At 43.5% G+C, this 567,934-nt stretch overlaps 6 protein-coding genes and 1 non-coding gene across 23 annotated transcripts; 3 read left to right on the plus strand and 4 right to left on the minus strand.

Annotated features, from left to right (window-relative positions):
• Positions 1-3,125: 3,125 nt before the first annotated feature.
• TDRD6 (tudor domain containing 6) lies at positions 3,126-13,866 on the minus strand. The gene is made up of 3 exons (XM_066360304.1): positions 7,809-13,866; positions 5,321-5,439; positions 3,126-3,245 (listed from the first exon to the last, which is right to left on the minus strand). The coding sequence occupies exons 1-3, from the start codon at positions 13,864-13,866 to the stop codon at positions 3,126-3,128; spliced, it is 6,297 nt and encodes a 2,098-aa protein (XP_066216401.1).
• Positions 13,867-24,540: 10,674 nt separating this feature from the next.
• Positions 24,541-46,470, minus strand: SLC25A27 (solute carrier family 25 member 27). 13 transcript variants are annotated; one of them, XM_066359271.1, is made up of 10 exons: positions 46,030-46,470; positions 45,120-45,179; positions 43,341-43,532; positions 41,483-41,567; positions 37,512-37,634; positions 35,773-35,885; positions 35,029-35,113; positions 32,415-32,507; positions 31,521-31,623; positions 24,541-26,334 (listed from the first exon to the last, which is right to left on the minus strand). In XM_066359271.1, exons 1-10 carry the CDS (start codon positions 46,124-46,126, stop codon positions 26,314-26,316), a joined length of 972 nt encoding a protein of 323 aa, XP_066215368.1. In that variant the 5' UTR covers positions 46,127-46,470; the 3' UTR covers positions 24,541-26,313. The 13 variants fall into 13 exon arrangements, 11 of the variants coding, with proteins under 11 accessions (XP_066215368.1, XP_066215376.1, XP_066215375.1 ...); XM_066359269.1 differs by having other exon boundaries at positions 26,306-26,467; XM_066359268.1 differs by lacking the exon at positions 24,541-26,334 and adding an exon at positions 26,408-26,633.
• Positions 46,471-46,649: 179 nt separating this feature from the next.
• Positions 46,650-127,231, plus strand: CYP39A1 (cytochrome P450 family 39 subfamily A member 1). 2 transcript variants are annotated; one of them, XM_066359266.1, is made up of 12 exons: positions 46,650-46,981; positions 54,226-54,361; positions 56,689-56,863; positions 58,425-58,574; positions 59,987-60,080; positions 65,316-65,420; positions 72,250-72,340; positions 92,615-92,748; positions 104,098-104,193; positions 105,058-105,146; positions 123,228-123,315; positions 126,742-127,231. In XM_066359266.1, the coding sequence occupies exons 1-12, from the start codon at positions 46,805-46,807 to the stop codon at positions 126,811-126,813; spliced, it is 1,407 nt and encodes a 468-aa protein (XP_066215363.1). In that variant the 5' UTR covers positions 46,650-46,804; the 3' UTR covers positions 126,814-127,231. The 2 variants fall into 2 exon arrangements, with proteins under 2 accessions (XP_066215363.1, XP_066215364.1); XM_066359267.1 differs by lacking the exon at positions 58,425-58,574.
• A 59,348-nt stretch (positions 127,232-186,579) lies between these two features.
• Positions 186,580-450,565, plus strand: RCAN2 (regulator of calcineurin 2). Of its 3 annotated transcripts, none has more exons than XM_066359281.1 (5): positions 186,580-186,750; positions 228,169-228,395; positions 424,310-424,483; positions 427,854-428,025; positions 447,971-450,565. In XM_066359281.1, exons 2-5 carry the CDS (start codon positions 228,171-228,173, stop codon positions 448,129-448,131), a joined length of 732 nt encoding a protein of 243 aa, XP_066215378.1. In that variant the 5' UTR covers positions 186,580-186,750; positions 228,169-228,170; the 3' UTR covers positions 448,132-450,565. The 3 variants fall into 3 exon arrangements, with proteins under 3 accessions (XP_066215378.1, XP_066215377.1, XP_066215380.1); XM_066359280.1 differs by having other exon boundaries at positions 186,581-186,843; XM_066359283.1 differs by lacking the exons at positions 186,580-186,750; positions 228,169-228,395 and adding an exon at positions 350,384-350,631.
• Positions 203,679-203,812, minus strand: LOC136389882 (small nucleolar RNA SNORA38). The gene has a single exon (XR_010748442.1). It is a non-coding gene; the product is annotated as a small nucleolar RNA SNORA38 (small nucleolar RNA).
• Positions 450,566-496,231: 45,666 nt separating the features above from the next.
• ENPP5 (ectonucleotide pyrophosphatase/phosphodiesterase family member 5) lies at positions 496,232-507,471 on the plus strand. Its single transcript, XM_066359284.1, has 4 exons — positions 496,232-496,410; positions 498,976-499,839; positions 501,931-502,107; positions 506,057-507,471. The coding sequence occupies exons 2-4, from the start codon at positions 499,011-499,013 to the stop codon at positions 506,482-506,484; spliced, it is 1,434 nt and encodes a 477-aa protein (XP_066215381.1). The 5' UTR covers positions 496,232-496,410; positions 498,976-499,010; the 3' UTR covers positions 506,485-507,471.
• A 4,563-nt stretch (positions 507,472-512,034) lies between these two features.
• ENPP4 (ectonucleotide pyrophosphatase/phosphodiesterase 4) lies at positions 512,035-527,253 on the minus strand. Of its 2 annotated transcripts, none has more exons than XM_066359292.1 (4): positions 527,010-527,253; positions 519,788-520,649; positions 518,949-519,119; positions 512,035-516,217 (listed from the first exon to the last, which is right to left on the minus strand). In XM_066359292.1, the coding sequence occupies exons 2-4, from the start codon at positions 520,623-520,625 to the stop codon at positions 515,859-515,861; spliced, it is 1,368 nt and encodes a 455-aa protein (XP_066215389.1). In that variant the 5' UTR covers positions 520,626-520,649; positions 527,010-527,253; the 3' UTR covers positions 512,035-515,858. The 2 variants fall into 2 exon arrangements, with proteins under 2 accessions (XP_066215389.1, XP_066215387.1); XM_066359290.1 differs by having other exon boundaries at positions 512,035-516,220; positions 527,010-527,249.
• Between the last annotated feature and the right edge of the window lie 40,681 nt (positions 527,254-567,934).

The raw sequence follows: 567,934 nt of genomic DNA on the forward strand, positions 1-567,934 counted from the left end.
TAAAACAAAAATCCTAAAGGAGTTACAAAACCATTGTCCTAAGTGGGTCATATACTATGCCTGTCATAAACCTATACAAAAATTAAACAGTATATTTAAAAGAAACAAAGATTTTTTTAAAATGTAACTTAATGTTAGCAAATTGTTTAGCAAAATAAAGATCCCCAATCCATAAACATTCAACAATACGACAGTACATACACTGTACAATCAACTGAGAGCTTTTTTTTGTTTACAACACATATCCAAGTTTTCAGAAACGGACACTGTCTTGTGACCGTGCTGTCACTGTGCTCAGTGCTCTGTGGTCCGGACGCAGGGCCACTTGCTGCAGAGCAGTTTCTGACTGAATGGCCACATTTATGGATCCACAGCTATATCTCTCTCTTCTCCAGACTCAGTTTCTAAAACAGCAAGAGAAAAACCTTGATTTGAGAAATACGTAAAAACAAGAAAATGATTGATGGGTGTTACACAACAAATTTCTTAAAAAAAAAAAAAAAAACTTTTTTATTTATTGATTTTAGCCAGAGAAGAAGAAGGGGGGGGGGGGGTGAGATAGAAAGAGAAAGAGAGAGGAACCCTGATCTGTTCCTGAAGGTGCCCTGACCAGGGGTCACACCGGCAGCCTCTGAGCTTCGGGTCGAGTCTAACCAACAGAGCTCTGGGCCAGGGCTTCCACCACAAATGTAATGTTCTCTAAAAACGGGGTGAGGGACACAGGTGAGTATTCTAATTACTACAGAGAATTATTCCTACAAAAATGTTATCTTTTTTTTTTTTGTATTTTGGTTCTTATACACTACCTATTATCAAAGTTTCTCTAAAGTATTACAAAATTGGCAATATTTTATATTTTGCTAGAATGATGTTAAAAAGGCCGATAGCTAGTTAGTCCACTGTTCTTTGATTAGTGTGTATTTTTCACATAAAGTCACCAAGAGCTGATTTCATTCCCAATTTGTTCAATTCTGAGAACCAGTGCACTACTTAGGAACATGATCATGCAATAACCAGGAACTCTATTGTGTATGTAAACTATGGTATCATGTTTATAAAGCTGAAAGTCCTGAATGAAATTACAAGAGATCATTTAACATACATCATTTGAACATATGAGCTAATTAGCACTCATTTGAACATATGAGCTAATTAACACTGAGAAAATCCTTTAGTACATGATTCATAAATCTAACTTTCAAGGTTAATTCAATCAAGAAACAAATTTCCATGATATTTCAAGAAATCCTCCTCATAGTTATTTATCCCTTTAAGCACATTTACCATATTTCCCCATGTATAAGACATCTTTTTTTGAAAAATTTGGGGTCTAGAAACTGGGTGCGTCTTATACAGTGGTTGTAGAAGTGTGGCATTTCAAATGCCATAGATGGAACTGAGGATGAGGCAATATCTGAAGACAATGATTCGTCATCAGACACAGATGAGGACAAGATAATGGGTGGGAGTTTTGACAGTGATGAGGAGTTGTATGAATTTTATGATGAATAAAACTTGAGTTCAATAACTATGTCATACATTTTCATTCAAATTTCAGGCTCCAAAATTAAGGTGCGTCTTATACATGGGGAAATACAGTAACATTTTTAGCTGGTGTTTTGTTTTGTTTTTTCCTACTACCAATCTCCAAGGAAATTGATAAACCATTATTGTTTGAGGATTCAGGGCAATGGCACCTTTAAGATTTGGCAATCTGTTTTACAAACAAAAGTTACCTTTATTGGTGGTGTCATCCAATGACATCAAGGAACGATCTTCTCCCACCGTTTGGACTGTAGCCTAACAGAAGGAACCGTGGGATTACAACCAGATCTTCATTATAGGCACAAAATAATGAAAACGGTAAACGACAGAAAGTAATCCTCTAAAAAGTATGACAATCTGATTTTACAGTGAAGAACCACCTCAAGTTCATTTTCTATTCTTCAACGACTCGTTTCTCTGAACCATGTCCACTGGAGCATTTGACACAGGGAATAAAGTAACCCTTTCTAATTTTTAGCTCCCAAATGCCCACAACTTTAGTGTTTGGTGCATGATATTCAAAACATTTAGGATACAGTACAAAATTATTCAACACACGAAAAATGGAGAAAGGCTAACCATTTCTCAGGACAATCAGTAGATGCAAACCCCGAGATGACCAGACATTGTAACTATCACACACACAGATTTTGAAGCGTGAAGTTCAACAAACTCCCAACAGGATAAACTCAAATGCCCAGACATACCATAATGACATGGGAAACTGACTACCTTATAATCTTAAATGAAAAACAATATATAAAACTGTATGTAGAATGAAATCAACTGTGTTTAAAATATGTAGGTGATATACTTATATTCTAATAAAATCAGAAAAAGTATAAAAGAAACCCACATTGACCAACCTGTTTATCTTTGTGTGGATGTATGATAGGTGATACTCTCTCCTTTCTAACTCTGCTATTTTCCCAGAGTTTCTGCAACAATATATTTTATGAAGGTCATGGGCACCAAACAATTTTCTTTCTTTTTGGGGGGGGGTATTTTTCTGAAGTTAGAAGCAGGGAGGCAGTCAGACAGACTCCTGCATGTGCCCAACTGGGACGCACCAGGCAGGCCCACCAGGGGGCAATGCTCTGCCCATCTGGGGTGTTGCTCCATTGTGGTGGGAACCATTCTAGCACCTGAGGCAGAGGCCATGGAGCCATCCTCAGCACCTGGGCCAACTTTGCTCCAATAGAGCCTTGGCTGTGGGAGGGGAAGAGAGAGACACAGAGAGTGGAGAAGGGGAAGGGTGGAGAAGCAGATGGGCGCTTCTCCTGTGTGCCTTGACCAGGAATCGAATCCAGGACTTCCACACACCGGGCTGACGCTCTACTGCTGAGCCAACAGGCCAGGGCCAATTTTCATATTTTTAGTCCCAAAATGAAAATCAAGGAGTGAAACATTAATAACTAGCTTGTCCAAAGGGATATGCATCATAAAACCCAGAAACATTGATTGTTATTGCTGTTTTTCATTATTATTATTACAATATTAGAATTTTTTTCTCTCCATTATTTCTAAAGACAAGGTCTTTAGAAATAGTTTGTCACCTTTCAAAATGAAGGACAATGCTCTCAGTAATTATTATTTGTATAATTCCATACCTCGGATGAACTGGTGTCCAATTGGGGTTTATCATCCCAGACATTCTCAGGCTTCACCATCTCCTCCACACTATTTGAAAGATTCAAAACCTACCAAAGGGAAAAAATTTTCATAAAAGTTGATAGTTTCCAAAAACTGTAATGATTTTTGTACCATATCAATCCTTTTAAAATGACATACCTGAAAAGGCAATGAAAATGATTTTATTAAATTTCAACCTTATGTTGCAACTCAATGGTACTTCAGTTCAAAAAACATACATTGAGCATGCCTAGAGATCAAAGATAGATAAAATCCACATCTCACGAAGTTCAGAATTTGGTGGCAAAACAGACCGCTAAGCAGCTCATTACAATACAGTATAGGAAGCACAGACTTCAGCAGAGCTATAGAAATATAAAGTGGGTATACAGCTGTTGTGCTGGGGCTGGGGGAAGAGATGGAAAGATTTAGAAATTAATGCAAGTGAGGCAACGGCTAAAGCAAATCTTTTAAAATTAAGTGGAAATTAACCAGTTTGGGAAGGGGACAGAATAAATAGAACTGCATTATTAAAAACATAAAAGAAGCCAAGCAGAATAATATATGTGTAAGAAACCAAGCCGTTTGATGTTCACCTGATATAAGGTACAAAACACAAAGGAGAAAGACCTAAGGCTGGAGAGAAGTACAGTGACCCTTAACCCTGGAGGACCACGTCACGCTTGACTTTTCTATTCTAGACCAGTGGGTCTCAAATTTTAATGGTATAAGAATGCACAGTCTTGCCCTGGCTGGGTAGCTCAGTTGGTTAGAGCGTCATCCCAGTACTCCAAGGTTGCAGATTTGATTCCCAGTCAGGGCACATACAAGAATCAACCAATGAATGCATAAATAAGTGAACAACAAATTGATGGCTCTCTCTTGCTCTCTCTCTCTCTCCCCCCCTTCCTCTCTCTCTAAATTAATCAATACAGTTATTTTAATAAAAAAAAAAGAGGGAGGAGAAAGAGGAAGGAGGAGGGAGAGCGGGAGGAGGGGGATGAGGGGGAGGGAGGGAGGAGAAGGAGGGGAGAAGAAAAGGGAAAAGAAGGAAGAAGAAGAAAATAGAAGGAAGAAGAACAGGGAGGAAAAAGGAAGGAGGAGAAGGAAGGAAGGAGAAGGAGAAGGAGGAGAAGCAGAAGGAGAAGAAGAAAGCACAGTCCTGATCCTTCTCTGAGGAGTTCTGAGTCAGCCAGCCAGGGCACAGCCCAGAAATCTACAACTGAAGTAACACAGCAGTTGATTCTCATACAAGTGGTTTTCAAATCACAGGAGAAACACAGGAAAATCAACTGCAAGCCCCTTAGAAGTTTCCACACAGGACTGATGTAGTCAGATTTGCATGTGACAAACTTCACCCTGACAGTGTAGAGACTCAGTTGAAGGAAGACTAGAAGTAAACCAAACAGAAGGTTATTAGAGTGATCTGGTTGTGAAATGAGGGACTCATCCAAGGCAGTGGCATTAGACATAAAAAGCTGAAACAGGTTAAGAAGTGGAAAGTGCGGAACTTGGTGACTGACAGGATTTCAGGGGGAAGGGAGGTCAAAGAGCCCAGGACAATTTCTGGCTAGGACGCTTATCCATAAACTTTTTTTTTTTTTTTTTTGTATTTTTCTGAAGCTGGAAACGGGGAGAGACAGTCAGACAGACTCCCACATGCGCCCGACCGGGATCCACCCGGCACGCCCACCAGGGGCGACGCTCTGCCCACCAGGGAGCGATGCTCTGCCCCTCCGGAGCGTCGCTCTGCCGCGACCAGAGCCACTCTAGCGCCTGGGGCAGAGGCCAAGGAGCCATCCCCAGCGCCCGGGCCATCTTTGCTCCAATGGAGCCTTGGCTGCGGGAGGGGAAGAGAGAGACAAAGAGGAAGGAGGGGGGGGGTGGAGAAGCAAATGGGCGCTTCTCCTATGTGCCCTGGCCGGGAATCGAACCCGGGTCCCCCGCACGCCAGGCTGACGCTCTACCACTGAGCCAACCGGCCAGGGCCTCCATAAACTTTTAAAATGAATTTTGCACTGCATCAAAATATGAAGGAGGATGAACAGGTGAACATCTGTTCAGTTACACTTTCGCATCTGATAAAATTTCCTTCACAGTCTGCGAGTACATTTTTGAGATAAAGTACTTCATCTTGACTCACCCTTGTGCCTTCTTCAGCTATTTCCAAAATCTCACATTTAGACCGTGTGTGTCCTGACCGCACAACACATTTGGATCCAACAGTAAGTCCTTTCAGAGTGCAGGTTCTCTCTGGTTGAGCTGCCAGATTGAATAGAATAAGACTCAGTGCAACCCTCTTAATTCCTGAATGTTAGATACACAAGCAAAGCATTTTCCTAGACTGCTTTTGCTGTTCCTGTATAATCAGCATCATGTTCAGTACTACGTGGTCTAAGTCTGTCATCTTTCCTCACTTCCTTTTTAAATTCTTCCAGGGTCCCCTCCCCATATAATTCCTTACCACTGTCCTCAAAAACAAACAAAACAAAAACAAACAGAAAAGCCTGCCACGGGTTGTGTTTTTTAAGGATGTGAGTCTGATTCTAACATTAAAAATTACAAAAACAGACACACATAATACATAAACACAGACAACAATGTGGTGTTAACCAGAGGGAAGGGGGGTGGGCTAGGTGGAGGTGGGCAAAGGGGAAAATGGGGACGGAAAGAGACGTTGCTCGGGGCAGAGGGTGCAGGATGCACTGTGCAGATGATGTTCTGTTGAGTTGTACACTTGAAACCTGTAGGGTTTTGTGAACCAATGTCATCCCAATAAATTCAGTGAACAAACAAACAAAAAACAATTACTACCAAAAGCCACGTGTGATATGGTCTTTGGTTACAACAGCCATTTCTATAAGCAAACCAGCTTATTGCAAATGAACAACCTTATCACAAAGCTATTACTTACTATTATAAAACATAACAATAAGCTCTAAAAATATAGTGTAATGGTTAAACCAGTGGTAGTCAACCTGGTCCCTACCGCCCACTAGTGGGCATTTCAGCATTCATGGTGGGTGGTAGTGGAGCAACCAAAGTATAAATAAAAAGATAGATTTAACTATAGTAAGTTGTTTTATAAAGATTTATTCTGCCAAACTTAGCGAAAATCCGACATAAAGTACTTGGTAAGTAACTATTATTATATGCTTTAACTTGCTGTAACTCTGCTTTATAAATCACCATTACTGTGGAACCGGTGGGTGGTTAGAAAATTTTACTACTAACAGAGATACAAAAGTGGGAAGTAGGTATAAAAAGGTTAACTACCCCTGAGATAAACAAATGATCATATATCCACAGAATGGCATACTAGGAAGTTAAAATATATTGAGAGCGTATTTAAGAGTTTAACACATAGCAATGAACACGGTAGGCGTAGGCTCTCTAGTTTTTTAAACTCGCTGTAAATAAGCACACACACAGGGAGAAAGACAACAGGAAGGAGGTGCCCCACCGCATCACCTGCGGTCATGTTTTTGGTGGTGCGTTTACAGTGATACTCATGCTCCTTTGTCTACTGCGTTCTCTATTTTTTGCAATGGCTCAAATTTAATAATATAAAATTATTAAAAAGTCTAACATTTGATTATAAGAAAAAGGTAAAAGTTAGCCATTTTGTCTTTTAAGTCTTACTACGCGGCCTAGAAAATAGCAGTAATAATAATTTACAGAAAAGTCGATGACAATGAATGCTCTCCAATATTTACTGCTGGCTGTTAACTTATTAGTTAAAACAGGCTTCCTAAGTGTAGTTTTTGTTTAAGGGATTCTAAATGAATGGCAAGGGACGTGCCTGAAGCAAAACAGTTAAATTTGAAAATTTTGCTAAAATGATCACTATCATAAATTCATGACTACAGCAGTGCTTGGCAAAGGAACACTATGTTTTTTTATTGCTGTTTTTTTTTAACTTACCAAAAAACAATTGCTTTATTTTAAAGATGTTTTGTTTACACTTTAATGTGATTACTTTTTGGAGACACATTTATTTATTTTTTTTCATTTTTCCGAAGCTGGAAACGGGGAGGTGGTCAGACAGACTCCCGACCGAGATCCACCCGGCATGCCCACCAGGGGGCGATGCCCTGCCCCTCTGGGGCGTTGCTCTGTTGTGTCCAGAGCCACTATAGCGCCTGAGGCAGAGACCACAGAGCCATCCCCAGCACCCGGGCCATCCTTGCTCTAATGGAGCCTCGCTGCGGGAGGGGAAGAGAGACAGAGAGGAAGGAGAGGGGGAGGGGTGGAGAAGTAGATGGGCGCCTCTCCTGTGTGCCCTGGCGGGGAATCGAACCCGGGACTTCTGCATGCCAGGCCGACGCTCTACCGCTGAGCCAACCAGCCAGGGCCTGGAGACACATTTTAAGGTATCTTTAAATACAAAGTAATTCAGCATCTCACCCAGCACATACAATATCATTTTACAATTTAATTTCTCTATATTTAAAATACCCTCCAAATCTGATGCTCCTTTCAGGTCTTAATCTTCCCACCCACCCCCACCCCCAACAAAAACAAACTAATTTAAATATTCAAATAAGAATTATTCCTTTCTTTAAGACAAATAAGTCATTTTGAAAGACACTACCTTAAACCTAAAAATAAAAGAAAAAACATTCACACACCTGAGACGTGATCTGGTAAAGTGCCGTGTTTCCTTCCATCTCTGGATTCTTCTTCAGGGAACAAAGGCATCGGCGAGAAAACGGCATCCTTGTTGCTGTATCCCATCAATTCCTCTTGAGAAGGGTCCGTTTCAGTCTGCAGTTTGGGGTCATAACTCTCTCCATCTAGAGGCAGTGGCAGCCTGTGCTGGTCATTGAAATGGTCCACACAACCTGACTTTCTCGTGTCCTCAGCACCCACGTATTCTAGACACAGCCGGGCTGTAGGTAATTCCAGCTCGGGCCCTTGCCCAGCTTCACAGGTGAGGGGAGGCGGCCCCAGACATGGCTCCGGGGTGCCATCTGCGTCACAGCTGTGGGGCAGTGGCTCTTCTCTCTCTTCATCGCCGACTAGAGAATGCTGCAACTCCATGGATTCTAGTTCCACGAATTCTTTTGATTCCTCATCGGGAGACCGCAGCACCTCGAGTGAATTCAGTTCTTCTAATAGCTCTTCTGTCCCACCAGCACATGGAAATAACTTGTTAAATCCCCTGATGAGGTATTTATCATCCAGCCCTGCGTGGTCAACCAGCTGGCACTCGACTTCCGGGACCTCAGTGCCAATTTTATCTTTGCAGGTCTTTTCAAAGGCTTCAAAAATGTCATCAGTTTCAGAGTCATAGAATTTAGCTGCTTTGTTTTCCATCATGAGGAAGTGCTTTTCAATTCTTTCAGAGAGCTCATCTGCCTGTAGCTCCGAGAACAGTCTTTCCCGCCCTCTAGCTTTACTGCTTGGTGTCTTCAGTCTGACATCAGGACCGGGGAAGCCGAGAGCTCCATCCATCCATGGGCCACTTTTTCCAGAGGGCAGATCACTGTTACTAATACTCATCTTAGAATATTTTTTCATTTCCTCATTAATACTTCTGCCTTTGCTTTTCAAGTCAACAATTGCTAAAGGAATATCACAAACGTCCTTTTTGATTTCTAAAATTGTCATCTCTAACACATCTTCTGTTACTATTTCATAAAAATAGTCATTTCCCTCTGGAGGGCACACACCCTCTGAAATATTAAACCCCGAGAGGCAGCAGGGAAAGGCTTGCATAGGGACCAGCAGAAGTTCAGAAGGAATGGTCCAGAGCGCTTCTGGGTCCACACACTCTTCGGTATTTCCAAAGTCCACAAGCCTGACGGACACAAAATAATCTTCAGAGATGTTTATGATAAGGGCCCTATAATAATGCCCATCTTCTCTGTATCGCGTTATGCACGGATCGCCAATACGAGGACATGAGATACACCTTCTCTGCTCCATTACTTGTTTTCCAGCAGTTTGTACTTTTACTTCTAAATACTGAAGTTGCTCAGTATCGGCAAACTGACACCAAAAATATTCAGGTCCATCTATCACAGTGGCATAAGCTCTGACCATTTTCATCGTTGGATTATACCAGTTAAGAAACATGGACATGTCAATGTCTGCTTTGTTGGCAGACTTTGAAAAGGCACCATTAACCATTTGGGTAGAAAGTCCAATTTCGAATTTCTCACTGACACTGTACCTGCTAATCATATCCTCTGCTATGCACCCATGTTCATCAGCAAGAGTAACTTCCCACCTGTCTTGAAATTGAACAAATTCACATCTTATTTGAGCCTCATCTGTCCTTTGGGAAAAGTAATGCATCATTTCTTTAGAGTTTAAAACCTCAGGAACCCAAAGTCCCCTTAAGGAGCAGTGAATGCATAATCTTGGTAACAGTGCATTCACCAGGTCAAGTTTACCTACCTTGTTAGCGTGAATCACAGAAACATTGCCGTAATCTATAAATTGTACGGAAAGAAAGTCACATGGTTGTTGTTCCTTGACCACCGCACGATACCATAGGTTGTCTTCTGGAAAAGCGGCACATATTACATCGCCTCTTTGCAAAGGTGGACCTGCATAACTTTGGGGCCTTGTCTTAACATCATTTAATCTCTCTGAGAGATGATTAAGTTCAGCTTCATCTTCTGTTAGTTGAACATAAAAGTCTGACGGGTCATTTATATGAGAAACATAGACAGTTGTTTTAAAACCAGGCATTATAGTCTTCTGAGGAAGCTCGGCAATTTTTAGAGGCAAGTCTTTATTATATGAATCTCCTGTTTTTCTCTCTAAAGGAGTGGCTTCTAGTTTTGTGACACTCAAAGGGGATGCCTCAGCAAATCTTTCTTCTTTCTTTTCTGTTGTTAATAAAGACACTTCACTGTTTTTATTTCCCACAGAGTCCTGACGTGGAGTCACTAAGTTTGTCTTTGTTGAACTTGGTGAAAGTTTGAGTTCCTTACATACTGAGCTGATCTTAGGTTTATATGATTTGGCCAAGGTCCCCATATTGTATAATTTGTTCTCTACTGATTTACTTGTATGTCCTGTAGGTGACATGTTCATAGTTTCCTTTTTTATATCAAGAATTTCTGTTGCGGAGAGTACTTCACTCTCTTCTTTTTTCCTTTCCCCACATTTATAACCAAGTAGCACTAACTTCTCATTAATATTAGCATTAATTTGAATATGGTCATCATAGAGTTCTATAATTAGCGTTCCATCTGGATTCCTTGCTACGACCATGGCCTTCAGTGACTTATCTAAAACAGTCTCCTGAAACCATGTTGTAATTTCTTCTGGTATATGGTCAGGGATATCAGATAAAGAACACCTAATGGCTTGCATGGGCAGAAATAAAGCATCACAGGCATCGCTAGGAATTGAAAGCAGATCATCATTTGTTACCACGTGAGTGTTCCCAAAATCAACAAAGAAGACTTTATTTGGGTCTTTTTCTATCACTATCCCCCTATACCAATTTCTATCCGTATACTTGGCAAGGCACATGGCTCCAGGGATCAAGAGAGGATTTTTTACGTTCAGCAAAGTTTTGTTTAATTGTGCAATACAATATGACAAGTGTTCCAAAACATGGGCATTTCTCCCCAACTGGCAATAAAATGTCCAAGGGTTGTCAACATGTGTGATATACACTGATTCTTCACTTCCAACTTCCACGTCATGTGTCGAGTAGTAGTAAGAACGTAGCTGAACAGGGAACTCCAGGGGCTTCGGAAGTTTTGTTGATCTTGCAAGTCCCTTTTCTACCAACATATGGCTTGCGCTCTGAAAGGGCGTTAACAAATCCACGATATAAAACAGTCCCTCATCACCTATTGATGCAATAGCAAATATTGTGCATTTTAATTCTCGGTTGGCATCCCACGCATTAGCCACAAATTCACTGAAAACTTGTATAGCCTCTTCACGCCATCTAAAAGGGTTCTGACCAGTTGGTTCAATTAAATTATAAAGACTGCACCTAAAAGCCTGAGCCTTAACTTTGAGAAACTCTTCACTAACTGAACAAATATTCTTCACAGATTCCATTGCTTTGTCTCCATAATCTACAAATACTACTTTGACATTCTCAGAGGACGGTGGCCCCCTGATCAGAGCTCTGGACCATTTCCCATTTATTCTTCGCTTTGCCAGACAAGCAAGGGAGGTTCCCCGGTAAGGGGTAGGGGTATTGTTACAATAGTCCTGAATATCACACATTAGAGTTTTAAATCCTTCTATGTTCCTGGTCAGCTGGCACCAGAAATAGCCAGGGTTTATAATATGAGACACTTTGACTTCTATTGTACTTCCAACTTTTATCTCTCCCTTACAAGAAGAGCCTAGTTTAATTTCCAAGGTATTCTGTATCAAGGGAGAATAAACAGACTCTGTTTTCTCTTTTTCCTGCACAACTAGTTCAGTTGAAATATCTGTAACAATGGTTGTGTCAGTCAGAGCTTCTGAAACTGATGTAGTTTTGTTATCTCTCTTGGCTTTCTGTTCTACCGCTTCCTCCTTGGCAGAAGATATTTTGTTATTCTCAGCACTAAGATGGCCTGAAACATGCCCTGGGGAGTGGGAACATCCAGGAATATTTTCCTTTGTTTCAAATTCCTGATACTTGGCATATCCAGCCTGAGCAATCACCTTACTAATGTTTTTTTCCTCGGTTCTTGATTCATCAAGAATCTCAATAACATATTGATTATCCTGCTTACCAAGAACATGGATAACTAATTCTTTGTGGAGCACAGTCTTTTTAAAAAAGGAAATTGTCTCCTGGCTCCAAGTTTCGGCCAAAGGCCAAACATCCGCCAAAGTGCATCTCAGAGCCAACGCCGGCAGCCGTCTAAACTGGGGAAGCAGCATCCTCACGTCATACCAGTGCACATTCTCTGAATTGCCTCGATCAACCAAGGATACATCCACACTCTTGTCATCTAATCTGGTGATCACAGCCCGATAATAACCGTTTTCTTTCCATTTGACACAGCAGAGATCATCAGGTTTCAGTTCCAAAACTACCCCGTCCAGCTTACTGGCCGAGGAATAGAAACTGCACATTCTCTTCGTCAACCTGCTGAAGGTCCCAATGTGCTTCCTCAGCCGGATCCAAAACTCAGAAGGAGTTTTAACAAACTCTACCTGGGCGTCATAGAAGGCATTCCTCTTTAAGTTGATACATCTCAAGGCTGGGAGGGAAAACTCTTCATCTGCTTCTTCAGCAGGAAACTGACGGCCAAGAGCTGTTTCTGGTTCCTCTTCCTCCTCCTCCTTCTTCTTTTCCTCCTGGTCCTCATCTTCTTCCCACTCTTCCTTTTCCTCCTCCTCCTCTTCCTCTGTTCCCTGGCTCTGAAGGAATCTGTCAGCCAGGCAACAGGCCTGCACTCCGAATACAGAGTTAAGATTAATCCCATCTTCTCCATACAGGGTGACATAATACACATGCTCAAAGGAACAGTAAAATTCAATCTTTGCGTTCACTGCCTGACCCAGTATCAGTGCCTTCAGGTCACCGACTTGGGACCGAGACCAGCCCCTGCCACCGTCCCAGAGACCATATAAAGCACAGGGGTAGGTCACCACAGGCATTCGAAAATATTCAGGCAGCAAGTAGTGCAGGCTGCTGCAGCTCACTAACTCCTTCCTGCCCAAGTCTACGTGAAGCACCTGCGCACAGTGCTGCAGCCGAAAAGTCTCAAGCAAGAGTGCCCTGTACCAATGTCCGTCCAACCCACAGGCTGCACATGGAGAGCCCGGCTTGTCTGGGCTCTCCTCCCGCTCCTCCCAGGTGGCACTGCCGCAGTTCTCGTCCCTCCTCCCCGCGGAACCCCGGTACACGTGGGCCATGCTCTCGGAGAGGCGGTGGATCTCCTGCGAGAAGCTGCGCAGCTGGCAGTGAATGCGGTGGGGATGGCACACTTGAGTCACCACCACCGGCTCCGTCACGCCCAGCTGCAGCTGCGGGTAGAAGTAATCCAGGCCAGGCTGTTCTTGCTTGAGCGGGATTCGTTGCAAGACCAGAGCCCCGGGGCCCATGCAGGCAGGGGTGGCGGGGAGATAGCGTTTGAGCAGCGAGCGGAAGAGAACGTGGGGTACCTGCCGGGCCAGGCCGAGCTCCTCCATCTGCTGCAACAGAGCCGGCACCTCCAGGAAGATCAGGCGGTACGGGAGAAGGACGTCCAGGACCCGCCCGTGCAACTTCTTGCCCTGCAGGTTGCTGAGGAAGGCCAAGGCGCTGGCCGGCCAGTGCTGGGACTCGCCCCCGCCGCCCGTGCCGCCGCCACCCAGGGGCACCAGGCCGGCCAGCACGCAGCCCAGCACCTCCGAGGGCAGGTGGAAGAACTCGCGGCACCCGGGCACCAGCGAGCCGGCGCCGGCCGTGACGGTGCGGCCCTCGTCCAGCAGGAAGACGCGGCTCTGCTGGCCCTGCCGGCTGACCACGCGGCCCCGGTGCCACAGGAGTCCCACCTGCACCAGGCACAGCTCGCCGGGCGAGGCCGCGGTGCCGCCGGGCACCCACGGGCCGTGCGTGGCCCCCGCCTCCTGGATCTCCCTGCTCAGCCGCAGGTACTCTTCTTGCCGCTCGCCCACCAGCCCCCAAACCTGCACAGGGATCGCCTCGGAACGCACGTCCACGAAGGACACCCGCAGGACCAGCGAGGCCCCTGGAGTCGGCAGCCCGGGCGTCGAGCACATCTCCATGGCGCGGCGCGGCCCCTGAGCTGTCGGGGCGGTGACTCCACAGGCTCAGGACAGAGGACTGGGAAGAATCCCAAAGGGACGCGCCAATGGCCGAGCCTCCGGACTCACGCCAACTGCTCAGCTCCCGCTGCGTGACCAACCGCCCGCGCCCGAGCCCCCGGGTATTGCGGCTGCGCAGGTATTTGCAGCGCGCGTGGCGCCGCTTCTGGACGGGCGGTGACATATCACCCGCCAGAGAAGGCTGGGGGTGGTGTGATGGCCCATTCAGTGGGCCAGGAGGTGGCGGGAGGGGACACGACCTGCCTCCCCTTAGAGCTCCTTCCACTCTGGAGGAGACTGTAGGCCGGGTCGAGGTCTGTGGGGAGGGCCAGGCCGGAAAGGGGCTTCCTCTCCGACTGTCCCACTCGGTGCTCGCCCGCCTGTGGGGAAATGGCGGAGAAATGACAGCCAACGGCACAATCCTGGCGTTAGGGCCCGAACTCTCAGAGGACCCCACGTGCTCCCAGTCTAAGAAGTGCCAATGCGCTGGTGCCCCGCAGGGGACAGGATTTGCTGTAACCTGGAGCCAGTTGCTGATGCCTCTCTTCTATGAACCCGGTTGATCCCTGGAATTGTTAGAAGGGTTAAAAATCAAGTGTGAGACTACAGGGAGACTTGAATGCTTCCTTCCCAGTGATGGCCGGTAGGCGTTCCTCTGCTGTTTTCTTAGCCTTACTATCTGTAATGTTCTAACTTTTCAGGCATTTGTTCTTCATTTACTCCCAGAGCTAACACAACTGGGCTCCTAAAAGGAGGTCAAGAGGAATGAAAGAAACATGATTTCAAATTCTTGATGAATGGACTCTTGTTCTTTGTCCCCCACCCAAATCTTCCCGAGGGAGCCCTTGGAAGACTCCAGCTGTCAAAGAGGAGGGGGTGGAATGGGCGAGGGCAGGCACTGTGACCAGGTCCCAGATATATGTCTGTGTTAGATTACTAGTCATTTGCAAAGTGAAACACATTCATCGGAGTTTCTCACACTTTTTCATTTTACTCCTTCACATTAGGAAGAACCATCAGATACAGTACAGATACAATGAAGGCAGTGCTTTATACAGTGGTTCTCAAAGTGTGCACCAGGGCGCACGGGTGCACCCTAGAAGATTTCCAGGTGTGCCCTATGGTATTCCAGAGAAATATGTGCCTGTTGGGGACCAAAAAACCAACAGGATTTTTTTAGTTTAGATTTTTGGGGGACAGAGGTGTGGGGAATTGGCTGTAAGCTGAGAATCTGCCCAACCCCCCACTTCACTTGCCTAATTAGGTTGCAAAAGGCTGTTACTATGACCACCACGTCCCGGCCCCCTGAGTTTACTATGACCGCCACGTCCCGGCACCCTGGGTTTACTATGCATTCAGTGTGGCAATTCACATCCCACCAGCTGAAATGCTCCTTCTGGCAAGAACTGTTTCTTGCCTTTCTGCAATCTAGCCTGGGACTGGGGTAATAAATACTCGCAGAATGAAGAAATAAAAGAATGGATTTGATTCCTCTGAATCAATGGACTCTGTGGTGCTGGATTGTTTACAACCCCCCATGTTCCCTGAGAAGACTGGAGGCAAGTTCCTTCTATCCTTTGGTGTAAAGTTAAGATGATACATATGGGGGGGGGGGGTTGGATTGATGATTAAACATAAGGAATTGTCTCTTGAAACCTTTTGTATTTCTATAAAAGAAAAAAATGTGGCAATATCTAAAAAAGCTTTGAACATTTTACTACAATTTTCAACATCCTATTTATGTGAATTAGGATTTCCTACCTTCAACACAATTAAGAGTAAAAAGAGAGGAATTCTTCAATGTATCGACAAGGAAATGAAAGTTTGTCTTTCAAATATATGCCCAAACATTGAAGAAATCGCTAGGACACATCAGGCTCATCTTTCTCATACACAAGAATGAAAAAAATTTAACACATTCGCGCCTGGATCTGCCGAATTTACTAAATCTTACTAAGAATGTATCTATATATATAAAAAAATAATTTTTTGTCTTTTTATTAACCCCTTTATTATAAATCCTAGAAAGCATAACTCAAAAAACGTAACATAAAAATCTTTTAAAGTCAGAATAAATCTAATTTTGTCGTATTTATTTTGTTTAATTACCATAAAATCATGCTTGGACTTTATTTTTTTTCCTTAATATTTGACTTAATTATTATAACATATTTCTCAGAAATTTGTATATAGTGTGCCTACAATTATTTGTAGGATTTTAAATGCACCCCGATTTCAAAAACTTTAATACAACCCTGACCCTGTGTCTTCTTCAGTCTCCTGCTTAGAGACTACCACGTGCTGGGTTTACTATGACCACCACGTCCCAGCCCCCTGGGTGTACTATGACCACCACGTCCCAGCCCCCTGGGTTTACTATGACCACCAAGTCCCAGCCCCCTGGGATTACTATGACCACCACGTCCCAGCCCCCTGGGTTTACTATGACCACCACGTCCCAGCCCCCTGGGATTACTATGACCACCACGTCCCGGCCCCCTGGGTTTACTATGACCACCACGTCCCGGCCCCCTGGGATTACTATGACCGCCACGTCCCAGCCCCCTGGGATTACTATGACCACCACGTCCCAGCCCCCTGGGTTTACTATGACCGCCACGTCCCAGCCCCCTGGGATTACTATGACCACCACGTCCCGGCCCCCTGGGTTTACTATGACCGCCACGTCCCAGCCCCCTGGGATTACTGTGACCACCAAGTCCCAGCCCCCTGGGATTACTGTGACCACCACGTCCCAGCCCCCTGGGATTACTGTGACCACCACGTCCCAGCCCCCTGGGATTACTGTGACCACCACGTCCCAGCCCCCATGGGTTTACTATGACCACCACGTCCCAGCCCCCTGGGATTACTATGACCACCACGTCCCGGCCCCCTGGGTTTACTATGACCACCAAGTCCCGGCCCCCTGGGATTACTATGACCACCACGTCCCAGCCCCCATGGGTTTGCTATGACCACCACATGCCAGCCCCCATGGGTTTACTATGACCACCACGTCCCAGCCCCCTGGGATTACTATGACCACCAAGTCCCAGCCCCCTGGGATTACTGTGACCGCCACGTCCCAGCCCCCCAGGATTACTGTGACCGCCACGTCCCAGCCCCCCGGGATTACTGTGACCGCCACGTCCCAGCCCCCATGGGTTTACTATGACCACCACGTCCCAGCCCCCCGGGATTACTATGACCACCACGTCCCAGCCCCCATGGGTTTGCTATGACCACCACGTCCCAGCCCCCCGGGATTACTGTGACCGCCACGTCCCAGCCCCCATGGGTTTACTATGACCACCACGTCCCAGCCCCCTGGGATTACTATGACCACCACGTCCCAGCCCCCATGGGTTTACTATGACCACCACGTCCCAGCCCCCTGGGATTACTATGACCACCAAGTCCCAGCCCCCTGGGATTACTGTGACCGCCACGTCCCAGCCCCCTGGGTTTACTATGACCGCCACGTCCCAGCCCCCCGGGATTACTGTGACCGCCACGTCCCAGCCCCCCGGGATTACTGTGACCGCCACGTCCCAGCCCCCATGGGTTTACTATGACCGCCACGTCCCAGCCCCCCGGGATTACTATGACCACCACGTCCCAGCCCCCCGGGATTACTATGACCACCACGTCCCAGCCCCCCGGGTTTACTATGACCACCACGTCCCAGCCCCCCGGGATTACTATGACCACCACGTCCCGGCCCCCCTGGGTTTACTATGACCACCACGTCCCAGCCCCCTGGGATTACTATGACCACCACGTCCCGGCCCCCTGGGTTTACTATGACCACCACGTCCGGGCCCCCATGGGTTTACTATGACCACCACGTCCCGGCCCCCTGGGATTACTATGACCACCAAGTTCCAGCCCCCTGGGATTACTGTGACCGCCACGTCCCAGCCCCCTGGGTTTACTATGACCACCACGTCCCAGCCCCCTGGGATTACTATGACCGCCATGTCCCAGCCCCCTGGGATTACTGTGACCGCCACGTCCCAGCCCCCTGGGATTACTATGACCACCAAGTCCCAGCCCCCTGGGTTTACTATGACCGCCACGTCCCGGCCCCCTGGGTTTGCTATGACCACCACGTCCCAGCCCCCTGGGATTACTATGACCACCACGTCCCAGCCCCCTGGGTTTACTATGACCACCACGTCCCAGCCCCCTGGGTTTACTATGACCGCCACGTCCCAGCCCCCTGGGTTTACTATGACCGCCACGTCCCAGCCCCCTGGGATTACTGTGACCGCCACATCCCAGCCCCCTGGGATTACTATGACCACCACGTCCCAGCCCCCTGGGATTACTATGACCACCAAGTCCCAGCCCCCTGGGTTTACTATGACTGCCACGTCCCGGCCCCCTGGGTTTGCTATGACCACCACATCCCGGCCCCCATGGGTTTACTATGACCGCCACGTCCCGGCACCCTGGGTTTACTATGCATTCAGTGTGGCAATTCACATCCCACCAGCTGAAATGCTCCTTCTGGCAAGAACTGTTTCTTGCCTTTCTGCAATCTAGCCTGGGACTGGGGTAATAAATACTCGCAGAATGAAGAAATAAAAGAATGGATTTGATTCCTCTGAAAGCTAGAATTTTACCTATAAATTTATTCTTGAAAATTCAATTCCATTTTCCAAATTTACCCTACTCTTTCTATCACGATCTAAGAAAAACATTTGATTTAAAGATATCTATGTAGCTAAAATATGTCTTCCGCATGGCTCTACTATCTCCTCCTTTTGCATACCTCTATTATATTAACCAGCATGTCTTACGATTGTTTACTGTTTCTCCTTTCTCCTAGAATGTGACCTTCCTGAAAGCAGGAAGTCTTTTCATCTATTTTTAGATTCTCAATGCCTAGCACAAGCTGGACTTATCATCACAGACAATAAATGTTTAACAAAAGAATAATCAGATAGTCTGGCACTATGTCCTTTATGGTGGAAAGAAGGAGTTTATTATATATTATAAAATGGTCTTACTATCATATGGGATTGTTTTGATTCTCATACAGAATAATGGAGATTTCAATTAATCCTCCTTTTCAATTTAAGCAGTATAACGAAACTATTATAGAGACCGCAGGGTTGCAGATACAGTAAGTGGCTTCTGTTTTCTAAGTAACTTGTTCCCTGACTCCTCCCATGGCTCCAGGCCGTTCATCCTGGATGCCAGGGTGTATCATGTGGTCATGTGAGGTTGATCAGCGCCCTTTCCTCCTTCCTCCCGGTTATTTCCAATGTCCCACCTCTTCTGTGTCTGGGGTAGGGCATTTAACTTTGCTTTATCTTCCTCTGCTTCTGGGCAGGAAACTAAAATAAATAAATAAATAAACAAACAAACAAATAAATCAGACCATTGCAGTTTAAGCAAAATGTAAGCTTTGGCTACGTATTTCCCATACTTTATTAAGAAAAATGTGTTGAGTTCCATAGGAAAAGACCAACAACTTCCCTCCTATTAGGCTTCAGAGACCCTTGGCTTCGGAAATGGTGAAAATGTTTAATATGAATATTTAAGAGAAAAACATAAAGCGAGGGATAGAATGTGTCTGTGAGGTATTGGGATCATATACTGTGAGTTAGTTCAATGATTTTTATGAAAGCAAGATAAAGGGAAATTAAGTGAAACAGATGACATTTTATTCCATGCTATCTTAGGCCTCTCCTTGAAGAGAGAACTCGCAACAGAACCTTAGTATACTTTACCATCTAGAGTTTCCACACCACTAGCTATCCCTGTTTAAAAGATGCTTACTTAGGAAATTACTGCTCAATAAATATATTTTTTTAAAGTACTCAATTGAAAAATACCTTCTATGGAGAAGGAGAAGACAATCTAAGATAAATTATCTGCAAATTACATGTCTGACAAAGGACTTGTATCTATAACATGTAAAATACTTTCCACACTCAACAGGAAGAAAATATCCAATTTGAAATGGTCACAAGTTACAAAGCGACACGTCACTGAAGAGGACAGACAGGGGCAGAGAAGACCATAAGATGATGTTCGATATATTAGCCATTAGGGAAAACGAAAACCACAATCACATTGTTACAGACCTCTGAGGACGACCGGAACATAGTGAGAGCATCAACACTGACGCCAATGTGGAGAGAAACTGGATCGCTCAGGTTGCTGGTGAGAATGTAAAATAGGGTAGCCACTTTTTAAAAACTAAGTATGTGCTTGCCATGTGACCTTGCAGTTGCAATCTTGGGCATTTATCCCAGAGAAATGAAGTGAAGTGGTGCTTTCTTTCTTTTTTTATAAACAGATTTAAGCATTTTGGACAAGAAGTACAGAAAACAAATGAGATGATATGGAAGGATGTCCCAACGTTTCCTGGCTGCAGTGTTGGCTGTAGTGCAACCGAGAATCCTGGAAGAAGCGCAGATTTTAAAGGGCAGGGAGGGGGTAGTACAAAACACAGTGATTTAATACTGGGAAATTTGAGCTCACAAAGACTTCGAGCCAGCCTGGTGTAGATAGATAACTGGCAATTGAGAAAACACGACCAAAGCTTGAGAAATAAGTAAGGACCAGAAACAGAGATGATGGTCTCATGCTATTTATTGGGTGCCTTTTACGTGTTTAAGTATTACCAGCCTCCATGTACTGGCTGAGATCACAGAAATGCAAGGCTCTGCCTAGGGAGAGTGTTTAAAATTGAGAAGAGACCAACAATAGAACCTTTAGAACCAAGATTGAAGGACTTGGCAGTAAAGAAATAGCCAATAGAGACCAAATCATAGTAATTAAAAACATAAGAGACAGGTGGGAATAGTATCATGGAAATCAAACTAGAACGTGGTATCAAAAGAGAAGGAACCAAATCTCCCACGTTTAATGTAATTCCCACTTATTTTCCTTTTCCGTCCTCAGCCAGCGAGCATGTTCATCATTGTAATTAATAGTCATCCATCCTTTTCCATCAGAGCAGAACTAGATTAACAGGGAGAACTGGATGAATAGCAGAACTGGATTTATTATGAATTAATAAATGTAGAGTGATAAATAAGGTAGAAGCATCCTTTTTGCTAATATAACTAGCTCAGGTCTGACTAGCTTATCCTAGATTAAGCCAGTTTCTCTTCCACGTGTAAAAAGTAAAGATTAAGATTTAAAAATTATCACTAGATTTGTTATCATTTTAACTAAAAAATGCACCAGGATAAAACCACACACCAGGACAAAACAAAACCCTTCACAGCCAGTTAGGTGTCTTCAAACATTTATTTTAAAAATCAGAAATAACACATTATATTTACTCACATAAATTCCTGTTTGTCACCAGATATTTTCAGCAGACAGACATCTTTAAGCATCTTCATCTGCTTTTATCAAAACCTTCGACGTGGATCCTGCTGCTGGTGACAACCACAGCAGTCTGTTGGGGGTCAAGCGTGGGGAGAGAAAAATAATCATGTATTCCTCAAACTTCAGAAATAATGGAACACATGAGCGGGTAAAATGTGCATCTGTATGGCATCGATGCAGGCCAAAATAGTGGCCCAATTTCCCTACACACTCTAAAATGAAGAATAATATAAACTGGTCACATCCACTAGTCACCAAATATTTTGTATTTAAAACTTTCAAATTCTAATTTTTGTGTGTGGAATATCTATTAAACTGATGACTACTTCTTTAAAATGATAATAATTACATATGTGCAAACACATGATATTGGGAAAATGCAGTTCAGCAGTTGATATGGTCAACAATTTCATGAAATTGTTATTGACCCAACATCATTATTCTGAAGGTAGGAAGAAAACAGCGAATGACTTAATCATGTGTGCATAAATGTTTTTCTCTTTCCACCTCCCCCCCCAAATCTCTGAATTCAACAAATACTTTCTAATTGGCTTCTTTCTGAATTGTGTAAAAGAAACAGAGAGGTAACAGATGGTCCTGGCTCGCCCGCAGGTCATTCTGTGGAAGGGAAGCAGGCATATGGCTCATACGCACAGACATCCGTCTGCAGCAGGGGAGGCCATGGGAGCACGATGGGGTTGAAGATGTCGAAGTCTCCCTGCCGCCCGGCAGGGATCGTCAAACTTTTTATAAAAACAGCCCACTTTTGCAGTGCTGGTCAACCTGGCCCCTACCGTGCAACCAAACAGCTCCGCGATTGGCCCATCATGAAAGCTCGAACGCCCACTAGTGGGCGGTAGGGATCAGGTCGACCAGCACTGCAAAAGTGGGCGGTTTTTATAAAAAGTTTGACGACCCGAGACAGTGGTCCCCTACCCCTGGACCGCGGACCGGTACCGGCCCATGGGTCATTTGATACCGGTCCGCAGAGAAAGAATAAATAACATGAAACATTGTCAGAATAACAAATTTAAATACAGCCTGAATAATGAGAACATGCTCATTCCTCCTTTAACTTAGCCCAATAAATATTGTAAGTTCGACAATTATATTTAAAAATACCACAGTTTTTACGCCAGTCGCATAATTTTGTTTTGTGCATTTATCCGTCCCACCCTAAAGGCCGGTCGGTGAAAATATTTTCTGACATTAAACCGGTCCATGGCCCAGAAAAGGTTGGGTAGAGGTTAATGTTGGACTTGAGCAATGGAAGTGAAGAGGAATGGGTGGTGGTGATGGAGGAACGTTAGGTGGGAATACGGCATGACCGCTGCAGGAAAGGCGGCCAAGAGCATCTCCAGAGACACGAGTGGGCAATGCACTTGGAGGTAGGGCGCAGGTATGCAGTGAAATGTGAAGGCTAGAAACATGAAGTCAGATTGGTCTTGGATATAGTACTGAAGGTCTGAATTTTTTATCATTTTTGTCTAAAGGAGCAATTAAAGGGAAGAATATGGGTGACATGCCCAGAGTAGTCTGAAGGAAGATGACTGCTACTCTGGATTTCTGGGTGAGACAGGCCAGCTACAGAAAACGTTTGTATTATACTATTTTTTATCCTGTTTTTTTATTTTTTAAAATAAAGTTTGCATTATACTTTAAGGCCTGAATAAACCTTTTCCAATCTTGACATATGAGAAATTAAATCCAGAGAAAAACAAATTCAATAAGCATTTTTAATCCTATTTTTTACACGACATAAACATACTGGCCCCCTTCAAATATATGCAGTTTCAGATTCTAGAGTTCAATCACTGCATCTTATCAAGAAACAGAAATCTAGAGAAAGTAAGAAAATGGACCAGTTCTACTTCTTTGTCAGAAGTAGAACTCCAAATCAGATAAAGGTCTTTAGAATCCATGTGGTCTTTCTTCCACATAATCTGGCATTTAATAATAATATATACTTGTTTGGTAATCATTTTTAAAGAGTCCTGGTTTAACTGGGAAGAGAATTAAATATCGCCCCCAACCAATCTTTTCTTTTTTAACCATAGATATTAAAACCAAACCTTTTTTCCAGTGGAAGTCCTGAGGGAATCTATTTTCATTAACAAAGAACATATGTAACTATTTCCAATTGTTAATAAATGGTTCTACTTAAAACTTTGAAAATGACAGAACAGCAATATTTTAAATTTAAAACCTCCTTGAATGTTTCCTTCCTTAGTAAAGTGAAAGACATTTCAGACTAGAATTATGATTCTTAAAATAATAAAGACACAATTGATTCATGTTGTATGTAATTGTAATCAACTTTTGTTGAGTACCTAACATCAAAGAAATGCTAATGATAGAGATTTACATAAAAACAAGACATAGTCTTACCACTTAGTCACTTACAACAAATTAGGATTTGGAGCACTTGATTTATATACACTATTCACTAAAAGCCAATTTAGGAAATGTTATCTCTTTATTAGATATATATGCGAATTCACTTATCCTTATAAAGAACCGAATAATTAAAATATTTTTCAATAAGCAAAAATCATTTGGAGAGAGAAAAAAATGTGAAGACTAAGCAAAAGAAACTTAAATGTTACGTTATCAATACTGAACTGAGGCTAAATACCACATATAGTAGCAATATAATAAGAAAGTGAGATAGAAATGATTCATCTTTCAGTATGGACACAAAATTACTGACATTTTTATTCCTTTTTATTTACTGTTGATTATTTTGTAGAGCAGCAAGATGATTTCACATTGGTAAAAGTAATGCAAAGCTCCAAAATATATGAATGACTATAGTTTCACTGGAAAAGTATGAATGTGGTGAGATATGTGTGTTGAATCTACAGGATTTAGTCAGGAGTACTGAGGGTCTGAATGTTCAAGATAAAGCATGGTGACTCCATTCTATTAATAAAATTTTTGCTATAGGCAATTCAAATTAATTTAAAATGTATAAAAAATACCACAAAGAAAAATCAGTACAGTAACTGTTAGTTGTAATTAGGAAATCTGTATTTTAATCCTGGCTCTGAGACTAAGTAACTTAGAGAAGCACAAATAACTCTTGTCTTCGGGCTAAGTTTCCGAACATGTAAAAGGAAAGAGTTAAACCAGGTGGTCCCATGAGTCATTTCAGGTTAAAAAATTCCAGTTATTCATTTTGAATCCAGAGTCTCAGTACTTAACGTTTTCACCCCTTGTCCCTCAAGAATAAAGCTAAATGAATTTTCTATGGTCCAGTTTGCATATAAATCTTTAGATCCAGTTTTTACTTAATTTTAAATATCATAAAACATAAAAAAAACAAAGTTCCCCAAGTGGTTCTAATACAGAACAGTTGGGAATTTATACATTATTATTTTTAACGTATTTAACAACTCAATTCATACAGATTGACAAATGTAATGGTAAATTAGACCCCCCCCTAAAGATTTCATGCAATCAGTACAGAAAAACAAGAAACTGCAAATTAGTACACCACATTAGAATATATCTTAAAGCACATTCACCTCATAAATGGCAGTGATTACGCATTAGTGCAACCAGAGAGCACTTGTAAACTTTTGTTCAACAGCATCCATGTCCGTGACATCTGTTTGGTCAGCCTCAAGGTCTTTCTTGGGTCTAAGCGTTCTGCGTTTTCCTACTTTGTGAATTGCGGCCTCTACCCATAACTGTGGCCACCCACCCAGAAATGCGCGCTGTCTGATTTGGGGAAGCAAGCAGCATATGAGCGAATCTGAAGAACTTTCTCATTTTTCTAACATTAAAAAGTGGATGTAATTCAGGGGTTGGAGGGATACATAACTATATCGTAGGCAGTTTATACTTATCACTTTTTGGCAGAAAACTTTGTCAGACTGAGGAAGTTTCAGGCCAGAGACAGCTTCAATATGATTTCTGAGTTCTCTATTTCTAGGGTCCTTAGTGTTAGGGAAGAGGATACAAGAAAGGATTCATGTCAGAATTGGCTGACTTAATCACAGCATTGCTTTTAAAATGCCTCTACCGGCCTTATGATAACGTTAAAGTTACGTTATAAAAATATCCACTTGTGCCTGACCTGTGGTGGCGCAGTGGATAAAGCGTCGACCTGGAAATGCTGAGGTTGCCGGTTCGAAACCCTGGGCTTGCCTGGTCAAGGCACATATGGGAGTTGATGCTTCCAGCTCCTCCCCACCTTCTCTCTCTGTCTCTCTCCTCTCTCTCCCTCTCTGTCTGTCTCTCTCTCTCTCCTCTCTAAAATGAATAAAATTAAAAACAAAATACTTTAAAAACTGCTTCCACTTGTTCTTCTCCCCAACTCCTTTGTTCCTGTTTCTTTCCCTGTCATCCCATTAAAAAAAAAAAATCCACTTGTGCTTTAATTAAATAAATTAAAATTTTAATACACTACTCACAAAAATTAGGGGATATTTCAAAATGAATACAAAGGGATAAAATACCCGCCAATTTTTGTGAGCAGTATGTATATATTTAAATTTCTTGGGAACTAGCAACAAATCCAAGTTGTAATGGGATATGGAATAAAGTAAATACTTTGTTTTCATCAAGATTCAGTCAGTGGCTGTCAGGAAGTCCTTCTTGTGTGGGGGGTGCTGACCAGTGAGTGCAGCTTTGACTAACAACGGGCACTGACAGAAAGCAGCTTCCTCCCTTCAGATCCAGACATTGGACCAACTTGATTTTTCCATCTTCCTGGCAAGAAAAGGTACATTAACTTCCTTCAACACTAGGGAAATTCAAAGTGTTTATTCATGAATTTTCATTCACCTTTAATTAACAGTATGTGTCTTTATTTCAATAACAGTAAAGTGAATTATCAAAGCTTCAATTGGAAACACTGACAGACAGGCTATAGTTCTTAATCACTGTGTTCATATGCATCCCCCCACATTCCTGTGGGCTACTTCAGGCCTGAGACGCTGTCTCCACTTGGGCACTTCTCTAGGCGGGCTCTTCGGCACAGAATAACATCACCAAGGTCAGATCTCCCACAGGAAGCGGTCAGGAGTGCATTCTTCTTCAGAAAGTGCTCTGCTGGGTCTGATTGGGTGGCCATGTGTGATCCAACCAGATTGTTTTTGAACAAAAAGAAGAGTCAAAGAGAACTCAGGTTTCCAGAGAAGAGTCAAGTGCTGCCCCCTATAAATCAGTCTCTGAAGAACAAGATGTCTTCCTAAAGAGGTAGAAATAATAGGGGTGTGTGTTGCAGATGCCCGTATCTCAATGATAATAAACACTGTATCTTTAAGGGCTGCATCTTTTAGGGCTTAAAATGGACAGACTCCACTCATCTCTCTGATTTTTTCATAAGTAAGCCAGAACACCAGTGACCAAGGGGTCTGAAAGATTAACCAAAAGAGTTAGTGCGTATTTGAAAGCAATTATGAATACTCTACATATGTGCATACACATCTTTGAATAACAAAGTCATTCTGAATCCACTTGGGCCGAAAACAAATATTTTGGTATTTCGCCTTTGTAAAGCACTTTATAACTTACAAAGCATTTTCATGTCATATATTTTCTGTGAACAATTTACAACTGATACCCCTTTTCTTACAGAGGAGGACACTGAGGCTTAGCGATCACATGCCTAAGAGCGTGTTGTGGATCCAGACCACAGGCCCCTGGCCTCCATTCCACAGTTCTTTCTACTAACAATACTTCCTAAAAGGCTCAGACCCAGCACGCCTGAATTCCAGGTGAAGCTCCTCTACATGTCGTTTGTATGGGGAACATGACAAGGAGGCACTTAAGGACTTCAAAATGAAGATGGAAAAATACCCCCTGAGAGCGAGGTCATAGAACTAACACCTAATGTATCACAAAATGCATATAACCATTCACATCAAATAGAGAGACGCCTCCAGCTCAGAAAGACCTGACTTGAAGTTATAACTATGTCAAAAGGAATTATATGTAAGGGGATGAGGGTTATTTGACAATAGATATAAATGCTAAAGACATGGGAAATCCCAGAGTAAACCCTGGAAGTAACCATTAGAGAAAGGGTATCTTGGGTCCACTTTCTGTCTGGTTTAGTTGATAGGTGATGGGTAATGTTGATTGGAGAAAAACGCTACCAAACTAGAGAAATAAGCTTAAGCAATTAGAATATGAAATAGTATATTTGGTTGGAGAGTTTGTAAAGCAATATATATGTTAATGTGTTTGGAAATGTTTAGCATGTTATATTGGTAGACAGAACTACTAAATAGCGGATTTAGGAGACGACATGTACATCAGTAAATGTATGAAGATGTAGACAAAATAAAGAATGTGAAGCCATGATGATGAAAGATTTTTTTGACAACAACGAAGTGAACCAAGACTGTAACTGTATTCGAATCATCGAGCAGGTCTCAGTTAAGAATGGACTATGCAATTATTCCTAGTGAGAAGGCTGGTAATTAGACTTCTTCCTCATGTTAGTGACATAACAACCAAACCAAATGCAAATGAAATGTATATTATTCTGGGATTGAGCAAGATGGGGTCATACTGCCTCTACCTAGAAGAAGGGATTGGAACTGAGTTTAGCTAGGTTTTGAGTAGAAGTTAAATAAGGAGACCACATAGCCAAAACAAATAAAAAACAAACCTGGGTAGTACATAAATGGAATATACTAAGATGCTATGCAGAAGTGTGTGTGGGGAGTGCATATCTATTGGCACAGCTGTACCACTGGAAATAATCTGAGTACATATGAGTCCCTGTTATCTTCTCTGGCCTACCTACTGTCATAACTGTTGGGAAAATAGCAAAGTCTTTTCCATGCCTGTTACTGAGGAACTCAACAGATAAGGGTTCTTGGGTTGATAGTCTTAAGTATTAAGTTCACAAATAAGCTCGTCCTTGTTACTGTATATTCTGTGTTCGGCAAGCAATTTTCTGATCACAACCTGGCTCCCCCTGTAGCCTGACTTCAGGAGGAAGCCCTTTGCCCCGAGGACTTCAGCATCTGACTCGCTCGCCAAGTGTGTTTCTCAATGAGTTTGAGGTAACACTGCAGTTCACTGGTCAGTGTCAATGAGCTCAGCTGAAGTGACTGCAGGTGCAAGGCCAGTTCTCTTGCAAGTGCTCACGGTCTGGTTTCTACGGTCAGGGTCATACACTGTGGCAAACCAACAAGGCAGTGTCACCTGGTGAGCTTCGGCAGTTAGACAGCCTTTCTCTCGTAACATCTACCACTGCACAATTTCTCTTTTCTTTTAAAACTTCTATAACTAGCTGTAGGATCCCGAGACACTCAGTCTACTGAATTATTTAGGAGCATGGTTTGAGAGTTGAACAGACTTATAGTCAACTCCTAGCTCTGCCACACAGTAGCTATATGAACTTGAGCAAGTTTTTTATGCTTTGAGCCATAAGTGTCTCATCTGAAAAATGAGAATATACCTGTTTTACTAGATTCCTGTAAGACTTCAAAAAAGAGTTAACCTGTGAAAAGAGCTTAGCTCAGAGGCTGTCGCACATCAGGTACTCATTTTGCGGTTGTTGTCTGCATGGTCTAAGTGTTTCTTTGTCCTTGATGTTCTCCCTGCCCCTCACTCCCCTGACCCTGATTTCATTTCTCACCAATTGTCTCACCCATCCTCACTGTCTCCCATGCTTGAAACCTAAAAGTCCCATTTCCTCTCCTTCTCACCTTCTACCTATAATCAGTTGCTAATTCCCTGGAGTTAACCATAAAGGTCCCTAGAATCTGTCTTCTCTCCACTTCTACAGTCACTTGCTGGCTACATCACTGTCAAAACTTCCTTTCTTGTCTCTAACTTTCAATGTATCTTATACATTGCTGCCAAAGTAATCTTGCCCCCAAACACATCTTAGCACATTGCTCCCATATTTAAGCAGCTGCTTGCTAACTATAGGGTTACCCCCAAATGACAAAACTGGCCTTCTCAGCCGAGTCCTTACGCTCTCCTCTAGTACTCCAGTACTCTCCCCCCACCCCCCTGCGAGGACCTGCTCTCCAGCCACACTGGACCAATCGTCTGCGCTTCTCCACACATCAGGTCCACACGTGGCTTGATGCCCATGCTTATAAGTTGCCCCCTCATGCTTTTCTTGACAAATGCCTACTAATCCTTCAAAGCTCAGTCAGATCAGCTATTATCTCTTAAAGACTCTTATGCCTTCCTACACAGTTCAAGACATTTTTTACTTCATTATTTATTCCTATTCCCACAATGTTTTGTTCATACCACTGCCAAAGCAATACTCTGACCTCCTTAGTAAGACTGTGTCCTCTGGAGCCAGACAGACTGGGTTGGAGGCCCTGACTCCACTAGTTAACTACTTACCCTGGCCAAGTTATCTAGACTCTTTATAAAAGAGAGATATGGTAGTAACCTACTAAATGGATTGTTGGGAGAATTCCATGAGTTAAGTCATAAAAATGATTAGCACAGTGTTGGCCATATAGCAAGTGATTTGGTTAATACTGGCTTTATTATTTCTATAATTATAAATATTTAATATCTCTTCCATTTTGTAAGCTCCTCTAGTACAAAAAGTAAATACCTCATTCCTTAGTGTTACCAGCACTTTTAATAGTGACTGGTTCATGCAGGCAAAAGCAAAATCTTCCTTTCCATAAGAAATATCCACAGAATTAAGATAATTTCACAGTATAATCCAGAATGTCAAAAGAATGCTTTACAACTTGGGTATACATTTGTACCAGATATTACCAATGGCTTTGTCAATTAATTTCCTGTTAGTGGATAGACACCTACTATCCCTTGGTGACACCATCTCTTCCCAGTGCTTCAATGACCACCTGTGTGTGGATGCTACTCGAATCTACATCTCCATCCCCATATTCTCTCTAGGATCCAGACCCATGAGTGAGGTAATCATCCAGCTCTCTTCTCTCAGATGTCCTATAAGCATCCAAGACTTACCTAAAACTAACCTTGTTATTCTACCACAAAACCCTCTTCCCTGCAAATGATCCCATCTGAAGAAATTACATATCTGTTACTCGGGGCAGAAACCTGGGAGTGAAGCTTGACTTTTGTCTTCGCCAACCATTTCTCCATCCCATCCAGTCACGTCTCCATCTCCTACATCTTTTTTAAATCTATCTTCTTTTGTCTCCACTCTTACACTCTAGTTCAAGCTATTGTCATCTTTCATCTGTCAATACTCCTGAACTTTTCCAAAACCACATGGCAGCCAGAATGACCTTTCTAAAAACGCACAAGTTAGGCAGCTCGTGCGCCTCACTGTTACGGGTCCCAGGGCCCTTCCCAAGGTGGTCCCGGCTTCTCTCCAGCCTCACCTGGTGCTGCTCTCCTCCATGTCTCTGGCCTTAGCCGGCTGGTTTTCCTTCCGTTCCTTGAACTCATCATGTTCTCTGTCTACTCCAACTATTTCCACTACTTAGAATGCTCCCTTCTGCCCTCTTTACTATTCATTCCTCAACTTTCAATTCAAAAGTCCACTCCCCAGTGAGGTTTTCTTAATCTTTCAGCCGAGGCTGTACTTACTTGTTCTCTATTTCCACAGCACCCACACTTTCCCTACCGCCCATCACTTCCAGCTCCTCATTCAGTGCTTGTCATCGCCTACACCCGCACCAGGCCAGGGGCTGAGACTCTTCTGTTCGTCCCAAAGCCCGGCATGGAGTACAGGGCTTGGCATGGAGTAGGCACTCAATATTATTAATATTGTGTAAAGTATAGCTTGTTTGAATTTCTAAACCCACAACTCATCCACTCTTTCAAAGATTTTCTAACTTAAAAAATATCAGAATACTCTGTTTTCACTCTATTTTTATGTTTCATAAATAAGTCTACCTAATTCTACATATTGGTTTACTTCGGTAAAAAAATAACATCTAAGACAAATAAAAATGATTTAACACTAGAATGCCCTCTAGTGTTAAATCAGTATGCCTGTCCAGAAATACAGAATTCCAGCTACACAGACTACTAGAGCCTCTACGTTACAGAACAATCTGTCTGCTGACTTTATAACAACAGAGTATCAGCCCATTAATTTCTGAATGTAACTGAATTATTTGCAAACTCGGAGAAGAGCTAAAAGAAAACAAAAGGATATATATGTAAAAGAAAGAATTGTGTTTGGGGGTCGGGCCATGCCAAAAACCAGAAGAGAAAAGGGAAAATGAAAAGTAATTAAAAAGTAATTACAGATTAAAAGTAATTAAAGAACAAAGGAAACAAAACCAAAGGAAGGAAAAACCTATCTTTACCATTCGCAGCCAAGAGGGTAAAAAGCCTTTATATAGACTCATGAATCCTTCGCCTTGAACAGCCTGAATCAAGCAGTCAGTTGATGATTTATATAAAAGTCCCCTAAAAAGGAAACAAGGCAATTTTGTTAAATTTCTTGTGTACAGATATACATATAAATAAAATATAAATTAAAAAACAGTCTACGGAAACCGACTATAAGTTAAATATTTTCTGCTAGTTACGAACAAATAATATTTGTGGTTCTGTATATAGTAAGTCCTCACTTAATGCTGATGATAGGTTTTGCGACTTCAAGTAAAATGATGCATAACAAAACCAATTTTACCATAGGCTAATTGATAGAAACAAGAGTCAAATTCCTACGGCATCTCACTGATGTGATAAGGAAACATGTTGAATGAAATGCCATTATTTGAGGACCTGCTGTACACAGACCACCTCTTTGAGTCTAAAGGTACTGTCAAGGGTGACTCTTCTTATTCATCCCACCCTTGGTCTTATGCTCGGAATTCACTCTACCTGATCTCTTCCAGAGAGAACATACTATTTTATGTCATATCAAATTCTCCATGTTACCTGTAAGTCATAAGCTTCTGAAGAAAGTACTCTGTAAATTCTCAGCAGAGTATGTTTTCAAAACCTCCTTAAAAACAATAAAGTCACAATAAATATCTTGTGTCTAAATAATATGACTGTTAAATTAGCTTATTTCCCCAAAGGCACAGTACTTTTTCATCAAAGGGCAAGTAATTGCATAAAAACAATTTCCTGGTTGAACACACACACATACACAAATACGTTTCTATCAAGAATAAGTAAGGGAAACATCTTTAAAGAACAATGTTATTACAGACACTCAGACACATGGACACTGAAGACTTTCTATGTACCTTCCTTGCTTATCTCGTGGTTGATTCATTATTCGGCTTTTGATGACATCAGCTGGTGTTCCCAGAATAGAAGCCACCAGTCCAGAACATAAACTACAAATAAATGACATTGAATAATAACATGTAGCAGTTTCTGAATTTTAAGAAAATATTTAAAGAAGGAGAATATTGAATAAATCACTGTAATATTCTTCATAATAATGCTATTTTATCTTAACCCCTTTGAGTAGTGAGTTTTTTTCATGCTCACTGACCCCCAGGAGTGAGTTGTTGTTTTTATTTCATAAAATGAAATTAGTTAGTTACAGTTTTATTAACTTAAAAATCATGTTTGTTTGATAACCCAATTTATGAAAACAAGAAGAACATACATTTGCCTTTTTTTAATGTTGCCTTACACATTTTTAAAATACATTGATTGTACTCTGGCTGGTCAGGAGGCGCGAGGACGTACATGAACGTTAGTACTACTCAAAGGGTTAAAATCAATGCTAAATTCATTAAAAAGGTAGGAAAAAAAAAAAGAATGTTAGTCAACTGCACACTGAACCCCTCCTGGGCTGGGGGTAGGCTGTTTTACAGACAGTGAACAAGACAGATAAAATCCTGCCCGTGGGCACTTACACTCTACTTGGGGAGAGGTGGAGGAGAAATGGATAATTTCAGGCGCTGGTAAGTGCTGTGGAAAAATAAAATGGGGCAAGGTGATGGTGACTGGTGACAGCACAGAAGGCAGGGCTGCGGCACAGACCTGGAGGCGCAGTGTTGCAGCAGGAGGAGGCCACAGTGAAGGCCTGAGTCCGGAACACCTGGTGTGTTTGAGAGACAGAAAGCTCTCCATGTGGGTTCAGCATCCTCGAAGGAGGGAGTCCGGGCAGGTAGAAGACTAAAGGAGCAGGCCGAGCTCCGCCCATGAAGGCTGTGTAGGGAGTCCGACTGTATTCTAGTTTCCCTTTGACCATTATGTCCTAACCATGTAACGAAAGGTGGCTCTCTGTGCACACTCTTCAATACCGCCGTGCCTTCAGTTCTTTCCTTTGGAATGCCCTGCACCCGGCTTTTCCTTCAGTCTGTGCTCAGGCAGGAGCTCTGAGGAGTTTCTGCTCACCCCTCTCTCTTTACCCAACAAGGTTAATCATGCCTTCTTGTAAAAGGCTTCTTGTCAGTTACTCAAAAGAGACAAAATGGGTGTGGTCAACCTACAGCACTGCACAGTAAATCAAGAGTGTGTACATGAGTAGCTGACCCTGTACAGAGACCTATTTGTGAGGTGAAATAGTGTTTGTTAAGCAGATTGACGCCTGCTGGGAGATCCATGAATCTAAGGTTAGAAGTATGGGACTTCAAAAACCCTTTGGTAGAAAGACAATGTAAAAGAAAGATGATAAAACCGTGGGACTTTCAGACAGACCTGAATAACCCGCTCCCATCGTCCATAACATAACACTGGAATGACAAAAGAAGCATCTGGAAGAGAAGTCTCGCGATGACTGGACCAAGTGGAAACTGGTAAAGAAAGTCTCACAGGCAGAGGGAACATGCACGAAGCTTGCGGAGGAAAGAAGACGGGGGGCCTGCAGCTACAGTACTATAGGAATGGAGGTACAAGTGGAGGAGACCTAAAATCCTCAGCTCTCCGGGAAAGAGGAGGCTGGACTATCGGTAACGAAGGTATAGGGTAAACTGTGGACACACCTGGGGGGGGAGTTTGGAATGGGAAAAAGCAGTGAGCAAAGATCTATAAAAAGACTGCCCTAGGAACACTAAAGGTAACACTTATTTTCAAAGAGGAAGAATTGAGAAACGCCACCCTAGGAATATCTAGTTAAGGTGAACATGAATGAGGAATCACATCTATATGTACTCCTAGCTCCCAGTATCATTGCTTTGACACTACTAATATACTTTTGGGGTTGTCTAAATAGCACAAAGGGTTCTAGAATTTGAAAACAAGATCAGGAGCTAAATAAAATCACTATAATGTTAAGGACATTAGACATCTATAAAATAACTCACTCTGATGGATACTTGAACTTGTGTTGCAAAGAAATGAAGGGATGTACTGCTCCGTCTCGGAATGCTTTCTAACACATATCTACTTCTATCTCCTTTGCAGCCCCTTCCAAATGGTCATTTCTTTTCTCTGTTCTCTGCAGTAACTAGTCACTTTTTTTTTTTTTAACATTTACTGTACAGCGTTTTTATACTTGTCTTGTTTTCTGCCTCAGTCAACTTCCTGGGAAGGAGTCAGGTTTACTGTCTGTACCGACCACAGGGCCTTGACCAGTGCCTGGAACACAGAAGATGCTCAGACATGCCTGCTCGGTTGAACTGAAGAGTCAGTCATCAGAATCTGACCCTGGGAGGCCCCATCAAGGTGCAAATATCTGGGGCAGTTCAATCTGAAATGCTCCACAACTCTGTCTCCGTCTTCCCCATTTTAACTCCTGCAACAACCTTTAAGAAAACTGCTCCTTACAAATGTTCTATCACCTTTCTCTAAGTATGATATTCCTAGATTGCTGATTGAACAAGACAAAAAGTTCGAGCGTATGCCAAGTATGGGAGGAAAGGTGATCTAGAGAAGAAGTCTAAAACTAACACAGTCACTTACCTAGATAAACCGTGAGTCGTGATATTGTCCTCAAGTGCTGTATTCAGTACCAAGTAGTGTTTCACTGTATCGTAAGTGGTTAAATCTGGCAACAGACAGAAAAAGACGACTCTAACATTTATTCATTCAACACTGAATGTCTTCTGAGTCTTTGAGGAAGGTGTGGGGCAGAGGAGACCTTAGAAATAATTTGGTCTTACATCCTATTGTCACAATTTGCTTATCTTTGGAAGTCCTTTCCACACATCACCACACAAAAAAGTGAAAATGCTCTAGGGAAAATATTCAATTATGATATTACAACACAGAAGGAGACTATTGACAAGGTATATTATTAAAAATAATATTTTTCATTTTCCTTGATGTAAGTCCTTATAATGATTTAGGCCACGGGTCGGAAACCTATGGCTCACGAGCTAGATGTGACTCTTTTGATGGGTGCACCTGGCTCGCAGACAAATCTTTAATGAAAAAAAATAATGTTAAAAATATAAAACTTTCTTATGTATTACAATCCATTCATTTCCTACCGCTCATGTTCATGGTTGCTGGTGGCTGGAGCCAATCACAGCTGTCCTCCGGAACAACACCAAATTTTTATTGGTAAGGTATACGGGTCGTTGTATGGCTCTCATGAAATTACATTTTAAAATATGTGGTGTTCATGGCTCTCTCAGCCAAAAAGGTTCCCGACCTCTGATTTAGGCAATTAGGCTTCTCAGGATTCAATAAAGTTTCCATTACCTCCCATGTTCACCAGCGCTGCTCTTTGTATATTGGGTACCCAGCCTGCCCAAAGCCCACGTATTCCTCCTTCAGCTAAGATTTTTGCAAATGCGTGATGCACACCACGAAATCTAAAGGAAAAACGAAATGTAAAAGCTGTGTGCATTCCTTTGTACAGAATGCAGTTGGAAGCTTTGCCTATAGCTTTTATGACGTGGAGTAAAATAACATCTTAATTATCCAGAATTGTTAGAAATTAAAGCAATCCACATAAGGCTAATTTCCAAATAAACAATAATCCTTTAGAAAAAGGCCAACAATGAAAAGCACGTTTCTTTATTGCTTTTAGGTGGGGGAGAGGGGGGGGGGGGGGGAGAGTAAGAGAGCGGGGAGAACATCAAACTGCTCCTGTATGTGCCCTGACCAAGGATCAAACGGGCAGCCTCTGAGCTTTGGGACGGAGTCCTAACCAACCAAGCTATCTTGCCAGGGCTAATGAAACATTTTTAATTGAAATCTTTATGAACTGTCCTTCTCTTCTCAGATTTCAAACAGATTAAAATTCCTTTATTGATATTTTATATAATCAGTGTACATATAGGAGGGAAGAGTAGTTATCATACCTCCGGATTCATTTATTACTTTGTGGGAGACCTACAAATTTTGTAATTTCACCAAATACCAAACATTAGAAAAAAACCACTGATCTTCACATAATCTCGTAAATGATATTTTTAGGCCAAAAAGTAGGAAGGACAACCTCCTCACAAGAGGTTTTAAAATGAAATACTTTTGGCTTCATCAAAATTTCATTCTTATTTTGCTTATTTTTGTCTACACAGATGAAATATGGTGCCGAGCCTGGAAGGTCAAAGGGGAGGCCGAGTGCCTCAGCCCCGCCCCCCTTCCGCCCTCAGGGGGGAGCAGCCGAACAGAGGGCGTGGCCAGCGCTGTCCCCACCCCCCTTCGGCTCAGCCGTCCTGAGGATCAGAGCCTCTCACGCTCAGCTCGGGCATTCCACACTGTTCCCCTCTCCCGGGAGGGATCTTTATCTGCAAGAGTCTGCCCCCTTTCCGGGGGAAACTAGTAAGTAATATTTTTAAAAATTGTTGAACATGAAGCCATTGGCAGAAAGACAGACTTCGATAACATCGATTATCATACGATGGGAAGATCTGATAATACACAGGCATGATTTTAAAACTTCCTTAAACTTGGTGAAAGGAAGAGGAGTAGGATGAGGCAGGGAAGCAGACGGCTTGCTGCTTCCACCTGCCAAGTTGCGAGAAGGTCAGCTTCTGCTCCCCTCCTTCAGGGAGAAAGGGAAGGAACCCAAGCTGTTGACACCCATGGGCCAGGCAGTCTAACTGTCAGGCAAACCTTGTGAGATGGCCCCTGGTAAAGACAAAGAAACAGCGACTGGAAACGTTTAGTGACTCCCACACACCACGCCATGAGGGCAAGGCTGGGATTCACACAAGGGCAAATCTAATGATCAAACCCTTGATAGCCACCTGCCTTGGCTGGGAAAGCAGCACAGGTATCATCTGTCTGGCAGAGAACACGTACACCTTGTCATGGAAAGAGAGAGCCACTCAGCTCTCCTCTTAGGATACAACCTCCCAATTAAAAGAGTCGGAATTAACGTCTCTACTGAATGCTGAGGTTACAAAAATGCCTACACCTGATAGATAAATGTTCCAAAGATGATGGCAGCGAAGGGGGAAAGACAGGTGTCAGGGAATTGGAGAACTTACCGCAACGGTTTTCCTTCAAGTTTCCTTTTTCCTTCCATTTGCATCTGAACCTTCACTAGGTCAGTTGGGTTGGCCAGAAACTGGCCCATCATACCGGCCATCATCCCTCCGATCACCGATTTCCTAATTAGGAAAGGAGATATATTTTTCAAGGTTACCACCAAGTTCACAAATTTTGTAGTGAACAATACCACGCTGGCACAGCCCCTGCATCCGAGATTTAAGACAAAGTGAGGAATGGACCCAAACAAATCAGAGGAAAGCAGATGGTTTTGTACGTTCACAGATGGAAAGGTTATAGGAGCACAAGGAGGTGAAATTCAAAGCGGAAGTTCCAGGGGCCTTACATTGCCCGTAATTCAAAGGAAGGGCAGCTTGCTCAGGGATACAAACATCTGAACTGATCATTTAACTGAAGTTTACTTCTGACCACAGGATAATGAAAACAGCGTAGGTGTAATTGGTATACGGGACAAAGGCTGGTAACTCAAGTTCTAGGAACTGCTGTATTATTAGTTTACCAAACTGAGGAGGGTTTCAAACTTTCTACTCTCTGAAGAAACTGTGTCCTAGCCCGTTCCTTCTGCTCGCCTCCCAGAGCCAGCAGAGATCAGAGCGAGCCTGTGAGAATTCAGTGTGCTCTGTGTCTGCACCCTTCTCTCCATTCCCGCTGCTCTCGTTTCAGCCTGGCCCCAAACGTCTTTCCAGGTAACTGCAACAGTGTCTTGGGGACAAAGGGGGACTCTCTTTCCTTTTACTCCAATATTTGAAGGGGTACAAATGAGCACACAGGAAACACGGGTCCCCGGTTCCCGTTCCCCTCTGAGGCAGTCACAATCACGGGTTCTTAGGCTTTTCTAGAGACAACAGTTACACACTCACTGAGCGCACAGTATGGTAAGCACTGTTTTAAGCATTTTTAAAAATATCTAATTCTCATACCAACTGTATGACATTAGTACTACAGTTATTTCCTCTTTACAGATGAGGAAACTGAGGCATAAAGCAGTTAAATGACAGCTCCAATTGCACAACTAGTGAGAGCTACAGCCAAGAAGTATATAATTACAGCCAGTCTGACTGCAGGTACCATGGCTCCACCCCCTTTTTTTTCTTGAGAGAGGAAGTGGGGGGAGGAGAGGGAGGGAGGAAGGGAGAGGGAGAAAGAAAGAGAGAGAGAGAGAGAGAGAGAGAGAGAAGCATCAACTCATGCTCCACTTAGTTGTGCACCCAGTGATTGCTTCTCCTATGTGTCCTGACCAGGACTTGAATCTGCCACCTCAGGTTCGAGCCAGCACCCTCAGGATTGGGCTGGCACCCTCAGGAATGAACTGGTGCCCTGGGGATAAATCTGGCACCCCCAGGAATGAACCTGTGCCCTTGGGATTGGTTGGCAACCCTAGGATCGGGTCAGCAACCCTGGGATCAGTAACCCCAGGCTTGAGCGAGCGACCCTGGGCAGAGCCCATAGTCTTAAGCACTGAGTTACAATGGACAGTTTTGTCTACATAAAAATATATGTATAAATAGTCCTTTTTAAATGCGCACATGTAGAATGCCAGGCTGTATACAGTTCTGCACTTTGATTTTTTTCCCTAATGTATATCTTACAGGTTATCCCTATCAGTTCATAAGAGAGCTGCCTCATCTTAAAAAGTAGTCTCAAGGCATTCCATTTTATGGATACACCATAACTCATCTAACCAGCATACCTTTCACAAAGAAATCTGCCCACTTACATGACATCTGGCAGATCCTGTCAAACTGCTTTCCATAGAACTTGTATCAATCCACACTCCCTTCAACAGCCTCTGAGAGCGCGTTTCTCACAGTGATACGCACAGTACGATATCATTGTTTTTCCTCTTTACAAATCTCATAACCATTACCTCCACTGTAACTGTCACTTAATCCTAATTGTTTAGGCATTTGTCTCGCATTACTTGTGAGATCTCAGATGGCGGGCATATGTCTTTTTCATTACTACAATCTCAGTGTCAAGTTCAAGACTGGCATGCCATAGTCATTCGATAAACACCTACTGACAATACACTGCTCTGACTGTGTCAAAGGACATCATGCCCATACAACCTGAGAGCTGACTTCATAGTGAAATATACCCTCTGAATTTCTTACCTGTCCCTTCCCCGTCTGGAGGGAATTAGAAAATGCAAGAACTGTTCATCTATTCCACCACTAACTCTGCAAAAGCAATTAGAGCATTATACTTTTTCAAAAACAGTGCCTGGAAGGTGAAATTCTGCTCTTTGTCCTTTTTTTTTTTTTCCTGACAGAAACAGAGAGAGAGAGAGAGTCAGAGAGAGGGACAGACAGGAACAGACAGACAGGAAGGGAGAAACATGAGAAGCATTAATTCTTTGTTGTGGCACCTTAGTTGTTCATTGACTGCTTTATCGTATGTGCCTTGACCTGGGGGCTACAGTAGAGCAAGTGACCCCTTGCTCAAGCCAGTGACCTCGGGCCTCAAGCGAGTGACCTTTGGGCTCAAGCCAGTGACACTGGGCCTCAAGCCAGAGATCTTTGGGCTCAAGCCAGTAACCATAGGGTCATGTCTAAGATCCCATGATCTAGCCAGCAACCCCAGCTTAAGCCGGCGACCTTGGGGTTTTGAACCTGGCTCCTCCACATCTCAGTCTGATGCTCTATCCACTGTGCCACTGCCTGGTCAGGCTTGTACTTTTCTTATAGTTGTGATTTGAAATATTTTATTCCAGAAAAGATATTAAGAAAATCTTCATATGTCATATAAAATTTACCTTTTCCTTTCAAAGCTATGTTTCCCCATATAAACATATAATTTATTTAACTACTTCCAAATTATTAGTTATTTCAATTAAAATAATTGCTCTTATCAACACTGCTACAGTGAACATCTGTGTGTGTGTGTGTCTATGTACAGATATGAGTACTCTATGATGATTATCATAGAGAAAGAGTTGCTGAGTCAAAGAATTACACATTTAAAAATATTAACAGGGACTTTATGCTCCAAAGTGACTTACATTCCCATAATAGCTCAATGGCCAAATTATAGTTTTAATTAATTCCCCTGATTAGTTGTAAGTTTGAACATTTTTAAATGTTTAAATGTTAAATGAACATTTTCTCTTCTTTTATGAAATGCCCACTGACATCCTTTCTCTATTTTTCCTTTGTGTTCTTTATCTATTCTATTAATTTTTAGTTTATGGATTTTTTTTTTTAGATGAGGGGAGGGGAGATAGTGAGAGAGATTCCTGCATGCACCCCTACTAGGATCCACCCGGGGCCAATGCTCAAACCAATGGAGCCACTGCTTGTGGGAGGGGAAGACAGAGAGAAGGGAGGGGAAAAGGGGGAGAGAATCAGCTGGTTGCGTCTCTTGTGTGCCCTGACCAGAAATCAAACCTGGCATATCCATACGCCAGGCTGATGCTCTATCCACTGAGTGACCAGCAGGAGCCTATGGATATTATTTATAATAACCTCTTTGATTCTGTTTCTGTTATAAATATTGTAACTGATAGGAACTTAACACTTACCGTCTCATCTAATCCTACAAAAACAAAAGCCTGCTGGTAGCTATTACTTCTACAGCTAGGAAAACTGAAGATAGAACAGATGAAGTAGAGTTTGCCAAAGGTACATGTTGGTAGAGCAAGAATTTGAGCCTATTTCTGTCTGATTTTAAAGTTCAGGATTTCTCAGTAGAAAACGGAATAAAGAAGGTACTCTATAACAACTTTTTAATAGTAAATAATATATATGCACAATTTTATATACATATATATACATTTGTATACAATGTGCAGTAAGCGCTCAATTATTTAGATTTATATTGTAAATACTTACTATTTTAAGCCTGTAACTTACAGCAATTTTGGTACAAATGCACAATTTTGTATAAATCTAATGGATAAAACATTACAGCCTTAGGAACAATAGCATATTATTTTCAATACAAAACTTACCAAAGGGGATAATGCTTATCTTCACTTTTGCCAAACACAACTTCACGGAGATGTTCATATGTGACCATTCGACCTCCAGAGTACACTGTGTAAAAGAGATCACGGCAGACAAAGGTGAGCTCCTTGTGTGTTTAATGACATCAGAGGGCATTCCGACCTGGCCTAGTCCATCTCGTTAGCTGGATCTTTTTCTCATGCACCCTACACTTCTTCACATATGGACTTCTTGATGTTTCTCCACATGCCGCTGCCTTTTTGAGCCTCAGGCTTTCTCTATGCTGTCTGACCTTCCTTGAACAGATTCTCCCTTCTCTGCTTTGTAAACACCTTCTAGTCTTCAAAAGTCAACTTGGACAACTACTTTATCAGAAAATGCTCTCTGACCTTTCCATGTTCTAGGCTGTCATTATCTCTGCTATGTGTCCCCTCTGTTCCCACAGGACTCCACAGGCACACATCTATATCACATTTATCATAATGATTAGAGATTAGCTTGATTTTCTGCTCACTTTTTCACCAGACCATGAGCTTTTCAAGGCGAGTTTTCATTACTCTATGTACCCTAGTACAGAAGTTGCTGCACAGTTGGCATTTTCATTCAATAAATATGTATAACTTCACTGCGTAATTTATTATAGTACTGTAATTTTTTTAGTCAGGTGTCAAACATGAAATTAAAGCTTAACTGTAAAACCAAATATGGTGGTCAACAAATACAAATGAAACGAAGTGAAATTCAAAACAAAAATGGAAGGCGAAGGGAAAATAAAAAAAGAATGGAAAATAAAAATCATTACAATCATATCGAGAGTTTTTCTTGATATTTCCAAAAGTTTGATGAAATATTTCAAAATATTCAAAAGTATACAAAGTACCAAAACAATAACAGTCTCTATGCATACTTCTGGACAAATACACTTGAACTTAACTCATTCAAAGAACTGGAGCTTTAAAGATAATAAGATGGTAGCTACTACGGGGCAGTCCTCTGATCAAGGGTCCCCTCATAGTTGAGGAAACATTATGAATGTCGAGGGGAAAATGCCACACCTGTTCTACCACCTTCTGAGGCCAAGTGTATGTTCTCCTGTCCACAAGCTGAAAACTCAACAACTCCTATCTCTGTGAGTGCCACCCGAGAAGCAGAGCCGAGTGTGTTCTGACCGGCTGCAGTGTCCTTCCGCCTCTTCTCCCTGCAGAGTGACTCACGGCCCACACAGCCAGTTAGGCAGCTGGGGAACCGAGGCAGAAGGAGCTGCTTTGCGTGTACCCTCCTGCCAGAGCTGGATAAGACAGCCACGTCTGCTGCTCCTCTCAGAGTAGCCTGGTTTCTAACACCCGGGACACACACTGCTGAGATCTGGCATTGTGGTCAAATAGATTTTAATTTTTAAAGAACATAAAAATGTAAACTTTTGTGTTTAAAGTTTCTGAAGTGGAGACAAACATCAATTATGCAGTTTTTCTAAATCTTGAAAGAAAGTAGGAAAAATTTGAAACATGGCAAAGTAGAGAAAATAAATTTATATATAACTCCCTCAATATCTATCATTAACATTTATCAATTGCTAATATTTTTTGTCATATTGGCTTCATTTTTTATGCTTAATTATTTTAAAGTATATTATAGACATCATGACAGTTCATCCCTAAATACTCCTATATGCATTTCTAAAAATTTAGAGCAATAATTCCTTAATAACCATTGGTAGTTATTTTTTTTCTTAAGAGGCTATATATTCATTTATCACATTAGTAGAAAAAAACTAACTGGTTTCTGGATATAGCTAAACAGAAAATCAGAGGAGACAAACGTAGAAATCATAACAAACTTACCAGCCAGAATCAAGATAAATACCTACGTGTCTGTAAATGGCAGGCGTCACTCCTTGCCAAAGCTTTAGAAAGCCTTCCTCTTGGACAATCCCTAGGGCTGTGCGCACCATGCCCCTATACGGAGTAGACGCTCTTGCACTGTCTCCCAACCGAGCAAGGGCAGCTTCTCCTTGCATTTGGAGTCGAGTTTTTGTGAGATCGAGGGGAAAGGTTGCTAACAAAACAAAACAAAAAAACGAGGGGGAAACCCAAAATATTCAGAGAAACAAACAAAAAAATTCTAAAATCACAGGACTAATACTTTAGTCACCACAGGAGCAGTGATTCTCGAATTTTAGAATACACCACAATCAGCTAGGATAATTGTCAGAAATGATAGATTACTTAGCCCCATACCTACGGATTCTCAGTAGATTGTTGGGACGTTAGAAATCAGCTGATTCTATGCACTCCTGTCTACCTCCAAGTCTGAGGGGTTTTCATTCAGAAATATCAGTCTAAAATTTATTTTTGTTTTCCAATGGGAATAATTTCAGGAATCCATATTCTCTAATATTCTCTTGACTGCAATTATGATTAAGATCTAATGTGACTTTTAGAATACTACTTATGCTAGGTTCTTAAATGTTCGATGAAGCTAAATTCTATACAGTCAATTGATGATATTCACATGCAGATAAATCACTAGCCTGTTGTCTGAGATACAGAAGATGCATAATTATGGAGTTTATAATGTCATATTTTATATATGAGGGTGGCATGCTCACAGCCCTTCTATTGAAGCACATATTGAGTTGTTTTTCTAGCACTGGTAAGTTTTATGCCTGGACACCTTAGAAGTACTAAGTGTACTTGAAAATTTTTTTTCTAATGATTACATTTTGAATGAGAGATAAACCTTTTACCTTGAAACAGAATGATGCTACCTAGCCCACATTAGGAAGGTCAAGTTTTAACTTTATATACACAATGTCCCAAATAACTGAGATAACTAGATTCAGATAAGTTCATGAACATTATTAACATTACATAAGTCTTTTCAGTGACCCTGATACGAAGCCATAGCAATGCCTTTTCCAAGAGAAAACAGGAAGAGAATATTAAATCTTATCACTGCTCTTTGGAAACGTTTGTATCTTGCTAATAGTCTTCCTAAAACAGAAGTAGCTTACATATAGAAAATTCAAGCAATACTTTATTGAATTATAAAACCTGAAAAGTCTTAGGTTAGAGGAGCCTCTATTAAGCATAGGTTATGCCTGTCAAAATAATTTTGTTGTTCTTGCTGGTTCCTTACATAATGGTTCTGATCCTAAATTGTTTTGCACTCAAAACCATCTCATGTGTTGATTCTACCTGGCTCTCATCCCAGCCCACTCACAATTCTCCATGAATTTTTAAGAGAAATATTCCCTTACGAAAGCCATTGATCACCAGGGGAAAACATCAGTTAAAAACAAACACAAAACTGAAAATATATTAATATTTCATCATTCAGCAATGTGCTTCTAACTTTTTGTAAAAAGTTGATCAATTGTATTTCAGTAAAAACAATGAATAAAAACAATTCTCCATCAGTTTGGGGAATAGAGAGAGAAGATAAGAGAGGGTTCAAAGGGCACGGGTGGAGGAGCACAAAGGGCGAAACAACAGCCTGTGCTGGCTCGGCTGCAGATACAAAGTAAACTCATTTTGGAGCAGGACAAACATTTACAAATGATAACACATCCGAGCTGTCGCTTTTGTTTGTTTTAAATGAACAACAACAAAAAAATAATAAAAGAGTAATCTTCAAATGCACAGTGAGGGCTTCCCAGGGAACAGTAGGCTCTCTTCACAAAATCCTTGGAAGAAACACCACCTGTTCATGCAAGGGCATCATCATACCGTTCTCGGTGGCCTCTTAAGTTTCTCTGGCTTGCTTACGCAGATGTACCTGTTTGTTACTATGCTCTTCTGATACTGAATAAATGCTTCATTATAATAAGCACAACATTAATTGTCTCAGCTTGTCTTCTCACCAGCCTGTAAGAAGGTCAGGGTCTTTCTAATTATATCTGCACAATCTCTACCACTGCAGTAATTATAATAATGTCATGATTATTGGGTGCCCTGCATTGGATTTAGCATTTATGCATTATTGATTTTTCAGAATCTTGCAAGGTAAACACAATATAGACGAATTAAGATCAAGGCAGTCAACTGGCAAAGGCTCAATAAGTGTTTTAGGTTAATAACTGCAAGTCCCACAAGTTGGGTCCACAATTTGGATCCAAACGACAACGATGTAGTGAGGCTGCGTAAGAATGTAAATCACAGAGATTATTTCAAGAAGAATGAAAAGTGGATTGTGTTTTTCAAAAAGTCACCTTTACTAAAGGGGAAATGATCCCTAAGGACGAATGACAGCTCGTGAAGCTTCTAAAAGTACATGTTTGGGACCAGATGCACATCTCTGAGGGAGACAAAATGGGCAGGCAAAGACCTAGTGACCCCAGTCCCTTCTCCATACAAGCCGGCCTTGCCCCTCCCCCACCGCCCCCGCCGGACAAGCGCGTTAGGGGAGGGCGCCCCCGCGGACTGCACGCACCCAGCCCCCGCCGGACAAGCGCGTTAGGGGAGGGCGCCCCCGCGGACTGCACGCACCCAGCCCCCGCCGGCCCCTCCCCGCCGCGCCCCCGCCGCCACCACCCCCAAGCGTGCGCCTCCACCAGTCGGTGCAGAGGCCCAGGAGTGGGCTGCCGGGTACCTAGCTCGGCCACCGTGGCCGCGCAGCCGGACAGTAGGAACTTGCTCGCTCGGGGCCATCTCTGGACGAGCGGCAAAAGCCTCTCCTCATCATCTGGGTCCGACATTAAGGAGCAGGAGAGGACGACAGTGCACCCCTTGTAGCCGGCGCCCCGCGTCGCGGCTGGCGAGCCACCCTGCCCGGGCGACCCCTCTTCAGCAGAGGAAAGGCGGGGCGGAGACCATGTCCGCTGCTCCGCTGGGCCAGGCGAGTCCTGCGAACCGCAGCCTTCCTAGCAGCCCCAAGCTGGAGTGGTCCAGCGCAGATAACAGAACAATAACGCGGCGCCATGAGGCTTCTGGGAAATGTAGTTCCCCGGACCTTACGTCTCTCGGGCCGCAGTCTCCGATTGGCCAGGAGGGAGCCGGTCGCTGCGCCCCTCCGGTTTCCATGGCAACAGCGCGTGTTTTTTCTTCTTTGCCCTTCTGAACCTGCGGTCCGACCTCGGTTCAGCCTTAGCTTTCTGTCCCTGTTGGCCAAGACCTGGAAGAGAAGTGGGAGGGAGCGATGATGCAAAAGACATCTAAAAATTGGGGCGGGGAAAGGAGGCTACGATTCGAAAGGCGGAGAAAGCTGCAAAAGTTGCAGGAAAAGATATTGCGAGGTCCGGTGGGTTCTCCCTGTTCCAGAGGGAAGAAGCAATCGCTATGGCTGCAGGATTTTTTCTTCTCTGATGCTGGAAGGTGGTAGACAAAAACATGGAACTAATTTTCCCATCAGTGATTATAATCCTAGGTGGCGTTGCTCTTTTGTCACTTCTTCAGTGGAAGAACTTGCGTGGACCTCCGTGCATACGGGGCTGGATTCCTTGGATTGGAGCTGCATTTGAGTTTGGGAAAGCCCCTTTAGAATTTATAGAGAAAGCAAGAATCAAGGTATGTGACCTTAGCAGGTAGGGTTTCCGATGAAGGTAATGTTTTCTTTTTTATTTTCTTTCATTGAATCTCAAATTTAATGTTAGAAGACTGGGAACAAACCTGCTATCCTCAGTTAAGCGTTCTAGTCATTTGTGGATTCCTCAACTAACAATTGTGCCTAATGCGAGGTTTTTCAAAAGAAATAGATTTTCCTCAGATATGAAGTACAATGCAGCTTGCAACTGATTGCCTTTTTCTAAGTAGAGATTACGGGTGCTAATTACTTCATCAAAAAATCCTGTATATGTATATTAAGTAAATGTTTGCAATAATTGGAAAGACAAGTATAATTTCAATTTATGAAAACACCTAAAATTAGTAACCAAGTTGGAGTTAACACCAGGCTGTTGTAAAAATTGCTTGCAAACTTGTATTTTTGACTGGTGTTGTTAATTCATGGTGATGAAATCCATTTTCCCTGGGCACTACGGAGATTAGTAATGGTGGTTGTAGTAGATGTCTTTGTCCTTAAAATATCTTTCAAATATAGCATATCTTGCAAAAAGAGTATATGGAATACTGCCAACTCTTTATTTTAATCAATGCTTAATGGAACTTTTTCTTGGGCTTGTCTATGTATTGTGTGGTTGTGTTTTTTGTAATTAGCCAATTGTTTCCTCAGAATAAATTCCTAAAAATGGAAGTGCCCAAAGAACATGAACATTTAAATGATCGATATTACTGTGTTACCCTTGCGAAAGGATTTGAAAATATACACTTTCTTTTGAGTGTAGGTAGGGGATTGCCTAGCTCCTCATTTCCTGGCCCACACAAGGAATGATGATTCTTCCTAGTCTGACAGATGCAAAATAATGTCTTTTACAGAAATTCCCCTTTGTCTCCTATTTTAGGCATATGATTTTGATAATGTTGTGCTTGTCTGAGAAGGTCAAGCAAGGTCACAAAGATTTTTTGTTTTCTTCTAAAAAGTTTATAATTTTGCATTTTACATTTTTGTCTGTGATCCACTTTGATTAATGTGTGTGTGTGTGTGTGTGTGTGTGTGGTGTAAATAAGGGGTGAGGTTCATTTTTTTCCTCCAATCTCAATGTTCAATTGTTCCAGTATCCATTTCTTGAAGGACTTTACTTTTCTCATTGCATTGCCTTGGTAGGTTTTCATAAATTAGTTGAATGTATATGTGTAGATCTATTTCTAGCTTTTCTACCCTATTCCATTGGTTTATACGAGCACTCTTTTGTGAACATTACACTGTCTTAAATGCTATAGTTTTATAGTAAGTCTTTAAGTCAGGTAGTGGAAATGATCTACATATATTTTGTAATTGCATTGATATTCAAGATTACTTATATTTGAACTTTAATATAAATTTTAAAATTTGCTTGTCAATTTCTATTATAAAGACTGCTGGAATTTTGATTATAAGTTTGTTATATCTGTAGAAAAATTAGGGGAGAATAGACTTTTTAACAAAGTCTTCTAACCTGTGAATGCTCTATATTTTTCCATTTAGCTATTTAATTTCTTTCAGAAATATGATGTAGTTTTTGGGAGTGAGGTCTTGCCTGTGATTGTTTCTCATGTATTTTATATTTTTGAGGCTACTGTAGATAACATTGTTTTCAAACTATATCCTGCTGGTACATAAAAATACAATTTTTTTTATATTTTAACTTTGTGTCATGTGACCTTGTTAAATTCACTTATTAGTTCCAATAGTTACATATTTTGTAGATTTCTTAGAGTTTTTATACATAAACAATCTGTCTTGCAAAAAGAAATTTATTTCCTTTTTTCCTGGTGATATATATGTCGTTTTTTTTTCTTGCATTATTACAATCAATAGTACCTCTAAATATAATTTGGAATAAAAGTGGTGAGAGTTGATAAGCTTATCTTTTTCCTAATCTTAGGTGAAATGTGTTTGATATTTCACCATTAAGTATAATGTTAACTATAGGTTTTTTGAAGGTGCTTATTTCAGTCTTGACCCTCAGCCCGTACCCAGAATTCACGAAATAAATAGTGACCTATTATTGTTTCACTTCTGCACAGTTCTCTCCTCTTTGGAATGTTAGCCCATTTAGTTTTTACCGTTTCCCCGATTCTCTGATGCTTTTAAAAATATGATATTTGTAATGTATTCACCTTTTTTTAGTTGGCAGTGAGATTCTTGGCTCAACTGGTGCTGCCACATCCTACATGAAAATATAAGCATCTGTGTTTGTTTAAAACATGCAGAGTATTCCCTGAGTCCTGGTTCATTTAAAAGTCACTTAATGATGGATATGGCTTTTTTTTCTCATATTTTGCTATTATAAATAATGTAGTAACAGATGTATGTCATCTCTGTGTGTGAGGGTATATCTGTAAATTATCAGATTCAAAACGTAAATGCATTTGTAATTTAGGGTGAAATAGGAAAACTTTTAAGTGTTTTGAGCAGAGGAGTAATGTGACCTGATAAATTTTAAAAGGTCACTTAGTTTACTCTATTAAAAACAGGGACATAAGGGTAAAAGCCGGAAAATAATTTGAAGATCATTGCAATAATTCAAGCGTAAGATCAGAGTGGCTTGGACCATGGTGATCACAGTGGAAGTTTGAGAAATGGCTGGATCTCTGTTGAAGGTGGAAGCAACAAGCTTACTGGTAGACTGAATGTGGTGTGTAAAAGAAGGGAAAGGGTCAAAGGTGACTCCCAAGAAGTGTGGCTTGAGACACTAGAACGTCAGTGGTCACACGAGATGGCAAGGTTGCGAGAAGGACTCACTGAAAGGGAGATTTAGTTTTAGATATGTAGAAGTTTGGGGTTTTGACATCCAAATGGAGATACTGAGTTTAAGCAGTTGGATAAATGAATTTGGAGTTTGGGAAAGAGGTCCAGGTGTGGGAGGGAAGTGGGTATGGCTATAAAAGGGGCGTATGTGGTATCTTTGTGGTGATGGGAATAGTCTGTACCTTGATTTTATCAACATCAATAGCTTGATTATGATACTGCACTATATATAGCTTGGCAAGGTGTTAACACTGGGGGAAGCAGAGTAATGGGGACGTAGGATCTCTGTTTTATTTTTAGTCTACTAATTATGTTAGTCTACATTATCTCCAAGTGAAAAGTTTAATAAAAAAACAATACAAGCTCCTCATCTACAACACACTGCATGTGCTTGCCTGGACTTCATTACACTCAGAGTGCTGGCATGGCACAAAAACAAGAACAAAAGGAAAGCAAATAAGACCAAAAGAGCCCATTGTTAACAGAATTTATAATGTTGAACTCCACCATTCACACTGTGTGGTCATTTTGCAATAAGTTACTTTAAATACCACTTGTCAGCAGCTATCCCAGCTATTCGGTGTGTTTAAGCTTGGCTCTCCTCCCCTGTCGCCTGGGTGCCAGGCCCTGTTACAAAAGGACACTTTCCTAATGGAAATTTAAGAATTCTCATTTGGACAAATCTGTAACAAAGTGAAAATCACTAATCTTCTAAGTATTGACTGCGGATGATTGTAGAGAGGGATCATGGGGAAGCAGTGTTGGCGCCTGTGTGGGAGGCAGTTAGATATGAGAAGAGCAAGGACGTTGGGCCAGGTACAGGCGGGCACCAGGGCCGGAAGCGCCGGGTGCCTAGCAACGAGCAGGAGGGGGAAAACAAGGACCTCAACCGAGGGTGACCTTTCCTCCCCTAGCATATTGTTGATCTTGCAGTTTAGACCCCTTGACCTTTCATGGGGCTGGTCAGGGGGTGCGGCCCCCCCCTCCTGACCTTTCCTCCCAGGCATGTTGCTAGTCAGGCGGGTTAGACCGCCTTCGAGGGGGACAAACAATGGGGCCAAGACTGGCTCTGAAACTTGAAGCCTCCAGACAGTGAGGTTCTGACCTGCATCAGATACATCCATCTAGGCTTCCGATGTGTACCAGCTTCAGGCCCAGAGGGGCAGCAAAACCGGACAAGCAAGGCCATGGCTGACGTCAGGACCAGTGGCATCAACTAATGACCCCCTGCCTGGCACCAGCCAATCAGTGGAGACGCAAGGCCATGGCTGACGTCAGGACCAGTGGCATCAACTAATGACCCCCTGCCTGGCACCAGCCAATCAGTGGAGACGCAAGGCCATGGCTGACGTCAGGACCAGCAGCATCAGCTAATGACCCCCTGCCTGGCACCAGCCAATCAGTGGAGACGCAAGGCCATGGCTGACGTCAGGGCCAGCGTCAGGACCAGAGGGACCAGCGTCAGGACCAGCGGTATCAGCTAATGACCCTAAAAGGACACACCTGGGAAGCTGATGGATTTTTCTCTTGGGATCCTCCCCTGGGACCTCCAGATAAATACCCTCAGAACAGGACCTTGGGCAGCTCTCTGGGTGGAGCTAGCTTCCTGGGCCTTTGCCCACCCCCCTCCCTAGGCCCGTTTTCCTTCCCTCCCTTTCTCCTACGCAATAAGGCCCTTCTGTTTCCTCTGTGGCTTGTTTCCTGAGCCCATTTCTTCTACAGCTCTCTTCTACCTCCGTGACTGTCTAAATAACCTTTCTCTTTAAGTTTGACTCTTGGCTCTGAATTCCGTCTTAGCCAGAACTCAAGTACAGAGGTAGCTGAACCGAGGTCTGGTCTAACACCTGGTGCCGTTCTCACTACCAACACAGTGAAAGTGAGACTTCACTATTTGGTGGCTCCATGATTATTCTGCCCTCAGTTGCCTGATGATGCCCCACAGTGTGTCACAGGAACAATCACATATCATTTCATGGCAGGTCTGGAAATGACTGTAATATTGAAGTAGTGACGGACGTAAAAGGTATTTAGAGATATAATACTGCTCAAAAAAATTAGGGGATATTTTCTAGGTTCATATGATATCCCTTAATTTTTTTGATCAGTATATAACTGTAATGCGGTATAAAGTATGAGTGATTATTCTAAGAATATATTATATATATTGGATGAAGTATAGCAAATCACTGTGGGCAAAGGGGAAATGAAATGAGGCAGTTCTGAGAGGGGGCCATGGGGAGCCCCAGGAGAAAGCCCTAGAGTTTGTCAGGGAAGCACAATTTAGGAACAAGGGGAAAGCCTGGACCAGAGCCTTTACCGGGGCTTCCTCAGGAAAGGCAGAGCGAGGCGGGGTAGACCATGTAGGATGGGCTACTCTGAGTAGTTCCTGTGGGCTTTGGGCTGTAGGGGTGGTGTGTAGTTGCATGCTGCCTGGCCCTGGGATGATTCAGGGCTTTGGGCTGTAGGGGTGGTGTGTAGTTGCATGCTACCTGGCCCTGGGATGATTCAGGGTCTGGGAAATATTGGCTTGGTGTTTGAAAATTAGACGAGAAGGTAGTTGGGGGTAGGTTGGTTGGATTGCGTGTGAAATGTTTGCTCCCGGGTGGCTCTAAGGATTGGCTAGCTCTAGGGGGCAGTCTCCCCCCAGGAGGAGTGAGGCCACCCATGGCAGAGCATCAAGAATGAAAAAATAGACACAATATATAATTGGGTCTGTGATGAATGGATGCCAAATAGACACAGATTCTAAGAAAACATAGTTGAAACAGTGGGTTTATTTAATGAGGGACTCCTGAATAAGATTTGGTGAGGGAAATGCTAAATTGCAATTAGAGGTCACTGAAAATAATGAGATATCCACCCCCACCCCCCGCCCCGCAATAAAGTCATGGGCTTCCTGGACTCCAACCCCTGACGAGAGTGTGCTTGCAGGCTACTAGGAATGATCTGGTAGTGAGGGCAGACTGGTGACATGGGAGAGCAAAGGGGGACTTGCAGAACAAAGAGAAGGGAAGAGAGCACAGACTGTCACATAGGGAGGGAGAGTTGGCATTTCCCAGGGGCAGGACCTCCCACCAGTGCTGTGCACAGAGGGAAGTCTGGAGAACGGTCCAGATGTGTGCGCTTTGCAGGATTTGGTGGTGAGAAGCCGAGAGCGCCCTCATCCATGGCTTCCTTTTTCCCGGTGAGTGACAAAGCAGGAACGCGATCTCACAGTGCAGATAGTTGGGCAGGTTGTATAGATGACATAGTCACTGTGGAAATGGAGAGAGTGAACACATAGAGAACTTTTAGCATTGCAAGACATTGCTGAGTGACCACGGGTTTATAGTAAAAGCAGTCAGCAATTCTGTTACCTTTTTCCGGAACAAAATTGAGCTATAGGCTGCTTATAACCTACTGAATCTTGAAAGCAATGTTCAAATATCACAGGGTTTGATAGTTATTTCTTTTTTACTTTATTTTATTTATTTATTTATTTTTATAGAGACAGAGAGTCAGAGAGAGGGATAGACAGGGACAGACAGACAGGAATGGAGAGAGATGAGAAGCATCAATCATTAGTTTTTCATTGCACGTTGCAACACCTTAGTTGTTCATTGATTGCTTTCTCATACGTGCCTTGACCATGGGCCTTCAGCAGACCGAGTAACCCCTTGCTTGAGCCAGCGACCTCGGGGTCTCGAACCTGGGTCCTTCCACATCCCAGTCCGACGCTCTATCCACTGCGCCACCTCCTGGTCAGGCTTGTTAGTTATTTTTAATTATTATTTCACACTCCAAGAAAGGAAAGTGCAGGTAAATAATAACATGATCAGAAGGAAGGCTAAGTATTAGGACAGAATAAATTAAGATTTATATAATTTAGAGTTGGCCAAATCAGTCAAAATTTGGAATTATTGTGTGTGTGTGTGTTTTTTTATTTTTTTATTTTTCTGAAGCTGGAAACGGGGAGAGACAGTCAGACAGACTCCCGCATGCACCCGACCGGGATCCACCCAGCACGCCCACCAGGGGCGATGCTCTGCCCACCAGGGGGTGATGCTCTGCCCCTCCGGGGGGTCGCTCTGCCGCAACCAGAGCCACTCTAGTGCCTGGGGCAGAGGCCAAGGAGCCATCCCCAGCGCCCGGGCCATCTTTGCTCCAATGGAGCCTTGGCTGCGGGAGGGGAAGAGAGAGACAGAGAGGAAGGAGGGGGGTGGGGGTGGAGAAGCAAATGGGCGCTTCTCCTTATGTGCCCTGGCCGGGAATCGAACCCAGGTCCCCCGCACACCAGGCCGATGCTCTACCGCTGAGCCAACCGGCCAGGGCCTAATTACCATATCTAATGAGAATTTTTTTCTTGACTATAACTTCAGAACTGGGGTTCTTGAAGAACACTATCTTAAACCTAACCCATGGCCCAGTAGCTTATTATCAGAAATGCTTACTAATGTCATCTGTATTTATGTGTTGTTTTCAGTATGGACCAGTGTTTACAGTCTTTGCTATGGGAACTCGAATGACCTTTGTTACTGAAGAAGAGGGCATTAATGTGTTCCTAAAATCCAAAGAAGTAAATTTTGAACTTGCGGTGCAAAGTCCCGTCTATCGTACAGGTAAAGAATATTTTCAGATAGTTCATTTTAAATACAACGTTGGATTTCCAGAATAGCGTTAGGTAACAGTTCCATCCTTACGCCTTTGTCAGGAATGATGAGGCCCCATTATTTTATTCTGTGGAGTAGGGATAGAAGGAGAAAAGAGTATTGGATGAGTTTGGCAGCCTAATACAGTTAGATCCCAATTAGACGTGTGAAAGAGATGCGGTTACCTCGCTGATATATCTTTGGAAAATATTTGGACTCTGTATCCTGTTACAGCTCCCAATCCCTGGCTAACTCTTCTGCTACTGTGTATACAGTGTTCTTCAGGCTGTAGCTCTTGGCTTGATCACATGCTGCTGCTCTGCTCCCTGAAAGTAGAATTCCACTGCTTAGTAAGCCCTTTACTAATGGCATTTCCTGGCATAATCTGTAGGGCTATTAAGGTAAGTGGCGCCCTTTCGCTGATTCTCTCTCCTCACAGACTGCTGCATTGTACTGGTCAGCGTGCTGCCACGGTGACTGCCTGCACTTCTTCCCGGGTCACAAACGTGCATGCTGAGGCCATTTGTCCTCCCAAGGACGCAGGGCTGGTTCCTTCTGCGCTTGACACTTCTCTGTATTCACAGTCTGTGCTTGCTTCTACTGTCTGGCTTTTTCAGTGGTGGGATTCAAATAATTTAACAACAGGTTCTCTGCCCTCGTGACCATTTTAACTATAAAAAAATGGTATACCAAAAGGGCGTTTATTATTTTATGCATTTAATAAGTAAGAACAATAAAAGAGGTATACAAAGCTAGATTGTTATGAGTTTTAAAATAGTAATGAAAAAATATTAAATAATACCTGACAAAAAGCAATAAAATGTAGTTTAAGATATTTCCATATTGCTTCTTGATTGACACCCTCACTTGCAATGTTTTTCACCTATGGATGGAATGAACATGACTACGGGCACTTAGAATACGCTGTTGCACAGATGAAAGTTAAAAAAGAGTAAGGAATATAAATCTGTGATTTCCACATTGGGCGGCTGCCCAGGGGCCCACCTTAGAGAGAACCCTGATGACAAGTGTCATTTTAACAACCGGTTCACAGAACTCAACAAAATATTAGGTATCGATTCTGCCGAACCAGTGCAAACTGGCTGAATCCCACCACTGAGCTTTTTCCTCTTTGCTCCTTTTTTAGGTTCCTTTTCATGTAGCCTTTCACGCATTTTTTTTTTTTTTTTTTTTTTTTTTGCCATTAAGACAAAAATGTCTGTTTTAAAAGTTCTCTGTGATCAAGAGCACGATTATTTTTTCTTCTTACTTTCATGAGTATCACACGTGGGTTAAATTTTATGACTGTTTAGTACTTCTTGGTATTTGGACTGTGGAACTCCAGATAAAAGAATGTTAATCTTCTGAAAGCTCTTGATCTGTAAGGTCACATATTCCTTCTGGAATATAGACCAACTTATTCACCAGTCCGCCTCTGGGGGCTTTCCTGTATAAGGATTTCTACTTAACAGAGGAAATATGTAACTATTTCCTTTTGAGCCAGCTTCTCATTGCTTGCATGTATTCTCCAGGACAGAGAAGATGAATGCTACAGAGTATCTACAAATTCCTTTTAGTGAAAATGTAACATAAAAGTGTAACCTGTACATAATAGGATGTGAAATACAAAACTAAAACTTATTTTTTGAGAAGTTACTTTGAAAAAAATAAAATAAGATCAAAGAAAAATATAGTGAAACAATGAGTTAAGAAACTCATTCTCTCAGGACCTCAGCCCAGCCAGGAGTGTGTGTTGTGGAAGGAGCAGGAACTCTAATGCAAGGAAATAATGGGGCCAAAGCTACACACGGGGTGAGGACAGGACTCCAGGCGGAAGTCGTATTCAGATGCTTGACAGAGCAATGGATATTAGCAGGAGAAGTTTAGATCTTTGAGATGTGGGTGTGCAGGGTGGGGGTGAGGTTTGTCAAGTAGAGAATGTTCTGAGCACATAAGACAGCCATGGCAATGCAGATATAAATAAAATAATTTGTGTTTTCAATATGCCCAAAGTATAGATTTGAAAGGGGGAGGGGCTAGAAATATCACTGAAGAGCCAATGAAAATCACTAGAATTGTGTTTTCCAGAGGCCTTTTAATCACCCAGTTATGGATTATGTCTTAAAGTAAATTACCCTTTTACTATCTCACAGTCTAAGTTGAACCTTTACCAGGAGTTTATTTTATGTATTTGGTGAACTTTGGCTATAATTCCCTCCTGATCAAATAATAGTAGAGGTATATTGACTGCTTCAAGGAGTTGTGGCTTCTTTTAAAAATAGGTTTCTTGTTTATAGCATCAATTCCAAAGAATGTCTTTTTAACACTGCATGAAAAACTTTATATCCTGATGAAGGGGAAAATGGGGGCTTTCAACCTATGTCAACTCACTGGACAACTAACTGAAGAATTACATGTGCAACTGGAGAACTTAGGCACTCATGGGACAAGGGACCTGAACGTCTTAGTGAGGTAAATATTCCAGCTGGTATTACTTCATCTTGTTCTTTTGGAATAAAAAGATTTGGAAGCATATACATTGGACTTCAGAAATTATTTGGTGGATTAATGAAGTCTACCTAACTAGGCAGTTAAGAGATTGCGTTCATGTTTTAAATTCTATTAATGGGCAAGTTTTAGTTCACTCCAATTTTATAGTGAGCAAATAAACCCGCACATTTTAATACATTTGTAGTCATTTCTTTTTAGTCATTCCATACAATTGTGTACGCTCTAGATGGATTTACCTCTTTTTTTTAAGTTGAATATTTTGGGGTGACATTGGTTAGTAAGATTCCATAGGTTTCGGGTGTGCCACTCCATAACACATCATCTGTACGTCACCCCGCGTGCTCACCACCCCAAGTCAAGTCTCCTTCCGTCTCCATTTATCCCCCTTTACCCTCTTCTCAGTCCCTCTTTAATTGTCATGCATCCATCAGAATTTTCATAAGACATTCAGTGCGGTTGGTGATAATTACAACCAGCAGACACTGAGAGGACGAGGAATCATGAAGTGGATGACAAGCGTCCAGGAGATGCTTGTGAGACATGAAACGGTGAGCAAGGCTAAGTCAGTGTGGGCCTCACCCCGCACTCCGCCGCGAGGGGGTGCCGAGAGGCAGAGCAGGCAGGTGGAGCAGGTCAGCGCGGTAGGTCGCCTCAGCCTTCTGGCAAAGGTAAGGTGCGGGGCGTGGGAACTGTGGGAAAATTCCCCGCCTGCGCCTGCGTAAGGAGTTGCGGGAACTGGAAGTTACTCTAGGCACTTTCCTTCTGAGTGGGAGACTGGGGTCCTGAAGGCGGGAGTCAGCGGTTCAGGCTCAGAAAGCCGAACAGCATTTAATGTTAGCGGTTTTGAAAGAGGGAAAAAGAAAGATACCCAACCAGCCAAACTCGGGCATGCCCAGTATCTACAACAAAACAGCAGATTCTCAGGCATCTCTGAAACTTTTGGAGAAAGGAAATAAAAGTGAGATAAACAGTACTTAGTGTTACTAATCTAGGGTGTATTAATGATCACTGATACTCTTTTACTTAAAGTATGCCTCAGTAATCATTTTATTCACTTTTGATAAAATTTCGTGATAAACACTGTATTTCAATATTTGATAGTTCAAATTTGTAGGATCCTATGAGACATTAGGAAATTTGGTGACTGATAAGTCTGATTATTTTTGCTGCTCTCTGAAGGCATGGACTGGATCTTACTTATTATTTGTTGAATAAATACTTGTTGAAATTGCATTGAATCCATTTATGTGTATCTTACAGTCATTAGAATCAAAGAATGCTTGCTGAGAAAGCATTTTAAAAGCTTCAGCTAAATAAGACTACAATTTCAGTTACCCTTAAGTCATGTTGACAACAATAGGCAAATATCAAAATCTGTTAAGGGTGACTTTTCCTGAAAAAGATCTGTCGTGCAGTATTGCCTACTCCTTATAAATAGCTATTAGATAATGCCCTCTTGGTATCCTGATTTTATATTCTTTGCTAACTGGGTCGGGCTTTTTCTATGTTTTTCTCTTTATAGGCATCTCCTTTATCCAGTCAGTGTAAATACGCTCTTTAAGAAAGGTTTGTTTCCCACAAACCAGAGCAAAATCATAGAGTTCCATCACCATTTTCAAGCTTATGATGAAGGTTTTGAACATGGATCCCAGATTCCAGAATGTCTTCTAAGGTAGAAGACCTTATTTCCTATAATTAATTCATTGACCAAGCTCCTCCTAGCAATTCATAATGTCTCTCATTTCTTTGTTTTGAGTAGATATAACAGCAGTTTAAATGGGGAAGAGAGAGAACCATTTTTTATGACTGGTTTCTTTTTGAAGGAGGAACAGAAGACGCTCTGGCCGGTTGGTTCAGTGGATAGAGCATTTGCCTGGTATGCAGATGTCCTGGGTTCAGTCCCTGGACAGGGCACACAAGAGAAACAACCATCTGCTTCTCTTCTGTTCCCCTCCCTTTCTCCTTTCTCTCCCTCTTTCCCTCCCACAGCCAGAGGCTTGCTTGGTTCAAGTTTTAGCCCTGAGTATTAAGGATCGCTTAGTTCATTTGAGCAACAGTCTCAGACAGGGGTTGCCAGGTGGATCCTGGTTGGGGCTCATGTGGGAGTCTGTCTCTCTATCTCCCCTTCTCTCCTTTAGAAAAAAAAATAAGAAAGGAGAAACAGAAGAAGAAATACTCATCTTTTTTTAAATTTTGAGGAACAAAAATGAAAGAGAACATGAATAGAGAATAAAATGAAGAATTTATTTTGAGACCTTTTATCCTTTTTATAGCTTATCATCACATTCACTGCTACAGTTTGGACCTGCGTTAAACTGTCACGAGTGGCTGGTCTTGGAATCAGACATCAGTGTCTTCATTCTCTCTGAGGCACAAGTCGGTGTGGTTAAATGCATTTCTCAGAGTGGGCTCAGATAAATGGGTAAAATGGCTCAAAACAAAGTAACTTAGGACTTTTTGATTTCTTGACAGTTGGTCTACAATGGTTAATGGTCAGAAAAGATTAAAAACATTATAGCCAGTTTGCTTTACCTGCCTTAATCCAGCAATGGGTCCCATGCTAGTTTTCATACTTCTATAAATGACAGCTGCCAAGTAAATGTAGACCAAGCAGATCCTCGGCTGTTGGGGTTTTTTATACATTTTTTTATTGATTGATTTTTAAAGAGATGGAGAGAAGATGGGAGAGAGAGAGAAGCATTTATTTGTTGTTCCACTTTAGTTGTGCATTCATTGGTTGCTTCCTGTACATGTCCTGTCCAGGGATTGAACCTGTAACCTTAGTGTTTCAGGATGACGCTCTAACCAACTGAGCTAATTGACTAGGGCCTTTGACCCTGTTTTCTTATTTAATGCTAATCCTATAGGAATTCAAAAATTTATTTGTAAAAGGCTGAAATTGCTCCTCACAACTTTCCTTCTGGACTAGTCTGAAGGTAGACTTCTCTTGAAATTCTAGCTGAGGAAGAAAAATTTGGGGAAATAATTATAATTCCATAGCCATCCCCCATTTCATACTGTAATCTCTTGCTCCTAAATTGATTTGAAATTAATTTATATACGTATTTTTCCCCCCTCAACTAGAGACTGGTCAAAATCCAAAAGGTGGCTCCTCGCATTTTTTGAGAAAAATATTCCAGATATAAAAACATACAAATCTGAAAAAGATAATTCCATGGTAAGTATACCTTACCTTTTTGTGCTAAAATACATGAGATGATGACAATAATAAACTATGACTGTTAAATATATATTTTCACTAAAAATCATGAGATTAATTACATACTATTTTTTGCATCAAGCATTGGTGTTAGACATATTTACATATATTATTTTATTATTATATCCTCACAATAATGAGGTAGGTATATTAATTCTGTCCTACATAAGAAACACCTAATGTTACAGACCACCAAACAAAACCCAATTCTGAGGTCTTTATTTATTAATATATTACATAGGTGGCTGTGTTAACAGTGACAGGTGGGACTTACGGCAAATTAGGCAAAGAAAACAAATCTCAACAAAATGGACATCGTTCTCAAGGCCACTAGTCACTGCTCTTCAAGTTCAAGGAGGTGATATGGTGTAATTTTAAAAGCTAGGCGCTAGGGTCGGGGTCTTAAATGTCCTAGATCTGTGGTACCGATGGTACCAACATTACCTAGAAACCCTGCAGTCAGAAGCTCGGGGCGGAGCCCAGCGACCTGTGGGGCAGTAAGCCATCCAGCTGGTTCTAGTGCTTGCTAATAAACGATTCTCAGCCCCGGAGGCTCATGAGAATCTCTGGGAGCTGTTGGGAAAAATACCTGCTTCTCCAGACCCACCCTCAGACACTGGGATTCTTTTGGTCTGGACTGGCGCAAATGCAGTGCCCAGCCCTGAGACCTTGGGTGTGATACCTAATCTCTTGGCCTCCGTTTGATTACCTGCCTTATAGAGTGGTCGGGAGTTGATGAGTTCATGTTTGTAAAGCACTTGGAACATAGTAAGGACTACCGGCAAGTTGATCATTATTATTCTCATTAAAAAGAACAAAAAACTCCAGATCTTTTAGTATTTAAAGATCGCATCAAAATTATTTTGTCTGTTTTTAGTTAGTATAGCCAGTGTTGTCACAAACAACTGATTAACACTGGAGAAATCAGCCTTTGGAAAAAAGGATGCCTGAAGTATCTTTCTCCTCAATAAAAGAATAGGAAGCTATACTGGAAGACCTTTCATTCACAAACTATATGTCAACTAATGATTCTATTTCACAAACAGACCCACACAAACACATGTTTTGTCTGGATTATTTTCTAGGATTTAGAGGTAAAGCCACGTGGGTGTAGAAGCCACCCTCAGATAGATCCTAAATCTGTGAGCCTAGCAGAAAGGGTTTTGAATGCCTCTGCTAAAACTGTTTCCTTACTTGGAAGAAATGAAGCTTTTTCCATTACAGCTACTCTGCCTGTTGGAGTCAAGACAGATTTTGAATTTTGCTGAAGCTAATCCAGTTTTTAAGACTTTGGGACAGAATTCACTGAACATTCACGAGCAGGTTAACTTCAGTTTTGTGTGTATCGCTTCTGTTTCCCTCCAGAAGTTTTCTGTTTGATACACACATTTTTAAAAAACTGTGGGCTAAGAAGAAAATGAAAGATTCTGTTGTAGTCTGCATAAGTAGATTTCAGTGGCCTACTTAAGCAGAAGACTGAAGGAAGTTTTTTGTTTTTTTAAAATATTAGACACCCATTTTGTCACATCATAAATATCAAATGTAGTGGTTTCTTCCATCTTGAGACTAGATACATATTAAACAAATATTTGCATTTACAGAATAGCATATCAAAATAATGAAATGTAGCTGTAGGGTTTTTCATGAACTATAAACTTTGTGTTGTAACAGCTTCCATGCTAAGTACGATAGACCAGCTTTAAATGAAATTTATCGTTGAGCTATTTTTAGTTGTGCTGATTTATTATTACAAAACAAAAATCACAATAAGACGCTGCCAACATTTATGGGTTCCTTACTCCAGGCCAGACATAGTGTTAGACATTTCACAAATTCATTTCTCATTTATTTTTCACAACAACTTTCATATCCAAAAAACTGGGGATTATTAAAACTGGACAGCTGAGGATTACAGTGGTTAATCGCTTTTGCAACATTACATGCCTTAGTAAATAACAGCAACAGTCCCTCTTCATATGTTTTCCTTGATAGTGATTTAATAGTTATTTTCTGTGTTGTGTGAGCTGAGGCAAAACGACTGCATTATGGTACAGTGCGATCCTCCCAACCCCTAGCCCACGCGGTTGTGGGTTGTGACTCCTCCTAACCCCTAGCCCACGCGGTTGTGGGTTGTGACTCCTCCTACCCCCTAGCCCACGCGGTTGTGGGTTGTGACTCCTCCTAACCCCTAGCCCACGCGGTTGTGGGTTGTGACTCCTCCTAACCCCTAGCCCACGCGGTTGTGGGTTGTGACTCCTCCTAACCCCTAGCCCACGCGGTTGTGGGTTGTGACTCCTCCTAACCCCTAGCCCACGTGGTTGTGGGTTGTGTCTCCTCCTAACCCCTAGCCCACGCGGTTGTGGGTTGTGTCTCCTCCTAACCCCTAGCCCACGCGGTTGTGGGTTGTGTCTCCTCCTAACCCCTAGCCCACGCGGTTGTGGGTTGTGTCTCCTCCTAGCCCCTAGCCCCCGCGGGTTGTGAGTTGTGTCTCCTCCCAACCCCTAGCCCCCACGGTTTGTAGGTTGTATCTCTGACAGGCAGTGCAGTGTAGTGGCTAAGAGTGCAGGTTTTGTAGCCAGCACCAGGCTCACAGGGTTTGAATCCCCACCCAACTATTTACACAGTGTATGTCCCTGGCAGTTCCCTAACTTAATTGTATTTTAATTTTCTCAAATGTCAAGTGGTGAAGATGAAAGTATTGATTCCTTGGAGTTGGGTGAGGACTGAATGGATTAAATACTTGTAAAGCTCCTAAGTCCCTGCCTGCCCTAGTGAGCAGTGACTTGACATTAGCTACCATTATTTCTGTCACCTGAACCTGAGTTACTGAAGCTTCAGAATGCACAAGTAACTTAATGAACATGTGATGGTGTCTGAATTTTTTCCTCATGACGAGGAAGGGGCATAGACAAACCTGGGAAACGTTTCTGTGAGTGTCCGTTTTCTCTGTGGTTTTAGAGAATTACAGTGTTTGTAGTGCACTGGCTCGGCAGGTCTCTCCCATGGTGGTTTTAGAGAATTACAGTGTTTGTAGTGCACTGGCTCGGCAGGTCTCTCCCATGGTGGTTTTAGAGAATTACAGTGTTTGTAGTGCACTGGCTCGGCAGGTCTCCCCCATGGTGGTTTTAGAGAATTACAGTGTTTGTAGTGCACTGGCTCGGCAGGTCTCTCCCATGGTGGGGAACCTGAGCTTCTGTACACTCGGAGGAGGAAGGGTTTTCTCCTGATTGCTCCAGAGATGTGTGTTTCTTTTCCTAAGCGGAGAAGTTGATTAAAAATTAAAAAAAAAAAAAAACACAAAAAAGTAACATTTGTCAAGATGGTAACTCATTTAATTCTCACAACAATCCTCTGACCATTTTGTATGTGAGGAAACGAAGACACAGAGAGCAAGTCACTTGTCCAAGGTTACTGAGTTCTTCAGTAACTAAGCCTAGTTCCCCTTTCACATGTAAGAATCTTGGAAATTGTCCTTTCATCCTAACAAGGAGGGAAAACCTGAACAGATGGAAAAATCAACAAATCCTCTTGGATCCATAAGAGAAGGGTGGTATAGGGTCAGCCACTGGCCCCAAACTGGAGACCAGTAGCCAGCAAATACCCTATATTTTGTTGAGGCTTTTTGTATTGATGTTTATGAGAGACACTGGTCTGCAGTTTTCTTTTCTTGCAATGTCTGTCTGGTTCTGGTAGTAGGGCCATGCTGACCTTATAGAATGAGTTAGGAAGTACTCCATTTCCATCCTCTGAAAGAGATTGTACAGAATTGGTATACTTTCACTTTTAAGTGTTTGGTAGAATTTACCAGTGAACCCATCTGAGCCTGGTACTTTCTGTTTTGCAGGTTATTAATTACGGGTTAAATTTCTTTAATAGACATGAGCCTTTTTAGGTCATCTATTTCTTCTTGTGAGAGTTTTGGCAGATTGTGTCTTTCAAGGAAGTGATCTATTTCATCTAGGTTATCAGATTTGTGGGCAAGGAGTTGTTGAAAGCATTCTTTTTAATTACTATCTTTTTAATTTTCATGGGCTTTAAAATGATGCCCCTCCCTTTTTTATTTCTGATATTAGGAATTTGTGTTGTATTTTTTTCTCTCTCTCAGCCTGGCTAGAGGCTTATTGATTTTATTGATTTTTTTAAAGAACCAGCTTTGATTTCATTGATTTTCTCTGTTGGTTTCCTGTTTTCAGTTTCATTGATTTCTGCTGAAATTCTTTTCTTCTGCCTGCTTTGTGTTTAATTTGCTTCTCTTACTGATATCAGAACTTCTTTCTTTTCTAACATAGTCATCAAGGCTATGAATTTCCTTCTAAATAATCCATATAGAGTATTTTTACTGCCCTAAAAATCCTCTGTGCTCTGCCTATACATGTTTTTACCATAAAACACATTTGAAAGGATAGAAATAATGTGATATCTACTTTCAGAACACAATGTAACTAAACTAGAAATCAATAACAGGAAAGAAAATCCCAAAACATGGGGAGATTAAACAACACACTTCTAAATAACTCATGGGTCAAAGAAGAAGTCTTAGGAGAAATTAAAAATATTTTGAAACAGATGAAAGTGAAAACACAACTACCAAATTTGGGGATGTGATGAAAGCAGTGTTTATAGCAGCTTTGTTCATAATTGTTCATACTGAGAAGTAACCAAGCTGCCCTTCAGTACATGGATGGATTATATACGTGGATGGATTATAATGATAGATGTACGCCCTTACAGATTTGTGCAAACCCATAGAATCTACAACACCAAGAATGAATTCTCAGGTAGACTATAGACGTTAGGAAATTATGATTTGTCAATATAGGTTCATCCTTGATGAAAAATGTAATGTACCACTGAGTGATCCCGATAGCGGGGAACGCTGTCTGTGTGTGGGATAGGGGTTATATGGGAAATCTCTGTATGTTCCTCTCAATTTTACTAAAAAAAATAAAGTCTTAAAAAAAAAAAACTAAGGCAGATTTTGAAGCAATACAGCAATGGAGTTGAGCTCCACAGTTCCTACTCCTAATTACTATGTAAGAAGTAAGTATGTAAATCCCTGAGCATGCCTCAAACTGCAAACCTGGGAATGGCGGAAATCATACCTTTTGGATAAAAGAAAACTATGTGGTCTTTTATTAACATTAGTCTTTGTCACATAGCCATGGTTTGACAGTATTTCTTTCTTTTAAACAGACACTAATGCAAGCTTTGCTGGATATCATCGAGACGGAAACAAACGAGCAAAGTCCAAATTATGGGCTTCTACTACTTTGGGCTTCTCTGTCCAACGCTGTCCCTGTAAGTATATTAATAAAGTAAGGGTTACATTTCTGTCTGTGCACTTTCAGTTTTCCCCTTCATTTTTCCTTCCCTTTTCACTTTGTATGGGGAGGAAAAATACCCAATGAATTGTTTGTAAGAGAGAAAAATAAAACTGAGTAAAGGCAGTCCTTGGATTACGACACAGTTTCGTTCCTGTGACAGTGACGTAACCCAAATTATGGTGTAAGTTGAAACACACCCTAGCCTAAGTCACTTACCTATCCTAACATAGTTGTAAAATCATAGTCTGGAACATGTTGTGAATAAAAACACAACTAAGCCACAGGAAAAGGACATAAATACTCCATACTGCGTATTCTTCCTTCACGCAGCCAAGCCCGTTCGCCCACGTAGTCCGTAAATGTGACGCTCCTGGCGTAAGCCGAAACACTTACCTCTCAGTATCTTTAAGTTTTTATGGGAGGGAGGGTCATACACTCAAAACATCGTATGTCGAGACTTGTAACCCGAGGCCCCCCTTGTAATGAATTCTGATGAGGTCTCAGAGGAGGCAAAGCAGAGCTGCGTGGTGCATTCTGTGTCTGCAGTGCAGCGTGTCACCCGCTAGGGAAACGCTTGCCCTCTGGAGGCAGCTGTGACACACCTGCTCTGGAGCACTTTCTCTGTCAGGCAGCGTGCTTAGCAGTATTGTTACAGAGGGGCGGGAGGGCCTGGGAGGCTGCCAGGCTCCAGCGTGAAGGAACGTGAAGTCCTTCCTGGAAAGCAAGCGGGGCCCCCCTAGTCTTCTTCTGTGTGGGACACCCAAGTACTTGGAACCCTGGCACACAGCCCTCTGCACCCCCTCTCCCTGTTCACTGAGCCTTAGGGGCCAGTCGGAGAGCTTCGTGCTGCAGCTTTTCTGCTCTCCCTCCTGGTCACCCAAGGGACCTAGAGCCTCATGTCCTGGACTGCTGAGCCCTGGACAGAGGCCATGGGGACGGGATGAAAGCCGCAGAAGTGACTCAGAGCGTGGAGCCTGCTGTCAACAGGCAGCAAGACAATCTGTAAGAAAGTCTATTAACACTCCCCTAAGAGGGATCAAACAGAAACACCGTCTCCCCGGTCTCAGCTCAGAGGCAGCTCCCTCACTAACGGGGACCTTTCCTATCCTGTATTCTTCATTCCCAAGGCGCCCACCTTCCCCTGTGCTTCAGGTACATTCCTCTTATGATTCCCCACAAGGCCCTCTGATAAGCCCTTCCCCCCACCCAGCCCCTCACCCCAGCCGCCCCTCTGACCAGGAACGGCCATCCAACTCACCTCCCTGCTGCCTCATGGAAACTTCGTCTCTCTGCGCCTCCTGTGAGGGTTTTCTGGGCCCGTCAGTGGATGGACCTGTTTGTCCCGCCTCCTGCTCCCAGCCACCACAGCCCTGGCTCAGCCCAGTGAGTGACCCATCCCTGCACCCATCAGTCCCCAGTTTAAGGCTGAGTGGTTGCTATGCACAGGGGTAGTTATAAGGCCAAAGGAGCTTACAGTTTACTTGAGGAAGTAGACATAAAACAGATCGGTTCAATCAGTCCATTCAATTCTATTGTTACTTATTCTTTAAGACCTAGCACAGCCCTGGCAGAGTAGCTCAGTCGGTTAGAGCCCTGGTCGGCAAACTGTGGCTCGGGAGCCACACGCGGCTCTTTGGCCCCTTGAGTGTGGCTCTTCCACAAAGTACCACGTGCGGGCGCCACCTCGATAAGGAATGTACCTACCTGTATAGTTTAAGTTTAAAAAATTTGGCTCTCAAAAGAAATTTCAGTCGTTGTACTGTTGATATCTGGCTCTGTGGACTAATGAGTTTGCCGACCGCTGGTAGAGTGTCTTCCTGATATGTCAAGGTCTGATCAGGGCACATACAAGAGACAACCAATGAATGTATAAATAAGTAAAACAACAAATCAGTGTTTCTCTCTCCCTCTTTCCCATCTCCTCTCTTTAAAATCAATCAATAAATAAAATTTTAAAATAAACCAAAACAACAACAACAACAAAAAGCTGCGGGAGGCTTGACCCCCCCCCCCCCCCTTTTACTGGAGAGAGTAGGTAACTGGGTAGTTTCGGACGACTGGGCTTGAATCCAGATATCCCCAGGAACAGCGGGAGAGTCTCAGGGAGGTAATTTAAACTCGGAGCCTTCATTTACTTATGGGTGAAAAAGGGATGAGGAAACTCCTAGTGAGGTCCTGGGACCCGGGTCCTTGTTCATAGCGACTCATTTCTCTGCACGGTTGTTGTGAGGATTGAAACAAGCCCACCTGGAACTTGGTGAGTGTGCGTTCTTTGTCTTCACCCGGCCCCTTCTCCTCCTCTTCGCTGTCCCGGTTGCAGTACCTGGCATCTGGGTCCCGTAAGCTTCCCCACGAATGGGGCTGGAGCATGGGAACTCACAAGACTTCTAAATGAGTGGACACTTTGTAACTTAAAAAAAAAAAAAAAAAAAAAAATTTACGAACTCGACTAAAGCCCTGAGGTGTGTCTGCCCCCGTCATGTCCGATGGCGGCCAGTTTCCTGTGTTAGGGGGATTTCCTCACCTATATTACCTGAGAAATGAGAGGCTGACCTTCTTTATGTCTGTGTTTCCTTTTAACAGGAACATTCTAATCATCTCTAATAATAAATGTGCTCCCTTCCTTTTCTTCTAACAAAGAGAAATAAAATGTTTTAAGTATTATTTTTATCTCCTTCCTCTTACAAAGGTCAGGGTTGCTAAAGGCTTTCTAAATACTGACATTCTAGTTTCTTTTAACCCATTTGAAAAGTTACTGCATAAAGAGCAGAAATAGAAATTCCGGCCTCTCTGCCCAAATGTGTGTCAACCACTGGAATATATCATATAAAATCGTCTGATCAATCCTTTCCCCTTCTTTAATGACCGCTAATATTAATCTCTGATTTTCCTTACATAATTCTCTTGGAAACCGATTAAGCAATAGCAAAATTAAAAAGCAAACATCAAAACAACTCCCGAAGCAGCAACAAAACAGCCACTCCTGTCACAGGATTAATTTTCGAGATCCCATGAGAAAGGTCCCCCGGAAAACAGGGACACAAAGCCCCATTGAGCTGACGCAGAGGAAGTCAGCTCTTCGGAACTTGTTCCTGGCACTGGTCTGAAAGGATTGAAGTCATTCATTTCAGGAAGGAAGTGTCTGATGATTAGTGAAAAGTTCCATCTCGCTGGCTCTTTGTTGGCACTTCCAAGAGTGCCAACTGGTCGTACAGGCAAGAGACCCCGGAAAGGCTTTAGGTCAGTTCCAAACCCATGTCCCCATGCCTGGTGTTTAATTTCTCTGAGCCTCAGTGTCCTCGCCTAGAGTATAGGTCTAATGACATCTGCCTTATAGGAGAGTTGTGAGGATTAGATTGGTAGTGAATAGAAAGTTGGCTAACAGTTTATGGCGCAAAATAGGTGCTCAGTAAAGGTTATAGCTTTTTTCTCATATAAAACAGAAAGTCATGGTTTCAATTGGTTCTTGTTTTCAATGGTCCATTACTAATCCATTGCCCTGGCTTCCAAAACCTGGCACTCAGCTCCCCCAGGGTAGGCGCGGAGACTGTGATCTCCCCACTGCCTAGAGAGCGCCGAGTCCTGCCTGAGTGGTGGGAGGTGGGGCATGCTGTTTCTTGGTACTGGCATCATATTCTTAGCTTTTGTCCTGCTCTGTGCTCTGCCCCAAAGCCCGTGAGACTCAGAGCTCAAGCATCAGATAGGCTTGGTGGGCTGGCTGGCCCAAGGTAGTGACCACAATCTATAGAACCATTTCTATGCTGAAACCATGTTTAAGTTCCAAGAAATTTCTCACTGCCAAATGAACTTTTTAAAGAACATCTTTGCAAGTCTAATCTCAAAACTGACATTTTCCCTTTTTTATCTGCTTCCTTGAAGCTTTTTCTAAACCCGTTCGGTACTGACCGTCACCCCCTTGCCCCAGGCCCTCCCGCCCTCAACTCCACAGCAGTGATTGTCTGTGCCCCCACCCCCACCCCCTTTGCCTCTCTGCTTATTTCGCTGTTCTTTCCTCTCGTATCCCCGACTAGATGTGAACGTTCTCTGGGCAGGAGTCATGTCTCTACAAATTCGTGTCGACCATGATTGGTTGAAGGCTATCTAGCATGTTATAGTGACCCCGTCTTGTTTTTCTGAATGAAGGAATCCGTGATGCTGAAGAACATACTCGTTTCCTCCTCCCTGTGGCACGGCACGGTGGGCTTCCCTCGCTGGGCCTTAGCGCCTGTGTGCTCACCTCTGCACAGCAGTGGCAAGGCCTGTAGCGGCTGCTCCCGGAGGTCACTGAGCCGGGGGCGGGGGCTCCCCTTTTTGCCCAGCCCCCACCGTGGACTTGACCCCCTGTGGCAAGATACTAATTGGTACTCTTGGGAGCATTTTTAACCCCTTTTCCCACATGTGGGTGAACAGAGGCCTCAGGGTCACTTCTTGTTTGTTGATTCAGTAATATAGATAAACTTCTTGCTTACTTTTTACTCTCTTTTACATGCATTTTATTTTTAAAAAAATATTGGTTTTCTAAAGTAGAAAATAAAAAATTTTAGAGGTGAAATCTGTTAAGAAAAAAGGCATTAAAATGATAACTAGTGCCTGAGCAGGTGGTGGCGCAGTGGATAGAACATTGGACTGGGACGCAGAGGACCTGGGTTCGAAACCCCAAGGTCACCGGCTTGAGCGTGGGCTCACCTAGCTTGAATGTGGGCTCACTAGCTTGAGCACGGGGTTGCTGGCTTGAGCACAGGCTCACCAGTTTGAGCATGGGGTTGCTGACTTGAGCATGTGATCATAGACATGACCCCATGGTCGCTGGCTTGGGCCCAACAATCACTGGCTTGAGCAAGGGGTCACTCGCTCTGCTGTAGCCCCCCCCCCCCCCCCCCCCGTCAAGGCACATATGAGAAAGCAAGCAATGAACAACTAAGGTGCCACAATGAAGAATTGATGCTTCTCATTTGTTTCCCTTTCTGTCTGTCCCTATCTATCCCCCCCCGTAAAAAAAAAAAGATAATTAGCACTACTGTACAGCTATTTATAGTGTAGCTAAATTCCTTGCATTTGTTATAAAAATAAATATTACCAAATTTTAGTGAATCTCTAAAACTCCAATTAAGCATATTAAACTTTAGATCCCTCTTTATAACAATGTCTATCTTCTATCACCTAAGATTGTTTCCCCCCCACACACATAATCTCTGGCTCTTTAAATAAGATGAATTGAGTATGGAGACAGTGAAATAAGAATAATTGGGCACTTCTGTCTACAGACAATAGGAGAAAGGGCTTGAATGGGGAGACGGGAGAAGAGCCCTCTCTGAGCATCTTGCTTCTACTGTAAAAGTCCCCTAGATGATCTCTAGGGTAATTCTTTCATAATCTGGAAAATGCCACAGAAAGCGGGTCTCTAATTATAGTGTCCTGGGTTTACCACAATTTCTCCGCTGTCAGTTTAATGTAACCAAGGGCAAAATAGTTAGCACTATTAAACTTGGCTTTGTCAGAGCGCTTCCTTTCACACGATTGCTATTCCTCTTTTGACCACAGAGGGGAGTATTGCAATTATATTAAGTTACCTAAAGTCAAAACAAAAAAAGCACTTCACAAAAGGGACAAAACTTAAGTTACAGGAAGTGTTGTCTGAGTCATTTCAGGACTGGTTTTCCTTGATGAAATTTCTTTTATAATACATATTTACTAGGGGGGAAAAAATCCAAGCTTCTTTTAATGATTTTATACAGGTTTGTTGTATTATCCTGAGTTAAGGGAAAGCTAATTTTTCAGATGTATAGCATTATAATTCTATTTTATAATTCTACAGTGAGGAAAGATTGGAAATACTTTTGTTTGGTCTAGAGCAGGGGTCAGGAGCCTATGGCTCACGAGCCAGTTGTGGCTCTTTTGATGGCTGCTTCTGGCTCGCAGACAAATCTTTAATAAAAAAATTATAACATTAAAAATATAAAACATTCTCATGTATTACAATCCATTCATTTCCTACTGCTCCTATTCATGGTTGCGGGTGGCTGGAGCCAATCACAGCTGTCCTCCGGGACAACACCAAATTTTTATTGCATAATGCGTAACGTATACGGGTCGTTGTATGGCTCTCACGGAATTACATTTTAAAATATGTGGCGTTCATGGCTCTCTCAGCCAAAAAGGTTCCCAGCCCCTAGTCTAGAGAGAGAGTTGCAAGCATTCTACGTTCAGTAACACCCTATGAACTTGCGAGCACAGTATCGTGTTTAATAGGGTCTACAAGGACCCCCTGTGTTTGATATTGAGTACCTTCATAATGTGGTGTATGAGATTTTAAGTGTAGTTTCTGAGGCTTATTTAAAACTTCCATGTTTCATTTGTAGAATATTTGACTTGACAATTAGTTTGTAGTCCAAAGAAATTAAATCTTGAAAAATGTTTTTGTTTTGAATTTGGATTCACATTCTTTAGTGGCATAATTTGTTGTTTCTAAATACTTACCATATGCCTATGTAATATGTCATATTGTATATTGGTAAAACATCCCACTTTTCACATTTTTAATGAAGATAAATTAATCTATATAAACAATATAATGAAACTATAGTGAGAGAATAAAATGATAAATAGCTCACGAGATAAATAGCATCTATCCATATTTTGTTCATAAAATGTAGTTGTTTTTGAAGAGGTTCTTACCTAATAGACTTTTAAGTTTAATTTAAACATTTCCCTTGTTTCTTTTACATGTTTGAGCCTAATACTAAGTATGTTTTTGTTTACTTTCAAAGAAAGTTATTTTTTTATGTGTATGTTTTTCTTTTAAGATTGCATTTTGGACACTTGGATTTGTCCTGTCTCAACCCAGTATCCACAAGACCATTATGGAAGGCATATCATCTGTGTTTGGCACAGCAGGTACTAAAACTGAATTAAATTATAGAATTGAAGAGACATCTAATAATGTGTGCTTATTACACATCATGGGCAAAGCCAAATGCCTGTAATTTTGTAGAAATTCAATACAGTCCAAAATTGAACATAATTTATTGTATGTTTTAGGATAGACATGGTCAGGTAAAATGCTAGAATTTAATTACTGTCAGGGATTTTAGAGGCCATCTTGCCTGCTGTCTCCCTTATTTTCCAGATGATGATAGCCGCCAGGGAGGTGGCGACTTGCCTAAGTTCTCTACATAAACGTAAATATAGAGCGTGAAGGGTTTCTCGTCTAACATCTTGGCTCCTTACCTCGATTGAGCTACAAATCCATAGTTTCGGAATTCACGATTTTTCACATTTTATAAAAGCAGTATGGTACGTAGTACATGTACTACTTACCAGTACTAATGGGGTAGGGAGGTCAGGTAACATACTACCACCGAAAGAATTACCTAAGAAGTTGTTTGAGATTGTAGGGATTAAAACCATAGATAGGGATTGCTGCCTCTCCCTTTCTGGGTCAGATTTGAGCTTTTCCCTTGTCATGTGTATTTCTGTTTGTTTGTTTTGTTTTAAGTGAGAGGAGGGGAGATAGAGAGACTCCCACATGAGCCCCAACTGGGATCCATCTGACAACCACCATCCGGGGCCAATGCTTACACCAACCGAGCCACTGGGTGTGAGAGGGAAAGAAGGATAGAAGGGGGAAAGGGAGGGGGAAAAAGCAAATGGTCACTTCTCATGTGTGCCCTGACTGGGCGTCCAACCTAAGACGCCTGCACCCTGGACCGATGCTCTCTCCACTGAGCCAGCTGGCCAGGGCCCCTTAGCATACGTTTTCAGAACAAATCATCTTAAATGGAGAGGGTTGAACTACTTGTTTATTTCAGATAATTTGACCTGTCTGGGGAGTAGTTTTTTTTAAAATCTTATGTAATATGTCAAATTATGTATTCTAATATTAAAAGTAACAAATAATGTGGGGGGTGAAAACAATATAACAGTAGGACAGAAAGTATGAAAACAGTTAACATTTATCCTTCCCTCCTTCATGATTGTTGAAAATCTTTTGTTTGGAATTTTTAATTTATTTTCAACTGCTTCTTACTGAGTTAAACCAAAAAGCAAATTAGCTTGACCAACGTGAATATCTGAGCCAAACATTCTGAGCCTCGAGCAGATGCTGAATCTCATCTCATAGAAATGGTGAGCAGTAGAATCATGGAGTGCCAGCCACACTGGCAGGCGAGATCTGGAGGTACCACGGAGAGTCTCAGAGAACGCGGCCTCTGCAGAGCTCGCATCCACCAGGCTGCTGGCCATGCGCATGCCTGAGAGTCTGCAGCTGACAGAAGGGAACGCCTCCGTGGTGGCCACAGATTCTCTCTGCCGTTTCCGTACTGGAGCCTGCTCCTGACTTGGGGCTCTCCACATTCTTGGTCTTTAGGAAATAAAAAGGTACAGATGGGAATGGTGGGAATAATGTGGGGAACCGATCTGACCCCAAGGCCACCACACGAAGATTACCTTCATCTACATTTCTACAGTGCTGGAATCGTGACCTCTTGAACATAGTTCGAATGGAGAAAGAGAACACCTTTTCTCTTTCTTAACGCTCTAGTTTGTTTTAAATATTTTTACTTTGAAATTAAATTTTCTCAAGAACTACATGATTCCATACATTGGTGGGATATAAAAACGAGACTAAGAGACATGGACAAGAGTGTGGTGGTTACCAGGGGTGGGGGGAGGGAGGACATGGGAGGGAGGGAAGGAGAGAGTTAGGGGGAGGGGGAGGGGCACAGAGAACTAGATAGAGGGAGGCGGAGGACAGTCTGACTTTGGGTGAGGGGTATGCAGCATAATTTAATGACAAAATAACCTAGACATGTTTTCTTTGAATATATGTACCCTGATTTATTAATGTCATCCCATTATCATTAATAAAAATTTATTAAAAAAAAATTAAATTTTCTGGGGTGACACTTGATCAACGAGAGTACATAGGGTTTCGGCAAACATCTCCAGAAACTTGAGGCTGCTGACTGCGTTGTGTGCCCACCACCCGAAGTCAGATCCTTTTCCTTCACCGTATATTTGTCCCTCTTTATCTCCCTACCCCAGCCCACCTCCCCCTGGGGACCGCTTCACTTTTATCTATGTCCCTGAGTCTCAGTTTTGTATCCCACCTATGTGTGAAATCATATAATTTTTAGCTTTTTTTCTAGTTTATTTTTAGAACCTGCTGTTCTCCTTTGGCAGAAAATTGCTCCTTCAATTAGTCGCCCCAGTGGAATGGCAATCCTTAAATCAGTGCTTTCAGTTTTCTAAGCACTCTTGTAGAATTGAAAACATTTCATAAAAAAATATACCAAACATTTCTTGCCATGCTTGTGTAGAAGAAGTTCAGATCAATGCAAGCCTCAGCTGTAGTAGTGGTTCAGGACTTGAGATGTCGTGAGAGGAGACCGCAGATCTATGAAGGTTGATCAGGGAATATATGTGTACCCGTACAAGGATCCTGTCAAAGAAAGAACATTTGAGTGCCTGGAACAAGGATCTGACTGATTCTGGCAGCTTTCCCATTTTTATGTTGTTTTCTATCACAAGATCACTATTATTTCTTTATAGATATCCTCAATGAATTTCCAGTTCTGCACCCCTCTGGCCTCAACACTTACCCCTAAAGCCCATCACAGGCACTTTGCCCAACTTTCTTGTAAAACAAGTTTAAGGGTAGAGGCTACTGTTGAATACTTTGTTTTTTGTATCTGGCTTCTTTTAATTAACGTAGTAGTATTTTATGTTGTGATGTTTTACATTAATTGATTTTCAGATGTTGAACCACCCTTGTATTCCTGGGATAAATCCTACTTAGTCATGGCATATAATCCATATAAGACATATAATTTTTATATATTGCTGAATTTAGTTTGCTAGTATTTTGTTGAGGAATTTAACACTGATAGTAGTAAAGGATATTAGTTTATAGTTTTCTTGTGATGCCTTGGTATGGTTTTGGTATAAGGATAATTCTGGCTTTTATCGAATAACTTCGGAAATGTTCCCTACTTTTCTATTTTTTGGTAGCGTTTTTGAAGGATTGATGTTAATTCTTCATTAACCATATGGTAAAATTCACCAGTGAAGTAATCTGGTCCAGAGATTGACTTTGTGAGATGGTTTGCTTTTTATTTTTTATGCAGTATTCAATCTCTCCTCTTATTATAGGCCTATTCAGATTATCTATTTCTTCTTGAGTCAGTTCTGTATCTTTTTAGGAATTTTTCCATTTCATCTAGGTTCTTTAAACTTGTTGGCATACAATTATTCATAGTATTGTTCATAATCGTTTTTATTTCATTTAGGTCACAAGGAAACCATCTAGCTTCTTCTTGACAGCTTTTATACCTTTTGTTTTTCTTCTCCCCTTGGTCAGTGTAACTAAAGGGTTGCCAACAATATTTACGAAGAACTACCTTTGGGGTTTTATATTTTGTTTGATTTAATTTTTCCTATTAATATTCTATTTTCTTTTTGTTTTTTAAGATTTCACTTATTGATTTTATAGAAAGAGAGAGAGAGGTATCTACTCATCATTGCTTCCGGTTTTTTTAGTTTTTCATTGATTGCTTGTCATATGTACCATGATTGGGCAAGCCCAGGGCTTTGAACCAGCAACCTCCGTGTTCCAGGTGGATACTTTATTCACTGCCCCACCATAGGCCAGTCTATTTTATTTTATTTTTTAAATCCTACTATTTATCATTTATAATTTCTATCTCTATTGATATTTTCTACTTGATCCTTGAACATGATTTCTTTAGTTCTTTGAATATATTTAAAATATCTAAGGTCATTTTTAGTAAACCTAACATCCGGGTTTCCTCAGAGATAGTTTCTATTGATTGCTTTTTTCTCTGTGTATGGTCTATATTTTTTTGTTTTATGTCATTTCATATCTCTCACTGCATGTCCTATAATTTTTGCTGCAAACTGGATATTTCTAATATTACAATGTGGCAGCTCTGGGAATCAGGTCCTCCTCTCTTTTCAGGGTTTAGTGTTATTGCTTCTTGTTATTTGTTCAGTGACTTTTCAAAACGAATTCTGTAAAGCTTATATTCTTTATCATATGTGGTCACTTATGTGTCTGCTTATTAGTCTAGTTGCCAACTAATACTTGTACAGGGATTTTATATATTACACTGGGAACCCGCGGGTCTCCCATTCTTTGCCGTGGGATTCTTTGTGCATTTGAGACCTGTCTTCAACCCTCGGCCAGGCAATGGACAAGTCTGCCTTAACTTCACTTCCTGCTTGCACAGAGCCTCCGAGTCAGCCGCTGGTGAGACACGGCGGCCTCCTCGGGTCATTTCTGGGCAAGAGTAATCCCTGGGCATTTATTTGTTCAGTCCTCCACAAGTGCGTGGCCTTTCATATTTCCAGGAATATATTGGAGTTCTTCAGACTCTTTAGGACATCTCATTTTCTAGCTTTTTAATTTTATTCTTTTGGGTTTACTTGTTGTTTGCCCCAACTCTTACCTATTGCCTCAGGTAGCTGCCAAATTAAACAGTTATTTTTAAAACTTTTCAACCAACACCTTTGATGAGGAAAAGACTTTTTTTCCATCAGGGAGCACCAAGTCAGGTAGATCAAGACAGTCTTGCAAGTGAGATTTTCCAGGGAACTGCCAGACAGGTCAAATAATGTGAGTGTTCTAGGAATGCGCTTTTGGACTAGTTCCAACCCTGTTCTGCCTGCTCAGGTGGCTGCTGGGCTCCTGACCGCAGTGTGACTGCGGACTGCCGGTGCCCAAGGTGACTGTGGAGCTGTAGAGAGGGGGTGGGAATAGGGCAAGTGGAAATGTCATCAGGCTTGCTGGGGTTTTTTTGTTTTATTTTGTTTTTACCAAGATTCAGCCATTTTTCTTGGATAAGCATTCTGTGAATTGCTGCAGGCCTTTGGTTAATTTCCAGGGTTCCAAAAATGTTGATTCTGACCATTTTTATACCAGATTTTTCGTTGGTTTTAAAGAGGGAGTTTTTGGAGTTCTTACCCTGTCCTTTTTGCTGCCATCACCCTGAACCATACGTTTTAAAATTTCTTTTCTCAGACCTTCCAGATTCATGTGGATTAACCCTTCATCCACCTGTTGGCCCTCAGAGATCTTTGAGGTGCCCGCTATGTCGGGCACATTGTGTGGAATACCAGGGCCGTCAGGATGGGGGCGGTGTGGTGCTGACACTCTCACGGAAGCCAGGAAGTGCCTTTTCTTTTTCTTTTTTTTTCTTTTGTATTTTTCTGAAGCTGGAAACGGGGAGAGACAGTCAGACAGACTCCTGCATGCACCCGACCGGGATCCACCCGGCACGCCCACCAGGGGCGACGCTCTGCCCACCAGGGGGCGATGCTCTGCCCCTCCGGGGCGTCGCTCTGCCACGACCAGAGCCACTCTAGCGCCTGGGGCAGAGGCCAAGGAGCCATCCTCAGCGCCCGGGCCATCTTTGCTCCAATGGAGCCTTGGCTGCGGGAGGGGAAGAGAGAGACAGAGAGGAAGAAGGGGGGGGGGGGAGAAGCAAATGGGCGCTTCTCCTATGTGCCCTGGCCGGGAATCAAACCCGGGTCCCCCGCATGCCAGGCCGACGCTCTACCGCTGAGCCAACCTGCCAGGGCCAGGAAGTGCCTTTTCATGGCAATAAGTCAGAGGAGGGAGTATCCTGAGGATGTCAGGAGGGAGAAAGGAATGTTTGCATGTTTCTTAGGAGGTGTGTGCTGCTGGTGAATCCTGTCGGTTTTCTGTGCCTGGAACCTTTCCCGTGTTCCTGTTCTTGAGGTAGCTCCAATGTCATTTCCTCACACAGGACTTTCAGACTTATCCTGCTTAAGGACATGATCCTCCCCTGCCCTTATTGATTCTCCGGCTCATCTTACTCCTTATTTCCTTCATAGAAATGATCATTTATTAGTAAATTTATTTATCCTCTGCCTCTCTCACCGGAACATAATCTTGCCAACAACAGGGACAATGTGTGTCTTCATCTCTATAAGCTGCCTAGAACAACAACAAAAAAATTACTCAACAAATATTTCCTGAATGAATTTAATGAACAAATATGAGAATATATTTTTAAGGGATGAATGTCTTGGTCTCGCCTTCATTTACGGGTCTGTTACCCATCCCATTAGACAGTTTTTAGGAAATGAGTGTTTTATGTAAAGAAGTTTTTGGCAATTTTCTACATTTAAGTTTTGAGTTAGCAGAACCTAGTCTCCGTCAATATCTGATTCGTAATTTGAGACACTGAGTAGTTTTGAGCCTAAGAATTCATATGAGCGGTAATGACTGCTAGCACTTCCCCGGGGTTTTGAATTCTGTAAAGCATTTTCATGCCTAATGTTTTATTTTATCCCTTGATCTTGGGCACAGTCTACATTATCATGTCATAGAGATTCTGATAAAGAATATTTTGCTTTGTTACAGAGTTTGGGGGTACAGTTTTTAAATTTGTAAATGATGACATTATTACATAGCCAGTCATAAGCTCAGAAACACAGTGCAAGAACAGATCAGATTTCCTGGGTTTAGACTCAGTCTGAGACTGGTTAATGGTATATCCTTATTCAAATTACCAAATGGCAAAATAAGAATGCGCATCTCGTGGGATTACTAGGAGGATAAAGCAAATGTAAAATAGATAGCCCCAGTGCCTGTTTTGTAAATCTTAACTGAGACAAACTGATACAACTGTATCAGATGTATGAAGGTTTATAATCTTCCTATATCGTGATATCAGTAATTATTATGACTTCAAGTGTTCTCTTTTAAATATTTGCCACTGTTTATTGAAATAATAATGGTGTTTTTGAGTATTTACAGCAGTAAGGAAATGACTTTTATATAAGTGCACTATCTTGTAAAGGGTCTGCAGAACAGCTGAAATATAGCACGAGGCCCCTTCTGTCTAATGATATCCTAGAGGACAGAAATCATAGCAGCAAGAATAGCTGGTGCCCACACAGCGCTTACTGTGTACCAGACCCTGTTCTATCTAAGTGCTTCCCGTAGGGACTCAATCTTTGGATCATCCCTTCTAAATGATACTATTTACCCTCATTTTAAACAGGAGGGAAGTGAAGTACCAATTAGGTAATTGATTCCAGACCACACAGCTAGTAAATGGTAGAACTAGGATTTGAACCAAAGTTTGTCTGGTTCTAGAGTTGATAATACGAATGAACAAATCTTGTCAGATTTTATTCGGAATGTCTGAAGTAAGATGCTTAGATCCAATTTCCAGCTTAATTCCATTTCAAGCTGCTTCCACACTAAGCTTCCTAAACCACAGCTCTTGTTACATGACATGTGTACTCAGAAAGTGTTTCTGTCCGTATGCTGAGCCCGGTACCGTGGCCATTGTGTTCTGGCCCACCTTTGGCCGCAGAGTCCCAATCTACCCAACGCAGACATTTGACTGCTCTCTAAACCACTCTTTATTTTCTTCCTGTGATGTGTTACATTCGTAACACTAAATATTAGTTCATCTGGATACCTTTACGAGATTTTACATGTAAGTAAATTTACTGATTGGAAAAAATATTTTTTTCTAAAATATATGCTTCTCATTTTTTTTTTTTTATTTATTTATTTATTTATTTATTTATTTATTTATTTTTCTGAAGCTGGAAACGGGGAGAGACAGTCAGACAGACTCCCGTATGCGCCCGACTGGGATCCACCCAGCACGCCCACCAGGGGGCGATGCTCTGCCCCTCCGGGGCATTGCTCTGCTGCGACCAGAGCCACTCTAGCGCCTGGGGCAGAGGCCAAGGAGCCATCCCCAGCGCCCAGGTCATCTCTGCTCCAATGGAGCCTTGCTGCAGGAAGGGAAGAGAGAGACAGAGAGAAAGGAGAGGGGGAGGGGTGGAGAAGCAGATGGGCACCTCTCCTGTGTGCTCTGGCCGGGAATCGAACCCGGGACATCTCGCCAGGCCGACGCTCTACCACTGAGCCAACCGGCCAGGGCGCTCCTCATTTTTGATTTACAGAACATGATTGCCGTTTTTATAACATCTAAAACACTGTGGTGTAACAGTCAGGACAATAAAATTTACCCAAACAAAATAACGATAACTGACGATAAACACCACCAAAGAGATCTGATTTAAGGTTTCTGTGTGGAATCCTCTTAACTTACTGCCCGCCTGTGTCTTCTTCTGACCCACGCCACCTCGACATGTGGATCCCAGCCCCTCCAATGGCCGCGGGCACCGTGTTCAGGCGTCATCAGCCCCTCGGTGGGACCGGCCTCTCTTCCTGCTGCTTTTGTCCCCGCATCTGTCAGATCTTAGAGCCGCAGTCTCCAGGGGCTTCACACCTCACAATAAAATCTGAAGCCTTCGTGTGGCTTTGAATGCGTCTGTCATCTCAGCACTCTCTCTGCCACCCTCTGCCTTTTTAACCCCCCACACCATATTCATTCATTCATTCATTCAACAAATATTTATTGACCCTCTATTATGTGTCAGGAAGTGATTCAGGAGTTTGAGATGTAAAAAAAAAAAAAATCTAAAGGTTACCTCTCTTTGGGTACTCACATTCTGATAGGGAGACAATTAACAATAAATGTGATACATAAATAAACTCCATAAGTTCTAAATGGTTATAAATGCTACGTAAAAAAAAAGAGAACAGAGTTGGGAGGGTGAGGAATGGCAGGAGTGGGGATGTGGGTGGCGGCCTTCAGTACTTAGGTCACCTTCCCGGCCAGGGAAGACTAGGAGCCAGGCGAGGTCACCTTCCCAGCCAGGTGAGACGAGGAGCCAGGCGAGCAGATACGTAGACACAGAGCGGGTTGGGTCCCATGCGCTCGCCTCCCGCACTGTGTTCTTACAGAGTGCTCGGGGACCATCACCATTAGTGGCATTTCTGTGGCATTTTTTCCAGAGAAGAATGTGAGCCTATATCTAAATAACCTGATTTCGAGAGAATCTACAAGAGAAGATATCTTGGCTTCTGTCCCCACTGAGACTTCCCCCTTCTTCTCTTGACACGCATATGCCCTAGTCCTTGCTAGTTTCCATCACCACAGGGACCGGCTCTTCCAGACTTCCCTTTTACCTGATCTCTGCCCCCTACAGATGTTTCAATATAAAAAGCCCACTGCACATCTGTCTCAGCGGAAAACCTGGGTAGCTGTGTCTTCTTGCCCACCCCCTCTGGCCACCCCATTGGTGGTCGTGCCCCTCACCTCCTGTGGCTCTGTTCACTTTCCCAGTAGCTGGACTTTGTCACTCTGCTGTTTCTCCTCATTGTTTCCTCTGTGTTTCTGTGCATGGCTTCCTCGAGGCAGCAGCAGAACCGGACTGCAGCTGATTGAGTTAAGGCTCCGTGCAGTAAGCGTTGGTTAGGGAGCTCACAGAACTTGCAGCAGGGCTGGACAACCAGGCTCGGAGGGCGTGTGCCCTGAAGTAATGCCCTAGATCAGGCAGCAGACCTGGGGAGTCGGGCACAGCACTGCCATGAAAGCCACGCACGCGGCCACTGGCCCCTGACGCTGAGTGACACCAGGTCCCCAGAAACTTCATCCTGCAAAGACTCCCAGGGAACATTGTTCTCAGTCTCCATTTCTTTGTATCACTAACGCTTGATTCAGAGTCTGGATTGGTAGTGCTGATTGGTAAAGTCTTATTTTCAGGCCAATCCTGAAAATAGTGTCCTAGCTTCAGGTAGGCCAGGAAAGCAAAACCTGGCGTTTTTCTGCTCTGTGGCAGTCGGCAAGCTACTGTAGAAACAGGGTTCAGATACTGCGTAGCCAAAAATGACAAATCTCAAGGTATATAGACAATGTGTATTTTTACATATATGTGAGAATAAGAAATAATATATTAATTATATTACTATTTACATTTTTATAAATACAGGGACATTTTATAAACATAACCGTGTACCTTTATTTCTATACATCTGTGTATACATAGATCCCTTTTTTACCCCCAGGTGAGGTGGCCCCTTGCTTGCAAATTCCATGACAGTAGAGGAAATACAGCTAGAGCGCCTCACTTTTCTCATGGAACATCGTACTTGCATGAACTATGTTTATTAATAAACAGTGCAGTAATTCACTGAAACACCTGTGTGGTCCGTCCAAAGACAGATGTCATCTTTATTCTGTTTTCTTAAAAATCCAGTCTCTGATAGCTCCACCAGTCTTTGTTTTGTATGTTGGTGTGTTTTTTTTTGTTTTTGTTTTTTTTGTTTTTGTTTTTTTTTGCATTTTTTCTGAAGCTGGAAACAGGGAGAGATAGTCAGACAGAATCCCGCATGCGCCCGACCGGGATCCACCCGGCACGCCCACCATGGGGCGACGCTCTGCCCATCCTGGGCGTCGCCATGTTGCGACCAGAGCCACTCTAGCACCTGGGGCGGAGGCCACAGAGCCATCCCCAGCGCCCAGGCCATCTTTGCTCCAATGGAGCCTTGGCTGCGGGAGGGGAAGAGAGAGACAGAGAGGAAGGCGTGGCGGAGGGGTGGAGAAGCAAATGGGCGCTTCTCCTGTGTGCCCTGGCCGGGAATCGAACCTGGGTCCTCTGCACGCTAGGCCGACACTCTACCGCTGAGCCAACCGGCCAGGGCTGTTTTGTATGTTTTGATAAAGAAAGAGAGGTTTTTTCCCTTAATCTCTTCCTCTTCCTAAAGGGTTTTATGTATTTTTTAATATAGTGAGCATTACTATATTCACAGAGGTGAAGAAATAAATTAAGTTACTCATATTTTTGTTTTACATTAAGCTATATATTATGACATTCTATTTTATTTATTTAAGTATTAACATTTTAATTTAAGTAGCAGTCCATTAAACTACCATTATGGTTTACTTTTCTTTTGTAGTTAAAAATAATCACATATTATTGTATTGCATTTTTTGCTTCACTGAACTTTGCTTTTTCAAGATAACTACTATAGGATTACTAGATCATAAAAGATTAATCAACACAGCGTAAACAGTCAGATTTATGGACAGCTGACCTGAAGTACTCCCAGGCATTAACATTTGGGTCCTGTTTAGATAGTATTTTAAAGCAATGTTCTTTTCTAACTCAGGATTCTCACTGTATCTGGCCACCAGCAGAAAGCCATTCTATCTTAAATACAAAGAGAAAACAAAAAGAAATGTACTTGGACTTTTTAACCAGTTGCCGTTAGTCCAGTCCATTTATTCTTTTTTAATAAAAGGTAGCATACACAGCACACCATTATTATTATTATTATTATTATTATTATTATTTGCCATGCAGTTTTATTGTGCACGTATTTAAAGAATAATTAATCGGGTTAGGTCATAGAAATGCACCTGCATAGAATTGATTTATGTCTTACACGATTTGTGCATCATTAAAAGTACATGACAAAACTTTCATTGCATAAGAGTCAGATATTTCATTCGTGAGTTTCAGTCCCATTATTTATTAATTGTGTGACTTTAGGTGAAAGAGATCATTTACCCAGAATCAACCAGTCATGTTTTTTGATACCACTGTGTTCTGATCCAGCAGCCGTCCTGCCTGGGCACATGCCCACACTGTCAAGTGGCCAGACGCTATTACGTGGTGACATTGACTCATAGGCTAGTATGAGAAAAGATTCTATCCCTGTTCATAATTATAAACCAAGACAGATATTAGCAGATAAGTGACGTTCAGTTCCTATGCTGATGTTCTAGGCAAATTCCATGTTGTTTGCATTATTTTAATTTGTTCATTAATTTTACTTCATTGTATTTGAACATTTGGATTTATGCTTGAAGCTTTATAGTTATGTCTTACCCATATCATAACTTGCATGCAGCTTGTATCTACTTGGATGTGTCCTAGTGCCATCTTTCCAACCAGTGACAACATTTTTGGCAGCCTCTGTTACAGCGGAACAGAGACCTAGGTCCCCCCAGCTAAGTGGGGACGCTTACTGTCATTACTGCCCTGCGCCTGCCAGGGCTCAGCGGCTGGTGACCAGCGTTGTGTCTGTGATAGATTCTTGGCCCTTTGCACTGCACGTTGAACCGAAGATTGCGGAAAGAGATCAAGTAGCAGCGCCAAGGGCACTCCAGTGGAGTTAGGGACAGAGGAAAGCTATTTTGTTTAAAAAGAATTCTTCTTCTGGTAGCCTGAAGAACAGATAAAATAGTGGAACTGGACAGGGACCATATGCTGCAGAGACAAAGAGCACTCACTGTGCCGGAAACAAGGGGAAAGATTCCCACACAAGGTGGTAAACCCTGCCCAGGCCGTGTGGGCTCTTTATTATCAAAGACACGTATTCCTGTTGCTGGGAAAGGCAAGCTCGTGTGCAGTCTCCCAGCCCCAGCTCAGCCATGGAAGAGTGGGCCTGGAGCCTGGAACACTTCCTTACCAAGAGGTAAAATCTTGTGCTAAGTCCGTCCCTCAGATGCCAAAAACTGTATCCACCCCTGGAAAAGAACTCTGGTTCTGACCAGGGTTGGAAGCTCAGAAATGACTGACGTATTTGGCAGAAGCTGGAGGTCGGAGGGGAGGATTGAAGGAGATGTGGGCTTCCAGCCTGCAGCTAAGATCCCTAACCCCAGCGCCCACAGCCAGGGCCCGTGGACAAGCTCTTGGCTTACTCTTTCTTTTCCCCAGTCCTCACCCACCACAATACCTTAGGCTGCCTGTTCACCTTCCTTCCCATTTATATCTGTCCTTCCTGTTCCTCTAGTTGGTATTTTTCTTGCATAAAGAAATTGGGTTGGGGTACCACCTATAAGGAGGAATTATAACATTTTATAAAAACATATCTTAAAAACAACCTAAATAAACAACCTAATTTGGCACCAATTTAAATGCCAAATCTTTTAAAATTAATACATATAATTAATTATGAAGATTCCAGTGTTTTTTTTAGGGAGAATAACTGTGACTTAAATATTTTTTGAAGGGTAAATGTGATTGGACGTCAGAGTTGTTAGAAATATAAACTAGTAAGGCCAGATTTGCCCTGCCAGGCGTTAAAACTGATTACAACGCTGCTATGAACCAAAGAGAGCAGCTGGTTCAGAGAACAACTATGGGTCCACACAGCCCTTACTCATTGCCCATTTGCCCACGAAAAGCAGGTTCACAATCTGTTCTTTCAAAGCTAAAAATAATTAAAGGAGAAAAATAACTTTTCCATTCTGTTTAAAATTCTTGAGGCAAAAGTTCCTAAACTATCAACATTTGCCATAAATTTATATTCGAGACACTTGCAGCCATTGAGGAGCCTCTATAGAGAATTCATAGGGAACGGTGGTGAACAAGAAAGCGTTGAACTTCATAGGCTACCATGTACATCATCATCTTTCATCGCCTCTCATCTTCTCTCTCCTGAATTTGCTATAAATTTAACTTAATACCTTTCTCACAGAATTTTGTCTCATGGAAGCTGTACAATAATGTACGTGTACAATAATGCGGTTCATATTTGTGTGATAAAAAACCCCCAAAGAGTATATATCTTTTCTCTGTGAAAGAAACATTTTGGAGATAACACCGAGTATAGCTTTTTAACTTGATTTTTTTAAGGGTCTCAGCACAATAAGCTTACAGTTTGCTTGGTAGGGTAGTTACAGGCCTTGTGCTTCTGAGAAGGGTGGACATAGCTTCTCTTTTGCAAATGTGTTCTCACCCCTGAGCTTGCCTGAGGCCCCTCCTCCTGTCACCCTTTCTACACTTTCTAGAGATTTCTGTGAAATATCTGAAGGAGGCAGCAGGACTTAACTCACCTCCAGGGATCCTTTCTACTCTTTAATTAATTCATTATCTTTTTCATTCTCTCTGCCTTTCTCACTCACTCCCTCTCCTCCTCCCTCTTGTTAAAAAATTATATATATATACTCTATTTTAGGTGCCCAATAAACTCCCATTCTATCTCTCCAGATGCCATAAATCCAGAGTCACCCCCTGCTGTAGCAGAAGGGTCTGGGCTTTCTGCTGGAGGGAGGTGGAAGGGGCAAGGAGGCAGGGGGAGAGGAAGAGGGAGGAAGAAGGACTGGAGGTTGGAGGATCTCCTTCACGGGAAGCTCGGCTTTATTCCTGCCCCCGCCCCGGCTGCCTAGACCCCTCCGTCACTCCCTCCCTCCCTCCTTCAATCCAAAACAGCCTCTTCCTTTTTTTTAAATGATGGTTTATTAATTTATTTTCCCTTTAATTATTAGAGGTGGATAACACGATTCAGCTCAAGTATAAAACAAATCCCTAAACAAGTACTTTTCTAAATTTTTATTTTTTTCAGTTATAGTTTACATTCGATACTTGTTATTAGTTCCAGGTACACAGCGGAGTGGTTAGACAAGCTATACAAAGTGTTTCTCCTGATATTTCCAGTACCTGCCTGGCACCATATATACCGTATGTAGTTATTACAATATTATTGACTATCTTCCCTCTACTGTACTTTACGTCCTCGTGACTATTTTATAACTACTAATTTGTACCTCTTAATCTCTTCCCCCTTTTCATCCACCTTCCCAGCCCCCAGCCCTCTGGTACCATCAGCCTGTTCTCCAACAGCCTCTCCCTTTCTTAACACGCTCTTTAGAATCTTTCGAGTCTGTGTCTTACTGGTATCAGTGGGGAAGGTCCAGCCCCAAGACCTATCTTTTCACATTAGGAAGAACCTGGATCCTATTGTGTAGAATAATTAAGTCCCTCAAATTTGCAGCTTGCTTGACCAATTTAGCTCTGTAACCTTATTTCCTTTCTAATTCTTTTGTCATCTCTCTCCTTCTATTTCTGCTTTTTGTTTCTCAGTTCTGGTCTACCCCTGTCCTAGACTTTCTCTCACTATCTCTTAGTCCTCAGGAATCGAGGGAAATACATGTTTGGAGATTCCCATCTTCAACGTTGGAATCTTTTTTTTTTTGTATTTTTCTGAAGCTGGAAACGGGGAGAGACAGTCAGACAGACTCCCGCATGCGCCCGACCGGGATCCACCCGGCACGCCCACCAGGGGCGACGCTCTTCCCACCAGGGGGCGATGCTCTGCCCCTCCGGGGGGGGGGGGTCGCTCTGTTGCGACCAGAGCCACTCTAGCACCTGGGGCAGAGGCCAAGGAGCCATCCCCAGCGCCCGGGCCATCTTTGCTCCAATGGAGCCTTGGCTGTGGGAGGGGAAGAGAGAGACAGAGAGGAAGGAGGGGGTGGGGGTGGAGAAGCAAATGGGCGCCTCTCCTATGTGCCCTGGCCGGCAATCGAACCCGGGTCCCCTGCACGCCAGGCCGATGCTCTACCGCTGAGCCAACCAGCCAGGGCCAACGTTGGAGTCTTTATACAAAGTTTAAACTTAATTTTCCCTTCCAGTAATCAAAGATCAGTTTCACAATATTTCTTTTCAAATTTTTTTTTTTAATTTTTTGTTTTTTTTTAAATTTTTTTTATTTTTTATTTATTTATTTTAGAGAGGAGAGGGAGAGACAGAGAGAGAGAAGGGGGGGAGGAGCTGGAAACATCAACTCCCATATGTGCCTTGACCAGGCAAGCCCAGGGTTTCAAACCGGCGACCTCAGCATTTCCAGTTCGACACTTTATCCACTGCGCCACCACAGGTCAGGCTTTCTTTCCAAATTTAAAAGAACAGTTGTAGAAAGGGATTTACTGCTTTCCCCATTTGGGAAACAAGTCAACAAACAGATTTTCATCTCACTGAAAAATGTCTAGAAATCTGTAACCAGCATATTCTCACTACATATAAATAACTGTTACAGGCCCTTTTGAGACATAAAGCCTGTTGTAAATGATATTATGTGTTTCAGGACATTTAATCCACTCTTATTCTCTCTTTTTGAGATGTGCAAACCTTTCCCAGTGAAGATAGGATTCTTCTGAAAAGGAAAGAGCAACTTTGTAAATATAAGATATGTCCCTGGAATAAAATAGAGGTATAATTTTTTAAAATTGAATTTTTGAACATTACTTAAAATATTGCAGTTCTTAAAATTCCTGAAATGAAGGAAAGAATACAAGATACTGCTTTTCTTCCCCTGTGGAAGACTATAAATGTTTTATTTACTATTTCTCTTTAGCTTTGTTTCTGTTCTCTAAAAACTGATTTTGCTCATAAGCTTATGCTGAGGTCTGTGGTTAAGAAAATATGCCAGGAAACTGGTTTCTTGCCCTCGCTCTCTGTCAGCCATTGCTGTCCTTGCTTCGTTATTTTTGAGTAGAAGTCATAGACATGCTGTCTTTTTTCAAAGCTATTATGTAATTTCCCTAAGAGTCTAAAGTAAACACTAACTTGTTAAATGTAATTTATTGGGAACACTGACTTCTATTATTTGACTTTTACTTTTAAAATAAATTATTATAAAATTTTGGAAGCAAGTTTCTGTACCAAATTTTTAGTAGGAATCATTGCTCAAGGTTATTGCATCAGTTCTTTATTTTTCAACCTTTGTGTTGTGCATGTTTAGCCCAGGTTCCTTCTCCTGTACGTGTAGTGTGACCTTTCGCACACCCCTTGGCTTGGAATATTTTAAACAAGCTGGTCTCTGAATATGAAAAGGCAGCCTCCTGTGAAAGGAAGCTTAACTCCCAGCACAGAAGAACAAACAGAGCCTAGAAGCCATGCTTTCAAAAGTAAAGAAAGAGGAGAGATGTGTTGGACGCACTGTTTAAATTTCAGTGGGGCTTATTACTTGCTTTTCTTTATCCTTCCATGTGTCCCTTGGTGGCATATGCATCTGTCTGTCATCTGTGGGGCAGCGCAGGCTCCTCGGGGTTCAGACCCACTCTGCACCCTCACCCACTGATTCCCCTTCGAATGAATGTATCGCAGAAGGTCTGCACGACTCACAAGTACCTGCCTTTCTCTTTCTTTTCGGTCAGAACATGGATTATTTCCCCAAAAGTGTTAGTTAAATCTTTTTTTTTTTTTTTTTTAACAGAGGCAGAGATAGACAGGGACAGACAGACAGGAACGGAGAGAGATGAGAAGCATCAATCATCAGTTTCTCGTTGCGCGTTGCGACTTCTTAGTTGTTCATTGATTACTTTCTCACATGTGCCTTGACCGCGGGCCTTCAGCAGACCGAGTAACCCCCTGCTGGAGCCAGCGACCTTGGGTCCAATCTGGTGAGCTCTTTGCTCAAGCCAGATGAGCCCGCGCTCAAGCTGGCGACCTCGGGGTCTCGAACCTGGGTCCTTCCGCATCCCAGCCCGACGCTCTATCCACTGCGCTACCACCTGGTCAGGCTGTTAGTTAAATCTTTACGTAACGTTACCCCAAGATGATACAAACAGAATTTTTGTATTTTGTATATTATGTATTTATTTTCTGTGTGTGCATGTGCGTTCATCAGCATGTGCGTGTATGTGTGTGTAAGCAGAGAGGGCTTAAATAGGAAGGTACGAGAGGAGCCATCTCTCAAAAAAGGACTGACTTTGGTGATTCTATCTTGATTTGTTTTTCTTTTAAGTCCAAGAGATCATATTTTCACAATTGATTTTGGTATTGAAGTGACTTTTCTTTCTGCCTGGGTGAGTCTCACTCATCCTCCCAGGCTTAGCTGAAATTCTGCCCTCGGCAGAGGGGATCAACACCACTGACACTGGAATCCTCTTACGAAACTTACATTATGGTTCCTTATCTCTAGGTATGATTTTGTACCCAAGCTCCTTTAAGGCAACGACTGTACCGTTCTCACTCCTCTCTCCTCTTAGGAAAAGTGATGGGCCACAGTGAGCAAGGGTAAGGGTTCTCAGTGCAGACAGACATGGGCTGAATGAGGACTGCTCTGACAGTTGCAAACTTGTCTCCTCCAACACCTTAACCTCTGTGAGGCTTGATAGCTGACAGGTAGTTATGAGAAATAGATGACGTGGTCCAAAGCATTTGTGACATTAGCTGCTCAATAAATTGGTAATATTCCCTTCCTGTCTCTTATGGCACCTATGTGTGGGCTAGTGCATAAAAGATATATATGAAGCCAATTCCTATTGAGTGAATAAATGGGTGAAATAATAGAATTTCAATCTATTATATATTCTCAACAAATATAATTTATAGTTACTGTGTTATAACATGTATCTCATCATGCATGTGGAATTCCAAAACCACACGCAATATTTTAGAAATATTTTTTTGCTATTTATGAATACATGAATTATCTTTTATTTGGTTTAGTTTATCTAAGATTTGGTTTGACTTTTATTGCATTTATGCCAAGAGATAAATGAGAGCCTGTGGATTTTACCCCAAATCACCCATCATTTCTTCCCGGGATGTCTTCTGCACTGGTCCTGGTTGACTTTAGTCTTTAGCCCATTTGATGATTACCTTGGCATTCTTCCAAGCAGAGCCTTCTAATTTTAGAGTCAAAACGCTGGGAGAACAAACCACAGATGTGCGTTGAAATATGCACAGTATGAGTACAGAGCCTTTTCTGAGAGTTATAATAAGAAAGGTCTGTAACCTGAAAATGTTGTTTGAGAACTTGGCATATTTTCTTTTCTTTTTCTTTGTCTAGTCCAAGAATACAACCTTATTTTTCCCACATTACATTGGGTTTTGAGAAACTGAAAATAGTCTATCAAAACATTTGTTCTCTGAGTGTAGCCTACTTCTCTCAGATAGGCCATAATAGATTTTTAAATGTTATTTTCAATGCAAAAAAGGGTGATTTTTTCTATCTTATATAACACAAAACATTTTTTTTGGACTGTATAATTCAATTACTCTAATAAGAAATCTTAATAAAATCTCCCTTTTTTTTTTTTTTTTCTAAAAGGAGGTCAGAAACTTCACGTAATATTACTAGAGTCGAAACTTTTTCAGGGCCTTGCTGTTCCTCTGTTGTCTGCCTAGAACATCACCTATTCATCTCCCCATGTTGAAGTTGGACCATTTGTTAATTCAGTATGCATTTACTGAATTCTGCTGATACAAGGAACTAAGTATATTTGTAGCTTTAGGGAAAGGTATTCCTAGAACATTTTGCTTTACCTGTAGTTGGATATGAGCCATCCCTGCTTTTAACTATCAGAGTATTTTACATCTTACAGAATAGTTTTCTTGCCCGTGTGGTGGGCCAGTTAGCTCTGAGCTTGTCTCTTATCTCCTACTAGACTGAGTATGTTGCAGACACGCCTTCATTGTGGTAACCCTGGAAGAGCCTAGCTCAGCTCCTGGTCCTGACCTGTGCTCTTTAATGGAGTGTAGAGACACACCTCTGGGGGTTAGTAGAACCAGAGTGCAGACACCTGGTTCCCAGACCCCACTAACCAAAGACATCTGCTTCTGACTCCCCAGGAGTTGCAGGGGTACTGGCAGAGAGGGTTTCCCAGAATTGGCTCGCTTTGAGAACCAGTCTCGTCCAGAATCTCGGAGAGACGGAGAACCCTACATTCCGTTCTCACCCACTCATCCCCAGTGCAGCTGGGAAGCAAATATGAAGGCTGACCTAAGTAAACTGACAATGTTGCTGACTTTTATTAAGCAAAGACTGCCAAAACCAGATTGAAAGCTGAGTTGTTTTAATTTTCAAAATGAAAACATTTCACTTGAAATGCCACCTTTAACTAAACTGTCTCACTTAACTGAAGGCCCTGACCGTATTTCGGGTCATAAACTGATTGGGCCCGGTCCTTCTTCAGTTGCCTTCACTCTAAATGTCAAACTACACGTGTTCCATTAGACGCATTTGATGCACCTGTGCTTAGAGACGTTGTCATACTGGATGAAATTTATGTGCCTCAGCACCCCTTTCCTAATAGCTTTTTGGAGGAACTTCTGAAATGTATGATTAAAAAAACAAAGCAAAAACAGAATGAACCAGCAAAAATGAGATAGAAGTAGTACACCAGGGGCTTCCCAGATCTCATACTTTGTACCTTGTACAATACCGTTTCCATAAGTGGAATGAGAATTTGGACAAGAAAGAATGAAACAAGTGAAAATTAAACACCTTCTTGACAGGGGCTACCTTAAGTCATTTGATAGGTGCGTAGGACTGTGAGAACTGAAGTTGGATACTAATTCATCACCATGCAGTAATCAATATTGGCTTAGTTTTTTTATGTTAGACATTTATCTTGGTAAGAAGAAAAAAAAAAGGCAATAAATTACTAAATTTAGTAAGCAAAGAGTAATAGCAATATTACCCTTAGCTGTCAGAGATAGTGTCTAACCTGTGTTTATGAGCATACCTAAAATCCTTTTCTGGCCTAAGTCCTCTTTCTTTTTTAATTCTTTTTACAGGTAAAGATAAAATTAAAGTATCTGAGGATGACTTGAAGAAACTCCCTCTAATTAAATGGTGTATTTTGGAAACCATTCGTTTAAGAGCCCCGGGTGCCATTACTAGAAAAGTCCTGAAACCAGTTAAAATTTTGGTGAGCTTTGATTTGTTTTCAAATAATCCTTCTAGGAAGAAAAGATACTTATTTCACCCAGCTATTATTAGATAATTCCTTAGGTTCCAGTAAGCACTAAATGATCATGGAATAGGTTACTTATAAGAGTTGTATAGCAACATTTTGTTAATGTAAGTATTTGTTCACTGGTGAAGATTTTAGCTGTAATATAATCTTTTAATAATTATTTTGAATATATGCTTCTGTATCATAATTAGTATAATCCTATTTCAACCAAGCAAGCAGAATAGATATTATCTTCTCTGCTGAATCAGCCAAGTATTCCTGAGCAGCTGCCATAGGTTGAGGAATTCATGTGTGGAAGACAGGTTACAACCACAGGTTGTATTTGTAACTGCAGGTTACAAATATAGAAACAGATAGCAGTAATCTCATGGATAATATCAACTGGTGTTAGCAATCGGCAGTTGAGTTAAGGAGAGAGAGACCCTTACCGTGAAAGGTATGTGTACACAGCAGAATCTCAGTTCAGTGTTTGCTGAGTCAGTCAGGCAGAACAAAATATTTTTTTCAGAATGATTTGACTTAGAGCCTGAAAGATCACATTAGTTTTTAAAAACAATTTTTTTTATTGATTGATTTTAGAGAGAGAGAGAGAGAGAGAGAAATAATTGTTCCACTTATTTATGCATTCATTAGTTGATTCTTATATCTGCCCTGCCAAGGGATTGAAGCCACAACCTTGGCGTATTGGAAAGATGCTCTAACCGACTGAGGTACCCAGCCAGGGCAAGATGGCGTAAAGTCAGACATCCGCTCTTGTTGGCTTTTTTTTTTTTTTTTGTATTTTTCTGAAGCTGGAAATGGGGAGAGACAGTCAGACAGACTCCCGCATGCGCCCGACCAGGATCCACCCGGCACACCCACCAGGGGGCGACGCTCTGCCCACCAGGGGGCGATGCTCTGCCCCTCCGGGGCGTCGCTCTGTTGCGACCAGAGCCACTCTAGTGCCTGGGGCAGAGGCCAAGGAGCCATCCCCAGCGCCCAGGCCATCTTTGCTCCAGTGGAGCCTCGCTGCGGGAGGGGAAGAGAGAGACAGAGAGGAAGGAGAGGGGGAGGGGTGGAGAAGCAGATGGGCGCTTCTGTGTGCCCTGGCCGGGAATCGAACCCGGGACTTCTGCACGCCAGGCCGACGCTCTACCACTGAGCCAACCGGCCAGGGCTTGTTGGCTTTTTTAATGCCCAGCCTGTATTCAAACCAGGAAAGTTTTATAGTAGTAGAACACGAAAGAGACAAAAAAAATCGCTGAATTCAGAGGAGACGTTGTTTGTTCAACTGATCTTACATAAATGATAGCATTTAGTCTTAGTGGGATTTTTAACAGTTTTTGCTTTTAAATCAAACTCTTAATTACTTTAAACTGAGTATAAAAGTATATGCTTTGAGAGGAAATAGTCAAACAACTTGGTACAATTAAGTAGAGCAATTTGTTTATTACTCAAATATTACTATAATTTTTACTGAAATTTTATTTATATTTTGATGTTATAAATATTTATAAATATGTAAATAAAACATGAATATTTATATTATACAGGGTGGTTAAAAGTAGGTTTACAGTTATAATTATGGGAAACATGAGTTTATTTTTGTATTATGTATTATTGTTTTTTTTTTATAAATAACTGTAATCCTATTTTTTCTCACTCCTGTGTTATTTGTATTATAGTCTCATTTATACTCTGGCCAGTAATTACTTGAATTACAAAATCATTATTTATCTGTCAGTAGGTATCTTGATTGTTATTTTAAGTATACAGATTCTCTACATGTTTTGTTAGATTTATACCTAAAAATTTCAGTTATTTTGGAGCTTTTGTAAATGGTATAATGTATTTTTAAAGTTTTCATTCTCAATCATATATTACTTGTTTGTGGAAATACAGTTGGTTTTTGTGTATTGACTTTGTATCTGCAACTTTGCTAAACTCACTTACTGGCCCCAGGAGAGTTTTTGTGGATTCACTGGGAGTTTCTATGAAGATAATATTTCAGTTTCTTCCTTTTTTATCTGTTATGCCTTTATTCCCTTCTTCTTGCATTATCGCACCGGCTCTAACTTCCAGCACTGTGGTGACAAATCGTCCTGACAGCAGATATTCTTGCCTTGTGTTTGATCTGAATGAGAAAACATTTCATCTTTCACTGTTAAGTATAATGTTAGCTGTTGGTTTTGAGAGATGCTCCTTATCATGGTGAGGAAACTTCCCTCTGTTCTGATTTGCTGAGAAGGTTATCTTGAATGGGTATTGGATTTTGCTAGTGCTTTTTCTCTACCAACTGCTGTAATCACATGCTCTGCCTTCACCTGTTGATGTGGTGGGTTACACTGGCTGAGTTTTGAGTGTTGAACCGGCCTCACGCCTGGAATAAATCTCATTGGATCATGGTGTATAATGTTTTCTGTACATTGTTAGATTTATTTTGCTGATATTTTGTTGAGGATTTTTTGCATCTAAGTTTATGAGAGAAATTGGTCTGTAGTTCTCTTGACTTTCTGTTTTGTACTCTCTTGTCTGGTTTACATACTATGACAGTCTCTTAAAAGGTGTTTTATGCTGGTCTTGTCCCCTCATCATAAACACTCAGATTTCTTTCTCTCCTCTTCCCTCCTTCCTCCTCCATTTTTCTTCTTCCTTCCTGCCACTTGTGTTTCCTTATGAAACAGTAAAGAAAAAGCCGGCTGTATAGCTCCCTACTTTTCCTCCATAGTGTTGTTCTTTTTCTTTCCTTCGCTCTCCCTGGGCTCATTCTTCAGGCCTTTGACCCTGTGCTTGCTCTCGCTCTCCTTCAAGTTTCCACGACATCTCTATGCACCATGCCCGGGACCGAACCCGGAAGAGAAAAGCCCACAAGCATCTTCATATATAAATCCTTGTAAACTTCTACCCCTCACTTTTGCATATTTTCTCTCTGGTATGAGTTTTGGTGTGGTTTCCATGGTTTCAATACATCCCCTCTGTGTGTCCGTAACCAGTTGCCCTTCCTGCCGCGGACACGGCAGCCTGGACCCTTCTCTTCAGATCTCCACCTAGCTGTGCTGGTTCATTAGCTAAATATCTGAGATCAGCACAGGACAATTTTATAATAAGAAATTTTTAACTTGTTACACAAATAGACACAAACCAGACACTTTTAATCTCTCACCACTTTCCCACCAATGTCACGCTCTTCTTCTGAAATTGTGTTCCTTCTGGCTCCAGCTCTCTTGACCTTCGGTAGTCTTAGGATAGTCTTAGGCTGCTTGTTCATCTTTATTGTGTTAATTATACTGATACCCCAGTACTTCCTTCAACTAAAAACTGCTTTGTCCTCCTGGTTCTGTAATCATCACCTTTCTTTCCCTTCAGCTTTCACTGTATAAGCCCCTGGAGCCTAACTTCTGTAACCCCTCATCTCCCTTTCAGCAGAAGGAGCTCCCCATGGGGTAGATGTTAGTGTCCTGCTTAGTTCATTTTATCTTTCATTTTAGGATCCTTGAAGATGACTCAGTTGATTTCCTCCTTTCTTATACTTTTATTGTACCATAAGGTACTGACACAAATGTGTTTGTTTTTCAACATAAAATTTCTTGTCTCTTGACCAGCAACTCACTTGTCTGCTGGTCAAGTTCAACCTTGGTAGGGATGCGGTCACTCTGTCTTCTACCCCTTCCCATCTCGAACCCGTTTCTAGCCTTAAGTGAGTAGCTCTTGGGAGAACTTGTAACCTCATATACTTGTCAGGATTGTTGGGGCAGTTAGCTTCACATAGTTTTTCAAAATTAATTTTAGGGCCTAGCCAGTTAGCTCAGTCAGTTAAGAGCATCATCCCAAAATGACAGGGTTTGCAGGTTCGATTCCTGGTCAGGGCACACACAGGAAGCAACCAATGAACACACGACTGAGTCGAACCACAAATGAAAGCTTTCCTTCCCCCTCCCCCCTCTCTAAAAATCAATCAAATAATAATAATAATAATAAGCCCTGGCCAGTTCGCTTGGTTGGTTGGAGCGTTGTCCCGGAGCACAGAGGTTGCTGGTTCGATTCCCCAGACAGGGCACATATGGGAGTAGCTCAATGTTCCTGCCTTTCTCCCTCTACCTCTCACTCTCAAAAATAATAATAATTTTACTATTTCAACAACTTTACCAAAAGAAACATCCATGTTCCAACACATGCCCATTCATACTCATATATACACAACCCCTACAAGCCCATAACTGTACTGTAACAACTACTCATCATTCTTTTTGTATGATAGCAGTAGAGAAATATGTCTGCTCATAGTGTAAATATATCACTTAAAGAAGTTTTTAACATTGCTTTTTACTTTTCATGCATCTAGAGATTTTTCATATTTATTTCAGTTGTCACATAATAGTCCGTTGAGATAATAGTTTAAACATTTAATTATTTCCTGGCTCTCAGAATTTAGATTGTTTTCCTTTGTGGTTATTTTAATGTGGTAATTATTTACATCTTTGTGCAGAGTACATTTTCTCTTTTTTAACGATCATCCTTGAATTATGTTTTACTGGTGGGTTATTGGTCCAAGGGTATAAACACAGTTATAATCCACAACATGCAATCCTCTTACAAAGCTGAACTCTTTTATAATGACCAACATCTATGGGATCCCCCTAATTATTTTTTAATTAGAAATAATGGATATCCAAAATAAATCAAGCAATTATTTTTAAAAATTAATAGTCTCGTGTGTCCACTTCCTAACACTCACACTTTCTCCCCAGAGGGCCTGAGGCTCCTGTCCACTCAGAGTCCTCCCAGGCCCTCACGGCTGGTGATCCTGTCCACTCAGAGTCCTCCCAGGCCCTCACGGCTGGTGATCCTGTCCACTCAGAGTCCTCCCAGGCCCTCACGGCTGGTGATCCTGTCCACTCAGAGTCCTCCCAGGCCTTCACGGCTGGTGATCCTGTCCACTCAGAGTCCTCCCAGGCCTTCACGGCTGGTGATCCTGTCCACTCAGAGTCCTCCCAGGCCCTCACGGCTGGTGATCCTGTCCACTCAGAGTCCTCCCAGGCCCTCACGGCTGGTGATCCTGTCCACTCAGAGTCCTCCCAGGCCCTCACGGCTGGTGATCCTGTCCACTCAGAGTCCTCCCAGGCCCTCACGGCTGGTGATCCTGTCCACTCAGAGTCCTCCCAGGCCCTCACGGCTGGTGATGGCCATCTTGGTGGGGGGCGCGACCCCAGAAACCTGTGCTGGCCCGCCATCTTCCAGGAATGTCCCACGCTTCCTTTCATTATTTTTCACAATATCTTTTTTTCATATTCGTGAAAGGTACAGTGTTTTCTGCACTTACTGTTTCTTTTATAAACATAGCCTTTCCTCGTAGGAGATCCAGCTAATCACTGCGAATTTCTCCGTGTCGCTGAGACCTTAACTTTATAAATAATAGCTTGCACAGAGTTTTCTTTCTATTATGTAACTCATACCTGATAATTAGACAAAAGGAGGCCGTAAAAAGGAGCTGAAAGAAGAAATTAAAAATTGCTTAAAATTTCACAAGTCAGAGATAATTACTGTGAATACTTTGATATTATTATAATTTCAGATTTTTTTCCTATAGTGTTTGCATTTTAAAAATTCAATTGGGGTCATACTATGCTAATTTTTTTATAACCTCCTTTTATTTTACTTAATACTAGATCACAGCCTGACTGGTGGTGGCATAGTGGATAGAGTGTTGACCTGGGATGCTGAGGTTTCAAGTTTGAAACCCTAAGGTCGCCAGTTTGAGTGGGGGCTCATCCAGCGTGAGTGTGGGCTCAGTAGCTTGAGCTTAGGGTCACCAGCTTGAGCATGGGATCATCATCATGATCCTCTGGTCGCTGGCTTGGGTCCACCGGTTGCTGGCTTGAAACCCAAGGTCACTAGCTTGAGCACGGGGTCACTGGCTCGGCTAGCGCCCCTCACTCAAGACACGTATGAGAAGCAATCAATGAACAACTAAAGTGCCACAGCTATGAATTGATGCTTCTCATATCTCTTTTGCAAATAATAATAATAATAGTAATACATCACAAATAATTTTCTATATCAGTAAAGGACATCTACAGCATTTTGAATTGTAGCATCATAATCTAATATATGGACAGAGTTCCCAATTCTTGACTATGTATGTGGCTTCCATTTTTTCACTATCATAAACAGCGCAAAGATGAACATCCTTATAGCTAAACCTTTATGCACGTTAGTAGTTATTTTTAGTAGAAGCAACTTGACTATTTAAAGCTTTATGTGTTTTCCAAATATATTTTGGTGTAATGTCTTTGCTAAACGTACTAATGTGTCCTAGGAATTTGGATCATAGGAAACTATATTTTGTCTGGGATCATCTGTGTTGAGTAGTGGCCCAAGCTCATTCATATTTTCTCTCCCCTCGGACAGCTGGTCCAGGGTTCTCGGTTTCTCACTATGAATACTAGAAGTATTCCCCCACTGCTCTGCCCCAGTGCCATCTGGACAGGGTATCATTGCTTATTTTTGCTCCTGTAGTCATTTCTCTCTTTTCTGGGATAAATCAAAATGAACAAACACTATCTGCTTTCTTTGACTCCATTTCTGCTTTTTCTTCATTATGCCACCTTCTGAAGACTCTTAAACTTCTACCTGTACTCTGTCTTCAGGGTTTTGTATTTTCAGCAGAAAGTTAATCTGCAAGAATGCCAAAGAAAGAATAAACAAGGAAGTGTTGGGAAATATGAATAAAGAATATTTTTTCAAAGTACTTAAACATGTTACAGAGCTACAATAATTAAAATGGCGTGTTACTGGTGTTAGACGAGATGTTCAGATCAACAGAACAGATTGGATAGATTAGAACGGGTCGGGAACCTATGGCTTGCGAGCCAGATGTGGCTCTTTTGATGGCTGCATCTGACTCGCAGACAGATCTTTAATAAAAAAAATAATAACGTTAAAAATATAAAACATTCTCATGTATTACAATCCATTCATTTCCTACTGCTCATGTTCATGGTTGCAGGTGGCTAGAGCCAATCACAGCTGTCCTCTGGGACAACACCAAATTTTTATTGGATAATGCGTAATGTACACGGGTTGCTGTATGGCTCTCATGAAATTACATTTTAAAATATGTGGCGTTCATGGCTCTGTCAACCAAAAAGGTTCCCGAACCCTGGATTAGAAAGAGACAAAATCCCTTGTACGTAAGAATTTAACAAAATAAATGAATCATTATAAGTTAGTGAAGAGGGTAGAGACTACTGTATGGCTTGGAATGACTAGCTACAACTGGGTACTTTTTTTTAATATAGTGGTTCTCAAACTTTTGGTCTTGGAATCCCTTTATGCTTTTTTAAGTATTAAAGATTCCAAAGAGCGTTTGTCTATGTGAGTTATAGCTATCCATATTAACTGTATTAGAAACCGAAGGATACTTTGTTAAAGTATTTATTTAGTATTTCATTTAAAAAGAATAAGAAACCTATTACATGTTAAATTAATAGTGTGGTTTTGAGAAATAGTTTCTAAAACAAAAAGTGGTAGAAGAATAGCATCACTTTTATGTTTTTGCAAATCTAATGTCTTGCTTAATAGAAGATATCTGAATTCCTGTGGATGTGTCTGCAGTCAGCCTATTGTGAAATATTGTTTTCATTGATGGAAATGAAGAACATTGAGCCTCACCCTGACAGGTAGCCAAAAAAGGAAAGAGTATTTGAATAGTCTTTTTAGATATCTGTGGCTATTCTTTGTTATGCCACAACTCAACAGTGATACTTTCTTTTTTTTTTTTTGTATTTTTCTGAAGCTGGAAACGGGGAGAGACAGACAGACTCCCGCATGCGACCGGGATCCACCCGGCACGCCCACGAGGGGCGAAGCTCTGCCCCTCCGGGGCGTCGCTCTGCCGCGACCAGAGCCACTCTAGCGCCTGGGGCAGAGGCCAAGGAGCCATCCCCAGCGCCCCAGCCATCTTTGCTCCAATGGAGCCTTGGCTGCGGGAGGGGAAGAGAGAGACAGAGAGGAAGGGGAGGGGTGGAGAAGCAAATGAGTGCTTCTCCTATGTGCCCTGGCCGGGAATCAAACCTGGGTCCCCTGCACGCCAGGCTGACGCTCTACTGCTGAGCCAACCGGCCAGGGCCTCAACAGTGATACTTAAAAGTTTGTTGCAACTGAAAATACATCAGTGAATTTTTGTTCTAAGTTAAATTAAAATCCATTAATTACTTTGAGTATTTTACTGAGAAGTGATATTTGACCTGGCAGACTCTCTGAAAATGTATTGGGCTCTCCTGGAAATATCTAAAACCACCTAAGAGAGCCACTGTGGGAGAGAGAAGAGGGCTGCCCAAGTTTAAGATTAATCAGTGAAACCACAAACAGATGAACAGTTTTGGATGTACCACATCAAAAACTAATGGCTTAGTTTATAAAATACAACCTAAATTAAATGCAAATCGAAAATTAAGAAAAAAATGTCAGTATATGTGTAACACAGGGGAAATAATTTTAATATTTAAAGAATTCACAGACTAATAAGTGAAGCACTAAGGTTGCATAAATTAATGTAGATAGGATATGAGCCAAAAAACTTATAGAAGAAAAATAGCATGGAAAATGCTCAACAAAGACATCAAATTTTTAGTGGTAATCAAAGGCAGACTATTAAAAGATTATCAGATCAGCAGATAAGAAGGCAGTGAAATTGACATTCATGTTGTAGTTAGAAACATTTTGCTACAAAATTTGAGGAAGTAGTTAAGCAACATAAATTAATGGCCTTAAAAATATCCATGCCCTATGGCATCTGAACATCCATGTTAAAAGGTTTTATATGAAAGAAGGTTCTATAGATGGCATTCACACACAAAAAAAACCCCCAAAAAACAGTAGATGTGATTAGATTAATTATGGTTTAATCTACCCCATGAAAGATTAAACAGGCTTGGGAGAGAAAATTATTCACAATGACTATACAATATCAAGAAAGAAACAGTCTTTAACTTTTAAAGTACTTTTTTTTTTTTTTTTAAGCCACTAACAGCAACCAAGCTCCAGGCCAGGAGCGAGGAGGAAACTGCTTTGGACCTCCTGTGGATGCTTTGCCTTTTATAGGGCTTCTTTCTCTACAAGATTCTGCATTCCTTGCACCCACTTGGCTCTCAGAATTATGCTTGAGGTATAGAAGAGAGTCCTTCTCATTCATCTTCAAGAAAGCCCATCTCCAGACGAGCACACGAAGCTCACTTGGCCTCTCAGTGTCTGTTGAGGGGCTGGCCAGGTTCAATTCTGTCTACCTGAGAGCTGCAGTTATTGCAACAAGTCTTGACTTTTCTTTGTTAGTGGTCTGTGTTCCAGTCCTATGACTGTTTTGTTTCCCTCTTAATCTTTCTCTTCATCTGTCATGTAAACAATGGCAGGGACTGTTCAGACTGGGCATAAGGACGTCTGTTCACCCAGAGGGCTCCTTTGATACAACGAGCTCTCATGTCCCTTTGTGCTATTTGCCAGGCTGGCATTTGCTGCTGCACCAGACGTGCCTTTCTGGTCTCCGCCCTGTTGCTAATGTTAATGCTGTTGTTGAGGCCTGTTTGAAGTCTTTCTCTACTAACCTGCTCCGTAGGCTGCAGCGGTCAGCGGCCTCCAAATCATGGTCATAGGTCACCTGCCACTAAAGAGGACTGTGGGGTGGGAAGGGAAGGGCAGCAGTGGCCCCCACTAGAGGCCTGTCCCGTGGCTGCCTCCTGCCCCGCCCCCAAACATATCCAACCCTCCCCCCTCCCCAGCTGATTGCAGGCCAGCCGGGACCTCTCCAGCCTCCATCCTGGCAGAGGGAGGGGGAACGCACAGGATTGGGATCTCGCAGCTCTCTGCGAGTTAGAAATGGCTGAGAGGGCACCAGCCAGCCTTGTCCTCTGGCCAGCTCTGCATCTCACTCTCCAGCTGCCCTGGCATCGAAATGACCAAACCCAAGGAATACTCAGCTCCCCTGGGAGCCAGCGGAGGTTCTCGGGGTGAGAAGGTGATGACCTTCCCCCACACCGCACTCCCTGATACAACACAATGACATGGTTTTATTTATTTATTTATTTATTTATTTATTTATTTATTTATTTATTTATTTAGTATTTTTCTGAAGCTGGAAACGGGGAGAGACAGTCAGACAGACTCCTGCATGCGCCCGACCGGGATCCACCCGGCATGCCCACCAGGGGCGATGCTCTGCCCACCAGGGGGCGATGCTCTGCCCCTCCGGGGCCTCGCTCTGCCTCGACCAGAGCCACTCTAGCACCTGGGGCAGAGGCCAAGGAGCCATCCCCAGCACCCGGGCCATCTTTGCTCCAATGGAGCCTCAGCTGCAGGAGGGGAAGAGAGAGACAGAGAGGAAGGAGGGGGGGTGGAGAAGCAAATGGGCGCGTCTCCTATGTGCCCTAGCCAGGAATTGAACCGGGGTCTCCCGCACGCCAGGCCGATGCTCTGCCGCTGAGCCAACCGGCCAGGGCGACATGGTTTTAATTAGAAGGTGCTAAGTCTAGATCAATGAACTTTGTGTTTTGCAAATATCTTGGGGACACATGAAAATTGGGGTTAAATAGGTACATCTTCTGGTGCTCGGCAGTGGGAGTTACTAACACAAAGGGTGGTTTTATGAAATGGTTTTTAGTTCTTGGTATAGTTTACATATCATGGAAAGCTATTTCAGCGTGAGTGGAGAGGGGTCACTCAGACTCCCCTGTTCTAGGAGTCTCCCTGCTTAACCTCCACCCCAACCAGATAAATCCACTCCTGCTTTGCCCTCTGACTTCCTACCCAGTTGTCTTTCTATTCCTTCTGCCCCGACAGCTGCTGCTAGAGTGAAAACACAGGCCACTGAGCCTGCCCTGACCCTATCATGAGTGTTCCCAGGGGCGGGACACCTGCTGCCCCTGTCCTTAGGGCGACAGCCAGTGTCCTGTCCCAGGGTTAGAGTTTTCTGTACTGGAGATTTACTGTGGTTTCCAGCATCAAGAACACTTGCCGCAAACCTCAGTTCTGAACATGCAGTGTGAGAGTGGACTTACGCTAGTTCCGAAAAGGTTCACGTTTATCTAATATTTCTCCCCTAATGAAACTAAATGTGTATGTACATGTAACTGATCATCAGAATTAGAACTCAGTCATTGCCTGAGATGGAAGATAGAGCTCTCCACCCAGGAAAGAGTTAGATTTCCTGGCCATTGATTTTAAAACATAAATGCTTTCCCCACCATAGAGTTACAGCATTATTTTTAATGACCCAAATTCTCTTTGAAGCAGACTTCAAAAACTGACTTGGAACCAATTTTTCTATCCTAGAATTACACCGTTCCTTCTGGTGACTTGTTGATGTTGTCTCCGTTTTGGCTACATCGAAATCCAAAGTATTTTCCTGAACCTGAATTGTTCAAACCCGTAAGTCACTTCTTTCAATATACGTTGTCCTTTTATTTTTATTTTTATTTTTATGCCATGAGTATGAATTCGTAAACTGACTAGGACCATGCCATTCGGCAGCCATATTTCTCTTGTAACTAAGGCCTCAAAATACAGGTTAGATTTGCAGTATAGATGGCACAGCATGTATAGCAAATCAGATGAAAGGTTTCCGGAATCAGCTTCACCAACTTCAGAAGGACTTTTCACCTGAAACCAGCAGGGAGTGTGGAAGCGGACATGCCTGGTTCTGATACAAAGCCTGTTTTGTGTTCTTCAGGCAGTCTTTCCAGTTACCGGTGTCCAGGGAGCACAAAACGAAAAAAAATGAAGCAAATTAAAACTGAATGCTGCTGTTTCTTAAAATTGGGGAGTTGCAGGGCTGAACAGACTGTCAGGAGGTCATTTGGGCCTATTCTCTGCCTTTGGGTAACACTGTCAAAACTGGCATCGAGATGTATTCATTCTGCGCCCCAGCCTTCTCCACCGGCGGAGCTGTCAGCGTCTTACTCGGAAATTTATTACCAAGGGCAGTTTTATGATGGCGCCTGAGGCCGAATCATAAATATTCCTCCTCTCCGAGGTCAATTCTGGGGTTGATTTACGTGGTCATTTACACTTAGCACTTAACGGAATTCTTTTCAAACCCTTTCTTATTTATTAGTTATGTTCCAAAAGCATAATTGTGGCTGGTGTTAATAACAGGTTGGAAAGAATTCCCCGCAACCCTGCAACTTTATATGCTGGGATTAGCTGTACAAGGTCATTTTTAGAGTGGAGAAATAAAGTTAAGCTTATTTATATAAGGCTGATTTGGAAAAAAAAAATGTTTTCTTCCCACAGGAACGTTGGAAAGAGGCAAACTTAGAGAAGCATGCGTTCTTGGACTGCTTCATGGCATTTGGGAGCGGGAAGTTCCAGTGTCCTGGAAGGTCAGTGAGGCAGCTGGGCCACATTTGTCCACAGGGTCTGCGGATCGGCGGTGGCTCAGAGCGGGAGAGCTCTGGGTTAAGCTTTCTTCCCTTTATCGTCAAACCACGGGGAGAAAGGAGATCGCGCTGTGTTTTGTTGGCCAGTCGTATTGAGCGATGTCCTTGTGAGAATGTCTCGGGTGGTAACGAAAGATACGGCTCCAGCTGAAGGCAGGTGTGTGTTCCAGACGCTCAGCTTTCCTACGTGGACAATTCAGAGTCATCTGAGCTTTACCTCTTCTAAAGAGAAAGATAAGGGGTGTAATCATCCTTTCACTATAGCCTCATCGTGGACACCTGTGGGGGCGACAGACCTGTTCAGCTTGGAGGATAGCAGCAGCTTGCTAAATGATTGTTGTTCATTGGAATGGGTTGGTTCTATAAAAACTTTCCTTTGGTACCTTTTATAGTTCAGTTAACCTGGCACGCAGGAGTTCTCTCCAGTGTGAGGCCCTGTTCGAGGGCAGGTGTTCATCATTGAATGGAAGATGTATAACCTTTGTTTATTCAAGCAGAACTCCTTTGAACATCTCGCCTGTGCCAGGCCCTCTGCTAAGCCTCAGGGACAGAGCAGAGAGGAAGGTGGACATGGCCCCTGGCTTCAGGAAACTTGCACTCTACCTTAAATAAGTTCCGTTTCTTCCCTGGGGGCGATCCTGTACAAATTTTGCATTGGAGACGGTGTAGTTTCCTAATTTAAGAAGTCGGTTGCGTTTCTTGTTTGAATAATGATGTCAATCCATATTTCAGTTATGATGTACTCCACAGAATCCAGTCTACCCCTCCTTTGTTTCCTGTTTTATAGGATCAATATGCTTTTAGTAATATGCACCTCCCCCAAAATGACATGCATTAGTCTTAGCCCACCATGATAATTCTGTTTTTCTCTTTAGAAGTTACTCTAGGAGCCTAAGAGTCAGCAAACTGTTGCCTGATGTTTCTCTGGAGACAATGCTTAGTACAGGTAGTTGACCCAAACTGGCCAGGCAGACTGAAAGGATAGACTGGTCTGCATGGTGAGGAGAGAGGCATGTGAACGAGAAGGCACGCAGCCCCCGCTGTCACTAGCGGCAAATTCAGGTGGGACAAGCCTTGTGAGGGTGAACAGTCTGTGCAGAACAGAGCAGAGACACAGAAGGAAGCTGGTCCCTGTGATGTCATTGTGTCACTGAAGCATCCCTGTGATGTCATTGTGTCACTGAAGCATCCACTTCGAGGAGCTCATCTACTTCCTGTTATGTTAGATAATAAATGTCTTTATTTTTATAAGTAATAATAACACAGTATATGTATTTATCACATATAATACATGTTCATTGTTTTGAAGGCAGCTTGGGTTTCTGGTTTCCTTGTTTAGTTAGAGCTGAAAGCACGCTGACATAGCCCCCATTGTGACTGAGTGGTAGGTACTTTTGGGGCCCAGTGTAACACAGTGTTTTTTTAATTGCCGCTTTGCAGGCTGGTGCCGATCCACCAGAAATTTCATGCTGGTCTGCAAAAGAATTAACTGCCCTGATGTTGTACGAAGATCATAGGCCCAGTGGTTATAGACTAACCTTCATACAGCATCAGGGTGGTTAACTCTCTCCTGGATCGGCACAAAATTTCTGGCAGACTGGCAGACAGGGAAAAACAACAATAGCAACGACCCGAAAACCTGCCTCTTTTATTGTCTTTTACTTTAGATGCGCAGTTCTTAAGCCAAGAACACGTCTCTTATTTCTTGTCACCTAGAAATACCAATGTTGTAAGAATAGCTCTTCTGAAAAGAATAGGTAGTACTTTTTTGCAGGTCCCTTTCCCATGTATTTCTGATTGCAACTGAAGAGTTCCTTAAAACAGTGGTCCCCAACCCCTGGGCCACGGACCGGTACCGGTCCGTGGGCCATTTGGTACCAGTTCGCAGAGAAAGAATAAATAACTTACATTATTTCCATTTTATTTATATTTAAGTCTGAATGATGTTTTATTTTTAAAACATGACCAGGTTCCCTCTGTTACATCCATCTAAGACTCACTCTTGACGCTTGTCTTGGTCACATGATACATTTATCTGTCCCACCCTAAAGGCTGGTCCGTGAAAATATTTTCTGACATTAAACCGGTCCGTGGCCCAAAAAAGGTTGGGGACCACTGCCTTAGAACCATCTTTGAAATTGACCTAGAAACATTCTAAACTGAGGTCTGAAATGCTTGGCTATAAGGCATGGAAGGTGGCCCAGTGGCCAACTGATGACTTGTTTGTAAGAGGAGCTGTTACGACATTACTGTAGTATCTTTTGAGGCTGATGGATGCTTGCTTGGGTTGGAGAGCAGTGGATACAACAGAGGGAACCGTGACATTTCAGCTCCACCAATACTATCTTATTTATAAAGAAGCAACAAATTTTTGTGCTAGAAACTTAATCGCACTGACCCTTCATACAATTCCCCAGGAAACTGAGCCCATTTTTAGTTTATGTTCCAGGAGCCAGTTTATTTTCTCATATTCCAAACACCCAGTGAGTCAGAGAAGGTTGCCCATAAAGTTGTTGACCATCGAAGTTCAGAGCCTCGTGGCCTTGCAGCTGTCGCTTCTTGGAGCTCAGGACAGTGAGACAGACAGCAGGAGGAACCCCTCTCACAAGTGGACACAGAAGATTTTGCTGAATTACTGATTACTCAGTGCTGCCATCCACTGCCAGCTGAAAATCAGCATGGGGGGCACTGGCGTTCTTCCTCCGAGTAGCGGGAGTTCCGAGCACCACTAGGAAGAACCCCTTGCTCGGCACTGTCCTGGAGCTGGGAAGCTCCTGGGCGTACAGACAGCATGGGAGCCCTTCCTAGCAATTCTGTTTGTGGAGAAGAGAGGGGGCTTTGCAGAAAAACAGGAGTAAGCAGCATGAACTGCCAGATTTCATCAGCAATGGTCGCATATGAAACGGAGAGTTGCACTATAGTGGACATTCTCCTCTTAGGCTGTGAATTTAAATGGAGGAATAGGACAGCGGATTTCTAGTGTTGTGTGGGTGCCTCCGAGAGTGGATAGTCTTAGCAGGAAAGGCGTGCTTACTAGATCAACCCCCAGGATCCACACCAAAGCCAGCAGCCTTGATTTCCATGCAAGAGGGTGCCTGGGCGGCTGTATCGTTGTGCTAACAGATAAGGGTTAATTCCAGTGTAAAACCACCACCCTGATTCTTGGCAAGATTTGGCCCTGGCCGGTTGGCTCAGTGGTAGAGCGTTGGCCAGGCGTGTGGAGGTCCCAGGTTCGATTCCCGGCCAGGGCACACAGGAGAAGCGCCCATCTGCTTCCTCTCTGTCTCTCTCTTCCCCTCCTGTAGCCAAGGCTCCATTGGAGCAAAGATGGCCCGGGCACTGGGGATGGCTCCTTGGCCTCTGCCCCAGGCGCTAGAGTGGCTCTGGTCGCGACAGAGCAACGCCCCCTGGTGGGCGTGCTGGGTGGATCCTGGTTGGGCGCCTGCAGGAGTCTGTCTGACTGCCTCCCCATTTCCAACTTCAGGAGGAAAAAAAAAGATTAACCTGCTTACAGAGGCATGCTTGGATGAGAAGAGGGTATATGAGTTAAGGCTGCCATATTTGAGAAATGAAATGAAACATAGATTCCTTGGGAATCTGTGACTGCCACCTTTCTGTATGTATTTGGCTCACACAGGTATCCTAGGGCAGTTCCAGGCCACAAAGTCATGGATTTTTCTTGAATTACTAATGTAAATCACAGAGCTATCAGAAAATTAATCCAAACATAGATCTAACCCTGGCCTGATGGCTCAGTTGGTTGGAGCATTGTCCTGAAGTACAGGGGTTGCTGGTTCAATCCCCAGTCAGGGCACATACAGGAACAGATTGATGTTCCTGTCTCTCTCTCTCTCTCTCTCCCTCCTCCCTCTCTCACTAAAATCAGTAGATAAAAATTTAAAAGAAAAAACAAAACATAGTTCCATCTGATAGTAGATTGGTATTAGTATCATTCAACATAACAAATACCTCTCGAGCACCTAGTATTAATATGATTATTATTTTATTCAGCAAATATTTATTAAGTGGATACTGTACATCTAGGTGTTATCTTGGAAAACAAAATAAGGAATGATAGTCCCTTCCCTTAAGGAGCTTACAGTCTAACTCAAGTCACCTTATTAATCACCTGGGAGATTGAGAGACACATGGCATTCCTGAATTGCTCATAATGTAATTGGGGAGATGAGACATAGCAACATGGAAAACAAGCCCAGCTTAACAGCATAAGACAGCGTATGGGAAATGCCAGCTGAGTCGTGTCTGTTGTCATTGCCGCAGGAGTTCAGAGGAAGGGGCATTAGAAGGGGCTCTATGGCCTAGACAGGAATGATCAGTAAACAGCTAGGAGAACACACGCTTTTCCGACAGGCAGCAACATCAGACTCGGAGGGGAGACAGAGAATGAAATGCTCATAGGAATGTAATGGAACTGTGTTAATGGTCGTGAGGCAGTCATTCACTACATATTTAGGGTTTGTGAGGCTCTGAGCAGTTATTTCTACATGTTTATTTTAAAGATAATGTCATCTTAATAATTGTACCTCAATAAAATATCTTTATACAATCTTGTATCTGAGAAACACTGTATAGCTCTTCCTTTTATACTTAAAAGTAGCTGATCACTTGAGGAGTGAGCAAAGTCAGATCCCTGCAGATTTCATGAGATGTTGCAAATTCAGTATAAAGGGTGGGCAAAGTAGGTTTACAGTTGTGAGTACCGGAAACAGAGTTTATTCTTGTGTTATCATTTATTAGTTACTGTGTTACTTATTTGTATCATAACTGTAAAGCTACCTTTGCCCACCCCATCTTCTGAGGAATTTGTTACATCAACAGATGAGTCCCCTCAACCCCAGTCGTTAAGTAGACTTGCATTTACTTATGTAGGACTGTCTGTACTTACAGAGTTGTTACCTAATGTTCCCAGCGAGGTGTGCCCGTGTCCTGCCGGGCGTATCAAGGAGTCAGGATGAGGGTGGGCAGGGCGCATTCGGTCAATACCAGGACTCCTGGTTGACACACCCTTCATTAATCCTTAGCCAGGCTTCTCTCTCGTCCTGCTTCACTGCGGAGCCGTGACTCACGCAGAGGAGCGCGAAACCACCGGCAAAACCGCAGTCATCACTGTCTCAGCCCGCTCACGTCGACACTTCATTGTGAGGCTAAGATTTAAGTCTGTTGGGAACAAAAGAAGCAATTCAGGAGTGATTTTTGATACTCTGGTAGGCCAAAGTGCTTCTAAAATAAACATGTTCGTTTCTGAGCAAAATTTCAGAAAGGACTCGCTTTTCCGTCTATTTAAAAAATTGATTTCCAGCCCCTCTGGTGCACAGACTACCTGAGCAGGATTTCTCTGTGGAGAGAAAGAAGGGAGACCGTGGCGGGTGTCTTCCCCACGCCTGCCCTCATCTGTGGTGGCCTTTCTCCTCTCATCAAACGCAGCAGCTGCTCTGGAGTAAGTGACTGCTCTTTCTAGGAAAAGAGGGCTGGAAGTGAACCACAATGCAATAGTGCCCGTAGTGCGGAGTCTACCTGCCCCGTCCCCCGCTCTGTCACGGTGGAGCCCTGTTCCCTAAGCCAGTCCTCCCTTCCTGTAGTGATTGGTTTAGGTGTTGGCGTCTGTTTGAAGCAGCACTATTTAAGGTTTCTATTGGGACTTCTGGACCAAACATAACCAACCATCCCTGTAGGACAGGGGTAGTCAACCTTTTTATACCTACCTCCCACTTTTGTATCTCTGTTAGTAGTAACATTTTCTAACCGCCCACCGGTTCCACAGCAATGGTGATTTATAAAGTAGGGAAGTAACTTTACTTTATAAAATTTATAAAGCAGAGTTACAGCAAGTTAAAGCATATAGTAATAATTACTTACCAAGTACTTTATGTCGGATTTTCACTAAGTTTGGCAGAGTAAATCTTTATAAAACAACTTACTATAGTTAAATCTATCTTTTTATTTATACTTTGGTTGCTCCGCTACCGCCCACCATGAAAGCTGGAATGCCCCCTAGTGGGCGGTAGGGACCAGGTTGACTACCACTGCTGTAATGTGAATAAGGAAGGACTTGATCCTAGAAACTGTTGGCAGCTCTTTTGAGACTTCAAAGTGGGTGTTAGGAGGAGGCTGAGACAATGAAGCAGAGCAGCGGAGGTGGCCTGGTGTCCTGGTACCGTCCCTGGGCTGCCGGAGTGGTCCCTGCACTGAGGCCAGCCCGGCTGCGGCTTTGTCAGACACGCAAAGCATGCATCCCCTTCAGTACAGAAACCAGTCCGATGCGGCTTTTCTGCCACTTGCAACCAAAAGCAGCCAAAGTAATATAATTTCCTCTCAAGAAAAAGTTTCCTTTCAAGATTTGTTGGACTCCACGAAGTAATATATTAACGTAGACTAACCACATCAGTGCATAGCTTTCTAAATATATACCTTGCGCTTTGTGAAAGGGCTGGCTTTCATCTACTTTGGGTATATCACAAAACAAAAGTATACTGCTCATTCATATTAGGGGATATTTCCAAATGAATATGAAGTGATAAAATATCCCCTAATTTTTGTGAGCAGTAGAAACACCACTGCTTAAATTTTCCCTGGAAGGTCTGAAATTTAAAATCCATCACGAGATCACTTCTCTTTGGTGAGTACTTGATCTTTAGTCGATACAGTTCCTTTGCCCGCTTTGTTTTCCTTAGAAAGAGGCATCCACACCTCTGGCTGCTGGCGCGGGCACACGGGACCCTCGCTGCTAGGAGGCAGAGCTGTGCGCTGCCTTTGGGGCGGTCCTGGCTGCGGTCTGCTGACAGCGGCCTCAGAGAGCGGCCGCCAACCCACACATGCCAGCAGCCCGTGCTCGCCTTCCCGTGGAAACAGGAAACGGCACTCAGCTGAGAAGGGCGGAGGTTCTCCAGTCCTTTCCTCGGCTTTCTCACCTGCTTTCTCGCCTCCTTTAACCGTTTCTTCCACTCGCTTCTCATTTTTATGTGTTTTCGTTTTTCCTCCTCCAACTTCCCCTTATCCCGTTCTTCTCTTCCCGTGTCGTTCTGTTTTCTTTTCCCCTTATTTAATATGAGCACCTGTCTGCTCACTCTACCAGATTATGTCCACGCCCAGATCATTCCCAAGCAGAAGCGTGGTACCCTAGCCACAATGTGTCAGGTGCAGCTGACATAGTCTTTCCAATCTTAATTTTGTGTGCCACAACTAAAAGGTTTGATAAACTGTTATATTACCTTTTGACATTATTTCCCCCCTTTCACCTTGTCAAGGTGCCCTAGATCAGTGATTCTTTTTTTTTCCTGAAGTGAGAAGCAAAGAGGCAGAGAGACAGATTCCTGCATGCGCCCAACTGGGATCCACCTGGCATGACCACCAGGGGGCGATGCTCGGCCCCTCTGGGGCATTGCTCCATTGCAACTGGAGCCATTCTAGCACCTGAGGCAGAGGCCATGGAGCCATCCTCAGCGCCCGGGCCAGCTTTGCTCCAATGGAGCCTTGGCTGTGGGAGGGGAAGAGAGAAAGGAGAGGGGAAGAGTGGAGAAGCAGATGGGTGCTTCTCCTGTGTGCCCTGGCCAGGAATCGAACCAGGGACTTCCACATGCCGGGCCGACGCTCTACCGCTGAGCCAATTGACCAGGGCGATCAATTATTCCTAAAGTATGATTTCCCCAGACCACCAATAGTAAAAGTACCTATAAACTTGTAAAATATGCACATTCTAGGGCCCTTCCCCAGACCGACTGAATCAGAAACTTTGGGAGTGCGGTGCAGTGATGGGGATTTGAACAAGCCCTCCATGGGATTCTGATGAAGTTGGAGAACTGCTGGCCTAGATTATTTTGCCTCCTGCCACCAAACAGATTATATTTTCCTGAACAACTTCTTGGAGCTATGCAGTGGTGGGGAAAGTACTTCCCCTTTAACTTGACTCGCCATGCTTCAATGAAGGATGTCTGCGAAAGTATGTCTGTTGCTGCCTTCTCCGAATTCCAGGGCGAGATCATTCTATTTTCATAAGCCGCAGCTGGTAGCAACTCAGAATATACTTCAGAGCCCTTGTTCCTGGCAACAGTGGCCGTTTTCCAGCCCATGCTGGCATTGCCCTCAATGACTTCAAGAGAGGGTATTCAGTCTCACAATTTTGTGAGACCTTTAAAACTGAAGTCATTAGTCTCCCCTAATCCTGGCACTCTGTTAGTTCCCTGTTACTTCCCGGTGGGTCACTCTTCTCCGGGACACCTGGGCCTGCAGAGCCACCCCTCGCTCCTCCCTCCTTTTGGCTTTGCATGTCCATGCCTACCTCCTAAACCCGGTCTTGGGCCTCAGTATCAGGTGACGCCATAACCCTTCTGCCTGGCTCTATCCTCTCTTCTTTCAGTCCATCTTATTCACTCCATTCAGATAAATTTTCCTAGAATAGTCACCTCTGATTGTCATTCTCTCGTTAAGATTGGTGCCACTGCTCTTAGGCCAAACCCATCATCCTAGAACAGGGGTCCCCAAACTACGGCCCGCGGGCCGCATGCGGCCCCCTGAGGCCATTTATCCAGCCCCCGCCGCACTTCCAGAAGGGGCAACTCTCATTGGTGGTCAGTGAGAGGAGCATAGTTCTTATTGAAATACTGGTCAGTTTGTTGATTTAAATTTACTTGTTCTTTATTTTAAATATTGGATTTGTTCCTGTTTTGTTTTTTTACTTTAAAATAAGATATGTACAGTGTGCATAGGGATTTGTTCATAGTTTTTTTTTATAGTCCGGCCCTCCAATGGTCTGAGGGACAGTGAACTGGCCCCCTGTGTAAAAAGTTTGGGGACCCCTGTCCTAGAACTCCAGCTCCCAGCTTGGATACCAGCTGTTCCTTTTGGAACTTCTGCGAAAGCCCTCCCCTGGGGGGGTCTGCTCTGTCCCCTAGTGAGGCTGTCCGTGTGTCTCCTTGCTCTGTGCTGTCTGCTGGGTCAGGAATGGCCTCACTCAACAGGTCTGCTTATTTAAAGCCTGCCCTTCCGTCAAGGGCTAGCTCAGGTTTCACCTCTGCATACAGTCAGCATTGATTACTCCAGTCTCTGCAAGGCCTTTTGTTTCCACCTTTAGCTCAGACTGTTACCTTGTCCGTCTCCCACATGCGTTACTAGCAGCAGGAGGCTAGATAGAGCCTGTCTGTCAGACTTTGTGTTCCCGACACCGGCATACGCTTCTTGACCATTTATCTACAAATGGGGGAAATATGCAAGTACTAAGTATTTAAGGAATTTTCAACATGTTTCTATTTTAATGAGCTTTAGTTGTAGATGTGTAGTGTCCTTGTAAGTGTGAAAGATAAATCTGTTATAAGCAATAAGCCTTATTATTTTCACTGTCTTGACATTGGAAGTAGCACCAAGAAAACATTCCCAACATGAGCATAGCTCAGCTTCTTAAGAGCTTTTGTAAAAAAATACAAATTTATGAAGCCCATTTTCTTTGAGATAAAGAACTTTTAATGGCACAGGTGCATATGTGCTACCCTCATATTTTAGATATTGAACAAAATTCAGTAATGTGGTAAAAGCTTAAAAACACAAGCATCTTTTTTGTCATTGCCAAACAGTTTCTTTAGTGGATAAACTGAGCTAATTCTTCAAGAACTAACAAATATTTGGATTGGAAGAAAAATAAGATTTTTAGCACATATAATTTAGTTATCAGTACTATTAGTTCACCTTTTCCTTTAGAATATTAGAATGTTTAGAATGCAATGTTAATATTAATGCTATTTTCATAATTAATACTAATCTAATAACTAAACTAGCCATACTAAAAAATAAAAGAAAAATATATTAAAATCTAACTAATGCACAGTATGAATCCCTCAAGAGCTTGAATTATAGTGTTAACCTTACAAGAAATGCGGTTTTATGGTTTTTAAGAACATCACAGGGCCTATAGTTAAGGAAATGCTTTCTTACAGATTCTAGCGGAAAATTCTTCTGAGTTGATTAGCACTGCTTCTGATTTTTCTCTAACCAAAATATACATCGTATTTTTAAAACATTTAAGTTTGTACTGATAAATAGCTTGTGAACACTGGTCTTGTGTAGGTCATCATTTGCATGATACAGGAAGTACTCATTGAGGGTCTCTTATACGTGATAACTAAAGAAAATTTGTTTTCACACAGAAGTGTAATTTTTCAATACGTACAGTGTATTTATAGGTCTGTAAGCACGCACGGCACCGTCACAACCCTCTGTGAACCGCCAGCTCCCCTGCAGGGAGTCAAGGACTTCCAGGGCCCCTCAGAGTCTGTGACTTGGGACGGGTCATCCTGTGCCCAGAGAGCGGCCTTCCCTGGCCCAGCCCCACCCGCCCAGCAGTATTGCTCAGTGTGAAGCGCCTTTATTTACCCCAGGGGACTGAGCTCAGGGAAGTGCCCTGGTCCGGACAGCAAGCTTGCTTAGAGAGAGGCTAAAAGTGGAGCTGCAAGAACGCGGGGTTTGTTTGAATCAAGTGGAACCTATAAAACTGTCGTATAATTCATAGAAGTGAATGTAGCCACTATTTTTTATAGTGCTGCTAAGTACATACTGAATATTGGGGAGTCACTGCTTATTCTGCTAAACACAGAAGTTATCTGAAAGAGTGACCTCATCGATATCGTTTACTCCTAGGAAGGGAGCTGAGTGCTGGGAATTGGTCGTTTTATGCGAGCGGGAACTTGAATGTCTACTTTCACCTGTTGATAGTCGAACGCCTTTCATTTGTAGGGGTTCATGCCCTCCCCGAAACACCTTCAGGGGCGCGGGAGACATCCCTTTCCTGTTGTTATTCTTTCCCTCTGCCTATTTCTTCTGTCTCCTTTGCTTGTCTTCCTCACCTTCCGGACCTCCAGATCTTGGAGTATCTCGGGGCCCTCACCCCAGATGTCTTATGTTTTCTCTTTAACAGGCTCCCCATGTGATATCCTCCTGCCCCATGGCTTTAAATACATAATTGTCTGAATAATGTTGACTCTGTATTTGTAGTTCCTACGTCCCCAGCCCTGACTGAATCCCTCCTGGACACCAGGCTGGTTACCCCAGCCTCCGCTGAACATCTGCAGGGGCTGTCTCGGGGCACTGGTTTGTAGCAGGCTCCACTAGCCACCTGACAGGCTTCCTGTGACAGTTCATCAGTCTGTCCTTTCTCCGGCCTTCCCCCTTGTGGGGTAAATAGCAGCTGTCTCCTTGCGTCTCACCGGGTCAGAAACTCAGAGTCGTCTTTGACTCTGTGTCTTCTCATCTATAACGCAAACCCACCCTACAGAGCGTATTCATGGCTCAGGCTGTTTCTCCCATCCCGGTCCAGGTCCGCTGTCACCGGGTCAGAAACTCAGAGTCGTCTTTGACTCTGTGTCTTCTCATCTATAACGCAAACCCACCCTACAGAGCGTATTCATGGCTCAGGCTGTTTCTCCCATCCCGGTCCAGGTCCGCTGTCACCGGGTCAGAAACTCAGAATTGTCTTTGACTCTGTCTTCACATCTATAACGCAAACCCATCCTACAGAGCATATTCATGGCTCAGGCTGTTTCTCCCATCCCGGTCCAGGTCCGCTGTCACCGGGTCAGAAACTCAGAATTGTCTTTGACTCTGTCTTCTCATCTATAACGCAAACCCACCCTACAGAGCGTATTCATGGCTCAGGCCTGTTTCTCCCATCCCGGTCCAGGTCAGCGCTTTCTGTTGTCTGGAACATTGTAACAGCTTTCTAGTCAGTCTTCTACCTTCCATCTAAATCATCTTCTATTTTCTCAATGTAGCAGCCAGAAGGATTCTTTTTCCAGTTTAAGTCCAATTTACTGAAAACGATCCAGTGGCATCTGGATCACAGAATAAAGTGAAGTCTTTAACTTGCCCCACAGGCTGTGTGTGTCAGGGATGTTTCTCTGACATTCTGTGCGTGGACTACTGTACCCGGATTTCATATGTCACACTCTGACTTTATTCCAGAGTCTGCTAAAATGTCATCTTTTTGGAGACCTTCCTTAAAACATTTTAGCCCATACCTCCATCACTCCCTTTCCCTTTCCCTGGTCTTATTTATTATTCTAGAGCTTACTCTCTTGTTTGACATATGCATTTCTTGTTTATGTATTCGCTGCCAGCTCACTACCTCTCTAATAGAATTGACTCTTCATGAAAGTATGGAGGTTATGTTTACTACTCTAATGTCAGCACTTAGAAGAGTATACAGCATACATAGAAGCCCTCGATAAATATTGAATAAGTGAATGGAGGCCTTATTTTATTGTATTTATATACTCAATGTTTATTGAATGAGTGAAGATCTTATCATCTTGTTGTGTAACCTAAGTGTCATTTCACTGTTCCCATAGATGTCACTCTCTTCCAGGAAGAGTGGGCAGGAAAGGCAGGTGGGCTGTCTCTTTCACACTGCCCCCAACACAGGGGTGAAAGGGAGGCTCATCACTCATTCGGTCATTTAATCATCTCTATTCTATCCTGAACTCTCAGACGCACAAGACAGTAAGTGCATCAGACTTGACTAAATTTGTTTATTTTTTCTTAAATGAGAAGCGGGAGGCAGAGAGACAGACTCCCGCATGCACCCCAACCAGGATCCATGCAGCAAGCCCCCTATGGGATGATGCTCTGCCCACCTGGGGCCATTGCTCCATTGCTCAGCAGCTGAGCTATTTTAGTGCCTGAGGTGTGGTCAGGGAGCCATCCTCAGTGCCTAGGGCCAACTTGCTCCAACTGAGGTATGGCTGCAGGAGAAAAAGAGAGAGAGAGAGAGAAGGGAGGGGGGGAAGGGTGGAGAAGCAGATGGTCGCTTCTCCTGTGTGCCCTAACCCAGAATTGAACACACAGGACATCCACACGCCAGGCTGACACTCTACCACTGAGCCAACTGACCAGGGCAGATTGACTAAATTTTAAGGTAACAAAAATTACAATGGAAGCAGGGAAATACTAAGATTATACATAAAATATTTCCTTTTCCAAAGTCCAAGACAGAAGTATTTAAGATGAGCAATTCACAGAAGTCACTCTTCCTAAACATTTACTCCTATATCCAGGGATGTGCATTTCTACTTTACAAAAAAGCCCCAGATGAGACAACCGCGTTGTAGCCCTGTCCCTCCCCCGAGGCGTTCCTTTCACCCCCGGAATCACCTTCCTCGCTCCATCAGCACCTTTCTCCAAGTCTGGCTTTCAGCAGTACAGTCCATTGTTGTCCTTGGGACCTGAGCTTTTCAAAACAGTCTGTAACGGCCCCTATGTCCAGTGCCCTGAAGGCGGTGTTCTTCAACCGTTGGTCCATGGACCGGTGCCGGTCCACCAGAAATTGTTTGCAGGTCAGTGAAAGAGTTAAACTACCCTGGTGTTGTATAAAGATTATAGACCCAGTGATCTTAGTCAAATTCACCTATGCTCAGGGGGATTGCCACTTATCAGCCTGTATCATCAGTGAAAATGCTACTGAGGTTGTCTTAGTTATCTTTGGAACTTGTAGGCTCCTTTGAACAACCTTTTGCACCATGCAGAGTATTTACAAATCATGCATGACAGACAAAAAGCATTTGGACAAATTTATGTCGTATTCAGTGCATCGTGCATGTGGAGTTCAGAAATCATGCACCAGCTTGTACCGTGTTACACTGTTATGTGCAGGAAGATAAAACTTGATTCGTTGAGTGTTTCTATTTCTGGCCGCTAGGTCATGGGTCCCCAAGTACAAAAAGCTTGAAAACCACTGCCTTATGGTATCTTAAATGTTTATTGTTCATATTCTCTACTGAGTGGTTGGTTGTCATTTCAATATCTTTTTATCTATTATTTATATATCTCCCCAAAGCAATTATTTTTTGAGATGGTATCTATAAAATAAATAAAACTAAAATTAATTATGTACCCCTAAATTGTCCAGACTGTTCTCTCTCTAGTAGTTAGTGCATTATTACAAAAAAAACAATATTAGTGCTTTTTCTTCATATCTTGACTTTTTATTTTTTAATTTAGAGAGGAGGAGGGGAAGGGAGGTGGAGGAGAGAGATAAAAAAAAATCAACTCATAGTTGCTTCACTTAAGTTGTTTACTGATTGCTTTTCATATGTGCCTGGACCAGAAGGGCTTAAGCTGAATCAGTGACTCCTTGCTCAAGCCAGAGACCTTAGGCTCAAGCCAATGACCTTAGGCTTCAAGATGGTGACCTTTGGGCTCATGTCCATGATCCCATGCTCAAACCAATAAGCCTGCACTCTTAACCAGCAACCTCAGAGTTTTAAACCTGGGCCCTCAGCATCCTGGGCTAACATTTAGTCCACTGTGCTATCACGAGTCAGGTTATTTTTTTCTCTCAACACTTTAAAGTTGTTGGTCCACTGTCTTTTGGCACTTACAAGTTTCTGATGAGAGGTCTGTGATCATTTTTAATTTTATTTCTCTTTATTTATTGTGGGGTTTTTTTTCTCCAGCTGCTTTTAAGATTTTTTTTAATCACTTTTTTTCTTTAGCAATCTGATTTTGGCATGGTTTTCTCTATGTTTATTCTGGGGTTCATTGAGCATCTTGGGTTTGTACGTTGTAGTTTTCACAATTTTGCAAATGTCTCAGCTACAACTTCAGATATTTTTTTCTGCCCGTCTATCTGCATCTCCAAATTATGTATATGTTAGACTGCTTGATATTATTTTATAGGTCACCGATACTCTGTTCATTTCTTTTTTCAGTCTTTATGTAATCTGTGTACCTAATTTTGGATATTTCCCACTGTCACATTAAGTTCTGTGATCTCTTCTTTTGCACTGTTTTCTGTTAAGTCCGTTTGGTATGTTTCTCATCGAAGACACGTGTCGCCATTGTTAGGAGTTCAGTTTAGATGTTTTCTCTCTTTCCCGTTCCAGTCTTCATCCTGATCCTCCCTTTCTGAATATGTGGAGTAGATTTCATTGGTGTTTCCAGTATCTGTCATCTCTAGGTCTGTTTCTTGTGAATGATTTTCCTCTTGCTTATTTGTCTTTTTTTTTTTCCCCTATTTCTTCCAAGCCTGGTAATTTTTGAATAGGTACAAGATATAAATTTTAAGTGTCATGGATACTAGATTTTATTGAATTCCCTTAGTTTGGGGCTTTACTGTTCTCATGTTTTAAGGTAAATCCAGGGTGGCATTTAATTTCAGATGATGTAATCCCACTACGAAGGCAGTACATTTTAAGGACTTGACCCAGTGGTCCATGTGCTGCAAGATCTTCCCTCTGGTTTGTGGGAGTGCAGACTTCCGCGTCCTGTGTAACCTCTGGGCATATTCAGCTGATTGCTCTTTGACTTTCTCGCTCATCTTCCTTCTCCAGCCTTGGTAGTCTCTCCTCACACAGCAGAGATCAGTACTCAGCCAGACACACAAAGAGCCCCTGTATAGCCCTCTGGAGCACTCTTGCTCTCCCTGTGAAACTCTGTCCTCTCTGATATTTGTTCCTGAACACTCAGTCTCTCAAACTTGCCTGAACTTTGATCTCTGTTTAATGTAGGGAGACCCTCAGGTCTGAGGGGCCTTCTCCGTCTTGCACTGGGGCCTGGAAGCTGCCCAGTGAGCGGGGCCGTCATGGGACTCGCCTTGTTCCTGCCTCTCTTCTGGGCCTTCTTCACGCTACACTGAGAATCTTGCCCAGTGTTGAGTGCAGGATAACAGTGGCCCCTGTTACTCCGTCACGGTCACACGTGGACTACTAATTTATAAGATGTTTGACAAAAATTTAGTTGCAAGAAATTCTGAACCTGTTCACAAATTAGCAAACTTGTCCCCATTTTTAAAGAATTGCTGTTGAATTTGATTGGAATCAGTAAACACTAGGTGTGTTCTATTTCACAGACACTGATACTCTGTTGGAACAAATTATCTTTAGTGTTTATAAATAAGTAAGGTTAAATTTGCATCATAAATATTTATGAGGAATTGATGTGCTATCCGAGCGGGTTATCACAGCACCCCCAGTTCTCCAGACTTCATTTGAAATAGAAGATAGCCAGGATGTTTCAGGAATACCAGTGGGAAACGAATCTAATTACCTGACAGGAATATCAGATCATTCGTATTAGTTCATTCACTCAGCAAATGTTCGTTGGTCAGCAAACATTAAGGATTCAAAGATTAATAAGGCATAGTTTCTGCGTTTTGTGAAGATTGTAGTCCTTAAGGGGAAACAGACATAAAATGATTAACTGTAATACGGTGGATATGGTAGGATGGTGGGGTAAGGATGTTGGTTGAGGGATGTGTCATGGTTGAGGGATGTGTAATGTGCCACAGAAACACAGAGAAGGTTGAAAAGGGCAGGAAATTGAATCTGCTTTATAAAAGGCATCACCTTCCATCACCTATTCATTTATTCAGTTAACGTTATTAGGCTCCAGTAGTGTGCTGTGCACTGTGCTAAGGCCCAACGATACAATTCCTCCCCTAGGAGAGAAAGAGCTAACAATTGCAATTCAGTGTAGTAGCTGCTATGGCCGAGATGAACACGGGGAGCCACAGAAGTGGAGAAGAAGGGCACCTCCTCCCAGAGGCAAGTGGTCGGGGAGACTGCCTTCAAAGGTGCCCGAGCCTCAGACGGGGGCAGGGCTGCAACAGAGGGCATCTCCACGCAGGGTCCATCAGGTGTACAGCGTGGCAAGAGCCCGGGACCAAAGAGAAGCTACTGCGGAAATGCTCAAGGGCAGATCGTGAAGGACTGCTGGCGTCCTCCTGCAGCATTGGGGGGGAAACGGGAAGCATCTTCTCCCTCTCTCTCTCTCTCTCTCTCTCTCTCTCTCTCTCTCTCTCTCTCTGTGAGGGGGTGTAGAATGAGGAGACAGGAATAGACTGATGTTTTAGGAAGTTCACTCAAGTGGTCGAGTGAAGGATAGAGTGGAGGGAGGTGAAACTGAAAGCAGAGAGACCAATCTGGAAGCTAAACCGATTCAGAAATCCAGGAAATAACATGACGGAAGGCCAGACCGAGGGAGCAGTGGAGGGACTCTGGGGACAAAGGGATACAGAGAGGGATTCGTTAGAAGATAACAGATGGTCTCAGTGCCTTGCTGGATGTGCAGGGTGGTGGAGAGGACTGAGTCTGTAATGACTTCCAGTTTTCTGGCCTCTTGGACTAATTGTGTTCATTGAGGGCTGTGACCCCTGAGAGGGTATGCATACCCGGTGGAGAGCTCAACACAGCACACTGGGGCGGAAGAAAAGATAGCAGAACTCCACTGATGTTTTTCTCTGTATTTTAGCTTTTTATTTGTATATGTCTTACAAAGTAGACAGTAAACTATTACAGTAGTATTTGTACAAAATGTACGGGGAACTTGTGCCTGTAGAACACTTAGACACCAATTTCCAGTGGGTAAGAAGGGGTTAAATCACACAAGACTGCCCAGTAGAATTTTCCGTGATCATGGAAATATTCTAAGTATGTACTACCCTGTATAGTAGCCTGTAGCCACATATGGCTGGTGAGCACTTGAAATACGACGAGTATAGCTGAAGAACTGAGAAAGGTTTTTGTTTAACTTATTTAAATTTAGCCACATGTAGCTAATGGTTACAATATTGGAAAGCACAAATCTAAACTTAGAAGAGAGACCTGGGCTTTCATTTATTAAGTGCTGTCCTGATTAAGCACGTTATATATCTTTTTAAATCAATGTAATCCTCCCAGCTACCCTACAGGGTAGACAGTTTTCTGCCGGCATACCTCGGAGACATTGTGAGGTCAGCCCCAGACCACAGCAATAAAGGAACCACGATCTTTTTGCTGGTGGCGGGTCTTGCTTTCAATTGTGAGAAATGCAGCATCGGTGATGCAGTAACGTGGAGCACAATAAAATGAGGTATGCCTGTAGAATAAGAGAGTCCGTTCTTCCTTTCTTCTTTGAATAATAAAGTTTATTGCAAAGGAGCGTATTTGCTCTGAAATGTTTGTACTTTCAAGGTAGTTTAGTTTCTGTTGGTAGCATATGTTTATGCACCTTTCATAACCAAGTAATAATTTTACATTTTTCTTTCAGGTGGCTTGCTCTGTTAGAGATTGAAATATGTATTATTTTTTTATTTTTTTATTACGACTGTAGTCTTCTAGACCCATTGCCAAAACAGGTAAGTGTTTTTCTGAATTTTGTATAGTATAACTTTCAAATTTGATATAAACTCTCAGCCCCTGGTTTTAATTTCTAGAGATGAGCTATTGCCTCACTTAGGCCTGATCTTAACAGGTGCCTTACATTGCGCCAGACAGAGGACATACTCCCTTTTCTCTGCATCTGAGCCGTGTGCTTCGTCAGCACAAGACCAGGACATAATTGCAGTGTTTCCACCACTTAGTGTTAGGACCTTGTCGATGAAGTTACCAATTTTAACCCTTTTCCTGGGTTTAATACACATGGCCTTGATGTTGGGCTTGTTTCTCTAGAAAGGTATGTCTATGGGTTCAAAAGTGAACCATCAGTTTTAGAGGCAAGTCCTAGCCCTTGGTCCATTTGGAAAGCAATAGTGGGCCCTGGCAGATTGGCTCAATGGATAGAGCATCAGTCTGGCATATGGACATGCCAAGTTTGATTCCTAGTCAGGGCACACATGAGAAGCGACCATCTCCTTCTCTCCCCTCCCCTCTCCTCCTTCTCTCCCTCTTCCCTTCCCACAGCCAATGGCTTGATTGGTTGAGCGATGCCTGGGGGCTGAGGATAGCTTGGTTGGTCTGAGTGTGTCAGCCTCAGGTGCTAAAAATAGCTCAGTTGATTCAAGCATCCACCCAAGATGGGAATTGCCAGGTGGATCCCAGTTGGGGCACATGCAGGAGTCTGTCTCACTATCTCCCCTCCTCTCACTTAAAAAATAAAAAATAAAATAAAAATAAAGAAAGCAATAATGTGGACTAAAACTAACCCTACTGTAAAACCAGTGAACAAAAATGAAAAGGCATGACCTTGTCCAACCTCTGACCTTTGAATGTTCCAATCATTTAACTCCTCCATTTTCTGTAGTCCTATCTCCCTATACTAAAGGCTCTCAAACTGGTGGGAGTTTCAGAATCACCTCTGGGCCACGTTAGCCCACAGAGTCCTTAACACCCCCCCCCCCCCCGGTTTTCTAGTGCATTAAGTCTGGGGAGAGGCTCAAGAATTTGTACTTCTAATAAATTCTGGTGCCGCTGATTCTGTGGGTCTGCGTACCACACTTTGAGGGCCACTGTTCGAGGAAATAAGGCAACATGCAATTTAATTCCAAATGTTTGGAAGTCATTTTGAAAATTCTGGAGAAAAGGTGCTATTTAAACTGAGGGTGAAGCTCAGAAATTAAGCATTGCAATCACAAGGCTATTCACGTAGCACTTGGTGCTTTGATTTACACTTGATACAATAAGGCTAATGTATGGAGGGATTAATCAAACTCTTGGGTGATGTTTTAGAGAAATTGTGTAAGTGCATAAGTGACACGGACAATGTCATATTACTCACCATGGTGCCCATTTCTGCACTGTGCCCTGATTTCCTTTGCTCTTCTGTTTTGAAAACAAATAGCTGTCAGTCCTGAAGAACCCTCAGGATCCTACAATGAAAGGGGAGGCAAAACACCCTTCACAAAAGTTCTTAGCTGAGTACATTGTTGTTGTCAAAGTGAAGGTCAGGACCACGCTTTACACACACCAAAGACTAGTGCCTGGCCCCCCGAGTCAGATGTCATGATTTTGCCCAGGACTGACTCAGCATTCAAGCTGTTTTTCCACCAGCAAGACACAGAAATGCCTTTTCAGGTTAGAAAGATGACATTTGTCAAACCCATGTGACACCTTACTCTGGCGATCAGTGACTCTGACCAGATCGTAGGACTGTTCCCAGCCCTTCCTTCCCACCTCAGGATTCCGCTAGTTGTATTGTCATACTGTTTGACATGCGTCCTAGTTGTGTTTCGCTACTGTGAAAAATGTCTCTGTAAAGAGGTGCTGGGGGCGATGGGCACACGATACAGTGTGCAGATGATGTTCTGCTGAGCTGCACACCTGAAACCAATACCCCAACCAATTCAATTAAAAAATAAGCATTAAAAAAGCAAAATAGGTAAATGCTATCTCAAGTTTGTCAAAAGTACAGGTCTAAAGTGAATTCTTATTATCTCAAAGGGCATTTTATTTCATAATTCTTATTCCATGAGAGAAAGAGCAATTAAAATTATATATTTACCTATTGGACTTGTTTTACTAAACTATAAAATGAGGCGATCAAGTGGTGCAGGAATGACCTTCAAGTGACCACGTTCTTACTGGTTATGAGAGGGGCTGGGTCGCCAGGGCACAGGCTCAACACTTTTTTATCAAGTGCAGAGGGGGCATTGGCCTTGAAATTCAGTTCCCCCAGAGGAGTATACTTGTCATAGCAGCGAAAAAGCAGATGTTAAGATCCCCAATTTAATTTTACAATAGCCCAGTGTTTTATTTTACCTCAGAAGATCTTAAGAAATTGAGTTTCAGTTCTCTCCAATTAAGAACTAAACAATAAGGAAACACTACACAGCTCTCCGGGATTGATGATTGGGCCACAGGGGCCAGTGCCGGCAATGGGAGCTGTTTCCTTCTCAGCCTTCATAAGATGACCAATGGCCAGTTCTCTTCGTAAAAGCAAGCATGTTTTTGCTAATACGGTGGGGTTTTGTTTGTTTCGGTTTCATTCTGTTTTAACCTTTTGGGAGGACTACAGATCCTTGGGAAATCTCTCTAAGCCTCTGGATTCGCCTTCCAGAAAAACACTCCTCATACATGCAGACTTGTGGCTGCAGTGTCACAGAGTGCATAGAAGTCCCACCCGCAGTCCGTCAACTCCCCCGGGAGTCTCTTTGCGAAGGAGCCCGTCCTGGGCCCTGTTACACTCACACTCGATAGTAGACTGGTGACTTAAACTGGACAGTCTCCTGTTTCCATCCTCCTGGTCTCCCCCTCAACCCTCAAGATTGGCAGAACAAATTGCTTATCCTTTTCCAGAGCCCAGGCTTAAGCAACCTCGGCGTCGTTTGCCATGAACTGACCTGCCCTCATCTCCGTGCACATTCATTCCTTGTTCATAACTAGCGAGAAAGACATCAGAACCCTTTGGAACTCACAAGATACCCTTGCAGAAGCCATGACCTTTGGCGAACTGCAATAGTGATTCATCCGTACCACCAACTCCTTGCTGCTTTTTAAACATCTACGTGTGGCAGAGAGGTCTCACTCAGCGATTATAAATGAGGTGCCACCATTTGAATCCAGAAATGTGGAAAGAGTCTTACTTGTGGCATCCTCTCTAGGCAGACCAAGTGAATGGAGGGCGGCAGGTGACACTGGTGCGATTGTCATTAGTATAAATGATGCCGCCTTCTCTGTCCGTTCAGTGGGAGGCTCAAAGTGATGAAACTCCTCAAGCATACACTTCCAGTCTTCTTAGTCTAAACTCTGTACCTGTTAGGGATAATTATAACTGAATAAAACTTAGGTCTAAAAATGGTTGGCTTTGTCTCTTAATGTCCACATTTCTTCTGCATTTCTGCTTTTAGCGTACTCTTCATTTGTTGGGTGTCCAGCAGCCGGAAGGACAATGCCGAATTGAATACAGACAAAGAAAATGACATCTTCTGGGGCTAAGGAGGGCCAGGCCGTCTGGAGGAGTGACTGCCCCCAACCCCAAGCCTGGCAGCACCCGGACCTGAGCTCCACCAAAATCTGCGGCTGAACTTTGCCTTATTAGTGTTTAGTTCAGGAAAACGTCCACATGGTGCCTGAGTTTGGAATCTCAAGAGTAGACCAAGAATCCAGCATCCCTCTCACTGATCTAAAGACCTGAATACGTGCTTTACAGAAAATGTGTGAACAAGAGCAAGAGGCATTTCTTAAGAAATTGCAGTTTGGTTCATGCAACACTGTGTTAGAATTTTAAATACAAATAATGCCATTGGAATGAAAATCTGAATACATTAATTCATTTTGAAGCCAACATCCTTAAATTTCTGTTCTGAGAAAGATGCATTAAAAATATTAAGTAATGGCTTTTGGAGAATGTCTATTTTCCTTAATAGGATTCTTAACTAGCAATTGAAATTATTAAGCTCTATTCATATAATTCTTCATTGTAAACATGCCTGATGCTAGAAGTATGAATAAAATGATAGCTTTCTAAGACCCCTGATGACAGGGATCATGTCCGACACCTTTCTATACTTGACCACATCTAGGACAGCACCCTCTCTATACAGCATATTTAATCAGTGTGTGTAAATTGATGGATTGGTTTGTATTTTAATTACGGGGAAAGCGCTCTTTTGACACAAGGTTTTATAATTACAGTTTAAGATTTTAAATTACAGTTTCGCCTGGCGTGCGAAAGTCCCGGGTTCGATTCCCAGCCGGGGCACACAGGAGAGGCACCCATCTGCTTCTCCACCCCTCCCCCTCTCCTTCCTCTCTGTCTCTCTCTTCCCCTCCTGCAGCCAAGGTTCCATTGGAGCAAAGATGGCCCGGGTGCTGGGGATGGCTCCTTGGCCTCTGCCTCAGGCGCTAGAGTGGCTCTGGTCGCAACAGAGCAACACCCAGATGGGCAGAGCATCGCCCCCTGGTGGACATGCTGGGTGGATCCCGGTCGGGTGCATGTGGGAGTCTGACTACCTCCCCGTTTCCAGCTTCAGAAAAATACAAAAAAAAAAAAAAAAAAAATTTCAATATGAACTTGGGGAAGGGGGATGCAAACATTCAGACCACAAGGTTTTATAATTACAGTTTAAGATAACGTATGGAAACACAAATGAAGTGACGTGTCAGGGCAAATACCATTTGACAATTCCGTAAGACTTACGTCTGAGCTATTTATTATGAAATCCAGAAAAGAAATGCTACCATGTTCAGGGGAAATATATGACAATAATAACGGAGTGATCAGTGACATCATGATTTGTCCTTGCCTCCTTTATTTCATAATAAGTACACTCTGTCGTGCACGCTGTCCTCTGGATGATTTGCTCCGTGTGCTGCAATGATCTCCAGGGGTTGATAATGATTGCTTAGTCATCTGTTTCCTACCAATGAGCAGATGACTCCCTGGGAGACCATTGAGTACTTTGGAGTATATTAACCCCTCCAGACTAATACAGAGATTTTGAAACTTGGCTAGCAGCTTGTAGCTCAGCTTAGCAGGCTTAGTGGTCTGGGGACGGAGGGGGTTGAAGAAAGTGTAGGAAGTCCACAGCCGATCTGAGAGTTGCAGGCTCTAATCTGGCGGATTCCACTGGATATGGCAGGTGTGTTCTCAGGGAAGGCGTGTCCTCCCAAATAGTTGAGGCTCACAGTGAAGCTCTGTATTTGCATATGAGACACACTTTGCTGAATTTGCAGCCACTCAAGGCTAGTGTTTATCTTATTATTGGTGGGATATTAGCTGACAAGATCATGCATCATAATAAAGAATACACCCATTTAGTTCTTCAGTTATGTCAGTAAATGCATGAACTCTTATTCCAGGCTACCAAATAAAAAGGAAGTTCCATTTCTCGACTCGGAACAACAGAAAGGAGACTTAATCACCTCCCAAAGTCCCCACTTCCTAACACCATCAATTTTAGGGATTAAATTTCAATATGGGCCCTGGCCGGTTGGCTCAGTGGTAGAGCATCGGCCTGGCATGCGGAAGTCCCGGGTTCGATTCCCAGCCGGGGCACACAGGAGAGGCACCCATCTGCTTCTCCACCCCTCCCCCTCTCCTTCCTCTCTGTCTCTCTCTTCCCCTCCTGCAGCCAAGGTTCCATTGGAGCAAAGATGGCCCGGGTGCTGGGGATGGCTCCTTGGCCTCTGCCTCAGGCACTAGAGTGGCTCTGGTCGCAACAGAGCAACACCCAGATGGGCAGAGCATCGCCCCCTGGTGGACATGCTGGGTGGATCCCGGTCGGGTGCATGTGGGAGTCTGACTACCTCCCCGTTTCCAGCTTCAGAAAAATACAAAAAAAAAAAAAAAATTTCAATATGAACTTGGGGAAGGGGGATGCAAACATTCAGACCACAGCAGGAAGTAATCCTCCACAGTTGTTTCCCTTTCTAAGCAGAGTTCTGGTTGTGTCTTTTGCTCCAGTGGCAGACCCTAGACAGCAATCACGGGTGAGGTGCCCGTGAGCCCTCTGCCCAGGGGCCCCACACTCAGTGAAGTAACCCAGGAGCCTGCAGGTGGGAGTGGACCGAGACACCTGGCTTTCCTTAGCACAGTATCTTTTGTTTTAAAACTTTTTAGAATAGATGTCTCCATCTTTCTCCATTAAATATGGGCCCTGGATAACTTTTTAAAACAGTATTGTGGCCCTGGCAACTTTGCTCAGCAGATAGGGCATTAATCAGATTTGTGGACATCCCAGGTTTGATCCCCAGTCAGGGCACACATGAGAAGCAACCATCTGCTTCTCTTCTTTTCCCTACACCCCTACTCTTTCTCTTCCCCTTCCACAGCCAGTGGCTTGGTTGGTCCAAGTGTCGGCCTTAGGCACTAAGGATAGCTTGCTTGATTTGATCATCGGCCCCAGACAGGGGTGGCCAGGTGGATCCTGGTCAGGGTGCATGCAGGAGTCTGTCTCACTATCTCCCCTGCCACTTAAAAATAAATAAATAAAAATAAAAGATGAAATAGTTTTATTTTACAGTTTTATTTTTGGGTATTTTCATAAATGGCTATAGGTCATTACTGACAATAGTACACATTTATGTATAAACTATTTGTTTTCTTGACAAAATACCTACTTTCTAGAAACCAACAATAGGACCTTTTATCACATGAGCAATTACTCCATTCCTGGAGCTTTGCTAAGCCCATTCATCCATTTGCTTATTTTATTTTAACAATAATCCAATACATTGGGTTTATGTCTACTATCACCATTTCACAAATGAGAGAAGTGGAGCTCAGAGAAACTGGGTGACTTACTTGTGGTCACACAGCTAGTAAGTAGCAGAGGCAGGATTTGAACCCAGAGAGTCTGGTTCCAAAACATGTCCTCCAAACACTAAACAGCACTGCATCCTTCCAAAAAAAAAAAAATGTTACCCACAAGAGACAGAACCTTTGACCTCGTTGTCACTGTAATCCACACTCTCGGTTCTCTCTTAACCCTGGAGGGGAAGTAGCTCATTCGTTGTGTAGCCTACATCACAAATGGGAGAGGGAAAGGACTCCTGGTATGTACCAGTGTCCTTCCTTGTCGGCTTTCTTCTCCAGGGGCCCCCAGCCCCTTCTCCTTGCTGGGAACTATGAACTAGATTGGCTTAGGATGAAACCTAGCAGGTGTGGGCGGAGACCAGTCACTGTTTCAAGAGAAATATCAGATAAAAATGCATATTTTTAGTAAGGGCACATAAATGTAAATGTTGAACAAATGTTATAAGCTCTGATGATATATTACAGCATGCATTGTCTAGTAATAGAAATTGGCTCTTTTTTAGAGCAGCGCTCTACCTTGTTCCTTCACAGAAATAGTCCTGATCGTTAGATACGCTGGGCCAGAGGGTAAGAAGGATGTGTGGAACTTCTCTTCAGGCGGAGACAGGAACTAGCTAAATAGGGAATGGCCTTAGTTTACTTTAGCTTCCAGGGACTTGGAGTTTTGGGGAGAGCTATTAAAAAGGAACCTAAAGGAAAGACTGTGGTGTCTGCTTCACAATGCGTGCAAACTGCTGTGATTTTATTGTTGTACGTGTTGAAGGTGAGCATATTCAGAATCATAATATGTAAGTAGAGATATCAGCCTCACATCCTGCGTTTACTGCTAAGAAGCTGCAGTCCAGGTTGGAGAAACGTCTTCTTTTGTGCCCTTGAAGGAATGGTCAGTGACTAGGGAAAACAACCCTCTGGGTAAGACAGTCTAACTGAACTATTCTTTTAAGACCAAAATAAAAAAAGGAACAAGTGAGTACATTTCTGATTTCTTTTGGCAGCAAAAATTTTGCACATCACATTAATTTATAGCTATCTTAATAAAAGAGCAGACAAAAGATGTAAATTCAATTCAACATTTAGTTGACCATACTTCAATGTTTGCAGAACTCATTATAGACCTGTGCAGAGCTGAAGGGTCAAAGAGCACGTTTTGAAAAACACCGGACTAGACAAGCTCTGAGTATACCCCCCCCCCCCCAGTGTTAGGTGCTTTCCCAAACTTCCCAGCGCCTTGACAGTTACCTGGGGTCACGTGACCAATTTGGCGAATGGGCTGTAAGTAGAAATGATGTGTTGATTCCAAGCTGAAACACAAAGGGACATAAATTGTCTTTATTTCTCACTTGCCCTGAGATTGTGACAGGGGTGCTCTGCAGCCACAAGAAGACAGAGCTTTTGTCAGCCCAGGTCCCTGAGCGTCAGACAGGAGCTGAGTCCTGTCCCCCAGTCTGAATGTTCACAGATTGAGTAAGAGACACTGATGTCTGCTACTACAGCAGAGGCTAGCAACCTGCAGTCTCAGAAATGAAATTCTCTGGTCCCTGTCCTTTATGCTGTTAGTCCTTTCTTCTCTAATCTGATTTTATTTAACAGAAATACATACTTCTGGTATGCTTTGTACCAGCTAAAGAGTGTGACTTGGATTCTACTGAAATGACTTGATGATAGTCAATATGCAGTAACATTTTTTTTTTTTTAATGAAGGGCGGGGAGATAGTGAGACAGACTCCCGCATGAGCCCTGATGGGGATCCATCCGGCAACCCCCGTCTGGGGCTGAGGGTTGAATCAACTGAGCCACTGGCTGTGGGAGTGGAATAGAGAGAGAAGGGGAGAGAAGCAGATAGTCACTTCTCTTGTGTGCCCTGACCAGGGATCAAACCTAGGACGTCTATATGCGGGGCCTACACTCTATCCACTGAGCAAACCAGCCAGGGCTGCAATAACATTTTTTAAAGTCATAATTTTACATTCAAAATTCTATTTTAGCTTCTATTTTAGCTGTTGGGCTACGGTTCCTGTGCCTTGCTCAGCACGGTTAGGAGCACCGGATGGAGCCTGTGTTCCCTTCTGCTTGGATCCTCGTGACCTCAGTTCCTCATCAGACTCAGGTCTCCAAGGCTCAGCATCTCATTTTTCACCCACCTAGTGAAAGCTCTTCCTAGCTAGGGAGAGCTCCCTGCTTCTCCAAGCTTCCCTGTGGTGTCCCTGAGATTCAGTTCTCTTTGTTCTTCAACAGTTGATCTTGATGTCTCATAAAACCCATAGCCAAGCAAAAATTTTAAGGACAGAAATGGCTTAAGCTGAACATTTTTCCTGGAAGTGATGAGAAGTAGTAGTTAGGTCCCATTTCTCTAGTGCAGCAAAGGAACGAACAAACAGGATAGTTAAATTACACTATTAGAGCATACTGAAGGTTTATATATCTTGATGTAGTGATACTATGAGTTAAAGATAAAAATGATAAAAAGTTAATGCTAAGAATAATAATAAACATTGATCAATGTTTTTGTATTTTGTGTTGTAGAAGCACTTTCCAAACTTTACTATGCTTCTTGCAAGAAGAACAAATATGCCTGACCTGTGGTTGCACAGTGGATAAAGCGTCGACCTGAAACGCTGAGGTCGCTGGTTCGAAACCCTTGCCCGGTCAAGGCACGTATAGGAGTTGCTGCTTCCTGCTCCCCCCTTCCTTTATGCTCTCTCTTTCTCTCTCTCTCTCCTCTCTAAAATCAATAAATAAAAATAAAAAAGAACAAATAAGAACGACACTTAATATGAGACTATTGATCTTAGTCCTCAGTTCCAAGAAATGTGACAAGCTGACTCATAAAATAAGCAGCCTGAAGTTGTTTCCGGTACCTTCTTGGGGACGATAGCTACAAAATCAGGGGTGCTTTCTTTCTAGTTTCCTGCACTGGCAGAAATAGGCAACAGTGTTTTATTTTTTTTATCTTTTCCCCAACAGAAGAAATGGAAGCAGAGTTTTCACTTAAGAAAAAGAGCTCCAATGGTTTTCTTTGCAACACCCAAAGAGAGCAGCCCCTGACCTGTGGACAAAGCCCAGGGTGAGGCGGGGAGGCCTCAGCTCAGAGGAAAAGCTTCAGTCTGAGTCTGGGCTGACAGCCCAGTCTGACCTGACGGGTCTTCATTGCCTCTCCGTAAGAAGACCGGCCTTGACCACAGGAGCTGGAAGACCCTCCCCAGACCCCGTGTCTTCTGATTGCTCTCCACACACGGCTGTGAAATAAATACTGCGTGTGTAGGCGCCCATTAAAGCAACGATTGTTGGATAACTGAGTCTCAGCTCTAGGCCTTTCTGCATCTTTTGTTAGAAAGGGGGTGAAGGGAAAGGCAGTTTGGAGAAGGGGAAAGAACCCAGACCTCTACATCCTGACCCCGGTTCCCGCATTGACTAGCTCTGTTACACCTGCCCTCTAGCAGCCAGTTTTCTAGTCTACCAAACAGGGCTAATTACAATACAGTCGTCCCTCGCCATGTCGCGGTTCACGTTTTGTGGTCTCAACTGTATTGCAGATTTTTAAGTTGTATACATCTAATTTTGTATCACAGATTTCTCACTATATCGCGAGATTCTGCGGTAGCTAGGTATTTTTATATATTTATTATTTTAATTACTTTTGCAGCAAAATAAATGTGGGAAAGGTTAATAATAGTATGGGAAAGGTTTATAAGAGTGTGGGGAGGGTTTATAAAGCCTTAAAAATATATAAATGATAAAATAAATATAAGGTCGCTCCTTCGTGGATTATCGGCTATCGCGGGGGTGGGGGGGTGTGGTTCTGGAACCAAGCCCCCGCGATAGAGGAGGGACCAATGTAACTGCCTCCCCCAGCAGGTAGATGGAATCACTTCGTGAATGCTGTAGCCTATCCAGCAGCATACAGCGATGATGCAATCGTGACGTAAAACATGTCTGGACCAACTTCCCACCCCATTGGCTTCTCTGCAAATTTGAGTCAATATGGACCACAGCTCTTGGCACCGCTAGACCTGGAACATTTCTGTCATTTTTTTTTCAGAAACCCGACTGTGTTTTCTCCATGGCTGTGAGCACGGCCTCTTCCACTTTCCCTGTTACAGACGTCCTGACTCTGACTTGCAGGTGTAGGCAAACAAACGTCGTCTCCGAGAACCACAGAACTCACCTGCCCCTCAACCAACTTGCTGCAAACAACTTCAGTTCTTTCCCAACTTATGTTCTAGAAATCTCTATCTCCAATTCTTTCTCTTGTGGAAGAGGCCACAGTGACTCCTGGAGCGGACTTTTCAATGAAAATACTTGTGTGTGTGGCTTGCCGAAACCAAACGTAAAAGAGCTTGTTAGCCCCTAGTTCTATTCCCAGAAGTCTTTCCCGTGCTGTCTTCATTTGTCATCTGGCCAAGAGGAAAAGTAAACACAAAACAAAATAAAAAATAAGGTATTATCCCCTATAGGTCAGGGTCTGAAACACAAATGAACTAAATTTTAAAGACTTGTCTCTCAGTGTGTTAGATTCTTTTTTAAAAAGATTTTATTAACTTTATAGAGGGAGGGAGCAAGAAGTATCAATTCATAGTTGCTTCACTTCAGTTGTTCATTGATCGTTAGTTGTATGTACCTTGACTCGGCAAACCCAGGGTTTTGAACTGACAGCCAGACCGGCAACCTCAGCATTTCAGGTCAATGCTCTATCCACTGTGCCATCACAGGCCAGGTGAGAGTCTGTATACTGAGACTTTGCTAAGCTTTTTCTACATCATAATATTCATTCAAGATGGCTTCATGGAAAGTAAAAAATTATTGTTGAAGATATTTATCCATCTATTCATCCATCTATTTATCCATCCATCACCTACAATGAATCAACAGAGTGCCAGGCACCGAGCAAAGAGAGCAGAAGTGAAAGAGAGAAAGAGAGAGAGACCCTGCCACCACGGATGTTCCTATTAGTAGAGGAGTTAGACTATCTCCCTCCCAAGAGCCCATCTAACACTGGGTGCCTAGTGTAACCCTATGACGTAGGCACTAATATTACCTCCATTTTTTGAAGGAAGAAATGAGGCACAGAAGGGTCAAGTAGCTTTCCTACAAGCACACAGGTAGTAGTAGGTGGTGAGCCAGGATTTAATCCAGACATTCTGGCTCCACCATCTGTGTTGTTAACTCCATCTTTGCTGCTTCTAGGCACTGTCAGAAACTTACTCCACAAGAGTGAGTCATTCAGATATTTCAGACACTACATCAGAGCCTTTCAAATTCCCACATCTCTAAACACTAAATAGGTAATCATCTCTTCCAGTCATTTACGAGCCCAGAGCTGAGACTTTTTTTTTTTTTTTTTTTACAGAGATAGAGTGAGAGAGTCAGAGAGAGGGATAGATAGGGACAGACAGACAGGAACAGAGAGAGATGAGAAGCATCAATTATCAGTTTTTTGTTGCAACACCTTAGTTGTTCATTGATTGCTTTCTCATATGTGCCTTGACTGTGGGCCTTCAGCAGACCGAGTAACCCCTTGCTCGAGCCAGCGACCTTGGGTCCAAGCTGGTAAGCTTTGCTCAAAGCAGATGAGCCTGCACTCAAGCTGGCGACCTCGGGGTCTCATACCTGGGTCCTCCACATCCCAGTTCGATGCTCTATCTACTGTGCCACCGCCTTGTCAGGCCAGAGCTGAGACTTTTAAAATATCTTGAAACAGTGCCCTCCACCAGAAGGATGATTTAGTGCATTTTTAGCTCTTTCTTTAAAAATCTGTTCTCTCTAGATGTTTTCATACTTCCTATCAATGCTATTATTGGGAAGAATAACGTATAATCAGAGAAAGAGGATTTAGACTGTAATAGAAAACAATCGCTTTGTCCAACTTGTTAGCTACGTTATCATGACACTCCGGTGATTTCACTCTGAAAATGTCTTGATTTTCAGCAACATTCACGAACAGAGCCAACACCCAGGAGTGATGTATGGTAGATGGCCAGTACATTAGATGCTATAGAATCTCAATAGATTTCCAACAAAACAGTAGTCAATAAAGAGCATTTATAATGCTTGATTGCATAGTTGGGGGAAAAATGCCTGTTCAACCTTCCATGAATTCTCCTAGACAACTAGTTCCCACGAAATATTGTTCTTACTAGTATATTTCAGCTCACTATCTACTTCCTTTCTCAGCAGTCACCCATTACTCCTACCCACACACACACACTCAGAGAGAGAGAGAGAGAGAGAGAGAGAGAGAAGAGGGAAGGAGAGGGAGAGAGACACTACACATCCTAGGACTCTCTGAAGTATGAGGCAAGTATCCTTGCCATAGATTATATGAATACACTTAAATATAGGAAAAGATAGAAAACAGAGCCTAATTAAACACGATGGGTGCTGAAATAACTGCTGTCCTTAAATCTTAGGGTGGCTGAAGAGCTGAGTCAGCGCTCAGTGCTGGGCATTATCTCCACACCTACCAGAACCCAGAGGAGGTTCTATTACCTGTGACATGCCCCTGGCTCTTTTTAATGTTGCAATCTGCATCTTCTTGCATGGCAAAAAAACAAAGGTAGAAACTGAAGAGCCTGATCAGGCGGTGGCGCAGTGGATAGAGCGTCGAACTGGGATGCGGAGGCCCAGCTTGAGCGTGGCTCATCTGGCTTGAGCAAAAAGCTCACCAGCTTGGACCCAAGGTCGCTGGCTCAAGCAAAGGGTTACTCAGTCTGCTGAAGGATCTTGGTCAAGGCACATATGAGAAAGCAGTCAATGAACAACTAAGGTGTTGCAACGAAAAACTGATGATTGATGCTTCTCATCTCTCTCTGTTCCTGTCTGTCTGTCCCTATCTATCCCTCTCTCTGACTCTCTCACTCTGTCCCTGTAAAAAAAAAAAAAAAGAAAAGAAAAGAAACTGAAGACCCTTTATTTTATATCTTTTCCCTTTCATAGTGGGCCACCTTCTTCTATCTCTGATTTTCCTTTGCTGAGCGAAGAGCAGTTTCCAGTCTCCATTGAGTTCTCCAGAAACTGTTTCACCAAACTGAACCCCCTGTCCTCTTGGGAACACTGCTGCTTATATTTCCCAGCCTTCTTTGTAGGTGAGTGTAATCACGTGACTGAGTTCTGGCCAATGGAATGTGGAGATAAGTGATTGATGTACACCACTTCTAGATAGGGCCAAGAGACTATCTTCCATGCACCACTCTGTTCTCTTCCTCCATCAGAGTTTCAGGAATGGCTCTGAGGCCCTTAAGAAACCATTGAGTCACAGATGCGAGAAGTCTGGGTCTCCGAATGACTGTGTGGAGAAGGGTCACCTCCTCCCAGTTCAACCCACATTGAAATGTAAAGAGAGTAAATGATAAACTGTTACCATGTTAGACCACTAAAATCCGGGCATTGTTAGTTCCAGCAGATAATCTACCCTATATGTTTATGTAAGAGTTTTGTAATGTAATTTAAATGCTGTGCTGTCCTTTGATCAGATTTAAATAAGTTTTAAATTAACAACACTTCAAAATTATTTGTTACCATACTATGATGAAAACCAAATTGAGTTTTCTTACTTTGGAGTTCAAGCACCATAAAATAAAATGAAATAAAATTAATTCAAACCAGATTAAAACTTTATCTGATTTAATTTACTATAGTCCATCCATCAAGAAATGGAATGTGATGAAATCTTTTTACATATCTTTCGAATTTTTATGTTCTATTTATATGGCTCTTTAAGAGCTGTGTCCCATGAGCTTGTTTTTATAATTCTGAGCTACTTCAGAAAATAGTTTTATATTTAATACAACATGTTTGGTTGTTGCTAAGCACTATTTGGTGAAAATTAATACTAACCCCAGCACTAGCTTCAAAAGCCCCAAACTGGATGGTGTTAGGGATGGAGGGAGGGGTGCTAGAATTACTCTTGTCTGATTTGTAAAAACAAGGTTTTGCACATAAAAACTCCACTACAATTTTTTTGTACATCACGTCCTGCCTGTCCCATGCCACATTTTCATGACCTTTTAATACATTGGTCTCTGTGCTATAGTGGAATCTTTGGTTTTGCCTCAGAGTAAAATAAAATAAAACTCATCCCATTTAAAAAAAATTCTTTTTCTTTCTTTTCTTCCTTACTAGAGGCTTCTGCTCAAGTAAAGCCAAGCATACGAGTGCAGAGTTGTGGTTCCACGTTCAGAGCTTGATAAACTCCTCTCTGATTCTTACACTAAAAATAAAAGAGCTCATCTTCAGAAGGTACAAGCTGTCAAGCAAAGAAGGATGACAGACCTGGGGCTGGGCTGACAGCAGGTAATGAAAGAAATAAAAAAATGACTTGGTGTAGTCATTTCAGGCAGTGGAACCTGCAAATGAAGCCAAGGCTCAGTTACTGCAGGAGAGACACACGCAGGTGCACATGAGCCCGAAGACGGCTGCCAAGCCAGAGATTGAGCAACGGAGAAGCTCAAGCTTAACGGAGATATGTGTGACCTTGGTGCCCGATTGAGGAGAACCCCAGGCTGGATGTGTTTAACCCACCCACGTCCCAAGCCTGAAGCCTTTCCCTCTTCCATGTAGCTCTACCCTGCAAGTTTGATGAACCCATGGGGGTTTTGAGTGTTGTGAGTGGTGGACAAGGGTGAGGCAGAGCAGTGTAGGAGGTTATCCACACAGTGCAGGTCAAACTTGGCCGAAGCAGAGACACAGGGCTCACGTGAGGATCACGCCTACTGATTGATAAGTAGGCATCATGCTGATTCCTGCTAAGGAAAGTATTTTATGCCGGCACAAGGAAAAATGAGTGTGGCTCTTGGGTACAGGAGCCGTACAGGGCTCACGGGGCGGGGCCTGGGGTTCCCGGTTGGCTCCCTTTTGGTCCCCAGCTATTGCTAATGCAAAGCGTTGATGGAGAAGAGGCTGGACCATCTTCAGTTCCTTTCAGATCATACTGTCACTTCTTTCCTCTTCGCCCTGTGTTCTTTCGTGGCTATTTGCCCTTCATCTTTTTTTTTCCCTTCTTCCAGAGAATTCTTTTCTAATGGGGGGGGGGGGGCATAAGGTTTTCTATTTTCCAAGTTTTGTTTTTCTCCTATTTAATTGGCCAAAGTTATGAACATACCCTAGCCTGGGGAGCTATCAGTCTGGGGAGCACTGTGGCCCTTTTTTAGGGAATGGCTCTCATCCTGCCACCAGTTTCTTCTAATTAGCCCATCGTAGATAGGGTTGGACCTGTAGACCAGTCAGAGGTCCAGCCTACTCCAGATTGGAGCGTCAAGGAGACAGAGTGAAAGGATTTTGATTCAAAGCTTGAAAGAAAGGCTAACATGGAAACCTTGGCAGAATACCAAGATTAGGAAGTGGTAATTGATAAAATGCAGTTAATGAATGAGCTGTGTGTTTGACCAAGTTAATTTAAAAGATAAAAATGTTACTACCCATTATATGCAATAAGAACTTTGAACCTTGGGCTTTTCAGGTGTTGATGGGAATGACAACAGAATGTAATAATGAAATCTTTGGGAAAAATTATATTGAATGAGAAAGGGGAGCTCCACTAGTACTCAAAGTGTGGAAAATATTATTTGAATATCAATTGAAGAATTTTCATCTATATTTGAAGGGACTTTCTCCTTATTTTGTTGTTGTTTTCCTGTTGTTCTTCCTCCTCCTTCTTCCCTTCCTCCTCTTCCTTCTTCTTTTCTTTTTCTTCCTCTTCTTTTCCCTCCTCTTCTCTCTCTTCTGCCCCATTCCCACCCTGCTCATCACCTCCTTTTTCTTTTCCTTCCTTACTGTATTTTTCTGCATCGCTATTCACATCACCACTTTCCCAATTCTTCGAGTATTCAGTCAAGTCCCAAAGAGTTCTTTCAAAATGTAATTTTAATACTAAAAGTGTGTACACCAATGGTCTCAGTTAGGATTATATTTGGCTGCATATAACAGAAAACTCCATAGCAACAGTAATGTAAACATACAAGGGCTCATGATCTCACATTAGGGTGTCCAAGGTCAGCAGTCTAGAGCTGGCTTGACACCCTATAGCGCCATCAACCTGGTACATAAAAGGACAAAGAGACCTGATAAGGTCACATTACTGCAGAACTTGAACAGCTGGAAAACAAGACGAATTCTGTAACTTGAACAATGAAACTCCAAATGATTTATAAACTGAAGTCATTTTGAACTGAACTTTTTTTTTCCTTATCTTCTCTTCTCTGGTTTCCTTCGGCTTTTTTATTGGTTTTATCTTCCCTTAGCAGCACCCGTGTAATGAAATGTACTTCTTGGTCTAATTCATCAGGAAGACAGTTGGTGTCAGAAATATAAAAGTCACTACTTCTGAGGTGGTGCAGGCACCTGCTAACGGCTCTGACAGGATTATGTAGAAAGATACACTGCGCAGAGCTCAGAAAGGGAACATAGTGCAAGGAATCTGAGAAAATTCACATGGTTGTATATGGGACACAAGGGTCCTATTGACTCAGTCATTTTTCAATGCTTCTAACTTTTTTCCTCTGTTAATAACTGTTGGGTTATACCAATAGCACAAGAAAGGAGGTGGGCTTTGATTTCAGGTTATTCAGCCTTATATTCTGACACTATCTATCTACTGATTAAATGTCTTGTGATTAAATGGCTTCATTTCCATAATCTCAATTTCTTCATGTATTAAATAGCTGTAATCTTCTCCACTTTACAGGCTGGTTGTCATGATTAAATAATGTCATATACATAAATATTTTGTCCTTTCTGCTTTAAACAAAATAACAACAAACTACAACAAAGACATCATGTGGAAATTTATGTTTACAGAATTAAGTAAATTAGTTATTGATAATTTGAGTTTTTAGATAATAATTACAATGGTTTAAAGTATTCCATTCCAAAAATAACTGCAAGTTCTCATTGAATTTTTAAAAATCCAATGTACAGATAATTCAAGAAGTAAACTGATCTCTGTTTTACTTACTGTTGCATCCAGAACCAGAATGGGCTTGCACATATGGGAAGTATTCAGTGAGTATTTGTTGAATGAATAGATCCATGAGTGAATGAAACAGCTCTCATTATTCTATATATCAGGGGTCGGGAACCTATGGCTCGTGAGCCAGATGTGGCTCTTTTGATGGTTGCATCTGGATTGCAGACAAATCATTAATAAAAAAAATAATAATGTTAAAAATATAAAACATTCTTATGTATTACATCTATTCATTTCCTACCACTCATGTTCATGGTTGTGGGTGGCTGGAGCTTATCACAGCTGTCCTCTGGGACAACACCAAATTTTTATCAGATAATGCATAACGTACACGGGTCGTTGTAAGGTCAGGAAGTAAACTTCCCTCCTTCTAATCAAGTACTCAGCTAGCTAATTGCAGAAACCCTTTTGAAGAAGAAGATGGTTAAAGAAAAAAAAGATGAGGAGTATCGTACTTTTCAGCAGGAATGGACAGAGGAATTCGCCTTTGTGGAGAGAGCAGGTTCTGCAGTGTGTCTAATATGCAATGATAAAATTGCATCAATGAAACGGTCAAATATAAAGCGGCACTTCAACACATGCCATACTACATTTGCATCAAAACATCCAGCAGGGGACAGCAAGAAGAAAGCATATCAAGAGCTACTGTGCAGAGTGCAAGCTAGTCAGCAGCAACTCCATGTTTGGACCCAACAAGGTAACTGGAATTCAGCTAGCTTTGCTGGTGCTTTAGCAATTGTGAGAAATGGAAAGCCATTCACAGATGGCGAGTATTCCAAAACATTCATGCTTGATGTTGCCAATGAACTTTTTGACGACTTTTTGGATAAAGACAAGATAATCAAACGAATAAAAGACATACCTCCGTCGGCATGAACTGTTCACTATTGTACCATCATGATGGCGAATCAAATTGAGGCAACACAAGTAAAGGACATAAATTCTTTTCTCTCACTTTGGATGAGTCAACAGACGTAAGCCATTTATTCCAATTCAGCGTGATTGCAAGGTATGCTGTCGGTGACACACTATGTGAGGAAAGTCTTGCTGTATTGCCTATGAAAGAAAAACAAGAGGGGAGGATTTATTCAAGTCACTGAGTTCTCTAAAGAAAAAAATCTACCGATGGATAAAATTATTTCAGTGTGTACTGATGGTGCTCCGTGCATGGTGGGAAAAAACAGAGGATTCGTAGCGCTTCTTCGTGAACATAAACAGACCCATCCTAAGTTTTCACTGCATCCTACATCAGGAGGCACTTTGTGCTCAGATGTGTGGTGAGCAGCTTGGTGAGGTGATGTCGCTGGTCATTTGGGTGGTCAACTTCATTGTTGCCTGAGCTTTAAATGATCGCCAGTTTAAAACACTGCTGGATGAAGTTGGGAATAATTATCCTGGTCTGCTTCTGCACAGCAATGTGTGTTGGTTGTCAAGAGGGAAGGTGCTCAGCTGTTTCGTAGCTTGTCTGAGTGAAATCCAAACTTTTCTTGAAATGAAAAACGTCGAGCATCCTGAGTTAGCTAACACTGAGTGGCTCCTGAAGTTCTACTATCTCGTGGACATGACTGAACATCTGAACCAGCTGAATGTGAAAATGCAAGGCGTTGGAAATACAGTCTTATCCTTTCAACAAGCAATGTTTGCATTTAAAAACAAGCTGGAACTCTTTATCACTGACATTGAAACAGGTCGTTTACTACACTTTTAAAAACTGGGAGAGTTTAAAGATGCATGCACATCAAGTGACCCTGCTCAACATCTTGCTCTCCAGCAGGCAGTGGGCTTCACATCTAATCTCCTGCAGTCATTCAAAGCGCGCTTTGGAGAATTTTGTGAGCGCACTCGTCCTTTTAAGTTTATCACCCATTCACACGAGTGGACAGTGCTGACCTGAGTTACATCCTCGGTGTCTCCATCAGAGATTTTGAGCGACAAGCTGCTGACCTGAAGGCCTCAGGCATGTGGTGAATAAGTTCAAGTCACCAAATGAAGATTTGGAAAGACTTGCATGACAGCAAGCAGAGTTGGTGAGCAAACAGAAGTGGGGAGAAATGAAAAAAACTTCAACTCGCGGTCCAGCTGATTGTCAAAACTTGGAACGTGCTTCCCGTCACATACCACACACTGCAGCGTGTGAGTATTGCTGTACTGACAATGTTTGGCTCTACGTATGTATGTGAGCAGTCTTTCTTACATCTAAAGAACGTTAAGACCAACATACGATCATGTTTAACGGATAGAAGTCTCAACTCCTGCACAAAGCTTAACCTCACCACGTATCAACCAGACTACAAAGCCATCAGCAAAACCTTGCAGCACCAGAAGTCGCATTAATGGTAAGAAGTACTTTCATCATTGGTTAGCAACAGCATAACAATGTTATTAAAAAGAATTCAGAGACTTATTGTACTTTAAAAGTGTTGGTCTTACATAAAATGCACACATTTACTTGTATTTAGTGTTAAACATATTGTATGGCTCTCACGGAATTACATTTTAAAATATGTGGTGTTGGCCCTGGCCGGTTGGCTCAGCGGTAGAGCGTCTGCCTGGCATGCGGGGGACCCGGGTTCGATTCCCGGCCAGGGCACACAGGAGAAGCGCCCATTTGCTTCTCCACCCCGCCCCCCCTCCTTCCTCTCTGTCTCTCTCTTCCCCTCCCGCAGCTGAGGCTCCATTGGAGCAAAGATGGCCCGGGCGATGGGGATGGCTCCTTGGCCTCTGCCCCAGGCGCTAGAGTGGCTCTGGTCGTGGCAGAGTGACGCCCCGGAGGGGCAGAGCATCGCCCCCTGGTGGGCAGAGCATCGCCCCCTGGTGGGCAGAGTGTTGCCCCTGGTGGGCGTGCTGGGTGGATCCCAGTCGGGCGCATGCGGGAGTCTGTCTGACTGTCTCTCCCCGTTTCCAGCTTCAAAAAGAAAAAGTAAAAAAAAAAAAAAAAAAAAATATGTGGTGTTCATGGCTCTCGCAGCCAAAAAAATTTCCAACCCCTGCTATATATACTTGACATTGTAGTAGTTGCTGTAAATATAAATAAAACCCAACTTTTACTAAACTCAGAGTCTAAGTATGGAAAACCAACAAGCTGATTTCAGATGATGATTAAGAGCTATGAGAAAAATTCAACAGGATTATATGATAAGAATTCACTCAAGCAATGCGAAACGGGCAAAAAGAGCCTTAGGTCAGATGGTCAGAGAAGTTCTGAGTGATAAGAAAGAACCAGCCATGGGGCGTCTAGATTTCTTTTTGAAGATTTCTTCAGCAAGCTCTGTATGACATTTATTTGGCTTAAATTAAGAGAGGTTTGCCTAGTTCATTTTAGAAATATTTTTTTCAATTATTAGTGTCAGTCACAGGGGGAGCTCTCTTTCTAGATCTTGCAAAAGTTGGAAATTCTGCGTCTTTAAGATCTCCAGGGAACTAACTTTGAAATTGTTGTATAGGGTAATGTTTACTAAAGCATGTCCCAGCAGACATAAGATGGTCATAGATGCCTCTTTCTAAAAATAAATTTCCTGTGGTCAAATACACTTGTGAACCAGTCCATGAACATTGGTATATTAAAGTCTTACAGAAGTCCAAAAATAGAATAACATGTATCTTGATGTTTTCTCAGCTTATTTTTGACATTGTATTTTAAAATTATTTCTATTCTCTCTGCACATTTATTAACATCAAAATACAGTTGGGAAATACTGTTATAGTCTTAGAGCTAAAACTTTGATACAAAGAAAAAAGGAGGAAGATAATCCTTTGCCTATAAGCTTTGGGATTCTAAAATGGGATCTTTATACAAATTTATCAGAAACTTAAAATAAGCTCTAGGTAGCACATTTGCATATATTGCCCACTTTAACCAAATTCATTGAACTAATACGAGAGTAGCTCATGTTTAGTGTTTTGGCTAATTGAGGTCTTCTCTGAAGTTGTTTCTGACGTAAAAGGGTTTCCTATATTGAGTTTCCTATAATTTTGCTTCATGAGAGTTAACAATCAAGCAGATCTGCCTTTGCTTTGGTTTGATCTGTTTTCATATAAGACAAGCTATAAAATATGGCAGAAACTTCGTGAGGTTTTACCAGTGAATGCCCCACTCACTTCCATCACTCCATCACTTACTAGAGGCGATTTTAGGCAAACTGCTCAAACTCTTGAAGCTTCACATTTATCATCTGAAAGTAAAGATAGTAATCACCACATCCTGCTTCCTGGAGGAGGAGCAAAGCTGATGTAGAGGTCCAGGAGGAGAGTGTCCTTCCAGCCACCTTCTGAAATGTTTGCTAAGAGACTGTATATCTTCCCCCCTGAAGGTCTTTCAATTCCTCACTGAAAATTCAATGGGAAAGCAGAATATTTGTCATTTGTTCTCCAAAGGTGACTCACAAAGTGCTGATTTATTGAAGAATTCAGAGAATTTTGTATTTAGTGTTAAACATATTTTACTTCCATTAGTGAAGAATGGAATTTTACTTCCATTAGTGAAGAAGTAAAATTAGTGTCCTATTTTATAGATGTAATACGAGCTATTCAACAAAGACCATGTAGGATATGCAACATTCTGAGCCAGTACTTACCAGACTTATCAAGATACGTACTTTATTTCGCTATTTCACCCAAACCAATCTACAAGAGCCCCTAGTTAAAGAAATAGTTTCTCCTTTTAGCTCCCTAAAATGTTCTCAAGATGTAGAAAACCTCAACAAGTAATGATTTATTTCATCACACCAGTTGTATAACAATAACTATGGTTTTGTTCCAATAGTGATCCCCACCACAGTGTCATGGAGAAGAGTCATCCTGCCTAAACTGTTTCCAGTGGACCACAAACAACCAAATGCAACAGTAATTTGACTTTGATAATAACTAATTAAGTTAAGTGCACTGTTTTAGAAGACTGTTTAAAAAAACCATACTTTTAGGCCTCAGAGCAAGTCTGTGAAGGATTTTGAGCCTCTTGTACCCTAGCAGACCATGTGTTCAGTTCTCAGAAATTGCTTCATGAGTCATTCCTAATATTAACCCAAAGTTGAACTAGTGGAATGTTCTGTTAGTTTGATTGTCCAGTTTTAATCTTCATGTTGATTTCAGAGCTGTGGAATATAAAAGTGGAGTCATACTATTGGCACGAAGCAAAGGAAGCAGTGCATCATGGGAACTAAGGGAGTAGGAACATTCCCCTGCATATTCTTCCTCCTTCTAGGATGCACTGCCTCCCGGTAGAAAATGGGCACAATCATTGCAGGCATTCTGTTTCATCATTATATTAGGAAAATATGAGAAAAACAAATCATGATCAGAGTAGGAAGAATCCTATTGAAGAAGCCAGGGACTTGGGTTCCAATATGAATTCTACCACTTAGGGACCTTATGCAAATTATTTTCTGAGTTTTAGTTTGTTCTTTGGTAAAATGATGATTTCAGAGATCTCTAAGATATCTTCCAGTTTTCTTATTCACTCGTGATCTAAAATCCATAACCTGTTCTTTTCTAATTTTTCAACAAATTCAGTATTTCATTCTAATGCTACTTCTTTACCGATTTGCTTTCTGTTAAGTTTTAGCAAAAAGCTAAAGTTATGCTCCAGTCTTCACAGGGCTCCTACCAGGTTGTCAGAAGAGGTTAAGTAGTGTTTGTGGTGGTGGAGACAAAGCCCATTTCCAGAATCACGGAAATCATGAGGTTGAACCTTTAGTTCTAAGTGATGATTGTGTTCTATACCTGCTACAGGTACTATATTCGATTCCAGATATTGGCAAAAATAAAATTGATAATTAATTGGTGGCTCTTTCATCAATCAAAAGTATCTTTTACCATCTTCCAGGACCATAATGATATGTCAGGGACTACTAGAATAGTAGGAAAAGTTAAGGATTTTGTCACTCTTATTGAAGTCTTTATATTTCAGCTAGAGTGAAATGCCTGTAAAAAGGAATAAAGAACAACATAGACAGGAGCAGAAGTGTTCACTTGTGTGGCATTGGAAAGAAGTGCATAGAAAGAAGGTTTTGCTGGCATAGAAAGAAGGTTTTACTGGCAAAATATCTTGGGTAATGCTTCGTGGGGAAAATGAATGCTAAGCCTTGAGAAGTAGGAAGGGTTAGGATGGGAATGGCAAATATAATAACAATTGTGGAGCGTCGAGGAAAAAATATGAAAACGCAATCAGTGGTTTTCTATTGTCCTCTTATCTTGTGAGCTGAAGATTGCCAAACGTGGCTCCAAGGACAGAGACAATCCACTGGCAAACATCCAAGGATGAAGAACAGTCCTGAAACAAAATGGAAAGGAATTCACACAGGAATGTACATGCTGCCTAAAACTAGAAAATCCAGTAATCAACTTGATGTTTCTCCAGCAATTGCAGTAGTTGAATTCATCCCAGGCCCTAAGGAACCTTTAGGTTATGAGAGATTCTTTTGGCTACTGTTGCTCATAAGGTTAACTCTCTTGGCCCTGGCCGGTTGGCTCAGCGGTAGAGCGTCAGCCTGGCGTGCAGGAGTCCCAGGTTCGATTCCTGGCCAGGGCACACAGGAGAGGCGCCCATTTGCTTCTCCACCCCTCCTCCTCTCCTTCCTCTCTGTCTCTCTCTTCCCCTCCCGCAGCGAGGCTCCATTGGAGCAAAGATGGCCTGGATGCTGGGGATGGCTCTGTGGCCTCTGCCTCAGGCGCTAGAATGGCTCTGGATGCAACAGAGCGACGCCCCAGAGGGGCAAAGCATCGCCCCCTGGTGGGCTTGCCGGGTGGATCCCGGTCGGGCGCATGCGGGAGTCTGTCTGACTGCCTCCCTATTTCCAGCTTCGGAAAAATGAAAAAAAAAAAAAAAAAGGTTAACTCTCTTGATAATATTTGCAGTTTGTTTGTTTCTGAGCATCTAGGTGGGGATCAGAACCTTATTTCAGCATTAAGATGAAAAGGCTCAGTAAGTCCTGTGACTGTCAAGAAAGGTGCCAGTTATTGCAACATTTTTCTAGCTAGATGGGACCCTAAGATTATCCTGGTCTTCGTTTTACATATGGGAGAATAGACCTAGAAGTTTAGGGTAGATGCCTGAATAAGGTGGATAGCATCCAACTCTATATACACTATCATTTTTCCTATACATACATACATTTATATATACATACCTATAATAGTGTTCAATTTATAAATTAAACAATTTCATGGATTGCAGATTTGTTCTTGTAGTTGATCTTATCAACCTCAGCATCAGCTTTGTAATTTTTTTCTCTCCTTTCACTTTCCCACTTACAGAAAGCATTTTACTTTTTTTTTTTTTTTTTTTTTTTTCATATCTGAATTGCCAGCATCACTACTCTTGCACTGGGGCCATTACAAAGTGAAATAAGGGTCACTTGAAGACTAGCACTCTGATATTGCCACAGTCTACCTGATAACCAAGATGGCAGCTATGCGACTAACCATCTTATGTAGCAATTAGAAAGATGATGGAAAACAAAACTGACTTAAATCTGTTTCTCATTTCCTCACTCAGGTTTATCTGCAGTCGCACCTTCTTCCTTCAACTTCCCCCGCTTTCCTTATTATAATCTAAAAATGGTATTTTACTCTTTTAATGATATACCCTTTTTAATGAATATTTGTAAGCAAATATTTATGTGAATGCTCATAGTTTCATTCTTGACTCTACACACAACAAAAGGAGTTGGAACCATACCTGGTGAATTGCTTCAACACGTTTAATGAAATGGAGTTTCTCCAGAACTACTGACCTCGCTGGAAAAAATGCATTTGGCCGTAGATACACAGAAATGTGAAGCTCTTCCCCTTTTAAAGTCTGATGGTGTTATCAACTCCTATTTTAAGTTTGTTTACAGAACCAGAATAATACTGAACATAGATATATAAAGGTGATTACAGCAGTGGAAGTTTGACCTTTGAAAAATCCTTTCCTGTATAAACAAAGTCTGGAATGTTGTAAAAACTCTAAGCCAGTTGACTTATTTTTTTATTTATTATAAACCTAAGTCAACGGAGCATGTCCATTTTATGTGGAGAATTAAATGAAAATGCCTTAGTTCCCTAACCATACCTGAAAGAGGTGCCCTTGGAGGTGTCCTTGCCTCAAGCCCACGTGGCTGTGCTGGAATCCCAGGACCCTGCGATGGCCTTGCCCAACAGCTCCACCTGTCTTCCCTGCATTGGCACACCTGCTTGTCTGGGGGCCTGGGCCCTTCTTCTCTGTCTCACACCCTCGCTGCTCTCCTTCCCACAGCCGTATCTTTAGACTGATAAGGCTTATCATGGAATATATTTTCTCTCTTATTCCAACACTGTCCTTCCTTCCTGCTGGCTCTAGAATAAGCGTGGTGTGGTATAACATGGCCACCTCGTCTGTTCCTTGATTTATATCTTCACTAAACTTATCGGCTCCTTCTTGGTAGAGGCTGCGTTTTGGCTTTCATTTATATTTTGCACAACAATGTACACATATTTTATATCAAGCACTCATAAAATGTTTTTCATTAGTGAATGCTTAATGAATAGTAGAATCTCATCTCTGCCTGTTCCTTCTTAGTTGTTAGACTTTAAAGGAAAGTTCTGTAAACTTTCTGAGCTTTAGTAATGAAGACATCAACCTCGTAAGGTTGTTTTAAAAAGAAAGGGGTTCAATGTGGAGAACATGGGGGGACAAATTGCCTCAACAAATAACAGCCACCATCAGAACGGACTAGTGGATTTGCTCCCTTTCACTTCATCACGGGCCAACCAAACTATATGTGACCAAAGCTCTAAAATGACTATCAGTTCTAACCCTGCCATGTATTTTCCAGCATTTTCAAAAGTAAAGTAACTCCTGAAACTGATAAGGAGTTTTAGCAACGTTGAAGAATCCAAGGTAAATATGTATATAAATGTCAACTGTTTTCATATATACCAGCTAAGAAAAGTGGAATTTGAAATTAAAAACTCAATACCATTTACATGAACACCTCTCAAAATAAAATATTTAGAAATAAAGCTAGCAAATATGTACAAGGTCTATATGAGGAAACTGTAAAATTTTTCTTTGTGATTGAAGAAATTAAACAAGAGCCAAATAATTAGAGAGATAGTTCACAAACAAGTATAAAAAGGTTCAATATTGTCATATGGCAGTTCTTGCCAATTTGATCTACAGATTTAATGCAATCCAAATCAAATCCCAGCAAGTTACTTTGTGGATGTGGACAAACAGATTATAAAGTTTATATGGAGATGCAAATACCCAGAATAGAATCAATGAAACAGTATAGAGGGCCCAGAAATAGACTCGTATAAGTATGGTCAACTGATCTTTGACCAAAAAAAAAAAAAAAATGCAAAGAAAATGCAATGGAACAGATTATCTCTTCAACCAATCTGCATGCCGATATTTATAGCAAATTAATTTATAATTAGCAATACATCTTTAAAAATTACAATGCCTAGTGAGCAAAAAAAAAAAAAAAAAAACAAGTACCCTCCCGCTGGCTGGTGTGTGTCAAATGTTGAGCAGTTTGAGGGGACAATTTGACCGTGTATATTAAAATCTACCAAAATAAACATAAATTTGGTTTAGAAATTCCATTTTTAGTAATTATTTTAACAAAATCATAGATGTGGTAAATGATAGTTTATTATAGTATTATTTATAATAGCAAAAAGAAAAATAAACAACCCATAAGGAACAATGAAACAGCCAACAGAATGAAGTTAGAAAAATAAATTAGTTTTAGATCTAAATAATGAAATACCATGATGCCATCAGCATTCAGATTAAGTTGTAAGAACAACTTTCACGAGTGGGTGTCTTTGAATGGTAAGGCAGTGGTAATCTTTATTTTCTTGGGAGCCTTCTAACCCTCCTCTGATCCCGGAAGCACTCGTGTTTGGAATTTGACATCAGCTGCTCTGTTTGTCAGTTGCCTTTCTACATCTCAGTGTTCAGCTTCTCAGAGATATTGTATGTTAAATACCCAAGAAATAAGTGGATTGCCTGATCCACATTAAGTCAAGACTTGTTCCAGATCAAAGAACTTAAAAAAATAAAATTAAAACAGGAAACATAGGGGTTGTCTTCCTGTGATAGGACAATGAAAACAGACATAAGTGGGAGATGTTGCTTTAATAACATTTTTAAGTCCAGACATTAAAGTAGTTCAGGGCACAGGTCTGAAACCCAGCTCCTTGGCCAATGCAATGGCTTTTTGCCCCACTTTTCCATAAGTAAAGTGAGAATAGCAGTGTCTATTTCAAAGAGTTAATGTGAACATTAATATAAATTAATAGGTGTAAAGCACAAAGAATAGTACCTGTCACTCAAATGTTAGTTCTTATTATAAAGAAGAGTATGTTTCTTTTCTCATTGTAAAAATAATACACAAAACTCTACATAAAAATATAGAAAAAAATATAAGGAAAAATAAGGAATTAAACGTCTTCCATATTCTCAATGCTTATGTAAAGTCCAAAGGCATAATCACCGTTAATATTCTGATATACATGTTTTTCAATTTGCTTCTCTCTCTCTTCTGTATGTGTTTATACATTTTTAACTCTTTTTAATAAAAAATGCTATCATATTATAGAGAACTTTATAAAGCTGCTTCTATGTAATAAAATATGTCTATGAGCATTTTAAGATGTTCTGGTATTACTTGAACAACAACTAAACCAAGAAGGGCAGATTTGGCATTTGAAGAATCAAATCCTTTCATATGAGTCAATAAAAAGTATGAAACATGATAAAAATGTAATTTTCTTCTCTAAATATTCAAACAGTAAAATTGAGAAATGTCAAGAGATTGTGCACAGAGCTTTTAAAGCACTAAAAATAGTATTAAGAACATTTAAAAATCTAGTCATGTCCTCCCTTTAGGAGGAATTTGATTACTTAATTTTATAAAATAAAGTATTAAGTTATTTTTCCTCATTTTTTATTTCATGGATATTTATAGAAAAAAATAGTTGTACTTTGTTCCATGAAAAAGGAGATTTGGAGCTCGTGCTTCAAATCCTTTACAAATTTAGCCAGGATTTGACAGAAGAAAGTGTATTCTCCCAGCTATTGGGAGTCTCATTCCAGTGTCGGGATGTCCTGGCCAGGCAGGAAAGTGGATGGTCGCCCACCCGCAGAGGAAGTGCTCTGGAGTGGCGTTTACTGGAAAAGGAGAACCTAGTGCATCCATAAGGGGCGGGGAGGAGGAGGTGGCAGGTGGAACCTGGTGTGGATTTGGGCTCCATGTATGGCTTAGGAGCTAGGTGCCTGGGTCCAATCTTGCTACTTCCCCAATTCTGTCACCTCAGACAAGTCATGAACCTCTGGGTGCCTCAGTTTCCTCCTGACTGTACCTCCCTCTAGTACCTGAGTTCTAGTGGAGAATACATGTAGAGTGCTCAGAAAAGTGTCTGACATACCAAACTGTGCACTCAGTAAGGGTTAGTGTTATCATCATCGTCGCTGTCATCATCACCATCATCGTCATCGTCGTCATGATGCATTCATTATCATTGTTTCAATGGTCTTCCAAGGCTCAGCCCGCCATGCTCTGTTTTAGATGAAGAAAAGGCCGTCAGCAGGTCGGGAGGTCCTGGACCACACTATACTGTACACGTGTGTCCGGAAAACGAGCTGAGGGAAAGCAGCTTGCATTGGCCCCTTCCAGGCCACTCCACTACCCTGTGCCCAAACACCTAAGTGAAATCACACAGGAAATAAAATAAAGACACTCTAAATGACAAAGCAGAGCAAAAATGTCAGCAATGGTCAGAACCGAAACTTCCTGGGGATCGTGGGGTTCGACAGACTTTGCATGAACCGGTGAAAGGCTGTGGCTTGACTGCGGAGCTATGCAGAGGAAGCCCAGGTTCCTATTTGCACCAACTGCTTGAGGGTCTTCTCACTAGTGTCCCCCTGAGCCACTGCCTGGCAGTCTGGAGCCTTAGAAATCCTCCTGCTTTTTCTGCACCCTGAGGTCTGGAGGGAGGGGAATTTTCAGCTGAGGTTGGAGATGGGAGGCAAGGAAAGGACAAAAGATCCAACACTCCAGTTTCCAACTTAAAAAAAAACACAAAAAACCATGTGTATGTGTGTGGGGGGGTATGCACTGATACACTTATTCACCAAAACACATGCCAGAAATGTCAGACATTGATAGTTACTTAAATTCTGATCCATAAAGCAAATGAAATTATATGTTGGTTATGTAAAAACTGCATGCTTTGTGTGAAGACAATTTCCAAAACATATGGGTCCCCTCTCCCACACTTTAATGATACTATTATCTGTGCTGTTGAAATGAAAAGGTGGTTTTCTTTCCTCCCTCTTCTGATCACTGTCCCAGCGATCTCCTTCTCACACTTGGCTTCCAGATGCCCTCTCTCTGTGTGTAACTACAGAATTAGCTTTGATAACTAGGTTCCTTCCTCTGGTCTCAAGTGTCCATCTGCCTTGGGAATACCTCCCACTTGAATATCTGGATAAAACCAGGACTTCAACCTTTTGGTAATAGAACCCGCTCTCCAAATCAAAACAATTCAATTATAAAAATGGTATCTGAGGGCAAAACGCCTGTCATGCAATTGAAATGATTAGTTCAGTCCTTCACCTTCCCCACCAGTAATGACTGTAGGACCCATGGTTCCTTTTTCCTTTGTAGTTCCAGTGTCTTTTATATTTCATGGTAGGTGATGGGTAATAAGTAAGTCCTTTTGGAATGAATGGTTGATGAAAAAAATGAATGGTTGAATAGTTGAATGAATGAATAAATGAATAAATAAATAAATGAATAATCAAAGAAATGGCTGAGGCCATGCTGCCTCAGGCTCTCCCTCCTCTTTGGAGACATAAAACAGACTGCAACAATCTTAGAAACATCTAAAAAGGGAACTAATTAAACAAGGAAGAGAATATGTCTGATGGAATAGTCTAATAAATTGGAAAACAAGCAATTGAGACCTTTCTTCAGTTGCCCATGGCTGTCGGCGACACTGCTGAGGTGCTCCTGCAAAATACCCTGCTTCCTGAACACTCTTCCTTAGACATGCTAGAAATGAGAGTACTCAGAGGTCATTTGGGCCCATTCCCCCACTGAGCATCTTAACCTTGCCTATAGCATCTTGGGCTGCTGGTTCTGGAATTTTAGACCAAATTATAGTTCACAATTCCAGATCTGGGCTTGCAAAATGAGGCCACCCGGGGGATGGCAATTGTCCTCTTTTTGCTTTAGGAAACTCTAATCCTTATCCTTCAAATCCAGATTATTTCTATAAATTTTTTTAACTCAAAATGTGTGTAATAGAGTTGTTTCTTACAGTGGGCAAGGCTATGTGCGTTTGCAATAAGGGTAATGAGCTCGTTGCTACTATATTCGTGAATACATATTTCTAATCCTCATTGAAAGTCTACAAAATATACTGCTCACAAAAATTAGGGGATATTTAAGAATAAATATGAAGCGATAAAAAAAAAGCATTTGATTCTTTTTATTAAACAAGAACATCGGCCCTGGCCGGTTGGTTCAGTGGTAGAGCGTCGGCCTGGCGTGCAGGAGTCCCGGGTTTGATTCCCGGCCAGGGCACACAGGAAAAGCATCCATCTGCTTCTCCACCCCTCCCCCTCTCCTTCCTCTCTGTCTCTCTCTTCCGCTCCCGCAGCCAAGGCTCCATTGGAGCAAAGTTAGCCCAGGCGCTGAGGATGGCTCTGTGGCCTCTGCCCCAGGTGCTAGAATGGCTCTGGTTGCAACAGAGCAACACCCCAGATGATCAGAGCATCGCCCCCTGGTGGGCATGCCGGGTGGATCCTGGTCGGGTGCATGCGGGAGTCTGTCTGACTGCCTCTCCGTTTCCAGCTTCAGAAAAATACAAAAACAAAACAAAACAAAACAAAATAAAAACAAGAACATCAGAAAAGCAAACAAGTCAAAGAAAGTTGTTAGATTATGCAAATGAGATGCAAAACTGAGAAAGGCTGAAAGTGCTGGAGTGTCTGCCCATTCCCTGATCCCCTAATTTTTGTGAGCAGTATATGTATTTTTATATCAGTTGGGGTTCTTTATGGCAAGTGAGACAAAATACAATTCCAAGTTTATTAAGAAAAAAGAGATCATATGTTGGCTTAAAAAGGGAAAAGCCTGAGTGTGTGGAGTGCAGGCACAACTACATGCAGGGGTTCGAACAGGCTCTTTGATCCAATCTCTCTTCGTTTCTTGGTTCCGATTTCTCTTTGTTAGCTACTCTCAGGCAGGTGCTCTCTACATTGTGACCTCCAGCAGTTCCATCCTTACATCATTACCGTCCCAAGTCTAGGGGGAGAAGGAACCCCTTTGCTCAATAGATTTAAATTTTAGAGAAATGTTCTCCAATTGCCTTCCCACAGACCAGTGTCAGTCTGCCAGGAAATCCATGCCGCTCTGAGAAAGAGTTAACCACCCTGATGTTGTATGAAAATTATAGACCTGGTGATCTTAGGCAAATTTGCTAGGCCTAGGATGACTGCCACTTATCAGACTCTATCATCGATGAAAATACTATTGAGGTTGTCTTAGTTATCTTTGGAACTTTTAGGCTCATTTGAACAATCTTTTTTACCATGAGAGCATTTACAAATCATGTACAATAGACAAAAAGCATTCAGACAAATATGTAATATTTAATGCGTCGTGCATGTGGAGTTCGAAAATCAAGTACCAGCTTGTACCATGTTGCACTGTTATGTGCGGTAAGATAAAACTTTATTTGTTGCGGTTTCCATTTCCACAGCTAGGTCATAGGGCCCCAACTGTAAAAAGGTTGAAAACCCCTGTCTTAGACAGTATCTCATTGGCTCTAATTGGGTCATGTGATCATTCTGGATCTAATCACTATTGCCAAGTGATTGGATGTTCTTATTGGTCATGTCCTGGAAACACTCTCAGTCACTGTAGAGTGTTTCCCATCCCCCTTCCAAAATTTAGATTGTTTTTAAAATAAAAGATAGGACAGAGACCCAAACAACATATGACAATAACAAATTTGATCTCATTTTTAAAAATGGCATAATTAAAGTTACACATCCAGGGAGCAACTGCACCAGCCAGAATCTGGCAGGAAACAGGATCTGCTTCCGGTGAATGACGAGAAACTGTTTGTAGAGGTGCAGACAGTGTTAAGGAAAGTCGTAAAGGCTTTTGAGGAGCGGGGAATCCGGGTACAGCAGGACCAGGTTGAGGTCCAAGGGGCAAGAGCTGGATCTTAAGAAGAGAGGCCCACTCAGGATCTCTGGAGAGGGAGCCTGGAATGGGAATGACAGCCCTCGATTTATGTCTTCTACACCTTGACCTTCTTCTGGTATCTCCACAGTGGTTCTCAACCTTTCTAAGCCGTGACCCCGCAATACAGTTCCTCGTGTTGCGGTGACCCCAAACCAAAAAATAATTTTGGTGGCTACTTCATAACTGTAATTTTGCTACAGTTATGATTCGGAATGTAAATACCTGATATGCGTTATGTATTTTCCGATGGCTTTAGGTGACCCCGCCGGGGTCGCGACCCACAGGTTGAGAACCGCTGCACTAGGAGATATGTATGGGAGGCGGCCAGGGCACAGAGCAGAGCAGACGTGGATATAGAAGAGAAGAGAGAGAATATCAGCACTGCAGCTATGCCGATCTCTGAACCCAGTGATAACTAATCCAAGAGTTAGTGTCTACTCCTCTACCCACCTTTCATACCTCTGAGGAGCGTGCGTGGTCAGAGACCTCTGGGTGAGAGCCTCTGAATAACATGCTGCTCCCCTGCAAACTTGATTGACAGCTCTCCTTTAGCAGCTGGCTCCCAGATACCTTGAATGTGTAGCTGCAGGCATTTGTCCCCGTGGCAAAGCCACCCTATGGTGCCACTCATCTCATCCTCCTGACACTGAGCCTTAGAACATTTTTATTCAGAGCTTCAGCAGGAAAATTGCTTAGATTAGGAGTATTAGCAAGGGCACCTCAGGTTTCATCTACTTTCTTCCATCTGAAGGGGAATAAATAATCCTTTGGGAAAACATTGAGATCTGTGCTCAAGTAAGGGTAGTCTAGCTGGCTGTAGGGGCCAGAATCTTAAAAATACAAGACTCTAGGGTTTAAGTTGAAGAAAATAGAATCAGAATGCTGACCATCGAAGCAAATGCCCACTGCTATGTAACCCTGGGAACTAGTGTTTTCCTGGAAGTACTACACACCGCAAACCAGGTTTATCAGCGTGTGAGCCGGCGGAGTCCTTCTGCAACAGGTATGTTCAGGGTATTTCCTTGTTTCGACAGGGATGTGCTTAATGTATCTTTTGCTTATTTCAATTGCTGGAAAATATTTTGCTTTCTGCCTCTTAAAGGAAGATTACTTTGGGGAAATGGAGGTTCATTAGCCATTGGTAGTCTTGATTCATGTCCCCCTATCGTCACCTCTTCTTGTCGTCCCCAGTGGTCTGCAACTGGAGGGGTGTGAACAGTCTTGAACCTGGTCAGAGGGAGAGAGGACCTTGGGAGCTGGAGGGTGCATTGAGGCCGTTTGGTCCAAACTTCCATCTAACATAGGCTGCCATACCATTTCTACCTGAAGATTTTTCATGAGATGGAGCTTTTCAATTCACAAGGCTGAGCACTGTTACCAAAATTCATATTTTAAAATACCTTTTTGATATCCCCCTTTTTTTCCAAGTGAGAGGAAGGCAGTTAGAGAGACAGACTCCTGCATGTTCCCTGATCAGGATTCAAGTGGCAACCTGTCTGGGGCCGATGCCCTTCTGTGCTTGCAACTGAGCTATTTTTAGCACCTGAGGGGGAGGCTTTACGGAACCGTCCTCAGTGCCCAGAGCCGATAAAGCCATGGCTTCAGGAGGGGAAGGGAGAGAGAGAAGGGTGAGGGTGAGGGTGGAGAAGCAGATTGTCAGTTTTCCTGTGTGCCTTGACTGGGAATCGAACCTGGGACATCTACACGCCGGAAGGATGCTCATGCTCTACTACTGAGCCAACCAGCCAAGGCCAACCCCATCCCCCTTTTTTTTTAAATCAAAGTTGAATCCCTTTCCCATTGCTCTCTCTGGTGCTTTCCCTCCCTTCTACATCAACATTGGATAAGTGAGGGCTGTCTTGACCACATTTCATCTTTCCAAATCCTGAAGATAGCTATAACGTGACTCTGATTTTCATTAAAAAGCCCTAACTAAAAACGCCCGTTTTCTTCTAACTGTTCCTCACGTGACTTGACTTCTAGACTACTTCTGCCTTAGTTACCCGGCAACAAACCTTTTGCTAGTTTATTATTTTCTCCAATAAAATGTGACTTATTCTCCATGAGGCTTGACCCACCCAGAGCACCATGAGGCAGGCCACGGCTCCCAAGGACTGGCTGGGGTTTTGTTTGGACTTGTTTTGTTTTCCAGCTCCTGTGTCATGGTCTTGGCTCACATGGAGCCTGACTTCAGTAAAACCCGTGGCCCTTTTCGCCGGGGCTCCTGCCAAGCCACGACTCCTCCCTCCATACTTGCAGAATTGATAGTTATACAAGTAACATCCACATTTTCTTTTATTAGAACAGAAATACACAATAATTGGAGGTATTTTAGAAAACGCAGTTAGCTAATTGGTAGATTTTTGTTTTAAAATCAGCAACAATCTCACTCCCCAAGGTTATCTGCAGCTAGAACTTTGTAACTTACGAAGGGTGGCAGCCTAAAATGCAGGCAGGGCCCAGGCCGGCCGAGGGAGTTTGGGATGCAGGCGGAGTAGGACGTGGGCAGCTGACTGCGGGCGGGGTGGCGGCGATTGTACAGCCAGCTGACCTATTACTCTTCGTCAGTGAGAGCTCTCAAAAGCCAGAGGCAGGTACTCTGGTTTTTCTCTAACAGATACTGAAAATGAAGAATTTTATGATAAATCTGCTTATTACGTGTTGGCAACTAATTTACTTCAGCCAAGAATTCATGTCTTTGGACGCTCTTGGGTCCTTTGGACGCTCTTGGGTCCTTGGGCTGCTCCTTCTACCTTAACCTCTTTCTTCTATCTCTCAGAAAAAAGGGCTCATCCCCATTATAGAGCAACCAACATGACGGTGGCCCGCTTGGCTCACTCTATCCATCTGCCTTAGCTTACTGCTCGTTATGGAGCCCCCTCTTATTGTCCCTTTGTTCTCTGAGTCTCACCTCTTCCCCGGCCTCCACACATCGCTCCCACCTCCACTGTGGAACCTGGGCCTGGGCCTGGGCCTCACTCCGTTTTCAGACTTCTCACTCCAAGGCCAGCATTCCCACGCTTTCATCCCCCAAGCCCCGCCCTTTGTCATACTCACCACTTACATGCTGGACGAGTTCAGTCTTTGAAGTTTGAATGACTCAGGTTCAAACCCTGAATTATATTTGACCAGCTGTATAACTCTGGAAAACCTCTTTGACTTCTCTGAAACGTGGTTTTCCTCAGCCATAATTTTAAAAAGAATAATGCTAACCCTGAATAAATAGTTTAGAGGAATAAGAATAATATATATAAAGCACCTCAAGAAAGCATAGCTGTTGACATACCACTATTCTTGGTTTTACTCATCAGGGGATGCTCATAGTAACTGCTCTCCCAACTTGATTAGGGGATAGTAGCTACTTTAAAATACACATTGAATAAATGAATAAATTAAAGATTGAGTCAATGAATAAGATAAAAAGCTGTAAGTAGGCTGGAGGATCTAAGTTATTCCTAAAGACATTGATACAACAAAACACTCCAGACTGAGAAGGGAAGAAGAGAACTTAACACTTGGTGACTCTGGCCCTTTCCTAGCCGATCTCATCTTTTTTATGTTCCAAAGATATGTTGGCATCAAGTCAACATCCGACGGGTATTAGTTTTAATAATGAATTACTAAACAGCTGTGGACTCTGATTTTTCAAGCATGTTGGAAACAAAATTCCCAACTCAGACCTCTTGGAAATATTTCATCTTCCTAACGACTTGTCCCTCAGTCATCTAGTGGCTGACCTTTCCCAGCACATGTTGTGAATGCCTAAGTATACAGGCATGGCATGCGCGGCTCCGGGGCAAGGGCTCACCCTGCTCTGCCCTCTGCAAGCTCCGCCCTGGAGCCAGCATGTGCCACAGGATCTTTGAGAGTGCCTTGTAGACCCACTAAATACCTCAGAAATAAAGGACCAAGGAAAAGTTCAATGGAAAGGAATAAAAATGTCTTATTCACTCCCTTCTGACTCTCTGCTCTTAACAAGCTGAGGAGCACTGTGGAAGATGAATCTTTCTGAAACTCCCTTTCTTCATCTATGATACCAGGGATAATGAGACTCGCCTCCCACTCCCTCTGACCTCCTGCATGAGGAGGTTGCTTTGGGCTGCAAGTAAAAGAACACCTGCTCAAAGTGGCTCAAACAATCAGGGCATTTATTAGCTCACATGACAGCATGTCCAAAGGTAAGTGGTTCTGTTCTTGATGTCTGGGCTCTCAGGTGGCCCTTCTGAAGTTCTCCTGGCACCTCTCATGGCCTTGTGATGGCTGCTGTCACATCCCCATATGACAGCATTAAACACAAAAAGATTCCTTAGAATCTACCAGCATATTTTCCTTTAGGTTCCATGGGCCAGACTTCAGCCACATACCTACACCTCAACGGGAACAGCAGGGATTATTAGAATTAGTTTATACCAGAAACGTTCATCTCCTGGCTCTGGAGGAAAGAGTCGCCCATTCCCTGAACACCCTGCATCCCTATATCTGAATAAAATAGGATGTTGAACATCGAGCCCTGGCCAGTTGGCTCAGTGGTAGAGCGTCAGCCCTGCCTGTGGAAGTCCCAGGTTCGATCCCCAGGCAAGGCACACAGGAGAAACACCCATCTTCTTCTTTCCCCTTCCCCTTCTCCTTCCTCTCTGTCTCTCTCTTCCCCTCCTGCAGCCAAGGCTCTACTGGAGCAAAGTTGGCCCTGGCACTGAGGATGGCTCCATGGACTCCACCTCAGGCAGTAGAATGGCTCTGGCCACAGCAGAGCAACACCCCAGATGGGCAGAGCATTGCCCCCTGTTGGGCATGCCGGGTGGATCCCCATTGGGTACATGCAGGAGTCTGTCTGACTGCCTCCCAGCTTCTCTTGCTTCTAACTTCGGAAAAATACAAAAACAAAAATCATTGAATAATAAAAGCTATAATAGAATAATAGTGATAGTAATTATTTATTGAGTGCTGACAATGTGCCAAGCACTGTTCTAGAAACTAGACCCATGTGAATTATTCATAATGTATCTCTGTGAGGTAGGTTCTATTATCACATCTTACAGATAGGGAAACAAAGGCACGAGAAGTTAAATCGATTTCCTGATGGCACACACTTGGCAAGCTGATAATTAAAAGGCCAGGATTTAAGTCCAGGCCAATTGGCTCTAAGCCTATGCAATTAACCCTTAATCTCTGCCAGTTTCCCCCATTGGGGCCTGCCATGCTCTGTTTTGCTAAATCAGTCCTGGACCCTTTGAAGTAAGGTCTTAGACAAGTGGAATGAGTACTTGAGAGTTGAATAAGCACTTGAGTATGGTTGGCAGGGCACATGCTAACAGATAATTCCTAATGATAGCAATAATAATAAGACCTGTGTATTGTAGGCCAGGGGCCTTTACTACATTTTCTCATTTGATTATTATAACAGCCAACAGGTTCAATATTTTCCCCCATTTTACAGTGGAAAATGAGGTTCAGTGAACATGCCCAAGTTGGTGAGAAACTAGGTTTGGTTTTAGTTTTGCTTGATTAAGAGATCCACACCCTCCTGCACTGCACAACCTATAAAAATTAATCAATGAATGGAGCTTATATCTGCACCAGTCAGGAATCAGATAGCACCTCTAACACGAAAGGAATATCTCCTCTTTAATTCCAACCAGGCAGAGTAGCCACTGGAGGTGGTAGGAATGGTGAAATTGTGTTAATCAAGAAGAACAGAGATCTTTATGAAGCTGGTCCTTAATATCAGGCTGACAAAAGTTTATTTCCACTTCCACCAAGCCATTTATTATATTCTGGCCAGTTTATAGTAAGTTTGCTGCTGTCCTGTTCTCAAAATGAGACTGTAAGCTCTTGGAAGACAGTCAAATTTCCCTTACTTCTGGATTTTCCATGGTGTCTAACACAACTCTGTTGTTACTATACACACAACAATTATGTGTGGCATTTTCTAAAATAACCTTTTAACTTTGGAATCATTTTACATTTTCTGAAAAACTGCAAAGATAGTACAGAAAGTTCCTGTGCACTCTTCACTCAGTTTTCTTAACGTCAACATTTTACATAACCTTTGTACATTGGTCAAAACAAGACACATTAGCTTAGGTACTAAATTAAACTGCCGACTTTATTCAGATGTCGCCAGTTTTTCTACTTATATCTTTTTTGGTTCCAGGATCCAATCCAGGATACCACACTGCATTTATAGTATGTGTAGCATTTAATTGGAAGATTTGTTCATTACTTTAAGTGTAACACAGTACACATTTTTAACATAGTATACACTTCTTTAATATTCTCTCAATACTTGAATATCTATATAGGGGCCCTGGTCAATTGGGTCAGTGGTAGAGCATTGGCCTTCCATGTGAAAGTCCTGGGTTTGATTCCTGGTCAAGGCATACAGAAGAAATAACCATCTGCTTCTCCATCCCTCTCATTCCTCCTTCTCTCTCTCTTCTCCTTCCACAGTATGGCTAGAATAGGTCAAGCAAGTTGGCTCCAGGCACTTAGGATGGCTCCATGGCCTCACCTCAGGCACTAAAATAGTTTAGTTGCCAAACAACGGAGCAGCGGGCTCAGATAGACAGCATCTGCCCAGTAGGGGGCTTGAGGGGTGGATCCTGTTTGGGATGCACGCAGGAGTCTGTCTCATGGCCTTCCCCTCCTCACTTCATACTAATAATAATAATAATAATAATAATAATAATAATAATAAAAGAATATCTATGAAGGGTAAATCCACCACAGTAGCCCTAAAAATCTCTGAACTAGCTGCATTTCTGTTATGATTCACATGTTTTCTCAGTCCTTATTTTTACTTAATGAAAGCACAAAACATTAAGTATCTGTGCAAAAGGGTTTTTGCACATTTATCCAGATTTGTTCTAAAAAGTACAATACATATTAAGCAAAAAGTAGGCATTTAGGAAAGTATTCATATAAATTTTAATGGCTGCATTAAGTAGTATTAAAACATCCAACAAATTAACTACATTAAGTCATTGCCAATTTGGATAGGGAGGCCACATTGTAGCAAAACATTAGATTTTTACTAAAAACATTCAAGTGTCTAAATGGGGCAGAAAAGGAATAATATATGTTTATACAGTTTCTGTGTATAATAACAATCTTAAAAATGGCCAGCATTTACTAAACTCTTACTATATGCCAGGCACAATTCTAAGTGATTTATATTTACTATCTTATTTTTTCCTCACAAACACTCTATGAGGTAGGTACTATTATTATCTCCGTCTTAACAGATAGAAAACTAAGGCAAGGACACGCGTGTCACTTCCCTACTCATAGCTGTGATTAAAACCCAGAGAGACACTCCAATGTTATATAGCAATGCAATATTTGAGAATGTGAGAGAATGATTAGGTGGCCTTTTTACTCCTATGTTGTAGTGACAAGTGAGACTGCAAACAATACGACCCGTTCCGGACTTATTTTACGGGTCTCTGAGTTTTCTACCCACTTCCCACGAATGAATGAGGGCAGGGTGCAGGGGTCATGTGACTTGCTGAGACAGAACTGCAGGTCTTTGCTGAAGGTCAAACTCCCCACCCTGTCTTACGTACTAGCGTGTCATGTCCAAGCTTGGGATATAAATGATAAATGAATGTGGTTGGTCATCATTTTTCCCCATCAGGGATCTCATGCTGGAAGAGGGGAGGTGTTGAAAGGAAAAATGGAGGTGAACTGGCACAGAATCACGGAGAGGTTCGAATGGCAGGCTGGCGTCTCCCTGACACGAATGTTCTAAATGTGTCTCAGTGACAGCGACTCGAGCTCCATTTAATTCACAATGGGAAGACTCATAAAATATCAGCATGAACAGCAACAACAAAATGCCCCAAAATGTGCAAACTAAACTATTTTTAAACACACAAATTTTCTCTTTCCTCTCATTCAACACAAGAATCCGTAGAACCGCTTTTTCATTTGAAAATTCCTATGGGGAGCACAGAGATTCATTGCATCGGTTTTATAGGTAGTGGTTGATAAATTATTACCTAAGAAGGCCCTCCTATTATTTTTTCATTAATTTTGGTAGTGGAACCAAAGAGGGAAGGGGAGGACTGGTGTCAGGCCAAGAGAACAAGCTCCATTCATTTATTCATTCGTTACTCAACAAAATGCGGAGTCTCAAGATGCGCCAGTCTCGGATCATGTCCTTCCTCTCCATCTGTAGTTGGTGACAGGCATGAAACTGAATCATCAATCTAGTAGTTCCTCTGAAAGGAATGGCAATGTACAAGGATTTACAGATTGTCCGTTACAACCCAGAGAACATGCGAGTATGTGAAACAGAGCACAGTAATGTCGAGAAACATGAGTCCGTTGTAAGGGAAAGTAGTCTTCCCGTGAAACTTCCACTTCAGCAATATGCAGAGTGTGTGTGTGTTCACATGTCTTTATAAAATATGTCTCCCACCACGGATTACAGTAAAAAAAGTTTGAACAGCAGTGGTCTGACTTTCAATGGCAAAACAAAGGTGGAAGCGATGAATTCCCTCTTGAAACAGGAGGAGAGTAGATAGGAAGAGGTTCCATGATGCTTGAGTTGAATCTTGAATAATGGTTTTCGGCAGGTAGATTGTAACGAGGCACATTCTGCATTAAGAAGAGCAAAACAGGGAAGGCAGAGCAAGGCCCACAGCCTGCACTGTTGCGGACACGGCAGGTTCCGCCTTTCCCCTGAAGTTGGAGGGCCCGGGAGCCTCCAGGTGCGTAGCGTCAGAGGGCCAGAGAGAACGCCACTCCGGTGCCTGAGAGCAGAGCTTCCCGGATTCAGTGTGTGTCCAAATCACCTGGGGATCTCGTCAAAATGTGCACTTGGCCTGACCTGCGGTGGCGCAGTGGATAAAGCGTCGAACTGGAACACTGAGGTTGCTGGTTCAAAACCCTGCACTTCTCTGATCAAGGTACATATGGGAGTTGATGCTTCCTGCTCCTCCCCCTTCTCTCTCTCTCTCCTCTCTCTCTCTCTCTTTCTCCTCTCTAAAATGAATAAATAAAAAATTAAAAAAAAACACACACACAAAAATGTGCACTTGGATTCAGGACATCTAGGGCGGGGCCTGGCCCTCTGCATTTCTTTTTTTTTTTTTTTTTTTTTCATTTTTCTGAAGCTGGAAACGGGGAGAGACAATCAGACAGACTCCCGCATGCACCCGACCAGGATCCACCCGGCACGCCCACCATGGGGCGACGCTCTGCCCACCAGGGGGCGATGCTCTGCCCATCCTGGGCGTCGCCATGTTGCGACCAGAGCCACTCTAGCGCCTGAGGCAGAGGCCACAGAGCCATCCCCAGCACCCGGGCCATGTTTGCTCCAATGGAGCCTTGGCTGCGGGAGGGGAAGAGAGAGACAGAGAGGAAAGCGCAGCGGAGGGGTGGAGAAGCAAATGGGCGCTTCTCCTGTGTGCCCTGGCCGGGAATCGAACCCGGGTCCTCCGCACGCTAGGCCGACGCCCTCTGCATTTCTAACAAGCTCTGCTATGACGCTGATGCTATTGGTCCAGGGACCACACTTTGAGAACCAAGGCCTATACTTAGAGAATAAGAATGAATTGTTCTTAGTGTCCTGTTTTGTTGTTGTGTTTTTATGTTTCTGGGCCATATATGAGCCTTGCAATCTGCCCAGATGTAGGTAGGTTCTAGGGTGTACAAACACAGGGAGTGACTGGGCCAGGTAAAAGTACTATCTGCTATTCCTTGAATATTATCATCTGTCAAGCTCTGTTCTAAGTCTGCTATGTGTATGGTCTGACTGGAATTCTATAACAAGCCTGAAAGGTAAGCATTATTATTATTATTATTATTATTCCCATTTTACAGATAAGAAAACTGTGAGTAACTTACTTAAAGACGTAGGATGGAGCAAGGATACTAACCTGAGGCTCTTATAGGTAGACTGATCTGCTTGTATGACTAGGATTGGCTATACTATTCAGCCCTCTTTTCCAGACCACGTTCCCATCTCTCCTGACTTTTTTTCTTCTATGAACGGGGATGTAAGTACTTACTATATTAAGCGGAAACAATATATACTTCACTAGGTAGTCTTAAGAGTTGAATTCAGCCTGACCTGTGGTGGCGCAGTGGATAAAGCGTCGGCCTGGAAATGCTGAGGTCGCCAGTTCGAAACCCTGGGCTTGCCTGGTCAAGGCACATATGGGAGTTGATGTTTCCAGCTCCTCCTCCCCTTCTCTCTCTCTGTCTCTCCTCTCTCTCTCTCTCCCTCTCCTCTCTAAAATGAATAAAAAAAAAAAAGAGTTGAATTAAAAAACGCATATAAAACACTCAGCATAGCATCTGACACACAGTAATTAGAAGGTCTACAACTTAAATCATGGTTCTCAGACCAGTGAAATTCCAGAGGTTCTAGAACTAGACTTTCTTTTCTCTCTACCCCAAACCATTCTCCACAATTTTTATGCGGCTGGCTACGAAGATGTTGGAGTTTGAGAATTCTTTATTGTGTATTATTAGGGAAAATTTTCGGTTTGGTTTTGTTTGTTTTAATTGGCTTTCTTTTTTTCTAAGGGAGTGAAAGTAAAAGTCTCTCTCTTTTATCCAGGTCGGAGAACTGAATCTCATTAGAGATCCAGAACAGGAGTGGAAGCTAACGGGAGCTTCTCGGGGTTCCTCGTGCCAACTCCAGGCGCATCCTCAGCAGATAGGAATACATTCCCCTAACAGCTGAAATGGAGTTCCCGGGCTGAAAGTCTATCAGATATCACCAATCCCAAACCATAACTGGTTATTAATAACCACACTTCTTTTTTCTCTAAATAGTATGACCTTTGGAAAAGGGTATTCTATAAAAGAAACAAAATATTTTTGCTCTAAGTTAAATTCAAGTCTATGATAATGCCTAACTTTATATAGATTCATTTTATTTTAAAAAAAAAGCTTTATTTATTGATTTTTAGAGAGAGAGCAAGGGAGAGAGACAGACAGATGGAAACATCAATCTGTTCCTGTATGTGCCCCGACCGGGGATCAAACCGGCAACCTTTGCATATCTGGATGATGCTCTAACCAGCCAAGCTGTCTGGCTAGGGCAAGATTGTGCTGATTCATTTTAAAGGTTTTTCTCTGAAATAAGTTCAAATTCCCTTAAATTATTACTTTTTTCTTTTTTTGCCTTCAGTGTCAAAATTCTAATAACACTTATCATCATCATCATCATATTATTATTATTATTATTATTATTATTTTATCACTGTGATCCTTAATTTGCTGTATGCTGAGCAATGTCTCAATGCCTCGATGAGCACAGGGCTTACACTCTGAACTACAGCCCAAATGACTTTCCGCTGTGGGCAAGTAAGAATTAAGTAAAATATATTTACTTACAAAAGATGGAAATAAAACTGTAACTTGTCAGCCTTGGTCCTTCTTGGTGCATCTTTGAGCTTGAAATGAGATGAGTTTTCAGGATTTTCCTGCCACTTATAAAAGAGGTAGAGCAGTTGGCAGACTGGCAAATCTTTTTTATAAGGAAGTAGAGGGAACCATTTTTATTGAATTCTAGAATATTAGATCTAGGAAGAACATAGATTTTATAAACCATTCTCCTTATTCAACATTTTACAACTGAGGAAACTGAGGCTCAGAGACCCTAACCTGAGGTCATACTGTTGATTAATTAATTATCAAAGAAAAACTAAAAATGTAATTCTTTTTTTAAAATTGATTTTAGAGAGAGAGAGAATGAGAGAGGAACATCCATTTGTTCCTGTATGTGCCCTGACCAGAGATTGAACCGGCCACCTCTGTATTATTGGGATGAAGTTCTAACCAACAGAGTTATTCAGCTGCAGGAGTCAGGAACCTATGGCTCATGAGCCAGGTGTGGCTCTTTTGATGGCTGCATCTGGCTCGCAGACAAATCTTTAATAAGGAAAATAATAACATTAAAAATATAAAACATTCTCATGTATTGCAATCCATTCATCTCCTACTGCTCATGTTCATGATTGCGGGTGGCTGGAGCCAATCACAGCTGTCCTCCGAGACACCACCAAATTTTTATTGGATAATGCAAAACGTACACGGGTCATTGTATGGCTCTCACGGAATTACATTTTAAAATATGTGGCGTTCCTGGCTCTCTCAGCCAAAAAGTTTCCCGACCCCTGAGCTAGGGTGAAATTTAATTCCTTTCTATATTTTTTAGTAGCAGTTTTGTTTATAGCTGTTGTTCCAAAACATTATTCTAGGCATACTAGGGAAGGCAGTTGCAGCTGCCCCAAAGTTGAAATTATACAGATGATGAAGTATTTCCAAAATCCAGGTAAGAGAATGTCAGAGGTTAGGGTGCAAGTGCTGTTGGTTGTCCGTACCCCATCTGGGGAGCTCTAGGGTCCCGGGCAGCTCCTGACTGTACAGGGAAAGGGAGTAAAGGCTTTGTTCAATCCCAAGTAGTATTTCTTGAGTGACAACTTTGTCTTTCTATCATGTGATCAGTAGTAGCCATTAAATTGTGTGTGTATGTGTAATAATAATAATAATTATTATTATTATTTTATCACTGTGATCCTTAATTTGCTGTATGCTGAGCAATGTGTGTGTGTGTGTGTGTGTGTGTGTGTGTGTGTGTGTGTGTGTGTGTGGTGGAGTCCCAGCCACATTTCCCATGGACATCCTGTGCAGCCCATCTGAACTGCTGTTTCTGAGACAGAGTGTTCTAAATCAGGTTCCGAGTTTTGGCAGAGGAATGGAACCCTCTTTTCTAATATTACTTCTGTGGGAAAGTGTTTTCTGAGTTCCAAACAACTCAGCTTCCAAAAGCCTGTTTGGAATATGACCCCATTTATATACATGCTGAGGGCTGCCTGCTCCAGGGGTGCAAACTGGCCGTGCACAGCTCAGTGCTAGCAACTGCATGTGTTTCTGACATTGGTCCTATTCAAGAAGTAGCCTGAGTGTGCCTAGAGAAGGTAGGATTTTAAGGGTCCACAGAGCCCGCCTTTCTCCATTCCTGCCCTCAATTTGGTCTTGTTGAACTATCTGAAACCATCAGTGCCAATGAAGGCAGGGGTTCCCTGTGTGCAGAATCAGTCTATTGGGCACAATTTTTTCTTTAACAGGGTTCTCATTTTTGGTTCTACTTTTTAAAAATACAGACTCCCAGGCCCCATTCCTGGGACTCTGATTAGGTAGGTGAAAGTTAGGATTCTGGAAGCTGATTTTATTTTTTAAAGCTCTCTGACCAGGCAGTGGTACAGTGGTTAGAATGTTGGACTGGGATACCGAGGACCCAGGTTCTAGACCCCGAGGTCACCAGCTTGAGCGTGGGCTCATCTGGTTTGAGCAAAGCTCACCAGCTTGAGCCCACGGTCGCTGGCTCAAGCACAGGGTCACTCAGTCTGCTGAAGGTCCCCGGTCAAGGCACATATGAGAAAGCAATCAATGAACAACTAAGGTGCTGCAACGAAGAATTGATGCTTCTCATCTCTCTTCCTTTCTGTCTGTTCCTATCTGTCCCTCTCTCTGTCAACAAACAAACAAAAGAAAACAAAACAGCTCTCTGGAAAATTCTAGTGCAATTACTTTTGAGTCAAAACATTTATTTATTCACACTGATCAATTTATTCAATTCACTGGGGAACAATTTTTTTTTTCATTTTCTGTTGCATGAGGTTTTAGAACTTTTTAAATATATTTCTGCATCATTGATTCCAAATCTGAAATCCATTCTTTGGTGCATGTGCTAGTTTTTACGCAATTTTAATTTTTTTTAACAGTTAATGGCATGCATTGCTTTTTAAATTGGAGTTAAAGGGCAATGACTCTCTTTTTTTTTAAAATGACTCTTGGATTGAACATAACCACAAAGCAATTAATGTTTTACAAACATCACTTTTAGATAATTGTAGTTGTTTTTAAATGTAAAAAATTATTATCTGATAAAAACACCCTCTTATTTTGTCTAAGATTGAATCATGGCTTCTTCGAGTAGGCGTAAATGTAAGAATACCCCTGACACCTTCTGTTATATATGTGACTGTTACACACTTCAACGTCAAAGGCGCAATATTTCATCATTTGTGACACATGCATATATTGCCTATTTTCAAGTTTCCCTTAGAGATCAAGACAAGAATTGGGTTCCTCATATTGTGTGTCATAATTGTGAGGAAATGCTTTGTGACTGGACAAAAGGAAAGTGCAAAGGAATGCCTTTTGGTATTCCCATGGTTTGGCATGAACCTAAGGACCACAGCAGTGACTGTTATTTCTGTCTGATCCATACAATAGGCATCGGCAAGAAAAAATGGCATATGATCGCATATCCTAATGTTCCTTCAGCAATACGACCTATCCCACACTCTGAGACACTCCCGGTTCCAGTTTTCAATGGTTTTATTTCTTCTAAGGACGAAGAAAGTGAACATGGTGATCAAGTGTATTTTGATAAGATGCATGAGGAAACGGTTGTAGAATCTGAAGGGTCTTCTGATGCCAAGCAGTCATTAACCCCTCAGCAGTTTAGCCAACCCGAATTGAATGACTTAGTAAGGTTTGGGCCTATCAAAGAAAGCAGCTGAGTTATTAGCCTCCAGGCTTCAAGGAAAGAATGTACTTCACCGGTCAGCTAAAGTATCTCATTTCAGGAAGCGTGAACAAATTTTTGTGGACTTTTTTCCAAAGACAAACACTTTGTTTACTGTCATGATATCAGTAGTCTTCTCAGCCAGCTAGGTATTACCACTTACAGTCCAACAGAATGGCGGCTATTTCTTGACAGCTCTAAACGGAGTCTGAAATGTGTTCTTCTACACAATGGTAATGTTTATGCAGTGGTTCCAGATGGTTATTCAACTCATTTGCGAGAAGATTATAATAACATAAAAATTGTCCTCGATTTTCTGAAGTATGAAGAGCATAACTGGATCATTTGTGTGGATCTTAAAATGGTAAATTTCCTGCTAGGACAACAGAGAGATTTCATGAAGTATCCTTGCTTTATGTGTTTGTGGGACAGCCAAGCTCGGTAGAAACACTGGACACGAAAGAGTGGCTGAAACGTGAAGCTCTGGAAGTAGGGATGCAAAACATTGTGAATGAACCTGTAGTTAATCGAGATAGGATCATTTTTTTCCCCACTTCACATTAAACTTGGCTTAATGAAGCAGTTTGTTCAGACTTTGAATAGAGAAAGTGAATGCTTTCAACATATTATTTTCTGCTTTTCCTACCTTGTCTTTCGAGAAGATAAAAGCAGGTGTATTTGATGGACCTCAAATTATTATATTTTCACAAAGGTGATGCCCAAGAAGACATTCTACTTCATTATGCGTTAAGATTCACTTCCTGAACAGTCACCTTGATAAATTTCCTGAAAATCTTGAAGCTGTTAGTGATGAGAAGGGAGAACACTTTCATCAAGATCTGAAGACGATGGAAGAGTGTTATCAGGGGCGATGGGACAGAAATACAGTGTGTCCGTAAAGTCATGGTGCACTTTTGACCGGTCACAGGAAAGCAACAAAAGATGATAGAAATGTAAAATCTGCACCAAATAAAAGGAAAACTCTCCCACTTTCATACATATTCAGTGCAGTTTGTTGTGGGCTCATGCACAGATTTTTTAGGGCTCCTTACGTAGCTATCCCATATAGCCTCTAAAGACTCGTCACTGACTGATGGCCTTCCAGAACGAGGTTTCTCCACCAAACTGCCAGTTTCCTTCAACTGCTTATCCCACCGAGTAATGATATTCTTATGTGGTGGCGCTTCGTTATAAACGCGCTGATATTCACATGCACTTTCGTCACGGATTCAAATTTAGCGAGCCACAGAACACACTGAACTTTCTTCTGTACCGTCCACATCTCGACTGGCATGGCCGTGGGCTGCTCCACTGTATATACGGTGTTATGTCATCATCTGCACATGCACACATGCTGCCACATCATCCTACAGAAACTGGGAGGGTTTTCTTTTTATTTGGTGCAGATTTCACATTTCTATCGTCTTTTGTTGCTTTCCTGTGACCGGTCAAAAGTGCACCATGACTTTACAGACACACTGTATGATGGCAGACTACTGCTAGAGCATCAAACAAGATTGTCCTCAAGAAGTATACAAATGCAAGAGCTACAAACGCAAATTTTTGCCTGAATAGAATTTAAATAAGTTTTGTGCAAATTTTATGATTAAAATAAGTGTTTTAATATGTTCTATTTCAAAATTGTAGACAAATTCTGATGCAATCATATCTTTTAGTGCATTAATATATTTACGCATTATATAAATTATTATATTTTCACAAAGATGATGCCCAAGAAGACATTCTACTTCATTATGTTAAACTAAATGTTGATAATTTTACAATAAGATGAAAACCTAAAATCTTGAATTTCAAAAAAAAACTGTAGCTTACAGAGAAAAACTGATGTCTGATTTGAGATCAACACAATTGAATTAGGTAAGAACAAGTGTTTTTGTGAATGCAACAAAAATTTTGTTCCCCAGTGTTATTTTTCTTTTATCATAGACCAAATTTTGCCCACTGCAATATAGGTATTGGGTACTGGGGATAGAATGACAGAAAAACACAAGCATCCTAAGAGAAGAAGGTGATGTGCGAGCTATTGATTTTGTGACATTTGAGAGATTGGAGTCACCAATGGCTTCGTAGAGTGTTGATTCTGATTCGGAAGGTAACATAGCTCAGGTACGTAACACATGAGGTATGTTACATAGCTGAGTAACATCCACATTCTTGAGCCAGATGACTGCATTCAAAGCCCAGCTCTACTATTTACCCCTTTTGTATTTTTGCCAAGTTGTTTAAACTTTCCATGCCTCGGTTTTCTCATCTGTAAAATGGAGGCAAACTTTACTGACCTTAGAATATTCTTGTGAAAATGAAATGTGCTGATGCAGATAAAGTGCTTAGAAGGGTGGTCTCAGGATCCCCTGAAAGTCTTATTAAAACACAGGTTTCTGGGTCCCAATCTGAGTTTCTGAGTCAAGAGATCTGGGATGGGCCTGAGAATTTGAATTTTTAACAATTTTTTGGAGTGAGTCATTGTTGCTGGTCCCAGACAACTCTTTGAGAATAGTTGTCTTAGAGCATGGTAAGCAGCATTTGTTCCTATTATTTTCAGTTCCTCTTTGATGGAAGAATTTGAGATGGTCCCTGTGTAGGGAAGAAACCACCAGTGCACAGCATGGAAGACAAGAACAGGGAGAAAAAGGTTGGCAGAGAAACAGGACGACTGTGGCCTCCAGACTAAAGAAACTGGCCTCAGAGAAGTATAGACGTTAGATGAAAGTAACCAGAGAATTATCAGCCATTAGCACCTTAGCACAAATTTATCATAGTAGTCTGTCACCTTGTCAACCCCTGGAGGAATCTGACCCATGCCTGGCAATTTGGATGGCCTTAATAGACTAGTGCCACACCAAAGAGTCACAGGCATCTGTGAGGGTGTTCAGTTGTTCAGATCCCTGTGTGTGGGGACCTACCACACCGTGGCTTGTGGATCTGTGATTATACCTGGAATTGGCCTGTTGGCACCTGCACACTCAGTCTACTGATACCTAAAAGCACCTTCCTTTAATTTGTAGACTTAAAAAGTACAGTAACATTAGAAAGCTTATCATACCATATCATATCAATCTATCATCTATCTATCTATCTATAAATATTTTCCACACTATGGATCACAGAAGACTTATTTGTACACCCATATTCCTCTCCATAGACTGTCACAAGAACATTAAACACAAAACACAACATATCTATCTGTTTTTGTGATTTATTTTCCACTTTTGGACAAACCAAGTAATTCTTGAGTTTTTGTTTAACAAACAATTCCCATATTGCAACCCTTTGTATATTCTTCCGTGAAGGACACATACACAGATCAGCTTAGCTGCCCTGGGGCTGTTTTTGCACATGTCATTCTACCCACACGTTAACAGTACAACTTTCCAAACTCCAGAGGCAGCGCCGGGCGACCTGTGCAGAAGATCCCCGTGTTGGCTGTAAATGGTCTATTATCATCATCTTGAAAATACTAGTTTTTTTAGCCCTGGCCGGTTGGCTCAGCGGTAGAGCATCGGCCTAGCGTGCGGAGGACCCGGGTTCAATTCCCGGCCAGGGCACACAGGAGAAGCGCCCATTTGCTTCTCCACCCCTCCGCCGCGCGCTAGAGTGGCTCTGGTCGCAACATGGCGACGCCCAGGATGGGCAGAGCATCGCCCCCTGGTGGGCAGAGCGTCGCCCCTGGTGGGCGTGCCGGGTGGATCCCGGTCGGGCGCATGCGGGAGTCTGTCTGACTGTCTCTCCGTTTCCAGCTTTAGAAAAATGCAAAAAAAAAAAAAAAAGAAAATACTAGTTTAAAAAAAATTTTTTTTAATCAAAGGGCCCTGTGTTTTTATTCTATATGGTCCCCTCCACCAAATTATGTATCTGGTCCTAGAAAGAGAGTTAGTTTCACTGATTTGAGATGGTTGGGATTTGGTATAATTTTTTTTTTATTCTTAAATTTCAAGACTATTATTTTTCAAAAATGTGCACTTCAACTTACCTGTTAAAATTTTTCTTGCTACTGCCTCTGTCACCCTGTGCTTTGTTCACATGGGAGTCTTCATAACTTCCTCTGTCACTCCGTGCTTTGTTCACATGGGAGTCTTCATAACTTCCTCTGTCACCCCGTGCTGTGTTCACATGGGAGTCTTCATAACTTCCTCTGTCACCCTGTGCTGTGTTCACATGGGAGTCTTCATAACTTCCTCTGTCACCCTGTGCTTTGTTCACATGGGAGTCTTCATAACTTCCAGAACAGCCATGGTCATTTGAGTTTTCTTGCCTTAGAGCAGAAGTCAGCAAACTTTTTCTGTAAAGAAGCATAACATTTTAAAAAAATTTTACTTTGAAAATTTACTTTAACAGGGTGTCATTGATCAATAAGAGTACATAGTTTCAGGTGAATGTTTCTGAAGCATGTGAATGGTTGATTATGTTGTATGCCCATCACCCAAAGTCAAATCATTTTCTGTCTCTGTATATTTGTCCCTCTTCGCTCCTTTCTCTTCACCCCTCTCCCAACCCCCTCCCCCTGGTACCACTTCACTTTTATCTATGTCCATGAGTGTCAGTTTTATATCCCACCTATGTGTGAAATCATAGTTCTTAGTTTTTTCTTTTTTTCTTTTTTTGTAGTTTTCTGAAGCTGGAAACGGGGAGAGACAGTCAGACAGACTCCCGCATGCGCCCAACCGGGATCCACCCGGCACGCCCACCAGGGGGTGACGCTCCGCCCACCAGGGGGCGATGCTCTGCCCCTCCGGGGCGTCGCTCTGCCGCGACCAGAGCCACTCCAGCGCCTGGGGCAGAGGCCAAGGAGCCATCCCCAGCGCCCGGGCCATCCTTGCTCCAATGGAGCCTTGGCTGCGGGAGGGGAAGAGAGAGACAGAGAGGAAGGAGGGGGTGGGGGTGGAGAAGCAAATGGGCGCCTCTCCTATGTGCCCTGGCCAGAAATCGAACCCAGGTCCCCCGCATGCCAGGCCGACGCTCTACCGCTGAGCCAACCGGCCAGGGCCTCTTAGTTTTTTCTGATTTACTTATTTCACTAAGTAGAATGTTCTCAAGGTCCATCCATATTGTCGTAAATAGCAATATGTCATCATTTCTTATGGCTGGGTAGTATTCCATTGTATAGGTGTACCACATCTTCTTTATCCAATCCTCTATCGAGGGACACTTTGGTTGTTGTCTTGGCCACTGCAAATAATGCTGCAATGTACATAGGAGTGCACATGTCTTTGCGTACCAATGTTTTTGAGCTTTTTGGGTAGATATCCAGTAGAGGGATTGCTGGGTAGTTCTGTTCTTAATTTTTTGAGGAACCACCACATTTTCTTCCATAATGGTTGTACTAATTTGCATTCCCACCATCAGTGAATAAGTGTTCCTTTTTCTCCACAGCCTCTGCAACAGTTGTTATTACCTGTCTTGTTGATAATTGCCAATCTAACCGGTGTGAGGTGGTATCTCATTGTAGTTTTGTTTTGCATTTCTCGAATAACTAGTGAAGATAAGCATTTTTTCATATATCTGTTGGCCATTAGTATGTCCTCTTGAGAGAAATGTCTGTTCAGGTCCTCTTCTCACATTTTAATTGGATTATTTGCTTGTTCGTTGCTAAGCTTTGTGTGTTCTTTATATATTTTGGATATTAACCCCTTATTGGAGTTGTTGTTTGCAAATATCATCTCCCATTTAGTTGGCTGCCTATTTGTTTTGTTGTTTCTTTTGCTGTCCAGAAGCTTTTTAATTTGATATAGTCCCATTCATTTATTTTTGCCTTTGGGGTAAAATTCATAGATTGTTCTCTATGGCCCAGGTCCACGAGTTTAGTGCCTATGTTAGATAACATTTTCAGGAACATAGATGTTCCTCTCTGTGATATTCACTCTCCATCACTGCTGTGAGCCGTTAACCCAACTTGTTTAACTACAGATATGCTCTTGGTGGTCTTTGGATGGAGTACATACACACCAGAGATTCCTTGAGCTACTAGAAATGTGCTGGCATTGTGATTTTTATTACCCTCCACCCATGGTGTATATATGTTCTCTTTCTACCCAAAAAGAAAGTCTGTAGGGCCAGGAACTTTGCCAGGGGATTATTCACTCTATTCCCTGTTTTGGTGATCTCTTTCCACCTTCCTTTAGAAGAATGCTTTGAGATTCTTCTGTCTTTTACATTTCCATGACCCGACCTAAAATATTGATCTATATGGTAGCCTCCATTTTTAGACCAGAAGCCGGCCTATTCCAGCTTATTTTGATTTAAAATCCAGCCCATTTTTACAGTTGCCACTGTCAAGGATGGACTTTGGTGTGAAGAAACATGCATCTGTCCCACATTGCATTACAGCTAAACTAAATCAATAAGGAGAAGCCAAAAACTTAAATAGGCTACAAGGTATTTTTCTAGTAATTAATGCAGGACCAAGTGGGCCAGGTTGTTGCAGGAAAAAAGAAAATAACTTAATTGAGACCAAGAAGACTAGAATTTTAGCCTGAGCTATGTTCTCTAAGCCTAAATTCCCTATCAACAATTAAATGTTTATTGAAAGTATGCTCCATGCCAGATAGCAGGACAAGTGACTTGTGCTGTCCATCAAGTAGTTGCAAACAATAAGTGACAGGCATTATTCAGGGATGTGTAAAGAAGTGCTACCAGGCACTGAAGACAGAGGTCTCATTCACTCTTTGTGGTCATAAAAAATGACTGTATTTTCTTACATGAAGGACCCCAACATCTTGCACCAGGCTACTTAGGTTTCATTCTGGCTCAGCTTACCAGAGTTAGACAATCTGTTTGTACCTTGGTTTTCTCATCTATAAAATGGAAACTTCACTGGGCATTATGAAAATACATTAATTTATGTGTACAAACTGCACAGAACAGTGATTGGAACTCAGTAACCATTTAAAAATATTTAAGTGGTTAAATGTAATATTCACATTTGGTTTCTATCAGTAGTGATCAATGATATCCAAATCACCTTACAAATTTAGACTCTATAATCTCTTCTAGTGAGGAAGCAAAGAGTCTGAAGTTCTCTCTTTGAAAAAATAACTTGAGTATGTATCTTTGGAAAATATGAAATCCTTGCTGGGTCATAAGTAACTTTTAATAAATTTTACACTTCATAAATTACATTTTTCTCTAAGTCAGGAATAATGCATTAGGCAAACTTGGGAGGAAAATATATATTTCACTTAAGAATATAAGCTCCATGAAGACAAAGACTTTGTCTTCTTCATGGCTGTCTCTCCAGCACTGACCGCAGTATGGTGGATCCTCAGTAGGTATTTGTTAAGTGAGGACATGAATGTTTGCCACATAGACAAATACATATATTTTATTTTTGTATTTTTCTGAATACATATATTTTAATTGTTTTCTATTGCTTTGAATATTCTTAAACAAAGAGTTCTATAAATGAAGAGTGGCAATTCTCAATCTATTTTCCCCAATAGACCTAAGAGATACAATTTGCTTATATTAATAATGTTTAGTTACAAGAGCAATGACTCAACTCTGCATGGAAGGGAAAAGAGAGAGAAGCATGGGTATCTGGGGAAGAATATCAGAATCTCAGGGGGACTATGTATTGTGGGAAAGCCACCTAGAGATTCACCTAAAATGAGCATAGACCCCAACTGCCCTTTGACAATTGGTGGCATTGCTGGAAGTCTCAAGGGTGGTTCACAGGCTCTAACTTCATTCAATTTTCTCAATTATTTGGATGAATATATATATACTTATTGGAAATTAGTCATTGACACAAATCTGGATGACAGATATTAAACACACTGAAGAAAAAATTAAGAGCTGAATGCTTTCAGGTGGGTAAATCATTTTACCAGAAAGAATCATTTTGAATAAGAATTCTATTACAGAGATAAAGAATGTGGGTGAATTTGGGGGCAGGTATTTATTTAGTTTAACAGTAAAGTATATGAAAAATACTGACAGTGTATAGTAGACAGTAAATTCAACATGAATTAACTGAGTGATTGAAAGCAAAATAACCATTTTAGCACTTAAAAATTAATAAAAATAGTATTCAGGACAACGGGTGTAATTGGCCCCCTTTACCTTGTTTTAATTAGACTTGACATGGATCTTCATATTCAACTCTTTACTGAAAAGTCTGCTTTCTTTCTTTTCTTTCTTGTAGTAAGGTAGTTAAAACATGAGAGGAAGCCAGACTAGTGAAGTGTTTCAGTAGGAGTTGAGGCCTCTAAAAGAGGGTAACTGACTAGGGCAGTGTCCTCGTAGAAGATTGAACAAATAGAGAAATATATTGACAATAATGGGAGCCATGCTTTCCCATTGCCAGAGAAGAAACATTAGAATAAACCCTATGGTGTTAGATCAGAATTGCAGGATAGTTATAAACCCATGGTTTTCAATACATAGAGATAAATGTAGAAATCAAGATGTAAATTTATATACATACATATGTGATTACATTTGTGTATTTATGCATATATTTCCCAGCCCTTTTACTGAGAAGACCCTAAAAAATAGTACCCACACAGCAATAAGTCATACTTAGCATCTAAATCTTGGCTTCTAATTACCATTCTCCATCAACAACAAAAAAGAAAAACCAACCAGAACTTGTTAGAAAAATGGTTGATTTCAAGGCTTGGGCTGAGAAAGAATAAGTTGAGCCTAGACTACCGTGTACCAGAAAGTAAGAAAACACTCAGTTATGGGGATATATCATTGGAAACAAAAAGCTGCTTGAAGGGTTTTCCAATGGGCAAATCTGGGAGGATGAGTATCAAATAACTAATGATAGCAACAGATTATGGCCCACTGAATAAACTAAGTCTGTGAGTGAACAATAATATCACTAAATAAATAAATGAAAAGAAAAACTCTTTCTTATAGTAGAATACCAACTAATCAGTGTACAAAAAAAGATAAAAGCAGAAAAATATTAATGTAACAAATCAACATCATGTATCACACATAAGATACAAGAACACAGCAGCACTTTTGTGATTTTCTGGCCTACAATATCTCACCTCAGTGTAATCTTGAGGCAATATCAGACAAACCCGAGTGGCGGGGCCTTCTCCAAAATGACCGGGCTAGAATCTCAAAACTGTTAAAAATACTGTTTTGATGAAAGGAGATTAGAGAAACGTGACGACTGGGTAAAAGACAATATTTTCTCCTGAATCTTTTCATAAATAGGATTCTAGCAAAGGGTGTATAAGAGTTCTTGGTATTATTTTTGCAAATTTCTGTAAGTTAAAAAAAGAAAAAATTACAGCTATCAGAAATACTATATATATATATACACACACATAAAAATAAAGTTATAGTTGACACTAAAAGCATAAAAAACAAAAATAGATAAACTGACTTCATAAAATTTTTTTTAAAAAACTTTGTACTTGATAGTGAGGACACTATCAAGAAAGAGATAAGACAACTCAAAAATATGGGAGAATACACTTGCAAATCATATAGCTGGTAAGAGATTCATATCCAGAATGTATAATGTACTCCTAACACTCTACACACACACACATACCAGTGAAAACTGGGCAGAGCTTACCAAAATGAAATACATAGTCATCTCTAACAAAATATTTATGTAATCCATATGAAGAAAACTACAAAGTTCTGAGTAAAGAAAAATTTTTTAAAACCCTAGATAAGTGGAAAAATATTTCACGCTCGTAGATAAGAAGGCAATAAAGTTAAGATGTCCGTTTTCGCCAACTTGATCTATAGAGTCAATGCAATCTCAATTAAAATCCCAGCAAGTTATTTTGTGGATGTGGACAAACTGATTCTAAAGTTTATAAAGAGAGGCAAAAGGCTCAGAATAACCAGCACAACATTGAGGGAGAAGCACAAAATCGAAGGACTGACATGCTCCGACTTCAAGATTTACAATAAAGCTTCAATGATCAAGACAGTGTGGTAACTAGTGAAGGAACAGACCAATAGATGAATGGAACAGAATAGAGAGCTCTGAACTAGATGCATATAAACATAGTCAACTGGTTTTTGAAAATGGAGTGAAGGTAATAAGACAATATAATGAAGAGAGAGACTTTTCAGCAAGTGATGCTGGAACAAATGAACATCCACATGCAAAAAAAAAAAAAAAATCTAGACACAGACCTTGCACACTTTACAAAAATTATCTCAAAATGGATCATAAACCTAAATGTAAAATGCAAAACTATAAAACTCTTAAGACATAATATAGAAGAAAATCTAAATGACTTTGGGTATCATAATGCCCTTTCAGATGAAACACTAATGGCACAATCCATGAAATAAATCATAAATAAGTGGAACTTGATTAAAATTAAAAATTTCTGCCCTGTAGAAGAGAATGCAAAGCCAAGCCACAAATTGAAAAAAATTATTTGCAAAATACATATTTTATAAAGGACTGTTATTCAAAATATAAGAGAACTCTTAAGCTTGACCAGGCGGTGTATGGAGCATCTACCTGGGATGCCGAGGACCCAGGTTCAAAACCCCAAGGTGGTTGGCTTGAGCGCAGGCTCACCAGCTTGAGCGTGGGGTCATAGACATGACCCCATGGTCACTGGATTGAGCCCAAAGGTCACTGGCTTGAAGCCCAAGGTCACTGGCTTGAGCAAGAGGTCACTGGCTCAGCTGGAACCCCCTAGTCAAGGCATATATGAGAAAGCAATCAATGAACAACTAAAGAGTCGCAACTATGAGTCAATGTTTCTCATCTTTCTCCCTTCCTGTGTGTCTGTCCGTGTCTGTCTGTCTGCCTGTCTCTCAAAATAAAAAATAAAAATAAAACAAAATATAAAAGAACTCTTAAAATAATAAAAAGAATAAGAAAAGAACCCAATTAAGAAAGGGCAAAAAATCTGAACAGAGACCTCACCAAAGAAAATACATAAATGGCAAATAAGCAAATAAAAAAATGTTCAACAGCCATTATATGTCATTACAAAACTGTAAATTAAAGCAATAATGAGATTTCACTACACACTTATTAGAATGGTGAAATTCCAAAACACCGAGTGAGTACGTGTAGCAATAGGAACTCTCATTCATTGCTAGTGGGGATGCAACTGCTATAGCCACTTTGGATAACAGTTTGGTGGTTTGTTACAAAACATAGTCTTACAATACAAACCAGCAATCATGCTAAAAACGAGCTGAAAAATATGTCCACAAAAAACCTGCACACAGATGTTTATAGTAGCTTCATATGTAATTGTCAAAACTTGGAAGCAACCAAGACTCCTTTCAGTAGGTGAACATATAAGTAAATCCAGACTATGGAATATATATTATTCAACACTAAAAAGAACAAACCATAAAAACACGTGACTCTTAAATGCATATTTCCAAGTGAAAGAAGCCAATCTAAAAAGGCTACATGCTGTATGAATCTAACTATATGACATTTTGGAAAGGGCAAAACTATGGAGACAGTTAAAACCTCAGTGGTTGTCCTGAGGTAGTGGGGAGGCCAGTATGAAGAGGCAGAGCACAGGATTCTTAGGGCAGTGGAGCTATTCTGTTTCACTGAGGCTATAATGGTGAATATATCAGTACGCCCTTGTCCAACCTCAAAGACTATAAAGCAGTGGTCCCCAACCTTTTTTGGGCCACGGACCGGTTTAATGTCAGAAAATATTTTCATGGACCGGCCTTTAGGGTGGGACGGATAAATGTATCACGTGACTGAGACAAGCTTTCAAGAGTGAGTCTTAGACGGATGTAACAGAGGAAATCTGGTGATTTTTAAAAAATAAAACATTGTTCAGACTTAAATATAAATAAAACAAAAATAATGTAAGTTATTTATTCTTTCTCTGCAGACCAGTACCAAATGGCCCAAGACCAGTACCGGTCTGTAGCCTGGGGGTTGAGGACCACTGCTATAAAGCCCACAAGTGAACCCAACTGTAGAATATGAACTTTGGTTGATAATGTATCCATGTTAGCTCATCTATTGTATGAAATGCACCCCCCCTGGTAAGGGATGCTGACAATGGGGGAGGCTATGCATGTGTGGGGTCCAGGGGAAATCTCTGTATCTTTCACTCGATTTTGCAGTTAACTCTATTAAGTTTATTTTTAAACTCTAAAAAATAAAGTCCTTGAGAAATAAGAGTACTTGTACCTGAGTGGTTGGGAAATGCCCGTGTTTATTTTTGTAACAGCTAATGTACATCGAGTGCCACTGTGGGTCAGGCCTTGTGCTCAATGCTTTACGGGTATTCCTTCCTTTAAACCAGTGGTAGTCAACCTGGTCCCTACTGCCCACTAGTGGGCGTTCCAGCTTTCATGGTAGGCGGTAGTGGAGCAACCAAAGTATAAATAAAAATATAGATTTAACTATAGTAAGTTGTTTTATAAATATTTATTCTGCCAAACTTAGCGAAAATCTGACACAAAGTAGTTGGTAAGTAATTATTATTATATGCTTTAACTTGCTGTAACTCTGCTTTATAAATTTTATAAAGTAATGTGACTTCCCTACTTTATAAATCATCATTACTGTGGAACCGGTGGGTGGTTAGAAAATTTTACTACTAACAGAGATACAAAAGTGTGCGGTAGGTATAGAAAGGTTTACTACTCCTGCTTTAAACCTCACATTGAATCTGCTTTTTCTAACTTTTCAAAATTTCTACAATAAGTATATTACTTCTATAACTAGAAAATTTTATATGTAAATATATATTTACCAAATAGATCCTACTAAGATGAAAGTCTTTAGGTGGCTGGACAGTGTAGGAACTACTGAAAGGGAGGTTTTGTTGAAAGGATCAGTGCTGTTTTAGTCAGAGAGGAGAGCTTGGACTGAGGGAGGTGTGATGGCCATCTTCACATATTTGAAAGATGGTTGGTCAATTGGGAAAGAAATTGGACTCTGTCTTTGTGGCTTCAGGAATTAAACTAGACTCAATGAGAGAAAATCCTAAGAAGGCAAGTTTGAACTCAACACAAGGATGCCTGTTCGGACAATTCTATCAAAAAAGTACAGTAGTTCCGTCTTCCGTGCAGGAGATACTTTCCAAGATACACCAGTAGATGCCCTCAACCGTGGATAGTACTGAACTCTATATACACTATACTGAACCTTATATACACTCTCTCTTTTCCTATACATATGTACTTACCTATGATGGAGTTTAATTTGTTAATTAGGCAATTTCACTGATAGGAGATTTATCCTTACAGTTGATCTTTTTGACATGAGTGTGGGATATTTTCTTTCCTTTTACCTTCTCACATAAAGAAAGTGCTTTGCATCTTCTCTTTGGCATATCTAAATTGCTGGCATCACTATTTTTTTTTTCCAACTTTGAGGCCATTGTTAAGCAAAGAAAGGGTTACTTGAACACAAACCCTGTGGTACTTTGACAATTGATCTAATCACCCAGTTGGCTACTATGGGGTTAACTGTGGGCAGGGTATATAGCAGGGGTCCCCAAACTACTGCAGCCAGCCGGCCGGAGGGCCACATGCGGCCCCCTGAGGCCATTTATCCAGCCCCCGCTGCACTTCCCGAAGGGGCACCTCTTTCATTGGTGGTCAGTGAGAGGAGCATAGTTCCCATTGAAATACTGGTCAGTTTGTTGATTTAAATTTACTTGTTCTTTATTTTAAATATTGTATTTGTTCTCGTTTTGTTTTTTTACTTTAAAATAAGATATGTGCAGTGTGCATAGGGATTTGTTCATAGTTTTTTTTTATAGTCTGGCCCTCCAACGGTCTGAAGGACAGTGAACTGGCCCCCTGTGTAAAAAGTTTGGGGACCCCTGGTATATAGGGTACACTGGACAAAGGGGTGATTCACATCTCTGGGCAAGACAGAGCAGATTTCACCAAGCTACTCAGACTGGCGCACAATTTAAAACTTATGCATTGTTTATTTCTGGAATTTTCCACTTAACATTTTGGACTGTGGCTGATCACAGGTAACTGAAATAGAGGAAAGCAAAACTGGATGAGGAGAGACTACTGCAATTCATCTAAATCAGTGACTATTTATTGATTTATGCATTCAGAAGAAGTTTGGGAGAGTAAGACTCTAAGTTCATTTTCAACTCTGAAATTCTGTCTTTATTTATATTAATGAAGATTAATCAGAGAGAAAATTCTAGGTCTACCTTTTTCTTTGCTTTTTCAGTGAGAGCAGGGGAGATAGTGAGGCAGACTGCTGCATGCGCCCCCACTGGGATCCACCCAGTAACCCCATCTGGGGCTGATGCTCCAGTACCCAAATAGTGCCTGAGGCCGATAGGCTCTAAGGGAGCTATACTCAGCACCGGGGGCCACACTGGAACCAATCAAGTCACTGGCTGCAGAGGCAAACAGAGAAGGGGGAGAGGGTGGGGAGGAGAAGCAGATGGTCACTTCTCCTGTGTGTCCTGATGGGGGATGGAACCCAGGGCGTCCATATGCCAGGCTGATGCTCTATCCACTGAGCAACCCGCCAGGAGGGCCATCCTTTTTTATTTTTAAAGTATGATTTTTCCATATCAACCTTGCAAGGAAAAACAATATGGTGTCTGAGTGAATGAAGAATAATTGTGAAATTTATAGATTGCTTTAATCCAATATTGGTATTGTATTAGAAAACAGGGAGGCATAAAAAGAAAAAGGAATAAGGCCTTTTTATGTAACAATTAGAAAGATGACAGAAAACAAAAGTGACTTAAATCTGGTACTCATTTCCTCAGGTTTGTCTGCACACCCACCTTCTTCCTTCAATTTTCCAAACTTGCCCTACTTTGACATTTTCTTGCCATGAGACTCAGCCCTGCCCGCATGGGTACGGCCCATAAGCCACAGGCTCCCTGCCGGCCCTGAATTGCTTTATTTTGTCAAGCAGAGACTTCCGCGGGCCTTAAGTTTTTGTTGAACAACAAATCTACCCTAGATTCTGTTTCACATGCAGCCATTTACTGTACGATCCAAGCTTCTCATTCGTTGTGCCACAGGATCTCACACAATAGGAGTCCTTGAAGCCCTTCTGTCCCCAGGTCTGGTGGCTGCGAATCCTGGCAAAGCTGTGAAGCCCGCACAGGGCACCTTCAGCCCCGTGGTCCGGGCAGGTGCAGGGCTCCAGCCAGAGGGCGCCAGCGCCCACCCCGCGCGAACGCCGGGAGGACCTTCCAGGGTCTACCCGACATTGGCGGGAGTCGGGAGTGGGGTGGGGTGCGGTGCGGTGGGGTGGTTGGGGGGCTCGGTCCGCTCATAAGAAGTCCCTCTGCTAGTACTCCCTACACAGTTTGCTCCTCGGGTAGTTTCTTCTTGCTGTCGCTGCCCATCACTCTGCGCTCCCCAATCAGCCCCTTCCCCAAATCGAGCCCCAAGAAACCCTCCACCCCGGCTGCCACCCCGAGAAGCCCTTCCTCGCTGAGGCCGGGACTTTTGTGGACAGGCTCCTGCGTTGGGTCCCCAGAAGGGTCTCCACCCCCTTCTGGGGACCCCCAGTGGAAAGGAGCGGACAAGGGGCGGAGGGCAGAGTGGGTCCCCGGGAGGTAGGCCGGGTTGGGGGCCAGTCCGGGCGCGGGTCAAGGGAGGAGGAGATGGGAAAGGCCAGACAGGGGCTTTCGGTTTCCCGGGGTCTGATTGGAGGTTGGCCCGATGAGTCGGAGCTGGGGGCGCGCCCATCTCCGCTGGCTCCTGCGAAAGCCGCCGGCTCGGCCCCTCCCCGGAGCCGCTTTGTCCCGGTGACTGCGCGGCGGCGGTGGAGAGGAGCCGGCAGGCGGCAGGGACCCACGGCCCCACGGCCCGGAGAGCAGGAGGCGGGGCGCGCTGCGCACGGCCCACACCCAGGCCCGCGGGCACCGCGCCTGCCCCACGCGCGCTCGCACGCGCCGCCAGGTGAGCCGGCAGCGCCGCGCCCGCAGTCGCCGGCCCCCCGCGGACCTCCGGAGCCACCTCTGTTCCTGCCGGCGCATCGCGGACGCCCATCAGGTCGGTTATGTAACCGCGCCGGCCGGCTGGTCCCTGCACCGGGTCCTGCCAGGGCTGCGCCGGCGGTGCCCGGTACCGTGGAAGGGGGCGGGCAAGCGCGCCCGCGTGAGGGAGTGGGCAGGGGACGGCAGCGGAGGGGTGTGTGTGTGGGAGGGGTGTGTGTGTGTGTGTGTGTGTGTGTGTGTGTGTGTGTGTGTGTGTGTGTGTGTGGCGGGGGTCTTCCGATCCAGTTGTAAGCTCCCGAGGTGGCAGTGGGTCTTTAGGAAGCTCTTCCCCATTCCTAGTGGTCCCAGGGTTCGCCTTCTCAGTAGCAGCAGCAGGTGCATAAGTGGAGAATAAAGAAAGGCGTCTTGACTGTGGTTCCCGGGACTGGGGTTTAGAGTGGTGGTTAGGGGAGGTGGACCGAACTCAGCGAGCAAAGGAGAAAATCGAGGGACTCGTTTCCCAGCGCTGAAAGGAAAATGCTGGGGAGGGGAAGGTGCTTTGAGGCGCAGCAGCGGGAATTGTCCTGCCTGGGATTAGCTGGCTTGGGTCATCTAAAAATAACTTCAAGTTGGAAAAGTGAAATAGAAGGGAGCACAGTGTGCTGAGTTCGTCCTGCCTGTGGGATGCTTCGCTCGGGAAGTCACCAGAGGGAACAAGCAAATCTCAGCCACCTGATCCCTCTGCTGCCTCCTGGTCTCACTGGTTTCCAAGGTGTCTCGGTTTGACTGTTAGTTAATGATTTATTCTCCAAGGCACTGCCGTCTTTTTCTTATCCCAAAATGAATGATAAGGCAGAGTGCATGCTTTGAATCTTTTCTGTTTCCTACATTGGGATAGAAATGTTCAACAGACTTCAAAAACCAGAGCTTTTTAAAGTGTCGTTTTAGTAAAAACAAAAGTTTCTGGGGATACAGTCCCACCATGAGAGATGAAAGCATGCTAGAACATTCCAGCCCACACTTCTCCCTTCTTCCTTCAGCCAGAATCCCACTTACCCTGCCACACAGAGGGGAAGCTTTAGGAAAAGTGGGACATTTAAAATAATTCAGTCTAACTTTTGCACATATGACATCAACTTCAAAACTGAGGACAGATGCACCACAGACACAGGGCAACACTTGCTAATGCCGATTCCGTTCTGGGGACACAGCGAAGTTGGGAAAATCTAGGCGCTGGAAACGATCAAGAAGCAGGTCAGCACTGACTGTGGCAGGGGACCCCAAACTTTTTACACAGGGGGCCAGTTCACTGGAGGGCCGCCACATACAGTGCTCCTCTCACTGACCACCAATGACTTCCCTTCTGGAAGTGCGGCGGGGGGCCGCATGCAGCCCAGGGGTTGTAGTTTGGGAACGCCTGTCTCTGTGGAGCAAGGCAGAGGAGGGAACATTTGGCTGCTTTTCAGTCTACCCATAGATTTTCTTTAGCCTTAGAGCTATTAAGTATGATCGGTCATTGAGCTGAATTAGTCTGAAATGTGAGTTGCACTTTGCTTTTAAATCCACTGCAAATCAAATCTGCATTTATTGACCACCAACTGCCTGAGTTCAGTCCATAGAATTTTGTGAGGGAAAAGTATCCTTAACTGAATACAGAATCCCAAGAACTTTCAAAATGCTTGTGTGTGCAGGTCCTTCAGAGCTCAACTAAATCTGGGAGGGCGTGGCTCTCTCCACTGATGAACATTGAACAGGCATAAGTGGGAACTTGAGAACTTTGTCATTTGCAAGTAGTTTACACTCTTTTAAAAAACTGCTGGAACAATCATTTGCAGTTAGTCATATATAACAGTGGTCCCCAACCCCCGGGCTGCAGACCGATACCTTTTTTTTTTTTTAAACCAGAATTTTTTAAAAAATTTAATTTAATTTTATTTATTCATTTTTAGAGAGGAGAGAGAGAGGGAGAGACAGAGACAGAGAGGGAGAGAGACAGAGAGAGAGAAGGGGAGGAGCTGGAAGCATCAACTCCTATATGTGCCTTGACCAGGCAAGCCCAGGGTTTCAAACCAGCAACTTCAGCATTTCTAGGTCGACGCTATATCCACTGCACCACCACAGGTCAGGCCTGAACAATGTTTTATTTTTTAAAAATGACCAGATTCCCTCTGTTACATCTGTCTAAGACTCACTCTTGATGCTTGTCTCGGTCACGTGATACATTTATCCGTCCCACCGTAAAGGCCGGTCCGTGAAAATATTTTCTGACATTAAACCGGTTTGTGGCCCAAAAAAGGCTGGGGACCACTGATATATACTACAGAAATGAGCTTTGTTGAAAGCAACTTTGACACTTGCTGTGGTCTCATTTCCTACACTTTCTGTACCATCCACTCAGTTTATCAACAGTTATTTGTTAAGCATCTACTGTGGGCTATGTAGGCCTGTGCCAAAGATTGAATGACTGAGGGCCCTGCCTTCCAGAAATCAATGGAACAAAAAGGATAAGAAAATAAGTGGTAATGCTCGTATGGTGAGGGTTTAATGGACAAAGGAACGGGTTCAGCGGAGCCCAGGAAGAGGAGGGTGGAGACAATCTGGAAGAGTCTACAGAGTCCGCATTTGGACCGGATCCCAGTAGGCACTTGGAGTTCTCTACTGAACGGGCTAGACATTCCATGTGGAAGGAAAGGTCATGTTCAAAAAAAGTCTAGGTATTCTGAAATGGGGAGGGGGCAGGGGACTTTGGCAGAGGAAGGGGGGGGGTTCAGTTCACCTGGGTTGTGAATATACCTTGTTGAGGAGAAACTGTATAGTCTTTATGGGAGCAATGATTTGATCTGATTTGTATTTTGCAAAAGGACTTTGGAGGTGGTGAGTAGGTGGGGTTACAAAGAGAAATGAACACAGCTTTTAGACCACTGGCGTGATCCCGTCTCGTCTCCTCCCCACCCTCCCCGTTCGCCGCCAATGAAGTTGTTTGTGCCTGAAGCTGGAAGAATAGGGAAGGAGATGAGGGAGATCTTCAGAGAGCCATTTCAGAGGGACAGTCAGTGGCACTAGGTCATCAAGTGGATTGCAGTGTAGGAAGACTGGATGTCTAGATATGGTCAGGCTTCTAACTGAATTAAGAAATAGATGAGAACAAATAGGTTTGAGAAAGATGGGGAATTTCAACTGAAAGTTTTTCCTGTAAGATTAGGAATAAGACAAGAATACCCACTCTTATCACTTTATGCAACAGAGTACTGGAAGTCCTAGAACATTTAGGCAAGAAAAAAAAAAAAGAAAAGTCATCCAAACCAGAAAGAAAGAAGTAAAACAGTCCCTATTTGTGGATAACTTGATATTATAAATAGAAAGCCCTAAAGATTACACACACACAAACTGTTAGAACTAATAATTGAGTTCAGTAAAGTTGTGGGACACAAAGCAATATACAGAAATCAGCTGCATTTCTATACACTAATACTGAACTATTGGAAAGAGGAATTAAGAAAGCAAGCTCGTTTATAATTACATTAGAAAGAATAAAATACTTAGGAATAAATTTGATCAAGAAGTTAAAGACTTCCCTGGCCAGGTAGCTCAGTTGGTTGAAGCACTGTCTTAAAGCGCAGAGGTTGCCAATTTGATCCCTGGTCAGGGCGCACACAGGAACAGATTGATGTTCCTGTCTCTCTCTCTTTCTCCTTTTCTCTCTCGCTAAAATCAATAAATAAAATAAAAAAAAGAAGTTAAAGACTTGTACACTGAAAACTTAACCATTGATGAAAGAAATGGAAGAATACATGAATAAATGGGATGTTTCATGCTAATCATTGGAAGAATTCATATTGTTAATACATTCATACTACCACAGCAGTCTGCACATTCATTGCAACCCTATCAAAATTCAAGTGGCATTTTCCATAGGAGTAAAACAAACAATCCTAAAATTTGTATGGAGCCCCAAAAGGCTTTGAATAGTCAAGGCAATCTTGAGAAAGAACAAAGTTGGAAGCATTGCACTTCCTGGTTTCAAACTACATTTTGAAGCTACAGTAATCGAAACAATGTGGTGTTGGCATAAAAACAGATACACAGATCAATGTGACAGAAGAAAGAGCCCAGAAATAAACTCATGCATCTACAATCAATTAATTTATGACACAGGAACCAAGAATATACAATGGGGAAAGGCTGTTCTCTTCAATAAATGAGGCTAAGAAAACCTGACAGCCATATGCAAAAAAAGGCTGAGCCACTGTCTTATAACAAACACAAAAATCAACTCAAAGTGGATTGACTTAAATGTAAGAGCTGAAACCATAAAGCTCCTAAAAGAAAATATAGGGGATAAGCTCCTTGGCATTGGTCTTGACAATGATTTAAAAAAAATGTATCAGCAGAGCAAAGGCAACAAAAACAAACAAGTAGAACCACACATCAAAGTGAACCGCTTCTGCACAGTGAAGGGAACCATCAATAAAACAAAAAGACGACTCAGAAAGTGAGAGAAACTGTGTGCAAATCATATATTTCGTAAGAGGTTAATATCCAAAATATGTAAAGAACTCATACAACTTCATAGCAAAAAAAAACAGTTTGATAGGAACTGAATAGATATTTTTTTCTAAAGAAGACAGACAGATGGCCAGCAGATACATGAAAAGATGCTCAACATCACTAATCATCAGGGAAATGCAAATCAAAACCACAATGAGATATCACCTCACACCTGTTAGAACAGCTACTATCAAAACAAAACAAAACAAAGCAGTGAAAACAAGAGATAACAAGTGTTGACGAGGATGTGGAGAAAAGGGAATCCTCATGCACTGTTGGTGGGAATGTAGCCACTGTGGAAAACAGCATGGAGATTCCTCAGCAATTTCAAGTAGGGCTACCAGATGATCCCACAATCCCACTTCTGGCTATTTATCTGAAGGGAAGACGATCACTATCTCTAAAAGGTATCTATGCTTTCTTGTTCATTGCAAAGCCAAGACATGGACACAACCAAAGGGGTCAGCAGTGGATACATGGATAATGACGATGTGATATATATCTGCATGGTATGTGTGTGTGTATTCATATATATATATAAGGAGATATTATTCAGCTACTAAGACAAAAAAAGAAACCCTGCCATTTGCAACAACATGGATGGATCTTGAAGTTATTATACCAAGTGAAATAGGTCAGGGAAGGACAAGTGCTTGATCTCACTTGTATGTGTTTTCTAATTTAAAAAGAAACTGAACTCACAGGTACGAGAACAGAGATGGAGGGTGCGGGTGAACAAAATGGGCAAAAATGGTGAAAAGGCACAAACTTTCAGTTGTATGATAAGTTCTGAGGATTTAATGTTAACATGGTGACTCTAGTTAACAATACTGTATTTTATAATCGAAAGTTGCTAAGAGAGTAGGTCTTAAAAGTTCTCATCAGGGGAAAAATGTGTTACTATGTTAAGTGATTGATGTTAACTTACTGTGGCTATCTGTCATCTATCTATCTATCTATCTGTCTATCTATCGCAAAATTGTTATGTTGTATGCCTAAAACTAATACAATATTAATTGAATATCTGTAAGACTAGGAGGAAAAGAAAGTAAATCAGAAAGAGTGAGTTTGAGAAAGATGGGGAATTTTGACTCTGAACATCAAATGAAAATACTCAGTAGGCACTTTTAACTTTTTAAAGGTAATTTCTTCATTCCTAGTGCTAACCTTGTACTGAGACTGTCAAGGGCTACCTCTGGAGAAGAGAAAGAGCATTTTTACCAAAGTGAAAGTATTAACAGTCGTTTTGTGAACTAGTAATATTAACAGTAAAAATAATTTTAATTATGATAGTAATATCTAACATTTATTCAGTGTTTACTATATGTGAGCACAAAGAAATAAGAACTCTACCTAGATGATTACAGTGGATTCTCATGAAAACCTTCAGTGGCAGATACTAGTGTTATTCTCATACATTGATAAGGAACCCAAGGGGAAGAGAGAGTACCTTACGTAGGCCACGCTCTTATATAGTAAGCACGGGGTTCAAGCTCAGACAGTCTGGCCAGCGCTCTGAATCTCCAGTATGAACTAACAACATTGAAGTCATTCCCGTTTAGCCTGGATTTTTTTTTAACCCTGTGTGTGAATGTTTGTGACTGGTGCTGTTAAAGAGAACAGGACTGAGTCAGGAGTCCCGACTCTCATCTGGGCTTGCACCTGATTTGTTGGGTGACCTCTGAAAAGTCATGTCTCCTCTCTTCAGGCTTTTATTATTTTTAACCTGTATGTTATTCGGGAAAGAGGTTGACCAGGTGATCTCTTAAGAGTCTCTTATTTTCTGAATTTGTCCCACTCCCATCTCAAATTTTACCATTGATTTTGGTTGAAATCATGCCTGCCTGGTCTCTTTTAGAATAGAAATGCTTCTAAGAGGATTAACTCAAATGGTGGCCTGTCCTTATAAGCTGATGTCATCTAGTCCCTAGTGCAGGTGCTGCTGAGGGTGCTGATGTTGGGGGAGCCTGTAATCCAAGGAGTCCTAAAGTGGAGGGAATTCTGCAGTCACCGATCAGTTTCTTTTTTATTTTATTTATTTATTTATTTTTTCTGAAGCTGGAAACAGGGAGAGACAGACAGACTCCCGCATGCGCCCACCAGGGGCGACGTTCTGCCCACCAGTGGGCGAAGCTCTGCCCCTCCGGGGCGTCGCTCTGCCAGAGCCACTCTAGCGCCTGGGGCAGAGGCCAAGGAGCCATCCCCAGCACCCGGGCCATCTTTGCTCCAATGGAGCCTTGGCTGCAGGAGGGGAAGAGAGAGACAGAGAGGAAGGAGGAGGGGGGTGGAGAAGCAAATGTGCGCTTCTCCTATGTGCCCTGGCCGGGAATCGAACCTGAGTCCCCCACACACCAGGCCAACGCTCTACCGCTGAGCCAACCCGCCAGGGCCAGTTTCTTTGTTTGAGACATGTCACTTAAACTCTATGAGACTTAGTTTTCTCATTTCTGAATAAATGGGGTGATTACTATACATGTGGTAAGGTTGTAAGGAGTGAAATGGATAACATAAAGTAGGCACAGCACACAAGGTGTCTGCCTCATCAAAGGTGCTCAATACACGGAGGCCTTCACCTTTGCCCCTAGGGAAACAGGCATGCAGGGAAGGGAGGGAGAGTATTTCTGAAAAACTTCTTTCCATCTCATAGTTTTGCTAAGGGCCATCCATTAGTGAATGTCATTTATCTGTCTTAGGAAGCAGTGTATATTGGAAATACAAAGATACACACCATATTAAATACCTTTCAAAATGTGAATCACAAGTATTCATTAATAAATTACCCTCTGATATAAAAAAGCTTCAACATTCCATAACACAAAGTTTTAAATTCTTTTTTTTGTTTGTTTTTGTCAGCTTATAAATAGGCCAAGATCTCTATAAAGAAAGAGTATTGCCTAGGGTTGGTGATCCAGGGTTCCACTGTGATGACATTGAATACACAGGAGATAGAATGATGTCCAACTTTGCGTGTGTGTGTGTGTGTGTGTGTGTGTGTGTGAGTGCACTGTGTGTCTGTCTCCATGAGGAACTTTCTGCTGTTGCCTACAAAATGTTTATTGTCCTCGTATCTTCTCTCTTGTTACCAACTGCCAGGTGTCATATGTTGTACGTTCAATTGATTAATCGAATCGGGGATGCTGTTTAAAGATGGAAGCAGCCTTCAACCTAAGGGTGTGATTGAAAATGGTACATTTTAGAAGTTGAAGAAAAGTTTCTAAAAATAACTCAAACTTCCTGTATTTCAGAATGCATGAAGAGAATATCTTCTGTAGTCAGGATGGAAAGAGATTTATTTTCTTTACTCATGTCCCTGCCCTCAACTCAGGGAGTTGAGTTGGAAACAGGAATGAGACACAGGGTTCCTAATCTTTGGAATGTATGCATAAGGAAGCACTGGAAGGGTAGCAGATGGACAGAAGAATTGTGTAATTGGAGAATTGTATCCTAGTTTTTATTACTGTTGCTTTAGCTTTTTGTGGGAATAATGGCTTTATTGTTTCAAGTGGTTGCGATATGCCTACTACAATATATTATAAATTCTTTGAGGGCATGGGCTGTGCCTGATGCTGCTCTTACAGTGTGGGAATGAGGTATTAAAAGCACCAGCTTGGCATGAAAAGGTCTGGATTCCCCGCCTGGCACTGTCACTTCCCAGCTATGTAACCTTGAGTTCCCATTGACCTCACAGTCACAGGAGCTGGCAATTGCTGAATGCTGCCCCTGTTCAAGACACTGTCCTCAGCACACCGCATATGTTATCTCGTTTAATCCCGACAACAACTCCGCCTGTGGGTATTATTGTCACTATTTACAGATGAGCATTTCCTGAGGGTCAAGAGGAATAAGCCATTCAGTGTTGGGTCTCTTAGTTGAAATTCTCTTATCGGTTTCAGTAGAAAAATAATATTCGATCTCCCCACCTTACGGAGTTGCGAGGCTGAAATGCAGTGAGTCTGTGAATGTACACTCACACTCACAAGATGGCATGCTTTGCACAGATGTTGAGAATGGTTGTCACAGTAGGGGACCTCCAAAGAGATGGGTGACAGTGGGGGCCTGGTATAGCACCAGGTCTCTGAGGGGAGGGAGGTCCACTGTATGTAAAAGGCTTTTGTAGAATGCATTAAGAAAACTGTGTTTCTTTGCCCTGTTTCTTGGTAGTTGGTTTTATGATGCCTGTAGCGTTCAAGGGTAACTTATTTGTCACTACCAAGACTCCGCTAGGCTGGGCTAGGAGGAGGCTCCCTAGATTATGGACCTGGGTCTTGCTGGAGAAGTAGGAAGGAAAGCATGGTTTACAGAGAAGAGATAACTGCCAAAGGGGTGTTTCGGTGTAAGCAGAGAAGGCTGAAAGTCAAAGCCAAGGTGGAAGAGGGCAGAAGTATGATGTAGCATGCAAGAAGTCGTCCCTGGGGTTTACTTCAAGTGTGAGTGTCAGGCAGGGCACGGGCTCTGCTCGAAAGGCTCGCAGTGTTCCCCAGTGTCTTCTGAGGTCTGTCCATTTGGCAGGAAAACCAGGGACCCTCTGTCTTGAATTTTTTCAATGGCTTCTTTTTCTTGGATGCATGTGCTTTCTATAAAATCTTTGGAAAATATCAAATAGTATAAAAAGAGAAAATTAAAATCACATATTACCATGAGCAAATGATAATTACCATTAATATTTGCTTGTTTTTCCTTTCAGTCTTTTTTTATATGCATAACTTTGTAGAATTGGGATCGGACTGTGTTTAGAATTTTGCACCCAGCGCACATTCACCAGACATTTTAAATAACTTTCCAAGTAAAGTCAACAATCTTTATGCACATTGTTTTCACAAAACTGCGTGGCATTCCCACCAAATTCATTGATCTTCCCATCTGCTATTGGACATCTAGATGGTTCCCAAATGGCCAAAATATCATAAATATTTATGATGAACATCTTTGATCATATTTTTCCCCATATATTTCATTTAGGTCATTTTCCTAGGATAGCTTGTTAGAAGTTCAATTATTGGATCAAACAGATAGACCTTCTTAAGGCGTTCTATATATTTTGACATTTTTTATTGTTTTTCGAGGAAATTGTAGTAATTAACATTACCACAAATAATGCATGAGAATAGAGGTCTTACCCCCAACCTGCTTATAAGCACTCTCTTTGGTGAAGATAAGGGCTGGCTGGAGTTACTGCTTTCTAGTGACGATCCCACCGTGGACATGTTTCCGCTGGACAGTTGCTTCAAGGAGGCTGAGCTTCCATTGTGGGAGTTGAGGATGGGTGGATGTGGAAATGAGAGTTGCCTTTAGTAGATTAGCTTTTCTTCTAGTGGTTCTGTTATTAAAGGCCTGGCATAGTATGGATACCACCTTCCACAAAATGAGATACGACCCAGGGTAAACCATTTTGAATAAATAAATAAGATAATCATTTGGCATCTCCTTAAAAATCACTTAAGTGGTCATTATTCTAACTTTAATTTGATGACTAATCAATTTAGTCTTTTTAAAAAGTTTCTGCATTGATTATTAAGCTACTATTAGGTTGATTATATTGACCAATTTATTGAGGTAAACATCCAATTTGAAATTTTGCCTTCCCCTCTGCCATAAAATTAACTGAAAGACAGGCTAAATTAATATAATTTACTTTTTTATTTTGACTTCTGTAGCTATTACTAATGAAAGCCTAGTAATGGAGTCTGGCCAGACAAATCAAAGTCCAATTGATACTTCTCTCTTCAGGTTTAATAATTAGTCCAGAAAAAGTTATTTATTTGATTACCGGTATCATCATGAATTTTTATGTAGAGGATAATAAATTCAGATCAACTAGTGGTAGTTCGAACTAAATTATATTTGCTTAGGAGCAAAGTCTCAGCCTTGACAAGACAAGTAAAAGCAAAATGCAAATTCATGGACATGTTGATTTTTTTCCTGCTGTGGGTATTAATGATATTCATTTGATCTTTTATGATGTACAAGTAACTTTTTATAGAAAGGTTAAATTTTGGTCAGGGAAGATATTCAGCAACTGACATATCATAAATGTGTTTATTTGATATCCCCCCCTTTTTTTCCCCTGTCTCTTGGTGATTTCTGTTCCACACACAGCTGTTGTTTTCATTAAACTTCAAAATCTGACAAGGTGACATTCAGGTGAAATTCTGATTTGCATATATGCTTGGTCAGATTTTCAAAGTGAGCCTTCTAACCTTGTGTCAAAGTGCCACAGCCCATGGCTACTCCCTGGGGGTTCTTGGCTCATGCTTAGACCTTGGCTTGGTTCAGTCTCCTGAGATATCGTGGATGGGGAGAAGTGGTCTCCTTTCTCATTCTGGTTTGCAACCACACTGAGTGGTCGGGTGCCATTCTGGAAGGTCAGGAAGGTTTTCACAGACCCCACATGTGTGCAGACTGATTTGGAAAGGTTGTCTTCAGGTGGACATGAGCTAAGTGGAAGCTGGAACCGCTCCCCTCAACTCCCCCAAATCTAAATTAATTTTGGATTGAAGCACGCAGCTCCTTCCTTGAGGTTGTGTGGAAACTGCTAGACTATCAGCTGGGAACTGAGAACATTAAGACATTTAGGATGGCCCTAGGTAGGCTCGATTATGTGCTAGTGAAGTCGTTAGTGGGACATGGGACAGGCCATAGTGACCCTGTGAGAAAACCCCGATGCACGCGTGGCACTCTGCTCCTTCATACTTCCTTTTAACACCCTGACAGTTGTAGGAGGTCCCAACGACACGTGCTGTAGCCAGTGACCCTGTATCGTTCAGGAAATGGCCTTTGGGGTCTCCAGCGATGGAGCTCTCCAAACGTCATAGCTCCTCATGAGGTTTCTAGTTTTATTCTTTAAGACTGCTCTTAGGCGGTCACATTTAAGCAAAACTGTACTTTATCACCCAGGCTTTGGTCTTGGGGTGAGAAGGAGCAAACATAACACCACGCTTTCAGTCTTTCTCCCCACTTTAACTGAACCTCTTCGTCTTAGCTCAACCGTCTCCTTGTCTTCACGCGCATCCCTGGCTATTGTCTTGCAATGCAAGCCAAACTGTGATACTATGAGAAGGTTACTGTATCTGAACAAAATTAGAGGTGCCTTAATGGATATTGGTGAAAACGAATCCTAGGTATTTTTATGACAGTATGACTTTCAAGAGCGGATCTTATAGGAAAGAGAATCCAAAGGCAAATAAAGGTCAGAGACCTTCGTGCAACCGGTGTCTGCGCTGCTGCCAGTCCACCTGGCAGTCCGCCCTGGTGGGTCCCCCGCCTGACTGAGGCAGCTCCCTTCCTGCTCCCCCACCCCGTGGACCTGAGCTCCTTTTGAATTATTTTATTTCCTGAGGTGTGATTCCAGATCTTTTCAGAACCCTCCCTCTACCTCTGAATGGGGACGTCCCCTTTAGAATTTGTTCCCATTCATCTTCTCAGACACCCTCATCTCAGTGATCATAAGGCTTAGAAAAGCTAAAATAATACTGCTTCCCTCCAACAGACAGAAAGGAAAAACAGGCGTGCTCGCTCTCCTGGGAGCTTGCTGTGCCTGTCCCTTCTCCCGCCCATCACAGGCATGCCTCTTCTAAACTCTAAGGGTCCCCATGAGCCCTGCAACTGGGGAAGCAATGGGCGCTGCAGCTCACCCCAGGCTAACCCTCTGCACCTGTCTCCAATAGCCCTTTTCTCTGACTTGCCAGCGAGCGAGGGCAGCCCAGCCTGGGCTCGTTTCTATGACGTTTCTAGAGAGCCAGGCAGCCCCACCCAGGCTCTCCTGTTGCGTCTTCTATCCCAAACCCTTCCTTGTTTTGTTGTTCCCAGCTTTAATGAGCTTATTCTCAAAATTAAAAAAAAAAACCAAACAACGGAAATCAATCAGGTCAAGATATAGATTTTCTTTCTCCTGCCAAAAAGGAATGATGTTCAGGTGTTAGAATATAAACACTGACCTAAAGGATAATTTTTAAGAAGTATTAAAATATTTAATATTATTTTTAAATGAGTAGTAACCAATTAGGGTCACATAGAGTTAAAAACGTCTGGTAGAAATGGTTATTTAGCTTGGTGAGGGATCCTCACTGAGATAATAATTTTCTTTTTATTCAGTGTTTCCATTATTTCTTTTTTTGATTAGGCTAGTCCTTTTAATGATTTTCCAAAGTATCTCTAAAATGATCTCTTTTCTTGCTTTTGAATTTCTACTGTTGAGATATTTGTATGCACCTTTTGTCGTATCCTAATTATTGCTTAAACAAACCATTCCCATATCTCTTTTATCATTCTAAGACTGCTAATGGTTTAAGGACCCGCATGCTAATGCTGTGATGAAGTTATTCTTCTTACATTGTAGAGTATCTGTTAGTGATGTCTATTGTTAATCATGTCAGTGTAAATGCTGCCAGATATACACCTTTCTTCTCCTAATTGCAAATTAACTTTTTTATGGTTACTTATTTGACAGCGCCATGAGACCAATAGCAATAATTGGGACATGGCTGCTAGAGACCAGATATTATTTCTTCAGCTTCCTATTGTAATAAATAATTAACTGCCAACTTGCTTATAAATAAATCAAAAGCTTTATAATAAGCAACAAACTAAGAAGCAGTTGCATATAAATTACAGTATAGAACATTACAGAAATGTTAGGCATACTAATAATCAGAGCAAGAACTTATTACTTAACTCATATAAAGCTCATTGCAATGGTAGAAAATTGTAATTAGCCATTCTCCTATCTCTCTCTACTTCTTGAAATTTGAGTCTTCCTTCAAGTTTCATCTTTTCAGGATTGTCTCAATCTTTGAGCCCTCAAAAAAGCCATCAGTCTTTTTTCAGCCAGAATGTATAGCGCATACATAGTCTACCCTTTATAGCTCATCATTCATGTATTCGTTCATTTGTTTCTTCATTCACTCATTCATTTGCTCGTCCATTCCTACTATGCACCAGAGGTTGTACTAGTCACTGGGGTATAAAAAACAGGAAAAGAGAGCCCCTGTCTATAGTGGAATTCGAGTCCAGTAGACGGCAGCTTTGTACTTGTTTCCCTACAGCTCCTCTGTGTAGTAAGTGCCCTGAGGGTGAAGACCATGTGGACTCATTCCTCCTTGTGACCCCTGCTGCACATCACCATGGCTGGGCTTCGGGGTGCACTCAGTTGGTGGTAAAGTGAACTGATTACTCTATCCATTCTAAATAATTCAGAAGCACAAGAGTGAAGATTTTAACACCTTTACATGTCTTTAAAGCCTTTTGCTCTTCATATAATAATAACGCCATGAGATAAGTTTGTCTGGTTTCACTTTAGGGGTCAAAGGTCCTCTTCTCAGAATGGGACGTAGTGCCACATCTCTGTTAGGTACCAAAGCACAGAAATGTTGGGGATCAGTGTCGGAACTTCTCTCAGGCAGGCGGGTTAAGGGCTTCTGTCTCAAACTCAAATTATATTTTGAAATGCTTCTGTTTTGGTAAGAAAGTGCATGCATCTTGTCCTCTTTTGGGGAGCTTGGGTGTCAAGCAACTGATAAAATTGGCTGTTTATTGAGCACCAATTAAATGGAGCATTGGGTTAAAAACTTTCCACGTGTTCTCACACGTAGTCTTCTCAACAACCTTGGGATGCAGGTTCTGTTTTTATCCCTATTTATTTAGATGAGGCCATCAGGCTGAGGGGAGTTGAGTCATTGGCCTAAGGTCTTACAGGTAGTAAGTGGTAGAACCATGACTCACTATGCTCTCTTCTCCACAGCCCGCCCCTCCTTGTCCAAGTGGGATCTGTGGAGGCGTTCATGGGGAGGGGCACAGGACTTCCATAGGATGATGTTTACATTTTGTGTTTTTTAAATTTCATTGGTAATCTAAAATAATATTGGCATATTCTAGATCATCCCGATGACCACCTTATTTTGTTTGTTTTTGTTTTTTACAGAGACAGAGAGAGAGTCAGAGAGAGGGATAGACAGGGACAGACAGACAGGAACGGAGAGATGAGAAGCATCAATCATTAGTTTTTCATTGCGCGTTGCAACACCTTAATTGTTCATTGATTGCTTTTTCATACGTGCCTTGACCGCGGGCCTTCAGCAGACCGAGTAACCCCTTGCTGGAGCCAGCGACCTTGGGCTCAAGCTGGTGAGCTTTTTTTTTTTTTTTTTTTTTTTTTTTTTCATTTTTCTGAAGCTGGAAACGGGGAGAGACAGTCAGACAGACTCCCGCATGCGCCCGACCGGGATCCACCCGGCACGCCCTCAAGCTGGTGAGCTTTTGCTCAAACCAGATGAGCCCGTGCTCAAGCTGGCGACCTCGGGGTCTCGAACCTGGGTCTTCCACATCCCAGTCCGACGCTTTATCCACTGCGCCACCGCCCGGTCAGGCCTGATGACCACCTTATAATGAATAATATTGCCATGTGATTTTGGCACCTGAATTTGTGTTTTTTATTAATGATTAAGTTGTTGCCAGTGTAACTTCAGTTGCTCTATGGACTTGTGGGAATGAACTGGTAGACTTCATTATGTACTTAGCCTTAAGTGAAGGCCGCACGATGACATAGAGCACTGCCCTGGGCTAGTGATGTTTCATTTTGCCGTGCATGCAGAAATGTGGGAGGAGGGCCCTAACACAAGGTGAGCGGTAGGAACACTCTGCACTCTGGAACACCTGTGTTGGCGTTTTCACTATCAGAATCATAATGAGAACTGAGGGTTTCTTTTGACAAAACATCATCCCCTGAAGATTAAGTTAATGTTGTCAGTTTGGATTGGCTTTTAAATTTCCTTTGTATTTCGTTGGAACATTTAGTTGGAGTTTGATGGTTTTGGAAAGGAGTTGAAACTAGAAGAGCTGAGTTTTATATGTGTGCCTAGTTAGGTATTATTCTAGTAAAACATATACAAGTCAAAACTGAGAAGGAAGCAGTGTGATTTTTTTTTTTCCTATAAAAAAATTGGTCTCTACATTTTTCAAATGTGAACAAACTAAATTTCTCTGTACTACCTAATGAAAATTTTCTTCTCAGAAAATGCTCCTCCACCCGCCAGGGTCCTGCCTGCCTAAGTCTTTCTTAGGATAAGGCGCTGACATTTCCTTTCAACCAGTAAATGGTATCTGGGAATGTTAAGGTCTGACCTTGGGTGAAACTCTCCCGCACTGTGGCTCTCCTCTGGCTGGCCCTGCCAATCAAGGTGCCTTTGGATTCTCTGTCACTCTCTGACCTGATTTTGATAACTGACAGTTGTGTGTGCACATCGCCCATGGTTTGTAATCATTTTCTCATCACCACCGTGAAGGTTTGTCAGTGTGGTCTAGGAAGTGGTACCGGCCCTATCTAAGCAGAGAAGATAATGACAGTGTGTTGGGATTTTAAAGGCTTCTGGTTTGAAAGGTCTCTGGGTCTGTCCAAAAGGAGTTGCCTTAGTTATTCCTGGGTAAAGAAAAGGAAAGCCCAGTTAAATGCAGGCGATCAGAGGAGTTGATCACGGTGGTAGATTTATCCTTAGCTCATTAGTATTACTTCTGATGAATTCCTAGTAAGGTTTTGGAGCACAGGACCAGAGGACAGTGAGTGTTGATACAGAGAGGACAGGAGATCTTTACAGCATGTGGATAGGCAGTGCAGCTTATGAGCCGAGGGCTGGGAAGCCCAGAAGTAAAAGCTGGCATAAGAGCAGCACCAACCTTAGGTAGCTCTGGATAGTCTTTAAAAGAGAGAGCTTTTTATTTCTATATACAGTTCACTGTCCTCCTCTTAAAATTTTAATAAGGTTTCCCTATTTTAATAACATGTGTAGAAAAGTGTCAAACACATAAAAGTGTCCAATAAGTGTTGTTCTTCTTAACACCACCATGATTATTATTCCCTGACAGCCTGCCTGGTGCAGAGAGAACCCTGTGGGGAGCAGGGTGGGGAGGTCAGAGGAGCTGGGCTTCTGTCCCCGGTTGGCTAAGATTTCCCCACCAGAAACTGCTTTCCCTCTCTGCCCCTTTGACCTCAGTATTCTTGTTTACATCACTAAAGGGCTGGGCAAAATGATCACCAAAATTCCTTCCATCTCCTTTCTTCTTTGTATGTTCTAGTCTTTGCAACAGATCATTACAACATCCTTAGAGAGCTTGTGTTTCATTAATGAGAATGATCACTGGTGGTTATTATTATTATTAATGTGTATCTTTAAACAAAGGGCTATTCGTAGGCAGGGGCTATGGAAATTTTTTTTCATCTTAAATAATAGAGGTATTCAATAGCGTTTCAGGATATCATTAGGAAAAGCTTGAACCCAAAGTTCGTCACATTTTTGTATGGTTGGAGTTCAGCACTTGATGGTAGGAGCTGTGGCCATTTCTTTCTCCAAGGTTATTTTATTTATTTTATTTTTTCTATGTGGGATGGTTGATCTTGAGCCTGCGCGGAGCAAGCTGGCCCCAGACCTCTCAAGTCCACATTTCTTTGCTTCCAATTCTTACATGTTCTCCAAGTTTATTTTTAACTGTACTACGTTCTGCAGGCAAGATGCAGGGGCCCTAAATCCCAGCCAGGTCTTCAGCTGACTCTGGGGAGGGCACTGATTTTATGAAATTCATTAACTTTCCCTTATTTTTACACTTCGTCATGGTTCTGAATGTGTTCCCTGGCAAATCTCTTTTCAGAGATAATATGTGTATTAATAGGTAATGCTTCTCTAGCTCTTATTATGTGCAAGGTGTTGAGATTTTTGCTTATAACATGACCCTTTGATCTACATTTTGACAGAAAAGGAAATGGAGGCACAGAGGGGTTAAATAACTTGCCCAAGGTCACATGGCTGATAAAGGGCCCATTTGGGATTGGAAGCCACATATAGCGCTCCAGCACTTGGGGTTTAAACCCTGTGTGAGGCTAGTTTTTATATGTATGTATTACACAAAGAGGTAATGGACTTGATTTTATCATTTTTATGAATTGAGCCTTAAAGAACTCACCAATAATTTCATCCTAAAAAGGATCAACTGGTGCTCAGACATTTGGCCCCTGCTTTCCTGTTTTGACTTTTTATGTCTAGTAAATAAGCTGTTATGGGTCCGTACAGTGCTTGTATCATTACGTTCCAGAATTGGAGAGGGGGGAGGGGAGGACTCTATGAAAGCACAGATGCTACTGAGTGCTTGCTGTAGCCAAGACCTACTCTGGCCTTCTTTCTCTGTCATGCCTTCAGTGGACAGTGTCATGCCTGCAGTGATCACTTTGTTACCACGTAGGTATTGAGGGCATAAGCTGGGCAAGGTGAGAAGCACCAGACAAAGCACCTTCCCTCCGGGGGTCTTACAGTCTATGAGGGAGAATACCATAATTTGTGACTCACCTTTGCGTCCTCCATACCTGAGCACCTTGCACGTTAGAAGCTCTCATGAAGCATTATTGGAATTTTTGGATTTATTAGATGACTCTTGATAGCACTCTATGTTACTACTAATATTCATTAGGTTATTTTCTACCTAATCCTCAAAATCATGCTTCTTAAATTTGGTGGATCATATTTTTCAACTTCTGGCATGCCAATGTGCAAGAAAAATATTGTTCTTGTACTTTTTCATTATTTTGACCTGGGGAAATGCAGAAAAGGGTAGGTCAAGATTTAGGGCACTCTTCATTCGGGTCCTGATTCTGCTATTCTAGCTATGAGCTTGGGCAAATCATCTAACCTTCCTGAGCCCTCGTTTTCTCTCTGTACAATGGGAATGATAATAGCTGCCCTGTGGTCTCCTAAGGCTGGGCGGGGGGCGTTGGAGAGTGATGGGTTTGGTGACAGTGGATGACGGCGTTCCTTTCAGCATCGTCACCAGTGCTGTCCCATGAACTGCTCCCCATCCTTATTGTCACTTTGCCCATCTTCCTAGTTTCTCTTTGGTTTGAAAATTTTAAAAGGAGTTCAGGAGAATACCTGTGAGATGAACACTGAAATGAGAAGAGAGGAGAAAGAAGACCCTGTTTCGGTACAGAAACAGACTCATAGGTAAAGAGAACATTCTGATGGTGGCCGGATGGGGCGGAGTCAGGGGGTGAGAAAGGGAACGGGATTAAGAAGTACAAATTGCCGATTATAAAAATAGTCAGAAGGATGTGCAGTATAGGAAGAGGGTTAATAATATAGAAATAACTGTGCGTGAGGTCGGATGGGTATCAGGTGATCACTTTGTAACTTAAATAAACGTCTAATCGCTATGTTGTACAGCTGAAACTATTATAATATTGTTTGGCATCTGTAATTGAAAAATTAAAAAAAAATACATAAAAGCCACACAAAAAAAGACCCCTTTTAGTGATCCACGACACCCCCATTTGACTCTACAAGCTGTAACGGCAGAGATCATCGTTGTTTGTCTTGCTTTGTTCTGATCATCAAGCACATGGTAGATGCTCAGTACGTTTTCTGAACGAATAAAGCTAGCTCCTGACATCCAGCTCAGCTCACAGAATCAGTAGCCACTCTGCTCTGCCTCGGAGCAGAAGCAAGAGTCATCATCTGACCCCGCAGAGTCTATAGCATTTCAACTACTCTTCCTGTAAATACAGAAACCAGCCAGAGTGGAGGAGACATGTGAGGAAAGCAAACTAAATTTGAAGTTGAAATAACTAAAGAATGTCTGACTTACAGTTGTTCCTCCTGTTTGAAGAGATATGAAGCCTTGGCAGTCATCCTTAACTTCCCTTCCAGTGGATTGACACTGGAGAAGCCTGCCAACAACCTGTTCTCATCTCCTTTTAAAAAAATAAAAAATAAAAAAGCACAACAAAAGCACCCATCCAATCCAATGGACTAAACAACTCACTGCCTGCCTGAAGTTCAAAATAACCTGCGGCTCTTTACTGTCAAGAAATTAGCTTGGGTAGAATATGGCTCTTAAACTACAAGAAGTATGCTCAAGTAAGTAATTTTGAAAGTGGCAAAAGTATGTTTCGATGATAACCTGTCCATGCTTACTGTTTTATTTTTTCTAGAGAGAGAGAGGGAGACAGACAAACAAGAAGGGAGAGAGATGAGAAGCATCAACTCATAGTTCAGCACCTTAGTTGTTCATTGATTGCTTTCTCATATGTACCTTGACCAGGGGACTCTGGCTGAGCCAGTGACCTCTTGCTCAAGCCAGCCATCTTGGCCTCAAGCCAGTGACCACGGGGTCATGTCTATGATCCCACGCTCAAGCTGACGACCCTGTGCTCCAGCTGGTGAGCCTGCGCTCAAGCCGGCGACCTCGGGGTTTCAAGCCTGGATCCTCAGTGTCCCAGACAGATGCTCTATATTGTGCCACCACCTGGTCAGGCTCCATGCTTACCGTTGAAGCAACTATTACAAAGTTTCACCCCTCATTATCTAATAATCATAGAGTCCTGAGAAAGAGTTCCTCAGTTATGTGCATGACGGATTCGCCTGCCACCTGATTTCCAGGTGGCAGGTTATTCACAGGTGGTTGCTGACCTCTCTCTAAGACGTGTGCTAGGCACTAGAGATGAAATGTGGGCCCGATCCGTGTTGATTCCATGGTTCAATGGGGCCTTTCCTGTTGGAACACGGACTGAAGCAAAGGTAAAAAAATAGAAACAGCGTGGGAGTTGATGCGGGTGCGCGGTGGGGGAGGGGCGGGGATGCCGAAGTCAAGAGCAGCCCTGGGTTCTCAGGCAGGTTCTGAAGCTGCTCCGCTCCGAATGACACGGATGCTTATCAGGGTTTTCCAAGCGTTTTTTGAAAATTGCTTTAACATCAACTTCAATGAAATAAAGTGTTTTCAGATATTTACCTGCTGGGCCAAGAAGAAACATTTCCAAAGCTCCTGGAAGATTCTTATGCAGAAAAATAGGAACGTCATCTATCACCTGAACAAAACAAATTCTTGGTAATCCCCAACAGTGCCTAAAAGAACTCCCAGCTTTACAAAAAACAAAATAGTATTAAAACAATAAGACAATTATGTAGAGAACAATAAGCTTCGACTGTCTCCTAAGGATGTGGCGGGGTTTTGACATATCACTTCTTGAAAGAAAATTCCTTGCTTCCTGCTGCCTGTGTTCTCTTCCGGCTGGCTACTCTTTTATCTGGCTCAGTGTATCCCCTGCTCCTCCTTTCTGTAACTTTTCTTTTGAAGGTCCTGGGATCCCCAGTCTGGAAACCAGACCGATTCTGTAGGCTTCCGGCTCCGCTCACATCACACAGCCTGGATGCCACTGGCCGTCTTCCTTTCCTGAACCCCAGTCCCCCTTCTCCGTGAGAGGGTTTCTGCCAGATTGCCCTCCTTATCCATCCTCACCCCTTCTTACTTTTCAAACCTACAGCCTTTTCTAGTCAGCTGAGGCGGCAGTGACAAAGTGCCACAGGCTGAGTGGCTTAAACAACAGGAATTTATTTCTCACAGTTTTGGAGGCAGACAGATGCCATCTCTCTGTGTCCTTGCATGACCCCTTCTTTGTGCCTGTGGGGGGGGGGAGATGGGGGGTGGGGGAGAATGATCTTCCTCTTATAAAGTCACCAACCCTATCAAATGAAGGCCTTATCCATATGACCTCATTTAACCTTAATTTCCTCCCAAAGGGCTCATCTATAAATGTAGTCACACTAGAGGTTACGTTACAGCTTCAATATAGGAATAATAGATTTCTGCTGATTCCAAAATTCATGTCCTTCTCAAATGCAAAATACATTCATTCTATTCCAATAACTTCCAAAGTCTTAACTCATTCCACCATCAACTCAAAAAAAATCTCAAGTCCATGTCTTTATACCATATAAATCAGATGTGGATGAAACTTGAGGTCAAATCGTTCTGAGGCAAAATTCCACTTCCGCTGTGAACCTTTGCAAGTAGACAAGTTACGTGCTTTCAAAACACAACCTTGGGACAGGCGTTGGATAGACATTCCCATTCCAAAAGGGAGAAACCAGAAGGAAGGAAGAAAGAGATGATATTTTTTTCTGGGCTGTCGTACAAAATGCCATAGTCTGAGTGGCTTCAGTTTCTCCTAGTTCTGGAGGCTGTGAGGTCCAAGGTCAAGGTGCCAGACAGTTTGGTTCCTAGTGGAGGTTTCTCTTTCTGGCTTTCAGACAGGGGCCTTCCTGCTGTGTCCTCACATGACCTCTTCTTTGTGTGTGGAGCAGGGGAGGGAAGAGAGAGAGAGAGAGAGAGAGAGAGAGAGAGATTTCTCTTCCTCTTCTCATTAGGCTCCACCCTTATGACTTCATGTGGCCTTAATTACCTTCTAAAGGCCCATCTCCAAATATAGTCAGAGTGGGGCTAAGGCTTCAACATACGAATTTTGGGGGAACACAAGTCAGTCCCTAGCACTTCCTGCAGAACCCCATTGATAGCTGCTTTGGTGGTCTTCCGACCACCAGTCGCTCAGTCTTAGCTGAGCAGTGTGGGAATTTTATTTTATTTATTTATTTATTTATTTATTTATGTGTGTGCGTTCTTTTTCTTTAAATTTATTGGGGTGGCATTGGCTAATAAAATTATATGGGTTCCAGCTGTACAATTCTATAATATAAATATATCATCTGTGGAATTTTGTTGAAATGAATTCCTGATGTTAGCACATTGCTACTTCAACAACAGTCCTTCCCCCTGACTTTTACCAGTCGGCTAGCAGCAGATTGTACGTGTGTGAAAGGCATAGAGCAATGTGGCCTCACCTTGCATCTCTCCCAGGTGTCAGTCTGGACTCCTGTGGTTTTCTAGAGTCCTCTGAGCTCTTCCTCATTCATACATTTGCTCAAGATTTTCCCTCAGCCTGGAATGTTCTCTACCCCTGCCTGGCTCCTTCTCTAAGGGTTCGCGGGGCCCTCACCATCTATCTACTCCAGTTCTGCCTGCTCCTGAGTAATTTCTTGATTCCTCCCTCCAGTTGGGTTTCTTCCTCCTTTGAATTCCCGGAGCACGCGCCTTCATGTCTCTGGTGCTCACCTCGCTGCTCCTCCCGCCAGCCTGGTGTCCCTGGGCAGTAATGGCGCCTGTCCTCTCCTCCACCCGCTGCTCAGAAGCAGGCTTTCCGTTCACCTTGAATCATCTGAAGGGCATCACAGGGGTTTGCACACCGTGGATTCTCAGTACATAATTTGAAGGAAGAATGCACAAGTGTCTGTGTAATACTCAAAAGTTACAGTACGATCTCTGTTTCGTAAATTCATCCTAGTTCTTTTCGTGAGGCATTATATAAAAAGTGCCCTTGAAGAATGAAATTAAAGAAAATAAATGGTTTAATCCCCTTGGATATTTTAAATAAATTATTCAGACAGATATAGTAAGCAGCAGTCTTTCATTATCCACTATGAAATTATTGCAGTGATTGAACTGACAATTATCAGGTTTAAAAAAGTCCCAAGTTAGTTTTAGATAACAATTAGTGGTTTCATCTGAAAATACTACTCAGGCCATAAACTGGCTGAGCATATACTGTGCTAGCTCTACCACTGATGTGTTCTATGTTGTGTTGTTATCTTTTTAAACTTATTTCTATTCATTGACTGATTTAGAGCAACAGAGAGAAGAGGGGAAAAAGGAGAGAGAGAGAGAGAAGAGAGAATTCATTTGCTGTTCTACTTAGTTGTGCATTCATTGGTTTCTTCTCATATGTGCCCTGATCAGGGATCGAACCTGCAACCTTGTTGTTTTGAGATAATGCTCTAACTAAGCAAACCAGCCAGGGCCTATGTTGTGTTATAATTAGCATTTTGTTTCCTGGGAATGATGTGGAGAGGTCATCCCATTAGCATTCTGAGATTTTATTGGTAGTTTATAAATTATAGTGTATCATTAAAAAGAATAAAGAGAAGGAAAAAATAATCCAAGAAACCAGTTTAGCAGTTCAGTTCACTAGACATTTATTGAGTGCCTATTTTATGCTGAGTATTGAGACAGGTGTGTGTGTGTGTGTGTGTGTGTGTGTGTGTGTGTGTGTGTGTGTGTGTGTGTAAGAAATATAATTCTTGCTATTGAGAAGATACAGAGTAGGGTCATAATTGATCATAATGGAGCATCAGTGAGCCATAAAGAAAGGAGAGAAAAGCATGGGTGTGCTTTAGGAATTTGCAAATTAGTGGAGGACACGTGAATATATAGGTACATTTAAACATGGTTTATGGAACCAGACAAGCAAGCATGCATGTAGCTAGTCTAACTTTCCTGAAACATGGCTCCCAAGAGTTCAGGGCTATGGAGCCTAAAGATCACATTGTTATTTAAACAAAATAAAGGCATGATCTTCTGGAAAACTGGAGATTGAAATTTAAGCTTGACACTCTTAGGTAGCCCTGGGGCTAGTCCTATGAAGGCTTTCTTTCTCTCTGGACTTCCAAAAGCCACCCTAAGCAGCTCTCCTCTGGGTGCAAATCCTCATATCTTATTACTGCAGAAGAGACTGGCCCTCCTATACTCTCCTTCTCAGATTGATTGGCTTGACTCATTTGGAAGAATACTCTGGAGTCCTTTTTCAAGGAGACTTATAAGTCTTGGAATAGGGTAGGACCCAGGTGGAGTTTTGAGTGCCACTTTCATTCAAGAAATTCTAGTGATTGTCTGTTAAGTGCCAGATCCTATGTTGAGTTCTAAGAATGCAATGTGAACAAGATAGATACACCTCAGTATTTACAGAGTTAATTGGGAAGAAGGCAATCAAACAATTATAATGCAGCAAGGTAAAGGCTCTGATGGAGAAATATAGCATGATGGAGAATTTATCTCGGAGTTAAAAAATTTCCAATGACCTATCTGTTGCCTGGCCAAGCGCTAGAGAATGAAGTGGGGGTGGTTACAGGCAGACGTGACAAGGTGCACTAACACACGCACTAGAAAGGGGCTATCAATGGACTTGTTTAGTCGTGGTTGAGTTTCTAAACTGTAGCTTATATGTCACAGAACGTTGCTGTTAAATGGAAGTCCTCATATGTCCATTATTAGAATTTACATGTGTGTGCTTTTATGTAAGGAGGCAATCTGCTTCCTCTTACGTGTAGGTTTCTGTTGAGATGTTTGGAATTCGGAATGTATTTTCTCAGAGAAGTAACATAAATTATGAGTGGGTCCTCTGGCTAACCCCAAAGGCTATCCTATGCCTGATGTACTGGAGATGAAGTACTGGATTTCTGGTGTGAGCGATTTTAGAAACTGTTACTGTTGCTGGAAGAGTCAGAAAACAAGCCTGTGCACTTTCCCCTCTGTGGCCTTAACGGGGAGAACGAGGTTTCCTTTCTCCCACCCCCTCCTTACTGAGTGCTGTGAAAACTCCCACCAGGTCCAGGCCCCTGGGACCTGGGGCGGGGGCTCTGGTGGTAAAGGGGTAACAGGTGTGTGTAGGGTCATTGATTGTTGAAGATTCCCAGTACTATTTTACTTAAATGCTTTATGTGAATCATCTCATTGAGGCCTTACAGTACACCCATTGTTGACACTATCATCATTCCTGTTAAGTGCTGCTGTGTCCTGGGGTGGAGACCTTGAACCTCTTCTGTCACTTAACTCCTCATCTAGTCCCCTGGCTTTAAGTATCATCTGTTACACCTCTTCTCCCCTGAACTCGGGACTCACAGACCAACTGCTCATCACCCTAGGTGAATAATGAGAACTTCTGATTTCATTCCTCCAAACCTGCCATTCTTATAGTCTTCTCCATCTTAGTAATAGGCGGCTTTGTGCTTCTATGGCATCAGATCAGAACCTTGGCGTCATTCTTGAACCCTTCCCTGCCCCATATCTGGTCCATCATCAAATACTGCTGGACATTAAAAATGTCCAGAATCCTATTGCTTCTGAAAACTTCAACTGCTACCTCTCTGGTGTCTGGCATCATCACATCCTGCCTGGTTACTGTTAATAGTTTCCTAATGGGTCCTCTCCATCTGCCCTATTTTCCAAATAGCCACCAGAGAAATTATTTTAAAGCATAAGCTTATCAAATTCCTTTATTCAAAATCCTCCGGCGGCTTCTAGTCCCACAGTAGATAGATAGCAAAGTCCCGCCCCCGTCCCCCGGCCCAGCCCATCAGATGCTACCTGCCAGGCCTCCTGCTTTCCCTCTGAGGCATTCCCTACCGCCCGCCCTTCCCACTGCGCAGCTTCCAGGGACCCAAGCATCCTGGCTCCTCCTGCTGCCCAGCCTTTTTTTTTCTACCACTCTCTACCTGCCAAGTCTTTCCCCAGGTATCTATATGGCTCACCCTTCCTTCTTTCTCAGACACACATTCTTGGTGTCCCTATATAAAATAACAGATGCCCATAGTATCAGCATTTAGTGTGATACTATGGTCACACTACTCAGGTTTCAATAGATTGGTAGGGTACTCTGAAGGTGCCGAGGGGTGAGAGCATTGAGAAGGAAGGGAACGAAGACCAAGCTAACCATGTCATAGAGATCCCCTCGCACATCTAAGCCAAGGGCCAATCGTGTTCATGTAGTCTACTAGACTTGTTTCCTTTTCCTCTTTTTATTTTTTTTAAGACTTTATTTATTGATTTTAGAGAGAGGAGAGAGAGAAAGGGGAGGGAGAGAAGAGGTGTGGGAAGCATCAACTCAAAGTTGCTTCTCATATGTGCCTTGACTGAGCAAGCCAGGGGTTTTGAACCAGTGACCTCAGCATTCTAGGTTGAGATTTTACCCGCTGCACCACCACAGGTCAGGCCTTTCTCCCTCCTATTATGCATGTTCCACGTCCTTTTTAGAAACCCATACACTTACTAAATTATAAGTGAAAAGACTATTATGGTTCTATTTGGAAGAAGGGCAATAACAAACCAATTTTAAGAAATGTGAAAAAATAAAGACGATGAGAAATTAAGTGAACCTGTAGGAAAAAAAGACAATGAAGAATGGTCTAGATTTACGTAACATATTTTTGAGCATCTATATACTATGTGACAGACACTGTCATCTCAAAGGTAGAGCTATTAGGTAACTATAATATATATAAAGAGACAGATAACAATAGTTTGTCAAAAAGACAAGCGTCCCTAAAATAATGTCTTATCTTTCATACTGCCCCATTTCTGGGACTGAATTAGGTTTTAGGATTCTAGTTGTGAGCACTGATCTTTGACATCTCAATAAGAAGCTTCAGTTGTGTTGGCTGTTTTTCCAGTTAGACATATAGAATGGTACTGAGATTGCTTAGAAGAGCAGGAAGGTGAAGGGGCCCTAGTTTTGTCCTCGGGTGTAAAGAGCTTCCAATGTCATGTCCGAGTGTTGGGCATGCTCTTCATACTGTTCTTGCTGTCCTTGTCAGGAGTCTGCAGGTCACAGTGAGGAAGCCGCCACCTTGGTTATCATGCTGGCCACTATGATGGTTTTGATTCATCAAAGACACAGGCGTTTCCATGTGCTGTTTTGGATGAGTAGAGGATGATACATATCTTCCTCCCCACTTCCTTTTGAGCACGGTCTTTGGCATAAGTCAGTGTAGAGGTCTTACAATGTAGAGGAAAGATTACCATAGTTCTTATAGGTACGTAAGTGATCAAACTCACCTGTTTCCTCCACTGGCTCAGTCTCTCTCCCTGCACCCTCTGAAGCTCTTCCCCAGGAACTCACCCCCAACCCGGGTTCGGTCACCATGAGCCTGGTCCCAGATCTGTTGCCGGAGAAGTGAGAGATGAGGGGAATGGCCCCTCAGAATAACTGGTCTCAGTTGCAACAGGCCAGAAAGAACATTCATAAAGGCTTTATTTTTATTTTTTTAAAGCTGGAATCTGGGTCAGCTCTTTCTTGTAAACAACACATGGCACCAGAAGTGGGGGGCTGATGATGGACTATCCTAAATTGTGACTTCGTGACATTGTGGAGGAAAACTGCCCAGCCTTTGTCGGCTTTTCAGTTGGGGCCCTTGGCTGAACAAGCTAAGGGCAGGCAGCTCCATCCAGAGAGGAGAGAGAGGATCTATCTGGTTTGCAAAGCAGAATTCCAACCAGCATTTGCTCCCGCAGGACCCTAACAGATGTTGTGATTGTAAGCTTAGAAGAGAGAGGGAGAGGAAAAGGGAAAAGGAAAGGGAAAGGGAGAGAGAGAAGGAGCAACTTTAACCAAAGGATATAAAAGAAAGGCAAGGATTTTAAAAATGACCTAAGGCAGTCCGGGCAGTGACCGGCTTTCAGATCAAGAGTGGATTGGGGATGCAGGCTGTTTCCATATCTTGGCTTTTGTGAATAACGATGCAATGAGTATGGGAGTCCAGATATCCCTTTGAGATACCGGTTTAATTTCCTTCCAATATATACACGTCCATCTAGAGATGACTCAGAGAATAAACACACACGCACAGGCACTGGACTGTTACTCAACCACAAGAAAGAAGGGAATCCTGTCATTCGTGGCAACATGGATGGACCCTGAGGGCATTCTGCTGAGGGAAGTAAGTCAGATGGATAAAGACAGATACGGGATGAGCTCACGTGTATGTGGAGCCTTAGATAAACAGCCTAATTCACAGAGGGAGCAGAGAGCTGGTTGCCAGGGCTGGGGATGTGGGAAATGGAAAGATGTTAGTTGAAGGATACAAAGTTCAAGTTACACAATGATAAGTTCTGGGGATCTAATGTATAGTGTGGTGACTCTAGTTATAACAATACTGCATGATATACTTGAAAGTTGCGAAGAGGGTCGGTCTTAAATGTTCTTACTCCAAAATGCAATGAGCATTACACGACGTGTTAATTAATTCTATTGTGATTCTCATTTTGCACGCTCTAAGTACATCATATTATTACATTGCAAACCTTAAACTTACATAACGTTATATGTCAATTATATCTCAAGAAAGCTAGAAGATTATGTAGTTATTAATGTATAAAACACAGAGGGAATTGGTGAGTTGTGCTGGCAGTGGATGATAAGGATAGAAAGGGGGACACGGTGCGGCTTTCTGGATGTGACACAGCAGGGGGACAGTGGAAATCCCAGACGTGAGAAGTCACTCCGTTGAGAAAGTAGTAGTCAGAGCGATGGGACAGCTGTCAGGAGAGAGAGTGAGAGAGAGAAGATGAATGAGAGAAGGAGAGAATAGCCATAGGTCTGGGCCGAGGCTGGTGGTGTTACATTCCATTTGTTTTTCCAGCACCACGGACCAAGCGCCGTGCTTGGTGCCAGCCATTACAGGAAGAAGCAAGAGTGCTCAGCATATGGGAGGAGATGTAAAAATGTCAAGAACGTCAAGACACAGGCTCTCCCTGGCCAAATGTTGTAAATAACAACACATGCGCAGACGGGAAAGCAGAGAGGCGCTGGGCAGCCCTCCCAGGGCGGAGGACGCTTGGCTGGTGGTGGGGTGACAACCTTCCTGCGAAGTGCCCTGGAGTCTCTGGTTAAGCATTTCAATCTAAGCTGGGAAACGGCACTGAAAGGGAAAAGAGAGGCGAGCACAACTTCAAGTCTGAGGCAGGAAACGTGCCGAAAGCGAAGTACGTAGGCTGAGAAAGCACAAAGCAAATTCTTATGGCAAACCCTGGGCCTCACACAACATAGGTTTTTCTAAAAAGGGAACGATTATCTAAGAAGAGGTGCGTAGTTAAAGGTGCAACTGACCACAGGATTAACAAGCGCCAGCCAAGGTCATAGCAAGTGCTAACGTCCCTGAGCGATCATAGCTGCTGGCCTCGGCACTGCGTGTTTGACCAGGATGATCTCATTTGGAGCTCTCTCATTAGTCCCAATGTAAAGATCTGGAAACTGAGGCTTAGTGAGTGAAACCAACTTGCCTAACGTCACCAAGTGAGATGGTTGCAGAGGGCAGATTCAGACCTGGACCTCAGGGCCCGGCTCCCACCACTAGTGGGTCTTCTCCCCATGGTCAGCCAGCAATGGACGGAGAGCTGGGGTTTACATCTGGGTCTGTCTGACTTCAGAGTTCTTGCATTTCCCACTGTGAGAGAACCACCTCTTCTTAAGAGCTGAAAAATAGTGTACAGTGTGCCCACTAAAAATATGGAGATTTTTGGAATGAAGGGAGGATGCATAACTCACTTAATCCATATAACAACTCTACGAGGTTGATACCATAGGGTCCCCATATTGCATATGCTTCCCAGAGATACTCAGTAACATGTCCAGGGTCGCCTAACTAGAAAGCGGCAGTGCCAGGATTCAGACCAAAGCCCGCTTTACTTTCCTCTATACTCTATGCATCTCTACGTGTAAAAAAGAGTAAGGACTCTAGGAGAGAGAAGGAGCGCCTATGTTACGTAGGACACAGTTATGGAGTTGCTCTGTTGAGGACTAAGGTGGTCAAAACTAAGAATAGTGCACATTTATCGAGCAGTCACAGTGTATCCCAGTCATTGTTCAAAATGCCTTTTTCATATTAGCTCTAAGATATTGCTCAAAACAGCGCTCTAAGATATTGCTCTTTTTTTAAAAAAAATTTTATTTTTTTTTAAAGATTTTTTATTTATTCATTATAGAGAGGGGAGAGAGAGAGAGAGAGAAGGGGGGAGGAGCAGGAAGCATCAAACTCCCATATGTGCCTTGACCAGGCAAGCCCAGGGTTTTGAACCGGCAACCTCAGCGTTTCCAGGTTGACGCTTTATCCACTGCGCCACCACAGGTCAGGCACTAAGATATTGCTCTTTCTATGGCTACTTTACAGGTGAGAAAACTGACCACAGGGAAGTTAAGTAACTTGCCCAAGGTCAGAGAGCTAGTGTGTTGGGGAGCTGAGAATTAAATTCAGAACTGGAATTTCATTCAATTCAACAAATGTCGGAGACTACCTTCCAAGGGTATTAAGGTCCTCTTTAGCTGCTAGGGGGTGTTTTCCAGTAGGGAAGACACTGGTGCTCTCAACATTGAGTGGAAAGTAAGAGAATAAGAAAAGTATAATGAGAGGCAAAACAGTTTCCTGAAAGATAGGACAGACATGGATAAAGGTCCTGTGCAGGTGGAGCCCCGAGTGGGGTCTGAAGTCAGTGGCCCCAGAGGGCCTTTGCGGATGAGAGGAGTATTGATAGGAGGGCAGGGGTGCTAGCAGGACAGCTTAGAAGTGAGGAAGGCTTGAGTAAGTTGGTCCAGACCACACAGCCATTTATAAATTTCATACCAATAGAGCAGGGGTCGGGAAACTTTTTGGCTGAGAGAGCCATGAACGCCACATATTTTAAAATGTAATTCCGCGAGAGCCATACAACGACCCGTGTATGTTACGCATTATCCGATAAAAATTTGGTGTTGTCCCGGAGGACAGCTGTGATTGGCTCCAGCCACCCGCAACCATGAACATGAGCGGTAGGAAATGAATGGATTGTAATACATGAGAATGTTTTATATTTTTAACGTTATTATTTTTTTTTTATTAAAGATTTTTCTGCAAGCCAGATGCAGCCATCAAAAGAGCTGCCATAGGTTCCCGACCCCTGCAATAGAGCCTTCAGAACAAAAGAAGCACCCAGTAATCGTTGGCTGCGGCTATTCTTGTTCTTATTGTCACTATTGACAGAGCTGGAACTGAATGCTGAGACTTGAGCTTTTTACTCAGCACTAATGAAAGAGTAGACAATTTGAGGGGGAAGACTGTCATCTTCTTGGAGGTGTGCTGGTTTGCTCAGCTGGAGAACTGTTTTTATTGAATTTGATTGATCTAAGTGAGTTATGGAAAATTTTTCATGTGGATGTGACATGAACATTTAGCTATATTTGAGAAAAAAGTAGCAAACTGCGTGGTAGACAGTGAAATAAAAAGATTTATCTCTCTCTTCCTCCTTCCTTTCCCTCTTGCATTAAGAATCCTACAACAAAGTCAACATTATCTGCTAATCCTGTCAGAGGGACTGAAATATGCCTCCTTGGACTGCTGATGAGTTCTGACCAGCGATGCGTCCCCCCACCCTGGAGCCTCCTCCAGGCAGCCTTCAGGCATTTCTTTCTTCCTGGAAAGAAATGGGATGTCTCGGCTGGACTTCCCCCAGAAGTGCAGCATGTCTCTCTTTCTGCTCTTTTCCCTTTTCACTCTATATCCCCCAGTGCATTCTGTGCTCCGTCGCAAAGCAGAAGGTGCAAGATGACAGGATAAATCTTGCTTTGGTGACCATAGCAACCTTCACCTGCTTTGCTGTTCACGTTTGAAGTGTCATCCTCCTGTGAAAAATTGTTTTGATGTCATTGCTTGGGTCACCCAGAGGCACGGGACTTTCTTTCAGCTTCTTCCAGCAACACGTGAAAGGCTGTTCTTCTTCCTCCATGCTGGGCTCAAGACTGTGTGCTCCTCTGTGGTGCGGGGCAGAGGGTACCGCACGGAGCCCCGCCTGCCCCCCCCCCCGCCTGCCCCCCCCCCCCCCCCCCCCCCGCCACTCTTTTTGTTCTTAAACAAACAAACAATCGGAAATGGTGACTCTGTGACCAGATTATGTAAGACCTCGTTTGAGCTGTCAATTTACAAAAATGGTTCAGGTTTAAGTTTTTTAAATCAACTTCCAAATCAAGTTCAATTGAAATTAACATGAAATGTATAGACTGTTGCCTAGTTAGAAGCGGAGCTTCTGCAGTTGATCCCAGCAAAACCTCCTGCACTCTGTGCTGCGCCCCAGAAGCTGACCCCCAGGCTCCGCGTGGCAGCTCCTTGCCCTCTGCGTTCCAGTTGGCTTTGGCCAATGGCAGGTGCCGGCTGATGAGAGAAAGAGAAACGTGGAGATATTTATTTCTCCGGCACCCTCTTTGTGGTGCCACTGGGAATTGGCTGTGTCCCTCACCCAAAGGTCTGTCAAGGAGCCCTCTCCTCACAGTCGTGGGGAGGAAAAGCCATTTTCCTCCTACCCTTCCACATTCTTCTGGCTGGTCTATTCATCAGACTGACCCAAGACAGAGAGACAGAGGAGACAAACCAAACTTATTACATATGTGCCTCTGAGGGATCCATGAGACTATGGGACCTGAGGAAAAATCGGGCGCTTGAGGCTTACATACCATCTTGACCTAAGAAGTTGTGGGTTGGCCTTCAGAGGGTAGGAAGACAATTCACACGGAGATGGAAAAGCAAATATCTGGTAAACAAGTGTGTGCTGAGCCACCTTTCACAGAGACACAGAGGACTTTGATCAAAGGGGCCTGGCAGGTTCCTCCCTATCTGACACACAGTAGTTCATATTAAGCTGCAGTCACTGACAATGACAGTACCCTTCCTGGGGCAGGTCGTCCATCCATATTCCTCTAGGTAGTCAGGGAGAAGAAGGTCAACGAGTTTTCCTTCATCGTGTTTCTTGAAAGTAACCGTCTTAAAATAATCAGTATCTCCAAAAGCCATAGTTTGGGGCGGCACACTCTGTTTCCTGCTCAGCCCTCCACATCTCCGTGTTCTGGAAACACCCCCCTCCTTCCAGCTCCTCAGGCCCAGGGATAGGGCCAGGCCAGGATTTTGCACTATCTTTTGTGGTTTTCCATATCCTGCCAAGATCTTTGTAAATCGTCTCTTTATTAAACCTTTTTAAATGATTGGGTTTGAGCAAGCTGTCTGTTTCCTGCTGGGCCTTGACTAATACAATGACCAGAGCTCTTCTCTTTGGGGTGAGTGCTCCAATTTTGCTTTTTTCATATAATGAACTTACAGTTCATTGTAGGTCAGTGTTTGTAGAAAGATCTTTCTGTCTTTAAGAACAAACTCCTCATGTTCATATCCTTCTTAAAAGATCATTTTTCCTCTGATTCTCTTCTCTCTCTTAGAGAGAGTGAGAGAGAGAGACAGAGACAGACAGACAAAGGGAAAGAGAGATGAGAAGCATCAGTTCTTCATTGCGGCAACTCAGTTGTTCATTGATTGCTTTCTCGTATGTGCCTTAACTGGAGGGAGGGGGTGGCTCCAGCAGAGCAAGTGACCCCTTGCTCAACCCAGTGACCTTGGGCTTCAAACCAGTGACCTGATCCCACACTCAAGCCGGCGACCCCATGCTCAAGCTAGTTAGCCTGCAGTAAGCTGGTGAGCCCATGCTCAAGCCAGCGACCTTGGGGTTTTGAACCTCAGTTTCCCAGGCCAATACTCTATCCACTGTGCCACTATCTGGTCAAGCTTGACTCTCTTCTCTTGAGGCAGGCTTGGCTAAAAGACATTTTCTTGATGATGCCATTAGATTTGTGGGAGTGAAACACAGATGTCTTGCTTGTCTTGTCTGACCTTGAGTGAATTTGAGGGTCTTCCTTCCCTTTTTATTTTGTGTTCATTGGAAGAACACACAGGAGTTGTAAGTCCTTCTGGGAGACCATGTGCATTAAAACTACTAGATTAAGACATTATCATGAGTGAATTTGTAGTCCCTGCTGCTATAGAATACAGTGCAAAAGGAGATAATGAAATCAACTTGCTTTATTTACTTTTTTGTCCAACTTTATAAAACTTCCTAAGCAGCTGCTTTCTTGGGGAATTGAGTTAACAGAATTGTTGTCCTGTGGGAGCTTACGGTGGAGTAGTGGCTCCAGAGGTGTCCTAAAGGGAGCCGTGAATGAAGACAGTGGATGATTTCCTTTGAAACCCATGTGTTGAGAACTGTATGGTCCTGATTCTTTCAGGACTGATCCCAGTTGGTATCAAGAATAGCATGAGGTTCACACAGCTCAGCAGGTGTGAAAATTCTGCCGCTGAATTAAGTAGGTTGCATTATAGTTCAGAAGGAGCTGTAATGGGTTTCTACAGAGCATAGCCTAAGAATATCATGTCTGTCCTTTGTATCTCAGGATGCCTGGGATGGTTTTTTGTTACTAATATTATACTTCAATTTCCTTGTGAGAGGAACAAAAATTAGCAAAAGGCTTGGTTTATGCCTAAGAGGTTCTAGATATTAAAATACCAAATAACATCAAAAAGACCTCACCTGTAAGGCCAGACCAAAAAAATGAAAGTGCTTTAATGGTAGAAAGAGTATTGTTATTCATATAAAATTTTTCTTCTAATAAGCTCGTTTTGTTTCAGGTACCATGAAAGAATCAGTTAATTAATGAGCTAGAGGAATTTTAAACACTTCAAAACTCTAAGTTGAGGTTTCTGTTGTTTAGAACTTTTTTTTTTTTTAAGGAAGAGGTGGGGAGGCAAACAGATCAACTCCCACATGCGCCCCGACCAAGATCCAACAGCAAGCCCACTAGGGTGTGATACTCTGCTCATCTGGGGCTGCTGCTTCGTTGCTCAGCAACCAAGCCATTTTAGCACCTGAGGTGAGGCCATGGAGCTATCCTCAGTGCCCGAGGCCAGCTCGCTTGAATCATTTGAGCCATGGCTGTGAAGAAGAGAGAGAGATCTAGAGAGAAGGGGAAGGGGTAGGCTGGAGTAGCAGATGGTTGCTTCTCCTGTGTGCTGTGACCAGGGAGTGAACCTGGGACTTCCATATGCCAGGCCGAGGCTCTACCACTGAGCCAACTGTCCAGGGCCTAAAACTTTCAACTGGATTCCTTTAACCTTATATTCAACTTACAAAAAGCTCTAGGCATATCTCCTATGCTACTTATTAATACAACATTGCATTCTTACTTTTTACCATTAATATTCAAGCTGGCATCGTCGTCTTTAAGTTCCTCCACACTAACTAATCTCCCATAACCCATTTACTTGTGTTCCAATCAAAACTGAATTTAAAGTCAGGATGAATTATTCATTAATCATTTCCATTTATTCTATTGCCTTATTAATCCTTCCGGCTGGCCATAACATAGAATTGGAGCATATTCATTGCTATTTTGTTGTCCTTGTCCTTGTTGCAAAAAGTTTTAGATTCCTGTTCTTAATTTAAAAAGCAGATGAGCTGAATCTTTAGCATTCTTTTGTCTAAGGAAAAATAAACCCAAACTTCAGTTGCTTTTTGTGTGCCTTGCTCATTTTTCTCCCTTTGTGGGCCATTATTTCCAATTTTTTTAAAATTCTCACTTTCTAGTTTGAATAACTTATAGGATGAAAAATATAGGCATTTTTGTTATGAACATTGATTTAAAGGTTTCAACAATGGAAAAAATGTTTGGTTAAGTTATAAGTTACTCTTTCTTGAACATCTCTAATCCCAGAGATAAACAGATGTCTCCTGTGTATTTTCTTTCAATATTGGAAAGATAAGCCTCTCATGATGGAAAGAAACCTTAAAGGAAATGCCAGTTACCCATCTTCCTGGCCCTTGGGTTCCCTCTGTGACATTCCCCCAGATGTTCGTCACCTGCTTTATGCAGCCAATACAAGTTGCTCACTGAGCCATGAGGCAGGACATGGCTGTTTTAACCTTAAGTTTTAAAAGACCCGTATCTCCATTTATTAGATTGAATTCTTTCTCCTGGGTTAGACTTCTACTTTCATAGCACCATGCACAAACATTTTGTTTCCTCGTTCAGAATTTGAAAGCCATGTGATTTCATTGAAGACTTCTTTCTTACACTTTCCTATGTGACATCTTCCGATGCACCTGTTTCTTAGATGACATGACCTTTGGCCCCTCAGTAAGATGGGATGGTCTCCTTAGAAAGAATGCCATTTTTTTTCTGTGGTGGGTGGTACTCAGAATTGGCCTTGGTGTCTATTAACAGGGTGATCTTACTTGACAGTGAAACTAGCTGTAGGAGCATCTCCGTGGATTATTTTTCTTGTCATGGCTCTTTGCCATCTCATGGGCTTATTTGTAATCCCTCTCCTTTTATATCTAGTTTAACACTTTCTAGACCAGAACACAGATGGGCAAGTGCATGGCTCCTCACTCTCATGAGTTCTAACCTACACCCAGAAAGGTATAATATTTTAGGCTTCTGCAGTTCAGAAATCTGGAACTCACGTGTGTTGTTAATACTGAGACAACAGTGATATCTATCCAACAGAACCTGCTGTCTCTTGGAAATCCCTTCCCCTGGCTTTAATTATACCATATAAATGTTAGGAATAAAAGCATGGTTTTAGAAAGATTAATTCCTTGTGTAGAAACCCAGTAATGTCTAGATCACCCAAGGTTATTGGGGGAGAGAAAATTTATTCATGACTTATGCAACAAACATTTATTCGGTCACTATTTCTTTTATATTGGACAGGCATCTTTGAGCTTCAGGTGGCTAGTCTTAACAGTAGGAAACAGACTGTCTCCATTCTACGTCCTTTAATGTTTAATTAGTAAATACTATTAGGTTGAGTGAGGATCTTGGGTGGAATTATTTTCACATTGTAGGAAAGTAATAAAATCGTTGAAAATTTTTCTCCCTCCAGGCTTCCTCTTCCATTAAAGTGGGTCAAATTCAATTCTTTATATTCTCAGTGGCACTAATTTTGTAACAATTAAACAAATCATTGTGTTGGTGGTGGTGGTTTTGGAAGAGGCAGGGTTTTTTTGTTTTTATGTTAAATTACTCTCCTTTTTTTGTTAGAAGTATCTTCCGCCTTCTAATGGGGTCCCAGCCAGGCTCCTAGCAAATACTCAAGGGGCATCTCTACTTGTTTCTCATTTTAATGATGAGGCTTCACCCTCATGGACATTCGCTGGAAATTTGAAACTTGGTGACACGCTTGCCAGTAATAAGTGCCAACCACCTCTGTCGTGGCAGGTCCCTCACTGTCGACTTGCTCTCCACGAGCCTGGACATGGTAATGGCTTTAATTCAGATGTTAGTTTGGAGGTTTTAGAAGATGTTCACTTCCTGCATTTTCTTTGTTGGTCACAGTAGACAAGGCCATGGTGTTTCTCTATTTTGCTAACGAGAAAACCACAGCCCAGAAGGCACACGACTGACACAAGGACTAGAACCCAAGTGTCCCCCCACCCCCTGCGCTTCTTTTCAGCATTTCAAAAAGATGTCTCTCCTTCGCATGGAAAGAGGTTTTGAGGCTCTCCCAGTGGAGGCTTTTAAAGTGGATAGTGGTTTTCCTTTTCCTGATGCATGAGATGATGGAAATTTATGCTTTCCAAATGTCAAACAACAGAAGAATGGTTAAATAAATATGACAGATCCCTGCGCTGGGTTACTATGTGGCTATGAAAATGAATGTTTGCAAAGAATATGTAATGACTCAGGAAACTGCTCTTGATTATGTCAGTGTTTTGTGAAAGAAGCTAGATACTAAACAGCAGGATCTCAGTTTTGTTTTCAAAAATATATATGTGAAAAAGCGCTGGAATAAATAAACCAAAATATTAGTTTTTGCTATATAATAGGATTCTTTTTTTTTAATTTTTAATTTTAACAGGGTGACATTGATCAATAAGAGTACATAGGTTTCAGGCAAACATTTCTATAGCATTTGAATTGTTGATTATGTTGGATTCTGGTTTAATTTTTTTTCTTTTTTATACCCTTCTGATTTTTCCAGTTGTTTATTCCTTCAGTGAACTCATATAATTAAAAAAAGATAAATTTTATTTTAATTATGTTCTGCAGATTTTTTTTATTGTAGCTAGAGGAGTCCTTTGAGTAATTTTTGCTATCTTTGATTTATAAAGTTACATAAATCAAATTTTAAATGGAAATGATTGAAATGCTTTTTATTATTAGGGTATACCTTTGAAATAAATAGTATATGATTAGGGGATTATTGTTTAAATTGGCCATTAAAACGAATTCACTGGTCTGTTATTTTCTGAAAGTGACTCCTTTTTATATAACTCATTAGTTCAGTCTGACATCGTTTTGAGGGCTTTCTGTGTGTACCAGGCTGAAGAGGAAGTGTGGCGTACCACGCTGCTGAAGACAGCCCAGCCTCTGCTCTCAAGGACTGCGAGTCTGGTTTGAGACATAGTCCAGTAGAGCAGTCATCACTGTGAGGATGGTTCTGTGAGAGAAGGCTGTGCGGGACACTCAGGGACTACAAGCAAAGATGCCACCTTCATGAGCCGTCGGGGAGGGTGGGAACCTTGCCGGGAAGAGTTGCCCCTTGAGCCGAAGGCAGCTCTTTTCCTTGGATAACCCACCTGTGATTTAGAAATAAGGACCACACTTGTACATCTTCATATGCAATGAGGCAATTGTTGCCTCAAAGCCATTTCACAATAGTTAAGAGTTTTGAAATTAATTTAGAAGGATAAACTAGTTATTTCAGTCTGTAGGACTTTTACATTTCTTTCTTAGGAAGCTCTTTTAACCTTCAGAATTTCCTTTTCTTTCTGTATACTTGGTTTTCCTATGTTAGTGGTAATAACTAAGCATAATAGTTTTGCTCTGTGATTATCATAATGATGTCTTTTTAGAGCATTTTATATCACATATCCTTTCATGTAGTGGTTAATACTGATTGTGATCACTTCTTTCATCCTTATTTCCTTCCTCCTCCTCCTCCTACTCTGTTCACAGGGATGAACTGAGTCATAGAATAATCAGTTGACTTTTCCAAAGTATCAGGTGAGTCAGCAATGAAATGGGAATGAGAAGTCAGGCTTCCTTTGTTTGGAGCTCTGACTTCTCAAATATTTCTCCACGGAAGTAGAATAGATGGTTTGCCAAACATGCATGCATGCACCTTTTAAATCTTCACTGAAAGTAATGAGCTTAAAGTAAAGTCTCATGAAGATAATCATATTGTTACAGCTTAGAACAGAAGTTGAGGCCATTTAAGTAGATTAAAATGAGTCCTGAGTGAGGCTTATTATTTGATCTATTTAATTAATTTGTTCGGCAATAGATTTTAATTATTTTTGGAAAAAAGAATAATGGCAACATTCTCAGATTTGTTTAGTAACATTTTGGGATTCATTTTGATTAATTTAAAATTTAAAATTTAAAATTTTTCAAATAAGAGGGACAGGATTAACCTGACCTGTGGTGGCACAGTGGATAAAGCATTGACCTGCAATGCTGAGGTCGCCAGTTCAAAACTCCTGGCTTGCCTGGTTAAGGCACATATGGGAAGCAACTACTATGAGTTGATACTTTCCGCTCCTCCCCTCTTCTTCTCTCTAAAATAAATTTTAAAAATCTTTAAAAAAAAAAAGAGAGACAGGATTAATAGTAAAATCTCATTTGTCACTTAATATCTATATTTCATGTTACTGAATGAATATGACTCCATTATCAAAAGGTTTTCCTGTAATCCATTAATCAAAATAATACTATTTTAATGCTCTTAGTTATTATTTTTACTATTAAAATAATTATAATTTAATAATAAATTATGACTATTATGCATATTACATCAAATCTCTGAAACAATAGTATAATTGAATATGAAGAAAAATAAGTATGTATGTGTATTTCGTTGATGCTTTCCCTTCTAGTTAAACATATTCATATATTAAAAAATATTCATATATTTTGGATTAACTATAGAACAAAGCAAAGCATAAAATATATACCATATTTTTATTTAGAATAAATATTTTATTGTTCCAATATAGAAAATGTTGCATCGGTTGGAATTTTAAGACCTTGAGAGAACAGGGATGGTTCTATTATATTTTACATAGAATAATATTTTTATTGACCACAATTAACAGTGACCTGATTTTAGAGTTACTACTTCAAATTCTTTAATTTTTGGCTCTGTCCCAACCAAACCTTAGATTTTATATATAATGCATTATTTATATTGTCATCAGATACTGCTTATCAGGATCCCATTTGGGTTTTCTTTCCAGGAAAAATAAAAACAAAAAAGCATTCCTCATCACTATGATATATCCAGAGTTCAAGAGAGATAGAAGCAGAAACTTCTATTCGTCTCAGGACCCAGGCCTTCATGAGGGCTGAGTGACATCTCATGCTGCTCACCTTTCTGTTCTGTACTTTGAGGCTTTGCAATGCTGGGCTTGGGAAAAGTGGAGTTTACTGAAGACGGTCCAGCAGTCAGCATCCTGTCCGTCTGTCTTACCTGTACACCCAGGGGCAAGATGTATTTGACCTTCTGGGCCTCTAATTATTGAAGTTTGAACAAAATATTTTGATAGGCATGGAAATAGCGTTGAAAGAAAAATGTCGATACTGTCCTTGAAGTACGTGGGGAGATAGACAACACTTACGGAAGTGTATACCAGTATCAAAAAATAGAAAAACTTTCTAGCTGGTTGCAGTTGAGTAGAACTTTGAATGTAAGGGGTGCAAAAATAATAAAATTACGGAACACAGATGAGATTAATATTCGAAAGCTTCATGATGGGGACGATGAGAGAAACATAGTACCTATTTTTCAAAGATCCAGGGTTTGCAAATTACATAGACTTATTGTCCCGTGCAGAAGAGGTGTGTGTGTGAGTCCTCATTGTGGGTAAACTATTAAAGTGACCACAATCAGGATTCAGGTGGAGATGAAGATGCCTTAAATCTAGACTTGCACTAAGTTTGATCTGCATTATTTCTGAGGGCTGGGAAAGTGAGCCTGGTGCCGGAGTCTCCCTGGGTTTGCACCCTATCTTGGAAAGGTTTCTTGCTCTGTTCCTAAGTTTTCCCTACTGTAAAATGGAGATAATATTGAAATCCATCTCATAGTCTCTTGTGGAGATTAAACGAGTGAGTTTAATGTATGTAAATCATTTAGAACAGTTCCTGGAACTCAATAAAGGTTAGGCAATTGGTGATTGTGGTATATAGTTCATCATGTAACTTATCAAAGCACTTTCCCTTGTGCGTTTCTGTTTGATTCCATTTCAGTCTCTTAAGGAAGCCAAGGCTCAGAGAATTTAGGGAACTTGCCTAGGTCCGAAGTCAGGTAAACTCTAGGCAGCTAGGCTAAAGCCCCTGTCCTCCAACTTTTATCCTGGTTAAGTGGTTTGCTTTGTTTTTTGTCCTGTAACACGGACTGGATTCTTGCCCACAAGCAGAGCTGTATGGGAAACTGTGACTCTGAGATCAAGGCGGGTAATATGAACTTGCTGGGTCTTCCAGCTTCCAGTAGCCCCTGATTTTCTTCGTAATCATTCTCTGCTCTGCCCCAGGGACCAAAACGCCAGCTTTTCAGGAATTGTCAAGTTCTGCTCTAACACGTGCCTGTCTTTGCATCCTCAGGAATGAGAGGAGAATCTTACTTCATTGGAATGAGGAGCCCGGGCCAGCACGGTCACTTCCCGGAAGATGGAGGACTTTTCTTGCTCTGCTGCATAGATAGAGACTGGGCCATAACTCAGTGTTTTGCGGAGGAAGCCTTTCAAGCGATCACGGACTTCAACGACCTCCCCAACTCGTTGTTTGCATGCAATGTTCACCAGTCAGTGTTTGAAGGGGAAGAGAGCAAGGTAAGACTTGCCCGCTCCTGCAATATGAGGAGCTGTGGCATTATCCCAAACTATTGCCACGGCTCACTTGTGATTGATGCTTTTGAAGCGCTGGAAAATGTCTAGCTAGCTTTATTCCTGGGATGCAGAGCAGGAGGAGAAAAGCCCTGTCTTATGGTCAGCTCACTTTGGAGGTAGTCACGACAAAGTTGTAGACGAGACGGTGTTGCATCAAATCTCGTCCTCTGCGACTCTTCGGTCGATCTCACAAAGCAAGTGGTGTCGGACTAGTGATTGCAGGCGATATCCCATAGGCTAGGAAACAGATGTCATAAAAAAAATAAAGTGATTATTTTCTCCTATCATGCCAACAACATAATTTGCCTTTCTCAAAATAGTACAAGCTCTCTTTTATCCTCATCCCTCTTGCAGTTTGATGAATTTTCTAAAAATAGCTTTCATCCAAGTCCTGCAGCAGCTGTAAGATAGGTAAGCGGGCTGGCCCTCCGAGTCTTGCTCACTGATATCACAGTGGGTGGAATGATATGTGTTACAAGAATTTGAATGAAAGTGATGAACTCTTTTGATTTGAAACGACTGAAGGATGAGGTTGTCTGTGTACAAGCATTTTCCAGAAAATGAAGTTTTCTGTTTGAAGAGACAAACTTGATTTAGTGTAAGTATTTTTGGGAATCAGAGTAAATATTCTGACTGGAGATCTTTTCATTTCAAAGTTTTCTGAACTTTCAAGTGTGGTGTCTAAATAGATCGAAGCTTCCTTTGTGGATATAGATTTCTGATTGTAAATATCCACTTTTATTCTGTGTTATAAAACATGGTCAACAATTTTTTAAAAGAAGGGCCTTTTTCTCTAAAACTGAAGTATGTGGTTCGTGTGAGATGTGAGAGTCGGATTTCTGATTGCCGTTTCAAAACCGTTTTTGCCAATTTCTGAAGTCTAAGCTCTGTTGTCTGAAAACAATTACTAGAAATATTTTTTTAATTGATTCTATTAGATTTGTAAGCAATTTTGATATCCCAGGGATTTAGGAATTATGTCAAGCCATTTAAAAGTAGTTTTACAATGCTATTATTTTAGAGTTGAACAATTGAACAAAATGTACTAAAAGTAGCTGGAAATCCGAGGGCTTAGATTTGATCAGAAGCTCCGCTGTTGTGATAACCGGACTGTTTGAAGTAAGAAAATAGCACGTAGTCTCATTGACAGAAGCTGATAATTTTAACTGTTGGATTATAACCAGGTTATAACACAGGAAGTATAATGTACTCAGAGCAAGCAATTTCCCCTGAAATCTATCTACCTGACGTTACTCTGAAATAAGGTTCCATGTTTTCTCATTTTATCATCTATTTATTTAAGTATCAACAAATTTTCCTTAGAGGTTTAATGGGGATTTTGATTCTTTTCTGATTAAATACTTTCCTGTAGATTGAAACAAAAAAGCCCGAGGTGGAGCTAATCTCGTTCAGGAGAGCAGCTCGGGAATGGCGGACGGAGGCTTGGGGCGAGTGGGTGGGGATTTGCTGCCCACATCTGTTTTGACATTCAGGTCTGTGATTAAATCATGGATCACAAAATATTCTCATTAATACAAACTTGGTCCATTGCATCTTGACACGTAGTATTTGGTTTTAAAGGGACCTTGGTAAACTGCTGCGGTCAAATCAACCAGATGTATGTATGTAGTTCAGTGGAAATGGGTTCAAATTATTGATCGTTTCTGGCCAAGGAGGTGACTTTTATAATTAGCCAATGCCTACATAAAACAACTTATTAAATCAGGCAGAAAATAGCTTCTCTAGGATATCAAATACCGGAAATCTGATGTAGATTATGTTTTAATTGTAGATACACAGTTGATGGGTAACAAAGCAAGATTGTCAGATACCATATTAGTTGACAGTGGCCAGGAGGCATGATCACTGAGATTCCAGAAAAGAAAAGTGTCTGGTGTGACTCCCAACCCCTCATTGTCACAGCCCGTGTCTCTGTCCAAGTTCCTGACCTTTATAGCCTTCTCTTTGCCTCCATTTATTCACTGTCTTAATAAAATCCATTGTCTTTTACACCATTCTTTCAGGATCTTCTTACTACTACCCTGAGCCACAAAGTCTGATGATAGTTCTCTTTGCCAAAGGGTGGACTTTTTAGGCACTGTGCTGAATTGGTGGGGAGATATTTTTAGGCAGAGGGAAAAAAAACCAAGAAGCCTTTTTAGCACTGTTTGCCCGTGGGCATGGCTGGCCATGGTGATTGTCTAAAATATTTGACTTTGAGAAGATGCCTACAGCAGCCTGGAATGATATCAGGGAGATAAGGCAGCAGAAATGCTGCTTGGTATTCATTTCAGGGGGCCGGGTGGGTAGGTGGCAACAAATGGACCTTGTTTGGGCACGATTATTTTGGGGGGGGCACAATGTACTTTCAATTCATTGTTTCTCAATATCAGTAGGCTAGAGTTTAGCCTCTTTCCTGCAATTCTTATAAAGCATACCTTTTAACTTCCTTAGCGGGATAGGAATTCAAGTTCTTGCTTCTCTTGTGAACGAGTGTTGCAGCAATCTCATCTCTGTTTTCCCAGCTGTCTGAGACACTATTCCTAAACCCTTTTCCTTCAGGAGGTAACTTGGCAGGTACTGAATTGGACTGCTCTAGATCTGGTTAACACCGCAGGATGTGATCTTCTGGTTCTGTTTGTTTCTGCAACGTGACAAGTATTGATATGCTCCTTTCTGCCATTCTGTTTGCATTCTGAGTTCCGAGACCTAAAGAACCTTTTTAAAGCAGCTTGGTGAGGGCCATGACATTTGCTCCTTTTCTGTTAGGCAGAAATCTGTGAGACGGCATTTGGATTTGATGGTTTTGCACGGAGTGTGGCTTATTGTGGTCCAGATGGTCGAGATTTGTTTACATAACACAAAGGAGAACAGGGGCTGGCGGAAGTTGGCATCTAAAAGGAAGAAGTGCAGATTGCTGTTTGCATGCTGCAGCTTGAAGCATAAATATTTTGAACATCTGAAACACGTTTAGAACTATGATGTTCACAGCTTGCAACACCTGGGAGTTACTGGGGTCCGTGTCCCTTTGGCATGCTCCCCTGGGTTTGCCTTTCTGGGTCCAGCTGGGCTGCAGACGTCACCTCGAGACAGGTGAGCTGGAGGGGCGTCCTGTGGGGAGTTGCCTGTACTGAAGGCAGGGAAGCGTCTGCTCAGTGGAACTTTGGCACCCCGATACCCGAAGGAGAACGGTGAAACAACCACCATTAGCCAAATTCAATTCAATAAGGAGAAGGCTAAAAGGTGACTTTATAATGGCCTCCAAAAAATATGAATTCAATAACAATAATAATGGCAGAAGCAAACACTTCTATAGCATGTAGCAAGGTGCTGGGTGTGCCTCCAAAGGCTTTATGGACACTGAGCCCTTGAGTCACCATGATGACCCTAAGGGTGGTGTCTTTCTGCCTCTCTGCCTCCCGAGCCTGTGGCAGGGCTGTGTTTCCTGGACCCCCTCTGGCTAGTTCTGCACAATGTATAAGCAGAAATGACCTCTGTCACTTTCAGAACAAGAATTTAATTACCAATGTTTGACCCTAAAAGGACAAGACTTACACAGAGTCCTAACCAACCTATGATGAACATTGTAATGTGACAAGAAGGTTAAAAAAAAAAAAGCCTTTGTTGCTTTAAGCCCCTAGGATTTGGGGTTTTGTTGTGAGAGTATAACTTAGTCCATCTATGTTGATACAGTAAATATGGTCATTTTCCAGACGAAGACACTGAGGCACAGATCATCTGCCCGAGGTCTCACCGCTAATAGTGGCAGAGCAAGGATCCAAACCTTGGCTGTGCAGCGAGAGTCTGCACTCTTAAACTTTGTAATATTGCTTCTTGATATATACTCTAGGTATTTATTGAAAACAGGCATACTACTTGGCTCTGGGGATGCAGTGGTGAGCCACATAGCATAAATGCATTGAATGTAAAGTCTACTAAGAGAAAACTATTCAAAATAAGCAAACAACATAATAAATGCTCACAGTGATGCTAAATCCAAAGGGCATTTGATATATATTTTTAACTAAAGTCACTGCCTTATATGCACACACACACACACACAACACACACACACAAATATGCACAAGGTTTTGTTGTTTTTTTATTAGTTTTTTCCCCCCAATAAAGGAACATTTCTGCCAACCATTAAAGACTATGTTCTCCCAGAATGAGCGTAAGATAAGAGACCTCGCTCTACTGCTCTCTCAGGATTCATGCTTCTCATGGGTGGACCATGTCCATGCATGGTGAATGGCTAGGATAATTCCAGCGTTCAAAGATGTGACCACTGCCTATAACCCAGTTCCTTCCTCAGGAGCTCAGCTCAGGAGGTGGTGAGCTGGTCTCATGCTGGCAGCGGTAGGAGGGCTCCCCAAGGGTTTTCAAAGTCAAATCTGGTGATTTGCAATTTTTCTTTTATTCCCCACATAAGTTTTTCCTCTGGTTTAGTTTGTAGGGGAATGTGAACGTGACCTTCGACTTGACCGCTGTGGGTCCGCAAACCCTAAGCAGCAGTACTAAAAACTGAAAATGTCTCAAAGCCGAGACTTTCTTCATAACTCATTTTGAGAAAAAAACAAACAAAACAAAACACCTCACTTGACCTAATCCATTCAAGATCTAACCTGTAGTGATGAGGAACTCCTTCTAGTGTGAGTATTCCTTCATCTCTGGGCAGAAATATTCCTGTCTCTGACCTTGCTGGGGCGTTACACGGTAGGAGGCCTATGTACATATTACACTTCCAAATCTCTAAATTCTGAACCCCAAACATATCAGGCCTCACCAGTTTGGGGGACAGCAGGTCATGAACCTGTAGAATATATACAAATGCACCCATATTCCCCGTTCAAAAAGAAGGATTGTATCACTGAAATCTGGGATGGCATTGGCGTCAAGAAGAGCGATTGGAAATATGTTCCCGTGATGGGAGGCTTGTGTTGACTGGAGTAAAGAACACTCTGGAGCCGGGATGAGCGCTGTGCACGGATGGTGCCCGTGGGCCCTCTCCAGCCAGACTCTGACAGCATCGCAGTCTCCTCTGGGCGCCTCCAGCGTGCAGCCCTGGCCACAGCTGATGTCCTGGCTCCTGCTGCCACCCTCCCCCCTCTCGACCAGGGGTCTGGGCCAGGCCCAGAGGAGACGCTTCCGGGTAGCGGGGAGCTCGTGACTGCTCCAGGCATGCGTCTTTCTTCCCTCTAGAGAGCGCCTAGCGCAAAACAGTTTGTTTCTCTTCATTTGCATTTCTTCTCTTCAGACTCTGATGTCCTTAAAGAAATGAAATACAAAATTGTATTATTATCATCATCATCATCATCATCATCCTCACCATCATCATTATTATTTTGTATTTCTAGCACCTTGCACCAGGCCTGACACACAGTAGGTACTCAATCAATATTGAATTGAACTTCTACTTAAATAGTGACCTAGACACCGAGGGACGAATTTGCACGATCAGCCGATTCATTAGAGACAGAGCAAAGGGCAGAGCGAGAGGCCTCTTGACTTTCAAGTCAAGTTCGTTACCCTTTGTACCTCGCTGTCTCTCAGTTCTACAGGGGCTAGAAGGGAACTTGGCTTATCCATCAGCACGAACTCCCAAGTAAAGGAACGTAAGGCAGAGAGAATTCGGCTGATTCCATAGTAAGACTCGCACTAAACGTGTGATCAGCCCTGAGTTCAGATCACTCCTGTAGTTAAGACATGATACTCGTACAAATAAGCCTGTTCTATATGTCAGTTTATAGCTACCTGGTCCTTAAATCTTCTAGAAATGACTTACCTATATAGGAAGCCAAGTGAGTAAAAAATTAGGAATGTCTTAGCACATTTCCCCCCATACCTACTCTTACAGAAGAAAAGGAAGAGATAAGGAAAAGAAAAGAGAGGAAGCTGAAACCCAGGGCTTCGGAAAACCTTTGGATACGGTTATGGGCATGATTTAGGCTGGTTGACACATTCATGGTAGGCTGTGTAACAAAGGATGAACAAGCAGATAGCAATTTCCTGTGGTCTAAGTGTCACTGAATATAGGTTAAAAAGATAAAAGTGAACTCTTGTGGCCCGACAGTGCAGAAACGACAATTGAGCATTCATTTGAACTATGTAAGCGGGTAACAGTTAAATTAGACACCAGATACTCACGGAATACTTAGGCATTCCACGGATTCGCTTGCGTTTCTCATCCTTTCGAGGTGGAAGTGACATTGCCAGGTTGGTTTGTTGTTTTACAAAGCGTTTAAATTGTATGAAGACAGTGCATGTCATTGTGCTCAGTACGTGGCTCCTGTTTTCTCTTTTCTCTGGATGATGACTGGGAACCATAATTAGTCACTGCTAATCACTTGGAGACACCTGCCAGCCGAGAGGCCCAGCGTGGGGCAGATTTGAAAGCTGCTGCAGGACATTCCCTGGAACCGTCACCTTTCCTGAAGTGACTAACATATTCCAGAGGCATATTTAGTGTCTTGCTTCCCCCCAGCACCGAGTGACCCCCTGGAGCTCAAGAGCCTGGCAAGCCACCCGAAATGCCCCACTTCCCTTTGTGGAAATAGTTGTGGCCGTGGCAAGGATTAAGCCCAATGCCCACAGAGTTGAGGGTGTCTGGTTTCCGTGCCCAGGAGTGGGTGAGCGTATATTCCTGATAGCACCTGGGGAAGAATGCCAGCCATGTTTTATTTAATCCGGGATGATTTTTGAAGAGGGACATTCGTTCATTGGAAAAATGAAGGTACTTGGAAGCCACTTCATCTGGTTTCCATCAGAGCCGCTGCTAACCTATAGAGTGACTGAATTGCAAGAAGGTGGTCCCATGGGCAGAAGCAACCTTAGGGCATGCTTCCTGGGGCAAGACAGGTGAGTTTGCAAAAAAAAAACAAAAACAAACAAACAAACAAAAACAAAAAACAGAAATGGTGCCCTTTCCTCTGGGCTGGAGAGGGAGACGCAGCCCTGAGCAGCTGCGGGTGGCCTGACAGGTGGAGGGCCATCTGGGTTTCATCCTCTCCTCTTCCTGGGCCAGGAGCCCTGGAGAAGCCGAAGAGCAGCGACCCTCCCGTTGGCCTCGGTCGTAATGAGATCATTTTCAGTCTTTCAGATTGAAGAGGGTGTATAAATTCGAAGGTAATGACTCTCCTTTTTCAGAGACAGTTTCAGAGATGGAGCCCAGGGGAAGGATGGGGGCGGGGGATCAGCTTCCTTATTGTTATGTTTGCTCTCCCCAGCTGAAACGGCGTGCGTGGCAGCCCGCCTTCCTTGACTTTCTTGATTCTGGTCTCAGTTCGGGGGTCCTGGGATTCTCGACCAACTCAGAGACAACCAGAGAAAGTCAGAGAGCTTGGATGTGAACTTTAAAACTCCACCGAGGTATCCTTCCCAGCAAGCCTGACATTTAGCTCCGTGGAGGAGGTCCGTGTGATCTAGGTGAGCTGAGCACCAGTTCCAGTGATATTTACTTCATGTGAGTGGGGTTGTTGGTGTGCGGCTTATAGTTCAGGGTATTCGCTCACTTACAATATTCTGCATACCGTGTTCAGCTGTACGCGTCTACCTTTTAAGGAGAACAGCTATACAGAAGCAGAACATGTGTAGTTTACTTTTTTTATTTGATCAGTTTCTGGTAGTATTCTGGTAATGTTATATTTTCCTGGGAACATTGTATTATAAGCATAACCATCGTTCTAAACATAAACATTGTGATCTCTATCAGTGTCTCAAGAGGGAGTTCCAGTGATAGGATACACGACATATTGAATAGTTAAGATTTTTCATCCACATAGAAATGTCAATTTGTGTGGTTCGAAGCCTACACTTAGCCCTTCCAACAATGTAGCTGTTACTAACTGTAAATTATTTTGTTTGTTACACTGTGTATACAGGGCGCAAACTGCCTTCTCTGATGGTCTAGCCCGCTGGGTGGTGTGCGGTAGCTCGGGGCCATTGAGTAAGCTCATTACTCTGTGTCCTGTACTGTCTCACACAGCTCCAAACATCACATGGACACTGAGAGGCGTCGGACTAGCCCAGCGAAAGGGCTTTGGATTCAGATGCCACTGGGTTCAGTTCCTGCCTTGGCTGCCTACTGGTTATGTGATCTTGGCCAACTCAACCTCTCTGACTCTCGGTTTCCTCTTTCATAAAACGGGGTTAGCAGCACCTTCGTGATAAAAGGAGGTACCAAGGGGAGAGGAGGCAGCACAGTGCTCCATCTTGGTAAACACTAGTTCCCATCCCCGTTCTCCCCTCCCCTCCAGCCAAGCCTGTGAGGACCCGTCTCTGCTTCAAGGAAGGAAGGAGCGCTTGTAAAAGCCCGTGGCCCTTGATGGCGCATGAGCTGTGGGAGTTGGAAGAAAGGCTGAACGTAGCCAGCTCTTTCTAGAATCCTAATGAAGTTGTGTGTGTTTATATCATAACCTTGGGCTTCAAGAAAGTTTTGTTTCAGTCTTTGCCACATAGAACTGTCTCTGCCTCTGTTGTAGGATACATGTTGCTCCCTGTTCCCCACCGCAGGCTCGTGGGATCAGAACATGCTGCCCAGAAATGCCATTCACTCTGTAGCACTGGTCTTGTCCGCACTAGCAAGATTATTTAACTTACATTTTCCCCTTTCTTTAGGCTTCCAGGAAGCTCAAATTAAAAATCAATATTCAGTCATAGCCACTCCATTTATACGTTATTGGTCTTGATATTCTCTTTCTTTGGTATCAACCTAATTATTGATAGGGTATAATGTAAAAAAATTTTTTAAATTATTTAATCAAAATTTGTTCATATTTTCATGAGAACTTTAACAATTATTTTTCAACATAGAAAGAGGCTGGCCAGAGGCCATTTGGTGTGTACTTTGCAGGGGTTTGACATTCTATTCCAAATAGAAAAGAGAAAATCACCAGCACTGGTAGAGTGTACGTTTTTAGAATAACACAAATGCAATTTTTTCCTGTAACATTGTTTAGAAGAATAGTTTTTAAATATCTTCAAGGACAAATTGTAACTTGGCAATCACAATTAACAACACCCAGGAAGGAGACGGGACTTGGTGGGGGGTAAACACACAATACAACATACAGATGACGTACACCTGAAACCTTTATAATTTTATTAATTAACCACACCTTAATAACTTCTATTAAACATCTTCTATAACACATGGGGGCTGCATGTTTTTAGAAAAGGCCCTAGTCACAGGACTAGCAATACCTTAAATTTGTCTCTTAAATCTGATCTTTATTCTAATATTAATTGGTGAGAAATAAACACAGAAATCATTTGAGGACCTATGTGTTTGTACTTATAATGAATTAGTCTAATTTTGAACTATTAGGCTATGAGCCAAATTATTTCATGAGAAGGTGCTGTAATTCCAATGCCTGACCGTTGAGATTTTATTCTTTCCCTCAAATAGATTACTTTCCTCTTTGGTACTGTGTCCTTTGGTACAAGTTTTCCACTTGCAAAACTTGGGCCAGAAGTTCACTTAAATTTATCACCGTGTAGACGAAGTTCAAGGCTTTGCAAAGGACATAGATGAAGGAAGGAGTTTAGCTTTTCAAATAGCTTTTTTTGAAAGTGTCAGAGAAATGAGTCTATTGGTGTCAGAAATCTGGCACAGATAACCTGCCTTCATTAAATCTGCTTCCTACGGATAGTCCTGCTCTACACGTGGGAGTCGGGAGTTTGGGGACATCATGGTTTAGAGAGGAGTAGCAAGTGAGTACATCTGGTCTCCTAGCCCTGCCTCTGACCGGCTTCCCGTCGACAGCTGGGCTCTCTGCTCTAGCAGGTTGTCTTTCCCCTCGACGGACATCTCCAGGCAAGTGGGTCCCTTTCAAAGGGACTCCTCTGTTGGCGTCACTGATGGAACAGCCTTTGCACTGTTCTGACCTGCGCAGAGCGTTTGTAGTAAGGGTGGATTTGAAACTGTGGAAACAAGCAAGTCACTGAGAGTCACGTATACAGGGTGGGACAAAACAGGTGTACAGTTGTTTGTATGGAAAACAACACAATGATAAATAAATACATAATAATATAAGAATAAACTGTGCTTCGTGTTCACACAACTCTAAACCTACTTTGGCCCAACCCTGTACTTTAGGTGGATAACCAACACGAGTAAAAGCATTCTTACTTAAAAACAACATGCACAAAATGCCACAACGAGAAAGAGCTGCAAAATAATAGGTGTGACCCTCTGCTGGAGCTTGGGAACTGACTTTTTGGGAATTCCAGAAACACACAATGAAGGCGGTACGGCAACGACGTGGTTGTATGTGTAAGAGCTAATGTATTAATCAAAGTGCAGAATTTTACTTTTATTATTTATTTTTATTGGTTTGAGAGAGAGAGAGAGAAGCATCAACTCACAGTTCCTCTTAGCTGTTCCATTTAGTTGGGCATGCATTGATTGCTTCTCGTACATGCCCTGACCCAGGATCAAACCCTCGACCTTGGCATGCTGGGACAGCAGTTTATCCACTCAGCCACCCGGCCAGGGCCAGAATATTTTTATTATACTGATTTATAGTGCACCTACCCGAACTCTCAAACCTTCATCTCTTGCTTTGTTCCTTACTGAACAGAGCCAGCCTTCAGAAGGCAGAGATCGGCCTTGTGTGGGAAACTTCTGTCCCCAAGTGTCCCCTGCAGTGGTCTAGCGTCTTTTGGAACTTGAAGGTCATTTTTCTGATCAAGAATTCTCTTTTTGTTTTGTTTTTTTTTTTTGTTTTGTTTTTTTTTATTTTTCTGAAGCTGGAAACAGGGAGAGACAGTCAGACAGACTCCCGCATGCACCCGACCGGGATCCACCCGGCACACCCACCAGGGGCGGTGCTCTGCCCCCCAGGGGGCGATGCTCTGCCCATCCTGGGCGTCGCCATATTGCGACCAGAGCCACTCTAGCGCCTGAGGCAGAGGCCACAGAGCCATGCCCAGAGCCCGGGCCATCTTTGCTCCAATGGAGCCTTGGCTGCGGGAGGGGAAGAGAGAGACAGAGAGGAAAGCGCGGCGGAGGGGTGGAGAAGCAAATGGGCGCTTCTCCTATGTGCCCTGGCCGGGAATCGAACCCGAAGAATTCTCTTTTTAATGAACTTACCCCTAGAAGATATTAGGTCCTAAAATATATGTGACATATATCCTAAGATACCTTAAGATATTTGATCTACATACACAAGGAAGGGCAGTGACTCATAAATACGCCAGTAAGAGGAAGAGTATTGCATTAACCAATCAGTCAATCTAGCCATCAATTATTTAACACTTTTTGAACATCTCCCATGTCCTAAGGATTGCTCTTGGAACTGGGAGTACAAAGATGAATGCAAGGCAAGCCCTTGGAAAGCTTCATGTTTCCTGGGGTCTGATAATTACTGTACAAAGTGAGAGATGGAGGTGGAGGCAGCATATTCCGGGAGCACAGGTGAGGCACACACCTGAGACGGGTGAGAGAGGCCCTGGGCTATGTTTTTGTGCTTTGCTTTGGGCTGTGCCATTCACTGACACAAGAGACTCCACGGGGACCCATCCTTTGCTATGCAAGAGCCGGTCACGGTGACTTGAGGACAGGAGACTTCAGGCCTCTCTCTTGTGTAATCACCATCATCGTCCTGTCTCACAGGACCTGTTTTGAAAGGACAACTGATGAGTGAGGGTGGCAGAGGGAAAGAACTGACTTTGACTTCAGCAGCGGCTTCCTCTTTGAACCAAGGCATTGCCGACAGGCCATGCACGGGTGGGACATTCTCTCTGCGACTCGCGCGTCCTAATTTTCTCCTTCAGCGTGTGAAACTTTTGCTTTCCTCAGAAGGTGAGCTGTGAGCTTGCTTATTTTAAAAATGGCAACCTGTGAAGAGAGAGGGTGTTCTTTGACAACACTGCATCATTGAAGCCGCTAGGTGTTGAGTCATCATTATTTTTAGGCCTCTCCATGCTTTTTTTTTTTTTTTTTTTTGGTTGTTCTAAGAATAGTCCTGATGTCTGGACTGTACAGAAAGTCACCTCAGTCAAGATGCTGTCACCACTCTCCAGCTGGAATGCTTTCTTCATCTCCAGGTTCTAGGCACACTTTTTAGAATTTTCCCTCTGAAACATTCTGCCTTTTTAGGTTGTCTGGGGACAACACGGTGACTTGGTTGGGAGTTCTCACTTGAATTTGCGCAGCCCCGTGTTAAACATATTCATCGCTCTAAACACCAATGTGAGTGACAGAGAAGAGCCCTCCCTCTTCAAAGGTTCTTATTGCCTGTGTTCAGTGGCCATTTGTTTTAAGAATGCCTTAATCAGCGATTTTACCCAATTTTTAAATATTTCCAGATGTTTTCAAGCCTTGTGTTGTATGGAGTAGGTGACTCTAGATTCTTCCCATTAGAACAAGGGATGGGGAAGCTACTGTTGGCATCTATGCGGGATCAACGAAAAGCCACCAAATTAAATGTTGTTAGTGCTTGTTAAACTAAATAAACCTATAAACTGTAAACCGTGTTGGAACTTGATGGCGGGCAATAAAAAGGACTGAGAATAAAAAACCTAGAAATGGTTTTCCCATTGCCTATTCAGAGCATGTGCCCAAGTATGATCAGTTTATTTTATGTGGCACTTTTAAGCCCATGGAAGTCCTCATGGCTCATGAGCACAGCCAAATGCTAGCGTAACTGAAGCATAAAGGGAGGCAGCTGCTTGGAATAAAACGAGGCACGTGTTCGCTTTTATAGTATAGTGTCCCGCTGTGTCGGACGTAATAGGAGGGCAGTCACGTGGTCTGTGTCTAAGTGTAGCTAAGAGGACCAGTGACGACGATGGGTTTGCTACCGAGCGCGCGCTGGGAAGGCTGAGCTTCCTTTTGAGTCCTGCGTACTCTGACAGGGTTGGTTCTACTTTTACTATCTCCGAGCTCAAACCTCCTCCCCATGTGAGCCGTCCTGTCTCTGGGTAGGGAGAGGACACTCACTGTTCTAGCATAGTGATTAAGAGAAAGGGCTCTAGCATCTGTGAGGTCAGGCCCCAAACCCCATTCCACTGCTTGTTGTGCGTGTAACCATGGGCAGTTCAGTTTACCTTTTCAATCCTCAGGGTCTTCACCTGTGACATAGCATCAAGTAATCAAATTGACCTCCCAGGGATCCTGAGAGGATCTAAGGGATAAAATCCACGATGCCTTGATCACAGTAACTGCAAATGTTGGCTGGTCATAATAATTTATGCTTCTCAGCTTGATCTTCTGCATTTGGCGTCACTGAAAGCTCTTTTGCATTCCTTGACTATGGTTGTTGTTTAACCAGAAAACAGTGTACAGGTCAGGCTCATTGTCTATTCTCTCTACCCTCACAAGAACTTCTAAATCAAGATTAGGGGTAAACCAGATGACTGCCTTGTCCTTTGAAACAGTTTCTTCAGAAGAATCAACTCAGAGAAAAGCCCATGCGCTATATCCCCTACAGAGAGTGCTTGGACAGTTACACTTTTCTTGGCCGCACCAATAAATTGTCAATTCTATGTCTTATTTCCCTTAATACTCATAGAAAGCTTCATCTTCTTTTACTTTGAATATAAAGTTGAGAAGACTAGACCACACTTTTCTTGGCCGCACCAATAAATTGTCAATTCTATGTCCTCTTTCCCTTAATAGTCATAGAAAGCTTCATTTTCTTTTACTTTGAATGTAAAGTTGAAAAGACTAGATAGAGTCGTTTGGCAATTCTTTTTATACACTTCAATGAGAAGCCTACTCTGTATTGAATTATATGTTGCAGTCTGAACAATATCACTAGAAGTATACTGAAAAGACAAGTTAGTTTTGCCTTCATAATTTTCTTTTCATTTGGTCTACCTTTTCATCTGTTCCCAGAGAAAACTGTAAAAACTGAGTTGGTCACGTAAGTCTTCTTTGTGAATAATTAAAGTCATTTCAGATTTTAATTTCAGGAAACAAAAGTCTACTGAATGCTCGATATTTTTCTGTGCTGGTGTTTCTTCCTCCATTTAAATATGGGTTAATTGTGATTGGCAATTTATGTGAGCCCAATTCCTTTAGAAGAAATTAACATTTACATTAGAAAAAGAAGGTAAATGAGAAGAGATCCTTTAAAATCAGAATATGATTTTTTTTAATATTTATTAAGGATTTGAAGAGTTTTGCTGTTAAGATTCTTCATTTAATCCAAGGATATTTTTCTGAAGAAAATAGTACAGGAAACATCATAAACAAAATAGGGAAATGAAAAGTGGCATTTCTTTGGAGGAGAAACATCATTATAAAGAGGATTTGAATTTGTATTGGATGACTTTATTACACTTCAAGAAGGGATTTGAGAAAATAATTCTTTTAGAGAGTCCTATAGAACTGGTGTAGACAGAATGATAGCTAATGCCATTTCTGGTAACCTTTTAACATTTCCTTGGACACAGGTTGTCATTTGTGTAATACTAATTATTGCTTGGCACAATCAAGGTGTGAAGAATTATATTCTGATCTGTACAGAAATGTCATTAATAAATAATGCATTGCAATAGCATGCTGAATTGTCGGAGATTTTGTTGCCAGGAATAGAAATAATATGGGAGGCATAGAACCTCTCATGGCCGGGTCTTGTTCAGGCTTTCTCCACTTTGGCACTTGATGTCTTGAACTGATCATTCTTTGTTGTGAGGGGCTGCCCTGTGTACTGCAGAATGTTTAGTTGCATTCCCAGCCTCTTCATACAAGATGCCTATAATACCTCTTGCCAATTGTGATAACCAAAACTGTCCTAATACATTGCCAAATGTCCCCTGGGGGCAGAATCAGCCTGGCTGAGAAGCACTGGTCTGGTTGATAGTTCCTAGTCACAGAGTAGAGGAACCCTGGGCATTTCTTAATACTGACTCTAGGGCCTTATCTTACTGGATAAGAATCCCCTGGGTGGGTCTCTAGAAGCAGCACTTTAAAAAAAGTTATAATTCAATTTTTTTACATGCCATTCTGAGTTCTTTTCTTTCCTCTATTCCAAGTGAGGAGATGGAAGTTCTTCCTGTCTTCTCTTTATAAACCTTTTTTAGACAGTTTCTGGCTAAATGACATGGAGGCTCTGATAAAGCAGCCCTATGAGCAATCCTTTCTCAATAAATGTTTTGTAAAGTCTCCAAAGAATCTTTGTCCTTGGACTACAAGAGGCCTGTTCTTGAGGTGGCTTCAATGACCCTGACCCTCAAAGGGCTCCACATTCAGGATACCCAAAATTGTGGCATTCAGACCAATGAAGAGCTTTGTCTGGGAAAATTTGTTCACAGAATTATCACTGAACCAAGTACCCATGTGGTTAGGTCCAACCCTTTATAATTTTGCTGAGATTTGGCATCCCAGGAAGAGCCTCTGTCTTTGACAGGCGTGTGGCGTGAATGGGGCTTGAAGAAGGGCACCACTGGGATTCTGGCTACTCGGTGCATGGGTCCGTTGAAGGAAACTGTAAAGTACTAAAAGTATTGAAGATGAATTAATGACCTGACGAGAATCACATGAAAGTCTAGGATCAGGGTTTTATGGGTAGCCTATGTTGTTAGTGCCATTTTATAGTTATACCCAAGTAGTATGTTGAAGTGGGCTCTTATTGGTTCAACTGGCTGTGAGCAGCATTTAATGACATGGCTTTTAATTGGTTATGGGACTATTTACATCCTGGAAATGAGAAAACGCTATAAATTGGGTTTTTTTTTCCTACAGTATTAGTAGTTTTCTATTGCTGCTGTAACAAATGACATCTCTCTCTCTCTCCCTGCCTACCTATCTATCCATCATCCATCCACCCATCATCCATCCATCCATCCATCCATTCATCCATCCATCCATCTATCCATCCATCCTTTCATCATTCATCCATCCTTCCATCATCCATCCATCCTTCCATCATCCATCTATCCTTCCATCATCCATCCATCTGTCCTTCCATCATCCATCCTTCCATCATCCATCCATCCTTCCATCATTCATCTATCCTTCCATCATCCATCCATCTATCCATTTATCCACCCATTTTCCTCTCCTCTCCCTCTCCCTCCTCCGCCCTCTATGACTCTGCCTGCCTGCCTGCCTAAGTACTCCTGTGACTACATTGGGCCCACCCGGACTACCCAGGCTTTCTTCCCATCTTTTAGATCCTTAACTTAATCACATCTGTAAAGTCCCTCTTTGCCATATAAGGTAACATATTCACGGGTTTTAGGAATTAGGACAGGACCATCTTGAGGGGTAACATTATTCTGTCTACTATACCCTGAAAGTCCCTTTATGAGGAAGCTTCTTTGAATTTTGGAGTATTTCTGTATTGTGCTTTGAGGTTTCCTTGAATTTGGGAGTAGGGGCCAATACACAGATCATATATGGACAAACTAACACCTTCCGTCTTTCACAGTTTTCTTCCCACCCTACGATGTGGCTTAGCATTGTAAAAAGAACACTAAGATTTGTTATTATATCCCTGATCATTATTATTATTCACTTATTTTTTAAAGACACATAGAATTAAATAAATTAGTTATTTACCCAAAACCATCCAGAAGCTGATCATAATTTAGGACTTTCTTAATTGGGGAGCCAAGATGGGTTATCCCCCAACCCCCACCACCGCCACCACCACCAAGTAAGATAAGTGTACTTAAAGAGTCAGGAATAATTTTGTTCAAAATGTCACAAATATTATACATTCCTGGGTTTTCAGGTTTCTACAAAATGAACTTCGACTATTGACAGAGCAGAATTGCATGAATAATCCAGTTTCTCATGGTTAGGTAGTGAGGTGATAACATCAGGAAAGTCCTCAGCTAAGTTGTTTATTATCACAACAAAAGCTATTTTTGTATTGCTAGTATCTTTACTATATATTCATTCCCTAATTATGATGCTAGTTGAGGGGACAGCCCTTGCAGACATTGGCCAAGTTTACTGGTAATTGGTTTTCTTCATGTTCCACGTATCACGCTATGTTTGAAAATGCTGATGGCTTTGGGAAAGCATACAAAATAAGTAGAATCAGATGACAAAATTGACTCTCAAATTAGTTATTCTGGTGAAGTAGTTTTCATTAACTGATACAAGTGTAGTTGCAGTTTGTAAGTACAGCTTATAAACTATCTTGAAGACAGTGTGTCATTAGTTGGAAAGTGGGGTTAATAGTGACAGAATCTACTGTAAACTGTCAATCTCAGCCTCGACAGTTTTGTTTGTGTTTGGTCTCCTATATATCTAATTTCAAACAAAATTGTCATAACTTTGACGTGTAAATGTACAGGTTTAGGTGATAATACAAAATCAATAAATATTGGGTATTTTTTTTACCTACTTTAATTAGAAATGGCATGAAATTATTCAATTCTGATATTGTAAAAGTGGAAATTCCTTCTAATACTAATCATGCTTTTAATTGTCAAATCAGACAGTGAGCTGGGTGAACTCTAGAGTATAATTTTCTTTCCCTTTGAACTCTGACTTTTGAATAAATGTTGGGATAAAATAAAAGGCCAGTTAATAAATGGCATATTGTTTGCTTTATGTGAGGACTTTACTATGTGCACTGCTTGTGGATTTAGAGAACAATTGTGTGTGTGAAAGAGACAGAGAGAGGGACAGATAGGGACAGACAGACAGGAAGGGAGAGAGGTGAGAAGCATCAATTCTTCGTTGTGGCACCTTAGTTGTTCATTGATTGCTTTCTCATATGTGCCTTGACTGGGGGACTACAGCAGACTGAGTGACCCCTTGCTCAAGCCAGCGACCTTGGGCTCAAGCTGGTGAGCCTTGCTCAAACCAGGTGAGCCTGTGCTCAAGCTGGCTACCTTGGGATTTCTAACCTGGGTCCTCTGCGTCGCAGTCCGACACTCTATCCACTGCGCCACCGCCTGGTCAGGTGAGAACAATTTTTAATAATGTCACTCAAGTCTCTTTGATTGTCTCTAGCAGGGGTAGTCAATCTTTTTATACCTACCGCCCACTTTTGTATCTCTGTTAGTAGTAAAATTTTCTAACCGCCACCAGTTCCACAGTAATGGTGATTTATAAAGTAGGGAAGTAACTTTACTTTATGAAATTTATAAAGCAGAGTTACAGCAAGTTAAAGCATATAATAATAATTACTTACCAAGTACTTTATGTCAGATTTTTGCTAAGTTTGGCAGAATAAATCTTTATAAAACAACTTACTATAGTTAAATCTATCTTTTTATTTATACTTTGGTTGCTCTGCTACAGCCCACCTTGAAAGCTGGAATGCCCACTAGTGGGTGGTAGGGACCAGGTTGACTACCACTGGCAGACATTTCTGAGTTGTTCTAGTATCTGAGGGTCCCGTGAGGGCATATGAGTTACTGCCCACATTTGCTGGTCTGTGCTGACCAGGGCAGGGGTTGGCTTTCTTTAAAATTGATTTTAGAGAGAGGAACGGTAGGGGAGAGAGAGAGAGAGAGAGAGATATCTATTGGTTGTTTCACTTATTTATGCATTTATTGGTTGATTCTTGTATGTGCCTTGACATGGGATTGAACCTGCAACCTTGATGTATCGGATGATGCTCTAACCAACTGAGCTACCCAGCCAGGGCAAAAATGGACTTTCTTAGGTGATTTTTCCCTGAGTGAATTTATTGAGGACTGATGTGTATTAAATAATAACTTTGGTATAATGTTATTCTTTCTCTAGTGGCTTCATTAGCACTTAAAAGCAAGCAGTTATTTATTTAAAAAAAGAAAAGGATCTTCCATGATATCCAAAATTGAACCATGAAAATAAAAGTATACATGATGCACACACACACTCGCACACACACACACTTATGCACATACACACACTACTGGGAAGACAGTCAATAAGAAGAAAATCACTTACTTTCCAGCGGGAAGCCCCTCCCAGAGCACCTCCCGCTTCTATATTCTGTCTCTGCCTTCATTCATTAATTATTTACAGCAGCCCTATTCTTCTCTGCTACAGATCATTTTCTTGATTGATGGCATCTGGGGTGCTCTACACAAAAGTATTTTAAAGGCTGTATCATGGAAGATGATTTTTGTCTTTTTCCTCCTCCCTCAATTTTTAATAACCCTTCGACTCTATAGCTAATAGCCTCCCTTTGTTCCCTCGTCTGTTGTTTCCTATTTCATATTCTCAGTACAAATGTGCAGCAACTCGCCATCGCCTTCTCTTTGAAGAAGGCAGTCTTTTCCTTCCCAGTCAGTATACATAAAGGTGAGTCCACACCTAGTAGGTGATAGGGAACTGTAAATACAAACTGCCCAAGAGAAGGCGACTTTTCTACCAAATTAGGGGGACAAGGTAGCTGTTTCTTAGACTGTACATATGAGTGCATTTTCACTCAGATGTTCTTTTACCTCCCTCTGTATTCTCCCCCTCTGCATTTTTATCCAAGTCTTTAATTGCCGCCTACACCCAAATTAATAACTACCAAATTCTCTCCCTGATCTAAACGTCTCTGAGCTGAGCCTCTGACATCTCCCCCTGATGTCTCATGACGTGGAAATGCAACGTGTTCAAAATTAAACTCTCACTTCTTCCCACTCACCAGGTTTTCTGCCACTGTTGTCTATGCTGCTGAACTGAACCTCCCTTTACCTGGTTCTTCAAATCAGAACCTCTCCCTCTCCCTCTCCCTCTCCCTTACTCTCACCCTCTCCCTCTCCCTCTCCCTCCCCCTCCCCCTCTCCCTCCCCTTCCCCTCCCCCTCTCCCTCCCCCTCCCCTTCCCCTCCCCCTCTCCCTCCCCCTCCTGATACAGGCCAAGCCTTGGGAAACAATTCAGTGAAAAATCATTGGTAGTATTTATTGAGCTCTTTCTATGTGCCTAGACCTATTTTACTACTACTATACATATGAACTAATTTAACTGTAATAATAATGCAATGCAAAAGGTATGACTATTTATGCTAATTTACCAATAAAGAGTTGAGGCCCAGGTTCAGTACCTCATCCAAGGCCAAGCAGCGCTGTGGAACTAGAGTATCTGGTTCTGAAGTTCATGCATATAGCCGCTAAGCTGGGCTGCTGAGGGGAATAAATGGTAATTCCTAGGGGCCACTTAAGGAACATAGTAGTAGATGGAAATACGTTTTTTTTTATTTTAAAGAAAAAAATCAACTATAATTTTTGTGATTATTCATGAAATTAAATGAAGAATGGTTCCTGTAGTCAGTCTTTAAATGACGTTGAAGCATTAATCAAGATTTCTTGTTTTTAGGATTTCTAAATTCAAGTTATTCGAACTAGGTTTAATTACTGCAGGGGCGCAGGAAACCATCGCGGTGATAGTCTTTTCATCCCCCTTAGTAAAGTGGTCCTTCCTTCCATAATGTTCCCTATGATCCTACATGGGAGGGGCATTCTTAGTTCCATTCTACTTAGAGGAGTGAAGTAACTTCCCCAAGGTCACATAGCTAGTCAGTAGTGACAGAAGGTCTGCTGACTCAAAACCTATGCTGTGTTTCTTGTAAATCTGTGCATGTTCAAATCCCATCTCTACCACTTACTCATTGTGTGACCTTGAGCGAGTGACCCACTATTTCTGTGCTCAGCTTTCTCGTTGTCAACCAAACAGAAGAATAACTCAGGGTGAGGATTCAACGAGATGATTTACGTAAAGTGCGTAGACGTGACCTGTTACACTGTAAGTGCTCAGTGAAACATGCCTCCTCTGCCACACACAGATTTATTTGTTTTCCTGTTCCCTTCCAGGGTGCTAGCTGGGTTTCGATTGAGGAGTTTTAGCATTGTATCCCGGGCTTTAGGACTCATTCATTTACCTCACATACTTGCGTAGCCACCTGCTCCTCTGATTCAAGACTGTCTGTGATCTACAGAGAATTCTGCTGCCAGCTCTTGGCCCATATAGATGCATTAAAGTTGTTAGTACTAGAAGTAGTAAACTAGGATCTTTTAAAAAAAAATGCTCCATGGTGAAAAGATTACAGTTGCAAAAAATTCCTGTTGTCTTTAGAAACTGTTTTATAGTAATACTGAAAATAAAACTCAGTTCTTCAAAAGTGTAATGAAACCATTTTAACCATGTTTAGAAACACTGACGAGTTTTATTGTTTTAAAATAACAACTAGCCCTGGCCAGATAGCTAGGTTGGTCAGAGCATTGTCCCAAAGTGCGGAGGTAGCCGGTTCTGTTCTTGGTCAGGGCACATATAGGAGCAGATTGATGTTCCTTGGGTCCTTTTCTCCCCTCTCGATAAAATCAATAAATTAACATTAAAAAACAATTAAATAACAATAAAATTTCTTTAAAAGGGAATATTTACACCTTTAAAGGAACTGAATGGTTTCTTTCTGACCCAACCCTGAGAGTTAAAGTTATTGCTAAGTGAACCACTGAGAAATCTTCAATATATAATCTTTGGTGGAGAAGTACATTTTATTTCATAAGGATGGCTGTATTTTTGAAGATTAAGAACTAAGATTTTGATATCTGCTTTTTTTTTTTAAGGCAAGTAGGCCCATAAATATACAACTCAAGAAACTATTCATACTTTATGTATTTCAAATTGTAATTTAATATTTTCATCTTCTGGTTTCAGAAAAATAAGCAAGACGACATCAGCAGAGATGGAAAAAGTAAATTAACAATTTTTTTTTAAAGCTGTCACCAGTCTAATATATGTTCACTAGGGCAGCAGCTCTTCAAGTATGGTCTTGGCAGTTGCCGAGACGCGTTCAGGGGTCCGCAAGGCCACCTATGTGCTAAGATGCTTTTGCCTTTGTCGCTCCCATTCTCTCACAAGTACACAGGGCAGCTTTCTAGAGGCTGCGTGATGTGTGATGATGTCATTGCGCTGATGACTAATGCTTGGTGCATTCCTGTGTTTTTAAATTTCCTATTTTAATTTTTAATATGAAAAATATCTACTGATATACCCAGACAAACAAAAGCCCTTTGGGGTCCTCAGTAATTTTTAAGAGCATAATGGGGTTCCTGAGACCAAAGAGTTTGAGAGCCCTGCTCTGGAGAACACTACCTCCAGACAGGTAAGGGAATGACCTTGCAAGTGCTGCCGATGTCCAGCTGGCTGGAGACCGGAGACCACAGACACAGCTTCAGAAGTGTCATTTTCTTTGTCAAGATCACTACTTGATATGTGTCACATAATTGTTGGCTCACATGTTTGTATCTTTCTCCCCCACAAGAACGTAAGTCCCATGAGGATAACGGCTCTAACTGCTTTATCCACTGCTATATCTCCAGTGTGTGCAGTAGTACCCAGGAGGCCATTATGAAATAAATGGATTCAAAACCAAGACCTTGAAATAACTACGAACTATTTACTATGTGCTAATCTTATTATGTGCATTATCTCTAATATTCCCAGCAGCCCTGTGGGTGGGGCGAGCTATTTTTATCATTCTTCAGAAGTGAACTTACATGCCCCAAATCACATAGCTAGTCATTACCAGCAAAAGGCCTGACACACAGGTCTGCTGACCTCACTGCCAGCTCTTTACGTGAACAACTCTGCTGGACTGGCTCCTGGCAGAGGCCAGGTATGGAAGTTGTGGGATGGAAGTTGACTCATAAATGTCAATTGGGAGCAAAAGAGATGAATGCAGGTCCCAACAGAACCAGAGGCGGGGCTGCTTGGGTCGTGGCATCGAGTGCTTAGCGCCCAGGTTCTGGAATCACACTTCTGTTACTTATTGGCTGGAAATCTTGGGTGACTTACCTGCCTTTTAGAGCCTTGGTTTCCTTCTCTGTGAAGCAGAGATGATAAGAGCACTCGCCTCAGTGGATTGTGGGAAACAGGGAATTAGTGAACACAAACTATTTAGAAAAGCGCCCGGGCCAGAGTGAGTACTGGGTGTCGTTCACACCGCATCGTCCAACGATGCCTTCTGGGCTTGGGGAACAGAGGCGCAGTCCAGTCTCAAGACTCACTCAAAGACGTGGCAGAGCTCAAAGCTATGTAGGAAAACAGGATTTTTAAATAGGGTCACTCAGTCACAGTAAAAACAGTGAAATAATGGGGCTCCCACAGTTTGTACACAGGATTAGAAAATGTGCAAAGAAGGCCAAACCCTGGGCGCAGATTCACGAGAAGAAGGGCCTGTCTTCGCCACTAGCTGAAGGCTGCATCGTGCCCAGGGGGAGGAGGGGACAGGGCCCGTGCTGTGGCCAAGGGGGCAGGCCTCCACAGCTCTCACCGCGCCTCTTTTTCTTTCCTGCTTTTCCTTCTCACCCCCGTCCCCTGCAATACTGAAAAGTATAAAACATAAAGACCACGAGACTGGCCATCCAGAGACCTGGGTTTTATTCTCGGTCTTTCATGACCCACAGAGTGATTATGAAACCCCAGAGAAGCCACCCAACCTCTGGGGACCCCAGTCTCATCATTTGGATATAAGAAAGCCAGATTAGGCCCTGGCCGGTTGGCTCAGCGGTAGAGCGTCGGCCTGGCGTGCAGGAGTCCCGGGTCCGATTCCCGGCCAGGGCACACAGGAGAGGCGCCCATTTGCTTCTCCACCCCTCCCCCTCTCCTTCCTCTCTGTCTCTCTCTTCCCCTCCCGCAGCCGAGGCTCCATTGGAGCAAAGATGGCCCGGGCGCTGGGGATGGCTCTGTGGCCTCTGCCTCAGGCGCTAGAATGGCTCTGGTTGCAACAGAGCAACGCCCCCTGGTGGGCATGCCGGATGGATCCCGGTCGGGCGCATGCGGGAGTCTGTCTGACTGCCTCCCCATTTCCAGCTTCAGAAAAATGAAAAAAAAAAAAAAAGCCAGATTAAATTATTTTTAAAGTCCCTGCCTAGGCTGATTCTGGGAACTCACTTAGACCATCCAGAAATACTAGCTCTTCCTGGAATGGAATTAGGAATCCAGAGGGTTTAGTCCTAATGCTTAGACCCACCCCTTCAGAAAGGCACTGGGTACCGCAGCCGAGACACCTGGAGATCCCCAGGAACAATGGGCCCCCCGACCCTCAGGCCAGCCACCGGGAGGAAAGCCCAAGCTAAGCCTGTTTGGTCCTAAAGCAATGCACACTTCAGAAGAAGGCAACAAGCAGTTGTTCATCTTGACACAGTCATCTTTCCTTGGGAAAAATGCCCGTGAGAGCTTTGTTTAGCCTCTTCACCTCCCCATCAGTATCTCATCAATAGTGTGCTAACGTTCCTGTTATTCATCATGTTTTAAAATTAGCCTCTTAATCCTTTTAGTATTTTCAGCTTCTTCGCCTTGAGACGTGCACCCAGCCAGCACCGGGTTTTGTGAAGTCTGCGTACAGCATATAAATAACAAGAATAGATTGTTCCCCTACTCTTGGCTTCTTCACTAGATTACGTGCGTTTTACTCATTGCACTTATTTTTGTTCTTGGTGAAATGAACCTGAGTTTTCTCAAATCAATTTGGCTTTGAAATTTAATAGTTCATTCTTTATCTTCGTTCACTTAAATGCTAGGAGCATTTTAACACTTTAAGCACTTTTTGTTTTGTGTGACTGGCATCCTTTTTGTTGGAGGCTTTGGCTCATACTCTTCATTTTGCTAACTTTTCTTTCTTCTTGACTCCCTATACGCTTCCGGTCCTTAGCTCTCACTTGTTCTTTCTAAATAGTCTTCCTTGGAAATGGCATCCGCTAACAGCTTCGCATCCCCTTTTAGGCAGATGACTTCCAAATCCTGTATTTTGCTATCAGATGGTTTTTTCATTAGCTCATTTCTTCCATCGTTCACCAGACATTTACTGAGAACCTTGAGTGGTTTTTAGTGCTATGCTAAGGACGTAAAGATGGGTGACTTTCTCTCCCTTCCGCCTTTCTAATAAAGCCAACCAGTACGACAGATGCTAAGATAGAGTAGTTTTTTTAAAGCTGCTTCTGGATCTGTGAGTAACTGAATCTCTGAAGGCTATCAAAGACAGGTTTCCTAGGTGAGAGGACTTGGGAGATGGGGCGTGAAGGATGAGTAGGAGTTTGTGAGCTGTGACCTCTCCAAACTACCATCTGTTGGACTTGCTGATGTTTGCTGTCACCTCCAACTCCACATGTCAAAAGTCAAACTTCTCTTTCTCCGTAAATGGTATTGGCCACGTGACTTCCTATTTTATTATTCTCCAGTCATCCAGGGAATACATTTTAAGCATTTCTGTCTCTTTTCTCTCTATTGACCTTCTGTCCAACACAAAGTCATTTGTATTCTCCGTCTTTTCGTTCAGTCATTCCCACTACCCCAGTCAGGTCACACATACTCTGTCACCTCCTTTCTGGGTCACTGCAGTGAACCACCAGATGGTCAGTTTCCCCCAGGGTTTCTTTCCCCATTTAATCTGTCTTATTGATCTTTTATGAATACCAGTTTAATTTTTGTCACTCATCTATTCAAGAATAATGGCAAACTGACATCTGTTAGTATTTAGTTTGTGCAGTGATTTTCTCTAAGTTGTCTCATTTGAGGATCAATCTTGTGAAATAAATGGTATACGCTTTGGAATAGCTCTCAAATTTATAATCCAGTGGTCTGTGAGCTCTGAGAAGACAGAGATTCTGTTTATCTTAGCATCATCAGTGCCTAGTACCGTGCTGGTTTAGAACTGATGTCCAGTAAATAACTATATCATATATTTGTTCCTCCCCAGTGTCTGCACATCTTTATGAGCCCAGTGGAAATGATTTCATCAGAACACATTGAGCTTGGGGAGGGGGGGCGGTGAGCATATAATGCAGTATACAGAGATGTGGTAGAAATGAGCACCTGAAACCTGTATAATTTTGTTAACCAGTGTCACCCCCATAAATTCAACTTTAAACAAATAAATAAAAAAATAAAGGAAAAGACACCCAAAAAAACCCAACAAAGAGAAGACATTGACATTGAGTCATGAAAAGCATAGTTTTCTCCATGTTTAATGATGATGCTATTTATCCACACACTGCTCAGCAGTCCCAGAATCACCTCTGTATGCTGTGATCCCCACTGTGGCCGGACACTGTCGAGCCTCAAGATTCCTGATGGATTCTTAACACTCAGTGCTCTGTAGACACAGAACCACTCCACGTGAAAGGCTTTCTTTAATTATGCAACCAAGGCCCCATGTAGACAGCGGTGAGTTTATATCACTCTTAGCATCAAATTGAATTAATTGACTGGCATGGCTTGCAGTGATACTCTATGATATTATAGACCTAGAGTGTCTATTTAAGCACTCTGGTCTTATGTGATTGTTTAAAAATGTAGGGGTTCTGTGGTTTATAATCTGTACTTTCTATGTGTATATTGCCTCCTGAATTTACAAGAAAACTAGTTGTGGAAACAATAACATAAAGGACACTTAAAAATATTAATGAAGTAAAATAACTTACATCTGAATCTGTAAGAATTTGAAATTGTCTGATACGGATCAATTTGCATAAAAAGAGCAGAAAACTTTTTTTGGTTGTTATTGTTCTTATGAAGCCATAGAACATAAGCTCTCCTGCATTTTCAAAGGCCGTTTGCTGACACAAAAAATATGATGAACCAGCAAACTGTTTAGAAATGTGCTTGACTTTGCAATAACAGTTTCTGTTCTTTCTGCGCCAGAATGCTTGGAACACATTAGGCTTGGTTTCCAAGAGCCCCTGCTGCCACCTGCTGGTTCTTATTAGTCAGCAAACTTCTAAATGGAGAATGGATGACAGGGTCCAATAGGATGTTCTTCTCGGGAAACGGGAAATCATTTTATAATTTCATTATGCCAGTAAAATAAAAGTAAATAATAAAATGAGATTAGGTTACAAATGAACTACTTATATAATGTCTTTTTAAGAAATCTTGGACATAAATATAAAATAAAACAGATTTTACCTTGTGTCCCAAGGAAAGGCGTGTTTCCTATAGAAAACCTACATCCGTTTGGTGAAATCAGGTTGTGTGAAGCTGAGATAGATTTCAAGTGAAGCAAGCTCCGTCGTGTGTGTGTGTGTGTGTGAGAGAGAAATTGGACTGGATAGTGGTGGGTACTAGGTGACCGGAGACAGCTAACCCACCGCTAACCAGTCTAAGCCCGGGTCAAGAGCACTTGATCCTAGGACTTGCCTTGGTAGGAGCAAGTTGACTTCATCCAGCGTGACAGCCGGGGAGGCCACATGGGATACAGCTGTAGGGAGTTACAGTGAGGTGAGCCTGTCCCTGTGTGATTGCTGCTCTGTTCCCCATGCAGGATGAGGCAGGTTCACCAGTCTATGAGTTGGGCAAGGATCTTGTATATTTCAGATCTGAAATAATCATTTGGGAGCAAGAGAGAAATACATATTCTACAGAAGCATATTTAGAATTGCTGGGCAATGTTAAGTGGCCATTTGACATTTTTGGTTCTGAATGTAAAGTGAAAGCGAAAGGTGTTGTCTTTTTCTCTAGTGACACTAAGTGGCCAGGGTGCTGGGGTAGAGGGAGGTGGCCGACTGGGGAGCCTAAGGCCGGTCGGTCGGTCGGTGAGAAGGATGGAGGAGGAGAACTGTGCAGCCATGAAGGTGCCGGCGTGATCATGGTGAGAGATGGGATCCCAGTTAAGTAAGGAATTGGGGACACACCACTGCTTTGATTCTGGATGACGGAGAGGCGGAGCCTCAGAGATTGGAGGGCTGAATGAATGGAAGACTTTCTGGGAAGGCAGAGAGAGGACGGATGCTTGGAGTGTTTGATTTAAAACCTCAAGTTGTTTTTCTCTGATCTCCTCACCACTGACGTTAGTCAGCTACAGTATTTAAGATATTTTGTTGAGATACTGTTAAATTGCGACAGTAGCATTATTTTCCTTTCTTGAAGTACAAATAAGGGTAACAGATTGTCTCAGATGACTCAAGTCGAATGACATACAAAAAGAGGAGGTGGATTGGCGAGAGAGAGCACTGCCGTTAGCACCACTCAGCTCCGTGGGTTGGAGCACAGCAAAAGCTCCGTGAGCCTCAGTTTTCTCATTAGCAAAATGGGTCTGATCGTTTCCTCTAAGAATTGTTGTAAGAGTTAATCACATATGTAAATTACCTGGCACAGTGCCTGGCTCTTAGGAAAAGACAGCTTTAGTCTTATTACCATATCATTAGACCTTGAAGCCAAATACATACCAGATAGAAAAGCGTTTTAGCTTGTTTCTCTGAAATATACCACCCCAAGTGAAACAATGTATTGGATTATGCCAGTGAAATGAATCTAAGAAAGCAGAGGAAATTGGTGCACGAGTATTTTATCTTACCTCCCGTGATTAAGGGAGAACAGATTTCAGAAAATGGCCAGAAAGATTAATAGCCACTGAATGGGAGAGAGAGTCTTTCCCTGCAGGGCTCGGCTGTCATAAACGAACAGCTTCTTCCCGTTGTCTAAATTGATATGTCCCTCCATTGGTCTCGCAGAACTACATTTTCATCCGAGTTCATTTTCATAATCTTTCTTCATCAATTTGTTTCTCTCTATTGCCTTTTTAATCAGGAGTCTTAGAAACAAATCACAGATCTGAAAGGAGAAATCTTATTTGAGAGCTCTTTGAGCTAAAATATGCAAATTAATCCAAAGTGAGATATCGTTTTTTATCTCTCAAATAGGCAAAGTGAGTGAAAAGAAAATGATAATGTGCAATAGGGAGGGACGTGCAGTGAATCCTTGCTTGAAGGATTGCAAATTGGTACCATCTCTCAGAAAAACCCGTTTGATAATGCAGCAAGAGTCATCACAATTCCCAGGTTATTTCGACAGCAATCCCTCATCTAGACATCTAGACATGTATTCGAGGGAAATAGTAAAACAGTCTGTGACAAAGATTTAGGAAAACGTATATTTATCACAATGAAAACAGCAAAATACATAGAGAGGGGAGGTGAACCGAAGTCTAATAGCAGCTGAATGGTTTTAAATGACAACACAGCCATACAATGACCAATGCCATTAGGTTGAATTTTTAAAAAAGAATAATAAATGAAACCAAAGGTGTTGCATGATCCCAGTTTCATAAATAAAAGTGCAGACACATATCAATGAACTACATCTATCACAGCGTTAACCACTGTTATGTTAGTGTAGTAGAAAATCCGCTGACTTTCAGTTTGTCCTTTTTTTTAAGCCTCTCCTACATATCCCAAATACTTTACAATAACAATGTATTATTCTTATATTAAAAACAAAACATTGAACGGTGTTGAACTTATTGAGAAAAAGGCACAGATGAGGTCTTTCCACTTTCCAACCCCGTCCTCTTGGCTTCTCACAGTTGGATTTCTGCTCTCTCTTCTCTCCTGGCATTGCTGTCTCTGAGGTCACTGGTGCCTTGAAGTGTCACCTCCATAGGCCTCTTCTCGGCCCTCATCTTACTTAATTTCTCTACGACATCTTACACAATCGATCCCTTTTTATGCTTTCTAACACTAGCTTTATGTAGATGTAACTCACATACAGTAGAAACACATCCTTTTAAAATATATAATCATTCTTTTATTCTTGAAATACTCTCCTTTTTAGATTTCTATGCTTGAGCCCTGCCCTGGTTCATTAATTCATTTTTTTTTTTTTTTGGTCATTGGGTACCACCTGTGTGCCACCACAAGTTCCCCAACTTGACTTTGCCATTCCTTTTGAGTCTTCTTTGCTGTTCTCTCCCTCTGCCCAGCCCTGAAATATCAACATCCTTGAGCCTTTTTCTCTCCCCCCGCATTGTCCCCACGAGCCTGTCTGTGTGGAGGCTCTCAGTTCCCTGTGGCCCAGCGTGTCTCCCGGATCCATTCACCCACATGTCCTGTTGACGTCTGAAAGCTTGTAGGTCCACAGGCGAACTTACCTGTCCGTGTCCCTTCCAGTGCGACTCCGTTTCTTCTCCCCCTTCCGTCATTCTAACCCGATGAATGGCCTCATGGTCTCGCAAGTCGGGCACAGTGGCGGTTCTAGAGACACACTTTTGATTCTGACTATTTCCTTTACCTCCCTGTCATTTTAAGTATCTTGATTCTGTACCTTTCCAGCCATTCCCACGAGGCGGGCTTTGCCCTCATTAGCTTGGCATCTCTCATGTGGGTAGTGCATGTGTCTTTGGGTGTCTTTTTGCCATGGTCATCTTTCTAGTGCTAGTCCTGGATGTATTGTTTTTCTGCTCCAAAACCTGGCTATGGAATAAAGCTCAAGCTCCTTGGCTCAATAATTGAAGGCATATGAGATTGGGTCCCAAACTAGTTCTCCAAGCCTACGTCCCAGTGCAGAGGCCCGGGACTCACCTGCAGTCCAGCCAGGTGTGAGAGCTGCTCATCCCTGAGCCCAGTCCCTTCACTGGGCCATCACGGCACCCTATTTCCATCAGGTACTTTCTCCTCCATCTCTGCTAAGGAAACTATGGGCCATTTTTTCAAGACCAGTTCAAATGATCCAGCTTCTAGGAAGTCCTCTGTCATTTCTCCAGTTGTGAGTACCCTTTCCCACCTTTGCACTCCGAGAGCCATCTGTCTGGAAACTTTGAGCACTTACTACAAGGTCTTTGTGATGTTGGCATTTGTTTATTTCCCACTTATACTAATGGTAGCCACTGTACCTCATGAATCATTGTGTACCTCCTGATCTCAGCGTAGGGCACTAAGCAGCATGGCCACTTCATACATCGATTTAGCACTGAAAAGTACAGCAGCATACTGATATTGTAATCTCTAATTTGGTTTCTCATATATGACATATAGGGCCCTCATGGATTGTCAGATTACCCCTACCTCCTTGCTGCCCTTTAAGATCTCTGAGTGTTGACTGACCAGGTGGTAGCACAGTGGATAGAGTGTTAGCCTAAGAGGGTGAGGACCCAGGTTCAAAACCCCGCGATTGCTGGCTTGAGCACAGGCTCACCAGCTTGAGCACGGGGTTGCCAGTTTAAACGTGGGATTATGATATGACCCCATGGTTGGTGACTTGAGCCCAAAGGTCGCTGGCTTGAGCCCAAGATCGCTGGCTTAAGCAAGGAGTCACTGGCTCAGCTGGAGCCCCACAGTCAAGGCACATATGAGAAAGCAGTCAATGAACAACTAAAGTGCTGCAACGAAGAACTGTTGCTTCTCATCTCTCTTCCTTCCTGTCTGTCTGTCCCTATCTGTCCCTCTCTCTGTCTCTGTCTCTATCTCTGTCACAAAAAACATTTTTTTAAATAAAAAATAAAAGTCTTAACCTGACAGGCGGTGGTGCAGTGGATAGAGCGATGGACTGGGATGTGGAGGTCCCAGGTTCGAGACCCCGAGGTCACCGGCTTGAGCGCAGGCTCATCTGGTTTGAGCAAAGCTCACCCGCTTGGACCCAAGGTCGCTGGCTCGAGCAAGGGGTTACTCAGTCTGCTGTAGCCCCACGGTCAAGGCACATATGAGAAAGCAATCAATGAACAACTAAGGTGTCGCAACAAAAAACTGATGACTGATGCTTCTCATCTCTCTCCGTTCCTGTCTGTCTGTCCCTATCTATCCCTCTCTTTGACTCTCTCTCTCTGTAAAAAAAAAAAAAAAAAAGTCTATCTTTCAATAGACCTGCCCACATTTCTTATTTAATTAGCTTAATTAATATATTTAAGTGCTGATTAATTATTGTTGTGTTTCCAGAATGTAATCTGTTCTTGAAAACATGCACACACTCCTTCTCTGGTATTATTGTCATTCAGTTTGTCTCTGAGGACCTTTGATCAAATGCTGTCTCTCTCTTCCTGGGGAGAATTTTTGTTTTATATAATAAAGTTTCGGCTTCTTTCTTTCTGCATCTATATTCTGCCTGTTTTAGTGAAAGTGCTTTTCTTTAGTAGAAGTTAAATCTTTAATGCCATCCCGTTTATTCATTGCATCTTATTAGAGCAATGATTCTGGTGAAAGAGAAAGAATCATTTTTAATAGGAGGAAAAGGGATTAAGAGTAAGTGTAGGAACTCAAAATTAAGAGATTGCTTCATAATTTATTCTTGGCTCATTTGGTTAAGTTAAGCAGAAAATTGAAAAGAAGTGTGTGAAATTAAGTAAAATGTGCAAAATCAACTCCTCTTGATAACTGTGTAGGCTAAATTTAAATCAAGGGAATAAATTGTAATATCATCTATGGAGAGAAAAGGATTGGTAATAGGCTAGAATAGTGGTTTTCAACCTTTTTCATCTCATGCCACATATAAACTAATTACTAAAAATTCTGCAGCACATCAAAAATATATTTTTTGCCAATCTGACAAAATAAATCGGTATAATTTTTGATTCGTTCACACCAGATTGCTATTACTGTGTTGGCTGTTGTCATTGTTTTATTTGACATTATAAGGGAAAAGAGATCAGAGCCCCTGACTAAATAGGTATTGCATCTTTTAAAAATTCTTGGCCCTGGCCAGTTGGCTCGGTGGACAGAGCATCGGCCCAGCATGTGGATGTCAGGGGTTCAATCCCCAGTCAGGGCACACAGGAGAAGCGCTCATCTGCTTCTCTCAGCATGTGGATGTCAGGGGTTCAATCCCCAGTCAGGGCACACAGGAGAAGCGCTCATCTTCTCTTCCCCTCCCTCTCCCTCTTCTCTCTCTCTCCTCCTCTTCAGCCAGTGGCTCAGCATGTGGATGTCAGGGGTTCAATCCCCAGTCAGGGCACACAGGAGATGCGCTCATCTCCTTCTCTCAGCGTGTGGATGTCAGGGGTTCAATCCCCAGTCAGGGCACACAGGAGATGCGCTCATCTCCTTCTCTCAGCATGTGGATGTCAGGGGTTCAATCCCCAGTCAGGGCACACAGGAGATGCGCTCATCTCCTTCTCACAGCATGTGGGTGTCAGGGGTTCAATCCCCAGTCAGGGCACACAGGAGAAGTGCTCATCTCCTTCTCTTCCCCTCCCTCTCCCTCTTTTCTCTCTCTCTCCTCCTCTTCAGCCAGTGGCTCAGTTGGTCCAAGTGTCAGCCTCAGGCACTGAGGATAGCTTGGTAGATCTGAGCATCGGCCCCAGATGGGGGTTGCTAGGTGGATCCTCATTGGGATGCATGCAGGAGTCTTTCTATCTCCCCTCTTATCATTTAAAAAAAAAATTCTTGCTACATATTTCACTTAACATAATACTCTCCAGATCCATCCCGGCTGTCAGAAAGGGTAAGATTTCCTTCTTTGTTACAGCCGAGTGGTATTCCACTGTGTAAATGTACCACAGCTTTTCTATCCGCTCATCTACTGATGGACATATGAGCTGCTTCCAAATTCTGGCTACTGTAAATAACGTTGTAATGAGCCCAGAGGTGCACGTATTCTTTGGATTAGGGTTTTGGGTTTCTATGATAAATTCCCAGAAGTGAAATCGCTGGGTCATAAAGGCAGTTCCGCGTGTTTAATTGTTTTAGGAAACCATACTGCTTTCCACAGTGGCTGCATCATGATTTCACTTATTTGTGGAATCTTATGAACAAAAGATATGAACAAAATAGAAACAGACTCATGGCTACAGAAAACAGACTGACAGTGGTCACAAAAGAGGGGGAGTTGGGGACTGGGTGAAAAAGGTAAAGGGATCAAGCAAAACCAGACAAGTCACCTCACAGACAGATGACAACAGCGTGGTGATCACCAGAGGGAAAGGGGAGGGGGAGGAAGGAGGGCTGGTAAAGGGGGATAAATGGTGATGGAAGGAGACTTGACTTGGGGTGGTGAACACACAGTACAACATACAGACAATGTATTTATTATAAAATTGTACCCCCGAAACTCATATCATCTTAATAACCAATGTCACCCTAATTCATTCAATTAAAAAAATTCTTCCAGCACACTAGTTGAAAATTGCTGGGTTGGAAGTTACCTGAGTTTCATTCCTACTCTATGAGCACTTAAGTTGTCACTGATAACGTAAGGCTAGTCACTGGAACACCCACTAGGGAGCCTGAAGGAGAGGCGTCTTGGACAACAAAGTCATAGAAGATCACACTCCCATCTCATTTATTTCTGCATCACAGTGTTTCTTTTTTCTTATTTGTTTTAATATAGATGGAATCAAATATACCCCATGGCCCTGGCCAGTGGCCTGGCGTGTGGAAGTCCCGGGGTTTGATTCCTGATCAGGGAAAAGTAGAAGCACCCATTTACTTCTCCACCCTTCCCCCTCTTCTTTCTCTCTGTCTCTCTCTTCTCCTCCCACAGCCAAGGCTCCATTGGAGCAAAGTTGGCCCTGGCACTGAGGATGGCTCCATGGCCTCTGCCTCAGGTGCTAGAATGGCTCTGGAAGCAGTAAAGCAATGCCTCAGATGGGCAGAGCATCGCCCCTGGTGGGCATGCCGGGTGGATCCCGGTCGGGTGCATGCGGGAGTCTGTCTCTCTGACTCCCGCTTCTCACTTCAGAAAAATATAAAAATTAAATAAATAAATAAATAAATAAATAAATAAATAAATAAATAAAACAAATAGATCCCCAAATGTATAGGTACTTCTTGCTTCTTTTTCCCCACAGAGCATTATGAGATCCTGCTTTAGATGGCAGAGCTGTGAAAAAACAACATTAGTAACTCTTCCCGAGGCCAAAACTCAAGTATCTGGCACAATCCGGGAGGAGCAGCAGTCATTAAAATAGACATCTGCACAAGGGAAGAGCATCGCATAGTCAGTGTGCAATAGCCTGACTCCCCGGAGGGTCCCATCTCCTGCTGCCTGCGTTTCTAGGTCTCAGGGCCTGGTGCCCAGGTCTTCAGTGCTGTTCTGGGTGCAGCAACAATGATAGCCACCAACAGTCACACTTATGAGTTTGCCAAGAAAAGTGTAGAAGGCTACAAAAAATCAGGAGCATGCGTTACAGGAGAATAGTAATCTGTGGTCATCGCATGAACAGGCAACCACCAGTTTGTGTGTTACAACAGGCAACCAAGATCGAGCCCCTGCCACGTGTGAAGTGCTTCCCACGTGTGACTGCTGGCTTTCAGGGTACTAGGAAGAGGTGAGTCTCTGGTTTATAGACGGGGGCGCAGGCATGTTATAGGACTGCCCACGGGCATGTGTGTAGAGAGTAAGCAGCCTCTCAGGGGCAGAGCTGGTGCTGCACTCGGGAGAGGCTGTGCTGTCGAGAGGAGCCCTCAGGTCCAAACATCCTGCCGTGTATTGTCCTTTATCCACACACGTGTTTCCATCCCAGCGAGGCTTGAGTTAAGTCCTTGACAATAGGCCTCCAACCCATCCCTCCTCATGACCTTACTGCCCTTCACCTCAGCTTAAATGTTATCACCCACGGGCTAATTAGTTCTCAGTTTACCTTGAACACAAGAAGCTACAACTGGACCCTCAACGCTACTGGCGTTTCTACTGTAGCTGTTCGCTTTGTCACTCTCTAAAATGGTTGTGTCACACTTCTCCATCTTTTCTCCGAACCCAGTCTCTGACGGTGGTGTGATCTCCTCCTTCCCTGGTAATACAGAAACAAGCGGGAACTCACCACCTCACCTTCCGGCTGCCACATGTGCCAGTCCGACTGCAGGGTTACCCGTACTCTCCGCCTTCCCTCCGTTTGCCGAGGCTGAAGCATCTCTGCTCTTAGCAAAGGCCCATCTCTCCACTGTGCTCAGGGTCCCAGCCCTTCGTGCCTCCCAGTCTTTCTGTCCCTGCAGTGAGCCTTCTCCCCTTCGTGATGAATTACTGTCTCTACTCCATCACCCCGTCAGCATAGAAAGATGTCTCCATCCTTAAAACAAAACAGTCCCATCTCTGCCCTGTGTGTCTTCGTCCAACTATTTCTGCTGTCGTCTTCACAGAAAGTCTGTTTTGGAAGAGTCTTCTAGAATCACCATCTCCCTACCTCATGCTGGTTCCTCAGCCTGCTCCCAATCCGGCATTTGCTGTCTGTTGTAACTTGAGGATCAGGGAGTGGGTTGGCAAATGCAGGTACCCGGGCAGAGCTTCTGACTTAAATTGTGCCTCTTCTGGGGTGTCCAGGAAGATGTCCCGTCCTACAGGAAGAATGGGGACCCCAACGATGGTCTTCTGCTTCCTGTGCCCTTTTGGTTTTTTTTTTTTTTTTTTTTTTTCATTTTTCTGAAGCTGGAAACGGGGAGAGACAGTCAGACAGACTCCCGCATGCGCCCGACCGGGATCCACCCGGCACGCCCACCAGGGGCGATGCTCTGCCCACCAGGGGGCGATGCTCTGCCCCTCCGGGGCGTCGCCATATTGCGACCAGAGCCACTCTAGCGCCTGGGGCAGAGGCCACAGAGCCATCCCCAGCGCCCGGGCCATCTTTGCTCCAATGGAGCCTTGGCTGCGGGAGGGGAAGAGAGAGACAGAGAGGAAAGTGCGGCGGAGGGGTGGAGAAGCAAATGGGCGCTTCTCCTGTGTGCCCTGGCCGGGAATCGAACCTGGGTCCTCCGCACGCTAAGCCGACGCTCTACCGCTGAGCCAACTGGCCAGGGCCCCTTTTGGTCTTTTTAAGGGCAGACCTGCCGCTGTTTCCGGGTGAGCGAGTCACTCACGTGTTTACCGTGCTCTCACCGTGTGCCTGGCACCGCGCTAGGCGCCAGGGCTGCTGCTGCGGCCTTTCCTTTCTGCCCAGTTTCTTCATCTCCATCCAGCCTGCCAACCCGCAGACCACTTGGTCAGTGTGTAACATTTTTCCAACATAAAAATATGCCCAATGAAGAGATTAGGTATTCTTTTTCATTAATTAGGGAGGTAGATGTTCACGACCTATATTGATCAGTATGCTCTTGTGACAACCTTGTCCTCTGGCTGCATGGAGCCCGTGGGTTGATCAGCTGATTCCACCGGCATTCCGTTAGTGTCGGACACTGAGCTAGCCGCAGAGAGCACACAGAACTGCCTTTACTTTCTGAAATTAAACCTCGCCAGGGAAGTCCCGCTCCCACTCAGCTTCTAACCATGCATCTTGTGGATACGAGGGAATGAGTTGGCCCCTACACTAAAGAACTAGGGAAGATCCAGCAGATACTTGCACAGGCTTCGGAAGCAGGCAGACTTGGGTTGAAACCCCAGCTCTGCCCCTTAGTAACTTAGCTGTGTGGTTTTGCAAGAGTTCCTTAGCGTCTCCGACCCTTGGTCCTTCATGTGCCAAATGTCAGGAAAGGTACAATGAACAAGTGTTCAATAAAGAGTAGCTAGAATTAAAATAACAAAGATCAGTTACTCTGTACATCTTTTTAAATATTAAAAGGTCACTAAGAGTCCTTTGAACAGACAACATTATACATGGATGAAAAAAATTATAAGAAATCTTTCTCAATGCTTTTTGATGGCTTCTTGGTTTTTTCTTCTGGGGGTGGCAGTTATGTCATTAATTTGGGATTTCTGAAATTTTTACTTATTCTATATAGAAATTTACAATCCTACAGTGAAATTATTGGGCATCTTCCTGTGAGTGAAGGACTCTTCTGATCACCCCTGTTGAGTCTATACTGAAGAGATGCTTTACCATTTGAGTGTTACAGACGCACCTCTTTCACTGTGTTCCCCTACCTTCCGGCACACCTATCACCAGCCTTTGCAGAGAAAACAGAGATTGGTGACTTCTCCCCACCCCAGCCTTTGCAGAGAAAACACGTTGGTTACTTTACCCCCCACCCATCATCAGCTTTTGCAGAGAACAGTGCAGATTGGTGACATCCCTGACACACCCACCAGGATACTCAAAATCTACTCAGGGACTTGGTCTTCCCATGAAACCTCATCTCGCCCTGGTTGGATAGCTCAGTTGGTTAGAGCACTGTCCTGAAGCTCAGAGGTTGCCGGTTCAATTCCCAGTCAGGGCACATACAGGAACAGATCAACGTTTCTCTCTCTCTCTCTCTCTCTCTCTCTCTTTCTCTCTCTCTTTCCCCCTTCTTCTCTCTCTAAAATCAATAAAATAAACATTAAAAAGAATTTTTAAAAATTAAAATCTCATCTGGTTTATTATCATTTTTAAATTTTTTTTTTTTTTTTGTATTTTTCTGAAGCTGGAAACGGGGAGGCAGTCAGACAGACTCCCGCATGCGCCCGACCGGGATCCACCTGGCATGCCCACCAGGGGGCGATGCTCTGCCCATCTTGGGGCGTCACTCTGCCACAATCAGAGCCATTCTAGCGCCAGAGGCCACAGAGCTATCCTCAACGCCCGGGCAAACTTTGCTCCAGTGGAGCCTTGGCTGTGGGAGGGGAAGAGAGAGACAGAAAGGAAGGAGAGGGGAAGGGGTGGAGAAGCAGATGGGCGCTTCTACTGTGTGCCCTGGCCAGGAATCGAACCTGGGACTCCTGCACACCAGGCCGACGCTCTACCACTGAGCCAACCGGCCAGGGCCTGATTTATTATCATTTTTTAAAAATCTTTTAATTCTACTTCTATGACTGAGTGAGAATTGTAGGACTCTAATGACACTCTAGGGCAGGGGTCGGGAACCTATGGCTCGCGAGCCAGATGTTTTTTTTTTTTTATAGCTGCATCTGGCTCACAGACAAATCTTTAATTAAAAAAAATAACGTTAAAAATATAAAACATTCTCATGTATTACAATCCATTCATTCCCTACCGCTCATGTTCATGGTTGCGGGTGGCTGGAGCCAATCACAGCTGTCCTCCGGGACAACACCAAATTTTTATTGAATAATACGTAATGTACACGGGTCGTTGTATGGCTCTCATGAAATTACATTTTAAAATATGTGGCGTTCATAGCTCTCTCAGCCAAAAAGTTTCCCGACCCCTGCTCTAGGGTGAGCCATATCCTAGACCCATCCATTGGCTTTGCCCTCTGAAAGCTTGAGTTTGTACATGGCAGAGGGAGATACCAGCCAAGCAAACAAGGGAATGATATCATGCTTCGCTATATGGGTCAGAGCCTTGGTGCTGGAGAGGGTCTATTGCATTAGAATAGATCTCACCTAAAGCAGAGCTATGATAAGCAATGAAAGCCATATTCTTTTCAAATTTACTAGAAAAATCGAAACTTGCTTTTAGTTTGCACACCCCTGTTTTCTTAGGTATCATATCCTCCCTCCATCCTGGAGCAAGCTGTTGCCCTGTTCCTGGACATTGAACACTCCCGTGGAAATACATACCTCAGTCAATCCAGGGGGACAGCCCTGCTGACCGCTCTGTCACAGAGGGTCGCCTCAGGCCCATCACTGAAAATCCCAACCTGCATCTCATTGTCTTTTAAATGATCAATGGCAATGGCAGCGGCCAAGGCAAGTTATAGTAGCTTCACCCCACTTACCATGGACCAACTATCTCTCTATGGACTGTTCTTTTTAATTGTAGTAAAATATACATAACATAAAATTTACCATTTTAACTATGTTTAAGTGTACAGTTCAGTGACATCCACATTGTTGTACAACCATTACTGCTGTCCACCTCCAGAATGTTTTCATCTTCCCAAACCAAAACTCCATATCGTATTAAAAGTACCATAGCTGCTCATCCTTCCTCTCCTAAGCCCCTGGTAACTTCTATTGTACTTTCTGTCTCTATGCATTTGACGATTTGGGGGACCTTGTATTAGTGGAATCACACACTGTTTTCACCCTTTTGTGTTTGGCTTATTTCGTTTAGCATGTCCTCAAGACTCACCCACATGGTAGCAAATGTCAGAATTTCCTTCTTTCTTGAGACTCAGTAATATTATATTTCATTGTATGTGTACACCACAACTGGTTTATTCATTCATCCCTCGATGGCCATTCTGTGCGCTAATCAATAGGCTATTCTACGTGACCTTCCTTGGAGCCATAGGCTCTTCTGTTTGATGTTTGAGGTAAGCGAGTTTTCAAAGGGCTAGCTATTTGCTCAGGATTCCGTGCTAAGAAACGGAGTTGCCGATAGACTTAGCCTGACAGATTCCAGTCTGCATGTTCCCACCTGCTCTCTGCTTTGTGGGCTCCTATGTGCACCGGCTACCTGTTGATTGTTATAAGGATGCCCTACATCATGGATATAAAAGGACTTTGAAAACCACAAAATGAGAGATAACGTAGGACCATATCATCCTTGTTAACATTCAATTTTCCCCAAATAACATTATTAATGTGCTTACAAATTGTCCAGTGATTTCTTCTAAAAGAGGAGTTTTCACCAAATAAGAGAACCACAGTTCTTATAGGCTGCTTCTCATCTGGAACCTCACTAGACTAGATATTCAGGAAATGTTTGATTTCTGTAGTTAACAGGCAAGAGCTTCCCCTTATAAGAAGAGATGGTCTGTTCCCAGAAGTGGTTAAGTATTTCTCAGGCATGCCTTTTGGCTCTGTGGCCACGAGGTGGAGACATACCATATCAAATACTTCACTGCCATTCCCTATGCTGGATTTTTCTCACCAAATACTATCTACCTTTTGAGCATGTCCTAATCAACTTCATATAAAACAGGGTCTATTATTGATATATCTTAAATCAATTGGTATTTCAAAAACTTTGGTCAAAATCTCTTATGAACTTTTGCATGGAGAAAATATTTTTAAAGAATGTATAAGAGAGAGTAAAGTTATTAGCATAGTTCCTGACACAAGACAGGATCTGTCTACCTATATGTAGTGAAAGGATGAATAAATGAATGAATGGTGCACTTAAGAGCTTATTGTAAAAGTGATACTGAAAAAAATGACCTAGTACTTTCATGGATTCAAACTGTGGTCCACCATTTTGGTCTCTACTCTCTTGCCATAGTGGATTGAAAGGGTAGAGTCTAGCTTACATCTATCATACGTTTTAGAAGTCAATTGAATATATGAATTGAACTGCTGCCAAAGTTGATTAAGTGGTATTTGAAGCCTATGAGGTAATTACTAAATCTTCAGAAGGTCAATAATAATGTCAGAACAAAGTGTTATAATATTTCTGATGTCATTATGTAACCCTTTCATAGCTACTAAATGTGATTTTTAGCTGCTGAATTCACATTTGGTTGTAGAATTACATTAAAAAGAAATTTAATCTGTAAGACTCTTGGGTTAGATGACAACCTTGAGCTTTAGACTGTTCCCTTTTTTTTTCATAGAATTCCTAATATTTACATACTCTGGTCTCAAAGATTCCAAGACTACTTTTTCATTGAAATGAAGATACACATAAAGAATGTATTTTGTTACCATAATTAAAAAGACAACGTGGTAGCAAATACCCTTGGTTTGGACTTGTGTAGTTTGCTATATCCCTGTGAAACTCGTGGACATTGGAATGTCTGCCAGAACCAGGATTTTATGTGGTAACTGGTCCTATCTTAGCTCTTTCTTGACTCCCTGACATAAAGGAAATGAACAGGTGCAAACAGAGTACCAGCCAGCATCTTTAGGAGGATGGCATTGCTCTTGACAGATTATCTTCTATTGGGAAAAAAAACAATAACAACAAAACAGGTAGAATTTTTATTTTTCTTGCCAAGCCCCTAAGCAATCCTTTTCATTATTCTTTATTATCTGGTGGTTCAAGAAGTCAGTTGAGTGGAGCACCCTGGTAAAGCGGTCAAGGAGCAGAGCGTGCCTTCTCTGTGTGGGTGGGAAGCTTTGCTCTGTGTGGCTGGCAGGCAGGCACTGTATCCTGACCTTGGTCACTGCCCTGGGAACCCTGGAGGTAGCGTTCAGCATCAATCTGTCACCCATTACCGGTGATGGGAACAGTGCCGGAAATATTCAAGTTATACACGCTTCCCTTTTAGAAGGATCTCTGTACGTGGGCAGCACACCCAGCTTTTCTATTACAGTAGAGGGAGGTCAAGCTGAAGGGCTTAGCCAGTTTGTCACCGTCTTCCATAGCAGGACAGAGAGGACCCGCGCTGCCACCGGAGCAGCCCGCCAGCTGGTTCCGTCGGCAGCAGGTTGGCACAAAGGGCCTGCAGACACCCCAGCTGTGTAGCCCCATATTGGAGGCTCTAAACATGTAAACAGGTACCTGAGCAAAATGATGTAGAGTGGAGCTGTGGGAGTTGCCTGCAGGGAAATAATAGGAACATTGTCACAAAGAACTTGGAAAAGCTGGTCTCATCCAGTATCTGTCAGAGGCTGCGGAGGAAACAAAATATTTGTGATTCCAGAAGGACTCTGACCAGTGACTCCTCAGAAGTTGTTTTAGAAACCCTTTCCTCCCGAGAGAATAATCATGGGTTTTGGAAATATCCGTCTCAACATCCCGATGCCTTTTTTTTTTTCATTTTTACTTTTTTTTTTCTTTATTCATTTTTAGAGAGGAGAGAGAGAAAGAGAGAGAGAGAGACAGAGAGAGAGAGAGAGACAGAGAGAAGGGGGGAGGAGCTGGAAGCATCAACTCCCATCTGTGCCTTGACCAGGCAAGCCCAGGGTTTCGAACCGGCGACCTCAGCATTTCCAGGTCGCCGATGACTTTGAAAAGTCAAAGCTGTTCTTTCCCAGATGGGCCATTTCAGTGTCGGCGACAATGATTACATTTTAACCTCAATTTCTTGTTGCATTTCTTGCCCTTTTGGGACACACCAAGGTTTTCAATTTTATGTAGACCTCATTCAATCTTTTCTTTTTTCTCTCCTTCTCTTTATTTTTATTTTTATTTTTTTGTATTTTTGTGTTTTTCTGAAGCTGGAAATGGGGAGGCAGTCAGACAGACTCCCGCATGTGCCCGACTGGGATCTACCCGGCACACCCACCTGGGGGGCGATGCTCTGCCCATCTGGGGCACCGCTCTGTCGTGACCAGAGCCATTCTAGCGCCTGAGGCAGAGGCCATAGAGCCATCCTCAGAGCCCGGGCCAACTTTGCTCCAATGGAGCCTTGGCTGCGGGAGGGGAAGAGAGAGACAGAGAGGAAGAAGAGGGGGAGGGGTGGAGAAGCAGATGGGCGCTTCTCCTGTGTGCCCTGGCTGGGAATCAAACCCGGGACTCCTGCACGCCAGGCCGACGCTCTACCACTGAGCCAACCGGCCAGGGCCCTCCTTCTCTTTAGAAGTGTGTTCCAAAGGTCTGCCCCTCTGTCAGAGTACATAATCTCACTTTTATATAGCACTGTTCAATTATCCAGCCATTCGAAATTCTCTGAATTATTTGAAGAGGCACCAGGTCCCCCAGGTGGCCCTGTGGGCCACCGCTGTATCCCCTGCACCTGGCCGCTAGTTAGCACAGGTATCTGGCCCCCAAACCCTCTCTCCCATGGATTCCGCTTCAGTGGCTCCGCTGAGGGCCCTGAGCATTTATTTGCATGTCAAATGGACTCGCCGCTCTCTGATGCTGCTGGTCCAGGGCCCACACTTTGAAAACCACAGCTGGAGGCCAAAGTTTGGGTTTCCAGACCTGGTTGTACATAAGGCCACCAAAACAGCTTACGACAAATGCATATTTTCCAACCCTGTTATTGACATACAAAATTAAAATGATGGGAAATTATCAATCTGGAAATGGATTTCCTTCCCCCAACTCTGCATATATATATATATATATATTAATTCTCATCCTTCAGGGTCTAGCATTCTCTCTGTGAGGCAGTTGCCCACAGCAAAAGCTCTTTCATTCTTCTGATCCAAGTATTGTATTTTTTCTGTTCTTACTACTATTATAATGAAGACTTTTTTTTAAGGTTGCTGCTTTGCCTGGGTCTTCTTGGAACTCTTTGCGGGCACTTACAGAAAGCAGCTATTTAAAAATGCTTAAATCATCACTTTCTTTCTCATGAGAAATCAAAGTTCCATTTCCACCGAGATGCTTATATTGGAGTGGCCGCCGCCTAGGATGAAGAGGTAGTTTGATAAAAATAGCGTCATGCGCCACTGTTGACTGTGGACTGGGTTTGCTTCCACTCGGTTATACTGCGGTCATGAAAAGGGAGTCCTCCCTGTCACAGGTCTGCTGTCCGTCTTTATCTGCCTCCGTGCCTCCTCCCTCGTCCTCCCCCGTCAGCCTGTGGCTACTTCACCGAACAGCCCAGTCGTGTGGGTTGACAAGAACAGGAACCACTGAATACCTTCCTGGCCCTGGGGTTGAATTCAGTCTCAGACTCCCCCCACCAGAAACCCGGACTATGGGGATAAAGAGTCCAGTTTAGAGGTCTCTGTCACCTTTGTTAGACGGTGAAGGTCTGGGGCGGGGGGATCCAGATCTTGCATACTTGTTGCCGAGTCCCCCAGCACTGAATTGTAGACTTAGTTTCCAAATGAAATACTTTAATTTTTATTGTAGAGAAGCCATCAGGTAGTTGCCTAGTTTTTTGTTTGTTTGTTTGTTTTTTGTTTTTGTTTTTTTCTGAAACATAAAGGTAATGAAAATAAAGCATAAAATGTCAAGGATTGAAGTGCTGTTCTTGACCTGATCATTTGTAGCCAAGCCAAGGCCTCTGAGAGTGGGTCGTGCTCTCTAAGTATCCAGAGCAGCGTCAGGTGAAGTGAGGGCTGCCCGCAGGCAGGCTAGGGAGACCGGCTTCTCTCTGTGACTCACGTGGAAGCATGAACAGGAAGAGCTGACAATGACATTCACTTAGAATTGCCCCGAAACTCAGACAGCTAGCTGTTCTTGGTCTTCCTTCAGAATCACCAATGCCAGGAGGCTGAGCGATCAGTGAGGACGGAGCCGAAGGCTTATTGCTTTGCTAAGCACATTTGAAGCCTAAGAAAGAAATGAAAACAGACCAAGGAATAGCTGCCAGAATTTAATGACATGTGCAGAAATGGCTTCATCTGAGAAAATTGGAGAATATGTCTATTTCTTGCTTTGAGTGTGCACAGAGACCCCTCCATCCAAAGTCCCCGAGCCTGTTATAAGATGGCGGGGCACGTCTTTGCTGATGACCCTTTTTTTCAGATATGCCACCTTTTATTGAGACATGGGTTGTAGCCTTCTGTTGTTGAATCTTTGCAGTATATTCATGAGGACATAATTAGTTTTTGTTGAGAAGAAAAATAGCTCAAAATTTGGGAAAGCGCTTTTACGCCAGCATGTGGTAAAGGAAATAAGAACTGAGGTGCCGTCTTCGATGGGATTTTTGCTTTTTCTACAGAGTTCCAGGAGGAAGCTGAGATAGCAATGTGGTCAGCCATCTTAGTGTCGTATAACTCAGATTTCTTTCACCCTGCCATTTATCTACCAGGCTAGCCTTTGTTCACTCCAGCAGCACTTAGCACCCCCAAATTTGTTTGTATTATATTTAAAAAGGAATGAGCAGATAAAAAAAATCCATATATTTGTCCATACCAAAGAACTACACTTCTAAATTATTAAAGGTGTGGCTACCTTAATACTTGTATTGAAGTTATACTTATTTTGTGGGTTCTATTAAATTTGTAGAATAAATTTCATCCCCACCTGTGTTTAAGACTTTAATATAAACCCAGTTAGGTATTCTGGACCTGGCTGGAGGATAAATGTTAAGAGTAGGGTTTCAAGCACAGCTTTAATAAGAAGACACTCAATAACACGAACAAACATCTACTAACGTACCTTCTTTACCTACAAGCAATGACCTTTATGTAGCAGCTTAGATGTAAATATTTGGCGGTTATGAAATGATAAAGACCACTCTTTCAAGGCAGCGTGGACTGTGATCAAAAGAGTGATCGCTTCCTTCTTCCAAACCACCTCTCCTAAGCTTACACCACTCCCTCCATCCCGTCCCCAAAGTACAAGAGGAAAGTGGCCAGTCCTCACCGCAGAGCCCAGACACCGACTCTTTGTGTAGCCCTAGACAGTTATCCTGGGAGTTTGGGGAAGACCTGTTTCTTTGCTAAAACCTTTTGTTACCATTAACAACTCATTTTACGGAGATCTACCTTAAGCAGTGTGGAGACAGGCGGGGCGGGTAGGAAAAGAGAAGAAAGATATTCTGGGTTCCACCTTTTGTTGGCACACCCCACTCGCCGGAGTCCAGCCAACAGGCCTTGGGAAACACACACACACACACACACACACAAACATATCTAGACATACAATGCACATATAAAATATTTTTAAAATATGTTTTCCTTCTTTTTCCAAGTAAGGGGAGGGAAGGTAGAGAGACAGACTCCCGCACGAGCCCCCGACTGAGATCCACGCAGCGCCCCCCATCTGGGGCTGATGCTCTGCCCATCTGGGGCCATGCCTGCACCTGAGCTATTATAAAATATTTTTTAAATGGCACATAAGTGCTCAGGGATCCCGTGCTAGTTGGTAAACTAAATCCAACATGTTCAAGTTTCTGTGTCGGGCACTTACTTGTGCTCTGTCCGCTTTTCAGATGCACAGAGTCTTCAGATGTTAGTCCAGGGGTCGGGAATCTATGGCTCGCAAGCCAGACGTGGCTCTTTTGATGGCTGCATCTGGCTCGCAGACAAATCTTTAATAAAAAAAATAACGTTAAAAATATAAAACATTCTCATGTATTACAATCCATTCATTTCCTACCACTCATGTTCATGGTTGCGGGTGGCTGGAGCCAATCACAGCTGTCCTCCGGGACAATACCAAATTTTATTTGGATAATGTGTAATGTACATGGGTCATTGTGAGGTCAGAAAGTAAACTTCCCTCCTTTTAATCAAGTAGTCAGATAGCTAACTGTAGAAACCCTTTTGACGAAGAAGATGGCTAAAAGAAAAAAAGATGAAGAGTATCTTACTTTTCAGCAGGAATGGACAGAGGAATTCGCCTTTGTGGAGTGAGCTGGTTCTGCAGTGTGTCTAATATGCAATGATAAAATTGCATCGATGAAATGGTCAAATATAAAGTGGCACTTAGACACACATCATACTACATTTGCATCGAAATATCCAGTGGGGACAGCAGGAAGAAAGCATGTCAAGAGCTACTGTGCAGAGTACAAGCTAGTCAGCAGCAACTCCGTATTTGGACACAACAAGGTGACTGGAATTTGGCTAGCTTTGCTGGTGCTTTAGCAATTGTGAGAAACAGAAAGCCATTCACAGATGGAGATTATTCTAAAACATTCATGCTTGATGTTGCCAATGAACTTTTTGATGACTTTTTGGATAAAGACAAGATAATCAAACGAATAAAAGACATGCCTCTGTCAGCATGAACTCTTCACGATTGTACCATCATGATGGCAAATCAAATTGAAGCAACACAAGTGAAGAACATAAATGCAGCACCATTCTTTTCTCTCGCTTTGGATGAGTCAACAGAAGTAAGCCATTTATCCCAGTTCAGCGTGATTACACTACGTGAGGAAAGTCTTGCTGTTTTGCCTATGAAAGAGACAATAAGAGGGGAGGATTTATTCAAGTCTTTCACTGAGTTCGCTAAAGAAAAAAAATCTACTGATGAATAAACTTATTTCGGTGTGTACTGATGGTGCTCTGTGCATGGTGGGGAAAAACAGAGGATTTGTAGCACTTCTTCGTGAACATGAAGAGAGATGCATCCTAAGTTTTCACTGCATTCTACATCAGGAGGCACTTTGTGCTCAGATGTGTGGTGAGCAGCTTGGTGAGGTGATGTCACTGGTCATTCAGGTGGTCAACTTTATTGTTGCCTTAGCTTTAAATGATCTCCAGTTTAAAACACTGCTGGATGAAGTTGGGAATAATTATCCTGGTCTGCTTCTCTACACAGCAATGTGCATTGGTTGTCAAGAGGGAAGGTGCTTAGCCATTTTGCGGCTTGTCTGAACAAAATTCGGACTTTTCTTGAAATGAAAAACATTGAGCATTCTGAGTTAGCTAACACTGAGTGGCTCCTGAAGTTCTACTATCTCGACGACATGACTGAACATCTGAACCAGCTCAATGTGAAAATGCAAGGCATTGGAAATACAGTCTTATCCTTTCAACAAGCAGTGTCTGCATTTGAAAACAAGCTGGAACTCTTCATCACTGACATTGAAACAGGTCGTTTACTACACTTTGAAAAACTGGGAAAGTTTAAAATGCATGCACAGCAAGTGACCCTGCTCAACATCTTGATCTCCAGCAGCTAGTGGGCTTCACATCTAATCTCCTGCAGTTATTCAAAGCATGCTATGGAGAATTTCGTGAGCGCACTCGTCTTTTTAAGTTCATCATCCATCCACACAAGTGTGCAGTGGACAGCGCCAACCTCAGTTAAATCCCCGGTGTCTCCATCAGAAATTTTGAGCTACAAGCTGCTGACCTGAAGGCCTCAGACATGTGGGTGAATAATTTCAAGTCACTGAATGAAGATTTGGAAAGACTTGCACGACAGCAAGCAGAGTTGGCGAGCAAACACAAGTGGGGAGAAATGAAAAAACTTCAACCTGCGGACCAGCTGATTGTCAAAACTTGGAACATGCTTCCTGTCACATACCACACACTGCAGCATGTGAATATTGCTGTACTGACAATGTTTGGCTCTGTGTATGCATGTGAGCAGTCTTTCTCACATCTAAAGAATGTTAAGACCAACCTACGATCACGTTTAACGGATGGAAGTTTCAACGCCTGCATGAAGCTTGACCTCTCCACGTATCAACCAGACTACAAAGCCATCAGCAAAACCATGCAGCACCAGAAGTCGCATTAATGGTAAGAAGTACTTTATTCATCATTGGTTAGCAACAGCATAACAACATTATTAAAAGAATTCAGAGACTTATACTTTAAAAGTGTTGGTCTTACATAAAATGCACACATTTACTTGTATTTAGTGTTAAACATATTGTATGGCTCTCATGGAATTACATTTTAAAATATGTGACGTTCATGACTCTCTCAGCCAGAAAGGTTCCTGACCCCTGTGTTAGTGGCAACATCACCTACGTTCCCAGAAAACAAGCACTATCTCTAAAAAAAAACCAACAACTTTATTATTTATGTATTTATTCATGTATACGTACATCTCAGATATTACCCGCATTCTTAGACACGCTGTCTCGACACTGCCCAGGTGTCACGTTGGCACTACGTGAGCCCTGCTTATAAGCTGTGCAGAGGTGCTCCCATAACCCTCTGGTTCCAGGGGCTCGTGGGGCGGGCTGGGAGACCCCGGCTCGTCTCCTCCCAACGGAGACTGGAGCTCAAGCATCTTCAGTCCCTGGGGCTCTCAGGGGAAGGAAGGAAGGCATTTGATTTTCCTATTAGTTTTTCCGTTGTCCAAGGAGTGGCTCTGTTTATTATTTAGAATCCAAGTACACAGTTTGCCACATAAATAAAGATGTGCCGACACTCGTGAAGGCTTCAGGGAAATGTTAGGATAGAAATTAAATGAATGCCAGTGAGTGCCACTTGTCATTTACAAGTTACTTGGGAGCAGCTGCGCACACTCCCGTGGGGAGCACACAGGCCGCGGAAAGGCAAGTCAAGCAGGCACGGGGACCCTGGGGAGGAGGACAGAGATCACTCCCTGTGCTTTCTCTCTCTCTGCATCTCTCAGTGCCTTTGATAATTAGAGCCCCAGGAGGGATGCGTTTATCTGCAGAAAGAATCCAAGGATAGGCCCTAGCTGTTCGGCTCAGCGGTCGAGTGTCCGCCAGGTGTAGGGAAGTCCCGGGTTTAGTTCCCGGGAAGGCCACACAGGAGAAGCACCCATCTGCTTCCCCACCCCTCCCTATCTTGCTTCCCTTTCTCTCTTTCTCTCTCTCTCTCCCCTTCCTGCAGCCATGACTCGATTGGAGCGAGTTGGCCCTGGGCGCTGAGGATGGCTCAGTGGCCTTTGCTTCAGGCACAAAGAAAAGCTCGGTTGCTGAGCAACAGAGCAACAGCCCAGATGGGCAGAGCATCGCCCCCTAGGAGGCTTGCTGGGTGGATCCCAGTCAGGGCTCATGCAGGAGTCTATCTCTGCCTCTCCTTTTCTCACTAAAATAAAATTAAAAAACAAAAGCAAACAAAAAGAAGTCGAATCCAAGGGTATTTTGGTGTGGCGGGGAAGGCACCCAGTTCTCAACCCTCTTTCTTCCCTAAATGCAGACTGGAGGGAAACTCTTGGGAGCACTGAGCAAGGCCTAGTGGCAGGAAAGGCTAACAAGTCCCCCAAAACGAAGCGGAAAGAGTCGCGACGGTGGGCTGGGGTTGCCCAAGCTGGAAGGACAGCAACCGGAAAGGTGATTCGGGGGCCACGAGGTTCTGATCCAGACCTGTGGGCAAATGTGGGTTGCCCAGAGGGTTCTGAGAGCAAACAGAAGGAGCAGGGACTTCCCCAGAACGCACAACTTCGGGCTCCTCGAGGGAGCCTGGTATGACCCCAGAAACTGGCTGTGTTCGTGCTTTTGATGAGACCGGGCTGGTGGTCCTCAGAATTTAGTGTGTGCAATAATGACTAGGAAACTTACTAAAAAGCAGAGTCTCGTGTCCTTTTCCAAAGATTCTGTGACAGTTAACTAGACTGGGGCTCAGAAGTGTGCCTGTTGAACCATTTATTAGGGGTTTTTCATTCGGGAGCTCTGTGGAGGGTATATTTTAAAAAAGTGCCTCCCTGCCACAGGACATGGGGAACAAGGCAGAGAGAAGCCATTCTTAACCGTTCTCTAAAATGACAATAGTAACTTCATTTATCAAAGAGCTGTCCTGTAAAGATTAAACAAGGCAGGCTGGGCGGAGCTGTCTGCAGACTTTGGAGGACTGCAAGACCGTCTGACAGCACTATTTCGCAGCAGGGAACACTTTAAAAACGGCCTCTTATCGCCGGAACACATCGTTCTTCCTGGAGCAGGAACATTTTATATTAAAAAGGCTTTGGTCAACTGATCTGGGAGTTTAGCACTGTTTTTAATATAATTTCTGTGAGGAAAAAAAAATGCACTTTGGGTTCCAAATAATCAATTTAGTAACCAACTTTTGGAACTGGATCCACCCCTGTGTTCGTGACATTCTGTTAGGAGCGTCAGTGCACAAGATTCCTGCTGCCCTGAGTTTATGTGGCTTTGAAAGGGGCTTGTTTATGGGCAAGGGACACATTTGGTGCTAGGACAGTGCTTCTCATATTTGACACTTTCTCCTTTAAAAAAAAAATTATTTCTAGATACTTTTTTTATTATACATGGTATGATTTTTGAAATTGTCTTTTTCATACTTGACACTTTCAAAAGGCAAAGGAGTTTTGTAGACTCCAGTGGATTTGATATATATATTTTTTTTTTTTTCATTTTTCTGAAGCTGGAAACGGGGAGAGACAGTCAGACAGACTCCCGCATGCGCCCGACAGGGATCCACCCGGCACGCCCACCAGGGGGCGACGCTCTGCCCACCAGGGGGCGATGCTCTGCCCATCCTGGGCGTCGCCATATTGCGACCAGAGCCACTCTAGCGCCTGGGGCAGAGGCCACAGAGCCATCCCCAGCGCCCGGGCCATCTTTGCTCCAATGGAGCCTTGGCTGCGGGAGGGGAAGAGAGAGACAGAGAGGAAAGTGCGGCGGAGGGGTGGAGAAGCAAATGGGCGCTTCTCCTGTGTGCCCTGGCCGGGAATTGAACCCGGGTCCTCCGCACGCTAGGCCGACGCTCTACCGCTGAGCCAACCGGCCAGGGCGGATTTGATATTTTTAACACAGTGCTACTAAAATGAGTACAACAGAGACTAAAAAGGCACCAACTCCCTATACTTACTGCTTTGATATAAGATGGAAACACATGTGTAAATTAAATCCAGTGAAAAGTAAAAACAAAAGCACTATAAAACACTATGGATTTAGTGTGACTAGCAATTCTCTTTGCTGAAATTTTACCAGGGCTCACATGGTCGATTGGGTCCTGACTGCTGAGGGTGAGTTTTTTTTTTAGTTCAGTGTGCCTGGTATTTTCTAGGACTTTCTCTACTGGCGATGCTGCAAACCCTCATTTGTGCAGGTGGCCATTACAAGCTACAAATACCCTGTGGCCATTACAAGCTACAAATACATTGTTGCATTTGACTGTCTTTTCTCACTTTCTTTTCTGTAAGAGTTAGGGGAGCAGAGCTGGTCAACCTTGCAGAAATAAAAATAAATGCAGATATAGGCCGTGGTCATCTCTGATCTACCATGATCATCCATGATCCAGAATACGCCTATAGTTAAGGTCATCGGCTTAAGGAAAACACCACATTATAAAACCCCATAGCGGTAGTTGTGGGTCACTGTGAACATATTTTGGGACCTTCCTCCCCTCACCACAGTTTGGAAACACTGCTCTAAAAGGAACTGGGTTTAAAATATGCATTATTTTTTTATTTTACGTTTATTACCGAGGTAATAAATATTCACCGTCGACATTTTAGAAAATTGAGACAATTGGATGTTCATTCATCACACAGAGAAAATCACCATTACCATGTAAATATCTGTACTTCCCCTATGCAAATACTTATGAACAAATATTGTTGTTACTGTATTTAAGAATGTTGTTTTTACTTAGCAAACACGGAAGGCAGCTTTCCACATTACTGAGTATTCTTCTGTAATAACATTTTGCTTGTCTTTAATTTGTCAGTTCTGGGTATCTGTCAAAATGGGCTAAACAAGTCACCTGTCAGTTTCCAATTTTCTGCCATCATAAACTGCGCTGTGATGAATGTGCTTATTCCTAAGTTTCGGTGCACATAAATAATGAGTCTACTTACTCAGAGGATATTTTCCCAGTAATAGTACTTCTGTATGAAGGAAAATGCCAACCCTAAACATTTTCGCATATGCTAGTTTTCTGAATAAAGCAATGTAAAGATGTGGCAGTGATAACTCATGTTGGATGGGGCCTCAGGGCTTCGGTGGTAATTACAAACGACTTGTTCGTTCTTGGCTACTGTGGGGGAGAGAGAGAGGATTTAAAATGAAAGGTAATATTATAGGACATTTATTTGTACACATGTAAAAGGTCTTTTATTTTTTTATATGAATTAATACGTGGTTTTTCTTAAAAAAAATTTATTTTGAAATAACTGTTGACAAACAAGAAGATGCAAAAATAGTACAGAAAGGTCTGGCACACCCTTTCTTTAAGCTTTCCCCGGACGCTCACTGGAGTATGTTATCTTAACCGTAGTCCATGATCAAAACCAGGAAATGGACATTGCGATTATACTATCCACTAAGATTATAGAGTTTACTGAGATTTTACCAGTTTTTTACATACACTCATGGTGTGTTTGTGTGTGTGGTTCTAGGACAGCGGTTCTCAACCTGTGGGTCGCGACCCCGGCGGGGGTCGAACGACCAAAACACAGGGGTCGGGTCGCGACCCACAGGTTGAGAACCGCTGTTCTAGGACATTGTATCGCATGTGGAAATTTGTGTTCCCACCACAAAAACCATAAAGGGCTGTTCCCTCATTGCAAGGGGACTCCCTTGGGTGACCCTGTACAATCTTCCCTTCCCTGAACCCCAAGGAAAACACTGATTAGTTGCCATCTTTCTATTTTTTTTCAGTTTTAGAATCTTTCGTAAATGAAGTCGATGCTAGGGCATTTGTTGGTAAACACAGTAACTTCAACAGGCCTAGACAATATATCCTAGGTTATTGTTTACTGTTTGGCTATCAAGGTTGTTGTGATAGGGATCAGAAGAAAGAGATGTTTTTCTGAAATAATGAAAAGAGAACACAAGTCTCTGAAAGACAAAAAGTGTATTCTATTCACTTTAGTATGTCTCGCATCGTGGATGATATTCGTGGTATGTATCAGTCTATATGGAGCAATGACTGACCAATCAGAGTAGACACCAGCTATAAATGGCCAGTACAGCCATACCAGTGGGTACCCCTGCATCTCAGCCCTGCCCGCACCTTAGCGCAGTGCCAGAGAAATGGAAGGTGTATCTCAACTTGGGCTGCTATGACAAAAATACTCTAGACTGGGTGGCTTCAACAACAAACATTTATTTCTCAGAGCTCTGAAAGCTGAGAAGTCCAAGATCAAGGTGCTGGCAGATTGGATGTCTGGTGAGGGTCGCTTGCTGATTTTGCACATGGCTATGATCGTGCTCTGTCCTCTCATGGTGAAGAGAGAGGAAGCAAGCTCTTGTGTCTCTCCTTAGAAGGGCGCTAATCCTATTCATGAGGGCTCCACCTTCAGGACCTAAGTACCTCCCAAAGACTCCAACTCCTAATACCATCCCATTGGGGGGTAGGGTTTCAGAACATGCATTTGAACATAAACATTGAGACCTTTTCAAGGTGCCAAGGAAATATCTTTTGAATGAATGAGGCGTGTCGCCCCTCCTCTATGGTTCCTCTAGCCCTCATCCCAGAGGCTGTAGCTCTTCTGTGTGGCTTTGCACTCACAGCTCAGCAGGCGTAGGCTGTGGCTCCTTCACAGCTCTGAGCACCATTCTGTCAAACCTGGGACAGGAGCCCTCAGTGTATTCACTGTAATAAAGAAATCCAGTCTGTGCTTGGTTCTCCTGCTTCCACAGACCTTTTAAATTCAACCTTCTCTTGTCAATAAAAATTATTCTAGCATGTGGCCACAATCCAGACAAGAAAAATAGCAAAAGAATGTGGAGTTCAATTAGGGAACAAAGACATTAGTTGGATCTATTTGAGGGATGAAAGAAATGAGCTACTATTTGGTTAAAGGTGCAGAATTTCCTCTACCTAAATTAGGTGATAAAGCATTGCAATGAGCTTATGAGAAAAATTGAGTGAATGTATAACTTGAAACGTATTCCAGGAAATGTGTGATAGGCACGGCTATGAAACTGAGCTCCGGCTGGAATCACTGGGCACAGGGTCCCCTGCTGACACCGCACACAGACCACAACAATTAGAAAGCCATCAGTGTGTTCAGCTGAAACTGGGGGAGAAACGGTTTTGACATACACAGTGCCCAGATCCCATGTCTCGGTATTGAATCTGACAGGTAATTATACCACAGCCCTGAATTTTTGACCCGGTAGGATGAGTGCTTCCTCCTGATTTGGAATGACTTTATAACCCATAGAAGATGTTTGAAAAAAGCAGGGAGATGAGGCAACGAGCCAGCTCCTTCATCTTACTGCTTTTGTGCTAAGTTTAGGAATAGATCCTGCCATGATTAATTCTACTTGTGGTTATTTGTTATCAAAGGTATTTGCAACAGTCTGACATATTAGAGTATTGGACAAATTTGCATGGAGATTTTTGTTTAAAATGTGTAATTAATTTTAGATGTGTTATTTTATTTATTTTTTTAAAAATTGTCATTGATTGAGAGGGAGAGGAAAGGAAGGAGAGAGAGAACAAAGAATGAACCATTGTTCTGCTTAGTTGTGCATTCATAGATTGCTTCTTGTGTGTGCCCTGACCAGAGATCAAGCCTGCGACCTTAGTTTATCAGGATGACGCTTTTATCCATCAAGCTACCCATCTAGGGCTGTGTTATTTTATTTTGAAAGGAGTAAAAAGAATTTGATTACATTTGTTGGGTTTTGTTTTTTTTAATAGTTAAGAGATAGGCCTTTGATACAACTGATCATTCCTTCCTGTTGAAACATCTTCATCTGGTTCTTGGGACTACCATCCCCACGGCTTCTTCTGGCTCCTTTGCTGATTCCTCTTCCCTTTTCCAACCTCATGTCGAAGTGCTTGGGCTCAGACTTCGACCTATATTTCCTCTCTCCCTGGCCCCATTGAATCTCATGGCTCTAAACACCGTGGATACACTGATGACTCACAGAGCGTGTCGCTGGCCTGCTTCTCTGCTCTGAACTTCCAACTTGGGTCTTCATCTGCCCCTTGACATCTCTACTTGATGTCAAGACCTCTTAAACTTTTCATATCTGATGCCAGATTCATGATCTGTTCCCACCACTACCTTATCACAACCCCGACAACTTATTTCTCTCAAGTCATCCCCATCGCAGGAAATAGCAACTCTGCCTTCTAGTTGGTCTGGCCTACGTCTTGTAGTCATCCATGTCTCGTCTCTTTTTTTCTTCTCAGGCACATCCAGTCTATGAAGGAATTCACTTAGTGCTTCTTCAGAATAAATGGTTACTATCATTTTCATCATGTCCACTGATTCTACCCTGGTTGGACCAAGGCACCATCATCTCTTGTCTGAATTACTGCCACTACCTATTAACTGGTCTTCCTTCTCTGTCCCGATCTCCATAGAGCAATGGGAGAGAATCCTGTTAAAAGGCAAGGCAGATACTGTCTCCCTTAGTTCAAAACCCTCCAATGGCTCCCAGCTCACTAAGGATAAAAGTAAAAGGTCTTCTGGTAGTCCATAAGGCCCCATGTGGTCTACTTTTTATAGAGAGATTTTAAAGGGAAAAGAAAAATAGAGGACACAAGTGAAAAAAATAGCAATACCTCTGTCAGGGAGGAACTTCTACTGATTTTTTTGGATCCTGAAGAATTGCTTAGATGTAACCTGTGTCTATAAGAACTCTCTAGCGTGAGTCTGGATTCCTGACTTTTAGACCAGTTTCTTTTATCCGTTGGCCTATGTTCACTAATTGCACCACTTAACACTTTTATTCCTCTAGCACACCCAGCCGCATTTTAAACTGAGATGTCGTAGATGTGGAGCTGGCATAGGCAGTAATGAAAAGAAGTTCAGTACTTATTCAGCACTTTTTAGTTTATGCAAATGCCAAATCGTAGATGCTGCACCGACGTCTCTCAGTTAAGACCTGTGTATAAAGATCTTGTTTCAGCACCTTTTCATCTAGATTTACTGCTGGTGAAGAATAGAGGTCTTGAATTCTGTCAAGGACTTAAATCTGATCATAGTTAATGACATCACAATTTCACTTCCTTACCAACAAGAGAAGCATTAGCTATTGTTAGAACAATGGCTTTTTTTTTTTTTTTTTTTTGGAGTAGACTCAGCTGGGCATCGTTACAATTCATGAGCCATGGAAGGTTGACTGGTAGCTCAGCTTTCAAACATTGTCATCTTTCATATTGCTTGAGTGTTCAGACTTGAAGTCACGGGCCTAAGGACAGAAGTTTCCATAGCATTCAGCCACGTTCCGGGGCCTGCTAAAGAAACGGAGCAAGACTGATTGACGTTAACGTCAGAGGGTTTTATTTCCTCCACGAGTGTGCTAAGATTGTGGGTCACGTTGGCGGAGTCAGGCAGGGTCGGGAGGAGGTGAGCGGAAGCAGTACCATTGGTACATTGACGAGAAAGCAGGCAGGTGGAAGGGGAAACGGAAGAGACTTCAAGAGGCAAGAGAATGAGTCCTAAGTGTTCCGGCATCTTATGGAATGGCCGGTGAATGCCCGAGCAGGTGGGCAACCGAAGTTGGAAGTAGGAGCCTAAACCTAAAGAATGAGCGATGCGGGAGAGGAGGAGAAAGCCATCCTTTTAGTACCTAGTTGTGATGCATTTTTACTCCCCTGGCAATCAAGTATACATGCCAAATAAGGCAATCTAGTCTTTTGTGGGAAATTAGAGTGTTTGGGAAATGGTGTGTACTGACTTCATTCTTTATAAGAAATGCTCTGTACCACATCATTTCCTTTGAGACAGGAGAGCTGACCAAGAGGATTAGTAGCTATTATTTTTATTGAACACTTACTATGTGCCACTGTCTGCAGGGAGTGCTTTATCTGCAGTATCTTAGTTCTTATAGCACCATGAGTCAGCAATATTACTCCCATATCACAGCAGTAAAAGCCAAGATTCCGACAAATTCAATAACTTTCCCATAGCTAGCTTGAGCCTTGGTCTTAAATTCATGGACATGCACTCTAAAACCCCACATGTAAACAGCATACTAAATTTTGATAATGTATAAACATTTAAACAGTATTGGGAAGAAGTTGAAGGTTATCTGGTTCCACTTTCGTATTCCATTCTCTGGACACTTTTAGGACGATCATGAAATTTTTGATGGTCTGTTGCAAAATTACAAAAAGTAAGGCCAAGGTTATGAAATTTTAATATAACTAAATTTGTTGAACTTAGAGAACTTCTTATTCTGATAAGAAATGCCATTCTTTCTTGGGAGGTCCCTAAAAAATGAACTTTCTTTAGTGAAAAGATGTTAACCCATTTTTACCAGAGGTTGAAATTTTTGAGGTTGTGTACCAAATTCATATGTATTTCTTAGAAAAATTCAAGGAACAAGAATGTGAAGAGAAAAAAAAAAGTTATTCTATTCCGTTGTTGAGTTAGGTGGCATTCCAAAAATGGAACACTAGGCAAAATTGTTAGTATAAGACGTAGTGCGGTAAAATTGTGTTCATCTGTCTTTGCATGGTTCTTCAACAATTTCCCGAAAACTCACATCACTTTTTGACAGGCTCACAGCATGCCAGGATCTGCAGCAGTGACTAACTCCGTGCACCACGTGATAACATGTGCCCTCAGGGGGCAGGCATGTGTGAGAAGTCAGGCCTCGCGATGACCTTGAGCAGTGGGATATAAATAAGTCCCACGTCACTACCATCCCAATAATGAAAGATGAGGCCTAAACGAGGTAATAAACAGTAAGTAGGGTTTTCTGTCAACATACTTAGAAGCATAAAGACTTAGAAGCCCGGTATTGCCACCTACTATTTTTTCAATTGCACTGCTCTGAGAAAGCCAGAGCTCCTGGGTTTGATCATTTCATCATTGATCCAGTTGTAACCCCTGCTCAGAATTTCCCGCACCAGCCCTGAAGGTCCGCCATGCAGGTTTGTGTCTGACATTCCCAATGAGAGAGTTCACATTGTCACTTTTTGACAGAGTCTGTGCTCTGTTGGGAGAAATGTCTTCCTTTTATTGACTTACAGTCTTGATCTAATTAATGGAACAACAAAGAAGATGAATCTCCGACTAGACCTGAAGGCAAAGGTGTGAAGGCAGACGCCATGTACCGTTCAGTCCTCCTGCTACCAGAAATTATTCTTTGTTTACTTGTGTAATGTCTGCTTCCCCATCTCCCATTAAGTGGTTAAGTGGGTGTCAGCTTCATGAGGACAGAGACCTTCTCCCTGGCATCCAAAATGTGCGTGGCACAGACTAGATGGTCCATCACTATTTGAAAATGTGCTTTGTAAATGCAGACATTCAATAAATAATTTGCTCAGATTAGTAATAAAGCGAAGTCATCTTCTACTTGATGACACTTCAAATATTTAAAGATGTGAAGTCAGCTGTCATGTCCCCAGTAAGGCATCTTTCTTTCTCTTGAGGGACAGTGATGGGTCCTCTGACCTGCTTCCCCTGTGATAGAGTTCCCGGACTCTTGCTGGTGTTCTGCCTTTGTCCTTCCTCCTGAGCATTTAGTGAAGCTCCTAAAACCTTCCTTAAAACTGAAGTCAGAACTCCACGAGGCTTGGCCATGGCCAACCGAGGGGTCTGTTTCCTCTTGGACTCTTCGTAACACGGCTTCAGTCTACATGTTTAAGTCACATCATATGGCTCCCTATTCAGCTTGTGACAACTGATGACAGCTCCTAAATCTTGCATTTATTTCTACCAGGCAAAGTTTTTGCCATTTGGCAAAACTTAACATGGATTTGCATTACATTCCATCTTGATTTTTGACCTGTCATTTAGCCTATGGAGAGCTTTGAAGCATCTTAATTTTTCTTGTGGTCATGCATTCAACCAGAAATTTCTGAGCATCTGCACATTTTCAGGCCCTCATCTTCCAAGCCTCCCTCCCCTCCACCTCTGTGCTGCCGGAGAACACGGCAAACACACTCTCTGTAATTATTGTCACCTCCCCGACCAGCTACACTCTTCTGAGCTGACATCGTCTAAGTCTTGATCTAATAATCAATACTCCTGTGATTGCTAGTTTGCCAGCTCTAATCCTCCAACCTCCACTGTCATCTCAGCCACTCTGGTCCTCAGGATGGAATTAGACACTTGTCCGTGGTTTTGTTAGCTCTTGCTCTCAGGATTTGAAACGTGGCCCCGGGGACAGAGTAGATGGTCCACGAAAAAAAAAGAAAGCAAATGGCAGCGTACTGTACTACTCATGGCAGCCTCACGGGCAAAGATGCCCTCCCTGTACAAACAAAGCTTCCCGCGCTGTCAGACAGCGTAGCCCCGCCCACCTCTGGAGTTCAGTACCTCCCACCTAAGCAGCCACCTATTGTGGGACTTCCTTATGTGCCGGGGCACTTTGCTTTGATGATCTCAGTCCTCACCAAAGCTTCATGAAGTGTAGGTACTGTTATTATCGCTGATTTGTCTGAAAACTTTGTCATAGGGGAAGCAACTCAGTGGACTGATCATATTAGCAAATACGGAAACGGATGCATCAGGCGCTTATGTAACCTGCCCACGTCCACAAGCTCAAGAATGGAGCTGGGCTGTGAGCCAGGCAGTCCGACGCCACAGGACTCGCAGGAGCTGTGTTTCAACTTCCTTTGTCCACGGCTGCCCTGAAACACTCTTATCCTCTCTGCCATTCGTGTGACCGCCGTGACCTCCAAATACGCCACTGGGCACTTTACATAGGTTTTCTCACTCAGTGTCCTACAAGAGAGCGGTTATTATCACCATTTTATACACCAGGAAATGGGAAAAGAAACTTTCCCAAGATCCATATATGCTCCAAAAATGACTCTTATTGCTCCAGGTCCCAATTTTACGCTCCTTGAGCTTCCTACTTCTCAGTCCTCTATTTGAAGTTATTCCCAGCGCTCTGCTGTGACCTTTCCTTACTCCAAGGCTCCCGACGGAAATGAGCTTAACACGGCTCAGCTGCACTTCTGTCAAGTAGTGAAAGTTTGTGGTTACCACAGTGTTCGGTTTGTTTATTTTTCACTATAACAGGTCAATAACTGAACAGAAATGCATTGTGTAAAACGTAAAAGAGGAAGATAGGAAAGTTCCAAATGTCGCATTCGATAGAGAGCCTACCTGTGGTTATATCTTATGCAAAGCAGAATAAAAAGACTTGACTTTCTATTTGGAGAGGCTCAGCCCTGGGGTTTGAGTCTGTATTCTCAAAGGACCACAAGTGCAGTGAGAACATTATCTTGCTCAGGTGGTATATTTGGTGCTCCATTTGTCTATGAATATTTATAGAATATTAACAGTGTTGAAGTAGGTTGTCAGGTAGAAATAATTTTGCAACAGTACAGAATCAGGGGCACAGAATTTGCCTTCTCTCCCCACTCTGAGTTCCCTTCTGGATTCCTCCACTTTAATAAGCTCCTGCTCCGACATCAATTGCCTTGAAGTCTCCTCCGGTTTTCCTGTGATCACGTCTTCAACTGTTTAGCTGGCAACATCAATCAAACATTTGACGTCTAAATATTTTAACCAGAATTTATTCAAAGATAGTGGCTTGGTCAGTTTTCAATTTTTCTGTCCTGAATAATGGTGTTATTTTATTTTTTTTTTTTCTTTTTCATTTTTCTGAAGCTGGAAACAGGGAGTGACAGTCAGACAGACTCCCGCATGCGCCCGACCGGGATCCACCCGGCAGGCCCACCAGGGGCGGTGCTCTGCCCCCCAGGGGGCGATGCTCTGCCCATCCTGGGCGTCGCCATATTGCGACCAGAGCCACTCTAGCGCCTGAGGCAGAGGCCACAGAGCCATGCCCAGCGCCCGGGCCATCTTTGCTCCAATGGAGCCTTGGCTGCGGGAGGGGAAGAGAGAGACAGAGAGGAAAGCGCGGCGGAGGGGTGGAGAAGCAAATGGGCGCTTCTCCTATGTGCCCTGGCCGGGAATCGAACCCGGGTCCTCCGCACGCTAGGCCGACGCTCTACCGCTGAGCCAACCGGCCAGGGCTGTGTTATTTTTTTCATTGCTCTTTGTTCTTATTTTAATAGGGTAAAGGGCCATTAGCCGGATGGGAGTTTGCCCAAAGTACTCTGTATTATGTGATAGAAGAATGTTGCCTGCATCCCTTTAGCCTACGCTCCGGAATCTTCTGGCCTGGCAGTGAAGTTAGAGACTCTCTCGCAGTCTCAATACCCACTGCAAATGCTGCTCTGTCATGACCTGGCAACCCCATCAAAGGCCTGGTTGTTGGGCTCGGTGGATACAATAGGTGGGGGGACAGGGATGAGTCCTGAGCAGCCTCAGGAGGGCTGTACGTCCACTCCAAATGCATTTTCTTTGTATTCCCAAGGTACACAGCATCACCAGCTCCAGAACAGCTATGCAATAGTGCAGTGAGCATGTATTGTGCACCTGCGGTGTTCGAAGCCCTGGGCTGGGAACTGGGAGTGCAGGGATGGATTGTACATCATCAGGCCTGGAAGAGCTGGTGCCAGACCAGTGGGGAGGTTGGGACCTGCGCAGATACCTTCACCATCCTCAGTGCTGCGGGAGGTGAGCAGGCAGGTGCTTTGGGAGCCTGGAGAGGGGACTTGAGTTTCTGGGGACTGTTCCTGAAGAATATAACTCTTTTTTATTTTTAACTATAGTTTATGCTCAATATTATTTTGTGTTAGTGTCAGGTATAACAGGATAGTGGTTAGACAGTTCTGTCCGTTTTTGGAATAAAACAAAATACAAATTTTTCTTACTGTCAACAAAGTTTATTAAATAATATAATTGCCATTATTATTAATGATTTCTTGCCAGCGTGAGGGCAATTTGTATATCCCATTTTTGAAAAATGTTTTATCTTTTGATGTGCAAAATTGAACCAGTGCTTGTTTGATATCTTCTTCATTTTTGAATTTTTTGCCCTTCAAAAAATTTTGTAAGGACAAAAACAAGTGATAGTCGGAGGGTGCTAAGTCCGGGGATGGTCCGGGGAATATGGTGGATGCGACAGAATTTCCCAGCCTAGTTCTGCAATTTTTTGATGAGTCCCCAAAGCAGCATGTGGCCTGGCATTATCATGATGCAGTATGATGTTCTTTCTATTGAACATCGCTGGCCTCTTTTCTTGGACTGCTGTCTTTAAATTATCCAGTTGCTGACAATACTTCTCCAAATTGAGCTTTTCATTCGGTTTTAAAAGCTCATAATGTATTGGTCCTCGAATGTGCCACCATATACACAACATTCTCTTATTCAGTCAAATTTGGTTTAGAGGTGGAAGGGCTAGGTTTTCCGGGTTCACAATTACGATGTTTTCGTAGGTAATCCACTTTTCATCCCCAGTTATCATCTGGTTCAAGAAGGGCTCGATTTTGTTCTGAGCAAGCAGAGATGTGCATATGACGACTCGATCATCCAAATTCTTCTGACTTAATTCATGTGACACCCATCTTGAATATTTCCACACCAATCCTATCTTCCGAATATGGTCTGAAATGGTTTGCTGAGCTGAATTAAGCCTTTCTGTGATCTCTGATGTTGTCAGAAAAGGATCTTGCTCCAACATGGTTTTAACAACATCGTCATCGATCAAAGATGGTCGCCCAGAACATGGCTTATCAGAAAGGTCAAAATCACCTGTTTTGAATTTTTCAAACCATCTTCTGCATGTCCTATCAGAAACTGTACCTTCACCAAACACTTTCAATAAATTTCTACATGCTTCTGTAGCATTTCTTCCTTGTTGAAATTCGTAAAAATTACAGTGGCGTAAATGAACTTTATCAGTAGCCATGGGTACACTATCGCTTCACACATAAGACTAACGTGAATCAACTTTGTTTTAGTTAATTTGCTACATCAGTATGTATACATTAAGTGATAAAAATAGAGAGGCACACATGCGCCCAATAAACATGTGCTTATGTGTCGAAACTTGTTGTGATAGAAACGGACAGAACTTTCCGGTAGACCTTTACTAAGTGTTTCCCTCGATAATTCCAGCACCCAACTGGCACCGTACAAAGTTATTACAATATTATTGACTGTATTCTCTACACCGGGGGTTGGAAATCTTTTTGGCTGAGAGAGCCATGAACACCACATATTTTAAAATGTAATTCCGTGAGAGCCATACAACCACCTGTGTACATTACGCATTATCCAATAAAAATTTGGTGTTGTCCCGGAGGACAGCTGTGACTGGCTCCAGCCACCCGCAACGATGAACATGAGTGGACGGAAATGAATGGATTGTAATACATGAGAATGTTTTATATTTTTAACGTTATTATATTTTTATTAAAGATTTGTCTGCGAGCCAGATGCAGCCATCAAAAGAGCCACATCTGGCTGGCGAGCCATAGGTTCCCAACCCTGTACTTTACATCCCTACGAATGTTTTGTAACTGCCAGTTAGTACTTCTTAATCTGTTCAGCTTTTTCACCCAGCTCCCCCGTGCCCCGTCCCCTCTGGCAATCAGCACTGACCAGGGAGATAATTCCTTGAGTTGAGTCTGAAAGAATATACAGAAAGAGAAGGGCATTCCAGTGAGAGGGGACAGTGTGGGGAAAAAAACAAAAACAAAAACTGTGGAGCCTGAAGCAGCAGGTTGAGCGCAGGTAGCCACAAAAACGGTGCTCTGATCAGAGTGCAGGGAAGGAGCCAGGGAGACGGGAGGGAAGCCGAGGCCAGCCTCCCTGGGGCGGGGGGGGGGGGGGGCAGAGTGTCCTGTGATCACGCGGAGCCTCTCAACGTTCTTCTTTTTCTTAAACAGTTTGGACAGTATTAGCCTGACCTTAGTTTTCTGGCTCTTTGGCTCTTTTTTTTTTTTTTTTTTTTACTTTCCTCCAAAGGATTTTCTACTGCTAGAATTTTGATTCATTTGCACATCTCCATATATTTTGCATTTCTAATTCCTCATACCCTTGGTGCTCAGCTCTTTCCCGTCTGCCTGTTATTTACGGGGACGATGCAAAGATGCGCATCAGGCCGGGGTGTGTGCTCTGCTAGGGAAGGCAGCTCCTTGGCCCGCTGCAGGATGCTGCTTACGCTCTGACTGGCTGCCCAGGGCCCTTCTTGTCAATCTGTACCTCTCCTCTGTATTGTCTTTGGGTTGGAATTGCCCTCCTGTGCTTGAATATACTTAAAATGTTTTTGAAATAAAGTGGTTGGTGAGAGGGGCTTGAGCCTTGAAGTCAGAGAAACCCAGAGGCTTTTATTGGCGATTTTAAAAACTGTAGATTAACAAAGCAGGAAGCCACACTCCACCGGCCCTCCACACTGAAGAGCCACGGGGAAGAGGTGGTTTCCCAGCGCCCAGCAGTGCAGGCCACCCATGGTTCCTGGGGCCCCGTAGGAAGCTGCTGGGAAGATGGAGGAGGTGTGGCCACTGCCAGCGACACCTCCTGAAGCCAACATGGGGCAGGGGTGGAGACAGACCCCCGGCCTCCTGCTTCTATATCCGGTGTCCACAGAGCTCAGGAAACAGCAGCAAGACTCAGCCATCCACAGTACAGAGCAGAGTAGAGAAGGCGAGCATCACCAGGACAGTGATCACAGAAGAAAAGAAAAAAATACATATACGTCATATATAAAATAGATAGATAGATAGTTTAAAAATTAGCGCTTAAGCTTGCGGTTACCTTCTAGTGGCAGCACTGACTGACTGCCACTAGAACCACTGGCCATGATGGAAATGCTCCCTGTCTGCACCTGACCACATGTCCACTATGATACCTACTCGCCGCACACGTCTACAGAGCGCTTGAGAGGTGGCCAGGGCTACTGAGGAGCAGAGTTTTTACATTTAATTTTAATTCATTTAAATTTAAATAAATGACTAGTGGACACTGTATTGCACAGCATAGCTTCTAGAACACCATCCATTCGTTAATTTGATATATATATTTAGTAAGGATTTTTTAAACACCTGGTGTGACAGGCACCGTGTTAGGAACTGAGAACACCCAGAGAACTAGAGCTATGCCTCTGATCTTAAGGAACTCAAACTTTCATTGTCCAACAAGGAGGACCTAGGAAGCTGTATCACGAGAGTGACTTCCTTTGGAAAGAACAAAGGCTGTAGGAAGAGGAAGCAGAGAATTGTCCTCCTTTAGGTCTTGACCTCAGCTGTTCCCGAATCCTGGATATCCTCCCTGCTTAACTCCTCTTCTCCCATTCCACTCGTACAAATTCTACTCCTGCTTCAGGACACACTTCAAATGCCTCCTCCTCTACTAAGCCCTCCCTGGTTGCTTCAACACCCCCGCCCACTACATAGACCCGCCACGCACGGTCAGGCCACAGGAATCTCTTCCTCCCTTTGAACTCCTCTGGTGTTTTATCTCCACCGTCATCACTTTATGTTCAAGTTCTTGATCTAGATTTATTTCTCTCTCTATTTTTGCTAGGCTCATCGCTCCTTGAGGGGAGGATTTAGGTTGGTTCTGTCCATTGTCCCAGAGAACTTAGTACCAACGTATTGCGTAGGACAGATTCTTTGTTCTGTCTGAAGACTGTTCTAGAGACCCCGTCTTCCCTTTCTGCACCTGAAGCTGCTGCTGGGTGAGCACTTTACCCTCCGACCCCAAGTCCCTCATCTAGAAGCCCTCGGCGGTGACCTCACGCTGAACCTCTCAAGGAGAAAAGTTTTTCTCAGGAGAGCGTTTTCTAACATGTTCCCGGGGAGCAATTATAATAAAAACCACACTTTCTATCTTAATTTCTGTCTACAGAGTACTCTAGTTATCTACAATTAGAATTTATTCTGACACCATGTATCTAGACTACTCTCTATGTTGTCTCACTAAAAAAAAATAATAATAAATTCAGACATCTGATAGAAACACAAGATGGCTATAGCGGTATTTAAACCAAATCGTGCACTGGAGAACTTCATTAATAGAACCGCCCTAGGTAAGCAATGTGATTTTTCTAAACTGAGCAGGAGTTTCTTTTGCCGGGTTTGTGCCGTGAGCACGTGTGCAGTTGTATTGACTGGAGTTCTGGAGTACAGATGGAACTGTTTTTCCTTTTTTGGAAACGGCGATCTTCTGCTTGAGGAGGGAATGTTCTGGCCTGCGATGGCTTCCTGAGGACTCCAGGGCTTAGCTGAATGGAGGTCCCATGACTCTTACAGAGAGGAGCTGGGAGAGGGACGGAAATATCCACTGGGAGCTCTTGCTTTGTGGGAGATGCCGTTCCAGGTAGTATATTTAATGAGACATTTCATTTAATACTCCCAGTCCCCTTTTGTTCAGTTCATAGATATGCAAATCATAGCATAGAAAAGTTAAATGAATTAGCCAAGATGTAAGTTACTATTGAAAGGCAATCTGATGCCCCTGTCCTATCTTTTAACCACCTCACTGCCTCCAACATGAGCACATAGACCTTGGGAATCATGTGCTGGATGACTGGACAAGGTGTGTCATGCTGCTTAGGGCTGGCCACCCCCTGTGCTCTGAGTGCTGGTGCTTCAGAAAGCTTTTGATCTACGTACACATGGGAAGCACAAGCCTGGAGAATATGAGCCAATGGACCTGGAGGACTGTTTACCTTGTGGGGCAGGTGATTCAGCCAAGGACCCCTTGAAGACATGGCTTTGCCAGATAAGATAAAAAGTGCCCAAAAGGGCTTTGATAGGACAGGTGTATGCTGTCACCTCTGATTCAGGGTGAGCAGTTGGAACAGGGTGCAGTGACCTTGTCTGAAGTTCAATCCTTGGACTGTGGCCATAGCAGAGAGGAGAATTCCTACATGGACTTCGTTTTCCCAATGAGACTTTTTTTTTTTTTTTTGTATTTTTCTGAAGTGGGAAACGGGGAGGCAGTCAGACAGACTTCTGCATGCGCCCGACCAGGATCCATCCGGCACGCCCACCAGGGAGTGATGCTCTGCCCATCTGGGGCGTCACTCTGTTGCAACCAGAGCCATTCTAGTGCCTGAGGCAGAGGCCACAGAGCCATCCTCAGCGCCCAGGCCAACTTTGCTCCAATGGAGCCTTGGCTTTGGGAGGGGAAAAGAGAGACAGAGAGGAAGGAGAGGGGGAGGCGTGGAGAAGCAGATGGGCGCTTCTCCTGTGTGCCCTGGCTGGGAATCGAACCCGGGACTCCTGCACGCCAGGCCGATGCTTTACCACTGAGCCAACCGGCCAGGGCCGAGACTTTTTATTTAATAGAATGCCATTATAGGAAACTCACTGCAAATGAAACTCTTTGCCTTTGAGGAGAATTGGAACCTATAGTAGGATTACTTTTAGGAAGGCTTGCTACTCTGAAACCCAGTTCAGCTTTTTATTCTGTTCCCCACCTGGGCTTCTGGAAGGGGAGACAGCTCCTCTCATCCTCATTTTCACCGAATTCCTGTGTTGCCACCCCTGCCCTCAGTTTATAGAGTCTGATTCCAGGAACGGGGAAGATGAGCTGCACCAGAAGAGCAGGACTTGAAGCTGGAAACTGATGCCCAGAGGGAGCCAAGGGAGTTGGCCAAGGTCACACCGTTCATTAGCGGCAGAGTTGAGATTAAAATTCAGGTTCTCTGATTCTCCATTCGAGGACTGTCCCATTGGGTTATCCGCACCCCTGGGTTGTTCTCTGCTGTTCATAGCACAGAAATCCACACAGAGAACGTGTCATCTTTCAGCATTGTCTTCGATCTTCCCTGGAGTGAGATGGGGCCGGGCATGTGACAATGCTCTCGTATATTAGACCTCGCTGACTGTTTCAGTCTTTTCACATGGTCTCACCTTTTAACACAAGCCGATTTCCCCAGAGACAGGAAACCTGAGAAAGATGACATTGTCAGTGTATTTTTTCTCACATCACCTTATTTTATATTTTTAATGTTTGCTTTCTCTTATTATATATTATCAATCAACTAACTAACATTGTTTCATCTAATAATCTTATTTTATTTTTAGTTAAAATAACTAATGTTATAAAGCTTTTTTACATTTTTTTACATGCCTTATCTCTTGACATCTGGGGTAACAATCCTGCTGGCAAGTAGACTCAATCCCCATTTTGTAGACTAAAAACCAAATGACCGCAAGATTTTGTGGCACAGCTAGTCAACCTGGACTCAGTTCTCTTCTCTCCTTTGCAGTAGTGAGTAGTGGTTCTCACTCTGCAGGAGTCCAGCATCCCCTGAGGGCTTGTTAAACATGGAGGGGGGGGCAGGGCACACTCTGAGAACCACTGCTTATGGCTTTGCCATGAAGTCTTTGAATATTTGGCAGGGAGCCAGTGCCTCTTCTGCAACACTGAAATTCAAAACGCTCTGAACACAGAACGTTTCTCCCCTGAAGGTGGGAGCAGTCTCACTGGGCAGCAATGCCCGACCTGAACCGAGGTGAAGCTATTAATAGCCTTTCTTCATCCCTCAGTGTGAATACAGTTTGCTACAGACATGTTAATAGGTTGGATTACAGGGGGTGCCCCAGACCTTTCTGCAGGGGTGTTCCCTACATACTTTGAGCGTCTGAAAATCTCTGAAATCGAAAGCACATCTAGTGCCAACGGTTTCAGATAAAGGGCTGTGAATCTGTACTAACCTGGCAAAAGGGATTGTGAGCTTTGCATTTGGTGCTGAAAACAAAAATGCCATTTTTAGACAGGCAACAGTTGAACGCAATTACACCTTTTGAGACATCTTTTCGGAACGTTTTTCAAAAGCTTTTGTCCTTCGGCTGCAGAAACGCTGCTGCCTGCTGATCCGTGAGGAAAAGTTGAGCATCCATCCGCGGTTACCTGTGCATGTCCCAAGGACACCGCCATCTCAAATGAGTATTTCCTGAAGCTTAATTATATTCAATAGGGGCGCCATCAATAACAACACACGCCATTGGCCACGCTCCCCCTAAAGCTTTGATTTCCCACCTGGGAATGTAGTGTCGTTGGGCCACAGATTGGCCTAAGGAGGAAGGCGGGGGTGGGGGTGGGGGGAGCTTAGCATTTTTATTTAATAACCAGTAAGGCTTAAATCATGACACAGTTATTCAAATCCCACAAACATCATTTAATTTAAATGAGACTGCTTCTTAAAACTATTATGAAACCAAAGCATAGTCCTCAGGAAATGTTAACACATACCAGGACTGGATTACATGAAATTACTTGAATGAAAATGAATTACAGAGGAGAAGAAAAAAAAAAAAGAAACCCTTGCAATTATTTTGTCTGGAGCAGAGGTCCCCAAACTTTTTACACAGGGGGCCAGTTCACTGTCCCTCAGACAGTTGGAGGGCCGGTCTATAAAAAAAACTATGAACAAATCCCTATGCACACTGCACATATCTTATTTTAAAGTAAAAAAACAAAATGGAAACAAATACAATATTTAAAATAAAGAACAAGTAAATTTAAGTCAACAAACTGACCAGTATTTTAATGGGAACTATGGGCCTGCTTTTGGCTAATGGGATGGTCAATGTCCGGTTCCATATTTGTCACTGCTAGCCGAAACAAGTGATATGACGCGCTTCCGGAGCCGTGAGGCGCATCCCGGGTCACTGGAAGTAGTACTGTACTCCTGTGCTCCTCTCACTGACCACCAATGAAAGAGGTGCCCCTTCCAGAAGTGCAGCGGGGGCGGATAAATGACTTCAGGGGGCCACGTGCGGCCTGTGGGCCATAGTTTGGGGACCCCTGGTCTGGAGCTTACGATTTGTGTTCTAGTCCTAGAATCGCTGAGGTTCTCTGTCACGGAACTGATGTAGCCATGGTCCCCGGCCGTCCTTTCCAGAGTCCCCTCTTCCTGGGGGAGTGCTCCAGAGAACCAGCATAGTTCATGGTTTTCAGAAAGTCAATCATTTCACAGCAGAGTCTCCCAAACAGAGTCGAGTGCCCGGAGGGGAAGTGGGAAGTGGGCTGCCGCTCTGTCCGGGAGCCAAGAGGCTCTCTGTGTCTTGCGTTGCAGGCCCAGCGGGTTGCCTGTACCCACATAATCTGCAAACTCCCTCCACCGCTTGCTCGCAGACCTATTTCTCCCAGCTTTACCATGCTAACTCGCCGGCCTTCTGTTTTCTAGACCCACGCACACTCCTCCACGAGGGCCAGAAGGAGTTTGATTGATTAACCATATCCACGTGGAAAGCTCAGGGTGTCCCTATTGGCTGCGGTACTCTGGGAGGCCTATTTTGAATGGCAGGGGACTATTCTAGTCAAACAGTTTGATTCGATAGTCCCAAAGTATAATCTATCCAATTTCCCCAAAAGAGGAATTCTTGACTCCATCGACACTACAAGTGAAGGAATTTGCTAAACATCTCCTCAAAATGTATACCGGTTTTGTTCTGAAGAATCTTCTATTCCGGGTTCAGTATCTGGATGAGGTTGCAGGTGCTCGAGCGCTGAGCACTGCTGAGCGGGGCTGCTTCTGCGTGCATTCACACCCGCTGTAACCCCATGCACATCCCGGCCCCTGGGACTTGTGCCCTGAGGCTTGTGTGCTGAATACCCTGCACAACCAAACGTGGCAGCTCTTTTTAGTGTCTTATACTTTATAAGTAAATATTCTAAGAAAATAGGACTCGCCTGACCTGTGGTGGCTCAGTGGATAAAGCATTGACCTAGAATGCAGAGGTCACCAGTTCAAAACCCTGGGCTTGCCTGGTCAAACAAAGCACATATGGGAGTTGATGCTTCCTGCCCTCCCCTCTAAAAATGAATAAATAAAGTCTAAAAAAAAAAGAAAGAAAGAAAGAAAATAGAACTCATTGAACCATCATCAGGTCCATATATCCCAAGATAGATGTATAAATATTTACATCAATCCCAGGTTATTAATACTCCTATAAAGCCTGCTTCCTATCAGGATAGGATCAATGTACCAGAAGGATAGATATCATGCTCATGAGCTAGAACGCTGATAATTATAGCACCTACCCTTGTCTGAGTGGCTCAGGCCGTGGGCCAGGTGTTTATTAGCTTTGCCAAGCAGCCTCTGGCTCCAGTCAACAAAGCCGAGTAATGCTGGTTGAGTTGTCTTTCATCCCATTCCATTCTCTTTCTCATGTTTACCCACTCATAAGAAGCTGTTCAGAAATGACAGGCTTTTTCTATTTGTAAACAAATCATAAAATTCATGGCATTTGCGAGGCAGATTGGGCTCTCTGAGCTGGCATCGTGATTAGCAACTGAACGGCCATCAGCTTAATCACAAGAAATTAGCGAATCAATCAGCAAATATTTAGTTAGTACCTACTGTGTGCAAGCTGCTAGGATGGAGAGATGACACACGGATGCAGAGATGACAGGAGCAGCGGCTGTCCTCTGAGTGCGCGTGTGTTACACGTGTGGTGGTGATCTTAATTATCCAACAAGTTCATGAGGTCACTCTCACTATCTCTCTTTTGTAGACAAGGAAACTCAGGAATAGCAGAACAGCTAGGGTAACCCCAGGTCACGTCACGAATAAGTGGTCCCATGGGGGTTTGAAGCCAGATCTTTAGGACTACAAATTTTGTGCTTTGAAATAGCACTCTCCTCTGTTCTTCCCTCCCTGACCTCCTAGGCTGGTCAGGATTTAGCCCCCATCGTTTTAACTCATAGCACTGTGGACTGATATGATATTATTTAAAGTGAATGCAAATCTGTATAAAAAGCAAGAAGTAAGGTCCTTATGTATGCCAACCAAATAGTACTGAGAACATAAATTGGAAGTGACCCCAAGAGGCACTCTGCCCCATTAGCTAACTTCTGCCAGGAAAAGACAGCTGGGCTCTTGACATTGATGGTCTTTTTCAGTTAGTTAATAATAAATAACTCTGTACACCAAGTCCCTTGTTCTTTTACCCGGGCTCCAGTTCACAGCTGACCCATGCTGCCTGTTCTCCTGGGAATTCTGCTACTCTGATTCTGTCATGTAAGAAAACGTTATGGAAGGTTTCCTCCTGCCGGGATGGGGCATTGCCCACTCTGAACATTCTCCAAGCTAAAGTTGTTTCCGCTAGGCTGTCTGGAGGAGATCTCTGGGGTCTCAATTAAATCCTTGAGCCAATGCTCAGGAGTCTCCAGGCTTCCACTGCAGCACGCCGGCGACCTCGTCTGTAAGTTCCCCTTGTATCCAACCGGGGACACTGTGTTTCAGCCCCTTCCTTTCTCAGGAGAGAATGTCAGTTCTCCCTTTCCCTCATTTGCCTGCCAGCCCTTGCCAGAGAGTTGAGTTAGACATAGACTCACAGAGAATCATTATCTGGGGAGCTTGCAAAATAACGGGCAAAGCTGACTGCATCACGTGATGTTCCTTGTGGGGGGTACAACCAGAAGGTTCTGGGAGCAGAAAGGAAGAGGCACGGGATCACCTTTGAGAGAAATTGATACTTTTTCCAGGGAGCATAGTATTTGCGCTGGACATTGGAGAATGCCAAGGGGTTTGCAGATGAGAAGAAAAGAAAGACATGGCAGGCAGGACAGGTCCAATGTCAGAGAATAGAGGTTGGCAAACTATAACCCATGGGCCGCATCTGGCGACCAAGAGTATGGTCTGGTGTTAAGAATCAATTCTACACTGTTAAATGATTAAAAAAATAAAAAGAAGTCTATTTTGTGATATGTGAAAATTAGATGAAATTCACCTTTCTGCTTTCATTAATAAAGTTTTATCAGGACACACACTCCTTCCGTTAATATATGGGCTCTGGGCACATTTGCACTCTAACAGCAGGGTTGAGTAGCCTTGACAGAGGCTGTGTGGCCCACAGAACCGAAAATGTTTACTCTCTGTTCCTGGAGAAAAAGCTTGTCTGACATAAAGGCATCAATATGAAGTATTGTTTACCTGGAATGACAGATTGGCTGATGAAGTTGGTCCATGGGGCAGAGAATATGCCCGAAAGGTAAACTAAGGCCTCATATAAGAAGGTTTTGAGCCTGACCAGGCAGTGGCACAGTGGATAGAGTGTCAGCCTGGGATGCTGAGGACCCAGGTTTGAAACCCCGAAGTCACCACTTCAGCTTTAGCTCATCCAGCTTGAGTGCAGGGTTGCCGGTTTGAGTGTAGGATCATTGACATGACCCCATGGTCACTGGTTTGAACCCAAAAGACCTCTGGTTTGAAGCCCAGGGTCGCGGTATTTAAGCCCAAGATCATTGGCTTGAGCAAGGGGTTACTGAATCTGCTGAAGCCCCCTGGTCAAGGTACATATGAGCAAGCAATCAATGAACAACTTAGGTGCTGCAAATGAAGAATTGGTGCTTCTCATCTCTCTCCCTTCCTGTCTGTCTGTCTCTCTCTCTAAAAAAATAAAAATAAAATAAAATTAATTAATTAATATATTTAAAAGGAAGGTTTTGAAAGGTACATCATTAGGATTTCAGTTTGTAGATAATGGGCTGCCACTGAAGGAGTCTGAACAGAGGAAAGATGTGACCTGGGACATGACATGATCATTGCAGTTTGGAAAGAGAACTATGCAGGCCGAGAAAGCATGAGGTCGGAAGAGGAGGTCCCGTGTAACAGATAAGTGTGGGAAGAGTATTCCAGGCCAGTTTTAACTTCCAAAGAGTCACGTGGTGATGTTCGTGGAATCTCATGAGGTAAACTTTAAACTGTGAGTACCAGAAATAAAATTTATTTTCCCTTGCCAGCAAAAGGTGTTTTCTCTCATATTTTTAGTAACTGAGCTATTTGAAAAATATTCATTGCATTTCTGTGGCTTCCAAATGATACTCTTACAAATATGGTTTGGTAAGGAAAGGCGCCGGGCTATGTTGAGCAGGAACAGGCTTGATGGATTTAAGTTTAAAACAGGAAAAGTGAAATTTTTACACTGATTTTATTTATTTTCACTGTCAAGAGTTAGGCTTCTTCACAGTGTTTGACCTAAGGAATCTAGAAATCACTTTTTAAAAACCAAATTCCAGATTCCTAGGGCTAAAAATCATTGTAGGTGTTACTGTCTGTTGGCCTCCTGTTTTATCCACTCATTTGTGCAACTAATGTCAGGCATTACTATATCTATATCTATATCTATATCTATATCTATATCTATATCTATATCTATATTATATCTATATCTATATCTATATTATCTATATCTATAGGTAGATATAGATATATCTGTATGTATATGTTATCTGCTGTACATACATTATATTGGACTCTGTAAAACAGGATACTAAATAAAAATTTTTCTTTTTCAGTCATGGAAGGACACTTATGAAATGTTTAAATAATAGTACAAGGTAGAATAGGATTGTGTACCATAGAAATTCAGGGGAGGGAACCATTAGAGAAGCCTGAGGTGGATACTAGAACAGTGAATTTGTTTAGAAGGAAAAGCCACGGGAGATATGTCACCTGCCATGTCCTATGGTAGGGGGCATGGCAGGCGAAAAATACAAGGAGTTTCTGTGTAATGGGTACTAGGGGAGCCATGACAGGTTTGGGGGTGTTCACATAGCCAGTAATTTAGTGTGTTCTATGTACAAAGCACTACGCTGCCCTGTGGGGAAATCAAGGCAATAAGACTTGGTCCCTATCCTCAAGAAGCTTAGAGTCTCCTAAGGGGGACCAAACAGGAAATAATCACAGCGTGTGTTGAGATCTGTAATGACGGCCGTGTCTACATGCTGGGTTGGTACAGAGAATGTAAAATTTTAGGGGGTAGGTGCTGTGATCGCATCGCTGAATGGAACATTAGGGGATAGACTTCACATCCAAGTGTCCAAGACAGGTAGGTCTAGGGGTTGTTTGTAAGGGGAGGGGAGAAGAGGGGAGAAAAGGGGAGAGCTTGGGGGGTGGAATCAGGGTCGGGGGAGGAGAAACAGAGGCAGAGACGGACTCATCTTCTGTCTTCTCACATATCAAGTGTCTCGGGCAACAAGTGCTACCTTAAGAATCTTTTAGGTTTGCTACTCTTTTAGGTGCCCCTGTCTTTCTTGTTCGTACTTTACAAGCTATGTAAAGTGCCGTGTCACTGTCTTCGTTGATTAAAGATAAGGGAAAATGTGGGGGCTAATGTAGTGATGCATTTTTCCTTGCTTAATGACTAATCAGTTCTTACTGCAAGAAAAATAAAATACCAAACGAATGAAAGCAGGGAATTCTCAGGTTTCATGTTTCTTGACCCTGTAGCTTAACGTTAGTTTATCTGCTAACAACTGAACTGCCTATCAAACAATGAAAATATATTAACAGTAACTTATTAGGATCTCAAAGAAAGCAGTCTTTATGAAATAATACTATTGTCCTCACTGTAACTCACTGCTAGGGTGTGTGACAGATGACAGGGTGGTCACTGGCCCAACAATGGGAGGTCTGGGTGCTGACCCCAGGACCCCTGTTCACTAGAAATGTGATGTGGGACAATGGACTCCATTTCTCTGGGTCTCATTTTCCTTTGACCTAAGGATTTATCTAATGTCTCTTCCACAACTGAAGTACCATTTTGTTTTTATCATCCTATAAGCTCAGAACACTTATCTCACAGTATCCTTGGCTTAGAAGTTATTGTCCCTGTTTTACAAATGGAACCCCCTGCCCTTCTAATTGTTAAAGGATCCAGTAAGACATTAGCTGAGACCTTTGAGTAACTCATTTTTTGTCATCTAGGCATAGCTTTGAAGGTTTTGCTTCCTTTCTTTTTATTTTTTTATTTTTTTATTTTTCCGAAGTGAAAAGTGGAGGGAGGCAGACAGACATACTCCCACATGCACCCAACTGGGATCCACCTGGCATGCCCACCAGGGGGCTATGCTCAGCCCATCTGGGGCATTGCTCCACTGCAACTGGAGCCATTCTAGCACCTGAGGTGGAGGCTATGGAGCCATCCTCAGCACCTGGGCCAACTTTGCTCCAATGGAGCCTTGGCTGCAGGAGAAGAAGAGAGAGATAGAGAGGAAGGAGAAGGGGAAGGGTGGAGAATTAGATGGGCGCTTCTCCTGTGTGCCCTGGTCGGGAATTTAACCCAGGACTTCCACACACCAGGCCGATGCTCTACTGCTGAGCCAACCAGCCAGGGCCCATGTTGCTTTCTGGAAGAATCCCTGATATGGTCTTGATTTATGTTTACAACTCTTAGTTTGAGGGCTGCAGAGTGACATACTTGGGCTGACAGGTAATCTTCGGCAACGTGCTTTACCTCCAAGTTTCCATTTCCCGGCCTGTAAATTGGTGAGATAATGCCTCACTCATAGAATTGTTGCAATGTTTAAATTAAGTAATAAAATGTGTTTGAATGTCTAGGACACAACCTGGTGCAAATGGAGTGCTCAACAAATGGTAGTTGCTGTTGTTGTGGTCATGATCACTTTATTCCATCTCATCTGTTTTGTGTCTCCGGTCCCAGCTGAGCGCTAGGAAATACGATTATTGTCATCATGTGCTGGTCTTCAGCATGACCTTTCCCATGGGTAGTGAGAGACATCCTCGGGCATGCTGCCTGGGGGAGAGCTCTTCCTTTGGTTCTATTTTATGGAGTTCCTGTAAGTTAATTTTGAATTAGAGTTGGAAGGGGGCTCTGTGGTTACCTCATCCAGCCCCAGTTCCAGGCCATGCATATGATAGTTTAGTCATACATTCAGTTTCTATTCAACGTGTGTTAATTGAACATCTGTGCTCTATTCTTTGTTTATGAGATTCAGCTGATCAAAACTAGGTCTCAGTGACAGGCCAAAATATAATTTCTACAGGAAAGAACAATGTTGAACAGGAACAACTGTATTGCACTTGGTTTTCCACTATCCATTCTTCTTTTCTTCCTAGAGAACCCCTCCCTTTTTTTTTTTTCCCAGATATACCCACTATTCTCACATTCATGTGCCTCAGGAGACGCTGACCTTATCTTGATCTGCACCATAAGCATGTTTAGTCTAAAAGTAATCCCATCTCATTGGCAGTGATTGGCTCACTAATGGGCATCCTGGCTTCAAGTTACATAAACCAAAAAACCTACATGTTGTTCAAACCAGTTTCTGTTGGGTTTTCTGTTATGTGAAGTCAGAAGTGTTCCAATACGCCCACTGAGCATGAATCATTCTCTTTATGAACGGTACAGGGTTTCCAATTTAACATTCTGCTCCTCTCATAAATTGGCCTAATATGGGGTGGTGTTACCACCCTCGGGACCGAGGAGCAAGGAGGATAAAGAACATTCCTAGGCCTAGTAGGAGCCCGAATAGTCTCTCAGAAGAGAGCTGTGTCACACAAGAACACAAACATGCCCCAACTCTTTCTTTCCCTGCCCACTGACCTTCTGCTCGGGCCTCCCATTGGCTGACTTCAACCAGAGGCCAGAAGATAAGGGAGCTGGGGAGATGCATTTCAGGAGGCAGCTTTGTGGGGCCTGGAGGAGAGCAGGGAAGAGAAGGGAATGGATACGAGAGGTAAACAGAATGACCAGGATAGAGAATCAGGCGAAACAAAAGAAACGAGCCAGGTTAGGAGTGTGAGTGATACGTGTGGGCACCCAGGAGGCCCTGGCAGAGCCTCAGTCACGGTGCAGACCAGAGATGTGTGCTGGAGTCCGGAAGAAAGGTGACCTGCGTGTGGAATAACAAAGCCCCGAGAGACCTTTCACAGGAGATATTTGCCCACCGCTGCTCTAGACTAAAGATAAGCAGATCTTAAGTTACATATCTGGATACCACATGCAATTGAAAGCAGAGCGTAAAGACGTTTGTTGGAGCCAGTGGAATTAGAAGATGAATTTAGGAGAATGAATGTCAAGATACATTTGCTGTTAATTATTATTTGCCTCATTCAGGCTTTTCCAAATGCTAGAATTAATTGCCAGCTATGTCAACAAAAATTGGAAATTATAACGGGTACAGAAAAGGGAAGAAAAACATACCCGCCTACTTGTAGTTTATTTTTGTGATTTCACAGTCTGAGATGATATGTATTTCAGAGTAAGAAAAATTAAGTCAGCAAAGAAAAAAAAAAACCATACTCAGTTTAAAAGATGATGTATAGAGTAGATCATCTGCTGTTGGTAAGAGATCCAGCAGAATAGGGGGGAAAATGAATGACTCTTCATCTTGACTGAAAAGAATGAGTCAGAATAATGAAGTGATTTAATTTGATCTTGAACTGACATTTCAAATTCATCTTAACCCACCCAGCCTTTGAAGTTCCACAGTGGCATCATTTTAATAGTGGGGCTTTTAAGAGCTTTCTAAATAGGTCAGCATCTCATGTAATCTTCAGGCTGTCACTAGATATTTAGGACATTTGTTGGTAAGAACAGGTGTTCTTTTGAACCTTCTTTGGAAAAAAAACAAACACCCAACTCAATAATTCTACCTGATGGTGTGATGTGATAAGCCTAGAATTATCAATGACTTGTGTAGAATAACAACAGCAAATAAAACGCGCTCCTGATTGTACATTGAGTCGAGACTTTTCTACTTCTCAAACCATTCCTTAAACCGTACCAGTAATAATTTACAGGTTGGGGTGGAGGTTTCTCTCCAACTGTGAGTACCACCTTGCATTATAAACAGAAGTCCCCTGGCATTTTCCATTTAGATTTGCACGTATTAAAAAACGGTCAAGAATTACAATTTGGTGTTACAAACAAAATCTATTTAGCACTTCACAAAGGGGACAGTCTCTGTCCCAAGAATTGCAAAATGGGGTGGAAGGCAAAAAACTTATAGTTGAATTTTTTTTTTCTGAAAACCTAGCCAACCAGGGGGAAAAGTCCTTCTTGTTCACCATCCTTGCCCCAAAGAAGCTGGCCCCAGACAAGCTCTCCTGGAGTGCGCTCAGGGCAGTGAGTGGGCAGGAGTCTCTAACACACAGTAGGATAATTATTGAACCATATTTTTCATTGACTTGATAAATGCTGTCTTACCTCACAGGATTTACAAAAGTAAGGGAAAGGATTTCTGCAGCGGGGTCTAATGTGGCATTAAAATGCCACAGCCATCATTCCTAGGACCGTGAAAGTGCATTTGCCTAGATAAATGTCATCCTAGACCGAGGGCATCACCAAGATTATAATAACATTATTGAATTTTCCGTCTGTACCTCTGATTTGCATGCTGTAAAAACAAACTAAAGATTTTACACAAAAATTAGTTCTGAAGTGACCAGATACATTTTTCCAGTTCATATTAATCCTCTACCCCCTCTGGCGAGGGAAAGCTGATATCTCGGCTGGGAGCTGGGAGAGATCCCAAGACTTCTCCTGAGTCCTTCTGCCCTGGATGAGGTGAACACCGAAGTACTGTAAATCCATTTCCTTGCCCTGGCCTCTTCTTCGTCATCGTCTGTGTTTCCAAAGCAATTTGCAGCTCCTGTTGCTGACACCTGGCTGGGGGTTAGCGCTCTAGTCAAGATGTCCACGACAAAGCCATCCCAGCCTCCACACTTACGAGCTGTGTAACCTTGAACACGTCAGCCGCTGCTGGCTTCTGCTCCCGCATGACACGCAAGGGAAAGGCCAGTGCCTTCACCGAAGGGCTCATGAGAGGTCTAAATGGGTGTGGTGGGCTTTAAAGCACTCAGGGCCTGGCATCCAATAAGCAACACTGAAGTTTTACGTTTTATACCATTATATATTTTAAATCATTAAGTAAGTGTTACTAATACAGGACCTAATGCCTTCACTAAGGAGAGGGTTTCCAGAATGTGGGACTTTCAGTGCCAGTACTGGGACTGTCCTAAGCACGGGAGGCTGAGTTTTTCTCTCTGCCTCCAGCCTGTGGCCAGTGGGGCCTCGTGCCTTGGCAGTGGCAGCATGGGGTGGCAGCCTGCTTCTTTTATTTCTTAATGCTGAGATAGCCAAGTGCCTGGCAGTGACCAGCCGGCAGAGCAGGAGAGGGTCAAGTTCATCACAACAGAATGACAAGAACTGAATCAAGACTTGCCTCCGAAAGTAAACAGTGGGAAGAGTAGGATGTCCTATTTAATTTTCTAGCTGTTGGATGGGTCCCTTAAGCTAAGTTTCTGTCTTTTTACTTGGTAAAATGGCTATGACAGAATGTTTATCTTGCAGGACCATTGAAAAGACTGGTCCAGACAACGGGTCTAAAGAGGAAGCAAACCTATGAGCCTCTGTACGTGTTCATTGCAGAAAAGCAGTGTGCTCCTGTGTGAAAACAGGCAGAGGCCCTACCTGAGAGGCCCACCGACTCATTCTTTGACCTTTGGCAAGTTTCATTCATAACTATTAGTAGGCATAATTGTGGCATATTAAAGAGATAGTAATCAGGCCCTGGCTCCATGGCTCCATGGGTAAAGTGTCATCCTGGCACGTTGAGGTCATGGGTTTGATCCCCACTCAAGGCATGTACGAGAAGCAATCAATGAGTGCACAACTAAAGGGAACAGCTAAGTGGAGTAACGAATTAATGCTTCTCTCTGTCTCTCTCTCTCTCATTCCCCTCTCCCCTTTCCCCCTCAATCAATGGGAATATTAAATAAATAAGTAAAAAGCCAATATTATATTACTATTTCAATTCTACAAGTCATAAAACATTACTTCTCTTGTTTATGGCCAGGGATAAGATTATCACACCCCAAAGTACTAAAATGTGTAAGAAACCAAAGTACATACTTCAATGAAAACGTCAAGAAGATTTTGAATATACCATAATCGCAGATTTATCTCTATTTATCCCTTTTAAAAGGGTACAGATCTTAATTTGGTAATAAGGGGAAACAAGACATATTTAATGTTATTTAAAGACAGAAAGAATCTAGAGCTAGCTTTATCATTTTTTCTTCTACTACATTGTCTAATTCTTGGCATAAAGCTTTATTGATGCCACTGTTGCAAAGACAGCCTGTCTGTGAGGGTGGTTGTGACGAGATATTTGAGGACAGAGGCAGCCTTCACCTGGTCGCTCTCAGTCGTGCAGGGGCGGGACTCAGCCAGCTGGGTGCTTGGACTCAGGGTGCCGTTGTGCCTGGCCCCTCCAAGCACCGTCCTGAGCAGCAGCAGCCCTGGGGAGTTCATTCGAAATGTAGAATTCCAGTTCTATTCCAGATCTCCTGAACGAGATCTTGCATTTTTAAAAGATCCTCAGGTGAATGTGGGCACAGTAACATCTCAGAAGCATGGCTGTGCATGGTAGAGGCCATGAGCTAAGAAGAGCAGGCCGATGGTGACTGTTACAATGGATTGTATATTTGAACACTGCTAACAGAGTTTAACTTAAAAGTTCTCATCACGAGGGAAACACTGGTCATTCTATGTAGTGACGAATGTTACTAGGCTTATTGTGGTCATCATCTAGCAGTATACACAAGTATTGAATCAGCATGGTGTACCTCTGAAACTAAAAAATGTCACTATCTCAATGAACATATTTAAAAACAAACAAGCAAACAGAATAAAACACTGTACCTATTCACGACAGACCCTGTACCTTTGGTGTTTTCTATGCATTTCAACCTATTTCATTATATGCATGGTCCCCACAGATGTTGAATTTATGACCATTGGCCGAGAGGACTTAGCTGTCCCTTGGCTAACCACCTATGGTAACTAGAAGAGATCGGATCTGAAATCTGGCTGAGGAGGTATGAATGTAGGTTCATTCCATAGCCACAGATTTATTCCATTTAATACACCTTGGAATTGATTACCTTATGTTTGCCCTAAATTTGCCCTAAATTGTCTGCTTGTGTTTGCCCTAAATTTGCTTCCCCAAATGCCTGCAATAAAAATATTACTTATTCTTTTTTAAAAATGAAAGCAGGCCTATTCCTGCAATAGTCTTAATTAGGCAGTCATTGACCTTGAGTTTATTTGGTGACTAATGACAATGTAGACTTAGGTTAGGATAAAGTATAAATTATTAGATGCCACGTTGTGTTTCTTTTACATTGCTGACCTATCAAATCATGTATGTGAACGTACAAGTGGCAGTTATTATTGTGGAAAAAGAATTTCTTTTCCAATTTTCTTTTTTTTTTTTAAATAAATTTTTATTAATGGTAATGGGATGACATTAATAAATCAGGGTACATATATTCAAAGAAAACATGTCTAGGTTACCTTGTCATTAAATTATGTTACATACCCCTCACCCAAAGTCAGATTGTCCTTCGCCACCCTCTATCTAGTTCTCTGTGCCCCTCCCCCTCCCCCTAACTCTCCCCCTGTCCTCCCTCCCCCCACCCCTGGTAACCACCACACACTTGTCCATGTCTCTTAGTCTCATTTTTATGTTCCACCAATGTATGGAATCATGTAGTTCTTGTTTTTTTCTGATTTACTTATTTCACTCCTTATAATGTTATCAAGATCCCACCATTTTGCTGTAAATGATCTGATGTCATCATTTCTTATGGCTGAGTAGTATTCCATAGTGTATATGTGCCACATCTTCTTTATCCAGTCTTCTATTGAAGGGCTTTTTGGTTGTTTCCATGTCTTGGCCACTGTGAACAGTGCTGCAATGAACATGGGGCTACATGTGTCTTCACGTATCAATGTTTCTGAGGTTTTGGGGTATATACCCAGTAGAGGGATTTCTGGGTCATAAGGTAGTACTATTTGCAGTTTTTTGAGGAACCACCATACTTTCCTCCATAATGGTTGTACTACTTTACAGTCCCACCAACAGTGAATGAGGGTTCCTTTTTCTCCACAGCCTCTCCAACATTTGCTATTACCCGTCTTGTTGATAATAGCTAATCTAACAGGGGTGAGGTGGTATCTCATTGTAGTTTTGATTTGCATTTCCCTAATAACTAATGAAGCTGAGCATCTTTTCATATATCTGTTGGCCATTTGTATCTCTTCCTGGGAGAAGTGTCTATTCATGTCTTCTTCCCATTTTTTTATTGGATTGTTTGTTTGTTTGTTGTTGAGTTTTATGAGTTCTTTGTAAATTTTGGAAATTAGGCCCTTATCTGAGCTGTTGTTTGAAAATATCATTTCCCATTTAGTTGGCTGTCTGTTTATTTTTATATCAGTTTCTCTTGCTGAGCAAAAACTTTTTATTCTGATGTAGTCCCATTCATTTATCTTTGCCTTCACTTCTCTTGCCATTGGAGTCAAGTTCATAAAATGTTCTTTAAAACCCAGGTCCATGAGTTTAGTACCTATGTCTTCTTCTATGTACTTTATTGTTTCAGGTCTTATATTTAGGTCTTTGATCCATTTTGAATTAATTTTAGTACACGGGGACAGGCTGTAGTCGAGTTTCATTCTTTTGCATGTGGCTTTCCAGTTTTCCCAACACCATTTGTTGAAGAGGCTTTCTTTTCTCCATTGTGTGTTGTTGGCCCCTTTATCAAAGATTATTTGACCATATATATGTGGTTTTATTTCTGGGCTTTCTATTCTGTTCCATTGGTCTAAGTGTCTATTTTTCTGCCAATACCATGCTGTTTTGATTATTGTGGCCCTATAATATAGTTTAAAGTCAGGTATTGTAATGCCCCCAGCTTCATTCTTTTTCCTTAGGATTGTTTTGGCTATTCGGGGTTTTTTATAGTTCCATATAAATCTGATGATTTTTTGTTCCATTTCTTTAAAAAATCTCATAGGGATTTTGATGGGAATTGCATTAAATTTGTATATTGCTTTGGGTAATATGGCCATTTTGATTATATTTATTCTTCCTATCCAAGAACAAGGAATATTTTTCCATCTCATTGTATCTTTTTCGATTTCCCTTAACAATGCTTTGTAATTTTCATTATATAGGTCCTTTACATTCTTTGTTATGTTTATTCCTAGGTATTTTATTTTTTTTGTTGCAATCGTGAAGGGGATTATTTTTTTGAGTTCGTTTTCTAATATTTCATTGTTGGCATAGAGAAAGGCTATGGACTTCTGTATGTTAATTTTGTATCCTGCGACCTTACTGTATTGGTTTATTGTTCCTAATAATCTTTTTGTGGAGTCCTTCGGGTTTTCGATGTATAGGATCATATCATCAGCAAAAAGTGATACCTTTACTTCTTCTTTTCCAATATGGATGCCTTTTATTTCTTTGTCTTGTCTGATTGCTCTGGCCAGAACTTCTAGCACCACGTTAAATAAGAGTGGAGAGAGTGGACAACCCTGTCTTGTTCCTGATTTAAGGTAGAAAGTCCTCAGTTTTATGCCATTTAAAATGATGTTGGCTGATGGTTTATCATATATGGCCTTTATCATGTTGAGATATTTTCCTTCTATACTCATTTTGTTGAGAGTCTTAAACATAAAATTGTGTTGTATTTTATCAAAAGCCTTTTCTGCATCTATTGATAAGATCATGTGGTTTTTGTTCTTTGTTTTGTTGATATGGTGTATTACGTTAACCGTTTTGCGTATGTTGAACCATCCTTGAGATTCTGGGATGAATCCCACTTGATCATGATGTATTATTTTTTTAATATGTTGTTGTATTCGGTTTGCCAGTATTTTGTTTAGAATTTTAGCATCTGTATTCATTAGAGATATTGGTCTGTAGTTTTCTTTCTTTGTGCCATCCTTGCCAGGTTTTGGTATGAGGGTTATGTTGGCCTCATAAAATGTGTTTGGAAGTATTGCTTCTTCTTCAATTTTTTGGAAGACTTTGAGTAGAATAGGAACCAAGTCTTCTTTGAATGTTTGATAGAATTCACTAGTATAACCGTCTGGGCCTGGACTTTTATTTTTGGGGAGGTTTTTAATAGTTTTTTCTATTTCCTCCCTGCTGATTGGTCTGTTTAGGCTTTCTGCTTCTTCATGACTCAGTCTAGGAAGGTTGTATTGTTCTAGGAATTTATCCATTTCTTCTAGATTGTTGTATTTGGTGGCATATAATTTTTCATAGTATTCTACAATAATTCTTTGTATATCTATGATGTCTGTGGTGATCTCTCCTCTTTCATTTTGGATTTTATTTATTTGAGTCCTGTGCCTTTTTTCCTTGGTGAGTCTTGCCAAGGGTTTGTCAATTTTGTTGATCTTTTCAAAGAACCAGCTCCTTGTTTTATTGATTTTTTCTATAGTTTTTCTGTTCTCTATTTCATTTATTTCTGCTCTGATTTTTATTATCTCCTTTCTTCGGCTGGTTTTGGGTTGTCTTTGTTCTTCTTTTTCTAGTTCCTTAAAGTGTGAAGTTAAGTGGTTTACTTCGGCTCTCTCTTGTTTGTTCATATAGGCCTGAAGTGATATGAACTTTCCTCTTATTACTGCTTTTGCTGCATCCCAGAGATTCTGATATGTCGTATTTTCATTTTCATTTGTCTGTATGTATCTTTTGATCTCTGCGCTTATTTCTTCTTTGACCCATTCATTTTTTAGAAGTATGTTGTTTAGTTTCCACATTTTTGTGGGTTTTTCCCCCTCTTTTTTGCAGTTGAATTCTAGTTTCAAGGCTTTATGATCAGAAAATATGCTTGGTACAATTTCAATTTTTCTAAATTTGCTGATATTGTCTTTGTGGCCCAACATATGGTCAATTCTTGAGAATGTTCCATGCACACTAAAGAAAAATGTATACTCTGTCGCTTTGGGATGAAGTGTCCTGTAGATGTCTATCATATCCAGGTGTTCTAGTATTTCGTTTAAGGCCACTATATCTTTATTGATTCTCTGTTTGGATGACCGATCTAGAGCCGTCAGCGGAGTATTGAGGTCTCCAAGTATGATTGTATTTTTGTTAGTTTTTGTTTTAAGGTCAATAAGTAGCTGTCTTATATATTTTGGTGCTCCTTGGTTTGGTGCATATATATTAAGGATTGTTATGTCTTCTTGATTCAGTGTCCCCTTAATCATTATGAAGTGACCATTTTTGTCTCTGAGTACTTTTTCTGTCTTGTAGTCAGCATTATCAGATATGAGTATTGCTACACCTGCTTTTTTTGGGGTGTTGTTTGCTTGGAGTATTGTTTTCCAGCCTTTCACTTTGAATTTGTTTTTATCCTTGTTGCTTAGATGTGTTTCTTGTAGGCAGCATATAGTTGGATTTTCTTTTTTAATCCATTCTGCTACTCTGTGTCTTTTTATTGGTAAGTTTAATCCATTTACATTTAGTGTAATTATTGACACTTGTGGGTTCCCTACTGCCATTTTATAAATTGCTTTCTGTTAGTTTTGTATCTAGTTTGATTCTTCTCTTTTGTTTTTCTATCATTTGTTTCTGTTTGTTTGTGTTCCATACTTCTTTCCTCTGTTGCTACCTTTTTTAAGTCATGTGTTTTTGTGGTTTTTTCTAGGGTGGTTACCATTAAGTAATGAAAAGGGTACCTACCATATTCATTGTAGTACCCTATCTTATAAGTATTTCTGCACTTCATCGTCCTTTGCTACTGTTAATCTCCATTCTCTCCCCCCCTTTTTTTTTCCTTTGTTGTCACAGTTTAAGTTTGGTTTTATTGTGTTCTTGGTGGAGCTGTTACTTGTGGTGTTGTTTTCTTTTGTTCTTTGAATCTGGTTGGAAAACCCCCTTTAGTATTTCCTGGAGTGGGGGCTTTCTCGTGATAAATTCTCTCATCTTTTCTGTATTTGTGAATGTTCTTATATCTCCTTCATACTTGAAGGATAGCTTTGATGGGTATAGTATTCTTGGCTGAAAGTTCCTCTCTTTCAGGGCTTTAAATATTGGGGTCCACTCTCTTCTAGCTTGTAGAGTTTCTGCTGAGAAATCTGATGATAATCTAATAGGCCTTCCTTTATATGTTGTACTCTTCTTTTCCCTGGCTGCCTTGAGAATTTTTTCTTTGTCATTGGTTTGTGTCATCTTTATTATGATGTGCCTTGGAGTGGGTTTGTTGGGGTTAAGAAAACTCGGTGTTCTGTTTGCTTCTTGAATTTGAGGCTTTAGTTCTTTCCACAGGCTTGGGAAGTTCTCGTCTATTATTTGTTTGAGTATATTCTCCATTCCATTTTCTTTCTCTTCTCCCTCTGATATACCTATTATTCTTATGTTATTCTTTCTGATGGAGTCAGATAATTCCTGTAGGGCTTTCTCGTTTTTTATTATTTTTGAGTCTCTTTCTTCTTCTCTCTGTTGTGCCTCAAGTTGTTTGTCTTCTATTTCACTAATCCTATCTTCAATCTGGGTTGTTCTGCTAGCTAAGCTTGTTACCTCGTTTTTCAGCTCGTGAATTGAGTTTTTCATTTCTGTTTGATTTGTTTTTATAGTTTCAATTTCCTTGGTAATATATTCTTTGTGTTCATTGAGTTGTTTTCTGATCTCCCTATATTGCCTTTCTGTGTTTTCTTGTATATCTCTGAGTATTTTTAAGATTTCTATTTTAAATTCTCTGTCATTTAGCTCCAAGGCTTCCAATATGTTAAGTCTTTTCTCCATAGATATTTCCACATCTATTTGTGTTACCTCTCTTTCTTTTGTATCCATAATATTCGATTTCCTCTTTCTTATTGGCATCTGAGGGTGGTCTTGTTGATAGCACTAATTAGAATTAATAAAGAGTAAAAAGTAAAACAAACAAACAAACAAAAAAAAACAAAGGGTAAAACACCCCACAAAAAAAAGCAGTAATAATTTATTATTTCCCCCTTTTTTTTTTCTTTCTTCTCCTTCCCTCCTCTCCCCTCCTCAGGGAAATATCGTGCCTATAATGGAGGGCCTAGTTTGCGGTGAAGAGTTCAAGGGGGTAAAAAAAAAAAAAGGGGAGTAGGGACCTACTAAATGCAAAAAAAAAAAAAAGGAAGAAAATCTTAGACAAGCATAAGTTGATCTGCCTGCGGGTGATGGTCAACTAAGAGATATAATGAGAGGGATAAGAGGGAACCAGAAAAAAAGGACAAAAAAAGGAATAATAAAGAAGAAAAAAATAAAAATAATAAGTAAAAATATGTTGTATTAAGTGGAGCAAAGACCAAATACAATGGAGACCTTGGGTTGGGAGGACCCAAAATGCCACAAAAATAAACTAACAAGAAAAAAACAAAAACAAAAGCGAAAAAGAAAAATAAAGCCAAAAAAAACCTTGAGTCCCAAATTAACTAATTTGTTTGTGATTGAGGATTAAATGGGAAGAAAGTAAAACGAGAAAAGAAAAAACGAATAGAAAGGAAAGAATAAGAAAAAGAGAAAAACGAAGGAAGAAATAAAAAAGGAAGAGAAGAAAACAAAATAAAGCAAAACAAAACAAAACAAAAAAAAACAAAAGAGGAGAGAGTGAGAGTTAAGTGTCCTGGAGTATAACCCCAAAGGAGGGTGAGGATGAAGAAGAGAAATAAAATGTAACACTTATGGGTAGTGTAGTTCAAGAAAAGGGAAGCATAAGATGGGCAGAGAATAGAAGGACCGAGGTGGAGGAAATAAAGGCAATAAGATAGAAGAAACAAACAACAACAACAACAACAAAAAAAAAAAATTAGTGGAACAAGTTGTAAAGTCTGTGGATTTTTCTTGATTTTGAGATGTTAACTTCTTCCTTTTCCTTTTCTCTCCCTCTTCCTGGTCGGTGACTCTGTACCCCAGGCTCTGCCCCTGTGTCACATTTAGGTAGGAATTTGCAGTTGATGGGATTCTATGGCAATGTCATATAATTGGCTTTAGTCTTGCTGGTAGTCAAGGCTTGTTGGCGTTTGCAGGGTCCAACGATGAGAGAGTTTGCTTTCGTGGATTCTCTCTCCTAGTCCCCCCTTCCTGAATTAGCAGCCTGGTGATCCAGCTATAAGGCTGCCACTGCTTCTGCCTGGGGAGTAAGAGGCTCAAAGAGCTGGGAAATCCCCACTCTATCCCCACTCAGTGCAAGGCTTTGTGAAGGGCTCTGACAGTCAGGGCCTCCAGTGTAATCAGGCGGGGGTGGGAGTCAATTGTTGTCAAGGTGACTGTTCAGCGCCTAGCATTCCGTTGGACCTCTCAACCCAGGCCTTCCACACTTTGTAGCCTCTTTTGGCTGGTAAGAAGAGGCACTAGTCTCTGCTTGCGACTAGTGTAGTATAGATCTTATTATCTGCCAAGTCCTTCTTGTTAGCGTTTATCCCTGAATATGGAGGCTCTATGAATCAGAAGTTGCCCCGCCCCTTTAGCGAGAGGCACTAAAAAATATCACGCCTCTTGTCTTGGGTCGGTGAACTGAGAGAGATCTTATCAATTAGAACCGAGGGTGCGCAGATTTCACGGGTTAAGTTAATTTTAGTAATTGGGTCGCAGCTGTGCTCCCGAAGGTATTTCAGGCTGCCTGCGCGCGCCCCTCCCCCAACACTTGATTGTTAGCTTGAATGGCTGGGTGAGGTGCCCCGCCCACGGAGAGAATCTCCCAAGTAGGGAATACCGCCCTGGGGCCTCTCCCGCTCCCCGTGCGCGGGCCGCTGGGAACGTCAGCGGTGCTCGGTCTGCAATGCTCGGTCTGCAACCAGACCGGGCGCGCGCCAGCGGCTGCTCGCCGCTCCGGAGTGTGGGCGGTGCTCGCTCTGCAACCGACCGGGGCGCTGCTCGCGGCTGCTGCTCGCGGCTCCTGAGTGCGGGATGACTTACCACAGGCGCACTTCCTCGCGGCTTGAATGAACGTCCCTGCGGTAGCTTCCTCCACACCCTCGTCTCTCAGATTCGAGTGATAACAGTCCTTTTGCTTTCAGTTTGTGTGGAACTCCGTAATGCTCCGAAGATAAATTTTCCTGTTTCTAGTTGATAAATTTGTTGTGATTTTGGGGAGATCTGTCGGACGCGCTGCTCACGGCGCCATTTCCGTGACGTCACTTCTCTTTTCCAATTTTCATTTTCTTTCTCTGGAGTAATTTTACTTCCTGTACTGCTGGGCATTCTCACATGGAAGACTGACTCTCGCCTGCGCAGAGCCTTCCTGGACAGATGTGTTTAGCCAGCGGCGAGTGGAAACCATGTGATCAGTGTAGTAGTCCCTTAAGAAACCTCTACAGGCTCCCTGACACGTGTAACATTCTAATGACTTGCTTCCGTATTGGAAACGTGCTCTATTTTGTCAATAAAGACAGCAGTGACCTAATGGTTAGCTTCCTTCATTGATGATTTTCCAATTTTATTGCAATATTCCTTCTCAGTCTGTATGGAGGGGGTTTTCACAGTGTATTTTAATAACTAGCATCATATAGGTCTGAAACACAGTGCTCAAGATCAGAACCATAGAATTTTAGATTGAGATAATTTTTTGCAAATTCTTTTTTTTTTCTTTTTCTTTCATTCTTTTTTTTTTTCTTTTAGAGAGAGGCAGGGAGACACAGAGATACAGGAACGTTGAGCTGTTCTTGTATGTGCTCTGACCGGGGATCGAACTGGCAAATGCATTTTTATTTCAGGCTGATGTCAAAGTAGGATCATTTGCCTTTATTATGAATGTTTGGAGATACAGCTGTAGCGGTGAATTGCAAAAGTTTTGAAGTTCAGGCTTGTGTATTAAACAACAAACAGAATATTCTTTTATTTATGACCAACTTTAATTGTGGAAAAAGTGTTTATATTTTTACTTACAAAGATAACTATTTAGGTCTTTATGCCATAATAACATGTTGTATTCCTGCCACTATGAACAATTGCTAGGAAACCATTAAGGTTAGCTGTTGTCCATTCAAATACAATCTAGTACTTATTTACAAAGTTAGCATAACATTCTCCCTGCAGCATATATATAATCTTTTCCCAAGAAATAGCTGCAGGTTTCCTAGAATATTAGAGAACTCATAATAAATATTTCGTTCAGTAATTAAAATGTGCTTCATTAGTATTAAAATAGTAAATAACATGTGAGGAGATTGTACAACAGGTAAACAGCAGGTAACCGGTTTGACAGGATCGGTGACTATCTACCTTGGCCTTACTTTGCGATCACCTGGGAGCCTTAAAAGAGACTGATTCCAGGGTCCTACCCCAGAGCTTCTGGTTTAATTGGTCCAGCACAGGGCCTGTGCATAGACATTTTAAATTTTTTTATTTTGAAATAATTATAGACTCACAGGAAGTTGCAGAGAATATACAGAGTGTCCCCTGTACCTTCCCCCCAACACCCCCAGTGGTGACATCTCACCTAACTATAGTCCAACAGCAAAGCCAAGAAATTGACGTTGGAATCCTAATGTTGACTAGGAGACCATAGACCTTATGTAGATTTCACTAGTTGGAGGATCGGGACTTTCAAAAAGTCTCCAAGTCTGACCTGTGGTGGCGCAGTGGATAAAGCGTCAACCTAGAAACACTGAGGTTGCCGGTTCAAAACCCTGGGTTTGCCTGACCTGTGGTGGCGCAGTGGATAAAGCATCGACCTGGAAATGCTGAGGTCGCCGGTTTGAAACCCTGGGCTTGCCTGGTCAAGGCACATATGGGAGTTGATGCTTCCAGCTCCTCCCCCTTCTCTCTTTCTCTGTCTCTCTCCTCTCTGCCTCTCTCTCTCCCTCTCTTTCTCCTCTCTAAAAATGAATAAATTTAAAAATTAAAAAAAAAAACACAAATGGGAGTTGATGCTTCCTGCTCCTACCCCCTCTCCCCTCTCTATAATGAATAAATAAAATCTTAAAAAAAAAAGAAAAAGTCTCCAGGTGATTTTACCTGATTGCTAGGGTTGAAAACCTCTACACTGAGTGCCATTTAAGATTTCTTCCAACCATAAAACTGATTCTATACACACACACACACACACACACACTCTACACACATGCACACACATAATATACATATAAATATGCGTGTGTGACGATTTCAACCACACTCATACATATACATCCTAAACACTTAAAACTTTTCGTAACAGACTGCTGGATAAAATGACTGACATTTGAAAGCAAGCTTAACAGCTGGCAAAGTGCACTTCATCTTGTATAAAATATATCCTGGTTGGGATCCTATGTCAAACAAAAGATGTCTACAATACCTGAGAAAGTAAGCCAGGGTTTAGGACACCCAGAGTTAAAGTCCGTATGGGGAATGAGAAGAAAAGTCTATGGGTTTTGAAAATGTTATTTGTAGACATTTGTACTTTTCAAGTCAGTAGCGTGGTAAAAAACAAAACAAAACAAAAAAACCCCAGAAAACTCGTGTATGTAGTCATGTATATAAAATTCTCATTTATCATGCTTCAAGTGCAGGAAGACCCCGGAGAGACTGGGGGGGAGTCTGGCACGCTTCCGGCAAGGGGTAAGGCTTCCAGTGCATGATAAATGGGAATTTATCTGTTATTCTTTGTAAATAAATCAGTGTTTCCTTTTCTGCCGAGTAGGAAATTAAACACTGTCCTGGGCATGTTTCCATACTTTTTAAACTCTTTAAAAAAGAGTTGCAATGGGTATTTGTTGGCTAAGCAGTGGTCATAATGAGTAAACCACATCTTATCCTAGTGTCTACTCTTGGGTGTTAATTGGAAGCGTAAATAGGGGCATTTATAACCATAACAAGCTTTAAGTCGAACCTGGGTCAGATCACAAACCCAGGAGATTTCCCTCTATTTGGGATGAAACTTTCATCAAGATAATGGAGAACCCTGCTATAGTGTCTGTGGTTTAGGTACTGAGGGTTTTCTGTGCAAGACTCGTCAGATTGTCCCTGCTGTCACCTCCGGCTGCACTGGCTGCACCTGCTGGTCTGTCCTGGCCTTTCAGAATGCCTCCTCCAAGAGGCAGAAAGTTCACATGTGCAGTGGGAGCCTCTTGTCTTCGGAGGCCTCCTCAGACGACTCTCCTGTGTCTTCTTGTTTTCAGCGACAGAGACCCTCTTTTTCCCCTGCTCCTTCCCAGTTACTCCGTGTCCCCATGTGACCCGGACAATTTCCTGTTCTGGCCCCAAGCCTAGATCTCCCAGGGGAATTTTATTTGGATGAGGTCCATGAAGTTATGGAGCACAAAGAATGTGTGAGTCAGAGATTTGAGAATATTCTTCTAGCTCATATTTTAGGGAGACACTCAGATTTGGAATGGCATTTACAGGAGCTCAGGGAGGCCTGCTGAAGGCCCTGGGGAGACTGTGGTGGACCCTTGCATGCTTCGGCCAAGGGGCGAGGCTGATGGAGGCTCTGGACCCAGACTGTGAGACTCTGCTGCTCTGGGCCCAGGCCCCTGGGATCCAGCCGGAGAGGAGGAGAGGGAGGGGAGGAGAAGGAGGAGGAGGAGGAAGAGGAAGAGGAGAGTGAGGAGGAGGAAGAGGAGGAGGAGGAGGAGAAGGAGGAGGAGGAGGAGAGGAAGGAGGAGGAAGAGGAGGAGGAGGAGGAGGAGGAGGAAGAGGAGGAGGAGAGGGAGGAGGAGGAGGAGAGGGAGGAGGAGGAGGAAGAGGAGGAGGAGGAGAAGGAAGAGGAGGAGGAGGAGGAAGAGGAGGAGGAGGAGGAGGAGGACGAGGAGGAGGAGGAGAGGGAGGAGGAGAAAGAGGAAGAGGAGGAGGAGGAAGAGGAAAAGGAGGAGGAGGAAGAAGAGGAGGAGGAGGAGGAGAGGGAGGAGGAGGAGGAGGAAGAGGAGGAGGAGGAAGAGGAGGAGGAGGAAGAGGAGGAGGAGGAGGAGGAGAGGGAGGAGGAGGAGGAGGAGGAGGAGGAGAAGGAGGAGGAGAAGGAGGTGATGGGAGGAAGGAAAGGGGCCATTCTCAGAGATTTAGGTACAGATAATCACTTCCTCCTCTTTTTCCATCCATTGATCCATCATTTTTTATTTCAAGCTGTGTGACCTTTGTAAAGTCATTGGAACGTATTGATTATTGTGCATCAGCTGGATTAAGACAGCAGGGTTTACTCACTTCTGTGCTTTCAGAGAACCCAGTAGGAGCCTGCCCCAGAATTTCCTCCCCCCACTGGAGAATTCCTTCCAGGTGGACCTTAATGTTCGCCTTTATGCCCATGGTTTTTGCTTACTTGGGGGAGGAGAGCAGGATTAGTGACATCCAACTAGAGCCTGAGACAGGTGACATTATTTTAAAGGTAAGAGTCGTTTATTTACAGCATAAAATGCTAAGTGTCTGCCTCTGTCTAGAAGCCAGCATTAAATAGAGGGAGGAGATAAAGAACAAAGAACACTCCAAGTTCACCGAGTCCCCGAGGACATGAAAAAGGAGGTCTGCAGGACCGGCAGCCACAGAAAAATGTCACCCCTCTCAATTTCCTGGCTACCCACCCACCCCATCCTAATTATAAAAATAAACGAAAACAATCTGCCCCATCAACTCCCTGGACCATCTCGTCTGCACGCAGGTGGATTTAGTTTGTTCATCCATCATTGCCAGAGGTATTTATTATCCGGGTCCCACTGAATCACTTGTTTTCCTGTCCGTGAGCTGGCCTGTTTTGCCAGCTTGGCGGTGTGTGCTGTTTACTAGGGAAGCGATTCAATTTCTCACCCTTGTATCTTGTGAGAGCTGCAGGGAGAAGATAAAGCCTCTCAGAGCGCGGAGCACGGGTATGTGAGAGACGTTCAAGGACACGGCTGCCTTCAAATCCCTGCTAAGGAATCTCAGACGAGAACCAAAATGCAGCAGCATCTGAACGAGCTGCCCTTGCTGATTGCAGCACTCTGCCGTAGCAAGACGTGGTCCGGGCTGAACCATTTTGACTGGACTGCTAGATTATATCAATGGGATACGTGCCGAATTAAAAACTCAGATATCACCAAGAATGCCTGAGAGGGGACAGAAAGCTTTGACTGAGGATTGTCAGTTGCCAGAAAGGGGCTAGCCCTGGAATCAGCTGACAATAGCTAGCAAGGGTATAAGAACAAGAGTCTGGGGGCCAAACACAGCTCGGTTATAATCCTGGTCCCACTTACCAGAGAGGGGACTCTGAAGCCTCTGTATTTGATCCGGTAATTCGACTGCTAGGAACTGATCCTACAGATATAATAACAATAGGAGATGCTTACCGGGTGCCAGACCCCTGTCTGGGCATATGTCATGCGTTAACTCATTGGAGCCTCACACAATTCTAAGAGGTGATACTGTTGCTCTCCACCGGAAACTGAGGCACAGAGTGGATGTCCCGCCCAAGGTCAGGTTAGCCGGCACTCTCACGAGAGGCAGCGTGGAGTAAGTGCATGGACTCTCGGGCCGTGCTTCGTGGGTTCCTCTCACAGCCCTGCTGTTAAAAAGGCTTTTCTAGTGCTTGCTACATAAAGACTCCATTGCAGTATTTTACTCTGAAGGGAGTAGAAGCTTCCGTTATGTTGTTGATGCATGCAGTGTCTGCGAATTTCAGAGTAATTGCTGTTTGCAGAAACGGGAGCCGCTCAACTCCGTTCCTGGAGCAGCAGTGACTCCTGTAAATCCTCAACAGGGGGTTGTGTTCCCCCACAGCTTTTCTCAGCATGTGAAGAATTAGATCAGTTTTGCCATTCCTATTTTGGGGATCTAGACCCAAATGCCAAGAAATAATGGAATTTATACCAAATGGCTCACTTCAAAAGCTCGATGTGTGGGATCCCTGGCTCCCCTCTCACTCCGCAGCAGGTGGTTTTCTGTGCCCCAGACCCAGGGGGACCTGCCTTCAGCATGAAACAGCCGCCTCCATCTCAGCCACACCCGAGACACCCCTGTCCAGCCTGCTCACGTGCTCACGTGCTCACCTGCTCACAAACTGAGCCCAGTCTTTTCATATGAACCATTGCTCCAGCAGAGAATTCAGAAGTATGCACCCATGTTCAAACGCAGTACTCCTTGGTGTTATTCAAGATCAGTTTTTCTCCAGTTTCTAGCTCCGTCCTACTTTCTTTCATTCATTCATTCATCCATTCATGTAATAAACATTTATTGAAGAGCCACACCCTATTGTAGATGCTGGGGCTACAACAGTGACTTTGTGAGCACCAGCGTTCCTGCTCTTACAGAGCTTGCATTTTCATAGAGAAACCAATAAAAAAGTGAACAAACGTATGACCTGTTAGGAAGGTGGTAATAAGTGCTATTGGGGAAAATAGAGCAGGGTAAGGTGTTAGGGAATGGGCAGGTGCTATTTTAGACAGAAATGGTAAGGACAGGCCACCTTGAAGAGGTGATATTTGAAATCAGACCTGAATGAAGTGAAGGAGAGAGTCATGTGAAGGTCTGGGGGAAGAACTTTCCAACCAAAGCAACAGTAGTCCAAAGGCCCTGGGGCAGGAGTGTGCTTGGTGGGTTAAAGCAGCAGCAAGAACATCTTAATGTTTGGAACTTGGAGAAGGAGGAGGACAGCAGTGGAAAACCAGGTCAAGTTTGGCCCATGACTCTCGTGGTCTAGCCGCGATGAATCTATTCCTGGGTCTCGAACAGGAAAAGGTATGAAATTGAATAAATGATAGACAGAGACTTAAAGACATATACATACAGATGGATTTGGGAGGACGGCACGGCGAACAGTCTCTATACTGTTCCTAAGCCAATGCAGTGGCAGCCCGCAGAAGCGCATCCATCTTTATTCAGGGAAAACGTGGCCATTAGCAATTCAATTGTTTCCAAGACAACCCCCACCATACCATTCAAATCTAAGTTTACATCAATAAGAAACTAGCTTCCGCCTGACCTGTGGTGGTGCAGTGGATAAAGCGTCGACCTGGAAATGCTGAGGTCGCTGGTTCGAAACCCTGGGCTTGCCTGGTCAAGGCACATATGGGAGTTGATGCTTCCAGCTCCTCCCCCTGTCTCTCTCTCCTCTCTCTCTGTCTCTCTCTCTCCCCCTCTCTCTCCTCTCTAAAATGAATAAATAAAATAAAATAAAAATTAAAAAAAAATTCATTAAAAAAAAAAAAAAAGAAACTAGCTTCCACCCTGGCAGGTTGGCTCAGTGGTAGAGTGTCGGCCTGGCGTGCAGAAGTCCCGGGTTCGATTCCCGGCCAGGGCACACAGGAGAAGCGCCCATCTGCTTCTCCACCCCTCCTCCTCTCCTTCCTCTCTGTCTCTCTCTTCCCCTCCCGCAGCCGAGGCTCCATTGGAGCAAAGATGGCCCGGGCGCTGGGGATGGCTCCTTGGCCTCTGCCCCAGGCACTGGAGTGGCTCTGGTCGCAACAGAGCGACGCCTGGAGGAACAGAGCATCGCCCCCTGGTGGGCAGAGCGTCGCCCCCTGGTGGGCGTGCCGGGTGGATCCCGGTCGGGTGCATGCGGGAGTCTGTCTGACTGTCTATCCCCGTTTCCAGCTTCAGAAAAATACAAAAAAAAAAAAAAAAGAAAGAAACTAGCTTCCAGCCTCTTCCGGAAAACACGGATGGGACGAGGGAGAATCCGTGTAGTTCTTTATTAACTAGGCAGGTGAGGTGTGTGTGTGTGTGGTGGGGGGGTTGGCCCAGCACCTCTGTCCCCAAGATATATCCAAATTGCAAAATACCCTGTTTATATTCGGTCCCAACACATAGACCAGATGAGACAGGTGTTTATAGACCAGAATGAGGATTTTGGATCTTGTTTTCAGTATAATAGGAAGTCGTTAGGAGGTGAGAATAGGGAATGTCGTGAGTTGACTGGCTTTTTTAAAGGTAGATCGTTCTGGCTTCTGTGTGGACCTAGACTGTAAAGCCAGAGGGAAAGCCAGGAGACCAGTCAGGAGGCTCCCGGTGAGAGAAGATGATGGCTTGAACCATGGGTGGAAGAGGCAAGAACGGTCAGGTTTGAGGTGGACTTTGACAGTTTGGCCAACAGGATGTGCACATGGATTGGACGTGGATGAGAAAGGAAGAGAGGAATGAAGGCAGACTCCAGGGTGTGCGGTGCTGTCTTTCTCTGAGGTGAACATTCGTGTATCAGCTTACATCATCTGTGTACATCTGTCTCACCCACTGGATTTAAAACTCCTTAGACAGAAGTTATTGTGTTCTCTCCCCTTTTTCTCTCCTTGATAGCGACTCTCCTAGCACTTGGCACATAGCAAATGCACAATAAAAGCTGAGCGACAAGTGAATATAAGGTGTTTATTTATGAATAAATTGTCCCTAAGTTTTGATATTTGTTCGGGATTTGCTGTATACTTTGGGAGAAATGGCTCACGTTCTGACCGAAGTTTCTGTTATGAAATAAGGTCCATCATATTTGCCTTTGTAATGGTCAAAAAGCGCAGCGTCAACACACCTAACGGCAGATGCAAACAATTTGAGGGTGTGCAATGGCGCGTCCTCGGTTACTGATAGCCAGGCAGAAAGAATAGTGAAAATAATTTGAGGAAAATGTCTTACTGAGCTGTCATGTACTAGCATGCACTTCCGACTCGGAGGTTTTATTGTCACTGCTCTCCCCTGTGTCACTGGAAGGCATTGTTAATTGAGTTTTCTTTCCTGGGAGGTCTGGAAACAGCCGGCCTCAGGATCTTTCTCAGCATAGTACTCCAAGTCCCTACCTACACCTGCCTGACGGGGTCTGCTCATCTGACAGCTGAGTAAAGGAAAGCCCAGAGATAGGAAATGACTTTCCCTAGTCCATCCAATAGCTGGGGGTAAAACCCGAGCAGGAACCAGAACTCGGATGCCCAGGCCAGGGTGCTTCGGAGCTGATGTTGACAGAATGGTAAGGGCGCATGCAGGCAAGATCAGATATCACAGGAAGACGCTCTGTGGGTGCGTGAAGGGCTGGGAGTGGGGCTCCACAATGGTGGGGAGGCTGGGAGCCCTTCAAGATGGCCTTGGAGTAGGAAGGGGTTCCAGAACTCGTTGCCCCAACAGATGTTTCCTGCACCACAAAGGGAAAGTGGGCTGTCGTCTAGGATTCTTAATTCACCTTCTGACTATTTCAGGACAAAAGACACATGCATTAGCCTCTTTTATCCACTCAGATCGTGGAAGATGTGATCTGACCTGTTAATCCTGCTGTTGGTGTGGAGCTTTTTCCCTCCTTATTAGAAATACGAAATTAAAAAGCACTCACACCGGCTACCTCTGATCCATCACAAAATGACCGTTTAATATTCTCAACACAGGAAGTGACACGAACATTATTTCAGGTGTTTTACTAGATGTGCCAGGGCTGGAAATCTGGTCTTTGTGGTTGAAAGTGATGGATGCTTTGATTTAAATCACAATGCTGTATTCTGCTCTGGTCTTACAGACAAGCCACCTTCTCCAAATTGTGAGCAATAATAGGTCTTGTTCATTTATTCTCACACAGGTTTGATATACTACACTCATTAATATGCTGAGAAAGAAATATGTCTTTTGTTCCTTGAGTAGTTTTTATTTAGAGATATTTCCTAGTAAGTCGACCCCGATTTTGGATGTGAGAATGATCTTTAAGTTGAACCAACCTTCCATTGAGTGAAACCTGGGTACTTTGGACAATGATTGGTTTTAATTTTTGCCAGAATTATTTAAAAGACCATTAATCTCTTTATGCAGTTGGTAATTCTAGTTTTAATTGATGGCCTTAATTTGTGGTTTTAGTGAATTGGACTATTTTAGATAACATGGAAATGGAAATATATTATTAAAATTCACATAGGAAAAATACCCATCTCCTGATAAAATACGTACTTATGCCTTACATTTTTGTTGAGATTGTTAATAGTATATACTTTTAAGCATAACTTCAAACACATGACATTTGAATTCTTGGCTTAAATCAGAATAAATCTCCTGGGCTCACAGGCTGGAGAGCAATGATTAAGTCTGAAGGATTTTTGTACATCTGATAACAATGCCATTTCCTTTCCATGGTGACCTAGCGTGAAAGGCGGGGTATCAGGAGGAGAGGGACCCAGACTTGATTCTAGACTTGATTCAATCACTACCTTAATGTCTGACCTGAGTACATAATATGTTCCCACCCAGAAAGGGGAATCCAATTTCCTCATCTCTAAAATGGAGGCATAGGACTAATGAATTCCAAAGGTTCTTTAGAGAAATATCATTCTGCGAATTATGGTGTTGCATTATTCAAAAAACAATTTTTAAACAACAGACTGGATTCTTTTCCTATTGTTAAAGTGACAAACTTACATTGCAGATGATTTAGGAAATACAGCAACAGGAAAAATAGAACAAACATTATTGGCAATCCTTTCAATTCCACGTTAAGCACTGCTCATATTTTTGTGCATTTGTTTTCAGGATTTTCTATGTATATATGTTACATATAAAAATGGGGTCAGAGTGCACTTCTTTTACTTATGTCTTTCCCATGGCATCAATTCCTTTGAGAACATAATTTTAATAGACCTATGTCTCACCCTATACTTATCATAGTTTATTTAACTAGTCCCTAATAGGTAATGCTATAAATTTCCCTCGTAGGACTGCTTTCACTGTGTCCCATAGAGTTTGGGTGGTTGTGTTCTCATGTTCATTTGTTTCGGGTGCCCATCAGCAGATGAGTGGATCAAAAAGCTGTGGTACGTTTACACAGTGGGAATACTCTGCGGCCATAAGAAAAGGAAGGAAATCTTACCTTTTGCGACAGCGTGGATTGACCTGGAGATTGTTATGCAAGTCAGATAAGACAATCAGGGAAAGACAAATATTATGTGATTTCACTTCCATGTGGAATCTAATGAACAAAATGAACTAATAAGCAAAACAGAGACAAACGCATACATAAAGAGCAGGCTGGCCGCTGTCAGGAGGAGAGGCTTTGGTGAGGGGATGGAGGGATAGAGCAAAAAAGGACAAAAACAACAACAACTCATGAACATGGAGAACAGTGTGGAGATTGCCGGGGTAGAGGGGAGGGGGAGGGAAGTACGGGGTGGTAAATGGTGATGGAGGGAGACTTGACTTGGGGAGGTGAACACAGTACGGTGTACAGATGATGTGTTGTAGAATTGGGCTCCTGAAACCTGTATCACTTTGTTAACCAGTGTCACCCCCAATAAAAGTCAATTGAAAAATAAAACGCAGGACGGAAAAAGAAAACTCTTGCACTTCAATATTCGTTTATGTCTCCAATGATTTTTTTAAAGAGATTTCTAAATATATTACCATACATTTTGACCTATGGACCTCCTTAAAGGGTTTCAGGGACTCCATGGACTTGGAGGGAGGTTTTGAGAAACTCTGATCTATGTGATTTTGGTCCTTTCCGATTTATTGAGACTTTTTTACGGTCTAGCAGATGGTCTGTCATGGGGAATGTTCTATGAACATCTGAAAAGATTGTGTATTCTGCAGTTGGGTACAGTGTTCTATAAATGTCAATTAGGTCAAAGTGGTTTGCAGAGTTGTACAAATATTCTTTATCTTTACTGAGATTTAAAAAAATTTTTTTCTGTCAGTTTCCAAGAGGGAGGTGTTAAAATATTCAGCTGAGCCTGACCTGTGGTGGCGCAGTGGATAAAGCGTCAACCTGGAAACACTGAGGTTGCCGGTTCAAAACCCTGGGCTTGCCTGGTCGAGGTACATATGGGAGTTGATGCTTCCTGCTCCTCCCCCCTTCTCTCTCTCTCTCTCCCCTCTCTATAATGAATAAATAAAATCTAAAAAAAAGAAAGGTTACAAATCTTTAAAAAAAATATTCAGCTGAGATTGTGAATCTATTTCTCCCTGTAGTTCCTCATATTTTGCTTCTGTGTTTTGAACTTTTGTTATTAAGTGCATCCGCATCTAGGATTGTTACATCATCCTGATTTTGAAATGATAAAATATATATTCTTATCTCTGGTCATTCTCTTTGTTCTAAAGTTTCCTATATGTGATACTAATATAGATGTTTTATTATGCTTTGTGTTTGCATGGTTTATATTTTCTGATCTTTTACTTTTAACCAGCCTGTGTCTTTACATTTAAAATGGGATATATAAGGGAGAGAGAGAGAGAGACAGAGAAAGATTGATTCTTGCTTTCTTCCTTTTTATCTAGTCTGATAATGTTTGTCTTTTAATTAAAGTGTTTCCAATTCATTTACATTTAAAGTAATTATCAATATGTTTTCATTTAAGTCTACCATCTTGGCATTTAATGATTGTTTGTTCCATCTGGTTTATGTTTCTCTGTTCCTCTTTTCTGCCTTCTCTTGAATAAACAATTATTATTTTTTTAGTATTCCATTTGATTCTCTTCTGTGTACCTTTCAGCTAGTCCTCCTCATACTGTTTATAATAATTGCTCTAGCTTAACAGCTATAATATGCATCTTTAACATATCACATCCTACTTTCCACTAATATTGTATTACTTCACAAAGATCATCACAACAGTTTAATTTCCTTTTTACCTACCCAGTCTTTTTGCTATTATTGTCATATACTTGACTTCTAAATACACTGTAAACCCCACAGTTTGTTATGGTTATTTTACTTTAAATACTTAATAGCCTTTTAATGAATTTTAAAATAAATATAATAATAAGAATAATGTGCCGTGAATTCACCCCTTCTAGTGTTGTTGATTCATTTCTGCCTATCAGAGTTTCCACTAGGGATTATTTCCCTCTCGGAGAAAGATTATTTTGTTTAGTCTTTTCTAGTAGTTCAGATATGCAGTATTTAGATTCTTTTATACTTCTGTGTTCTGTGTTTTTTATTTTGCCTTTATATTGTTAAACAGCCTTATGGAGAAATAAATTACATAAAGTAAACTTCACCCATTTTAAGTGTACAGTTCACGATTACTAGTAAACTTATCGAATTGTGCAACCAGGACCACAATCCAGTTTTAAAATATTGCTGTCCCCCCAAAAAATGTCCTTAATGCACTTTTATAGACCACTTCCTTGTTCACCCACAGGTGTAGGCAGCCACCGATTTACTTTTATGGACATTTTATACAAATGGAATTATACAATATATAGCCTTTTGTTTCTTTTAGCATAGTGTTCGTGAGATTTAACTATGTTACAATATGTCAATAGCTTATTTTTATTGATAAATAGTAAATATTTTATTTTATAAGTATACTACATTTTGATTATCCATTTACTGGCTGGTGAACATTTATATTGTTTTCAATATCTGGTTATTATAATAATGCTGCTGTGAACGCATGCACACAAGTCTTGTGTCAACCTGTCTTCATTTCTTTGGGGTAGATATCTTGGAGTGGAATTTCTGGGTCATATCTTAATTTTATGTTTAGCTTTTTAAGAAACTACAAAACTAAAGAAAAAGGGAGAGAAAAGAAACTCTAAAACTGTTTTCCAAAGTGGTTGCATTATTTTACGTTCTCACAAGCACAGGTAAGGATCTCCTTTCATATTTGAAAGTCATTTTTCTTTCTTTTTTTTAAATTCAGTGGGAGGAGGTGAGGCAGAGAGACAGACTCCCACATGTGTCTCAACAGGGATCCATCTGGCAAGCCAACTAGGGAGTGATGCTCTGCCCATCTGGGTCATTGCTCTGTTGCTCAGCAACCAAGCTCTTCTTAGCACCTGAGTCAGAGGCCATGGAGCCATCCTCAACACCCGATTCCAACTTGCTCCAATCGAGCCATGGCTGCAGGAGAGGAAGAGAGAGAAAAAGAAAGAGAGAAGCAAGACAGGGAGGGGTGGAGAAGCAGATGGGCACTTCTCCTGTGTGCCCGGACTGGGATTTGAATCTAGGACATCCACACACCAGGCAATGCTCTACCTGACCACAGCCAGGGAGAAAGTCTTTATTTGTTTTGTTTGTATTTTTTTTGCTGTATATCTAAATTTAGGTTGATGGTTTACTATTTTTCTTTCTTTACTTTAAATATGTTGTTATGTTGTGTTATGGCTACCATTGCTTCTCATAAGTCAGTCACCATTTTTATTGTTATTTTTTCTGTATGTGGTATGTCTTTATCCTATTACTGCTTTTAATATGTTTTCTTTAATTTAAAATTTTAGGAGTTTATGATGTCTCTCGGAATTTAATGAGCTTCTTGGATTTATGCTTTGACATCTTTAATCAATTTGGAGAAACTTTTGGCCATTATCTAGTTGAATATTTCTTCTGCATTATTCTCTCTTCCACATTTGAGACTCTTATTATATGTATATATATTAGAATACTTTATATTGTCCCACAGAGCTTTATTTTAGTTTTTGTCTGGATAAAGTATTGGCTTTGCAGACTTGCTCTTTGGTTCTTTATGGGATTCTAATCCATGATTCTAGCCCACATGGAAATCTAAAAGTTGACTAGGTGTTCATCTGGCTCCTCCTTATACCTGTTCCGTAAACTCTTCTTTCTCCCACTGTTATTCAAAATATGGAAGCAGACAGGTATTTCTTTTCTCATGAGGATGGCTCATTCCTTTATGGAATTTAGTTTATTTAGGTTTCTTTTTTGTCAACTTTCTGAAGGGGTTTTAAAAATCTGTGGATGTGTAGTGTGTGTGGCTTCTTGTTTTTGAGAGTGGCAATGGTTTCCTACAACTTTCTATGATATATTCAACTGTAAGTGAAAGTCTCTGCAAGCTGCACTTATCTTTTAAAAGGCTTTTGCATTCCAGAAAAAAAAAAACTATTCTGAGTTACATTGTTATTAACAGCATTGAAAACTCCATTTATATTCTACCAAAAATAACAATAACAAAAAAAGTTTTAATGCATATTTCAGAGCCATGCTTACTGAAGGCTTCCCCTTTCCACCTTGCCTTCCATCCCAGGTGTCCCCAAAACACAACACAAAGAAACCCCACCCAAAAGCACAATATTTATTTTGTTGAGCATTTTCCCTAAGACTTTCTCCTCACCTGTTCTGATGAACTAGTCTGGCTACCCTGAAAAGTTACTTGAAATCTCCACGCCCCTTGCTCCCATGGTCCTAGTGCCAGTCATCCATAGACAGCTTCTTGTTTTTTCTACTCTTAACATCCCAACTCTATGGAAACACTCAAAAAAATGTCTTCATCCAAGAAAGAATGTGATTTCTCAAAGTTTTGTACATTTCCAAAGGTATTGACAGGCTTAGTAGACACCCCCATCCCAAACCCCAGTCTAGGTGGTATGATTTGTGTCTAATCAGACTGACATCTTATGCCAGAAACTGCCCTTGTGAGCATTCCCATGAGGCTTCTTACCTCTTCCTTTTAACTTCCTCTGTTCTAGCTTTTGGACTTACCACAAACGTTTCTTGAAAAGGGAAGACAAATGAAAGGATACATGGATAATAAGAGACTATTTGCTTTTTTTAGATGCCTTCTTTCGTTCTACAGTGGTTAGAAATAGAGATTAAACACTGGGTGTCCTTACCTGCCACTTTTAGGTAGGTGGTCATAAAGTACAGGGTGATGGTAGTCTGCCGCCTGGTGAGATCTGGTAACATGACCGGAACATATTTCTAACATAGGTCACTTACATGTAATCCTCATTATTTATTTGTCTGTTTATTTATTTAAAATCTCACTAGTCATAATGAGTGGCTTTTACTGAATCAACCATTTAAAAAAATTATGACCTTCCCCCAGAAAATCTTCTCTGATCTTATCCATTTTACCCCGTTGCCCCCCCCCCCCCCAGCTCGTTTCTCTGGAGCATTTTCTCCTTTGGTGTCTATCTCGCTACATTCTAACCATTCTATCCACGTCAGACAACAACATGACTGCCTGCTGGTTTGCTGATTTAAGACGTTCAAATTCAATGTAAAATGCAAGAGTTCCACATTCAGGGATTAAGTCCTCACCTGGTTCTATCTCCATTTGGTGTTTTAGTCTGTGTAAAGTTGGATTTTGCACTCAGTGAAGACATCCTCAAACACACAGGTACACGTGTGTGCTGCTTTTATTAAGGGAATGCTGTCTCAGTGGTGGGATTCAGCCGGTGTCACCAGTTTGGCAGAACCAATACCTATTTTTTTGTGGAGTTTGGTGAACCGGTTGTGACAATGGCACTTGTCATCAGGGTTCTCTCTAAAGTGGGAGCCTGGGCAACCGCCCAACATGGGAATCACAAATTTACGTTCCTTACTCTTTTTAGTGTTCATCTGTGCAACAGTGTATTCTAAGTGCCCATAGTCATGTACATTCTGTCCATAGTTGAAAAATATTGCAAATGAGGAGGCCAATCAAGAAGCAATATGGAAATATCTTAAATAACAGTTTTATTGGGTTTTTTTTTTAAGTCAGGTATTATTTAATATTTTTCATTAATATTTTAAAATTCTTTCTTATAACGATCTAGTTTTGTGTACCTCTTTTATTGTTCTTATTTAAGTATTAAATGCATGAAATATAAACTACCTTTCGGTATATCATTTTTTAATACTTAAAACAGTCATTAGGGCAGAGAACCGGTTGTTAAATTATTTGAGTCCCACCGCTGTGCTGTCTGCTGTACCAGCTGGGCCCCGAAGTCCCCGGGGCTTGCCCCATTGACAGTGTGATGGGGAGGAGGAAGGAACCAGGAGTGTGCTCCACACAGTCCCTCAGAGAGACCTCGGCCGACAGAGGCCTTGCCGTCGTCAACACTTGGCGGCAGAGATCAGTGTGGAGAAGAGAGTGAAGGTCCTGCAGGGAGCGCCTATGGCCAAGCCTGTTCCCCCTCCACTGGCCAGAACTCAGGCTCAGGGTCACTCTCAGACTGGAAACCGTAGCCCTGATGGGAAACCGCTTTCCCGAGACGGATTGATACTGTGGAGGAGCAGGAGTCCCCAAACTTTTTATACAAGGGGCCAGTTCACTGTCCCTCAGACCGTTGGAGGGCCGCCACATACAGTGCTCCTCTCACTGACCACCAATGAAAGAGGTGCCCCTTCCAGAAGTGCGGTGGGGGGCTGGATAAATGGCCTCAGGGGGCCACATGCGGCCCGCGGGCCGTAGTTTGGGGACGCCTGGAGCACAGTTTTCGGCGGACTGTCAGCCATCTCTATACACATACTTACACTGGAGGCTTCATGGCTATAGTCTCCATATAAGTCTCCAGGGCTCTTAAAGCTGAGGAGGTAAGGGATGGGACAGTGGGGTAGGAGACTTCATGCCACGCACCAGGGGCTGAAGCTAGTGGAGCTGCTACTAGAATAGAATCACCCAGAAATAACCCTATTCATGAGAAGAAGTGAGGATGGCATTAGCTTGTCTTGCCTTTCACTCATGCATTCCTTCATTCATGTATCTGACATGACCTTCATTACTTGCTTTATGCCAGGCAACATGCTAAGGTGCTGAGGATACAAGAAAGCATTTAAACCACACAGCAGGGCAAGTGCTCTAATGAATTTATGTGCATCATGTATATCAGGGGTCCCCAAACTTTTTACACAGGGGGCCAGTTCACTGTCCCTCAGACCATTGGAGGGCCAGACTATAAAAAAAAACTATGAACAAATCCCTATGCATACTGCACATATCTTATTTTAAAGTAAAAAAACAAAATGGGAACAAATACAATATTTAAAATAAAAAACAAGTAAATTTAAATCAAGAAACTGACCAGTATTTCAATGGGAACTATGGGCCTGCTTTTGGCTAATGAGATGGTTGATGTGCTCCTTTCATTGACCACCAATGAAAGAGGTGCCCCTTCCGGAAGTGCAGCGGGGGCCGGATAAATGGCCTCAGGGGGCCGCATTTAGCCCGCGGGCCGTAGTTTGGGGACCCCTGATGTATATGGAAGTCATATGCATTATTTTAGTGGATAAGGCTGGCCTTCCACTAAGACAGCATGAGAAATTCTCAGCACAAGCTCTCAGACGTCTGTTTGCCTATTGGGTTTCTAACAACTCCTTACTATAGTTAAGTCCTCACTTAACTTCGTCAATAAGTCCTTGGTAATTGTGACATTAAGCAAAACAACATATATCGAAACCAGTTTTACCACGGGCTAACTGATATAAGCAAGAGTGATGTTCCTATGGCATAGTATTTCTAATCACAAAAACATCACCAAATGTCTAAAGGAAGACCCCAAACACTTCTAATGTTAAACATTAAAATAACTGTGAGCTGTTAATACATTTCAGAGAGAGAAATAAAAACAAGTAAGATAATTCTGTTCTAACCAGCCTATTGCAGTTGGAGTTCATGGTGGCCAGAGCTCAGGGCACCAGGTGGGCACCTGCCCCAAACAGGACGGCCTCCCATCGCAGGGCACGTCACACCCACCCACACTCACTCAGACTGAGGCCATGTGGACGTGCAGTTCATGTCCCATGCACGTCTTGGGTCGGGGAAGGAACCAGAGTGCCCAGGGAAAACCCTCACAGACGTGGGGAAACCAGGCAACGCCACGCAGACATTGGCCTTGGGCCGGGAATCGATTTCTTTTTTCCTCATCAATGTTCTAGTGAAACAACGGAATGAAATGATGTTATTCGAGGACCTGCTGTGTAATCCTTAGCCCATACCTGGTACCAACTTGATTCTCCACTCTTCAGGCCAGGAATGTGATCATATTTCCTTAGTAGAAAGGGCTCTCTGGCCACAGATTGACTGCAGGTTGGATTAAATAGCAGGGAATGTAGAGGCAGAGAGAGTCAAGATTCTCTGGTTATAGCCTTCTGGTCCTTTCTTCCTATGGGACAAAATTTTAAATTCCTCCCCTTACTCACAAGCCCTTTTCTAAAACTCTAGCTGCATTTCCATGGCTTCAACCCCTAATCCCTAACTCTACTTGGGAATTTCTGCAATATTGGTCTACTCACAGTCTCTCACACTTCAACACATCATCCTGTGCTCCTGCCTACTCTTAGAATATCATCTCCCTACTTGTTTACCATCTACCTCTTCACATTCAGAAACATGGTCCTTCCTTAAGAAAAGCTTCTCCAATGCCTCATCCTTATGGCAAACTGAGATACTCCTTTTAGAATGACACTGAGCTTTGGAGGGCCCTTTGACAACCTCTCGGTCCTCAGCATCAGGCAGCCCTCCACCCTAGTCAAGTGATGGACTGCTGATGGAAGGAGTCAAAGACAAATGAGGCTGTGATGCCAGGTGGCTGGGTGGAAGATGGCGCCACCATTAACGCAGGGAGCATGCAGAGACTAGCAGGCTCGGTGGGAAGGTTGGAAATTCAGGTCCAAACGTGGTACAGTCGCTTTCCTAGGATATTTTCTTTTGTATGCCATAACTTTAAAATTTCAAATAAAGATTAAGACTCATCAAATACTTTTGGCCCAGGCCGGTTGGCTCAGCGGTAGAGCGTCGGCCTGGCGTGCGGGGGACCCGGGTTCGATTCCCGGCCAGGGCACATAGGAGAAGCGCCCATTTGCTTCTCCACCCCCCCCCTCCTTCCTCTCTGTCTCTCTCTTCCCCTCCTGCAGCCGAGGCTCCATTGGAGCAAAGATGGCCAGGGCGCTGGGGATGGCTCCTTGGCCTCTGCCCAGGTGCTAGAGTGGCTCTGGTCACGGCAGAGCAACGCCCCAGAGGGGCAGAGTGTCGCCCCTGGTGGGCGTGCCGGTCGGGCGCATGCGGGAGTCTGTCTGACTGTCTCTCCCCGTTTCCAGCTTCAGAAAAATACAAAAAAAAAAAAAAAGACTCATCAAATACTTTCATATATTTACACTTCAAACCTTTCTAAAAGAGAGTAAAAATAGTTGTGTAGAAGGACCATAATGCATAGATTTGATGTGACATTGCCCATGCTGTATGTAGGTTTTAGCCTGAGAGAACGGGAGAGGGTGAAGAGGAATCATTTGTAGAGTCCTGAGTAGTCAGAACTATAAAAGCTTTGCAATAATATCCATCTCTAATTAATACCTGCAAAGACTTCTACCTGTTACCACTGTAAGTCTTGATCTCAGTTTTTGCCCTCACCCTTTTTATTTTTTTTTGCCTTTTTTTTTTACTTATGTGAAGGTTAAAAAGAATAACTAAAGATTGAAATGAATGAGTGTGGACATGCATCTCTCACTGTCATGTACGTATAAAACTCATCACTGTTTGCTCTTGTCACCTACGTAACTAAGCTATTACACCTAAAGTTAGCTCTATCTACCCAGGCTTAGAACTTCGCGTCTCCTCTCCTCCTGCCCTCCCTACCTTCATTTCTGCAACCTGCTCTCCTCTCCATTCTGACCACTACCTTGAAAGCCAGTTCATTGTTAAATCCTGAACGTCCTCTCTCTCTGGTGTTTCTCATCATCGTCCCTTTCCTCATATTACTACTGCATCTCTACATTCCAGCCCCTCACTACCTTTGGAATTACCAACATTTACAATCCCTCTCCACTCCAGTTCAACCAAAAGCAGTTCTGTTCCCATAAACTTTTGTTAGATTCGGACTGGCCCTCAAAGTTTTTATCTCTGTGGCCCCAACTCTCCTCTCTGATCTTGTAACTCACCATTGCCCTCCTCAGCTTCACATCCCAGCTAAATGGGCTGGTCACTGGTCCTTAACAGACCTCTTGCTCGTAAGACCTTGATTCATCTCACTGCGACCTGTGTGCTTTTCAAATGCCCTCCTCTTGCTTTGAGGCTTTCCATTTATTTATTTGTTTGTTTGTTTGTTTAGAAAATTAAATTTAACAGGGTGACATTGATTAACAAGAGTGCATAGATTTTGGGTAAACATCTTCACGTCATTTAGACAGTCGATCATGTTGTATACCCATCGCCCCAAATCAAACCATCCTCTGTCACTTTATATTTGTCCCTCTTTGAGGCTTTCTTGATTTTGCTGGTAGGGGAGATCTTTTATCTCTTTAAGCAGGGGTAGTCAACCTTTTTATACCTACCTCCCACTTTTGTATCTCTGTTAGTAGTAACATTTTCTAACCACCCACCGGTTCCACAGCAATGGTGATTTATAAAGTAGGGAAGTAACTTTACTTTATAAAATTTATAAAGCAGAGTTACAGCAAGTTAAAGCATATAATAATAATTACTTACCAAGTACTTTATGTCAGATTTTCGCTAAGTTTGGCAGAATAAATCTTTATAAAACAACTTACTATAGTTAAATCTATATTTTTATTTATACTTTGGTTGCTCCGCTACCGCCCACCATGAAAGCTGGAACGCCCCCTAGTGGGCGGCAGGGACCAGGCTGACTACCACTGTGACTTTAAGGAACCCATCCTTGTCACTGGCACCATCTTCTCCTTGGAGATAAGACTTTGAAATCTTAACTGTGCCATAGGTCACTCCCTGTCCCTGAACAACCTCTTCTTGCCCTGCCCAGGGTGGTCATGGAGCTCTCTCTTATATCACTACAATGTGTCCGGCATTGCTCATTGCCTCATTTGGTCCCTCACAGCCACTGGCTTAGATAATTCTATCAAAAAGGCAGTCATTTTCTACCTTCCTACAGTTCCTCTGAGATTGCAGTTCCCTTTGCTCCTGTCTTTGTTACTCTCCAAGCCAGCCTGACACCACTACTAAAATTCCGTGTTTATGTTCTCTCCTTCAGAACGTCCAAGTCTGTATATAGCAGAGAAGTTAAGAGCTCCACTTTGGAGGCCAGCCATTGAGAGTTAACCTAGCTCCACCACTTCTCAGCTCTCTCACCTTGGGCACATTACTGCCTTAGCTCTAAATGGGACCCCTCGTGAAGTTTAAGTAGCACACTGCTAATGGATGTTTGCAGGATGACTTTCCAAGATTAGCCCCAAGTAAATGATAGGGTGACCGGACATTAAATTCTAAGTTTCGACTAAGACCAGGACGCAGGAGTAAATGAGACATTCCAAACAAATTTATCTACTAGATCAATATATAGACTTCCAAAGCAGGTGGCCAGAAGCTAGTGAGCTAGCGCTAAAACCCGGAGGGCAGCGAGTAGGGTGGAGGGAGTGCCCACGGGAAGACAGCTCTGTGAGGACGGTTTATTTTTTGCAGAAATCTACCCTGGGACTCTGCTGTCTTCTCAGGAAGGAGGTTTAGGACGGTGCCAGCCCCTCAACTCGAGTCTAATTGAGGGGAGGAGAGCATCTTGATGGGACAGTTTGGACACCTGAATGAGTGGCTGCTGATGAATGACTTCTACTTTATTGTCCCTTGTTATTTAATCTGGTGTTGGTGGTGTTGGTGGTGGTGGTGTGTGCGTGTGTTAGCCAGGACTTTTCTGGCTGTTAGTGATGATGACAACAACATCTGAATTAGCATGGGGCAGAAGGAAGGGAGGTATTGGTTGCTTTAATGCTGGAATATTTAACATAACCAAGGGAAGAATTGAATAAGAGACCCGTGGAACAATAGGGTGACCCTGGATCTCAGAAACAACTGGAGAAGAGGACTCCAGTGCTTGCAAGACTTCCTTTTTTGCCTTTTACTTCCTCTTTATGTCTGAATTTGGTTTTATGATGAAAAAAAGATAAAAAAACTTGGCCAGCAACAGTCCCAAGCTTCTGACACCACAGGGGACTGGCGCTCTTGACCCAGTTGTAGTTTGGAAAATCCTATGGAAACTCTGGCTTGGCCTGGTCAGGGCCACCCTCAGATGAATCCAAGAAGGGAAGATGAGGAAGCATTCCCAGAGAATTTGATGCCCACCAGACAGGAGTGCTAAACAAATACCTTACTTATATTCATTTCTGTAATTCTTCAAGTGTGTCAGTTTCTTGGGCATAGCATGGCGGGTATAAAAGGCACCATCCAGTTCAGATGCAGAGAGTGGGGAGGGGAATATGTATGTATTCTTAAAGGATGGGTCAAGGCGGAGAAAACCCTGGGAACTGGGGAGGAGGGTGAGGCAAAGAAGTGACAGTGGCTTTTTTGCTGTGGTCCTCAGGGACCAGCCGTAAGATATCCTTGGGGCCTCAGCAGGCTCTCACTGGGCAGTGATGGACTGAGGAAGGTTCCTGAGTCTGACCAAGGGCATCACAGCTGCCACTTAGCATGGAGCTTGTGCAGACGGGGGCAGTTTGCATTTTGTGTCCCTCCTCCTCCCCTTCCAGAGTCCCTCTCACGTCCCCTGGACCTCCCCTGCCCCCGCCTCTCTATCCCCATCGCCCAGTGACCTGAGGCACCTCCATTTGCTCACCCTCCCTTCCCAGGTCCACTCTCCTTTACAGGGACCCATTTGGTAGACTTATTTCTGGTCCCTGTCCCCGGAGCAAAAGGATTCCACTCATTCAGGGAGCCATTGCCGCAGGACACTTCACTGAGCTTCCCCTGAGCAGGACACCACGGTGAACGAGGTAGAGGTGTCCTGCCCACCTGCAGCTTGCACTCCCGTGGGAGAGAGAGATAGAAGCTACACAAATAAATATATAGCATTGGTTAGTGTAAGTGCTTTGAAGAAAAATAAAACAGAACAAGGAGATCATGAGAAGAGTGCTACTCAGATGGGTTGATCGGGGCCGGCTTTGGTGGGCAGGGAGTTGGAGCAGAGACCTGAATGCTGTAGAGATGTGAGCCCTGCTGAGATCGGGGAAATGGCATTCCAAGCAAGGGAGCACCAGGTGCATGACCCCTAAGGTGAGAGTGTGTTTGGCATGTGATAACCAGACCTAAGCAAGGTATCACAGGAGAAAGGCAGATGGCTCTGACCGAATGAACAAATGCTCCACCTTGCTCATAGCTGGGTTAGTGCAAACTAAAATTCACTGAGGAATGTTGGTGTGTGTTTAGGACTTTTCCTTGCTCAAGTCAGACACAGAATCCTAACTGGAGAAAAAAATTACATATAGAAAGATCCTTAAGGCCCTGGGCTTGTTGGCTCACTGGTAGAGCGTTGGCCCGACATGTGGATGTCCCAGGTTTGATTCCCAGTCACGGCACACAAGAGAAGCAACCATCTGCTTCTCCATCCTTCCCCCTCTCCCTTCTCTCTCTCTCTTCCCCTCCTGCAGCCATGGCTCGATTGGTTTAAGTGTATTGGCCCCAGGCACTGAAGATGGCTCTGTGAAGCCTTGGCCTCAGGTGCTAAAAATAGCTTGGTTGGGAGCATGGCCCAAGACAGGCAGAGTATCAGCCTTAGACAGGGGTTGATGGGGGCGCATGCAGGATTCTGTCTCTCTATTTCCCCTATCACTTGGGAAAGAAGGAGGAAAAAAAAAAAGAAAGAAAAAAGAAAGATCCTTAAATGTGTCACAATAAGGAGATGCAAATTAGAGTTTGACTGAGATAAGGACACCCACCAGTGGGCAGGTGTCCAGCACATCCTGCTGCGCACACTGGGGAAACACTCTTTCTCATAAATTGCTGGTGGGGAAGCAGAATAGTACACCCTCTATGGAGGAGAATTTGGCCGGATCTAGCAAAATTACAGAGACATTTGCCTTTTAACTCAGGATTTCCACTTATAGATTCTGTCCCAAAGATACAATGGCAAACTGTGAGAAGGCATGCACAAAGCCTGTCAATTGCGGCCCTGCTTAATAGCCAAAGACTGGAAACAAGCCCCCACCCATGGGGCTCTAGTGGCACAAACTTAGTAAATCCACATAGTCAAACCAGACAGTTGTTAAAAAGGAATATGAATATTCCTACCTATGACGATGGACTGCTCTCTAGGGTCCTGTCTTTTATAGCAATAAAGCAAGACAGAAAAGTGTGCAGTGTGTGCTCTCATTTGCCTAAGAAAGAGAGGGAATATAATATGCATAGATATTTCTTAGTGTTTTTTTAAATGATAGAATCGATAAACAGTAAAGACAAAATAATAGAAGTGTGTATAAAAGGTCGGCAGGGCGTGGAGTGCAGGATGCAGGAAGAGAAGATAGATTTCTTTGCAGATTGGTTTTGATTTTTGAGCCATGTAATATTTTTCATAATCATAAAACAAAATTAAATTTAAACGGGAAGGGCAGTCCTTATGAATCAAAAGATTTTACTTTTGAAAAGAGGTAAACAAATTTAGAAACGTTTTTAGAAACAAATGTACCTTTAAAAGTCAATGTTTCTGAAAGTAAACCTTTTAGAAACCAATGACCCTAACCTGGCATCCAGTTGATGGAATGGAGAAACTAGGCCAAATGACTGCACCAACATCTGTACCCCCTGTGTGGGCTATACCCGAAGGACCAAAAAGAAAAAAAACTGGAAAACTATCTTAAAATGTTCCTGGATTTATTAGTAATGTGATTTTGAGGCTGCTGGGCATATGGTATGGGATAAGGCGAGTGAGTAATTATGTTGTCGATAAGGACCGAGATATTTGATATCGAAGAAAGAGGATGCATGTGTAAGACACATGAACTTCATCAAAAAACACAGTATTCCTGTTTATCGATTGCATTGGAATTATCAGTCCCAACTCATGATGTGTGCTATCTTAAAAATATATATTCCATACTTCCTAGCTCTGTCCACTAACAAGTTTATAAACAATAACCAACCCAGTGCAAAGAGCATCTCTCAATATATGCAAGTATACTGCTCCCAAAAATTAGGGGAGGTTTCAAAATGAATATGAAGTGATAAAATCTCCCCTAATTTTTGTGAGCAGTGTATATAAATTAGGATATGAAAACATGTTGAAATACTTGCTAAGTGGAACTGGGGCTCATTGGAGAAATGACTGATTCCTTATCTGGAAAAAGAAATGGACAACGTGAGTCTGGAACATCTTTCTTTATTTTTTTAGGTGAGAGGAGGGGAGACTCCCGCGTGCACCCTGACTGGGATTCACCCAGCAACCCCATCTAGGGCCGGTGCTGAGTACTTAGCTATTTTTAAAAGCACCTAAGGCTGATGCACTGCAGTGGAGCTGTCCTCAGTACCCGGGGCCACGCTCAAACCAATCAAGCCACTGACTGTGGGAGGCGAAGAGGTAGAGAAAGGGGAGAGGGAGAGGTAAGAAGCAGATGGTTGCTTCTCATGTGTGCCCTTACCGGGAATCAAACCTGAGACGTCCATACACCCAGCCAATGCTCTATCCACTGAGCCTCTGGCCAGGGCCAAGAACACCTTGTCATGCCAGAAAGTGAAGTAGCCCTCAAAGATGACTAGGATTCTGTCAAAAAGACACAGGAACCAAACTGATTAGACTCTCACCTGCCAAAGATAGACAATTTAAGCATTAATAGCAAAATTACAATAGCTTTAAATCCATCAAATAGGTTTAATGAATTCATAATGACACTTAAAAAAGAATCCTCGGTGATCTTCTTGGAGAGTAATCAGGGAACAAGTCATTTTTTAGCCCAAAACTAGTTAATAAAGGAGAAGAATCAGGTGTATATTTTGCCTGTCATACAAAAATGTAGCTCAGGGTTACTACATAGTAGAAAGAAGTGGTTTCTTTTCATGGAAGTCTTCCTTGAATAAATGAAGAAGGCATACCATCATTTTGAAAGGGTGGATGCCTCATAAAAGAACGAATCCAGGCCTTGAGGAGGAAAGGCTGCTGATACCACAAGAGAGAGACAGCCAGCATCGCATCACCCTGGAAGGAAGCACACTGCACCGTCTGGCAAGCAGTCTGGCCAGACTGGCTCTAGGGAGCCTCTGGTTCTCACTAACAGGACCTACAGGTGACGGAGGGACAGTTGAATGACACTGTGGCGTTCATCAAGAAAATCTAGACTGGGGGGAAAATGCCAAAGGACAGATAACATGGTTTCATCATCAACAAGTAACTGCAAGGAGGAAAACAAAGGAAGAGATGGAGGAAGACCCTGTGATTGAGGGACATGACACAGACCGTAGTTCGAATCCCAATTTAAACAAACTGTGAAACAAAGGAAGGAAAGACCAGCAGAATAGGGAGTTTTATGGTTGGTGGAATATGAACCCTGGCAAGATATTGGATGAGACTGAGGAATTATTCTAGCTTTGGGGGTTTTGTGGTCAAAGGTTTTGTGATTGCAAAGGAGGAGCCCTTGTCTTTTAGAGATATATGTCAAAAAAATTTACCGATAGGCCCTGGCTGGTTGGTTCAGTGGTAGAGCATTGGCCTGGCATGCAGGAGTCCCGGGTTCAATTCCCGGCCAGGGCACACAGGAGAAGCGCCCATCTGCTTCTCCACCCCTCCCCCTCTCCTTTCTCTATGTCTCTCTCTTCCCCTCCTGCAGCCAAGGCTCCATTGGAGCAAAGTTGGCCCGGGCGCTGAGGATGGCTCCATGGCCTCTGCCTCAGGTGCTAGAATGGCTCTGGCTGCAACAGAGCAATGCCCCAGATGGGCAGAGCATTGCCCCCTGGTGGGCATGCCAGGTGGATCCCGGTCAGGCGCATGCGGGAGTCTGTCTGACTGCCTCCCCGTTTCCAACTTCAGAAAAATACAAAGAAAAAAAAGAAAAATTTACCGATAAAATGATGTGATGTCAGACTTCTACTTCAAAATAACCTGGAGTGAGTGGGAGGAGGGGTGGGGATATGGGGCAGAGACTCTTGGTCTTGAACTAGCATCAGATTTACCTGGAGGGTTTGTTGAATTACAGATACTTATCCCACCTTCAGAGTTTTTGATTCAGTCTTGGGTGTAGCCCTAGAATTTGCCTTTCTAACAAGATTCCAGGTAGTATTGGTGCTGTTGGTCTGGGGACCACACTCCGAGGCTCCCTGGCAGAGAGGAAACAAGTGTAACCCCAAATTTTTCTTGTACCTGGGTGGAGGGTACACAAAGGCTCACAGTATGCTTTCTACTTCTGAACATATTTGAAATGTTCTATAATAAATATATATAAAACTTAAGAGATCCAGAATGACACACAGAAGGAGCAAAGCCCTCGACAACCCACCGTTGGAATGGGGCCACCTCTGCTCCTTAGTAAGGCAGCCTGGCTGCCTCCTCTGGGTGGAGAGGGGCACATATGCTCCTGCCAGGTCGGAGGTGAGTGCATCCCCTCCGCTGCCAGTTCTCTTAGAGAACTGCCTGGCCTGAGGGCAGGGAGAGGTCTCTGTCTAAGGGTCTGCAGTTTCCTCCATGTGGCCAGTCATAGGAAGAGCAGTGGTTTGGATGCATCCTAAGATTTCCTGTACACTTCAACTGGGAAGGGTGTTTTTGAGCAGAACTGCCAGTGGGTTCAGCTGTCAGAGATGGACTGATTAATGAACTCAGATGCCCACATGCCCTCCTGCAAGGACCTTCCTGAAATGTCCAGAGCAGGAGCCTCTCTTGTGGTTGGAGTCCCTATACTTGCCTGTTAAGATTCATTTACTTATCTATTCATACTTCAGACTACTTATTAGCGTATCTACTATGTATAGGGCACTTTCTAACCCTGAGAATATAGCAGGGAACAGAATAGGCAAACATCTCTGCTTGTGTGGAGATTAAATTCCAGTTAGGGAAACAAGCAATAAACAAGTAAAGGACCTATATGAACACAGTAATTTCAAATAAGGAAAAGTGCTATGAATAAAATTAAACTAAAGATGCTGGGATAGTGATTGGTTCTGTGTGTGTGTGTGTGTGTGTGTGTGTGTGCATGCACACATGCCTGTGTACACGTATTTTAGGTTATCAGGAAGGCTTCTCGAAGGAGAGGGCAGGTGAGCTGAGAGCTGAGATCTGAGTGAGAAGAAGGAGCCGGCCACCACGAGGAGATCTGGGTATTTTCAGACAAAGCCAAAAGCAAGTGCAACGCTCCTGAGATGAGCTTAGTATCTGGGGGGCGGTGGAGATTGCCAAGAAGACCAGTGGGTCCGAGACATGGAGAGCAAAGGAGAGTGGTGTGAGGTGAGATGGGGGAGCAGGCGGGAGCCAGTGTACGCAGCATCTGGCAGCCATCAGCCAGTGTGCTTATATACACTAGACACCTCCGAGGCTGCCAGTCACCCCCCCCCCAGCTATAATAAATGCATTTTATCCAGAGAAACAGACACTTGTTAAACAGGGAAGCCCCCTAAGGACTCCGGTCTATAGGAAAACGTCTTTTGTATAGTCAATTGAATTGTATATCTGCTTTACTGAGTCAATGTATTTAAAAAAACCCTATCATTTCATTGCAGAACCATGGTATGTTCTCGATGCCTTATAATTCCGCCTTAAAAACACTATGTACTCGGCCCTGGCCGGTTGGCTCAGCGGTAGAGCGTCGGCCTAGCGTGCGGAGGACCCGGGTTCGATTCCCGGCCAGGGCACATAGGAGAAGCGCCCATTTGCTTCTCCACCCCTCCGCCGCGCTTTCCTCTCTGTCTCTCTCTTCCTCTCCCGCAGCCAAGGCTCCATTGGAGCAAAGATGGCCCGGGCGCTGGGGATGGCTCTGTGGCCTCTACCCCAGGCGCTAGAGTGGCTCTGGTCGCAACATGGCGACGCCCAGGATGGGCAGAGCATCGCCCCCTGGTGGGCAGAGCGTCACCCCCTGGTGGGCGTGCCGGGTGGATCCCGGTCGGGCGCATGCGGGAGTCTGTCTGACTGTCTCTCCCTGTTTCCAGCTTCAGAAAAATGAAAAACAAAACAAAACAAAACAAAAAAACACTATGTACTCAACTTAAGGTTTGGTCCCCTGTTAAAATCTAGATTCCTTTGTGCTGGGTCCTGCAATGAGTTATCAGTCATTTCATGCTCCTACAAATGAATTGAGAGATGCCTTTGAAAAAAAATTTTTTTTAAAAGAAAAGCATAAAGTTGCTGGGTTCTTGTGCACAAGAAGGAATCTTCAGAGCAGAAACAAACCAAGAAGGAGAAAGTAAGAAAGCCTCAAAAAAAACGACTTCTTTTAATGAGTTTGAGCTGTGCTCTGCTTCCTTGGATGGACAAATGCCAAGGCTTATTATAGAAAGGCTCTTTTTCTTGAAATAACACATGTGTGTGTCTTTTAATAGCTCTTCCCTAAACAGAAGTAATTCACAGAGCCCAGTGATTGCAGTGCGGGGCTCCTGCTGGCCTGCTGCCCCTCCGTGGGCTCTGGACAGGCACCCTGGACTTAACCCCTGCGGACACTCGTTTCCGTGACAATGAGACCTGCTGTGCTAGAGGCGGCTCCAACAGCTGGTGTGAACAGATTAGGCATCCCTTTCCAACTTTGCGTTCCAGGGACTTCAGATTGGTTGCTTGAAATCAGCCATGATAAGATTATTTACAGCACAGACATCAGCAAATGCACACATTGGTTCCCCCCCCCCCCCCCCAGCAAGCTGATTGTTAAACACCAGTGTGCCGCTGCTTAAAGATGTGGATTTTAGCATCTGCCATAGCATGGGGGGAGGGGGAGATAGCCGTTTCTTTGTTCTGCTTCTTGAATCGTTGTTAATGATATTCAAAATTGGATTCATCTTCACAGTTTAGCTACATTTTCTATGTATAGACCCCATTTACTTTCTCAAAAAGCGCCTCGCATTCCATGGTTGACCAGATCGACATTAAGGGCCCCCTCAAGGTTTTGAGCCATCTGGCTCTTGTTGCCCTGTCTACCCGGGCTCCAATCAAGTTTAACCTTCAACGTGCCTGGTCCTCCAAGTACCCTGTTCTTTCCCCTGGACATTTCTCCTCTGCTGCCCCACCTGCAGGGCTCTCCTTGGGTCTAGGGAAGGCTTACCCGTGTTTCGAGGTCAGAGCAGAGGTCACGTTCTCTTTCACACGTCTCTGCCCCAGCTTCCTTCACGATCCATTGCTCTTAGTCCAGTGCTCCCACCAAGCGCCGTCTGCACCTCCTCAGTCACCGCTGCCCTGTCTCCAGGTGTTTGTCTCCAGGTCTTCTCTCCTCCCCTGGGATGTAAGGCCCCTGGAGGGTGGTGGATTTACCTTACTCACCATTTTTTTCTTTTAGAGCTTCTGGTACAGAGCTTTGCACATAGTCACTACTCTGTAAGGTCTAGTTGAATTATCTGTATATATGACTTCATATTCTCCACAGTGCCCTGGACAACATTGTGTGTGTGTGTGTGTGTGTGTGTGTGTGTGTGTGTGTGTGTGTAACTTACTAAATATTTGTACCTGTGAACTGATTTTATTTAGCATGGGAGATACCTTATGGAGGGGAACACTAGGCTCAAATGTCATCTAGTGAGGACCAATGACAAAACTTCTACCTTCAGTGTGAAATGTCACCTTTCTCATCTGCATACAGAGTTAGAGTCCTTTGTTCAATCACGTGTTAGAAAGGCACCAGTCTGTCCAAATCATGACGCCCTGGACGGCCACTGAGGATGCGCCTGTGGCCCTCCTGGGGACAGAGCCTGCTGGAGTGTCAGTGAGTTCTCCTGGGACTTTTTTCACTAATACTGAAATAAAACTGAACCTGACGTTTTTCCTTTGCTCACTGCTACTTTGAGAGAAGGCTATTTCTGTTCTGTTGATTCATTCATTTAGCAATTACGGCTTCCTCGTGCCAGGCCCTCTGCTAAAGGCTCAAGATATAAAGGTGGATTATCCACGGCCCTGACCTTCAGGGATTCACGATCAGAAAAAGCGAAAAGGCAATAGAACGGGCTCAAAGTCTCAGGCAAAATCAAGCCCCGAAGCTCTGACAATGACCCACATCAGTGCGTTTGCCCATTAGGTTCTGCCATCTGTCCCCGCATGAGGCGTTTGCTGTAACTCCTTTCCACGGGCTGCGTTGGGTTTGCATGACCTTGGAGACAGCCTGAAATCCTGAGCGCGCAGGGGTGCTTTTAGAGTTACTGGTCTGCACTTACCTACTTCAAATAGATTTCACACTCTAATTATCTCCTCTTACCAGGCTGCCTAAATGACTGACGACTAGCTCTTTAGTCACTCCAAGAATGGATTTCTATTGAGCCGGTGCCCGGGATGCATTAGGATGCCCAGAACATGTGTGGCCGCTCGGAGCAGCGCCGGGCAATTAACAGAAGGCAAGCAATTTGCAAAATACCTCAACTTCCTGCTCATCTCTGAGGCAGAAAATTGTCACACCTTAACCTCAGGAGGCTCATCTGCAGAATCCTTTTCCCTCCACGCCCCCCCCCCCTCCCCAAACCGAGGCTCCGGTGTCAGCTTCTCCCACCCCCTGCTTTTTGCAAACATAAGCACTCAAACAACAGCTATGACTCAGTTCCTCGCTAGCGCTGCCTGAATTGATTTAGTCTGAGTTCAGATTTAGCACCTAATCATGTTCAATTTGCTCCACTGCACTGCCTAGAGATAAAAGGCACGGGGGAGAAAAATAGCTTCAGCCTGTGTCAGTCCTGGTGGTGATGTCATTGCCATGAGAAAGCCGGCCCTTCGTTACTCCGCGGTGCTGCCTCCGACGCGGCGGGCGGTGTGCGTGCGGCGGGCGGGTGGGCTCAGGTGCCGGCTCGGCGGCGTCCAGGCGAGGCAGCTCCGCCGCCGCCGCAGCAGCATCCACCTGGAGGCTCTGCCCTCACCCCGCCGCCGCGCGCACGACTCGGAGGCTGCCGAACTCTTTTGACAACCAGGAGGGGGGAATGCCAGCCCCTAGCATGGACTGTGATGTTTCCACTCTGGTCGCCTGTGCGGTGGATGTCGAGGTCTTCACCAATCAGGAGGTTAAGGTATGCACCTGCAATCTCATTTTTTTTTTTATTGCTGTTTCCGAAGCTGCTTGGCAGAACCTTTTTAGCTTAAGGAAGCCAGACTTTGTTTAATAGTTTTTAGCTCTCGGTCGGTGCTGGAAATGTATGGGATGAGAATGCGTGGCTGTATTAATTAGAATAAGTTAGGAGAGGGACCAGCACGTTAATTTTGAATGCGATAAGGTCTACCATTATCTGGTGTTTTTTTTTCTTGCTTTTTCTAGTAGCTGATTTTGCAGTAGACATGTTTTGTAGTCTCATATCTGTGTCAACAAAGAGAATTTGCCAGTCCTTAATTTCGAGAGGGGTTTGGAATCAGTGGTTAAAGGAAGAAAGTGCATGTAATAAACCTCGTACCCAGGACACCTTGCTAGTGGGACAGTAACCCCTTCATGGAATGTCACTTACAGATGCCACGACGTGCTTGGTCTTCAATTTGAACAAGAGCTGTCTTAAGGACGTCAGATTTAGCTTCCAGTTCTCTGAAAATCGAAGTTGGAAAGCAACTGCCTAATTTTTTTATTTTGTCATTCGAAGGAAGCAAGTCATTTCCTTGTGCAGTTGTCCAAAAAGAAAGTTCAGGCATAAATAAATTTTGCATCTTAATACTTAGTGTGTCACGGTGCTGGTGCTCACTGACTGTCTGCAGGAATTGTTTGCTTGTCCCCTGCTGACATTCATTCTCTTTTATTTCCCCACTTGGTTTTATATTATGGAAAAGATTTCATGCTTGTAAAATGAGACTTTCAATTTTTCTTCTCTCATATTTAGTGTAAGAATGAGCAGAAGCTTCTTATTTAAATAGCTCCTCTCTCTCTCTCTCTCTCTCTCTCTCTCTCTCTCTCTCACACACACACACACACACACACACACACACACACACACGAGTCAGTTGCTCATTGTGTGATGGAAAGAAAAGGGAATTACGTTGCATAATTGCGTTCTACCCCTGCGTTAGTCTTTACTTAAAGGAAGACCTTGAACTCTTTATTGTTTAGTGTGCAGGTGATACCCTGATACTTCCCAGGGAGGGGGTTATATGTTTCATTAGCATAACACCTGGCTCTGTCATTCAAGATTAGGGTTTTGGACACTCTTTTGAAATGGAGTCTAAAACCTGATTTGTTGTTTCTTCATATTTTAAATATGTGGCCCTATGTTTACCAACTCTAAGGCCAGTGCTGCAGAAGTGGGTCCCACCTGTCATACTGAGGTCGGAAGACTAGAATATAATGGTTTGCTGCTGCCTATGGTTGCATCCGGAATGGAAACGTGCCCGCGAAGAATGACCGACCTTCCAGTTGTCCCTCCCACAAGCACTCCAGATGGGAGAGCAGTCATCAAATCCCCTGCAGCTTAGAACCAGTTTAGAGTTTGGTGTGGGTAACTGGGTCGAGAGACACCTTCCACCAACTTCTGAATCAGAAGGAAAACTTCACAGCTCTTTTCTGTCCTCGATAGTTCTCTGTTGTTTATGTGCTTGCTCTGCAAACGTCATGAGATAGTCTAAACTTTTTTTGGTTCAAGAAATGATAATGGCAACATATTTGTTAGGCATCGACGATATGCCAGTCATTATGTTCATATGGGAAGGAGTTTAAAATATGCTTCTATGACGTATGTATCTGTGAGATAGACATAAAAATAACCGCTTGCCCAATATTTCTTCAAGAGAAGGACTGTCTTGTGGAATTAAAGGGATACAAAATTCTTACGGCTGGTTGTACATGAGTGGTTGAGACGGCTTCGTGGAGAAAGTGGTATTTGAACTTGCCGATGGGGAGATTTTATACAGAAGGAGGGAAGGCCTGAGGATGGGGAGGCATTCCATTTTGCAGGGGAATGAGTCAATGAATTTCACTGCAGTAAGATCTGAGAGCTGGGAGGGGAAGCAGGGGAAGGAGCGAGTCAGGACCGGATAGTGGAGCACCTGATCCTGCTCGTCAGAAATGTATGGGGTGTTCTGGGAAGACTCCCGCCAGAAAGATGTATTATATGCCCTTAAGACCAAATAGCTTTAAATCACAATGGATTTGTCTCTTTGGGACAGGTTACCTAATCTTTCTGTGCCTTAGTTTTCTCATCCATAATGTGGGAATAATAGTAGTTTCTACCTCATTGGCTTGGTTGGAGGAGTAAAGAAAATTATAAACGTAAAAAATTTAACACCATGCCTGACATTTATTTGGCATTTAATAAATGTTAGCTATTGCTATTCTCATCATTGCCGTATTTTAGACATTCTCTGAAGGTGATAGGTGACTTCTACCAGTTTATTGGAATGTCTTAATTCTAACTGAGTTTACAATGACAAGCCAGGTCCTGGAAAACATTTTTCCTCCCATTCCCCAAACATAAACACACATACCCTAGCAATTTAGAAAACACGGCCCTTTCTTTCAGACATTTAATCATTTAATGTAAAACAGTGACATTATTATCAAGCTAAGATCGACTCTGTACTTATTAAAAAGGGGGAAAATGAACAAAGTAAGGTGGGCCAAACAGGTTTGTTGATTAAACCTATCTGCTCCTTGTTCAAAAATGGGCATTGTTCATTGTCATGTTCAAATGTGAAATTCTGGCACCAAAGTTTCCCCAAAGGCAAACTTCATTCATTGCCAATAACAGATACATGGCGGAACCAGAGTGTCTACCCCCAGGGTCTTTAATATTTGCTGTTGTCAAGAAGGGAGGCCCCCAGGAGGGTTTGACTCACCTGCCTGCATCCAGCTGGCCTGATCTCAGTCTTTTTGCACACCCTTCCTTTCCACGTGTTGCCCCCGTGGAAAAGCAACCACCCAGGGTTAGGCAACCAGCAGGCAGCTTTGTAAGCGCAGTGGTTTATTTGAAGGGAATGGAGGCAGGTGCAAATACAATGTCTAATCTTGACTTAGAAAGCCTTATCTTCAATGGTGGATCTCAGCTGGTCGCATTGGGGGCCCTTCAGACTCCAATTTCCTGAATTTTGCCAAAGCTGCTAGAGCAATAGTACCAAAAAGAGCAGAGAATCAGGCAAATGGAGTTCTGCCATATTTATTTGTCTTTCTCCAGAAAGTCCATTAGTGGTGTCATGATGAACTTAGCTGTCCATTTCATGGCATAAGAGTACTCAGAGAGATAGAGGAATATGAAACCCTTAATAGAAGAAAAATGATATGAACTAAAGAATGTGTGTGTGTGTGTGTGTGTGTGTGTGTCTAAGTATGCAGGATTGATTTCTTTTCAGTATTCCTTTTATATTTCTAGAAATAGTCTTCCCCACCCCAAGGAGCCAAACCTTTGGGAAAAAGATAGAGATCCAAAGATGGGTAATAAAATTTATATTTTATTTTAGTCCAGTGGTTCTTAAACCTGATTTTATTTTGGTATCCCGTGGAAAGCTTTTAAATATTTACAATTCCCAGGTCCCATACCCAGAACTACCACCTTGGCTGATCTGAATGAAGCCCAAACATAGATTATCACTCAAAGTCAGTGTCCTTTCTCCTCTAGACACAGGTAAGAATGGGTCATGCCATTCAAGAATCACCTAGAGCCGTGGTCGGCAAACTCGTTAGTCAGCAGAACCAAATATCAACAGTACAACGATTGAAATTTCTTTTGAGAGCCAAATTTTTAAAACTTAAACTATATAAGTAGGTACATTCCTTATCGAGGTAGCGCCCGCACGTGGTATTTTGTGGAAGAGCCACACTTAAAGGATTGTGGTATTTTGTGAAAGAGCCACACCAAAGAGCCACGTGTGGCTCGCGAGCCAGTTTGGCAGCCACTGCCCTAGAGCAACCGGTGCTTAAACACTTTGGTCTGTATCCCCCAAATGAAGACATGGTGCATGCAGTTTCAAACGCAGTGCCTCTAAGCGGTCAGAAATGTGGAGGCTCACCCAACACTGCTGGATCAGAGAGCCAGAAAGGAAAGGAAATCGGGCAGATTATATTCGGCCTTGTTTGTCTTTCTCTCGAAAGTCCATTGGCCACTTTTGAATGGATGACCACTGGAAGCATTTCTGGGAAGGTGACGGTTTATTAAATGTCATTGTTCCAATGTCATTCGGAAGTAAATGAGAGAGTGTTGGGTAGATCTGAGGGAGAAGCATTTCCATAGAGGGAACAGTAGATGCAAAGAGAGGTGGTTTTATCCGATGTATTCTTACCCAGCCACCTTTTAACCTATTTTAATCATTTATCCATTCATGGACCTATTAAAATTATCACTATCTTGTGGCATATTTTATTTTTAAAAAGATGTTTAAGGATGCTCCTTTTTAGAAATCATGCTTAACCTAATTCCCTCATGATATATTTTAAGCCTGTTGGTTTTCATGGGGGAGAGAGAAATATAAGCAGGTATTTCTCAGCATAACAATTCTTCATATGCTGAAATCTTAGGATTTTTCTTTCTCCTTCTGGAAAGCCAGCGCCTTTATAGGTGACTCATAGTCCTACTTTCTCTCCTCTGCCTTTGAGCCTTGCCCAGTATCCTCTTAATCCATATAACCTTGGGAAAATCTCTTAACCCTTCTGGATGTATTATAATCATACTGAGAAAAATACTTGACTGCTTTGTATGTTGTTTTCCTTTTCACACAATAGTATGATGTGTCTGACTCACAGTCTGTGTCGTGCTGCTGTGTGAGTTATGAGAAAAACCGAGCACATCATGGTCCCTGAGTACAATGAAATCCCTTTGTCATTTGAACCACTGGAAATTTCTAATTCCTTGTTTTGTTTGGTGGGAGTCGTGTGAGGAGAAGGATGGAGCAGAGTTGGTATCATATAGTTTGCACTCTAGTTTGAGGAGAGACCAGGGACACACATGAATCTGTGGAAACTGGGTATTCGGAACTGATCTGGAAGAGAAAACTGTGGGTATTTGGCAGGAGAGCTGGTCAACCTTGATACCTATTTTTTTTTATGCTTGTTGCAAGTGCAGCGCTGCAGAGAGGATCTGGCCTCAACCATGATCTTATGGCTATGCAGAACTCTAAAGTTCTTTCAGCATCTTCAAAACTATGTGTTGCCTGAACGGTGGTAGCACAGTGGATAGAGTGTCAACCTGGGATGCTGAGGTCCCAGGTTAGAAACCCCAAGGTCGCCAGCTTAAGCACGAGGTCGCCAGCTTGAGCATGGGATCATAGACATGATTCCATGATCATTGGCTTGAGCCCAAAGGTCACTGGCTTGAGACCAAGGTCACTAGTTTGAGCAAGGGGTCACTGGCTTGGCTGAAGCCCCCAGTCAACGCCCATATGAGAAGCAGTCAATGAACAACTAAAGTGCTACAACTACAAGTGGATGCTTCTCATCTCTCTCCTTTCCTGTCTCTTTCTGTCTCTGTCTCTCCTTCTCTCTCTCTAAAAAGAAAAAACAGACATGTTCACTTAATAACATAGAAATGTTTGAGTTGCATATGATTTAGTTCTCAATAGTTGAAACCCTCTAGAGAGATTCATGGTAACTTTTAGTAACCACAACATTAAATTAACAGAAACTCTCACTCTCTATTCAATTACTGTGATATTAAATAATATTTGTTACTTATCTCCAGACCACATTTAATTTCTGAAAACCAAAAGGGTGTGTGTGGGAGGATGGGGTTGGGGATAGGGTGGCATGTTCACAACAGATACTAACACTCGAGCAAGCAAATACGCTGCTCACAAAAATTAGGGGATATTTCAAAATGAATATGGAATGATTAAAAAAAGAAACATTTGATTTTTTTTCTTATTAAACAAGAACATCAGAAAAGCAAACAAGTCAAAGCAAGTTGTTTGGTTATGCAAATGAGATGCAAAACCGGTATTGATTTCATTGGTGAAAATGCGCTGTACAAAGGGCGGAAAGTGCTGGAGTGTCTGCACGTTCCCTGATCCCCTCGTTTTTGTGAGCGGTATACTTGCCCTTTTTCTGACAATAAACTGACAGGGATTGAGACCATTCTGAAAATAAATGAAGTATGTAAAACCAAATGTCAAAAATTAAGCCTAAGAAATACTTTTAAGAATCTTAACATTTTTAAAGGTGCAATATGGAACATTTTCTAGTCTCTGAAGAAAGTAGCAAACATCTTCCAGAAGTGATTTTATGCAAATGACAGATGCTCCCTGGGACGGTTAATAGGCAGTGTTCTCAGCCACCTGTTCTATTAGGGAAAGACAAGGTCCAGTGTTCAACTAATGACATTGTTAAGCAGGAAAGTCAACTGAAGCTCATCTGTTTGAAGAGTCTTTGAACTGCTGGAGAGTAACTGCCTTGAACTTGGCTGTGAGATGTACTTAAAAACAGCAACAACACCATAGCATCTTCATTAACATTGTTCTCCTAAAAAAATAGATTTTGATGTAAAACTCAGAGAGGTCCATTTACATCCTTAGTGATTTCGTTTGAGTACCACTATCAGTAATTTATAATGGGTTTTTTAGTACTGTCTAGTGAAGCTTAGTCTTGACAAATAAGAAAGGATATGATAGCTTAAACATTGACTATCACTTGACGTGGCTAGGTTGGAAGCTTCATAGGTATTGCAACTTTGTGGTGAATAGCCCAGGTTCTCAAGGAGGTCTTAAACTCTCCAACCCATGCCTGGTCCAAGATGTCTTTATGTAAAGGGACAATTTTTTTTATGTACTCTTTATGTAAGAGAATGTAGCCTTTTGCAACTCTGAATCTATGCTGATTCTAAAATACAACATAGAAAACAAGATCATTTAAAGAGGATTTCAAACAGATAAAAAGAACATAATCTCTACTTCTTCTAGAATAGAGAATTTATCTTAAAAGTATTTGAGAGTGAAAAATATCCAACAAGTCAGATCTTCCCTAGGAAATACTCACTGTATGTGCTTTCATATTCCTCTTTGGAGAACTGTATCTAGAGGAATATATATATATATATTCATTTTTTTCATATATATATGAAAATATATGCATGTATATATGGTATATGTAATTTTTTTCTCCATGGCTATGGAAGGTTTTTTCTGTTTGGCTCTGGCCTAACTAGGTATTAGAAACTGTGGCTTTTTAAGCATGTCAGAAGAGATTTAAAGCCTAGGGAAGGTTCCTGGCAAAATAATCTAACAGAAGCCTAAACAATTCCTTCAGTGGGGAAAAAGACTAAGATATTCCTGGCCTCCTTTTGTGTGTGTGTGTGTGTTATTATACCAAAGAGGTGTTTACATCCGTCCAGTCTAGTAGCACAATTGTTTACCAAAGAGGTGTTTACATCCGTACAGTCTAGTAGCACAATTGTTTTCTCCAGAGTCTGACATACAAGTTCTGAACTAGGAATGCTTATTAAAGGCTTTTGTAAAGATCTTGACCTTTGAACTCCCAGAATGATGACTTTAGCAAATCTACCCTTCACCGGCTAGACTGGACTATGGACCAGCTTTTCTCCCCGCCTCCCCAAAGAGCATCTTCTTTAATATTCTACTTATCCCAACAATATGGTAGTTCTCTGCTAAGTTGTAAGATGTCCCCCTACCCCAGTGCCAATCTCTGGTAGTCCTAAAGGACTATGTGAGCAGTGGTCCTGTTGTGTCCCGAAGATTTAACTTTGGGTGGCACTTACTAACTTAAGCATCAAACCATCCCATGTGATGGCAGATATAAACCCTGAGAGGTATTCCTCACTGTGGATCAGTAGTATATGTTATCAAGATGGACAATTTTAAACATCTTAACACATCTTTCCATTTGCTAACTATTTCTAAGTGGCAGACACATGGCACATACCAGGTTCTCCTTGTCATCCCCATGACAGCCCAAGGCATCTATTCATCTGCCTCATTATAAACAGGTTCCTGATCAGAGAGGTCAAGCTTCTGTGCAAGATCACACAGCTATCAATGGACAGAAGTCAGTCTCAAGCTATGGTCTGCCTCACTCCTTCCACTACCAAAATGTCCCTAAGGATTACATAACAAGCTATTCATCAGTTACTGGGGGACAAAGCATGCAAATCTTAGAAGACAGGACAATGAGCTCATCTATAATAGCTACTCTAGTGCAAAACACTCCTCTCGTCTTCTGTTTCTTATCAGAGATGGCGGTACTACCTTGACATAAATCAGTAGTTGAGATCTTTTTATTTTTTTCAATAAACCTACATCGTGGCAGCTCTAAGCATAGCATCTGTTTTGATTTTGTTTTAATATTTGTTTCAGATTTTAATTACACCATCTAGTGGGAAAACAAAGTCTGCTGGAAACCACAGGGCTCCCCCCACAGACTGATAACACATGGTGTGGGAGCTGCCCGCATCTGGTCCCTGATGTTTACCTAACTTTTTCCATTGACTTGGTGAGCAGTGAGCTATGAAAAACTGTAGCCTGAGCAGGCGGTGGCGCAGCGGATAGAGCATCGGACTGGGATGTGCAGGACACAGATTCGAAACCCCGAGGTCACCAGCTTAAGCATGGGCTCATCTGGTTTGAGCAAAGCTCACCAGCTTGAGACCAAGGTCCCTGGCTTGAGCAAGGGGTCACTCATTCTGCTGGAGTCACCTGGTCAAAGCACATATGAGAAAGCAATCAATGAACAACTAAGGTGCCGCAATGAAGAATTGATGCTTCTCATCTCTCTCCCTTCCTGTCTGTCTGTCCCTATCTATCCCTTTCTCTGTCTCTCTCTGACTCTGTCACAAAAAGAAAAAAAAAAAGGAATTGTAGAGCAGGGGTAGTAAAACTGTTAATGATAATAATAATAATGTCATTTTACTTTGGTGACAAAGCAGTACTTTTTAAATCATACAAAACTCAGCTTTCTCACCAAAGATCTTCAAAGTGAGAAGAGAGCGCATGATTCACAAGGGGAAAGTCGGGCTGCGATGTTGTTCATGACACAGCCGCCGTCTCTCAGTGTGTTATTTTAGCCCACATCAATAGTTCATCTGATAGAATCGATTTCATCCCCTGTGACTTCACTGTGCTCTCGGGTATTGACTAAGACACTCATCTCAGGCCACCTTTCCTGGAACAGGATATGCAAGCAATGAGCAAACTTAATATAGCAATGATGTGTTGAGCACTTACTGTTTGTCAGGCACTATGCAAAGTGCTTTTATTCATTCGTTTATACATCAAATATGCATTGAGTGCATTCCATGTTCGGGGCCTCACACGAGGCTCTGGGGATGTAGAGATAGATGAATGGCCCATCGGATGCAGGGGCCTATGCTCAGTCACCAGGCAGAGCTGACCCTCATTTCGCTCCGTCCCACTTTCCCCCACAAAGGACAGTGCTGCTTCAACCTCTAAAGAGGTCCCCTTGGCTGTCATGGGGCATGTGAGAAGGAGGTAAGCCCAGCCCCCGAGTCAGGCATCCTGGTTGGAATTCTGTTTACCCACTTGGCCTTTGACTGTGTGACCCTGAGCAAGGAGCCTTACTTCTCTGCCAGTTTCCTCAACTAGGACATGAAGAAGTGATGCCTACCTCATAGGTTGATGGTGAGCATTAAATGCATTTTAGTCTATAAAAAAAATAAACAGTGACTAACAGACAGAATACCCACAAGTGAGGTGAGCCTTTATAATCATCGTCCTCGTCACCATCGTCGTCACCACCATAGTTATTATTAGCAGACTTCTTATATGGAGTTTTGAGTTTTCTTGCCAGGGCACTTTATTTACCTGCCCTAATTACATTAGACTCTTCCTCTGAGGTTTTCAACTCATTTTTGCTCGGGGGCAGCCGTGACCTACCTCAGTGACACTCTGAAGTCACAGAATCAGAGTGGGAAGTACCCGGCTAAGCAAGGGACCGAAGGGCCGCAGACCCCAGTCTGTCTCTTCCCTTGTCTGTGAGTTTTCTTCCCTCTCCCGAGTTTCCCTGGATACGGGGCCCCATCGAAGCAGGTGGCGCCAGGAAGAGGGGGCTCTGGATAAACAGGCAGTGTCCTCGCCCTGCGGCCATTTTGAGGGGGGCTGTAGAGATGCTGCCCCCAGGAAGCTGCCGATGTTGAGTAAGTTGCTGGAGATGGAAGCGGCCTGAACAAGCCCCCCGCCCCCAACCTGGCCGAAATTCAGAGGCTCAGTGGCTGTCCTCTCACTCAGAATGAAGGCCAAGTCCTTGCTGTGGTCCCCGAGGCTCATCAGCTGTGTCCCAACCGCCTCGCCAACCTCACCTCCTCCGCGGACCTCCCCCTCTTGCTCGGCCCTCGCCGCCCTGCTCCCTGCACGGGCCCAGCGTCCGCTTGAGCTTGCCTCGCTGTGCCCTCTGCCCGGAACGCTCTTCCTCCTGGCGTCCACCCGGCCTGCTATCATTTATCAGAGAGCTGTTCCTTGACCGCTGGATCTAAAATAGCACAGCCCGCTGGTCCCTCTGCTCCCCTCATCCTGCCTTGATTTTTGTCACAGCACAATCACAAGGTGACGTAGTCTGTTTATTTCTTGGTTCGTTGCCTACCCCTCTCCCCCAACCCAGAAATGCAAGCTCCAGGAGGTCAGGGGCCCTCCCCTTTGCCCACTTCTGAGTTCCTAGGGACTCCATGCAATAACATCAAGAAAATGTGTTAACAAATGATAGACTCCAGTTCTCAGGGACCTTGAGCATGCTGCTAGACCACCTTCTTTGAAAGGAATGGTCTAGATTTCCAGACCCAAGGCCCTGTTTATATGGCAGAACTCAGAGGTTTCAAAGCAAGATGCCCCTGAAGGAACACAGAGGTGGAACTCAGAACCCATTTCTCCCAAATATATTTACATCTGTCTCTGAGCAGGTGTAATTTTAAATGGAGCTGTAGACTGATTTCACCACAGTAATGCTAAACTGTAACTGCAGGACTTCTCATGTTGACCTCCACTTCCCATTTCTACTTTAAAACTGCGGAGATAGGTGGAAATTAGATTAATTGCCCACGCTGAGCTCGGTTTCTCTTTCGCTTAATAGGCGATTTGCCCTAGAAACTCTTCGTTCTGCCGGGCACACTTACCTCTGACTGTGCAGCAACTTGCACCGTTGAACCAGTCGACAATTTGTGATACTTGGAAACAAAAACCAAAACGAAGCTCAAAGTCCTACTATCCATCGCTTGAATGGATAAGCAGCAGGTCTGAATTATTAATGAGAGGGATAGTGGATGATCTAGTTGATATTCTCACTTTGTGAGGAAAAGTGCTTCAGCAAAGGGATATGTCGTGTAGTGCTCAGCAAAATAATATTCTATATTTAAATAACACTCAGCATCAACAGCCATCGGCGTTTATATAAGCCTCCGAAGACTTGACCCCTCTTTGCAATGAATGCTTCCTCGTGCCTCCCTTCCGATGTAGTGGGCAGTATTCTTCTCTCAATGAGAAATCCAAATTAGACATATCCCCAGACTCCGCACCCAGTCAATAAAGAGATTACAGTTTGCTTCTTTAACTAGACATTTCTTATTGCAAAAGACTTGTAGGCAGAAGCAAGAAGCAACTTGGTTTCATGGAAACAAGTTGGTCTTTGGAAGCAGAAGTTCCTGAATTCACAGTACTTCTTATTGATGAGTTTCTTCATATGTTTGTGGTTTTTTTTATTTTGTTTTTTTTTGAAAATGTACAGATTTTGATGAAGAGCTGCTAGGATGTAGGTGATCAATAAGCTATCACGGATGCCTGTGTACAACGTCACTCATATTCATTCCATGGAGAGCAGACAAGATGGAGCACTTCTTAGGTAGTAGGTGCTGCTTTAATAATCCTCGGGCGTTCAGAAGTGGAGGCAAGCCTCCTGCCTCAAGAGATTCACAGGCTGATGGAAGGGTGAAGGTAGCAAACAGATACATCGAGCTTAGAATATGCCATGGTTTCCCTAAGCCCCGGATACTATGGAAACCTACAGGAGGGTGGTCTGGGATGATGAAGAATTAGCCACAGAGGTATGTAATTCCTGAGTCACAACTTGACAGGCTAAGTAGGTGTTGGCCAGGTGAAGGAGCTGCGGAAGTCGAAAAGGGCACCCCCTGGTGGAGAGAACAGACTTGCACCAGAGCAGAAATACGCGAAAAGCAGTGACTTCTAGAAGTAGAGCCCTGGGTGGATGAGAGATACAGAGGCCGTGGGTCTGTGGTCTGAAGGAGCTTGGACCTTCTGGATTGGACCAGGGGAAACATCTTAAGCAGAGAGTGACCTGTCCACCTAGTCTGACAGAAGGTCCTCTCTGGTTGTAGTGTGACTTGGCTGCACCAGGGCTGATCCTGCAGAGAGGTGAGTGACAGGAGGGGCTGGCTCGTCCCAGCCGGGCAGGGTGAGGTCCTGCAGGGCTCAGCTGCAGGGTCCCAGCCCCCTTGAATCACCGTCATTATCTTTTGTCATTTCTCTGTCTTTTCTTTAAAATAAAAAAAAAGAGGAAAGAAATCAAAACAGAAAAGCAGCCATCCTGAGGCTATCACTAGGTTGCCAATCACCAGGGTGGACTTGGGGGAGAGAAGGACACACGTGTTCTTTTCCACCGCGGCTCTGCAGCAGGTGCATCAGAAAGCACGGACTGACTGTCTTCTGGGGCCAGGAGTCTCAAGTCAAGGCTCCACACCTGGCCCCTGCCCTGGGGAGTCACTCAGTCTGTGGGTCAGGGAGGCAGACTTACAACCACAGCCGGATGTCCTTTCTCCAAAAAGCCTGCCCTGATGCCTCTCAAAACTTCTGACAGTTTGGAAATGGAATTTCAATGATGTTAACTGCTGGACCTAGAATATTGTGTGCCCCTCATGAGAACAAAAGCACATGCAAAAAACAAAAACAAAACCCAAACACTCTTTGTTATTGCTAAAATATGTTTCTAGAGGCTCATAGTCCCTGAGCTTAGCACACACAAAGCAGAGAAAGGGAAGCCTGATGCCGTGCCTGTTAGTGTCCTGTTGCCCTCATGCCGACGGTCTTGCCTCAGAACAAGTCTACATTTAATAGCTGCCCAGTTAAAGTCAGATGAGGGAATGAACAATGGTGCTCGAGTTCGATGCTGGCCTAATTTTAGGCAGTGGGATGGAGGAGGGGCAGAGAACAGGGAGGAGTCTCTCTCTCCGTCCGGCCAGGCTCCAAAGGTGGCGCGCATCACTTCCTCTCAGATCCGACTGGCCCAAACATGGATGCATGAACACATCAGGGTGCCAGGGAGACTCAAACTACCACGTCCGTGTTCCCGGTGGCACTGGGCCTGGCTGAAAATCAGGATTCTAGGATAAACAGAAGAAGAAGAAGAAGGTGGATGTTGAGGGACAAGTAACAATTTCTAGTGCAGACGACAAATGTACCCTTTAAATAAATGACTTGAAAACTCAAGCCCCAGAATTCACACATGTTAAGTGACAGCCCTGAAGGAGCTACTGAAATCTCATAAACACACAGTCTCGGGAGAAGCTCGTCAGATTTCACGAAACAGGTCAGCTTTCATCTGGAGTTTGAAAGGCAGGGCAGGTATTAGGCACTCGCCAGTGTGGCTGCTCCCTTCTAGACAGCTGGTGAGAGCGGGGCCCAGCAGGCTGTCTCCGCAGTCACAGCCCCAGGCCTTGGCCTTGGCTCTTCTTCTGTGCTGATGGGGCAGTCCCCACATTTACCCTCTTTACTTACTACTGCCAGCCAGTGGGTCGTTCTGTTTGCAGAGAGGATTTTATTAACACATGGCAAGACCATCTCTAATCAGATCCAGAGTATCAGTCAGATGATTGCAGTCATTGGATAGGGCTAGAGTTATATTGACTAAGCCAGCAAGCTTCTGCCCGTGTGGCACAAAGAGGCCTTCAGCCTTCCTGCATCCTTTATAGATGCGGAGGACCCGATGATGCAGCCATTGGCTGTGGGAAGACAGGAGGAGGCGTGACTAAGGAGGCAGAGGCTCCAGGTGAAGGTGTTCAGGCACTCACTTTGGGTAAATAACGTCATCTCTCTGGGAGTCCACTGCAATGAACGATCCCTAGAAGAGCAGTGGGTAGTGTGTAGAGGGAATAGGTTTTAGGTCCAGACCAGCCCGGGCTGAAACCCTGATGCTAACGGTTACTATTATAGTTCTGCAGTCTGTGGAAGCTTTCTTTATCTCTGAGTTACAATGTTCTCCTCTGTGAAGTGGGTGTGATAATGTTACTCTTCAGGGTGTTGTGGATGGAATGAGAATGTACGTAAAGCGTGAAGCCTCAACAGATGGCTATTATTTTTCTTGCCTCTTTCATATCCTAACTTTGAGGATGAAAATCCCTTAAATTCAACTGAGCCCGGTGATGAGATTTCACTGTTAATGACACAACAGTTCTGCTATGCTGAGAATCACACATTAGCTTCACCCACAAAATGTTGTCATTTTTCTGAAGTCCACATGATTTATGATTAACATTCCCACATAGGACATCATCCATTTTAGTAGAAAAAATCCATCAAATCTTTCAAGAGTGCAAAACTTGACAGCTCGTCAGATTCTCTCTTGAGGTTACTAATATCGACGATATCAATTGCTTCCTTTGGCTCAACCCTGGGAAACCAAAAGTGAAAACTGTTAACAGCAGCTGTTTTCTGGCCTGTACTGAAGCAGCGATCTTCTGTTAAGTCAACTAAAAGATTGTTTTGGAGGGAATATGAATCGGTCTTTATATATTTTTTTACAAACACAGGAAAACAAAGTTTCTTCACTGAGTGTTTTGGGTGAAGACACCATGTGCTCTCATTCAATCCTCTTTCTAATTTATATTATAGAATAGAAGCTCTGAGTACAAACATTTTATGATGATTTCTTGATGGTATGCTGGCAGATGGACATTAACTAAACTCAAAAGGACTTTGAGCCTGACCAGATGGTGGCGCAATGGATAGAGCATTGGACTGGGACGCGGAGGACCCAGGTTCGAAACCCCGAAGTCACTGGCTTGAGCATGGGCTCATCTGGTTTGAGCAAGGCTCACCAGCTTGAGCCCAAGGTCGCTGGCTTGAGCAAGGGGTCACTGAGTCTGCTGGAGCCCCCCGGTCAAGGCACATATGAGAAAGCAATCAATGAACAATGTTAAAGGTGCTACAACAAAGAATTGACGCTTCTCATCTCTCTCCCTTCCTGTCTGTCTGTCCCTATCTGTCACTCTCTCTGTCTCTGTCACACACAAAAAAGGAATTTAAGCTCTTGAATTCTGAATAAGCACAATATACCAAATCCCCAACTTTCCCTTGAACCTCCTGCTTGATCCACCGGCCAGTTACTCCAGGCGGGCAGTGTCATTACCTGGGCTTGGGATCTCCTGCTTGATCCACCGGCCAGTTACACCAGGCGGTCAGCATCACTACCTGGGCTTGGGATCTCCTGCTTGATCCACCGGCCAGTTACTCCAGGCAGTCAGTGTCATTACCTGGGCTTGGGATCTCCTGCTTGATCCACCGGCCAGTTACTCCAGGCGGTCAGTGTCATTACCTGCGCTTGGGATCTCCTGCTTGATCCACCGGCCAGTTACTCCAGGCGGTCAGTGTCATTACCTGCGCTTGGGATCTCCTGCTTGATCCACCGGCCAGTTACCCCAGGCGGTCAGTGTCATTACCTGCGCTTGGGATCTCCTGCTTGATCCACCGGCCAGTTACTCCAGGCGGTCAGTGTCATTACCTGGGCTTCAGATCTCCTGCTTGATCCACCGGCCAGTTACTCCAGGCGGTCAGTGTCATTACCTGCGCTTGGGATCTCCTGCTTGATCCACCGGCCAGTTACTCCAGGCGGTCAGTGTCATTACCTGGGCTTGGGATCTCCTGCTTGATCCACCGGCCAGTTACTCCAGGCGGTCAGTGTCATTACCTGGGCTTGGGATCTCCTGCTTGATCCACCGGCCAGTTACTCCAGGCGGTCAGTGTCATTACCTGGGCTTGGGATCTCCTGCTTGATCCACTGGCCAGTTACTCCAGGGGCCAGTTACTCCAGGCGGTCAGTGTCATTACCTGGGCTTGGGATCTCCTGCTTGATCCACCGGCCAGTTACTCCAGGCGGTCACTGTCATTACCTGGGCTTGGGATCTGGAACCATGTTTACTCATCAATCCATTTTATTGACATCATGTGTAAGCACGATCCAATCTTTCCAGGTCCTTTTCTACCAAATCCAAGTTCAAAATCTGTCTGTAAGTGCTTAATAGGAATGAAGCATCGTGTAAACCCCAAAGGGAAGGAAACTCATAGAGTCTAGCAGGGCTGACTACCAGGAGAAGGGTGCACTTTCCATAACATGGGGCTTCCGGGAAGCATGACTCACTTCAAGTTGGGAAAATGAGGACCAGCTTCATCAAAAAATAACACTTTTTAAATCAGAATTTGCAAAATGTCCACCTGTAAGCCGGATCCATAACTGAGTTTTATTTGTCCTATCATATAGGATTGTTTCATTAAATTGATTCTGTTGCTAGGCTTTAAAAATTAGGGAGATTTTATATTTAAAATCTACATCCCAGCTTCTCTTAAAAGATTGGTAGAACTGGCTTCACTGAATCTCCTTTCCCACGGGCTACAACTGCCCTCCCCAGGTTACGGTGAGGGTTGAGGACAGCAACATTTTGGACAGTCTGCATGGACTATATTATGATAACCCTCTGACTTCATTTCCCAGCTTCAGATGAGCTAAGTCTGCCCTTCTCAAGAGGGCAAGCACTCTCCATCCTCACCACTCTCTCTTGGCCTGCACTTGGCCTGCTCCCCGTATATGCAGGGAGTGGGGGAAGACAGAGCCGGAGTGAGGAGTGAGGGTAGATCAGGCTCCGGCTGACCTTGAGCACCAAGTAAAGCATTGCAGTTAACCCCGTGAACCATGGGAAATCATCAGAGTATTCAGAGCGGTATTTTAGGAAGATCATGATGCTCCCGGAGTCTAGCTTAGATATGAGTAAGGGAAAAAAAAACAACAAGGAAAATCAGTAAGGAGACTGTTACATTCTTGAAACACCCATGTCTTCATATTTGGATCCCTCTTTCTTAACCCAACACGGCAATTCTGTAGCATGAACTAGAAAGAATGCTGGACCAGAAGTCAGACAACTGGACTGAGGTCAGGGGTCTACCCTGGCTAGCAGAATGCTTTGTAGACCTCCTGGGCTCATGATGAAATGGCAGCGAGGGTGACATTGACCTCCCTGGATTATGGTGAGGATCAAGCAAAGCAATATTTTTGGACAGTCTTCACGGACTGGAATGTCATCGCCTCGTGCCTTCATTTCTGTAAACTTCTCTTTATCAGCAGGCTCTGCTCCATCTCTTTTCTACTGACCGCTTTGATTTTATTCAAATTATTTCCAAGCTTGGAGCCCTCCAGGGCTTCTTATTATTTCTGCCTCTTTAATTGAGGCTTGAAGTCAGGATTTCAGGGTTGGAAAGGACCGGAGAGACAGCTGAGGGCCTTTTCCTTCGTGCGGCCGCCTCCCCGCCAGTCGTCTGGGCGCTGCTTGACCCTCTCCAATGAGGAGACTGTTTTCGTGATTAGTCACTTTTTTCCCTGAAACTCCGAACCTCAGCTCATCCATCCTGATCGCAGTGGCTCTGTGAACAGACCAAGTCTGCTCTCTCTTTTGTTCCTTGAAGACAGTTATTCAGTCCTCCCCCTACTCCCAGACCTCCCTCTCCAGACTGAATTCCAAGATAATGCAGGTTATTCTTCATAAGACATGGTCACAAGTTCCCCTCCTCGTCCTGCCCAACGCACCCCATATTTCAGACACCAGCTGTTCCCGCTGTTCTCCCCTGCCACCCCATAGCCTTGCGCCCGGAGCTCACGTTCTACCCTCGACGGGGCCGAGAAAGCCCCCTCACCCCACCTGCCACATTTGCCTCTCCTTGCTCTTAACTGAAACTTTTCCTCACATTTTATGCTGCAAAGTGGGCCAGTTTGTCTGAGATAAAAGTTGTTCTCTAGTGTCGTTGAAGAAGCCATATTTGGCTAGACTAAAAATGTTCGACATTATTGAGGCTTTGGTATTCTATGTATATTGTTCAATTACAGTTTGCACTCAGTAGTATTCTGTATCATTTTCAGATGTGCAGCATAATGGTTGAAAATCATGTACTTTAGAGTGCCCCCCCATGTTTGAAGTATCTGCCTGGACCTGTAAATAGTTATTACGTTATTGACTATGTTCCCTATGCTGTAATTTACATCTCTGTAACTACCAATTTCTTTTGTGTGTGTGTGTGTGTGTGTGTGTGTGTGTGTGACAGAGACAGAGAGAGGGATAGATAGGGACAGACAGACAGGAAGGGACAGAGATAAGAAACATCAATTCTTCATTGCGGCTTCTTAGTCTCCTTAGTTGTTCATTGATTGCTTTCTCATATGTGCCTTGACCTGGGGGCTACAGCAGAGTGAGTGACCCCTTGCTCAAGCCAGCATCCTTGGGCTTCAAGCCAGCGACCTTTGGGTTCAAGCCAGCGACCATGGGGTCATGTCTATGATCCCATGCTTAAGCCAGTAACCCAGCACTCAAGCTGGTGAGCCCACACTCAAGCCTGACTTTGGGTTTAGAACCAGGGTCCTCTGCGTCTCAGTCTAAAGCTCTATCCACTGCATCACTGCCTAGTCAGGCTGTGACTACTAATTTCTACTTCCTAACCCCCTCACCTTTTTTCATCTAGCCCCCCAACCCCCACCCCCCGTCTGAGAACTATCAGTCTGTTCTCTGTATCTATGAGTTGATTTTACCTTTGTTTGTTTGTTTATGTTGTTCTTAAAAAAAAAAAAAGCCTTTGGGGCTGTGCGTGCATGAATACGGAGCACATTGCTGGTGTGCCTGCCGCTGTGTCAGTAGGCGAGCCTGGGATGGACGGAGACAGGCTCGGAGGGGAAGCGAGGCCCCCAGGCTGCAAGCTGCGTGGAGCTCATCACAGCACACGAAAACTGGTCCCTGCCGCAATAGCTAGAGTAAGGGACAGTGGTTCTCAAAGTGTGCGCCAGGGCGCACTGGTGCACCCTAGCAGATTTCCAGGTGTGCCCTATGGTATTCCAGAGAAATATGTGCCTGTTGGGGACCAAAAAACAAACAGGGTTTTTGGAGTTTAGATTTCTGGGGGACAGAGGTGTGGGGAATTGGCTGTAAGCTGACAATCTGCCCAACCCCCCACCTCACTTGCCTGATTAGGTTGCAAAAGGCTATTAAGCTGTGGTGCTGGATTGTTTACACTACCCACCATGTTCCCTGGAAAGACTGGAGGCAAGTTTCTTCTATCCTTTGTTTGGTGTAAAGTTAAGATGATATGTATGGTGGGGGTTTTCTGCACTCAACACAATTAAGAGTAAAAAGAGAGGAATTCTTCAATGTATTGATGAGGAAATGAGAGTTTGCCTTTCAAATATATGCCCAAACATTGAAGAAATCACTAGGACACATCAGGCTCATGTTTCTCATAAACACAAGAATGAAAAAACTTAACACATTCGCGCTGGGACCTGCTGAATTTACTAAATCTTACTAAGAATGTATTAATATATATAAATATATATAAAAAGATAACTATTTTGTCTTTTTTAAAAAATTTTTAACCCCTCTTTTTAACAAATTCTAAAAAGCATAACTCAAGAAATGTAACATAAAAATGTTTTTTAATGTCAGAATAAATTTAATTTTGTTGTATTTATTTCGTTTCATTACCATAAAAGCACGCTTGGACTTTATATATTTTTTTCTTTAATATTTGACTTAATTATTATAACATATTTCTCAGAAATCTGTATATAATGCACCTACAATTATTTGTAGGATTTTAAATGTGCCCTGACTTCAAAACGTTTGAGGAACCACTGGATGTGGAGTGGTGTTTCAGAAGCATCCAACACAAACACTGGGTACTTGTGTTTAACAATTGTTTACAGCCTTCCTTGTTTCAAAAGGAAGAAGGTATAAGGTTGTCTGCATACCCACGATTGTGCAGCCGTCTGCTGGGACCCTTCTCTAAACCTGGCTGGGAAATTGCAGCAGCCGCTTAGGGAGGTGTTGGCTGCTGCTTTTGTCAAAGGTGTGGGGATGGTGTCAGTACAGGGCACGAGGCAGGTCAGATTTGTTGGATGGTTGCTGCTGTGCTTTTCTCTCAGGGAGATGTCCTCCCACCCGCTCCGATTCTAAGTCCTTGATTCCTGCCTTGCCCGCGACACGCCAGGCATTGCATGCGTTTCACCCGCTCCGATTCTAAGTCCTTGATTCCTGCCTTGCCCGCGACACGCCAGGCATTGCATATGTTTCACCCGCTCCGATTCTAAGTCCTTGATTCCTGCCTTGCCCGCGACACGCCAGGCATCGCAGGCGTTTCACCCGCTCAGATTCTAAGTCCTTGATTCCTGCCTTGCCCGCGACACGCCAGGCATCGCAGGCGTTTCACCCGCTCCGGCGCCGTTTGTGCTCTTTTTCCGTCTGACTTCTCAACACCTTTCCTCTCCTGCACCCAAAAGAGAGAAGCTCCATTGTCAGCATTTTCCACGCCTGTCAAAAGACCCAACTTTTAAATAGCTTCTGAGTTTTCTGCATTTAAAGAGACAAGGTTTGGAGTAAGCAAAGATTTCTTTAAAAAGACACACAGAAAAAGCACTTAACCATAATAAAAAGATGGATGAGCTGGACTCTTAAAAATGAAGGGTTCATATTCATCAAAAGATGCCACAGAGAATAAAAAAGGCAAGCCACAGACCGGGGGAAGGTAATCACAACATTAATATCGGATATAGGGCTCATTTCCAGAATATATCAAGAAAGCTTACAAATCAGTAAGACAAAGACAGACACCCCAGTTAAAAATCAGCAAAATACCCACACTGTTGTCTGTGCCCATGAGTTCTTTTTTTTTTATTCTTTTTTGCTCAATCTTTCCACTCCTCTTCACCAGCTCCCCACCCCAAGAGCTGTTCACCTTCTCCCTGTATATGACTGTTTCTATTTTGTCTTAGTTCATTTTATTCATTAGATTCCACATATGACTGAAATCATATGGTACTTGTCTTTCTCTGACTGGTTTATTTCACTTAGCATAGTGCTCTCCAGGTCCATTCGTGCTGTTGCAAAAGATATGATTTCCTTCTTTTTTATGGCAATGTAGTATTCCATTGAGTAAATGTACCGCAGCTTCTTTGTTCGCTCATCTACTGATGGGCACTTGGGCTGCTTCCAGATCTTGGCTATTGAAAGTAACACTGCAATGAACATAGGATGCATATATTCTTTTGAAATATTGTTTTGGGATTCTTTGGATATATTCCCAGAAGTGGAATTGCTGGATTATAAGGAAGTTCCACTTAAATTTTTTTGATATAATTCCATACTGCTTTCCACAGTGGTTGTACGGATCTTCTTGGGGGGGGGGGCAGTACAGTGTACAGAGATGTGCTGTAGAGTTGGGCAGCTGAAACCTGTATAATTATGTTAACCAGTGTCACCCAATAAACTCAATTTTAAAAAAAAGAATTTTTAAAACATGCAATACCTGACTATTTAGTCAGGGGTGCTGACCTCTTTTCTCTTAGACTGTCAACAAAAATGATAATAGTCAACACACACACACACACAGGCCTGACCTGTGGTGGTGCAGTGGCTAAAACAGCTGACCTGGAATTCTGAGTCACTGGTTTGAAACCCTAGGCTTGCCTGGTCAAGGCACATATGGGAGTTGATGCTTCCTGCTCCTCACCTCATCCCTTCTCTCTCTAAAAATTAGTAAATTAAATCTAAAACACTCACACAAATCAGCAAATTATTTGAACAGACATTTCAAAAAATAAATACCCAAATTGCCAAAACCATTATTTATTAGGGAAATGCAATTTAAAATCCCAATGAGATACCATGACACAGCCAACAGAGTGGTTAAAAGCAAAAAGATAAGTCAATGCCAAGGGTTGGCAAGAAGGGAAACAGCAGAACTCTCATTTATCACCAGTGGAAGGACTGATTCTTACAAATGCTTTGGAAAACTGTAGTGCCTTCTAGAACTAAATATATTTCTACCCTGTAAGTTAGTAATTCTACTTCCCTATAGAAATGAGTGCATGTGCCCACCAGAAAACATGCACAAGAATATTTATAGCAGTCTTATTCATAATAGTGCTAAAGGAAAAAATACCCAAATGTCTATCATCAGGAAAATGGATGGATAAATCTGGACATATTTACACAATGGAATGCTACACAGCAATATAGAAGAATAAGCCACTATATGCAACACAATCATAGAGAGGAAAAGAAGGAAGATTTGAAAAATACATATTGATTATCCTATTTGCAAAATGTTTAAGAACAGACAAAACTAATTATGTCACTAGACACCAGAATAGTGGTTACGCCATGGCCTAGGGAAGGTGCTTATTGTCTGCGAGAGGCAGAATAGAGCCTTGTAAGGTGCTGAAAATATTTTGTATTTGGAGCTGGGAAGCCGTTGCATTGATGGTGGTTATACCATAAACATTCACTGGGCTGTGCATTTTTTTTTTTCTTCTTTTCATTTTTCTGAAGCTGGAAACAGGGAGAGACAGTCAGACAGACTCCCGCATGTGCCCGACGGGATCCACCTGGCACGCCCACCAGGGGGCGACGCTCTGCCCACCAGGGGGCGATGCTCTGCCCATCCTGGGCGTCGCCATGTTGCGACCAGAGCCACTCTAGCACCTGGGGCAGAGGCCACAGAGCCATCCCCAGCGCCCGGGCCATCCTTTGCTCCAATGGAGCCTTGGCTGCGGGAGGGGAAGAGAGAGACAGAGAGGAAAGCGTGGTGGAGGGGTGGAGAAGCAAATGGGCGCTTCTCCTGTGTGCCCTGGCCGGGAATCGAACCCGGCTCCTCCGCACGCTAGGCCGACGCTCTACCGCTGAGCCAACCGGCCAGGGCCGGGCTGTGCACTTTATATCTGTATATTATACCTCAATAAAAATAAATTAAGAAGGGGCAAAGTTGGGAACAGAAACTTGATGATCTCCATGCCCCCTCCCAAAACAGGAAAGGCTACATAAGGTCTCATTGTCAAGTGGGAAAGGAGATAGCCACATAATGAGTTGGAAATCGCCGAATAGAATATCGACTCAAGAAACATGGTCTTCAAATTTCAATTCTTCACTAATTAGCCATGCGATCCTGGAAAGTAACCTATTTAAGCCTCACTTTCTCTATCAGTAAAATGGCTGACTGCTGAGGATATCCTGTGCCCTCCCAAATCACAAGATCCCAGCAACTGCCTTCCCACCCAAGGCCAAGACGAAGATAGGGTCCTGAGCTGGCTCTGCTCTGCTGAATGACACTGAGGAGCAGAGCCCTAGCTCTACGCATCCTGGCAGATGGTGTAAGGGCCAGCCCTGCAGTGAACCCAGCAGTGGGCTGCTGCCGCTCCTGCACCACCGGGGGTGGGAGTGATGTTCTTTCAGGCCCTCACTGAGTCGCCTCCAGTCATGGCATGGAAAATCAGCTCCTTACAGTGCAACGCAATGATTTCTGGTCTGGGTTAACCTGACCTGAGTTTGTAACTCAGTTCTAATACTCACTGTCTCTGTGACCTTAGTTTACATTTTTCCTGGAGCCTCAGTGTTCTATAAAATAGGATAGTCACCACCAGTTCAGAATCGTTGTTTCAGGATTTAATGAGATAAAGTATTTCAAAAAGTACAATGCCTCTCTGAAAAGTGTAACCATTATTCTTAGTGTTGCCAATGCTTGCTGTGCCCACCATCAATGCCCTAAGTGTTAGATGACACTATATTTAGTTATAAACTGACTTCTTAGTTTCATAAAATAGTAAAAGCAGGAAAGAAACTTAAAAATGATCTTGTTCTCACCAAGCATTGGTTAAGGTCCTTTTGGGTTGCAAACAATAGGTGCTGGAATGCTACCTTAAGCAAAAATGGCAATTTATATTTATAGAAAGGATGCAGGAGCATCTTCTGCAATCGCGGGGAAAACTAAATGCCAAGACTGCAGGATGGCAGAATCAGGACCATGCTATGGGCAGCAGGTTTGCAGGTCCTCCCTTGCACATCATTATTAATGTGGCTCAGCTCTAATGTATCCCAGTCCTGGGACCTGATGGAGCACTCAATGTCCAATGCAGCATTCAGCTTTCTTACTGATCCTGGCCATGTAGGAAAGAAGGGAAGGGAATGGAAGGGAAGGGAAGGGAAGGGAAGGGAAGGGAAGGGAAGGGAAGGGAAGTAGGAGAAAAGAAAGGAAAGGAAGGGAAGGAAGGGAGGGAGGGAGGGAGGGAGGGAGGGAGGGAGGGAGGGAGGGAGGGAGGAAGAAAGAGAAAGAAGAGAGAAAGAAAAGGGAAGGAAGGGAAAGAGGGAGGGAGGGAGGGAGGAAGGAGGGAAAGAAGGAAGGGAAGGAAGAAGGAAAGGAAGGGAAAGGAAAGGAAAGAAAAGGAAAGGAAGGGAAGGGAAGGGAAGGGAAGGGAAGGGAAAGGGAGAGAGGAGAAAGAAGAGAGAAAGAAAAGGGAAGGAAGGGAAAGAGGGAGGGAGGGAGGGAGGGAGGAAGGAGGGAAAGAGGAAGGGAAGGAAGAAGGAAAGGAAAGGATGGGAAGGGAAGACCTGCTTCTCCCACAGTCTTTCTCATTTCAGGGAATGACACTCTCAGCCACCCAGTCACTCAGGTCACAAGCATGGCGTCTTCCTTGACTATCTTCTGTCCCATACTCTCCATATCAGCAAATCCTTTTGAGTTCACCTCCGAACTCCAGTCCTCCCCCCTCCACTAAAGCCACAGTCCCGTCACCTTTCTGGACACGCAGTCATTTCTGACATGTCCCCTTCTTCTCTCCTAACACTTGCTCTCCTATAATCCAGTCTCTACCCTAGTCTTTAGAACACTCAGCTGGAGTGAACTTTTGAAACCACAAATTGGGTCCTGTTACTCTGCACAAAATCTTCCAGTGGCTCCCTGTTTCACTTAGAATAAAATCCAAACACATTACCCTGGCCTGCAAGGCCTTACATAACTTGGTCAATTTGTCTTAACTCATCTCTATGTTGCTGTTCCCCATTCTTTTTTTTTTTGTTTTGTTTTGTTTTTTTTTTGTTGTTTTTTTTTTTTTCATTTTTCTGAAGCTGGAAACAGGGAGAGACAGTCTGACAGACTCCCGCATGCGCCCGACCGGGATCCACCCGGCACGCCCACCAGGGGCGACGCTCTGCCCATCCTGGGAGTCGCCATGTTGCGACCAGAGCCACTCTAGCGCCTGAGGCAGAGGCCACAGAGCCATCCCCAGCGCCCGGGCCATTTTTGCTCCAATGGAGCCTTGGCTGCGGGAGGGGAAGAGAGAGACAGAGAGGAAAGCGCGGCGGAGGGGTGGAGAAGCAAATGGGCGCTTCTCCTGTGTGCCCTGGCCATGAATCGAACCTGGGTCCTCCACACGCTAGGCCGACGCTCTACCGCTGAGCCAACTGGCCAGGGCCTGTTCCCCATTCTTATGCTTCCGGCCACACGGGTCTTCTTCCTGTTTCTGCCTCCACCCTAGTCTCCACCCTAGTCTTTAGAACTACTCTATTGACTCCTTTGTATCATCTCTCCAGGGATGCTTTTTCTCATCACCCAACTTGAAGTAGCTGCTCCCTTCCTCACTCACCACTTCACCACTGCCGTATCTCGCCCGAAAGGATGATTGTCCCGTCTTAGAAGGTACGATGTCTACCCCTGGATCATTCACCTCTGGCCAAGGTCACAGGGTCCCTGAGCACAGGCATGGCCCTCTGGTGGCCCATCCTTATGTATCTTCACAGCCCTAAAAGCCATCATAAGAGGGTTTAGTCCTCATGTTACAGATGCAGACACTGAGGCCAGAGTGAATAAGGGACATCCTATATTATTGAATCCTGTCATTTTCAATGGTAGCAGAATGTGCTCTATCTGTTCTTGTTGAAACGTTTCTACGTCTCTGTCTTTTAAAAGCAATGGTGTTAACTACGTGTTGATAAATATTTTCCTTCATCTACACCTACTCTGTGTTAACATTAGTGCCAGAATTCTCATTTCCTCCTACAAAATAGAAGTGTGACCCAGATTCCCCAGATTTTCACTATGGTACAAGATGTTACAGCTTCCCATGCTAAGTTTTTGAGGGGTTTTTCTTCCTCCTCCTCCTCTTCTTCTTCATTTTTTTTGGTACTTCTGATTTTTTAAAATAATACTCTGGCTGTCCCTTTAGTCACTAAAGTCTTAGCATCTTTAGATAGCTAGCTGTTTTGTTTTATTGTGTTTGGTTTAGTTTTAATTAAGGCATAGCGCTAGTTGGCAAATTCTAAAAGTAGGATCCCATTTGAGGTTTTTTTTTCTAACTATAAAACGATTTCAAAATGTAGTCACTTAATACTGCAATGTATCTCTACTCAGTGACAAGAATTCAGATTTGGGTTTAGCGCATTGGAATTTGTATACAGCTTTCAGTCTAACATTCCTGCCCACTGGTTACTGTACTTTATCTGAACTCCATCCAAAGAAATAAATACCATAACATGCTTTCAAAGAATAAAGTAAAAAGATAACCTGACCAGGCAGTGGCGCAGTGAATAGAGCATTTGACTGGGATGCTGAGGTCCCAGGTTCGAGACCCCGAGGTCGCCAGCTTGAGCGCGGGCTCATCTGGTTTGAGCAAAAGCTCACTAGCTTGGACCCAAGGTCGCTGGCTTGAGCAAGGGGTCACTCGGTCTGCTGAAGACCCGCGGTCAAGGCACATATGAGAAAGCAATCAATGAACAACTAAGGTGTCACAATGTGCAACGAAAAACTAATGATTGATGCTTCTCATCTCTCCATTCCTGTCTGTCTGTCCCTGTCTATCCCTCTCTCTGACTCTCTCTCTCTGTCTCTGTAAAAAATAATAAATAAATAAATAAATAAATAAAAAGATAGAAGTAAATTTGATATAGTGTCTATCAAACACATGAGGTAGGGTATGTATATATTTTTTGAGGTGGGGGATTAAGTAAGATTAATTTAGTTCCACTTCCTAGTCTTGTTTCTCAGGGATCTGTGAGTGTTTCAATAAAGAGATACAGAGTTAGAGACAGAGACAAGAGATTTAAATAGACATAGGTTCTAACACATTTTAACTTTCTGTTTTCATTTCTATGATAATAAAATTTTAATACAGCAACCCCAGGTTGCTGTTGTTTGTTTGTTTGTTTTTGAGAGAGAGAGGCAGGGAGAGAGAGCCAGGAACACGGAGCTGCTCCTGTGGGTGCCCTGACCTGGGAATCGAACTGGCAACCTCCGTGCTCCAGGACAACGCTCCAACCAACCAAGCCGTCCAGCCAGAGCTTAGTTTTTACTGATTTTTAGAGAGACAGAGAGAGAAAGGGAGAGAGAGAGGGAAGAGGGAAAGGAAGCATCCAACTGCTGTTCCACTGAGCCACTAGCTGAGGGTCAAGTTGCAATCATTAAGCCCCTCCAGGCCTCCAGGAGTGTGGTACCTAGTTTGCTTCATTTGCCCTCACTACTGCCCTCACCCCACCCAACAGAATTCTTCTTAATTATTGGAATGTTGACATGATGTCCTACACTAAGCAACGTCTATGACACTCACACAAAATCGATCGTAGTTACAACTAGAAGGGAAAGTCAGCTACTTTGGGAAAGTACATACAATAGCTCACACTATTGAAGGTATTTTTAAAATTAATTATTTTTTTCTCTTTCAAGTTGCTGAGAGGATAATTGCATTTAAAAGCACAATATTAATGCTAGGCACTGTCATTAAGCAATAGAATAGACTTGGTGGTGCAGCTTGCACGAATTAATGACTCTTCTGGTATATGGTGAACCTTCCGGATTTGACTAAAGCTTTGAAGCCAGCTTGGCTTTGGCAGAATATTAAGAAGGTCAAATTTGTTCCAAGGTGTCCCACTTTGTACCACCTTTGGGGGTTAGTTCTCCCTTCAAACTGGTAGTTCCTTCTCTGACCATTCTCTCTAGAAAATGTTTTCGAGCTAAAGGAATGACCGCCGAGTGATTTTCACAGAAAACTAGAATTTATTTCTTGACCTGAACTCCTTTTAGCAGGAAACGTTCTGAAAATGTATTACATACTTCTCTGTCTTAATAAGTAGCATAAATGAAAAAAGATGGGAGTTTTCTTATCAAACTAAAGATTAAGAGACTGTTATTTATCTCTATTTTCATCAGGATGATGATATCGATAGTGATAAATGATTTAGAATGCACAGACAAGTTCACATTTCATTTGGCCCCTCAGAAACTCTGCAAAAAAGCAGTATGTTCTGTGCCTACCACTTCTTAGCGTTTCTCCTCCATGTTACTTTTTTTTTTTTAATTGATTCTAGCTATCTGGGTTGTGTAAGGGTAGTCAGGTTGTCGGACAGTGGGTTGATTAGCATTTCAGCCCCCCGCTGGGAGGGGAAGGGGGCCTTGGCTATATGTAACCCTTTCACCATTCCTGGGCTAAACAATTTCCTTGCTGAGAGCAGCTTGCCTCTTCCTCCCCCCCTCTGAAGCGACAAGAGGCTGCATCTTCTCATCCGGAACGCGCCGGCACAGTCCATGCTGAGCCAATCAGTGTCTGCAGAACCTTTGCACTGAAATCCTTTCTTGAAAACCAGGAGCCCCCACCAGGGTGCCTGCTGCAGCGAGAGGGTGCCTGCTCTGCGGGACCATGCAAGGTCAGGGCCAGGTCCTTGAAACGTAATAAAGGGACACTGCAAGTAGTACCGAGCCTTTATCACAGAGTTCTCTTGAAGGGAGTTCAGAAATGAGAAAAGAACGTTTGAAGAGCTTCCACTGTAAGGAAAGAAAATGAAGAGGGAATTCAGAATACATCGCTCACAGAAAACGAGGGGATCAGGGAACCTGCAGATACTCCGATACTTTCAGCCTCTGTACAGTGCATGTTCACCAATGAAGTAAAAGTTGGTTTTGCATCTTATTTGCATAATCAAACAACTTTCATTGACTTGTTTGCTTTTCTGATGTTCTTGTTTAATAAAAAAAAATCAGATGCTTCTTTTTTTTAATCACTTCATATTCATTTTGAAATACCCCCTAATTTTTTCGAGTAGTGTATTTTGGGTGGATGCATCGGCATGTAAAAAAAAAAGGTTTGGCTTTGAATCTGCTCTGGACCCACAGTGTGGCCACTCCAGTAAAAGCAGAAATGCAGTGGAAAAGATTTACAGGAGATACATTTTTTTTTTAGCTTATTGCAAAAGAAGATGCTTTAGTGTTGGAATGAATCTTGTGTTGGTCATTTCTTTATGCATTTATTTTTTTCCTGGAGATTTTCAGAACATTGTAGACACTTATTCAGGAAATACTTATGTACAAATAAGAATCCAGGCCCTGGCTGGTTGGCTCAGTGGTAGAGCATCGGCCTGGCGTGCGGAAGTCCCGGGTTCGATTCCCGGCCAGGGCACACAGGAGAAGTGCCCATCTGCTTCTCCACCCCTCCCCCTCTCCTTCCTCTCTGTCTCTCTCTTCCCCTCCCACAGCCAAGGCTCCATTGGAGCAAAAGATGACCCAGGCGCTGGGGATGGCTCTGCGGCCTCTGCCTCAGGTGCTAGAGTGGCTCTGGTTGCAACAGAGTGACGCCCCGGATGGGCAGAGCATTGCCCCCTGGTGGCCGTGCCAGGTGGATCCCGGTCAGGCGCATGCGGGAGTCTGTCTGATTGCCTCCCCATTTCCAGCTTCAGAAAAATACAAAAAAATAAAAAAGAAAAAAGAATCCAAATGGTAGGTCAGGTGGCCTCTGGGTATCACATAACTGTTGCATTCTCCTATTCCTCCCTCTATTATGATTTAACTTTTAATGATTTATAGAGACATAAATTATTTTAAAATTTAAGAATTTATAATGAAACATGAACTTCAGTCAGATACAAAGAATTATTTATGTATTAAGTAAATGCAATCTTAAGGAAGGAAAGAGAAACATAGCTTCTATTTATTATTTCCAGAGTTACCTTCAGAGGCAGATGGGATCTACTAAGCATTGATCAAACCTTTTGCCTAGTGTAATTACTTTTTAGTTGGAAGGAAGTGTTTGGATCCCAAAATATATCATCAGAAAAAGCAACAAGAACTGACCCCAGGTGATACGCATTGGTGAAGTCTCTACTACATTCCAGCAAGTGGCCCTTCCCTTTTTTGACTCAGAAGACTGATATTTGCAATATTTTAAGGATGGCTCAATCGTCAGGACCACATGCAAACTCATAAGAGACTGATGAGTAAATTATAAGGCCATTTCACTAACTCGCAGTGAGAATAGAACCACCAAAGCAACTAGGTATTCACACGCTGTGACCAGTTCTCCAGGTAGGAAAAGCAACATGGCAGGCCAGGATAATCCCGAGATAGCCTGGTGATTGTAGAACAAGAGTAAGAGCTCTGTGTCCAATAGCTTAGCATATGGCTACTGTATTAGTTTGCTGGGGTAGCCATAACAAAGTACCATATACTGGGCAGCTCAAACAACAGAAATGTATTCTCTTACAGTTCTGGAAGCTAGAGGTCTGAGACCAAGGTGCTGACAGGGTGCTTTCCTCTGTGGGTTGTAAGAGAGTCTCCATTCCCTGTCTCTCACCTAGCTGCTGATGGTTTGCTGGCAATCTCTGGCTTTTTTTTTTTTTAGCTTGGAAGCATCACTTCAATCTCTGCCTTCAGCTTCATGTGTCATGAAGCATGTCTGTATGTGTCTGTCTTGAAATTTCCCCTTTTAATAAGGACACCAGACACACAGGGTTCATTTCAACTTGATTACCTCTCTAAAAAATTCTAACTCCCAAATAAAGTCATATTCTGAAGTACTGAGGGTTAGAACTCCAACATATATTTTGGGGGATGAAACAATTCAACCCATAACAACTGGTATAGATCCTTTTCTGTAATTGAGGCGCACCTGCAGTAGACCTTGGCTTTTACTGCAGAGTGCTGGGAGGGCCCAGCACACCTGTCAGTTCCTGTGAGGCATGCTGTCCAACCTCATTTTGAAAGCATCAGATTCAGCTCTGCTCAGGTTATGTTCAGGGCTCCGGACACTTTTCAGTTCCGTGTCTTATTGCCTTGGTAATTGGTGACTTTCCACAATTCATTCTCCAAAGCTCTCCTAATATTTAAGGAATTTATTTTTCAGGAGGGGGAGAAGCTTGCTTTTAAATCCTTGTATAATTAATTTAAAACAGTCCTCTTTTATTAAACATGTAGGTAGTTTTCAACATCTCACTATTATAAACAACACTCTAATAATGATGATAAGGTTTATTGAGTGCTTACTGTGTTTCAGGGGCTACTCTTAAATATTCTGCATGTATGAACTGATTTATAATCCTCACAATAAGGTAAGAAGTCAGTTCGGTCTCCTACTCATGTTTTTTACGGATGAGGAGACTGAGACCCAAAGAGGTTCAGTGTGGTAGAAGCAGGCAGCTTAGCGCCCGAGTCCTGGTGCCTGAGCGTGGAGTCGGACCCTCGCCCTGCACCTTATCTGTGTGATCTTAGGCGAGTCATTAACTTAAGCCAACCTGTAAATGTGGGGATAATAACAGCACCTGCCTTGTAAGACTGTTTGAATCCTAAAACAGTTACTGCCGTATACTTAGTGTTCAGTAAATGTCAGCATAAACAGCCCCGTCCTCTCTCTGTATCTCCCCCACCCCGAGTGGAGATTGCTGCATTCAAGCCCCGGGTAGCCTGACTCCAGGGCAGTCGGGACCATTGTCAGGAGTGGGCCAGTGAGAATTGCTGTTAATAAAAATCTGCCTCCTTCCTTTAGCTGACTTCCTCCCCTTTCTGTTTCATTGGAAGAAATATAAATGAATGACACTTGTGTCTGGACCTTCCCTCGCGGTGGCTTCCTGGTTCCGTCACTATCGTCCTCACCCCCGAGTCATCAAGGCCTCCCTCTCCTTCTTCTCAAGCTGCAGTATTTCTTTCATCTGGACAACAGATGCAGTCTTGAAGCCGTGCTTCCCCCATCTTCTTTTATTTCTTCTTCACTGTTAAGGGTCTTTAAATCGTAGACTGTGTTTCCCTCTGTTTTCTTGTCTCTCTGTAGTCCTGCCTTCTTGCTCTGCCTGCAGAAGCTAACCTTGCTCACTGCCAACTCCGATGGGCGCTGCTCAGTGTGGGTCCTGCCCTGTCCCTCACCCTCACGTGGGTGAACCCTCTCTCCTTCTGGCAGTGACTTCCTTTCTGGGTTATTGCCCCGCTCTTCTTTTCTGCTTTTCTTCTCTTCTCCCATTACTCCTCATCTTCATTCTCAGCTTCTCTTCCGTTCTTCCTGTTGACGTCCGTCTTCCCAGGTTCTGTCCTTAGCCCGCGCTCATCGCCCTGTTCCTCCTCTCAGATTTTTTATTTATTTATTAATTTTAATGGGGTGACATTGATAAGTCAGGGTACATATGTTCAGAGAAAACATCTCCAGGTTACTTCGACATTTGATTATGCTGCATTCCCATCACCCAAAGTCCAGTTGTCTTCCGTCACCTTCTAACTGGTTTTCTTTGTGCCCCTCCCCTCCCCCAACCCCTTCCCTCTCCTCCCCCCCACCCCATAACCCCCACACTCTTGTCCATATCCTCCTCTCAGAGTTTGAGTTCAGGTTCCACATATAATCCTGGCGAGTTCCATCTCTGTCTCTTCGGCCAGATCTGTAGAGGGAACTTGCATGTTTATTGCTTATATGTTTATTAGACATGACCACGTGGGTATTCCAAAGGCACAGCAAACAAAACATGTCCAAAGCGGAGTGGCTCATATCTTTATTCCTATAAATCAGCTGCTCCCCCAGGATCACCGAGAACCTGGGAGCCGCCCACCTCTTCCTTCCTCTTGTGCCCCTCTGCCAAGTGGTGTGGATCTTTCCGAGGATTCTCCCTCCTTGTTGTCCCGCGATACCTTCTTTTCTTCTCCGTGCTCTGCCCCAGGCTTGGCCCAGCCCCACACTTTGTCTCTCCATGATGACTACAGCAGCCCCTGAGTGTGGCTGTCCTATCTTCATCCCTGTCACCCTCTCGTTCAGTCCCACACCATAGAAACATTAATATTGCCCTTTTCAAGAATAACTTTAAAATATAAAAGTGATATCTGCTATACTGTTTTTCTTAAACCTTGAAAAATGTATTGGAACCCTGGTCCATGCTCAGTGAACAGAGCGTTGGCCCGGCGTATGGCTGTCCTGGGTTTGATTCCTAGTCAGGGCACACATGAGAAGTGACCATCTGCTTCTCTCTCCCTCTCTCTCCCTTTGCTCCCTCTTCCCCTCCCTCAGCCAGTGGCTTGATTGATTTGAGCATGGCCCCGGACACTGAAGATAGCTTGGTTGGTCCAAGCATGTCAGCCTCAGGTGCTAAAACTACCTCAGTACTCAAGCATCAGCCCTAGATGGGGTTGCCAGGTGGATCGTGGTAGGGGCTTATGCGAGAATCTGTCTCACTATCTCCCTTCTCTCAGCTAAAATAAAAAAAGAAAAGAAAAAAAAAAAGAAAATGCATTGGAAACACAACAAAGAAAATAAGGTTTTTTTGTTTTCTTAAAACTCAAGTATAACTGTTGTAAACATATTGATGCATTTCCTTTCAGTTTAAAACTATAAAGCATGTATAATTTTTCTAGTCATTATTAGAATCATGTTCAAAATATGATGATATTATTCAGTTTCTTCACACAACACATCGTGCATTATCCTATATCATTAACACCTCATTTAAATTGCAGGTAGTAGTGTGATCTAGAAAGTGACATCGATGAGCCATAATTTAACCACTCCTCTGCTGTGGAACATTCGGATTGTGCTTTTTGTTTTTTACCATTTTAATTAACACTTTGTGCTGCAACCTATAGGTCTTACCTCTTACTATTTCCTGGGATCAATTTGTCAAAGTGAAATGATTAGACAATGAATATGAGTATTTTTGATATATTTTGCACATTGTTTCCCAGAGCAGAGGGAACCAATAATTCCCTCTTTATTGTCTGAGACTGGGTGTAGCACTTACACTTGCCAGAATGGAATGTTCACATTTAAATAAGATATTTTCTGATCTGGTAGTTGAAAAATGAAACCTTGGTATTTTCTAAATGAAATTGAATGTGTTTTCATATGTTTATTAGCTGTAGCTATTTGTTATTCTGTGAATAGCCTATTCATGTTTATAGTCTGTTTTTATATTAAGGTTTTAGTTATATTATTATTGGCTTTCTGAAATGGAAGCCTTGCTTAAAGATTTTTCATTGTTTCCTCTACCTCTCAGGGTCAAGTTGAAATCCCTTAGCTTGGCACACAATGCCTCCTATTATCTTGTCCTTCACCGTTTTCCCTTTCTGCACCAAGATTCTCACAAATACACCACAAGTTATTCTGGACTATTTTCAGTTCTCAAAATAATGTATTTGTTCTTTATGCCTCTTGTCTTTTCAGCATGATCTTTTTTCTCTGCCTGAATCACCATCCTCTCTACCCGCCTGCTATTTTGCCTAGCAATCTCCCATTCACCTTCAGACGAACGCAGGAGTTACCTCTCTGGAGACGTAAACTGCTCTCCACCTCTTGGTCTGAATTATGAGTCGCTCTTCTGTGCTCTTATAGCATCTGGGAAAGCCTCTCTCATAGCCCCCACCACACTATATTGGCTTTCCTGTTCACAAAGAGGGCAAGTCCTTTGTTTCTGCTTTCCCTGGGCCTAACAATAGCTAGCAGATAGGATATACTCTGTAAAGGTTGGTGAAATAGAAAAGCAATGAACAAAGCTATCATTTTTCATCTAACAAGAGCTGTATTTGCTCTGGGCAGTGTACCTCAATTTGAATTTCTTATGTGAATATTGCGATCATAGGTTTTGGCCCTTCATATATCCAAGTAGGTAAAGCTGTAGTACTTTCTAGTTTATTAATGCCCTAGTAGATAGAATGGGTGGTTATGTACACCGAGTGTGTCTATACTTCTCTATAAAATAGTTAAAAAAAAAAAGAAGTCTTTGGCATGGATTTGATTTTCTCCAAAATTTAGCACAAAGAATTGAAAATTATAAGTGCATCATGTTCAAGTATCCTAGCATTTGATTTCTCAGCTTAATTTTATAGAAAACATAGTGAAATGCTAAGAACGTAGAGAATGGCAGGATGGCAGAATGATGGCTGGAGGATGGATGGATGGATGGATGGATGAAGGGTGGATGGAAAATGGGTCTAAAGTTTACTTGCTGAGTAAAATTCATGTTTATTTAGAAAAGATAAATTTATCATCTTACTCCATTAAGGCTGCTATAACAAAATACCATAAACTGGGTGGCTTATAAACAACAAATGTTTATTTCTCACAGTTCTGAGGGCGCAGAGGTTCAAGATCACGACATGAATAAACTTGGTCTCTGGTGAGCGCCCACTACTTCATGGGCGCACATCTTCTCTCTGTAACCTCACGTGGCAGAAGGAGACTAGGGAGCTCTGTGGGCTCTCTGTGAGATAGGGCACTAAGCTCATTCATTCATGAGGGTCCACTCTCAGGACCGAAGTACCTGCCGAAGTCCCCACCTCCCAATGCCATTACATTGTGCATTAAGTTTCAACATAGGAGTTTGGTATGGGGGACACAAATATTCATATCATATCACTCCATAATAGAAGAATGTGCCTGTGTCATTTCAGCAGACTGTTTGAAGTTCAATTAAATTGCATGCTAAAATAAAAATAATAAGTCAACCTCTAAAAGGGAAGTTGACAAATATATATTTTACTGTGCATTTAGAGCAAAAAAAACAAAGCAAGCAAGCAAACAAAAAGCAAACGTCACTCCCAAGAATCCCTCAAAATGATAGCATGACAAGACTATCCCCAAACCAATGAATTATATTAGGACGCCAGAGTTTACTTCTGTAACATATTTGTCTTGGAGGAAATTGGAATAATAATTGCATGCTTATAATTTACTTGATGAGTGTGGTTAATGATTGGGAAACCAACCGATCTCTCAAGTACAGTCTTGACCAATTTTGCTACTGCCCATAGCCTCACCTCGTAGTAGCTTTGCAAACACTACTATCTCCCCCTCTCTACAGAACAAGAAAGAACTGAGGTTGGTATTATCCCAGTTGCCTGACGGACTAATCATGATTTAGTGTAATAAGTTTGCTGATTGAGGGCAGTTTCAAGAGGTATTTGCATTTTAAGCCTTTTAACTTTGGTTTTGGAATGTAAGAAATTTTAGGCATCGATAAGCAACTAGAAAGATCTGAGCTGTTTGTGCTGGTGGCTGAAGTCTGTCCGCACATTCAGGCCTCTGTGCCTTTCCATGTATGGGGCTGCCTGCCTACAACACTGGTCAACACTTCTGATTCCCTCCCCGCCCCCTAGTGGCTACTAATGGATAAAGAAAGTATGGATGCTACTGTCTAATTAGGGTTCTTTCTTAGGCATGCCTCTAGGGCACAGCAGCACTGCATTACAGGGACAGGTGTATCCTTAGAAGACGTTGAGAAAGAGTCCTAGCAAAGTAAGGACAGAATTGCAGAACTTTTCTGGCTATAAAATGAAAAGTTGGGGGGGGTTTGTTGAGGTTTATAAAAGGCCATAAAGTGTCTTGTTGTTGGTGTTCTTTTAGTTTGTTATTGATTCTTTAAAATTTACTTTTCAGTTACAGTTGACGTACATTATTATATTAGTTTCAGGTGTACAACACAGCAGTTAGACATTTATGTAGTAACTTATAAGTGATCACCCTGATAAGTCCAGGACCCCTCTGACACCATCTATAGTTATTACAATGTTACTGAGCAGGATGGGTGGGCAGAGTGAAAGGGCCTGAGAAGTACAAATTGCCGTTATGAAAATAGTCATGGGAAAATGTTGTAAGTGAACAGGACCTTGTCCATGGCGGAAAATGTAGAATCTGAGGAACATTTTGTGTCAATCTATTTTTTTTTTTTTAGTTATCAAGAAAAAGTCACAAAATACCATTTGGTTTCCTTCTTGACTCTAGGGTTTTAATCCAAGCACTGCAGTGCCTGGAGGGGAAGCCCCTAAAGCTAATGGTGCCCGATTCTGACTCACTGGCTCACAGACAGCCTTTGCTCCTGTCACTGGGTCCCGTGTCACTCCAGAGCAATCTGACTACACGTGTTACCTGGCATAATGAAGACACACTCTGTTCTCCTCGTTTTCCCTCACCCCTTCTTCTTCGTCTACCCTTCTTGCTTTTATGTAGACAGCTCAAATAACACCAGTGAACATACTGGTTAATTACATTCAATGTCTATCAGTTCAACTGATTCAGCTTTTTTTTTTTTTTTTTTTTTTTTTTTTTTTTTTACTCTACTGTTCAGTTTTTAGGATACAAATAAAAGTTCTCTTGGCCCTGGCCAGTTGGCTCAGTGGTAGAGAGTTGGCCCAGTGTTTGGAAGTCCCGGGTTTGATTCCCAGCCAGGGCACACAGGAGAAGCACCCATCTGCTTCTCTACCTTTCTCCCTCTCCTTTCTCTCTATCTCTCTCTTCCCCTCCTGCAGCCAAGGCTCCATTGGAGAAAAGTTGGCCCGGGCACTGAGGACAGCTCCATGGCCTCTGCCTCAGGCGCTAGAATGGCTCCAGTTGCAGTGGCCCAATGCCCCAGATGGGCAGAGCATTGCCCCCTGGTGGGCATGCTGGGTGGATCCTGGTTGGGTGCATGTGGGAGTCTTTTTGCCTCCCCGCTTCTCACTTCAGAAAAATTCAAAAAATAATAATAATAATAATAATAATAGACTTTAAAAAGTTCTCTTCGAAACACACTGATTAAATTTCTCTTTCTAACTTTAGAGCTTTAAATAACTCCTTCATCTTTAGAGCTCTTCTTGTCCTCTTTTGTCCTTTCATGGACCTCAGCAAGCTGCCTTTTACTTCCCCTGAACCTTTAGCTCTTTAGACCGGTGAACTGGGCTTGTCCACTGGGGGCAGGCATGACTAGGCCACAGTTACAGTGTGGCAGTACTCTGTGGACCTGTACTCCTTGTCTCCTCTGATGCTTTTCAGGGATTGTGAGGAAATAGTATTAAATCAATTTTATCCTTTGCAATATATTTTAATCAGACGTCCAAATTCTACCCAGAAATTGCACAATTTCCTGCAAAATACAGTAGATCCTTAAATAACATGGGTTTGAACTACCTGGGTCCACTTACATGTGGATTTTTTGTTCAGTCAGTATACAGTTGGCCTTCCATATATCCCCATGGTTTCACATCCTTGGATCCAACCAATCAAAGACCATAAAGTATTTTTCATCTGTAGTTGGGAAGCTATGGGTATGGAGGGCCAACTGTATGCATTGTTAAATCTGAACCATTTTATATGAGAGACTTGAGTATCCATGGGTCTTAGTAACCTCAGATGTCCTGGAATCAACTCTCTGCTGATACCAGAGGATGACTGTAGCTAAGTTTTGGGGGAGTCATAAGTTATATATGGACTTTTGAAAGTACATGGGGAGGAGGGTGTCAGAGCCACTAACCCCAGCATTATTTAAGGGTCAGCCATAATTTTACTTAACCCAGTCATGATCTTGCTGCCTAATTCCTTCTACTCATGTCAACTGGATGAGATATAATTCTTCCTTTCAAGCTTCTATCTCCAGGTTTTTAGTCATATGTCTTTGATTATTAACTTGACAGCACCACACCATATTTATACTGCTCTAATGATTCATTTCTCTACACTTTTCCTGGGTTTGAGAGTTAGGTAATTTTTCCATTGGGGTGTTTTCTTTGTTATTTTAGGCACATTGATTTACTGGTATTTAAAATTGTTCTGGAACAGTAATTCACAGAAAATTTAAGGGTGACCATGAATAACTTGAGAAGGGGAGAAAGCGTTCAGTGCTGCAGTTTTATTTGTCACTGAAGAGGGCAATAAAGCAACAGACACACTGGCCTCCTGTAAGCTTTGTTGCAGTTGTCTTTTCGTATTTTTCTCTTTCTCATCATTTAACATCTCAGCACTGACATCATTTTGACTGTACAAGGTATCATAATTGTTCATTCCATCTACAAAGTTGGAATTTCATTCTTCATTTGCGTTAGTTCACGATTATCCATGTTTTTCCTCCATGTGCAAGAGTGCTAGATGGATAAAATTCTATGTTAGGGAATATAGGTAAAGATCCTGTAGAAAGAGAACTAAAAATTCAGTGAGGTGGAAGTGTTTGATTTTGTTTTTTTGCACAACAGTTCAGAGGTAGCTGGCAGTCCGTGGTGGGGCAATAGCTGTGCTCCACAGTGTCATCCAGGGATCCAGGCAGCAGGCTCTGCCATGTTCTCTACATAGCTCTACCTCTAAGTCCAAGGTGGCTGACTCCTCCAGTTTTCTTCATTTCCCAGCCTAGAGGAAGGAAAAGCATGGAGTAGAGGACAATCAGTTTTGGGGTTACTTTTAAGATTTTATTTATTTATTTTAGAGAGAGGAAACAGAGAGAGAGAGACAGAGAGAGAGAGAAAGGGGGAGGAGCAGAAAGCATAAACTCCCATATGTGCCGTGACCAGGCAAGCCCAGGGTTTTGAACTGGTAACCTCAGCATTCCAGGTTGAAGCTCTACCCATTGTGCCACCACAGGTAAGGCTGACAAACATTTTTTTTAAAAAATGAGATTGAGAAGTTGACTGCATTATTCCACTCGCATTCCATTGGACCAAATGTAGTCATGTGGCCACACTTACCTGCAAAGGAGGTTAGGAAATGTAGTCTCTAAATGAGTAGCCATGTTCCCAGGTCCTCGGCATTAGAATCCTAATCATCCAGCACTAGAATTCTCTAATCAACTGCTGGTACCTGAAGTCCCCAGTGGGAAGGATTCCTCACCAGAGTTAAAGCCTCAGTGCTGAGAAAGCTGGCCTACCTCCCAAAAGTCACCTCCATATTTACTTATTTCTTTTCATTGTTTCACTGAATGTTTTCTATTGTTTCTTCGCAGCAGCCTTTTAGGGTTTGTGAAATTTCTTTCTGCCCCAGCTTCCTGTTGCTGGAATTTGAGAATGAAGGTCAGAGAAAGGGACACCATGGGGCAGAGGGTTTAGCTGCATTTTTGTTGAAACTCTTGATTATGAAGAACTCCCACGGACATATTTATCAATGGATAAGAGTAAGACTCCATTCTCTCTGTAGGAAGGGAAAAGAGAGTGGGGTTTGGGACTAGGAGAAGGAAATACATTAATATCCTCAATTTGTATTATACTTTGCCACTTACAGAGCACTCTAAAAGCAAATAACTTTTCTGATTATTGCAATAACCCAGCTGAAGTAGGTAGGGCAAATATTGATTTCATAGGGAAGGAAATTGAGATTTAAGAACAGACACTTACAGAATCTGTGGCCTCTTTCAGGGCTCCCATTCTCTTTCTAGAAGAAATAAAAGGAAGCTGTAAACCAGGCCCCCAGGAAAGTCTCACAACTTGATCTTAACAACTTGCATTTGAGTCTTCCTGAAAGAGCTTACATTGATGGCAGAGAAAACCTGTTATTAAATGTGTGTATACTTGAGGATCATGAATGTTTTATTTCTGTGAAAGGTTTTCTGTGTGAAGTTTAATCAGAGGAAGTTAAATGAAAAGAGCCCCATCAGCCCCTGGTTGGTTGGCTCAGCGGTAGAGCATCAGCCCAGCGTGTGGAAGTCCCGGGTTCAATTCCCGGCCAGGGCACACAGGAGAAGCGCCCATCTGCTTCTCCACCCCTCCCCCTCTCCTTCCTCTCTGTCTCTCTCTTCCCCTCCCGCAGCCAAGACTCCATTGGAGCAAAGTTGGCCCGGGCACTGAGGATGGCTCCATGGCCTCTGCCTCAGGTGCTAGAGTGGCTCTGGTTGCAGCAGAGTGACGCCCCAGAGGGACCAAGCATCCTATCCTGGTGGGGATGCCGGGTGGATCCCAGTTGGGTGCATGTAGGAGTCTGTCTGGCTCCCTCCCGCTTCTCACTTTGGGAAAAAATAAAAAAAAGGCCCCATCATGGAAGTCATGTCTCTGACAATGATATCACAGGATATAAAAAGTAGTTCAGTGAAATGTTCACTTTAATCTAAGATGGAAAGTGTGTGTTTGCTTCAGGGGTCATAGTGAGAAAAGGAAAAGGTTCGTATAACCACTGAACCCTTTCAGGATAGAGACCTGTCTGAGTCAGCCACCTCCACAGAGAGCCCAGCCCAGTGTCCAGAACTGGGCTCCATAAATGTTCATATAACCGAACAGAAAGCAGAGACTGAGTCCTACTTTGAAAGGTGAAATTAAAGTCTACTTCTGCCATGAAGCCAGCAAAGGTATTCCGATGAGGTGTTGCTTCCTGTAGACTCTACAGTGTAGAGTCTCTCTGTGTGCGAGTCGGGGGCCTTCAGGCTGAGTATGTCCGAGGCTCTCACCCATTAACCTCTTTCAGGCCAGTTTTGTGTTCACACAAAGGACCTCTTCCCAGTTCCACCGCCATGATAGAAGGTTCTGCCAGCCATTTTCCAGACAATCACAGGGAATAAGGGTTCTTTGCTTGGTTGCTTTGTGTGTGTATGTGTGTGTGTGTGTGTGTGTGTGTATTTTTCTTAAGTGAGAAGCAGGGAGGCAAACAGAGAGACAGACTCCCACATGCACCCGATGGAGATCCACCCGGCAAGCCCACTAGGGGGCGATGCTCTGCCCATCTGGGGTGTTGCTTCATTGCAACCGCCTAAGACGATTGCATAGTGCCCTCCCCAGCGCCCGGGCCAACTCGCCCCAGTGGAGCCATGGCTGTTGAAGGAGAAGAGAGAGATAGAGAGAAGGGAAAGGGGGAAAGGGAGAGAAGCAGATGGTTGCTTCTCCTGTGTGCCCTGGCCGGGAATCGAACCCAGGACATCCACATGCCAGACCAATGCTCTACCACTGAGCCAACCGGCCAAAGCTGCCTGGTTGTATTCTTGAAGTGCCCTTTCTAACTGCTGGGACCTATCTCTTCTTCAGCCCCAGAGGGAAGCTGTTGGAGGTTCTCTAGCTGTCACACAGGCCTGGCGGGTCCAGCTTGGTTTGGGCCCAAATGGAATCTGATGCCATCTGATTCTCCTTTCTAGCATATATTTCTGCTAGCTGTCCTTGGAAAACTGTGTTATTACATAAAGTTACAACATTTGTGGGAAATGTCCTATTCTTTTTCCAGTGACAAGAAGAGATGTGCATTATAGAATGGCTACTTATCATAGTTACCACTTATTAATAACATTCTGCATGCCAAGAGTTTCACACAATTCATCTTTAATTGTCACAACAGCCACGCAAGTCAGTCATTATTGTCCCATTTAACAGACGAGAAGACAGTGTCTCAAGGAACGGGCTGCTTACCTAACATCTGGTAAATAGCACAGCCAGATTTCAAGTCTATCTAACCCCAGAGCTGTGTTTAGAAAATGTACGCAAGAGAGACATTTTCCATAATCAAATTTGGGACATGGTTATCTTCAAGTAGCTAGAACAACTTACCAATAAATCGGGACCTGTTGGGTGTCTACAAGAGTGGTCTTTGTCTAATTTGGCCCATAGATCACCTTCATCAGAACCATCTGGGAGCCATCTCAGACCCGCAGGGTTAGAACCTCTGTGTTTGTGACTTGAAAATTGGCTTTGCTAATAGCTCTCCTGAGTGGTTCTCATATTCCCAGAAATTTTGCCAGGCCCAGAGCGAGTGGCAAATAGCGATTGTTTCTCAAAGCGTGATCTTGGACCACTGGTATCAAATCACTTAGAATGATGATGATGATGTAAAATGCCAAGTTCAGACTCCATCCCTGGAAATAGGGTAGAGCTCAAGACCTATTTATAGTTTTAGATATACATTTGCATATGCATTACATGTTGTCATTATGCACAATTACACAGACACGGACACACGCAGAACTAGGGGTTCAGTAGGGTTCTAGGTTTCATGTGTGTATGTATATCCAGGGGAAAGCAAAGAAATTGAGACCTGGTCTCTAATAAAGAGCCAATAGTAGAGAAAGCAAAGCAGACACATATTACTGCTCGGTGAATAGACACTCTCAGCAGTGTATCATCAAATACCAACTGTGTGGTGCAGAATCTGATTCCATTAGGAGTAGATAGGAGGAAAACTAAGAATCAGTCTGTTTTTATGGAGGATGGGTGTCTTGTGGTGCATCTTAAAAGATGCACTTTAAAATGTAGGTCTTTAATACATTTAAACCCCAAATTTGTGAAGGTTGCCATGGCATTGCTTTCCCTGAGGAGACGGAAGTGAAGAAGAACCCCATCGGCTCTCCGGAGTCCGAGTTCCAGGAACGCAGTGACCAGGAGCAGCTAACGCAGTGGTGCTGTGGAGGCCGCATGCGCGCCAGCTCCCTCCGCCTGGTGACTCACTCGGCCTCGCTCCGTGCGTCACCCGTGACTCAGCTCATGCTAGCTAGCTTACACCCTCAGCAAATCTTCAGTCTCTCCACGTCTTAGAGCCTCAGGGCCGCTCAGGGGTAGTCAGCCCTCAAACGTCAGTTCCTCCCTCGCTGTGTCTGCTGCAGTGGCACCAACGGATTCTGAACGGTTCCGTTGTATTAAAATGAGTTTTCTTTCCTTTACTATTTTTGAAGTCCGTGTTTGCACATCACCCCCTTCTAGATATTTGTGACATTCTCTCTCCCTTCGGGCCAGAAGGAACATTGGGAGAGTCCTTGCCGGGCTGGACCATTCACCACTGTTTTCTCTGCCCTCTCTTCCCCCCAGTCCCAGGCGCTTGGGAGTTCCCACCCCTGTGGCTAGTGCTGGCCACTCTGTCAGGACAGTCCCCTCACCCTGGCCACATGGCCCCCTTTGGGATCTTAAGCCTTTCAACTAAATATTCCAACATTGATTATAAATACATAATGCATATTTCTTTTGCACTTTAGTTTATGAAGTGGTAACTCTGGTTAATCCAACCCTCTCTCTTTCTACCCCCAAGTTTTAGTCAAGCACTTCTTTGAACTCTCCTTAGAAAATTCTAGTTTGGAGTAGACAGTCCTTTGGGGTGTGGAGGTAACTTTTGCCTGAGGGAACTTAGGATCAAAGGACTTAGGATCAACACATTGCAAATGCCACTGTGGTTACCTCAAGTTCCGGGCCTTTCCTATGTAGACCACAAGTAATCCATCCTCCCTACCACCGACACCATCACCCCAACCACTATCACCATCACCACCATAACTTTAAAAAAAATTTTTTCCATTGATTTGAGAGAGAGAGAGAGAAGTATCAATTTGTTGTTTCACGTAGTTGTTACATATAGTTATGTGTTCATTGATTGTTTCTCAGACATGCTTTGACCCAGAGTCCAACCTGGGACCTTGGTACACCAGGACAATGCTCTATCCACTGAGCCACCCAGCCAGGGCCACCACCATAATTTCTTAATGATGATCTCCTGGCCTCTCCTTTTGTTTCCAATTATGTTGGCAGAAATTAAAGAGGATACTAAGAGGTGTTTGTTCTCTTCTTTTTTTATTTAGACTTCTTCACCCTTTACCCTTTAAAATGACATATATGTAGTTCAAGCCGTTTCTCAACTGTAGAGAAAAACAAAGTATTCTCTGAATATAATTTTAAAAAATACACACAAATCACATTTCCCCCTTTTTCTAAACCACTTGGTACCTGCAATGTGACCAGCTGGTCCCTCGATTTGGTGTCCGGGCCTTTGGAAAGGCTTGTGAGGTATGAAAGAAGCCAGGCACACTGTAGGTGTCGGGCCAGTACCTGTCATGTGACCTCCTCAAGCAGGAAGGCCCACCTTATTTTTCTCCACCTGTAACTCATGTGATGATTTTGTAACATTCATATTTCTATTTAATTATACTTATAAGAATTCTTTTAAAATATTCAGAGCAAATGGAAAAGGATTCTAATCTTCCAGTGAACCAGACCAACAGGAAGCCAGGGTGTCTGTCCTAAAACCAAAGTATCATGTTAATGGCCACCCACCATCCAGGTAGGCCAGTATCGAGGACAGAGAGAGCGTGTGGGCCTGATGGAGACCACACGTGCGTCTCAGAGGGCAATCGGGAAACTAGGGTTCCTGTTCCTGCCACTGACTTCCTCTGAGCCAAGGCCAGTGTCAGTCAGCACAGACTTGAATGTCCATACCTCTTGTTTAAGTTATTTATTTATTTATTTTTGTATTTTTCTGAAGCTGGAAACGGGGAGAGACAGTCAGACAGACTCCCGCATGCGCCTGACCGGGATCCACCCGGCACGCCCACCAGGGGCGACACTCTGCCCACCAGAGGGCGATGCTCTGCCCCTCCGGGGCGTTGCTCTGCCGCGACCAGAGCCACTCTAGCGCCTGGGGCAGAGGCCAAGGAGCCATACCCAGTGCCCAGGCCATCTTTGCTCCAATGGAGCCTTGGCTGCGGGAGGGGAAGAGAGACAGAGAGGAAGGAGGGGGGCGGGGGGCGGAGAAGCAAATGGGCGCTTCTCCTGTGTGCCCTGGCCGGGAATCGAACCCGGGTCCCCCGCACGCCAGGCCGAAGCTCTACCGCTGAGCCAACCGGCCAGGGCTTCTTTAAGTTATTAAAGTACTTTCATAGAAGTTGGAAAACAGCCTTTGCCCAAGCCCCTAGCAAGGCCTCGCTGGCTGCTTTCCTGGGACTCTCTGGATTTCCCCGTGATCCAGTCAATAAAGGCCTGTTGCCTGCGCCCTGGTGGGTCAGCGCCACATAGAAAGAGGCCTGGGTAAGTAGTTAGGGCAGTGGTAGTCAACCTGGTCCCTACCGCCCACAAGTGGGTGTTCCAGCTTTCACGGTGGGCGGCAGCAGAGCAACCAAAGTATAAATAAAAAGATAGATTTAACTATAGTATGTTGTTTTATAAAGATTTATTCTGCCAAACTTAGCGAAAATCCGACATAGAGTACTTGGTAAGTAATTATTATTATATGCTTTCATTTGCTGTAACTCTGCTTTATAAATTTTATAAAGTAAAGTTAACTTCCCTACTTTATAAATCACCATTACTGTGGAACCGGTGGGCAGTTCGAAAATTTTACTACTAACAGAGATACAAAAGTGGGCGGTAGGTATAAAAAGGTTGACTACCCCTGAGTTAGGGCATCATCCCTGCTCTGGGCTTAACATTTCTGATTTCTGAAATGAAAGGGTAGATTAGATAAGCCCTAATGTTTAGTCTAGCTCTAAAACCTTAAGGTTTTATTTTATACGTTGAATACGGAGAGGAAGAGGCAGGCTTGACTGGGAGCTGGAACTCGGGAATTGGCTTTTGGGAAAGGGTAGGATGCTGTGTGCACTGAAGGCCCGGGAGAGCCTCCGAGCGGTTCTCAGCCAAGCTGACTGAGAGCCCATCAATAACTCCCGGTGTGAGACTACTCATGGCGCCGTCACTGCACCGTAAGGAAGGATGGCAGGGCTCTGACTCGGGTCCACAAAGCAGGCTGTGGTGTCATGGTGTCATTTAGAAAATGAACACAAACATTTTCAGTAGATGAAGATAGAAGGCTGCTCTGCAGAAAAACCTAAAGGTTAAGACGGCATCAGTTTCTCCTAACACGTCTGTGTGACCTTTTTGGAGTTATCGGCAACCACAAGAACAGAGCAGTAACCGAGATTGCGTGTGAGCTCTTGACGTGGTTTCTTTTGATGAACATTTTCATATCATTAAGGAAAATGTGACTTATCTGTGCTAAAATACACATTTTAAAATCTTCTCTATGCAATTAATTTTTTTTTTAATTCAGAAGCTTGGGATTCTGGTAGACCCACGGAACATGAGTGAGAGAGACAGTCTATTTGGCATTCAGAGAAAGCAAGGTGTTAGAAATGATAAGGGGAGGCCGGTGAGTGGTTAATGGTGCAGGCTCTGGAGAACGGCTGCTGCTCATCACCTCTGTGACCTTGGTCAGATTCCTGGAGAGCAGCCTCAGGAATCTGTGTGTGTGACGAGCGGACCAGGGGAGTCTCATGCGCAGAGCAACTGCAGACACCAGTGGGAGACGCACAAGTGGGAGACACTGCTCTTGAGAGCTTGCCTTGCAAACCGCTGTCTATAAAGTAAGCAAATGCCATCAGCTGGAAATATGTCCAGGGCTGGTATTAGCCAGCACACATCTGTTCAAATATTCAGCAAATTTCATACCGTCGTTCTTAACTAGCTGCTGCCTCGGGTATTCGAGTGCTTTTCTCTACCCCCTCATCCCCTCCCACCCCGAGCCTCGGCCACCTGACCTTCCCCACGAAGCTCCCAACCAATCAGTGAGCAACCGAAGAGCTTGGCGCAGCAGGGGCCTCCGCTCTAGGGAAGGGGCCGAGGTCTGTCCTAGAACTGGACTGACTGGTAAATAGTTTTAACATTGTCTTTGAAAATGTCTGATTATGGGGAAAAGATGACAGCTGACACACTCACACCACACCACACCACACATATGTACTCTCATGTGCCCACAGACCTCCCCAAGGCATCTACAGCTTGCTAACCACTTTACGAAGGGGCCTCAGGATAATTAATACCCAGCTTCTTTACTGAAGGGGAAAAAGAAGAGATAAAAGCTGTCAACCCACTGGTTATGATGAATGAACTTCTCTGGTCTGTTGTTTTATAAGAAGCTACAGCCTTTTGGCAGTAGAAATAACTCTCCAGGGCTCCATTGGAACCAGCAGAATCATGTCAAAGTACAGCTCTGTAGAGCAAGCAAGCCTCCTTAGTTCTTTATGTTTATTGGGTACCTAGGGATGTCTGCTAACATTTTTTTTTGTAGTCATTAGCCTGAAGAAGTCATCATTCCCATCTTCATCTGTCTGTGTCCGCATAGATCCTTTTAACAGTGAAGGGTTGACATAAAGGTTCTGTGTTCTGGTCTACCAGCTCTTTGCTTGAAGAGATTCGATGTATTTCTAATATTTTTCTGTTCCCTTTTTTAAAAATTATTTTCGGCATATGGTACTTAAGGGATTCTGTGCCTTTAAATGCTCCCTTAACAGCATTAGCTCTGGCTTCTCCAATTTAGAATGATTAATCACTTCACCTGTACTGCCAAGTCCTGGTTATTATAGCCCTGCCCAGAGCTCATGTGGCCAAGAGTTTCATCTCCCTTGGAATTGTCCTTGATCTTTCAAAGCTTTGTACAGAGTAAAGAGCACTTTATGTACTAAAGCATGGCTTCTAGTTCTATCACTAACCAGCTATGTAACCTTGACCAACACTCTTAATCACTCTGTGCTAAAATTTCTTCATCAGTGAGGATGATGACATCAGCCACTTGATATCTGCTGAGTTCTTGTGTGCCAGGCATATTCTCACCTTTTTAGACGGATCTCTCTCATTAAGCAATCATTGTTTAAGCAGTTACTATTCAGCAGCTGCATTTTATACACTATCTCATGGAATTCTCACAACTCTGTGAGGCAGCTCCTGCTGTTATTCCCATTTTGCAGAAGAGAAGACTGAGAGTTACAAAGGCCAAGTTCCTTGAGCAAGGCTGTCCTGTCCTACAGTAAGTGATCCCAGCACAGTGTGATAACCGTGACATACATATCATACCATCCTGCCCTGATGCAGCTTGGTCTCAGAGGGCACATAGAATTCAGACAAGTAGAGATGGCTGTGAATCGTAGTTTGACCAAAGGCCTTGAGGCAGGGATGTATGGACCAGTGGTGCTCAAAGGGATAATTACCCACTCCCAAGGAGACATCTGATCATGTCTGGAGACATTTTTTTATTGTTGTGATTAGGGGATGCTACTTAGATTTAGTAGATAGAAGCCACAGCTGGCATGAAACATTCTACACTTATGAGACAAACCCACACAACAAAGCACTCCCTGGCTCCAAACGTCCATGGTGCTGAGGCGGAGAAGCCTCTTGTTCTAGAGCAGGGCTACTCTGTTTGTGCCTCTCCGCAGAAAGAGACAGCTGAGAACTCTTCCGATGTTGCCTGGATGCTAAAGTCCCCATGTCTGTCCACTACAGAGTGTAGAGTTCCAGTTATTAGGGGATGGGCTGTAGTGAGGGTCAGCAGATCTCTTTGCCAGCAAGCAGGACTTGTCACTTCTATTAATCAAGTTCAGTGCAAAGGTGGGTTGAATGGAAAGATTGTCAAACTATGTGAGTTCTCACGTTAGCCAAGAAAGCTTAGCACCTATTCAAAGGGAAACAATTCCCAGCTGCACATTAGAAACATCTGGGAAGGTTTTTTTTTTAAATCTAATGCTCAGGGCCCTGGCTGGTTGGCTTAGTGGTAGAGCGTCGGCCTGGCATGCAGGAGTCCCGGGTTCAATTCCCAGCCAAGGCACACAGGAGAAGCGCCCATCTGCTTCTCCACCCCTCCTCCTCTCCTTCCTTGCTGTCTCTCTCTTCCCCTCCCACAGCCAAGGCTCCATTGGAGCAAAGTTGGCCCGGGTGCTGCGGATGGCTCTGTGGCCTCTACCTCAGGAGCTAGAATGGCTCTGGTTGCAACAGAGCGACGCCCCAGATGGGCAGAGCATTGCCCCCTGGTGGGCGTGCCGGGTAGATCCCGGTCAGGCGCATGCGAGAGTCTGTCTGACTGCCTCCTTGTTTCCAACTTCAGAAAAATGCAAAACAAACAAACAAACAAAAAAATCCTAGTGCTCGGGTCTCATTCCTAAAGATTCCGGTTCACAGGATCTGCTGTGGCCTAGTGGTTCCACTACACAGCCAAGGCTGAGAGTCACTTACTATACTGGCTGCAGGTGGGATGTTGATGACTAGAATTTGGCTGAAACAGCAGCGTTAAAGATGAGTTTACCATCAAAAACTAAGCATCCAGTACAGGGGACTTTAAAATATTTGCAACAGCCTTCCAGAAATGAATTACCTGAATCGAATCATGAGTAGATAGCAAACAAACCCAAATTGAGGGATATTCTACACTGTACAGAACATCTGGTTTGTATACATCCAAAATGTGAATATCAAAAGCTGAGGAATGTTCCAGACTAAAGGAGACTAAAGAAATATGATAACTGAATTCAACATATGATGTGAGTTTTCTTTTGCTATGAAGGACGCTAATGGAACAATTGGTCAAAACTGAAAGTGGTTTGTAGATTATTGTGTTGATATTCATTTCCTGATTTTGATAACTGTACAGTGGTTATGTAAGAGAATGCCCTTGTTTCTTTCAGATGTACACAAAGATTTTAAAGGTAAAAGCACATCTTATCTGCAACTTTTCTCATGATTCAGAAGTGTGTGTGTGTGTCTGTGTGTCTGTGTGGCATGGGAGGAATTAAAGGATAAAGTGAAGGTGACAAAATATTAACATTTGGGGAATCTGAGTAAAAGGTACAGGGGAGTTCTTTGTATTCTTTTATTCTTTTCTATAAATCTTGAAATTATGCCAAAATTCAAAATCACAGTACTCCAAAATAGAAGATCCCTGTCTCTGGAGTCCTTTAGGACTAAGATTTATGTCCATTTTTTATGAATGACTTGGATGACATCTTTTGTGCAAAGAAAAAGGAATGGAAGGAAATGCATAAGATGTGGTTTGAAGGTTATGAGGTAATTTTTTTTGACAATCAGAGAAACTCCATTGTGACTTCTCAGCAAAGAGATCGCCTAAGTGGGTTTCCTGGTAGAGCTAAGTCATCTCTTCAGAGAGCGTGTTTCTTTGAGCACCTGATGTTGAATCAGGTTCATCTGAGTCAGCACTAATGGTGATGTAGTCACCCAAGTGCTGCAGCTACTTTTCTCACCTTATCTCAGACAATTCAGTCCTCTTTTCAAATTATTTATATTATAGGATGGAAGGATGGGGGAGCGGCTACTCAGGAAAAGAGAAACGGATTTATCAATTAAATCTAACCTTCCGGAATACTTCCCTTCCCCATACACACAACAAACCCTCTGCCTGTCTTAGTCTGTTTGAGCTGCTATAACAGACTGGGGGGCTTAAACCACAGACATTTATTTCCCACAGTTCTGGAGTCTGAGATGTCCCAGGTCAAGGCATCAGTAGATTCAGTGTCTAGTGAGGACATCCTTGCTCATAGCCATCTTCTCGCTGTGTCCTCACAGGGCAGAAGCAGTGAGAGCTTCCTGCTCTTTCTTTAATAAGGGCACTAATCCTGTTCATGAAAGCTTCACCCTCATGACCTAATCAGCCCCCAAAAGCCCCACCCCTAAACACTATCACATTAGAAGTTAGAATTTGGACATAGAAATTTTGGAGGGACACAAACCTAATTTATAACACTGCCTTATCTATGCTTCCCTCTGGCATAAATCTTAAAAAAAAAATAAAGGTAGAGAAAGGGGTACAGGGACTGTTCCTTCTTTCTAGACAAGAAAATATGAAACAAAATTAAAAAACTACTTTCTAGAAAGTGAAGTAAATGAGCATTTCATGACACAAAGGTCATTGTCAACTTTGAAGACAATCATTTTTTAACTGTTTTTTGTGATCTATGGGTAAGGTGACCTCAATCTTAACCTGCCTAATACAAGTACCAGTCCTCCAAGCACAATAATCAACACCTCGTTTCATACTCAAAAATGCCCCAGTTTGGTTATTAAATTCTGTAGTCATCCACCTGTAGAAAAGCCATTTCCATCTCCTGTGGGAGAATAATTTACACCAAGGGTGGTATATTACACAGATCATTTTATTTTATAATAGAAAAATTAACCAGTAAATAACCATGTGGGAATCTGAGCCCATTTATGATAGAACAGAGATGGATATAAAAATAGATAGTAGACCCTGGCTGGTTGGCTCAGTGGATAGAGCATCAGCCCAACATGTGGATATCCTAGGTTCAATTCCCAGTCATGGTACACAGGAAAAATGACCATCTGCTTCTCTTCCGCTCCCCCTCCCTCTTCTCTCTCCCTTCCTCTCCCATAGCCAGTGGTTCAGTGGCTCGATCAGTTCAAGTGTTGGCCCCAGGCACTGAGAATAGCTCAGTTAGTCTGAGCATCGACCCCAGATGGGGTTGCTGGGTAGATCCTGGTCGGGCGCATGTGAGAGTCTATCTATCTCCCCTCCTCTCACTTAAAAAAAAAAAAAGAAAGATAAACATATTCTTCAAATGAAACAGTGAAAGACAAGAACAGAAAGTCAGCTGAACTGGACAGTTTTGTTTATCTTTTCTTTTTTGTCTTTTTTTTTACCTTAAGCTGCATTTCCCCCTTGCTCTCCAGACAGAGCCTTACATGCTCCTGCCATGGTGTCCCATTTCCACAAAGGGGTCCGGCAGGACTGATAGTATCTGCTCAAGAACTTAATGAAACTCACAACAAGTATGAGAGGGAGTCGAGCCAGATGTCTGTTGGAGGCTGCCACTCGTGCCTCTCTGGCTGACAGCCAGCGTCTGTCCCTGTCTAGATCACGAAATGATGCACACACTTGTTCTGGGAAGCAAAGGCTCCATCCATCAAGATGAAATAAATTGCAGCTGAGGCACAGCCAAAGGGAGGATTTAATGCAGTCCGGAGAGTTTTCAATGCAATTTCCACTCCCATGCTTGAGCTCTGAAAAAGTGTGACTGCAGTTTAAATTATTTATGAGAGTGTGGGACAGCTTCTTTCAAACACAAACAGGCTTTCATGTTTAAAGTGCTCCCCAAAGCAGCATTTGGTGGGAAAGACTGTGTGTGGCTCATAAGATCTGAGAGAGGGACGGCTTGTGACAAGATTAGAATGTAAACACATTCTTCCTGCTTTAGCTGGGGTAGATTAACGTGTCTCCTGGATGCCTCTTTTGATGCAGGAACACTTAAACCCTGCATCAGAGTCCATAGCGATGGCCACAGCTCATAGCTCCTGGACACAAGTGCTATTCCAGGCGGCTTGGCTGTCCTCAAAGATTTTATTGTGGTCAAGTATGCTCTTCCACAGACACTGCTGATGTCCACGACTGAAGGCAGATGTTATAAGCTCTGGTCCTACCCTTCGAGAATCTTGTATGGAATATGAAGATAGCCAGTAGAATTCTATACATCAATTCTTAATGCCATATATATATTTTTTCTCTCTTGAATACTTTTATTTGAGAAAAGAAACCAGATCACTGAAATGGCATTGAACTCATAGTGGAAATTCTTCCACCATTGTTATATTTGTGGAATGTCTTCCATTTTTTAGGAAACTTTTGAATCTGATTTTATTATTTTTAATGTATCATTCGCGAGGATAGAGCATGAGAAATTAACTAGGCTCCAAGAACTAATGGTGGGGCAGAGCCTAGGTCTCAACAGCTGTGTAGCAAAGTGGGGGTCTTGTTGTAAGGTCATTCCATACGCTCTCTGTCATCACTGGCCTCTGATAGTCTGTCTTCTCAAGAATTACAAAGTAGGTGGTGCTTTATACCAAGCTAACAAAAAAGCATCCATGACTTTTTGTGACCAGCTGGTAAAGAGCAACAATGATCACGTGGACCATCCGGTGGCTTAGACGAGGGCTGTGTTTGGGAGAAGATGGTGGAGCCAAGGCCAGTCTTGGCAAACTCGCCAACTGTTTTGCATTGTGGTTGCATTCTCCTCATGAGCTCTGGAGGGACAGAGAAGGTGTCGACTTCACAGGCGGTAAACTCAGGGATCAGAGGCAATAGCGTCCTATATATTTGGTAGCCAAAATAATATCTACGATGAAACCCTAGACTGCTGATTATACGAACATAACCTTAACCACTTCTGGCTTTTCTTGCAGCTGCTACAGGTTTTTCTCAGTCAGTTCAGACCACCTTCAAACCCATGTCGAATCAAAAACCCTTATATGTTGTCAAAGTGTTAAGATATGGTTGGTGGGAGTGAGGGTGGCCTTGTTTAAATTTCGCCAACCAGCCCTGGCCGGTTGGCTCAGCGGTAGAGCGTCGGCCTGGCGTGCAGGGGACCCGGGTTCAATTCCCGGCCAGGGCACACAGGAGAAGCGCCCATTTGCTTCTCCACCCCCCCCCCTCCTTCCTCTCTGTCTCTCTCTTCCCCTCCCGCAGCCAAGGCTCCATTGGAGCAAGGATGGCCCGGGCACTGGGGATGGCTCCTTGGCCTCTGCCCCAGGTGCTAGAGTGGCTCTGGTCGTGGCAGAGCGACGCCCCAGAGGGGCAGAGCATCGCCCCCTGGTGGGCAGAGCGTTGTCCCTGGTGGGCATGCCGGGTGGATCCCGGTCGGGCGCATGCGGGAGTCTGTCTGGCTGTCTCTCCCCGTTTCCAGCTTCAGAAAAAAAGTTAAAAATAAATAAATAAATAAATAAATAAATAAATAAATAAATAAATTTCACCAACCAATCATTCGCTACCGCATCCTCAGGCTGCTGGCCCCAGGCATTCGCCTCGGTCTCTCCTGGCATTAAGTGGCCATGTTTCCCTCTGCTCCTGTTAAAAGTCTATGAGGTCCTTCTCTATTCTTTTTGTCCTGACAACAAAGTAGGTCCTTGGGTTTCCTCCCCCAACCTGCTCACATCTGCGCTCCTCTTGGAAGAATCCAAAAAAATATTTAAGTTCTTCCATGAGTTTAGAGCTATAAGAAATCCACTGGGGTTGTCGCGAGTCCCCTGTGCCTGGACATGCCACACAACTAGGTCCAGTCTATTGTTCCTGTACAAACAAGGGTGTGGAATGGGGTCCTGGGGCCTTGCTGCTTTCTGAACACCACTCGCCCACTGGTGTTATCTGTTCTCAGATTTCTGAACTCATTTGGTGGGGGCGTCTCAGAATTCCACCCACCCCTTGAAAGTTTTGGCGGGTTTTTTTTTGTATTTTTTTTGAAGTGAGAAGCGGGGAGGCAGAGAGACAGTCTCCCGCATGTGCCCAACCAGGATCCACTCAGCATGCCCACTTGGCGGTGATGCTGTGCCCATCTGGGGCTTTGCTCCACTGCAACCAGAGCCATTCTAGCACCTGAGGCAGAGGCCATGGAGCCATCCTCAGTACCCCGGCCAACTTTGCTCCTATGGAGCCTTGGCTGAAGGAGGAGAAGAGAGAGACAGAGAGGAAGGAGAGGGGGAGGGGTAGAGAAGCAGATGGGCGCTTCTCCTGTGTGCCCTGGCCGGGAATCGAACCCGGGACTTCCATATGCTGGTCTGACGCTCTACCACTGAGCCAGCCGGCCAGGGCCACCCCTTGGAAGCTTTGACCAAGATTGAGCTGGAATATAGGCCCCTGCCTCAGACACATACCAGCACATCACTCTATTGCTCTCCTCTCCAGCTCTCCCTGCAGTCTAGAGAAATTTTACCTTCTTTGATGGGAACCGACTCTGCCAGAATTCTTCTAAATATTTTATACTAGCTGCTGGACTTCAGCTTCTGAGCTCAAAAGCTAAGAATCTGACTCCTTTGTCTTCTGCTTTCACAGCTAAGGGAGTAGATGGCCCATCTTTAGCTATTGAATAGAGTAATGGCATTCAAAGAAAAACACCGTCCGTTAGTCCACCCCGTGACAAACACAACCAACAACGCAAAAGCAGAAGTCGCGCGTACACGTCGCCTGTGCTTATCAGCATTTGCAGGTTGAACACCTTGTCTGAGCTGAGCTTCGTGTTCATCTTTGCATCACAAACAGGAAGGCAGCTAAAATGCTGCTGGGAAGTAGATGATAAAATAATCAGAGTCTGTATTTGCTTGCTGCGAGGTCCACAGCAAACCTCCATCCTGTGTCCTATTCAGCCGAAGCTCTTGCCATCATCTCTATCAACGTTTGATGTATCCAGCCTTTCGTGGGGCTGACCTCACTCCAACTTCACCCTAACAATCGAATGCAGTGGGCAGGCTTGTTCATAAAAAGAAACACATGAATCATGACTTTATTTTTGCCACATTCTTTCAGCTCTCTAAAGAGGAGATGGTTATGATGAGCACAACAGCCACAATTCATTTAGAGAGAATGCCCACACCATAGATGGACACAGCCATTCAGCTCGTCTGTATTGATGAAGATCTTTTCTGCACTATATAAGGACAGAATACCTTAATGTCTGTGGGCTCTTTCTGATCCCATTTGTATCTGTGTATGTATAAGATCCTTGCATTTTTAAACTCCTGCACAAGTAGATTTTTAAAATGTAATCAAAGAAATATGGTAATAGCTTTCAGTTATTCTAACAAGAATGAAGAGATGAACTTCAGCAAAGGAAAATTACTGAAGCTCCTTAAAGTCTTATTTTCTCTATTGGAAAAGCGACAATAGCAACAATGCCTCCCCTCTATACGTAGGGGGCTTGTGAACATTAACAACACAATTTATAGAAAAGGTATATAAAATATGTAAAAGCATTGTATAAATCCCTGAAGGGCAAAATCTTACTGTTAATGTCATCATCGTCATCATCATCATCAGTAGTAAGTAGTTCGTAAAACATATTTTCATGGATGAAACAGAGAGAGCAGAGGAATGTTGAATTCCATGCTCTCATCTTTAGTGAAAGGAGAAGCAGAAGAAAGAAACCAATACCATGTGTCAAGCGCTGCACAGACGTCTTACCAGCAGCCGATTTCCACAGTAGCCTTTGCAGTTGTTTTGGAGGTACTGGAGTGGAAGCTGATGGGTCTCTGGACTGGCCCTAGCTCGGGCCGTGTGTGTTTTCTACAGCAGGGGAGCTATGATGCTGAATTGTACATGCCAGTCTGATTGGGCCAGGAGGCCCAGATATGTAGTTAAAGATATTCTGGATATTTCTGTAAAGGTGGTTTTTGAATGAAATGAATATTAAATTTTGTGGCCCGTCAGTAAAGCAGCTTCTCTCTATTATGTGGGTGGGCCTCGTCCAATCAACTGAAGTTCTTAATAGAACAAAGACTGCCTTCCCTGGACCGAGAAGGAATCCTGCCAGCCGATAGCCTTTGGATTCAAACTACAGGTCTTCCCTGGACCTCCAGCCTGCTGGTCTACCCTGCAGATTTTTAGATTCACCAAACCTCCATAATCACACGAGTCAATTCTATGAAAGGAATTTCTCTTTGTCCTTCTATCCATATACAGAGACACATGTGTGTACACACACACACACACACACACACACACACACACACACTGTTGGTTCTGTTTCTTTGACAAATACTGACAAAGACAGTAAAATGCAAATTACGCCCTAAACATATCTCATAGTATACCAGAGTCGGGAGCCCAGGCGTGGACTCGCTGGGTTTTCTGGCTCAGGGACCCTCACAAGGCCACAATTACAAAGTTTTCTGAAGCCAGAGTCTCTTGTGAAGTACTGACCAGGAAAGGAAGGGTTTCTAAGCTCACTTAGTAGTTTGTGCCAAGATTCAGTCCCTCGCGGATTATTGGGTGGAGGCCTCAGTTTCTCTCTGGTGGTTGGCTGGAGGTCTCCCTCGGTCCGCTGTCAGGTGGGGGTCTCCAGAGCATAGCTCAGGAGGGGCAGGTCACGTCATCAGAGCAAGCCAGCGAGAAGAGCCAGAGGGAGAGACTCTGATGGAAGTCACAATTTTTTGTAAGCTAATTTCAGAAGTGACATCCCATTACTTCGGCCATATTCTGGGCCTTAAAGCAATTCCTACATCCAGCCCACATTCAAGGGGAGGGGATCACCCAGGGCAGGAACGCCAGGATGGGACCTCACTGGGAGCCACGTGAGAAGGGAGCGACCATACACAGACAGTCAGTGCCCATCACTGCTGAGACAAGCTCAGTCTGACCCCGGACCCCTCCCTCTCCATGGTGCCCTCTGAGACCTCGGAGGCCGGGGCAGTTCCTCCGCAGGAATCGGCTCTCAAAGGATCACCTGGTGACCAGGGTACAAAGCAGAGGGAACCGTGCGGTCTGAAATAACCCTCCCGATCATGCTGAGGCGCAGTGCCACTCAGCCAAGTCCCGGCATTCCGGTAACGCGCAGAGTCGATGTCTCTCCGGCAGAGCATCCGACGCACAGCACTGCACCCTGCCTGACCAACTCTCAGGTCATCCTGAACTTTCCGGGACCATAACTCCTCTTTATATATAGCGCTGTGATCAATGTTATTTATTATCTTCTCGGGACACAGAGTGGCCGCATCCCTTCCGGTTCAGGACTCTGAGCCCTGGGCTGCCTGTAGGGAAATGCCTTCCTTTCTTCTCGGAGTCTTCCTCCTCCGCTGCATCCAGGACCCAGGTGTCCCCGGGGTCAGCCCTTGTTCCTCTCACCTCAGCTGAGGTGCAGGGTGGAAATCCGGCCCGGGCTGCTAAGGGATCCTGTTTCTTGTTGAAAGTCGGAGGGCATTGGCGCACAGACCGGACACTAGCTGCCCTCGCTGGTGGGCAGTAGCTTCCCAGGGGCAGGAGGGAATAAGGCCATTTTGCTCACAGGGATCATGTGCTGCCACAAGCCTGGGCACCCAGGGGACAGCTTCTTCGGCTTTGTCCTGGCTCTCCCAGACGCTACACTCCCACGGCCACCCCCCACGCGGTGTCCCCATAGCGCCCATGAGTCTGGGTCAGTCTGTTCCCCATGCTGTTGATTTTATCTGCACAGACACTGGTGTTGTCACCATAGACCAGTCAGATCTCCTGCCACATTGCAGATGGAAGTGGAATAACAGGAGGAAATTCCCAGGCCAGTGTCTGACATTATATCAGAACTGAAGTTCCCTCCTTGGAACTGAAAAATGAACGAACAAAAAAGATATTTGTTTAAAAAGTTGGTGGTTAATGTCATTTCTTTAAAGAGAGTTATAAAGGTGTTCTTTGGTTTATCTGGTTTATTCAGTGCCCTGTGGACTTACTGTTAGATTGAGCCACGTGAAATTGCTAAGATTTGAGGGTTGTTTTTTTTTAACCTCCATAAAATGCAATTTCACGTGGTTCAACCTAATATAATCTCGACAGGAAGTCGCTAGGGTGTTTCTGGCCGTGGCAGGCTCAGAAGGTATCTGACTTCTCTCTCTACCGAAATCTTTGTGAGGTGGCAGGAACAAAATATAATAAGAAGAGGCAATCCCTGGCATTGGAAATAGGAAGAGCGCTCTGAGTGGCTCAGAGTCCTCCTGGCAGACAGCAGGCAGATGGGGGCCCGCAGGCAGGTGCCGCAGCCGCTGCCACAGAGGTGGCGCTGCCCTCCGACCCAGCACACCCAGCTCTCGGGAGTTGCCCTGGCTAACAGATGAGAGGGCACAGGTTCCCCGGCAGCCACCTGGGGGGTTGGGAACTTCCCACTCTCACCTTCACGTTGGCTCCCAGGCGGGACCTGCGAGTCAGCAGTCAGGGAGTGAAGTGCGGAATCAGTCTCGGGGGTTGTTGCGGCCACCGGGGAATGAAGAGTGAGCCTGAGGCAACGTGAAGCCAAACAGCATCCTTTATTATTATTATTATTATTATTAAATTATATCATTAATTTAATAAATTGGGATGATATTGGTTAGCATAACCATACAAGTTTCAAGTGTACAACTCAATATAACCCCATCTGCTCATCGTGCCATGCACCCTCTGCCCCCAATAATGCCCCTTTCCGTCCCCATTGCCCCCACCGCCCTCCTCCACCTACCCCCACCCTGTTCCCTCGGACTCTCCCCACTCTGTGGTCTGTGTCTGTGTGTTATGTATGTGTGTGTTTTTTTGGCTAATCCCTTCACTTTCTCTCAACCAGTCCCCCCTCCCCTCCCCTCTGACAGCTGTCTGTCTGTTCCTTCTGTCTATGCCTCAGTTTCCATGCTGTTCCTCAGCTGATTGTGTTCATTATAGTCCCCGTACAAGTGAGATCATATGGTGCTTGTCTTTTTCTGACTGGTTTATTTCACTTAGCGTAATGAGGCCAAACAACTTTGGAAGTGATTAAAAGGCATCGCCGCCCACGGCAGGCTCCGCAGTGCCCTAGGGAGACTAAAGTCTTCCTAGTTGCCTGGTCCCGGGGTCCTGCGCACACGAGTCCTCCTGTTTTCTGTGTCCGGAAGCCTGTCAGGACATCCCAGCCGTGAGCTCTGAGTCCTTGGGTCTTTCTGACCCTCCTGAGGCACGCATTCCCCAGGGCATGAAGTTCTGGCCCCTTAAAGTGCTCAGCTGAGTCCCCGTGGGAGAAGGAACATCAGCTGAGGAGAAGAGGGAGCCACCTCACTGTGGCCACCCCCTTCTGTGGCTACAGCCCTCACCCACTGACTGCTCCAAGGGAAGCAGGTCCTGAATCGGGGCCCCCTCTGGAAGACCACACCACCCCCATTGCTGCCAGGAGACCTGTTGAGCCCTTTGTTGGGACCATCAATCTAATGTGATGGCAAAATGTATACATACTTGACAATGCAATGATGCGGCATGTTTACCAGCTCTCACCTTTGTGGGGGAAGGGGAACCACTCAAAGGTGTTTTCCCACATAACAGAAAATAGTACTCCAAGAAAGAGGGCGATACGTAGAATGGTAGAAATAGCCCAGGATTGAGATGAGAAGAAATCTTGTTATGACTATTGATATAATGGCCTAGAATGTAATTGGTTGAAAGTGGACCCCGATTCAGAGGGTTCTTTCTTTGATGAATGGCTTAAAAATGACGTTGGCTATGATGACGCAAACTAACCAGAAACCCGAAAGCTCGGTTCTGTGGTATTACTAATGAAATAAAAAGCTTGTGTTTCTTCTCTTCAGTAAAAATAGAAAGGCATTGACAAACTCTAGAAAGAAAAAAGAGATGGACATGATTCTACAACAAAACAAGGGGAGATTCTGTGCCCATGGAGGAAGTGAAAGGAATAGTGTTTTCTGAAACAATGTATCCAAACCCCAGCGGCTCAAGGAATTTAAGAGTAAGAGTACCATATGATTTCACTTATGTGTGGAATCTAATAAGCAAAATAAACCTAACAAACAAGATAGAAACAGACTTACAGATACGGAGAACAGATCAACAGCTGTCAGAGGGGCTGGGGGTCGGGGGACTGGGTGAAAAAGGTAAAGGGATTAAGTAAAGAAAAAATATATAGACCCAGACAGCAATGTGAGGGCTGCAGGAGGGAAAGGGGGATGGGAGAGGGGGAGGAGAGGAGAGGGGGACAGAGGGTGATGGACAGGGACCGGACGGGGTGGTGAACACACAGTACAGTGTCCAGATGATGTGTTATGGCATTGTACACCTGAAACCTGTATGATTTTATTAACCAATGTCACCCCAATAAATCCAATACAAATTTTAAAAAAATTTAAGAATAAGGAGAATATCACAAAGAGTTCTGGCCAATCTAGTTTATGCTTATTGTATATAATGGTTGCAGTTACTTTTTATGCTATTTTCTTTCCCAGCAGTGCTTTTGTTATATTTGTATATTTTACAAATTTGCCTTTTCTATGGTTTTTTTTAAAGTAGACTTAAGGTTTCTTTTTTTTTTTCCAAATTAAATAATAGAGTCTTAAATTTTTGTTGAGATATTGGCTTTATCTTCTGATTTTCATGACACTTAAATTTCATAGCGAAAAACATAAGCCTATTTTTTAAGACTTTTTATTTTCTTCTCTTTTTTGTGGGAGCCTCCAACCAGTGCCTCTCCTGCCCAATGCGCTACCTCTTTATAGTGGGAGAAGAACCCAGGGAAAACTTGCAAAGAACCAAATAATAACCAAAGTAAAAACAAAGTAGCAACTCAAAGAATAAAACAATCAACAGGAGTAATTGCGAAGTGCAAATCTATAAACGTGTGAATTGATGCAAAGGGTGGAAAACTGGTAACACCAGAGGGCAGCACTGTCCTTCCCAGTAGCACAATTTTTTGAGGTCCAACCCGTCTCCTCTAAGCTGGTGCTTCTCAAATATAAAGGGGACCCTGGTCAGCTGGGGCAGACTCTGAAGGAGCAGGTCTCAGGGCTTAGGACCTGAGCTAAGGCCTGCCTGGCAAACCCTTCGGGCTGCTGCTGGTGGTCTGTGCCCCGCAGGTTGGATTGTTGGGATGACTTACAGCGCTTAGTGTCTGCACGTAGGAAGGGCTGGTACGTGTTAGCAACGATTATTATCATCACCGAGAAGGTCAGGATTTCCAACTCTCTGTGCATCGTGTGCACTAGAACCAGGAGTTGTGCAGTAGCCAGATTTTTCAGTTCAATACCTTTGATGAACGCATTTATGGGCTTTAGTAACCTCTACAAATCGATTCTGAAACTCTCTCATTTGATTACTGATAAGCAGCCCTTAGCACGAAGGAAGTCTATGCTACGTGCATGACTCGCTGCTAGGAACCGCGGAGAAGGGTTGCGGATTCAGGTGGGATCTGCCCACCAGGGGGACGGTCACACTTCTCTAGTGGGCTGAGGACCGCCGTTTCAGAATCAGCGGTTCAGGGACCAGCTAACTGGTGAGCACAGACCCAGTTTGCCCAGGACATCCTGAGGTCATAGCATCATCAGTGGCACTTCCTCCTTCGAAGTCCTGGCTTGCACAACACATTGTATAGTGATGATCCTAATTGTAGTGATGATGGCAAGTTACCGGCTTCCCTCATCGTACCTGCGTCTCCCCAAACTTCTGTCAACTGGAGGGAAGAGAATTCCCCGTCAAACCATCCTTTTTGGCTGGCAACAGTTTATGTTCAACAGTCCTAAGTCAGGCTTATGTTCAACAACATAACAAATTCTGAACTTGTATATGTCACACACACACACACACATACACAACATACCACACATATGTATTGCGCAAGAAACGTCGTTTCATCACTATGATACAATTCGCAGACGTTTCTCGTCTGAATGGCCTATGTGAAGCTCTCATCCTTTTCACAGACGTAGCCTCTTTTTGGGTTCCAACCATCCTTTCTATATAGGATGATACAGAAATTCTTCACACTGCTGCTGGTCTGTGAGAAATGCATGAGCAAAACCGGCTGAAGAAGAATGGTGTGTCCATCTCACTCGGTGAGATGCAGCCACAGGGCTGAAAGCACCTCAGCCGAGCTTCTCCCTGCCACAGGTGGGCAGCCTGGGGGCTAAGACTGTAGCTCTGGGTACCAGACTCTCTGGGGAGAAATCTACATGCTGTCACTGACTGGCTGGCCAAATGAGGCAAATCGTTGAATCTCCTTTACTTCATCTCTTTATCTGCCTCATAAGTTTATTGTGAGAACGGAATGTGTTATCACAGGGAAGGGGCGTAGGGAGGGCTGGGCACATCAAAAGCACTTGACCCACCCTTACCATTCTTAGTCATACCGGTAGTACAATTTGCTGTGTCATAAATGTTCAAGTGAAAATTTAAACACTGATTTTAGAGAGAGAGTAAGGAAGAGAAAGAGAGAAACATTGATTTATTATTCCACTTATTTTTGCATTCATTTGTTGATTCTTATATGTTCTCTGAGCAGGGATTGAATCCACAACCTTGGCTTGTCAGGACATTGCTCTAACTAACTGAGCTATCTGGCCAGGTCTTGTGAACTTGAGTTGGGGTGGTGAACACACAATGCAATATAAGATGATGCATTGTAGACTGGTATACCTGAAACCTGTTTAATGTTATTAACCAATGTCACCCCAATAAATTCAATACAAAATTTTCAAAAAGCAAATTTAACCACCGAGCGAAATTGCAAATCTCAAGTTATACTCGGGGTTAGCTACAGCTGGGGAGTTGGTTCACACGGCCGGGGTTGACTCTCGCGTTTCAGTTTGGAACAACGACTTCCTTTAGGTGTCTTGCATCTCTAATTTGTCATGGGTTGAAACTATCATTTCAGTTTCAAATCTCAAGGAATTTGAACATCAGAGATTTAGTTTTATGTCAGGTTTTTAACGTATATTCCTTTTATGTCATTGTCTAAAGAACAGAGGGAACAGAATCTAAAGGAAATTAGAAAGGTGTTCTGGAGAGGAGGGACAGGACCGGTAAGGGAGAAAGTTAGGAGCAAAACAAACTCTGGGCTTTCTTTCTTGGTTGAAAGATTGAGTCACAAAAAGTTATTCTTATCTGCATCTCAAAAGAATGCAAATGCCATTTCCATTCCATGGGAAAAAAATAAGTGAAGGATACCACGCTGCCTTTGAAAAGCTTACTTTGATCTTCTTCCAGATGGCAAAATGAGTGTTTGAAATTTTAAATTGCCTATCTTCAGAAGGATGTGATATGGGACATATTTAGGATTTAGCCCTTTAATTTAACATTAAACATACTAAAAATGTCCTCATCAATTATTGACAGCTCGATATTAAAACAGAGACTTCATTCACTTCAGTCTGGAGAAGAGAGAACACTATTTGTTTTTAGAAGTACATTTCCTACCTCATTCCACTACCACACTGTGTGGTATTCCGGAAAGAAATCATTTCCTAGACTGCTGTCTGGGCCGGTGAGCCGTTTGTCCCTTTTTTTATCAACAGGCCCGTGACGTGTCCTTTAGAATTCAAATGAAATGTATTCCGTGGAGCGCACTGCTAGGAAAACAAGTGTAAGAGACGTGTAAGACCCTTAAAATAATCAAATCTCAGATCTCATTTGTTTGACAGTTCCCGCGATTCCCTGTTTAACAGGAGTAAGAGTGTCTGCCTGCAGAAACGTGGCTCAGGACCCACTACTATTTTTGTCCTCTTCTTCCTCAGCGGCCCCAAATGCCTCCTTTTTTTAGAAGTGACCTCAGATGAATAGGGGAAGGTGAATCCTTTGCTAATGCTGCCGTCCTGACTAGAACGAATGCTTCTTCTGGAGCCTCCCACCACCACGCCTTTCCACCCGTCAAAATTCCGTCCGCCGTTCATTTACCATTCCGTCCCTGAAATCTTTCTTGACATCCCATGTACGCACACACAGACACACACACACACACACTTTAATGACACATTATTCTGAAAAGAGATTCAGAGTGTTTTTAAAAAGACTGAAAGGAAGTAGAGATTAAACCTTGCTGGAGGAAGGGTATGTTGGGGGAAGGGGTCAGAAAGACTTCTGGGAAGGTCTGTGCTCATTTGATTTTGGCTTCCCGTTATAGCGTGGAGAATCTCAAGCCATGTGTTCAGTGCGTGTTTGTTGATTTACTGAGGAGTAGCTTTGAAGGGAAGAAAAAAAATTACCGGCATGTGGAGTGCGGGAGGAGGGAAGGCTATTCACCCACATCGCCTTGTTTGCCTCGTCACCAAGTGTGCCAGCCCTCCCAGAAGCACCCTGCGTGGTGCCCAGGTGGCTCTCACTAATGATGAATGAACAAGAGGCATGGGACAGAGAAAGTGAACCATTCTTGCACTTGAAATTCTTATAGTCTAGTTAATGAGGGAGCAGCTTCCCTTGTGAACTAGATAACTCTCTTTATGGGAGCACAGTGGATGATGTCCTAACCTCAGTGGGATTCAGGCGGGATTTCTCAGGTAAGAGGTCTAAGCTGGGACATGAGCGACCATTAGAAGTTATCTGATAGGGATGTAATAATATACAGCATGATGACTGTAGTTAACAGCACTGGATTGCATATGTGAACATTGGTAAGTGACTGGATCTTGAAATTCTCATCGCAAGAAAAAATATTTGTAACTCTGTGACTTTGTTGGGTTGTAACTAACTGCATTGTGGTAATCGCCATCCAATATATACGTTTATGAAATCCTTATGGAAACACCTTAAACTTATACAACATTATATGTTAATTATATCTCAATAAAGTAGAAAAAGCTGAAGGGAAACGGTGTCCCTGGCAGAATAGAGAGCAAGTGAGAGAAGGCGTGGAGACACAGACCAGCTCACCTTCGGGAAGCGGGAGTGGGAGTCCGGCTGGGCTGCAGGGGACAGGTGAGGGAGACAGTGGGGCAGGAACTCAGCGGGGTGGGTGACGGCCATCTTATAAAGGGTCTTTAACACTAAGCCAACGCGTATTCTACAGCTCTGTGAAGCAACTGCAAGATTTTATAGGGGATAAATATAATCAGAATTTTCTCTTTTAGGGAGACTTCTCTTGTAGCAGGCTTTCAAGGTTGCTTTGAGGGTGGCCAGATGATGCTGGGGAGACCCCAGGGCAGCGACTGTGAGAGAGAACAGTAGTGAGCCACAGACCGGGGAGAGACATGGAGGGCAGAGACGGGGAGGCAGAGAGAATGCAGGGATGTTCACTGGTGGAGTGTGGGGTGGGGGAGAGGGGAATGATCAGGATGACCATTCAGCTTCCCGGCTAGAGCAGCTGGCCATTCGTTGCAAGGGGCAGCCGATTTAGAAGCCCCAGCAAAGAATTTGTCCTTGAGATCATTTGTGCCCAAAGAGATCCTAAGTGAGAACACTGAGAAACAGAGGCGGGCACACAGCATCGTCGGGGACAGAGGCGAAGGCGTTGCTGGACTTCGCGAGCGGCCTCCCTGCCTCGACGGCGCTGCTCTTCCCGACCCGCAGGAAGCCCAGCTTACTCGCTCTTGTTTTTCAGACCCTTGTTTGCATAGCACCAGTGATATTGATGCTGACTAGTGCCGGTTTTGCTAACTAGTTAGTCGTGTGACTTTGTAAAGGTCATTTGCGTCTCTGGCTGTCCGTGGCTTCTTCGCATGCGATGCCAGGGCAATAGCAATGCTAGCTGTGTCTCAAAGGGCCTGTTCAGGAAAGTGAGGATTCAATGAGATAATATATTAGACAATAGTGTTTCTTGGCAGCCCGCCTGGTTTAGACTTACACGGAAGGCAATACTTTAATATTCCAATACTCTATAAAACACTTTGGGGTTTTTTATCAAACAATCAAGCAGAAGACACTACACACTCTTCCCTTCTTGTACCCCCAAACCCGCTCACACACACGTGTATACACACCTGTCTTGCGCACTGCACCCTAGAATGACCCAGCTCTCTACTTACTGCTCTCCCGGAAAAAAATCAATGACCTCACTGTATCAGTTGGCTCTATTAAAACTGTATCATTCCCAGATTTGGTTGGTCACTAGCTCTGCATAACTGTCCGTATTAGTTTCCTAGAGGCTACTGGGACAAAGTTCCACAAACTGAGTGGCTTAAAGTAACAGAAATGTATTGTCAGACTGTTCTGGAGGCTGGAAGACCAAAATCCAGGTGTCAGCAGGGCCGTACTGCCTCTGAAACCTTCAGGGGGATCATTCCTCACCTCCTCTTACCTTTGAAGGTCCCAGTCTGCAGGCAGTCTTTGGCGTTCCTGGATCACATGGTGTCTTCTCACAAGGACAACTGTCATATTGGATGAAGGGCCCACCTCACCCCCCGTATGACCTCATCTTAACTAATTACATGTGAAATGGCCCTATTTATAAATAAGGTCATATTCTAAGGTACTGGGGACTTTGGCAGATCTTTTGTGGGGAACACAATTCAACCTCTACCACAGTCTTCAGCTGCCTCCACACGGACCCCTCCCTCTGACCACAGCGGCCATTGTGCACCTTCCTCAGACTCCTCGAGCCCTGTCCCCCTTCTCCTCCTCCACTCTGAGCAGAGGGCTTCCCTGCGGCCAAGAAAAAGCCATCTTAGTTCTGTTTGTTCCATTTCCGAACTCACCCAGCCTTACCCAGTCATCCCCTCTCTTGTGGGAAGAAATGCCTACGGCTCTTTCTGAAGCCCCTCTCCTTCTCACCTCCACCATTTCCCAGCCTGCTCTCTATCCGGACTCTTCTCTCACCGTCTTCAGTAGTTGCCTTTCTTCAACCAGTAAGTGTCTCCCCACACTGCGAAGAATCTTCTCGTGACCCTGACTTTCCACCTAGTTATCATCCCCGCTTCCTCTCTGTCATTGCCAGACTCTGTCTCCAACGCTTCCCCTGACACACCCGCTCCTCAGTCTATAAACATCTGGCAGATGGCTTCCAGCAGAGTCACCACGAGCATCCTCCTCCTGAGGCCTCTCTGCCCCTTCCACTCGCTGTCATCACTTTTGCTTGAGCAATCTTCCTTCTTCCTTAGATTCTCACTCGTCCTCTCGTCCTCACCCCAGGCCGCCCACATCCAGTGGTGGGATTCCAATAATTGAACAGCCAGTTCTCTGCCCCAATGACTGTTTTAAGAATAAAAAAAAATATATACCAAAAGGTAGTTTATTAGTTCATATATTTAATACTTAAATAGGAACAATAGAAGAGGTACACAACATTAGATTATGTTATAAGAAAGTTTTAAAATATTAATGAAAAAATATTAAATAATACCTGACCAAAAAAAACACAATAAAACTGTCATTTAAGATATTTCCATATTGCTTCTTGATTGGCATCCTCACTTGCAATGTTTTTCATCTATGGATGGAATGAACATGACTACGGGTGCTTAGAATACACTGTTGTACAGAGGAACATTAAAAAAGAGTAAGGAATGTAAATCTGTGATTTCCACATTGGGCGGCTGCTCAGGCGCCCACCTTAGAGAGAACTCTGATGACAATGCCATTTTACAACAACCGGTTTGCCAAACTCAACAAAAAATTAGGTATGGGTTCTCCCAAACCAGTCCAATTGGGCTGAATCCCACCAGTGCCCAAATCCTTACTTTTTCTGAGATTTTTGTAGCATGGCGTTTCTCAAAGGGTGGTTCGCTGACTCCTGGGAATTCCCAAGACCATTTCCTTGAGGTCAAAACTATTTTTATAATGATAGTAAAACAGTTGCCTTTTCAGCTACGTTGACGTTCACGCCCGTGGTGCAGAAGTAACAGTCTAGGTAGCATCACAGTGTACTAGGACTATCTGTAGTCTTCACAGCCACAATTCATGGTTTAAAAAGGAAAAGTAAGAAACAAATACCAGTTTTACGTAAGAATGTACTTGAAGAAATAGTAACAATTAATTTTATTAATTCTTTACCCTGAACCTTTTAAATTATCTGAATAATACAATGGATAGTGCCCATAAAGCGCTCTGTAGCATACCAAATTACAATGTTTGACTGGAAGAAACATTCTCAGCTGTTCAAAGTTGACTGCACGCTTGTTTTTCTCATGGAACACCATTTTGACTTGAAAAACAACTCACAAACTATAGTCATGCAGACTTTGGTATTTGACAGCCATTTTCTCAGAAATGAATGAGCATGTTCCTTAAATAACCAAGAGTGTTTTTTGCCAATGATAAAAAATAAACTTTCAAGCAAAAATTAGAACTTTGGAAAATATTTGGTGTCCACCATCATGACTCTGACAGCTTTCCTATCTCTAAAGACTTTGATAAGACAGGTGGTAATATTAATGAATGGGATTTTTGATATTCTGTAATGACATGTGTCCACATTTGGAAAAGCCACATGACTCAGGGAACAAATATTTTCCAGTTGACCAATACACATTGTTATAGAGCCATGCATGGGTAAAAAATCCATTAAAGATGCAAGATAGATAAATGGGCTTTTATATAATCAAATAAAAAATGTTATTTGATTATGACTTCAGAGTCAACATTACAATACATTTTAAGAAACTTGTCGAGTTTTCTTTTTTTGTTTTTGTTATTAAATGTGAGTCAAGGAGGCCTAGAGACAGACTCCTGCATGCACCCTGACCAGGATCCACTCGGAAAGCCCCCTGCAGGGCGATGCTCTGCCCATCTGGAGCGTCAGCTCCGTTGCTCAGCAACTGAGGTATTTCAGTGCCTGCGGTGAGAGCATGGAGCCATCCTCAGTGCCTGGGGCCAACTTGTTTGAACCATTCAAACTATGGCTATGGGAAGGGGTGAGTGAGGGAGAAGGGGAAATGAGTGAAGAAGCAGATGATTGCTTCTCCTGTGTGCTCTGACCGGGAATCGAACCTGGGACGTCCAAACACTGGGCTGATAATCTGCTGAGCCAACCGGCCAGGGAACACTTGTTGAGTTTTACTGATGTATCAAGGAAGAATACTCACAATTAGTTGAAAGTCTATTAAAATACTCCTCCCTTTTCCAACCACGTGTTTGGGTGAAGCCAAGTTTTTGTCATACCCTGTGGACAAAACAACCTGGTGTTAACAGATTGAATACACAAAGCAGATACGAGATTCCAGGTATCTTCTACTAAGTTAGAAATTATAAAAATCTGCAAAGATTGAAAACTGCCAATCTTCTTACTAAATTTTTTTCTTGTTTTGGAAAGGTTGCTTTTCACAAAAAGATTATTTAAACATATAATGGGTTTATTATTATTATTTTAATGGATTTATGAATAAATATTCTTTAATTTCTGAGCTTTAATTTCTAGTATAATAAACATTGATAGATAAAACCTCCATTAACAATAGTTTTTTTAGGATCCTTTGTAATTTTTAAGTAAGGTTCTGAGACCAAAGTTTGAGATCACTGCTATAAAACTTTATTTAAACCAGTGGCCACGAGGAACACTAATCGCTGAGGAAATGAGAGATTTATTGGATTGGGAGTACCAGACTGAAGGAAACTGGAAGCAGGTTGACAGCAAAATATCTCTGTGTGCCTGGGGGTGACCTGAGCATTAACACCACAGGTTTCTGTGAGGGCAGGTGGAAGACCCCGCTGCTTGGCTTTGCTCGTCTCACTGTTTTGCCTAAGGCTACATCTTGGCCCAGGGTATGTCTGGCAGGTGCGCTGTGCTCTGTCTGCCTCTAACCAAATTGGTCTGGTATCTTATTTTCTAAGCAAATGAAATGTTTGTCATGTCACTTACGGAGAAAAATCGAGATGGCCAGCAAGTCCTTAATTCTTGGCCCCATGCCCGCCTGCCCCTACAATTCCCAAAAGAGCTGTGCAGAGAGAACATGTCAAGTAAATGTTCTCTGTTTATTAGTATTATCATTGTAGAGTCTGGGCCCCAGATAGTCCAGTGAGAACCCTGGCCTCTAAGCTCTGGGCAGCATACCAGGTTTGGTCAAGGGCTCTTGACCTGTGGGCCTTAGCCCCAAATAAGGGAAATCAGTGAAATCTCTGTTGTTCGCCAGCTCCAGCTTGATGGAAAAGCTGCCTGGAGACCTCTGTGGAGCAGCAGGTGAGAAAAAAGTACAGTCATTGTTGACATCTGCGGAAGCCTCTCATCAGAGGCGGCACAGGGCCGTTAATTGTCTCCCCGGCCCTAAGCCCAAGCCAGAACTCCTGGTGCCTTTCTACTGAGCCAGGTCCTTGAGGCCAGACAGCTCTGAACCACTGAGGCCCGTGGCATTAAGGAGAAATATAGAATGAAAAGTAGTGAGTTAGACTCAAAGGACAAGAGCACCTACCCCCACCCCCATCTTATCTTAATCTTAAAGGTGGGGATAGGGAGGGAGGTGGGGCTCCCAAACTGGAAATGGAATAATATAGAGCCACAGAGAGGACCCAAGGGTTTCATCCTAAAAATGATGATGCTCAATATAGTCATAAGAGCTTTTAGTTTTTTCATTCCTTCCACTCTGAGGTCCCCCAAATTAATCACACCACTAGCTGTGCTTTGCCCAGTTGAGACTACTGCCGTTGTTAGGGACCAGAATGCATTCCATTCACCAGGATTTCTTTTTATTTAATTACTATTTTTTTCTTGAGAGGGATAAAGGCAGGAAGGGAAAGAGATGAGAACCATCAACTCATAGTAGTGTCACTTCATTGGTCATTGGTTCACCGGGATTTCTGTTCAGGAAAGCATGGTATTATTGGGAAAGAATTCCTTAATGAGGCCCTTGGGCTGGCAGTTCAGGCCCCAGGTCTGGGAGTTGGCTGATCCCAAGGCTTGAGAGATGAAAAAAAAAAACACAACAAAAACCTGCCAAGGAACAGACAAGGAAAGACTGTCATTTTGCTCTTGATAGGGGAAGGGAATTAGGAACACAGCCTGAAAAAGAGAGAAAGAACCCCTCAAATCTCCATAGATGTCATGAGACAAACAAACAGAACTTGCTGTGAGTGTATTCTTGGGGCTCTGGACTGGATAGATATCATATAAAAGAGAGCGTGTACAGACACAAGTGTCAGAAATGGAGGGACTGTAGAGGTCACCCTCTGGGGAATCTCAGAAATGGGCAACAGCATTTGGAAGGATTACAGCCGGGGTCTTGAGTCAGGTCTGCGACAAGGTCACCTCAGGAGTCACTGACGTTACAGCCCCGCCCGCCTGTGGTGGATTCTCTCAGATGTGGTCACACAGGAGCCTGGAGTCTGCTTATTGCTCTCCATCTCTTTCTCTCATTAGAGCAACCAGCTCTTCCTCTCAACCTAGCAGTGTCATTTTTGCTGTAGTTGAAAGCTTTCTCTGTATTCAGGGTCACAAGGACTTTGGACAGTCGTAGCTCTGCCACTAATTGGCCATGTGACTATGGCCAGGTCCTTATCTCTTCAGAGCTTAGGGTCCTGATTTGTAAAATGGTAGAGGTGAGGAGGGAAAAGTTAATTACCCCTTAGGTCCCTTTCAAATCAAAATTCAATGAATCTCATTTTTTGTTCATCTTCAGTCCCACTTGTACTCACTCATGGAAAAATATCTTTTACTGTAGAAATAAAAGAATCGAGTTTTGTTTTTTTTTAAGAGAAGTTACTTCCTTAGTGGCAGTTTCTTCATTAAGAACACTCAGTAACTTAGCATGCGTTACTTTTGTTACTTATAATAAGGACTTTTTGAAGCTAAGAAGAGACAGATAGTGTTAATATATAAATTTTTTTTAATTCTTTATGTTTTTTCCTAATCATATGGGCATTCTCTTATTTGTGTCTCTGTCTGCCTCTCACATTAGATTGTTATTTCATTGTGAGTTGAAGCAAAACAATGCTCATCTCTGTATTCTCCTAAAGCCTAGAGACCATGCATTATACAAAGAAGTGTTTCATAGAGATTTGTTCAATTAAATTGCAAATTGCATTGAATTGAAAATTTTAAATGATTGCTTTGTTTTGTGATAGGCTTGGTTATGCTGCAGGAATAAAATAATCCCTAAATCTCAGTGGCTTAATGTAATAGAGCCTTTTATTTTCCTTTTCAAGACAAAGTCACCCTTAGGATGAGGTGAGAGTAGAGAGAAAGATAATTGTGCTCCATACAGTCAGGGACCCAGGCTGAGGAGAATTCTGCTTCTAACTGCTCTACCATAGAACATGCCATCTTCAGAGAAAGAGACTGAACATTTTCTCAAGAGCTAATCCTGCCTTTCGCACACATGTCATTGACCGAGGATGATCACGTGGCACTGTCTGACTAGAAGGGCTTGGGGAATGTGGGCACCAATATCAGTAGGCAAGAAAAGTGCAAGATCAGTAATCACTAACAATGTCTGCCACACACTGTACTCAATAGCTCTAATATTTTAGAGATAATGGATATCTTTCAGAATCTTAGGACAACTATGATCTCTTTCCCAAGGGTGGGGGGGAAACACCTGCACACAAAAACTTACTAAATATTTTGCATAATTCTCAGGTGTTTTATACACTTTAAATCCCATTCACTTATAGTCTATGGATCCCTGAAACCAGGTTATGGATTTTTTTTGTGTGTATTTTTCCAAAGTGAGAAGTCGGGGGGTGGGGGAGGAGGCTGGCAGACGGACTGAGTCCTGCCTGCATGTGCCTGACCTGGACCCACCCAGCATGCCCACCAGGGGGCGATGCTCAACCCCTCTGGGGTGTTGCTCCGCTGCAATAGGAACCATTCTAGCGCCTGAGGCAGAGGCCATGGAGCCATCCTCAGTGCCTGGGCTAACTTTTGCTCCAATGGAGCCTTGGCTGCAGGAGGGGAAGAGAGAGATAGAGAGAAAGAAGAAGGGAAAGGGTGGAGAAGCAGATGGGCGCTTCTCCTGTGTGTCCTGGCCGGGAATCAAACCCGGGACTTCCACACACCGGGCCATTGCTCTACCGCTGAGCCAACCGGCCAGGGCAGGTTATGGATTTTTTAAACTGAATCCACAGGTATGTTTAGCACCTGGTAACAGACCAACAGATGGAAAAAAAAGAAATACATGACCGGTTCTGTTTTAATTTTATATTGGTAGCCACCTGTTCATTTTCTTGGTTATTTGTTTTTATCAGATCAGACATCATGTAAGACACCTGATCAATGGATGTTCCTCTGTGTTTGTTTTCATCAGGAAAAATTTGAGGGTCTGTTCCGGACTTACGATGACTGCGTGACGTTCCAGCTGTTTAAGAGTTTCCGACGCGTCCGGATAAACTTCAGCAACCCCAAGTCTGCAGCCCGAGCCAGGATAGAGCTGCATGAAACCCAGTTCAGAGGGAAGAAGTTAAAACTCTACTTCGCACAGGTAAGGTGGTTCTTCCCAAACTTAATCCTCTTGCCCTGCATTATTTTTTGCTATTTAAAAAGGTAGATGGAGCTCTTTCTCTACTTGCATGTTGGTTTGTAGTCTATCATTAGTCTGCTGAGCAGTAAACCTATATCATGATTCTCAGGCAGGGACAGTATGGAGGTTTAGAAACAAACTCTGAGGCTTTAACAGCCTGGTTTCTGACCTGAGTAAGTTACATAACCTCATTGAATCCCAGTTTTCTCATCTGTAACGTGGCAATGATGATATATACTCCATACTGTTGTTATGAGGGTTAAATGAATTATTGGGTACTAAAGGGCCTAGCATTTGGTAAATACATAATAAATGCTGGTTAATAGTTGGGAAGAATGTTTTAATCACAACTGCTCCTAACTTTCCTGGCAAATTTATAATTAAAACTTAAATTATAATATGACAGTTTTTAGTGGACTGCATACCTCTTTAGTGATTCACATTCATGATAAAAGGTTACAAACATATGGAAATTAATTTTGTGTTTTACTTAATCCAAAAATAAATTCTGGCTATTCCAAAATGAATGGGTAATTCTTGGCAATGCGCAGAGAGGCTACCCAATAGAAAACCAGTGTCTATAATGTCCCATCAGTAAGTACCCATCTCTTATTGGTCAGTAAGCATTATTTCCACCTTGGACTCTACAAAGAGGGTCCAGTGGAAAGAACATCGACTTTGCTTCTTTATTAGGGCTGGCTAGCATTCCACTTATCTATATGCCACATTTTCTTTCTCCGTTCATCCATCAGAGGACATTTAGGTTGTCCCATATCTGGGTTATTTTGAATAGTGCTACAATGAGCATGAGAGTGCTAATAGCACTTCAAGAACCTGATTTTAATTGTTTTGGATAAATACAGAGAAGTGGAATTGCTGGATCATATTATGGTTCTATTTTTAATTTTTTTTCTATTTTTAATTTTTTGATGACCCATCAACAGTGTACAAGGATTCCAGTTTTTCCAAATTTTTTCCAACACTTGTCTTTTTTTTTTTTTAAATAGCCATTCTGACAGGTGTGAAGTGATATCTCATTGTAGTTTTGATATACATATTCCTGATAATAAGCGAACTGGGCATTTTTAATATACCTATTGGCTGTTTGTATGCTTTCTTTGAAGGAATGTCTATTCAAGTCCTTAGCGCACTTTTTAATTAAGTTATTCATCTTTGTTTTTTCTAGTTTTGACTTGTTTTACAATTGAGTTATAGGAGTTCCTTATATATTTGGTGGATTAACCCCCTTGTCCTATCTATGGTTTACAAATGCTTTCTTCCATCTTGTAGATTGCCATTTCACTTTAGTGATTGCTTTCTTTGTAGAAGACTCTTAGTTTGATATCGTCCCACTGGTTTATTTTTGGTTTTGTTGCCTGCGCTTTTGATGTCCTATCCATGAAATCATTGCCAAAGCCAGTGTCATGAAGTTTTTCCCTTATCTTTTCTTCTAGGAGTTATATAGTTTTATACCTTACATTTTAAGTCCTTAAGCCATTTTGAGTTGATTTTTGTGTATAGTGTAAGATAAGGGTCCAGTTTCATTCTTTTCTATGTAGATATTCAGTTTTTCCAGCACCGCTGTTGAAGAGACTGGCCTTTCCTGGTTGTGTATTCTTGGCATCCTGTTGAAGATCAGTTGACCCTACATGTGTGGAAATATTTCTGAGTTCTTTATTCTGTTCCGTTGCTTCCTATGACTGTCTAAATTGCAGTGCCATACTATTTTGATTCCTGTAGCTTTTAAATATATATTCAAATCAGGAAGTGTGGTGTTATTCCTCTCAAGATTGATTTGGCCATTTGTAGTCTTTCATGGTTCTATATGAATTTTAGAGTTATCGTTTTCTGTTTTTGTAAAAAAAAAAAAGTCATTGGGGTTTTGATAAGGATTTTATTGAATCTGTAGATTACTTTAGTTAGAGTGGACATTCTTCAGTATGCAACAACATGGATGATCCTTGAGGCTATTATTTAAGTGAAATATGCAAGTCATAGAAAGATAAATATTATATGACACCATTTATGTGAGGCACCTAAAACAGTCAAAGTCATAGAACCAAAGAGTGGAATGGTGGTTTCCAGGGGCAGGGGAGGGGAAATAGGTAGTTACTCATCAATGGGCATGAAGTTCCAGCTGGACAAAATGAACGATCTCTAGGGGTCTGCTGCACAACGTTGTGCCTACAGTCCACGACAGTGAAGTGTACAGTTAGAAGTTTATTAAGAGGTTAGATCTCATATTAAGTATTTTTACCACAGTGAAATATGATAAAAACTAAAAAGGGTAAAGAACTTAGACGTTGGCCTCTGACCCATGTTCAAATCCCATACTGTTAATAATGTGTGTGATTTGTAGAAACGTCAGTTTTCTCACCTGTTAAGACCCCACTTGTTTCCTTAAAGGTTAAACATAGAGTCACCGTCTGACTCAGTAGTTCCACTGCTAGGTATACATTGAAAAAAAGTGTATCTCAAACACTTTCAAAAAATTGGTCTCAAACAAACCCATGTACACATGTGTTCATAGCAGCACTACTCATAATAGTCAAAAGATAGAAACAACCAAAAGTCCATCAGTTCGTAAACAGATAAACAAATTGTGGTCTGTTCATTCAGTGGAATATTATTTGACCATAAAAAGGAATGAAATACCGATACATGCTACAACATGGATGGACCTTGAAGCTAAGTGGGAGAAGCCAGACACAAAAGGTCACATACTCTATGATTTCATTTATATGAAATGGTCAGAATAGGTGAATCCACAGAGGTGGAAACCATATCGGCGCTTGCTATGCTCTGGCGGGAGACAGAAATGGTAGTAACTGTTTAATGGGTATAGGCTTTCTTTGACGGAGATAAGATATTTTGGATATAGACGGAAGTGGTGATTGCAAACACTGGGCATATACTAAATGCCACTGAATTGTCTACTCCAAAATGATCCATTTCATTTGATGTGAACTTCACGTCAATTAAAAGAAAGAACAAGGAAGGAGGAAGGAGAAAGGAGGGAAGGGAAGATCTGGGGACCAGAGCCTCAGCGTCACCAGGGAACTTGTGAGCAATGCAAACTCTTGGGTCCCACCCCAGATCTACTGAGTCAGAAACTCCAGCAGTGGGCTCAGAAATCTGTATTTTAGAAAGCTATCTAGGTCGTTCTGATGCACACTAACAGTTGATTGAAATCCACAGTTTTAATGGTGAAATAAGATAATTGAGCACATGATCTGTGGTAAGGAGTCATTATTAAGGCACTGGAGTGGACCAACGGGGCACATCTGAGCCACAATGAATCATGTGCCTTCATCTTTACTGTGCTTGATAGGTTCAGACTCCAGAGACAGACGGAGACAAACTGCATTTGGCTCCACCACAGCCCGCCAAACAGTTTCTCATCTCACCGCCTTCATCTCCTCCCGTCGGCTGGCAGCCCATCGGCGACGGCACACCCGTCCTCAACTACGACCTCCTCTATGCCGTGGCCAAACTAGGACCAGGTAAGCCCTGCACCCTTTTAAAAAGAAGTGTGTGTCAGCAACCCAGAAAAGCCAAACGAGATTAGCAACCTTGACATCCCGGGTTCATGGCCACACCTGCATTTCTAATGGACTCATTGCTGTAGGTGGACAGAGGAGGGATGATGTATGAGAATGCAGCGTCAGACTTCATAGTGGTTTCGGAGCAACTCGGGGACCAGTCCTAAAATGTCTGTCCATGTGGCTTCTGGACACAGTGCCGATAGGTTAAGGTTGGAAAAAAACAAACAAAAAACCCCTTAATTCCTATGGGATTTCCTTCTGTACTACAATCAAATCATCTTTCCTAGAACAAGCGAGATGAGCTCTAGCAGCCAGCATGGACTTCCGTGCTGTGCAGCCCTGTTTTATAGCTGTCGTGGGTGTGCCCAGGAACTCTCTGCCACAAGACAGTCTGCTTGTCAAAGTGAAGCATCCAAGTCCCCAAGAAGCTGGTCACAATAGCCTCAAACTAGAAAAATATTATGGTCTCTTTGTTCCGATGTTGGTATACGGGTCACGGATTCACTCAATTTCCTGCAGTATCGTATACCTTTGGGTGAACACACCATCACTCTTTATGCTTCCATTCTCTGGTTGATGGATGTTTAGATTGTTTCCAGTTTCTTGCCATTACAGTTAAGTCTACAGCTACCATTCTTATGCATATCTCCTACCCACTTCTCCAAAAGTTCTAAAATGTCTTGTCCAGTCAGTTGGAGCTGGTAATTCAATGCATTCAAATAATTTTGATCCAAAGCGAGAAAGAAAATTCATAATGTAGTTCACATTCACAGAGCTTGATGCAAAGACAAAGGCAAGCCTCAGACCCCTTCACGGTCGATGTGGCTGAGTCCGGGCCTGGAGGGCACTTCCGGGGGCCAGTGCGATCTGGGACTGAGGGAAGCGGAGGGGACAGGTGGAGTGGGAATTTGGCCTCAGAAAGACTGCCTCCAGAGCCTGGCGTGGAGGAGGAGGGGAGGAAAAATAAAGTGATCTTAAAGAGACAGAGAAGAAAAGGGGGGTTCTTTTCAGAGTTATAACTTATCAACAATGTTAAAAATGCATTAACTGAGCTGCTAACCTATGATCCTCACCTCTCCTTCCCAAATGAACGTACCGTCCACCATTTCTGAAGCGCCTTCCTGTGTGCTAAGCAGAGATAGGAACAGGTACTATCCCCATTTCACAGATCAGAACACTGAGCTGGAGAAAGGTAAACAAAGTTACTGAGGTGACACAGCTGTTTGGTGGCAGAGGCTAATGTCACATCCAGCTCTTCTGACTCTCCACTTGGCCAGAGCCAATGGCTTATTAAGGACACAGGCTGCCTCAGTTGACTTTAAACCTGCTCTGCTCTGACATGGGCAAAACGTTTATCCTAACCCTGAATTGACAGTTATCTAAAACACCACAACAACTGCCAGAAAGCCTAACCCAGAGCCTGGTAAGTGTATGTCCTATGCCCTACGTGTGCCAGAGCGAATCTCACGGGCCTTCTGCTTTTTAAGGATGACTGATGTTGGGATCTCTTTCTCTCTACTCCTTGACATCAGTTTGATGCTCTCTCTCTTTAGTTAGTTATCAGCCATTTGTCCTTCTCCTGTGGCCTTGAAGCTTCTTCACCCCACACAGAAGAATGGTTTGTATCCAGCACTTGAGTTGAAAATATCACAGTGAGAGACCTGAGCGTCTGGCAGCTGTTCCAGCTGCAGGGATGAAGGAACAGGCCATGCCCCACATCCCCTATGTGCGCGTGCATGCATGCACACACACGCGCGCGTGCATACACACACACACACACACACACACACACACACACACACACACCACCGTCCCCTCCCCAGTGGTGCCAACACGAGGAGTAGCTCCTCCAGTCTCCTCAGAGCATTTTACACAAATGCTCACTTCTCCTCATGGTAATTTTCTATTGTTTAACTTACTTTCTTCCTTAATTTTTGAGGGGAGAATGCGTGTTGTACTCATTTTGGTATTCCCGGAGACTGATGGCAAGTTGCACATAGTAGAAGCTCAATAAATATTGAATGAGTGACTGGATAGACTTATTAGCCTGCCCAGTGGTAATTTCTTCACTGGCAAATTGTTTCTTTCTTACAGCTTTAGCCAAACTGAGCCAGGAAGCACTAAATTAATGTTTTCTCCAACAAGAGGACTTCTGGCATTTCCATTTTTTAAAAAAAAATGATTTAGTAAAATTCATTTTTAATCCTTTGGCAGAATCATTTCAGTAACAAATTATGGTTCACTCCATGTTGAGGGATGAGTACCCCAGTTCCAGGAGTACGGAAATGAATTAGAATGGAAGCAGAGGAAAGCAACTCCAGTGATTGGAGGAATGGAGGTTTGCTTTGGAGGAATAACTAATAGTGTTAAATTGATAGAGCCGGGTGACTGACGAGAGATGCAGAAATCTAAAGATGCTAACCAAGGCCATGGCCAGTTGGCTCAGTGGTAGAGCATCAAACTGGTGTGTAGATGTCCCAGGTTCGATTTCTGGCCAGGGCACACAAGAGAAGCTCCCTTTTGCTTCTCCACCCCTCTCCCTCCTGCTTCTCTCTCTCTCTCTCTCTCTCTCTCTCTCTCCCTTTATCTCTCTTTTCCCGTCACCGTAGCCAAGGCTCTATTTGAGCAAAGTTGGCCCAGGTGCTGAGGATGGCTCCATGGTCTCACCTCAAGTACTAAGAAGAGCTCAGTTGCTGAGCAACTGAGCAACACCCCAGATGGGCAAAGCATTGCCCTGGAGTAGGCTTGCCAGGTGGATCCTAGTCAGGGTACATGCAGAAGTCTATTTCTGCCTCCCCTCCTCTCACTGAAAAACAAAAAAAGATGCTGACCAAAAGCAAGTCTAAAGAAAGACTTCCTGGGGCTGGGATGCAGGGTTAGAAGGTCCTTAGGCTGAGGGTCCCTTCAGCAAGCCGCTAGCCTGTGGGTGCCTTCACACCTCAAGCTGCCCAAGGAAGGCAATGATGTGCATTATTCACACCCTTTCATAGAGGACAAATGCGAGGATGAAAGCACAGGACTTGGTGCAGACAAGCAGCGTCAAAACAGTGCCCTGTCTTTTAAGAAAGGAACACTGGTGACGCTGGTTCAGACCTCCCTGGAACTTCTAGAGAGGCTCTTGAAAGAAGTGTGGAGAGAACAGTTTAACTTCCAAAGACCATGGCCAGCCCAAACCTCTGATACCCTTAACAGGATGTTTCAGCCTGAGACTGATGCCAGTGGAGGGGTGGTTCCTGTGTGGAATCGAGATAAAGAAATTTCAAAAGACCCACATGTGGAGAAGCTTAGGCTGTTGCAGCAAGATTAATTTGGGGTTGAAATAAAAGGTTCCTCAGAGGTTCCCAATGTCTTATCTCCATCTGTCCTGTCAAGGAAAAAGTCCAGTCTTATCTTCAATAAGCCCAGTATATAAAGACCAAAGTCCAGATATGCTACGCCATATTAGCACATATCAAAGCTTAGGGCTGGCCAGGTGCTGCTCAGCACTTGTATTTGGTAGACTGTCTGCAGGTGGCTTTCAGCCAATGTAGTATAGCTGCTCCCTGCAGGGTGAGTACATGTCTCCAAGCAGGAAGGCAAAGAGAAAGGAAGAAAAGGTTGGATCCTTTTTAAATCTGTGCTTAATAGTTTTGGGCTGCGCAAGACTAGCTCTCCTTTAAGCCAACCAATCAGTTTCTTTGAAATTTCACAGGCTTGCATTGGTTCCTTTCACTAACCAATCGGATCCTTCTTCTAGGCTAGACTGACAGGCCTCTATGGGCACCGCGCTGGCTTCCACTGCACATGCCCAGTAGGAGAACTTCTCTCTTGCTCCCCCAGCGCTGGGACTGGCAGTGCCTCAGGAAGGCCCCTCCCAAGAGGCTCGGGATTGAGTCCACAGGGCCGAGAGCACAGTGGACTCCTGGAATGTGCAGATGGGCCTGTAAATGCTACAACCTCCTAGCAAGTTAAGCTAAATTAAGTTGTATTAAATATAATGTCCCACACCCTTTGCTTCCATTCCCCGTCCATATCTAGCTACCTACCTATGTTAACAAAACCAGGACCGCAGGACACGGAAGAAGCATCTCAGACAGAACAAGTTTATATTCTGGAAAATATAAAAGCACAATTTCGAACGTTCTTAATCACTGTCCCCATGACTGCATGTCCTGTTTTCTGATCGAGAAAGTAAAATAGCATAGGTAAATTAAGGGAAAAAAATTTAAATAGAAACAATGATTAAAATTTATCTATCGGGCTTACTTTTTTGTCAGGCACTGTTCTAAACACCTCACTGTATTATCACATTTAAGGCTCACGCCCACTCTGTGAGATACGCATTGTTACTTTCCTCATTTATTCAGCTGGGAATGTGAGGCCCAGAGAGGTTAAGTAACTTGGCCCGACTCTGCACAGCTGGTTAAGTCAAAATATGTCCCTGCGCTGCTGGCAAGAAGCTGAAAGGACCGACCCAGCCACCCCCTCCACCCTGACCCTTGTCCTGGAGAGGAAAAAATGTGTGAGAAACCAGAGAGATCTCTTGAAGAGGAAAATAAATTTCTCCAGAGGAAATTCAAGTTTGTTGCAAAAGGAAATTTTAAAAAACTACAAAACAACCTGTCCGTTTTATTCCTCAGCACTTCGTTTCTCCGCTCACTGGCACCTTCTAAAATGTGTCCACGCACCAGCGCGGTGTCTCCCTCTCCTTCCAGCGGGCCACAGGGAGCAGAATTCTCCTGCCTCTGCCTCGTTGAAGGGGCAGGCCTCACCCCCATAAAACAGGAGCTTTCTACAGGTATATTAGTCCCTCTGGTGAATTTAGAGAAGTCCATCATTTAGTGATGACCTCGACAAAATAAGATGGTCTTTGACCGGGCGGAGAGAAGGAATTGAATATTTATTTCCCTATATTGGTCTATTTTCTAATACTCATTGTTCCCCGACTCCAGAGGGAGTATAGTGCTGTGTTCTTTTTTTTTTTTTTTTTTGTATTTTTCTGAAGCTGGAAACGGGGAGAGACAGTCAGACAGACTCCCGCATGCGCCCGACCGGGGTCCACCCAGCATGCCCACCAGGGGGCGATGCTCTGCCCCTCCGGGGAGTCGCTCTGTCGCGACCAGAGCCACTCTAGCGCCTGGGGCAGAGGCCAAGGAGCCATCCCCAGCGCCCGGGCCATCTTTGCTCCAATGGAGCCTTGGCTGTGGGAGGGGAAGAGAGAGACAGAGAGGAAGGAGAGGGGAAGGGGTGGAGAAGCAGATGGGCGCTTCTCCTGTGTGCCGGGAATCGAACCTGGGACTTCCGCACGCCAGGCTGACGCTCTACCACTGAGCCAAACAAAATAGGGATAACAAAAAAAACCCTGTGCAAAAAGAGCATATCTATACCCATCAGCGAGAGAGGCAAACCAGAGAGGTAGGCAGCGCTACCGGGGTGGTAAAGCGGAGGTGGGGTGTGCTATGCCGGCCTGTGTTCTGCTCTCTAGGGTGGCTCTGGAAGGTCATGTTCATTGTCACTGAAAACGCCTGCAGGGAGCCATATGAAAAGTCATTGTCTATCCCCTTTTCTCCACCTGCTATTTTTAGCTCTTGCTAGGGAGATCAATTTGAGTGAACTGCAGAGGAAGGCTGAAAACGTGCTATGGTTTCAAGTTGCGTACATCTGCTCTATTTAGGTTTTTCCCAAATTCTTCTCCATCAAAACATGCCATAGTAAAGCACTTCTGCCGGTTGGAAAACATACTGTTTTCTCCAAATGGAAAATATATTTAATTCAGGCAAGTTATCAGGAAGAAAAATTTTGTATCTGAGGCTCACTGATTCAAAGGTAGAGAAAAATTCATTCTGAAAATATACACAGGCACCTATATTTTGGGCACATGGGGTGTAACTATTACAGAAGCCTCAATATATGTTAAGCAGTAGCTATTTTCTGATCACAGATATGAATAGCGAACAAAACAGCCAGTTTCCAGTGTTTCAGTTAGGGCAGTCTCTTTGGGTCCTTCCTCAGCCCAGGGACAGAGATTTCTGATCCTGCAATACATGCTCATAATTTTCCATTTCCTTTCAAAGAATTTTCGCTGAAAAAAAATTTAAAGGGGGTTTCTGTCTCAGCATATATTCCGCAGTTATCTTCAATCACTATTGAGTAGAAATATAAAATGCTTTCATTTTTTTATTTCACAGGTGAAGCATGCACGTTGTAGAAAAACAGGAAAGACACATGATCAAAATTCATGTGCGTTCGTGCGTCCCATAGCTGTTCCCTTAGCCAGACCCCTGGAATCAGGAAAGATAGAGCAAGGTGAGGGAGGAAAGCTCAGGACACTGAGACCCAGACAAACAGCCCTTTCTTCTTCTCTGCTGGCTGCCTTCCCCTCACCTCATGTGAACGAGCCCCACCTCACAGCCTCAAGAGACCCCTTGTCTCTGGTCAGCCTTGACTCCCCCTCCTCCCGCTATGGTTTCCTTAGTCTTCCTCACCCTTCCCTTCCTTCTAGGGCTTCACATCTTTGTCGCAATCACTCGTTCTGGTCTTCAGCCAATCAGTTGTCCCCAGGAAGCACTTTCGATCCTAAATAACACAGGAGGGAATGGAGGCAAATAGCTTCCCTAATCCAGTTTCAGAAGGAAAGCCCCAGAAAATCAACTTTCTTTCATTGAAATAGAGCACCACTTATAACAAAATCACAGAAGCATTCTCTCTCTCTCTCTCTCTCTCTCTCTCTCTCTCTTCCTCATCACCGCTACCCCCCCCCCATCCTACCAAGACCCCCTTCTGTTTTCCTATTTTGATCTGGGGCAGGGCTAACTAATGTTTTCTTATTATAGAGAAAAAAATAGGTCACTAGTTCTATTTTCATACTAGACCCACTGAGACAGGGAAGTCGATGGCGTGCAGCCCTCGTGTCCGTTCTGAACCATCCCAACCTTGTCCCCAGACGCCGGAGCCAGTGTGGCCGTGCTCTGGCCTCCACAGAGCTCAGCTGGAGTCCTGGCTCTGCCACTTGTTTGTGGTGAGCTTGAGCAATTTACTTCACCCCTCGGGGTCTTTTATTCTTTTAAGGGTGATTATTTGACGACTTGCAAGGTCATCTGGAAGATGTAAGGATTCATATATGTAAAAGCACTCAGTCGGGGGGCGGGCACAGGGATCCCGCATTCATGATGATGATCGTCCTGCCCTGAGCCGTGTGGTCTAGCAGGGCATCCACAGAGAGATGGTCCTCTGCCATCATGGGAACTAAGGAATGTAAAGCACTCGGCATAGTGTCTACCAGCCGGAAAGAACGACGTGCAGCGGTGGAGACTGTCACTGAAACCGGCCTGTTCTTTGAACTCCCGGTGAATTATTTGGGTTGGTCTGTGCTGTTCTTTGTACTCTCTGGCACCGAAGCGCAGAGGGTGTTCTTTGACAGAAACATCCGCGGCACACGAAAAGGGACAGAGTCGCTCTTCAGTGATTGATCCCTCCCTCGAGTCCACCTCGAACACTTTCCTCCAGGCCCTACCAAAATTAACTGTGAGCTCACAGACACACAAAGGGATCAGAGAGAAGGCCGTTCGCGAAGGACTGCCTCCCCGGAACAGCCCTTTCTCCCGGCAACGTTTCTTTGAATTCTAAACCCCTCTTCCCACTTCTACTTAGAAAAGAAGTGCTTCCTCTCCTCTCGGATTGGAGTTGTGAACATGCAGCGACCAAATACCTGTGACTTTGAGTGTCCAGTAAGTCCCCTGCCCCTGGAATGCTGCCTTGTTTTTTATTTTTCTGTGGCTGTCAGTGAAGCTCCAACAAGAACAGACACATTTCTCCTCCTTTAGGAAGATGGTGAAAACTCAGGAAGTGGGTTTGAACCCAGACTCCATTTTTGAGTGGCTAAGTGACCTTGAGAAACTTCCTGAAGAGTAAAATCAGATTGCTGTGAGCAGCAAATGATATAACCCATCCACATCCCTATGTCCAGCCGTGGACATAGTAAATGCCCAGGGTTTATTACCTATTTATTGTCACTTGGTTTCCAAACCCTATCCTCGTCTCTTATTAAAAATGGAAGTGCCCATTGTAAGCCCTTAACTCGGTGATTCTCAGTGTGGAATTTGGGAACTGTCCTACCGGCTGCGGTACATTAGCATCGCCTGGTAATGCCCGTCCCCATCCCCAACACAGGCCCTGTGACCAAAACAATCCCCTTCACGTCTCTAGATACCAATGGGAGTGTTTGCAAACCACACTCACTATACTCTAGCGGTATTTATCAGGTGGTTCTCAAGTGTGACAGAAACATAGAGACAAGGACTGCCTATAAGGAGCCTGAGGTACCAGTGTGGAGCAGACAGAGAGGGGGAAAGAGGGTGACCGTGCAGAGTGCTGTCACCTGCTCCTCTCCCCCTTTCCTCACACACACACACACACACACACACACACACACACACACACACACACACACACTTTCATTCCTTTCCTTCCCTCTGGAACAATAGAGGAAGACAATATCGCCAATAGATAACTTAAAAATACTGTTAAATGGCACAGCTGGCTGGTGGAGGGCGCAGCTCTGGAAAACCCTGTTTTGGGAAATGTTTTTCCTTATAACTCAGGCCTCTCGAGGAACATGCTCGGTCCCAAAGCAAACCGGCGGGATCCCTGCCTGGCTGGCGAGAGCGCTGGTTCAGAGACATGGCAGCACACACCGGCCAATGCCCCGAATGCCGGCGGAATGCCTGCCGGGGTTAGCGGAGAAAGTACAAGTCACCCCCCCAACCCCCCCCCCACATCCCTGCTTCTGGCTTGTCACTCTCCTTGCCACCTCTCCCAGTTGTCTGAGAGCTGGACCAGGGCCAGGTACCCCGTGGTCTCTACAGGTGACAAGGGAGCCGTCAGCTGGGGCTCAGCAGCCTGCGGGTCTTCCTCTCCCTGCCAATAGGATGAAGTCCTAACCCTCACACCTGCAAGGAAAGGGAATCTAAATGCGGACACCTTTCAAGCCCTTTCAGAATCATTCTGAACTCCTCCCTCAACCTGTGCCCCATCTCACCAGCCGGCAGTGTGTTCGGGATCCGCCGTGCATAGATCCACCGTCTGACTCACTCTGTCCATCGGGACCGAGGCTCCCTACTTCCCCCTTGAGAAATATCCCATTTACAGTAAAAACAGGGAGGGTAGAGAATTGCAGTGCCTTTTAAACATGACCAAGCCGGAATGATTTAATATTGGAATTTCCATTCTTCTTCATCAACCACAGAGCGCTCTTTTTTTTTTTTATAATTTTATTTTTTTTATGGGGTGACATCAATAAATCAGGATACATATATTCAAAGATAACATGTCCAGGTTATCTTGTCGTTCAATTATGTTGCATACCCATCACCCAAAGTCAGATTGTCCTCTGTCACCTTCTATCTAGTTTCCTTTGTGCCCCTCCCCCTCCCCCTTTCCCTCTCCCTCTCCCCCCTCCCCCCTCCCCCCGTAACCACCACACTCTTATCAATGTCTCTTAGTCTCACTTTTATGTCCCACCTACGTATGGAATAATGCAGTTCCTGGTTTTTTCTGATTTACTTATTTCACTTCGTATAATGTTATCAAGATCCCACCATTTTGCTGTAAATGATCCGATGTCATCATTTCTTATGGCTGAATAGTATTCCATAGTGTATATAGAGCGCTCTTAACCCAAACTGAGGCTGAGCGCTCAGCGCAGCCCAGCACGGTTCTGTGCGCGGGGGTCCCGTCGGAAATGCCCTTAGCCCTTGCCGGGCTAAGCCATCATCCGTTCTGAACATTCCCTATGGGCTGATAACGCTCAGAGCTCGCTGAGGGTCGAATAAGTAAGACAGATGAGCTCAGGGGTGCCCGCTTTGTTTCTGCTGAAAGACTAAAGCTGGGAGTGTGGTTCAGCCGAGCACTAGCCAGGGCTTCCTGAGGCTGAAATCCAGAGCCGCTCAACTAGACTCACCCTGTCACAGAGCTGGAAACTGTCACACTGTCCACCCCAGGGCACTGGCTTTTCCGCTGGGCTGAACGCAGAGTGGAGAGCAGAGAGGAGCAAGGCCCTTTGTGGGCGGGGAGGCTCAAAGAAACAGGTGGGAGGGGGTGAACTGAGCATGTCCAGCTCTTTTCTGCAAAGGTGCCCATCGGGTGTTGCTGCTCTTCCAGCGGAGAGGGGGAGAGAGGCGCTAGAGAGAGAGGGCTCTAGAGGTGGGCTAAGGAACTCCCTCTACATGCAGGGAGCCACCAGCACTCCAACAGAGGGCCACTCCCGCCTGGCGCTGGAGCAGGGAGAAACACTACCAGGGGATTCATTTCAACTGAATCCTAGGGACTTAGCTCGCTTCTGAACGAAGAGAACTGGTATGACCCATGACCTTTCAATCGCTACAGAACGAGTAGGACTTAAAACAACAACAGTCGTTTATTTCGCTCACAAATCCGCTCTTTGGGCAGGGCTCGGGGTGGGGGCAGCTCATCTCTGCTCAGTGTATTGTTGCTGGGGCAGCTCAGCTGGGGACTGGACAATCAGCTTTCAAGATGGTCCGCTCACGTGGCTGGCAAGTGGGTGTGGCTGTTGGCTGAGAGCCAACTTCCTGAGTTTTCATCATCTTCCTAAAGGAGGAGAAATGGGTCTGTTCTTGTTGGAGCTTCACTGACAGCCACAGAAAAACAAAAAGGAGGCAGTATTCCAGGGCAGGGGGACTTACTGGACACTCAAAGTCACAGGTATTTGGTCGCTGCCTGTTCACAACTTCAATCTGAGAGGAGAGAAAGCACTTCTTTTCTAAGTAGAAGTGGAAAGAGGGGTTTAGAATTCAAAGAAATGTAGCTGGGAGAAAGGGCTGTTCCGGGGAGGGCAGTCCTTTGCAAACGGCCTTCTCTCTGATCCCTTTGTGTGCCTGTGAGCTCACGGTTAACTTTGGTAGGTGTGGTAGGCTGTGGGTCAGGGACCCTGGTGCCTCTCCACGTGACCTGCATCGTGGGCTGCTTGGGCTTCCTTTCAACATGGAGGGAGGCTCCAGGAGCCAGCTGCTGACGGAGCAAGCTGGAAGCTACTGCTACCCTGTACCAATCAGGCAGTCCTAAAGGCCTGCCCAGATCTGAGGGGAGGGGACACAGCAAACGGCTCTTCATGAAGGAGCAGCAAGGCTCTGGAAGAGGAATGTTAGGTAGGACATAGTATGACCATCTTTACAAAACACAAATAATCTGCTACAACCTATATCTTTCCTGTTGAGAATTCACCTTTAATATGAAAGATAATAAAGGTATAGCAAGGAAGAAAACTGGAGGGTCTTTTTCCAGAGTCCAAAGTTACCATCAAGTGCAGATGAACTCAGTCTACAGTTTATAGTCAGTGTCTTTTTATAACTTATTAAGTATTATCTTTTGAGGAGATTCATTGGCAAAGACCGTGCCTAGAAAAACAAGCAGTTGGCCAAACAAAAAGAGGCAAGGTAAACAAGGCTCCATTGGAGCAAAGTTGGCCCGGGCGCTGAGGATGGCTCTGTGGCCTCTGCCTCAGGCGCTAGAGTGGCTCTGGTTGCAACAGAGCGACGCCCTGGATGGGCAGAGCATCACCCCCTGGTAGGCGTGCCAGGTGGATCTCCGTTGGGTGCATGTGGGAGTCTGTCTGACTGCCTCCCCATTTCCAACTTCAGAAAAATACAAAAAAAAAAAAAAAGAGGCAAGGTAAAAAAGGAATAAATACTCCTTCTTTAACTAGAAACCAGTATTCACTGAAATATGAGTTGCCATGAAAATATGTTAAAAGTAAGAGATAAAACTAGGCTTCCTCTCAGTAGAGGCTCTCTTAGAATATGAAAACCATGGGAATAATGGGAGTACGAGCACATGCTTTGAAGCCAGACAGAGTTTGATCGAATTCGATTGAATCCTGGCTGTGCCACTTACTACCTGTGTGATCTCACTTCTCTCCTGTACGAACAAGACATTATAAAACCCACATTGCAGAACTGCTGTCATAATTAAATATCTAATGGACGTGAAGTACTTAGAGGTGTGTCTGGCACTTGGCAAGTGCTCAGTAAATAGTTATGCTGAAGGCAGATGGTAAGTTTCTACTGCCTAGCACTGAGAGCAAACTGAACACGAGGGAAATACCTGGCCTTAAGTAGTGTTCAGCTCAGCTGGAAAGCTAGAACTTACACAAGTTCAACTATAAGAGAAGGTGTACGTGTGCGTGTGTACTGGACATTGCACAGATAGGTCATCAAAGGTCAAGCTTGATGCCTTCATAAATTAATAACGTATTTATTTATTGAGCACGTGCATGCACCCTAATCTGTAGCAATCACAAAAGAAGTTTAAGTCCTGGCTTCCATGGTTTGAAATATAAAGCATCACCAGAGAAAATAATGAATAATACAAAAGGTGATCCAATCAAGCATCATGAATACATAGTTCACGCTCTCTCGGAAAAAGAAAATCAGAGATCTTATTAAAAAGACAACTAGGAAATAAGTAGGAAGAGAGAAGAAAAAGGAGAGAAGCTTACAGTGAGGAGAGAAGGGGACAGTGGTCAAGGGGATCATTCAATTTTGAGGATCAGAATTCATGGTGCCTCCTGTTACATGAAGTTCTGCGGGTCATCAACCACCCCCTGAAGAGTGTCCAACGGTGACTCCACCAAGTAAAAGCTCTTCACAATCAACCAGCTGCTTCATACCTTAACTATTGTGTAGTGTAACTGGGTTAGTTCATCACATTGAAAACCAGGGCTCTAGCAGCTTGCTCGGTGGTAGAGTGTTGGCCCAGCTTATGGAAGTCCTGGGTTCATTTCCCCATCAGGGCACACAGGAGGAGCAACCATCTGCTTCTCCACCTCTCCCCTCCCCCTTCTCTTCCCTCTCTCTCTCTCTTTCCCTCACACAGCCATGGCTCAATTGGCTTAAGCGCATTGTCCCCGAGCACTGAGGATGGCTCCATGGAGCCTCTGTGTCAGGTGCTAAAAATAGCTCGGTTGTAAGCATGGCCCTAAATGGGCAGAGCATTGGCCCTAGATGCAGGTTGCTGGGTGAATCCTGGTCAGGGTGCATGTGGGAGTCTGACTCTCTGCCTCCCCTCCTCTCACTTGGAAAAGAAGAAGAAAAGAGAGAGACAGAAATTATTTGAAGGGGGAGCACTGACCATAGTATCACCTTAAATAATCATACCATGCATCTCAGAAGGGCTGTATAAAGTATTGGGCACACAGTTCTTTATTTTGTTGTATCCCAAGGATGTAGTGGTTATTCACCTTTTAACTGATGAAGAAAACTGAGGCTTAGCAATGCTGTAGAATGCTCAGAGTCACACCACCAGAAAGTGATAGTGAAGTTTCCAAATGTTTCTAGGAAGTTTCTTCTGGCAAGGAGGTTACTTCCTGGGGTGAGAAAAGCAGCTAAGAGTTCTCTAGATGGGAGGAGGTGACCCCTATAGGTCATTACAAGCAGATGTGCAGAGGGAGCACATGAGAAGTGTTTCAAAACAATATTCACCAGCCCAGGCCAGTGGCTCAGCGGTAGAGCATCGACTTGGCATGTGGAAGTCCTGGGTTCGATTCCCGGTCAGGGCACACAGAAGAAGCTCCCAGCTGCTTTTCCACCCTCCCCCCTCTCCTTTCTCTCTATCTCTCTCTTACCCTCCTGCAGCCAAGGCTCCATTGCTAAGTTTTAGGAAGGAGCAAAGGTTGGCTGGGGCACTGAGGATGGCTCCATGGCCTCCACCGCAGATGCTAGAATGACTCCAGTCACAACAGAGCAGCTGCCCAGATGGGCCGAGCATCGCCCCCCTGGTGGGCGTGCTGGGTGGATCTCAGTTGGGCGCATGTAGGAGTCTGTCTGTCTGCCTCCCTGCTTCTCACTTCGGGAAAATACAAAAAAATTAAAAAAAAACAATATTCACCGATGCTCAGTGACTTAACTACATTGGATGAAAGAAAGCGAATTCAAGGATGACCGCCTCTCAGGGATGCTCCTAGGGGCTCTAAGAGAAACGGGTCGCTGGGATGTAAACTCAGACTGACGGGGGAAGAACCCCATGCTACTTTAGACTGTGGGTTTGGGAAAGCAGGGGACGCAGATGGGGATGTCAGTATGGCGAGATGCAGGTGTGGGATCAGGCCTGAGAACATAGCTTCTCGCAGGGACAGGACGGGAGCTCAGGTTGCTGCAGAGGAGGAGAGCGGCCATGCTGAGGAGGAAAGCCAGCCTTCACCTGCGCCTGCTGAGCTTTGCTGTATTCCGAAGGGCCCAGCACAGGGGTCCCGTCGATTCTGGGAAGAAGTCATAGAAGGACTTGTTCTGGGAGGCACCGGAGTTTTAGGAAGGTTTACTCTTTCCCTCCATCACATAAGTTTTCTTATTAGGAATCTGGACAGTCTCAACTCTGCTTTATTGCACATAAAGACTCTATTATCAGGCCCTGGCCGTTTGGCTCAGTGGTAGAGTGTCGGCCTGGCATGCAGAAGTCCCGGGTTCAATTCCCGGCCAGGGCACACAGGAGAAGCGCCCATCTGTTTCTCCACCCCTCCCCCCCTCCTTCCTCTCTGTCTCTCTCTTCCCCTCCCGCAGCCGAGGCTCCATTGGAGCAAAGATGGCCCGGGCGCTGGGGATGGCTCCTTGGCCTCTGCCCCAGGTGCTAGAATGGCTCTGGTCACGACAGAGCAACGCCCCGGAGGGGCAGAGCATCTCCCCCTGGTGGGCATGCCAGGTGGATCCCGGTCGGGCGCATGCGGGAGTCTGTCTGACTGTCTCTCCCCGTTTCCAGCTTCAGAAAAGTAAAAAAAAAAAAAAAGACTCTATTATCAGCCTACCCTTAACTTATTTGCATTATGCAGATTTTTACAAACCATACATATCCACACTGATAATTTCAGGAAGACTTTCAGAAGGGGCCCACTCAGGGCCCAGGCACCAAAGATGGCATGATGGAGAACTTCCTGAGGCACTTGGACCAATAATCACTGGTGCATTTCTCTGCGATTGTGCCAGAACACGTCACCACGTGCCCCAGCTCCTCATCCGCACAGTGACTCAACCTCCTCCCTCCCGAGGACAGGAAGCAGCCCAGGGCACCTCCGCTTCCTGCAGACGTGTGGGGACAAGGACGGTGCCTGCAGCTGGTCTCCATCCACGCAGGAAAAGAGACGGAACGTTGGCATCTATTAAGAGCAGTGGCCAAGCCGACATCAATTCCAAAGGCTGGGATGAGAATTTAACTTTTGGTCCGTGCTAGAGGCTTTTTTGCATTTGTGTGCTGGGAATTTGTTTCATGGGAGGGAGTAGCTGGAAAACTACCCCGACTGATGCATTTTCTGGGGACTTTAGATCCTGGCCTCCTCTCTGCTCACCAGGGAAAGGACAGTTTGAATACAGGCAGGAGGAACGAGAGTGTGATGGGTGGAACTCTGCTTGTCCTTCACAAGGAAAGCTGCTCTGCGTGGCCCTGCCCATGGCTCTGGGACAGGTCCTGCCCCGCCTTGTGAAGGCAAGGCCCGTGGGCGTCTGTCCTCTACTGAGCCCAACTGGTCCCTGTGCCGGGTGACAGCCTTGACGTCAGTGCTCATGGTTCAGGAGTAAGCTGAATCCCAAAGGGAAAGAGAGGCCAGAGAGAGAGACAGAGAGAGAAGAGAGAGAGAGAGAGAGAGATTTAATCCAGCGAGACCAAAGCTATTTCTTTTTATTTTGTGGGCTCTCAGCAGCTGCTGAGCTTTGCTGAATTTTGATAGTAAGAAAGTTTCCAAATTTAGAACAGAGAAATGTCAGAGTTAATGGGATCACAGCAGTAAAATATCCCTACTTTCAAGCAGTCTGACTTTGGTAACTCGACCTGCATGGTGCCCTGCACACGGTGTGCCCCACAGGACGCTCGCCCCTCCGCCATGCTGCGTGAGCCCCCAGGACCCCTAGACCGAGAGGAAGGCATCCACTTTTGATGAGTAAGCACATTGCAGCTAGAAGGGTCCTTAAGGGGGTTCTTTCTCCAAGCCAGGGCAAACACATGGTTTGATCAAAAGGCTAGCTTCGTAATATATATTTCACTGCTATTTTTTTTTTAAAGCTACCTTCTGGCAAACATATAAGGAAAGGGGAAGGGTGTCTGGTCAGCCCCCTAGCCAGGGTCCTGTGTCACATCCTCCCCCCCAGGTCCCACAATCCCCATGCTTGCTCTGGCGTGGCAGACTGCTTTCTGTCATCCCTGCCTCAGAGGACAGGGGACCACTGCTCCCTTCTTCCCGGCGTCTCAACCAGCAGAGCCATGAGCGGGACTTTGGTGGCCACTTGAGTTTCCTCAAAGGGCACTCACTTCTCCAAACCTGCAAACTTCCAAGACATCCTACCCACGAAAACACGGGCCTCCTCATTTGGTTACTCAGACGTCATTTTTTGTTTGCGGGCGTCTCTCATTCCAAGTGACAAGGTGTTCTGAAGGGAGAAGAAAATTTGGGACACCCTGGATACAACGAACTGTCACTGTTTGCCGTGGAACTTTGCGGGCCTTCCTGTTCTCCCAGAGACCAAGAAGAGGATGCCGAAGGTTTATCAGCGCCGAGGGCCGAGGGCCGAGGGCCGGGGGCCAGCAGCGGCTGCACGGTGGCTGCACCCCGGCTCCTTGTCCCTCATGCATCCTCAGGGCCCCTGCTGCACTGCCCTCTCCCTGCACTGTTATCACTCTCCAGTGAAAAGTCACGAGGCCTGATGGCGGAAGGGAGGGGGCACGTGACATGCATGCCAGCCTCGCTGGACCACAGTGTCCCGCCTGTCACTCAAAGCCCTGCAGCCACGGAGCACCCATGTAGCTGTCACTCAGTCAGAATCAGCAGGGCTGTGTCCTCGTACCAGAAACCCCTGTTTTGAACAAGTACCCGCCATTTGACAGCCACTGCTCAACGGTGCCACCCACCCGCTCTGCCCACCCCTGGCCCGGGGCCTTAGATGTTCCTCTTGGATAAAGGCAGTTTGTGTCGGTTTCTCTTCTTGGCAATGTCTAAAATGGTTCTTCTATCTTGGGGGTTTTTGTTTTGTTTTGTTTTGTGATAGAGATAGAGAGGGATAGATAAGGAAAGACAAACAGGAAGGGAGAGAGATGAGAAACATCAATTCTTCCTTGCAGCACCTTAGTTGTTCATTGATTGCTTTTTCATATGTGCCTTGACGGGGGGGGGGGGGGGGGGGGCTCCAGCAGACCAGGTAACCCCTTGCTGGAGCCAGCGACCATGGGCTCAAGCTGGTGAGCTTTGCTCAAACCAGTTGAGCCGCGCTCAAGCCGGCAACCTCGGAGCTTCAAACCTGGGTCCTCTGCGTCCCAGTCTGGCGCTCTATACACTGCACCTCTGCCTGGTCAGGCTGAACCTTGGGGTTTTGATGAAAACGACAGACTTTAAGAGAACAGAACAGACACATTTAAAGGAGCCCCAAACAGCATCTGTGTGTGTGCACCAATACTGCGCGTACGTGTAACCTAGTAGCTTAGAGCGAGGGCAGGCCACACCCTTAGGCTTGTGCTGACTCTCGTGTCTGGGTACCAGGAGGGGACAAGCAAGTGTAGCTCGGGCCACTCAGTCAAGCGTCTCCTTCCCAGTTCTGCTCCGGGCGTCTGTGTCGCTGTCCCCTCCTGGTTCTGAACTGGCCCACATCAGCTCGTTTATGGCAGAGATTTAACACTTGCTGACACAGCTCCTCCTCTATACAATTTCACCAGATCTACCCTTTAAATTACAGAGTCTTCGTGAGCTAAGTTTCCGGGCTCTGGTTGGTTCTTGCCTTCTTTGCTGCTGCCAGCACCTGGGGGAATTCCGGAGGCGCAGTGCTCCCCTTTTTTTGGTGAAACGTGGGTTGCCCTTGCCCAGAAAAGCCTGTGCTCTGTGCACCAGGATGCCGAGGGGTCCAACAAAGATGTCCCTGACTCTTCTTCACACGTTCAGCAGGGGATGCCTGCATCACTTTGCTAGGGCTTCCGTGACAAAGTGCCACAGATTGTGGGTCTTAAACAGCCAAAATTGATCAACTCAAGTTCTGTAGGTTAGAAGTCCAACGTCTGGGTGTTGACAGGCTGTGCCGCCTCTGAAGATGCTGGGGTAGGACCTGTCCAGCCCACGCTGCTGGCTGTTGGCAGCTCCGTAGCTTGTGGTGACATGATTCTAGTCTTCGTGTGGTGTTCCCCCTGCCTGAGCACCTGCGTTCTGTTTCCCCCTTTTCACAAGGTCTCCAGTCATTCTGAAGTAGGGCCCACCCTAATTTTACTCATGTTGCCTTACTCATCTGCAAGGATCTTACATCCAAATAAGGTCATAGTCACAGGTCCTAAGAAATAAGACTTCAACATATTTGGGGGGGGGGTGCATAATTCAACCCATAACAGTGACGGTAGCTGACTCTGAATGTTTAAATCCTTCCCAGCAACACTTAGGAGAGCTTTGAAACTTATTGTATGATTGGTTCTCCTCATTCCTTAAAGTCAGCCCCCAAGATTTAACACTGACCCTTGCAGGAGTTTTCTCTTTTCCCCAAGATGTATATACAGTAGCCCATAAATGGTGCCCTAGACTCAGAGTGACAGTATGTGCTCTAGCCGCCCGGAAGGGGCTCTTTCTACTCCACACTGAGGATGACAGGTAAGGTTTCTGGATAGGGTGGTGTCCAGCTTGGCTCCTGGAGGGAGGACAGGACACAGGGACTCTCAGGGAGAGGTACAGCTATGCCAAATCAAAGTCCTTGGCTTGGTGGGTATAAAATGTGGCTGTCATGATTAGGGACCAACAGGTAAATCAGTTTGACCAAAGTAAATAGGGAATCAATAGAAGTACCGTTGGCAGAGATTGATGAGATTGTACAGTCTTCTGTCCTAGTCTGAAAAATTCGGACTTGATCTTAGTGAGACCTGGAGAGCCACTGAACAGGAGTTAGGCTGGGAGACCTTGCTTAATACATTCTCCTGTTGATTCGTGAAGACTGGGAAGTCAAGGGTGGAGGACAAGAGAAGATTAAGATGAGCGTGTCCATGGTTGAGAAGATACGAAGGCAGACTGAGGATGCCCCTCCCCCTGCCCCACCACGGGGGAGGGGGGGTCTTCTTATCTTTCAGACCCCGGGCCAGCTGCCACCTCCACTAGGAAGCCTTTTGGAGTTACTTGCTTTTTACAATTTGGTACCATAATCCTTGATGTATATTGTCACCCAGCGCTTACCATGAAATATTGTGACAGGTCTTGCTTTCAAATGCCACGTCTGGCCTGTGCTTTTGTGAAAGGCACAGCTTTTTTTTTTTTTTTGTGCTTTGTAGCCTTTATGACTAGCCATGTGCCAGACCACAGGAGATGCTCAATCCTTACCTCCTGAAGTGAAAGACAGACAGGAAGCCAGCTGGCAACCAGCAATTTGGTCATAAGATGAGCAGGCTGAGAATGCTAGGCTTTTAGGACTAACAAGGACGTTGAGCGTCACCTGAGTGACCCAGTAACTGCTGCAAATCCCGAACAAGCCATGGCCCTTCCTTCTTCCATCCTGGGGCAGCTGTTGCTATAAGACATGTCCAGTAGGAGAACTTAGTCCCAAAAGGTTGAAGAAGGGAAGTGATTGGCTCAGGGTTACTTAGCAGTTAGCAGCAATGCTGGGAAATCGAAGAGAAGCCAACGATTGGCCGCCCGACCCAGCCAGCCCTCGCCACAGTCCCGTGACGTGGAGGGATTGCCATTCTGACCTTTACAGTTGAGGACTTGAGGCTAAGAGAGGGTCGGTGGCCCGTTCAGTGTCGCACAATGGATGGGAGTAATGCAATGACAGATAAATCTCATTCCATCTTCCAATGCCCCGAGCTATCCCCGGGTCAGATCCCGGGGCTCCTGAGACTGCAAATTCCTCCTCTCACTTCCTACAGCCAGCCTCGCCAAAGAATCTGTTTCTCACCCCCAACTTTTCTTACTTTTCAGGAGAAAAGTATGAGCTCCACGCAGGGACTGAGTCCACCCCCAGTGTCGTCGTGCACGTGTGTGACAGTGACATAGAGGAAGAAGAGGATCCAAAGAACTCCCCGAAGCCCAAAATCATCCAGACCCGGCGTCCCGGCCTGCCGCCCTCCGTGTCCAACTGAGCTCGCCGCCCTGCCTCGGGGATCACACCTGTCTCCTCTTTATCATGCTTTTGTTTTCCTCCTGGTTGTTTGTTGAAAAAAAAATTAATTGCCTTTAAATCACTGGGTGTTTGGTTGTTTGAGATTCCTTCCTTGTAATCAAGCCTCTCAGACAAAAGGGCTAGGAAAGGTGATATGTTTCCTGATCATATCATACCCATCGAGTATAATTAATCATTTAGAAGGTCCTAGGAAGAAAAAAAAAAAAGGTAGTATTTTCTTATTAAACAATCAGCACAGCCTATATCTTCATTCTGTCATGGTGATCCAAGCCAGAGACATCAGTAACAAAGAGCCCCCCGTGTTGTTTGTGAGCTGTTTCCGTCCCAGTCCTGATGTGTGAGTGCTGTTTATTCCCGGCCACTTCAGTAGGACCATAAGTAAACTTGACCTTGACTGCATGAGATATCCCTACCTGGTCTCACTCAGTCCTCTGCATCCCGACATTCCCAGGACATGCATGATCACCAGCATTTATTTTCATGATTTGAGGATCTACTCTTAACTCGGATTGTCAGCATCCAGCCATGTCCTATCTAGATTAGGAAGATTATCAGCATCGTCCAGCTCAACCAGTCAGTGTATTCACTGTTTTGAATCAGTACTTCATAGCTCTGTTAAAATTCTTGGAGGCAAAACTGAGCTTGGCCCCAAAGATATTCCTCGGTAGATTTTTGAACACCATTTCCATGTAGAACTTTCCCAGCCTCGTTGGGGAGGCTTGTCCAGGGTGATAGAGACCGATTTCAGACAAACCTATTTATTACAAAGGTTTCATGGTGTCTGAATGATTGTTGTTGTTGTTTTTTTCTCTTTGTATATTTGTACAAATGTTTCAGCTGTGCTTTTAAAATCTGGATGTTTTTTATTTAGTGACTGTTCAGCCATTTGCTGCTTCAACACATGATATGTGCATTGCTTATGAATGCATTCAGATACTAATACAGATAATCAGATAATATTATACTCTGTCATGGATATTGCTGAATTTGAAAAGGCTCAAATCTTCTCATCCCAATATAGAAATGACTAGCCAACATCTTTGCTATCAAAACCACTTATTTTTAAATAAAGCGAAGATGCTAATGTCAGTTGTAGACAATTTGGATGAAGCTAACGCTCCCGAATGTAGCAGCCACTGAGCATATTAAAAGGCGAAGGATGGTAGATGTATGCCAATCCTACTCACGCAACTCCCATCTTGCTCAAAAACTTAACTTGCTTTCGTTCCATGTGACTTTTCTATTTCTCTAACCCAAAGTGCATTACAGAAGATACAGCTATAGAACCATTACCTTCCGCTCTATGTGCCAGGCCTCAACTACTCCCATACGTTAACGAATTACTTTAGATGCACATGCCAATTTCGACGGAGTGGGAGATCATTTCATTGCCCAAGCCTCAGAAAAACACACAAGAACAAGAACACAGCCAACTGGTAAAAGGATTGTCGTGGTTTTTGACTAAGGTGTATGTTAGTTTTATCAGAAACTTAAAACATAGACTGATCACTCAGAAATTCAAGTCCGTTCTACTGTGAATATAGCAATATAGTACTGGACACGGTACAGGTGAAACTGAGAGCAGCATTGCCTATAAAGTCCATTGTTTCCATAAGAGAAGTGAAGGCTCCTCTTAAAAATAAAATCTGAGGAGTGCATAATAAGCAAATGCTTTGACTTTCCTTTGCTGTGGAGATTTTTGGTGTTTCATTGACAAATGCGAGATTAGACTTACTAGTGGAGAAATGTCGCCCTCTAGTGGAAGAAATATTGCCCTCGGCTATTGAGACGAACAGAGAAGAGCAGCCTGCCAGCCATTTTGTGTTGAGTCTTCTCAATCTGCAAGTTGTTTGGCTTTTGAAGCGACTCAGAATTTTCAGAATGTAGGTTCTAAAGAGATATGGATAGGAGGAAATAGTTGTACGTGATCCTGAATGTTTAAAAAGCAGATACATCAGACATTTCCAACCAAATGTGGTACAAATTGAAATGACCGTTCTGGGTAGTCATAAAAGTAACAACTCAGTGGTGTGTATGACCTAAACGGTTAGTCGTGGCAAACTTTGTTGCAAAGTGTCAATGTTAATCTGTCTCAGGTCAAGTGATTCTTTCAGTAGATTGGGTTTCGGAGGGGGGCGGAGAGAGGAACGTTTCCCAGGAGGGCGGGAGGAATTAGGAGGACATCTTTGCAGTGCCTGGTGGAAGCTCCCAGCACTGTGGAAGTCAGAACTGCCTCAGCGTTTCCATGCCGCACATATGCAAGCCTCTTTAGCACTCTTTTAAGTTTGAAAAGTTTCAATGTGGAGGGGAACGGGGAGATTTCCACCAACTGAATCATTTGTGCACGTGTATAGCTCAAAGAGCTTAGACTTCAAATATACTTGGTGAATGACTCCTTGTCCTTGTGTAATTTCTGTGTTCTCTTGTGTGAGCTGAGTTGTTGAGTGGTGACCGTGGAGGAGTGCAACTCAGCCTCCAGCCTTTCTAAGAAGTTACCAGGAGATGAGATGAGCTCGTCTGGTGTGTATAGAAGGTGGAGCTGGTTGCCCGCCATCTTGTGAGGGAGGGGGGATTTGATCAGGGCCTGGAGGGATGGATGAGGGGAAGTGGGAGAGCCCCCATTTTTATTGTCATTATTCCACCTTCTTGATCCTAAAAGTCATTTCAAGTATACTAAGACCCTCTTTGAACATCTGCCCAAATCTGTTCTTTCATTTAAAATACTTTTTGTTTAAAATAAGAGACCCAAAGTAGGCAAACATTTGCCACATAGAACACAAAAAGCACTATCATAAAAAATAATAATAATGGGCCTGACCAGCCGGTGGCACAGTAGATAGAGCATCAAATCTGGGATGCGGAGGACCCAGATTCAAAACCTAGAAGTCACTGGCTTGAGCATGGGCTCATCTGGCTTGAGCCGGGGCTCACCAGCTGGAGTGCAGGGTCGCTGGCTTGAGCATGGGATCATAGACATTACCTCAGGGTCGCTGGCTTGAGCCCAAGGTCGCTGGCTTGAGCAAGGGGTCACTCGCTTTGCTGTAGTCCCCCAGTCAAGGCACATATGAGAAAGCAATCAATGAACAACTAAGGAGACTAAGGAGCCGCAACAAAGAATTGATGCTTCTCATCTCTCTCCCTTCCAGCCCGTCTGTCCCTATCTGTCCCTATCTGTCCCTCTCTCTGACTCTCTCTGTCTCTATCACACTAATAATAATAATAATAACAACACTAATGGGTACATTGCATTTCATTAAAATTAAGAGCATCCGTTCATCAAGTTTCACCATTATGAGAGCCAAAAGGAAAGCCACAGACTGGGAGAAGGTATTTGCAATACATAGAGTTTGTTAAATAACTCATTCCCAAAATGCTTTTTAAAATACTCCTACAAATCAATAAGAAAAAGGCAGGCAATTCAGCTTTTAAAAATGGTCAAAATACTTAAATGGCACTTCACATATAACTGGCAATTGATGCATAGACAGTCATACCTGAAATGCTCAGATGGCCCATAAACATTAGCATGTTCAACAGCATTTCTCATCGGAGAAAGGCAAATCAAAATCTTAAACAGATACATCACACACCTATCTGAATGGCAAAAACTGAGTGTCGGAAACAAAGTACTAGTGAGGAAATGGAGCAAGGTGCAGCATAGGCTGGTACCACCTCTTCAGAACCAGTAGGGTTTCTACTATGGTTAAGCGTATACCTGTCTGGGAGCCACTGCACTTCAGGCCATACATCCAGCAGCTACGAGATCTCACATCCAGCAGGGTCCTTGTCCAATGATATCCCCAGCAGCATTGCTTATAATAGCCAGCAGCTGGATACAGCCCACATGTCCTTCCACTGCAGTGTGGGTAAATAAGCAGCGGTATATTCACACAAAAGAATATGACAGAGCAATAAAAAACACAAATCCCTGGGACATAGAATAACATGGATGGATCTCAAAAATCATCCTTTTGAGCAAAAAAAGAGATAGGAAAGAGTAGATGATGGAAGATTCTATTTATGATGCCATCACCATTGACCTGCATTGATAGAAATAATAGTCGTTACCTTTTTGAGGATATTAACAAAAAGGGGACACGTGGGATCTTTCTGGGGTACTGTAAACACTGCATCCCCATCTAGATCTCTGTGGATGTATACTTATCCGGCTCATAGAAACTCAGGTTTATTTCAAAATGAATATGAAGCGATAAAATATCCCCTAATTTTTGTGAGCGGTGTATGTAAAATTCATTTAAAATGTGGGCAATGCTGTATGTAAATTATACCTCGACTGAAACAAAACCACTATGAGAACAGAAGGAAGGAGCCATTAGTTGTGAAAGTAATTTGGAATGTCTCCTCCTCCTAAAAATACATCCATTATATCTGCAAGATATTTCCACATTCACAAATCTTTCCTTTAAAGTCTATAAAATAGAAAGCATGGGCTTTCAGCACCAGAAGTACTGTCTGTTCCAGTGACAAATTAACCAAGGACCTACTGAGTGCCTGACACTGGGTTTCCGGCGGTGAGCAGGTAGATAGTATAGTCCCCTGCCACTTCAGGGAGTAGAATCAAGTGTGGGAAAGAGATCATAAACAAAGAAATAAGCACATAAAGAATTACAAATATGCCTGACTGGTGGTGGCACAGTGGATAGAGTATTGATCTGGAACACTAAGGTCCCGGGTTTGAAACCCCAAGATCACTGGCTTGAGTGCAGGCTCATCTGGCTTTAGGACAGGCTTGGCAGCTTGAGCGCAGGGTCGCTGGCTTGAATGTGGGATCATAGACATGACCCCGTGTTCTCTGGCTTGAGCCCAAAGGTTGCTGACTTGCGGCCCAAGGTCACTGGCTTGAGCCCAAGGTCACTGGCTTGAGCAAGGGATCTCTGGCTCAGCTGGAACCTCCCTTCCCCGGTCAAGGTACACATGAGAAAGCAATGAATGAACAACTAAAGTGCCGCAACTATGAGTGGATACTTCCCATCTCCTTCCCTTCCTCTCTCCTTTTCTCTCAGTCTCTCAGAAAAATAATGAAAGAAAGAAAGAAAGAAAGAAAGAAAGAAAGAAAGAAAGAAAGAAAGAAAGAAAGAAAGAAAGAAAGAAAGAAAGAAAGAAGAAAGAGACAGAAGAAAAAGAACTACAAATGCTGGCAGGTGAGCACAGTGAAGAAAAGCAAGAGCACGCAGAGGGCACAGAGAATAAAAGTAAAGGGTCCTGGTCAGGGAAGGCCTCTCCACAGACGTGACATTGAAACTGCCCTGAAGAAGGAACCAGCCACAGCCGGGCTAGGAGAGCATCCCAGGCAGCAGGGTGACAGCCGTGGACTGGGAAAGACCTCCTCGGGTAGGAGGAACCCACAGGGTGTCATCAGTCTGGCTGCAGCCCAGAGCATGACAGCTGGGCCCCGAATGAGGCAGGGGAAGGGGCAGGCTTCGGGCTCTGTAGAGCTTGGTCGGCCAAGTGAGGGGGCTTGGAATTGGTTTCAAGCACAGTGAGAAGGGTTTCTGCAGGGGAACTACCTGACTCAGTTCCTTGTGAGACAGCTTGTTCTCACGGAAGCTTCTAATACAAAGTCACAATCTTCAGGTCCAGACTCGCTAGCGTGGGGGCTCGCCCTCTACCGCCCCCTACTGCCCACTTTAGGCTTTGAGGACATAGCTTTGCCTAGCTGTGCTCATTGCTGCAGTCTTATCTACCAAACAAACTCTCAGCAACGACATCAATATGCGGTGCCTTCCATGGTTCTAGAAAACTTTGCTCCCTTTTTCTGTCCCTCCCAAGTCATTTAGAAGGCCTTGGCGCAGGCCAGGGGAAACGGAGCAGGTGATAAAGGATGATGAGTCGGTGGTTCAGGGAAACACTCATTTAGCTGCTGGTACAGCGTGTCCCTGCCACAAGCCACCATGCAGGCGTCACTGAAGACTTGGCAGACTTTCCCTTTAATTTATGCAATCTGAGAAAGGGAAAATTTCAATCAAAAAGTTTTCCATTAAAACTCACTCATCCACTCCTTTCAAAGATAGTCTGGAAAAATGTGATTGGCATTGATTCAGGGGATTTTATGTCTCTAAAAGGAAGTTATATCCAAGGTTGTGTGTTTGTGTGTGTGTGTGTGTGTGTGTGTGTGTGTGTGTATGCGTGCACACGCGCACACACGCGTATGCATGTGTATCTAAGCTCATTTGGTATAAGTTGGAAATAAGAAACCCAGAATAGGCTGAAATGGTTAAAACACTTACTCTGTGCTGAAAGTTTCATGCATAATAATACCTCCTTCGTTCTGTTGTCTTTTTTTTTTTTTTTTTTTTTTCCATTTTCATCCAATAATTGAGTATAAAAACTTTTAGGGCTGGGCATGACTTGGGACTCCCTGACTAGTAGCAATTATTATTGGTAACCAAGTTCACAAATTGAATACTGGGTCGCTGGCTTGAGCATGGGATAATAGACATGACCCCATGGTCACTGGCTTGAGCCCCAGGGTCACTAGCTTGAGCCCAGGGGTCACTGGCTTGAAGCCCAAGGTCGCTGGCTCGAATAGGGGGTCAGTGGCTTGGCTGGAGCCCCCTGGTCAAGGCACATATGAGAAAGCAATCAATGAACAACTAAGGTTTCTCAATGAAGAATTGATGCTTCTCATCTCTCTCCCTTCCTGTCTGTCCCTCTCTCTCTCTTGCATGAGCTAAAAAAAATTTTTAAAAACTTTTTTTTTTTTTTGTATTTTTCTGAGGTTGGAAACAGGGAGGCAGTTAGACAGACTGCCGCACGCGCCCGACCGGGATCCACCCAGCATGCCCACCAGGGGGCGATGCTCTGCCCATCTGGGGCATCGCTCTGCCGCAATCAGAGCCATTCTAGCGCCTGAGGCAGAGGCCACAGAGCCATCCTCAGCGCCCGGACCAACTTTGCTCCAATGGAGCCTTGGCTGCGGGAGGGGAAGAGAGAGACAGAGAGGAATGAGAGAGGGGGAGGGGTGGAGAAGCAGATGGGCGCTTCTCCTGTGTGCCCTGGCCGGGAATCAAACCTGGGACTCCCGCACGCCAGGCCGACGCTCTACCACTGAGAAACCAGCCAGGGCAAAAGTCTTTTTTTTTAAAGACAGAAAAAATAAAAGAAAGGAATGAAAGAAAAGAAAAGGGTGTTGTCCATAAAATCTGTCACTTCTGGAATGCAGAAAGCAGATTAACAGAGAAACTAGACCTGTTTCTACAGCCACAGCAGAAAACCTGTACAGGTGAGGGCTACATGGGGCCATTCTCTCCACCTGACTAGGAGAAACTCCGACCTCATCCCCAGAGCAAATTCAGAGGAGTGGGCGGGAAATGGAAGGACTGCCTTTGAAAGACCTGAGGCCAGTCCAGCCCCTCTCCCCCACTAGCTACAACTGCCAAAACGCACCACAGCCAAATCCCCACAGACTGTTTCCTAACAAAGCCGAGGGCTGCCTGGCCAGTGCTCCTCGTGGGGACCTGGGCCCGTCAGAGCCTTCACTGGAGACTGGGATGAGAAAGACACGTGCCCCCGAGATTTGACATACGATGTTTTCCAGCAGCTTCCCTAGGAAGCATGAAAGGTAGATGTCACAAGGCCTTGCCTGTCTGAAAACATCATGATTGCACCTTCATACTTGGTTTGTTGGAATTCCATCAGAATTTTGAAGCCATCTTCCATTGCTTTGTAGCTTCTAGAAACTCCACGGCATTCTTGTTTCTGATTCTATGTTGCCTTTATTTGCTTCCTGGGAGCTGTAAGACCTGCTGTGTCCCAGTCACCGTGAAATTTCACGTACTAGATACCTCACGGGTCCTTTCAGTCCAGAAACTCACATCCTTCACTTACGTATACTTTCCTTGACTAATGATTTGACATGTTCCTTCTTTCTAGTTTTTCTATTCTCTTTAGAAGTTTCTGGAATTTTTTGTATCTTAGATCATTTGAAATCATCCTCTAATTCTTTTTTTTAATCCTCTTTCTCGCTGTGATTTTCTATCTCTTGCCTTTTCATTCTAGTTTCTGCAAAATTTCTTCATCTTTCTCTTCCAAATCTCCTATTTACTGTTTTCTTTCTGTTGATGTGGATTTCATTCCTGAGAGCACTTTTCATGCCTGGGATGCTTCTTCCCTTTCGCCTTCTGCTCTGTTCTTATTTTATTCAATATTTTCTCTTCTAGTGCTGGAGCTATTATCTTTTGCCTGTTTTGTTCTCTATTTCCTATGCATTCTTTTCTTCCTATCTACTTTTTTTTTCTATTTATTTGAGACACCCCTCCCCCTCTCTTGCTCTTTCCCCTCTCATTCTCAGTAGGGAGAGATTTTTGATTGCAGGGAACAGTTGGCAGCGTCTGGAAACACTTCTGTTTGTCATGCTGGGGACTCTCACTACAGATATCTGATGGGTGGAGGCCATCAGGGAAGATGCTGCACAGCTTCCGGTGCGCAGCACAGCCCACACAAGGAATCATCCGATCCCAGAGATCAGTAGTGCTGAGGTGATGAAACCCAGTATCAGACATTTTCACCAATGTCTTGTGACATTTGGAGCTTTGCTCATATATTAGGTGAAACACTAAAAATGGGATTGCACCATAGTGTGGCTATGAGTAGACTATTTCACACTCTCTTTTTGTGCGTAGTTTGTAATTTGATTACACAGTTATGTAGTTAAATACATTATAGCTTTTTTTCTTAATAGACTATTTTTTTAGAACAGTTTCAGATTTACAAAGAAGTTGCAAAGTTAGGACAGAGAGTTTGTATATACCGAGTACCCAGCTTCCCCCACTGCTAATTGCTAATATCAGCAACATACATTTGTTGCAAGGAATGAACCAATATTACTGTATTTCTCCACATATAAGATGCTCTCATGCACAAGACACACCTTAATTTGAGGGCCTGAACTTTGAAAAACAAAATGTATTACATCAAGTTATTGAACTCAAGTTTTATTCATCATAAAATTCCTACAGCTCCTCATCACTGTCAAAACTCCCCTCCATTAGCTTGTCCTCATCTGTGTCTGATGACGAATCCCTGTCTTCAACAATGAGTGGGAAAACAAGCACGAAAAAGCAGGAAATACAAGTTAAAAAATCTACAACCACTGTATAAGATGCACCCAGTTTTTAGACCCCAAAATTTTTGATAAAGGGTGTGTCTTATCCACGGGGAATACTATCATCATATACACATATCCCGAGAGGAGCTGTCCGGTCTCCCGCCTGGAGGGCCCAATTCCGGCAGCCAGTGTTCCAGGTGCCACAGAGAGGCCTCTGGTCCGTGGTAGTTCATCTCAGTGCAGGGGTCACCCGGCCCTGGCTGTACCCGGTGTCCCTGATTCCCAAGTCTTTTTATTTCAGTCTCCCCAGGGAGTCTGTAATCAGGCCTGGGGAGTCTGAAAGGGGCAGCCAGCCAAATCAGAAAACATCTACATTTTTTAAATTGAATTTATCGGGGGTGGCACTGGTTAACAACAAAAAAACATCAAATTAAATCACCATGGGAACAAGGAATCTTTAAGGCAGAAGAGGACCACAGCCTATCAAATGAAACCATGTCCCTGGATGGGCACGGAGGCTGCACCAGGATTCTGACTGCCTCTTATTCATGTTTCAAACAATCTTCCTATTTGGACGCCCCCAGCACCCCGCGTTCAGAGGCAGCTGCGCTTAACCTCGCCGCGGCTCTTCCCTGCACCAGCCTCTCCGCCCCCCGGGCTCCCCGCTGAGACGGGCGCTCTGAGCTCCGAAGTCAGTCACCCTGCTTCCTTCGCCCCCCAGCCGGCCAAGGGTGGCTGTTCTCTTTAACCATTCTCCTTATCCCGTGGGCTTATAATTTTCTTTGTCTTTCCACAAAGATTTTGAAAACAATGAAAATAAACGCGCCGGTTTCATTTACCACGTGTCACCGGAAATCGGAGTGACTTGCTTTCATAGAGATCTTCCCGATGAAAATAGGTTGTTGATCTCTCTCAGCTGCCGAGGGCTCCGAGGCATGGAGTCCTCTCGACAGGAACATGCTACTTCATGGTCATCTGTACCCTCTCGCCTCTGCAGAAAATTACGGAGTTCCTGAAAATGGGACGTGCGAGTCTTCTCTCTGTTGAATGTATTGAAGTAAGAAATGTGTCATCTACTTACCGGGGTGAAGCCCAGAGAAGAGACGAGCAAATGTCGATTTATAAACCTCCATCAGTTTCCTCCCAATGGGAACAGCGCTGGACAAAAGTTTTCTAACAGCCTGTTCTCTTCTCAAGCGCTTAGTGATGACCTTTAGGACAGGACGCGGCCCCCCCCCCCCCCCCCCAACAAAAGTGCGGTATCTTCTTTCTTTGTTCTGTCACATACAGTTCCTCATCGTCAGCTATACCCTGTTCTGGCCTTTAGCTTGACCATGGCCGACTAGGTGCTGGTGTTAACCCACTGTTAAAAGATAGGATAAAGAAAAAGAGACCAAACGAACATCAGCACCCAGCTCTGTCCACTGAAGGAACGATAACTAACTAACATTTGTTGAATACTTTGTTCCCGGTACTGTTCTTTCCATGAATTTTTCTTATTTAATCCTCGTGATGATCCGTGAGGTTGATTCTTATTCCCCCATTTTGCAGATGGGGAAGCCTCGATTAACTGAACTGAATCCCCAAAAAGCAGGGCTTTGAGTACAGGGAGTTTGAGTCCTGAACCTACAGTTTTAAATACAACACCGCTGTCCACCCACGTGGGAGGAGCCGTGGTGATGGCAGAGTGACAGCCGCCCCAGCTAATCCGTTCATTAGCATTGGACCTGAGCGTTTGGAAAGTGCTGGGACTCGTGCTTTTTTTTGGGGGGGGGGGGTATTCCTCTGAAGCTGGAAACGGGGAGAGACAGCCAGACAGACTCCGGCATGCGCCCGACCGGGATCCACCTGGCACGCCCACCAGGGGCGAAGCTCTGCCCACCAGGGGGCGATGCTCTGCCCCCCCCCCCCCGGCGTCGCTCTGCCACGACCAGAGCCATTCTAGCGCCTGGGGCAGAGGCCAAGGAGCCATCCCCAGCGCCCGGGCCATCTTTGCTCCAATGGAGCCTTGGCTGCGGGAGGGGAAGAGAGAGACAGAGAGGAAGGAGGGGGGGTGGAGAAGCAAATGGGCGCTTCTCCTATGTGCCCTGGCCGGGAATCGAACCCGGGTCCCCCGCACGCCAGGCCGATGCTCTACCGCTGAGCCAACCGGCCAGGGCCGTGACTCGTGCTTTATTCTTTGAACTTATTTATTGCCAGCAGGAAACCAGCTGATGCCAAGGGTGGAAAATCCTACCCGAATAGCTTGGCAGAGATCATACCAAGTGAGAAATCTCGGCAGGGACACTTAGGAGTCAGCATTTGCACCTGTCCTTGGGTTTGCTCAGCCCCACTGTGGGTCTCTTACCAGCTCAGTGATTCCAGCAGAGCCTGCCATCTTGGTTCGTGTCTGATGTGGTTCCTGGTCCCAGAAGAGCAGGCAGATCTTTCCAGGAGTGACCAGCTCTGGAAAGGAGAACGCAGATCCCTGCTAGTTATCCTTTTCTTTCTTTCTGTGATTGGACAACGGGAGTTGGCATTGAGTCCCTGGACTCACAGATCCATGAGCAGAAAGAAACATGAGAAAGACTGGAGTTCCGTCTTCTATGTTCAGGAGAAGACAGGACTGTATCTGACCTATTCAGAGCCCAGAGGTAGCTAACTAAGTCATACATACTGGGGGTGGGAGGGTCATATCAAAGTAGAGGGATCCAGAAATGCACATGTGTATAATATGGGTTACATTATTTTGAGAAAATGAGTGACTGGGCAAGTCCAGCAGCAGGCCAGTCTGGCTGTGATCTGATGCCACCTGGCAGTGGCTGTCTTCTCCTGTGTAAACATCAGCGTGGATGACTCTGGGTCCTATTGCTGTTTGGGATGCTCAGAACAGCAGCAAAGATTCAAGGGACCTGCTTGTAGATGTCAGCCCAACCTGGGAAGATCAGACTAGAGGGGTCCCTAAGAACATGGAGCCCCACCTGCCCCTTGCTTGCCTCTGGAGACAGGTCACCTGCCATTCCCCACAGGGCCCTTTCCTCCCTTCTTTGTCCTCCTTTCTGCCCTTTCTGTGCCTTTGAAGATAAGCATTGAGCTTGCTCCTATCTGTGGATGAAAGCGTGGCAGACGGGAGGTAATCATGCTCATTGCAATACATTATCTCAGGTAATTTATAGTGGAGTTTTATACCAATGAGGTTTTTTTTTGTTTGTTTGTTTTGTTTTGTTTGTTTGTTTTGTATTTTTATGAAGCTGGAAACGGGGAGAGACAGTCAGACAGACTCCCGCATGCGCCCGACCGGGATCCACCCGGCACACCCACCAGGGGCGACACTCTGCCCACCAGGGGGCGTCGCTCTGTTGCGACCAGAGCCACTTAGCGCCTGGGGCAGAGGCCAAGGAGCCATCCCCAGCGCCCGGGCCATCTTTGCTCCAATGGAGCCTCGTTGAGGGAGGGGAAGAGAGAGGCGGAGAGGAAGGAGAGGGGGAGGGGTGGAGAAGCAGATGGGCGCTTCTCCTGTGTGTCCTGGCCGGGAATCAAACCCGGGACTTCTGCACGCCAGGCCGACGCTCTACCACTGAGCCAACTGGCTAGGGCCTATACCAATGAGTTTTAAGTGCTTCTTTTCCCCTTCTTTTCCAAGTGAGAAGAGGAGAGATAGAGAGACAGATTCCTGCATGCAACCCCTTCCCGCCCACCCCCATCTGGGGCCAATGTTCTGCCCATCTAGGGCCATCCTCACAATGAGCTATTTTTAGCACCTGAGGTAGAGTCTCCATGGAGTCATCCTCAGAGCTTGGAGCCAACCAATTGCGCCATGGCTGCTGGAGGAAAAGAAAGAGAGAGGGGGAAAGGGGAGGGGGAGGGATGGGGAAGCAGATGGTCACTTCTCTTGTTTGCCCTGACCAGGAATTGAATCTGGGACATCCACATACCAGGTCAACACTTTAACACTGAGCTAACTGTCCAGGGCCTTAAGTATTTTTAAACTCACTGAATTACATCTACCAATTCTTAAACAGCTCTGTCATAAAGAAATCTCTGCCTTTCACCTAGCAGGTATTTTTTCTGTTTTGTTTCAGGCTGTTTTCTCTTATTAGTCCCCAGGGAAAAGGAAGTCTGCTGATCTTTTCAATTTCTTTTATATATATTATAATGGTGTGGCCATATACCCACTTCCTATGCTGATCACATCCCTCAATAAGCACATGGCAAATGCTTTGAGAGCAAGGGTCATGTCTTATCCTTCTTAGCCTGACCCACAGCACCTAGTCCTGTGCTGAACATTTATTAGGTGCTCAATAAATCTTTAATAAAAATTTTAGATAATTTGGAATCCCAATAATATATATGAATTATTTAATAAAACTGAAAAGAATTTTATATAAAACTACACAAACAACTGTCTACCTTTAATGAAAAAAATATGTCTTCTTGACCTATTCTCACAGACTTCTTCAATTATGATCTCAATCTGATAGAGGTAAAAGAAACCAACATATATTCACTCAACAAACATTTATTGAGGGCCTACTATGTTCCAGGCACTATAATAGGCCTTAAAAAATGAGACATTGGGTGAAAAATACAATCCAAGTTCCTGCACTAACTAAGCTTACTTTTATAGGTAATTAGTGGTTGGAAAGCATTATGAACCGCAGTATGACCCCCAGAATTTCATACATTGAGGCCCTAATGCCCAATGTGACTATTTGGAGACAGAGACTTTGGGGAGGTAAAATAATAAATGAGGTCAGAAGAGTTGGATCCTGATATGATAGACTAGTGTCCTTACAAGAAAAGGAAGATCTGGACCAGGCAGTGGAGCATTGGCCTGGGATGCTGAGGACCCAGACTCGAAACCCCAAGGTCACCAGCTTGAGCGTGGGCTCATCCAGCTTGAGCATAGGCTCATTCACTGAGTGTGAGATCATAGACATGGCCCCATGGTCACTGACATGAGCCCAAACATTACTGGCTTGAAGCCCAAGGTTGCTGGCTTGATGCCAAGGTCACTGGCTTGAGCAAGGGGTCACTAGCTTGGCTGGAGTCTCATGTTGAAGACATACATGAGAAAGCAATCAATGACAACTAAGGTGCCACAACTAGGAGTTGATGTTTCTTATCTTTCTCTCTTCCTGTCTGTCTGTCTCTCTCTCTTGCTTTAAAAAAAAAAGAAGAGGAAGAGACACTAGAGATTTAGAGACACCAGAGATTTCTATTTCTTCCACAGAGGAAAGGTCATGTGAGGACACAGAGAGAAAGTGGTCAGTTAAAAACCAGAAAGAAAGCCCTGGCCGGTTGGCTCAGTGGTAGAGCGTCGGCCTGGCGTGCAGAAGTCCCGGGTTCGATTCCCGGCCAGGGCACACAGGAGAAGCGCCCATCTGCTTCTCCACCCCTCCCCCCCTCCTTCCTCTCTGTCTCTCTCTTCTCCTCCCGCAGCGAGGCTCCATTGGAGAAAGGATGGCCCAGGTGCTGGGGATGGCTCCTTGGCCTCTGCCCCAGGTGCTAGAGTGGCTCTGGTCGCAGCAGAGCGACGCCCTGGAGGGGCAGAGCATCGCCCCCTGGTGGGCAGAGCATCGCCCCCTGGTGGGCGTGCCGGGTGGATCCCGGTCGGGCGCATGCGGGAGTCTGTCTGTCTCTCCCCGTTTCCAGATTCAGAAAAATACAAAAAAAAAAAAACCAAAAAGAGAATTCTCATCAGCATTCCACCCTGATGGCACCTTGACTTTGGATCAACAAAATACATGTATGTTGCTTAAGCCACACAATCTGTGGTATTTTGTTATGGCTTCCTGAGAAGATTTGTACGTCAGTGGTTTCTGTAAGAGGGTACGCGAGGAGAAAGAAAATTATTCACAGAACAAGAATACTGATTTTAATTATCAATTACAATTCTTGTCATTTATTTAACAAGTTACAATCACACCAATTTTCTTGTGAATCCCAATAAAGGAGACTCCCCAGCTTCCCCTGATACTCCCGTTGAGGATCGCTTGGCTTTCTCAAACCTGTGTAAAGCCTTTGGCTGTGTGGTTGTGTTTAACGTTTATCTACCTCCTGAGGCTCATAGTCTAGTCTCACGGCAACTCATGGCCCATTCATACTCCAGATGCTGCTTCTTAGCGCCGGGCCTGACTGTAGCTGTATCCCACTCAGGGGGTTCTGATTTCTCCTGTGAATCGGATGCTTGGATTCTTGTTCTGGTTTTAATTGGCCAACCAGTTTATTTATTTCCACAGAAGAGCAATGTCTCTGCAGTATTTCTGGATCACCAAGACAGCCTGCTTTCCCTTGGCTCTTGGAATTAGGGGAGCATACAACCCAGCTACCCGCTGCATAAAACTCTGCTCCCACACCTACACCCGCCATGTTTGTATCTGTTACCTATTGCCATTTAATAAATTACCACAAAGTTAGTGGTTTATACAACACACATTTATTCTCTTCTTTTCTTTGGGTCAGGAATCCAGCTTAGCTGGGTCCTCTACTTTAGTGTCTCATCAAGTTCAAGGTCTAGTCAACTTTAAGGCTGCACCAAGTTGTTGACAGGGCTGCGATCTCATTTGAAAGCTTGACTGGGGAAGGACCCACTCTCAAGCTCACTTGAGTTATTTGGCAGAATTCTGTTCCTCAAGGTCTGCTGGACTGAGGACCTTAGTGTCTTGCTGGCTATTGTCAAGCACATTGTAAAATGGTATGATTCCTTTGGAAAAGAGTTATTTGCAGTTGAAAACACTCCTAACAGATACCTGTTTCAATAGCCTGGAATTCAAATATCTGAAACTTCAGTACAGGAGTTTTGGCCAAAGCCACAATCTCCATCAAGCTAAGATTTAAAATTCTCTCTTTTCCCACACTGGGTAAGTTCCTATAGATGGTGCAAATGCAAGAAAATTGTATGGACTTTATAATAGACTCCATTTTTTCTTTTTATTATTAATTTATCCCATTTACTTAAAAATATATGCTCCTCACAGTGAAAAGAACCGCATGTATTCAAGTCTCTGATATTGTGTCAAAGAAGCGGCAGCAAGAACAGGGAACGTAATGTGCAGAAAAAAAGACTGAACCTCTGAAAGAGAAAACAAACAAGAAAAGAAGGAGGAAAGCATGTGGGTATGACCACATCCAACGTTAGCCCTTCGTTTCCAAAGCTCTGACCGTATTGATCTTACACTTTGCCTGCAGAAGTAAGTCTACTATGAGACGTTCCCTCTCGTTTTGTTTCTTCCTAAAAATTCCCTATGAGTGACATTTCAGGATCATAAGAGACATGTGTAAACATCATTTGGGCAATATGCAAAGTAGACATAACCAGCGTAAGTTAAGGGCCCTGTAAGGACTTGAAAAATGCCTGGCCCACAGTCCTGGAAACGCCGATACCTGGCTGGAAATGTTACCTTGAGAATTACCGAAGCACAGACACCACAGCAGAAAAATTGGCCTCACAACCACAAATGGCCACGGGCTACCTGGAACTGTGGAGCACTTGAAATGTGGCCAGTGTCACATTTTGACATGAAAATACCTTGTATGTATTGGGCTCAAATAAAATTTATTTCTAAAACTAATTTTACCTATTACTTAAAATTTATTTTAATATGGTCACTAGAAACTTTTTTGAATTCTACATGTGGCTCTCACTATACAGTATTTTTATTAGAGAATACAGCTCCAGAGCATGCTGGCTCTCATTGGCACAGAGGCCCAATTTCATTTACCAGACTAAAAAAAAAACTGTTCTTGAAACAAGCTAACCACAGGATGTGGACATTTCGATGTGGAAGACAGAAAGGTTGAAAAGGAGAGGTCTAGCCCTGGCCGGTTGGCTCAGCGGTAGAGCATCGGCCTGGCGTGCGGGGGACCGGGTTCGATTCCCGGCCAGGGCACATAGGAGAAGCGCCCATTTGCTTCTCCACCCCCCCCCCTTCCTCTCTGTCTCTCTCTTCCCCTCCCGCAGCCAAGGCTCCATTGGAGCAAAGATGGCCCGGGCGCTGGGGATGGCTCCTTGGCTTCTGCCCCAGGCGCTAGAGTGGCTCTGGTCGCGGCAGAGTGACACCCCAGAGGGGCAGAGCATCGCCCCTTGGTGGGCAGAGCGTCGCCCCTGGTGGACGTGCCGGGTGGATCCTGGTCGGGCGCATGCGGGAGTCTGTCTGACTGTATCTCCCCGTTTCCAGCTTCAGAAAAATACAAAAAAAAAAAAAAGGAGAGGTCTAAGCAGAAAGTGGGTGTGATTCTGAGAAATGCAGAGCATACTTAATTAGTCTGATGTAGAGGAAGAGGGAAAATCCTTAAAGAAGATGGTTGGTTCCCAAATTGGGTTCAGGTCATGGTGCCATCCCGCCCGGGGCCCATCCCATCCACCTGGCTGGGCTGTCCTCTGCTTCCTGTGCTATGTGCCCGCCTCAGTCCCCTTCTCAGGGACGGCTGGCCTCCATGAGCTATTTCACTTGGCTGCTTCTCTCAGCCCTTTCCACAACTCCAGGTATGATGGAGGACTTTAATGCCCTGGAGTTACTGCTGTGGAGTTCTATTTGCGGGGTGAGCCTACGAGCCCAGAGTGACAAATGTTTTCCTGTACAGCGGAGACCTCGGCAGTTAACTCAGACGCAGAACTGCTGAACTCTTCTTGAAATGAGCTATGGGCAAAGGGTTCCATCCATCTTCCGCTTAAAGCCTTCAAGGCCTCCATCCCCTGTGATAGATCGTCAGTTTCCATTAAGAGCCTCGAGTCCTCTCACACTTTCTCTCCGAAGAGCGTTGGCTATGCTGGAGAAACCCATCAAATGAACAAGTCAGCAGAACCTTAATAAACAATCAGATTAATGGCCCAGTAGGAGAGTTCCAATCCCATAAGTAATAGATTTAAAACCCCACTAAGTCCCAGCTGTAGGTCAGCAGAAGCATTTACCTCTAAATATGTTTTGGGCCAAGAGCCACTACATGACCTGGTGTTCTCTGCGCGAGTTCCTTTTGAAATTAGTCCTATTTGCAGGTATCCAGAAAAAAGCATTTTCCCGATGACAAGACTTCGTGTTTCATAACGTCACGCTCTATGAGCCAAACCCCAAACCTTCTACATTTTTTAAATGAATGAAGCAAAAAGAAAATGCTTTTTGTTGGGGGGCGGAGCTACTAGTCAGAGCTGAGGGATGTTTAAAGCTAACACATGCCCCCAGCATATGGGTCTTCCAGCAAGGGCTCCTTCTTGTCTTCACAGTAGAAGCCAAGCCTTTCCAGAGCCCTGAGGTCTTCAGCTAGCTCTGTTAGTATTAAAGGTGGGCACTAACCCCTGAGTGCAAGAGAAAGATTCTTCCCCACCCCAATCAAAACTGAGCTGGTGAACAGCCACGAGGGAGGTCACGTGGCTGACAACTGTGTATGAATGAGAAGCCTGGGGTTGCAGGGCAGCGACCTATAGAAGACTAGAAAGCTAAGAGTACGCTTCCCTCGCCTGTGGACGGATGCTGAGGAATGATGCTAAGGGAACACCTACCTCAAGAACTTCCCTTGTTGTGTGCCACTTGGAAGGTCAGCCAAGCCATGGCTGGATAAAAACTCACCCCTGGAAAAAAGTGGCCCATTTCCCTGGAGGTGTCTGTCATTCCCTCACGGAAGAACGGGGAACCCATTGATGCTCTGGGTAAGAAGTGCAGCGTGATATCCTGATGCCGATAAATCTGTTGACTTGAAGAGTATAGTCGGCTCCCGGATTCTCCTGGTACTGATGCTGGACTCAAGGGTTTGTCCCGTACACTGCGTTCAGTGCCATCTCCCTGGTACTGTCCATGAGGTGGTCACTTTACTGCTACAGCAAATGCTACTAGTTACTTTTCCCCAAACCCTTACACCACATTTTTTCCCTTGCTGGCAGAGGTTTATAGAGGCTAAAACTGCCACATACTTGATTCCAGCATCCTCAAAGCTAGAACTTAGTTCATAGGACCTGAGAGGAAGTCCCTGGTGGGTTTCCTGGGAAAGGTGTTCTCCCTGTAACATGAAACATTAAGAAACACCCCTTTCATTCCCTATGCTAGTTTCCAATGGCTGTTATAATACACTACCGCAAAGATGGTGGCTTCTAACAACAGAAATTTATTCTTGCATCATCCTGGAGGACAGGTATGCAAAATCAGTGTCATTGGGTCAAAAGCATTGGCTCATTCCCTCTGGGGACTCCAGGAGAACATCTGTTTCTTGTCTTTTTCAGCTTCTGGTGGCTGTTGGCATTCCTTAACCTGTGGCCATATCAGTCCAGTTCCCACCTATGTGTTCACATTGCTTTCTATTCTCTGTGTGTCAGACCTCTGCCTCCCTCTTCTAAGTATGGACACCTGTGATGGCATTTAGGGCCGGCTGGGATAATTTAGGGTAATCACTTCCATCTCAAGATCCTTAACTTAATCACCTCTCAAAGTCCTTTTTGCTGTTAGAATAGAACTCACAGGTTCCAGGGATTAGGATGCGGGTATATTTTGGAAGGCCATTACTCAGCCTACTATACTCCCTGTGGAAGTGGAGGAAGGCTTGAGATGCCCGGAGCTGTGGCCGCCAACCAATGATCACACAGGTACCCGCCTGAGGATGCCAGAGCAGAGAGAAGGAATGCAGCTGGATTCTTGTCATAGCCTAGCCGGAATCTTCTACTCTGGGCTTGCTTCAAGTGGAGTAACAAATCCCATCATCATACTCAACCCTCCAGTGTTACTTGCAGCTTAATACTTGCTAATGGATACACTACTCAAATTTTTTCTAACCTGAGAAGACAGATGATAATAATAAAAAAATGGCAAGTTAAATGTAAATGAGTCACTTCTGGCATTAGTCTTTAAAATATTTTTTGATTCATAGAATTTTCTTTTTGATAACATTCCCTTGTGTAATGTCTATAACTAAATTCCTTTTCTGCATATGTCTATTTTGTGTGTGTGTGACAGAGACAGAGAGAGGGACAGACAGGGATAGACATACAGGAAGGGAGAGAGATGAGAAGCATCAATTCTTCAATGTGGCACCTTAGTTTTTCATTGACTGCTTTTTTATATGTGCCTTTACCTGGAGCTACAGCAGAGTGAGTGACCCCTTGCTCAAGCCAGCGACCTTGGGCTCAAGTGAGTGACCTTGGGCTTCAAGCCAGCAACCTTTGGACTCAAGCCAGTGATTATGGGGTCATGTCTATGATCCTACACTCAAGCCAGTGACCCCACGCTCAAGCTGGTGAGCCCTCACTCAAGTCAGTGACCTCGAGGTTTCAAACCTGGGTCTTCCATGTCCTAGTCCAATGCTCTATCCACTGCACCACTACCTGGTCAGGCTCTGCATATGTCTTATTACCCTAACAGAATAAAGAGCTTGATGAGAGAGAAAGGGGTTAGGGGTGGGTGCTGAATCTCTGACTCTTACCTGTGGCACACTGCTGGGACAGAAAAGGGACCCTCACTAAATTACCAGCTCCTCGATCAATTTGAATATTAAAATCCTTGGTTAAGGCTGACCAGGCGCAGTGGATAGAGCATCGGACTGGGATGCTGAGGACCCAGGTTCGAGACCCTGAGGTTGTCAGCTTGAGTGAGGGCTCATCTGGTTTGAGCAAAAGCTCATCAGCTTAAACCCAAGGTCGCCGGCTCGAGCAAGGAGTTACTCAGTCTGCTGAAGGCCCATAGTCAAGACACATATGAGAAAGCAACCAATGAACAACTAAGTTGTTGCAACAAAAAACTGATGATTGATGCTTCTTATCTCTCTCTGTTCCTGTCTGTCTGTCCCTATCTATCCCTCTCTCTGACTCCCTCTCTGTCTCTGTAAATAAATAAATAAATAAATAAATAAATAAATAAATAAATAAATCCTTGGTTAAAATGGATTACATGTGAATTAGCTGTGGATCTCCAATGCAAATAATATAGTTTCTTATAAGAAAATAGTTACCATTATTTTCTTGAGTGTTTAGACTGCTTTAAGTACTATGACAGGCAAATAACATTTCTGATTTTGTTTGTGTGTGTCTTTTTCACACACACATGCATTTTTTATTTAATTCTTACAATATTCATCTAAAGTATTATCTCCAGCTTACAACTAGGAACATGAAAGCACACAATGGATAAGTAATTTACCCAGAATCACAAAGTTGGTGAGAACCAGATCTTAGATTCATATCAATATCCTTCTGATTTCAAATTCCATGAGCTAACTCTGCCACATACTGCCTCCCACCAGGTTGTGCTGTTTCTAAGGTGATCCAAGATTTATCTCAGAAAGGTTTGGAGGAAAATGGATTTAGCAAAGAACAAATAAAATCCCAGGTGATTTGATTGCCTTACCCCTCACTTAAAGTCTAGAATAAGAGGACTCAGGGGAGAACAGAGGGAAATCAGAAAGCAGGAAAAGAAATAGGAGAAGGTCTCAGACTCTTTGGGGACCTTCCGCCTTTATAATGACTCCCATGGGATCTATGAGCACCCACTTTAGTCAAAAACACCAGTTTCAATCTATAATCATTTATTTGTAACTGAACACCCCCTCAGTCACCAGCATGTCAGAACTAAGGCTGCTTTTTAAAATCACCAAAGAGAGGGCAGCCACCTAGAGCGAGCAGAGCACTGACAGGTTTCATCCAGTGCAGGGAAAATTACACCAGTGACGAAGTTTAAAAGGATGGCAGAAGACAAGGATTAAGTTGTGTATTGATTTTATTCCAAGTCCTTCCTTTTCAAAATACATATATTGCACAGGTGTACAAGGCTGGCAAAAGTACATTTATAGTTGTAAGTACACAAAACAGTTTATTCTTGTGTCATTATTTATTAATTATTATATTCTTTTCCATACAAACCACTGTAAACCTACTTTTGCCTCACCGCGCATATAGTTTTATATTTATGTATATTATCTAACAATTATAACGGTTTGTATATGTTTATCTATCTCCCAAGACTTATTGTCAAAAACAATCTGCAGAATAATAAGTACACTATAAATACCATTTATATTTTCAAAACCCTATATTACATATAGAAAGAAAAATCGATCAATATTTTTATATAGTATACCTATATTATATAGAGAAAAATATTAGAATATTTTTATCTTTTTTTTTTTAAGTGAGAGGAGGGAAGATAGTGAGACAGATTCCCGCATGTGACCTGACTGGGATCCACCCAGCAACCCCTGTCTGGGGCCGACACTCAGACCAACCGAGCTATCCTCAGCTCCTGGGGCTGATGCTTGAACCAATGGGACCACTGGCTGCAGGAGGGGAAGAAGGAGAAAAGGGGGAGTGGGTGGGGGAGAAAAGCAGATGGTCACTTCTCATGTGTGCCCTGAAGAGGAACTGAACCCAGGACATCCATACACTGGGCCAACGCTCTATCCACTGAAACAAATGGCCAGGGACTTAGAACATTTTTATCTTAACTTTCCTTATTCTATCTTGGAAATATTTGAAACCTACAATAAAATTCAATATCCTAATCCCAAACATTCTTTTTCTTTCACATTTTTTTCTCATCCAGTTTTTAAACACAATAATGGTATTTGATAGCATATCATTAATAACTAACTCTTCTAAAAACACTAGACAGGATAAAAATTAACTATAGAAAATAATAAATTCTTTATGTCTAGAGATGCTGTTTCGGCAACTTCTCAAAGACTAAAGTACGCAAACCCTTTCATTCATGAGTCAACGTGACTTAACTATGGACTCCAATTTTTTCTTTTTCCCAGGAAAATGAAACAACCAATAAATAACTTGATTGTTTCGGCAAATTCCTGCAAACACAGCTGCCCACACAAAGAATTGACTTAACTGGAGAAGCAGTTCTCCTATTAAGACAATAGAGGGCTCACCTGGGTAAACAGCTCATTGACTTATCTAGGCTCCCTTTAAGACTCACGCTTGTTGTACCTACCAATCAAAATATATGATGTCATAAACTCTGTCCAACTCTTAATCACTTTTCTGTCTTGAAAGAGCTGCTTTAAACCCCTTGACCTCCAACAACAAATCCTACAAATAACCTCTCTGACCCCCTCCCCGGGGCATGATAATGTTGGCAAAGTGAATTTCTCCTTTGCTGCAGCGGGTCTAACAAGCTTTGCTCAGTCAGTAGGTTTTCTGGAGATTCTTTAGGGAGTCAACACTTCTAGCAGTCTGTGAGTTGAATTTGTTTCCTTAAATAAGAATCATTAAGTTCCAGATTCTGGTCTAGACTGTGAGGAGGAGAGCAATACAGGTGAGATTCATAAATGTTTGCTTGGCTCATGGGCCATTTTCCTTTTCAGCTTCCCAGGGGCCCCTTCTGGGGGTGCGAGGGTTTCCTGTCCCCACTCGTGCCCAAGGACAGGCTCTTCCCGCTGTGGAGAAAGCAGTTCTGGGAAGGTAGAGAATTGCTCCACCCCGTGTCTATTCCGGGAGGCTTGTTTAGTTTGTACTTTCTGTGCCTGGCATCATGCCCATTTCCAGCTGTCTCAAAAATGCACCTAACCTGGACTCGGAGACTAACCAAAGTAACCCTACATTCTAAAGCACCTTCTTCAAGAGATTTAGTTACAAACTAGCCAAATAGGCCTATCACTTCTACCCCATCACCCACCCCAACCTATAAAAGAGAAGACTACAGTTTTGGGCTACATGTGACGTTTCCGTCAATGACGGACCACAGATACGAGGGTGATCCCTTAGATTATAATGGAGTGGAATATCCTGAAAGAAATGGAAGGGGATGTGGCTCAGGAGGAGCACTCTCTGATGGGAGCCGTATCAGAGGGGCTTGGCAGTAGTTTCCTCTCATTCACAGCGCCTCAATTTTAAGCACGGATTGCATCGCGATCAGTGGCCCGCTGTGAACCTGCGTCATCACCCAGAAGATTCCGCACACACAGCGCTCCACCGTCAGAGGGCGCTGCAGCCCTCCCAGGTCTAGCTGGCTGGTCTGCAGCGTACACACTGCTGTAAATTCTTTGTTGAGGACACAGGTCCACACGAGTGACCTTAATTAGCATTCAGTGGCACTGCCGCGTTAATAAAAAGCTTTCTATGGTAGTGTGGAGCCAGGCTGTCCTTGTACTTTGGAAATATTTTCAGGTTGTAATGATCTAAAAGCATAGATGTGTTATTTCTCCAATCAATCCAACGCCAGAGAAAGCCTTCTGTGCCAGATAGGGTCAATAGAACCAAAAACAAATTGCCAAAGTCAAATGATCACATCCTCAGTTCTATATCCTCTCCATATTAAACACCCTTTTTATTTTTTCATGAATACCACAAAGTTCCTTAATCTGCCTACTGCTCCAACGTGCAACACCCAAAACCACACTGCCACGGCCATCCCTGTGCTCCATTATCTCTCCATCCTGATTTCTCATACTTGCTGACCCTCCGGCCACCTTTCTCCCCCCGACAGTCACTGTCATGGTGACCTGCCCCCTACCCAGCCAGTGTCTCCTCCACATTTCCAATCTGTCCAGCCCAGATCCATGCTCATGGAGTCGCGGTAACATCTTTGATGTCCTAGCTCTGACACTGTCGGAAGGCAGCAAGAAGAGGACTTGCGGGACAGGCAGAGGCGGATGAAGGTCGGCTGAGGCCCCGGGCACAGAAGAAAATATTGGGCCCCTTACATTAGAAAAAAGTGTAAAGTTGGTGTTTTGCGGGGCCCTTCAGAAGTCAGGACCTAGGGCACTGGTGCACTCGCCGTTAAATCCGCCTCTGGAGACAGGGTTTATAAAGTCTACAGTAGTGTCCAGTAATGTCCTGGGCCTTCAAGGTCACTCACTGACTCACCCAGAGCAACTTCCAGTCCTGCAAGCTCCTTTCCTGGTAAGGGCCCCTATACAGGTGTACCGTTTTATCTTATATTGTGTTTTTACTCTACCTTTTCTATGTTCAAATGTTAGAGACAGAAACACTTAGCATTGTGTTACAATTGCCTACAATATTCCGTACAGTGACATGCTGAACCAGTTGGTAGCCCACGAACAACAGGCCATACCTCACAGCCTCAGTGTGTAGTAAGCTGTACCACCTAGGTTGTGTAAGTGCACTCTGAGATGTTCACACAATGACGTACATCACCTAATGGTGCATGTTGGAGAACATATCTCCACCATTAAGCGAAGCCTGACTGTTTATTTGAAAGTGGGCTGATAGAGGGTTGCTAGCCTAATGTGGACTGCTATTGCCTTTTCTTCCCTGTCCCACCAAGCTTTTGTAAATCTGTTTATAGTGGGATCCATCACTGGAAACACATTTTACATTGAGAATCGGTGCAAGAATACATATCCGTGTGCTTGGGAGGTGTGTGTGCATAAACTGGAAGAAAGGTTTCATGAAATAATGTCTATCTTTGTTATATGTGGAACATTCTGACATTTTCTATTCTGATCCATTGTTTCCTTTGTCATTATTTTAAAAATGTAACCATCAACCACTCAATGAATTTGACAGCCAATGAACCCCAAAACCAGGTTTAAAAAGATGCTCTCAGAGATATACATACTATCGATATTAGGGCCCCTAACAAAAGAGCAGCCAGCATCCTAGTCGGAGCTGGGTATTCAGAATCTCAGCTCTGACTTTGGAATCCCAGCCCAAAGAATCTGGGGGGGGGTCAGGGGTGGAGGGGATTAAGGGTCAAGCTGAATTGATTTCAGGGCTTGTTATTGGGTCATAACCCAAAGAATAAAAACCAACAACAAACTCCAGGTTCATTCTTAGACTTTGTCTGGATTACCAATTCCCAGGTAGGGTTGGGAGAAACAAGAGACGGTAAACCTCTCCTGGCTGAGCCAGAGAATCCTTGTGACAGACACACACAATTTCTCACAATGTTCCCTTCTTCTTTCCTTTCTCCCATGGGCGGTGATTCTAAACTCCAGGATGCTCAAGTAAAAAGAAAATGTGTTCAGAGTCACCTGGTAACCAGAGAAGAAATGGCTCTCCAATTCCCAGTTGAGGATGGTAACAATGAACATTCTATTGGGAAGAAAGATGCTTTGCTTGGGGAACGGTGACTCCATTCCACGGCCTGGCTAGACTCCCCCTGGGAATGTGCACGCGGGTGAATGCGAACACCTTCAATCATCATCTTGCAGAGGAGGAAGACCTTTCTCCATATTTCCTGAGAAACTACAATGTAGAGAATTTTTTAAAGACTTAAAAAGTCCTAATAATGAGAATGGAAGCTATATTCTAAGTATATCCTTTAACCCTCTTTTGATAAAAGCAGATATAAAATTAGAAAAACAAGTTTCATGTTTCCAGCTGTGTACAGAGCTCTTTTTCTAACTCTTTAGAAACGAAGACTCTGATGACCCATTTCCTAACAGCTCTGACTCCTCCCACTCAAACACAATGTCACATTAGAGGCGGACATTAACAGAAGTTATAGAATCTTATTTTTTTAATGTTTATTTTATTGATTTTAGAGAGAGAGAAAGGGAGAGAGAGAGATAGAGAGATAGAAACATCAATCTGTTCCTGCATGTGCCCTGACCGGGGATCAAACCCGCAACCTCTGTGCTTCGGGATGACGCTCTATCCAACTGGGGCTATGGAATCTCATTTTTTAAAAAGTCAAATATATTCTTAGTTCATGCTGAATGATTTAAGCTACAAAATAAGGACTGGATAAGAGAAATGAAGTATGTCACTGTTTCTATGTAGGGCAAGATCAACCTTGCCCAAACGAGAGCATTTGACTCTATAATCAAGTTAATGGTGGAGAAAGGAGTTACCCAGAGAGCCGCGCTAAGAAGTCCTGATGGCACTTGTGCGTACAGTGGGCTCAGAAACTACCCTGTGGTCTAAACCACCACAAGTGTTATGGGTCTGTCCCTCCTGCTTCCCCAAAACCCCCTCAGGTCACACACTGCATGGCTCCTTTGTCCCATCCAGGCCACCAACTACATTTCCCTCAGCCTGAGAACGGGTGGGTGCTGGGGACACAAAAGAACGCAGTGTAACTTTCCCTGGATTCATGCCCGCAGGAGGGGTTCTGTGCCTCCCTCAGCAATGCTGACAGTGTCTGGGGCAGAGAGTGACAAACAAAAATAGAACTGTCCCCAAAGCAACACGGAGCTACACAGTAGCCCTTACATAGCTGCCTGGAAAACACTACCATATTATTCGCTCCATAAGACACACCTGATCATAAAACGCGCCTAGGGTTTTAAGGAGGAAAAGAAGAAAGAAAAAAAAATTCTGAACCAAATGGTATGTTAAAATATTTAATAAAATATACCACAATAATATTTCAACAAGGTAAACTCAACAGCGGTATTAACAACCATTAGCACTGTTATTAACAAATGAAAAAAGATTTTAATGTTCAAATATTCTTCTAGTTGTCCGGGAACCCGCAGCAGCTAAATAAAAAATGAACATTCGCTCCATAAGACACACATGCATTCTCCTCTCCACTTTTGGGGGAAAAGGGTGTGTCTTATGGAGCGAAAAATACGGTATATGCAGTAGTCACTTCCAACACCCTCAACGGAGCTAAACTCTGCTAAATTAGGGGAAATGATTGTTTAAAAAAGAAACATAATTAATGCATTACTTTATTATTTAACTTCATCATCGCCTTACAGGAAAAGCAAGAAAATGGTCATGGAAAGTTTCCCATTGTACAGATAAATCAACCAACCCAGAGAAAGCAAGAGAGGCTTACTACTACTCGTCTGGTAAGTGGCAGAGCCAAGACTCCAGCCAGTTATAAGTCCAAGGTCAATGTTCTTTCCTTGGGCTGGTCAGGGGAGGAAGGGCCGGGTAGAATCGTGGAGAGGACCGATGAGGTGACGTGTGTGACAGAGCTCTGGGTGACAGGCCTGTCCTCAAGGCCTACGTACCACGTCAGTTTCCTTCAGTGGTGAGGGTTTGCTTTTCTAGAAAATATTTTATTTCCGAGAGAGAAGAAATAATGTTAGCTCTGGTTGCATTTTATTAAACAATATGTAATTATAAAAATTAATTAGGATGAATTTATTAAGCAATTTTGGGAGGATATGATTTAATCGTAAAGGTCTGTATAGTATGTTGGGGGTTTTGTTTAGTTTTAGTTTTTGTTTTTGTTTTTGAGGAAAATATTCAGTCTGTTTAATTTGTCCTCTCTCTCAGGGCATTTGAATTAACATTATAAATGCAGAATATTCTGACACCACTGTTTTGTGTGGACAGACAGCAGCCCTTCTGTTGTGTGGGAAAATTGAGTGTGGTTTCCACAGTCTTCCCCTCTGGCGCTAAGAACGTTTTAATCTACTGTTTTTTATGTACTTGCCTTAAAAACATTGAGCCGAGTGCTGTGTGGTGGGTGTTAGGGACACACTTGTCCCCGCTCTCAAAGGCCTCAGAGACAAGCAGAGAGTGTACAGGCACCGACAGAAATGGCCTGAGAACTGGGAGTGGGTGGCTCAGAGCACACACAGACCCCTGTATGAATCTCGGCTTCAGGACTCCTGGCTCCGTGACTCCGGGCAGATCTTAACCTTGCTAAGTCCAGTTTTCATTCACAGAAGAAACAAAAGACCTGCCACACTGATTTCTTGTGTGGATCAAATAAGAAAACTCTTGGGAAAAGTTGGGTATCCCTCCCCCTGCCCCAGAACATGGTAAGAACTCAACAAATATCAGTAATCATTAGCAGGAAGTGTTACAGACACACAGAGCACTGGATTGAGCTTTGACAGAGGAGAATTGGGAGAATCTTCCAGAAGATGGGACATGAGAACAAGGACAGACATTGTAATGAGCAGTGGTTCTCAACCTAGGGGCTGGTTCTCACTGGCGTGGTGGACACTTGGCAATGTCTGGGGACATTTTGGTTGTCACAGTGGGATCGGGGATGAATGCTCCTGGCATTTGGTGGGTAGAGGCCAGGAATGCTGATAATGTCACAGAATGCACAGGACAGCCCTTCACAACAAAGCAATCCAGTCCCAGATGTCAATGTGCTGAGAGGTTGAGGAACCCTGGTTATGAGCATGGATTCCATAGCCTGAATGCCTGCATTTCCTGGGGGAGAAAATCTTGTTCCTCCGCTCCCTTAGGTTTAATGACTGGAACCTGCCGCTTAAACTGATGAAAGACAGATTAACAACAGAGAAGGGGCGTATGCGTATGGACGCAGGGGGCCTACAAAGGTCTCTGACTCACCCAATGGGTAAAGCTTGTGTACTGAACTCAGCAAAGCAAAGGGAGAGGGGAGAAGGGCTTCCGTGCGAAGGACACACAGGTTCCTTTGGGAAAGACAAGTGGGTTTTCAGAAGAGCGAACGGAAGATCAAGTTTGTGATCCTGTTTGTGATACAGGCCTGAGGGGTCTCTCCTCTTCGCAGGACCACAGCACCGCCCCGGAGAGGGGTCTGGGGTGGGTTTACTCTCCGGAGCAGAAGTTGCCCCCCCCCCAGGAGGGAATGCGTGGCCGTCCCCCATCCTCGGGAGGTGCTGCTTTGGGTCCGTCAGATAAGGGAGGCTCCGAGGCTTCTTTCTGCATCCGTTGTATTTCAAATGTCTTCAGTGTAAAATAATCTTGATACCGACTCAGGTGCGCCAAGTAGGTCCTCGCAGTTTTAGTTCCGGCTCTGTCGCTCACGAGCTGCGTGACTTTGGGCAAGTCACTAAACTTTCCTGTGTCGCACCTCATTTGTAAATGAAGACATCCAGAAAACGTACTGAATGAGTTACCATTGATAAAGGCCTTGCCCATGGTATATAAAGAGAAAAAGAGGTATATTAAAAGTTTTTACGACCAGGTGGTGGCGCAGTGGATAGAGCGTCGGGCTGGGATGCGGAGGACCCAGGTTCGAGACCCCGAGGTTGCCAGCTTGAGCGTGGGCTCATCTGGTTTGGGCAAAAGCTCACCAGCTTGGACCCAGGGTCGCTGGCTCGAGCAAGGGGTCACTCGGTCTGCTGAAGGCCCACGGTCAAAGCACATATGAGAAAGCAATCAATGAACAACTAAGGTGTTGCAAGGAAAAACTAAAAAAAAAAAAAAAAAAGAGAGAGAAGTGAAGGGGTTCTCAGATTAAGTTCCATCTTCCTTTCTCCATAGAAAAGAGGGGGTAAAAGTTTTTACGTTTATTTCAGCAAAAATCAATTCTGGGCAGTAGCTCCGAGCCAGAAGCGGCCAGGAACCCTCCACTGACTGGAGCTCGGGGACAGACTTTAACAGACAAAAAGGCAGAAGCAAATTAAGAACACGACTGATTGGCTGTGGTTTAAAGCCTAGTGGGCTCTGTGTGATCGGTTGTCCTTAGACTTCAATTTCAAAACTCTGCAGGCCCCTCCCCCTCTCCTTCCTCTCTGTCTCTCTCTTCCCCTCCCGCAGCCAAGGCTCCATTGGAGCAAGGATGGCCCGGGCGCTAAGGATGGCTCCATGGCCTTTGCCTCAGGCGCTAGAGTGGCTCTGGTCGCGACAGAGCAACGCCCCCTGGTGAGCAGAGCGTCGCCCCCTGGTGAGCAGAGCGTCGCCCCCTGGTGGGCGTGCCGGGTGGATCCCGGTCGGGCGCATGCGAGAGTCTGTCTGACTGTCTATCCCCGTTTCCAGCTTCAGAAAAATACAATAAATAAATAAATAAATAAATAAATAAATAAATAAATAAATAAATAAATAAAAAAAAACAAAAAAAAAACTCTGCAGCATTCGTAGGTTTACTTCCCTAGGCTGCCGTGGTATTAAAGCCGCTCAGTCTAACGGCCTCCTCGTTTAAGTAGCTTAGCAATAGCAAGTACTGCATTTATACTTAAATAAATAAAGCCCGATGTCTACGTTAGGATGTTTCTCCCTAGTGACGGCCTACTGAACCCCACTCTTCCTGTGCCCCTGTGTAGCCTCGAGGAAGGCGGCTCCCCTGTACGTGGAGTTGTAGCAGGCATTCCCTTTGGCCTCAGTCCAGCGGGACTTGAAACTCACACAGAAGCCGTGCAGCACCGAGAGGTGGCGCCCCGGGTGCCGCTGGAGGGGGCAGGGAGGAGGCGGGACCAGGGAGGACCGTGGACTCGTGTTCTCGTGTGCAGCTTCTGCTCTCATTATTTTTGTCATCTTTTCATTTTTCCTTTCTCCTCAAGACTTTTTATCTCCAACACTCCCCCCCCCCCAAAAAAAAACCCAATCAATCCTCTGCTGTTTTTCTTAAAAGCTGTAATGATAAAGCTTTATAATGTCTTACGGCCAAAGGGCATTTTAGAGTAATAATAGGCTAGGCTTGGCATAGAGGAAGAATTGATGAGGAGTCAGACTCTTGGATTTCTTTATGGTTTATCTCTTAACTGAGCCCCACACGGCTGACCCAGGGGTGTGCTTACACGGACACCTGCACGTGAGCCGTTCACTGGAAGGATTAGAATCAACAGTCTGATACGTGAGTTTAGGTGGATGGAGCACGGTCTGAACTCTATTTTTTCCTTGAATATTACTCCTCCACTGCTTTCTTCTGTGTTGTTTGTAATTATCCAAGTCTGTCCTGTAGGCGGCATGCTTTCGTGCTTTTCATCTGCACGCTTCTCAAAACTTTTTGAGTTGAGACAGGAATCCGGTGGAAAGCCTTGGAACTTGACTTCACTCAAGGGGACTGTCAACACCCCTTCCCCCAAAGACGGTTTTCTGCCTTTTTCTACATGGTTTCATTGCGCTGTCCCTCCGTCCTTTGGCCAGAGAAACTCCAAAGCGTCAAAACCACCTGAAGAGTCAACCAAATCCGGAAACTGTTATTCAGGAATTGCAGTAGGGGGAAGGGAAGGGACCGGCCTCATAGTACATTTGAAACACAGCACATCACGTTGTTTATGCTTTCCTTCAAACAGCCGATCCAAGAAGGGGCATCAAGGTCACTAGCAAACATGCTTTCTCACTTGCCCACAGCATCTTCCAGAAAGTGGAGGTCATTGAACCCACCTTCTTATAAAAAGACCCCAACTTGGAATAAGCTGCTTTTCTCTATCTACTGTTCTTATGAAATAAGTTATGGAATTGGAATTGGTTATTGGGGCAGATTTATAGCCCTTTGTGGTTTGCTTTCAATCAGAGTTGATTTTCACAAAATATAGTTTAAAATATCTCATTATAAAACAGCTTCCTGTACAAGTAAGTTCTATGAGTTTAAGAAACTGTCTCGGCAGGATGAGAAGAATAAGACTATTTCTGACTTTTCTCTGGCTTCCTTGTTTCCTATTTGAGATTCTGTCCTTGAGGTTAACTAATTCATTTATTGGGCTTTCATAAGGTTACTAACACTGGATCTTAGTAAAATTAAAAGGTTAATATCAAAATTTGAATTTACTATGACCTATTCAAAAGAAAAAAAAAAGAAACCCTGAAAGAAAGGGATCAGGAACAAGTTTATTAATGGCCCAGATTCACAAAACAGAGGTCATGGGCCCAATCGGACCTGCAGTTTATTTTTATACAATCATCAGACTAAGAATGTTTTTACATTTTCAAATGACTGCAAAACAAAACAAAACCCCAAACAAACAAAGCGACAGACTCCTTGCACAGTCTGCAAAGCTTAAAATACATATACTTGTACTATGTGGCTCTTTGCAAAATAACATTTGCGGACCTCTGCTCTGTTATGTCCTCTATTTCTTGGCTTGGCAGACCACTAATCTATTCACGTTCAGACTGTTAAATTGAGCTTCTGTCATATAGATATATTGGTCTAAAAACACTTGTAACATTATTTCTAAGATTTACTTTTTGCAGTGACTAATATTCTAATGTCACTCATTCATTCATATTTATTGAGTTCCTACAATGTGCCAGGCACTGAGATATTACTTAGGGTAAACTAAACTGTGGTTACCAATAAAGCCTCAAATCCAGTGACTTAAGGATACATTTCAAGCAGATAATAGATTCATTTAAGCTTCTTTTTTAAAAAAATCTCTCTTATAGTAAATAGGTATTCTTGTTACTTTATAACTCAAAAGCCTTCTATGGCTTTGAGTTTCTATTTGGTTATAGGCTACAGTGCAAACTACTGATCCTGGTGGCTATTAGAGCACTCCACAATTGTCTTTTTTATTTTTAGCTCCTCTATTTTATTTAAAAATTTTAAATTATTATTGACATATAATATTATATAAATTTTAAGAGGACAACATAGCAATTAGACATTTATGTAACTTATAACATGGTCACCCTGATAAGTCTAGTACCCACCTGACACCACACCTAGATTACAACATTTTTTTTACTATAGTCAATAATATAGTCAAGACTGACCAGGCAGTGGTGCAACAGATAGAGCGTTGGCCTCGGATGCTGAGGACCCAGGTTCGAAACCCTGAGGTCGCTGGCTTGAGCACAGGATCATAGACATGACCCTGTGGTCACTGGCTTGAGTCCAAGGGCACTGGCTTAAGCAAGGGGTCACAGGCTTGGCTGAAGCCCCCACCCCCCGGTCAAGGCACATATGAGAAAGCAATCAGTGAGCAACTAAGGTGTCACAACTATAAATTGATGCTTCTCATCTCTCTCTCTTCCTGTCTGTCCCTCTCTCTCTCACCAATAATAATAATAATGATAATAAAATAATAATAATAATATGTTATTGTCTTTTGATTCTCCCTCACATAGACTCTATACAGGATCAGCTGGGCTGCTCATTATTACACAACCATAAGTTGTTCCTTGCTACATTTATTCCATGGAACATGCTAGTGTCTCATCAATCTCTCATCCTGAAAACACTCCAGATACATCCACGAAAAGTAAAATGAGTTGGTAGAAAAGCTCTTGTGAATATGCAGCTGCCAGGTGCAGCCAACCATTACATAGATAAGCCTTGTTTAACTTGATGAACAGTTTCATCCTCATATATTAAAGAACAGTGAACACAGAACATTGAACAAGATTAAAGTGTCAGGCCTGGTGTTCTGAAGAAAGCAGAGGGTTTGTTCTCAAAAGACCCCAAAGTTTAGAACCCAACAGGGTAACTTAACTCTCCGTCCCTCAACACTTTTCTCCTCCTCCTCATTCACTCACTCAGTCAGCCATTCAGTAAACTGTTGAGCGGTTATTGGGCACAAACGACTCATCAGGCCCAGTCTCGGCCACCTGGCACATTAACCAACAATCATGAGTGCAATGGCAAGTCATGCAGGGTATTCTGGGAGCAGAGGGGAGATATATATATAAAGGCAGGGCTGAGGGAGGGGAAATTCCCTGAGGAGGTTACTCCTGAGTTTGGTCTTTAAAAATAGGAAGGAGGCAGCCAGGCAAAGGGTAGACAGGGAAGCATCCAGATTAGATTTCTCCCCTCAGCTATTTTATCTATAGCTTTTTGGAAGCACCATGCTTGCCCAGAATTGGGGAAAATGTTGTAGAAGTAGACGGGGTATTTTTTCTCTGGTTTCTTTTTCCCTAGACCGAATGACTTGACAACATAAAATGAATCTTGCTCTTTTGTCACATTAGTCTTTGCCATAAGTGATAATTTCCAGTTAAACACATACCAGTAGGATGATGAGATTTTTTAATTCATCTCTACAGTACTGCTAAGGTTGAAAACTAATCATTTCAAGAAACAAAAAATTTCCACAGGAAATAGACTTAAAGGGAATGGCAACGTGGAGGCTTGAAGGTGCAGGCTAATGAATTGCTTTAAAAATGACCTCTGTGCTATTAGCACTATAGAACATACTGGAGACAGGACACCCTTAGAAGTATGTACTTTAGAGGCAGGCTTCCAAGGCTCGAATCCCAGCTCTGATCAGTCCTAGTTGTCTCTGGGTCAGTTTCCTGATATATAACATGGAGAATAATAGCAGTACCCACTTCACTGGGCCATCCTGAGAACTAAAAATGAATAGGAGGAAATTGATTAAGTGTTTGATACAGACTGTCTACCATTATTAAATCAATGAGTAACTTCCTCCAGCGGGGTTTTTTTCAAGTCTGTTATTGAGTTCTATTGTCCAGGTTCCCAAACACTCTCAACATGAAGAAGTAGACATGGAGTGCCGTCCGTGGATCACCTCCAGCCACTCTGGGAATTCCCCGTGGCCCCCCACTGAGTGTATGCTGTGCTGGTGCTTTTGTCTACAACACGCATGTGTGCAACCTGACCAAGAGCTACAGCAGAGGGAAAGTAACATATACATAAGGTACAGTGGTGAGAGTGAAATAATTTAACAACTGGCTCTCTACCCTAATGACTGTTTTAAGTATTTAAAAAAAAAACACCGATATACCAAAAGGTAGTTTATTATTTCATGCATTTAATACTTCAACAAGAACAATCAAAGAGGTACACAAAACTAGATTATGTTATAAGAAAGAGTTTTAAAATGTTAGTGAAAAAATATTCAACAATACCTGACAGAAAACAATAAAACTGTCATTTAAGATATTTCCACATTGCTTTTTGATTGGCATCCTCACTTGCAATGTTTTTCACCTATGGATGGAATGAACATGACTACGGGCACTTAGAATACGCTGTTTGCACAGATGAATGTTAAAGAAGAGTAAGGAATGTAAATGTGTGATTTCCACATTGGGCGGCTGCCCAGGCGCTCACCTTAGAAAGAACCTGATTACAAGTGCCATTTTAACAACCAGTTTGCTGGACTCAACAAAAAAGTTAGGTATTAGTTCTGCCCAACTGGTGCGAACCGGCTGAATCCCACCACTGATAAGGTATAATATATATATTATAACACACATATAGTATATCTAGTATACTATAAGAGCTATCCACTTTCCCACACATCATGTTCAATTCAAATACCTATAATCCACTTTGACAGTCTATTTACTCTTTATCAGTTAATATCCATAGGGTTTTCTATATTGTATGATCCAGTGACTGCACTGGGTAAGTCATCTTTTTTTACGTGTGAGTATTACTTACCTCCCGACCCCATTGCTACCTTCTTCCAGGCGTGGATTCTTTCCCTCTCTAACTCTGATGCGATGAACAACATTCAACAGTAAATCTAATGTACAGGACCTCAAAATTTCTCGGGAAAATTATGAACAAATAGAAGACATAAGGATCTTGAGATAAGTTTGGTCCTGCTTATTTTGTTTTTCTGCCCATTAAAGAGGAGAATAATGGGCAATCAATGAGCAACTAAGGTGTCACAACTATAAATTGATGCTTCTCATCTCTTTCTCACTTCCTGTCTGTCTGTCCCTCTCTCTCTCTCACCAAAAAGAAATAATAATATAAAAATAATAAAATAATATATAATAAAATAATAATAACCCTGATCTTAACAGGGTCACATAGCCATCACCTAGATAGCCAAAGAATTCATCCACCATCATTTATAAAAAATTAAAAAAAAGAAAGAAAGAAAAGAAATTTCTATGGCCAGATCTGGGTTACAAAACATATCCCTGGACATCTGTTTTATAAGGCTAAGATCCCACAGAGGAAAATAAATGTCACGAAATGCCCTTACTTGGGGAAGTTGCCAAAATTGTTCTCCACAGGGTACAGAGCATCATGGGGTGTCATATTAGGAAGAAAGGAGGAGACATCAAAGGCACAGTGTGGGGTCAGAACTCTGGTCGTACTTTTAAAGGTGACTTGTGTCTCCAGTACTGAACTGTTTTTACAGGAGAGGGAGAGAGAGAGAGAATTTTATTTTGTCTGTTTCTCTACAAGAAAGGGGGTTACATACCCAAATCAAGCAATTCTTAAAAGGCATTCTCCGCTTTGTATTTTGGCAGTTAGTCCTGGATTTCCTCACCTGTCTTCCCAGTGGCTCATATATTTGAACACCACCTGGTTGGTACGGAACACCAAGAGATGTGTCCACGGGCACGGAGGTGAGAACAGTGGGGAAGTGGACTTCCTGGTAATAAAGCCACTGGACGTGGGAGAGCACAGAGTCGGCGTTGGTGTGCCAACTTTGCCCTCACATGCCCTACACAAAGAAATGGGTGATTGGCCTGACCTGTGGTGGCGCAGTGGATAAAGCATCAACCTGCAACGCTGAGGTCACCAGTTCGAATCCCTGGGCTTGCTCAGTCCAGGCACATATGAGAGGCAATTACTATGAGTAGATGCTTCCTGCTCCTCCCTCCAATTTCTCACTCTCGCTGTCTTTCTCTCTCTTTCTCTCCCCTCTCTCCAAAAATCAATAAATAAATATTATAAAAGAAAGAAATGGGTGATTATGGGGACATGTCCCCTCCCCCCATATAACAAGAAAGACCACAGAAAGTTAGGCAAGGGGTAGTTGGAAAACCAGGAATATCAATATTATAAGTATCGATATTCTTCTCTGTACAAAATTGATATCCCACTGTTCTCTTTTTACATTTTGTCCTAAGAATTTCTCTTCGGTATTAGTCTTTGAAAATGTCCTTTTCGGCCCTGGCCGGTTGGCTCAGTGGTAGAGCGTCAGCCTGGCGTGCAGAAGTCCCTGGTTCGATTCCCGGCCAGGGCACACAGGAGAGGCGCCCATCTGCTTCTCCACCCCTCCCCCTCTTCTTCTTCTCTGTCTCTCTCTTCCCCTCCCGCAGCTGAGGCTCCATTGGAGCAAAGTTGGCCCGGGCGCTGGGGATGGCTCCTTGGCCTCTGCCTCAGGCGCTAGAGTGGCTCTGGTTGCAACAGAGCGATGCCCCGGAGGGGCAGAGCATCGCCCCCTGGTGGGCAGAGCGTCACCCCCTGGTGGGCGTGCCAGGTGGATCCTGGTCGGGCACATGCGGGAGTCTGTCAGACTGTCTCTCTCCTTTTCCAGCTTCAGAAAAATACAAAAAAAAAAAAAAAAGAAAGAAAGAAAGAAAATGTCCTTTTCAACAGCTGAGGAGTAGCCATCATGAGAAAATGTTAAAAATGTTCTCAATCATTTCTCTTTATGATCACTTAGGTTGTTTCTCTGGGGAAGTATGAGTAATAAACTTCTGATGAATACTGTCATACCAAAATTTTTTGTCCCCATCTGTCGGGATAAATTCTACAAAAATGAAATCACTAAGTCAGACTTTACGTTTTTTTTTTCTTAAATTATTTAATTATACAACAAGCATTATTAGCAAGAATTGATATTGGAATAAAACACAATGGATTCTCGTTAAGCCTACAGTTCACCTGGAAGAAGCATAAGTATTAGATGGAAACAGAGTAGCCAACAAAGCTTGCAGTGCCCTGGGTGGCAGTCCACATGACCTGCAGAGGAGAGGAAGAGCGTGGGTCATCCTGGTGAGCTGCTTACGTAGAGTTATTGCTGCTTTAGGTTTATAACCCTGGCAAGTCCCTTAGGCCTTCTAAACCTCAGTTTGCTCATTTTAAAATTGGGGGGTGTTCACCATGTCCGTGGATTGGAATACTTATTTTTAAATTGAACGTTTTCCTTAAACTGGTCTACAGATTTAATGTAATCCCAATTACAATTAGATCAGTGTTTTTATAGAAATGGAAAAGCTGATCTTGAAATGTATATGAAAAGGTAAAGGACACAGCTTAGTTAATGCAATCTTGAAAAAGAAGAAGAATGTTGGAGAGCTCACAGTACCTAACCTCAAGACTTACTACAAACTTCAATCAAGCGGTGTTGGCATAGAGACAGGTAGGTCAATGGACCAGAATATAGAGTCCAGAAAGTCTAGACCCATACTTACGAGGTATGGGGTTTTGACAAAGGAACCTAAGAAATTCAAAGGCAAAAACAACACTTTTCCACAGATGGTGCTGTAACAACTGGCTATCCACATTGGAAAAAACAACAATAACAACCTTGGATCCCTGTTTCACATCATACACAAAAATTAATCCTATGTGGTAGAAAGATCTATAAATAGGTGTTTGAGAACCTTGAATTAAAGTTTAACAGAGAAAGCATCTTCCCTCAGTCTGAGATAGTCTCCTACTGTTAAACGCCTCAAGATGATTTAGTCTAGGGTAGGACCTGGGCTTCTGTCCTCCCCACACCTTATTATTACACTTACAGAGAAACATAAATTCAAAGTCCAAAATTACCACGCATCTGAGGAAAACAGTTACCTCACACTCAAAAAAAAGGGACAAAAACCTTGAAGAAGTTCTCTCTGAAGTAAAAGTATGGAGGTGAATCAAAAATTTTATGTAAACATAATAAATATTCTTAAAGAGATAAAGCAAGTATTAGCAATATTGAGAACAAGAAATCATTAAAATTGGAAATATGTAAAGCATAATACCAGTAGCTGAAAAAACTATACCAAAGATGGAATGAAGAACGGGACAGAAAAAGACAAAGAATGAACTAGTGAATTGGAAATCAGATGTGAAGGAAATCTCTCGGCCCTCAAAAGGATAAAGTGATAGAACATAGAAAAATCAAGTGTACACCTCCCTGACCCTATTATATAGTGTCCACCCTCCTCCATCCATCAAGGGTTGTGGGAGAATGCAAAGCCCTCGCAGTTTAAGGCTTAAGCTAAAGGCTAAGCTCTTCCCCAGCACTCCGTATTGGATGTGAAGCTGAGTATTTCTACTCGTCCCATCCTCCCTCCTCACTTGTTTAAGTTGCTAAAGGCTAAGTTGTTCCCCACAACCTCTGTTTGTTTCAGTTGGTAAAGGCAATTTACATGCCCTTCTTCACACCTCCGTGTTAGCCGTGTTTCCACTCGTCCAGTCCCCCCATGTCCCTCAAGGAGACTGGAGGCAGTTTTCTTTTTACTCTCTGTTTTTGTGAAGTTAAGGTATTATATAGGGTAGAGGGTTTTTTGCACTTGGGAGAATTCTTGGGTTGCCTTGGAAATGTGACTTTGTATCAGAGATCTCTTTGATTTGCTAATGACTTTGCTCTGCCCTATAAATAAAGCAGTTTAGAGGTGGAAACTCGCTCTTGCAAACTATTGGCTGTGCAGAGAACTCTCGATCCCATCCTTTTTCTCTATGAGTTTATTTCTTCATTCCGCACCAGTCTCACTCAGGACCTGGACAATTACTAGGCGCGCTGGTCTGCAGCAAGAAGTAGGGTCAATTAGCTCGCCATTGCTCTAACTCCCTTCTGACCCACCAGCATGAGAAGTCCAAAGTGGCCAGGTAGTAGACACAGCTTCCAATCAGTAACACTCTGACTTTGTCACTGGTGTAGACATATCCCTTCCTGGGAACTAGAGCCTCTAAGCTAACAGAGCCTGAAGTTATGGGGATAGACAGAACAAAATTCCACATGGGCCACTGGGAGGAATGATGTAGGGACCACTGCTACTTCTACACCATGGTTCCCAGGCACGGGCTTTCTAACTATTGGGGATAGAGCACTATCTACTGCCCTTGTTTAAGTGCATAAGCTCCAAAGTTGAGGACGGAACCCTAACCCTCAGGGTGTGTTCTCCTAGAGGTCACTGCATCATTCAGCTAGGCCAGCTGCATCTGGCCGATGGAGTACGTGGGGTCACTGCTGCACCTCCCTGGCAGTAAAATCAGCCCCTGCTCTGAAGAGTTGTTGTTGTAAGACACCATGTTGATAGACTAGGCATTCTGATACCTTTTGATGGAGATATTAATGGGCCTAGGTATAAATTTCAGTAAGGACAAATTGTTGCTATTATCCTCAAGTGAGAGCTTAGTACAGGGGTCGGGAAACTTTTTGGCTGAGAGAACCATGAACGCCACATATTTTAAAATGTAATTCCGTGAGAGCCTTACAACGACCCTTGTACTTTACGCATTATCCAATAAAAATTTGGTGTTGTCCCAGAGGACAGCTATGATTGGCTCCAGCCGCTCACAACCATCGGTAGGAAATGAATGGATTGTAATACATGAGAATGTTTTATATTTTTAACGTTATTATTTTTTTTATTAAAGATTTGTCTGCGATCCAGATGCAGCCATCAAAAGAGCCACATCTGGCTCGCGAGCCATAGATTTCAGACCCCTGGCTTAGTATGTCTCTAATGCTGACATTCAGCAGTAATTAGATAAGCCGTGGTGAGCTGAATCCCATTCAATGAGCTCCATCCTTGCCACTGTGGCTGCACATGGGCTTATGGCACTAGTACTGAAATGTCCTAGAATAGAGGGTGGCTGACATTCACAGGCTTGGTCCGCTAAGGAAGCTGTTATTCCACTGGCTGACGAAACGCCATGCTCCTTTCATGGATGCAGGATGGGGCTCGGGCACTCCTCCACGGTCCTCTCCGCCTCTCAGACTCACACCACTGAGGACCTCCAGACCAATAGGACCTCCAGGATCCCCACTTTGCACGTCCACAGGTCCCGTGTCGGCAAACACATGAGCTTGCTTCCTTCCAAGCTAAGGTCTTGTCAGTCTGAAAATCAAGTCTGTCCCAGCATGTCTCCCTCGTGCCCACCCTTTGGGGTCTTTCTAAACTGAATGAACAGCCTGGTTCTGCCCTTAGTAGTTGCGGGATCTTAATTGAGTTATTCAATCTCTCCAAAACCCCCTTCCCTGAGCTGGCACAGGAAAAGACCCTGTAGATTTCACCAGGCTGTGAGGCTGCCTGGCATGGTGCCTGGTATCCACTTGCAACTAAATAATAAGCACTGTTATTATCATTCTAGTAATACTGTTACTCACTTTATTTCATGCCCACGTCCCGTCCCATGCAGGTGACCCTTATTCTAGCTGAATAATTGTCACTTTATACCCACCTCGCCTAAGCTCCTCCTACTTCTACACTGAGCTGCTTAGTGCAGTTCATGATCTTTTGCCATTGAGGCTTTAGTACCCATTCTGGAAAGTTTTAAAATGTTCCCTCCTGCTTTTCCTATTGCCTTACACCCCACCCCCTTCCCTATTGACTTGGTGATTAATAGAAATGCGCAAACTTGCAGCATATGACCATGAGGTCGCCTCCATAAACGAGGGGAAGGCATACCTGCCTTCATACTGCCGTGCCTGCTTCTTCTGAGTCACCAGGCTGGATTTGACGACAGGTTCATATTCCAAAACCAGGTGGCACTGAAAACAGCACGTGTCACACAATGCACGAAGAACAGGCCAAGAAAAAAAAGAGAGAGAGAAAAGAAAAGCCCATCGATTCTCAATGAGCACTAGTCAAAAAGCCAAAGTACTTTATATTTTTCAGTAGAAGAGCCAAAAGAATGGGTTAGCCTGGGTTTCGGCATGAGAATCGGCAATTCCTGCCAAATGAGTTTATTTTACAAATCGACAATAACTTTCAAGTCAGTCAAACATTGATACGAATTCAATGTCAGTGTGTTGGACCACGGGCCACCTGGCATGACTGCTGATTTAAAAGGGTCTCAGCTGCCCTAGTCACAATGTGACCTTCAGCCACCCTGTACGGCCCACGTGGACGACTCCAAATCCCCAGCCCGGTTTCCACGCCCTCTGGTACAAAGTCTCTATTCACTATTCCTAAATAGGCCGTGGACTTTCTCACCCCCTCATTTTGCTTACACAGTCTTTGTCATTCCTGCCTACCCTGGTGGAATCCCACCCACCTCGCCTGGCCCGCTCTCATGCCAACCGTTGCCATGAAACCCCAATGCCGTCTGTGGTCAGAGCCGACTTCTCAGTCCTATGCATTTCTGATCACCTCTGGTTGTTTCTCTCTCATAGAAATTACTCTACTTTGCCCTGAATTTAAATGTTAAGATATATAGCTTTGGTTAAGTCACGCCTTCTCACTGAACATACTGAGTGGCCATGAGAGATGGAGTAATGTGGGTGAAGGTCTTCAAAATGTAATTCAAAAACTATTCAGTACAATACAAATGTCAAATGGTCTCATAATTCTATTTTTATTCTGTGACTGAACATTCGGTTGGCCCCAGAGAATGGTCTCATCTCAGTTATATCAGTTGGTTACAGCAGGCCAGTGAGGCCTTAAATGGCAGGTTAACACGGTATACTTTAAATGAGTGAATGTTATGCTGTGTGAATTATAGCTTAATAAAACTGTTATTTAGAAAATAACAGGTTAAATCTCTGTACGGATGGTCACTGGGTTTACTCTGGCCCACTACCATAAATAGCACAGCTAACTTCGGCCAGTGAGCCCAGGCATGCTTACGTCTTTGGTTCTAAGCAAGAAGAGATCAGCAACAAAACCGCGTTCATACTGGGTAGATTCTCCTATGAAACAGGGTCCCTATGAGAGCACAGAGACTGGGCTAGCAGATGGCTCAGAGCAAGGTGTGGGCGATAGAGTCCTCTGTGAAATCAGACAACAGGTGGCAACCCATGTGGACGAATAAGGATGCAAGTGACCAAGAAGGGCAATGGGCTCAAGGATTTCATGTCAGAAAATTCACAAGATGCTGAATTTTCTGATGAGTTTTAATATTTCATATGGGTTTTTTTTAGACCAAAGACTATTTTAAATAAATAAATAAATAAAGGCCATCCTTGGAGTGCCTCCATAAGCCAAGTGTCCTCTTCGTCACCTGTGACTTTATAGCTCCCTTAGGTGGACTGCTGCTTCAGGACCAGGAAGGGCAGAGCCAAGTGTAAGGCAGTTACGAGAGATGTCGGGTCTGGGTGTGCTCCCGTTACTTCCTTTGCCTGGTCACACTTTCCCCGAGGGTTCCCAATCTGTTAAGTCACCTCTCAAAAGGAGTTCCCGGTCTGCTGAGTCACCTCTCGAAAGGAAATAAATGCTCAACCCCTGGCCCCTGCCTCTCAGGGTCTGCATTGCTTTGAGCGATAAGACAAACTTACTCAAGTGCACATCGGTAAGGTGACCAATCGTCCTCCTTTAGGGAGGGCGGTGGGTGGAGTGCAGAGCACACTCCTAGCAGCTGTGGCTGATGCAATGCTGTGAGAACACTCCAGCTCCCAGAACCCTCCTGGGCATACCTAGGAAGGAAGCTCCTGCCAACCACGCAGCTCCCTGATCTTTTCAGCCAGGGGCTTTGAGGAACACGCTGTAACACCCTATAGGCTAAACCTGTGTATATAAGCTAGCTTACTCCCTGAATAAATCGGATCTGCGTCACTGAATCTGGTCCCCGGAGTTGGGCCTATGCGTCTCCGTCGTCCTTACCCCTGGCAGGACTTGTCCACAGAGGACGGTCCTTCTTTTGTAAGTTCCATCCTCCCTCGAAAAGTGTCCTCCTACATGCCCTCCTTTTTGATATTGGAAGACTAATCTGTAAATATCCGTATTTGATCAATACAGAGTTGATCCATTGTATGTGATGTGACGTGTTTGTATCTAAATGAGTACCTTTTTCTTACAATTATTATTAAAAATTAATAGGCATGTAAGCATAATTACAGTATAAAGTATTACAAATGTTTTTATTATGCATTCATCATATTATAGTGTACTATTATTGCAATGAATAAAATGTTTCTTTTATTTACGATACTGTTTTCTTCCATTTATTTTTGGCCCCCTTTTCATTGTAAAAAGGTTTGGTCACCTTTCATAGGGGTAAAAGACTGACAGAGATGGATCTGTCATCACTCCTGGGAGAAGAGCCTTAGGGTAGAGAGATGAATTTCCAATTATGAAACTGCAGCCATCCAGGAACGGGGCGGGAATGCCCTCCCGTGGCTTTCCCAGCCTCCAGGCCAGGAAAGCGATAAAGGCACGAAGCAACGGCTCCTCCCTGCTTTGCATGTTCATGAAGTATATATAACACTTACCAAAGAACCCAGTGCACCCTCAAGCTACATAATAATTGCAAAGGATGTCTCCATTTACATTTTAAATGTAAATAGCTGGGGGGGGGGGAGACATCCTTTTGATCTTGGAGGACAATATTTTTTTTTAGGTCCCTCCACAGTTGCAGTCGATTTACGGAATTGCAATTACCCGTGAAAGCCAATACTTTTCAAAATAAATGATGAGGTTCAGCCAAGTCCTTTGAGGCTTCAAAGGGATGCATTCTCTATAAAGAACTGAATATGTGGTTTTGGCCTAATGTTCTCACCTCGCGTGCACCACAAAAGCCTGTACAATTTTGTATTTGGCTTTCTCTGAGACTATGTCTTTCAAAATAGGCCTGAAACCAGATAGCAAAGGACAACTGTCCCTTCCTCCTGCATAATAGTATGTCCTAGGCTGATTTAGTTGTCCAGTGAATGACAGTCAGTTGTAGAAGAGAAAGTGGTTGTTTCTCTGCTGTGAGGTTTCTGGGTCTCACTCCAGAGGTGAAAGAACTTGAAAATCAGCAGAGCAGGGGCCTCAAGAGGCTACTGCGTTTGCAAGTCCCTGCACCCCGGGGGGGATCATCAGAGAGTAGGGAGTCATTTTACTGTTGTTGCTGTTGTTAATAGAGGTAAAAAATTATGCAGGGTAAATTTAAATATTTTCAGGTGTATAGGTCTCTGAATTTTGACAAACTGAAGACAGCCATGTAATCACTGTTGCGATCAAAATGCCCTCACATCAGAAGTTCCCTGTGCCCCCAGAAACTAATCTCCTCCTTCACCCTCGATCCTTGGAAACCATCAATCTGATTTGTCCCATAATTTTCCCTTTTCTAGATTATCATATCAGTGGAATCATACAGCATATAGCCATTTTTTATCTGGTTTCTTTCACTTAGCAAAAATGCTTTTAAGATCCATCTGTTTTGCCTGACCAGGTGGTGGCACAGTGGATAAAGTGTTGGCTTGGGACACTGAGGACCCAGGTTTGAAGCTCTGAGGTCACCAGCTTGAGTGCAGGCTCACCAGCTTGAGTGCGGGGTTGCCAGCTTGAGCATGGGATCATAGACATGACCCCATGGTTGCTGGCTTGAGCCTCAAGGTTGCTGGCTTTGCCCAAGGTTGCAGGCTTGAGCAAGGGGTCACTGGCTCATATGAGAAAGCAATCTATGGACAACTAAGGTGCCATAATGAAGAATTGATGCTTTTCATCTCTCTCCCTTTCTGTCTGGCTATCCCTGTCTATCCCCCCCACACTAAAAAAAAAAAAAAATAGAAAAAGAAGTCGATTCTTATGTCACTCCATTATTCAAAAAATATTACTAGCTCAATAGCTCAATGATGATTATATTCATTCAATAATACAAAATAAAAGAATAGCAACAATTTTAGATTGTGGCTTATGCTACCATGATTTATTTGCTGAGTAGTTACTGCAACTGGAAGAAATTGCAATAACTACTCATAAAAATTGCAGTAACAGGCCGGGCAGGAGGACTGGTACAGATGCGTAAGCAGAATTCCATATTCTTGCAATCTGGAAATCAGTCCTCTAACTATACTACTTAAGCCAGATTTTTTTTTTTCCTCACTAGGGACATGAGTTGTATAACAAGCCTAGCAGCTGAACACTAAAGTATCATTGTCTGGAGATCTGGAAAGCATGTCTAGCACTCACTGAGCCCCCTCAGGAGTCCTTTTCCAAGTGTGTGCTGTGGGTAGCAGCGGTACCATCCTACTTCCACAGGATTGGCTGGAGAATACAATCATGCCCTCCATAAAAGGTTTGTAAAGCAAAGTAGAGTGTTATCTTAGCAGAGGCCGACAATGTTCAGTGACCCTTGTAAAATGCCCATTTTTCCCTATCTCTGTAGTCTCATCATCATAAGCTGTTCTTTGAGTGTTTGGGGGGGGCATAGGGTTGGCCTTTAGGGGGGGCAGGGCATGGAATCAGGGACATATAATATTGGGCCACCCTTTTCAAGTTTGGGCATTTTCTACGGACAGGGCTTTGGAGGCTTGGAACAACCTGTACAACTTCATTGCCACTGTGTCTGGCTAAAGGCAGAAACCATCCCCATCCCGTGTGTGGAAAACCATAAACTCTAACTACAAATGAATGGGCCCAGCAGCGTGCCCAGATGCCCTTTGGGGAGGTATGACACAATCAGAAGGGAGCCAATGGTGTAGCAACTGCCCCCTCTATTAGAAGTTACAAGAAAGAGAAAAAACAATGACTGAAATGTTTGTCTTACTTAATTATATACCAACAAGAATGTCTATGCATTTTACAACTCCAATATATCAGACAGGAAACAGCAACTCCAGACAGAACTAAATCCACTGGTTTTGCTCTGTTTTGTGGGCTAATTAGATGTTGAAACTTAAGTTGTGCCAGCCAAGCAGATAATAATGGCCATTGCAGGGTGGTCAGAATTAGACATAGGACTTGTGGAGATGATAAATCCTTTCAGGGAGCTCGGGGTCATTTCAAGCTTGATGGTAGTCATGGTTGGCATCAAATTGGCAAACTACCTATGCCCACCACACTCCTGCAGTCCTAAAAATACCATCAATTACTAAAATACTTGAAAGATTAATTCACTGTAGTAAGGGAACAGAAGAAACGGGGCCAAAGATGACTTCCTGAAAAAGAAGTAGGACCTGAAGTTCATAGCTTTACTGCGTATTTGGAAACAAAGCCAGAAACAGAGTCTGGGGCCCAGATGTCATCATCAGAGTAGCTGGTACCCTCTCTCCTGGTGCAAGTTAACCTAATCCTGAACTTGGCTCACTTTACCTTGTTCATGCTCAGGTGCCTTGCTATTGCAGATCCCTGAGACCTTATATTGCAGAAGCCTGAACAACAAACATTGGGGCTGGAGAGCTGACTAAATTAAAACCTTTTAAATTGATTTTTTGTGAAATAAAGCAGGTACCAATACCAACTAATAAAAAGAGAAAATGTCAACGTATTATTGATATCCTGCGGTGTTCATTAAAACAAAACTCAGGATACAGTGTCACTGCCCAATTTGTGATAAGAAAAACATACACACACCGAAACTGAGAACAGATAAGAAAATAAAAGTCACTTTTAACAAAAACAGTAAGGGTTAGAGCACACAAACCACAGGGGCAACGCATTATAATCTCTCTGCATCACGGCCCACAGCACTACTACCGGTCTAGAAAAGGCACACGATGGAAAGGCTTGGTGCCTGGGAAAGGAGAGGCCCTCAATGAGCGCCACGCCCCAGGAGTGCCCGCTTCCCCACGCCACCGGCCTCCCATCTGGGTACTCTATGGCTTTTGGCTCCTGCTGGCCCCCTTCGTTCTCCAAACCCAGGCAGGGCTCGTCCCTCTTCTGCGGATTGACAGGCAGTTCAGCGAATCCTAGCAGCGCGCCAGCAGAAAAGTCTCTACTGGAGCCAATGAAAGCCAAGAGGCGGAGCCTGTGGCGTGGAAAAGGCGCTGGTCAGGTGCTGCGCGCCGAGGCTGCGTGCTGGTGCGTGGCTGCGGGTTCAAGGGGTCCCCGTCCATTCTGCCACCTCCTCGCTGCTGCCCGGAGTCTGCGGAAGGGAACCCACTCTATACTCTGTTTCCCATCGCCCCAAGCCGATGCAGACCGACCGGACCGCTGCGAACGTAAGAGCCCAGGGGAGTGGGCATCGACCTCCCGGAGACCCGCAGAGCTCCTGTTGCCACCGGGTGGGCCTCCAAACAAACCCCGATTTCAGTGCACGCGCACACAACCCACGTTAGAGGGCATCTGCCCGCCGCGGTGGGCGTGCCGTGCGCCGCGACCCTTCCCAGCGCTAGGATGCAATGCCTGTGGGGACGAGGGGGCAATGCTGCACGGTCTTCTTACGTCTGTTCCCTCTGCACACACCTGCGCCTCCGCCACTTTCCCTGGTCTTCGTGTTTCTTCGCGCGCCTTCTCTCCAGATTTCCAGGGCTGTCTGGCTAGGACGGGGCCGGGGGGGATTGGAGGGGAAGAGGAGCTGAAAAGCAGCCCAGTGAAATCTGGACCCAGAGCTAGGGGTTCCGCCGCACTGTGCAGCATTTTGTGCATGAAAAAGAAAGAAATCTGAGATTTCGTTTATCCCCAACTCTGTTTATTGCTCTGTGTCATGAATGTGATGATGTTGGTTCTGCTTAGCAAGCATTCCTAAGCTTTAGACAACACTTGACCTTTGTTTTCTTTTGTCCCAGGAAAGCAGTTCTTTCCGGCTTACCGCAGGTGCTCAGTGAATTTACTTAGAGGAAAATCAGGTGTTTCATGTAGTTGATTCTTTTCTGAGGCTTAAATTATATTTGGTTCATATAAGCTTTCTTTGTGTTAACAAAGTGATAAAAAAAAAGGGGGGGGGGGAGAAAGAGGAAGGAACCACCATCACCATCCACATATGTTAGTAAATATATTTGCAGTTCCTTATTGGAACTGATTTTTTAATGTCCCTTCTATACTTGGAAACACTATTGCCATTTGAGAAATAGCTTTTAAATTTAATTTTGAACCAATTTCAGGAGACCAGTACTTAAAACAATTTCAATTTAAACTCATTCAGTTATAGGTGTGGAGAAATCATGATAAGAAAACAAACAAAAAAAGAAAACAAAACAATTATTGCATGTAAAAGCAAAGCAAATATCCCAAGCAGTTTTTATTTACCCTCAGCAATAATATAGCAAGACAAGACGGTCTGTTTTTGAGGTTGAAAAATGTCTTCACTATATTCAAATTAGGAAGATGTCAAAGGTGAATTCAAGAGTGTTGGCACAGAGTATGGTTAGATCCAGTTTGGGGAGGGCTTATAAATACCTTCATGGGAGACTGGGCAGGAAAAGGAGAGAACAAAAGATCCTGCTTGATCTGCAAGCCCAATGAGAACTGACAACATTTATCTATGTATTGTTTATCCTTATTGCCTGTTATTAACTTTCTTGGATAGAATAAAAGCTTTTAGAAATATATGCAGGTTTTAAAAAAATAGAGAAATCAACAACCTAGGTACAAAGTGATTATTTAATCTGGGAAGTGCCTTTCTACACATATCACAGTGGTAAGATTAAATGTTAACAAATTTTGATATTAGGAAGGTCAACATTAGATTGCAGAATTATGTTTCTCTTTCTAATTAGTTCAGAACTTAACTGTTTAGTTTTCAGAAAGCTATGATTTGATTATTAATAAATGAATGCAGCCTGACCAGGCAGTGGCGCAGTGGATAGAGTGTCAGACTGGGACACAGAGGACCCAGGTTTGAAACCTCGAGGTTGCGCGCTTGAGCTTGGGCTCACCAGCTCGAGCACAGGGTTGCTGACTTGAGCATGGGATCATAGACATGACCCCATAGTCATTGGCTTGAGCCCAAGGTTGCTGGCTTGAGCAAGGGGTCCTTACTCGGCTGGAGGCCTCTCCCATCCTCCACTCCTGGTCAAGGCACATATGAGAAAGCAATAGATGAACAACTTAGGTGCTGCAACAAAGAGTTGATGCTTCTCATCTCTCTCCCTTCCTGTAAGTTTGTCCCTATCTGTCCCTGTCTTTGTCTTTCTCTATCTCTGTTACCAAAAATAAATAAATAAGTGCAGATTGCATTTCACAAATATATTTGAATGTCACAAATTTATGTCTCTGAGAAACCAAGTTAATGTATTTTCTCCTCTCTTTAGTAACATCTCTAACCATGATGAACCAAACAGAAGGCTTTGGCTTTGAGAAACAGAGGTGTATATATATATATATATTTCAATATATTTCAAGCATTATTATTGGATTTGCTAATGGTACATTCTTGTTGCTAGGTTCCTGAAGCTGGTCTAACAGTTATAAATATGTTCATAGGTATTGACTGTCAGAAGTGTGGGTCAACCTGAATATCTTTTTGAAAAGTTGTATATATAAATTATATCGTATTTTTAAAATATGATATTTAGAAACCTATTTAAATCCTTCAATGAATGTTTTGACTTTTGATAAATTCTTGGAAAGTAAAACAGTTTCTAATGTAACTAAACTAATTAGCTTTATTATACAGGAAGTCCCAGATCTCTTGTTTAAGATCGAGTTCTGCAACATAATCCTTTCAGGTTGTAATTTATGATATAACCAGGATTGCTCAAACACCATCACTCTGTTTTGGTTAAAGTATACAAAACAAAGTTATCTCCTATATGTCATTAACTTCTATATGTTTTTTTATACAGATCATCGTCTGCTGAATCGATCGAGTACTTCGAAAATGACTTCAGAGCTCCTCCGGGTGGCCTTTGTGCTCGCTGCATTCACCCTTTCGGTCACGTCTTCTCTTCAGCCAGATCAGCAAAAGGTTCTACTCGTTTCATTTGATGGATTCCGTTGGGATTACTTATATAGAGTTCCCACACCCCATTTTCATTATGTTATGAAGTATGGTGTTCATGTGAAGCAAGTTACTAATATTTTTATTACGAAGACCTACCCTAACCATTATACTTTGGTAACTGGCCTCTTTGCAGAGAATCATGGGATTGTGGCAAATGACATGTTCGATCCTATTCTGAACAAATCTTTCTCCTTGGATAACATGACTATTTATGATTCTGAGTTTTGGGAAGAAGCAATGCCAGTTTGGATCACGAATCAGAGGGCTGGACATACTAGTGGTGCAGCCATGTGGCCCGGGACAGATGTCAGAATACATAAGAGCTTTCCTACTCATTACATGCGTTACAATGAGTCCGTTTCATTTGAAGATAGAGTTACCAAAATTATTGAATGGTTTACATCAGAAGAGCCTATCAGTCTTGGTCTTCTCTATTGGGAAGAGCCTGATGACATGGGCCACAATTTGGGACCTGACAGTCCACTCATGGGGCCTGTCATTTCAGATATTGACAACAAGTTAGGATATCTTATACAAATGCTGAAAAAGGCAAAGTTGTGGAACACCCTGAACCTAATTATCACAAGTGATCATGGAATGACCCAGTGTTCTGAGGAAAGGGTGATAGAACTTGACCAGTATCTGGATAAAGATCATTATATCCTGATTGACCAATCTCCAGTAGCGGCCATCTTACCAAAAGAAGGTAAGACTGAGTGAGTGTCGGTCATAAACTAGGTCTGCATCTGTCTAGTGTGATTGAGCGGAGAATTTTTGTTTCTGTGCCTTTAAAGTGTGCTTACTTGTGTCATGTTAATATTCTGGAATTTAATCCTTGGACTCTGACAAAACAAAAAAACAAATCTCTCTCTCTCTTTTTTTTTTTGTTACTGAACCAAACTTCTTGGGTTCCCCTATTAGTGAGTCAGGTCCCAGACATTACAGCAAGAGTGGCTGCCACACAAAGGGGAATTTGCAGCCAAATAAGGAACCCATGGGGAATGATTTCCAAAGCCATGGCTCCCCCACTGAGGAGTCTGTGCGTCCGTCCGTCCTGTCAAATGACTGCATACTCATGGTGGGAACTTGTGTCATGCGCGTAGGGTTGGTGTGGGGCCGGCGTGGGTGCAGTCGCAGGTCATGGTGCTCAGGGCACCCCATCTTCAGAAGCCCTTCCAGAAGCTGGGATTTTACTGGTCTAATGAGCTCCGGGTCACTTCAACCAGGAGTTCACAATAGAGGCCTAACCCGTTGAGCTGGTTCCTTGCTGGCTTCCTTCAGGGTGTCTGCAGGTGCTTATTACCTGCAGGCCCTAGCTGCTCCTGGAAACATGCTAACAGAATATTTTTAAAAATTTTTTTAATTTATTGGGGTGCCATTGGTTAATACAATTTTACAGGTTTCAGGGGTCCTGTATAATTCTGTAATACCCCGTCTGTATGTTGTACTGTGTGTTCACCACCCCAGGTCTGGTCTCCTTCCATCACCATTTATCCGCCTTTACCCGCTTCCGCTCTGGTGGTCACCGTACTGCTGTCTGGGTCTCTGAGGTTTTGTTTCTTTCTTTGTGAATCCCTTCATCGTTGTCACCCAGCCCCCAGTGCCCGCCCCGCCCCTCTGACAGCTGTCAGTCACTAACGGAATATTTTGTTATTTCCTCAAATCAACCTGATGGTATCACTTGGAGTCTTCATTTTTTACTTTATCCTAGAATATGGCATAAGATGCTCTCTAGATATTTAACCATTTTGGAATCATTGACTGATGAAAGCTTTAGTCCTCTTCTCGGAAAAATTGAGATGGAAGACCCAAAATGACAGTGATTTTTTTTAGAAGCCCTAAAAACCTTCTGTAGACCTTTAGGACCCACTTAATAGGGAAGCAGTGGAGTGTAGGAAGGAAGAGGCTTTGGTCAACCTGAAGCTGGATTTTCTTAACTGTAAGTAGGAGAAGTAATACCAATACCTCGGATTTTTTATAAACCTCTCTTGAAGCCTCATGTCGGCCCTGTCACCTAGGATTCCATGCCCAGATCACAGTGCAAGTGCAGAACAAGGGTCAGGCCAACTCTTCCGAGTTCTTTTCTCACCTCCTGGGGTAGGCAGGTCTGTGTATTAAAGGAGAGAACAGACTGTGAAAAGCTCTATACGTCACAAAGGAGAGACCTGTCCCTCCCAGGGCAATTGAAGAGGATCGTAGGAAACAGTGAATGTTTAAATAGCCCTGCGTGCCTACACACACACTTTTCAACAAATTCAATATAAAATAGCAAGTTTGTTGTTTAAGAAAATCCCATTCACTTGTCGGGTGTGGGAGGCAGGGAGGAACCCCTACCAAATGGATTTGAACAACAAGAAAAGGAGTCAAGACAGCGCCCAAGTGCATCACCCTCAGGTACTAAAAACAGCTCAGTGCTCAAGCATTGGCCCCAGATAGGGTTGCTGCATGGTTCCCAGTCAGGGTACATGTGGGAAATCTCTCTCACTATCTCCCCTCTTCTCACCTTAAAAAAAAATCTCAAATTAGACATTTCAGGTTCTAGAAAATGTTCTCTTAATTGTATAAGGTGGATTTACTTAGAATAGAAAATTATTTCTCAGTTTCCCCCTTAAGATTCTTTCCTCAGAGGGGTTGGGAGTTCTGAAGTTCTGGCTCTGTTTTCTTACGTGCAGCTTGCTAGCTTTTCACCCCCTAGGCTAGGGTGTCTGACTGACTGACCGAAGGTGCCATCACTGTTCCTTTGACGGTAACAGTGAGTGTTTTGTCCTGAGTGCCTCTCTTCCCCCTTCTCTTATAGGTAAATTTGATGAAGTCTATGAGGCACTAGCTCATGCTCATCCTAATCTGACTGTTTACAAGAAAGAAGAGATTCCAGAAAGATGGCATTACAAATACAACGATCGAATTCAACCGATTATAGCAGTGGCTGACGAAGGGTGGTTTATTTTACAGAACAAGTCGGATAACTTTCTGTGTGAGTATGTTCTGATCATTTCTTCCCATTGTGCACCGCTGTTTGCTAAAGGGGACACTGTGGATAATACAGCAGTTTATTTACTGATTGAATAACTAGTGGCATACTTTAATAGGAAAATAAAGATCCCTGTGACTTTAAAAAGTGGTAGCCTTCTAACTCGGGCTTGCCTGGTCAAGACATGCATGACAATTAAGCAATGAATAGCTATAAAGGAGTAACCTCCTAAAAATGAAACATTTACTTCTCTTGAAGCTGTCAGACCAAAAATAGGAACAGTGACCTATACTACTAATTATAACTATTACATTCCTGAGAAAAACACAACAAAATTATAAATTGACTTATTTTCTCTGTATCTGTTTTATATTTGGATTTCATTAGAATTTAAACTGTTTTGTTTGCAGTTGTTAGCTTTCTGGTTTGTTTGTGCCCTCTGGCTCTAGCAGCTATAGACCCGCTTTGCCGGATACCTTGGAAACATTTCTAAACAGAAGTGAGTGTGTCATGGAAAAGACTATATCAAGGCGTGTTTTCCTAATACCTAGTGGTATAATTTTGGAGATATTGCCACTGAATAAATATAGAATATAGTGGAACTTCCATTTAACTTTCAGACATGCCAAACAAGGCCCTTTCTGCCATCCTTACTGTGTTTTCTCTTTTTATATTGCTTTTAACAAGCTAGCTAAATGGGAAAGTCATCCGTGGTATTCTACTCATCTTCATGTGCCTGTCATTTGCATATTCGCTGGCACACTCCCTGCTCTTTCCTTGCTCGCTCAGCCTTGTATCACCAGGGGCTGGCCTGCAGGCTCAGTTCCCCAGGCTCCTTTGTGAACCGGCCAACAGAAGCCCTGAAGCCCTGACCGGAGTTTGGAAGCCAGGAGGAAGGGAGGAGCCAGGGCAGTGCTCCCTACTCCGCCTCAGGCTGTGTCTCAGGGCTGGCTTTATTTCCCCTGTCATCCTGGCTCCCTCTGCACAGCTGTCTCTATGGGCTCTGTTCTTGCTATGGTGCCCTGGCTGGGACTCTGGTAAAACCACCTCTTCCTCTGTCCTTCCAGCGCTGGGGCCTGTAGGAGATTCCCACTGTTCCTAATCACTGGGTAACTCCCCATCCTGTTTGCTTCTCAGTCCTTCAACACTTTTAGAACTCATCCCCGTATTAAACCCCCCCTGTTAGACTGCCTGGCGTGGGCTCCCAAGTTGATTTGGTACTGACAGGCACTACTACTGATCAGTTCCCAGTTCCCTGGGTTTTGTTTCTACTCCATTACTTGATCATTGAAGGAACCACATCGTGTCACTACCTAGATAAGCCTTTTTGGGTATTGGTCCTTGATCTGTATAAGAGATGTACAAAACTGTCCCTTTAGGTAGAACTAGGTTCCTGTCGTGTTTATTGAGGAAAAGAAAAGCAGTTGCCTGTCAGTGGCACTTGTACTGTACGTATACTAATTCATCGTGACAGATTATATATCATTCATTACATAATTTGTACATGTAAATAGTTTCTGGTTCTTACAACTGGTTTTAATAGTGATCTGTAAACCAGTGTTTAATCGCATCAGTGAACCGTTTTAAGGAGGCCTTCACAAAGAATCTCTTTGGCCATGAGAATAATCGCCACCTTTCTAGGTCCAGGTTTTCATGTATTCTGCAGGTAGTTATGTTAGCGGGTTGCTCAGAACTCGACTGTCAATGTGAATTTGAGCGGCGCCCCTGAAATTTGGCGTGGTGAACTACAATTACACAGTAGATTGGTCACACCTCTATTTGATAGGAAACCTTAATAATGTTCCTATTTATATTACACCACATTTATTCAACAGAATAATTAAATATTGACCACTATAGTTCTCAACCTGAGTTCCATAAGTGCGGAAACCCTGGTGTTCCAAAGCGAGGTTCTCCCAGTGTGTTCCCTGCACCAGCAGCGTCCAGACTACCTGGGAACTGGTTAGGAATGCAAGTTCGTGGGCCCAGCCGGAGCTGCGGAATTAGAACCTGTGAGGGCAGAGCCCAGCACTCTGTGCTTTTACTCGTCTCCCAGGAGTCGCAGACACTTTGAAGTCTGAGGACCGCTGTCCTTAGGCATCGTTACTAAATATTATCTACCGGATCAAGCGTTTACGGTCCCTACCACTACCACTCAAAAACAAAGCCCCTGTTCCTGGGAAAGGTTTTATAAGTCGTAATGCTTTGATTTCGAGTCTGGTTATCTAGTAAAAAGTGGGATATGAGAGAATTACCTTTGCCTCCATGACTGACAGTCTTAATCTTCTTGTAAAAATGAACAGAAAAAATCATCCAGTCAGTTACATATGATTATAATGGTACATTTCCTAATGTTGATGTTATCAATTAATTAAATAGAACAGCATAATACCCTGTCAAATAATGACAGATGATTACATAAATCCAGCATTATATTTTTTTGAGTAAATGCAAAAGAATCAGGGTATTTAGAAAGACTTGTTTGGATGGATCTGGCCAGGCAGATGTGGTGTTACTTGGAGGAGATGATTAGGCATCAGTTCATGACTTCCAGAAAAATTGATTTAGGATTATTTTCTTTTTCATTTTTTTTTTTGAGGTGAGAGGAGGTGAGATAGTGAGACAGACTCCTCCTGCATGCACCCCAACTGAGACCCACCCTGCAACCCTGTCTGGGGCCAATGTTCAAATCAACCTAGCTATATTTAGTGCCTGAGGCTAACACTCATACCAGTGAGCTATCCTCAGTGCCCCAGGCCGATGCTTGAATCAGTGAAGCCACTGGCCGCAGGAGGGGAAGAGAGAGAGAAGAGGGAGAGGAAGGGGACAAGAAGCAGTTGGTCACTTCTCCAGTGTGCCCTGACCTGAAATCGAACCCAGGATGTCCATACATTGGGCTGATGCTCTAGCCACTGAGCCAACGCTCTGTGCACTGAGTCAACTGACCAGGGTCAGGATTATTTTTTTTAAATGTGTTCCCGTTGTAAATTTCCCTGCAGCAATATAGGTGCTAGAGACTGATTTGCTGGTTGTTGTCCTCACCACCTTTAAAATAAAGCCGGTCCATTTTCTTAGGTTGCCCTCTCATAACAGAAGCTCCTTCACCTTTGCACCCTGATACTGTGCTAGCACACATGCAGCTTTTATCGTCGGGAATATGGTTAACAGTGTTGTGATAACTCTCTGTGGTGCCAGGTGGGCACTGGAAGTGTCAGTGGGAACACTGTGTAACCTATCTGAATGTCCTGGCCACGGTGCTGCACACCTGAAACGAAACGAACAAAAACCACTGTGGGATGTGAACTATAATTGAAAAGGAAAAAATCGCAGTGCCATTCACAATAAATAAATAAAATGCAGCTTTTATGGTGCAGTTGTTTTCGTCCTTTGATGTTGTAGCACTTGGCAAGTCACAAGGCTCCTGAAGTCGTTACTGTATTTGTATCCACAGGAAGGGACCCGGTCCTAAGTTGGATCCTGAGCTGAACCGTGAAAGTCCAGATTTTACCCTCAAGCCCTGACTTGAATTTTCAGTTGTGGATTGTAACTCGATTGTTTTTCCCCTTTTTTTAGTAATTATGAATTTATTGTCCTCGTGACTAAGAGCACCTTTATCTTATCTTGAGCACAATTGTGAGAGCATGGTAGGCAGTAAGAAGTGGTTTCCTTCCGGTTTCATTTTCCCTGGAGGGGCTGAGCTTTGCTCTGACCCTTCCTCCTCGGCTGCCTCGGGAGCGCTGGCCTCCGAGAACGATTGGGGACCATTTCCCTTTTCAGTTCCTGCAGTGAACAGTGATGTTGGCAGCAGCAAAGATTGCTTGTAAAAGACTATTTCAAACGTCAGAGTGGCTAGCATTGGCATCTACTTGTTCAGACTCTGACAGTACAACTTTTATTTCCATACGAACGCCTTCTGGTTGGCTAACTTTGTCGTGCATTTTTGTCTTGACAGTAGGCAACCATGGTTACGATAACGCGTTGGCAGAAATGCATCCAATATTTGTAGCCCACGGTCCTGCCTTCAGAAAGAACTTCACAAAAGAAGCCATGAATTCCACGGATCTGTACCCATTGCTCTGCCACCTCCTCGGTATCCCCGCCACGCCACACAATGGGTCCCTGCGGAACGTCCAGGACCTGCTCAGGTCGGCAGCTCCCACGGCGGATCCTCACACACAGAGCAGCCCTCTCCTCCACGGCAGCGCCAAGCCAGGAGGTTCCGAGCTGGAGCAGCCGCACGCTTACTTCATAGGGGTCTCTCTCGGCGGCATTATAGTGATTGTGTTTTTCATAATCTTCATTAAACATTTAATCCGCAGTCAAATTCCTGCCTTGCCAGATAGGCAGGCTGAAATAGCTCAGCCGTTATTACAAGCCTGATGGTACTTAGAGGTGGAGATCGGGTCATTATGTCAGTGTTTAAAGTGTCAGATTCTAGGAAGCCACCTTCAGACGTTGGCACAGACTGGGAAGCAGTTATGTTCATGTTCAGGCACAGCCTCTTCCTCACACACACGCACACACACGATGGACCAACACACACACCTGCAAAGGATCACCAAATGTGGAAGTCTGTTTCCATTGTTCTGTCTGGCTTAGGCACTGATAAGCTCCTGCTTTCTTTGGACTCGGCATGTATAATGTACATATTTGGCAAGTTTGCACTATTTAAAGAACCTTATATATTGCACTTTAAATTACTCTCCTAATGGGTACTCTCATGTGGAACGCACTTTATCGACAATTATGTCTTACGACTTGTTGAAAAAGACAACCTTGTACAGCCTGTGTCACAGAATACTTATTTGTCATTCTAACTGAATGAAATTTCTAATAATTCTTGAATAATGTAGACATTTACTTACATTGTAAGAGCAAGAAGTAAGTGAAAACTTGAAAATGAAATGGGGCCACCATTGGCACTGGCTTTCCGAGAGAGGTGCCCCCCCAGCCAGGTGTACTTGGGCGCTCTTTGTTGGACTTGTTGCCAAAGGACGTGGGTCTTCATATTATCTTCCCAAAGCAAGATGCAGTTTTGGACAGATTCATGTAAACATATTGTTTCTGTTGTAAAGTTCACTATTGCTGTCTCCCAAACGGTCGTTTTACTCTGAATTTTCTGTGACATCATGAGTTACACATTTCTTCCCTCTGTGGTACAGCGCTGGCCTGAATATTGAAGATCGGACGTCATCTCAGCAATGTTTGCTTTTATTGTATAATTACTTGCTTTTCTGAAAACTAAATCATTATTGATTACATTGAAAATCAAATTAGATAAAACTTTTACTTCTGGTAACATATACATAGTAAAGAGCACAAGCATCTTTCAGATGTGAATATTTGAAGATTCAGACTTAGGGTAAACCCAATTAGTTAAAATGTGGGTCACTTAGTCTTTGAAAAGAGGTGTGTGGAGCTTGCGGGGGGAGGGGAGAAATTTAGGTAGGACCATTGTTCACAGCGTACCCAGCGCAGTGCTACACGGTGCCTGATGGCAAACCCTGGCAAAATAACTCTTAGAAGTGACAGGTGCTGAAACAAGAGGAGCCTGGATCATAGACTTGTTTCGTGAAATATGTGAACACTGGCCCCCCAGGTGATCAGTGGAATCAAAGGTGAATCCACGTTCACAAATTATCTTGATCCTCTGCTTCATGTTTTCACTTCCATGGTCATCTCAGTGCCTCCCGTTCCAACCACCGAGAGCTCTGCTGTGGATCTCTTAAGTAGTCGGGTTGGAGACAGGGAGATATTCCGAATGGTTTCTCAGAGCAAACCTGCAAGAAACGGCTTTCCTTGAAGACAGTAGAAACCAACAGAAGCCCATGGCCCTGAGAAAATATTGTGAGGTCATGTGCACCAACTGTCTAATTAGGAAAAACCTGAAATGCATTTCAGAAAGGAAGGGTAAATTAGACGGAAGAGCAAAGTGGCATGGTTAAAAATACAACTGAATTTTTTTTTAGATGCACCCTAAAATGCAATGGATGGATTATTTTTAAAATGATGCCAATGAAAAGTGTTAGCATCTGATTCTCATTTCATTACACAACCTCTTTAATGGACTAGAGTGAAATCTCTGCAAATGTACTATGGATTTAAAAGCTAAGAAGTTATATGGCAGGGCGCAAACTCAGGAGATCTGAACTCTGGATTAGACACTAGAAATGGGACCAGTCACAGTGGCTTGCTTTGTAGCTATGAACTTAATTTGCATTATTAAGATGACAAGATAATGACTGAAAGAAAATTGGTCCATTTAAAACCGTTACTATTCAAGTGCTATCGGTACGTTTAATCTAATTGTTTCATTAAATTCACTTTAGAAGGTGCTTTTACCTTAGCAGTAAGAAGAAAGTAAATTCTGTAACTTTGATGAAATCATTAAAATTCTGATACAAAGATTTGATTATTGAATGGTTTCCTTTATTTACAGATACTTATTTTCCTATAAAATATCAGCAGGAGAGTTGTCCTGAAGAAAAATAAAATTTTCAAGTTTGCTAGGAAAACCTAGTCACTCCTCACTCTTGATAGCTTGTTGTTTTGGTTTTGCCTATATGTCTTCATGGTCATACTTTGTATGCGGTTAACAAAATTTAGCACATAGAAATGAAATTTAGATTAGCTCATCTAATTTTAAGTAAGACTTTTTGAAGAATTATGTTCCCCCTGATCCACCATTTTGTTCAACAGCCTCCATCAGCAATTTTGTATATAGTTACTCGCTGGTAAGATTTTTCTTATTCGGTACATGCTTTGCAATTTTTCACTTTGCCAACTGTCGTATTTTTAAAACTTTTATTGACTTTTTTAGACAGACGAGAAGAGAGATTGGTTTGTTGTTCCGCTCATTTCTGCATCCACTGGTTGATTCTTGTGTGTGCCCTGACTGGGAATCAAACCTGTGCAACCCCGGCTCATGGGACTATGCTCAAACCAACCGAACTACCCAGCCAGGGCACCACCTGCCATTTCATTTGAAATTCCTATAAATAAATGTAAAATTGCGTTTCAAAATGCTTTCTGACCTCTTAAGATAAAACTAGGATCCTGTTACTAGTTTCAGAACCATTTCTGAGAAATCTAATGAAGATCCCAGCTCTTCTAGTTCTCAGAATTTTTTCAGCTATTTATTAAGGGTGACGCACTCAAGAAGCATAGAGCCGGCAGAGACCTAAGGGGCCCTTCAACTCCCTGATTTAACAAAAACTGTAAAGTGGCTTGCATGACATATTAGTGTAAACTGGAAGGCAGACCCCAGGGACCCTGATCCAGACTGGAGTTTAGGACTTCAACATAATGAACTTTGAGGGGATACAATTCAGTCCATAACAGGCAAGGAATGCAAAACAACAATAAAAGCTCCTGGAAAAAGGTAGAACTGTACAAGAAAGTGTTTTGATATCTCTAACTGGATCATTGTCATTTTCTACAGGGGTGGTCAGGATTGCTGCTGAGAAGTTTCATGCCAATATATGGTTAAGGTTCCTTCTCCCCGTCTGCCCCCACCCTCCTTCTCCCCCTCCCGCCTCCCTTATAGAACATTTGTTAATAAATCCTCACTTCCCTGAAATTTTACATTTACTATCTAAGGATACTCCACTTGCCCCTCGGGTCCCTTTCATTTTAAAGGCTTATATCTTTTTTGTACTTTTCTGAAGTGAGAATTGGGGAGGCAGAGAGACAGACTCGCGCATGCATGGGACCAGATCCACCCAGCATGCCCACTAGGGGGTGATGCTCCACCCATTTGGGGCGTTGCTCCATTGCAACTGGAGCCATTCTAGCACTAAAGGCTTATATCTCTTTTTTATTCCAGCAAACTCTCATTTATTTTAGTTTATATTTTCCTTCATTTTCTGTTTACCCTCTTTGGCACGCATATTAGTTGGATGTTGAATCTTCTGAATTGGTTGATTGTTCATTTCTCAATATTTCCCAATTCTTTTTGTTACATCATTTGAGGTACTTCATCTTCCAGGTTTAGCCCTTTGATTCTTTTATACATTGTAAGTCTTTATTTGTTTTAAGTTGTTTCTTTGTAGTATGTATTGTTAATTATTTTAGCTGTTTCATTGAAGTAAGACATAAAGAGTGTGTACAAATAGTAAATGTGGCTAGTTATCACTAAGAGAACAAATTGGTGTAACTTCACTTTAGAAATGATGAAAAGTGACCAGCACTCCAGAGAGACTCTCGTTAAGACCCAACCTCTACCTCCTCCCTTCTGCCTGACGGTAACACTATCCTGACTAGGAACACAACAGAATCCTTTCTCCTATTTTTAAATGTTATCCAAATGGAATCATACAATATATATATTGCAGCACCTTAGTTGTTCAGTGATTGCTTTCTCATATGTGCCTTGACCAGGGAGCTCTAGCCAAGCCAGTGACCCCTGGCCAGCAACCTTTGGGCTCAATCCAGCAACCGTGGGGTCATGTCTATGATTCCATGCTCAAGCCAGCAACCCTGCGCTCAAGCTGGCAACCTTGGGGTTTTGAACCTGAGTTCTCAGCTTCCCAGGCCGATGCTCTATCTATCCACTGCCTGGTCAGGCTGTTGGGTTAGTTTCTGTTGCTCCTTTCCACCACCCATCTATTAAAGTGAAGCTAAGCATGGCAGATATGAAAAGAATGCTGTTTGGGTCACTGGCAATTCAGATCTTTAACACAGGAGGTTGGTCTGAACCAGAGACATGTACCTATAAACCATCAATATAGAGCTGTCAGTAGGTGAGCCACTAGATTCAGCTTATTGACAGTTGGAATCAGATTTCAGAGGTCAAGCAGGCACAGCTATGTGTAGAGAGGTCTGTTGAGTAAGACTCTGCCTTTGCCAGGTAATTTTGGCCACGAGACAAGAAACTGCTCTCAGGACCTAGCAGTCTCAACGCTTGTCACTACCTGCATACATTAGGGTACACAACTATATGTATGTTTTCATCAGCTGTTTGTGCACATGACGGGACTCCAGGACCCAACAGGCTCATCTGGATTCTCACAGTTTCTGAATCAGTGTGTGTGGGTAGGACTAGAATGGTGCCCGAGCACTGGCACCGTGAGGGCTGGCGCTGCAGGAAAGCGGCGAATCTGGCAACCAAATTTCGGAAAGCATATGGTTCCTGAGCCAAGAAAACGGTTCTGGCCCCAAAGGGTCTGCAACAAGAGTTAAATCATGTGTACACATAAGTAATTTGTTGTTTTTACCACTTTTGAAATGCTACTGGACTCATGCCGAGTAAAGGAAGCGCCTTCTATTCTTTTTCCCAGTTCCGAGCAGTGTTTACCAAATGTAGAAGTAGGAAGTGAATTAATCCCTGCTCTACCACAGGAAACTTTGTTGAACGTACGCTCGTTTAGACATTAGATACTTGAGGGTCTGTGCAAAACAGAATTTAAATACTATAATCTCTCCTTACCCTAAATGCTTTTCTAATCAGCTTTTTAAAACGTCTTCCTTTCTATTGTAATCCAATTATTGTTCCGGAAGCTCTGCCAAATTTATATTGGCTCTCTTTCCAATCATGTCCTTATGCTAGACAGTGTACTTATTTATACCAGATGTTTTAAAAATCTGGTTAAATGTTATACATTTAATCCTGGTTTTAAAACATCTGTAATGAATGCTTACATGGATTTTAAATTTTTTATTTATTGATTTTTAGAGAGAGAGAAGGGAGGAAGAGAGAGATCAATTTGTTGTTCCTTATTTATGCACTCATTAGTTGATTCTTGTATGTGCCCTGACCAGGGATTGAACCTGTAACCGTGGAGTACTGGATGACACTCCAACTGAGCTACCCAGCTAGGTTCATGTGGAATTTTGCTGTATTAATAAGTCATGTCACAATCTGTCACAGTATGTATATGGTGCAAGGTGACAAATTAAAAAAAAAAAACATCAATGACATTGCATTCTATATTTAGTAATACAGTAAAAATGTTTTGGTAGATTTTATTCAGATAAACTTAAATCATAAACAAAGCCAATAATTATGAATTCAAACAATATAATCAAAACATGTTTTACTTTAACTTAAGGCACCAACATACACATTTTTTAGAGCACACTCATGTCATTGTATTTACACACTATTTTAAGAACTGACAGTAGACATTTTCCATCTCATCTTTGTCCTTTATTTGAAGCGTTATGTATTGACAATGAAGTGTAGAACCCTCCAAAAAAAGAAATTCAGTGCAATCACCCTTAAAGCTTACCAGATACGGGCTAGAGAGGAAGAAACCCGAGGACAATGCAAAGGCATCTGTAATCCTTTAATGTCCCAAAATGTTATCTTCAAATTCTTAGACCAAGTTTAATGGAACAATAAGACAAAGCCTATCATACAGAACATTAAAATAATTTTTATTCTGTTGCTGTTTACCAGAAGAACTTTCATGTTAATGACAGAACTGTCCCTGTGTTATTAAGTAAATGTACTTATTCTGAAGTCACTCACTGAATTAATAAACACTTAATAAAAGTTTTCCTATTACCTTTGACTATGTTATCAAGTTAAATATCATTAAACAGCAAAATACTTTCTACTACCCAGAAAACAGCAGCATTAGTCAATTATTTGACAAAATACACCAAAACCTTAATGTAAAAGGCTAGCTTTACTAAGAGATTTGCTCAATGGAATAAGAGGATCATTGGCTTTAACAGTGATGTTTTATAGATACAAATGAATTAACACAAAGTTCAATATAATAGTATATAAAACCATCTCTGCTTAAATATTCTTTTCTTGTCCCATAAACATATATACATATATAAATTTACAATTTTAATTAAAGTTAATATTTTGAGAACGAAAGACAAGACAAATAAGCAACTGTCCTTTGTTCAAAGGTTGAGACATAGCACATCTTTCCTGTTCCGTCCTATATAAAATCTACCTGCGGGCTGGACGCCAGGTAGAGATCTCTGAAATGTACCCCATCAACCAAGCTAATGCAGTCACTAAAACTCACACCATTCCAAGGACCAGACTCTACACAAATAGGGTAGAATATCCTGCTGCTATTTAAAAAGTATCCACAGCTTTAAATGTGACTGTTCTGTTCTTTATTGTTTTTTTTAATAGAATTTGAAGTAGAAAAGAAAATTTTCTACTATTTCATTCAGATCAACTATTAACCTTTAGGATAACTTTCGTGTGAGGAAAACATCAGAAATAAAATTCATCAGAAAGCAAAATTAGTCCTATTGCTTTTATTTCATTTACTTACTATACTGCTTTAACACAGTCAACTTATGACCAATAACAGCATGAACTACTTATGCAGGATATGAAAATGCTTCTCAAGAACCCCAAATACAATAGGCACTAAACACCAGGATCAGAAAGTCAGCAGTGACCAAATAGGGTGAATTATGCACTTAATGATTAACACCATTGTTCTTAACCATCACACACAGATAACCAACATTTAACTGGGTTGTGATTCACTGTACATTATTGTTGTAACTGCAAAACAGTTGCCTACTTTATCTTATATTGTCAAAACTTTAAAGATCACACCACTAATACCAGTTGCTTGCCCTAGATCCTAATGAATGGTTCTTGAACCCGATTTTTCCTCTAATAGATACAATCTAGTCTGCTGCAATGGTTTCTTCATATTTTTTTTAGATTTTATTTATTCATTTTTTAGAGAGGCAAGAGAGAGACAGAGAGAGAGAGATGGGGGGGGGGGGAGCAGGAAGCATCAACCCCTGTATGTGCCTTGACCAGGCAAGCCCAGGGTTTTGAATCGACGACCTCAGCATTTCCAGGTCGACGCTTTATCCACTGCGCCACCACAGGTCAGGCTCTTCATATTAATTTTGATTATTAAAAGGTACCACCTAGCACTCAAGCTAGGCAATGTTGGGAATTCATTTTGCCACTTACCATGAGAATAATGTAAAAGAGCAAAAATTACTAAATTCCGTTTTAAATATAACTATTGTCTAAAAAGTAAGGCATAAAAGTCCCAGAAGTTAACATAAAATTCTCTTTTCCTCATTCTAACCCAATCAAAGGCAGATTTATACCATGTCTCCCATGTGTAAGACACACCCTTTTTGAAAAATGTGGGGTCTAAAAACTGGATGCGTCTTATACAGTGGTTGTGGCATTTCCAACGCCATAGGTGGAACTGAGGACGAGGCAATCTATGAAGACAGTGATTCATCATCAGACACAGATGAGGACAAGCTAATGGAGAAGAGTTTTGACAGTGATGAGGAGTTGTTGGAATTTTATGGTGAATAAAACTTGAGTTCAATAACAATGTAATAATTTCTTTTTTCAAATTTCAGGCCCCAAAATTAAGGTGCGTCTTAGACATGAGCGCATCTTATACGTGAGGAAACATGGTAATCAAGTCATACATTTTTCTGTAGCACTTGGATACCTCTAATGATAAGAACATGAGAAAATTGCCTGACCAGGCGGTGGCACAGTGGATAGAGTGTCGGACTTGGATGCCGAGGACCCAGGTTCGAGACCCTGAGGTCACCAGCTTGAGCACAGGCTCACCTGGTTTGAGCAAAAGCTCACCAGTTTGGACCCAAAGTCGCTGGCTCGAGCAAGGGGTTACTCGGTCTGCTGAAGGCCCACGGTCAAGGCACATATGAGAAAACAATCAATGAACAACTAAGGTGTCTGCAATGTGCAACAAAAAACTGATGATTGATGCTTCTCATCTCTCCTTTACTGTCTGTCTGTCCCTGTCTATCCCTCTCTCTGACTCTGTCTCTGTAAAAAAAAAAAAAAAAAGAATGTGAGGAAGTTAAAAATGGTAACAATAAAGAATGAATTCCAAAAATTGTATTAACTTGAGTTAGAAGAAGGTAGACAAATATAAAGTGCAGTGTAACCTTTCCTGAGAACTGTGTTCTGTGGGAATGTGGGAGCCTCCCTGTGGTCACGTCCGCCTCTGGTCTCCTTTAAAAGTCACGTCCAGACTGCACGCCCATGCGGCTAACACACTTGTGCGCACACACAAGTAACTTACACAAAGGCATAAAGCACAAACGCTTTTTAGGAAATGTGTTTCTCCCTGTTTTAATTTCTTTTTAGCAATAATCTTTGAAAGATAAAACTTTTGAGATTTAAAAATCACCTTTAGGGTATCAACAAAGACATAGTGGTCAAGATACAGACTTTGTCTTTTTTATAATAGCTTTTCTTAAAATATCTTCATACGCTTGAGCTTTTCTGCCTGGTTAACTCCTTTTATTAATCATCACAGAGAATTTCCTAACTCAAGGTTTTACTTGGGATACAAACTATTAAAGGTAAATATAAAAATATAGGCCACTTTTCCTCCCTAAAACACAAATTCTACTAATTACATAAATAGTCTATTGTTTTATTTGCAAATATAGAAATTTATTAGAAAATCATGCCCACTAAGTTTTGGTATATTTTCATCTTAATCTTAAAGATGTGTCAGATTTTCACTGCGAAAAGAAAAAAAGGCGAGGCAGTATTTTTCTTAAAAAATGTTTCTAGTTAGAGAAATAGTTAGTGTTAACTAATGATTTACTAGTAATTTTTACTGTGGTCAGGGATTTTTTGGTATTAGCCAAATGAACCAAAAGAAAACACAAAGAAAAACAAAACACAATCATGATAGTGTGCTAAATTCTTAGTCCCTCAAAGTATACATTTTCATAGCAAGAATACCTTGGGTGTACCATTGGTTTTGTGACTAAGCAAAGACACAGCGCATAAACCCGAGCACATGTTAGTCAATTAGAGGATCGTCGTCGTCTTGTAGCTGCAGACGGGAAAACGGCCGCGGGACAGATAGTCTATTCTGCATGATGATCAAGAGGCCTGTCAGAGTGGTCAAGACCAAGAGGGCACCAATAACAATCCCAATGGCTTCCGGAAGTTTGATGCACCACTGGTCAACTAACAAACACTTAGTATGACTTAAGGTTCCGTTATTGGGATGTGGTTCTAATCCCAGGACGTGGCACATCATTGGATAAATATCCACATTGTTAATTGTGCTTTGTTTGTAGCCTTTGCGAAACGCGGGACCGTGGGCAGCCAGAAATGGGTGCATACTAGGCAAAGAATTATCATAACCGTGGTCACCTACTGGAAAAGAACAAAAAGATATTAATATTAAGTAAGAGCCATCTTTCCCTTACAAAATAACCTGCTCAAAGTGGAAATACACGGAAGTCTTGGCAGTGTAATTCCTATCCATGGGAGTTCTGATTAGTCGGACCAGACAGGGGCCAGAAATAAAATTTTCTACTTTCTTCCACTCATCCATGCTCCCTATTTCATACACATACACTTCTTCCCAAATAGCCATGACCTCAGGCTGTAAAACTATTTCTTGGCCCAGGCCGGTTAGCTCAGGCAGTTAAGAGTGTCCTACAGAAATGCCAACCAATGAATGCACAGCTAAGTGGAACAACAAATGAATGCTTCCCCGCCCCACCTCTCCTCCTCTCCCTGTCTCTCTAAAATCAATCAAAAACAAAAACACACTATTTCTCAATCTCATGGACTTATCTCTCAGTCCTAGCCCCACCTACTTCACCTGTTAATCTCCAGCACTATTTGCAAAAACCCACTGCAAATAGCACCGGAGATAAGAGTGTTGGGCTGAAAGTCTTGAATAACTGGGGAGAGCAGGAGTGAGTTAATTTAACACCAGTGAATGGAGAAGAAGTGAACCTGCACTTAGCTACGTCCACTGCTCCTGTATGAAACAGGATTATATAATACAGCACTGGTTTACTGACAATCAATGAACACCTCAACATCTGGAGAGCCAGGTAACTGTGAACGTCACAGGTGGGATTCCTGTCCTGAACATGAAGTCTAACCAGATGACTCCAACCTGTAATGACAGTAAAAGTCTAACTCAAAAAAAAAAAAAAAAAATGTGATGGTCCCTAGTAGAGAGAACACCAATGCCAGATTCTAGCTTTACTTGAACAAATATTGCCTTTAATATAAAGTCTACTGAAAAGTTCTGTTTTTGGAATAAAACAAAATACAAATTTTTCTTACCGTCAATAAACTTTATTAAATAATATAATTGCCATTATTATTAATGATTTCTTGCCAGCGTGAGGGCAATTTGTATATCCCATTTTTGAAAAATGTTTTATCTTTTGATGTGAAAAATTGAACCAGTGCTTGTTTGATACCTTCTTCATTTTTGAATTTTTTGCCCTTCAAAAAATTTTGTAAGGACAAAAACAAGTGATAGTCGGAGGGTGCTAAGTCCGGGGAATATGGTGGATGCAACAGACATGCTTCTGTAGCATTTCTTCCTTGTTGAAATTCGTAAAAATTACAGTGGCGTAAATGAACTTTATCAGTAGCCATGGGTACACTATCGCTTTACACATAAGATTAACGTGAATCAACTTTGTTTTAGTTAATTTGCTACATCAGTATGTATACATTAATTAAATAATAAAACCAGAGAGGCACACATGCGCCAAATAAACGTGCTTACATGTCGAAACTTGTGATAGAAATGGACAGAACTTTCCGGTAGACCTTATATATTTCATAATAAAAATGCTATGACCAATATAAAGCATAACACAACACTATATGTATATAGATATTATGATTTCAAAAATGTAAAAATATGAAGTATATATAATAGAGGAAGAGTTAGAAGGGGGAAAACCCAATTAACATTTTTCTGTACTTCTGTATTGAAGAATTATGGATAGTTTTTGTTCTCTTTTCTAAACTTTTCTGTATTTTCCAAGTTTTCAACAATGGTTAGATATACATATAAATAATATGTAATTCCACTGACCCTTAGTTCTATTCTTGCCTGATGCTTCTGAAATGCTATCGATTGGGGAGTGCAGACTACAGCCCCTGGCCAAATTCAGCTCTCCACCTGCTTTCCTGAACAAAATGTCATCGGAACGCCCCATGTCACCCTGTTTACACATGTCGCCCATGGCTGCCTTCCTCACTGCAAAGGCACAGTTGAGCAGCTGAGACAGAGACCAGCTGGCCCACAAAGCCTAAAGTATGTATTTACTATCTAGCCTTTCATAGAAAGTTTGCTGACTCCTATCTCCTACAAAATCCAATCTTTTAAGTATTCAGATTGAATGTGACACATGGATAAATAAGTTTGTGCCACTGAAGACCTGTAACTCTCCCCTACACATTTCCTCAGTTTTAGGAGAGATTCTGATACATCTGTTTTGTTTACCGAGCAGGTTTTTGTTTGTTTACTTTCCGGTTCTTGCCCACTGTTCTAAATAGCTGTAGCTTTCACGTGAATGATTTCATCTTCAGGGAAAGACTTAGGCTTATTTGGACAATTTATTTTTATTTTCTTTTAGGAGAGACAGGAAGGAAGGGGGGGGGGAGAGAGAGAAGCATTGACTCGTTTTGCTTAGTTGTGCCTTGATTACTTCTTATCAAAATATTTTTCAACATAAAAAAAATAAAAAATTTGAACTAGCTCATCTCTCACCATTTACTTTGTGTCTTTTATTTCTTTGTTTCTTTACTTCTCTTTCGTGTTCTAAAAGTCAAGACAACCAATCTTGAGTGAGAGTAACTGCAGTTTTGGTAAGAAAGTAAAACGACACCTTCACCCCAGAAGGTCACCCAACCTTCTAATGTAAGGGTGAAATTGTGTTACTGTGAATCGCTATCAAATCGAAACCTGAGAACTGAATGAAGACCTCACAACTGTCTAATCGAAAACTGGAATAATTACGCTGTGTCAAGACCTCTAAATCAAAGTACCCAGTTAACAGAACAATGTAAGTGTATGATTTATCCCTAGGACACAAGAGAAATATCCTACATGAATACTTACATTTTAATGATGATTTATTTAGCGCAATTGTCCAGCCTTCATCGGCAACCAAAAGAACAGGCTGAATTCGATCATTATGTTGGTAATGAAACCTGGCAGGAATGTCTTCTTTGAGATACACATTCATGTGAGAGCTACAGTTTTTCAGTTTGTTATAAACCTCTGTTTTATCTGGGGGGGGGGAGAGGGGGGAGTAGAAAAGGAAAAACGCCATGGTTAACCAATAAGGAAAAATACTTCTAACTAGAATAACTAGAAATAAATCCTTAACAATATTATCTACTGAATCACTTTTAATGCTAAAAAAGGGGGGGCAATAATCACATGACAGTGTTGGGACACACACACGCACGCACACACACACGCACGCAGGGACACACACATTTTCCAAAGCGTTCACAAAGGTCTTTTTTCATTTTGTTATTATTCCTGATGGCCTTTTTATACAAAGGTGATTTTCACATCTAGCTTCCTAAGTAGATATTAACTAATTACATGTTACTATTGATCACTAATTCTAAGATCAGTAAACAAAAGGTCTATCTCACACAAAAATTCAAGATACTTTTAAGGGTAAAAATTTCCTTTTTCCATTTATGTGAATAATTACAAATTATATCAAAAAGCAAAGAAATAATCATTCTGAACCTAAACCTCAAGCTAATTGCTTAAAAACTTGTACAGTGGGGCGGGGGCGGGGGTGGGGGGGGACATATAATCCCACTTTGAGGAGGTTTAAGAATACAGGTCCCGAAAGCCAGAGCTTCATTGTCTTACAAAACCCGCTCTCCTCAATGTATTGCTTCATTCAAGTATCCCTTGGCTAAAAGTTTACTTACTTATTTTAGGAAGTATCGCAGCAACTGGGCTCAAATCAATAAGAGTGTAGTCGGAAGGATCGATGCAGAGATCCAAGTTTATCAGTCTGTCCTGAGAACACTGGGCCATCCCATGATCACTCGTAATGATCACATTAAGATTTTCCCACAATCCTAACATCTTGAGTTTGTAGACCAAGTCACCAATAAGGTCATCTACTTCTTTCAACACTTTGCTCATGTTTTTTTTATCCTCGGGTCCATATTTGTGTCCACTTGCATCTGGTTCTTCCCAATAGAGTGTTGCAAAAGTAACTGGTGGGTCTGAATTGCGCAGCCACATGGTAATGTTATTTAATCTCTCCTCAAATGATACGGAGGAGCTATAATTCATAAAATAGGAAGGCGTGGTGTTGTGAATGGGTATATCGGTACCAGGCCACATAGCAGCAGCACTTGACCTGTTTCCCTGAAGCTCATTGGTCACCCAGATAGGTATTGCCTCATTCCACCAAAAAGGATCCCTGTCATTAAAGTCAGAAAAATGTTTCTTTGTGATTACATCATACATGGAATTAGCTATAATGCCGTGGCTTTCTTCATACAAGCCTGTCACAATACTGTAGTGGTTTGGAAACGTTTTTGTGATGAAAACATTTTCAACATGCTCTACCAAGACACCTTCTTTGATAAAATTCTGGAGATGAGGAAATTCATAGTTCTGAAGATAGTCAGCTCTGAATCCATCGAAGGACACCAGTAGTAACTTCGGTGGCAAAGTATGAGAAGAGTTATTACCTCTACAAGCATTTATAAGTCCATAAAATAAAAGAATTACCAATAACTTCATATTGAACATGGTGACGGAGAGCAATCAGGGTCCCTAAAATATAAAAACACAATGCACAGGCTGTAATGCTATTTGATTTGGGTTAGGTTTCAAAAGTGTAACCATCATGAGAAGAGAACCAACACTTATAAAACTTTCCATACACCAGCTTTACCTCTACCAACTCAGAACTGAATACAGCGAAATTTGGAATCACTAAAAATCACCTTGACTTTTCCGGTTTCCTACTTACATATGTCCTGCCCCAGCCTTCATGCTCTGAAGGGGAAATGGACCATTCTTATACTCAACGTAATAATACTTTTTGTTTGGCTACCTTGTTTGTCTGGAATTAGAAATTTAGCAATTATTCTAAAAGCTTAGTAAGAACAGATGAACAAAAACCATCCTTTTTTCACAAAACAGAAACAATGCTGAGCTTTCAGAGTCTCCAGAGAGGGAGACTGCTTTTCTAGTTTAATGACTAGTACCACCGATATATAATATTTATATATTGTGGGAATTCCACCACACTGGCTCACCACCAGTTCTGGTTGAAAAACACTGCCGCACAACAGGAGAGTAATAGATAAATATTACTTGAGAGAAAGGCCCCACCTCAATCTGTGCTTATCCAATAATCACACGAGGCCGACAGACAAAGCCTGCAGGGACCTGGATGCCACAGTCCCTTCTGAAGAAATCCAGCAGCTGTTGAAATGAATTTCATTACCACACCCCTCTTAGACACCCTTTTTACTGTCAAAGACATAACTTTTCTACCTAATATCCCAGGCTCAGAGCTTTTCCTTATTTTTCATTCTTTTTTTTTTAAATTTATTTATTTTTTTTACCAATCCACAAATTACAAAAAAAAAATCTTTCCCTAATAAATCTTCTTGCCTTCAGCCTCTGTCTTCCTCTGTCTTCTTCAGGCCCTAAGATAAAAGGTATGTGATCTAGGTAGAATGCTTCGCTGTGGATGGGCAGCGAGCAAGAGAGAAGGAGCAAAGGAATGAGCTCACAGGGGGTTGGGGGCTGGAGGTGAAGGGAGTTGCCTTCTATGGGTTACAAGGGTTATGGGGGCCATTCATTGAGAGGAGGCAGAGTGGGAAGGTTACAAGGGTTATGGGGGCCATTCACTGAGAGGAGGCAGAGTGGTAAGGTTACAAGGGTTATGGGGGCCATTCACTGAGAGGAGGCAGAGTGGGAAGGTTACAAGGGTTATGGGGGCCATTCACTGAGAGGAGGCAGAGTGGGAAGGTTACAAGGGTTATGGGGGCCATTCACTGAGAGGAGGCAGAGTGGGAAGGTTACAAGGGTTATGGGGGCCATTCACTGAGAGGAGGCAGAGTGGGAAGGTTACAAGGGTTATGGGGGCCATTCATTGAGAGGAGGCAGAGTGGTAAGGTTACAAGGGTTATGGGGGCCATTCATTGAGAGGAGGCAGAGTGGGAAGGTTACAAGGGTTATGGGGGCCATTCATTGAGAGGAGGCAGAGTGGGAAGGTTACAAGGGTTATGGGGGCCATTCATTGAGAGGAGGCAGAGTGGGAAGGTTACAAGGGTTATGGGGGCCGTTCATTGAGAGGAGAAAGGGTGGTAAAAGGGTCAAAGGTCTTTAGAAACACAAAGACATGGCCAAGGTGGGGAATGGGAGAGAGTACAAGGAAACAGTAGGATCTGTGGTCAGTGTTGACAACACATACCATGAATGTTTAGTGATACTGTTGATTGGTTCTCTCTAGCAATTCTCTGGCTCAGGCATGAACAAAACCCGGAGCTGGGCCCTGGCCGGTTGGCTCAGCGGTAGAGCATCGGCCTGGCGTGCGGGGGACCCGGGTTCGATTCCCGGCCAGGGCACATAGGAGACGCGCCCATTTGCTTCCTCTCTGTCTCTCTCTTCCCCTCCCGCAGCCAAGGCTCCATTGGAGCAAAGATGGCCCGGGCACTGGGGATGGCTCCTTGGCCTCTGCCCCAGGCGCTGGAGTGGCTCTGGTCGCGGCAGAGCGACGCCCCGGAGGGGCAGAGCGTCGCCCCTGGTGGGTGTGCCAGGTGGATCCCGGTCGGGCGCATGCGGGAGTCTGTCTGTCTCTCCCCGTTTCCAGCTTCAGAAAAATACAAAAAACAAAACAAAACAAAAAAAAAAACCCGGAGCTGAACATACCTGGGCTTGAGGTTGTCTTTTTTTTTTTTTTTTGGAATACTTGATGCAGTACGTAATTGTGTAATACCTTCGAATAAATCTTTATCATTTATTTCTAGCCAAAGCCTCCTGATTTATGTATGCTTAGTCAACAACCAAAATTAGCCTGACCTGTGGTGGCGCAGTGGATAAAGTGTCGACCTAGAATGCTGAGGTTCCTGGTTTCAAACCCCAGCCTTGCCCAGTCAAGGCTCATACCAGAAGAAACTACTACAAGTTGATGCTTCCCGCTCCTCCACCCTCCTTCTCTATCTAAAAAAAAAAAAAAAAGATAACCAAAATGAAGAGCTAAAACTAAAACTATTTTTTATAAAAAAACTCTTAGAAGAAAATACAGGAGTAAATCTTTATGACCTTGGGTTAGGTGAAGTCTTCTTAGGTACAGCATCAAAAGCACAAGTTACAAAAAAAGAATAATTTTGACTTCATTCAAATTAAATACTTTTGTGTTTTGAAGGATACCATGAATGAAAAAAAAAACAACAAAAAATCCACAGAAAGGGAGAAAATATTTGCAAATCATATCTGTTTAGAAACCTGTATCTAGAATATATTTTTAAAAACAGTTAACAACTCTAAAAAGGCAAAGAATCCAATTTAAAAATGAGCAAAGAAAACCAAACAAAACCCTACACATGTACAGACAGCGAATAAGCAAATGAAAAGATGTTCAACATCATTAGTCATCAAGAAAATGCAAATCAGAACCACATGACATACCACTTCCCACCCACCACGATGGATACAGTGATCAAAAAGATAAACACTAACAAATGTCGGCAAGAAAACAGAGAAACTGGAACTTTCATACACTGCTAGTAAGAATATAAAATGGTTCAACCACTTAGAAAACATTTTACATTTTGTCAGGTCTTCAAAACAGAGTTACTATATGACCCAGCAATCTACTACTGGGCACATGCCCAAGAGAAATGAAAGCATTATGTCCTTGCTAAAACTTATACACAAATACAACTGCATTATTCTTAAGACCCAAGAATAAATAAAATATTAATATCACACAATAAAATATTATTGGGCAATAAAAAGAAATGAAGTGCTAATATATGCTGTGACTTGGGTCAAGTTTGAAACATCATGCTAAGTAAAAGAAGACAGGCACAAAAGATCACTTATTCCATTTAGATCACATGCCCAGAATAGGCAGCACTATAGCAATGGAAAGTACACTAGTGGTTGCCTTGAGAAAAGGGTTGGAAGAAATGAGGATATAAGGTTTCTTTTGGAGGGTAAAAAAAATATTCCCAAATTGATTGTGGCGATGTTGCACACTGTGATATTTTACACTTTAAATGAATGAATTGAATAGTATGTGAATCATAACTCAATAAAATAATTACATCTTCTACATATGTAGAAGAAAAGGAAATTCTAATCTTAAAAGCATCTGAGAATGCCCTGCCACAAAACAGGAAACATTTTTTAAGTCTCATTTTACCTCAAAAATTATATGAAATTTGTACTTCATAATACAGACTTGGGTGTTTTTATGTGAAAATATTTTACACTGCTTCTTATATGTAAAACAACAAACAAAAACCAGTGTCTGCCTCTCTCACAAAATACACACTAAACAAAATCTTTTTTCTCCAAATCTTGAGTGAAAAGGATGCTCAAGGTGTGCATGAGCTGTTGTTTATCCCGAGGTCAGTAATCCTTTAATACACCACTAGGATCCAAGTGTCCCAGAATTAGAAGCACAGACAACGTGGAAAGACTTCAGGCTCTGAAACAAGGATCCCAGAATCTGAGCTCTCACTTGGTAGATGGGCAATCTCTGACAGCTCTAACTTCTCCCAGCATCCATTTCCTTGTGTGTAAAAGGGGTATGCACAGTGTTGCAGAACAAACCCTCAAATTTACTTTCTTTTCATACATTATAATTACAAACCTGTCATGTTGCAGAAAAGTCTGTACGAGGACAGGCAGATGATATTGTGAAACTATAAAATAACTATAAATAATTTAGTCTAATCCCTTCTTTTTGCATATATTAAGATGAAGGTCAGTGGTTGCCCAAGCCCAGAAAGCAATTTGGCTTCACTGTGCTCTTACGAACTTTATGTCCTCAACAAGTTGACGAGTCTAGTAATAATCACCAAACTATTAACAGAACTTTTCCTGCCAGGACATCTTTCAGCAGCAGTGCCTGTTTCTATGTCTATTGCTTACCCATTTCATTCTAACAAGGGGCAAACTATAAATAAAACACCAGTGAGTTCTCAAGTAGGTTTCACGGTATGAAATCACTAATTGTTATATTTGAAAACATGGGAGACATTCTGTAATTTTTCAAAGAAGAAAAGGGAAAAGAAAGCAGACTCCTCTGCACTATATCTAAATGATTCCAACAGCAACCAGAAGTAGTAGTTGGTCTTCTTCAATTGAAGGAACAAAACACACTCTACATCAGTGGTCCCCAACCCCCGGGCCACGGACCGGTACCGGTACCTGGGCCATTTGGTACCAGTCCGCAGAGAAAGAATAAATAACTTACATTATTTCCGTTTTATTTATATTTAAGTCTGAACGATGTTTTATTTTTAAAAAATGACCAGATTCCCTCTGTTACATCCGTCTAAGACTCATTCTTGATGCTTGTCTCATAAGTTTGACAATTATATTTAAAAATACCACAGTTTTTATGCCGTATAAACGTCGTATAATTTTATTTTGTGCATTTATCCATCCCACCCTAAAGGCCGGTCCGTGAAAATATTTTCTGACATTAAACTGGTCCGTGGCCCAAAAAAGGTTGGGGACCACTGCTCTACATCACCTGGGGTGACTTTCTTACCCGGATGGAATGCTTGTCAAGCAATTCTCACTAGCATTCTTAGCCCATGTGAAGTTGAGAGAGCATAACAGTCACAGGATGTGGTGAAAGATATTTGTCACCATTAGCAGCCCATCTGCTCCATAATACAAAAGCTTTGTTCTAAGCACTTCACAAATATTATTTGTAATGCAACTCTTATACAGCTTTAAAACAGAATTATTGTTCATGCACACAGATAACTTAGGTGGTTTCCTTTAGGTCATTATTAGTTATTATCTTAATAGTCTAAGAAAAAAAAATAACTGCTCTCTAAAACACTTTTTCATTTTTTTTTTTTAGGATTCTAAATCATTCTCCAATTTTCCAGAGCACAAAATTGTCTAGCAAGCATCTTCCAAATGGCTACAGCTACGCCACTCTCAACATAATACCACCATGTACTCCTAGTGTTTTCATCAAGATTTCTCCCAAATATCTTGCAGCTATTGGAAAAGAAAGGAGGAGATGTTTTACATATATTAAATGAATTTCCTTAAATTGTCTGGAACAGTCTCTGGAAAAAGAAAGAAAGAAAAGAAAATCATAATATTAAACGTGCAAGTGACTTCCTATAGTGCTTGGCAAGATTTCAGGCTTAGGTCCACCAGACCACCTGGTGGTTCAGCAAAACCGTTCTGGGGTCAGCCCCAGTATAAACGTGAATTCGCTGGTCGCCAGCCGCACAGCCCCGGACACGCACAGCCCCGGACACGCACAGTCCCGGACACGCACAGCCCCGGACACGCACAGCCCCGGACACGCACAGTCCCGGACACATGGCCTCCCTGACCCCGCCGCCCCCCTTGGTGCAGAGGAATGTGGTCATCTCGCAGGGTTGTGCCTAGAAAGGAAGTGTTGTTTGCAAAGTGCTTAACAAACAGTGTGCGGCCTACAAAGAGCACTTAGATGTTATCGTAATCGTCTCGTTTTGTAGGAAATCACTTTCTAAATTGGGTTATATAATGAGCAGAAAGACGAATCTCATATTCAGACAGATGCCCGGCGATGCCTCCCGCCCGCCGGCCGGTCTCCCTTCATTGCCACCGTCGCCCACCGTGGCCCCTCGGCTGGCCGTCACCCACTCCCCTCTTCAGCCTTCACACCGCATCCTCCCCCGGCCCAGTCCACCTGCGACACTGTGACACCGTCTGTCCCCTTCTCCAGCGCCCTCCCTGGTCCCCTCCGCCAGCTCCGTCCGAGCCGCACCGCGGCCCGGCCCGGCGCGTCCCCGCCAGCGTCCCAGGATGTGACCGGGACCGGGGCCGAGGAGAAGGCGGTGTGGGTCGCTCCCTCCACCGTCAAAGCCCCTGGCGGGCTGACAGCGGGTGGCACTCCCTCCGGGACGCCGTGCGCGCAAAGCTCACACTCACCGGCCGCCGCTCCCTTCCAGCGCGCGGAACTGGCGCTCGTGGGTCCTGGGGCGAGGGAGCCACGAAGGGCCGGGGGCGAGGCGCAGCCCCTCCCGAGGCGCCTGCGCAACAGCGGGCGCCCTCCCGGGTGAACGGCCCGAGCTCCCGGAACCGGCGCTGCCGGCGGCGCTGCAGGGCGTGCGCAGCTGCCCGGTGCGCGCGGCGGAACCTGCTTCCAGCGGCCGAGGCGCGGCGGGCGCTGGAGTCTGAGACATGTCCTCGGATTGGATGCCGTGGCCGCCTTGAATGTAACTCTCTATCCGATTGGTTAGATTCAGGTACACCCGGCGACAGCTGCAGTCGCAGAGTGGAACTGGACTTGGCGGAGGTTCGTTCCTCTCTCCCACCATGCACCTTTCATACCGTCCTGGCGCAGAGTGCCCTTCAGGGCACCTGAGAGGACGTGAGCCCCAGAAATGCCCTGGCTATAGCCAAGTCCACGCCTATTGCCACTCCCGCTGTGCCCCTAGGTAATGGACAGCCTGCGGCTTAGGTGCCCTAGGAAAAAGTGGGTCTGGTGGCACCAGGACCTAGCGCAAATCCAAAGCAGTTTCAGTCAGTCCTGCTGAGCTGGGTAAATACGAGGTGGTTCTACCACTGCAATAGCTGTCTGTCTTACTATAAAGGCGAGCACCTTACTCGCTAAGTTAAGTAGTAGGCAGTTTACAAGCAAAGTTACAAGAAAGAGACACACAGCCTTTGCAGTAGGGCACTAGTTAGTAATCAGTATCAGCAAAGAAATGGACACTTCTTTTGACAGATGCATGGGGGATGGGATTGTACTCATCCTAAGGCAGGATCATAAGAAGCTAGGAAAATTTGTAGGCAAGTAGAATGGGGAAACTGAGACAAAGAACTGAACAAACCAGCCAAGCAATTTACAGCCAGACACAGAAGGTCATCATCTCCCTAGAGATAACACGTAGACCTCAGCTGTAGTTCAGCGCCAGGCTCAGAAAGTCAAGAAAACCAGGTGGGTGACACAGGACCAGCTACAGTGACGACCCCTGCCTTGGGGCTGACCAGTCAATGGAGGCCACAGTCCTGAAAGGGCCCCACTTGGAAAGCTGATGAACATTCTACTGAAATCTTCCACTAAACTCCCAGTCTTCAAAAACCCTTAAGATGAAGGACCCAACATGCACTCTCCCTCCTGGGAGCACACCTGTCCCTGTCCCTTTGCCCCTGCCCCCCAAGGCTGGCATCTCCTAAATTCTAAGGGCTCCCAGAGACTTGCAAACAGGCAAGCAATGGGCAGAAGCATATCATCCCAGACTAATGCCCTGAACCTGTCTCCAAGGCCCCCTTTACTTGACTTTCCAGGGTAGGCTGACTTCTTTCCCATAAGACTGTTAGAGAGGCAAAGCACGCTTGCCTACTCTCCTGTTGCTTCTTCTATTCTAGCTTCTTCCTTGTTTACTGTCCTCAGCTTTAAGGAACATACTCTCAAAATCACCTGGACTCGTGTTGCTAAATCTTTCCTGCACAAAGTTAAGAACCCACACACTACCAGCCAATTCTAGGCAGACTTGAAGGGCCAGGTCCCCTTTCCGGTGACAGTCCCTTTCACTGGAAGCTTAGTCAAACAATTGATGTAACTTTAAGCTTACTAGTGGAAAGAAAAGTTACAAAACAAAAGTAGAATTACATGTTAACACTTGGGTTACCCAGGTACACCTGGCAAAGAGCAGACAGAATCTTCTTTCTCTTTACACCTGCAGTGCCAAACATGGAGCCTAGCAGAGAGAAAGTACTTAGGAAATGATGATTGATTTAATGGAATGGTTTAAGGTGCTCTGGATTCATTACCCTCACTGTTAAAATACAAACTCTGCCTAACCAGGCGGTGGCACAGTGGAGAGAGCATCAGCCTGGGATGCTGAGGACCCAGGTTTGAAACCCCGAGGTCACCAGCTTGAGCGCAGGGTCAATAGCTTGAGCATGGGACCACAGACATGACCCCATGGTCGCTGGCTTGAGCCCAAAGATGTCTGGCTTGATGCTCAAAGGTCACTGGCTTGAGCAAGGGGTCATTCGTTCTGCTGTAGCCCCCCCAGTCAAGGCACCATTACCTCATCCTTAGCTCAGAATGTCTTATATACCTCATTCCCTTTTCTATCTCTGAACATCTAGTGCATGTGGGGTTTCTGAATCAGTCATATATGCATGGTTCCCATACATATGTATTAACTTTTGGTTATATTCTCTTGCTATTTTATCTCAGGCCTATTTGATTATTAGATAAGCCAGAAGAACCTTCAAGGTAATGAATGGAGATCTCATCTTCTATAATTTCTTTCTGCTGCCAAGGGACATAGTTTTACTTGTCTCCAGACCCAGAGATCCTTGCTATCTACTAAAGTACGTAGGGGTCAAGAACAAAGGGAAACCTTTACACAAGGGAGGATTGCTCTTTTGGACGGCAGCGTATGCGGTGTCCAGGGGATGGCACTTCTTGAACAAGTGAAACTGGTAGACTGCTTCCTATTTCAAGAGGTGGTGTTGCAGATGGGCTTCCAAAGTGAGACAGACCTATTGTATAGACAAGCAATCGACTATTTAGTGAGGAGTATGCCTAGTAGTGCAAAGGGAATTAGAATGCAATCAGAAACTAGAGAGACTGAAGGACCCCCACGATCTAATCCTGAGCGGGGCTTCGTGTGGCACACCCAGCAGCAGGATGTTTGCCTAGGAAGCCACGGTCTGGGGAGTGCAGACAAAGACATTGTCCGTCCAAGCGTGGGCATAAATTATAGCAATTGTCAAAAATAATAAAATAATAAAATAAAAATAATGCTGTCACTTAGCTTTGGGAGGCACTGTCCCTTTCTGAAAGAGGAACTTCAAATCTCCTTCAGGGGTACAGGGCCAGCCTCCCTTGCAGTGTCGAGAGCAGCAGGCAGGTACAGGGCGGCCTCCCTTGCAGTGTGAGAGCAGCAGGCAGGTACAGGGCGGCCTCCCTTGCAGTGTGAGAGCAGCAGGCAGGTACAGGGCCGGCCTCCCTTGCAGTGTGAGAGCAGCAGGCAGGTACAGGGCCGGCCTCCCTTGCAGTGTGGAGAGCAGCAGGCAGGTACAGGGCCGGCCTCCCTTGCAGTGTGAGAGCAGCAGGCAGGTACAGGGCTGGCCTCCCTTGCAGTGTCGAGAGCAGCAGGCAGGTACAGGGCCGGCCTCCCTTGCAGTGTGAGAGCAGCAGGCAGGTACAGGGCCGGCCTCCCTTGCAGTGTGGAGAGCAGCAGGCAGGTACAGGGCCGGCCTCCCTTGCAGTGTGAGAGCAGCAGGCAGGTACAGGGCCGGCCTCCCTTGCAGTGTGAGAGCAGCAGGCAGGTACAGGGCCGGCCTCCCTTGCAGTGTCGAGAGCAGCAGGCAGGTACAGGGCCGGCCTCCCTTGCAGTGTGAGAGCAGCAGGCAGGTACAGGGCTGGCCTCCCTTGCAGTGTCCAGAGCAGCAGGCAGGTACAGGGCCGGCCTCCCTTGCAGTGTGAGAGCAGCAGGCAGGTACAGGGCCAGCCTCCCTTGCAGTGTCGAGAGCAGCAGGCAGCTCCGAGCCCTCTGCAGGCAGTGCCCGCTTTGTCCGTGTGTTGGTGGATCCAAGGCTTGATTCCCGGGAGCTTTAGGGAAGAGTGTCCGGGACTGAAAAATCAACGGGGTTTTTTAAGAATTTAAAAAATGAACGGGGTCAGCTTAAGCCAGTTCCCCACACCTCTGTCCCTCATCAGCTTAAGCCAGTTCCCCACACCTCTGTCCCTCAAGGGACAGAGGTGTGGGGAACTGGCTTAAGCTGACAATCTGCCCAACCCCCCACCTCGCTTACCTGATTAAGTTGCAAAAGACTAAGCCCTTCCCCACACCTCCATGTTAGCTGCGATGCTCATCCTGCCCCCGTGTCCCCCAGAAGGACTGGCTGCTTTGTATAAAGTTAGGATGTTTATGTATGGTGGGGGTTTTCTGCACTTGGTAGAATTCTTGGGTTGCCTTGGAAACTGTAATCAAAAAAGTCATTGATTTGCTAATGTCCCACTTAGCCCTATAAATGAAGGAAGATGGGGTTTTGGGGCGCAGCCTATTTCTGCTAGCAGTAATTGCAGAGCCCTCCCGACCCCATCTTTTAATTCTTGAATTCTTTAAGTGTATTTTTCTTAATTCCACACCGTTCTCGCTCAGGACCTGAAAATACTGGTCGAGCTGATTCGTTACAGAAGAGTATGTCCTCAGCAGGACGTCATTGGACTCTGTTCTGTGCTTGGCTAACTGCTGTGCGGGACCTTGAGTCTTCCAGGTCCTCAGTAAGACTGTCTCCCAGCTGGAATGGGTGAAAGAGCCCCTCAGAGGAGTAGCTAGACCTGCAATGAGCACACTTGCGCCAAGTCTGCCTTAGGCGTTGTACATAGTTTTTGGTTTTTGATACATGTTCTAAACCTAAAGGGAGTATTCCTTAACACAGAAACTTGGAAGGGTCTCCCGTGAACTATTTCAAAAGGGCTTAATTGAAGCCCGCTCTGGAGCACTACCTTAATCAGGAGCACGGCAGTGGGCGTGCCCGGTCCCATTTCAGATGTTTCCTGGCTTATCTTCTCCAGGGTTTCTTTACCGTGTGGTTCATTTTCTTTCCCATAGAGTAGGGTCTCCAAGGTGCTTGTAGTTTCCGTTGGATTTGTAAGTACCTGTCCTATCTTCTGGGAGATTTCTGAAGTGAACAATGGTCCATTGTCACTTTGAACTGCTGGGGGGTTCTGTCAGCCCAAATGACTCGGTGGACCTGCTTATAAATCTCAAGTGGGAAGAGTTGACCACCGGGTCCTTCCAGGCGAGTCAGGGGCACCTGGATCTAGACAGCATGTTCCTGAGAGACTTCCAAACACAGCTGCTCCTTCTCAGGGGAAAATGTCATTTGTGCATGCACTTTACAGAGCAAATCTCAACCCAGCAATGGAATGGGGCAGTCTGGCATGTAGAGAACACTGTGTGTAACTTTTTGATCCCCAAGCTGGCATTCTAGAGGTTGAAAGAATGCCTCTTTTTGTAATTGTCCGGTCCCTCCAGTAACTGACACCACAGCTGAACTTTTCCTGGTCAGTTTTATATTTAGCCCTGAGTGTGTAGCTCCCGTATCCAAGAGGAAGTCCATTAGCTTGTTCCTCACTGTCAGTTGTATGTGCTCCAGGCTCCTGTAGGTTCGGATATGACAGGGAGGTGTCTAGGGGGGAGGCCCCGGGCCTCCTCATTCATCATCAGAGTGGCCAGTCCTTTCTAACATTTCTTGGCGAGGGTTTCTATCCTTTTCATTTTGCTTTTTGAGCTTCAATCAGTCCTTCTGTCAAGGGCCTTCTTCTCTGCAATAGGTGCATTGATCGATTGATCGGCACCGAGCGGGCCTCTCCCTCTTCCTTTTCGGTCCCGCCTCTCCTCCTGGTTTCCTCGCACTGTTTCTAAGAAGACAGTGGCCTACTTTAATTTCCTTGTTTCCGGGGCATGCTGACCTTTAAAGGCCACGTCCAGCCGCTGGGAGGAGTTCGTTCCCAATGCTGTGTCTAAACACTGGCACTTCCTCCAGATATCTGCGGCACTTTGCCCCAGTGAAAGTCATCTCTACGCTCCAGACATTTTCTGGTGCCCGTGGGTTGGCATCAGTGTGATCCGATAGAATAGGCCTGATCGATTCTTTCTAATAACTCAGAAGGGTCTTCACCTGGTCTCTGTTGAACAGCTCATGTCGTATTCAGGCTCTCTGATTTAGTCTCCCTTTTCTTAAGCCCTTCCAACATGCACCTTGTGTGATGTTCTAAGAAGTCCAGGTCCCCACCATTCAGGTCCCGGTTGGAATCTTCCCAGGGAACCGTCTCAGCTGGGCTGGAGGTCCCTTTGGGATTCTCTTGATGGAGGCAATGGGACTCGTCATTAGCCTTATCTACAACTAGCCCCCGTTCATCTGCTGTTGGCAGGACGTTAAGGAGAGCCTGTATGTCTCCCCAGTTTGGATGATGAGTGGCAAAACTGGAGGTGATCAGATCTGCCATTCTCTGAGCGGTCGAGATTCTTTTAATTCAGTAACTCTGACGTGGAAAATGGAGTATGGGCCCAGCAGTGGCCAGCAGGCGGGGCTTCCAGGTTTATCTCACCTACGAGGTGCTGCCTCAAAGGGAACTGCCCCTCTCCAGATAGAGATGCCCCCTGGTCACATGGTGTGCCCTGTGGGGCCTTTGAGGGGGAGACCATTTATTCCTCATACAGGTGTAGGACTGTCGTCCCTCTGGGCCCTATTTCAAGGGTATTAGCAGTCGGGGTGGCTGTGGGGGAAATCTTCCTGCTGCTAATCCTGCATCCCTGGGTTCAAGTCATTAAAGAGACACTCATCTTTCATTTTCCTTTTCTCCCTATGTCTTACTGTCAGGGAAGGAGTTTGAAGCCAGATCTCCTCTCTACATCATTAGGCTGTTCCCCTTATTTACTGAATCTTTACTGTGGAAAGAACATAAAACCTGGACGTAAGGGATTTTGTCTCATCTCCCTGACCATTGGCAAAACAATTCCAATAGTATGATGAAACCATTTAGGGGCCATTTTCCCCCTGTAATCTAAAGCAGGCATCCCCAAACTATGGCCCGTGGGCCACATGCGGCCCCCTGAGGCCATTTATCCACCCCCCCCCCCCGCCACACTTCTGGAAGGGGCACCTCTTTCATTGGTGGTCAGTGAGAGGAGCACTGTATGTGGCGGCCCTCCAATGGTCTAAGGGACAGTGAACTGGCCCCCTGTGTAAAAAGTTTGAGGATCCCTGAAAGTATACATAGGTTAAGTAGTGATATAAAGGAAGACGATTTTCTTCTTAGTCGCTGGTCATAGCTGTACACAGACCAATCTGCTAAAATCAGGCCCAGTGGGCTCCCTTCAGGAGCTGAAACAGAATGGCCCCTGCATGGCACAAAAGTACAAGCCCCAAAACATAGATAGACCCAGACAAAGTGGGAACATGTAAACAAAACTTGGATCTGTAATTTCATTATTCCAAATGAATGTTCAGAAGCAAGATTTAACATCCTATCTCAGTTATACCAACTGATACCACGAGCAATCCTGACCAGACCCAAATGGCACAAGTCTAAGTGGCTGGGATAGAGGACCCCCAGTGTGCACGATGGTTCGACTTACCTAGTCTCGGAATCTGTCTGGCCCCAGAAACCTGTTTCCTTTCACCAGTTGAGCGTCTCAGGTGTTTGACACTTTGAGAAACGTTGCAAGGAAATTCCCTGAGCTGGGAAGTCCCCACAGTCCCACTCCCAGGGTTGGTCTGTGTTGGGCAAATAAGTCTGTAAAATTTGTGTTATTTGATTCTGCTCATTTTTATTGTTAAAAATGGCTGCTGCTCATGTGTTCATGCTGCCACTGTGATATGGCTAATTACCTTTCTACTTGGGAAGGGGCTTGGCTATGCTAATGTTTGCTGGAGGAGGGGTTTCGCACCAACAGGTTTTAAGAAGAAGGAAGAAGGAGGAGCTAAGAGGCCACCTTGTTGCAGAAGAGAGATCACGTTGTTGCAGTGGAGAAAGCAGCCAAGATGGTGGGGTGCTGAAGCAGAAGCCACTCTGCAGTTTGTGCAGAGAGGAGGAGATGGGGAACAGAGGTGAATAAGGCTGGTGGGGCCTTTGTGTAAGGTGGTGGGCAATTGGGGGAAGGTCACATGAGGAACCAAACCCGGGAACTTGGCTAGAACCGCCCACACCCATGCGCGCCAAAGGAAACTTCTCAGGAATCCTTGGAAAAGAGTGACTGTCTGCCAGCCAGTGAGATTTCACCACGTCATATCAACTCGCCTCCACCCTACAGACCCTTTAAATCTCTCCCATGCGGTTTTATCCCTGTGACTTCCCTGGCCTCTGTCCCTGGGGCCAGGGAACATCCTCTGGGAAGCGCTGTACTAAATAAAGCTTTTATTATTCCACACTTCGTGGCTACGCCCTTCCCTCTTTTCTTTCTCAGCAAGGAAAAATACCTTACACTTTGATTCTAGGAAAACCGGGAGAAAGTCAGTGGTTTTGGGAGCCCTGAATGGGGCTAGAATAAAAGATGGCTCACCAGTTTTTGGCTCCACTGTTTCCAAATCCATTACCCTCTATCCAAATCTAATGTGAACCTGCACGAGCCAGGCGGCTGTGACGGCTATGGCTACTGGCCTTACAGTCTGCCACCGGCAGCTGGGACCCTAGCCCGGGCCCTTGGAACTTACAGAGGTTCGAGCTGTCCCATCTGAGTCATCAAAGACTGAACCAAAAAATGCAAGTTCAGCTGCCTGCCACAACCAAAACCAAACCTATGAGACAAGAGCCGGTGGAAAAGGAAGAAGGTTTATTCAAAGGCCGCAACCTGGGAGAATGGTAGACCCTGTTTCATCTTCCTGCTCAAGCTGGTGGTTTTTATAGGGATAGGGAGGGGAGGGCTTTTTCTCTATCCATTCATCTCTCTAGCTTTTGGCGAGCTCAGTGTAAGAACCTCCCCCTGCACCATCTTGGCCAATGGGGGACACTCCCTGGCACTGCTGACTGCCTATGGTAACACAAGTCTAGTATCCCCCACAGTGTTTGTCGTGGTAAGATTTAGTGATTATTATTGCTATGAAATATTCCCCAATCTGAATAGTGGTCAGGGGAAGGCTTGTAACAGAGTGAGGTGCTTCCTCTCTCTGATGGCCTTCAGGAGAATAGCTCCTGCTATAGATATGCTGAGTAACTAGAGAAATTCTGCTTGAGGTTTGAGCAGCCTTTTGTCAGCAAAGGGGTGGAGAAATACAAAGAAAGTAATGACCCCTAGAACCAGACTCCAGTCAGCAGGGTCAGCCATGAACAAAGGGTTGTAAGAATTTTGCTTGGCTCCCTTTTTGGTGCCTGTCTACAGCTCCACTCACCTCCTCATCTCACCCATCCTTTCTCCCCTTGATATATAAGATGCCTGAGTTTTGAGCTCTCATGAGATGGATTTGAGAACTAATTCTCTCATCTTTTCAAGCTAGGCTTTCTTCATCGATAGACCTTTCCTCGCTCTGAAACTCTGATCTAGTGAGTACTGGCCTTTCTAGTGAAGTATCCAGCACACAAACCCTGTACCTCTAACAGGCTGAGGTCTGGGGAATTTATATAATATTCAATTTAGTGAAAAAAATATTCTGGCACTTGGAGCATGTGATCATGCATATCCTGTTTGTTCATTCTCTAGGTGCACGATGGTTTAAAGAGTCCACAAAATTGGCTGCCGGACAGGCCAGATGTGCGGTAGCAGCTGGATGGACATCAGGAGAGAAGGGCTCCCTTTGTGCACTGACGCTGCCGCTGCCCAAGTCTGGTCTTCCACTTTTTTTTTAGTGAGAGAGACAGACAGACAAGGACAGACAGACAGGAAGGGAGAGAGATGAGAAATGTCAACTCGTCCTTGCAGCACCTTAGTTGTTCATTGATTGTTTTTTCATATGTGCTTTGACTGGGGTGGGGCTTCAGCCGAGCCAGTGACTCCTTGCTCAAGCTGGCGACGTTGAGCTTGTCAATGTAAAAAAACCTTCCAAATCTGTAAGAATTTTTTTGAGTTTATTTGAGCCAAACTGTAGGCAATTGCCAGGAAGCAAAGTCTCAAGGAATTGAGAAAATGCTCCGGAAAACAGCAGTTTCACTTGTTTTATACATTAGAATCATAGGGAAGAAGAGAGGGGGTGACAGGAAATTGGTGATGGATCAGGGAGGCGGGAGAAGGCAGAGGGGGAATCTTGGCAACTGGGTAAGAAGTGAAAGTGTGCACGCTGCAGCTTCTTCACAAAGACAGCCTAGGCAGGAATGGGACAGGTAACAGTTTATGGTCACATCACTATAATGGCGAGGGGTCTGTTGGCTTCTGCTCTGATGGAATGTCTGGCCTGATGGGAAGAGGAAGACGACCCTTACATTCTAAAGCAGTGGTTCTCAAAGTGTGCGCCAAGGCACACTGGTGTGCCCTAGAAGATTTCCAGGTGTGCCCTATGGTATTCCAGAGAAATATGTGTCTGTTGGGGACCAAAATATCAACAGGGTTTTTTGGAGTTTAGATTTTGGGGGGACAGAGGTGTGGGGAATTGGCTGTAAGCTGACAGTCTGCCCAACCCCCCACCTCACTTACCTGATTAGGTTGCAAAAGGCTGTTAAGCTGTGGTGCTGGATTGTTTACACTACCCCCCATGTTCCCCAGAAAGACTAGAGGCAAGTTTCTTTTATCCTTTGTCTGGTGTAAAGTTAAGATGACAATGTATGGTGGGAGTTTTCTGCACTTGGTAAAATTCTTGGGTTGCCTTGGAAACGTGATCAGAAACCATTGATTTGCTAATGACCTCACTTTGCCCTATAAATAAAGCAAAATGCTGTTTTGGGGCACGCTTTGTTCTTGCCAGCAGCAATTACAGGGCCCTCCCGACCCCAACCCCGTATTTTCTTAATTTTGTGTATTTTCTTAATTCTGCACTGTTCCCACTGACAGTGGGGACCTGAAATTACTAACTGTGCTGGTTTGCGGTGCATGTACACAGATATAAAAATAAATACAGTTACTCTATTATACCATTTCATTATGAAAATACCACTCTTTTTGTTAACACATTATTATTATATTTATTATTAACACATCATTATATTATTTTTAGATAAATACACCCAAATGAAATGGATACATTTCTAAAAAAGAAGCGTGATATTGAAGAATCCGATTCTGGAAGTGAGCAAAAGTTAAGTGTAAATAAAATAGGACTTGAAGGCTGATGGGCAGAATTTAATTCATAGCATTTTCCATCACTTTATACTGAATAATATGATTGGATTAGAAACCCACTCATGGAAGCTTCAAGTGATTTTGGTTTAACATTAACAGAAGAAGAAAGGTGCATAAGACAGGGCAGAGGTTCTAGCTACATAACACTTTATATTAGCTCTTCACCCAGAGCCCTGGTCGACAAACTGCGGCTCGCAAAGCCACATGTGGCTCTTTGGCCCCTTGAGTGTGGCTCTTCCACAAAATACCACGTGTGGGCGCTGCCTCAATAAGGAATGTACCTACCTATTATATATAGTTTAAGTTTAAAAAATTTGGCTCTCAAAAGAAATTTCAATCGTGTACTGTTGATATTTGGCTCTGTTCACTAATGAGTTTGCTGACCACTGCATGACAACCCACCACGAACTGCTTTTAGTTAGAAAGGTTTGATTTAGACCAAGCTGTGTTTACCTTCGTTCTCTGAGTTCACAAGGCCATTGTATAGGCTTTTCCTGAGCTTGTCAGGTTCAGTTCGTGGCCACATCTTGACTTATTAAAAAAAAAAAATTTTATTCATCCATAAGCCCAAGCCAGCGACCTTAGGCTTTAAGCCAATGACCGTTCGGCTTCAAGCCAGCGACCTTTGGGCTCAAGCCAGTGACCATGGGGTCATGTCTATGATCCCAAGCTCCAGCCAGAAGGACCCCACACTCAAGTTGGTGAGCCTGCACTCAAGCCCAATGAGCCCAAGCTCAAGCTGGTGACCTCGGGGTTTCAAACCTGGTCCTCAGTGGCCCAGGTCGACACTTTATCCACTGCATCACTACCTGGTCAGGCATCTGGTCTCCTTCTTACAGACGATGTGGTTGGGGACACAGGGACAAAATGACTCCTAAGGATCTGTTGGCACTGAGCTTCTGTCATCCTACAAGTATTTACCGTTTCAACTACAAATGAAACCCGTATCAGGATGACTTAAGGATATTGAGAATCTGGTTGAACAGCAAGTTCAGAGGTAGGGCAGGCTTCAGGACTAGTTAAATTAGCAACATAGCATGTCACCACCAAGTACTGAGTTTTCTCTAGCATTCCACCCAGCTATTCTTTTGCGTTAGAGATTGAAATAGATGAGGGGCAAGAGTCTAAACCCACCATTTATAAATGAGCGTTGTCCTCCATAGCGAATTGACTTGGCTGAAGTTACAGAAACAAAGTACAACTTTGTTTTTGGCCAATATCAGGTTTGGAAGCAGCATGTTAGAGGCAGTATCTCCACCCCCAAAAACTGCATGATCTAGCCTGAAGATTTGGCATTGATTCATTTGCATAAACTATTTTAAAATTTTTATCCTGTTTTCAAAATCAAAGACAGTTTTTTTTCTTTTTAATTATCTTTTAGACACAATTATATTGACGGGAGTGGGTCAGAAGTTAGAATTTACAGGAAAAGTTTCAGGGCAAGAGTCACATCCTGCCCAATTCCTGTTCACTTTTCAGAAAACCGGTTCCTGGCCACTGCCCGGCTCTGATTAAACAAAACTGAAACAAGTAAACTGAATGTCAGATCGCTGGGAGAATATTTTAGGTTTCACTTTTTAATGCACATTAGATGTTAATGTAAAAAACATAGTACAGGTTTTATCTTAAATAATGTCTAAGTTAAGAATCATAGTACCTTAGTGATTTTGAAAGTTTATTTAACTAAACACTCTTCACTCATAATATTTTCAGCAAGATTATGTTTAGATAATCTCAATCGAGTAAGATTGTAACCTTTTTTAAAATGCTGCTGTTAAAAGTGATTCTGTAATGCCTGACCAGGTGGTGGTACAGTGGATAGAGTGTCGGCCTGGGGTGCTAAGGACCCAGGTTTGAAACCCCAAGATTTCTGGCTTAAGTGCGGGCTCACCAGCTTGAATGTGGTGTCGCTGGCTTGAGCGTGGGCTCATAGACATGACCCCATGGTCTCTGGCTTGAGCCCAAAGGTTGCTGACTTAAAGCCCAAGGTCACTGGCTTGGCTGAATCCACGCCCCCTGTCCCCGCCCTGTCAAGGCACATATGAGAAAGCAATCAACGAACAACTAAGCTGTCACAACGAAGAATTGATGCTTCTCCTACACCTTCCTGTCTGTCTGTCCCTGTTGCGCGCACTCTCTCTCTCTCTCTCTCTTAAAAAAAAAAAGAAGCGATTCTGTAACATTAGCGCTGGCTGACGGCTAGCTCGGTTGGTTGGAGCATCGTCCCAAAGTGCAGAGATTGCCGGTACGATTCCCGGTCAGGGAACATACAGAAACAGTGATGTTCCTGTCTCTCTCCATGCAATTCATCTGCGGCCCAGATAGCCTGGTAACAATGAGCTGTTTTGCTTTCATCTTGGATGTTTGCTAGGGTCATCCAGTAGTTTGCAGAATCCCCCAGACACTCATAAACTTCACATTACTCTGCTGTGGCTTCTGTACACATAGTACTGCTCGTATGTGGCTCTCATGCAGGACCTCTGGGAGAGTCAAGGAAGCAATCCACGATATTAGCTGGCCAGGGCTGCCATAACATGGTGCCCCTGACTGGTGGGCTCACACAGCAGGGATTTCTCATAGTTCTGAAGGCTAGAAATACAAGGGCAAGGTATTCGCTGGGCTAGTTATTTTCTGAGGGCATTTCTCTTTGACTTGTAGATGGTCATCTTTTCTCTGTGTCTTCACATGGCTATCCCCCTGTGCCTGCCTGTGTCCTAATCTCTTTTTGTAAAGACACCAGTCATAATAGATTAAAATCCACCAATTAAATCTCATTTTACCTTAATTACCTCTTAAATGTCCCTATCTCACATTCTGACATACTCAGGGTTAAGACCCTAACATATGAATTTGCAAGGGACACAATTCAACCCATGACACATAATTCTCAAAGAGGAGGCTGATCCACATGCCAGTATAATTTACCTGCTTAAAGGCGTGCCCTACCTGCTGGTCAGTGTCCCACACTTTCTGACCAACGTCACATGACTGTTTGCTAACATCACCCACTTGCCTGGGTGGCCAATCTCTGTGTTAAAAAAAAACAAAACACCCTGGTTTCATAACACCACAACCTAACTCTCAACATCACCTACTTGCAAAGCTGCCTCCCAGTTTGCTTCTTAACACCTCCAGCAACACCTCAAGCCCCCTGCCTTTCTCCTCTGGACCTTGCAATATCCCCTTTCTGAGCACCTTGCTTCTCTGCCTGCCCCTCAGTGTCTAGTCTTACTCAGCAAGCAGACGGAGCTTTTCCGTGAGAAACCCTCTTCCCGTGGCTCGCCTGCTCCTACCTCACACAAGCTCTCTCATCATATTCAGGATTAGTCCAGGCTCCCTCCAGTGGCTGACGTTGACCATATCACCTCATCCCCAGGTTTCCTGGGCCTCAGTCACCTCCAACTTGCTGTCATGCAACTGTGATTCGTAACAAACAGGCCTCTCTGCTTCTCAGCGACATGAAGCTCATTCCTGCCTCGGAATTACAGCCGATTTCCACGGGCCGAGTCACCCTCCACACGAGCTCTGCGTGTCTCGCTTTCGTACTCACGACATCTCTACGTAAGTAGAATTCTCTTGGTTAGTACTGTCTATCCCATTGTTAAGTAATTTTAAATGTTTTGAAAACTACAATTTTGTAAAAACTTTAAATTCTAGGCATAACATTTATACTCATGTTCTTTTTAGAAAGAATTATGTTTAAGGCACAAAACTGGTTCTGAGACTGCTTCAAGCCCCTTGTAAAATGGGAAAATTTGTGTTTGCTACCTTCAGAAAGCTGTAGGATGTGCACATTAGACCTGCTCAAATGAGCGAAATCTTTGAGAAAGTGTGGAGTAAGTCAAAGATGAGATCATTTTTTTTTTTAACTCACCTGAATATTTCATGCTATTTCTGAAGACGTGCCTCTCTACCAGGGAAGCATGGAGTACATTATTACTGACCCTTTACATGGCAGTGTTTGTTGGAGATTGTCCCAACCTTGATTTCCTCTCTGATTTTTACTTTTAGTTTGTATTATGCTACCTTAGTGCTTTCTGGGGTGAGATGAAGTTGCACATAAATACATTATAAAATAGCATATATCTTTCGTATACTTGAACCATGTTTTAAAAAATTAATTTAAAAATTCAACCACACTTTGAGCTCTGTGATGTGTATTTTATCGGCCCTTTCTTTTCAGCCTATAAGTTGAAGATGGCTGAAGTTATTTTGCAGATAAGGAAGCAGAAAACATTAAAATAACCTAGGATGTGAGTTTATCCTTCTATTAACTTACCTATCATCCCCACACAAACACACACACATTTTATTTTTTAGTACTCCATATGTCTAGAATGCACCTAGAATGAACCTAGAAATGTTTCTTCCCTAAGAATGGTATATCATGTATGAAATGATTATGTCTAAGGATACCACATTTATGAATGACTAAAGAAAGTTGAAGACGAAAGGGTTTTTTTTTTTTTTTATTGAAGTCAATCTTGCCTTTTTCATGTAAGAAGATTTAATTGTCTACTTAATTCTAAATAGCAAATGTAAAACAACCATTTCTTTCCCGAGGACATTATAAAGCTGTCAAATTAGATTCTGCTCCTTTACTATGGCTTTCAGAGGGAGGCAGGTTGGCACATGCTTCTTGGGTGCTTTAGAAACTTGTTAAGCAGTAGAGCAAGTCCTGTAACCCAAGTTCCTTCCATCTGAGCAGATTCATGCGTCTAGACCTATTCGCTTAGGTTGGCACACAGTGCATGTCGCCCTGGGGCAAGTAGTTGAGCACAGAGACTTTTCTCTTCTACAAGATGCATTTCACACCCCCAAAGCTTCCACAGGGCTCTCCTTTATCCCACGGTGGATTAGGTGAGACACGTAGGATGTCTCAATTCGAATCTTTTCATTCAATATATTATTAAGGGCTTACTGTGTGCATAATTCTGTGCTAACCCAGGCAAGAATAGTCAGCACTTGCTTTTGCAACGACCTTGTAATCTAGTTGTCTGTCAACCCATCTGAGGGAACATCACCAAGCAAATGCACCTGGCGGTCAGGTGCACCATCTTGATTACAGTTATAGATCAGCCATTTTCCGATCTTAATAAAACCATGGCATTGCTTGGGTGAGAATGAAACTTAGTTGTTTCTCCTGTTTTAGTAGTAGAGGATATCTAGGCTCATCAAATGTGAAAGCTGGAAAGCACCTTGGGAAGGTATGTGGACCCATCGCACCAGCCGTCCAGGGGAGGAGACTGAAGCCCAGAGAGGACCAAGCTCAAGACCACAGCTCCTTACCCTCGGACCTGGAAATCCCACCTGGGCTCCCATTGCAAGTCCTCAGCGTTTTCCTCTTCTCTTCGCATCCACATAACAACTGTTGTCTTTAAGCAATAGCTCAGTGCTCTGGGGCAATTGTGCTGATACATCTAGTTGTAGGCCAGAGAGCAGACGTTTGGGGGATTCTCAACTTTTATCCACTCTCAGGGCGTATTCTGTATTTTAAAGAAAAGTTTGGGATGAAAGCACTCTGAAGTCGCTCCCCAGTTGATATCGCACAGTGGTCCTGACATAGCACCCCACTGTCCTGCAGTAAGCACAGGAGCCAGGTGGATGGGGAAGAGACACACCCAGCAACATTGTGGGTCAGCTGGCACTACCTCTGTGGCTGGCGGCCCGTGGTGGCCCTAGAGCGTGTGCGCAGAAATCACCGCGAGGTTACCAGTGACCTAAGCTCCTCCTTCCCTAGCTCTCGGACTAAGTGTTCTGGACCATGCTTCTGCGCCCTTCCTGCGTCTGATGTCAGCGGTGGGGCCCGGGTACCTCACAGCGCGCGTCTCTGCCTACTATTTCCCTCCTGCTTGTGTGACCTGCCGTATCTTAGGACATAACTAGCTAGCGGGACCCACTCACAGCGGGGAGGGAGGTGCTAAAGAGATAAGCTGGGTTGTGGATGCCAAGGCGACGTTCTCTCTGGCACACAGAGCCCTGCCCTGGGGAAGTCCACCATACACTATCGGGCTTCGCTCTTGGCCTGAGATTAGAGGACAGAGGGCAGCCCACCAAATGAAGAGGATCCGACGTGATGGGCCTGTCATCACAAAAGTGACCTGTCACGGACCCATTGATGTGACCTAGGGTGTAAAGTCGGGATTGGAGACACACTGTAAAAACTAGCAACCAGGTGAGACCACGACCTGAAGTAAGGCTGACTTGGTGCTGAGTTCCGGAGTTCTGAGAAAGAGCTTATGAAACCCCCCTCTCTCAAGACCAGCTTCGGTTCTAGAGAATGAGACAGGAGGTGTTCACGGGCCAGTCTATGTAAAAGAAGGGATGAGAGGTGGAAGGCTAGGCCAGCCGTGATATGGTCCTTGGCATACTGCGCCGTTTACGCCTGTGCCCTTGTGGCTCTTTCTACTGTCACTGCTCTCGGTCAAACCCAAACCCACATTGCTACTCCCCTACCTTCACATGTCATCCTTATGAGCTCTCCTAGTCTAGGCCCTCATATTTATAGAACATTAAACCGAAAATAGCTAGCGGACAGCAAGGCCCGGAGGGAAGGGGGGAGGGGCCAAAGTGGGTATCAAAGGGAACACGAGGGTGGGGGAAGGGAGAGATATTCGATGGGACACTTGAATCTATGTAAACACAATAATTTATTTTTTTTTTTAAAGAAAGAAAATAGCTAGAACAGGAGGCCTGTAGCTATCACTGGTCCATAGCCACCATTTGACACTTACTAAGATGGATGGACCAGTGGCCTTGGTGGTGAGATCACCCCCGGCAGGTGAGCGAGGCTGAGAGTGCGAGCCTCCAGGCAGGAGGTAGCTGAGCACAGCCAGGTGGTGAAGAAGAATTCTCACTTTCTATTTTATATTTTTTATACAATTTGAATTTCTTATATTGTATCTGTATCCATGCACTTCTTAGGTCATTAAAAAAAAAAAAATATATATATATATATATATATATATATATATATATATATATATATATATATATATATAATGATTTTTTTAAATGAGAATAAAATGAGCCAAGCTGGGGAGCTCGCTCGGGGCAAACCCCAGAACCTCTCCCGTCTCAGTGTTCTCCTCTAAAGTGAGAGCAGGGCAGCAGTATCAATCCCAGCGAACTGACAGGGTGTCGGTGTTGTCTGTTTTGTTTTTCCCCTCTGGGTCTGCTTTTCCCTGGCTGCCGGCCATTTCCGTGCCTGCAGCTGTGACCTCGAGATTGGAAACCGAAACAAGATGAAGGGTCAAGGCAGACAAAGTGACCGGAGCCAAATTGGAATGAGTTAGCAAACTGACACCATCATAATGACCTCCTGCTGCCTGGCATGTCTGGAGAGGGGACCTAAAGACTATGGTTTCCAAGAAAAGAACACGAGGAGCCCTTTGTCAGAGGGGCGGGAAAGAGGTCGCAGCCCCACTAGTGGTGGCCTTACAGATTGTGAATAATGCGGGGAAAGCATTGGGGACTTTTCTTGAGATGTAAGTCTCTTCCTCTGTCCTTTTGGACGGCTGGCTCTATGGACGAAATGCCATCAAGATGATCGCTGTTTTTCTCAGGCATGTTGATGAGAAATTGTGCATTAAAAAAAAAAAAAAAATTCGCTTCCTTCCCTAGAGCTAGGCCACAGAGAATGTCAGCTGACATCTGCCCATAGCTGAACACATGGGCCACAGCACATGCCTGCAAGCTTTATACTGATTTTACTGTGAAATTAGCTTCATAGTTTTCTTGAGTTTGAGACCTACATATAAATATATATGTACATACATAAAATGGGTGAGGTGGTCTAGATGGGGAGGAAAAAGAGAGTTACTTCTTACTACTCAGAGATAACAGCTCATGACAATTTTGTGTGTGTGTGTGTGTGTGTGTGTGTGTGTGTGTGTGTGTGTTTGAAAGGCATGTTTTCTTTTGCATGTCCTTATTTTTTTTCTGTATTGATACATCAGAAACACAGGGGGTTCTCGGATTATAATAATCTCAACATACGACATCTCAAGTTTACAATGCTCACTCCCATAAAAACTTTAAAAAAATTGAGACATGAGTGTTTTGGCTTACGGCTTTAGTGTCGTATTTACGGACTATGTGGGTGAACTAGTTTGGTTAGAAGAAGTCATCATCCTTCCAGACTAGTCTGGAACAATTCTTTAAGAAGGCAGAGAGAGGCCTGCAACAGATCCTGTACCCTCTACATCAGCTGCTTCGCGAGATGGAACACCTGTAGTCCAGGTAGAATCATCTCCAGCGTCTCCTGCATGTTCCTTAGGCAATCCTGATTCACCTGACCCAGTATCTCCAGCACCTTCTGCAGGTTCTCCTGTCTCACCAGCTTCCTCCTCCCAATAGGTCACTCTCTCCCACCTTGCAATGCCCCTTCCAGTGTGCAAGCCAACCACAGGCATAAAGGGAAGGAGTTTTTTTACATTCATTTTTCTGTTACTATAGTACAGTGTACAGTACAGTATATTTATGTCCTTTTTCCTTTTCTGTGGCTTAGTTGCATTTTTATGTTTTAGATTATGATTTTACAACTGTGTTAGGATAGGTAAGTGACTTAGGCTAGGGTGTGTTTTCACTTACACCAAAATTCAGGCTACGTCACTGTCATAGGAATGGGACTGTGTCATAACCCAAGGACCCCCGGTTATATATATGTAAGATATATAAAGATATATAGTAAAATTATAGCTCTGATTTTTTGCTCTTTCAGTGCACAGAGAGGGAGAGAAAATACCTGTGCTCCTGTACAGAAAGGCCCACCTCAGGGGCGGGCTGCTTCCCTGAGGGTCTCTCCTAGTCACAACCTGGGGCTGCCCTGCAGTAGAAAGGATTGCTCCCCAGTGTCCCTGACAACTCAACTTGGTCACACACACCCCCACCCCCCGTAGAGCAGGCCCAACATCTGGAAGGCCAAGAAGAGCTCTGACATTCAGCAAGACTCCTCCGGTGAGTGTCGGCGTAGTCAGAGCCCAGTGGGTGAACTCTTTCTTTTCTTCCTGGAGTTTGGTGTTTTGATTTGATTGTTATGGCCTGATATTTTAGCTGTATTCTGAGCCTTGCTCGAATTAGAGAAACTCTGAACCTGTACATTGGGTGAAGTTGCTAACCCACCTATTATGCGCCTGCTGAATGCCCCCTCCCCACGGCAGGCAGGAGGGCAGCCAGCGCTGGCTCCCAACACCTGGTTGCCGGCTCTGAGGATCCTCAGAGCCAGCTCTGCACTGGCACCAGACCCTGCTCTGCAAACAAAGAACAGTTAGCGCATTGTTCTCCAACCTCGGTCACAGTGTTAAAGCCTCTGGGCCAGGCACAAGCTCCCTCCTGGGGTATTCTGACCTTCTACCCGACTGGTGTTAACATCTGGCTGGGAGGAAGGGGGTGAGGAAGCAGTGGTTAGCCCCCCCCACCAGTGTGGGAGAATCTCCTCACCTGCCAGAGATCAGATCAGTGTAAGGAATGCTAATATAGTCGTAATTTTATTTTATCTTGCCATAATGACTCCTTCAGTCCTACTTTTGAAATATCAAGTATAATTTTTTTTTCCAAACAAATGTTTTGGTACCTGCCCTAAACACACACTTAGTCTGCTTATAAGGTAATGCAGCTATGCTGACCAGACATACACACATCAGAATTTGACAAGTTAGCAGTTTTATAGATAGCAGCTTCGAGAAGATTCAAATAACGTCTGCCGATGAGATCTTATTATTTCTGGGTACTAAATCTGAAGTTTGTTCTATTTTAACTCATCAACCTTTCACACTTTGATACATATATCTTTAACTGCTAGGAAAAAAAGACACCTGTAAAGTATTTTTCCCTGCCGAGGAAGAAGGAAGGGCGTAGTCACGAAGTGTGGAACAATAAAAGCTTTAATGAGTACAGAGCGCATCCCGCCCGATGATGTTCCCTGGTCCCGGGGACAGAGGCCAGGGAAGTCGCATAGGGTGACCCGTGTGGGGGGTCTCCTCTAGGGTGGTCGAGTTGATATGACGTGATGAAATCTCACTGGCTGGCGGACGGTCGCTCTTTTCCCAAGGACTCCTGGGAAGTTTCTTTTGGTGCACATGGGTGTGGGCGGTTCTAGCCAAGTTCCCGGGTCTGGGTTCCTCACGTGACCTTCCCCCATTGCTGACCACCTTACATTCCGATCTTTTGTGTTAATTAGGGGCGCCGCTTATTTGTCTGGCTACTTCCTGCTGATTAGGGGCATCGTGGGGAGGGGAGATTGGAAGGTGGTGGCTTTGAGGGGAGTAGAGAGGAACATCTGTTTGGCCGTGAGTTGAGAAACTTTGTGGATGAGGTTCTGTAAGAATTTTAAAAAGAGGAGTAAATATGAGTTACATGCTGATAATTATTAGAAGAAGATTTAGGATAGGGGCAGCCCAGGTGAGAATGGGTGGCTGCCATCAGGAGTTAAGCGGGTTGTAGGAGGAGAGATTCTTGCTACAGTTTCTCTCGCAGACGGTTGAGGAGATTGAAGGTTCTTCCATCAGGCCAGTCTTACTGAACAGCATTGCTCCCTGCGTCAGCTCACTCCGGCGGCAGGTTCCTGGTGGAAAGGACAGGAGCAACAGGAGGGTCTGCAGGGCCCCACGTTTTGGTGAGCTGGAGACGGGTAGGGCCCAGCAAACGTGAGGCAAAACTGTATGCCAGGAGTGGTGCATGAAGGGGAAAAACTGCATGTCAGGAGTGCCGTAAGAAGGGGAAAGGAAGAGGTTCCATCCACTCCCATAACCGAGACCTGGGAGGGAACCAGAGTTCCAGAGTGTGATGGCAAAACAGAGAAGGCAGCTCCTGTGGCCACAAGAAATGAGATGGGCCCTGGCCGGTTGGCTCAGTGGTAGAGCGTCAGCCTGGCGTGCGGAAGTCCTGGGTTCGATTCCCGGCCAGGGCACACAGGAGAGGCGCCCATCTGCTTCTTCACCCCTCCCCCCTCCTTCCTCTCTGTCTCTCTCTTCCCCTCCCGCAGCCGAGGCTCCATTGGAGCAAAAGATGGCCCGGGCGCTGGGGATGGCTCCTTGGCCTCTGCCCCAGGCGCTAGAGTGGCTCTGGTCACGACAGAGCGACGCCCCGGAGGGGCAGAGCATCGCCCCCTGATGGGTGTGCCGGGTGGATCCCGGTCGGGCGCATGCGGGAGTCTGTCTGACTGCCTCCCCGTTTCCAGCTTCAGAAAAATACAAAAAAAAAAAAAAAAAAGAAATGAGATGGACTTACCCATTCCTGCAGCATTACCCTGGGTTCTCCGAGTCCAGCCCGTGTCCTAGGAGTGTGAACAATGGGCCCGCCTGGCTGGCTTGGCCTCCCATCTGAGTGGCTTGTCCTCCACATAGAGATGCCGAGGATGAGCCTGCTGCCCAAAGGGGGCAATTGCTCCGCCGGTGACCGGGCTGCTTGCAATTAGGGCAGGGCTTAGTGGGTGGCCTCAGGCAGGGGCACTGCCAGGACCAATGACCCTCCTTGCCACACTTAACGCAAGCTCCTGGTAGAGATTCCCTTTGCAGGCTGGATTTAGGTCGAGCACCTTCTGTGCCTTGCCCCTGTTGCTCTGTCGGCCTCAGGGCTGCCACAAGAGTCTGGGTTTGAAACGTTACCTTCTGCCACATGCAGGCCTGGTGAACAGCCTCAGCCTTTTCCTCCCGACCATTAAAAACTTTAAATGCCATGTTCACAGGTCTCAGATAGGGGTTTAGGAGTTGAGAATACGAGGAGGGGGGCTCGTGAGGAGCCCGGCATCCAGATCCAGCTGGAAACACTGGAGCCAAAGGCAGGACAGGGCCAATGGCTGGCAGAGAGTGGCCTGATGGGGGAGGGGCTTAAGAACACAGTGGAGAAGGGAGGGGCCCCTGGCCAGCAGGGGAGGAGAAAGAGAGACTGGTATTTGCAGGTGAATAAGAAACAGGATCCAGTGAAGGGAGGGGAGGAGTCTCTTGGAGGGAAGAGATCTGAGTGGTAGAGGTCTGCAGAGGGACTAGAGAGGGGTCCTGAGAGAGGGGCGCCCCCGGGGGTCAGGCAGGAGGAGGAGAGAGTTGGGGGTCGGGCGAAGGAGGAAGGATCAGGAGTGGAGGGTTTAGGTGAGGTTTCTCTGGCCAGAAAGGGCCTGCGCGGTGTAGCAGGCGGCACAGAGATTAGGACAGGAGCGCAAATAACTAGAAGCCCTGAATGTAAGGGATCTCCAACCAGTTCCCAGTTCTTTTGGTGATAGTTAAATTGGTGAGGGTGTTAATACCGAAAGTCCCTTCAGGAGGCCACCTGGTTCAATTATCCAGTGGGTTCTGTGGCCTGGCCACAGCGGAGAAGACAGTTTCTTCTTCTTTAGAGAGGGAGAGATTCTGAATAAGGCAACTCCAGGAGTGTTTTTGGATTAGGTTTAGATTCCTGTGCCCCCACGGCCGCCCTCAGTCCTGGGAGGGGTCAGAGATGAGCATTGGCATCCCGCAACTCAACCTCCGGCCACCAGATGGATAGGGAAAGTGGATGTACTCGGGATGTCTCCAGGGCACACATGCACTCGGAATGGAACGGAAAAGAGGTCCCTGACGCAGCTGCGGTTTTGGACAGGGAGTCTCGGTGGAAAGAAGTGAGGGAGGCTGGAGTCAGGGGACTTACCACACTGTGTGAGGAAGTGGGTGGAAGGTTGGAGGTCCTGGTTCTTTCTCGGAGGGGAAGAGGAGAGGAGCGGCCCTTGCAGACTTTAACTCCTCCTGGGTTTCGGCACCAAATGTAAGGTAATTTTCCCTGCCTAGGAAGAAGGAAGGGCATAGTCACGAAGTATGGAATAATAAAAACTTTATTGAGTACAGAGCACATCCTGCCCAACGATGTTCCCTGGTCCCGGGGACAGAGGCCAGGGAAGTTGTGTAGGGTGAGCCACGTGGGGGATATTCAAATGTTCTCTAGGGTGGTTGAACTAATATAATGTGGTGAAATCTCACTGGTTGATGGACGGTCGCTGTTTTCCCAAGGACTCCTGGGAAGTTTCTTTTGGTGCGCATGAATGTGGGCGGTTCTAGCCAAAGTTCCTGGGTCTGGGTTCCGCACGTGACCTTCCCCCATTGCTGACCACCTTACAACACCCTCAAACCTCCAGCAGAGCATCTGAAAAGGACAGATGCCCAGGCCCCTTCAGTGGTCTCTTCCATAAGTGGCATTGGGAAAACGGGACAGTCACACACAAAAATAAAAGCAGACCGTGATCTTACCCCATTGTACGGCCAGTACCCCAGTAACCGCGGGCACCCTCATGGCTGCCTGGCCAGCGCAGACTCAGGTTTGATTAGGACAGCAGTAAAAAATCAACAGAGCCAAAAACTGTTGATCTGTTTTTCTTTAATCCTAGCTCACACCCGGCAGGCGAGAATATATACACAGCGGGAAACACTTCCCTTTCCATTCAGGGCTCTCAAGGCCACTGACTCATCCGAGTTTTCTTAGAATCAAAGGCTAACACCTTGCCAGTCTTATTCACCTCTGTTCCCCATCTCCTCCTTCTCCTCCACAAACTGGCTTCTCCTTCCCCTAATCCGCCATTTTGGCTGCCTTCTCCACGTGGCTTCCCTGCCCTGCCTCCACGGGCTCTTCCTAGAATGTAATCACTGCTCCCCCACCACCAACGTGGTCTCTCCCCCAATGGCCTCCTCACTCCTCCTTATAAAACCTTTTGGTGCAAAAGCCCTCCCCCCAACACACATTAGCACAACCACGCCCCTTCCAAACAAGAAGGGCAATTAATGTTATCACCTAGGCGACGGCCATCCACGTTGGCAACACCATCTTTAACAATAAGGGTGAGAAAAAATAACTTTATCTGCCCAACAACCATCCACAAAAATTAATTCCAAATGGACTAAAGATTTGAACATAGCACCTGAAACCATGAAACTTCTAGAAGAAAACATAGGCAGTAAGCTACTAGACATAGGTCTTGATAATGATTCATTCATTTATTTTTTTAAGTGAGAGAGAGCAAGAAAGAGAGGAAGGGAGAGAGATGAGAAGCAATAACTTGTAGTTGTGGCACTTTTAGTTGTTCATTGATTGCTTCTTATATGTGCCTTAACCAGGGGGCTCAAGCAGAGCCAGTGACCCCTTGCTCAAGCCAGCAACATTGGGCTTCAAGCCAGTGACCTCTGGGCTCAAGCCAACAACCATGGGGTCACGTCTCTGATCCCACACTCAAGCCAAAGACCCTGTGGTCAAACTGGATGAACCCACAGTCAGGTGGCAACCTTGGGCTTTTGAACCCGGGACCTCAGCATCCCAGGTCGATGCTCTATCCGCTGTACCACTACCAGTTAGGTGGTGATGATTTTTTAAATCTGACACCAAAAGCAAAAATAAACAAGCCGGACTATATTAAAAATACTTCTGTATAATAAAGGAAACCATCAAAAAATAAAAAAGCAACCAGCCAAATAGGAAGAAATAATTGCAAGTCATATATCTGATAAGTATTAAAAATACAAAGCAAAAGCCAACAATCTGATTAAAAAATGGGCAGAAGACCTAAGTAGACATTTTCGCAAAGAAGAGATGCAGATGGCTAACAGCTATATGAAAAGGTGCTGAACATTATTAATTACCAGGGAAATGCACGTCAAAACCCCAATGAGATATCACCTCACACCTGTCAGAATGGCTATCATCAAAAAAAACGAGAAATACCAAGTGTGGGTGAGGATGTGGAGAAAAGGGGAGCCTCGGGCATTTTTGCTGGGAATGTCAATTGGGACAGCCACTATGGAAACCAGTATGGAAGTTTCTCAAACAACTGAAAATAGAACTACCATATGACCCAGCAATCCCACTTCTGGGCATTTACCCAGAGAAATCCAAAGCACTGATTTGGAGAGATATACACACCCCCATGTTCACTGCTGCATTATTTATAATAGCCATGATATGGGAACAAGCTAAGTGTCCCCTGATGGATGAATGTATAAGATGTGAGACATAGATATAGATATGTATACATAGATAGATATGAAACGCAATGTTATTTAGCATAAAAAAGAATGAAAACATGTCTTTTGTGACAGCATGGATGGACCTCAAGACCTGATGCTAAGTGAAATAAATCGGACAGGAAAAGACAAATTACATATGATCTCATTTATATGTGGAATAGTAAAAACAAACAATGCCCCCACCCCCACAGCAAAAACCGAGTTAACAGACACACAGTACTGACTGCTGCTGACCAGAGGGAGGGCGTAGGGGGGTGGGGTAAATAGATAATTTTTTTTTTTTTTAGTTTAAATAAATTGAATAAAAATTTTTAAATAAGTAAATAATTAGTTCCAGTGCCCAGGCCTTCCTCTTACCTGCCTCCCCCTCCCCATGTTGATTCCACTGCTCTGGAGTGGGTCTGCATTACTGTTGCTTTAAACCAGCGTTCCACCCAGCAAGGAGATGTGCCTACATCATCAGGTGGCCCAGTGCTGACTAGTGCAAAGACTGACTAGTCCTTGGTTTCCATCTGCAATCAATTAACAAAAGTGGTTACTACTTCATATTAACTCAGAAAACAACAACAAAAACAAGAAGAATCCAATGACAGCAAAATGTACCAGAGAGCTATATTTATATTATCCATAGAACTGCAGACGGGTCTAAGTAAACTATCAGAATGTATGTTGAATTTTAGCCATCAGGAGATTTCATGAGGGTACTTGGGGATCGCACCCAGCCTGGAACGATGAAATTCAGGTCTCAGATTCTCTCTCCTGTGCCCCTAGCCACTCGAGTTGCCCCTGGCGGCCTCAGCCCATGCTGATCTGTGTTCATCAGGAGGATTAGAGAGCTTTCGTGAGTGACTGAAGGTCCCACACAGACCAGCAGCATGTCCAGCCTTTGCCAGATTGCTTTCAGTCTGAGCACACTTGGGTTGTTACCCACACAGGTGGGAACAGCAGGGTGTTGCGTCACCCGTCCCAATGGGCATTAGAGGAATCAGCCAGAGTTGGGGTTATGGTGACAGGTGTAGGCAGAGGTGTCTAACGCTGCTGTTTTTTCTTTTAAACATTTTATTATGAAAAGCTTTCAAGCATTTAGAGAATCCAAAGAACATATGTCCACCGTCTACAGTCCACAGTGAACATTTCTCTGTTTGTTTTACCTGAATGTCAAGCCTCTGTCTTTCCAGTGATCCGTCTTTTTTGATGCCTATCAACGTCAGTTGCAGACATCAGTACACTGCACTTTGAAACATTTCAGCAGCATATCATTAGTGATAGCTCAGGATTTGTTCAGCGTTCTTTTTCTTTTTCAATGAAGTTTACAAAGACTGACATGTACACATCTTTCAAGATCAGGTGAGATCGGGCGCATTTACGGTGGTATTGCCATAGATGGAAATGTACAAATCTTAAGCGTACTATTCTCTGAGTTTTAGCAAATGTATACATCTGTGCAGTTCAAAGTTCTGTCCGAATATACAGCGTTCCTTGCCCCCACCCAAAGCTCCCCTATAACCTTTTCTGTCTACCTGTCTCCTGGCAACCACTGTTCTGACTTTTAAAATAATTATAGCTTTGTTTTGCCTTCTATAACTTCATTCAAAAGGAATAAAACGCTGTAGTAAGTGCTTTTCGTATGTCTGGCTGTTTCACTCAGCCTAATGCGTTTGAGGTTCACTACGTTGTGACAGCAGTCCCTACCTTTTCATTAGGAGACTTGGGCCCAGTGTTGATGGGAACACCTCGAGGCCGGTCTGGAAGCAGCTTGGAGCCAGGATGGGCCACAGCAGGTCCTCTTCTCGGCTCCCTCACGGGACAGATGTCCACGGCCCTGCTACAAGGACCCCCAGCAGCTCTGTGGAGGGGACTTTGTAACAAGAAACCGAGGCTTCCTGCAGACAGCCATCTAGGTGAGCCCTGGGGGATCAAGTTCTGCAGGTGCAGGCTGGCCTCAGGGTGTCTGTGGCGTCCCCACACCACGTGCTTGCAGCTCTACCCGAGGTGGCTGCGGCTGTCCCCCACGTGCCTGCGGCTCTACCCAAGGTGGCTGCGGCTGTCCCCCACGTGCCTGCGGCTCTACCTGACATGGCTGCGCTCTCCCCCACGTGCCTGCGGCTCTTCCCCACACCACGTGCATGCGGCTCTACCCTACGTGGCTGCGGCTCTCCCCCACGTGCCTGCGGCTCTCTCCCACGTGCCTGCAGCCCTACCCAACATGCGTGGGGCTCTTCCCCACATGCCTACAGTTCTACCCCACCTGCCTGCGGCTCTACCCAATGTGCCTACAGCCTCCTGAGCGTCCCTGAACCAGTGCTCCTGGGAATGGAAACAGCCAGCACTGCAGGGCACGGACTCGCCACAATCTATCCATTCATCAGCTGATGAACACCTGGGGTATTTTCAATTTGGAGCTAATGAATAAAGCTGGTTTGAATATTCATGTACAGGTCTTGCTGCGGACTTGTGTTTTCATTCCCCTCTGGTAAATATCTAGGGGATATGCATAGATCATAAGGTAAATATATGTTCACTTTGTAAGACGAAGAAACGCAAAGACAGGCAGGTCCTTTCCCAAGGTGGGTGTGCGACTTTACACCCCCGGCAGCATTTTATGAGACTCCAGGCACTGGGACAGCAGCACCAACATTTGCTGTTGCCGTATTGGTGCTTATGTAGGGCCATCTCATTGCATTTGTATTTTGCTTTTAACTTTTACTTTTCCAGTACACGTGAGTTAACACTTGTCATGTGCAAAATATAGTAACATGCAAGTTACACCAGAGTCCTTCTGTGCAAAGTCTGGTCCATGAAGCAGTTATGTCGGTATTCTATGTGAGCTGTTAGAAATGCAGAGTCTCAGGCCTCACCCCAGACCTACTGAGTCAGCACCTGCGTTTCAGCAATATCCCTACATGGCTCTTATGCACACTCAAGTTTAAGAAGCAGTGTGTTGGGAGCTATAAAGATAAATAAGATGTGGTTATTGTCCTCAAGAATTGGGGCAGGCTAGAAAAGGTGGTAGGGAGCTACCGGATGGAAGGACGGGTGGGGCTGTTATGATAGAATATGGTGCCTGCATGCAACACAGTCATGAAATCAGAGTCTGGAGAGACCAGGGAGGGCTTCGTGGCAAAGGTGTCACTTATCTGGGTCATGAGCCACAGAGAAGAAGGGAGGAGAGTGGTTTATGGGTTTATTAGCTGCACTGTAGGGTGCTTACCCTGTTAAAAAGTGAGTTAGATTGGGAGGTGATGAATAGAGAGAAAGAGAGAGAGAGAGAGATAGAGGATGCAGTTTTTGGACTAGGGTCACGGTCTAAATAAGAGAGAAAGGTGTAACTACAGTGACCTCATGATCCCCAATCTTGTACGCTGTATATGTACAAGGCTGCACATATATGAATATAAATTTATATATTTATATATGAATATAAATATATATATATCCGTTTGTTCATTCAAGATGACTTAGCTTCTAGTTTGAAGCCTCAAGACATAGAACTAACAAGACAGAAGCTTGTGCCATGATTAACAATGACAGCAAATGTTCCTTATCAGTGGTAAAGAAATGACAAATGTTAAGATGCAAGACACCAAAGTCCCACAAAGTATTGGTATGGAAATTGAGGACAAATATAATTGTATGTGTATATTTACATATATACAAATGTCTGTACACAGACACAAAACAGGACCATTCTGCTTTTGGTGTGGACCATCCAGAATTTGGGCAGATGCCACTACAGAGTTTTTACTTAGGTAATAGGATGGGCCAGGGCAGGAGTGAAATGCATTTATTAAGCTGGTGGTTGACTGCCTCTAGGAAAAAAGAAATCATTAAAGAGAGAAAATCTTTAAAAGAACTACAAAAAAATTCTTGTAATTGGCATTCCTAAAAAAGACGTAATCCCATTTGTTTTTGTTTGACCTACAGATCTAAGAAGACATCGTTTGAATTTAATTTCCCGTAGAAAACGGAGTTATTTTAAAGCAGTGAGTAGCGTAAAGCAGTGGTCCCTAACCCCCGGGCCATGGACCAGTACCGGTCCAGGGGCCATTTGGTACCAGTCCACAGAGAAAGAATAAATAACTTACATTATTTCCATTTTATTTATATTTAAATCTGAACAATGTTTTATTTTTAAAAAATGACCAGATTCCCTCTCTTACATCTGTCTAAGACTCACTCTTGAGGCTTATCTCGGTCACGTGATACATTTATCCATCCCACCCTAAAGGCCGGTCTGTGAAAATATTTTCTGACATTAAACCGGTCCGTGGCCCAAAAAAGTTTGGGGACCACTGGTGTAAAGGACGGGGCTTGGGGTTCGAACAGACTTGGGCTCAGGTCCGGCTTCTCTGCTTACTGCCTGACCTTGGAGAGACGACTTCCTCTGAATCTCAGTTTCCTCGGGTATAAAATAGAAAAAGTAATTACTCTAAAGAGTTGTTGTGAGCCTGACCTGTGGTGGCGCAGTGGATAGGGCGTCGACCTGGAACGCTGAGGTCGCCTGTTCGAAACCCTGCACTTGTCTGGTCAAGGCACATATGGGAGTTGATGCTTCCTGCTCCTCCCCCCTTCTCTCTGTCTCTCTCTCACTCTCTCTCCTATCTAAAATGAATAAATTTTTAAAAAAAGATTAAAGAGTCGTGAAGATTGAATGTTCTTCACGACCTTCTTTCCTCCTTTTAAAATTTAAGACTCGTTAAATGAAATAAATTTGTTTTAAAGAGGGAATTGAGCTTTAACATGACACATGGAAATAAAGTATTTTCGAAAACATATGTGTTTAATTTGAAGCACCTTATCCTCAAAACAGAATAAGAAATGGGAAAAGCCATCAGACCCGCATATTGTGAACCGCATCTGTGAACGCCCGAGGTGGCACGGGGTCCGTGCTGAAAGCGGATAACAGTGCCGCCTGGTGGAATATTAGTGTAAGAACACTCAGACTTTCCAATCTTAAGGGTGATTGCTGAAATATCGTTTCTTGCATATTAATGTGTTTGCCTTTGTTAAATTGTGTCCACTTTTATTGCATTATCTATCATTCTGATTCAATTATAGGCATATCATATATCATCCTGACAATACAGACCTACTTTTGCAGAGCATAACTTTTAAACTTTTTCTTTTAATGATCACAGCTCTTGTTAGCTGTGGAAGTTGTTCAATGTCAGCTGTTAGGGTACTTGGACCCTAATCTGAGTGTTATAAACACTCACCAAGTAATGCCTGTCTTACTGCATTTTTGGAAAAATCATGCAAAATACTGTTTATAAATGTCTTTTGAAGGTTGCAATTATTGCAAAAGGCAAAATGTAGTTATCATGATTTAGAGTAGGTATTAGAGTTATTGAAAGAAATTAATTCCCAAAAGATAAATAATAAATGCAATGCGCAATAGAACTAAGTTCCATTAATGTACTAACATGTCATTGTTATTTATGTTACTTATACGTTTTCCTCCCTCTATGATCTGCTCATTCATTCTGAGCTCTCACACCAGTGTGGCTTGCTGGTGAGAGGAGGGTTGGAAACTAACACTGAACATGCCTATCAAATCTGCCAGGCTCTGAGGTTTCACACATATATACATTTTTTAAAAAAATTAAACTTTCCACCAACGTTTCGTGAAAGGTGTTATTTTTGCTTTTCACAAATAAGAAAACCAAGGCTCAGAAAAAGAAAGTGGCAGAGTTAGTGTTCGAACCCAGGTCAAAGTTTCCCTTACCCGTGTTGCGTCTCGCTAAAACAATTTGCAGTTCATTCTCCCTTCATCTTAACCTCAACTTGCTTGTACTTCTTTTTTTTATTTTTTATTTATTTATTTATTTTTTTTTTATTTTTCTGAAGCTGGAAACAGGGAGAGACAGTCAGACAGACTCCCGCATGCGCCCGACCGGGATCCACCCGGCACGCCCACCAGGGGCGAAGCTCTGCCCACCAGGGGGCGATGCTCTGCCCATCCTGGGTGTCGCCATGTTGCGACCAGAGCCACTCTAGCGCCTGAGGCAGAGGCCACAGAGCCATCCTCAGTGCCCGGGCCATCTTTGCTCCAATGGAGCCTTGGCTGCGGGAAGGGAAGAGAGAGACAGAGAGGAAAGCGCGGCGGAGGGGTGGAGAAGCAAATGGGCGCTTCTCCTGTGTGCCCTGGCCGGGAATCGAACCCAGGTCCTCCGCACGCTAGGCCGACGCTCTACCGCTGAGCCAACCGGCCAGGGCTTGCTTGTATTTCTTCTTCCCCGAATCCCGTAAGTTCTCTTTTCTGCCCCCCCCCACCCTGATCTACCCAATCTGCACCGAAATGAACACCAAAACCAAAGCAGAATTTAAATATGTGTAGATAAGTTGAGGACACTATTTGCAGACAGAAAATCTTCGAAGGAAATCATCAGCAGTCGTAAGTCATAAGATCCCTTGCAGAACCGTTAGTGTATCGTCTGCTGTGACATTGGTCCCGAGCAGTGACAGGGGCACAACGTGCTCTGAGCCAAGGACACTGAATTTCCCGTTTCACTGTCTGGTTGATTGGACCAATTGCTTATTGAAACAAACTCCTTTGTCTTTTAAAAAGCCATTTGGCTCTACAATAAAGAAAACTATCTTTGAATCTTCTACATCAACAAGTTCTATCAGCTAGTATTTGAGTTTACAATTTGAAAGATACTTTGCTGTCTTAAATAAACACGTCAAAAAAGGTTTTTGGAGTGAACATATCCTCAAGATTTTGTTGTCACATAATAAAACAAAATAGGCAGTTTAGGACTAGCTACTTGACCCCTTCTCTTTTTATCTCCTCCCAGTTCAGACTGCTTGCTCCTCCCTCTCTCTCTCTCTCTCTCTCTCTCTCTCTCTCTCTCTCTGGCTTGCATCTTGTAATAGCCGGGTTCTGTTAAAGCTGCAGATGGGCTTAACACATTCAAGCCCCAGGACAATCTTCACTGTGCTTTCAGACTTTGTGGAACAGCTTAGTTCGTAGCCACTCTGCTTACTGTGCAACACCACCTCCCTGCTCGTGAGGAGGGTCCTTGCCCTTCTTGTACTCTGTTACTCTGTGGGGCTGACGCCTGCCACACTTCCTACAGGAAGTCCGGTGGGCTTTAGGGATGTTCACTGTGTTTGCTAGAGTGCTTCTGGCACAGAAAGCACCAATGTCAAAGTTTTTAAAAGCAGAATACAAAATTGAGCGCGATTCCAATGAAAATACATACACGTGGGCAGAAAAGGAGTAAGGGCATGTTAACATAACTATCTTGGGGTAGCAGAATTACAGCTGAGTTTTATTATCTTTTTCCTATTTTCAGCATGAACTATGTTTATACTCAGAAAGAAGTCTTCTTAACTTAAAAATCTATCTTTGATGCCACAGTAGGAACCAAAGAAGCTCGAAATGACAGCGTAGTAGACATTCCAAGGTGAGAGTGGGCAGGAATAACTTAAGGGCAATGAATGCTGTTTGGAACATGTAGGACTCAAGTGTGGAAGGACAGCTTCCTGGGCGTGTGCGTCCCCAGCCCAGTGGGATTGTAGGAGTGAAGTTGCCTTGTCAAAGCCCCTGGTCTTTCCCCATCTGCCCTGGATGGTTCCCAGGGACAGTGCGCATTCTGAGCATTACATAGAGAAGTACAGAATATACAGAATGATTACCCTGAAGTTTACTGAGATGGATTAGTGTTTTTATAATATCGTACAGAACCAAGATTCCCAGATGTCTTTGGAGGAAAAAAAAGACCCTCAAATAGTAAAACCCTGAAACCGCTCAAATCACACACACAAAAACCCCTCCAGGGATGGAGAAGTGTGCCCAGATGGAGAGGGCACGCAGCTGTGTCAGCTTGTCCACGGCAGAGAGAAACACATTCCCTTCAGGCGGGATGTTGGAGACGCAAGTGCTCAGCTGTCGGCTTGGTCTTGCTGCAAGTTCCTCCCACACTCACAGTTTCCCTCCATCCATCTGCCCGGATAGAAGGAGGCCCCCTCCCCTCCTCTTTCTCCTCTTGGAAGTTGGCTGTGTGGGGGCATCTGCAAGTTCACTTGCTCCCAGTTGTTCTTCCTCTATACTGGAGCTTCCAGAGAAGCGACAGAGAGCTCCTAAGCGGGTCGGACACGGAGGTGCTGGTCCTACTGGAGACTCACAGGGAGGAAGGGGTGGAAGGAACCAGGCTCACTCTGAATGAGGAGGAAATATAAGGGACAGCTGGAGGGCATCCCTGAGCCCAGCGAGGGGCCCAGGGCGTGGGTTTGTTGCCCCAGGCTGGGTAAGAAGACAGAGCCAGGGCAGAGCACAGGGGCAGGCTGAGGATGAAACAGGAATCTCCCTGCCTAAGGGCCTGAGCACACACAGTTCATTCTGTTTTGAAAATCCAATGACACAGGTCACTGGACATACACAGAAAAGACACCTAGAGGAGAGACCCACAGGGAGAACAGGCGAAGGCCGCAGGAAGACAGAGGCAGGGGCTGGAGTGATGCAGCCGCAAGCCAAGGAACACCTGGAGCCCCAGGAAGCCAAGGAACACCTGGAGCCCCGGGAAGCCAAGATGGATTCTCCCTGGAGCCTTTGGAGTGAGCTGACTGCTGACACATCGATGTTGTATTCTGGCCTCCAGAACTGTGAGAAAACACATTTCTGTGTTTTTTTTGTTTTTTTTTTTATATATATATAAGCAGGTATTACTTTTTGGTACTTAATTTCTTTATTAGATTTCTTTAAATAACCTTATTGCCCCTTCCCGTTTATGTTAGACTGTGTCAGTGGAGAGGATTCCATCTGTCATTCCCCCAGTAGCATTCCTCCTTGTCCTGTTGTCTTTCTTCATTTTCTCTACCTAGTAAAACACCATAGATGACTTTCACTCAGCCTCCTCCCGGACCTCTAGGGCCTCTTCCAGCTTGCATAACCGAAATCAGCCATCAGTGAGGTAGACCAACTGCTGTCAACTCCGCATCCTGTTCCACACCTTAACCTCCCCCCAGCTCCACCTGTCCACATCTCATCTACCACCCAAGATACCCACCCTCCCTGCCCCTCCCCCAGCTCAGTCAACGGATGACCATTTACAACCTAAAAAGTAAGAAAGGACAGTAAACTTTTGAAATTATATACAAGTAAGCGCTCACAGAGAGATACTGTGGTGTACAGATGGTAAAATGACAGATGGGTGGGCCCTGGCTGGTTGGCTCAGTGGTGGAGCGTCGGCCTGGCGTGCAGGAGTCCTGGGTTCAATTCCCGGCCAGGGTACACAGGAGAAGCACCCATCTGCTTTTCCACCCCTCCCCCTCTCTTTCCTCTCTGTCTCTCTCTTCCCCTTCCACAGCCAAGGCTCCATTGGAGTAGGGTTGGCCCAGGTGCTGAGGATGGCTCTGTGGCCTCTGCCTCAGGCGCTAGAATGGCTCTGGATGCAACAGAGCAATGGCCCAGATGGGTGGAGCATCGCCCCCTGGTGGGCATGCCGGGTGGATCCCAGTCGGGCGCATGCGGGAGTCTGTCTGACTGCAGAAAAATACAAAAAAAAAAAATGACAGATGGGTGAAATTTAGAAAGCTGGAACAATGACGGAAAAATACAAAAAAAATAAATAAATGACAGACGGGTGAAATTTAGAAAGCTGGAACAATGATGGAAAAATACAAAAAAAAAATAAATAAATGACAGACGGGTGAAATTTAGAAAGGTGGAACAATGATGGAGTTTACAAAACAAAGGCTATGCAGTGACTCGGTGGGAATGATGTTTGATTGGGCTCCAAGGTGGGGGAATTCCGGGAGAAGTCTATGTGACAGGAATGACTCTGCAGAACCAGGAAGTTGACTGGCTTCCATGCAGTCCCCTCCCTGTGCCTGTGTTGAGATGTGCATGTCATGTTGTGATGGGCCAGTCCCCCAACTGCTTCCCTAAGCAATAACCAGTCTCTGGAAATGGTTATCTCCGAGCAGCTCACCTGTACTGAATCCAGCTGGAGTTTAAATGGTGTGGAATTGAACTCCTTTCTGTGTGACGTGTCTGCTCATCCTTAGTGTCACCAATGAGTGTAAAGGGCAGATTTCTGATTGTGACAGACATTCAAGGCTGTCTGCCGTTTAGCTCAATATTCTCATCTTCTCTATTTCCCCCCACAATCGGCATACTCCGTTCCCTCAGATTTACTCTCTGTCATTATGAATTCTCCACTCTGCATCCTGTTCCACACCTTAACCTCCCCCCCCCACTCCACCTGTCCACATCTCATCTACCAGCCACGATACCCACCCTCCCCGCCCCTCCCCCAGCCCAGAGCGACCTCTCCCTCTTCCGAAATTCTACAGCCCACAGCTCAGTCCCTGTTTACTTGTCACTAAACATAATACTTCACACTGTCAGTTAACTTTTTGTTGGAACAATATATCTTACACTTAATTGGGTTTTAAACTATTAAAGTCATGGGTCATATCTTAAGAGTTCTTTCATAACCTTTATATTGTGTATGTTTGGATGGTTCCAGCATGTTGGCTTGTTCCTCAGAATAAGACAATAGATGATTTTATATTGTTATCTTAGGGGTAAAGTTTATTAATAGTAATAGCAGTAGCCCCACCTTATCTGTGGGAGATAACATTCCAAGACCCCCAGTGGGTGCCGGAAACCCTCTATATACCATGTTTTTATTTATAAATATACACCCTTTTACTTAAAGGAAACACCTTACAGCTTCTCTTTGTCATATCCAAATTGCCAGCATTATTATTCTAGCATTTTGGGACCATTATTAAGTAAAGTAAGGGTTACTTAATACAAACATTGCAACCCCACTGTCAGTCGGTCGTTGATCTGATAACTAGCTACTAAGTAACGAATGGGCAGTGGTGTCTACAGTGTGGCTACAGTGACAAAGGGATATTCTTGTCCTGGGTGGGATGGCGCGGGACAACGTGAGATTTTATCACTCTATTCACAATTTAAAACTTACAAATTGCTTCTTTTTGGAATTTTCCATTTGGCATTTTCAGACCATGACTGACTCTGGTTAACTGAAACTGTGGAAAACAAAACCGTGGATGAGGGGGGGTTACTATAGTTCCAACTGAGAGCCAGCCAGGCAGTGCAATAAACTGGCTTCTTACGTACTTTATTCAAGCAAACCCTTCACTAACACATCCTCTGAGTCTCACCTGACACCTAGAACAACTGAGAATTAGCAGAGAAGACGGGAAGTGAGAAAGAGATCTGCCCTGAAAAGTGAAAAATGAGGTTTTTTTTTCACTAGTCATTCATCCCTTTGGGTCGGCCTTTGCATTTTTTGAAATGAAAATGTTAGTGAGGGGGTTAGTCACCAGCTTGTTGAGGGTAAGTAGCTCCTGAAAGGAGAAAAGTAGTGGTGAGGAGGGGGGAGGCGGAGGGGAGGGGGCGGCCAAGCAGGTGGCGGTGCTGGCTCTGGAGGTGGGCTTGCCCTTCTTAAATAACTCATGAGTGTCTCCCCTCTCCACACTCCCTGTAACTGTTCTCTGCCCCTTCTGAGGACAATCATTTGTGAGGATTTTCCTGACACCTAGGCTAGACGGTCAATGTTTTAAGTCACAGGGTTACCAAATATAGTCGGGCCCTGTCAGTCATTTCAGGACCTGGTGTGGGGCAGGGCCGCACTCTCTCTCCCTGTCCCGGGAGTCTGTGGTTTGAGGATTTTCAGACTGGCTGAAATGGACTGATATTAAACTCGAGTGAGTACTTTCAGAGAATGTCAAATATTTGCGCACTGTGGGATGTTCAGGCCTGTCAGTTTCCTCATGCCCTTCAGCTTGGACTGTTGAATAGATTCGGAGCCCTTTTCCCACAGCCCTGCTTGACAGATCCTCTTTCCCCTTCCTCGTCCTCTGCAAACTGTTGATAAGAACACCCGTAAGGAGGCAGAACAAAGCACAGGGCTCTCTCCCGAGTCCGGAGGCTCTGGCTGTGTCAGTCTTCTCAGGGAAAGAAGACATTCCTTTGCTTTGAAGATCAAGCAAGTCAGAGAGTGTGCTTCTGTTCGGAACATCATGGCCACGGGGTCTTCAGCGTCCCAAACTCTCATCTGGGAGTTACCAAGGCTGAGCATAAATGCAGTAAGATGGAGAACATCATGTCCCTTAGGGTTCTCTTCAGAGAGGATCCTGGGTTTGTTTCGAAGAAGGTCTGGGAAAGCCTATTTGGGAAGGAAGGTGAGAAGACTCGTCCCCCAAGCCAAGTGGGAGGGGAGCTGGTTTGAAAAACACTCAGGGGGAGAAACAGGAAGAGTCGCTGGGTCTCTGCAAGTGGAGAAAAGGAGAAGGGAGGGAAGGGTGGTGGTGAGTGGGATGAGTGGCGGGGCCGGGTGAGTGGGATGAGGGGCAGGGCCAGTGAGACCAGCTATCTGTGTGGCTGCTTCCTCTGACCCCACGTCCCCATTAAAGCTATGAAATTTGGGGGTGTGAGTAGATTTCTTTCTATATAGGAACATAAAAGGATGGCGTTTTGCACCTGAATGATATCTAGATGGACCCAGATTCAGAGAAAAAAAATCAGGAAGGAAACTGGGGATTTTAAGGCATATTTTCTTGGGTGTATTAGGATTGGGGAGACCCTGGTTGGTACCTGGGTTATAGAAAGTGATATAACGTTCCCTGAAAAATTCTTAATGATACTGTCCATGGACATCTACCAGCACTGGTGGCCACGATATAGCTGGCCCTATGGGCTTCATGTGAAATCTCCTGCTGGCTTGTTCAGGCTGATGGTTGGATTCCAGGAGGTAGTGGAGTGGGTGTAACTAGCACCTAGTGACAGGAGCCCAAAAGCATTTACTCCCAGAGAAGGAGCTCTAAGACGGCTGTTAACATTGGGCATTCCTTGTCCATGCACTATAGATATGATCCTTAAAATCTTTTGAGCAAGTACTCATTAAAAGAGTGAGTAGAAATCATGTAACCTTTGGTATATTTTTAAGTTGACATAATTATATAAAATTATTTAGTATATATGTAAGGACCAAGAGAAGATCAGAATATCTAAAATAATAGGATATAGGCAGGGCACTGATGGAACAGGGAACTTAAGGGTTACAGGCAGGTCCTGCTCCTGTTCTGTTAGGAATACCATGCCCAAGGTCGTTCAAGAAGCAGAGACAGATAGGGACCCTGTGAGGCTGAGAACAAAGAAAGACAAACGTTTGCATTCCATTGGTTAAAGACCCTTATCAGAAGTTTATGTTTGGAATTCGCCAATGAGCTAGACCCAGTCCCTGTTGCTATGCTATGTGCAGCCCCCTTAGCGAATAGATAACCACCACATCTGCTTCTGTATTATGCTTGCTTACTTAGGATATATAAGGAACTAGCTGTAAGCGCCAGGTGCGATTCCCGTTTGTAGCTCCTTGTGAGTAAGGTGTCTCCGGACACCTGGGAATTCGCCCCTGTGCAGGTTAAACTGGCCAATAAAGAAACATCTATATTCCTGAAAATCTCTGACGTCTGTTATTGTACCCGGTGCATGCTACAATATACTCTTTTATGGATGGCATCTTTCACTCAACATATTGTCTATGAGATTTAGTTTGTTGTCTGTATCAGAAGTTCATTCCTTTGTGTTGGATGACTGGTATTCATTATAGTCATGCACCACCTAAAGATGGGAATACATTCTGAGAAATGATTTTGTCATTAGGCAGTTTGGTTGTTGTGTGACTATCACAGCGTGCACCTACACAAACCTGGAGGGTAGCCTATTTGCTCCCAGGCTACGCACCTGTGTAGCATGTCACTGTACAGAATACTTAAGCAACTGTAGTACAGTGATAAGTGTTTGTCTATCTAAATATGTCTAAACATAGAAAAGGTACCCTAAAAATATGGTATAAAAGATAAAAGATTGTGCACCTGTATAAGGTGCTTTCCATGAAGGGTGCTTACAGGACTGAAAGTTGCTCTGGGTGAGTCAGTGAGTGAGTAGTGAGTTAACATGGAGATGAGGCCATTACTACTGTACACTGCTACAGACTTTATCAACACTGCCCACTTAGGCTACCCTAAGTTTACAAAACGCAGGATTAGATGAAGCATGGGAAAAAAATGTTGCAATCAAGAGACGTGGTAAACAAGATGTGTGAGGCTGCTGCTGGTGTAATGCAGAGTACTGTTTCACAGCAAAACGTTTATATTTATATATAGAAAGAGTACACCCTAAAATAATAGTAAAAGATATAGTATCGTAAATACATAAATCAGTAACATAGTCATTTATTATCATTATCAAGTGTTCTTTACTGTACATGATTACCTGTATTTGCTGTAATTGTAGTGCCAGTCGTCAGTGCAGGAGGTTTGTTTATACCAGCGTCACCAGAAACATGTGAGTGATGCATTGCACTGCAGCGTTATGAAGGCTGCGGCATCACTAGGAGACAGGAATTTTTCAACTCCATTATAAGCTTATGAGACCACCATGGATGTATATGCCGTCTGTCACTGACCAAAACATTATGCAGCACATAATTATATGTGAATACCTCGGTTTGTTTATCCATTCTCCTATCACTGGAAGTTTCTAGCTTTTTGGATTAAGAATCAAGTTTTTCTAAGCATTTTCATGCATGCCTACTATGATGACTTTCATATTGACTTTTATTTTCTTGGCTATATGTCTAAGGTTTGCTGAAATTGCTTGAGTCATAGGGTAAGTGTATGTTTAATTTTATAATAAACTACCAAACAATTTTACAAAATGGTTGTAGCATGTTACACCTTTACCATCAATGCATGAGAGTTCCGGTTGCTACACATCTTCACCAACACTTGGTATTGTATGGCCTTTTAATTTTAGCTACTCTACTGGTATGAAGTAATCTCACTTAATTGCATTTCTTCCATGGCTAATAATGTTGAGCTCTCTTAAATGAGCTTATTGGTCATTCATATATCATTTTCTGGTAAAATGTTTATTCAAGTTTTTGTTCATTGTTAAAAATACAAATTATAAGATAGTATACTTAGCCTTCAAGGATCTCTATTATATTACATTAAAAGACAAATATTAAATTAAAAAGGCAAAGATTGTCAGACTGGATAAAATTATATATGACAAATGCTAATAATATAAAAGGACATATAAAAGTTAAAAATAAAAACTTGGGAAAATATATACATAATTACTAACCAA

Source organism: Saccopteryx leptura, chromosome 1 (genome assembly GCF_036850995.1).
Source record: "Saccopteryx leptura isolate mSacLep1 chromosome 1, mSacLep1_pri_phased_curated, whole genome shotgun sequence".
Classification (NCBI taxonomy): Eukaryota; Metazoa; Chordata; class Mammalia; order Chiroptera; family Emballonuridae; genus Saccopteryx; species Saccopteryx leptura.

Coding starts and splice junctions, on each gene's coding strand:
- SLC25A27 (XM_066359278.1), bottom strand. CDS start 46,173: ATGTCGGACCCAGATGATGAGGAGAGGCTTTTGCCGCTCGTCCAGAGA. Junction 43,533..46,067: donor GGCCACGGTGGCCGAGCTAG/GTACCCGGCAGC, acceptor TTGTTTTGTTAG/CAACCTTTCCCCTCGATCTC. Junction 37,635..41,482: donor GATAAGCATTATCCCCTTTG/GTAAGTTTTGTA, acceptor TTTCCTAATTAG/GAAATCGGTGATCGGAGGGA.
- CYP39A1 (XM_066359266.1), top strand. CDS start 46,805: ATGGAACTAATTTTCCCATCAGTGATTATAATCCTAGGTGGCGTTGCT. Junction 92,749..104,097: donor TGAAACCAGTTAAAATTTTG/GTGAGCTTTGAT, acceptor TTTCTATCCTAG/AATTACACCGTTCCTTCTGG. Junction 123,316..126,741: donor TAGACCCATTGCCAAAACAG/GTAAGTGTTTTT, acceptor TTCTGCTTTTAG/CGTACTCTTCATTTGTTGGG.
- ENPP5 (XM_066359284.1), top strand. CDS start 499,011: ATGACTTCAGAGCTCCTCCGGGTGGCCTTTGTGCTCGCTGCATTCACC. Junction 499,840..501,930: donor GGCCATCTTACCAAAAGAAG/GTAAGACTGAGT, acceptor CTTCTCTTATAG/GTAAATTTGATGAAGTCTAT. Junction 502,108..506,056: donor CAAGTCGGATAACTTTCTGT/GTGAGTATGTTC, acceptor TTGTCTTGACAG/TAGGCAACCATGGTTACGAT.
- RCAN2 (XM_066359281.1), top strand. CDS start 228,171: ATGAGAGGAGAATCTTACTTCATTGGAATGAGGAGCCCGGGCCAGCAC. Junction 228,396..424,309: donor TTGAAGGGGAAGAGAGCAAG/GTAAGACTTGCC, acceptor TGTTTTCATCAG/GAAAAATTTGAGGGTCTGTT. Junction 424,484..427,853: donor TAAAACTCTACTTCGCACAG/GTAAGGTGGTTC, acceptor TGTGCTTGATAG/GTTCAGACTCCAGAGACAGA.
- TDRD6 (XM_066360304.1), bottom strand. CDS start 13,866: ATGTGCTCGACGCCCGGGCTGCCGACTCCAGGGGCCTCGCTGGTCCTG. Junction 5,440..7,808: donor TTTACCAGATCACGTCTCAG/GTGTGTGAATGT, acceptor TCAATCTGGCAG/CTCAACCAGAGAGAACCTGC. Junction 3,246..5,320: donor TAGCTGAAGAAGGCACAAGG/GTGAGTCAAGAT, acceptor TCCCTTTGGTAG/GTTTTGAATCTTTCAAATAG.
- ENPP4 (XM_066359290.1), bottom strand. CDS start 520,625: ATGTTCAATATGAAGTTATTGGTAATTCTTTTATTTTATGGACTTATA. Junction 519,120..519,787: donor TGCGATACTTCCTAAAATAA/GTAAGTAAACTT, acceptor CCCCCCCCCCAG/ATAAAACAGAGGTTTATAAC. Junction 516,221..518,948: donor AAATAAATCATCATTAAAAT/GTAAGTATTCAT, acceptor GTTCTTTTCCAG/TAGGTGACCACGGTTATGAT.